Source organism: Rhea pennata, chromosome 2 (assembly GCF_028389875.1).
Source record: "Rhea pennata isolate bPtePen1 chromosome 2, bPtePen1.pri, whole genome shotgun sequence".
NCBI lineage: Eukaryota > Metazoa > Chordata > Aves > Rheiformes > Rheidae > Rhea > Rhea pennata.
Window position 1 is genome coordinate 118119322 of NC_084664.1, and position 576716 is coordinate 118696037.

At 35.5% G+C, this 576716-nt stretch overlaps 1 protein-coding gene across 1 annotated transcript; it reads right to left on the reverse strand.

The window, feature by feature from the left end:
• Nucleotides 1-13077: 13077 nt before the first annotated feature.
• RALYL (RALY RNA binding protein like) lies at nt 13078-381361 on the reverse strand. Its single transcript, XM_062568158.1, has 9 exons — nt 381293-381361; nt 204179-204457; nt 81166-81241; nt 64878-64910; nt 47007-47054; nt 44505-44668; nt 34543-34656; nt 29425-29603; nt 13078-13163 (listed from the first exon to the last, which is right to left on the reverse strand). Exons 2-9 carry the CDS (start codon nt 204432-204434, stop codon nt 13146-13148), a joined length of 888 nt encoding a protein of 295 aa, XP_062424142.1. The 5' UTR covers nt 204435-204457; nt 381293-381361; the 3' UTR covers nt 13078-13145.
• Nucleotides 381362-576716: the final 195355 nt, after the last annotated feature.

Consider the following 576716-nt stretch of genomic DNA (forward strand, 5'->3'; position numbering starts at 1 on the left):
CCTTGTGTTGCAGGAATTATTAGGAGGAATTCTGTATTCTGGGTTATGCTGATGACTAGGTTATCGTAATGCCTGCTTTTGGCCTTGAAAGATACGAAACTATAAAACAATTCTGTTGCTAAAAATAAAATAATTTCATTAAGACTCTAGGCCTCGACCTGTTTGGCATATTTCAAGCCCCCTGTGATTTGGAATTTGTTATTTATTAATATATATGTAGCGATGGCTAAAATACAAGAACAAATATACAAAAATCAATAGGTCTGCAAATTTTATATTTGTTTTATATTTATTTGAATCAAAAATATCTATAAAGAGCATGACAGTAATGATATTTTTTCCAAAAGGTAATATGCTACAATATCATGATCCTTGCTCAATTATAATGATTCATAGTAACTAAATTCAATTCTTTTCTATTACAAATGTTAGCTTTAATTTTTTCAGCACTATTGGAAAAGAAGCCTCTCTGGAATACATTCATAAATATTATACTCTCGTGTATTTGCTGTTGAATACCTTTGTGGCTTTCTAAAATTTCATCGCCTTGTTATGGAAACCACTAAAATTTGGTTATCATTGCTGAAGGAAGTATAAACCATCACCTTAGCTTGGAAAGATTAAATAATTTTTGTTTTGTACACTATTGTGCTCCAAAATGTTGTTAACAGCTTGTAACTTAAAATCACTCATAATGGGACAATTTGCAAGAAGATGAGATATAATTTATTATTTTATCTGCATTACTGCATTGATTACTCACAGCAGTTAAAATTTATACCTAGCATGACATGAAATGTTTAGTTTCAAATCTTTCCAAAAAGAAATAGAAAGATACAATCTATTGCAATACCAAAGAGACTTCCAATCTATAGCGATTTTTTTCCAGGCCTAAATCCTCTCTGGTTCTCTGGCGTACTTGCCATTGCCAACAGACAGGGCATGCAAGCAAGCTACATTACTTTTCTATGCCCTAGATTCCATGTATATAACCAAGAAAGAATTCGGTCTTCTTTCTTTGTGACTGCTTGAAACCTGCAGACGAAAAGCAATATATAAAAGCATTTTTAAAGAGGAGTTTTGGGGTTCTGCAAGACCTTTTGTCCTGCAAACTCAGTCTGTTGCAACCTCACTGAAAACAATGATGGCTCTCTCTCCTCAGAGCTTGCCCTGGGCAGTGGACATGGAAAGGAATTTGCTCCACCACCAGGTCTTTGGGTTGTGTGGAAGCACAGGAAGCACACACACGTGTGCTTCCTTGCACTCTTTATTCCTAGGAGGAGAACTCTTTGCAGTATTTCTCTTCTCTGAAAAGGACTGTAATTTAATAGAAGAAATAAACCACACATGCAATGGGGATGAAGATGATGAGAAAAAAGCCTGAGCTTTTCCCCTACACAAAGACACCTTTGAAAAGTGCTATGTGAGGAAGCTGCTGGAAATCTAATATCTGCTTAGCCGCTTTGTACCTTACACAGCCACTGGATTTGCTGTCTTCGTAACTCTGCACATATATTTTTCACAGAGTTTCTCTTGTCCTTAAAGTCTCCATCTGATAGAGCAATCACCAATGCCATTTCTCTACATGGCTGCCCACCTGCAATTCCACGGACAGTGGTTTTCACCATTTTTCTTATTGCTAGTATTGATTGTCTGCTGCTATGATGTTATACTGTGACACATCTTGGATCCTCTGAAAACAACCTGAAACAGATTGTTCAGAGTGAGCCACATTTAAACTGGTAGCACTCCTGGATTATTGTTTTGCCACCTTGTCGGTCTACCAGAAAAAGCACTCAATGTACAGTTCGCTTACAAATGAGCCTCACATAAATGGAGAAGTATCCAAATCTCAAAGATCCCTCATCCTTGAAATCATCACGGTTAATTTTATAGAGTTTGCTGTCAAAAACCACTTTTGTATTCCTCAGAAATAACATAATACACTTGCTCTCTGAAGCCTGCTCCTTTAAATAACAGTGCTCAATGAATAGATTTGTAATTCAGCGTGACATACACTAATACACTAATTGCAAATAATGCAATAAGTTGGCATAAGCACAGTATATCTCAGGATAGATACTTCAGTAATAAAATAATGACAAATGTCACTGAAAGTTGTCCTCTATAGAACTAAGGAAAGAAATGTCTGGACATATATTTTTCTGGCATGTAATACTCCTCTACTGAGGAGAATACTGATGGAGGACAGAATGTAAAACACAATTTATTATATCTGCTGTGAAAAAAAAAAAAACCCTCCAAATTCAGTACTTCAGGCACCGATTTGTATATTTTATGCTCACTGATTTGTGCAGCGATTGCATAAATCAGAATTTTGACTGACTAGAAATATGGATTATGGGCATAGATTCATCTCTGATAAGAATGTTGCTTAACCAATCTGATAGCCTTTCATGATGGAATGACTGGCTGGGTAGGTGAGGGAAGAGCAGTGGGCGTTGTGTATCTTGACTTCAGCAAGGCTTTTGACACTGCCTCCCATAACATCCTCCTAGAGAAGCTCAGGAAGTGTGGGTTAGATGAATGGACAGTGAGGTGGATTGAGAACTGGCTGAAAGGCAGAGCTAGAAGGTCATCACTGCTGGTGTGGAGTCTAGTTCGAGTCCTGTGGCTAGTGGTGTCCCCCGGGGCTCAGTACTGGGTTCCATCCTGTTCAACTTCTTCATCAATGACCTGGATGAGGGGACAGAGTGCCTCCTCAGCAAGTTTGCTGATGATACCAAGCTGCGAGGAGTGGCTGACACACCTGAGAGTTGTGCTGCCCTTCAGAGAGACCTGGACAGGCTGGAGAGCTGGGCAGAGAGGAACCTCCTGAGGTTCAACAAGGGCAAGTGCAGGGCCCTGCACCTGAGGAGGAATAACCCTAGGCACCAGTACAGACTGGGGGCTGACCTTGTAGAGAGCAGCTCTGAAGAGAAGGACCTGAGAGTGCTGGTGGATGACAAATTGACCATGAGCCAGCAATGTGCCCTTGTGGCCAAGAAGGCCAATGGTCTCCTGGGGTGCATTGGGAAGAGTGTTGCCAGCAGGTTGAGGGAGGTGATCCTGCCCCTCTACTCAGCCCTGGGGAGGCCTCATCTCGAGTACTGTGTCCAGTTCTGGGCTCCCCAGGACAAGAGAGACATGGAGCTACTGGAGAGAGTCCAGCATAGGGCTATGAAGATGATCAGAGGGCTGGAGCACCTGCCCTATGAGGAACGTCTGCGAGAGCTGGGCCTCTTCAGCCTGAGGAAGAATTCTTCATTTATAAAAATTCTTATAAATGTGTACAAGTACCTGAAGGGAGGTTGTCAAGGGGACGAGGACAAACTCTTTTCAGTTGTCTCATGTGACAGGACAAGAGGCAAAGGGCAGAAATTAAAGCACAGGAAGATCCACCTGACTGTGAGGGGGAATTTCTTCCCTGTGAGAGTGACAGAGCACTGGACCAGGTTGTCCAGAGAGGTTGTGGAGTCTCCTTCTCTGGAGATCTTCAAGGCCCGCCTGGATGCAGCCCTGTCTAACATGCTCTAGGTGACTCTGCTTGAGCAGGGAGTTTGGACTAGATGATCTCCAGAGGTCTCTTCCAACCTTACTGATTCTATGATTCTATGATTTTGATTTGCTGTTTCTAATAGCAGGGTTGTTGTAGACAAAATGGTCAAAACATATAATCTTGATCTAAAGATATATGGGGAAAAAAAATAGACAGCTTTGTATGCATGAAAGCTTTCCAGTTTTTATCAGTTCTACTTGCCTAAAAAGGTACCACTTTTTTCTAGTAACCTTAAGTTCCTTATTTATGTTTATGAATTAAAATTTCTCTTTGCAAATACTTAAATGCTGTATTTGTTAAAAGTCTACTTTTTGAGAATTTTTTCCAGTTTAACATAATAAAGTGAAAGGAAGATGAAATTAAAGAGAAAGATAAAATTAGGAAAATATGCTTAAAATTTCAAGAATATTTGAAAATAAATGTTTGTGGTCTTCCTCAACTGGTCAAAGATATGAACATTACTTACCTTGCATAGGAATTAATCAAATAACTAAAACTCAAATATCTTTTTACTTTAACAGATATCTGTTGCATGTTGTGCATCTGTTCTCTATTAATAATTTCAACATTAAAAACTAGCATAACCTCTAAAAACATTTATAGAGGTAGGAAAGCTAATGCAGAACAAAGTGTCCAATTGCCTCCGGCAAACAATATTCCATCTGATGGAAGTGGTTGGAACACAAGCTAATGGCTAGATCATTTTTTTTTTCTGATAGCAGTATCTATGGTAGCTGCCATATTTTTGAGATTTACATATTCCTTTCTCCTCACTGGATTACTATATGTTTTCTTGGATGATGGCATTTAGGTTGAGTGAGAAATGTAGGTACCTCACCTACAATTTCCCCATCAATAGAATCATAGATTTACTGTTAATGTAACCACCTATACTAACAAATCTTTCTTAAATCCCTACCCCACCCTATGGGTTAGACATCAAGGCCAAAATTCAAAACAATGGATTCATTACTATTTAGCATGCTTTTCCTGATGATCTGAGTGGGTGACTTTGCTGAGATCTTACTAAGGGTTTACTTTCAGTGAGGATAAAAACCTGAAGCTATCCAGACAAGAAACAAGATTACTGTCTCAAAGTAAAGAATTTATGAGAGGAGTACATTTTATTCAACAGTTTGCTTTAGAGTAGTCCTGTAGGACTTGGAAGCGAAGAGACAGGATTCCACTACCTATAAACTCCCCCCATTTCTGCAGTAATTTTGCATTATTTTAATTGTGATTTCCCGAAGCTTCAACACTCAAATATATTTTCCCTTTGTCCCTAATGATAATGAGTGAGACTCAGAATGGATCTTGATATGTGTAAATCAAAAATACTATGATATAATCCTGACTGTAATTTGTAACTGTAATTGTACACAATTATCTTAAGGAAGCGTGTCAAGAAGGGAGGGTCAGACTCTTTTTAGTGGTGCCCAGTAACAGGACAAGAGGCAATGGGCACAAACTGAAACACAGGAAGGCCACTGAATATAAGGAAAAACTTCTTCACTGTGAGAGTGATAGAGCACTGGACCAGGTTGCCCAGAGAGGTTGTGGAGTCTCCTCCGGAGATCTTCAAAGCCGCCTGGATGCAGCCCTGTCTAACATGCTCTAGGTGACCCTACTTGAGCCAGGGGATTTGACTAGATGATCTCCAGAGGTCTCTTCCAACCTCAACTGTTGGGGCCCTGTGTCTGGGCCTTGGCTATCTTGCAGGATTATAAAGAGCTGAAGTAAGCAACAAACTGCTCAAAGAAGGAATTCTTTTGAAGACAAAAGGCTAAAGAAAAGATAAGCAGGCACCTGTATTCACTGACAGGATATGCATCCAGAAAAGGAGTCAACCCAGCCGATAAGCAGATGCCTGTAAATCACTGACAGGATATGCAGCAGATAAGCAGATGCCTGTAATCACTCTCAGAATGTGCACCCAGAAGGGGAGTCAACACAACAGCCAATTAGAAACTGAATAGATGCGCTTGGACAATATTAGACAACCAATAGAAATGCTTTGCGAGACGCGTTGATACATGAGCTTGTTAGAAAAGATATATAAATTAGGTAGGCGAAGGAATAAAGTTGGATTGAACTTGCATCACATTGATGTGTGTGTTCCTTCCCGTGCTTGCCAAGAATGGGCTGCGGCATCTGGTGACCCCGACGTGATCCTCAGAGACCAACTGGGGTAGTAGTGGAGCCGTAAGCGGGCAAGGATCCTGCATAGCCAGCGACCGTAGCTGGGCGCCCGAAGAAAGGCGGATTGTGGCCACGACTGACCGGTGAGTCAGGGAAGCAGGATGGGATTCGCTGCATCAGCGATAGAACAAGCAGTAATAGAGAGCCTGTTGAAGTTGGCTCAGAAAACGGACACACAGATAACGAAATCAGATTTAACTGATTTGTTACTGTGGTGCCGAAGAAAGGGGCTTATAGCAGAAGCCCTGCAAGTATACAAGCTGGAAGTATGGGAACGAGTCGGAAAGGAACTGTGGGAGAGCGTGCAAGTGGGATCTAAGGAGGCACGGTCGTTAGCAAAGATTTACCGACCGGTCCGACTGATGCTGGAACAGTTGCACGGAGAAGCGGCTGTTGCTGCTGCCATTCGCAGCGCCGTACAAAGTACTGACGAGGAGCAGGAGGGCTCGGGAGACTCAGAATGGACGGCTGTGAGTGGCTCGGGACCTCGGTATGAGAGGGCGCCTGACAATTATAACCTCAAGTGTCCCCTGCATGCCTGTCCTGTTTCCGTAGCCGAGAAGGAGGCTTGGGGGGGAGTAGACGATGATTTACCACCCTGGGAAGGGGAGGACCGTCCCGTGTGTACCGCTCCCCCGGCGAACATGGACATTGATCCAGTAAAGGTCCCGCTGCCGGACGATGAGCCAGCGGACCAAGAGCAGCTGAGAGAGATTTGTCAAGAGCTCCGCGGCCAAGCCGACAAGATGACTGCCTTGTTGGATCAGATGAAACACCTCGATCAGGGATCGGGACGAAGGGACATAAAGGCAGCATATAAGGCTGCCCATAACTCAATTGTAGAAGGGGTTGAGAACATTGAGAGACAGATCGACAAATTTGAGTCGGGTTTGGCGGTCGGTTGTGGGGCGGGTCGCAGGACAAAAGGGATAAATCCGGACAGGGTGTTGTCATGGTTGCAATCGGTGGTGCATGGCAAGGAGAGGGAACTGTTCGGCTCTGTGGGGAAGGAAGGCAAAGATGAGGCAGTGCCGCCTCATGACTTGAATTTTAACCCTGTTACGCGTTACAAGGGCCTTATAGAGAATGCTAAGTTGGAGGGAGAGTTTCTGTTCACTCCTACGCCATGCCAGTCTTATAAAGAGTGGACGGACCAACATGGGAACCAATAGATAAATAACAATAATAATAATAATAATAATTATATATAAAAATATATTTATAATTATAATATTATAATTGTGATTATAAATATATTTATAATTTATAATAATAATATATAAATAAATATAAAAATAAATAAAAGGGATAGAGGAAAAGATGGCCGGCACTGCGGCTTATCGGTACCAAGAAAATTTGCCAGAGATAGAACTACGTGGATACCAGCCAAGTGGGTGCGGCCGTGGCTGACAAAGGAGAAAGCCGAAACAACAAATGCATTACAGGGTGCTGAAGCAAACCCAGAAGTGTTGCCTAAAGAAACATGAAGGCACAGTGGGTTTGGTGGTTGGGATTAACTGGCGTGATTCATGTGTGGTCATTAACAAATATTAATAAGAGAGAAAACATATGGGTAACCGTAGCTAATACAACAGGTCAGAAATCATTTTGCTTGAGCCTGCAGAGACCAGGAGATCCATTTCGAACTTGTTTAGTGGGAGTGCCAGTGTGGCAACCGGAGGAATTTCAAGGATTTATTGGAAATGTAACATGTCTAAACTTTACTACGGTCAACCAGACGCTGAAAACTCCGGGTTTGACTGATGCACAAAGAGATGGTGGGTGGCAGTGTGAGATTATAAAAAACTAAACTACACATTGCGGTCACCCCCAGAAGAATTAGATTTATTAGGATGCGTAAATGCCACAAATGGCACAAGAAACGGAGGATGGGTGCAATTTGAGCCCCTAAGTACAGAGCTTGACATGCCCAGTAAAACATGGGCGTCTGTCGAGTCAGGATTGAAAACAGACAAAGTAATGGGACAAACATACTCCAAATGCAATCTAACTGATAAGCCAGCGCGGCGATTGCCGCCTGGAATCTTTTTGATCTGTGGAGATAGGGCATGGAACGGAGTACCAGCAGGACCGAAAGGGGGACCATGCTATTTGGGGAAACTAACATTATTTCACCCAAATGTGTCAACAGTGATACAGTGGGCAGATAGTCAAAGGAGCCGTCAGAAGAAAAGAGAATTGCATCAATTAGACTGTAGCGAAGTGGGAGACCCAAAATTTTGGAGTAACCTGAGAACTCTTTTAATGAGCATGGTTTTTCCCGGGGCTACAGCAGCGCGTGCAATGACAACGTTGAAGCAGTTAGCTTGTTGGACAAAAAATGAACTTAACATGACTTCCGACATTCTAGATCAATTATCTCAAGACGTAGCCAGCGTAAATCATGCAGTATTGCAAAATAGAGCAGCTATAGATTTTTTATTATTAGCGCATGGGCATGGGTGTGAGGAGTTTGAGGGAATGTGTTGTATGAATTTGTCTGATCATTCGGAATCTATCCATAAGAGAATAAAGGACCTAAAAGATGGGATGAGTAAACTGAAGGAGTAGTCGGGGCTTGGAAAGTTGGTTAAAATCGCTAGGTTTAAGCTCTTGGTTTGCTTCTCTCGTTCATCAATTTATGCTTATGGGATTGATTGTTCTGATGTTACTTGTATGTCTACCTTGTATATTGCAATGTCTGCAGCAGTCCATGCAGAGGATAGCTGACTCTGTTTTTGAAAAAAGAGGGGGAGGTGTTGGGGCCCTGTGTCTGGGCCTTGGCTATCTTGCAGGATTATAAAGAGCTGAAGTAAGCAACAAACTGCTCAAAGAAGGAATTCTTTTGAAGACAAAAGGCTAAAGAAAAGATAAGCAGGCACCTGTATTCACTGACAGGATATGCATCCAGAAAAGGAGTCAACCCAGCCGATAAGCAGATGCCTGTAAATCACTGACAGGATATGCAGCAGATAAGCAGATGCCTGTAATCACTCTCAGAATGTGCACCCAGAAGGGGAGTCAACACAACAGCCAATTAGAAACTGAATAGATGCGCTTGGACAATATTAGACAACCAATAGAAATGCTTTGCGAGACGCGTTGATACATGAGCTTGTTAGAAAAGATATATAAATTAGGTAGGCGAAGGAATAAAGTTGGATTGAACTTGCATCACATTGATGTGTGTGTTCCTTCCCGTGCTTGCCAAGAATGGGCTGCGGCACTCAACCATTCTGTAATTCTGTGTAATTTAATTTTGTAAATTATTTTCTGTACATTGTTATTAATCATACAAAGAGTTTAAGTACTTTACTGTTCCAAAATATTAATAATCTAGCCTTCCTTTGACCATAAAGTGGTAGATTGTTTGGCTTATTATCCAGCTATCATTGTGGTTATTCTTGGCTGACTGATGCCTTAATTTCAGTAAGGGTAGCCCTCATGTCCAGTGTGGACTTGAACAGAGAATAGAGAATAGAGAGTTCAGTTGATTTCTTGATGATGTTTATCGCAAGATCTTGACAGACAAGTTGTATGTATATATATATATGTGTGCATCTATGCATGCATGCATGTATGTATGTATATAAAAACCTCTAGAATGCTTGATCTTCTCAGTCTGATATATTCTTTATAATTTAAATTTACTAGACCGTCGTACATACTTTTGAACATGGAAACTAGAAACTTTTGTGAGCTGAAGTTATCAGATTCCCTTCTCTACTAAAAGTGAATTCAAAGTGATTTTAATGGGCTACTATTTAATCTGTGGGAGTGTTCTTTATGCATTAGAAAATGAGCCTGTACTCAACATAATGAGATGCTTGAAAATTTAATGAAAATAGTGGGAAATCTGGCATAGCTGTAACAATATGGAATATGCACTAAAATATTGAAAATTACATACAATATATAAATTACATATATTTCATAATCTAACTTTCCAACAATTTTGTATAATAGTACGTACTACTTTAATAACATCATATAAAACCTAGATACAGCCAAGCTTTATACTGCTTTCCAAGAGTGGGTCTGTTTTTGGTAACTCATATCTGTTTCTGCTTGTTCTGCTTGGAATGTCTGTGAAGTACAGCAATATTTCAGAACCTTAAATTATATTTTCCCTTGAGAAAAATATATTTTCATGAAGGTTTCTTAGAGTCACATTTTAGCGGAAGAAATTACAAAACGGAATTAGTGCATAAATCAGAGAAAATATTTATTTACAGACATGTAAAAATTATGTTACAGCATTTTAAAGAAAATTGCCATGAATCATAAATCTGGTCTACATGGGCAAACTTTGAATGTTTTAATTCTTACTTTCAGTACTACCTATTAAAAATATGACTGCTTACAAGATTGTAGCTATCTACATAGTTTAAGTACAATGATTTATCAGAACTAAAAATGGATCTACACAGAAAACTAACCAAACCAGAAATAATATGTAATACAAGAGTTTACAAAAGTAAAAATATTTTTTCTTGATCCAAAGTGTAAAGCTTTTTTAGCAAATGTTTTTCATTCATGCAGCTGCACAGGCTTTGAATAAGTATCTGAAACACAGAGCATGTAGGTCTGTGTGGAAAATGAACTACTGGTTTAATTCAGGACTGTATATAGAGGATTTTGTAGGACTGTTGACAAGCCAGATTAATTGACAAGATCCTTTATATTTCCTATTCTTCAGTACAATAAAGAATGAGCAAATTTAAAACAAACTACCAAAACTCATGTCAAATAAGTAAATGTGGTGATGACAGACAACACTAAGCATACTGCATACATGAAAAGCAGAGAAATTTTAAGCTCTGCTGAAGCTACCAGTATTCTCTTTAGGTGAGTCAAAAACATGCCATTAAGAAACCTTGCTAGTAATAGACTGGAGGACACAAGTTTGTGGCTTACAAATGAATAGTACCTAATGATATCATCACAGAGGTCTTTTTGCATTCAAAATGTTTTCAGGACTTAAACTGTGGTGTGAAAGAGCCTTGACATCCAGACTGTGAAATCGTTTCTCTGAATGTATAATCTAAGCATAATGACAGAAAAGAATTTGTAAAAATCAAATGCAATGCATTTCTGGGGTTAGTAGCTCATTTGGAACAGAGGTGGGAAAGAGGTAATTCACTTAGCTGTTTTTTATATGTAATTTATTAACACCAATATGAGAACTGACTATTAGATAAAAAGATCTGTATCTTTTAACACATCCAACAGTTATGTAATTTAAATATTTACTAAGACAAAATGCCAATGACTTGCTAAGATTTGGACTTCCTTTTTTTTTTTTTTTTTAACTATTAGCCAAAAATGAGAGAACCCAGAATGACAGCTCTTTTTGCATTTTTGCAGGTAAAAATGCTAATAATCTAATGGATAGAAAGTGGAGAAATATTTCACCAAAACCATTTTAAGTCTCAATATTATCAGGAAAAAAAAAAAAAGAAAAAAAGAAAATTTCATTTTAAAATACCCAGGTATTAGTCAGAGGCAAACTAGCACTTTAAGCTGACTTAATATTTCACTTATTCAGTAGTAATGCATCTTTCTTGCACTTTTCTGGAACTGTCACCTTAGGCAGATTCTGAAGGTACAATTGTTTATGCTCAGACATAACTACTTATAAGGAACTCCCTTCCTTAATTAAATAGCTAGGTAATACTCGATTCTCAGGTTAACTCTCAGGTAGCTCCACAGATTGTAGACAAGTTATAAGAATATAAGATACACAAACATAACTGAGTGTGCTATGTTGCATAATCTTATAATGAAGTAAATTCTCATGCATTAATAGATAATTAAATTCAAATTTATGATTTTCTTCCTAGACATTCAAAGAGTACCACTCCTTTTGGATGATGATCCCCATACTGGAAACCTGGCTGGAGTCCTGGAGCTCCCTCCTTGTCATACCATCATTATTTTATGGTGAACTCAGCATCTCACAAACATATGTTTTTTACAGAAATTAAAAGTTTGTTCTACTGAGGAGACTCACTGATGACTTAATTTTTTATTTTGCTTTCAACACACAGAGAATAATTGAAAGGAAAAGACAAAGGTTCATCTTTGTGGAGTTGGATGAAATACCAGATACCACAGGACATGGATGTCAACTGTGTTAAGCTCCATTTGACTGAGTAAGGTACTTCTTAAATTAATATCTCTATCTTTTGGAAAGCTGTTCTTTTATGCATTCTTTTTCTCTGCAACCACTTTAAAGGTATGTCTCCCTATATAGGAGTACATCTCGTATAAGGATGTAAATATCTCTTCCTTGTTTCACATCATCTATACATCTATATGTAGGTCTAGCTTCAGAATGATGAACAAGTTCATGCTTTCATTAGAGAGGAAAACCTTGTAGCCATGTCATGTATGTTTTGATACATTTCATATTTGAGTAAAACAAGAGAAATAATGCGTCCATTCCATTTGAAAGGAAATATGATTTATTATGAAATTCTGTACCAAGATTCCCCCTACATCATCTGCAATAATTAATTATTCCATCTTCAAGCTGTTAGGAGTGTTTTAGGGGTTCAGGAGTGGAAAGACTCTATTGCCAGAAAATAAAACACAAAGTTATCAGTAAGCTAACTCAAGCTCTCAGGTATTGGCAGTCTGTAAGTCATTTACCTGTCTGGATGGGAGACTAACTGTTGTGTAAGCTTTCCATAGAGTAACAACAAACTGTCCTGAGAGACTAGTAGGTACACCTATAAGAACTGTACTGGTGTTCTGAAGAAAGGGTTTTGCAGGGGCATCCAAATTATAGTTTATCCAGAACTGCTCTCATATTTTGATAATTTTACTTTTTAGAAGCTATTCCTGTTAGTAAATATAATTATTTCAACTAAGGAATAAAATAAGTAAAATAATGGAAAATACCATACAATGTATTTAACTGTGACATTGATCATATCAATGATCTTGTTTGAATTAAGCTGTAAACAAAGAAGTGCAATATCAGCTGACTTTAAATATGGTAAAACATGCTAATCATAAAAATAGCTTTTACAAATATACATTTGTATACAGTGTTTCCCACACTTGTTAAATATGTCCTTCATATTATTATGATACATACATTGGCCTTTAAGACATCAAAATTAAAAAAATAATACGAATAATTAGCCAGAGAAAAACACATTTACAATCTAAACCATAAAAATCTGACAATTGTACAGCTTAGAACATATAAGAAATGGAAATTCTAATATTTGAACAACAACGTCCATTTTAATAAGTACACTGAGTTTTCATACAAATTGAATCAAAGGTGTTGCTAGCCATAAGAAATCGCAGTTCACAATTTTGTGTGGGGAAGTTTCTCTTCTCAGCCTTCAGGGGGTTCACACATGACATCTCATCACTTGATCTGTAGAAACTGAGAAATGAAATACTCAATTTAGTGTGAAGGCACAGAATTTCTTCCAGCAGAACCTCAAAAGAAAGTCAAGACAACAGGGGAAAAGAGGGAAGAGGACTATGACTGGACTTTTTCACTAATCAATCAGATCTCAATATCTGATTTTGACACTAAATATTTGCAAGCTAAAAGGAAAGTCAACCAGCAGTGGATAACCAGGACTGTCTTGAAGGCCTACATTAAACTGCATTGCCCAAAATTAACCATGATGAACCAAGTGGGGAGAGCGGTCAAGGCTGAAGTATACTTCTCCTCAATAATGCTAAGCTAACAACTGCTGAATACTTTATATTTTAACAGTAGAAAGTAGAAGAACACATCTTAGCTCCTTCTCAATGAAATGCTTTATTTACATAATAGCATTCAACCCCAATAAACAGCATGTAGAATCGTTTTTTTTTGTTTTTTTTGTTTTTTTTTTTTTTGCTCCCATTAGACTATTTATATACCTTATTCTGCACCATTTACATTGACTGTGCTTTCAGCAATGCTATTGTTACTGGCCTGATGGATAACTTCCCTTTTAATGTTGCCTATTTTGTTATTGTTGTTGTTCACATGCTCTAGGCTTTAATTGCCATATTCTTTGATTTCTGTTGTTTTACCAGCCACATTCTGAAACAGTAAAAATTTAGTGTCACCAAGACTTTTGAGGGTCATTCTTCCAGCAGAGGCTTGAGGCAGATGGCATCTAAAAATCTCAGTATCTTAGTGTGAGACCCATTAACACTATCATCTTCAACTAGTCATTCGGTGATGCCACGGGGGAGAACGAGAGACCTATCAGCTTCACCTACCAGCAGAAAAACTGACAACACTTTCCTGATCATATCTGTTTGGAGAACTGACAGTAGAAAATGTTAACAGAAATAGGCAGTTCTTTTTTTTTCTTAAATGAAAATTTCAATCTAAGTTTGCTTTTGATAGAAAAGAATATTTCAATCAATTTCTACTTCTCTTTTTTGGTTCTGCCATTTTCTGTAGCTGAAACTAAAAACAGCTGAGAAAAAGTGCATTTTTGGTCAAAACCTGAAAAATTTTCAGATGTTTCTTTCAGCCAATTTTCCTCCTCCATCAGTGAGTTTTAAGCCTGCTTTTTTTCTTGTCTGGAAAAAGGAAAAGCTTTTGGTTAAATTTTCCGTGTATTGAAAACCTACTTTACCACTGAAGAAGGTTTCAGTGGAAACATCAGAGTGCATGCAGGACTGACCTCCTGTCCCTTGAAGCAGACAATATCTCTTCATGGAGCCATCAGATTTCTCTCTTTTTGCAAAGGGAACAGAGATTTCTGGGCTTTATCCTTCACAAGTAATCAGGAATAGGGAAGAAAAGCTTACATGAGAGGTCTCAGAACTTTCTTCTTTCAGTTAAAATGTGATAAAACTATTATTCTTTACTTGCAAGGAGAAAACGTCTTCATGTCTCTTACTTTTTAGCTCCTATCCCTGGGTAGACTTAACTACGTGGGAAAGTTTTTTAATCCTCCCCTAAGTCTAAGAGAGTTAATGGTTGTTAAGTAGCTATTCATCTTATAATAATAATAATAATAATAATAATAATAATAATAATAATAATAATAAAAATAGAGAGAGACCATGGTTCCACTGTACATCCTATTAGCTCTAGGGAGAGTTCTTCTTTTCTAGCCTTTCTTCACCTGTGCTTTGCTGTTCTGTTATGTTATTACAAAAAGCAATAATTATCCAGGAAAGAAGAGAGACTGATTTTCAAGCTATTTATTGAAGCTTTTTCCTTGACACAAACCTTTCAGGCACTTACATGTCACCTGTACTAACAAGCTTCATTAGGTTACTATTATGAAGCATTATTGCTAACCATCTGGTTCCAAATCATGAATGCTGTTTTGCTGTCATTCAGAAATGATGATAAAATTTACTGATCAAAACTAGCCAAACATTTTGTGTTCAATACATAAGTTTGTTATTTACTTCTTAAGGCTGAGAAGAAAGCTTAAAATCTAAAGCAGTTCAAGCTTCTGTTTTCCATAGAATGCTTTCATTGATGTAGTTCTAACAGAAAATCACTTTAAAAGCATTATTTGAACATAATACATTTTAAGAATCAAATAGCCTAACTGAACATACAGCTTTGACAGCTGCACACAATATCAAAGAAACAGTATATACTGTCCTAATTGCCATCATAATCTCTGAAAAACCTGGAGATAAGTTATGGAATATTTATTGGCTCATTTTCCACCTGAAAATATTTCTGCTCTTTTTTTCCTACATAACTGGCTTTTTGAGCATGAGCTATGGGAAGCACTCTTCTTAGGCATAATTCTGTATTTCAGTCTTCTAGAAATGCTATTGCTACTGTTATTACAATTTCAGTGTGATCCTTCTAGCATTACCAGACTCAAACTATACTAGATTCAATTAATTTTAACTTTATACTGTTACAATGTGTATAACTTTTGAAAGCCAACATTAAATATTAAACACCGAACTAAGTGAAAGTGCTGCTGTATTTAATGGACTTCAAAATATAATTGCTAAAATGATGGAGTAAAACAGATAAAATTCAGTAAAAAATTAGAGTTTTTCCTCTTGTCTTTTAGAGGTTTAGTGGTTTTACCACTTAGCTTATCTCAAAGCCTAGATAATTCCAGTCCCTAAAGCAGCAGATCTTTAAGAATCCCCTTCAGAATGGGGACATTTCTGTGGGAAAGTCTTACTGTTGGATTATCTGCCAGGTGACTATGCTGTCTAAGCTCTTTACTTCATTGGCATCCAGTGAAATATAAATAGTTCGCACCATTTTATTTCTTCTAAAGGTCTTTTACAAGAAGGCAAGCTTGATACACGGTAACGATTCTAAGGCATCCTTTTTAAAGACTACATTGGCAATTTCCTTGCCCCACTACCTTACAAAACATAGCTGGAAGGTGTAACACTGACCAGTGTTTCTGTGGCAGAGAGAGGATCTCTGTGTGCATTCAGATGCCCTATTTTTCTGTAGGAGGCTTGAGTTTTGATCTCTGCTAACGAGATCCAGAGAGAACTCACCTTTTTCCCTGCTCTGGTTTATTTGTTGTTCCTTACAGTTCTAAAAGAGGGTAAGCAATTGAGATATGCTCCTTCCTCTCTATAAATCCCTGTAGTTTCCTTCTGATATGGTTTATGGGAAGTGTTTTGCATTTCTTTCCATGATTATCTTCCAGACCTAGATGTATATGGTCTTGATAGGGAGTATTAAGAATGCACCATGACTAAATAACACAAAAGATGCGCACAATTAACATCTTCCTTGTAGTTAAGAAATCATTATTAGCATTAAGAAAACATTTAGAGAAATGTCCCACAGAATACAGATGTTACAGAATTTATTGTATTGTTTACTCCATAACAATTAAATGTAGTAAGAGCACTCAACAAGTATATGCAAGATGTTAATGTGACAAAATACATCTGGTTTAAGCAACCAATTCCCTTCAACAGTTTTTATGACAACATTCATCTTAGAAATTCCTGTAATTTGCATTTAAAACAGTAGATGGACAGATAACTATGCACATATCACAGGAACCCGAAACCCAAAGCCTAAAATATCCTTCATCTTGCCCTCCTGCCTCTTTTTCCTTGCCAGGACCCATTCTCTGCATCGGACTTATGGGTTTAACAGCTGTAAGGGGGGCACACCCAACTAATTCTGACCATTGCTTGGTGTCAGGTAAGATTGTACTTCTGCCTCTGCTGTCCTCCTGGTGGTGGGGTGGGGGAATCACTCAATGACTGGCACCTTTCCAAGCTGCTGCTAGTAGCTGGCTAGGCTTCGTCTGTGGTTCACATGACTCCCATACACAGCATTCTGCAAAAACTCTGGAAGTTCCATTAAAATGCAGCTGCTACCTACCCTGTCCTTTCACTCATGACACTAGTCTTAATATTCGTACTGGCCCAGACTGTAATCATAGTGCAATTGCTTTGGTTGCATCTCATGCTTATTCCTATATTGTCATCTGCACAACTGAGACTACTTATTCCAGGTACACAGGAGCCATTATTACTTTCTCTAGGATGACATAGGCTGTTTCATCTCTAATAAATTTTATTGATTATGAAATATACAATCTGGACTGCTACAGAGGTGGAAATCTGAGTCTACTTACAGAGCATGTATATATATATATATATACATATATATATATAAAATCCAAATGTTACTGATCCAGATATTGATCTTGCTTTGCAATCTTAAAATCAGAAAAATCAGGATGCATTACACAAAGTGCAAATTGCCATTTTGTTTATTTGCTGGGTCTAGCTCAGGCTGTGATCAGCCAGGTCACATAGACTGTAAGGAAGAGTAATTTATGTTTCTATTATATCATGCATGCATGTGCTTCTTTACGCCTTTATTTATCATTCACTGTCATGAATGGAAATCCACAGAAAAAAAAAAATTGTACAGTAGTAGCAGAGTTTATCAGAGGGGCTTGAATCTGTATTAGCCATTGAATGGACTGCACAACTATGTTCATTAGAAATACACCTTGCACTTTGTCCCTTGGTTTAGAACACACAACCTCAAATTAAGTAAAAGAGTTATACATGTGATTTAGTGGAATGTCTCTGGATGAGCTCTAAATGCTCAGTTCTGTAGAGGTTAGTGAGGAAACATGAATGTGAATTACAGGTTTGGTACTGTCATTTGTAACAGTATGTAGAACATGACAGAAAATTATGGCACTAAAGCAAAACTTTTTAAAATGAGCTAGTGACAGCATATAATGAATAAGAAGAATTATACAGTTTGATAAATATTAATAAAGAATAATTAAGGAAAACACCTGCATCTTCTTTAAAATTTCCCTCAAATGATGAAACCTAATCATTATTTTTTATACTCTGTCAATCATACATTAATTGCTGAAAATACTACAGAATCCTTTTTTCTGCTCAGTGAATAGTTTAATTGCTTAATGTACTATTCTAAGTACATGTGAGAGTGGCTGGTTAACTCATCAATGAAAACAAACTTCTATATGGTTTATTGAAATGATTTGTTTTACTTGCTTATCCTGTAAAAGTCAGCAGAAGAAAATGAGATAGGACTGTCATATAGCCACTCTTTCCCCCTAGACCCACATATCTTTACTTTTTCAGAGTTCTGAGCAGGTAGCTTTGTGATGAATAATGTTGGGTGTGGTGGTGGAGATGGGACCTAATATTTCGAACCAGTGAGGATATACTGCCACTGAGATGATGGTTGGTGTAAGGCAGACTGAAAGGACTTTGGAAGTTGAGCCACCATGGTCATTTGGAGGCTCCACTGACGGTCACTGTGATAGCAGCAAGGAAGAAAGAGAGAAGTAAATCTCTCCTTTGCCCACCTCATCCTACTCTGTGGGTTTGCATCCTGTTTAACTGCTTTTTGCAGCAGTTTTTCACTGCCTAGTCACTTCTAGCTGTAAGAGAAGACACAGGGACTAGCAGCATAGTTTCTGGAATATAGAGGAAGTCATAGGCTCTGAGGACTGGATTCACACCTCTTCTCTTTGAGGCTGCAGCTGTGCCATCCTGTGTGTGTCATTCCAGCACTCAGCCTTTCAGCATCTCCTGGCCATTTCAGGCTGCTGGCCTGGAGCTGAGCCCAGCTGGGCCATACCATCCTGTAGTCCCTGTGCACACTTGTCCAGGCATTGTGTTCCCATTGCTGCTGGCCAGCAGGTATTTTTGCCCTGAGCAGGAGTAATGGCAGTAGTCAGGGGATATAAGGACGATTAGTTTGGAAGCCCTAGATTGCCTGTACTGCAGTGGAGAGGTGACATTGGGGGGATCTGCAGGAGGAAGATTGGAACTTTCTGCAGAACATGGCTGGTAGGCTGAGGGGTCTCTAAGTAAGGCTAATGAGAAGGTGATACCTCTGCCATGTTCCCACCCACCATCATTCCTTTTTATGTTCTCTTTTTTAACGGAATGATATGAAACTGGGCAAGGTAGGTAGCGAATTTGGTTAGCTTATTTATTAGCCTGCTTCAGGAGATCTCCTTGCTACTGTCTCACACACACACATAGTCTGATGAATTTCTTGATCTAGACCTTCACTTAGAAATACTATAATCAGCCTCTCTCTCTCAAAAAAAAAAAAAAAAAAAAAATCTACCTTTTCCAAGGTCAATTTCAGTCCTTCATTTTACCAATAGGAACACCATGAAGGCCAAAGCAAATTCAGTGAGGACTCACTCATGCCATGCACAGAATACCCTCAGCTCCTTCCACTGTGCCATGAGAGCAGTTCAATATCTTCTTGAGATCCAGTGCCAAATATAGTAAAGGGGAGAATGTCCCATGTTCCTTTAACCTTGAGCATGAGTGGATTTTCATCGCAAATTCCAGGTATATGACTCACTGAAGACTGCTAGGTCTTTCTGCTTCTTGAGATGCATCCTGTTCTATACAGTGCAAGACTAATTGTGTTCTAACAGAATCTGTTGTAAGAATGAGCCTTGATCACCCTGAATGCTATAAATAAAATGGTTTTAGGCTGCAGAGTTCAGTCAAGAAGTTATAGAATAGAACTCTATAGATTTCAACTCTGTGCCATGTAAGCAGAGATTCTCCAGTGTGAAGTAGTGATCCAGTTAGCGTTAATGTTGAAGACAATAGTTCCAGTCCTACCAACGTCCAGGGTGCAGGCTTGAACACACAGTTTAATATATAAAAGAACTACTAAAACTTGTACCCTAAGGATAAGGAACACTTTTAAAATACTTTTTAAAAAGTATATTTTTAAAGTATATGAATATAGAAGCTTATGAAATGGAAGGACTAGGAGGACTATCTTAAACTAGTTACATAGAAAGTATTTGCTAAACTTTCCCAGTATTGCCGAACTAGAGTTTAGATAGGTATATAAGAAAAAACGCTTCCATGCAGGAACAAGAAATTGTACTTAATGATGGCACTGAGACTGAGAATGTTTTATCTAATCATCAGGAGAGTTTTCAGTTACTTGGAGGCAGAATTTTACTCAACACGGAGACCAGGTGGAGAGAGGTAAAAGGCAAATTAAGAGAGAAAGAAGGGGAAGGAGAACTTACTAGAGGAAGTAATTGGAAGTATTTAGCATGAGATGACAGAGATACCAGGAGAGCTCAGAGAAGTTGGAAAGAGGAGAGGAATGAGACTTAACAGTGATACATAGCAGATACTTAACAGGTCGCAATGGTGTGATTCATTAAGACAATCAGTTAAAACATAAAGGGTGGAGAGTCATTGTGCATTACTCATTAGACCTTCAAAGAGCTTGATTTGGGAACGTGATCCAGAAGTCAAGGGAAGTAAGAGCACCACATATGGAAATGAGAATAAAAGATGGGCATATTTTAAACAGCTTTTCTTAGGTATTTTCCTGACTAATTTAAATGCAAAGTACTTAGTAATGCATATCATTTTTGTCTTAAAAAATTTCAGAAAGCTTCATGACTAAAAATTACAAAGCAAAATGGTGGACTTAAGGTTACATTATGGTATGCAAATCATGACTCTTATTTCTTCTCTGCTATTAGATTGACCCTCAGAATTTAGGTTTTCGATTCTCTGTTTATTGAGTTTGGAATAAAACTTGAAAAACACTACAAGAATATATTGTACTGTTTAGTAATCTATAGTGACAACAATTTTGAAACTTCAAATACACGTATCAACAAAATAGACTGGCTAAGATGGCATTTGATTAACTTCTAAATCTTCATTTTGGCAGACTGAGCTTGTTTTATTCCTCACTGATTGCTTTTTTATTTAAATGGCAATTACAGTTCTATCACCTTCTAAATAGCTTCCCTTTTCTGAGGTACATAAATGCCTGTATGCTGATAAATTCAATCTGCCTTTCATGTTTTGGTTTTAATCATGCAGAAAATCTTCTTAGTAACACATTTATATTTTCTCAAAAAAAACTAAGACCTTCTGGAATAACTGGGTCACTAACTGCAGGGGCTCTTCAATTTGTATTGAAAAAATAAAAACAGACTTAAAATTATTGTCTCTTTTATATGGAAAAATAACAACCTTTTGGCTTTTCTGTATTTACCCCTGTTTACTCGCATGAAGACTCACTTTGGCTTACAGACGACAGAAAAATGTTTCCTCTGGGGGGTTTTTCATTCAGAGTTCTTGAGGCGCAAGCATACTGATAACGCCTGTGAAATGAGTGTTTTCTAGGGGAACTAAAGCTATTTATTTTCAAAGACTGACACATCAGGAAAAATGTGTGATGCATGGCAATTGCTCAATTTCAGTTAAATCTAAGAATTTGAGGATTAAGCTGATTGATAGGCTCCAAGTCACAGCCAAATACAGACCAGATGGCTAGCCTGAGTCTTTGTGGAGAATTTCAGTATCCCAGTGAGCACACAGGGAACACCAGTGTCCCTTATCCATTCTCTCACCACCCTCCCACTGTACCTTACACTGCTTCTTTGGGATCACCACTAGGTTACTGTTATTATACCTATTCCCCAGCTCTACACAGAACTGGGGAAAGTCGGTCATGAACAATTAATGAGCTAAAAACAACTCAACACCTTTCAAAAGTGATCCAAAGCCTATTGGAAACAACCAAAATACAGTGAGATGAAGCAAAAGCAATTCCACTAAAATCAGTGAAAATTATATTGGTAGAAAAACAGGTTGACAAATGAAATCAGTCTGCGTATTTAAAGCATTGGGTTTCTTAGGTTATATCTGATGTTCCTTTAACAGTCACACACTGCAGATGGAAGCTTGAAATCTTTTTTTATAGATTATCACCAACAGCCCCTCAAACAGATATGCATTTGATTCTCATAGATAAATGTTTGACTGGGCTGTACTTAGAATTTGATTTTACTCTCATTAATTTTAAGCTAGTAATATCTCTGGAGCTAGTTCTGATTTACTCGGATAGAATAAATGTTAATTAGGTCAGTAGTATTGAATACTAAAGTCAATTAAGTTATATCAGAGAGGAATTCAGGTCATTTAGGGAAGTATTGTGTTTATGTGTCTGATAATTTTTTCTTGAACCGACAGTATTATTTATCCCTGAACCAATTCACAGTTTGAAAAAAAGAGAGTAGAGGCACATCAGCTGTTTATGACAATTTGAAAATGAACTATTAAAATTAAATATTTTGATGTCTCAGAAATATTGAGCACCATGAATAGCTTATTCTTACCTAAAAGCTTATAATAAGTATATAGCCCCGTCTAAAAAACCTACCAACTCAAACCAAAATTAGCAAAAAAATGAATAATGAATACTAAATAATGATAAATTTACTGATGGTGGACTAATGAACAGCAGAAAAAAACTCCTAAAATACAGAAAACAAGCTACCCTGTCAAAGAAACAGTCTATGGGAAAGCAGTGCATAAACTTGGCACAAACCGCTTAGACAATTTTGAAAAAGCATTAAAACATATTGAACAGTGCAGAAGTAATCAGAAATTCTAATCTCACACACTGTGAGAGTGCTCAGTCAAGTGCTCAATACTGACAGGACATTTGCTAATGAACAGTAGTGAGGAATAGCCTTATGCAGTGTTGAGCTTTAGCCAGCCCTTCAGTCTACCTAGGATAGTGTAAATACCAGAATTTCGTGTTTCTCAGGCAATAAAACAAACAAAAATAATCTTTATACCTCTTTATTCTCTCAGAATTGATGCATCCCATTTAATCTGCCCAAAATGAGTGATTATTCTGTCTTCAGTAGGATTGACAGGCTGCAGCAGCAGCAAAAGACATGCAACATTTCCTGCTCTTGCTGTGCATGCCTGGCCATTCCACCGACAGTGGCTGTCAGGGTTTATTAATAATAGCCCTTCTGAGCCTGAAGGGCCTGTCCAGAATTACCTTACATAGAGATCTCAAAAAGAGAGGACATGCTAATAATTCATAATAGAAATTTTAAGTAGTTAAATAATGACTGAAAATTCAGATGGGACAAAACTGATGGGCAGGGTTCAGTGAAAAAAGTAAAATTTCTCCTCTTCATTTAAGGCTATATTTAATGTTTCCTCAACAGGGGAAAGTAAAAGTTACAATTTTATTGACTGGAAAGCATTTAAGTTTTACATTTTAGCCATATCTTTGGGGAATGCTCCTTTTCCATCTTACAGCTGTGGTGCCAAAGACAGACGCTGGTCTGACCTCAGGAGGAGGAGATGTGTCTACATGCAGACATGAGACACTGGGCCGTGTTGCCTGCTGTGCTGCATCAGTGCCAAGGCTGGGTGTAAGGCCTCCCCCTTTCTGACTCCCTGTCCTTTTCTTTAAATCTGAGATAAACGGGGAAAACTACATTGCTTTCAAGCTCTTTTGCATCAATGCCAGAAGATTCTAAAGCCTGTAAATTATATATTTTTTAAATTATACATACTATTTTAAAAGATTTGTGCTCTGAGTTTTTTTTTTTTTTTCAAATGGGCACTAAATAATATAGAGCAGGTTCAGAGGATGGATGCGAAAGATGAGGAGATTATTTTGTAATGAAATTTAATTCATTGTAAATGAATTTTACAAATATGCACAAAATGCATGATAATAGCGCCGAAATTCTCTGTAAATTCCCATGTGATATGTATAGGATATGATGTAATAATTTTAAAAAAAATCTTAAATAGTCGGTCAAGAGTAAGCTAGCTAAAACCCTGAACACCACTTAGAAAGTCTTCCTCTAAGTAACTGACTGCCAGAAAAATGGGGGAAAAAAAAGTGGTAGCAAGGCCTTTCCAATGACTCATTCATACAACAGTGTGTGAACAGCAAACAAGCCTGCTGTGATATTGTATATATTAAATATAACAAAAGGGCACGTCAGGGAGTTTCTTACAATTTTTGATTTCATGACATGCTTTTATTACTTTCTGCATTTTTTCCGTCACGAGTTATTAGATTTACTGCTGCTTTGGAAGGTACAACACATTAGTATTTGTCGAGTATGCTGCCCCTAATGACTTTCTTAGCTTGCTCAAGTACAAACATCTTGCACTGATATTTATCAAGTGAACACAATCTTTTACCTATTCATCTGTCTTAGGAATGAAGAGCTTCATGTTTCCCCAATACTGAAAGCAAAATTTTAGTGAAGTCCAAAATGCTAAGATTAATGTTAAGAAAACTAAATTTTGAGAGATATTAAAAATATTTAAAGTAGTCTAAATAAGATCTTTGGTACAACTTTGCTTCAGCCATTATCATTAATTAGAATTTTGTCTGCTTTTTTTCTAAATAGTGCTCTATATAACTCAATATACTGCATATTGTCAGAGTAGCTATTGATCTTTTCTGTTTGCTTCATTAGACTAATTCCATTTGCTAATTGAAGAGTCACTCTGACCTGCCCTGATGCTATTGTCAGGATAAAATTGTATCTTAAAGGGCAATGAAAAATCTAATTTGATTACAACAATACATTAGGTACTATTAATCTTATCAAATAATCATATCTTTGATCATGTTTCACTTTTTGAGATACGTAACATGAAGCCTAAACTATGTGAAGTTCCTTAGATAAATTTTTATTCCTTTTCATTAGATCTTACTCTTCAAGCTGCTGAATATTTACACAGTTGGATTCTCATGTAAAATAATGAAAGTAAAGAAAGATTCACTGTTTTACAGAGCTTTGCTACTAAATTACATTAATTATCTGTTAACTAGTTGTAAGAGAGGAAGATGTTTTTGATGAGCTTTAGCCACAATACTGGCTGGTTCCATTGATTTAAATGGATTTTGCATCAATTCCCTTAAGAAATATAGCTATTATTATATAAGAATGCTTTTATTTTTGCATAATGACACTCAGTGCAGCAAGAGGATTATCTTGAGTTTTGTATGTGTCAGGTAATGGTATTTATGTTTGAAACATAATTCTCTATCAGTAGAAAAAAATCAGATAGATAGACTGAATACATGCAATGCAGAGGGCTATTTGGGAAAAACAAGGACAGAAATAAGGACAGGAATAAGAAATGAAATATCTTTGAGAGACAAATGTTACTGAATATACTTAATAGAAAGAGAGTTATCACTGATGTTCAAATAACTGCAGTTAATCTACATTGTGACCAGAACTGGGCCTTGCACAGTCTCTGTACTCTTTGTTTCTGATACAGTTTAACAAAAATACCTCTCAAGACATCTCATTAAAGGTAACTCATTACTGTGGAACTCCTGTCTAATGCTAGAGTGGCTTCATTATTTTTAGTGTAGCCACACTAGCATAAAATCACAGTACTGCATTTTTGAATATATCCTTCAACTTCCAGTCAAGCACTAACCAGAGTCCAATCTGAATTACTACATCATAAATCTATTGAATCTGAAATCAGTGGAATCACATGAGTCTATCCAAAATTACTGTTTGCTCTGTTGAATGCTTAACTACTGAACCACCACTGTGTTATTATTATTATAGTTATTTATTATGAAAGGCTGACATTTGACAGAAACTATTCTTCTCAGGCAATGTAATATAGATATGAGTGTTTATGTATAATTCACTCTAATTAATTAGTTTGTAGGTATTAAGAATTAGCAGAAAGTGATTTTTTCCCCAAATCTACAATACTTCAGGTTTTCAGCTAATTAATTGGGTGACACTTTTGTTATTTACAAAGAGATTGTGATGATAAGTTACAGTTCATTTTTTGAGTCAGTACTTCCTCAATAATTGATTAGTACTATTTGAAACAAGTTCAGAGAAATTGAATCACAGAGGAATCACAGAATTAGTAAGGTTGGAAGGGACAACGGGAGATCATCTAGTCCAACCTCCTAAAGATTTCTTGGGGCTGGTTCCACTGGGGCTCGAACCCCAAACCTTCAGCATGTAAAGCACATCTGATAACCACTACATTATCCCTCTACCCAATGAAATACTATGGGCCTGTGTTTAGTAGTGCAGTCAATAAATCAACAGAGAACTACTGTGTAAAATAATTCAGAAAAAAGCCCATGTGCTCTCAGCTGCTCCACATACTGCTACTGGGGGCTGACCTTCTGGAGAGCAGCTCTGCAGAGAAGGGCCTGGGAGTGCTGGTGGATGACAAGTTGACCATGAGCCAGCAATGTGCCCTTGTGGCCAAGAAGGCCAATGGTCTCCTGGGGTGCATTGGGAAGAGTGTTGCCAGCAGGTGGAGGGAGGTGATCCTGCCCCTCTACTCAGCCCTGGAGAGGCCTCATCTCGAGTACTGTGTGCAGTTCTGGGCTCCCCAGTACAAGAGAGACATGGAGCTCCTGGAGAGTGTCCAGCAGAGGGCTATGAAGATGATCAGAGGTCTGGAGCACCTGCCCTATGAGGAATGGCTGCGAGAGCTGGGCCTCTTCAGCCTGGGGAAGAGAAGACTGAGGGGGGATCTTATCAATGTGTACAAGTACCTGAAGGGAGGGTGTCAAGGGGACGGGGACAAACTCTTTTCAGTTGTCCCGTGTGACAGGACAAGAGGCAATGGGCAGAAATTGAAGCACAGGAAGTTCCGCCTGAACATGAGGGGGAATTTCTTCCCTGTGAGAGTGACAGAGCACTGGACCAGGTTGCCCAGAGAGGTTGTGGAGTCTCCTTCTCTGGAGATCTTCAAGGCCTGCCTGGATGCAACCCTGTCTAACATGCTCTAGGTGACCCTGCTGAGCAGGGAGGTTGGACTCAACGATCTCCAGAGGTCCCTTCCAACCTTACTGATTCTGTAATTCTATGTTAGGTGAAGTAAGAAGAAGGAGCTTGTTCTAGATGAACTGAAGCCAGGCCAGTCCTCAGATATCAAAATGTGTGTTAGAGCATGCTGCAAGTGTCTTTGCAGCTTTCCACTATTCAACCACAGGAATAAGAGGAAGGTATTAGTTTGCCTTCCCATTCTTTACAATTTAAAGCCATGCTAGGCACCTGAAAACTGTTTGAGGTGACTGATGATTTGTGTTCTGTTCTGCAACTGAGGTAGATTTAGTCAAAATGAAGATCTTTTTGTGACAGGAGCTTGTCAGGACCAGACTAGAAGCTGTGTGGAGTTTCTTTCTTCTCAGTACTGCTGAGGCCCAGCTTAGATTAAAAGCAGTAATAATATATGTTTTCAGAATAGGAAGGAACAGAAGGATTTTTAATTCACTGCAATGAGTAATTGTTTAGTGCGGAGAGAGGAGAGAAAGTCTGACTCCAGTGAAGGTCTGGATAACCAAGTAGTGGATCTTTTACGTAAAAGGAGTGAGGGAAATGAACTTTTTCATTGGACCACGAGCTTTTCATCTGCTCCAGTTAGCCCTCATATGCACTTAAGTGACATGAATCAGAGCAAGCCCAAGAGCTACATCCCAAGTTAGTGATTATTTTATAAATACGGCTACAATGCACTACTGCAGCCCATTGTATAATATACTATAAAAAGTATACTACAGTCTTTTCAGTTAGCAAGTTGAAGTCAACTGTTTGAATCTGTCAGTCTCTCCTTGCATCCTTGCATATCTCTTCATATCTGGATCATATATCTGAAATCATAATTTAGAAAATTCTTCAATATGTCAATGCAACAAATGTTTTGGGGAACTGTTTTCTTAAAAAGATCCTCAAGTTGGAGCATCTCCAGCACAGGAGATATTTATTAAAACATACTGTAGACAAAGAACTGATAGGAGAGAAACTTCCTCAAGGGATAACATCTGATGATTGCAGCAGATACTTCAAATGCAGCATGTCCTGAACTAGAGTTCTGATGGGCAATCAGATTATTATGGCATAACAAATTTTCACACTTCAGCTATGCTTCTTTCTTTTTAGAAGCTTTCCCACATAGGCCTTTGCTAGATGAAAAACTTCCACATCATGATTTGTTATATAGAAGCTTCATTATATAGATATCTGCTAAATATTTTATACTTGCAGGGTGAAACAACAGCACTGAACAATCACAGACTAATTTACTTTATGCTAACATCCCAAAATACTTGTCTGTAGTATTGAGTCTGACACACAACTAGTGTAAAAGCCACCAGTCTTGCTAAAAAATGATCGCCTGTATTGCTAATATCACTTCAAGTGATCAGGTACTTGTCATGGCGGGATATTGCATTTACAACTATTTCTTCATTATAATATTTCAACCTCCTGCAAATTCAGAATTAACTGCAGAAAGAGGTCCCTAATGCCTGTACAGGAAAACCTGTTCCTTTGAGAGAAAGTGGAAGTGCCACTGGCTCTGTTAGAAATTATGAGTGGATAGAGCTTGTACTAGCTTCCCCTGAGCATAATGCCTGTTCCACGCTTAGAAATTCAAGAAGACTCCCTGGTGGCTACAGAAATACAAAAACTCAAATTAGCAGTGGTTTTAATTATGTTTGTAGTAAGCAGTTCAAAACACTAGTTGTTTACAACAACCACTATTCCAGGATTTCTGTTGGTTCAGCTGTGTCCATCACTGGCTGGCTCTTGTTGGTATTACAAAATGATTTTTGTAGTAGAGATATGACTAAATGTATGTTAAAAAGCAAGCAGGGACAGTGACATTGAATAGTAGAAGTGATTTATATTCAAAGCAGACAAATATGAACATCAGGAAGAGAGAGAGGTAAAGAAAGGGAAATATTATGGAATCATTGTGGTGTCTAAAGCAATGTGAATGATCCATAATAAATAAGGAAAAGAAATAAATCTGACTTCAGAATTATTTTTAATATTTATCCAGAATAACTTGGAAGTGTACCAATATGATGGACATTTTGTAAAAGGTGCAAGCTCAAGCTGAAAACCCCTCGGCTACACATTTCTTAGGGCAAATTCCTTCTTCTGTCAAAAATACACATAGCTGCCAGTGCAGACTGCAGAAGAAACATATGCAAGAAAAGGACCTGGAATTACTGAGGACTGCTTGGTTAACAATTATTTTTTTTTTTTTTTTTTGCTCTGGTTAAAAAAAAAATCACCATGCTTTCCTTTCTAATCTACATTATTAAATGTTAAACAAGAAATGTAGAAAAAAAAATCATTTCCTTTCCTAAATCATCAAGCACTGAAAATTGTCTTTTTCTTGTTTATACTCAAAGAGCCATTTTCTTTACTCTTTGCAGCCTTAATAGTACCACAGTGTATGAAGAATGCAGGACTTACTACTAATTACAGAACATCAAAGTGCTACTGTTAGTTTCTTTTGTTAACCCAGATTCTCAGTTCTCTGTGGTTACTTGTATCAACTGTATAGACAGACATGGCATGGTTATTCCTTACCAGCTCATTGCTGCCATCCTCATCAAAATCCTCCTCTATCCCATCAGTCATCTCTTCTCCATCCCCATCTGCATCTGGCCCTCCTTCAATTGGCTCTTCTGTAGAGTTATCTGCATTCTCTGATATGCATTCCTCTTGAATCAAATCAGCATTATCTTCCATTTGTTTCTTTTGAGCTTCTGTAAGGAAAACATACTCTATAGAGATTCAGTAACCTTCCCTATTAGTGGCAAAGAACAGTGCTCTGAGGAAGAAACCTAAGCTTCCCATCTCCAGATGAAGTAGGTTTATGAAAATTAGTGTATTAATATCTGTCAGGCAAATATGATCAAAATCATTGATTTAAATAACTAATGCATAAATCAACCCTAGTACTAACATGCTCATCCTTCCCATGTAGTGGATGAAAACTTGCTTTACCAGAGGATCTTGCATTTTGATTCTCTGGACTTTGATTTGCTGTGAGAATCCAATTTGCATAATCACCATATATTTATTTATCAACAACCAATAAGCAGTATGTAAATCTCTACACTCTGAGAAGTAGATGACTGTTAATTGCCAATAAGGGAACAAGGATTTGCATAAATTTGCTGTGACTATCTCTCAACAACCATACAATCAACAAATCCTTCTAGTCAACTGACCATTTTTTATAGACTAAAGTAACAGTGTTCTCCTAACTTGTATAATGTATTGAGCTAACTGGAGAATAGACCCTCTCATTACTCAAATACAGGGTTCTCTATAATTTCTACTAAGCAGGGAAAAGAAAGACAATTTCCATTTCCTTGGAGACCCATAGGATCTGTTCTACTTGGCTTACCCCAGATGGCTGCACTGCTGTGATTATGTATTACAAGACTCCTGCATATCTTGAGGAGTTTCATCCAGCAAGCTGAAATCCAGAGGAGGATTGAGAGAGGAATGACAGAGACAGACTGGCTGGGAGAATGGTTGGAGGGATCAGAATCTTTTTCCTATGCACATAAGGAGTTTAGATGGAAACACTTATTTACTCAGAATGACTATGGGCCAGAGAATTATTTGTATGTAGCTGGAATATCCGTTTCTTTTTTCTTTCTTTCTTTTTCTTTTTTTTTTCTTTTCTTTTTTTTTTTAATCTGGAATACCCATTAATGATCAGATCTACATAACAAAAACATTTCTTTCTTTATTAGATTGACTGTTGTGTAACACTACTTAATGCATCACCTATCTTGTTGAACAGTCAATGAATCTGCAAATAGCCTGTGAAGCTGTAAATTTTTCAGCTCTGTGAATGTATTTTTATTACTTTAAATTATTACCTTCCGCATCTAATATTAAAATCTTCTCACACTTTTCTATATTACAGTCTTAAGCCGACATTTTTTTTCTTCTACTTGCACATATTTATTTTGCAAAATGCTTTCATCTCCTCAGTCTTTGTTAGTCTCTAATCCCTTATTTTAAAATTCATTTACTGAAGATACAGAATAATGAGGCTTTCCTCTCCCCCCCCCCCCCTTTTTTTCCAGGAGAGATTCTTGTACTTAAAGCTTAAAAAAGTTATCTTAGACAACTGCTTGTGGTGGTGCATATTAGTGTAAGATTCAGCCCATGGAACATCAACATCTCTTGATAACATGTTATATACAATAGCATGCTAGTTTTAATGAGGACATTGACACCAGCTTTTTTACGTGTAGACACCTTGGGCTGGAATTACCAATATTGTCCTTTGGTGCATAATCAGTTACTATCATCATGTAACTTGGCTAACTATATAAGGCAATGACTCAACAGTCAGCTACGTTTACTACATCCTGCCCCACTATTTTCTGCCTTAAGCCACTTCTGAGATTAGCTGTAACAACTGAATCAACTTTGGTCAAGGCTTTCAAAAAAAAAAGGTCCCTGGAATTATGGATTTAATACATTTTAATGGGAATTTTTTTGGAACACAGCCACTAAGAAATCAGGCCATTGGTTTAATTATCCACACAGGAATGTAAACTGGGGTCTTTAGTAAAGTCTAAAATACCAGCTAAGCATCTAGTTCTTTTGAGCTCTTCTGAGAAGCTAAACTTCAGATCCTCTCTTGAAGCACCCACTTATAAAGCACCCACTTATCTTCATCTCTGATATTACAAGGAGAGTATTCTTCTATAGCAATCACATCACATCAGAACAACATCTTGTTCCTGGCTTTCTGATTTTTACAAACAGCAGAGCTATTCCTACTGATTTTATATGTACAGGAAATCATTCTACTAAGCCTCAATAGCTATTTGCTAATCCAAGTAAATTCTGCTATCCAAAAGCTTGCAACTACTTATTAAAAACTGATTTTTCAGATACCTCCCAAATCTATTGACTGCAGCACTCTATCCTAAAACTGTAACCTACATTATATAGGTTTTCCTGTTTAAAAAATTAGCAGAGAAATTTTCTAATCTTTCTCAACATAAAGTGTGAAATTATCAATCTTTTACTTTTAAGTTCTCTTATCTATATTCATACAGTAGTAGAAATAAACTGAGATTGATAAGCATAAAAGAAAGAGTATCAGCCAGTACTGTAAAAAGATTTTCATCCAGCTGTAGAAAAGTAATTGAAGCATGCACTTAGCTTGTCTAGCTTTTTTGTTTAACCTGTCACATTCCTCTAGCTATCAAACTTTTAAGATTAATAATTAAATATCCTTCTCAAGAACAATGCAAGATTAAAAAAAAAAAAAAAGGAGTACAAGATAGTGGTTTCATTTTTGTATATTTTTCTTAGGTAGACAAAGATCCTCTCTCTGATCCCAGTCTTAGTGAGACCATACCTTTTGGCAGAGGGAAGTGAGAAATAATATTTCCAAACTATAGAGAAGGAATAAAATCATGTTACATCTGATGCTGTAAATTAAATAACTTATCTACTGATGTAGCTTTATTTTATACAAAGTGTTTAGCTGAGGAAATAATCTTCTGTGGACTCATCACCCAGGCTGCTTAGCCCTCTTCGTCAATGTAGGGGTCTCAAATGGGGATCCAGATTTACTGACACTTCTGAGGTATTTTTTTCTCCTCACACCTCTCAGTGAGAAGAAAGGAAAATCAGGGACAGGTTTTGCAAATGATGTTTTCAAGCATCAACAGTTTGAAACTGATTTTTAATCTCCAGAGAAACTGTTCATTGCTCATCTTCAAAAGATATAACAGTATGATTTAATACAAATCAGCATTTTCCTCTTTGAGATGATTTTTATTTAGATATATGAGTTCAATAGAGTCCTTTAGTGAGTGCAAATTGGATAGCAAAGTACAACGACATACAGGTTGTTTTGCATAGCAATAGATTTTTCTTAAAAACTTGCTGAAGTAGATTGTGCCATCTCACAGCATTTCAGTGCCCAAGTGACTTAATGGAGTACCTTACAATTACATCATCATTGGTTATGCCAGCTTTTATCTAACTTGCAAAAAGTACAAAATAGAATATAATGAATACATATTGTGTGCAGTTCTTCTTAAAGAGACAATCAAACTCAGAAATAAAGATTTACCACAGACTTGGAAAAAGCACTCAAATTATTTTATAAGGTAAACTGGGGAACTATAACAGCTAAGGAATTGGACCTTGGCTGTTGACTTAGAAAATGATTGTAAATAAATGGTAGAATCTTTTAAAAACCTACTTTGACATTTTGTTTGTTATTTTATTAAAGATAAAATATTTTTCTGGAATGTTACAGCCTGTAAGTGTTTCAGTACTGCTGATTTCTCAATTCCAGTAGGAAATTTCTGGATTCAGAGAGATATCCCAACGACAGATCAGCAAACAGGCAGGCATCTGGGAACAGGAAACAGCGAGATTCAAATATCTATTTAAATATCTATTTTGCCTGTGTCAGGTCATGAAACTGCTAATTCTCATCGATGTTTTAGATAGTCTTGATGGAGCTCTCTTAATTTGTGCTGTTGGGGCTTCTTGGCTTTCTGAAACTGAGTGTAGTTAGGGAAGGGTCTGAGCGCCCAGACACCTGGGCTGCTGCAGACTAAGTCAGGGTCTCTTTTTCACACATTTCACACAAAAAAATTTGAAAGATTCATAAGGAAAGAGGAGATGGGAAGGGAATATTGAGAGTTTTTGTGAAATAGGACTTCTGTTTCCCAGCTGGATGTTGTCAGAAATGTTTCTCTAATACAAAGCTCCTGTACAGAGACGTACCTGTACAGAGAGACTTACAAGGAAGCATCCAAGGAGATACTATAGACTGCAGGAAGAACTAAAATAGTTTCCCATGTATATCAAGATGAAAATATGACCTTGTAACTCCATTATAACTGTTCAGCATGGCTTTAAAATGCTGCCAGGTGAGATCATTCATTTGCTAAAATGATGACCCTAATTATATAAATAAAGATCTTAATAATATTACAAAACAGTATTGGGTTTTGTCATTTCTAAAACATTTCAAGCTAGAGAAAAGCTAAGCTAGAGCAAGGCTTGTTTCACACAGGTGCCAAACTTCACAAGTAGCTTAGGTTGGAAGAGATCTCTGGAGGGCTGTCTAAATTCAAAGCTCTATTCAAAGCAGAGCCAACCTCAAAGCTCAGTCAGAGTCCCAAGGGCCTCGTTCAGCCAGGGTCTGAACATCTCCAAGGACTGAGCTGCTACAGACTCTCTGGACAACTTGCTACAGTACTTAACCTCCTCATGGTGAATTTTTTTCCCTTATATCCGATTGGAATTTCCCTTGCTGACACTAGTGACTATTGTATCCTGCCCGGATAATACAAACCATCTAATAATTTTAATATAGATAGTACAAATGCTCCCGCAATCAACAACCTCCAACTTAATTATTTCAAATGTCTTGTTTCCAGAATGTCTAGGGGAAAATTGTTCTTTTTTTCTACTGAACCAACTATAGAAAACAACTCTTTTTATGATGTTGTTGCATCTTCTAAAAAATATTATTTATTTCATCCTGATAGTTCTACCTAAGAGATAATTTACCTTGTTTCTGGGCCCACATTACACACCAAATATTCTGGAAGGCTTCTTTTCTCTCTCTGATATGTCTGCTTGACTGATAAACATACTCTAGTTTAATTAATGTGACTACAAATCATTTTTACCTACCTGCCTCAGCTTTTTGCTGTTTTTCAATCTTTTCCAGTCTCCCTAGCAAGGAGTCAATTTTTGTTTTGATTTGGGTTAATTCCTTCTTGATTGTTTGCAATTCATCTGACTTCACTGTGGAAAGAGAATAAAGACACAAAAAATGAAATAAATTATATTTGTACCTCTTCATGAATCAGCAGAATACGTTTTTTTCTCATTTCCTGTGTACTATTCAAAGTCTACTTCTTTATTTCTCTCTATTTTTACAGAAACAATTTTTAAAACCAACTCTGTTAGTTACAAATATTGAAACCTAGAAAATCATAGAGTACTAAGCCCTAGTGACAGGGATTTACATGAGGGGTATTACACTGTAATAGGCATTTTAGGCAAACATATAAAGGGAAATGTTAGCAAATCCAAGTATCTTTTAGTGACAAATAGCCTATAGTGAAAGAATGACTCCAGTATGATAGACAGTTCACTGTTTTGTAATGCTGTTTTTCTGGACTATTTTTTTTTAATAATAACAACAATTATAAAAAGATCTCTCACAATAGCAGTGGTGTTTTTCAACAATAGAGAATGGTAACATAAATGCTAGAGCAGCCAGGAAAGTAATGTTATTTTCCAGTCAACAACTTCATTGAAATATAAAGTGTTAAAAATTATTACTTCAAAGTTTTCAATTCTAGGTAACTACTTGTACTTTTTCCAGCTGTAGAGAATATATGAGAATATTTCTTTTCATGAGCACATCCAGGGATGGAGCTAGCTCCAGTAAATTAAGACCAATAAATTAAGAAGATAATAAAAGTTTGTTACAGTGGATTACTCTTCATTCGTGTTTGCTGTTATGTATGCTACAGCATATTTGCTATGTTTGCTACTCTTCATTTACATTTCCCATTGCATTCCCATATGGGACTGGAGGAAGTGCTTACATAAAGGAAGACCTAACTGCTTTGTAGGTATTTTGGCCTCAGAAGAAAGAACACTGTAGCACTCATGAATGAGTTTGATGTAATGGCATTCTCAGGACAATTTTTGAGGCTCAGAAGATAGTCCAAGTATATCCACTTGTTCTGTCTATGATAGGATATCATGTTGTACAGGCCAAGAGGAGAAAATAGGAACCCTGTGCTACCTTGGGAGAATAAATCCATTATAAAGGTCAATAGCATATGACCTTCTTATTGTAAGGAGAAATGTACCTTCACCTTAACTTATGAGGCACTGGTAATAGAAGAGAACAGAGAAGTAGTCCTCTTCCCTCCTTACCTTTGTTGAAGAAGGCTGTGCATTGCCTTTGGAGGTGCATATCTGGAGTGATGGGAGGGAGGGCCATAGGTAGGACTGAGAAAGGGGAGGCTCTGCTTTGGAGAAGGACACTTTCCTTTCTGTACAAAGGGTCTCCTGGCTGTATCTTGTCTTAACAATCTCATTGACTGACTCTTAGGCATGTATCTCATTATGGCATCTCATAGCTATTTTTCACCGGACAGTTAAAATCTAATGATGAAGTGTACAGGCAAGCCACCACCTGGTTCAATAGTGATGAGTGTGTGTTTGCTTCTAAACCTTAGTGCAAGCTTAGAGCACATTCACTGTGGTTGAAATTGATGTTCTTTATCTCACAGTTTGGGTCAGGTACATTGTAGTTATAACAACTTGGCTAAGGGGGGCTGTTACACTTTTCATGAAATTGCACATCTCACATCATCATTGGCTGAAACCTCTGATCTCATACGAAATGAACAGTAGGCTTTATGCAGCTGTGGTGAAAAGTGACCTTTGTTCTATGCTCTCATACTGTATAGAATTATTCAGTATATTTATAGACTAAGGTCTTAAAACATTCTCAGAGAAATAACGGGTCACCGTCCAATCCTCCAGATCTATAATGAAATGTTAAGATTCTGACAACTGTATATTTAGAAGGTCACTGCTTCCCTGGGGTCTGTGATTGGTCCATGCTGGAATACAGAAGCAGCACAAATTCCAAGGTGAAATAGTGTGAATCTGTCCAATGGGGGATGCTGAGTGTCTGTAGCAGCCCACTACAAAGTAAGATGGCAACATATCTCATATAGCCAAGCTGCTGTATTAGAGGTGCTCGCTTGACTGGCTTGCCGGGATCAAAAGATCAAAACTCAGAAGGGACACCACAAGGACCTAATGATATTTGTTCTCATTTTAAAAAAAACAAAGGAGAATACATATGTACTTCTCAGTTTGGCAAGGAAACAGGCATGTACATAGGGCTGCTGTTCAACTGAGGCCAAAGCTTCTGCTTTATAGGGCCTTTCCTGTACTGCTCCACTGAGAAATTGATTTGAGAAGAAGACTAAGGAGAAGACAGATGCAATGGTGTGGCTTCAACAGCAAACCAAGATTTTATAAACTACTAAGATCCTGTACTGTTCCCCGTATTTCATGCAAGAGTCTCCTGTGACAAGATTATTTGTTAAAACATTGGTCAATGAAGCTACAACTTAACATTAAATAGGAGATTCCAACACACCGTCTATCACATCAATTTTATACTAGAAAGGACTGAAAGAAAAAAGGAGAAAGATTTTCAAAAAGTCTGCACAAGTTCCAAATTTCCACTCCAGTTTCAAACTTATGATGGTATAATTATCTGGGCTACTTATCCTCCTAATCTGCAAGGCATCGTATATATCTTCAAGATCAGTGTTATCAGAGAAATTTCATTCTTGGTTACCTTTTATTTCCATGGTAGGCGGAGGCTACTAAAGAAAAATTGATGTAGAACTACAGCAACAGAGAACTTCAAGAACCTTAGGGATAATACAGACAAAAATGTGAAGAATGTAAATACTGTACTTCATACTCATGTTGAAGTTGTGCTACAAACATGTCCTTCTTTGAGTGTGTAAATTCTCCATTAAAAATTCAATGATTTTTAAAAAGAAATATAGCACTTTATAAATTTGAGACTATAGCTTCGTATATTTAAAATATTTGTTCAGCTGATTTTAATAACAAAATAGGAAAATAAAGTATCTTTCTGTTTTTTCTTTTAGCAGAAAGGCTATCAGATGACAGAAATGTATGCAGTGAAAGAGAGAAATTACCAAAGGAATTCCTGAAGGAGTGGCACCAGAATTGTTAAATATCTTCAACAATATTCATGCTGAAAATAAATATGATGAAATTTGCTGATGATATAGAAAAATTGCAAGGTGTCATCTCTCTAGAATTGAATTGTAATGATAGTAGAAGCCTGGTGACTTTAAAGATTTCTACAGTAGTAACAAGATGAAATTAATTCAGTTGTTGATTGACTAATAACAGAACTCCTACTCCTACTCTCTGAACATAGAACCTCATGAAAAGGAAAGTGAAAGAAAGAATTACCTTTGGGAGTACTTTTAATCTCAGGTTGACCTATGGCCTATCACTGTAATGCATCCAAAAAAAAGAAAATGCAGTGCTAGGATGTATCAAATGCTATGCTTCTAAAGATGAAGAAGTATTAATGTCATTGTACAAACATCTGGTGAGAGCTCAACTAGAATAACATATACAGTTTGAACCATTGAATTCTAGTGAGAAGTTGGAGGGAAGGATCACAAGATGACCAGAAGAACATAAAGCCTGAAACACAGAAGACTTTTGCTTGTTTGACCTAGAGAGAAGGGGCTAGAAGAAAAATAAAATTTTAAGCTAAAATAATGTTGTTCACGTAGATATGCACAAATTAGAAATAAATTTAAGAAGAAGAAACAGAAATAGAAAAATACAAAACCTAACGAGTTTAAGATAGAGTTTATTCTGTTTATGAAAAGGATGAGATTTATAAAAAGGATGAGATGATATGGCTACTTGCAATAGCATAAAGTACATTCAGTGACCCTTCAAAGCTCTTTGCTGTGAGTCTAAATGCATTCAAGAATGCAGCTCTCATGTAAGCATCTAAGGAGACAAGCTGCACCAGGAACAAGCTCAAAACAAGAGATTTAAAATTATTGTCAATTATATTTATAGAAATGGAAGTACTTTTGTTGAATTACGGTAATATTTGGGATTTTTTTGCCATAACTACAAATTGCAACCCACAAAGCATGAATCAGATGTCTTTGAAAAGAAATGTCATCTATTTTTACCTAAATACTTCCAGTTCAATATGAAATATTTTATCACATTATATTGCTTTAGATTTCACTGTGAAATGAGTTCACTGATGAACCTAAGATGAATTCATTTAAAGGCGTATTTCTGTATGTTTTTTAATCTCTTAAATATCTTTTCCCTGTCCATACACACAAGGGATAAAAAATATAATAATAATATTTTTCTCCTGCTTACAGCAGTAAAAAAGAAATAGCATACTCCAAGAGCTTCAGTTTCTATTTTGTTAGAAAAAAAGTGATTTTTTTCCAGTGCTAAATGGCAATCTGCAGCTGCTGCTTCATACCACTAGCATGGAAAACTGCCATGTGTAGTTTCCCTACCAATATATTGAATTTTATTTTATTTTTTCTATTTAGAGTTAAAAAATAAGAAAAAGAATTTAGTCAACTGATCTTAGAACAATTATAGGTTCAGAAAATAAAACAAATCCTCCTGGTTTGTTTTTGTTTTAAAAGCAAACTTAGAGCACATATTACCATTTTTTGGTAGAACAAAAATTTACTGCAGTGGAAGACAGACATTATTTCTGCAGATGTAATCATCAGTGAACTAGTTATTATATTTTGGTATTATATTTTTATAACTTCTTTGCTGTATGCCACAACAAGCTTCTTTGTTTGGATTGCTATTTTTCAGAAAAAAATTCCTCTAATTCAGATCCCTAATAATTTCACAGATGAGTCCTCTGTGTTCTGATCTTTACTTGTTGGGTTGGGTTCATTTTCTGGGTCCAGTCTGATTGTGAACAATCATGAGAATAGTTATGCCTAAGAGATTTCTACTTAAGTCTGAGAAATATATTAGGGTGTATGATCTCATGAGAGTTTTGTCATTTGGGGATAAAATCTTTCAAGCATAGGCAATACCATTTTGACATAATTAACTCTGAACTTGAGATTAAGCTGGTAAATAGCCTTGAATTTCATTAACACCAAAATAGCTTCCTTCCCACAAACTATGTTTCTCATTATTGAAGAGAGCCTTTATTTAACTATCAATAAATTGCAATTCTAATCAACAGTGCATTAGTTCAAGAGGTTCAAATTAGCAATGTAAAGTAGAGGGTCAACAAAATATTAAACTACTTAATCCCACAAATCAATATAACAAACTTTCCAAATAAAACAGCAAAAGAGGCAACAGAACACACATTCTGTTTTCCAGCTTGCAGACCCTAAGGGAATGGCTTGCTTATTTTTCTGATAAACGTCTTACAATAAGCTGATTACATTTCTGTTCAAGTCAACAAAATCATGTTTCTACCTTTATGATGAGCTGGTTGGATTTGACAAAAAGCGAAATAATTCTATGGGGAAATCAAGCATAAAAGTGTGTATGCAGTGTGCTGACTCCTCTTAAAGAAAAGAATCGATCAATTTATTTTCAGGTGTGCTGCATGCAAAAAAAATATTTTTTGAAATGTATTCCTGTCTGATAAATGGTCTCTGCAGCTGTTTTCCAAATGCCATTCTAAAGAACTGAGGGTGTAAGCCCAACAGGGATCAAAAATGAGGGCATGTTTTTTAGTGATGCAACTTGCAACCCTCTCTTCTGCATTAAGAGCTGAATCAAAAAAAATATTCTTGCCACCTGGAGACTGGCATTTGTAGAATTCACATGACACCCGAATACACAAGCATTGCCTGTTGAAAAATACTTAGACCAAGCCTTAACATTGTGTATTAGGATCGCTCATAATTGCTCTTCTATTACAAAATTTGGATGTTCTTCAACATTTCCATATTATTTAGACAGTGAGGTTGGAGATCTCACAACATGTGGCTATGGATCCACATACTTGGACTAGTTTTGAAGTCTGTAATCTTCACTATGCTCTACTTAATTCTTGACATGGTACTAAAAAAAAAATTTCTGAAATGAAGAACGTGTAATAAAGCAACAGCGGTGTGGAGTCCAGTTGGAGGCCTGTGGCGTCCCCCAGGGCTCAGTACTGGGTCCCATCCTGTTCAACTTCTTCATCAATGACCTGGATGAGGGGACAGAGTTCATCTTCAGCAAGTTTGCTGATGATACCAAGCTGTGAGGAGTGGCTGACACACCTGAGAGTTGTGCTGCCCTTCAGAGAGACCTGGACAGGCTGGAGAGCTGGGCAGAAAGGAAATTCACGAGGTTCAACAAGGGCAAGTGCAGGGCCCTGCACCTGAGGAGGAATAACCCTAGGCACCAGTACAGACTGGGGGCTGACCTTGTAGAGAGCAGCTCTGAAGAGAAGGACCTGAGAGTGCTGGTGGATGACAAATTGACCATGAGCCAGCAATGTGCCCTTCTGGCCAAGAAGGCCAATTGTCTCCTGGGGTGCATTGGGAAGAGTGTTGCCAGCAGGTTGAGGGAGGTGATCCTGCCCCTCTACTCAGCCCTGGAGAGGCCTCATCTCGAGTACTGTGTGCAGTTCTGGGCTCCCCAGTCCAAGAGAGACATGGAGCTACTGGAGAGAGTCCAGCGTAGGGCTACGAGGATAATCAGAGGTCTGGAGTACCTGCCCTATGAGGAATGGCTGCGAGAGCTGGGCCTCTTCAGCCTGGGGAAGAGAAGACAGGGGGGATCTTATCAATGTGAATAAGTATCTGAAGGGAGGGTGTCAAGGGGACAGGGACAAACTCTTTATATTTGCCCCATGTGACAGGAGAAGAGGCAATGGGCAGAAACTGAAGAACAGGAAGTTCCGCCTGACCATGAGGGGAAATTTCTTCACTGTGAGAGTGATGGAGCACTGGACCAGGTTGCCCAGAGAGGTTGTGGAGTCTCCTTCTCTGGAGATCTTCAAGGCCCGCCTGGACACAACCCTGTCTAACATGCTCTAGGTGACCCTGCTGAGCAGGGAGGTTGGACTCAACGATCTCCAGAGGTCCCTTCCAACCTTACTGATTCTATGGTTCTATGAAATGTGGTGACTATTCTGAGAAGCAGATATCTGTATGTTCCATTCTTTACAATGAAATACAGATTTCTCTGTGAGGGAGTTCCTTGACATTTATGCTAAATTCCTCTATTCTCTCTAGTTCTAACTTATGCTGGACAAGAAATATATAAAAAAATAAAACTCATCTAAAATATTTTATCTTCTCAAGGGAAAGTGAATCTAAAAAGTGAAGACTTCTTAGACCAGCTTTTAGGTGAGGTAGTAAATTGAATGCAACTATACTACTAACTTCTCTTATGGATAAAACAACAGTAAAGGATGAACTAGAGGAGATCTACTGAAAAAGTCTACAACCATAGACTGACTGACTGACTTACATACTAAAGCTTAGATTCACTATGGGAGAAGCCAAAGACTCAGGGAATGGAAAAGATTATCAATTTACATTCTAAATCTATTAAAACTGAGTTCTGAGTCATATGCTTTCTTTTGAATCAATAAGAAGAATCTTAATTCATTATGTAAAGTATTGAGAGAAGTAAATGTGTGGCTAGGGACAAGAGGATTTGTTCAAGATATGTGTGAAAATGATGTAGACACATACTTACACTCTGGAGAGCAAAAGAGATGATAGTACTCCCAGATATGCATTTATGTGTGTCAGATCCTTAATATGACACCTAAATTTCTATGATTTTTATGATTTCTATGATTTTTCTTATGTCCTAGGTATCAAAGTTCCCATGCTTGTTAAGAGTGATCAAGCCAATTCATTCACTGGAGCCTCAAATCACACTGGGTGTGGTTTGGCTGTCCAGTCAACAGATGCCTCCTTCAGCATCAGCTGAATCATCATCTAGACTCCAATGACTAAGTTGGCTAGATCTCCATCGGCTAACAGGCGTTTAGGCACATAGTGCACATACAGCCACCAAAACATCATCTCAAAGTTGACACTTTTGTTAAGTAGTTCTGATGGCAACCTAACAAGTTCATCTAAAGATGGCAAACTTCAGAATTCACCCACTAGATCTTTGCAAGAAGAAAGGGCTTTTGCTAATGGTATTAGTTTAAGGTTGAGAATAAGTTTTATTTAGCCTTTCCTTCAATAAATTAAACACAGTGAACCTATACCAAGCCTCACTTTAAGGCAGAAGTTGTCAACCTGTAACTCGAACTAGATGCAACTTTCAAGCCTAAGGAAAACAATACTACAGCAGGAATCTCTACTATTTGCCTGCACCTGCTTGTGCAGCATGGAAAAGCTATGTTGGCCAAAATTCATACATATGGTTATAAATGAAAGTGAGATAACAGTAAGATGGCACCATTAGCTACATCAGGTTATAGCATCATGACCAGTCCAGCCATACCCAATATATCAGTGAAAGAAAAAGGAACTCATGCTACCCATCCAAGAAATAGTTCTAGATCCTCCTTTCCCATTGACTCTATAAGATATGTTATGTTATTCATGTCAGTCTTGGCCACAGGAAAATTTGTGGTAAGGTTTGAAGGTCATGGAATTTGAATCAGATCTGACAGAAGATCCAGTGCTTTATCCATTGTCCTGAGGCTTTCCTCTGAAATCTCTTCAGCTTGTCTTAACATCCTTCATGCTTCGTGGACAGCAGAACTGGACATAGCTTTCCAGAAGCAAGGTCACATACAGAGGAAACAATTTTCCTTCAAGATATACTTAGTTTAATATCCATAAATTCTACACATTATTGTGCTATGTTATGAGTTAATGTTCAAATAGCTTGCCAGTCAGAATCCCAGGCCCTTTAATAGTGATTATTTCCCAGAACATCATACTTTCCAAGGAATCACCTGAATTCTTTATTCCTTGAAGTACAATGTTATCTTTTGCACTGTTTATCATACTTCATTTTTTCTGTCACATATATTTATTACAAGTTTTCTTTGGCCTTGGCCTTAGATACCATCACTGAATAAATACATATGGATCCTAGTGGACTTACTAGAGGTTCATCTTTGTTAGATGCTAGTGTATGAGATTTAGATAGCATATTCAAGGAGAGTATAAAATTATGACATTTTAGCCCCTTTTCCAGTTCGGTGTATTGTTGGTGGATTTGCTTGTTACACGCCCTGTGCATAAGAGAGCAAGGTGCTTTGCTGAGTAATCTGGTACTGCAAGTGTCTTTTTGCAGCCCCTTCATTTTCTCTGATATTTGATCCCTACTTGATCTTTCTCTTCCTCTTCGAGAGATGCTGCCAATGACGGTATCACTCTACATAAAAGGTAGGGGAAGACATACGGGTGCTGAAAGATGCATGGGGAGGAAAACGAAGTACCTGGGAGAGCTGTGGAGTGAGGAGCTTGGTGAACATGGTAAAGGGAATACCCTGTTGCTCATCAGCTATTCTAAGGCCAATTTACTAAAGGCTGAATAATCCCTAAGTCTCTGGTCCTGTTTTACATTCCTTTTAGCACATGTAAGAGCAGTTTGGCTCTTTCCATCTTCAAATGATTCACCAGCAAAAAAAACCCACACAGTTCTCCCCTCATCCCCCAACTGGGAAAAAATAACCAACCAACCAAAGAGACAAACAAACTTACACAGGAGTGAAAACAATCCTCAAGTTTCCTCTGAGATCAATATCTCTCAGCTTTGCTGTAGTCAGATAACTTGCATCAATTTATCAACATCCATTTGCAAGACCTCATTGTGTATAAGCAGTCAGAATGCTAGAGAGTTTAAAAAGGCTTCTTATAAGGCCAAGGAATGGATCTGTAGCTCAAATATTGTTGAATGCATGGCCTTTAAAAGTTACATCAAGATGCTCTTTGACTTGCAGCAAAAGTGTGGCATCTTTTGTAACCAACAGAGCTATAATTTAGACTACTTGCTTTTTGAAGAAGTTACCAGGATCACTATTTCAATAAAACCCAACGATATGAGCAACTCACATTTGGATCCTGAGGAAGAAGCTCCACTTGATGTGGATCGTGATGCTCCTTTCATGGAAAATACTCCTTTGCCTCTGCGAGTTGTTGTCACAGCTACACGAGGACGCTTGAGTGGTATCACTGCACGGGGTGGAGGGGGGACACGGCCATGGTAGTCAAACAACCTAGAAAAAGTGAAGTCAGATGGACTCCATAACATTTTCTATGATTTCATGTCATGGAAACCCTGTCAACTAAATGACTGTGTTTTCTTTGAGAAAACGACTCTTTGAAACTATAATCACTTTATAACACAGACCAATTAGATTTCAAGGACCCGTGCACATTAAGTGCCATATTCAGATTTTGTTCACAACCCAGATCAGATTTTGTGCAGTTTAAATGAGAGATGCTCTATGGGACTCTGTTATTTGTGGCATGGAAAATCCATAACCTGTTTTCCACAGATACACATCAGTTTGTTGCACACAAGTAACAGCAATACATTTTGTGGTGGTAACATTTCAGCTCTTTTATTACATATATGGCTTAGATTCTAGTTTTCTGTCTCCTATCCATGCAGATAGAAAAATAAATGAACTTTTCTGAAGCTAATCATCACCATAAAGAAATATCTTGCAGTTTGTAACACAGCAAAAAATTCTTTCTATTGTGGGAGCTATGTCTTTCAGAGTCCACAGAAAAGGGGTCCCATCATATACTCTCTTTGTTGGGGGGTGAATTGGTCTAGAATCACTAAAATCCTCAAGTAAGATTAATAAAAATAAATTGTTAGTCTTGTTCAAACAAAATACATTATAGTAATTATATATTCAAAGAATTAGCACTGCAATCAATGGAAGATAATCTATAAACTAAATGAACAGGATAGACTGGGAGAACAAAGTTCAATAAATGAACATTTCCATTTTTGAGACTAAAGTTGAAGGACAAACAATGTTATCACGAAACATTCTTGAATTTCTTTCAAAAGATACTTGCAACTAGCAATTATGTAAATTTATAACTGCATGTTTAATTTTCAGACAGTTCTGACTACTGTCCCCCAGCTGGGAGGACAGATACATATTTGAAAACAGTAAACAGCATAGTGCCTAACAGCATACTGAGCAGAAAGCAGAATGAAACTTAAGTCTTGTAGCCCATTTTCTGGCAAGTAAGCACCTAGTGCTTAAATTCCAAGAACCTTACAGTTGACTGTACCAAGTTGTCTGTACCATAATTCTACAGACAACTTAACGTTAACTGCCTAATTTTTTTCCTGTCATAGCTGTTTGCAGCATATGTCACAGTGATCCTATGGTTCCAGTTGAAGTTGAAATTTATGGCCTTGAATATTCTACATAAATAAGTGAATTCCAGCCATTATCAGCATAATTAAGCAATGGTATATGAAGATTAATGAAAAAAGAAATGTTTTAGTGTTCATCTTCATACATAACGTTTAATTATGCTTATGATGGCTGTCACTCATACTCACATATTTATTTCACAGCATTAACCATTACTGCCACCCTTTTCTGATCTCAATACTGCTTTAGTTCAGATGAGATAAATGTATTCTCCCTGATTAATTCAGGGAAGATTGGAAAAATAATGACTATTAGGGAAAAAAAAAAAAAAAACAACTCCCTCCTCCCCCCAACTTCTGAGATTATAAAGTTTTGGATAAGATGTATCTAATTCAGAAATTCAAAGAGTCATGAATCCATGTCTGCATTTCTATTTCCTAAAAGCATGTTGATTATACATTCATGTAGATAAAAAAAATCTCAGATTAAAAGAGGTTGGTATGCCATGTTCCCCTCTTGTCTGCTAAACCAGGCTACTATAATGCAGAGATACAACACTGCAGGGACATGAGCTGGTTATCCATGGCTATCCATGTTAACCCTGTGTTACAGTGATTCTGCTATATCTGCATGAATACCATTAAATTCTCACCATGCTGAGCTAGGCTGTGTGTACCTACTCAAGGCGTAAGTTTCCCACTGCTCAGGTATTCACATTGCATTCCCTACCATACGCTTGTTTTTCAGCTTGTGATCTGACTTACCTCAAGAGCCTTCTAGACTCCTAAGCATTTTTGGAAAATGCTTGAAATATCAAAATTTCAGGAGACATTCCACATCTTTTCATACATGTGGATGAAAAGACATAGACAGGACTGTCATTTGAAGAATTTTACAGCTGCTGTAAGTTTCAGTCAAAGTACGCCTAGCAGAAATACTGGGCAATTAAAATATCATTTAATTTTTCAGCACAGAAAAAGCCCCAAAACTCACAGAGAAGGTTAATAGCAAAAAAACTGCTTAATGAGCAGACATTGGATGGTGGTAATCTTGTCTGTGATCTGTTCAAATAGTCTTCTGATACACAATAAAAATAATGAAATCAATAATATGGGAAATCAGAACATACCTATCTAACCAAACAATGTGTTATCATTATAAACAAAGAGTAGAAATGATATAGTTTGTATAAAAATATAACCACACATACCGATTGTAGAAATCATCCCTGTAGTAATCATAGTCGAAGACATAACCACTATGGAAAAATACAGAAAAAGAAAAATGAACTGCCTTAATTATAGATTCCTGAATACATTTTTTGGTAATGTTGGTTTATTCTCACATTCCAAGGCATTTTTCAAACCCTTTCCACTCCCTCTCCTCAAATATATATTGTATGCATATATACATATATACATTTTATAGTTTGTCCATGCCATTGCCTGCTATCATTTTGTAGTATATTTGGAAAAGTGAAGTCTGGGGCAATTAAAATAATGAAAACTGTTGATAGCGCATATAGAAGGCAATCTGGAGGACTTAAACATACATAAAAAGAAAGGGAAAAATGTTAAGAAAATGCACAATGCAGGCAATAATGTTACAGAAATTCTTCAATGCCTTTCACCTCAGGTTCAGAGGGGAGTACACATGTCAATCTGAGAAAAAAAGACAGACCATCAAGGGAAACAAATATAGGTAGGAAATAGCAAATGTCCAGAGGAAAATTACTATTTTTGAATTGTTGATAGCAAAGTCGATCCTTCATCGCCCTTAGGTTTGCATCCTAATAGCCATTTTCTACCTTTATGATGAAGAAACAGTGATGAAATCTATCTCACTCTTCCTCCCAAAACAGAACCCAAGAGCTTATAAACGGTCTGTACTGAAAAGTCACTAGGGATTTACACTCTGCCTGATGTGTGGGAGTAGGGACACAAACTTAAGTTTTTCAAATGCTAAAGAGAGACAATCATGAATAGAAAGGGATGAGAGACATGAAGAAATCACTAAAAGAAAGAGAAGATTTAAATAAGAAAGCAAAAAGGCAGAAAAGGAGATTTAGAAAGGACGAAGCACAGAAGAAAACATTCACAGAAAATGAGAAAATGAAGACAGGTGAATGACAGTAGCTGCATCTAAAAATGAAGATTCTGTAGAGAGAATGGACTTCTGGATAATTTCTGTTCCTGAATATTGCAAAACATCCTCTTTATTTTTTTAGTACACTTTTTGTAGTAATTCTGAACTGTTCATTTCATTCAACTGAATATTTGTAGGAATTCTGAACTGACTTTTTTGGGTTTTGTTTTTCTCATCTCAAAAGACTCACTAGATGAGAAAGAGAGCACGCTGACTGCATTCTAGCTGGTAAATTGTTTGAGAAGGAAGAGCTCTATATGGATTTTATATGAAGTATTAATTAAATAAAATAGCCCTTGGGGACTAGAACCAGCAGAAGATAAGCTCAATGTGGGGGATGGAAGAAAAATGATGTTAAATATTTAATTAATATTAATATTTAGACCTTGAACAGCGATCATATTTCTGTATTTCATCTTAACTCAACTGTAAAGAAAGTTAAACTATGCAACATCTCTTATTTTGTCTTTAACTCCACAGACAGTCTACATGGAATTAAGAGGTAGCAAAGCTATGATTTTATTTGCAACTATTCGCAGTTTGCTAATGGTTTTACTTAGCTGCATGATTAATAGCTTCAATAATCATGTATTTAATATTCAATTTGTGTTTTCAAGTAGAACACTGACAACTTGAAGAGAAAAAATTGAATTTAAAAGGCCTGTCACATGAAAACTTTCACCTGGATTGATATTAATTTAATTTGCATAAAGACCAGATAAATTCAATTTTTCAATGTTGGTGACCATGAACCTGATGAAGAACAATTCACTTTGCACCAAACAGCAGAAAGCTGAAGGCAACTGTACTTTTCTGGGGCACTCACCTCTGGCCTATGGGAGGCGATAAGTGACTTTCACTGGGTGTGAGAGAGACTGATTTTTTTATATAAAAAATTTCATGACAGAGAAAGCTATCTCTGAGAATGGTGACAGTGAAGAGGTACAGGAAGGTAGGAGTGGTTGAAAAAGGCTCAAAAGGTAACTTGAGTGAGGATGGAGAAGAGGCTTGGGGTATCCGGCTGAGGTTTGGAGGGGCAGAGGTTAGTGGATATTTTGGGTAGGGAGAGTGAAGTGATTTCTTGTGTAGCAACTGGTTGTTTCTTTCCTTCTCTGTTGTGTTTCTCCTCTGTTGATGTATCGGTGAGGAGAGGCTGTCCCACAGAATTCCTTATGTAAAATATTTTTAAACTGTTGAAAAATATCTTAACATTTTTTTAGATTATACTTCTGTTTTGAAAGAAGCAGTTTTGCACATCAGTCAGCTCCTAAGAATTTTATTCTTTTGCTCTGTTCTCTATTCAAATAACTTCTGCCGTGAAACTGAACTCAATTCTTTACATTCTTTCAGCTTTACAAATTACATCATTCTCTGTGGTCTAAATGCTTATCAGTGGAACCAGAGCTGAAAAAAGTAGAAGTACATTATGAAGTCTGATCTGCTATGCCTGATATAGCAATATAATTTATGAATTCATGTAAGTTTTTATAGGTTGCCTATATTACTCTTCAAAAACATTTCATTGTTTCAGAAACAACTGATATTGGCCTTGTTCATTATGATTGCCCAGAAAATGTTGGATACCAATATTCATCATACCATAAAAACTTTCAAAGGCTTCCAGAAAGACAGAGGAGAGGCATTGCCCTTCTGCCTTTAATCTTCACCCTGGGAAACCCCATCAGTTGTCATGTAGTGTTTTTACAATTGCGGTCTGCTAAATGGCTCTGTTGTAGATGCTGCCTCTTTAAAGTTACAGTGCTTTGCTTTTTTGCATAGCACAAACAGCCATCTATTGCAACTGAAATAAGAGGCAACGGCAGGTATTTTGAATTTTGTATGACAGTCAGTCTCTAATACAGACATATCCCCAGCTTTATGTAAAGGAGACATGTAAAGGAGAGTAGGTTTAAAATTTTGGGAAATTTTAAGGTGGATCCATGATCCAAGTCTCTCCTTCTCTGAAATTCTACGTGCAGCTGTGGTAGTATAGGCAGCACAGTGGTAGAGTGCAATAACTCCTGCCTTACTGGCTACATTAAACATCCTTAACAGTGACTGCAGCCCTTGAGGGCAAGACATTCTGTGAGACCCTGAGAGGTCTGTAGTACTATAAGTTTAGTTCCTAGTCCTCTTGGCTGTGAAGCAGTTGTCCTGAATGTGTAGTGTAGAGGGCGTAAATCAGTGATGATGAGAAGAACCCCAAACTGATAAACCAGAAGAAAAAAATGCTTTGCTTTCTTTTAAATCAATCTCACTTATTGTTTGTTTGTTTGTTTTTGAAGTTGAATGGTAATTTTTCAGTGCTTGGTAGTGATATATTAATGACATTACACTGTGAAAGCAACCAGTATAGCTCTCCACTTACAACCATAATTGTTCATACCTGTGAATGCCAAGGGTCAGATACAAGCTTTAGTCGGTGCTGTGGTGTAAACCACGAAGCAGAAATTTATTGCAGATAATCCTTGGCACTGAAATCAAGGTGACTGAGGGGCTCTTAACTCCTTGAGTGTTATTCCTTATCAACTCACCAACCTGTGTTAGGAAGGCTGCAGTAAAGGACTTGTATGGTGTAAAATAACAAATACTGAGCAAGTTGGAAGCAGAAAAAGGTTTAAATGAGCCTATGAACTGGTAGAGTCAGCAGTTTCATGATGGCATTGTAAACAGACAGATTACTTACAAACATATGCCATCTCTGCAGTATGAACAGCAGAACTGTGCACATGATGCTGCTATTGAAATGGAAGACAGTAAAAGACACTGTGATACTCACATGGAGACAAAGCAAAACTCCAGTAAAAGATGTTTCTGCTAAGCACAAGTCATGGTTCCTTATTCTGACCAACACTATCTTGTATTAATTGGAGAAAGGTAATGCCCCTTTTTAGCTTCACTTCACTTAACACTAAGCCTATTTTAAATTCTTTATGCCTGAAGAATAAAGGAATCCTCAAGGGCCAGTTTTTTAGAGCTGTAATTCTATACCTATTCAACTTTCATTTGTGTTTCAGCAGCTATATGTGTCAGGCAAATGCAATTATACCTCTGCATCTTTGAAATAAACTTTTATTATGTCCTTATTTATCTGATGACATTGTATATTGAAAATACATCACTACTGCATAGACTTTCTTGTGTTGTGTTTTATACCACAGAAGATTTTTATAAATTATTGTTCATATTCTGTTTTCATTTACTTTGGTCTAAATAGCAGTTAATATAACTGACTTCAGTAGAGTTAATCTGAATTTTGAATAGTTCATGAAGAGTAGAGCAGAGTTTGATTTCTTGTTTTCAGAATGGAGAGAATTTCAGTCTTGCATGTGATTCCCCTTGACTATCATCTTTTTCTTTCCTTTCAGTAGGTATTCATCTGCAGAAATTTATTTGTAAATCATAAATGTTGACAAATCAGGCATAATGTATCTTAAATCAATTGACAGCACTATCATCATTTATACTGTCAATTGTGTCTCTGTTGTCAGGCCTGGATAAAAATATGAAAAACAAAAGTAATATTTCTTCAATCAAACTCTTTTTAGAAGGCACATATCAACATAATGGTTCAAACTAGTAATCCAGTCTCTTGCAAAAATCATTTCTCTTGTCATGTAAAGACAGTGCTAGAAATTGTTCCTGTTGAGTGCAAAAGCAAATCAGCCTGAATTGAAGTGGTATTAAAAAAAAGGGGGGGGGGGGGCAGGAGGGAAAGAAAAGTGGGGATGACTAGATGATTTAGGGAATAAGCAATGTAAGGTGGAAATTTTGTCTGATAGAAAATCAATCAGATGGCTATGAATTTCACAAACTATTAAAAAAGGTGGTGATTTCAGACTATTTTTCAGTGGAAGGCTACCTATATTCCCCAAAGACACCAATTAGATCGGTGCTAATTAACATATTAATTGATAATCTCACTGCAAGTCTGCAAGACTAAAGGAATATGTGGACTGAATACCACCTTTATGTTAGAGCTGATCCTGTTTTAGTTAAGGCTGAGGATGCTGATGGAAGTGGAAAGACGCTTCTGTTTTGTAGTTCAGGCTGTATATTCTGCAAAGAGAACAGTCTCCAGAGCCTACTTTTTGCTGATATGCTTACTGTCAGTGATTCCTTCAGCTAATATATTCCTGGAAGTTTACAGAAAGAAAGAAAGAAAAAAAGAAAAAGAAAAAGCAAGGAGGATTCCAACCTTACCGATTCTATGATTCTATGAAAAGCAATTATAGAAAAAATATAGAAAAAAAGCACAGAAAGAAATGCAATAAAAGGAGACTGTGTAAAAACTGACATGTGGCAAATCTAATCCAAAAGAGGTATGCATTGTTCATGTAAGGCATATATACATTTAACAACTTGTCCGACATAAGTACTCTATATGTCTCCATATTCTATAGTATGCTGTTTTGTTCCACTTTCAGATATATCTTTCCTTTACCCTCTTGCTCTCTTCTCAAAACTGTTTTCCTAATGAAATGTATTTTTGGGGACACTGAATGTACTGAATGTACTTGCCAATGTGAATTTGGGGCAAAACTTGGGCAAATGTTCAAAGCTGAATATACACAGGTGGGCAGGAAAGTCATTAGACACTTCCCTGTAGAGAGTTAGGCGAAGTTTGTAAAGCACAGGATAGCAAAAACATTGAGTTTAATATTCAGACCTGGAGAATTAGCTGGCCTGAGAGCTATTTTTGGCAGCCAAACGGGCACAAGTAATGCAGGGAGTTCCAAGTAAAATTCATCCCAAACAATTTTCTATACAGCGTAAGTGCTAGGTATTAGTACCTCAAATCAGAAATACTTACCGTGGTGGTAGGCACAGTGCACCCTTTGCACTGATGGCCTGATGCTTTTTAGAAATAAAATACTGCATTTTAGCTTTCTGCTTCAAGAAACCTAAATAAATCTACATAATGTCTCCCTGTCCTTTCTTCTCCTGCTGTTAAACTATGTTTCTGTCCTCTAATATAAAATCCAGTTTCCCATGGTGTCGGGGCCTTGGCTATCTTGCAGGACTATGAAGAGCTGAAGTAAGCAACAAGCCATTCAAAGGTCACCAAGGAGGAATTCCTCGAGGGCAAGAGGATTAAGAAGATAAGGTAAGCAGAAGCCTGAGATCACTCACAGGACTGTGCATCCAGAAAGGGAGTCAACACAGCAGCCAATTAGAAACTGAGCAGATGCGTGTGGACAATGCTAGACAACCCACAGAAATGCTTTGCAAGGTGCGTGGATGCATGAGCTTGCTGGAAAAGATATATAAGCTAGATAGACAAAGGAATAAAGTTGGATTGAACTTGCATCACATTGATGTGTGTGTTCCTTCCCGTCTTGCCAATAACGGGCTACGGCAGCATGCGAACACATTACACTTAGGTGATGAAAAAGCTTTCCAGTGTCAAGTGGCCAAACTGTTTCCCAAGGTGTCCTTTAATTGTATAGAGTGATGGGAAATTCTTGATGTCCATATATATTTTTCCTTAGTATGAGAGTAATGAGTCCTTCTTTCTTAAAAATGTGTTTTAAATTCAGTGTATTCAAGGCACTACTGTCAAATCATACACAAGTGATTGATTATCCAATTTTTGGCAATATTGTACACATTGCAGAAGTGTGGTTTAACTTGGTTTGACAAGTACAGAAGAGCGTCATTGACAGGTGTAGGAATAAGTGATGGGTTTAGACTTTGAAATGTTTCTACAGCTTTTCACTGAACAGCAGATTGATAAATTAAAAATGCAGTGGTAGCACTGGAGTTGAAAAACTAATCACTTAAGACTACAAAAACAGATCTCTGAAAACTTTATGTACTCTCCATAGAAGCAGTCTTAGAAGCTTGAATGGCAGAAGAACACCCTTCACAAAAGATTAATTCATTACAATGCGACAATGTTAGAGTTCAGGTAGAGAAAAAAGTGTATGTTAAGAGCATAATACTACTGTTTATATATAAGAAATCTCATTTGATGGCCATAATGTTAGAATTTAGTGTGTTTTTTTTTCTTGCTCGATGACAATATTTATGCTTTTTAGTCTTATCAATCCTGGCAAAAATTATTCCATGTGTACAAAAATGCAGTATTAATACATTCAGCCTCTCATCTGGAAAGATATTCTTTACTCTTAATTAAGAGATACAGTGATTCTTATGATTCTTAGGCAGTGAACAGTATATCCATCTTTTCTCTTCTGCATATATTAATTTCATCGCATTTCAGATATTAAGAAGATGAGAGCACAAAACAGGGCTCAGGCAGCTCTCTGCTTCCATTGCTGCCATTTTTCTGCAGCGTGTACCCCTATATCATGTGGTCACAGCCCCTGAGCAGAGTAGTTTTCTCCTGACAGATTAGAGCTGTGCTTGCCCCAGTATGCACCATTGCTGCTAAATGTTTATAGAAAGTTTCATTTCGAATGTTTTATCACTCTGGGTAATGCACGTTAGAAGCTAACAATACAGACACATCACAGGTAAATTTGTTTTTCTGTAGTCTACTGAATTAAGCTACCATAACAATTTACTCCTCGGAATTGCTTCCAGCATCTCTTCCAGAAACATAAGACTGTGAAGAATTAAAATCACTGAAGTCTTTCTCCGTCTCTCTCTCCTTCCCCCTTTATGTGCTTTCTGAGCTTCCTTCTCCCCTCCTCCCCCAATTTTTGCCTTCTCTCAGCAAAACCACATTACCGTTACGCACCCTTATAGGACTTGCATGACTGGGATATTATTTTTCTATGAATGCTCTACACAGCAAGACAGTTTTATAGTCTATAAAATACCAGCCAGAACCTGAAATACACCTAATGACTGATGCCTAAACAAGGTTTGGTCAAAGCCAAATGGTATTTGAGTCCAGATTTAAAGTGTAATAGCAATTAATGTGTGTGTGAGTGTGTGCGTGTGTGTGCGCGCGTGCACGTGCATAAAAAGGATTAATTTTGCAAGGAAACAAAGCCTTATTCAATACCTCTCAGGTACCTCGGTCTCTACTAAAGACATGTGCACACTAGGACATAATGCTGCACTACATCTAAGCTGCGCTAACAGCCTCCAGTTTTGCTTCACTAATTTCACTGTAACGGAAGATGTAGCTCTCATTTCTATCCCATACCCTCCTGCACTGCAGAGAAAGAAAGATGGATCCACAGGATGAACTAGATTATTTGAGAAATGTTTCACTTTTCCTCCTTTGTGTATTGATTGTGATTTCTGTGGAGGTGTTCGCTATTTTCAGGTATTTGAGAAACAGTTCACAGAAAAAGTGCAGTCTCAAAGTTAGTAATTTTTCATTTTGACTATTTGATGTTCACAGTACGCCTGAAAACCTGCCTGTATTTTCTGTAGCTTGATTTAGATTGCAAGGGAGAAAATAAGGTCACGCTTAGTAGGTACTTTGGGGCAAATATTTGATTTTGCTAAAGTTCCTAATATGTTAAGACTTGTAAGTACCTTCTGATAATTATCTGACCAGTTATGAACAACGTTTGACACGAGGAGCTACAGGATGATGGCTGATTGAGCCTCCCGTTGTCTCCTTGGACAGTAAGGGCTGCAGGATCCAATTGTCAGACAGTTCAGAAAGGTTATTTTTATAGAAAGAATTAGAGGCAATGGAAAAGAGAGAAAAGAAGAAAGAAAAATCTGGTAACTCTGGATTTATTAGAAATGGATGCATACTGTTAAAATTAAGTGAATACTTTAACTTTAGTTACAGAGTCACTGCCATGGCAATATAAACTAGCAGTTGCTGGTCATGCATGACAGTTCCACTTTGATTTGTCCTCCTGCACATTTCAGGCACATTCTCAGAATTTTAATTCTATTCTAATATGTGTTTGAGAAAAAAATGCCTCCTTTTTATTGAATAAAGATGATCCTTACCTGAATCTAGAACAGAAGCTGAAGACTTTACCAAAAAATTTCTAGTGCTTTATTCCTCTTAGCACAGTAGTGGCAATAAAGAGTGTGACCTGAATTCTTATTTATGTTTTGTATACATTAACAGCAAAATTATTATAATCTGTTACACCTGTGTGTAAACCCTGATGCCAATATGTATGACAGATGCTACCAAAGGTATAATTTGGCCTGCAGAAAATATTCAAAGAATCTAGGCTAACCATGAAAAGATTTCCCCAAACTAAATGGATAAATTCAGATTGCTTGGAATTTCATCTCATAATTTTAACTAAGAAACAACAACAGCAACAAACAAGCAAACAAACAAACACAAATCAAAACAAAAAAAAATCAAATCTAGACACTCAAAATTGACAGTATTTTTCTACTGCTTGGGAAGTCTCTGGTCTCTGGTCTGAACTTGACCCTAAATACCATAAACCCTAAGCCCTTCTTCTTGTCAAATTGTCAAATAAAGACATACTAATGTAGTTGTGAAGTGAGCTGTAAATGAGGTCTAGCCTCCCTGGTCTCAGCTTCAACTCTCAGAATAAGCTAAATTCATAGAAATCAAACTACAAAATGATCTTACTGATCATCTGAAATCTTACCCAGTATAAAGGTTTATTCTGATTTTGTTTTATTTCTAATGAGGGGTATACTACAGTATGCTAACGTACAGCTGGACAATGCAGTAAGGCAAGATGTGAGTTATTGTTCCTTACTATCATACACAAGGGCCATTGACAGAACAACACTAAAGATATAATGGCTGCTAGCCTGAAGCTTAATACCTTAAAAAAAATAAAATACAAAAAAAAAAAAAAAAAAAAAAAAAAAAAAATACAAAAGGGCTCCCCAACTCACTCCGAGTCAGTATCATGACTTACCAACAATACTGTGGATTTCACAAGAGATGGGCCCATGTATTGGAGTAACTGGCTAAAAGTACCATTGCATTCTGCCACATGTCTATGCTAACATGACTTCTCTACTATATCCAGTGTGAGATGGGGTCAGCCACCGTTTTGTCTATCTGAGTCTTGAAACTCCCACGGATGGAGATCCTGCAGCCTCTCTGGTGAACATACTGCATTTGCTCCAGCTCTAAGGATGCAACTACTTGTGGGACACAGCAGTTTAATCGAGGTTATAAATATAACCTTGGGTATAACCAAGGTTATAAATATAATAAAGGTTAAAAATAGTACAGAATCAAAAAACAAACAAGCAAACAAACAAAAACCTCACCCCTCTCACAAACACTATGCACAGTAATAACTCCCATCTTTACATGTTACAGAAAGTCATACTTTCCCCCTCAACAGAACACTTAGTACAGGGAAGAGAAGGGACAGTCCATTTTTTAACTCAGAAGCAGTACTAACATACTGCATTGAGAACACACGGAAAGCCAGGAAAAAAACAGGCCTTTTTTTTTTTTTTTTTTTTTTTTATGTTTCATAATTTTAAATTGTAAAGAAAAAAAAATTTAATCCTCTAGGTAATAGTATCTGCTTTCTTCTGCCTCCCTCATTCTCTTCCTCCTTACTTATCCTAGACAATTGGTCTGTATTTTCAGTACTGTTTTAGATGTTGTTCTTTGATGTGTTACCTTTGCTTTAAAAAAAACCCAATGAGATAAGAAGAGGAAAAAAGCTAAATCAATATCTGTGGCAGTGCTCTTGATGGAGCTGCTTAAGAGAAGGTTTCAGTCACCTAGCCATTTCAGAAAGCCAATGTATATAGAGGCTAATTTGGAGCAATAAGCTTTGAAGCAAGGCCTCTTGCTGACTGCTGTGTGATTATGGCTGGTTAACCTCTTAAGAAGTACATCTCTTTTTCAAGGAACTGCAGAAGGATATGAAGCTGACTTCCAGTTAAAAGCTAACATAGGAATACTGCTTGTCTTTCTATGGTTTGGCTTTCTAACATTTCTCTTTGTTCTCCCATCTTTCTCCTCTGGCACAACTCTAAATATCTAAATATTAGGTGGATGGACAAATCTCAGATTCCACTTGTTATTGAAAAACATTAAGCTGATTTCAAATGTGGAATCATAGGGAACAGCATCAGATCCTCTCTGAACATTTCTACAAGACCTAACATACTGAGGATTTAATATTAGGTGAAGTCTCAAATGTTATTATCATGCAAAAGTAATAAGAGCAACATACGTAGGAGAGCAACAGTCAAGTAGAGGTTAAGGGGTTTTAATATATATAATAATGTATATAATATATTTAATATATATATAATGTTTGTAAATTTTAAATTAGCCCTAAAATATATAGCTTCAAAATATAAACTTCAAAATTATTATACTTTTCAATATATTCATCAAAGGGAAATCTGTTGGATTAAAATTTCTTCCTAATGATCTAGAAACCTATGAAAATAGAGTCTTATAATAGCCATATTAAGCATGAAAAATAGTCTCTGTGATTCCCAGAGGTGTTCTTGTGCATAGGGAACTAGAGCTTGTTTATGAGATTCCTTCATGTACCTGTTGGCTTGCCAGAGTAAGCAAGTTATTCATCATCGCTGCAGCCCACAGAGATTGCTGAGAGCTAAATGCTATGTCCACTTCTCTATGTCCAATGAAAGTATGCATTGAGCTAACCTAGACCTCTGCAAACATTAGTTTCTCTAACTACTGATTCAAACAGTTTCTACTGTTTCAGTCAAAAGTTAGTGACATCACAGTATATTCAGCAAATATTGTCCATCCATTTTCCATTATAAGAAAATATCTCTCTGATTTTTCACATAGTCCTTTTCCTCAGACTTTCCTTCCAGTTGTTTTGATCCTGTATACCTGCTCATTTCCTTCCATTTTTTCCCTCTAGAATGCTTTATCCCCCTGTCTTTTCCTTCCAAACGCATTAGTTTTTCCCCACTAGAGAGCATCCTGCCTTGTATGTAGGTGAGACCACAGATATACTATATTGAGGAATCTTTTCACCTTAACTTAGAACATGAACAACCTGTGTAGGTGTCTCCAGAATGAAATGAGAGAATCATATTGGATGATGTAAGTAATAGAGAGTAAATAAAATAGAAAGACAAATATAATAACTAGGAGAGAAAAAAGAGATCTCATACTCTGTTGCCTTTCTAAATTATGAAGCACATTTTTTCTAATGTTATTAAGATCAGAGAGAGGAAGAAGGATTTTTCAAGGTGCATATTTATTGAGCTTGTTGATAATAAAAGTTAATGGAATTAGGAAAAAAAATGTTTTTTTACCAAATGCATTAGTCTAACTTTTATATAATGTACATTTTTTTTGTGTATATAGAAGTAGAAACGGCGCAGAATGAAAAAGATCACAGAAAGAAAATAATCATAAAATAATTACTTGGATTTCAGATGAGTAGAAAAACATATATAATCTATGTTCTTTAAACAATGACAAATGAGACAGAAACACCAGAAGATGCAGCAAGTACAAGTGGATCAGCACCATTATTACTGTGGGTTGGTAATTTCTTCAGAGAGATCTGTAAGCAAGAATCTTTTTATAAATTTGTAAAAGAGTGATGTCCATCTGCTATTTCAGAATCTTAAAATAATTGAAAACAGACAATCATAGAAAAGGTTAATCCTTCTGAGTTTTGGTAAGTTGTTGAAAGAGATGTGTAACACTGCTTGAAATTAAACTGTACAGATTCTCAGCCTCTTCTACACAAAGATCCCTAGCTTTTTGTATTGGTTATACTCCCATAAATCCTGCCTTTCTGGGAACTACTCCTGCTTGTGACCTCCAGGCTAATCCACATGCATAATTCAATGGTTGGCTTTTTTTGGAGGGTATTTCACGCAAATATAGAACTGCTGCTTCTTATCTAAGCCACAGACTCAGAGTGTTTGTAAGCATAAGAAATTACTGCCTCTCTGTAAACAGCAAGTTTCAATAATTTTCAAGGGTTCATTTCTCCCATGTTTCTCACATAAACACAGGTCCTGAATTCCTGGCCCACACATGAACAAGAATTACGAAATTATGTTCAGGATTAGCAGTTTTATTCATTTTATATAGATATTGAGATACTTCTGGTTTCTCATCTTTTCTTGATATTTTTCACTATGCTCAAGAAAAATCATTTTCATAGTTATCTCTTTCCAGAAGTTGGATGAAAATAGTAGGAATAGTGTCTGCCCCTTTCCACTGGTGGTTTTTGATTCTACCTGATAATCAGGGGCAAAACTTTGTAGTATCTGCTCTACAAAAATGACACTTGGTTACATTCTTGGTTAGAGCATGGTGCTATTAATGGTAAGGTCGCGGGTTCGATCCCCATCTGGGCCACTCGCTTGAGGCTTGGACTAGATGATCTCCAGAGGTCCCTTCCAACCTTACCAATTCTATGATTCTATGATTCTGCTTTGTGCATTATAACCTCATATCTGTTATTAAACAAAATAAAAAGAAAAAAGAAAAAGGAAGAAATGTGGATGATGATTTCAGTTAGAGATCTCCCCCAAAAAATCTACCAGAGAAAAAAAATAAGAGGTATTACTTTTTATTTTTGGGAGGTACTTCATAAAGCTAATCCTCCCCAAATTCCTTAACTGTTCTAAAAGTACCAGATTTAGGCTGTGCTATTAAAAACAATGGCTTTTCAGTACTGCTTATGATTACATGCTTTCCAGAAACAGGACCCTGGTGAGGAAGGGATAGTTCATTCAGATCTTTAGTCTCATTACTGAGAATGTCAAAAATGCAGCAATGATTGACAATTTTATTTGTCCCTCTCTTCTTTTCATCAGATAGACAACTGTTCATCATGTAATAAATGCAAACAATTCATTAATTCACATATAACTCTCTCTAGGCCTTCTACTTAAATTTATGGTGTTTACAGCAAACAACCAATCTTGAAAAAAAGAAGAAAAGGAGCGGAAAAGTCAGCAGTAAAATTCAGCTGGCAGTAGATGAATCTAAGTTCTTACTAGCTGGAAAAAAAAATCAGCTCTTACTCTCTCTTGTCTCCTCTGAATCCCGCTATATAAGACATCTTATTAAATAACACACACATTTTTCAATGTCCAAAGAAATTATCAGTGATCGTGATGGAATCCCTACCACTAATATTTTAGGATAAAGACTGGATGTTATTCTAAAAGGTGCAGTTAAATACAAGCAAGAATTAATGCAAAGGATTCCTACTGTGTGAAAAGGCTACAAAATCAGTATGGTCCCTCCTGACCATGTAACGCTATTCTAAATCTTATAGGATATTGCAATAGCTGTGTCTTATGAAATGAGTTTTGAATATTATGGCTCAGACTCACAATCCATTACCAATTTGCATGCCGTGTTACTTAGAATTTACCAAGTGCTAAACTTACGCATACAGATAGTTACCATGAATCGGTTGCCATGAAATAGCTTGATCAATGGCAAGTAACTAAATTATCAACCTAACCTTTTAGAAAGAATGGTAACTGTTTGGTTGAGGAGATAAGTGTTGACTCTTATCATTACTATAAAAACAAACCCCCAGATATGAAAAGCAAATGTGTATCATTAAAAGTTGTGTATATTTTGAATGTTTTTTCTCTCTTTTGTGTATCATATATACTTTGTCATAAAGTAGGATGAACTTATATGAGTTGGCTCTTGTGTTGGCCTTTTTGCACTATACATTTTTTTCTACCTCTTGACCTGCCTGGTCTGAATGCTCTAAAGACTTCTACATGCACTTGATCTGATGCCTTATGAGTAGTCTTTACTTTGGTGGAACCAGTTGTTAAAATTAAACACACATTTGTAAATGTGTGAATTTGTGTATAGATCACAGCTGTAGTCTCTGATGGTAAATTCTTCTAGGCATGGATTGTTCTAGTTTATTTTTTCATTCTAACACTATATTAGCACCAGAGGAAGGAATCCTCCCCAAAACCTTCACTTTGTTGCTCTTTAAGACTGAATCGGGTCACAAAACCTCAGAAGTGTGGAAATAAGACATGAGGGGAGATGTATCCTGCATTCCATAACCTTCAGCACTCTTAGGAACTATGAAAGCATTTCCTAAGGATTTTATTTCCATCTCTGAAAGACAAAGGAAGAAAATATATGCTTCAAATTCAAATTTATATTCTAGACCAAAACTGTAACATTGAATTCAGATACTTTTTTTATATGAACAAATCACATAATGTGTATACTTTAGCTCCTAATTGCTGCTATTAGAGACTTGCATTAAAGAAGTGCCAGTGATTTCAGCACTAGGTTATCCCCCTGTCTTACACAGGGAGGGAAGGTGCCTGGATTTGACTTCCTCGTAATGCACTTTGCACTAGAATGGAGGATAAAGGGATAAAGGCAACAGTTTCACCAAGGGAGAACAGGGGCCCCTCTCTCTGCGTATTTGGAAGAGAAGCCACAACAGCAAGAGGTGGGATCTGCTTGTCTCTGTAGCTGCCATTTCCTGAGAGGAGAGAGATGTTGCACTGGTTTGGGAGCCAGATTTAATCTGCGGGAGCTAGCTATCTGGCAGCTGCAGCAGCCGGTGCCGGCACACGCAGGCAGAGCACAAGAACAGTGCTGCGATCTCGAGCTCTTGGGCTGCCGCGCTTCACTTTCTCTCCCCCTACCAAAAGAATTAACGAGGGAAAAGTGCTGAGCAGTTGTTCACTTAGGCACAGGAAAAAAAAAAAAGTGTAATTAGACTCCTGAGGCAGTAAAATGAAAACATGGAAACAAATCTCTCTTGTAGAAGGGAGATAAATGAAAGGCTGGTTTGCAGAACCATCTGTGGGCAACCAAAAGTGATTTAGATCAGTGTTTTGGCTGGTGCTGACTGCAAGAGGCATTAAGGACACCCATACTTTCAAGTAGTTATGATTGCAGCTGTCAGTCCGAGTTAAAACCTTAGATAAAGGTTTCAGCCTGAGTGCTCATCCTCTGAACAAATGAACCCCAAATTAACAGGCGACTAGGAGGACCGTGTGTCTGCCTCAGCACCACGAAGGTAGGTGTTTGCTTTGGCCACTCCTCGCCGCACAGCGTTCTGGCCTTGGTCAGAGGCCACCTCCTCTGGGGTGAGGAAAATGGAGCAGTAAAAGGCAAGAGTAGCGCAGGGGCAGGGACTGACTTGCACATTTTCAAGCACAATTTTTATGAGTTTGTAAAAAACGCTTTGAGTACATTCAAGACAAACTTCTGCGAGGCTTTGCACGGAGGTTGAGTCTCTTCACTCCAATTAGAGTTCCTGAGAGGAATCCAGTTTAGCAAAACGTCACACACAACTACTATGTGGCAGTAATGTGAATTTACTCAAAGGTCATCCCTCAGCTCTTATGGAGGAAAAAAAAAAAAAAAAAAAAAACAAGTCAACTCAAATACAGCCACTTCTTTCTCAGTACTCAAAATCAACTGTTGAAAAATTGTTAGCAAGATTCTTAAAATCATGACATGAACTACAGACACGGGATTTGTTATTTTGTAGTAGTTACTACTACTATAATTGCTACAGCTAACACCACCATTTTCATTTTATTTGTTTTTCTGGATTTTTTTTATTTTTTTTAATTATTTTATTATTTTCAAGCTTGTTTCTCAGCCACAATGGCTTGAAGCTTTTCTTTACTTAATCTTAAAGCTGAAATTTTCAGGTAATCACCTCATTACAAGAACTGAGGCCTCAAAACAAAAAATAAACAAAAAAACAAACAAAAAAAATAACAACAAAACCCCCTAAATAGTACAAGTTCCAAATTGGAATAACAAGAGATAACGAGATATATAGCTGATGTGATGAATTTGGACATTTCATAGCATGCAAAATGTGCATGCAAACCAAGAGGGCCATCCTCTCCTCTTGTCAAATTAGACCACAATTTCACTTATTTTTTCAATGATTTTAAGCTGCTAAAAAGTAGAAATGGCAATTAATTCAAAATATGCTCAAACAAATCAAAGTTACTTTATACTATAAAAATGAGGACTCAGTCCTGCTTATGCTGATTTATAGAGTTTCTCTGTTCATAACAGATACACTTCCTTTTTTTGCTATTTTTAATATGCACTTTAGAACCTGAAGTAGTTTTTAGATTTGACATTAATTCTGCAGCTTAATTCTGCAGCTACTGATAATTATGTGGTAGAATTAACCCTTAATGGATCGCTTTGTTTTGGGAACTTTTGCCTGCCATTTTTATTCTTAGCTGTACAAAACATATGGTACTGTGAACAATAAAAATGAGAATGAAGAGAAGTAAAGAATATACATTTCTGAAAAAAATGAACTGTGAGTGAAGAAGGAAGGATACAATGGGTTAGGACGGTTTTAAAGAAAGAAGCTGAAGGCCAAATAGTTTATGAAAAGTGAACTTCAGACTCAGAAGTAAGACACAAATACATACCTTTCATATATAGAATGGACTACCTTTTACCAAGAAATTTTATTTTTCCAGAATATATCCGATTTAAAAATAGCATTTTGGAAAAGATATATTAATCATTTGCATGTATAGAACACATAACTAAGTTGCTATGAGACTATGAAGTCAGGAGATTTATTTAATACGTAAATCAGTATAAACATGATCTATAATTAGGCTAATGCCTATTTCAATTTTATGAATCTAATGGTTTTCTGTTATTCAAATATAATTGAAAATTTTATTTTAAAAATATATTATCAATCTTTTCTCATTGACGTGGGCAACCAGCATAGACATTATTTGGAACGGTTTCTGACTGAAAGAACAGTGAAACAAAATAACATGACAGCTGCTTAGCAAAATGCAACATTTAACTAGTACATTTTTTCAATACAAATTTTAGTTAGTCAATAGAGGTAAAACATGCCTTTTGATATTTCTGCAGAAGGGAGATACTCATGCAGACTTTATCAATTGATATCTACTTTCTAGAAGCTTAGGTATAGTAAATAACTATAATGCAACAGGATGTAGATGCAGTAAATAACCATAGCACTGAAACAGGATATTTATGTCAGCATAATCCCACGATTATATTATATGATCATTGAAATATATAAAGATGCTTACTTACCCAACGGACAAGAAAGGTTCTTTTGATTCAAGTCTGTCAAGTAAAAAATATAAGTTTTAAAAAATACATTTGATATATATATGTAGTATTTCAGAACATTTATATGATGAATTTAAAACAGTCACTCTCAACATCCAATTTATTTGGTGAACAACATACAATTTGACAACAGCAGGAGGCTATAAAGGGCCTGATCCATTATGCTAGTAGTTTAACTAGAAAAAAACCCATTTCCCTGTCTTTGCCTTTGGGACAAAATAGTTTTCAAAGCAGCACACATAAAGTCTTAAAATTTCATAAACTCAGCTGACTTGTGTAGATATTTACATGGAAAGGCTAAAGTAAACAAGTAATACTGTGTCCCTTTTTTGCATTTTTCAAGTAAATTCAATTATTTTCAGTTCTTGACAACTCTGATTCAAGAAGATACTGCCTCTTCTTTTTTTTTTTTCTTTTTTTTAATATTAAACATAAAATTATGTACAGGTTTAAGTATTTTGCTGAACTAAGGGCCTCCACATGAATTCTGTTTGCTTTCCAATATCCCCTGCTTTTGTGACACGATCAGTGCTTCATTCCGGGAATTGCTGACAGATATGCCACAATCAGCATTGCACTGGAGGCTGAACGCTGCTAGACAGACCCAGAACCATTCCTACTTCTTCAATCAGTTATTAAAAGCGCCTCTCTCAAACTCCTTGTTCTTGCTTCTGTCTTTGTGAGGAGCTGCACCACCTCCACACCAGCACGAGATTCTCCTACAATGAGTTTCCACCCAGCCAGAACTGATCTAAAAGTCCTTGTCTACGTTCTTGTGCAGTGTTTCTGCTCCAGTACCTAGAACTGGCTAGCCTTAATTTTGGAGTACTTACTGGCTGCAATGAGTTTACTGACATTTGCTATTTGTTAGGACTATTAGCATGTGAGTTTAAGGTCTTTTATAAAAATATTAAAAGAAAATTTCCCACTAAATTATTTTGAGGTGCTATCTGACATAAACATGAGGCAAAAGTTCTGTATTATGCTAAACTTCCCTGGGAGTCCTGTGTTATGAAGAAAATGAACAGGTAGCCTTTAAGTGTTTCCAAGAGTATTTCTAAGAAAAGTGAAATATATCATTTCTGGAACGGAACATTTCAACTGTGATGACACTTTCCATTCCAAACCAATTCAATTGCAAAATTAACTACTCTGAAGCAGAATATAAAACTTTATTTAAAGTAATTGCTTTTTTTTTAACCACCCTTTTCTGCACATCTTCCTTTGTAGAAAAGCAAACAAGTACATTTGCATTTATTATTGAAATGTTTTTCCAAAAAAAGAAAAGAAAATAGAATATGTTATGTGTTTATCATCATCTATCCAGAAGAGTATTTCCAAAAATGAATTTGTCACTGTGCTTTTGAAACAATGCTATGATTTTGTCTTTAATAATGCATGTCAGCTTTTTGCAAGGCATTTGCTTCTGAAGAAGATGTTTTCCAAAATTACTAGTGGAAATAATTTAGGAATATATCTTCATGTACAGTGCTAGCTTCCAATGCACTTTAAACCTAGATTCCTGGGGTTAGATCTTCAGCAGAGGTGAGGGCTCCCTACATAAGGCTTGAGGAAAGGCTAAAATACATCCACAAAATATTGACTTTTCTGTTGTCTTTCTGGATACATCTGGCTTTTCCACTTCTTCCCGAGACTATGATCCACGCAGAAGCAAAAGGGTAGGAAAGGGAGCCACTAATGCATTTGTATGCTGATACGTACTGTGTTCATGGAAAAGCAGTATAAGCCTGAAGTTGTGCTGTCCATACACTTGAGGGAAACACTCCTTTTCCTCCTGTGGATAGCACTGTTAGGAAAACATCTGACTGATTTTTGCAGTTTTACTCTAGGTATGAAGAAAAATTCGTCTAATTTTTTTATTTGTTTTATCTGCTTAACGAAATGAATCAGACTTGGGAAGTACCTTGGCTTTTGTGTGAGAAATTAATTAAAAGCCACATGAGCAAAATCTGTAAGCCTTGGCACATATTCCCATACAGAACACAACAATTTTGTAGTGAAGAAAGACTTGTAATGTCACTGTTATCATGGAGGATATTATGGTGGATTTTATTGCAAATTAAAAGCATGTGGTATAATGCCCTGTAGACAAAATACTGCAATTAAAAATCTATTTGAAATCCATTCTCGAGATGGAATTCAATTTGATTTAAATAGTATTGCCCTAAATTTGACCCCTCTCCAGTATATTTGACTAAATGGTTTTAGATAATTTGTTGCATTGCTTCAAATTAATTCAAGTGTTCCTCATAGTAAAGAAATATAATTATCTGTTGACCTTTTATTTAAATTGGTAATTGAGTATATGGTAAATTAATATAAAGGTTTGAAGACTGCAACACTACGTAAAATAACATACTACATCATCTTTACTGGTGACATGTATCAATATATATTATAGATTTTTTTTACCTTTTTTTCTAGCTGATAGTACACCAGAGTTCTGAAGAAGTCTTATGTAATAAAATACACCTCAAAAAAAAAAGTAATCCTAATAGACTGTGAGAGAACTGTTGTCATATACTTCCAGGAGAAAAATTAAAACACAAATGTTCTTTCTTGCAAAAATGTATTGAGCATGCAAGAAATATTAGACTGGGTAGTAAACAAAGGTAGTCATGTCTTATTATATAGGAACGGTAATGAACCTTGAGTGATCAGGATTCATTTTTTTTTCCTGAAATGATTTTCCCTTCAGAAAATTCATTTGTCAGAATGTGAATATATTAATTTAATAAGGATAGGCTAATCCATAGCTTTACTGGAGTTCATATTTTATGTGATTCTGAGCTAAGACTTTCTGAAAGGTCTGAATTTCTTACCTATATATAATGGGTAAATTTTTATAGGAGGAAAAAGACTTTTTACACTGTGTCAACAATTCAGTAAAAATCAATTGCTACAAACCAAATAGGCATAGGAATGAATTTATACCAATTAGCTGCTAGTACTTTTACACTCTATTTTTGGAATAAAAATACTAGGAATTTCCCATTTACCCTTACCTTACCTTTTTACCCTTTGCAACCTGCCCTGATCACAGCAAGATGTTTTACAAGATCTGCTTAATGTAATTGTGCATTTCATGATTTTTTCTTCTACTAAGTTTTCTCATTTTAATGCCAATAAACTAAATCTCATCTTTGACATGGAGTGAACGTGTAGTTGGACAAATATTTCAAAGTTTGTAGGAAAACATGGAAAGAAATATGAGTAGAACTAAGGGTATGTGGTTTCCTATATGCCTTATAAACAAATCATTTTAGGACTAGGAAGATCGCAAAGTAGATTCCATTTTCCTTGCATAATTCTCCTATTAAGGTTATAGGAAAGAATGCTTTTTTTATATCTCAGGCCTGACTCAAGCTATATAAAATAATATCATTTCTTATTAAAGAATCCTTGCTTCTCTGTCCCAAAATCTATTTACAGGAAAAATAGATAACATTACCAACAATATCAGTGCTGTACACAAGAAAATGGGATTTTAGCCAAGCATTTTCTAAGGTATCTTATTCTGAATCAATATATTCTTCCTGGTGATGATCTTATATTTTCATCTCTAAGGATTATGTTAACAAAATATATAGAACTGTTTGTGATCTTATTCTGACTTTTCGGCGCAATAAAATTGTCTATCCTGAATCAAGGAATGCAATGGTCAAGAGCCAAGTATTTTTAGAAGAGTCACTAGTGATTTGGGGTTACATTCTTGAAATCAGGTTTTCTAGGAAGGATAACCTGAGTGTACTGCTGATTTCAGACTTTATCTTGTTTGACTGTAAACACAAAGAATAACAATTCCGGTTCTTGAGGAGATTAGAAAAGTAATACTTCTAATACTTGAATCCAGAGGATTCAAATTTTTTATTCTAGCAGTGTAAGTCAGCCCAGCTAAAAGGCTTTTTTTACTTCAGTCACTGGATGGATTGGTTGTATAACATTGATGTATATTTTTTATGATTGATGTAGTTGACTTATTTACTTGTGAAGCATGCTCTGCACTGTACAGCTTTGAGAGCTAAAGATTTAGCAAAAATATGTGAAGTCAAAGAAGATTCAGATTTACAGTTCTCCCTGTTTGCTCATCAATTCATTTTTAAAATGATAACCAAGGACAAGATACTGCTCAAAGGACCTTTCAAAAGAAACTCTGAGGTGGTGTGCCATTCATAGTGATCAGCTGGGGTTGCATTTTTCTCTGCGTTTTAACTTCCTGGTTTGCCCAGCAGTCTGTAGTAATAAGAAAACATCTTCTTTCAGAATGTTATAAGCAGTATTGCTCACATTTTATCCTCTAATTCCTCTATTTTTTCTAAAGCATACTCATTACAGCTTTGGGGAACTCTCAATATTTGTAAGCAGTTCAATCAGGCCTAATCAAAATGTATCTTAATTTACAGAAGAAATATTATTTTATGTTACTTCCACAATCTGTGGACTCTTTAGACATCATTGTTGATGCACCTTAGTTCTTTTCTTTCTTTTTTCTTTCTTTCTTTTCTTTTTTTTCTCTCTCTTTCTCTCTCTTTCTTTTTCCTTCGTTCTTTCTTTCCTTCTTTCTTTCTTTCTTTTTCAAAGCAGTATATAACATTTATAATTCCTGATGTTATTTATGGTTTCTATTACTTAAAGCTATTATAGGCCAAGATAATTTTTAGGACATAAGGAACAGTTGCTGGATAGAATTAGGGAAGAAACATGTTCCTTCTCCTGAAACCTCCATAAAGAGCATTATAAATTTTGACAAGTTTTATTAAGGAGCATTGTCATGTTATGCAATAAATAGTGTTAGACCAGCTATATAGAAGATCTGATCTGTCAACAGTGCTTCAGAATAAGATGATGTGGAGAAACGATTTACAGCTCTAGTCAGCTTTTATCGGTGTTTTTAAAAAAATAATAAATTCTACTTTCAGTTGTGGTTTACATTGGAAGTAATGGCACTAATTTGAAAGACAACTTGAACTGTATTGTTTTCATCATTATTGTATAATGTCAGATACAGTACTAACATGAAAGTGTAAGAGCAACTTGGAAATTTCCTTTCCACAGAGCTAAATACTTCCACTACATATTAAAAGATAAAAAAGCTAATGCAAAATAAAATAAATCCACTATTTCCTTCAAATCATGAAAGGAAATCAAAGTACTGTAACCTAAAAATGTTATTTCTCAGTGCAGTCTGCCTTTCTCAGAAGTGAATTTTGAATATAACTTTAGGATTAATAAATTTATAGGAACATAGATTACTAATGTGAAAGAACTCAACTAATGTGGATTGTCAAAAACAAAACATGTCAAAACAACCTTATTCCCTCCTTTGACAGTATAATTGAATTAGGAGGTAACAGTACACCCCCAAAATAGATATGACTTAGCTTGATTTTTAAGGCTTTTGATATTGTTTTGATATGACAGACTTGCATACAAACTGGTAAAATACAATCTTATCACCTTAAGGTGAAAAGGTATACAGTAAATCAAAAATACTAAACATCCCCATGCATAAAGAAACATGCCAAATGGGAAAATGCCAAATGCCTCATATTAAGTAGGAACATTCAGCACTATGTTGTGTCCAGTTTTGGTTTATATTATTATTAATGAGTTGAGCAACAACATGGAGATCTTGCTTCTAAAATTTACATATGATAAAAAGGTGGAAGACATTTCAAGCAGCCTAGAGAACAGAGTTAGAATTTGAAAACTGTTTGATAATGTAGAGAAGTAGAGAAATGGTCTGAACTCAGTGTGATGAATTAAAAAAAAAAAAAAAGAAGAAGAAAAAAAAAAGTCCAAGGAGGGTTTGGGAACTAGAACTGCAAGTATACATACATATAATGCAGATTAACTGGCTAGGTGTTACAAAAGAGTTTGAGGAGAGCAAAAACTAAGTAAAATAATACTGTTCCAAAAGAAGAAAAATTGTTTGGGACATCCTAAAACATCTTTTTCTCCTCAGACCTGATGAATCCCTCAGTTTGCTGCACTGTGCCAGCTTTGGGCACAGCATTTTATAATAGGATGTGAGCAAATGGAGAAAAATCAAAAGAAGAGTAATAAAGATCAAAGAAGGAGTTAGAAAACATAGTGTTTGAGCAATAGTTTGATAAACAAAGTTTATGTAGTCTAGAAAAAAAAAGTTAAATGTTGTTAAAAAAAAAAAAAGACAAAATGATCAGCTGTTTCTCCTGTTCACTTCAGAAAGGGAAAGAAGGAATGGGGTAGTATGCACTGAAAAGATCCGCCTTCTACTACTACCCCCTCCCCCAAGAAAAAGAATAAAGAAAAGAAAAGAAAAGAAAAGAAAAGAAGAGAAGAGAAGAGAAGAGAAGAGAAGAGAAGAGAAGAGAAGAGAAAAGGAAAAAAACCACACATTTATCTAGCTTAAAAGGTAATAAGGAACTCTAAAACAATGATCTGTCATGTCAAGCAGAGCTTATTAGGTCCTCTAAGGACTCTCCATGAAACAAGGAACTCCTAACTTGAAAATATTAGCTGGAGTTGGTGCCATGATTTAGCTCCTCTATGCTCCATGAGAAGAAGTTTGAAAGTCTGCATTTATAGACCTTAGTGGACAAAAGCCTGCCTTCAACAGCTTGCTGGAGCTACAGAATATGAAAGTCTCAGACAAACAATAGACAAGACAGTGGGAACCAAGTGCAAATGATACTAGACTAAATCAGCATGCCACTATGCTTCTGATGCTTTGATCTTCCCCAGAGAATTATTTTTTGCTAGGTAATCTTTAGCTGGTTGCATCTAATTCCCTTTCTGAAAGATGTCTCCAACATAGACTCTAATGACTGCCTGCAAAGCAAGTCCTAAGTCACACAGATGCTTTTCAATATCTGTTCTAGGGATATTTCAGATTAGGTTCTGTTTCAGCCTATTTTAGCTACTAATTTGTCCCGATGTCTTGAGGCATAGCAATTACACGAGGAACATAAGTTGATGTTGTTACACGGTCAATTGAATAAGTATTCCAACACATCATGTAGTCTGACTGATAAAAATAGCAGTTTTTCTACTCTCTTCTGATTCCTGATGAAGTTAGTTGTTTAACAGTAGGAATAACTTGGCTCATTTCTTGAAGGATGCATGAGTTTTTCTGTAGTTCCATGGGGAAAAAAGGAAAAAAAATACACTTTGTGCAACATATCTGTAGGGATGAGGATCTTATGCAACATAATTTTTGGTAGTACACAAAACAGAAGTTATGGTTGCTTCCCCAAAAGAGAGCATGGCCAGAGCATCCTCAGCCTTCAGAATATGTGGTCTTATCAGAAGGTTCAGTTCTCACGCTAATATGCTGCCTTTACCTATTTCAGAGTTTTGAAGAAAAAGGAATGGAATATTTTGCTGAGCATACACATCACTTGATTTTTAAGCACCTTATATGTCTAGACGGTGAAAAGGGTTATGCAAAAATGTCAGTAATTTATTTTCAAAAATACTGCAAAATTTATTGGCTATTTATGTAGTACATTTTATTTAGCCAGTTTTTCTTAGCTCCTAGGCCCATGGTAGGACAGCACCAGGGCACTCCACAGGACAAAATATTTTTAGGGGACATTTAACACAGGATACAGCCTCCAGTACATCATGCCAAACTGCCTGACCTACCACACTGGTAACCATGCACTGAAAACTGGTTGCAACATAATTGACATTTTCAAAGTCTACCCCAGACAAGGAAAGTTTTATCCTTTTTATTTTTTTGTCACATTTTTCAAAGTGTGTTTGTGACGGATATACAAACCATACAACCAAATTTAGCTAGTTTCCTACCAAAACCTTAAATCTAGTTATATAATTTGTAAACTTCAAATTATTAGCACAAATAGGGTCAGGGGCTCAAATACCTCTTAGGATTTAATTCTATATGAATTAATAGCATAGATAATCTCTATTTATCAGTTAGGAGGGTGTGACTGAAAAATCTGTCCAATATTATCTCTAAAAATTGACAATTGTAAAACAGAAAAAAGTAGCTTTCAATTTGGAAGGAAATGCTTTAAAGAACCTGCCTCTTCCCTAGGCTAATTTTCTCAATAGTAAGCTAATATGAAACATGTCAACATATGTAAGAATTGGTTTTGATAAAGCAGTAAAAATGGACTTTGTCACTTTGGATACAGAATGGGCATTTGTTAAAAAAAATAGGATGGGAAAAAATGGATTACTTTGGGGGGTGAGTGGGAGAGAGAGGAATGCATGAATCCAATGTCATCTGACCCTTGTCTGTTCAGAATCAGAATAGGACTATTTCAGTCTGTATATTCTAGTCTAAAAATGTCTAGACTGAGTTCATCAGGGCAGGCTGAACAAAACAATGTTGACTAATTGAATGCACACAATCAATACTACTTTACTACATGGCTATTTGTAGTCAAAAAAACAGACGGAGGTTAATGCAGACATTGCCATTGAGGGTCTTTGGGTTAGAGGTTTAGTCTCCTTTTCCCTCAATGACACTGCTAACACTTAAAAATAGATGGTAGAAGCGTAGTGCTCTGAAATGCATGATTCTTGTTTAGCATGCTGTCTCCTGGCATAATCTCATTCTTGGAAGACTGAAAAATGTAACATATATTTTGATGCCAGTAACTATTTAACACTTTTCAGTTTTTACAACCTGAAATAAATTCACATACCTTTGGGAATATATTTCTCATTGTTCAGTTAAAAAAAAGAAAAAGAAAAAAAGAAAAAAAGAAAAGCAGTGCATAGCCAAAACTCTTAGGAAGACCAGTAACAGAGTAAAAAGACACATAATTTGTAATACAGTCCTTAAAAAAACAGTTTACATTTGACATTGTGTATCAGCTGCTGTGTCTAGATTTCAGTTCTGGCAGGCTGGGTAACATTATTTTGAACAGGATATGCCAAGACTAGCAACATTCATGAAGAACTAAACTTGTAGGATAACTGTTATTAATGCTTAACCAAATATTAATATTTTATTATTATCCCTCTGCACTACACACAGCACAGCATTCTATGCTATTGGAAATATTATTCAACAGTCCTTTTTCTCTTAAACTAAATATACTTTAAAAGACTTTTTCCTATATTATGCATAGGATTTCAAAATACATTACAAGTTGCAGCCCCTCATTTATCCAATCTTCCTTATTTATCACCTCATCCAACCTCATATTTCTATTGCAGTTTTAAGTCACTGAAACTGTGCTCTTGCAGCTGCCAGCCTGAATTGCAGCCTTCCATACAATTAGAGGTGTTACATTATGTGAGAACCAATGTCTAATTACGAGCTCCTAAAGTGGTTCTCTGTAACACAGCTTTCTCCTGCACCAATTACTACTGCACTGATTACAGGCTTACTAAATCTCTTAAAATGAGGAAACCTGCTGGTTGTTCTCCATGCTAGCACAGGCCCTTCACTTTCCAGTGTCATGAACCCTATGACCTTACTTTTAAGACTTCTGTCATGTCACTAAGACAGTTACTGAATACAAGTGGTAGCAAAACCAAACATTATTTCTACGATGTCTGCCTCACTAAAATCTGCATGTGGAAAAGTAATAAAGGGGTCTGCTTCAGGTTTTTCTGTATATATTGTATGTATTTTCTCTTTTCAAGCTAACAGAAGTGCAGCTGATAATCTACAGAATGCATTGTCTTTCTGCTAGAATCCAGTGTATCCAAATTCTGATTATTTCTAAAATTAAGTGTAAGAACCTAGGAAATAATAAAGAGCGGAAATCTTACATATAGTAAGGTGGTAGGAATTGAGCTCAGCCTGCCTACCTTGAAACAGAATGGATGACTAAAGGCACTGTTTCTTTTTGCTTGCAGGCAAAAGTGCTCTATATCTTTTAAGAATTTACTCTTATTATTAGCCAAAGTTTTTTTCATTTTTATTAGCAGCACAAATCCATGGAAAAGAAAGGAGCCATATTAATTTCAATGCAATCAAAAGGCTATGAATATTTTTTTCTATTTCACTTAGATAAAAACAGTGACAAAAAAAGAAAAAAAATGAGATAGAGTTTCACAGTTGGTTATCTTAGCTACAGTATACTGCTTCAGGTTTTATAGGAGATGAGAAAAAAAAAAGTAAGAAGATTAAAGACCAGGGAAAAAAAGCAATAATAAGAAAGCAGGCTATATTCTTTTCTAAACTGGTTAATCTTTGAGCATGAGTGTGATTACGGTGTTCCAGCTTTTGCGGAAGAAAACAACACAAGGTATGTGATGCCATATATCATCTTCTGCCAGAGGAAAAGTACTGAGCTAGGAAAGGGAACAGACCCCCTCTGCAGATACAGGAAGCTTGGTGTCGTTGGCTTCCTTTAAAGAAAAAGAAAAAGAAAGAAAAAAAAAAACTGAGAAAAGACTGTGGAAATCTAAAGAATAACTTGTGGGTAGATGGGAAGAAGGGAAAAAAAAACTACTCATAAAATCTGTGAAGAACCATACAAATGGATCTAAATCGAGATTATAATTTAAAATCTCTAGTGAAGGCAAGTATGAGTAAATATGAGAAAAATATAAGATTTAAAATATACAGCAAGCTGAGAAGTCAAATCCACCCTAGCCACATAAGATAGCTTCTAAAGGGGATTTTTTTAAACAATGTTGTTAAAGACTTTCTCCTTCACTGTAAATAGTAAAGGGGAAGAATAGGAGGGAGTGTGGAGGGGGAGGGAAAGAAAGTCTTGTCCTAGATGTTATTACAGTGACTGCATAGAGATTAGACATAGTATGACTGGATAAACAAATCAAGACAAGTGTATTTAACATATTTTGATCTTGATCTGCAATTTGTCTTCAGAAGTGAAGGTTTTCCTAGGTGTGACTAAGGAGCCACCTCATCCGCTTATTAAAACCACCTGGTGCTGTATGTTTGTGCATCTCATAAAAGGGCAGCTGTGGCCTGGGCTGGTTTACTCAACCCTTCTGAGCATCTAGATTTGTTCTTTAATTCTTTAAAAATCTCTGGGACCAAATAGGGTGCAGGTGCACCAACATCTCTCAGAAACAATGCAAAGGGAAACATTCTGTCAGTAGAGAACTCGTCTCTTAATTTTTATGAATTAATTAGTTATTTGACATAGGGATTTTTCCTTTAAAGAGAGAAAGCAAACAAAAATTCAGCCCAGAATGAATCATTGGAACCAAAGAACTGCTGACAGGCGTAACAAAGTACACCTAGTTCTTTGCTAGAGCTTTGTATTTGTATCTTTTAATGCTTTTAATATTGAGAATGCTACTTAATTTCTTGACACAAGCAATATTCCTACTAAATTCAACTGAGATTTTCAAACTGAATTATTATTTTATAGTGCAATAGTGAGAGCTTTAAAGATGATCACTAAGAATATTAAGATATGAATGTAAATTATTTTCTACCAGATTTAAAGTTATCTCTACTTAAAATGCCTTGCAATGTTTTATGGACACTAGATATTTTGTCAGGAGAAGAGTTGTAGAGCAACAATCATTTTAGTTTCATTCTGTGGTACTATAATAAAATAGTCCATTTCATGAAGAAATGGAATCAAAGACATCAGGAGGATATTTTCCTGTAAAAAAAAAAGGAAGAACTGTGGTTCAAATGAAATATCATATTATGTAAACTGTGCGTAATATAATTATCAAAATTTCAGTGCATTGAAGAAAAAGAGTAAGTGGCTTAATCTTATTTTTAATGCAAATTTAAGTATCAGAAAATAATTGATTAGGTTTATGTTATGTTGGCTTGACTGTGTCCCTAGGCTATTGTATGCTACAAGGAAAAGAAACGCAAAAATGCATTAATCAAAAATATGGAATAGAGAAGAAAATTACTGGAAATTTAAAATGATATTCAATCAAGAAAGACCCCTGTACCTGCGGTTACTTTCGTTACACACCATTATACTATTAATATACCGCCAATGAAGTAGGAATTCCTACAGCAGGAATTATGCAAAATGTTTCAGTTTTCAACTAGAATGCAAATGCCCGTTTGGCACAGAATTTGTTGAATATGTACACTTTCAAATAAGAGGAATGATTTCAAGAATCCTCCTACCCTGGAGGTAGCGATCACCTTGCCCATCACAGTGCTTTTCACACTTTTTCTTGAAATTAATAAGAACATCCAATAGTTCTCAGAGCAACAACTGAAAATAACAGATAGCTCTGATGGCTGAAGGGAAAACCAGACCAAACCAAGATATATAAAAGATATCTTAAAATAAATCTGAGAAGCAAAATGTAAATAATGAAAGACTGTAAGAAATTCTTTAAGCCTTAGCTATAATACAAAGCTGCAAAACCGAAGGAAACATGAGATATGTAACATAATCTGTTCAACTTTGTGGTGGAGATTATCAAAGCAAAATGTATGGAGGAAACTAATAAAGGGTATTTTTTTTTGAAGAAAAATAAAACTTTAATATAAGACATAACCATATCCAGAAAATGGAAGAGCATCTCTTTCCAGTATATACAAGAATTTTGAATAAAATAACTTTCTTCAGAGGCAATAAGACTTATGAAATTGTAAAGGAAAGGCTGTTTAATATAGTTAATTAGTAGCAGCAGTAGATCAAGCATCCTAAATAAACATTTCAATTACCCAGAGAAGTTGCTGGGAATGGGAAATGACTGTGGAATCCAATACCACTCAGAGCACTGAGCCATGAGCTTGCAACTTTAAAGAGTAACTTGGAAAGAATTTATCCTCAAAAGAAAATTTTGTCAAGACTACTATGCGCTATAAGCAGGCAGTGCTACAAGAACCAAACCAGGACTGGGTAGAGATCAGGCTGGCTGAGGCTACAACGCAGTTCTCAGAGATGATTTCACTCAGTATTTTCTGGTCCTGTTAATCCATCCGCTAAATGCATCTTGCTGCTCGCCTCGCTCCAGACGAGCCTCATTCTTGATGCACCACAGGCTAGCAGGCTTCACACTCAGCCAGCACTGGGAATACTAGGAAGAGTATAACTTGAACATAGGTGACTCCTCACTGGCCTTCAAGATGTGGTAATTTACCAAAGTTGGTTTTGCTTATTGTAGCACTTTGAGGAAAATAACCCATGTAGGGAGGGAGGAACAAATAATTAAAAATGATTTTTTATTTATTCTCAGCTAAATCTGTCTTTGAAATGTTTGTAAATGAAGGTTGCCCAGAGAGGTTGTGGAGTCTCCTTCTCTGGAGATCTTCAAGGCCCTCCTGGATGCAACCCTGTCTAGCATGCTCTAGTGACCCTGCTGAGCAGGGAGTTTGGACTAGATGATCTCCAGAGGTCCCTTCCAATCTTACTGATTCTATGATTCTAACTACAATATTAAGTGTGTAGAACAAGAGGAGTCAATAGATTTATCTACAGTGATGAGTGATTTAGTCTCCTAGTTTATTTCCAAATCCTCGTCCCCTGTTTACCTACGTTATATAAATATTATTTCACTCCTGGGGGTCTACTTTGGGTAAATCCATTTTTCTCAGAAGACTTGGGTGTGGTTCTTGGCTCCCAAGCCTCTCTCAATAGGCAGTATTGATAACACTGGAATTGGCTCTTTGTGCTCTACATGGTTTCCAGCAGGTCCCAGCTCTCCTGTCACTTACTGAAGCCCAAAAGTCATTTTCATGGCACTAAAAATCCCACGATTTTGGCAGCCCCTAACGCAGTCCTTACATTACTTCTAGAGAGGCAGAGTACTTTGAACTAGTTTGAACTCTCAAACTCTTCTTGATAGATAAAACCATGTGCTCAGAACCTGCAGCCCTGTGCAGCACTCCCATTTGCTGACCTCAAAACGATTCTTAAATATCTGTCTTAAATACTCTTAAATATCCTAAAATATTCTGTAAAAGCCTTAACAAAAGAAGACTAACACACACCAGTTGTTCTTCTTAATGCTATTTTTACACAGTCACTATTTTATCAACCAGTTGGATGCCTATCTTTAACAGTTTCTTCTGGCTATATTTCCTGAGCTTGCTTATGAAAACTTCAGTGTCAAAGTTTGTTAAAATGATAGCATATCACACCTAGTATTTCCTTTTTATCCTCTAAGCTGGCTATCTTGTCAGAGAAGGAAATTGTATTGGTTCAACATCATTTGTTCCTGGTCATTCTATGACGGATTTTTTTACCCACTTATTATACTCTAGGTGTAAATTGATTGTTTAATAATTTATTCAAGGGTTTTTCTGTGAGTCAAAGCTAGGATGACTTGATAATCTCATTGTTCTTCTTCTCAAAAACATATATGATGTCTGCCCATATGCACTGCTTTTCTACCTTATGTGACCTCCGTTAGTTTTTGAAGACAATGACTAATAGTCCATACACTATTCAGCCAGTTCATTAAATGCTCTAGGGTGAATATCATCACACCATTTCCATTGAATTCGATTCTTTAAGTATTGATTTGTCCATACCCTCTGGTTAAAATTAATTTTCTTAAATATCTAATCACAATTAACATCTTTTACTAAAGCAAATTAGCCTTATTGCATCATCTACTATTTCTTCTCCTTTTCTGATAAGTAATAGCATAATAAAAAAAACAGGAAAATACCCTAAAGATCTACTTAAAGAATCTCTCTTTTTATTTTTTGTTATTTTTTGTTCTGTTTTTGTACTGGTTATATAACTTAGGCTTTTTGATATCCTGATAGATGACTCTTCTGTTCACTTTAGTCAGGTGTTTTTTGTTTCCACATTTTGTACAGTTCCATTTCACTTTTCAGATTGTTGAAAAACACCTGATGCGGTCATATTATTCCCTTATTCTACTCCTTCCATCTCAGAAGAGTTTTGCTTTACATTATGTATCACAGATGCAAGTCTTTTTTATTCCTAAAATTTCTTCCCCAAAGATCCTACTTACTAGTCCTCTGCGCTCATTGAAGTCTATCCTTTCTGAAATCCATTATCCTTTTCCTATTGTTCTTAGTCCTTCCTTTTCTACAGTATTTTGTGGTAACAAAAATTTTAAGAACTATGCTTCTCTTAATCAGGATTAATTCTAAAGTAACCACTTTTCTCCTAACTTTCTCCATATTCTGAAATTCTGAAAATGTTCTCAACCTGCACTTTATGAGCCATCTGTCTCCTGACATATTATGCAAGCAGACACTAGGTAGTGAAAGTTTTCGATTAGCATTAGACGAAGGCTTTTGTTAGTTGCTCAAAAAAAGCCTCTCATGATCTTCTAGGGCAATTGTCTGTACTGAGTCTGAAACTTAGATATAGTCTGAAACTAAGATATTGTTGTCTTTAAACTCCACTCAAGAGCGATTCAAGTCTCATCTCTTTCTTGAAAGTAGAACAAGCATGTATGAGCCAAAAACCACAGAATACCTTCAGAAATCTTTTGAAATTCTGACTAAGCTCATGGCTTCCAGTAACATCTATAGAGTTTAAAAGCTTGCGGTTGTGACTAATGACAAAATAGAGGGTCTCTGTTCTGAAAATAATAGTCCTATCACTTAAATATATAAGAACTATATGCTAACATCTATCATTACTAATATATAGCACCCAGGCTCCAATCTAAGATACCCCTGAGTGTCTCATTCTGAGATGTCACCCTTGAATTTTCACATATAAATCCTTTCTTGGTAATAATTATTAAGTTATTAAAAAAAGAAGGAAAAAAGAAAAAGGAAAGAAGAGATCATATCTTCTCCTTGTCCCCCTCCTCCACCTTGATAGAATTTAGTGTAAGAGATACCAAAAACTTAACATTGTCAGAAGGGAATAAAAATTATATCTGAGGTAAACTAGAAACTTTTGACTTTGAAAATTGAAGTAGCTATTCATATATTTAGGAAAATTTTGGGGCATAGGAGGTAACAGAGGCCTCTGCTCAGTTCTGTTCAGTTTCTGAGTGGGGACTAGAAGTAAATTCTTAAATTTTACCAAAATTCTCTGGTGACAACATGCAATGCTCAAAGGAGAAATTTATGGAGATGCTCAGGCTGATGCAGTGAACTATCACGTGGCCCAGCTCAGCATTGAGTCCAAGATAAATTGGGCTCTGATGCTTTCAGACCAGATCTAGCTTAAAGAGGTCCAGCTTAAGTGTTTCTGATTTCACTGCTGTGCTCTTTCTCAGAGGCAGTCTATCCATATTTAAACCTCAGTAGAAATCATTATCTACATTTGTAGATATATTTGAACACAAATATTTCAGGCTAACATAATTGTCCTAATAAAAACTGAGTTGTTATAAATCAAGATGAATTCCCATTTACCTGTAAAGTGCTGACAGTGGTCTTTTGTTGCCAGGTTTTGGTCTATATGGTTTTGGTTCTCCTGCCATGTTGATATCTGAAAGCAAGCAATTGATATCCATAAAAAAAAGGTCTGTTAAATTAGAGTGAGCTTGCAAAAATAGCTTCAAGAGACAGAAAATTAGTAGCAGACAGTGAAAATCAACAGTATATGCAAAGACTTGATCCAGTTTTTACCACTATTAAATTGATACAATAAAAATTTCCTAAAAATTCTTCCTTACAGTGCCTGAGGACTGTAGGAAAGATGACAGTTGTTGATAACGTACAGAAATGACTTTTATTTTTAATTGTATTTCTACTCATGAAGCTGCAGCTAGTGTATTTCTATTACAGAAAGAGACTTGAACTGCAATTTAGATATCTAGACAAGTTATGATCTCAAGTCAAATACAGCAGTGGAAGAATATAATGGTTCAAAAGAGTTTCTTTAAATCTAGAGAAATGCACACCAGTTCTTCAACTGCAACTATCACCATCTTCTCAGAAAGAAAGTTTTAAAAGGGGGAAAAGAAAAAGAAAAAGAAAAAGAAAAAGAAAAAAGAGTATCTATTACCTACTTCCAATACAAGCTGTTTTTTGGTTCTGATTATACAGAAATACACTGTCTTTAAAATTTTTATGGGACAACAGAAAATCTGCTCTTACACATACTTTATCTTAGATAAATACTCATAATTCTCAAGAACACCAGAAACCTTGTGCATACTTTTTTTTTTAAATTCATTTGTAACTTCTCTGTGTATTTATCCTTGAAATATAATAATATGCAAAGCTTATATAGACATTATCCATGCTGGATCTCCAATTCTTTTGTCCTTTTGAATCATACTCAAGGACATTCCAGCAAATATTTCTCTATTCATTTTGAGTGTTAGTGATAGTCACCAATGAAGAAAGATACACAGGCACTCTGTGGAGAATATCTTGCCTGAGATTAGGAAGCTGTCTCTACAAACACAGTCCTATATTAAAAAATTGTTTGCATTTTTTCAAAAAAAAGGATGTTGTAAAGTCAACACTATAAGAAATTATGCTGATGAGAGAATTGAGGAATTTTTAATCAGGAAACAAATTTCATGACACTTGAGTGATGCTGCTTGAGTGATGCTGAGTGAAAGCTGTCTTTGCTTTCACTAATATATAAAAGTGTAAAGTTCAACAAAATCAGCAGAGTTATTTCAGTGTAAAATACTGTGACAGAACAACAGATCCCATTTGCTATCAAATCACTTAGAGATCAAGCCTTTCCAAAGAACCATATAGTCTTGGTAAAACCTATATTTAACCTGAAATAGAGTGTAATGGAAGAAAAGGTGAGGTAGAGTCTGTGCAGAATAAGGAAGCAAGGTCCAGTGCAGGGATGCCAAAGGCCCAGATATTTTTCTTTGAACTATTCTTGACATCAAAAGCTGCAGTAAAAACCTGATATTATTGACTAGATAAATTTATTTTGCACAATGCCCCAAAATTCTATCTGATTTTTCTAATAACGAGAGACATTAAAATCTTCCTCAGATTTTCTAACAGAAAAATATCTTTTTCCATTGGAAATTCCATGTTTCAAATATTTTAAATTATTTTAAACATGTCTTCAGTATAAATTTGATATTTTGAATTGAAACAACATTTAGTTAAAATGATAACATGCCTCATAAATTAAAGGTTTTTGATTACAACTGTATCCCATAGAATATATTTTATCGATACTTTTTTTTCCATAAAAGTATTTGGAATTAAATCTGATTTTAGTCATTCTGTTATAATGTATTACTTTTAGAATTGTATTATAATTTACAAATTATAATTGTATTACTTTTAAATCATAGTTTCCCATAAAATATTATTATTTCTTATTTTACTGCATCTCTGAGTTTGGATGAATATTGGAGACAGTTTTCATTCTCCTTTGAAATGCTTTCCTGCCCTTAATTTTAAACAAGTGCTTCATTAAATATATACTAATCTTCCTGTTTCATGGCTGTTAAAAATTTATATATGATTCGCTTATTTAAAAGAATATAAATCCTACTAATGCTGACCCAACAAACTAAGAATCAAGCATTTGCTGAAAGTCATTGAGGAATACCTGTGCTTCAATCCCGTTGGCTGCTGGAAATAACAGAATTGGAATAAAAATTTTATCCTGTGACCTTTTCAATAATTAGACCTTTCCACAATATTTTAATATGTCAGCTTTAAGGTCATTGACTGTATTGACTTTCACCATTTGCTATTAAAACTAGGTTAGATTTTAGGAAAAAAAATGTGGAATTTATAATCTGTTCTTGGGAAATACCTGAGGCCGTGGGATTCATCTTCACATATTTCTCATATCTATCATCTGTTTCTTTTTCAGAGTTTCAACCCAGATCACGATTCTTAGGCATATGAGCATTAAAGGACTTACAAACCTTTTTCAAATTCTTGGGGGAGAGATCAAGGCTATTTTGATATTATTCTTCTATTCTATCTTGATATTTATTCTTGTAGACCTACTTTTGCAGGTCTACAATACCTATTTTTACAAAGATGATCAGTATGGAAAACTATGGGCCATTTTTTTACGTGTTCATTTTATTTTAATCAAATACTATTAGAAAAGTAATGCTGTAAGAAAACACAGCTGTAAAGTTGTTCTGAACCAGTTAAGATTCCCTCAGACTTAAATACATCTCTAAAGGTAGGAGCAGGAAACACTAAACTATATTGCACAGACAGTAATAGCTAGAATTTCTTTTTAACATGGGAAATATTTCATAGCAAAGCCATGCACATGGGGCTTTTCTGTTAATATAAAACTGATTGAAGAGCTTTACTGTTCCCTAAGCACCTTGTACTAAGTTAAGAACGTAAGAATGAAATGGTTTGAAAAGTTAGAACAGATTTTCACCCCATTATTTTTCAGCACTATCTACTCCAACTTCAATTTTCTAAGATTAGAAGTGAACTTGTCAGCATTTCACAGAATAGATTATTTCCAGCCCAACTGGAAATCTTGTGAGATAACTTGTTCTCTTGCTTCATCCATCATTAGTTTCACAGCAGACATTTACATTTAGTAGGTCATAAACTACGTGTCAGATAAATTTGTTGGCTGCAGCATGGAAATTTACCTGCACTAATGATTCTACTCTGAGCAATACAGAGAAGTATCACTCCTTATGGTGTAAAATTAGCTACTGCACTTACACATGAATATGAACTAGACAACTTGACAAAGCACAGAGAGATTCATGTTGCCTCTATGTGGGAACGGAGCAGCACTGGGACTCACATTATTTTATCTGATCAAATACTATAAATGTTCACTTAGAGTTCAACATTAAGATAAATTCAACACTGAAATTTCAAATATTAAGATATCACTATGAATATAAAACTAATTGGACAAACAACAGTACATCGTAACACAGCAGTCTGCTCTCTGTGTGATTTCAGAATCAAAATAGATTACTTCTTGCATTAAAAGCAAAGCACCTTCAGTACTATCTCTTCATGTTAATACAGAAAGTGTGGTTAAGATATGAGAACTAGATTTCATTCAAGTGTCATCAACACAATATATGTAATTTTAAATATAGTGTTTTTATTTCTAATTATACCAAAAAATTCCTCACAATTGGAAAAAAACTTTGATTTTTTAAAAGAAAAAAATGATTATGCAAACCATTTAGAGAGAATACAGATTATATTCAGTGACTAAATAAATTGGTCTGAAAGAGAAACTCAAAACAGCATTATCTACATCTCTCCTATCAGTCTTCTCCCCCTCTCCCCCCATCCTCTAGGAAGTATATTAATTAGAAGGAAGACTCAGTGCATGAACTTCTTGTTTTTAGAGAGGCTGTATCAGCCAGCCTTGAGGCTTTGCTTATAGGTTTGCTGCTTAAGCAATCTGAGAATCCAGGCCTGTATGCAGCTGTACAGTTGCCTTTAAATAACCTTTGCCAATGTTAACAATGATACCTGAGGAGTGCTGACTGCACACATTAGAGCTATTTAAGCACTTCTCAGTATATCTGTCCTTCAGACACCTTAAAAATTTTTATTGGGAGGAAAAAAAAAACCCTAAAACCAATCAACTCTTTTGGTTCACAACAAAACAAATGCTATAAATTAAAAGCTTTGACAGTCACTAGATCAATCTGTGAATACGGGGACTACTAGGCTTTCTGCCGCGAATCCTGGCCCCAGGTCCCAAGCTACATCTATGCTATAAAATTAGACAGTGCCACTCCCAAGCACAAAAATTCAATTGTCTATTGTATTAAATTGTTAGAATAATTCCTAGTATGGCTTTTAGTCTCAGCTAACAAGTACTTTCCCATGCAATTTCTAGATGTAGGCAGAGAATTGGCCTGGGCTAGGGATTGTTGCTAATTGGCACTGTAGATGTGGCCACTCTGCTTTAAATGAAAGAGAACAGTCCCAAGTACCTTTAATTAACTGTTACGGTCGCGACCTTTGAGTGCTGGCTCCCAGTCAAAAAAAACTAGAAACAAAGACATAAAAAACCTCTAAGGTACTCTGTAGCTCAAGAGGTGATCCTCTCCTCAACAGCTAATCTAAGAAAGGTTTCTTCAGCTGCTCATTCACCCTTTCTTGTGAATGGTTGAAGAAACTGAGACTTTCCTGGAAAACACTTCATTTTCTTGACTTCACATTTTAGATGAAAGAGAGTTTCATTGTACATGTCCAGACCAACTCTGCTTTACACTAATTTTTAATAAAAGTGTGAGAAGCCACAATTGCATAAACCCCCTGAAATGTGTCAAAGTGGTAACTAAAATTTAATTTTTATGGGAAGTATTCACAAAATGAATGTACAATCCAATTCATATTCAGATCAATGTGGATATAGGAAAAAAATACTGCATTTTCTTCTTCTTCACATGACCCAAAATATGTGGGACAGAAGAGAAGGATCAAGAGAATTTAGAATGTAAATTCTAGTCATGCTATATAGAGAATAAGTGAACACTAGCAAAATTAAAGCTGATTTATCTTTCTTTTATACTCTTCCCTTCACCAGTCCTATTAATCTCTTCTATACTGCATAAAAAAGGAATTTTAATGAAGTCATATGACATTTTTTACATCATAGGTTTCCTCTTTCTTCATATATTTCATCAGTTGTTCGTCATCCCCTCTTCCCCATGACTAGCACTTAAATGTGAAGAAAGCAGAGAAGAAAGTGCAGTTCTCAATTCTGTTTGATTCTATGCCAAAATTGTGCAGCAATAAAGAAGCAACTTCTCAGAAAATTGAACACAAAGTCAAATTAACTTTCATGGCTAGTAAAAGATTAAATGAAGGTCTGGGTCACACATCATCCTTTTCTATAATAGTATTAATTTACTTGTGGGGCTCTCAGCTGCATTTGTATTTTCTCTTAACACTGAAGTAATTGGAAGCCTTTTTTTGCACAAAGATGACAGCTATTGTTAATGCTTCATACAGAAGGAGCCACTTGTTGAATAGTATATGAAATTGCTTTGTTCGACCATCTCTTCTTTCATTACATACTGCTACAATGAAGTGAGGCTATAGGATTAAGTAAGCTATCATTCTTAACAGCATTCAGTGACAAAAGTGTCAGGCATTGTCTGAAAGTCTCTTCCTGTTTCTCAAAGAGCTGTGTTGGTGTGCATGCTGGCTACAGCTAAAAAGGGAAATCCTGACCCTGGCATACACCCCTCATAGGTAGTTCTTGCGTGAGAACAGCTCTTTCAGGGTACTGCAGAGAAAACTCTTTCCCTTAGCTGCAGAACGAATGTAGACATGCTTTACGGCTGACATGGAGCATTTATCTTCCTTGACTTTTGTCTGACTGCTGTAATTCTTTGCAATTCCCCGTCATCTCTGCAACATCACAGTCACTGGAAAGACCTTCCTTGCCTTGTTGGATATGCAACCAGCTGCAGTCCACAGCATGCAGACGGAAAGGTGCTCCTCCTCTCTGGTGAAGGGGAGAAGGCTAATTCTGTGGCCTCTTGAAGAGGATGGACTTTGCTGAGATTGCAGAATTATGGACAAGGACTCTCAAACTGCTTGTCTCCCAGTGCTTTTCCTATATATATCAAGTCCTGTGATAGGGCATGAGGCACACTGAAGGGAAGGCTGGAATGCCAAGCTGTAGGGGAAGGGACACTACAGAGAATAGGACATGCCTTGATAAAGTGGTACTTTTGGAAATTTATCCTTTGGGAATTCATTCCTTTGGGAATGACACCCAATTGATGGCAATCCCTCCCTCCTCCTCTTCCCTTCCCTCCTCCTCCGTAGCACCTACCTTGTGGTTCCTCTAGTGGAAGATCTGCACTGGTGTTGTGCAGTTGCAAAAGATTTGGATTTAGCTGACGGGGCACAGTCAGTTGTCTGCAAACCAACTGTAAGAGCTGCAGGAGTTTGGATGTTAACTTTGGAAACCCATCTTGAAGGGTGTTTTAGCCCTTTTGGAAACACAGTAGTGTCAACCATGAAACTGACTGTCATACCGGCACTTAGCCTCACCAGATACAGACTATAGAAGCAGGAGAGTGTAATTTTCTTCCTATAAGAAGATCCTTCACCTCTAAACAAGATAACAAAAGCTCTACTGCCCAAAGATTTCTACCTACCATTAACTTTTTAAACTCATAGACCGGCTACTTCTGTATGTGTGGAAGATTAATATTGCCATAAGGATATAGGAAAGCAATAGAAAATTACATCAGGAACTTTCTGTTATCTTCAGGAAAACAAGACAACTGTTTTAATATAAGTTTAGCCATCCTCCCCCACCACCCCAAAAAAAAAAAAAAAAAATGTAAGTGATGACTTTCATATGATCCTAACGCTGATCTCACTGTAACTTCACATTGCTCCCAGTAATGAAAAAAACAGAATTGGTCCCTGAGGTAGTTTTTTTCAGACAGTGAGGTGTGCAAGGAGCGTCTTCTTTCTTTACCTTCTCTTGATCACAATAAAGATGCTGTTTACAGAAAGAAAATAGAACACCTGTCTTCTTTCAGATCAAGCATAGTCATTACAGGGCAGCAGCCAACAAACTCAGTGCTGCTTTTCTTTGGTAACCAAAGACAGTTATTACCATGAGACTCAGACAAAGCTTAATGTTGACTAGATGTCTGAGTTTCTCAGCATTGCAATTAGCCTCAAGCAGTGACTTTTAAAAGTATGGTGGGGATACAGTATGAAACTCCCTCATTCTAACTCGTTCACTTTTCAACATAATTTATTCTAGGCAACATGCTCTGAACTTTAGTCATTTTTTTCTTCTTCCTTAAAAAATATGTAGAGATTTCCTTTTTCTAGTAGTGGGATACTTGATTTCTCTTCCCCACAATCCTTCAGTCTACTAAAGTTAGCTTCACACTCCAAGCACTAGCTTTTCATGACTGTTGAAATCTGTAGAGAATAGAAGAGTTCAATGTTGTTGTTGCCCCAGTTTGTTTGTCTTTCTCAGTGTTCTTTGTTCAGATGATTGACTTCATTAATGCAAATATGAACAAAAAATATTTTCCCAGGATATATTTTGCCAAAAATTATCAACATTATTTTTTCTACATTTGTGAACAATATTCTTGGATAGTCTAACAAAATTTGTTTACATTTCCAGTATAGTTCCGCTCAATTTTCAAGCGCAAACTTTTCCTAAGTTTTCTGGAAGGTGCAAATGGAAAATTTTCTGCAAAGCTGCTTTCCTCTCTTTCAAAATAATCACTTCTGGGCATTGCAGCAGCACTAGAGGCCTACCTTGGTTTTAGGAAGAATGTGCACAGCTCTGCGCCAGCTGCTGGACAGCTGCATGGGCCTCACTGTGGTACCTCCATCTCCCTGGGGCACACGGCAAAGGGTCCGCAGGAGCCTGGACTCCTCATGCTGCACTGGTTCCTTAGCCACATGTGGGGTGTCATAGCTGTAGAGGAGTGAGTTTGCTGGTGACATAGTTGTGTTATCTTTCTACATGTTATAAGCGAGGAGGACAAAGCCTGTCTTCTTGACAGGTAGGCTGGCCCTTTTGTCTCTACAGCAGGGGTTTGTTGATGCAGCTGTAGTCATTAAGGCGAAGATGCATTTTTCACTCTCCAAACTACATTGTCAAAAGCTTCAAGGGCAAGTCTGACATTGAGAATATTCCCACATGCTAGAGGCTTTCATCTAGGCTAACTATGAATCGGAGAGGAATTACTTTGTGGATTGCACAGAGTTCTGAAAAATGAAGTCTGCAGCTCACAGGAATCAGGGAAGAGCTAGGAATGGGCCTTTCTGTTCCTAGGTGCAATCCTACCAATTTCCACTACTGTTCCTCCCAGAAATATGTCTGATTTTATTCTCATTCATTTTCCTGAAATCCTTCCTCTGTATTTTGCCATCCTTCTCTTCATAGTGATCTAAACATTCATCATGGTCCTGCTTCACTTTAACAGAACCCCTCCTCTGCAACAAATAAAGCGGTCAAGCTGTGAGGATTTTCAACTACTTTCAGCACTTTAATTCTCCTTTCTGTATACTCTATTTTTGCCCATAATCTTCATATAGTATGCTTATCTAGATTAGAGGCTCTATAGAAAAGAGCTTTTCAAGCTCCAAATATACTTTAGAAAATACATGCTTTAGGTGACCCTGCTTGAGCAGGGAGTTTGGACTAGATGATCTTCAGATCATCTTCAACCTCAGTCATTCTGTGATTCTGTGCGATTGTATTGACTTTTACGATCTAATAATATTTGCCAAGCATTTCCTCTCAGACACAGTAACTTTTTTCAGTACAAACTATGTGGAAATTTATATCTCAAATATCACATACTAGGATTCTAACAAGTTTTTTCTTTGTAACATGACCATTGCAAAAGATGTTATAGACTGTCACAGAATTAGCTCATTTTTTTAAGGTAATAATTAAATATTTCCTCTTTTCTAACACTATCACCATATTAGTATTATAAAGCAGTATTAGTATTATATAGCAGTATTATAAAGGAAAATGCCTTTTGACACTCACTAACCTAAAATCTATGATTTTTTTTTAACAATTCAAAGTTGAATAAAACGACAGCAGAGGAGGAAATAATTCCATCGAAATTTGACACAAGGAGAGAACATTATCATGTTTGGAAACAAATTATTTCTGTATAAGTAACATTTAGGTTCCAGCCATATACTAATTCTCTGTGCTTGCCAATACATGCAAATGTCCGATGGATTCAATTTATATTGACAGCTAAACTACAGAAGCATAGTAGCTTATTGCTAAAGCAGGACATAGCATAACTGGAAATACAGACAAGCTTCAAAATGAACAATGTTTCATTTAAGTTTCTTTGGTATTTCTACAAACAAAAAATATAAAAATAGCTGATAGAGGAAATGCAATATCTTGTTAGACTGATGGTTCATCTATTCTAGTTTCTGTCTTCAGCTGCCCCATATGCTTCTGAAAGAGATGTAAGAACTTCAAGCTAGTTAAATGTAAGATTATTTTCTCTCTATTCTCTTATCAACTCAATATGATTCTCTTCCAAAAATGGATTTCTCTTCCTAATTCAAGATTAGCTTAAGCTCTAATACATGAGGGTTTTTTTATCTTTCTTCCTATACTGATTTTGCTAGTACTGGAAATCACACTACAATTCTGAATAGCCTTGCTAGCTACATAAATGTACATTCATTCTATTATTATTACTAATATATCATATTGGTATTTTTTGAACAAAAATTGTGTTTTTCAATAAGAGAAAAGCCCTATGTTGACCTCACAATCCCAGCTCCCTCCATCCCCTAAACCCCCTTTTCAGCCACTGTTCTTCTTACCTATCAGTAACAACCAAAATCATGGGAATGACAGTAGAGATCCTTTCTTGAAACATAAAACATCATTCCTCTCACAGTAATTTATTTGACTTTTGCTGTTTAGTTCTGTAGATTTAGATCTGGTCTTGCATGAAGATATACTTTATTTCCTGCTGTAAAAGTTCTCTGGTGCATAGTTTAGGCTGTATTTCATATTAATGATATTAACATATGTACACTTTGAATCACTAAAAAAGTTGTTATAGGTTACTAAAAAACATTTAAGAAATAAAGTACTTATTTTGAAACTCATTTAAATCTAGTTTGAATATCAAAAGTATTACAAAAAAAGACCACATAAAACATTTTCCAATTTAATCAAAAAGAAAGAAAGAAATTACCCTGTATATTAATACTCAGTGCTAGTATAGCTCTCAAACTGCTCATTCACTAAGCTCCTATACTGACTGGATCTACATTCTTCTACACTTCCCAGTAGCATTCTCTGTTGTCTTTAGCTTTGTAAAAGAGATAATTGATCTCTATTATCTGCGAAGAAATGTCATTTTGGCCAGGTATTGCAGGAAACAAGAGCTCGTGCACTCTTACTTAATCCTTTTCTCCAGAAATATGTGGGCATATAAGATTTGTCAGTCTATTTCTTCAGAATATGTATCAATTTTGAGCAAACCACACATATGTGTAAAGCAAATGTTTGTGAAAAGGCTTTAGAAACTAATCTCCTTCAATTAACATAGGACCTACATAGAGCTAGACAAAAGAATAAACAACCATAGACCATTCTCTGCCTTGAAAGTTTTAGGGGGTTATATCAGATTCCTGTAAGAGGTCCAGAATCCTTATCTTTGCACAGCATCTCTGGAAGTCGTAATGTTTCCTGTGTAGCTTGCTCATGAAGTAAAAACAGATCTCCTCTTAGATTAAAATATACAGCCAGGTTGCTAACCTCTGCCTCATGCTTCTGTGTTTTCCTTCTACATTCTATATATTCATTTATGCATACTTGTGAATGATCATTTTCACAATATAAACATGTATTTTTGACTGGCATAAATTTTGTTAGGTTCTGTAATTCATCTTTGTCATAGATTTTCTGTAAACAGAAAATTGCAAGGAAACACTGAATTCATGAACCTGGAGTGAATGCTGAAGTGTTGCTGAAGTGGATGTTGGAGTCAATAGCTCTCATATAGCAAACAAAACAAAAGTCTCAGAAGTTTTCTATCTGAAATTGTTATCTATCATTACTGTTGAAAGGAAGACCAGTGGCATTAGACCTATCTGAAACCTCAGTACCTTCAGCTTTTAGAGCAATTAGATTTTTTTTTTCGCTTTTCCACATTGCAATGAGAAATTCCACTGGCTGATCAAACAAAGTAGTTCCCTAAGCTCACTAGGAAACATTAATCTTTTGGACATACTGCATAAACCACTAATCTTGTGCCTGTCATTTAAAATGAGGAAGTGAGAACAAGGGAAAGATATGGGCAGACTTTTTAAAGCCTTAGGGTTACTTTAATTCTTTTTAGTCTAAATGAAGATCTCTAAAGTTTGCATTGCAACAACGGTAGAAGACCAAATAAAAGTGCTGAGCTGAGTAAGCCTTCTGAATAAAAATGAATGTGACTTGATATAATATTGCTTTGGCGCACTGTCTCATAACCTTTCACTTCCTAATGTTCAGATCCTTATCAGACACTGCTGTTAACATCATGACATATTTTAAGCTCAGAAGCATGGCCACAGATACAGTAACTAAATACTAAAATACTTATGCTGTCCTGGCATTCACAGTAATGATATGCATTGGCCTGACTCCCAGGAACTAACTGTGAGCACCTGCACTCTGTAGTGATCTTAACATTACTATCTTTTCCCTTAATACTCAACACTGCCTATCAATCTTAGTATTTATAATTCTCTATTTAAAAATATTTGTACCTATTTGTACCTATTTCCTTAATAATTCGGTCCAAATAGGAAAAAAAAAAAAGAAAAGGAAAAGAAAAAAAGAAATGGAAAATTAATGTTCATTTCATAAAGGAGACAACTTTGGGTGAGATTTTGCTAGCTTTCAGTGTTAGTGCAAGCTTCAGATCACAGTTCAATCATCTGTATTGCTTAACAATATTCTTGAACCTAAATACGAACACAGGAGACTAAAAGGTAAGAACAGTATGGCCTTTTGCTCATTCAGCACTTCATGGATGCTGTTAACCTACATTGCCTTATTTTAGGAAAAAGGAAAAAAAAAGCATATATAATGAAAGTGTTCCAAAAGAGAAAATAGGAAGTTCCAGCTGGTTCTGTAATGTTAATGTATCTATGATGGAGGGGGGATGTGTTATATAGAGAACGGTGTGTTCGAGCGCATGAGACTGTTGTTTTTATTGTCCTTTCAGTATCCCACACAGGACCACGTTGCCATCTTAGCTGTAACTGCTCCTTATCCCCAGCTTGGTTTCCTTTTGTGCAGTAATCCACAAAGAAATGAAAATAACACTGTGAAATAATAAACTGTAGTAAATGTGTTCCTCTCTCCATTTGATTCTATTCACTGGATACTGAGTTAATATATTATCACAGTGGCTCCAGGATCAAAAATGGCAATTAACCCCTCTTTGTGTACACATTGTTTCCTCTACTGTATGTTGCTCCCTGGAAGCCTTTGTTTCACTGTTTAAAGAGTTTCAAAGCCTGAGATTAATAATATAAAGAAATCATGAACTACACGATGGAAATCCTCTCTCAATTTCAACTACTAGAAGTGGTTGCCTGCCAAGATCAAGCATCAGAAACACAGTGCTCACTTCAAGATATTACCAAGTTCTGAAGTGGGAGGAATGAGTCACTGCCTGGAGTAGCTTCATGCTTTGTATTGGTGCAGTTATTCATTTAGGTTCGCCTGGAAATTGGGTATGCCCTAACTGTCGTTCTATCTCTAGCAAGTAACCATCTTGGTTTTACTTACATTCAAATTAGTTTAATTCTTGACACCTCTACAAATGAAAATCTAATGCACTTGTGGGATCACTGTTCCCCAAGTGCTGCTCAGCTATTGAAAAATTATATATTCCTCTCTTCAAGGTGTCTACGATAAACATACCCACAAATTATTGCACAGCAGAATTAGTCTGGCTGCACGTGCTGCTTGTACTCTCAAAATTACAGCTCGTGTTTTCTTTCTTTAATAGTTGTTACAGTTTTCAACAGGCCAATAATACAGCTGAGTATAAGGAATCATCCCCAAAAGAGAACAAAATCCACTTGCAAATACCAGCGATTCCCTTCGGGTTCAGTAGGTTCTTCAGGATACACTCCCCTGGTGCTGATGAGGTTTGTTGCAACGGATGATGCGCCGCACGTTTTTTTCTGCTGGCCAGCAAGGAGCAAGGGGCAAGCCCTGCAGGGATTGCTGCCCTTACTGGCGCAGGCTTCGGCTGACAGAGAGAGGGGCAGCCTGTCGTATAGCAGACCGGGAACAGGAGGACATGTAAATTAAGACTGGCCCATTAAATACTCCATTCAGGTTTCATCACGTTCACAAGCAGGATACGTCCTGCTTTACTTTTGCCTCTCCCTCTGGCTGCTTCATAGGCAGCTCACATACAAGTCTGCGGGCTGCCCGTGAAAAGTTTTCCGGCATGTGTGACAGCATATTACAGCAGTGTGGATGCAGAAATTATCTAGCGTGGTACAGACATCCTCTAGGACTCTAAGGACAAAACTGAGGTCTTGATTTTCACAGTGGAGCACGACTGAGTTTTCTGGTGCATGCAAGTAATTTTGCATTTGCAAATACCTGAACATATTTTTCATGTATTATCAACAGAACCAACTGTGGGAGTATTTGCATATGCAAAACCTCCCTCATACAGACAGCCAAGTTTCAAGTTTTTCTGGTCTAAGGAAGGTTCTAATTATCTAATCTCTAGCTGAATACAATCTTTTTTAATTCTTTTTAAGTTGAGACCAAAAAAAAGTGATCAGCATACAAAAAATAAAAAGCAATTGAAAGTTACCATACTAAAATAATTTTTCTATGTCATCTGTTTGCAAATCATTCTTATTAACACATAGTAAGAGGAAATTTGGAAACTGAAATTAAAGAGCTAAAAAAAATACTTGAACATCCCAAGTTTTAAAATGTTTAAATTTAAATTTAAATTTAAATATATTTATTATACAAATATATATTAGATATTAGTATCTTAAACCTAAGATTTATATTTAGTAACATTTTGTAGTTCTGCAGATTGTAGTTTATGCAGAATAGTACAAGTGCTAAGGGCAAAAGGAAGATTTCAGAGATCTTCCAGATTAGTCTTTTCTCATACCAGATTTACTAAAAACTAAATGTGAGCGTGCCTTTTGATATAGGATGATATCTGGAAAGACTTGAATCTCAGGTTTTTTGCTCATGTATTCACTTCTGTTGTTCTGTCATGGCATGCCAGCAGCAAAAAGGATCTAGCTAAAAATCAAATACTCACTTTGGTGATATGTCCAAGAAAATGTTCCTTGGCACCTCATTTTTAAGTTTAATCTAAGTTAAATATACAATATATTTTTATAGAAAGCAATAAAAGCTTTAATTCTGCTTTTTATAGGGTATATTAAGTTCACTGATAAATAATTTCAACAACTATCATTTTATTCAGCAATATGAACTGTACAGGAAACTTGCAAAGTTAAAGCTGCTAATGGAACCAGAAAAGAGGAAGATGTAGCACTGTCAACCATTGGGTAACACAACCAAAAGCTGGATTTTGGAAAGAATTCTTCTACTCATTAATCTAAGTATCATCAATTTATATGACAGTATTAAACCTTTACACTGCCCCTTCTTATATTCCCCCCCAGAACCACCTATGTTTTGAGACAAGCTCAGCTTTTATTTGCTTTCAAAATTTATTTTTCTCCCCTTTTTTGTTTAACAAACACACTTGCAGAAGTCAGCATCCCTCACATCCTTTGCTTCCCAAGAACTTGACTTGCTGTAAGCTAATCACTTCTGAAAATTTGGTCTTTTCTGATAAATAGGTATATAAAAGCTGAGCTCTGGTAACAAGCCATTCCATAGTGTGAACACACTCGACAGTGTAGCCTGTGAACAGCTGTATCCAAGGCAATCATAAGCAAGGTTGTATCGGGCCACGAGCTTTCACATTTGTTATTCCACATCAAAATAAACAATTCACCAGCAGCAAATACAGTGGAGATCCAGCAAGCAGAGGTTTAAGTGACTCCATCTTTCATAGTCCACTGTGAATGTCCATCTTGGAGCACAAACATTTTAGCCACGGGGACTTGAGGCAGCTCAGTCGAGGAGCTGCCATCGTTCATCCTGACCTCACGTGATGCCCTAGCGCCTGCTGTGCCCAGTGTTACCATGCCATGTCACAGCAGGAGATAGCTCATCCAGAAAAACAGGAACGTCTGATACAGGTTTCTCCAGTGCTAACTGAAATATTGGCTTGATATGGTTATGGCATGAAATATTAGCATGATATAGCTCTGTAGTAAAAATATGTTTCTCATAGATCAACAACAGCAGCAGCTTCCTTTTACAGAAATTGCCATACCTGAGTTACAATGGAAAATCAAGACATGAAATTGTAAGCTGTTTCAACTAAAAATAACATCAGATTTCTCTCTCTATAACCAGGCTGTAACTCTGCCAACACTAAAAATAATTTTTGGTGAAGCCCCAATGGCTTCACCCGCTGAGAAACCTAAAGTTTATTTTTCAAAGTATATTTATCTGTTAATTACTTATTACTTCCAAAAGAACTGCCCTCTCCCCCTCTCCCTTCACTTTCTCCTTTGAAGCTCCCTGAAATTGGAAAATGATAGGCAATAATTTGATTATTACAAATGAAATTGATTACTATGCCCATTACTTTCTGTTAGTGTAGACACGGTCCACATAGATCTGTGAAAAATTCAAGGTGGCTCTTGTTCCAGGGATATGTCTACAGTGAGCATCACGCAGCTCGTAGGTAGTTCAGACCCAGCTCTGGTGGAGAGCAAGGGAGGGTGAGGCTGGCAGCTGAAGCCTGGCTATCTGAGCCCAGTTTCCAGTCCGTTTGTACTGGGAGTGAGAAGAATGCCTGTGGAGCATCCGACAGTTTCACATTCATTTTTCTTCAGCTCCTGGGATATATACACCAAGTGACATGTGGCCTTTATTCATTCGGCCATGGCCAGCTGCTTGACTAGGTTAATATATTTTGTGCTTTTTCAATTTAGATTCTCCCACAGCAAAGAAAATGTAACCAAAATCCAGATTTCTTTCTTTCAGTTCTAACTCCACTGATAGGAAATAGATTATTGCTTTTACTTGCTTTACTTTTCATTTATTATTGAACCAATAATGGATTTCAGAAAAAAGTAAAATTTGTAAACAGTCTGGGAGCAAAATGGCAACTTAGATTAGGAGTTTAATGAATAACAATGAGTAGTCTATCTTTCTATGCAGGTTCTTTGAATTTTTCATGTAGATATCATTTCTTGAAACAGCATTTTATGTTTTGTGACATTTTAACTAGAACTCAAAGTAAGACCTTCATTATCTTTCTTCAGGGAAGTTGCTGAAGAAAAACTCATGAAAGTGAAGTCTTCAGTTAAATGCTGGTCTTTACGTGTACATCAAGACTAACATATGACATGTATGAGCCTATCTACCATTTGAAAACACAGCAGAAACACTATTATAGGAAGACCCTGTGAACACTATTATAAGAAGACCTTGTGAACGGGAAATTAAAAAGGAAAAGAAATACAGTTAAATAAGTTCTCTGAACAGATGTACCAAATTTAACCAATTAGGGACCTGATTTATTCTCTCACTTACTCTTTCCCTTCTAATCATGAACAGCTTGCTGCTGACAGAAATTACTTTTACCATTTTAACAGCAAGAGTCTCTAAATTCCATCCTGTACATATTTTTTACTTTACCTATAAAATTAATTAGTAGATAAATTCTGAAATAACATTTCATACGTATGGGAGTATGGAGAAAAAAAAAAACATATTGTGGAAGCAATATGCAACACTTGTATCCTGCACTGAGCAGAAGATATCTACCATTACCTTATAATAAGATCCATGAAAGGTTAGGACAGTCCTGTCACAGTTCTCTTTTTGTTCCAACTGATACGTACTACTGATAACATATTTTTTTTCACGGTTGCAATTACATTACAGAAACCTGTATTACATCTAAGAAAGCGCAGTACTATCTAAGGTTGAAGAGGAAGGTGCACTTTGCAAGAGGAAAAAAAAAAAAAAAAAAAAAAACTCCTTTTCATAGCTGGATATACTATATGATCAAAGTAACACATTAGCCTTTGCTCACAGATATTTGCTAATCTTCCACAACCCACCTATAGCTTTAAATGATGCTAGCTATTGTAATAAGCAAATATGTATAGCTATTTCTCTCATAACAGACTGGGGAGATGCTTGCCCGACAAGTATTGAAAAACATTCCAGGATGCCTGAGTACCAGCCCTAGAAATAGAGGTATTTACCGAAAGAGAAAATAAGCACTGTTTTTTCCTGAAAATATGCCCGAAACCTTCACCTGTAGGAATAGCGTCTGTGGAGTACTGAGTCACCCAGTGCTCAGAAGCAATCTGCACACTGTATCTACGAGAACGGATGATCCCTTGAGCCTGCAATGATGCAGAGACTTGTCTTGAGCTGCGATGGACTTTATGTTACTCATGTCATGGACCAAAACTGACAAGAGTGACAGGGGAAAAGTACTGCTTTCTAGGGCACCTTGTGAAATTAACTGCTGTTTAGATCCTACTGCATTCTGCATTTGTATTATTTAACTGACAATCTTTTAGTTCGTACACTACTTACACAGTAAGTTTAATAAAGCAATGACAATGGATTGCTGCACTATTTAATACAAAATCTGGTGAAGAGATTACCTTTGTAAACTGCTATTTTCTTCAGAGTCTCTCAAACGGTATAATTCCTTTTTGGGTCTCTCTACCCTGAGATAAATTGTCTCCACCTTCTTTGAGCCTCTTCAGTCATTACCACATATGTCCAGCAACTCTGAGGGTCTGTCAGAATCACAGCTTACTCCTTGTTTCTGCCTCCCATTCATAAAAAGAAATCAGGTTTCACTTCAGCTTCTGTTCGTTGAACTATATTGCTGGATCTGCCTAGACTGTAAAATGTGAACGATTTTATGCAATTTATCACTTAGCAACCTCATAAGGATCTTCTCAGTATTGTCTCCTGTCTCTCCCAGTGGAGATGATATCAGATCAGTATAGACACTAACACGGCATCCCATCCTGTTTACAGGAAACCTTTATGTGATACAATAGCCAATCAATTAGCTGAGGAATCTAGTTTGGCATCACCTTTACAGTGGTAATTCTGTGTAAAGCCACCACTGAATAGTCCACAAGTTGGTCAAATATAGGGACTATAAATGATCAATACAACTTCTTGCTATGATAAGGGATATTTCATACACTCCCTCACTTGCCCACGCTCCCTCAAAATCCCCAACAACATAAATACTAAAAGCACGTGTTATTTTAATTTGTAAACAAGTGATTTTAGCATGGATTTTACAGCTCTGAGCTTAGTGGACAATCATTAATAAACAATACATTTGATCACCATCACCTTTTTTCTAAATGTCACCTTTTCACACTTAGGCACTGTGCTCAATCCTGCCAGTCTCACCTGCATCACATTTAGACTGAGCATTATACATAATCCTCCTGACTGCAGAGATACCACTTGTGCTATGACTTAGCCCATTTGAAATCTGTTCTCCTTTTAATAGACTGTAAGATAAAACCATGGACACCACAAAACAAATATGTTCTATGTTGTCGTAAGAGAGAGGTCAAAAATCTAGATATTGGCCTGTAACCTTCTGGTAGTAATGTATAATTTCCTACTCTAATCTTGAACATAGTGCTACTGAAGTTACTAAGATTTCAATACAGTTGCATAAATACATTAAATAATTGCATATTTTACTTTTTATATAACAATTATAATGTATTTAAGATCTGTACAAATGTATTCTTATCTAGACTCAGTTTGTATTAATTTGTTTTCTTAATTTTACTGGAAAAATCTTTACATGTTAATTAATTATCTCATATCTTGTGGCTGCTCTTATGAATGTTACCCTAAGCATGAATGTGGCAGATTTTTATCCATTTCTATGATTCATATTCAATATAAAGAAAATTAAAGTTAAGATGATGTAAGTAAATCATGTCTGTTATCTCTCCAAAATAAGTTTATCTGAGTGAACACTTATTTACAACTGTCAACAATAACACTACTACTAATGCAAGAAAATTTGGAGAAGATAAATGGTCTAACTATTTTTGCAGAAAATGATTATTTTTAAAAGTTATAGTTGTATCTACAAGTACGACTAAAGAATCAAAAATAGGATATTTTGAACAGAGCAGTTCCTGGAGGAAGTTTTCTGCAGTCATACCGACCTGACTTAATTAGTCTTCAGAGGGATATTTAATGAAAAAGATGACTTAAATGAGTCATTTAATGAAAGAAAGATCTTACATGGAAAATAGAGAGTACCAAGCACTCAGGCTACCTTGGATCAGATGGAACAACATTAGAAAGTTGATATGATTTTGAAGTTTATGTCTCATAAGATGATAATTCTTTTGTATGTTTAATACAAAACGTTTCTGAGTGAGACAAAGATATGAAGGAGAGCAGCAGAGTTGAACTGTCAAAATTCTCCCCATTAAGGCTTTTACTAATGAATTCTCTTCTGTTATATTCATTGTTTGCACGCTCAAGACCTTCCCATTAGCAGGAACACTTAGTGACAGAGTATTAGGTTTAAAGAACCAAAACTGTCATTTTTTGCTGTAGATGTAAAATACGAAATAGGTAGGCACACAGGTTAATCCAAAACTAATTATAATGGTAGAAGAAATGGTACCATAGACAAAACTTAACCTCTTAACTATTGTATTACTCCAAGCTCTTGCTGTTGCTACTACTAATTGGGTTTGGTTGGTTTACAAAAGGCAAATAATGAAGGAAATACAATATGAATAATATAAGCTTAAATTTTCCTTATATATTAAAAAAAATCACTTAGAGTATTACTACTTCAGTAGTTTTCTTCAGTACCAGCATTTGCAAAGATGAATGTCACAAAAGCAAACATCTATATTTTTATGGAGTGGGAGAGAGCTTTCTCCAACACAGGTTTAAAACAAGAAAAAAAAAAACTAAAAAAGATAGTGAGAATTCATTTACTAAATCATGATTCTGAGAAAAAGCTAAAAACAAATAACTAGATGAATATTGGCTGGGAGAAACTTGAAACCACGTGAAAATATTCTATTGATAGATTTTTCTCTCAGGAAAGCCTAATTTTGCAATTCAATGTAACTGAAGAGGCAAATAATTTGCTATACCATCAATTTATCCTGCTAACGTAAATAACCTGAAGGAACTCACATCACAGTTAATTGCTTAGTCAAAAACAGTTATCTTTGATTTCAAATTTCTAATGTGGTAATTAATGAAAAATATTGTACTTCTTTCTCTCAACAGAAGTTGGTATACTAAAGGACATTTGTTTTATGATCACAGAAATAGCTGCTGTATGGTACAGACAGGAAAAGATTTCATCTAGCATCCCGGTTTTGCATTGTATGATTGATGTAATGGCTGTGTTATTTCTAAATAATTTAATTCTCTGCTAGTAGAATTAACCAAGCTAGAAGGAGCTAAAGAGACCATCAACATAACATTGCCTAAAACAGACCTCAAAGGAAAATGAAGGATGTGCGGGGTACTGAGAAGTGACTGTCAACTCCTAATTGTGAACTGGTAACAGAAATTACCCTTCTGCCAGCTTATTTATTATGTGACAGATATACTGTGGTTTGTAGGTGTTCTCTGTTTCAAGACTCTTCTCATCCTTTCCTTTCCTTTCCTCCTTCATATCTCACTCAGTACTTACCCAATGGTGTTATGAGTTTCTCAAGAGTATCAGATTACAGAATCACTGAGTAGCTGGGTTTGGGAGGCACGTCTGGAGATCATCTGGTCCAACCCCTTTACTCGAATAGGGTCACCTAAAGCAGGTTGCCCAGGGCTGTCCCCTGTTGGATTTTGAACATCTCCAAGGATGGAGACTCATCATAGCAAAGAAGGGCTTTTCTTATAGTCTTCAAGGACAGATGTATGGCAAATTCCTTGTCTCAGATGAAGGACACTCTGTCTCTGATAAAATTACACCTGACCTAGAGCACCTATCTTCAAACATTGGTAATATGCTTTATTCTTGAAATGGAGTCAATCTTATTCCAGCAAAGGATTCCCCATGGAAACCTTCAAAGTTTCCTAGAAAACTTTTGGTTCTCAGAACTTTTACATTTGAATTCCATACATGGAGTGTGTTTTTCAGGGAGATTATATATGCATTTCTACTTAGATGTTTGACAGAAAATTTATCTTATACACTGAGTGTGTTTATGATAGGTGACTATGTTTAAATGGGAAAAATTGTGTAACCTTGGAAGCACATAGTCCATGACAAACACCTTACACATGGCTTTTGATGATAAATACTGCCAGCACATGTCTTCTACAAAGGGAATATCTTCTTAAATCCTAGCTAGCAATCAGCTTAGTTCTGATATAGAGGGATTAATATATTCACTGCACCAGGCAGTGCAAACAGAAATAGTACAAATAGGATAGTAAATCAGCCATTAAACATGAATGTTTATGTATATTTTATAGTTCAATTCATGTTGAAATATAAATAATTAGAAGAATATTACTGATGTTATTTTTCATTACACACAATTATGACCATTGCTTTAAAAATCATATATAATTTGTTTTGAACTGTTTCCAAATCCATACAAAATTTTAAAGTATGGAAAATTTTTTTTTTCTTTTTTTAAGCTATCCCCAGCAATTTTGCTCAAATTTCAATTGTTTTTTGTGTCCTAGGTGTTCATTTGTTATCAGTCTGGTGCTAACCAGTTCAATGCTAAGCACTGCATACAGATTTCAGAGAACTTTCCCAATTAGCTGCAGCAATTTCATACTTTACATTTTTAAGAGTTTAAGGTTACCTACATCTGTTTTTTTACAAAAAGGGAAGGATCAAATTGTGCTTATGTGGGTTGTGGTTATGTGCATTTCCTTTCTGGCTAATGCTGATGGGCTTAACAGGAGAGCTGCAGTGACGCTCATTATCAGCTTCACATGTATCTAGGACCTGACAGTTCTATGACCTGTCACAGAGACTTGTAGTTGTAAATCCAGGGAGCTCACAGTTATATTTCAGTGATAAATTTAGTGGGCATACTTATCAGTATTGTGGTAAGCACCAAAATTACATTTCTTCAAGGAGTTCAAAATTAAAATTGTTGAAGAAATATTTCTTCTGTGCATGAGCAGAAGTAATATCTGGTAAAGGCTACATGCATTCAGTTTTGATTAAAACATGCATCAAGCTAATTACTCTTTCACTTAGACACATCAATGTCCTTGTTTAATACTCTCTACTTTCCTAACTAGACTGAGTAGATTCAATGATGAAAATAATTAGCTTTGTGACAAATCAAATTTTACAGCTGTGGAAATGAAACAGGTGTGACCTGCATGCCTTCTTGTATGGTCTTTTTTTCATGAGACTGCAGTCTCATGTTTTATTTAAAGACCTTGGCAGTAGTTATACATCACAAGATAAGGCTACAAATTGTATGTCAAGAGGAAAAAGAAAAAAGAAAAAAGAAAAAAGAAAAAAAACAAAGCTTGTTAGGTACTACACCTGAACAATATCAGTGCATTGATAACGAAAGAAAGGTTAAGAAGGACTAATTCATGTGTAGTGATGAAATTAGGAAGCATTAATTAGACTTACAATTTTAAAGACTGTGTATCTGCCTAACACACCATAAAATTAAGAGTATGATAAATAGCAGGATGATTGCACATCAAGAAAAACTGATGAAGTTATGCTCCATAATTAATGAATCCCTTCAGAATGCAACTTTCTTAGGCCATAGATATATATATCACCTGAATTACTGAAGTAGCTTTGATATAGTTCCACTGGGGAAATTAATTAAAATTATGGAAAGACATATAGGAGCTATAACTATTTTTAATATTACTAGTTTCAGTGTAACCTGCTGAGTTTCCAGCTGCTTGAATTGTATTTCAGAGAGAAGATCCCTGGTCCTGGTAGGCAAAGCTACAGAGCCAACGAGAAACATAGTAGAAGTAATACAGATTTATAACCTTTCATTAGGTCAGCTTGTACTGTTAGAAGTTTTGTGAACTTTTTTTCTATGCTAGAGAGAGAGAGTAAAAAAAAACTCAATAAACAGAATTTAAACAAGGGAGAAAGAATTACTGCAAAATCCATTCAGTGAGGACATTTATCCAGCTGCAAGCATGTGATTTCCTTGCAAGGCAAAATTAGGGCTACTATGTTTCCTCTTTCCAAAGCTGGATTCAATCCTCTTTTTACAAAGTCAAGAAGAGATTTGATTGTTACTTCTCCAATTGAAAGCTACTGGCCACAAGACAATAATGTTTTCAATATGGAACAACCAATGTGAGCTTCATATGCTCTCCTCCCTGTCATTTTCTCTTTTTTACCTATACCTGACATACTTATTGAAAGACACAGAGCAAGAAATGTAAATCAGTGCATAAAGATCAAATAGAAATTATGCAGAGTAGTTTTGAAGAAATAAGTGACAAAGAAATGTTATGTGAAAATACTATAAATAGAAGCATGTTGTTACTAAGAGAGTAAAATAAAAGCACACTTGAGGTATGTGGCCTATATCTTATACAGAGTTACAGAAAAGTTCTGAATGTTGCAATTCAAGAGATATAACACAAGATTTCCTTTGTCTTTGAAGCTTATTTTTAATTAGCTTGCTCTATTATTACCTTTGATAATTAAGAGTTCCGACTCAAATATAGGGATTGTAGCCTGGCACAACATTCTGTTTATACAGCCTATAGCTCTGCATTTGACTACAGATCATTTTAATGACTTATATTATTCTTACTTGTGTTACTTTTAACCAGTTAATAAACATAGCACATAAATTTCTCTAATATATATAACTTTCACTTATCATTGGACAAATCCTTCAATATATCACACCAACAACACCATGACAACATTAAATTGAGGGAAAGGTCAGTACCGTCATTTGAATCCATTAGAAAAACACTAAATAATCTTTTTAAAAATCTTCATCATGATACAATGACAATAAATCTTTTGAACTTTAATACAGCCATGAACCCTGTCACAAACACTTTTCGTCTCATCTTATGTTTTCTAGACCTCAGAGTACTACATTTGTGCACATTGTCACATGAAGTGTTAAATTACTTTAATGTCCTAATGTTTCTGAATAATTGATGTTTAGAAAATTTATAATATACCAGTGAGTAGTGTGACTATATTCAGATGGGTTATATCTTCCCTTAAAAAAATCTCCTATAACAAGAATTATAAATTGGCTGCATAATTTTCATTTTCTTGAAGCATAGCCAAATATGTGGTTAGAAAAAAAAATCCTTTACTAAATGTGTTTTAAACTGATTTGGCTGTTGGCTGTTCAATATAGAGAGAATTAAAACACATACACCCCCCACTCCCCACATTTCTGCTGTTTTTCAATGCCCTTCTGATAAAAAAGACATAAAAAACTGTCTTGCCAGTTGTGTTTGTGTGTGTGTGGGGGGGGTGCATATTTATTTATTTATTTTCTTCAGATGAATGAAGAAAGATGAAATTGGAGGACAGATTTTCAAAGAAGTAGACAATGCCTCAAAACAACTGATGCTTCTTAAAAAGAGTCATTACCTCATATAATCCATTCTTAAGGGCCAGACTATATAACTTCCTAAGAAGGACTGCCTAAGCTATAACATTTTTTAATATACTGTTAATTCATTAATTCTTTTCTATAATGAAATAAGTTCTCTGCCAAACACTTAAATCCAGCTCTGCTTCTGCTGCTGTCCATGAGAAAAACGTGGCATCTAAAATAAAGGATCCGGGTGTGCTTCTGAGCGCGCATTTGTAGGTGTCTTCCTGACGATAGTCCACCTCTGTGCTGGGAAGAAACTCAGCTCATTTCTGCCTGTAGCTAGACTGCTTTTCGTGGGGGAAACTTGAGCATGGGACTTGGATGGGACCCATTACAAGGTTCCACCTAACCTAGATTCTGGGCAGAAATAACATCAGTAGTCAGTTTAAATATCAGCTTTGTGTCCTGCATGTATTTATATCTACATCTAAGAATAAAAATAAAGTGGAAAGTGTTTACATGCAAGATGCTGCAAGGTAGATGCTGGCCTTTTCTGAAAGTCACATGTAGGAAACCTGGACTATCTAGAGGGGGCCAAAATATTATTTGATTTTGCATCTACAATAACATCAGAGAGACTGTTTACTTGCGAGGTAGACCAACATTTTTTTTTTTTAAGCCACAGGTAGGAAATATAGATCTCCTGCAGGTCTAAAATATTTTTTTTGCTGGTGCAACATTCAGGTCTCTAAAAACTTTAAAATGTTGATAATTAATGACTGTGTGCTAACTTGCAGGTAATGATGACAGCTGTTTATTTCAACTCTACATTTTTATGGCACTTTCAGTGGAGACATCAATCAAATGACTGAAGAAACTAAATTAATGGGCAATGACTTGTAAGACATTCCCTTCAAGTCAGAGTTGAATCCTGAAGAAAGTGCTCCTGGGGTATGTTACATGGCTGCTTTCTGTAGACGGTGTGTAGGATAACATTGTCCCTCTTTCCTTAACAATAAATCTTGTTTCAACACTTTTTCAGTCAATGTAAATTTTGCTACTGATTTTAGTATTCCATGACCAAAAAATCTTAGAATCACATAAAAGTAATCAATAACACACCTAGAGAAGATGTTCAAAGGCACAAAATGCTGTTAAAATCCTGGTTTCTAGAACTGAATTTCATCAGACTTTATGTGACAAATTGTCATTGGTTATTTTTCCCTTCTGCTCCCTGATCTATATACTAAATTTCACAGACAGCAATGGCTAGTGTGTATTACTTACATGTAACTTAACTATACACAGAATATCACATTATTTTTAGCTGCATTATGCAAGTTAGAAATATGTTATAACGGGAAACGAAATATATCAGGCAGTTCCCTTTCCCTTTAAATTCTCAGCATAAAGCACTTGTTCATCGTACTTTTGGTTATAAATTCCTGGCAGGAAGAACATTACATAACGGAAATGTAGACTTCTGCAAAAACTGTAAGCCTTCTTGTCATCTCAGTTATATTTACACTCTTCCTTTTTCCAGGTAGCTGCACTTCTGTTTTTCTATACCTACAACTTTTGAAAAACAAACGTTTTGTAGACTGCTAAAATGCTTCAAGCTGCCTATATGAGCTACCATGACAAGTAAACAGTAGCTGGCCATAGCGTAAAATGTAGATAATTCTTTAACAGATCTTTTTTGCTTGAATATGTAGGGCACATTCTGTACAAGTAGGTTTCAGATTCAAAAGTTAACATGTTCTCTAATGTTAGTAACAGAATGTTTACTAAATAAATATTTTGAAAACTAAATTCTGCTAGACATTCTGAGATAGAAGTAATAATGTGCATAGGTATTCAGGTGAAGTTAAGAGAAAGGTAAATACTCATGCAAGTTTATTTTGATGAGGAAGAAGAAAGAAATTAAATTTCATGTTGGCTACATAAATAATTATAACATGGAGGTTAATATAGCATAGGCAGGTCCACCAGACAGAGTTTGGATTTCATGAGATTTTCTCCTTCTTCATTCTTTAAAGAGACCTTGATCTTTTCTGATCTGATCTATATTCTGATATGAATCCCACTTATTATAAGAAGTGAATGCAAAATAAATAGTATTTGCTCTCAAGATCTCACTAGCATTGTTATCATAAAATTAATTTGGAAAAAAATAATTTTCAATTAATCATTGAAGGGACTATTCTCACAGGAGATACATTATTAAAAATATTTATTAATAGTCATACCTCTGTAGACTGGAAATAATTTATTATCAGGACATTTTTGGTCAAATGTAAGCTAAATGTGTGCGAATGGCAGGAAAATATTTTGTTTTTTTGGTCAGAAATCGAAAAGAGCCAAAGTAGGTTCATTTTGAACGAATGTATTTACAATAGTTTGTCTGGGACAATCAAGATTTACTAAAGCTTCATATGAAATATCCGTAACATATACAATGGTTTGTGCAAGAACACTCAGAAAGTTTTTTATGCTAAATTTTATCCAAAATTACAAATCACTGCATCTGCATGATTACTTTCAAACTGTTACAGAAGGAATTGGTACCTATATGCTCTTCACTCACTGGTCATCCATCTAATCACTAAAGAATCACTGAAAGAAAAGTTTTCTTTCTCATCTTCATCAGCTGTACAAAAGCTGTAATACGGTATGTGGGATACATCACAAATTATTTATGCAGCAAAATATACATTGCTGGGGGCTTTGATACTGCACAAGGTTATTCCTAGAAAGCTGCCAGAAAGTAGTAACATGCATGTAGGGACAACGGCAAAAAACTTGAGAGAGATTTCCTGTTATCATGAGAGGAATTTGTAGACAAACATACCTTAATACCTGAAATGTATTTTAGTTTTAGGGTACATCATAATAAGGGAAAATACCATAATAAGTTTAGATTCATATTGGCAATAGGTGTGAGTTCATCTTTAAAATAAATTCTTGATCAAAAATGGAGGATACAAAATGGCATCCAATGGAAATGCCAATGTGTAATTACTATATCAAAAACACAGTCTTAATATATGTTTCTGCCTCTTAAGGCAGTGATCACATCTTACAAACAGCTAGTACTTATTTTATTTGGTTTTTAGTTCAGCAACTAAAGTTGCTGTAGAAGGCAAGTAGAAGGGCTTCCTCCACCTCCCCACTGCTCTCTCCCTGAAAGTACTTTTTTTTTTAATTAATAGTTTGGAAGTTTTTAAAACTTATTCCTCTATAACAAAATATAACACATAAAATGTAAAAAAAAAAAAAAAAAAAAAAAAAAAAAAAGCCACTTCCCGAATAATAAACAAGAATGCCAAGTGCTGAGACACTGCAGCAGTAGGTTTCAGTTTTGCCCATGATATCTATTTTCCTGCATTAAAAATAAAGCAAAAATAAAGTGTTGCAAATAGCTATGCAAAATCTTCCGTGAGTCCTAAGGAAATAATACCTAAACACAAGCTAGAAGGTCATACCTACATCCAGCTTTAAGACACAACTGGAGGCGAACCAAAGTCAGCAATGCAATTGCCTTTGGAGACTATTAATAAGACAGATACTAGCAATTTGGAGAACAATAGGTGTTCTATTTAAAGAATTACAGTCAAATGTTTTTTCTAAAGCAATTTCTAACTCACCAGGGTCAAAAGAAGTCTTATAATACACTATACATTCATAAAGTGTTCTTTGCAGTAAGCAGCCCTAGGCACATTTTGTTTGTTTTCTTCTCAAATAACTCCTCACAAAATAAGGAATAGTTTGGAAAGATCACTTCAGGCTTCTACAAGGGGCAACCAGAAAGAGATATTTCCTCAGTTTTAAACAGGGCAGAAAATTCTATAACCATAAGCGAAAACCTAAGCTAACATCACAGTCTATTCTTCAGAATGTTTAAAACATTAATAACTGAAAAACAAAAGAAATGAGGTGGAACAGGGGAAAACAAGACCAATTTAAGACCAAAATATGTATGCTCTTCCAGAAAATATGACGTTGAAAGCAATATAGGTAGGATATGGAATTAAAATATGTATAATGTCCACATAGTAGTGCCAATTAAAGGTCTCCAAGGTCTCACTCTCTAACTCACTGCCCCTTCTGGGCACTGTGGGGAGGGAAGAGGGAAAATTTCCAGGGTAAAATCCAGAAAACATTTAGAAAAATTTCTGGATTTTGTCCTTGAAGAATCTCAAAGAATTACACTTCACAATCAGTTTTAATCACAATCTGTTTAATAGTTTATCAGATTTTGTAATATAATTTGAGAAATTTGAAAGATACTTTTAAATTCTTTCTGCATCTTTTCTTATGAATGTGTTAATATGCACATAATAGTCATGATCTTATTGCTAGAGGTATAGCATCGAAGCGTTTACTAGATATTCTCTGGATTTTTCTTCTGTATGTTTAATTTTGTAAGAAAAGAAAAAAAAACTTAGTGATGTATTGAGAAAAGTTTGCACATATCAGAAAGATTAGATTTCAATCTATCAATACTTCTGAGTACATAAAGGGGTAGAGTTACAATTAAGGACTTCATGGGAGGTAGGGATGGAGGGGTTCTTTTCTGGTCTATTCCTACAGAGAAAGTCCATGAAAGAGAACAGAAAAAAATGGCTGAGCTATTGGGGGGGGGGGGGAAGAGACAAAAAAAAGTATGAAAATTGAGTAGAAATTGATTTTGCTTAAAGAGAACAGTTTATTTATGATCCTAACCCCCTGAAGGATACTTTCTCTCTCTCTCTCTCTCTCTCTCTCTCTCTCTCTCTCTCTCTCTCTCTCTCTCTCTCCCCCTCCCCTCTCTCTCTCTCTGTTTTTGGAGTATATAGGTACTGTTATAGGAGGAAATTGAGATTTTAATAGAAGTTTACTAGTCATGTAGAGCTAAGTGGGGAAGTCTGGACTCTCTTTGAAGTTTTCATAATTTTAAACTTTTATGGCTATAACACAGAAACTCTGTTTGCTTTATTCATTAACAATAACTTGCTAAGTACCATAAATGCTTTTAGTAATTATGATTAATTGCACTCAAAAAATGTACATTTTTACTTAGCCTACATTCTTCTAACTTAAGGTTCTAGCCGCTAAACTTTGGTTTGCTCACCCTACATAGATCACTTTAGACTGTGATTAGCTTGAATCTGCTATTTTTCCTTCTAACAAGTTTTACTTTCTCAAGCCACCAGTTTTTCCCATCTCAGATCGTTACTAGAGTGCTTCAGTCCCAGAACTTATGAGTTTTGTTTCCTGGCAGGAGAATAACCAGCACACAGAGTTTGGTTCCAGTATTGAAAAATTATACTCCTGATGAACACTGTAACATTTTCTCCCAGCCTGAGCAGAGCTAACTGGAACTGTATGTGTGTGTGCAAAGCAGTACTACATTTGTATTTCTGATATCTTCTTAGTTTTCACTGACCTTTTATATATAAACTGTCAATAGTGCAGTACATTCCTTTGCTAATTCCTCTAATGCTCTTCAAATCACATAATCCAAAATACATGATTTGCATATGTTCATATTTTATAATGATTCCTTTTTATGCTCCTTAAGAATAGCTGATATATTTTTATGAGATCTTCCTAGCTTTCCACTTATTAATTTTGCTGAGACTTCGTTATTGTCTACTATTCTACTGATATACTTATGCAACGTAAATGAACCCCTCCCTACATTAATTCCATAACCTTTTCATGAAGCCAAAGTTACTCTTTTTTCTTTTTTTCCCTGCCCTAGATTTCTCTTCTAGAAAACTGAAATGACTTGTTGGATTTCTTTGCCACATTCTCCACTTGCATTTCAGGTGAGCCGTCTGACTTTTGCTTTCAAACTCTTTTTTTCTTTTTTTTTTTTTTTTTTAAAGTCACTTCTGTATCTATACTGGCACTGTTTATTTGTTGCTCTCTCATTTCAAGAGTGATTGCAAATTCTTGATTCCACAAGCTTTTCTCCTCACTTGTAATATTTCCTCCATAGGAACAAAGGTTTTATTTTTCTTCAGCAGAGATCCCAAAGAGCAGTAGGGAGCATCACATGAGTATGGCATGTTCAGCTTGGTCAGACTACTAATCTCTCAAAAGATGCTTTTTGAAACAATTATCTTTTAATATTTTTGTGTTACTTTTAGTCCGGAAGCCAAAAAACAATATCTCATTTAGAAGTAGTTTCTAATATAAGAACAACAATAAAAGTTATTTTGCAGTGAAGGAAGTAGTAGTGAAGCAGAAGTTTCAGTAATTCTTATCTACGATATTAGTTAAAATTCTGTGTGTGCAGTTTACCACATTTTGTGTATTCTGAAAGTCTGTTCAAGAATACAGATGTTTCCACAATATATATATATTTTTTTTGTTAGAGTAACCTGTGATCTTTTCTGTCTCAGTGTAAGCAGCCTATTGATGTAAACCAGTTTTGCAATCAATCTGTATTTCACTGACACACATGCAGTATCTACCAGTATATCTTAATTTCACCTCACAGATGGAGTGGGAGGCTTGCAGACATAATACCAATTAAAAGTTTACTTTTTTTTTTTACTTGAAATTTTTTTTGTCATTACACTTGCTGTTTTTAGATTTTGTTCATGGGCACCTGAACACAACACCTGAAAAAGTTTCAAAGAAAAAATAAGTATTAATTTACCTTGCATGCTTCACCGAGGGACATACATATGTTTCAAGTTTACTATTAGTGACATTGGGAAATGAATAACTTCAAACAAACCAGCCTTCTCAGATCACACTGAGTTCCTTTCAGAGCTATGAGAAGAGAACTTCTCTTTCTGAAGCTCCTGAGTTGTTGAGGAACAACCATATTTCTTTGTATAAAAAGGTTATCCATGTGATGTGAATATTGAATGGTATTTGTACTCCTTCAGGTCAGTAGTATCTTTTTGCTTACCCTTAGTACTGATACACTTAATGGCACTTAACGTTAGTTCCTCAACAGATATGCTGCAATAGGAGTATCCTGGGGCCACATTCTAGGATGGCTTTACATGAAGAAAGCTGTCTCTGTGTCATGTTAAAGAGATAATCCCTTGTTGTTTGAGTCTCTAATGTTTTACAGAATGAGGCAGTTTTCTTATATGTATCTGGGTCAGTAACTACACTTGTTTTCCTCAGCGAGTGTTGGCTTTCCAGTCACTTTAACTCCTAACTTGCTCTGTATTAAGATTGCTATTTTCTGTGAGCAGCACTGACTGAGCACTGGGGGCTTCTTATTGCCCGGAGAGGCAAAAAGAAGATGGAAGCAATCAGAGGCTGATCAAACTGTCATATAACAAAACTCAACAGATGCCAGTTCTATTTTTAAGGTTTAAAGTGATTATTCTATTTGTAAGGGGACAAAGATGAAAACAACAAATCCATGATGAAAAAGATGACAAGAAGGAACTTATTAATAAAATAAAATATAGCAGACACTGCAATAGGTCAAAGAATGTTGATAGGATAAAATGTTCCTTCAGATTGCAATTTCACATAGTTTGTCATCAGATGTTATTCTTTCTCCACAAGACAAGAAAACTTGAAAATAGAAAACAAAATACACAGCAAAATACTGGAGAACACACCTCTAAATACTGCCCTCGCTTTAGGCAAAAGTAGTAGGACCTTCTGTGACTGTCATATGCATTCTACACTGCAGTAGCTACCTGCACAACTTACAAAAAGTCTGTGTGTGTTGGGGGGGGGGGGTAGACTTTAATTTTACAGTCATTTAATACTTTAGTAGATTCATATGCTACATTATACATCACATGTAGGGAAGCTTAGGACTGGACAAATAAAATTGAAGACTGAGGGTAAAGAACTGTAATCCATGTGTCAGTTAGATGTAAAAGTGTGATATGTCTGCTGTAAAAATAAGTATGACTCCTTCTCTCTCCTTATTCTCTTCCAAAAATGTTTAAATAGTCATCTGCTAAAATCTATAGAGTCATATGCTGTTTTTTCAGAGAAGCTGAATCCTCATAAGATCTAGATGATACTTTTTTAAAAAATACTGTTGCAATGACTGTTCCAGCTAAGAAAGTTGTAATATCCAATGGAAACAGGTATTTTCCATGGATCTTGTAGCCAATCCATGGCAAAAGTTTTTAAAGTATCTGGTACACAATTTCCAGGTCTTTTGATGTTGACAGAGTTCTTCATACTGTTATGAAAGAGTTTGGGATTGGTGTCTTGGAGTTAATCCCTTGGGAAAGGACAGAATATCTAGCTGTATTTAAGAACTGATTTTATCAATGGCTTCTAATACTCAACAGTAACTACTTTTTGCCTCAGCTGCCACAGTAGCGTGACTGGCACGAATGACATGTGTAAAAGGTCCCAGAAACGCTGAGAAGTGAAGATGAAGAAAAGAAAAGAGAAGGCATATTTTTCCTCCTCATTTTTCCATCTATGCCTGAACTTTCCAAATCCCAGTTCAGCTGCGTAGCAGAGAAGTCCCACACTAACCTCTCCACTCCAAGCATTACTCTACCATGTCCTCCTGGGTGCTGATGTACACTATCCACACATCACAGCTACCCTCCATGACAGCCATTATTTTCTCTGTAATCTTGTTTTCTTTTGAGTGAAATTTATTATGTTAAGCCTTATTGAGGGCAAGATGTTATGCTAGCCATAAACAAATAAATACTAATGTTAATTTCTTAAAGTTTGTGTATAGAGAAAGTCCATTTTTTCCTAGAATTATTACCTGCAACCGTAGCAGCAAGCTATGATTAACAGTGTAGTCTACAAGAAAAATCTCAGTCAAAAATGCTACCTTCTTCAAGAGTGGAGATTTGGAGACATTAGCATCTCTAAAGCATGCTTCTGACTGTCACAGTGCAATTTCCAGAGCAACAGAATCTTTGTGGAAAAATCCCGCATGTGCGCAACAATGTCCAGGAAGCTTTATACTGACCATCCTCCTCAACAGCTGGAGCCCTAAAGCAGGTCAGTCTAAGATTTAAAATCTCTTATTTCAGAAAGGCTGTACCAGACATGTTTATCAATGTTTCAGTTTTTATATCACATTATTTGTTACAATGGATTCCTCTGACCAGTACACTCAATCGCTAGGTCTGTGAAATTAAATGATAATCTAGTTTATCATTATTTTGTAACATTCTGTGATAATGATATAGCATGCTGCTAATCTGGATATTCATACGCATGTCATAGAGACTGTGTGTGTGTGTGTGAGTACATACACATGCCCATATAGAAATGGTATTACTACTTAATAATTCTTGCTCATTGATCCAAAAGCATCACACTGTGATATTTATTTCTAATTCTCATTAGTTACAACCATATATGGAATAAATGAAATACATGAATGATTCCTCTACTTTCAGTAAATATCTTCATTCTATTGTGCTAAATCTTAGACATTTATTCATATGGTAAGTATTGCATGGTTTTAGAAAGGAACAGTGAAATTCAGAACTAAAATAAAATAATTTTCAACAGGATAACAGTTATACATTAAAAACTTTGATAAAATGATTTCAGCAACAAATATTATCCTAATTCTTAATATGAGTGCCACTACAGCTAGAGTTAGAATCAAAGGCTGCAGTGCAAGCAAAGCATTAAGATTGGTTTTGAACTCAGAAGTGTTATGTACTGAGCTGCAGCTGAGACAATACACAGGGAACTTTTAGCTAATTCATAGAAACACAAGTGAGTAGACTCAACTTTTACATCTTCTCTATCACTACTTATGTATCTGAGACAGAAAATGCAAATAGTTATTACTTATATTTTATGTTAGAAAAACATCAACATCCTTTTTTTTTTCTCTCTCTTTCCTTCTCTGCTCCACTGTGCTTTCAAATAATTTGAAATACAAAGTGGCTTTACATCCTTCTTTATATGTTAAAGAAAAAAAAGTTGGGAAAGCACTGTTTATAATACTATTCAGCATTTACCATGTTCAGAAGCAGAAATTTAACAAATAACTAAAGGCACACAGCTCAGTTTTGTTTTATGCCAGATGTTGAAGCATTTTATTGAGAGATAGAAAGGAGATAAAAAATGTTTTCCCTACATCTAATGGAGAATATATACTGAATATCTTTCATTATTTTTAAGTGCTACGAAAAATGACTTCAAGATTAACACACAACATATGTTAAATGTAATAGGCAGAAAATGCAGTAGTTGTCTACTGTTCAGCACAGCTGCTACCATTATGCCTTGTATTTCAGAATAACAGTTGCTTAGATGAAATATATCCCTCAAACATCTTTTGAGTGGTATGAATAGAAGAAAAATGAAAATTCACCAAATTGTTTTATTTTTCTGCTAAGACTTTGCACTTGCTAATTAACTAAGAGGTATTAATGAGGTATTCATGTATACAGTATAGGTATTTAATTTAATTGAGACTAATCTAATGAGATGGTCTATTTATTAGAGTTCTCAGAAAGAGACATTTGTTTAAACAAAATCATTGCAAGAGTCACCATCATAATTACACACTTGATTATAATTATGCTTCATTCTTATTTTTATTTCTCTTGGTAAATCACAGATTTTCCTTGAGGTGGTGGGGGTAGAGGAGAAAGGAGAAGAAGGTTCATTCACTTCATAAAAGTATTCTTACAGGCATCTTGTGAAAAATTTTTCATGAATGACTATAACCCTATGACAAATAAAAACTTAATGACTCAAATACTCAGTCACAAATTTCACTATTGTACATTATAACCAGACTTGAATATGACAGAATGCAAGAACGCAGCTGGCTATAGGAAGACCTCCCTGTTTAGGTAATAGCTGTGATTGATAGTAATTCGAATGTTAAAGTGAACTGGATTAGTTACAATCTGCCTGCATATAAAAAATTTCTCTCACTGTGGCTACAAAAACAAAATTCATGATTATTATTTTTACTTGAATGTGAAACAGATTGATTTTGGTTGCAGAGGTTTTAGCAGAGATGTGTCCTGAAAACTTTCTACGTGCAGCACATCCAGTTGTTTTATGAGAGAAAGACTGAAGGAGACCTGTACAGGTTAAGTCCCAAGGACCAGAAAGTGAGGGCAGTAATAAACCATATCAGCCCTTTAAACTCTGACCCGTAGCAGTGCTCCTGTCCAAATAAGGTCCATATTTATCATCTTTTGAACTGATATTCCTTCTCCTCCTGCTGTCTCCCCCATTAAAGCACACAGTCCCTACAGGGCAGTTTTCTTTATGGAATATCTTTTTCCCCCCATCTCAAACACGGTCTCCATTTACAACTTGGCCTCTTGCTAGATTTCCTTACAGTAACACAGACTCCATGACCTGACCCAGGGCACTTCATTTTCACTTGGCTCCATCATCACCCTTCCGTAATGTCCTGGAGGAGACAATACTGTTACTGAAATTCCCACAACCGATGCCACAGAGACTTAAAAGTCAAACAAGTGCCTGACTGGAAAGTCAGGCATTTTACAAGCCAGTGAGTATTCGGTGATGGAGTGTCTCTTAAATACACAACAGACACACGCAGCCTACTCTTCCCCACCTCCTCCCCCTTCTCTCTAATTTCTATTTGTGTGGTTTAAGCAAAACTAATTCATTCTTTGGAAAGTTGTGGTCAAGGAAAATAACTGCCATTAAAGTTGTGGTACCACTGGCTCCCCAGAGAGAGCCACACTAAGTCTGCCAAGTGAAAGCGTGTCAGCACTATCAGGGGAAAGGATATAACTAGCCAGTCATTAAGCCCTGAATAAAGGATGTTGATCTGAACTAAACTTATATTTGATCTCTATTTCTTTTTTTTTTTTTTTTTTTGATTTTATAAAGCAATCACTTACTGAGGGTTTCCATAGTAACAAGCGAGCTAATTTTTCATTTTAAAGCTCTTTCATGCACTTAATGTACAAATACAGTGGAATAATTGGGATGGAATACTACTTCTGCTGTTCTGGTGTTATTTAACCAGTGCAGGGTAACATAAAACATGGTTCTGAATGAAACAGGAGATTTATTTTCCCTCCTCTATGAGAACATTAAAAAAAAAAGTTTATGATTTACTTACATCTTTGGTTTCTGCGTTTGCTCTTGTACATAGTCATTCTGAAGAAATTCCACTTTCTAAGAAGCAATTGCCTTGAACACAGAGACAAAAGAGATGAGCTCAGGCTTCTGCTTTGCAGTGAGACAGTTGCTCACTGACAGAAGGTAACCAACAATCTCTCAGAGAAAGGCAGGGTAATACCATTCTCCTAAAATCCAGGGGAGATGCTACTGGCTCTAACTATTTTCTCCTTTAGAAAGCTCAGAGACCAAATGTATTTATTTTTATATTTTTCCCAATGTATTTGATACCAGCTAATAAAATCCCCAGAGCATAAAGAATCATAGAATCAGGCAGAGTAGGTTAATGTACTATTTCCTAGTCTGACATCCAGATTTCTCAAAAAGCCCTGATAAAACCAAAATTGCATCAATTGCTTCATGAACAGATGAAAACTAACTTCTAATTAAGAGGTTCTTAGAATTATGTATATGAGGAAATTAAAAATATTGTGGACTAAATCTTCAAGCAAAATTACTGTGCAACAACAAAAAAAATCAACATATGTTGATCAATGTAATCTTGACTGCCAGCTTGAGGCTCATAGGTTTTTCAGGAAATAATATAGAAATATGAACTTTTCTTCATGCCTATGTTGGCTTCTGAACTACTTTCAAGGATTTTTATTTGTTAGTTATTTAACTTATTTAAGCAACAATTTATGTTTGCTCATTTTTATTACTACTTCATTACCTGCTAATCTGTTGAATCACAAGGTCATGGGAAAAAAAAGCAGTAGCATTACATGATCTTTTACATATCTATATGTCACCATTTCAGAGAATTCAGATATTTTCCTAAAGGGAATGGGGAAAGTAAGAGAAAAGCGTTTCCAAAGATAGTAAGGGTAAGCAGCATCTAAAACCCATTGAACTACAGTTATTTTCTTCACAAGTTAAAAGAAATGTCTCATTTGACTCCACACTGTAAAAGCCTACTTGCTTCCTATTTTTTACTTCTCACATTTTTGTTTATAGTGCCAGTATATCCATTTTTAGTTTTATGCAGTATCATTTATTTTTCCCTTTCAGTTGCCCAGTATTTCACGTAGGATCACATTGACACATATCTAGCTACTAAAGTGAAATCTTTACTTTATATTGGCTCTATTCATCTACTTCTTTCCCCTCTGTCAAAACCTGACCACATATCTTTTCATTTGCTTTGGATTTATATGAGCATAGCTGAGGGTAAAACGTAGCCTAAAGAAAGAGAAAGCACTGGACAAATTTTGTAGCTGTATTTAGTACCTTTCGACTACAATCATCTGAAAATATCACAACTGAAATGACACTATCTCTATTGGGGAGGTCACCAGAAAGGTGGGAAATTGCAAAGTACAGTAAGGGGAAGGAAAAGAAATTGGCTAAATCATTACCAAATATAACAGCAGATAAAATATCTGTACAGAATAAAAAATACCACATGACATATACTCAAATAGCAACAAGTAATATTTTTTCCATGGACATGAATATTTCTGCAGTGATTTATATGCACTGGGGATAATTCCCAGTTTACCTGTTTCATTTTTTTCCTCTGAGTTAAATTCTATCTGAATCAGTTTTATGATCTGACTCAGGCCACAGCAAAATAGAACAAGCACAGGCAGGCAGCATGTTATTGTAACAATATCATCTGATGATCTTCAGATTTGCTGCTTTATGTAGCCATCTTTACTGCCTTTTCTTGCTCTTTTTCTGTTTTTATCTGAAGGATTTCATTCGTATTATTCAGTTCAAATTTTCTTTCTTTCATTATTGTAGTAAGATACTCTCATCTTTTTTCTCAGGCCCCATTAGAATTTAACTGTAAGATTCATTCCTATTACTTACTGTTAATGGTTAATTTGACATTAATTTTTATTAAGAGTTTAACCTAAACACTTATTATTAGCTCTCCATATTATATTATACGTAACATAGGCAAGAATGTATATGGTTTTCCAGTGCCCTTCTGTGCATTATTCTATTGCAAGTATGTATTTTTATGCAAATATCTTGTTAATAGTATAACATAAAAATATAAATTGAATGGAAATTTGGGGGAATAAGAATTAATTTATTTTAAATTAACGATCTCTGAATAGATAGTCTGCATTTTTGTTTTTTTACAATTACAACTGACTACTTCAATACAGTTAAATGAATTTGCTAAAAATAATGTAAATATACTGTGTTTAGTGAATCATTCTAGGTCTGGTGATTAAATGTGCCTGACTGTTACCTGAATGTGCTAGCCAGCTTTGCGTGGGCATAGCAGCCCCCTATTTCTCTATGTTATTATTCTTTGATGGAAAAGTTTAAAATTCGTGCTCGTGCTATTACAGCTATAAAAAAATGTCATAATCTTGTATATGGCTGATTAAATGTAGTAATCTTGGTGACTTGCAAAGAAATGAATGAAATCGCTCAATAACAAAAATTACCTGATCTGCCAATAATACTTTTTAAAATGGTGTTTAAATTAAATAAGTAAAATTTGCTTTACCAAGAAATGCCATGTAGCTATTAAGTCATGTTTATGATAACATATTATTTTTATAATGTTATCAGGACAAAGCTTAAAACATCAGTCAAATCACAGTCCTGATTCACACAGTTACAATAGTTAACTAGCAGTTGCAAACAAGAGAAAGGATCTATATATGTATTTCACATACTTACAGCTAAAAATAAAGATTAAGGAGCTTCAGCAATGTGGTTCAAGAGGCAACACAGCTGGTTTGCATTCCAGAAGCAGTTCATGAGTGGGGAAAAATGAACACTGATGAGAGTGCCACAGCAGAAAACCTTGATTAACGTCACCTTTACATAAAAGGGCTCTATCCAGCTGCCTAAACATTGACATCCAGAACTACTTTGATGCCATAGGGCATCTGAGACTCCCACATGGTGGTGGGAAATATTACATCGGACCTATGGGAGACCTAAAGTCTTCTGGAGTGCTCAGCTGAAGCCAAAGGCACCTTAAACGGCTTAAATGGACATATTTTTAGGCAATTGAACCAAGCTCAAAACAGCTTAGAGCTTATATTCTGGTCTTAACGAATAGTCAATACTTTGTGTGTGTTTTTTAATTATTATTATTTTTTTTATACTTAGGAACATTGTTTCAAAGTGGTCCCAGCCTAAACTGTCAAGCACAAGAGGATTCATCTCTATGGAGGAGAAACAGTACAGAGACCCACTGAAATCCCCACTGAGAGAGAGAGGAAGGAATCTTGCCTGCCAAATCCTCTTTGCAGACCTGTGACTGCAGGAACAACTATAAGAAAAGAGCAAAGAATAAAATATATGCCTTAGAACTTTGAAATATTCCCAAAGAGGTCTCTATTCACTAGCGTACAACCCACTGCTGATGCCATCTAAAGGCTCCATTGGTTACAGAAAGAAAAGTAATATAGCATAATACATTAAAATCAGTTATACTTCATTTTCCTAAAGCCAAAAAGGCTATTTTAAGAGTCATCTTTTACTTCCGCTAGTTCTTATTCTCTCCAAGTGTTCATATCCAAAACAATATGCACTCAAGTATTCATTAAAAACTGTATTCAATTTGTTACATTCTCAGCATCCTCATCATCTACTAATTTAGAAAAGACATCAGAAAAAATGAATTTTTGCTGGAACTGTTTGATTTTTATAAAACAATTTGTCTGTTGCTTCCCTTTATTATCTTTCACATTTCTGCTGACCTGTTTTACATTGCTTCAGGACTATCAGACAGTAATGACACTTCACCAGAAAAGATTGTTTTCCAGACAGCAAGAGAATGCCCCAAGGTACTGGCCCTATATTTACCATAGGCAATTCTCTCTTTTTCAAGGAAGGTTTTTCATTAGAATACCATTTATCTCATTGTTGCTTTAGCACTTATCTTTAATCTTTAAGGAATTCACTATCAAGTCTCCTTCACTAAACTGAGCTCTTTTTATCTGATGTCAACATTACCATTTACAATATGTTCACACAGATATGAAAAAAATTCTGTCTCTTCATCCCCAGGCACGAGCTCCTACTGGCTCTTCCACCCCTTGCTCTGTTCACAATATGTTCCAATTGCTCCAAGACCAGCAGGGAGAAAAATCAGCACTCTTCTTTCCATCAAACCCTTATTCATTGCTAAGGTGCAATTAATTGTGTGCATTCAGTGAAGAAGGAACAGGGGGAAAAAAAGCAGAATGTGACTTCCACATTAAGATCTAAATGCAACAGACTGAAATAAGATTGTTCCAGGAATTTTGTTTTTGGGTTTCTTAACCTCTGACTCCTTAACTGCACCCAAGGTAGTTTTCACAAGTACAGACTATGGCATTCACAACCCTGAATATTCCAATATAATTAGCAAGGTGCATAGGATCATAAGGCTAAACTAAAAATCAAATGATTTATATTAAAAATGCATTTATGACATTTTCTGTGTCTAAACATTTTCAAAAAATTGCAGTAATGTTTCCTACAAATGTAAGGTTAGAACTGACATCTAAATGTTTGAAAGTGAAATCTCTGTGTAATAATAAAGATAAGAATTTTAAAGAATCATAGAAGATTTTAAAAAAAGTAGAGATACTTCATAACAGTCTGTAGAGATGTAAAAAGCTGATAAAAAAAAAGGAGTAATAAACCACTTTTCTTTCTTCTGAGGATAGAACAAGCATAGTTATAAACTTCAGCAATGGAAATCTAAATTAATGTTTGGAAAATAACTTTGTTATTGGTAAGGGCAGTTATACTGTCTAAGAACCAGTAACAGGTTAGAAGTTTCTGAGGAGCCTGCGTAGGGGCTGCCTAAATGACATCTTATAGCTTTTTCCAGCCTTAGCTGTGGTCCTATATCTCCAGATCTTTCAATCTTCATATTGACCATCACTAGTCAAGATTCAGTCTACATTAGTCTTTCGGCATACCTGATACTAATGGAGCACTTCGGTCAGGGAAAAGACTAGTGCAACACAGACAGAATTTATGCTAATCAATTTTAAGCACCTAATGGTTCCACCTACTTTTAGGGAACCCAAGAAGATCATCCACTGCTATTGAAACTGGAGGGCCTTCTCCAGCTGGGAATAAAATTACCTGTGGTTGACCTCTGCTCGGAATCACTTGCTTCACTGATTAAAGATTGAGAACCTAGATGAATTGGTCAGCTAAATCAGGCACCTAAACATACACAACATTAATACCCTGCAGAGTTTTAGATTTACACTATGTCCTCAAATACGTTTGGGTAACATCCACAGAATTCAGAGCAGCTTCAATATATGGATACTCTGGGAGCCAGAGCTTTTGAGTTTGCAAGTTAGAGTGATGGTTTTACACACACAAAAAAGCAGCTCTACTTCCTTCTCTCCAGTTCCAGAGATTGACAGGGGCTCTAGAGAGGTTTGATACCTTCTGAACTTTAACTCCCTCCTCATTATTCAGACTGTCCTATATAATCATTGAGTGAAACTTGGCCAGTTCTACTCTGTTCCCAGTCCCAAAAAACAATTAATACAGTTATGAATACTTGGTAACTCTTCCTTTTTCTAAGGAAGTGCTGTACACAGTAAGTACTGGTCCCTCCAGAATGGCAGCAATAAGATAAAGCTTTCTATTCCTAAGCCTGAGGAACATTTAGTTATTATTTTAATCTAAACATAACAAGCATTTCCTCTCCAAAGTATCTTAAAAGAACAGTCAAACTTCAGACACTTACAGGTAGATAATTTATGTAATAGAATCTGCAGTGGAAAAACACATCTTCCTTTCTGCTTTGGCAGGTGGGAAAACTGTAAGTCCATCTCAGAAGAATGCCATTGTGACTCCCTTCATTTGCTTTTGACACACCATAAGATCCAAGTTTGTTCTTTATCATTTCAGGTCATTTTCTTCTCTAATCCTCCTCAATTCTTGACAAATTGTTTTTGGCTGATTTTCTTTTGGTTTTTGAACAATTTTTGTTTGCTTTTGTTTGGTTTTTAGTCTTGGCATCTTTCTCATTTGTAATTTGTAATTTGATTTTAGTCAAGTTTTATCTAACTTTGCCAGGTTTTCTTTTATTTTGCCACACAGTCTGGTTGATAGTTTGGCTGACTTTTCCTTTCATCATCTTTTGTTTTATGTTGATGAGGTTGTCACCATCTGGCAACAAAACCTCTTAGTTACTTTCATTCTTTTTCTAAAAAAAGAATTGTAAAATTCTTTTACAAGAGAATTGAGACAATCTGAAGGAATGGTTTGCTTTAAAATTCTCAGCTTATGGAATTAAAACATACCACCTTCCATTAAAACAGATGATAGAATGTTTGTATCCCAAATAGTTCTCTAAATTTAAACCAAGATTCCATTCAAGAACTTTGTTTTTTTCAGAATTTACGTTAATATAAATCAGGCAATGTAAATGACATATAAAGATGTAGTCTATATTATTCTGATTATTAAAGTACTTCTTAATAATTTTATTTTTGAGCTGTTACCAGAAAAGTTTCCCTATATTTGATCTTACAGTAAGATTTTCAATGATGAGTTTTGGATATCATGCTAAAATTACAGGTTGCAAATTTTCCTAAATATAGCAAAAAAAAAAAAAAAAAGTATATTTAATATAAAATTGTAGAACAATGACTATCAGTTTTACAATAGAAATATAGCATTTTTTTCTATTTGCAGTTGGCAAATTTTTAATCCTAATATAAATCTGGCAGAAAGTCATTAAGTAATATAAAAGATTTTCTTTGCTTTTTATTGTTAAATCTAGAATAAGATACGATGCCCTCAGTAGGCACCAGATTCCATAGTCTCTGAGCTGGTAGATCCTCCAGGATATTGGTAGGTAGGTAAAAGGGTAGACAAGTGCCAGATGCAGAGCAAAAGCAGGTCTGTTGAATTAATAAAATATTTCGCTTTTAATAGACTAGTAAGTGGTCAGTGGTGGATTTAATCAAAATGTTCATACATATTATTGTTTCTAGAAAAAACAAGCGCTGAATATTGTGAGTCCTCATGAGAGATTTAAGATAGTTTTTTATATTAATCTATCTAATCTATAATGCTTAAGTAGCAAAATGAAGGAAAAATGCCAATTCAGTATACAAAGTTGTGTTTTAAATGTGAATTACACCCACTGTGTCATACTCTGCAAACAGATGATATCCAACTCAGTTTGATTAGTGTGACAGGCAATTCAATGCCATCCTTTTTTTCCTTTGCACATCACTTTTACTAATCACACTAATGAGGTACTTCAGCATGTGATATTTAATGTTACAAACTTTCAGAACAGAATCTATTTTTGTATAACCCCAAAACAATGCAAAAGTACATCTCAAATTCATATATCTGGATTCTGCTTAAGGGTTCAGAAATCTTTGAATGCCCAATCATCAAACAGGTTTTTCAGACATAGTCATTTGAAGAAACCATTTATGATCATCGTTATTGCAGAGTGAGAATGGTAACTATGCACATGAGATCCTCTTTTAAAACTTTTACATGCTTATTTAAACTACCTTAACGCACTTAAATTTTGCTGCAGAAAGAAACATGTTTTCAGATTTTAGTTCCTCACTCCAATGTACATTGTCTCTCACTTTCTGTTCAAGACAGAACAAGGAGAGCTTGACAGAATATCTCTTGTGAACAAATTAGGCTCTTAAAATGTCAATTTAAGGCTCACAGCAGTATAAACTGATGATATTTTCTGATTCAGCCCATGAACAGCTGCTGCTCCAACATTTCATTTCAGACTAATGCTTTTATAAAAGCAGTCAAGAGAAACCTGAAAAGGTTCCACTTTCTTTTCTCATTACATGGGATCTTTCTTTTTTCACTGTGCAGGATTCAAGAGTATTTTAGTCCTGATCAGTCAGTGTAATGACTGGCCTGCGATGGAGAATAAGGCCTTTAACAGAGATGAAATGTAGAAGAAGGAAAAGAAGACTGAGTTCTGGAGTGATGGGAAAAAGCTGCTTTATGCCAGCTCACCACAAGACCACACCAAAGCAAGGGCAGAGAAGGACTACCTGAATATGTATCCTGAGGCACACACAGAGAAATGGCCTTTGCATTACAGGGACCTACTCACTCCGTGCAGAATGTCAGTGTGGCTCCAGCTTCACAGCTGCTCGTCCTTTCTCCTTCCTGCAGGGCTGCGGCATGGGTGTGCATGCACACGCGTGGTGGCAGAGGGAAGGAAGGTGCTAACAAGACGTTCTTAAATTACAAGTTACTGATGCCTCTGATTTAATGTCTTTATTAGACTGGTAGACAGGTGGAAGGAAGCACCTTTTCTCTAAACAAGGCCGCATGTCTATGGCAGGATCACATACATTTTGTCTCACAGCTGATTTCATAGATCCAATTTTAGAATATGGCAGTTATGTAGCAGCTTCTCCAAACATTGCAGCTGAATCAAAGACAATTTGAGTTAGTGCTATCCTATATAGCCTATATAGAGCATTTTCTCTATGATTATAGCAACTCAGTAAATTTGTTTTTGTTTTAAGCTAAAATAGGTTTTTAATCGAGAATAAACACACTAATATTCATCAAAACACCGTAAAAAAAGAAAAAATATTTTTTAGCCAGAAAGGTTTAAATATGTTGTTTACACATTTAACAAAAGCATAACAAACTTGTCAAATATATTTAGAATTTAAAAATTCTTACTAATAGTTAAAAAATAACATTCTAAGGAAAGACAAAAATCATTATTAGTAATAAAGAATCACTTCCCATCAGAATTCCCCTTTCATGGTAAGCTACTTCTAAATAAAACATTTTCTGCTTAGGGATGTTCTAAAAAAAGTCTTTTCAAAGCAAATACAAATACCCCAAAAGCTAGAAAGCTAGAACATCCAAAGCCTTTTTTTTTTTTTTTTTTTTTTTTTCAAAAAATCTGTCCCCAGATCATTTCCACTTTTAAAAATTTCTGTTCTTGGTCAAAGGCTCAGTTAGACTGGACAAGGCATAATACAATTTAGATTTACAGATGAGAAAAATCTTCTCAAAATGACACTGTAGCAAAATGACAGATGTAAGTAATTTATAAAGATAGTATTACTACTCATCATGTATCTCTAGACTAAAATCCCAGCTCATGTCTTCTAATATAAAAGGTGTAGAAAATTATTTTGAAACTGATATTCGTATGTCATAGTATAACTAATATTCAACTAAACACAGATCTTTCCTCCCTGTCTTTAGTGAAGAAGTAAGATAGCTGCAGAAGCTTGCACATTATTGGTCATATGTATTAACTTCATTGACTTTTAAAAGATAAAGGATAAAGTACAAGCTTTTCCAAAAAGGGGGTCTTCCCTCCTTCAAAGCAATGACTTACTAAAAAGACAGTTATAATCAGAACACATGCAAACAAGAGCATTTGCTCTGAAGTTTGACAGGAAAATCAAACTTAGTGAAATGCTAATTAAAATCAGACAAAACCTTAATTTGCAAATCCTTTACACTTAGAAAAATATTATAGGTGGTCCACATTTCAGACAAAGTCATAATCTCTCATTAAAGGCACCTAAACCTTACTGATTGGAACTGTATTCCATGCTAGTCTGGATTTTGTTTATTTTTTTTTGCAAAATTAAAACTTTGACCATGCTGTTTTACTATCTTACAAATGCAGAATCTGGGCTATTCCACTCACAAAAAGAGGGGAAGAATGCTGAACATTACTCATTCTACTATTCATTCCATGGAGATATAGTACTTACAACCCTCATATTTAAGAAAATGTAGTTTGGAGAATCAAGGTCCTGCTGAACTATTGAATTCTACAAAAAATGAGCATGAACAGATTCTATTTTGCTTTTCTGATGGGCACTGAACTTAGTCTCTCACCATTCTTGGAGGTTTTATACTTTCACTGTGATTTTAAAGTGTAATCTGATATTCAAAAAATCTAAAATACATACCATAAAAATATTATTGACATTATCAGTGACTTCCAGTAAGTGAAAAATAAATTCATGTGAAAATTTGAGCTAGAGTTTACTGATTTGAAAATTTTGTAGAAAACAGTGCACTTTCACCAAGCAGTATTGCGGACCAGGAAAACAGAATACCCTGAAAAATTTGTTGCATGTTTTTAGTCAATACTCTGCAACTGTATATTTTGAATAGCAGTCAAAAATCTATAAATGGCAGACATTAACATAAGCCTGTCAAGTGGATGTTTGAAATTTAGATAAAGTTTCTTACAGTCACAGCACTCTCTGCAGAACAGAGTCACAAAGTTCTACAAGCAGCAGAATATACAACGACCATTTTTGAAGAGGTCAGCATTTTTACAGAGACCTGGCACAGGTCCACTTGAGCGGCCCTCATTCAGATGAAGAAATGCTGATAAAATTGCCTTCTAAGTGTTCATAGAAAATTACTTCTTGTAATATTATTAACTTTAACATATTAACATTAACATTCATAACAAACAAATAACCTTTAAAAACACCTGACTTCTGGAGAAGGGGAAATAAGATTTGGTTTCTTTTACACTATCATATAGAAAATATATAGTGAGGCTAAAGAATGTAGTATTTTTTTATTAGTGATGTGTTTAAGATTAAGAAAATGATCAGCTGTTGTAAATTAGAGGTAAATTGTCTGCCTTAGTTGCTGCATCCATGCATGACTGAACTCCATGAGGTGAGATGTTCTACTTTATGCAGTATAAATTTGAGAAAATCATTAAAATTATTTTAATTTAAACTAGCTAAACATTTGGCACACAATTCTTAATTTTCCACTTTAGTGAACTTAATAGCCTAATGTCTCAAATAGATGAGTAAGTTCGATCTATAAATGGTACCTCTGGCTAACCATATGACTAATGATGCCATTTCACTGCCCAATCTTTTCTCTTTTGGTAAAAGTATCTTTCTAGAATTAGTCTTGGAATATTCAATAGAGTCATTATTTCAAAGGATAACTAAGCTAGAATATACTAGTTTGCAACTCTTCAAAAAAGTAGGTGCCAAATATTTAACAAGTAAAGCTTTTAGGAGTTTCCTTAGTAATTGCTTCTACAAAATGATATACCGTTAAATCACTGTCAAGGATCTATCCTGAGATAATGGTAAATATGAACCATAAAATGTTAAGTAAAATAAAATGTTCCAAAGGAAAGTAGAATTAAATTGTTATAATGACAAATTCATCTTTTAATCTTCTTTTGATAATGCAAGCATATTTTCTTGTTTTGCAAAGTTATAGATCATAAAAAAAAGATTTCTTTAGGATTTTAGAAGAAATGACAGCTATTGAAATGTTAACATCACAGCCTGTTATGCAATGAGATTGCTCCATTCCATCTAAACAAAAATGCCATTGCATTTTAATGTCTAACCTCACTAAAAGCCTCAGCAGCATTTCATTATAATCCAATTTAAAAACATAGCAATTTAAAACAAATATATGAATAGGCCTACAAAGGCACCATTAAAATTAAAAAACCTGAACAAGTGTAATTATTCTATCTCTGTCTGTAATTGTATAAATAATATAAAGAAATGAATACTTTACTAATTAAGAATTCTCTTCATTTTTGTATGCAATGTTACTTATATCAGAGTTATTTATATCAGGACTAGATACTATACAACAAATAAAATACACTTCTTAAAAGCTCCAAACCCTCTTCCAAACTTTATTTTACATGCCAGTCTAGCCTAATTTGTAATACACTGGAACACACAGGGAGTGTGTATAACCTATGCTAAATTCAGACCATCCTCTTACTAGAACAGAGGTGGAATAGGACCACTTAATCTTTTATCTTAAAGTGATCAACACAGCTGAATGGGCATACTAATTTATTCAGATGGATGCAACATTCAAAAAGAGATTCACAATTCATGTGATAAATGGGAACGTATTTGAAGTGGAGATATGAATTGCAAATTTGAGATTTTTGAACAGCCAAGTCCAAGATAAGAATATATTTTTTTTCTCAAATTCTTCATATTGGCAGGTTGCAGATCATTATAGCGACTTTTCAGGCCTCTATAATACCTATCAAAGGTATTCATGCGTTCCTATCTAGGTTAAAAGTTAATTGTTCTGTATTGTGTCTCAAAATTTGGAACAGGAGGCATTTACAGTCTGATCATACTAATAAAGTCCTAAAGCAAATCATATGGCAGAAAAGAAAGTAAGGTTGAAAGGGTATTTACCCTCAAGGCATATGAAGTTAACAGTGGATAATTTATTTGTTCGGATTCAGGATGATTTTTTGTTACTGTTTTTTATGCTGTGGAACTTGGCCTCTTAGGCAAAACCATCTCAATATTTCCAGCACTGACTGCTCTGTAGCATATTGTTTTTTCATTATATTTGGCTTCCTATTCATAGAGATGATTCATTGTGTTCATTCTTTTGCAGGATGGGACTGTTCTTCAGCACTAGCACCCAACGAATTTCTCAATCCTTTATAGCAAGCTGTCATTGCTATTTGTTACACTAATTTGCAAGAATGGGTGAGATAGATGGGATCATTTGTAGACACTACATGAGCTTAATTAATTCTCAGTTTTAACATCAAGCTGTCATTCGTATTTGTGCACATTCTTACAACAATTAGATTTCATTTATTTGCTATATCAATTTCAAAATTCACTCATTTTTTATGTATTTCTGTTATTGAGAGAAAATTTGATGTGAAATCTTTTTTGTAAATTTTCCACATTAAATTCTGATTTCCTAGCTTTAAGGACTTGTCTGGCAGCTGCATAATCACCAACAAACTTAGTTTTTATTTGCCTTTTTATTTAACTAATCTTTTGCAAAGCTATTGCTTTTTTTATGTGTGTATCATGTTTTGATCAGTTACTATAAGAAAATACTAGCCTTTATCTTTCATTTACTCATATTCTGTTATTGCTTCCTAGATGTGTTTTGCTCCTTTCTTGTCTTACCAAGAATTTTAACTGGGAATTTTTTTTTTGTACTAAATATGGAAAACTTGAATATCTTATTACATTTTATGAGAATCATATGTGCCTCTCTTAATTTTCAAGAGTCCACTATAAAGTAGAACAAATGCATCATAATTTTGCCCTAAGCTGGGAAATACACATGGAATGAGGTTTACACTTGTATATTAAATGTCTATAAAAAATTACTTGAGACATACTTGAGAACATACTTGAGAAAAATCAACTTAACATTAATCTCAGATATGTTAAAACTTAAGAATGAGACCTTATGGAAAATCAGAAAAAATAAAAATATATGAGTGTGAGAGGGAACCATTTATTATGACAAACCACAGAGAAAACAAGAAAATCCAAATTGGCTTTGAGCTGGTTAGGGTATTTCCCCAAATATAATCTCTAAACCTCTCCTTCTGACATTTGTGTGACAAGGCTTGGCTAAATAATATTAGTCAGCCTTGGCAGCCATATTTCCTCCTCCTCAATCCTCCCAATCAAACACTTTTTTTTTAAGTAGGAATTCTCTTTATTTCCCAATCAGTAGACTCTGATAGATCAAAATATCAAAAAACAAAAAGTTTACTTTTACAATCTGCCTAAATTTCACTTAGGGACAAGAGATCATGAAATTGCATTGTGAAAATGAAAAAGCAAGTGACAGGACAGATCTAGCATCACAGAAGTTTATAATATAAGCTAGAAAGAGTGACCTTCAGCTACCACACTTTGCACAAAGAAGAAACTAAAAAAATTATTTCTTTGAACTTAGTCTCCAGACTGTTTCTCTAAGGGAAACTTCAGTCACACAGCTATGTCTCCAGTGCCACCTACTGACAGTTGGGCTTCATTTGCAACTCCTGAAATAAAAAAGAGTTCCTTCAGAAGAAAGTTCTTCTGAGCTTTGTTCCTGTGGCAGTCTATGTAATCAGAAACTTCTTGCTAAACCCATAACTGTGATTAATGCCACTTGCTTTTTGAGGTTTTATGTTGCTCTTGGTGGGCATGTGATCCTTCTCAGTGAAACTGCTTATTTGTATTGCCTTCATATATTAAAAAATGGCATGCTTATACAATGCTGATTTTTTTCAATGCATTCATATGAAAAAAAACAGTTGCCATGTGAAAATCTTGAAGTTATGTTATAATGTAGACATTTTATTTATTGTAGAAAAAAATGTATATATTATGTATAGCAGCCAGAAGTGAACTCAATATGACCAAGTTGCTAAAGTTCTAATGAATATGTCAACTCTATGGCTTGTTTGCTTTCTCCAGCCTGCTATTTTTTAAGTTGAGGTGCTTAAACCCTTTAACTAAAGGAACATCTTGGCTTTAATTACATTACATTTGAAGAAGTCTATCATTCTAGGTGGCAGTAAATACTCTCAAGTAAGTGTCAGGGGGAGAAATTCAGGGGATCTATTCGGGGATCTATTGGGTCAAAGCCAATTTGGATTTTCTTCGTGATATTCACCTGAGATGTACTGTGTTTATTCCCATCATTTTAGGTGACAGTTCAAAGTGAGAATGCACAAGAGACCAACAATACCTTTTCCTGCACAGAAAAACTCGAGGAGACATATGGGAAGAACAGGCACATACAGTTGTTGCCTGACAAGCACAAGGGCAAAATAGAAGAGCCTTTTTTTTTTTTTTTTTTTTTTTAATACTTCAAACTATAATTCTAGATCTCTGATGTAGCTCATCAGATTTTTTGAAGATATCCAGCAGGGATAATTTCTATACAATCATAGCATTTCAGAGGATCCCTAGGGAACATGGAATCCCAGGGGATCTTCTCTTTTTCCCATCTCATACTGACTACGGGCAAAATTTCTATTACTAATATTTATTGCATATGTCCTTCTAGAGCTCTTGGTTGAAATAAGAATTCTGTTGATTTAGAAACAGTAAAATGTAAAGACAAATTAATGATCATAACATTGTGGAATTTAAGACAACTATAAGCACTGTAATAGGAATGGAACATACCGAGCTTTACCTAGATTTACAGTTTTCCTGAGAACTCAGTATGGTGTATGCAGCAAATAAATTAATTTTGATGATAATGGTAATGTCATATGATAATCTTGTGATGAACAATTATATTAGTATCAAGCTCTCTCTACTTGAGGGACAAAAAGCTTTTGGCAAGTTTTACGAGTACAATATTCTTGTGGTTGTACATGGATTGGACTTTCCCTTAATGAAGGTAATTGAGAGACTCATCACTAATGGTGTAGTTATAGTTTGAATTGAAAACAAGCATTTCCACAGAGAGCCTTGAGAGAGACAGAAATATAACAACTGCACTGATAAATACACTTTCCTGAAATGGAAGATAGTGTCCATCATGAAACAAAAGGGAAAAGGCAAAGACAATTGATGAGTACTGCAGGCCTTTTAAAGCATAGTGCCATTACAAAACAAAATCCTTGCTGCCTTTAAAAGCAGTTCTGCATGTCAACCTCTGTAAGATATATTCTTGATCTCCACAGTAACCTGGTTATGAGCAAGAAACAGCCAATAGATATAGAATCACAGAATCACAGAATGAGTAAGGTTGGAAGGGACCTCTGGAGATCATCTAGTCCAACCTCCCTGCTCAGCAGGGTCACCTAGTATATCCTTTCAGTGGAGTATTCCAAGCATTTTGGCAAGAGGAATTATGGCAGAATGGGGAAATTTCAGAAAGCATTTGTAAAGTGAAGTAATGGGAAGAGAGATACTGATACAGAAGTAATCTCTTAAAGGATTCAGAAAAACAGATTCATCTGAGATGATTTGAGATTCCAACTTCAAAACATTTATGTTTCTCTGTCCCCCAGTGTCACATTTTGGATGATGTCACTATACATTTTAATAGAAACTGGATATGAATGATTGAAATCAGAGCCTTCTAGTTTGAACTCAGTCAGTCTTCTCAGTAGCAGTGGAATGCAGACATCAGCCTAACCCGTCCTGGGGACCTCTAAAAAACCCCACACGTTGTCATCACTTCAGGCAAGTAACTTAAATTTTGCAGAGAAAGAAGAAAACTACTCACACTATGGAAAACTACCCACATTTTTTTTCTAAAAGAATAATCATTTCCCAAAATGATTAAGTGGAACACTATTCACAAAATTCAGGAGAATGGTTAGCACTCAATTGATGTAATTTCCTTCATGCTCATCCATTTCTGACTGGTGGCTGCAATGAACAGAACCCTGTTATCTTACAGTATTTATAAATCCATCCAATTCATAAGTAATAATTGATTTTGTTATCTGTACTGTCACAGAGAACACACATATTTTGACTGCAGAGCCTTAATGACAAGGAAACACCTTCTAATGAAGTGAGCACGGGGACAAGCTAAGATTGTGTCCCTAAGCATATGCAATACTACCAGAAGTGGCAAGATAACACAACTCTATGAAGATTTAAAGCCTAGACTTGGACTTCAGATATCTAAATTAATTTTATATGATAATTTTTGGATTAAATCTGAAAAGGTAAGTTGTCCCAAGAGTCTCAGTCTCATTTTTAAAAACACTTTTGATTCTCAAGACTCTTAAAATTATCTATGTCTTTGGTATGGAGTAGGGTTGAAATACAGCCTTATCAACCTGGTCCCCTGCCAATGTGTGCCTCCTGCTGAGCATCATAGCTTGCTAGCACTGAGAAGCAGTGCCCAGAGAGCACAACTAAGCTCCACAACAGTGTCTCTCTGCAGTGCTTCACATACACTTACGGATGGTACAGGTTAGGTCAGCACTACACTCGATACTGCAAGCCTCTCCAGAGTGAAGATAAAAACAGATGAGACAAACAGTTAATTTGGCTTGCAGCAAGCCTGATTCCATAGTCATACACGAAAGGGAAGTTATGGGGTTATGTCCCCTGAAACCTGCAGTACTGACTAGATACAAAACACTGAATTAGGTGAAGTGCTCTATGACTTCTTTGCCTCACGTCTTTACTGGCAAGGCTTGCTCTTAGTCCTTCCAGGTTTGTATGCCTACTGGCTGCACCTGAGGAAGAGAGGCGTTATTCAGAGAAGGACTGAGCAAGGCACCACTTAAAACCGATGTATTACTTACCTTGACTTAGCAAGATTTTCAATATGATTTCCCATAGAATCATTTTAGCCAAATTGGGAAGGAATGGACTGTATGGTAGGTGGGTAAAAAAACTGGATGGATTGCTAAGTTCAAAGTGTAATGAGGAATGATTTTGAAGTCTAATAAGCTATCATTTACAAATGGTATTCTTCAAGCATTGATGCTGGGGTCAATACAGTTTTGCATCTTTATCAGGAGCCGGGACAACAATATACTCTTTACAAGTTTGCAGTATACACCCTACACAAGTTCACAAATGACACCAAATTATGAAAGGATGACACTGAGAAGGACCTCGATAGGTAGGAAGAGTGGCTTGACAGAAACTACATGAAGTTCAAAGAAAATAAATATATCTTCCATTAGGATGGAATGGAATAACCCCTGCAACAGAACAGGCTGGAGATTGACTGGCAAGGGAGCAGCTTTGCAGAAAAGTATCCATGATAAGTTCCATATGAGCAGAGCACTCTTAAACAACGATGGTTAACCACATCCTGGATTGCATTAGAAAAAATTATGGCCAGCAGGTCGAGGGAAGTGATTATTCCCTTCTCTTGCACTACTTATCTGAATATCATGTCCAGTTTGGGGCTCCCTAGAACAAGAAGAATATTAATAAACTGGAGACACTCCAGTTGAGGTCTACTAAGAGGAAACTGAAGTACATGGCATTTGAGGAGCAGCTGAGGGAATTGGGGTTTTTCAGCTTGGAAAAGTGAAGGTTTACAGAGACCAAATTACTCTATTCAGCGACAAAGATGTTATAGGAGAAGAGCCATATTTTCTTCAGAGGAGCACAGGGAAAAGGACAAGAAGCAACAGTAACAAGCTAAATCAAGGGAAGTGCTGACTGGATATAAGAAAAAAAAAAAAAAAAAGAATGGCTAAGTACTCTGTTTGCCTAGAGAGGCTGTGGAATCTTTGGTGGTGTTAAAAACCTAACAAGGCTCTCATCTGACTCTGAAATTCAACCTTCTTTAAGCAGGAGGTTTGACTGGAGGTTTTGCTTCCAAGATCCCTTTCAGCATCATTTTTTTCTGTGACTTAATGATATTTCCCAGCTATCTTTAAAACGTTCTTAAAGAAATTTTCTAAAAGGCAACTGAGACTCTTCTCAGTACCTCCTACTACCTCTCACCTGTGAGGCACATCACCTAGTAGAAAACAGTAGCTACACCAGAGCTTATACAAGGATTATATAAGGATTTCAAATCCAGATGTGCACAGTACAGTGCATTAAGTTAAGTGAGCTCCAAGTGTGCGACAAGGACTGCCTCAACTGGCAGGGAGAGTCCATGTGTTGTGTGATAAAGGTGGAGGATTTTGATAGCAAAATGGATTTTCTCAGAGAGGAAGTCATATTCTCATATAAGTGCCAGAACTGTTATTTTGTGTCAGAGAAATAGTGTTTTCTGTTTCTTGACGCTAGGACTATGGCATCTCACTGAAACACTCTGATCAATCTGTTGTTTTGTGCAAGATGTGGGAACCGGTTAGGAAATGCAACACTAAATATAACAGAAATCCAGTGTTATCAGGAAATAATGGACTAGGCTTTCCAAAGGGTAACAGCGTAATCCTCCTCCTATGTGAAGAAATCCAAATGCCTTGTTTTTAACTTGAAATACAGGTCATGTTCCTTACCTCTTTCAATGCCTCTGAGAGAACAAATGTAACACAGAGAGTTGACTAGAGTAGAGACCCTGGAAGGAGGAAGATCCTATTCCTCTCGGGGAAAGAGACTTTCTATGTAGTGACTGGCAGGTCAAGTGACTGGCAAGTTATCAGAACCCAACCCAGCTTCCTTCCTTCCTCAGCAAAAGCCAGAAGGCCTACAAATTTGGAAAAAAAAAAAAAAAAGAAAAAAAGAAAAAAAAGAAAACAAACAAAAAAACCAGCAGCAACAAAAAAGGGCATCTCAAAGGATCTCCGATGTAAGAAAATGTTAGAAATTCCACTTTTAATGTAAGTAACTTGGGCCTTGAGAAAAAGACTCATTTATGCTCAGAAGAAAGTGAGCAAAAATTAAAATTGGATCCCTTAAGTTTCAATTCAGAATAGCTTTGAATGCTTCAGAGTATTCAACTTGCAGGAAGCAAAGATTGCAGCAAATAGCACACACACACGGAATGTGTGTGCCTTATTGTAAATGGGACTAGATTTCTGAAAAAAAAATAATTTAATGGCTCACTTGAATTTAAGAAGTCATCACCTTATACGAAAAAGCACCATGCAGAACTAGACAGAAAATAAGGGAAAATTAAGAGATTTGCAGAATAATCATAGTAGACTAAAATAATAACTCATATGGGTAAGAATTCTCCCTCAAAGATACAGGTTTACTAGCAATAAGCAAACATAGTGTCAAATAAGAAGCCTAAATGAACAGAACAGTTTTATGTACTAAGCTCCAGGTGCATAACCTGCTGAAAGAAGTGTCAGTTTTTGTATGATCTTCAATTCAATGAGTTTTGGATTAAGCTATTTGTCTGTGATTTCAAGCTAAATCTCAGATGATAGCTTGTTTGCTGAAGGATTTCTTTTAATTATAAAGGAATCAGCAAATTTATTTTAATAAAATTGAGAGGCGTAGATATTCTTTAATTCTTCTGAAGTTCTACAGGAAATGCATCTGAATGCTTTACATTTTGAAAACATTGGCTGTAAATGCTGATTTGTAGCAGAAAACTTTCTAGTTCACATTAGCCATACAGTGCAATAGGATTGAGAAACAACAGATGCCTCATACATGCTTCTACAGCTGTGCAGGAAAAAGAAAAGAGAATTATTTCCCTCCTACTAGTGTTTTTATCATTCTCATTTTTACATTTTTATTGTGCTCGTATCTCCTCACAGGCTTTGTAGTTCAGTACCTGAGATTTTTAGATTAATGTTCATCCTGCATAATAGTAATGAGAATTGGGTTAGGCAGTTAAAGGGGGTAGAGGGGCTTCTGCTTCTGGCTAAATGTGGTATGTGAGATCAGTAAACGTCTATATTAACACAACGTTTGGAGCATGTAGTGGCAGGTGTAGAACGGAAGCAATGAAGAGGAAAGCAGCGAACAGTCTGACATCTAGTGGCAGCAGAACCGCCTGGCTGTAGGTTTGATTTGTGAATAGGCTTTGGGTTAGTAAACGATATTTTGTAAATAAAAGTATATATGGACAGATCTGATTTTTTAACCAGATATGCTGAAAAGGAGTAGAGGGGAATGTTAGGGAGACATTTATTTGAATCAGCTGCCAAGTGGAGTCTTAATAAGGTATAACAATTCTCTTTGAAAAGGAAACTACACAAAAATAAAGACTGTTTTTCAGAAGAAAGAATTTCAGTATACCTTTGCATGGATATGGATAATTTGAAAAAGAAAATAAGTAATCAATGGGCAATGTAGACATCATATGAGAGAATAAATTTGAAAAGTGAAGAATAAAAACTGAATGAAGTGAAAAGAAGAAAAAAGTCCCCATAACTGCACAGTATCAAAAGAGATAATAATGCTATAATGAGAGCTACCTACAAAGAATTTAAAAAGCTGAGTCAGTTCCTAGTCAAATACAAAAACTTGTCATGCAAGAATACATTTTCTAAATGATCAAACTGTTTGTCAGTGGTCTCACCACAAAATGAACTTCAAAATTCTGATTTTTCTTTATAAACAAGAACATGCCTGAAGGTGATGTATTTGAATATAAAATAAAAATAGATATGTAATATGGAAAACAGGCTTTATAAAAATCTTTACATTTTAAGCTGAAAATAGAAATCTGATTTTTTTTGCAAAATCTGAGAGCAGTAAAGACTTATCCCTTTTCTTATCAGTTTTGCAATCAATGGATAATTATTGTTATGCATATCAAAAGAATATAGATTGCTGAAATGCAATATACGTTGATGACCCTTATATACATGAAGCTCCAAAGCATCTGCTATTATTGGCTCAGCATTTCTAACAATTGATTGAATTTACATGAATGTTTAGCATCTGTTAAGAAAAATAAAAATATACTATTTTTCTGTGACATTCACAAGTTCTAGTAAAATAAATGTCACTCCTAATACATTGAACAAGAAAACTAGGAGGTAATGTCTTTCTTCACTCAGTTACAAGACTGTGAATCCACATATAATATGAGGAATTATATTCATTATCTGTATTTCCTCCTTTGATTCTATTTCCACATTGTTGCATCCCTTCCCTGCTCTTTTCCTAAAAGAGGCTTCTCTTCATAGTAGTATGAAGAAACCTTGCCATCTCGTGGCCATCAACAGTAGATGTTATACTACCAAACAGAAACACTATTAAACAGCCTTCAAATGCTATAGCAGTCACTATGTGGGGAGCTCTAACTTTATCAGATTTCATATATACATACATGCATACATACATATATATATATATAGTATGAAAAATTAAATCTATTAAACATCATTCTTTTTCAGAATAAAGAAAATGTCATACCGAAAAATTACCAGTGGATGTTAAGAAGGATAGAAAAGGCTCAGAGCAAGAAACAGTGAAACAGAGCAGTCTGTAAAATTTTTTTTGGATTCAGCTGACAGTCTGTGCTAATTTCTGGAGACATGGTGGAGGTGGAGGCTTACCTTTGGAAAACAGCTTCAATTCATTAAACTGTTCTATTCTGGTATTTATTAATGGAAATATCCTGACAGGTGGAAAATAAAAGAGTTTATTGGTGGGATAGGCTTTCAGGATTATTACACATACATAAGCAAACTGTCACCAAAATTTTAGACTCAAGGTAAGCTAAGAAAAACTCATTAAGACTGCTAAAGATCAGCAAAATAGCTGTTTTCCATACTGCCTGTGACCCCAAACACTTGAAATGTTTGAGACTTATAATTCTCACAGTGTCAAGTGAGAAAAATGGAGCAGATTTTGCTTACAGTTGCTTCTCCCAAGAATGCAGAACAGCTGCCATACCCACCTAGCTGCCTGAAAGGAGACTCCCTAAAGAGAGAAAACGGCCAACAGTAACATACAGTTGACTGAACAGCTTCTCTGCGACTTTTTCACTTGACATCGTGAACAGACGAATAGGATATTTCTATCCTCTGTTGATTCCACAGTCAAATTGATTTCTCAAATATATACAGAAGTTCAGGCTCATTCTCCACTGGACCTCTCATTTGCATAGTACAGGAGATGCAAATTCAGAGTAATTTAGCATATAGAAAGACCTGACTGAATGGTGCAATGTGAAGGATTTTTTTTGTTTGTTTTATTTTTTCCCTTTGAAGAAGTTCAGTATTTCTCTACTATTATGCTCTTGCCAGTTTTTCCCCTCAAGCCCTGTAATAAATTCAGTGTTTGTTGAACACTATCCCATTCAATTAACTTAATTGTTCTATTTAGGAAGATAAATTGTCCAAATAAACCATTATGTTCTTTTCATGTACTTCTAATTAGAAGTTCTTATCTAAGACCCCAAAGTATAAATGCTTACTGGTGTTGATTATGTCTTTGAGAATTTCTGGATGCTGAAAACCCCTTAAAATGCATTCATAGTGCTATAATAGTGCTATGAAAGAAAACAACTTAGGAGTTTTTTTACCAAAAAAAAAAAAAAAAGACATGGAATAGCCCATGTCTACACTAAACCCCTACTTATTCTGCAAAACAAGGCTGTATCCAGACTACCTGTCAGAAAGGCCCTTGGCTCAAGCTAACTTCCAAGGCATTCCTTGGCATTGACAAGGAGGTAACAGCTGTCTCAGGCCCAAACCATCTCAGGGACCATTTTAATACTTGGTAGTGCAGATGATCAAGGTTCAGAGCCTGGGAATATTCCCTGCTTCACTTTCATAGCTACTAAGTGTAGTCAAGAAGTCTAACCCCTGCATTTGGGACAATAGCGGAAGAAAATTGTTATAGAAGACGTTGGTTCTAGATTCTGAAGATAAGCAGCGACTTATGAATGATTTGGTTGTTCATTAAAAAAGGAAAAAAAAAACAAAGAAAGAAAAAGGGGGAAAGGAAAAAAAAGGGAGGGGGCATTATATCCATTAACTTTAATGAACTAAAAGAAGTGTTCAGCAATGTTACCTGGCTCAACAAATTCATTTTGCATCTTAACTTCTGGTTCCCCCTCAAAGAAGAGAAAAAACATTGAGATAATTCTACAGAAAGATGGTATGGCTCAGAGGTAACATTTTTTCATTTCCATTAGAGTGCTAGAAAGGCTTTATTTTCTCTAATTAGTATGTCTATTATAGCACTACAGCTAGATTAGACCATGGAGGCCTGCAGATGGCACACTGCATCTGAACTCTACTCAGATAAGAGAAGAATGGGAAACTTTATATTTGCTAATGATAGAGAACTTCTGCATTGTATACAAAAGAAAGGGTACATTATGAGTAAAATGCTCAAATCCTTCTCAATGAAAACTAAATGTATTGAATCCTACTTGGAGGCAACAGTAAGTAAGTCAAAAGATTTATATCTAGGGAGTTTTCAATGATTCATGAAATTTCTATTAAGAAATTAAGGAGGTACTCTAAGAACACTGTTGAAATTGAAGTAGAGTCATTGCATTTGCAATCAAAGGCAAAAATCACTACAACAAACAAATTACATGTAAGGAATGTGGGTTATCTTTCAATTATGGATTTAATTTAATTTCTACCTAGCAATCAGCTTCTTTGCATGAATAAGAATTAGGTGATCTGAACTTAGGTAGTAATACCTGATCCTCAAAACCTGTTCCAGCTGAGACATATTCAGCTAATGACATATCTGAAGAATTCATCAGAAAGTTGTAAAGTAAAAGCTGCAGATACCAACAGCTGTATGTAGCAATATAAACAGAAATATATATGGTTATGATTCATTTTTAACTACCCTGGTTGCACATAAAATACAGCACACATAGAAGAGACAGTGAACCACCAACAAGGTCCCTGTGGTGAATTCATAATGAAGATAGTTTGGCTGCAAACTTAACTTCATCAGGAGAAGTACTGAACAAAAAGGAAGCAGATTTCACAGAACCACCAGGCCTCGTGCGCGGAGCAGAGGGTATCGATCAGTGTACGGCTCTGGGATGATGTGAACTCTCCTTCTTCTACCTTATTTCATTGGAATACCAGGGACTACAGAGACCATCACTCACATACTGGATTTAGATTTATCTTATTCCTAGAGGATAGCTCCACGCCTGGTATTTAGTTGTGGAAACTCATAGTAGTCAATGTCAATGCTAAGGATCCAAAATCTTGGTTAGAGGCATAAATTGCAACATCTTAACTATAGGCAAGCACAATCCTACCTGATACCTCAGATTTGCATCTGAAAAAAAGTTCATAGGGCAGAAATGACTCCTGATGCATTCCAACAAGTTTGCTGATTTGGATCATTAGGATCATCATGGAATTATGAATCAGCCATGGAGCTTGCATAGACCAAAGTTAGAATATAGATTCCTAGCCTACCTTGAAGGTGCCTTTGGATTACATACCTATAAAGAATTACTCTTGTCAAGAATTTCTGTAAACCTCTCTATTTCCTCTGATCTCAATAGATTTCAACTAAGCATTCTATTCAAAGATAAAACTAGTACATTCTCAATGAGACCAGTACATTCCAACCCTACCAAATATCCATTTTTGAGTCAATCTGAATGCTTACCATTTCATAAATCTTGTGTGTAATTGTTACAAAGCGTCAATGAATTCTGGTTAGCTTTGTAGTTATGTGTGCTTTACTCAATAAAAGGTCAAAAAGCTATGCTACCAGATGAATAACTTACAGTTTTTCAATCAAAAGCATTACGTCTGACTTCCAGGCTAGGATAATTTTTTTCTGCTGCCAAGAGAGAAAGTCTCCAGAAAGAACTACATTTTATGAAAGCCTATGAAAGTTTTCATAAGCGCTATGTGGAACACTTGCTGCAGCATGGGGAATATAAAAGCTGAATTCAAATTATATAGAAATTTCTATACATCTTGATTACAACTAAACATATCTAGCAAGTTTCATTATCATTTTTAATCTACTATTTTGTAGAAGACTAGTGAAACCTTAAAAAGCCTTTGTAGTCCATTATCTTAGAGCAGCACATGAAATTTGATCAAAATGCAATTAATAATGGCTAGTTTTCATTAAGCCTGCACATATTCTTGTTATAAAGCAAAAATATAATGCAAGTAAAATATTTGATCACTGAGAAAGAAGTCAATTAGGTAATATGTAGTGAATCAACCTAAACTATAGTTTCCAACCTGAACCTCCTGAGTCAAGGAGTTACATACAGAACTATCCATTCCTCATTCACTTGTTTCTTCATAGGCCTCATAACTATTTTACTTTTGCGCATGTATACGCACCCTTCAGAAGTCTTATGAATTTAGAACTCCAAAATGCTCTCTAAGGCCCTTGCTGCAATGCTGCAAGATGCATGTCCTGCATAGCAATTATTATTTTTCTACTGCAGTTCCCAAAGATAGAACAAGCATACACAGCTGAAAATTTTGATCTGTGGCTGGCGTGAGAGTATAACTGGGTGACTGGAAGAGATTTAGCTGTAGGACAGTCAAGAAATATCCCTGTTGAAATGCTTCTGACACCTTCATCCTTCCACCTCTACTTGTCCTCCGTAAGCCAATAGTTCTGCCTCAAAAAAGGTTACCAAGTAACCAAGAAAAAAAGTTATCAGAAAGACTTCAGTTCTAAGGTAATGACGAATTAAACAGTTTCCTCTCAGAGTTTACAACAGCTGAATGATGACTCTAAGGTGCTTCCCACTGAAATTCTTCTTTGCTTTCCTCTCCTTCTGATAGAGGTAGAACTTCAGAAGAAAGGGAAAGGTCTATTTTTTTTAAGTGTTATCTTTTAATGTTTTGACAGATGAGTGAAGGGGTTACGTGTTGGTAGACAATTTCAAAATTATAAATTCTGCTGAGTTGATGGAAATTAAATCATTTGTTCTTATTTATAGCAAATATCCTATATATATTTTACAGTATAAAAGAATCTAAGAGAAGAATGCAAAGAAACGTTTAGTATAAATATTGGCTGTCACTGTGCCTCAGTAAATGTGTCACACCTGAAGTGATAGAGGAAAGGATCAGAAGGAAAGAGCGTTGTCAATATTTCATAAAAAGACTCTGATTGGGGGGAAAAAAGTTTATTCTCCCAGCTTTGCAAGTATCACAATTAGGACTTCATATATGCTGTGACTGTGGAGTTTGCTACTGAATTCACCCTGTGATAGAAAAGTGCTCTGGAATGCTTTATTTTAAAAAGGAAGTTGTCTAGTGCATTTAACTGCAAAGGGATAAATTATGATACTCAGCTGACTTTCCACAGAGCTTGGAACAATGGCTCTGATAGGGGCTAATTGCCTTGATAACTACTCTCAGAGCTGTGCAAGTTAATTATTCTCCAACACAAGAAAAATACTGCCAAACATTTGTTTCTCTGCTCTGCCTCAAACTGTCATTTCCTAGATCCCCTTTTCCACCAACAGTACTACTTTAATTGTATTTCCTCTTGTATTTTTCAAAATTAAAAAAAAAAAAAAAAAAAAAAAAAAAAAAAAAAAGAGGGTGAAAAATAAGAGCAAGGATAGATATCTGTTTTGTAAGTAGATCATAAATAGAACCAGAATTTCAGATCTGGCTGCTACACAGCTCAGGGAATAGAAGGGCTGCCAGAATGGAGCTGTCTGAGACGCTGAGCCAGTGAAGATCAACAAAAACTTTCTGCTTACAGCTCATATATAAAATAATGAAAGGATGGTTCTCTATATGAAGTAAAACAGTCTGGCCTGTAATTGTATAACTGCACTGATGCTTTAAAGTTATACAGAAAATTATTGACATTTGAAATTCCATTTGAAAAGCAAGCTCAAATGACCTTTGCTTGGGTGTTATACTGGAGTGCTGTCATGGGACATCTCAGTTCTTCAATATATCTGAAAAAAGACAACTCATTGGGATAATCAGATAAAAAAAAATAGGAGCTACTTTTAACCAACTTTTAAAAATCACAGCCTATTTTAAAAGACATAGCTCACAGAGGTGGTGGGGTACATGCATTTCGCCTTGAAACACAAATGTAAATATAACATAAACAGCCTTAATTATTGCAGAAGAGACAATGTCCCTGGTGAAACCTGAACTCATTCTTTCTCTGACAGCTTCAAAAGAAGGAATCCTGTTGGCAGACTGTCCCAGTCTTGTTTGATTTGGTGTCTCTTGAAAGAAGAAAACACATTTTGGAATTCTCTCAGCTGAGGAGAGAACTGACCCCAGATATCCCAGGCTCTGGGAAGTTTCTAATTTCTTCAGCCATTTTTTCAAAGAAAACATAAGATGCTTGCTTGTACCCAGAGTCATGCTGCAATCTAGAAAGCTGCTGCAGCATCTGAATCCTAGTCTTAGAGTAGCACCTAAAACAGAAATTAGGATCCTCCCTCCAGTGTCTTCTGTAGGTTAGCCTTGATACTCCCCATTCAGCTATTGGTGTTCTGCAACTCCCTTTCCAGCAAACCAGGTTATCCCCACTGTAAAGGGATCTACCTTGGGAATTTTGACACCTTAAATTCAATTTTCAAATCTCACTTCCAAGAATATTCGTGACAGTGGATCCTCCACAGATTGCTTTAAAGAGCTGGTCCTTCTTAACTAAGGAGGAGGTTCTAAATTTCTCAAGATAAGGCAATATATGAGAAAATGTAATTCAGAGCTATATCGCATGGTGGCAGCAATGGATTTTTCAAAGCCTGGTCCTCAGTGGTCTCTATCCAGCATATTTACTGATCATCTTGTGTTTTCTTTTGAAGTACCACATATGATTAAGAGTAAACACTGCATTGCATTTTGTTCAGCAAGAGGAAAAATAGCAAGTACATGGCTTATCAGTTGTTTCTGGTAAACTTGTTGAAATTGGATGTAACCCCCACAGCACAGTCAAAATAAAACAGGATAAAAATCCAAATGAGGAAATGAAAGCAAACAAAACACACAAGTAAATAAAAGAAGGGTGAAATAAATCTGCAATCCCTCTCTGACAGTGAGAATTTCCTTGAATAGCTTTACTCAGGGATTATGTATGTAAGCAATATTTTATAAATGGAAAATGTGACTCCCCATAGAAAAGAATCATCTTTAATACAAGATATCCATCAGACAAGTGCAGTAAGATGTCACAGAGCTCATTGTTAGATGCAGCTGAGACTGGATTCCCTTTCAACTGTCTAAACCTAGCAAATGCACCAGGATAACACATCCTGGGTATACTGGCTGATTGTTGCATTTGAAATGATGCTTTAGCAGTATAGGAGTTGCTATGTTAAAGCAAAAATAAATAAATAAAATAATAAAACCCTTTAAGATTGACTGACATAGTAAGTATTATTGATTATTATAATTAACATTTCTATTTTTATTATTGACATGATTATCACTGACAAGATAAGTAGTTTTCTTTCATTTTTCTTTCAGTGCACTTACTTGGTCTCAATTGCAAGCAGAGAATCAAACCTGAATCTAGAACTTGGAGGGCATAGAGATTTTCATTATTTGTAGATGTGATTTCATAATCTAAGATATTGAAGATAATGGCCCTATTTAATACTATTGGTCTGCATTATGCTCCAGCTCCATTAGAATAACTATGGACAAACAACTAACAGCAGGCTGAGATATTACTTAGAAGAGACTAGAAAAATGGATATGGGGAAAAAAGGAAAAATAAAAGTATCATCAAAGTACAATAGAAAAATAATAAAGAAAAAAATAGGAAAAATAGAACTGAAAGATGTTAACCAGTGTGAAAATTGAATACAGTTCATGTGCTTCAATAACTTGCACCAAAGTTGCTAGTTTCGAGCATTGCTTTCCAATTACTATCCAGATCACTGACTTCCCATTAGCTGTGTTTAACTGAATCTCTACTGGGGTAAGAACAAAATCTAGCTTTAAACTTCAGGAAAAAAAAATTATTAAAGCTCTTATTCTGCAAACTGAGACTGGATGATTGAGACCGGGTGAGAGAGAGATCTTGATCGAGCAGTTGTGTTTGTTCTTCCCTGATTATACAGCCTGTGTTCAGGTACTGAGCAAAACTCCACTCTCAGCTGTCACCAGAGGGTCAAAAGATGCTTTTACCTCTATAGGCTGTACTCATTGGATTCAGTAGGAGTTGCTTGCACCCCACTGTATGCTAATTTTCTTCCCAAACACATACACCGCTTTCTAACTGCTTTTCATTGCTTTATTTTATGGCTTCACCAACACTCTTTATACACCCTCTTGATGAGAGATATACAATGTTGTCTCATTTCCAAGATCACCAGGGTCTCCTGTTCTCCTCTAATTCTACCAGTGCTCCTGCTAAAAGCACCATCTGCCTCACTTTCTTTTTCTTGTTTCATGCCTAGGGCTATGCATATTTCTGCTGCTCCACTTCTTCCATTATATTGTCCCTATTTCCTCCCTCACACCAAGCTCTCAGTGTATGGTAAGATTTTAGAGCATTCCTGCAATTCCTACACTTTTTTGAGGGGTGGAAAAAGCATCATTTAAGATGTTAACACAGTCAGCTGTATTGAGAGGAGCTCTACTGTCAGCATGGAGATGAAGGAAAAAAGTTAATTATCTTTATCTTGAGCATGCAAAATTGCCATCAATTGATTCCTTGATCTATAGGCAATGACACAGAAACAGCTAACTGCAGTAGTTACTGGCTCTGATAAGCCAATTCAAAGAAAAAAAAAAGTGATTTCTTGTGGTCTTCCCTTCTGAATTTTAGATTTTTATCCACATCAGCAAGGTTGCTATTGCCTGCTTGCTGTTGCCCACTTGTTGCTCAGGTGACTCCTGTGCACTTACAGGTGGTCAGGCAAGATGTACAAGTATTTATATACAACATCCAAACACAGAGAGACATGCAAGCTCTCAGGAGTTCACTTTGACTGGCTAGTGATACAACTGTGCTATGTGTGCAAGTCTCCTAGAGGTGTTCACATAGATTACATTTAACTGCATAGAGCCAAACATTATCTCTCAGCAGTCCTTGAGTGATCAGCTTGCTACTGCCAACCTGCAGTCCCCTTCTCCAAGAAAGGTGCTACCCCAAGCTCTGATTCAGGCTTTGTATCTTCTATGAGGTCTAAGTCTTCTTCTTCCCTTTCTTCTTCTTTTCTTTTTTTCCTTTAAGCTAGTACAGCTTTAATCACATCTCCATGATGACTTCAAATAACTATTATGTTGAGAGAAGACATCCTTTCCCCATCTCTAGTTCCCATCTGCATTTACTCACCAGTAGTAAGTTTAAAACCATAGAAAAGAAACACAACAATCTTTCTTTCATTATTAGCACAATATTTGAAATATTTGAAAATACTCTCTTTTTCCTACACATTTACCACAAACCTTAGCAAAACTAAGAATCTTCCCAAAGAATAACATTGCTACATATTCAATGGAATTTTACCTGAAACAACTCAGAAAAGAATCAAAGTGTTTCAGATAGCTACAGTTAAAACACTTTAGATATCCTGGAGAAACAACAGAACACAGCCACAATTAATTCCAAATGATGTAATTTTTATGGTTCAAAAAATGTCACATTTGGGGATCTCTGAAGTCTGCCACATAGGTGATGCAGTGTGACCCAGTATTATAGCAGCTATTTTACGTAACACAAGGGAATAATAAAAAAAATGCTTAAAATCTAATAGATACTAAAAGTAGAACTTAGCTAGAGTCTTTAAATTAGGCCATACGGCTTTAGAAATAATTAGGTTAAGTAGTGTCATAAACCACGACACAAAACATACAAGTCTGCATGCCACTAAGAATTATCAACAGAAATTGGCAAAGATTTGCAAAGTAATAATTAAATTCCAATCTGAGAATGACCTGAAAGACATTAAACTCTTTATAGCAACAGACACTGCTGAAAACCTTTGCAGGCAGTGACTCATAGAGATGAAAAAGCTGCAAGAATCTAGGATGATTTCAAACTGCATTCAATAGAAGACAAAGTAAGAAAGGAAGAGAAAAGCTTCCTTTTTTTTCTTTTTGAAAGCTGCTATGATCCCAACAAATGAGCCTTTTTTTTCTGAGTGTTGAATGTTCTATTTTTCTCAAACTTATCATCACTGCTGAGTCATTATAAGAATGGAAAATGTTTTCTACACAAGCAAAGACTTATTTGCTGTGGCCAAAGATAGACCATTCAGTGGTGTCACATAATTAAGAGTTTTTTATTTTTAAAGGAAATCTTTGATCTTGCCTATAAAAGAAGCTGAGTCTGCAATAGGATTGTGACAAATTTTCCACAGGTACTATGAGAAATATATGTATAGTTCTGAAGTATTACAGACCAAATCTTGTGCATTTCAAGGTCATATGTTCTGAATGAGACTTTTCTATTGTCTTTGACATAATGTAAATAAGATGAGGGAACTCTAACTGCCTCATCTCTGTGATAAACTTTTATAAAATATGTAATAAAATATATAGCAGGAATATTAAAAGTTTCATCTTATAGATAAGGTGTGATGAAAGGCCATTCCTTCCTCCAACAGTGCTCTAAAAAAAAGATATTGATCTTTATCTGGTTTGTACAGGAACAAGTAGGGTGTAGAATAAATAAGAATTTTTGTTGGAATAAGTACCTATTGTTATTCCAAATTAAGTATCAAAGGGTGGATTTAGATCTGTGTGTCTCATTGATATTAATTGTGGGCAAACTTAGAAATTTCCCAGCACAGGATGCTAGAAATCCCATTCCAGTGCACTTAACTTTATGTGGTACAGGAATTTTAGGTGCTCAGGTAGGCACTAGAGTCCTCATAGGAGTCAGACTGCTGAAATATAGGTACTACAAACCTTCCTCGTTGCACTTGCTCTCTCCATGAATCTGCCCTTCTGTTATCTATGCCCAATTCATCCATTTTTTGAAAGTGGCAGCACTCCCTTGCTTCCTCAAATGAGAAATTTAATACACTAAAGACTGCAGAATATTTGAATGCCAGAGAAATGGATGGTCATGGAAGTACTTTGAATAGAAAGAAAGAAAAGGCAGTGAAAAAAAAAAAAAACAAATCCCGAAGAAAACAGTATTCAGAATATAATCTGCTCCCATGGAGAACAACGTACTTGTTTTAGTAGGACTCCTAGAAAAATAGAAAAGACAACTATATCGGATGAATTCACACTTAAACACACTAAAATAGTATTATCAGTCATCTCAGCCAATTGATCTGCAGATTTCTAACATCATCATATCAGTATGCAAGTAAGTGCCAAATTTCAATGTTTGTTTCCTTTCAGACAGAACTTAAACATATTCCCAAGGAAAAGTTTCTTCTCCTCAAAGTTCAGAGGAACTATGATAGGGCTATGACATTAGAAATATCTGTCTTTTCTATAGAAATTCTCATGATACTTTACATTGATAGAAAATTATGAAATATTACATTTGGAATTCAGGAATTTTATTATATGATAGAATTGCACATTAGCTACCTGTGATCTTTCCCATCCTACACTTAATTTCTCCCAATAAATTTATTGTAGTACTACCAAAACATGATTTTGATAAGAAATTTTGGCTCATTTCTTATAAATATTTGAACCTGCAGTTGTAGGAACACAAAGCAGCATGCAAGACCTTTTACCTAGCAGCTATAAAGGTGTTCTCAGATCAGTAAAGTGGGGAAAAAGAATCTCTTTGGAAAAACAATTGCAAAAGTTAAGCAAAATAGATTATGATGAGGGAAGATGGCTGGTTAAATGGTAGCCTAATGTGTTGACTCTTCTAAAGGAGTCTACTGTTTCTCCAGTTCTGTCCGTGCGCCCCATGAAGCTGCTTCAGAAACACTTAACAGAACTCCTGCTGAGCTGTTGTGGCTTTGAAATGCCCTAAATGCAAAAGCTGTCTTTATGAGTCACAATAAAACCCTTCATAAGCAAGGAGGTCAGACTGAGACAACATAGCAAAGGGTTTCATCAGACCGAGCTGAAATACGTTATTGCACATTTAACAGTCTATGTTTTATTTCTGCCCTTCTGCTTTAGGTTAAGTGTAATCGCTTCTCTAATAAAGTCGGTAAAGGTCATCTCAGAGCTATCATCCTTGTGGAAAAAGAGTACGAGCAGTGACAATGTATCTGAGCTTGCTAAATCTAAGGTACCACCATTGTGCTCCTGGTGAATCCAACTATGTTTCGGCCTACCCAACATTTTAGAAGTAATCTCAAGTACTAATCCTTAGGCTGGAAATGGGTGCAGACCCTTGAAACTGATTTTCCCGTGACTGTGGTATTTGTCATTACTAAACTCATCTTTTACATATCATTCCATGCAGCTGCTTGATTTACATTTGATAGCATAAAGGAAGCTCTGTGACAATTATAACTTAAGGATATTATTGGAAAAGACCGACTCTTTTAAGGAGCTGGTACTTTCTCTTGTAAATTACCCATATGGGAGCACATTGATCATATGGGAATTACATGATGTGTAAGTTCTAGACAATAATAAATTCTCAGAATTGATAAACCTATTTAAAGATATTTCTAACTACATTCAATATTAATCCTTTAAATTTTGTGTATGAAATCAAAACTTTTGAGCACGTTTGTACATGTTATTCCTTTGTAAAATTCAATGGTTTGATATCCACTAGAAGAGCATCCATTTTTGGGACTTGACTTTAAGAAAATGACCAGGAAAAACATGGAAATGATAATAAGTTTTAGAATGATGTATTGAGAAATACAGAAAGATCTAGTTTAGAAAACGGGAGAACTGGAAGGGGACATAAGAGACTGCAAATATTAAAAATGAAAAAAGATCAATTATTATTCATGTCTACACAGAATCTAAAAAGAAATAATCAGTTTAATATGCATAAGTAGGTTTTTATATTATGTATTCAAGTGTGATCATTGTTAAATACATTTCCTAGGGAGATTATGGAATTCCTGTTACTAGAAGTTCAAAGTGTGAACCAGACAACTACTAAGGATGAAACAGAAGCATTTGATTCAGACTCAGAGTAAGCAAATGGTCCTCCTTCCAGGCCTAAATTTTTAACTGTAGTAGTCCATTTAAACTGGGACATATCTCTTTCATCCCCTGCAGTCTGGGATTCACTCTTGGGACTTACAGATCTGTAACGCATTACAGCTCTGGACTGCTTCAGCTATTTTCTTGGGAGAGGAACAATCATCTTCAGGAGTTAATAGAAAAAAGGGAGGGTCCACGGCCTGTCTCCAACCCATCAGTTTCCTGCCTGCCGGAGAAACTGGACAGACATCTTTGTAAAGGAAGGCACCACATAGGAAGAAGTTATTAGAGAACACATGGCTTCTGAACCAGTATACTCCTGCGATATTTGCATAATGCTTATCATTAAATGATACACAGGTTTCAAAGAAGATACTAGACCTGTTCTGACAGCCAATCCTCCTCTCCCTCACACCCCAAAGGTTCAATTTTTAAGCAATGTGATATAGACTGAGTAGAAGCCCTGAGGGAGATTGTCAAAACAGACTCTTCCTTCTGGAGACATGGGAAAGACTTTTCACATTCAAGATATTGAATTGTTTGGAACCAGAACAGCTGAAAGATTGCATATAATATCAACATAGAGATTTGGAGTTTTAGATCCTTTTGTTTCTTGGACACGGTGAAACGTGAGACAGAGGTGTCTCGAAGATCATTCTTTGGCCATGGAAAAACTTCCACTAGAACTCAGGATAATCAGAAATTTCATAGCTTCTGGTCCAAGTGCAAGAAGAATGCCTTTGATTTTATTTTCAGTAATATCAAGGTATAGATGTATGTTTATATAAAAATTACAAGCTCTCAAAGCACAATATACTGTTTGCACTTTCAATTTTCCTTCAGGAAGATGAAAAGAGAAAGAGGGGACCCCATGAAACAGACATTAGCCACAATAGTTACTGCAATACTGGAAGGTGCTTAAATGGTAGAGTGATGTGCTATTAGCACAATGTAGGTGCTAACATAAAATTGAATTGTTCACACTGAGCCCCAGCTTCGAAGTGGCATGTACTGATCACTTAACTGTTATAGATTTCAGCTGGAATTATTGGACTAACCATATATGAGAAAAAGCTTACTTTCTGAAGCAGGAGAGCAGAGATTAAAAGAAGATCTTCATTTTGAAAGAAATTTCCTTTTCTGCTAAGAACTACAACCTCATAAACAAATCAGTAAGAAAATAATGACTCCCATGATACATTGAAATCTAAAATAATTTAAGGAAAAATAATAGTAAAAGACCACACAATCTGTTTCATATACTAGTTAACACAACCTCATCATCAAGATGTTATTGCCTTGAGCACAAAAGACTGCCTTTGCCTGTTTTTCACCTTGAAAGTAAATATAATCGTGTTGTTATTCTTGAATCATTCAACTCATTGTGGAGCTGGAAGTGAACATTAATTCTATTATTTTATTCTTCACAAACATTTCTCTTTTCCTTGAAACTATTAAGAGCTTTTCAAACACAAGGAGACTGATAAAATTGTCACCATCTTTCCCACTGCTCTCCTCTATGTTAACATGCAGGAACCAGATATCAGAAGACTACTGCGCAGTCTTCCAGCTCCAACTGTCCTCTATTTATAAACACTCAGGCCAACAAAAGAGTGTGCATGTAAGGTCACTTTCTGAACAAGTATGTTTCATCCTATTTGAAAGGCTAGTTTTAATGATTTATTTCTAACTGAACAAAATATATTGTTTACATTCTATAGATTGGATCTGTACTGAGTCTGGAAACACTTACATAAAAGTGTTAGAGGATCAACTAATAAAGCCAGAAGGCTAATTCTTTAGAGTGACCTGGAAGCTCTGTTGGTGTCACATTCTCCTGATTAAAATGGTATCTGTGACAGGCCTGCAGATGGGTGGTTTTAGGCACTGTGTTTTTATTATCTTCACTTTCAAACCCTACTCCAATTTGGAGATTGATTTCTACTGCTAATGTGCACAGCCACACTATAAACAGACATAAAAAATAGATCATGAAAGCAATAAGTAATCTGGTATTAAACAAATATTACAGTTCTGAAAAGTCAAGCTTTCATATATAGATTAAGTTTAATACAAAGCTACAGCAGTTTGGCTATGGTATGGTTAAAACTATGCACAAATGAATATGCATGATATGTAAGCCTATGTTTATTAAGCACATAGTACAATATTACATAATGCATGTGTTTTGGATAACCTTCGATACAGAGGCATAGTGAAGGTAATGTAATTACAGATTTAAACACTACATCGTAAAACATGAACACAAGAAAGGCCAATTAAGGTTACACATTTTTTCTTAATGACAGTGCCGGCAACTTTAAGTATTCATTACACTGTAATATTACATTGTTATATCTGGGCTCTTTGTTGTTCTCTAAAGAAGAAAACAGTTTTTGACTTTATAAACAACAGTTGTTAGCCAGCCATGCTCAAACAGCTGAAATCAAATAGTTCTCTTTTTTGTTTGTTTAACGAAACTGCCTTTGAAAGCTGCTGACCAATCCAGGTGAGACTTTCAACATTATAGATTTAAAAAACATGCACATGCTATGTGAGCAGTATTAAAAAGTTATTCTTGAGTGAAAAGGCTTCAGACCTTATTCTAAGCTTCCATCTCTTATAACTATTATAAGAACTATTATAACTGTCCAGATTTGTTGTCATTTGCAGATTCACGTTTCACGACCAGAAGCAATTCGGTATATGCTAGAAGGTGTCTGACACATGAAAGGATTTAGTCTCATGCTGTGCTGGGGACAGATTTAATTGCTTTTGTAAACTAATCAAACTCTCTTTTAAAAACTTATTGGGTAAGTATTGAAAATAGAAGATCAGTGAAACTGATGACTGATTGTAAAAACACAAGACAAGTCCTGGACAAAGGAACCTCAATACTGGAGCTTCTGTTTGACCCTAGGGTAATAGATGCACAAAATAACTTCCTTCAGTATCAACTTAACATTGGTTACTTCTTTATTTTTATTTCATTTTCTCTTTTTCATCATTGCTATTTCTGCTGTTGTTGGATTTTTTTTCCACACTTTTCTTTTGTCACAGAGGACAAGCCACATAGGAAATCCTGTGCTGACCCCCTGCAAGCAAAAAACTGCTTTAAGGCTGGGTCAGATTTACTTCTTTTTCTTTGCAAATAGGATACATTATTATACCCCTGGCTTCCCCACTAGGCTTAAATCAACCAAAAAAAGTTTTCCTTTTTTAAGCATGAAGAGCATTAGTACAAAATAATTTCCTAGTAGTAGGGAGTCATGTGACTTTTCTGTGATCTCTTACTTAATCAGTAGGATTCATCAAAGACAGAAATTTGGTTCTGTAATGAAAAAAAGCAAATGGATATCGTTTTTCTATCTTATAGGATGCTCATCTCCCCTTCTTCATCTCTGTATAAATATTCATATCAGACAACATATGCTATTTTGAAATAAACATTACTGTAGCTATTCAGTATAATCTACTATATTTTTATATAATAATGTAACACTTGAACAATAATCACATTCTTTAATGAAGACGATGAACCACAGAGACATCTAATGTGTAACATATAAAACCATATTTGGGAACATAAAATCAATATCTCTACACATACTCTGGACTAAATGTTGCTGAGCTTTGCATTTGAAAAAAAAATACTGCAACATCTTATATTTTGGAAGTAACACATCAACAAGGCATTAGTATACTATTGAATATTTTGCAGCTGCAATATTACAACCAAAGAGACAAGAAATAACTCAGAAAGACACATAGCTGAATAAGGATATCTCTATCAGTGAACATTTAGTGAAGTGTGGATCTAGTTCTCCTATGCCTAATATACATAGTTTTTGAAGAAGTTGTAACAGTGGCGACAAAAACTAGGAGATATTCAAATTTTATTTATTGATCATATACTATATATCTTTAAAAACATGCATACATGGACAAATAGTTAAAATAAAGTGCATTTCCTCAAAACATAAAGATAAATCTCTGGTCAGAGGTAGTACTGTTCATATAATAGCTGCTTATTTGATATGAATATATGTATCTAATTTCCCCTTTACTGAAAAGTTTTTCTTCATTGTGGGCAAAGGTCTAAAATATCAGAAGACTTGAAACCATATTGAAAGAGTGAGGAGTTGGGGGTGAGAGGAGACAAAGGACAAGGATAAGATGCTGTTAAGATATTGCATAATAGATGTTAAGAAAATTCTGAGAGACTGTGATCAACAGACAGGTCCCCAGCTGAAAATGCAAGTATTTTAGGCTCACCAGGTTCTCAAGAACCTGGATTATATTTGGTCCATACATCTTGGTCCAGATGCCTAGGCCCAGGTACTCACTCACCTGCATTTTTATTCCAGATCAGGGTGGGATAAAGGAATATACTTTAACCTTTATACTTTAGTCCTTTTTCTCTGGAAAAAGGGGATAATTTTTGAAAGGAAAAAAATCCTGGAATCTAATCCCTATGGTTTGTCCTGAAGATATTGTGATAGGATGAAAATTACAGGTAACCTGAGTACTTCAGTGAGCATCTATTATTCAATGAGCACTTATGCAACATAAGCTGTCTAGCTTGTTGTCTATAACTAGAAGCACTGTGGTAAAGGCATCCTTCTGGAGCGTGACCCTTTGCCCAACCAAAACAGTGCTGTGACTGTCGCTCAGAAAACCTTATTGCTCGTCCACCTCAGGACGCAAGTGAGGCATCCCCAACCTCAGACCCAACGTGCACCGATACACTCAGTGCGTGATACAGCAGCACCTTCTGGTCCCAAGAGAAACGGGTCAGTGCTGGGGTGCACCTGAATTTTCATGACAGGACACGCCAAAGGGCTACGGGCTGATCACCACCAGCACTTGCCCCAGCGAACAGTCTTTCTGGTGGCTGCCTTCCTCCTTCTGTCCTTCCCCTTCTCCCAAACTCGCTTCTGTCCTGCTTGAAACTGTCTTCTCTCTCACTCATCTTACCTTTCCTATGGAAGAAATCATTCATCAATCCCACTGAGCATTTTCCTTTAAAGATTGGATAATTCATCAAATACCCGACCATCACTGTTTCAAAACTGGACTCACTTCCTGGACATGAATTGTTCTATTTATATCTGATTGTTCCAGATATTTCACATTTAAAACATCCCAGTCAGAAATGCTCTTCAGCACAAAGCTCACTGGCAACAATGAATAAAAGATCATTGCCACAGTATTACTTCCTAATTACAACAAACAAGAGCTTCAGAAATTTTCCTTTCTAACAGCTTCCTAGAACCTAAAAATTTGTTTGTATTTACAAAATTGAACTTACAGAACTGCATTTATTTGCATAAGAAACACACACTGTGGTCTGTTCTCTACTATTTAAGCCTCTTACATGGAGAGAAAACTTTTCTAATAGCTAATGTATTATGGCTTTATATTATTAAGATTGATTATTTACTTTTTTATAAGTTACTGAATTTAGTATAGTATTAAAGACATTCAGGTATGATATAAAGTCACAAACTACATCTGGAAAAAATCTGTATATTTTATGAAGTACCCTTTTTTGATTTTTTTTTCTTTCCTTAATGCTCACTCACACTGCTGGATAGTATGCTCACACACTGTTACTCTGCCTTCACATCAGCGTTACTCTGACTGTTTTCACACAAGTCTCCCTAGCCATTGCATTAGATTTTTGTTCTCTTACATGGCGCTGTGGAGTCTTATCCTTGAAATGGGTTTTATACATAATCATTGAGAAATTTCTAACAATAGTAATAATCTGTTATAACTACTAACATATGAAATAGTTTATATTTTATAATATTTTTACTAACATATAAAAATAGCACACTTTCTCATGTGGCAAGTAAGCATGATGGTGTATAATTAACTAGAAAGCAGTTTTAGATAGTTAACAAAATATCTATGTATGTAGCTTCTACCTTTCTATTTTTAACTTTTTTTCTGTTTTTTTTTCCCCTGCCATTTTATGAAGAATAAAAAATAAATGTTCTGTCCTGGGTAATTTAGAGAAATTCACATAAGCTGATTCTAATTTATTAGAATTAGAATTTTTAACCCTTTTCTGCTTTTCTAGTGCAATTTTATTAAGAACAAAAAAGTAATGACCTGATCTTTTCCCAAAGTCATCAGTGTAGAAAGGCGTGTGTACTACAGAAAAGTAGACGTTTCAAAACTGCACAGAAATGTATATTATTAAAAATATACAAAAAATATAGTTTTTGGAGCCAAAGCTTTTATGCTGCATGCCCTCTTTATTTCTCCATGTGACTAGATTCTCTCATTAGAATGAAAACCATTTATCATTCTCAATGTGCAGATAATATGATGATTGATGGCTTTGCAACCAGCTGTATAATATGCAAATATATGAGTTTTTAAATATTTTTAGGACACACAGCATGCATCCATGGTTGTTTTAATCTCTTTAACATTCACATTATATGTGTACCATGTAACATTATCACAGTAGGGCCACTGGACCCTCTTCTCATCAAAATGGACATGATTTAAATAGCAATCTAGGATACAGCTTTTTTTTTTTTTCTGTTGCCATTTTCATAAGTACACTTGAGTAGCAGTTCTATAAACACAATTATTTTGTCTCTAACACAGACATAAAACATCATCTTTTCTATGGGTATGTTCATTAAAATGTTCCATGTTATTAAACCATACATATTTATATTTATTCAACATCAGAAAAATCCTCCTACCAGCTAGGAGAGAAGTTGTCACTTCATTTTTACAGTTGATTTCTATTACCTATAGCAAACAGATGAACAGGTGCAAGGGCTGAATGGAGCCGGCCAGTGAAGACTGTGGTTTCTGCAAGTCAGCCATGGTTATTGCCCCAAGGAAGGGATATAGATAACTCATGCTTAATTAGGAAGAAAGGAGGACAGACACCCATGCTTAAAAAACTCAGTGATTTTCAAAAGGATCAGGGACCAGGTGAGAAAGCAAGAATGCAGAAAAGCTGGAAAACTACCTGTCATATTTGTCACATCTTTGAGATCTAAAAGAGAAATCCAGAGAAAAACGATCTAGTGATAAAGAAGTGGCCCAGTAGAGCTAAAAATGTAGCATAGCCTGCTAGATCTTGAGATCTGGGGAAAAAAAGCCAAAGATATTCATGTCCTGGTCTCCTTCCATTTTATCTGGCATTACATGTTCAAGACTTTTTAAGAACAAAATTAAAAAATGGCAAAATAGCACTATAGACTAGAAATAAACATGGCTGATAATGAATAACTCCCACTTCCCTCTTATTTATTTATTTATTTATTTAACTCAAGCTTGGCAGCACCTGATCAGCAAAAGCAAAGTGATTTCCTTTAGCTGTTATAACAAGACTTCTACAGATTGGTTTTACTGAAGTTTACTGAACACTTGCCTCAAGCCCTTCAGTATTCTTTATGTATTTTTAAGTTTTTTAAAAAATCTCCTTTCTCTTAGAATTCTTCATGTCTTCTAGATTTTTGGTGGAGAGGGAATGATTACAAGACAGTAAATGTTGCTGCTTACAGAGCTGGACATTTTGCCATTGACTAATACTTCTCTGTGATGTTTTCTAGTGCGCCCCTTTCTCGCCAGCTGTGCCACCGATACAGGCTAGCAGTTACAAGGAGCAGGTGAGGTGGGGGTATCCCATGTAACAGAAAGCTCTCAGTGGCATCTACCCCACCTGCAGCAAGATCTACTTGAAATGATATTTTGACACAAATATATCCTCAAATGAATGTGTTGCACAAGAACACATTCAAATTCTTTCAACTCAATATTAACATTACTTTCAAAGCTTTCAGTTTTGAGCTCAAAAATATCTCCCTCACATCTTCTGTTACTCCTGTCAGAAAAGACATTTTAGAGGCAGGAAAATAGTATGCTGAAGATTGTGCTTGTCCCTCCAGGAGGTGACTTAACTCCTGATTTGTCCAGCAGCAGTTCAGCTACACTAAACCAGACTTTGAAAAGTTATTGCCCAGAATCCTCCAGACAGGATGTGGCTGGAGTGTTGTCTTACAAGAAGATGAGATGGCTTTTGAGATGGTAGGGAGATGGCTTTTACCAGAGGACTGGCTGAAGTGGCTCTTGTCACTTCTGGGCACAGAGAAGTTAGTAAATGAGCTTGCATAATAGAAATCTAGCTTTGACATCAAAGGACTGCTTACTGACCCTGAATACTTTTGTCAAAAGATTGTGGTGGATGGTTAGCATGTCTATAGAATACAAGCCTTGTATCTTGTGTACCTACCCGGACCTGTGACTTCAGTCTCTTACCCCAAAGTCTAGATCTCTTCTTACCTCTCACCAATAGCTTCTTGAGCTACTACTTTATGGAGAAGATGAAAAAAGTGAAGAGGCAAGAAAGCAAGAATGTGAGAATCTACTACTTTCATATTTTTCCAGATAAAATGACCATATAGCATTACAATGACATCCTACAGCTACCAAAATTTTCCTGTCCTTTTTCTACAATTACTGTGGCTTGATTTAGTCCTTCTCCACTAGTTTTGTGTTAACTTGAATGAGATTGTGAATGTACCATCCAAAAGATGTCATAGCAGAATTCCTTCATTCCTGGAATCAAGGGTTAATAAATGCAATACCTATATAGTAACTCAGCAAGGTCTCCCTAAAGATGATACACTGAAACAACATTGATGAGACATTATTCTGCTAAGCAGACTGACTTATTAGAAAATAACAAACAAATGACCATTTTCTCTGTTCCTCAGTACAGAACATACATGCAGCCTCTGCCATAAAGTACAATACACTCTAAGGCAAAGCATTATACAGAAACTTCTTTCTTTATAGAGGCATCACTGACAATTAGGTTGAATTCAGGATTTTGTTTTTTTAAGCAAAGCTATTTTACCATTTCATAATATAAAACCACAAAGAATAGATCGATATAGCATTTACTCCTATTATATCAGCTTTCTGCTCACAGGACAGACACAGGGTAGGGAGTCCCTTCTGCAAAAGAATATGCTCATCATAAATATTTCTAAAATGCTGTTTCCCTAGAGCATAATTTCTGGAATACAGAGTATTAACTGGCATATCTTCTTTAATTGCCAGCTATAAACACATAAAAAATAGTTATAACAAGGCTCACAGCACAAGGCAAGATACAGAATACTGATGTGAGAAGAAACTCTGCAGAATGCCACAAGAAAAGTGCAGAGTCATGAGGACAATGAGAAAAGCTTGGACTCCAAACACACAGCCCTGCCCCTCGGACATAACTGGTTTCTCAGATCACTGTGCACAGAAGACACCAGAGAAGTGTCCAGGTACGGAAAGGTGGAAGAGGGAGTTAATTCTGTCTACAAGACTATTCAGAGGACAACAGAAATTCATGTTCTGCAATTGCTATAACCCATTTGGAAGTCCTACCAAGACTTAGCAAGTTTTACCAGGACTTAAAAAATCTCTCAGATGGAACATGGCAAAAATTATTTGTTATTAATGTTGGAGACAAAAAAAAAAAAAAAAAAAAAAAAAAAAAAAATCCAAAGCCAATGTCCAATGTCTTAAAATATTATTCATTGATAAAAGTCTATGTTCAATTTATCTTCTTTAAAACCTAAATTAAATATATCATTACTTAATGATATATTAACAGTATACTTATAATACTATAGTCATCTGAAGCCTGCTAAAAGATCTGAATTTCAGATAAAGATGAGTTAATTAAAATTAAAAGTATCTTCTAATCTGATCAAATTAAAAAGAGAAGGTAAAATATGCAGAAAATTGAGTAAAAACAAATTTTCATAAAGTTCTTTTCAGTCTACGAACATCGGTTCACTAAACTGAAAAATATTTTGATACAAAGGCTCAAACAAAAACATTTTCCGTCTCAGTATGACAGAAGAGTGCTAGTTGACCCTGGGGAAATGACAATTACAATACATACATTTCACCTTTGGCCAGGGTTTGAGACCCTATACACAGAGTCCTATACACACTGTCAACTTTTAGCTGAGATTATATTCTAAATGCTAACATTGTTGTAATGTATGTAACAGTTCAATTTGTTCCAGAGTTTTGTGATTTAATATCTACTAACACAAGTTTTTTTTTTTCTTACTTGAGTCTCAGAGTGCCTCATTTGATAATGTAGCATTATCTCTAATAAGAGATGTTAATGATTGTTGCACTTTCTTAAATATTGCCATTATCGTCTCAAAAAATGCATTTTTTTTTAAATAAGTGTAATGTAGAGTCCTGGGATTTCCTTAATTTTTCCATCAGTTTATGATGCAAAATACTGTATGCTAAAAGGAATTTGGGACAGATTCAGAAATATACTTAAATTTAAGATCTTCATTTAAAATAAATTAAGATATACAATGTTTTGTTTAATTTTTAAGTAGCTCCTCCCTTTTCTTTCCTTCCCCAAAGCAGATAAATTCTCTTTCAGCAAGAATATACAACATGTAGACTAGAAACAACTTTAATAAACCTATTCCACATAGTGTTATCTGAAGCTCACTAAGCATCCAGTTAGAAATCTAACTTCTTTTTGAAAAATAGATACTTCTCTGTTGGATCTGACTCTTTATATACATATGTTGTATTAGGGACAATATGAAAATTGTCATGCAAGGAGATTAATGCTTGGATTAGGCTACCTCTAATGTAACAATTTAGAGACAAGCCTATAATTCAGACTATTTCTATCTTTAGTTAGATGCAGCGATGATTAGTAGTTAGCTTAATTATAAACCTTCACTTTCACTATATAAAATACAGCTCCATGGGAGTTTAAAGAGCTTTAGTTAATCCACTACAAGATAATGAAAGGTCTAAAAGTAAAGTTAAATTTCTCAAAATCACATTTGAAATTAATTACAAACAAGCTTATTAAAAGGTAAACTTGTATATTCTCAGAAAATTCATTTTTAATTCCAACTATAAACATTAAATTTGGGGGAAAATGATATCCAGTTAATCCTTTGCTCTTGTCTAAAAGTTCAGGAGGGAGCTAAGTAGTTGGGTAGAGTATTTTTATTCTTCATCCAGAAACCACACTACAAATTTGAAATTCTGCTAAGACTTATTTCTCTTCAGGGTGTGTCTTTTCTTAGTTTTTTAGGATTATATCATCTTTTCAAGGTTAGATATAACCAATCCTTCTCCTAGTTAAAGTCCTTGAATTTCACGGGATTATTAAAATGAGTAAAGGTTATTCATCTAAGGATCAAATCTGTAAATGATTAATCATAAATATGTGAATTTCTTTTTATAATTTTGACTTATGTTGATGCTTAATATGCACAGTCAGCTTAAAAAATAGCTCCATATATTATATAAAGATCTTTAAAAATAATACTAAAGCAGTAGCTATAGCAGTGTGGATAAAAATTAAAACCTGACCATAAAATAAGGATGAAAGGGTATTTGAGTCCTGATTTTCAGAGCTGATGACATTGATACTGGCACTTATGCTTACAGCCTCTGAGAACCAGTTCACTAATTTATATTACAACCATGAAACATCCCTAAACATTAAATTCTTTTCAAATGTTTATACATACTTGTTATGTCAAAATACATATGTCTGTGCACATATAGCACTTAGACAAAGTCTTTGCATTGTTTTGTCTTTCTATTAAAAGGAAGAGGAAAATAGGTTACCATTCAAAGGTTGATCATGACAATTAAAAATCTCTGTGTTGTTGTTATAGTATTCCCAATGATAAGGCGAAATTTGCCAGAGACTCCCCACACTCTCTCCCCATCTCAGATACACTGCCAAGAAGCATGAAAGCAGGAGGCTCCTCCCATGGCAAGCTCTTAGGTAGTTACAGTTCAGTGATAAGCTTTTTTTAAAGTGTGTGCTCTTTACTGAAAAGCAATGCATCTGTTGCGCAGATATTCCCTCCTTTTCCCTAATACTATCCTGTACTAAGGAAAGATAATGACTGTAACAGAATAGTCTTTATTTTGTTTAATATTACTTTCATTTTAGACTGAGGATATTATTACAGCACTGATCACCTGCTTCTTATACGTTTATTTCTTAACTGTAGACATCCTCATGAAACTAAAAGCAACCTTTGCCCCAATGGAAAAGAATCAGAAGTCCTGAAAGTTGTTAATTTTATTTGCTTTAGAGATTATTTCAAAAGAGAAAATTTCCTTTATCTTTAAAAGAATATTTTCCTTTCTCCTAATCAAAAAGCTCTTTTTTTTTAATTATTACTCTTCACAGTTATATAGAATCATAAACTAATCTATGTTAGAAGGAACCTCTTGAGGTCATACAGTCCTATCCCCAACTCAAAGAGAGACCAACTAATTTAGGTTGCTCAGGGCCTTTTCCTATCAACTTTTTAATATTTCCAAAGGTGGAGATTTTATAACTCTCTGGGGAACCTGTTCCAGGGTCCAGTGGTCACTTTCTTGGTGATTTTTATTTTTGCACATTTAGTTGCAATATCTGATGTTGCTGCTTGTGTCTATTTTCTCTCCTTCGTGTGTACCTCTGAGAATACTCTAGTCTTCTCCATAACCTCCCATAAGCTGTTTGATTAAGTTGTCCTCAGAGCCCTCTCTTCTTAAGGCTGAGCAAACCTAGCTTTCTCTGTCTGTGCTTATATACTATGTCCTCCAGCCCCCTACATTTCTTGGTTGTACCCCACTGGACTTGCTGTCATACATCAATACTTTTCTTCTACCAGGGAGCCACAAACTGGACACTGTACTCTAGATGCCATCTCTTAAATGTCAAATGGAAGGAAAAATCACCTCCTTCAACCTGTTTAGGACACTTTTTCTAATGCAGCACTGTATGCCAGTATGCCACTGCCTTTCTTTGTCTTGAGGACACACTGCTGCCTCACGTTCAACTCGCTCACAAGGATCCCCAGGGCTTTTCTCAGGAGCCTTCTAGCCATTTGGCTCTGGCCTGTACTGTTGCATGGGGTTATTGAATTTCATGAAGTTCTTGTCAGCCAATTTCTCCATGCAGTCCAAATGCCTCTGAACAGCAACCCTGCCCTCTAAGGTATCAGCCACCCCAAACCACCAGCGTGATGTCAACTGCAAGCTTGCTAAGATTGCTCTCCGACTCATCATTCTGATCAAAAATGAAAATATTAACACTATTTAGCACTGAAATATACCAGTAGTAACCTAGCATCCATTAACGTTTGTGCCACTGTTCGCAACCCTTTGAGCACGGCCGTTCAGGCAATTTTCCACCCCTTACTGTTCACTTATCCAGCTCAGATCTCAGCAGTTTGGATATATTATAATACAGGAGGCTGTGCTGAGAGACTTGTGAATGTATATCACAGCCCCTGTGCTTTTTCTTACATTACTATTCTCAAATGTGCCCCTTTAATCCATTTTTCTCTTAATATTAAAATTCTGTTGAAATCACCCAACCTCAGTTTAGGAAAGGCTTCAGAAACTTCGGTAGGAAAAGAACCAATTGTATAAGTCCTATTCTGGAACAACACGAAAAGTTCTTATGCTTGAATTAAAATTCAGTAATGCTAATAAAAGCAGTTAATTTAAAGGCTGGTTTTAATAGCTATACCGATTAAAGCTGATGTAAAAGTTTTAAAATAACCATTTGTAGCACTCCTGCTGTACTGCTTTCTACTACTCATCACTCCTTTGTCATTCTGCATTCTAGACTTCACTTCATCTGCCAGTCTTTTGCAGAACTGCCACAAAAGTCCGACCTTTAGCTTTTTCTGCTTAGCTTTTGTCAGTGAAGCCCGTTCCCTGTCTGAACTTCCTGAATGTACTTTGCAAATAGTTGGATAATGTCAGGCAGACTGCGGTTGTGAGATTGACTGTTTCTTTCCCTCCAGGAAACACGCAATTGTGCCAAGTGTAACTGTTTGCCTACTTGTCTTACAGCCCATCTATCACTTGCTTAGTACGGGGTGACCTGAAAACTGTCAGATAATGGCTGAACCGGGGCATTTGTATCACCTCTGGGAGAACACCTGTCAGCTGTTACGTACAGCCCAAAGTTCAGTAAGCCAGATGACAAGTGAGGCAATAGAATCAGGAGAAGAAAACTAGTTTGCAGCTGTCAGAAAGCAGGTTGGCCAGGAATCATTGCTATCTCTGCCAGTCAGTGTCTCAATAGGCAGTTGTTTAGTGTTCGGTCTGTTCAGACGCATCTTTCTGATAGAGTGGGATATGTTCTCTAAGTAGTGTGACTTCAGTCACATTTTTGCTGTTGTACTGTCATTTGTAGATCTGTTTCCAAGAATGGATGGCAGAGAAATGAGAAAGCATTACTGGGTAGTTTGGAAATACTAATGAGCAGATGGATATTTTACTGTCTGCATTGCAGAGTACTCTATCTTCTTTAGAAAAGCAAAGAGAAAATTCTTTAAGCTAGAGTGGAAGACAGTAATTATAGTAAATAGGAATAATAAATGCTATATATTCAGAGAATTCAGAAAATCAGAATATTGCTTTATTGGGAAAAAAATAGAATTTTAACAATGCATTTAAAATATTCTTTTTTGCATTAGAAAGATAAGCATAAATCAACAATGTAGAACTGATATGCAGAAGTTCTGGAAAAATTTTGTTCCGGAATTAAACTTTGCACAGTGTTCTGCCTCTGCAGAAGATTTTTTACAAGAGAAAGTTATTTTCTGTCATTGGTAATTTATGAAGACCACTTACTGAGGAATAAAATCTTTTCATTAAAGTATTTTCTGTCTGAGATTGGCAACACATTTAGCCATGGAACAAACAAAATGATGGTCCTCACAACTATGGTTCAACATTTGATAAAGACATACAAAAAGTAATTGAGCGAGAACCTCTTTCCCAGAACCATCCTACTGGTAAGAAGCAGTGAGGATTATAAGCATGACTTAAGACATCAATATCAAGTTGATAAAACTACAGCCACAATCTGGAGTACAACACTTAGCCAGATGCTGAAGAAGTATGGATAATGGCAGTTTAAAATGGGTTGCTAATAAGCTGAGTGTGGGCTTTTCTGATAAACGTGCTATTAGGATGCAGTAAGCTTACAGCAGGTAAGCTTTTTTTTTTTTGGACTTAACTGTGAAGGTAATGGGAGTGCTTTTTACAGAGTCAGTACAAGATGCTGCTTAGAGTGCTTCAGACAACATCTTCTTACCTCTTCTCTATCTTATCCCCCTTCAGAAAAGGACTTAAGGTGACCAAACACGAAGCTGAAAAAGAAATTCTACATTTGTTTCTACTGTAAATTTTAGATCTTCTTATCTTGCTAACTTCAGTCTCTTGAAATCACAGCACAGTGTTTCTATCTGCAGCTATATTTAACACAATAATAATGTTTTAAAGTAAATTCCCTGACTGTCCCCACTTACTATATACTGGCTCAGTTGTCATATTAGTTTTAGTTCACGCTAACCAGATCACTTCTGGAGGAAGCTAATTGGAAGCTCAACTCCAAGTGCACACCAGATGCTCTCCAGTACCTTATGAGGACAAAGGCTGAACTAAAGAGAAGTACTTTTGACAGCCATTTTGAAGCTGTCAATGCCAAACTAAATCTTGACCTTAGTAAATCCCCAAACCACATAAGAGAAAAATGTAGGGGCTTTAGTGCCAACTGCTTTGATGACTGATTAATTTCTTTTGTGCCAAATTACTTCCTAACATAGACAGAACTTCACTATATATCAAAACACAAAAACTCCTTTTTTTGAGGTTTTTTAAGTTTGGAATCAGAGGTAAGTGACAGTAGGGTAGAGAATGCTTTGGAAAAACCTTCTGAAATTTGGGAAAACTTCTTCTTCTTGCCTACCAAAACAAGACTTTTCTACAGATGTCATCACTAAAATGATGGGGACTAGCATTTCCTTAAATATTAAATTTAAGATTTAAAAACACAAAGGTTTCAGTAATTGGCACTTTGAACACACATTCGTAGGCCATGTAGTTACTCATCTCTATGAGCAACTTTCCGTGCATGGTTTTGATTTGTTTTGATGCTTACACAGCAGCAATATACACAAAACAGCTTACTTCACCAGGTAAAAAGATGTCTAAGGTTATTTTGGGCTGAGTAGCTTCCTACATCTGCAGGGAGGGAGCTTATGAAAACTGAGTATGTGATTAAATTCTTACTAGATTTCTTTAAAGCATTAGAATACAAAAAGTTTACTTACCTTTAAATAAGAAAAATGCTTTGAATTTTGTTGTCCATACACATGGACAACATGGTTTGTATAATATCACACTCTAGAAGAGTTTTGGTTGTGGTATGTACCCCTCCAATACACTCCAAAAGCATTTTGTAACTGAGTGAATAAAACTCCATTCCTTGACCCTCAGTTCCTAGTAAGACTCTGTTTCAGGGAGTAACATAGGAGAGCAGACTGTAAATCATACCTTTATTGACAGAACAGGAAAAACAAAGGTACTCTTTCTGCATATTCCCTATTTCAGGATGATTTGTTATAAAAATTTAAGCTTGAGGTATTGAATTTGCAAGACCTCAGTCTGTCAGGTTTGCTCTGTCTGTACTTATCTTGACCTACCTGCAACTTTGTTTTTATTTGATCCAGCTGTGACGCCCATCTCCTTCTGGCCAGGTGGCCATGACTAATTTGTTTTACTTTTGCTTCTTTTTGTATGGTAGGACAAGTTTTATACTGTTAGGGTGTACAGTAAGAAGTAGTTACTTTGTGTAAAATGAGATACCTAAGACTCTAACACAATAATATAGCATAGATAAATACAAACCGGATGTGGTAACAGATGCCTTCTGGTAACAGTGATGACACAGGATGTGGCACAGAGGAGTACAGGTATGGGATGATAGGAGAGGGGCACAAGCTTGGCACTGGAGACCCCATGATCTCCGTGGGAGACCCACAAACAATTCATCAGGAGTCAGTTAAATAAATATCAACTTGGAGCCAAAAAAGTCCAGTTTTAGGGGAAACAAAGAGAACAAAAAAAATAATAACTAACAAACACAAATAACACCATATATATTAAATTTGGAGGTAATGTGGTGCTGCAGATCAATGAAGAAAGAGTAAATGCATAAAAATATGTTAGTAAACATGTAAACACGACCTTCAGTGAGTCTTGAAGTCAGGAAACAAACATCAACATCACATTTCTTCTGGCAAAGGATTGCTGATGATGGAAACTTACTGTAAACCCCATCATATCTGCCTGATTGAAGTTGTCAACCTTAGGACCCAGAGGAGCAGTGCAAACATGAGTATAATACCAGAAAAAAAGGATAGGAACTAGGAAGGGTGCATATGAGTTTAACAATTTTAACTGTTTTATTGATGCTTTCTGTAGAGCATTCATTTCATTACTTATTTCCTTTTCCCACAACAATTAAATTTGGACTAACAGCAATTCTTTGATTAGACTATTGATATTTCAGTTACACTAAGAATAAATTCTTGGCTTCACAAACAAGGAATTTTTTTTGCACATTACCAAGATTTTGAGTAACATTTGCATTGTGGGGACTCTAAGTGTCTCTAGGTAAAAGGCTCTTTAGTTAAATAAGATTGACTTTCCAACTGTGGGAGAGGAAGAGAAGGAGATCTAAAGAATTAGGCTGTTAGTCTGAAGATGGCCAAGGCACAAAACAACTCCCACATTCAAAGTTGCAGCGTTAGCTAGATATCAGATGTAGGGCTCCTCATGAGCTGGTAACTTTGTCCTCAAGGACTCCTAGGAAAGGAATCACTATTGCCTGCTATTGTTATCAAGAGATGGGAGAATTACACACTGGAAGGAGGCTGCAGTCTATAGTGCCTTACTTGGAGAAATATAGCGGTGTTTTGGGAGTTCACTTCAAGTCCCAACAACCATTATTCGTCTTGGTGGTGGTGCTTGGGTTACCTGACATAAGCAGCACAAAGTGAACGAGAAATATGAGAGAAGAGCATATTGCATCCTTTTGGCTGGAGAAAAACTGCTACTTTCCTGTCTGTGAAGTCAAATGAAATAAGGTATTATCATAGGTTATACGAGATGAAGCATAGGTCTGGGATTGGAGACTCCACAGCTGTAAACAACTCACTAGTACCAGAAATGTAGCTCTGGAACTGGACAAATCTAGTTTTAGGGGTAAGAAAGAGAATAAAAATTTAAATCTGAGATAGATCAGATTCTATCTCATAGATAGAACTTCCAAGCAGAAATCTTTGAAATTGCTTCCTGCTTGGAGAATCCTTGGACAAGTCAATTTACTTCCTAATATTACACAGAAATAGCACTTCGGACTATGCACTCTCATCAGCCAAAGTTAAAAAAAAAAAAAAAAAAAAAAAAGCAAGACAACAAGACTCCTTCCGTCCCTGATGGGAATATACCTATATGAGAGAAACCTAAAGGCTACTCATGACTTTAAATTTAGTATGCTTAGCTGGAATGCTATAGGAAACTTGTTTACCCCACAAAAACAATAAATGATATGTTGAAAACAAACCAGAAAACTTCAACTCAGATAACCTATTCTCAGTTATAAAAAGGGGGGGGGGGGGAAAGGAAAAAGAAAAACAGTCCTACAGAGTCATCTTTTTTTATACCATTTTTAATTTGTAGTAACAGGAGAAAAATATGAATATCTTTCCAATGGAAACCACTTCGGCTGAAGAGACTATAAATATGCCTACCCTACACCTTAAATATATTTATGGACAATCACAGAAAGGAGAGAAAACTCTCAAAGTGTTGCTATCTGTGGACTCCATTCTACATTATGCTTATTTTAATTGTTTTGCCTTTAAAATGTACTAAATAAATTTGCCTTGCACAATGCTGTGTAAGAAAATAACTACAAGAAACTACTGGCATATAAGAAAAGCCAGCTGGAAAGGACTGCAGAAATCCACATTATAGAGCAAAGTTTCAAACCTCTGTTCCCTTGACAACTCTGACATTTTCTTTGGGGAGCAATGCAACAGTGCTATTAGAAGCTGCTGAACAACCTTGAAGCTGGAAGCACTTGAAGACACCCTTGTATTTTCTTTTCCTTCATCTATCAAATAATTCGGTGTATTTTTCTCTGGCTGAAACCAAGTCAGCATATTTCAGGCTGCAGAACTCACTTTCACCTTCCCTCAAACATAAACCTACACTGGCCTGTCACAAATTTCCCTATCAGTCCCTGAGACTGATTAATGAGAAGGAGCAGATGTCCAAGGCTGCAGTTATCATGGCAGGTTGTTCTCTCTGTTATTTACCTGCTTGACAAGAGCGACCTGTCCCTGTGCTGCAGAGTCCAGCAGTAGAAACAAGCACCCATTATTGACCAAGTTGTCCACCCACATCTGCATGTTGAAAGTGCATATCCACTGCTGCAGCTGCAGATGAGGTAACCAATTATAGACCAGAGCTAGTATCTGAAGCCGCACAGAAAAAATGCCATCATGATAAAGGGCGAAGGGTTCCAATAATCTCATGAAAAGAAATTCAGGTTATCCTTTCTCTTTAGAAATACAATATATCTTGTACAGATAGGTGTATGTGTTTCAATCCAAGATGTACTTGTACTTGTACTTAGTTTCCACAGACCTTTAAATATTCCAAAACTGAAAATATATTGCAAATTACTGATGATTGATGAAACTTGTCAGTAAAATCAGAAACTGGCAGCCTTTAACAGATTAAGGTGAAGAAACCAGCAAGAGGAAACAATATAGTCAGATGATCAACTTGCAATGGCAAGTATCAGTTTTTGCCCTTTGCTTTTCTAGCTGCTCAGGGTCAACACAGCTCAGGAGATATTAAAGAAGACTAAGAAGACTAACTCTAGTTATCACAATTCCTTTTGTTGAACAATATCTGGAAAATATTTTTATTTAACAATAAAAAAAAAATAGAGGATTTGTTTTTCAAGATTTTTTAAAATTAAGTAAATAAGACCAGCAACTACTGCTAGTATAAAAACAACTGATCCAAGTAATTGCTATATTCAAATGAAATAACCACTACTGAATAATTTTTTATTTCATACAAATATGTTTTCAAGTGAATGTATTTTTTAGATCTTCTTTAGAGGATTTGTTAGTTGCATAACCTCAGAGAGAGTGTATCTTCAGAGCTGAAGGTTCAAGGACTGGACAATTTTCTCTCTGCCTCATTTGGAGCAATTAAGGGTCAAAACTTAACAGCATACTCTTTGATCTAGCAGATCAGAGATCTGAACAAGGACTTTCCAGTTCATAGACTTTCTTTGCCAAGCAAAAGTATAGTATTAAAACCTGGCCTCAGAACTGTAATTATTCCCTGGTGAATTCTAGTATTTCTAGCTCATTTTAAGGCCATTGTAGGTAATGCATATACCTAGACTTTGAAATACATATTTAGTATATATACATATACATACATATACATACATATTTTTATTACTAAATGCAGGTATTTAAAATGATATTTTCAAATAGATTTAAGTATCTATTAAATAGATTTAAGAATTACCTGAGTAATCTGCTATGAGTTATATGCACAGGACTGGTAAGGAGGGAATCTGTATGATGGATATTGTATGATCACTCTTGGACTCAGACTGGGTATGTCTGGTTGAACTCATAAACAAGCTCCTAGGGTAACGATCCATTCTTCCGATTACAACAGCATAACCAGTGAGCTTTTTGCAGTTAGAATCCATTTGTGAAAAAAAAGTTGGAGAACATACAATCTGCTTCTAAATGGCAAGGACAGACCTTGAGGAAGCTGGAGAGGTTAAGGAGCATCATTAACAAAATAACTCCACTTTCCTATTATGGAGAATATTGATTGACTGGCAGGCTAAAGGAAAACAGCTTCATAAATTAAAAGCAGATTGACCATCATTTTCAAATCAGAGTTTTACAAAGCTCTTGGCTGGCCAAAGGAAGCAGAAGTCTATCTCACCACACATTGTCTGACCATAAACTCACAGGATATTGCTTTAGTACATGTTAGTTTCTTGAAAATTCATGAAGTAGAGGCTGAGTTACTGAGATCAGTACCTAGCACTGCATCCCAGGGGTGAATACTGTGTCCAATACTTTTCAATTTATTCATCAGTGACTTGAACAATGGGACAGAATGCACCTCAGCAAGTTTGATGATTCAAAACCTGGAGCAGTTGGCTGATACATCAGGTGGTTGTGCTGCTGTTCAGAGGGACATTGACAAGATGGAGAGATGGGCAGAGGGTAACCTTATTAAGTTCAGCAGAGAGAAGTGCAGAGACCTACAGGGAAGAATAAGCTCACGCACCAGTACAGGCTAGGGGATGATCTGTTAGAAAGTAGCTCTGCAAAGATAGACCTGAGTGTTAACCATGACCCAGTAATGTCCCCTTGTGGCCAAGAAGGCCAAGGGTATCCTGGGATGCATTAGAAAGAGCATTGCCAGCAGGTCAAGGGAGGTCTTCTTCCCCCTCTAGCACATGTGTAGCACTAGCGAGGCTACACATGGTGATCTTTGTCCTGCACTGGGCTCCCCAGTACAAGAAAGACATGACACTACTGGAAAGAGTCCAGCAAACAGGTACTAGGATGATTAAGGGACTGGAGCATCTCTCCTGTGAGGAAAGGCTGAGAGAGCTGGGACTTTTTAGACTGGAGAAGAGAAGACTGAGGGGAGATTTTATCAATGTATGTAAATATCTGAAGGAAGGTTATAAGAGGATGAGGCTGGACTGCCCAGAGACAGGACAAGAGGTAACAGGCACAAACTGAAACACAGGAAGTTCCACATGAACATGAGGAAAAATTTCTTTACTGTGCAGGTGACTGGAACCGGAAGAGATTGGCCAGAGAGGTTGTGAAGTCTTTATCCCTGGAGATTTTTCAAAGGTTATCTAGACTCTGTCCCAGGCAACGTGCTCTAGGTGACTCTATTGAGCAGAGGAGTTAGACTAGATGGTCTCCAGAGGTCCCTTCTAACTTCACTATTCTGTGGTGCTGTGATTTTTAACCAATAACTGGCTTTTCTTTACATTCTAGAGACTTTACAGACAGAGAATGGAAGCCATGTTCTAGGCAGATGATCATGCAACAGGAAAGTAATGCAGACTTTAATCAACTCTCACTGATAAAACGTGATTATATGAAGAAAAAGAAACTATTCAGTCCAGAAAGAAAATGTAAGGAAAGGATGATAACAGGCTTCAAATACCAGAAGACTGTTGCAGAGAAAAGAAGTAATCTGTTGTCTATGTCCACGGTGGACAGGAAAATAAGTTAAGAGTTCAAACTATAGGCAAGAAGACTCAGAGGAGTCATTAGAAATAGTTTTTTAATAGTAATCACAACTAAACACTGCAATAGTTCATCTGTGAAGGTTTTGAAATCCTTTTCCTGCTCATTCTTAACTTTCTCAAATCATTAAAGGACTTTAATCAGGTTGAAATGACCTAAAATAGCTCCAAGAGTGACCTAATCATATATTATTATTGTCTTAGGAAAATGTAGTCTTGTCTTAGGACAGAAGGGGTAACCTGCTAAGCTCTTGAGATGCCTTCCCACCTTATGATAGACCTAGGTTCATAAACACTGATTTTTCAGATCCTCTTTTTTACTAGTAACTATTTACACAATCCAGTGGTGAAGATGTGTCCTGTAATGTGGCTTAAGAAGCAGTCTAACTTTAGAAATTACATCTAAAAACACACGAATTAAATTAGTTTCTTAAACTTTTGACCGCTACAGGTGAATTTTACATTACAGAAAATATAGTTCTAAATGTATGAATCCTTCTCAAAGTTATCTTTCTTTCCTATATTAGAATAGATATTTACAAAATTTATCTGACTCTCCCCATTATCTGACCTTCCCCAGCCCCTCTAAGAAAAAAAAAAAAATAAAAAGAATAAATGAAACTCCCAAGATTCAGCAAAAGCACCATGCTTGAAACTTCAGTGGTCCTAAAATTTATTTAGTTGGCTCATAAAAGACTCTCCGTTTTCAATCGGATCCTTTAGTTACTCCACTGAAATAAGAAGCAAGAGTTTTTACACACCTCAACCTCTATCAATTACTGCCATTATTAAAGGAAAAAGAGAAGTTTAAAAGGAAAGAAGATCGTCCTCAACTGCCTTTTCTAGTCAATGTGATCAATACAATTTAGTTTGAATTTATTGTGCAGCAGAGAAAATTTGACTGCCATGGATCAGTAGCCAAGGAAGTTAATTGGTAAACTGTGCTCCCTAAACCCATGCCCATCCTCGCTACTGCATACTCTGAGTATGGTAACTCCATTCTTGGATCTGACACAGTTTAAATAGGGGAAGTATGACCATTTGTTTAGGAGTTCAAATTCTAACCTCCTTCAAAGCAGAGCCAGTGGTTCATGAAAAGTCCTTACCACAGAAAATGTTAATTTGCTTATTTCTTTTCTTCCAATTAGGAAATGCAAAATCGTGTTTCACCCTAATTCTTATTTTAATACATTTACAAAGGAGTTTTAGTTCTGAGGAGCTGGTTTTGGGACAAAGACTTACCTCTGTTTGCTAACTGTTTCACTGTTGGCAGAAAATATATGACATGCCAACTTGTGCAGAAGCTCATGTTTTCTGGTGAAAAATGCTTCACAGTACTGAATCTTTTATTCATTGGATTTTATAAGTTCGAATCAGAAAGTGTCTTCTGCTGGGCTGGGAATAACTTTCTCTGTTACTTCACAGTGCTAAGACTATGCATACACTATTATGCAGATGCAGAGCATCGTTACACGATCTTTGAGAGAAGACTTTGTGACTTTAGAGTCAGGAAGACTTGCCTGGCCATCTCAGCAGGAGTGAGAAGAGCTGAGCAGCATGGCCTCCTCCTGTCAGAAGAAGAAAGTGCTCATCCATCTCTAATGTAACAATAGCATGCAGGTAAAATATTTAATCCAATAGTTCAGCAGGACACCTCTGATACATGTTGCTGATGAGGCCTAAAAGCAGTAACTGACTTTCTAAAATGACCTTTCTCTACAAATTGATTTGCTGCTCATTTGGCCAGACATCTAATAACTAATTCATTTGGTTTTCAGTCACTTGTTAATGAGCCTACTCTCCTTTAGAAGTTTCAGTGTAATTCAAAATTAGTTAGTAGGCATAACAGCACTACCTTATTTTGGAAATGTTTTAAAGTAAGCGCCCAGTTATTATTAATTAATTGAACCACAGGAAGTTCTGCCTGACTGTGAAGGGGAATTTCTTCACTGTGAGAGTGACAGAGCACTGGACCGGATTGCCTAGAGAGGTTGTGGAGTCTCCTTCTCTGGAGATGTTCAAGGCCCACCTGGATGCAACCCTGTCTAACATGCTGTAGGTGACTCTGCTTGAGCAGGGAGGTTGGACTAGATGATCCCCAGAGGTCCCTTCCAACCTTACTGATTCTACAATTCTATGAATTCATGTGATTTTCACTGTAACATTAATCACGATAAATTAATTCACTTTACAGTTATGTGTGATGCATAATTTAATTTACAAGAATTGCTCAGTTTTTTTGCAATTAAAATATCATGATCTTAAAATGCTACCTAGTACCTAATTTCTATTTTTTGGGAACTTTATTACATTTTTTGCATAAATATAAGGAGATAAGCAAAATTCTCCATTAAAAATGCCATGTAAGCAGAAATTCTTCTGCTAGAGAATGCTAATCAAGTTACAAGAGAAGCTATTAGGGAAATAGGCTCTCAAAGCTAACCTGATAGCAAAAAAATAGTATAAAAACTCTTGAGGAAACTATTCTGCTGCTAATGCCCATCAAATGCACCATTAGTATATGCTTTCCAGCATACAGCTCTCTAGCTCTGGGATGCAGGAAAAAGGGTGGAACAATACAATTAAAGATGTAGCAAAATATTTATTGCAAAATATTTCAGTTATGATGAAGTTAAATATGGAGCTTTTTATTAGCCTCAGGAGCTACTGAGGTCCTGTCTCTACTCATTTTTTCAGCTTAACATTTCTTATTCATGAAAATAATGACTAAACCCACCTAAAACATGATGTAAACATATATTCTATATATTACTAGGATCTGGCCAGGATATTTTTCTTATTTACACCTATAAATTTACATTGTATCATAAATTTTCTACATACCTAACTTCCCAACAGACAAGAAATAAAGATTTCAATATATTATGGAAGTAATATACAAATATATAGACAGTACACATACTAATACTTACGCATTTTATCTCTGTAATTTGGTTGTTGTCATAGTTAGATATGACAGATCCTTCAAGAACACAGAACTGTAGCATGAGAAGAAGGAATATTAGCAAAATAAATTTTAAAACACAGCTCTATCATGAGGAAAAAATATATTCTTTATAAGTGATGTCAGACCCTCCCTCTGTATCTAGCAACACAGAAAACACAGGAAGTAACTTATTCACTAATGAAAGGAGTAAGAGACTAGTATGAGACATCCAGCAAGACCTGCATTGCTTAATCACCATTAGTATATAATAATAAATGATGCTTTGTCAGGACTATTAATTGGTGCAAAAACAAGCACTTACAGGTCTCAATATCTGCCTTCAAATCAGTCTGGAGACATGATAACCTCAAGCATATAGATGCTATCTTTAATACCAAATCCTTCACCAGGTTCTACTAAACTCAAAAGAAAAACCACTGACTGAAGTCTCTTCCTTCCCATACGAGTTAAAAACAACCCTCATTTAAACTCGTTTCTCTCTCAAAAATAATGGATAAGAGGTAGAATATAGACCTGAAGATACACAAAGAGGATTCAATAGGTCATTTGTATCGGAGGAAGTTTCTATAGTTCACCAGTCAGTTTCTTCCCCTTAAATTTTCTGAATGCAGCCTATCTTACCCAGTATTCAGCAAATAACAATAAAACAACCTGGGGGTATCGCAAACAAAGCATAACATCCAGCAGCTAGGAACTGACGCTGCAAAACTCAGTTCTAAAATATACATTTTATGTGTAGAAAATAAGCAAGAATTTGTTGTTTAAATGGCTAATTATCTAATATCAAGTTTCGGGGGGTGTTTTTTTAAATTAAGGTGGATTCTTGTTACAAAAGATGTGCTCTGTGGCTGGTTACAGCTGTCAGATTTATAGCAGGAATTACTTCTGGAAAGTCTTATAATCTACGCTATTTAGAGATCAGCCTAAATTAACATAGCAAACCCTTCATGCCCTGAGTTTGTTCTAATTTTCTGCTTGTAGAAAAACTCAAACCCCTCTAGGAAATTAATGCCATTGGCATAGATTTAGCAACTGTTTCATCATTTATATGGGAAATAATAATAAAAGGCAAAATTCTAAATGAATTAAGAACCCCCCAACCGCTGAGTATCTTACTATACAGATGCCATCTGAAAATCAATCAACTGAACAACAATGAACAAGTATTTTTGCATCTACAATTACTCATAAAACATGACAGAATATGATTTTCATGAAGCTGAGAAAGTAATTAAATAATTTAGCCAAAGAGTTCAATCTCTTTCTGCTTACAGAATGTCCATAGAAATTATGATTTCATGATATCCACTAATGAGTTATTAAAATGTGACTGCATAGAATTCATTCATAAACATTTACAATTCAAACTAATGCTGCTTAACGTTAACCCTTTATATGACTGATGAATTGCAGCTGTCGGAAACATAAATCACGCGCTTCATGTGATCCAGAATGAGATTCGTGTACCACTAAAATTTCACTTAAACACCAGCTTGACACTTTAAGTCTGCTTTTGGAAAAAAAAATAAAAATATTGGACAGCAGCACTGTCACTGAAGTCAAAGGCAAGTCTCCCATTGCCAGCAAATGGCTTAAGATAAAGCAATCATGAACTAGACGCGTATCGACCGGAAAGCAGCACCGGTGCTTCCTGACTCTTAGGGCTGTATTGGCTAGCCACAAGGTTACCTTCCCTCACTCACATGTTTCACTACTTTGCTATAAATCTGAAGTATAGGAACAGCTGGTTGCAATATTTCAGCTTAGTATTTGGGAGAATGCACCACTCTCAGTGCCCATTCAACTCTATCAGTGACCTGTAATCCCTTCCACCAACCCTCTCAGAGGCATGCATGCCTCATTTTTATTTTAACTGTGTTAATTTTAGCTATATTCAAAAATTCAAAACACGTCAGATCTTTTCTGTTCCTGATTCCCTATCCCTTCAAGATGCTGACAGATTTATTGCAAGGAATAGAAATTCAAAACATTAAACTATTTTAATGGTCCTAAATTAAAATGCTGAACTGGAGTAATAAATAATAAACTCCTAATAGACTATCTTAATAATAAAAGATTTTGCAGCTCATCTTAATCTCTTGGTAGAAAAGATAATCAAGTAATTCTGTTCTCTACTTTTCTGTCATAGTTGAGCTTTTGTTTTTTTCTTGCTGTTGACTGAGAAACAACACATCATTTTATTTCAATGTCGTGGAAAATGTTTGCATTGCAAAATCCATAATGGAAATCAGACATTTTCTCTGAAGAAAAACAGCCTTGTAATTAGGACATGCGCTTGAAAATTGAGAGAGCCAGATTCAGGTCTGTTTTGTATCAGCCTGATCGGGGACTTCAATCCAGGTCAGTGCCTTAAATAGCAGACACTGTTGCTCTGCAGCGTGACTCTCTCTTTCTTCACAAAAATGGGTGTCTCTCTTATTTTAGGAGGAATAGAGAGGAGGTAGATACTCTATCTAGATCCAGGATGACCTTTATGTGGAAGTTTTCACTGCAACTGCTTCACTTCTGCAGAAAAGCCTCAGCTTTAATGATTCAGTGTTTTATACACACACACACACACACACACACACACACACACACACACACACACAAATTGGAAAAAAATGAAAAAAAAAGAAAGAAAAGCATTTCTAACAGTAACTTCTGCTCTTAGAAGAAGCTTCCTACAGGATATTCTGGGTCAAGGATTCTGTAGAAGAATAACCTACAAAAATTATGTGATCTTAAGTCACAGATTTTTGTTTAAAGTACACTGAGTCCATGCACATTACCTTCTTGTAAAAATGTGGTTCTTATACAGTTAAAAATCACATATGTGTAGACAAATTAAGACTTTTGTTCCTTATTCTGTAAATCAGTGTTTTAAAATGTAGATTAAAAAGAAACTGGCAAACACAATTTTACCTGCAAATTTCTCCCCTTTTTACCCCCAAAACGTGCATATAAGTCATCTACTAAAATATTTGGAAATTTCGCAATCAACTGCTGTAGTAAAAGTAGCCTGTAAGTAGTTTGATTGGCAACCTTTTTTCCTGCTTCCCAGGAAATAGCTCTTTGGCACCCTTTAAATATGAGCCCTGCAGAGTCATAGCTTTTAGTACAGAAGAAATATGCTGAGCAGTAGTCAATTTTCAGACTAAATGAGATATAAAGGTCATGAAGACTGAAAAAGTGTAAAGCTACTTTTATCTAAATAAAGATCTGAATCAAGTAAAGTCAAATGGCACAGCCTGGTGGTACAGGTGCATTAAGATATTCCACCTGGGACTTTGGCAAATATTCATTCTAACTCTTATGGATAGCCTAATTACTCTTATTTTCCCTTAATCACACACACACACAAAAAAAATCTCTTGACAGTTACATCTCTCTATTTAAGTGTGATTGCATCCTGAAAGCTTACCTCAGCCCAGTGGTGGCGTCATTTGGTACATCACACGTTCAGCACACACTGGGTTATTCACAGCAACTGAGTTCCTGGCTCCACATATTGTGCAGCGAAATGTAAGGGAGAGCATGGTGTGTGGCCACCCTTAATGCTTTCTTAAGGAACCAAGCTGTATAACTACTTCAAAACAGAAAAGCTACACAGACTTGCATAAGGAATTATGGTTGCTGTATGATTTAAAACACTTAGTTTTTCATTTGCAAGGTAAAGTGAAGAAATGCCTGAAAGTGTTTGCCTTAATCAGGTTTATACTTGAACTCTCTGAAATCAAATGAGGCTTTTCTATGAACTTGGACTTCTTAATGCTAAAACATATCCACAGATATTGTAAACATTTAAAGGAAGTTTAGTCCTCATGCAAATGAGTCCTATGATTCACAGATGCCTTTACAAAATCTTTGTAAAGTAAGCTCATGTAATAAAATGTAGAAAATGAACATTAGTAATCACCAGCTCTAGCTACACTTGAAAAGAGAAAGGTAATTATCTAGGACAAGTAGCAGATTTTGTGTTTTTCTAGTGGAAATCATTTAGCAGGCAAATGGTGCAAACTCCCTTGCTTTGACTCCAGTACTTAGCATTTCAAATAAGAACTTAAGTCGTATTAACTTTGATAGAAACTTTTAGCTATTTTTAGTCAGAAAAAAATGCCAGAATATTCAGAATATCCAGGAAATATATTTCATTTTCTACACTATTTGCCACTGTTAAAATACCAGCCAAAATTTCATTACCTATTTAAATTAAGAATTTCAAGATATTAGAAAAATCAGTCCTCAACCTGCCCAATACATGGTTCAGGAAGAAAGAGCTTTGCTATCTGGTAACAGTGCAATAAATTCTATTCACTGTTTCTGAAATAGATCTCTCACATTAAGAAGTAGAAATCTCTTTATTTTTATAGTAACATAAACATAATTGTAATTCAAATAATGAATATCAACCACAAATCAGAATTACAGCACCTGATTCAAAAGTAAAAGGAATTTCAAATACATCTAAAATAATTTTTATTTTGTTAGGCTGGCTTAAGAATAAAAAATTCAAAGCATGATGTAGAATATTTGCTGTCATAAGCAGTTACAATAAAGAAAAATTTATCAAATCTATCTGACCCAATGCTCATTAAATGGGAAAACCTACCAGCACATTCAAGTTATATGAGATCAGGATTTATATTCTGTCAAAAATATACAAGTGTACACTTGCATAAGTATCATACTTACTCCTAAAATAAAGCATATGTAATGAGTCTGACATGTCTGGGATGTACCAGCCCAACTTTATTTGTGTTTCACTGAAGCTTTTGCAATAGAACCCAAATGATTTAGCACTTTTCCGTGTGGGAATAACATCAATCCTGGATGTATGCATAAATCTGAAAGTTTCTAGATTTGCTGGACTTTGCGCACACATAATGTCAAATTTTGCTTTGATGCTGTCCAAGCAATACTTTGAACTCTATGCAGATAGAGAAACTAATGAAAAAGCAATATTAAACAGGGCAAGCTCCACTGGCATTATCTGAATCAGATTAAACAAGTGGTATCATAAGAATACATCAGAATAAAATATGAGAAGATTAGGGTGCGTTCCCTGGACGTGATGGTAGCTGTTCATCTGGATGTGATAGTAGCATACTGTGCAGATCAAGTTCAATATCCCAGGTATACAGCGTTGCCTTACCTTTATTTATTCATCATTTTTGTTTAATGACATCACTTAATATTGTTCAATCTTTCTTTCTTCTATAGAGATACTCTGTCAAAGATGAGATGTATACATTCTGCTTTGGTAAGCAATTACCGCCATGCAGATCTCCTCTCCAAGTAGATTCCTCAGCTGAGGAAACATCCATCTCCCGAACATATTCATGTCTCTTGTACCAGTCATGCCATTGCTTCAGCAAACTCTGTTTTTTTACAGGAGGACACAGTTACATACAAAAAGAAGATTCTGGGAATAAATACAGCCCTGATGAGGATGCATGCTTCTTCCTTGGTGAGGAGCACACAAGGCTAACAGAGTCCTGCTGTGATGTGCTCTACATGGACTCCGCAGTGAAGCTGCCCTACTGTGCTCTGAACAAGTTGGAACACTTATTTTAGCACGGTGATTTCGTTTGTAGGTGCAGCGTGTAATCACACCTGCAGGTCGTGAAGGTGTGCATCACTGTAGACAAGTTTAAATCTAATGCGACAAGTTAAAGCATCCTTCCAAGCATAGTGGGAAATAAGTGCTTTTTGGATCTCTGCCTATTTCAGTGTCCAAAAGCAACAGCAGCTCTTCAGGAGCAGAAGTTCAGTAAAATAACAAGACTGCAGACTGTCTATATCATCTAAGGGTGGATATGTTCAGTGGAGAATGAAATCTCAAGGTTATGAATTTTTAAAGTCTTTCATCTTGCCTACATCAACTTTCTCTTCACTTTTAAAAAAGTTAGTCTTCAGTCATTTAGTGATCTTTCCTAAGACCCTGAACTGAGGAGAAAGACAATTTAATGCAATTTAAGAGTGTAGTAGCAGTAGACATTAGCCACATATTGTTGGTAATACACTCCCACAACCTCCTTTCAGCAACCTCACTGAATTTTAAAGGAGTAGGGAAGGCAAGTAGTTCCAGATCTGAAACCAAAGCATTTTTGATAGACAGTCATTATGTTTTGATACAATAGGAAGTATTTGAAGAGGTCTTAGCAATATGTGAATCTTTAACATCTCTCCGAGAGATAAGTATTCCTAATTTTAAAGGATTAAGTGTTGTCTATCAGTGTTCAGGGTTCTCTCTGTTGTCTTGCATCTCCAAATTGCCTGGGACTCATCAAGAAAGGATAGATAACACTAATAAGGTGCAGTTAGTGCCTGCCAGCTGTTCAATTACCTGTTCTAAAACACACCATTTCCAAATTATTTTCCCCTTATTTTCATCATTTGCTATTTTATCCCCTTAATTCAGGTCTCCCTTGTTTTCAGCAATATTTTCTAGTTCCCTTTGCAATCACCTACCAATATCTCATATCCCTGTTTCCTTAAGGAGAGGTTTGCTTTTCCCCACTTCCCACTTCAGAAAACAGCCAAGATATATGATCCTGGTGTTTTTGCCACTGATATCTCAACTATATTTGCATCTCTGGTGCCTCAGGCTCCCAATTTCCCCACTTTCCCTTTGCTCCACTTTTTTTCCCAGCACAGCTCCCCTCCCTCCCCAGCCCACACATACATCCTCCCATTAGCCCTCCAACCACACACCTTTTGCCTCTTGCTCATCTCCCAGACCATCTTAGGCTCTCTTTCCTTCTCTTGCTTTCCTCTTCCTCAAGAAACCATCACAGCGGGGAAAGGAAGGACCGATTTCCAAGCACAATCTGCCTCCAACTCTGACTGGCCTTGTCCCTTGTTTCCTTGAAAGCCATGTGTTCTTCACAGTGAAAAGCACTATCCTCACAGCAGCCTCTACATTCAGCAAAGTTTTTTATTTTTTATTTTTTTTTTATTTTTTTTATTTTTTTATTGGTGAGGAAGAAGGAAGGGAAATGCCAGAAGGCACATACTGAACAGACTAGATTTTAGATGTTGCCCATAGAGAAAGAAGCACTCTATAGAAAAAACCTACACTTAAGTGAAAGATGTTTCCTGAAGGTGATTTTAGGGAAAAGAAGAGAATACCTTATATTGTTGAGGCTTAAGGATAGCTTTAGCTTATTTTTGCTTCTTAATATAGAAGGACCATCATCAATATTGAAGCAGATCACAAGACACAGAAAAGGGGAAATGGATTCTTGCAACAGATCCTAATGAATGCTATCTCATAGCAAAAGCACAAAACAGGACTACATGAATTAGATAAAAAATATTATTTTTACCTTAAAATAAAAATAATGCAATCACTTTCTGAGAAAGGTAGTGCCTTTGCAAACTCAATTACAGAGCTGAGCAATGTTAACAGAGTGAATAATGTTAACAGAGCTGAATATCTGGTTATTCATACATTTTAGATGTCTATTTTCATGACATTGTATAAAGAAGAGAGATTAAGAAGAGACAGAGTCTGCTGAGGCAGAATATTCTCTTTTTTTCCTTCCATGTCCCCTGAATTGTCTTGCCTATAGTTTTTAATATGTATTTTTACTACTTTTTAAATACAATTCTTTCTGTCATCTGCCTGACTATGCAAGTCACAGCCAAACACTGCCTCGTTCCTGCTGTGCTGCATCAGTACCCATGGAAGAAATATGCCTTTCTCAGTGACTGATAGAGGAATGCTTTGAAGGTGCTGATTCAGCCCTAGGGGCACAAAGACAACATAACAGTGATAGGTAGCAGTTAATAAAAAACTTGACTAAGCTGCTTTTTTAAAGTCTGAGTTTATAGTCACAAGAGAACCTTTGACAGATCTACCGTTTTTCTGTAAGAGCAAACACAAATGAATACAAATATTCAAAATTTAAAGGGTATTATAAAGTAAATGAAAGGAAAAATTAGGTATAGAACGGTTACAAAACTTAAAATCCATAACTACTTTATGACAAGCACATTTTAAACTCAATAAACAGAACAGAGGAATGATGTACTGTACATGTAAAGGAACATAGGAATGCCATGTGAGTAACGGATGCCATACAGATGGATTTAAAGTTGTTCTAGAAGCTAAGTAAAAAGAAAGGACAAAAGAAATGAGTTAAATATTTCAGTCAGGTCAGCCTGCTGCTCCTTGGTGTTTTGACCTTACAGAGCCAAGGAGTGCATTAGGAAAGAGTCATAGTTTCAGCTCCTTCTGTCTCCTTTCCTGCAATTATGAGCCTGACCTTTGTACTGACAGTACAGGAAAACGGAAAATCTTTGGAAAAACTCACCTTTCCTGCAAGCCTCGTTGACTAAGAAGCTGAAATTTGTAATCTAGCCAGATAATTGTCTGATGAACATCAGACATCAACTTTTTTCCCCCCAATTGCATAAAAGGGTATAGATTCACTTAAACTGAAACAAACAAAACAAACCCTCCACCTATCCCACTTTTCTTAAACAAGGCAACTCAACATGAAGCAGTCAGGAATAACTCATTCAGTCTTTTTGCCCCCCACCTTTGCTTATATTTTGCTTGTTTTGTGTGTCCTACCCACCCTTCCTACCCCACCTTGTTCCCCCACAGTTGCATTCCCTGTGCTTAAGGAGGTGCCACTGAGCCGCAAACAGTGTCTGGATGGTGGTTTGAATGGTCCAGGTCATTTGAGGCTGACTGAAGTTCTTGCTCTCACGTGTGCCTGCAAACGGACCTGTCTTTTCCAGGGAAGGACAAGGCACAGCTCTTTTCAAATTTAAAAAGCAAGATCCTCCCACCTTTTTTGAATATGAAGTCAATGGACCTACTTTCAAATATCTTCATTACTCATCACGGTCAGAGCTAAAACTTTTGAACTAAATGTTCTGGGAACATGAGCAAGATAACACCAAAAAACAACCAATGCCTGTCAACACTAGAAACCGAGGGTATGCAAACATTCCTATTAAGTTCACAAAAAGAGATGTGAGAAGAGGGACGACAACAAAAAGAGTTATACCACTTTTCTTCCAGAATTCCAATAGACAGCAATTTGGCTACTAAGGTTTTACCCTTTCTGTCAAGCAACTTCAGGCCTCAAAGGGAGAACAGCAAGGAAGAGCAAGGAGCTCCTAGAGCTGTCTGCTGGCCAGCAAAATCACAGAAAGGTCTCTACAGCTGTGAGAGAAGCACAGGGCTTACTGTCAGCCAGATGTGGGGCTGGAATGATGGATATGGGGATGGGAAACACATAATTAATTGATGCTGGTATACTAAGAATGCATAATAAATTGAAGTAGGTCTGGAGGGACACAGATTAATTAATTGGGGCACAGGGAGAAACTGGTGCTCTTGCTACCATTGGGCAATATTTTATGCAAATATGTGTAATGTTATGCAAATTAAAAATCCACTGGGGTTTTTGTGCCATAAGATGTTGGCAGAGATGTGCTTGCATTGTAAAACAAATTCCCTTTGCAGTTACAGCCTGAGTAGAATTGGATGAAGAAGGGAAAAATATATATATTTTCAAGTATTATATTGTTTGCAAAATTCCATATTAAAAATACTTCTTAACCTACATCCATACAGAAGCATATCATTTTCCAAATATGCTTTTACAAATGTACAGCACACTAAACAACTAATTGAAAAAATACAGTAATGAAACATTTCAAATTATTCAATGACTGCTGTGTGACTGAGCCCTCATCCTGCAATATCTGCTGCTTGGGAAGAGAAATTACAGGATGCCCATGTGGGGAACAGCATTTCAATATAATGTGAGAGGAACATAATTGCTGCACTCTGATGTAAGAGAAAGAGAAAGAATCCTGCTGCAGCTACTAAAATAAGGATCTGAAATATGAGAGTAGTAAAATCCTAATCTTTTCTGACCTGATGTCAGCCCAGACACACAACAAAGAACCATCAGGGATTAATCATTTGAAGAAGGAATTCAAGAAGAACTATCGTATTCTCTGCTAAATTTTATAAGATTTCTCTAAAGAGAAAACATTCAGGGATGCAGTGAATGCGAGATCATTTTCTGATGTACTGTGGTAATTTAAAGTAGAACATAGATACAGAAGAAGAATGAGACCACTAATGGAAGTTTCAATAAGCAGTAATCCTAGTAAGAACAAGGCACTTTCTCCTGACAAATACAGCTGTAGCTCTTCGCACTGAGGTTAATTTCATCCTAAAAAAAAAAAAAAAAAAAAAAACACTTAAAGCATTAAGATGGTATTAAGCTAATGGCATTATTATGTTGTCTTTTTTTTCTGTTCTAAGAACAAATAATTTTATGGTGAAAATGATCAGAATGTTGGAAGTAAATGTATTTCTGCCTGTCTGGAATAAAATAAATAGGTTGCAATAAAATAGAAGTTATGAGCTTGATGGAGGAATGCTTTGCCTCTGTAGTGCAGGAAGCTAAAACAAGACTTATCTAATTCACAAATTTTTCTCTTTTTTTTTTTTTTTTTACAGTTTCTTACCAATCCTCTTAATATCTACACAAACATAAATCAGAATTGGAAATAAATAGAAAAATATTGGTCTTCTGTGGTGTAGAAAGCTTAATGTTCTAAATCCCATCCATTTCTTCATTTATTTCATTGTAAATGACATCAGAAAAAGCCATGTATTTCTGTTGGCTAAATTAAGCCAAGCTTGTAGTTGGGTGAATATTGTTAATATAATTTTCAAAGCTGCTGACACAAGAAGACTGTGTAATATGTATAGATTTGTTATTAACATTAGGCATAAATCACTAGAGGCCTTAATAGAATTAATTTTATTATTATTATTATTATTTCCCTTGATGTACTATTTTTGCACAAAGAGATTGTAGAACCTCTGTCTTTGGGGGTCTAGTCCAGAGCAATCTGTCCTGACTGTGTCTGCCCTTCTTTGAGAAGCAGGTTAGCTTAGGTCTTTCTCAACCTCAATTATTCTATAATTCCATACATTACTGCTATAGCATTTTAGTAAAAAAAAAAAAAAAAAGCAAATTGTATTTAATGAAAAGGAAAGTGTCCTGTAGCTTCATTAATATATAATACTGTGTTTTGTATCATGTTAATTTTGTAATCTTTTTGTGAAAAGAAATTAAACACTTTTCATAAAACTGGAACTTATTTTATTGCTTATGTATTTTAATGTACCAAAGTTAGCCAAAGAATAATCTCACTCTTTTCAAATACAAGTCTGGAGTAAGTCTCCATGTAACAATTTACCTGGCAGTTTTTCAGGCATCACTAAATTATCTACAGAGAGAAGGGACTTGAAAAAACTAATGCAGAATCAAAAATATCTCTTTGACTGGAATATAAAATGGCCAGAAATAAAAGCATATATAGTACTCATCAGCTTCCGTGAAACTATTAAGAGATTAATATTATTCAACTACTCAGTCTCCGTATAGACCTCAGCCCATGTTAAGTTCTCCAACTCAGGTATAGATTATCTGCTTGTAGACGTCTCAAGTGAGATGCCCTAAAATTACACTCGGACCTGGTAAATTCAGATTACATCGCTGTACACTGCTATTATGACTGCAATTTAAACCTGGTTATTCCAGTAATACTGGACTATTCCCTCATATTCCAGATTGCATTTACTCTTCCAGATTGCTTGTGTGACCCATTAATAGTGATCCTAAAAAACTTGGACATATCAGAAGAACACATTGTTAGCATCTGGTCAAGTGTGCATAACAGATGACAGAACTTTTTAAATTAATTCTAGTCTGAATTAGAACATATCCTTTATACCATCTAATGCTTATTTTAAAAAATTTGACGGCAACTTTTAGTAAACTGTTGCTAGTGCCCCTCAATGTTAAAGTTATGCTCTATTTTGAGGTATACATTTTCTCACTTCAACTTCCAGCCTCCAGTTTTCGTTACACCTTTTTTTCCCATGCTGAAGAGCTCATTATCAAAGCAATAGATGTTATGCTTACACAGCAGTTACACTTTTACTCGAGATTTTGCTATTTATTACCTATTTTAATATCAATGTCCTGTTTCATTCATTATTCATGAGCTCCAGCATCTTTGCACCACCTACAGAATTTATCAGTAATTTCTATTCTCTTCCACATTTTAAGAAAAAATGACTAAAAATATGATTCTATCATGAACTGCTCATCTTCCCACAGGAGTGATATTCATTGTTGAGGTTAGTTATAGAGGGTTATTTATAAATTTGTAGGCACTTATTAAGATTTTGCAAGAATCTAGTATTGTGGTTTATCTGCTGTGTAAGTGATATTGATCCTGAATGTTTAAGTTCACTGAGTTCCAATTAATTACATGCTGTTAATAAATCTATAAACCAGCTGAATCGTAATTTGGTTTAAACTATTTATACTAAGAAATTTTCCTCTGTGACACTTCTAACCTTTCTAGAGTTCTACTCTATTTCAAAACTTATTGAAGATAATTCTCCACACATTAGCAGCTGAGAAACTTCCTATTAATATTTTAGACATTTCTAGAAGAAAATTAATTTGACCCCATGATTTAAGGATGATTTATTTTAAACCTATGTAATGAGTTCTGGAATGGAAACTGTGTTGTCATTCTTTTCTGGTCTGAATGTATCTAGTAATTTCTAAACACAGGAAAAAAAAAGGAAAAACAAACAAATAAAACATTTCAGATACAGTTATTTAAAATCAAACAGAAATTTCTCACTAGTAAGAAATTGATATCATTCTGCAAATCTCTTTATCCTTTATATTTTAATTACTTATAAATCTAATGCAATTTAATATTTTTCTTCATTTTTCAATTGTTTAAATTACTTGCAGCCTTCTCAAATTGTAAGGTTTTCTTGGTGTGTTTTTAAGCAGAGTCACTTACTTTTATGATTATTTTCCTTTCAGTAACAATTAAATATTTTATTAATTCCTGATCATATTCTCCCTTTTCTCTTTCTCCAAACTGAACTGGTTTATAATTACTTTCAAGTTTTCTAATATTGGCCTTTATGAGCAGTAGATATAGCAAATATGACCAGCTTGTGATTGTCTGTACCTATGCAACCATTGCATTTTTGTTCTGTAATTGTTTCTTTTCTGCCTATCAATAGTGATTTTTCCTGCAACAGGTTCTGGGATTAAGATATTGCCTTTTTTAATAGATAGAAATTTGGCTAGAGTTCAAATGAAGCACAAGAAGGACTATGAAGTATGTTGCCTACCTTTTTATGCTGATTTGTTACTGTTCCCTCTTCCCCATAACTTTACCTATTTATTAAAAAATAAGTTGAATCTCTGGACTTTTGAAACACACTAAGACATTCTCCTCTCGCCAAAACATTAAGTGTACAATGGTATGCAGTCTGAAGGAAGCTACAGGGAGGTGAATGTATCGGGATCTAAATGCCATACTATGGAATTTACTGTAATTATTATTTTTTCCCCTGCTACTCTCATTTTGGTTACATTAGGATGAGTGCCAAATAATCATCAGTAAGCACTTTTTATATCTTTGTATTTCGGGAAATGCTGACTCTATGAAAGGTTAGGTGACTAGCTTTTACTTCTGCAGGCATAAAGAAATCAGATGCCAAAATGAGTATAATATATGGTAGTCATCATTTCATTTTCTCTGGGATTTTCACTGTTTCAGCTCATGAATTTTATATCATCTTATAAATTCTAAGAACAATTTGACATTTTCTGCTAGTATCACACAGTCAGAGATTTTCAGTGAATACTAATGAACTTTTACTGGAATAAATATGTTGTATACAGCAGTGATGCAGCTCCCTGTTCAAGTATTTCACTACAGATATACTGGATGCCATCAAAATTTACAATAGATGGCTTGGAGTACTATCAGTAATTTTATATAGCCATTAAAAAAGTGATGACACTCCCTATGAATTAAATCCCTGGACTGTCCTATCACAGAATTTGTGGCGAATATGGATCTGGAGAATACTTAACCCTTGTGACAGCTAATGTTGCTGCCTTGTTCCCAAAACTCTGAGCAAATTTTATCTGCACTTATGACTCCAGACTAGGCCCAGAACTCATCTCTCTTTTCTGTACTCCTTGCAATGCAATTTCTTCTTCCAATATAATTTCAGAGAGAAAAGATGAGAAGTTAAATAAATTATGCTGTTTCCCATTTCTGCGCTCTGCACTGTTCTAATTAAATGAATATGAATCACAGCAGGATGATCTCTTCATTTTTGGGCTTTTGACAAAACATTCCAATCCAGAAACTTATGTGCTTTAGTCTACTACTCATACGGTCCCCCCAAAATTAAATGATTCAAGTCTTAACTTTTATAGAATGATAGCACCTATATCACTATTACTACAAGAAGATTGAATTTAATGCCTTTTGCCATGTTTTAAGTAATCAGCTTGTGTTAGTAAGGGATTGCAAATCCTTCTTCTGTTTCTCTGCCGAAAGTGCCTTGGGGACCTGGACTAGAGCTGCTCTACAAACATGCCATACCTAGAATGACCAGGCGGTTCCTACCTTCTGCCCTTAGCGGGGTGCTGCTCCCTGAGCAGGGATTGAAAGAGCCAAAACTCACGACAAAAGCTGGACAGAACAGCTCTGAGGAAGAACTGGGACAGTGAAGAAACAAGAGCTGCCGATTAAACAGATTAATAAGATAAGAAAAGGGAAAAGTAGCTTTTCTGGGTAAAGTGAATGAAAAATGGAAGTGAAGGAGATGTATTGAAAGGGTCAAAAACATCTTGGACAGAAAAACGTGTATGAGGATGGTAAAAGTGATGATATCAGTGTAAGAAACAGTGAAGGTATTCTTAAAAAGTATGGTGATTTAGTGAAAATGAAGGGTGGCAGGAGGAAAGACAAGAGGAAAAAAGAGAAAAAGTGATATAATGGGAATACCCTCTACAGAAATTGTCTCTATTAATGTATTTTTTACTGTTGGTAGAAAAAGGTAGTAGGATTTCATGGTAGAAGTAGTATTTATACAACCCCTATATTCTCCTATATACCTGTGTACATAGGGGTATATAGGTATGTAGTTATATGGGTATACTACTCCTATATATAGGTATAGTATATACAGGTAAGGTATTATTATCCATTATGGAACTGTCAATATGTTCCTTACAGAATTTCTTGTGCTGTTTGTAAGCAACTATAGAAATAATATCTTTGTTTTAGCACATATTTTTATGCACAAGGACTTTACCTTGGATCTATATAGTTTTAAAATTCCAGCAGATCAGATTGAAATTGCTACTTTATCTTACATAACACAAAAGAAAATGAAAAAACAACATAGCTCCTCCCCTAAAAAATTTCCCTCAATTATTTCAATTATTTACTTTAAGCAGCTCATTTTTCCTACCTTGCATTAAATTTAAATTCATGAAAACAAAATGTAAGAGCAGGAAACAAATAAAGCAGCAGTAAGTACCAATTAACAGAAAATAAAGACCTATAAAGTCAGGCTGTAAAAATTCATGACTGCCTTTCCAGCTGCTGCAATGCTGGTATAAATGTTAATTTTATTTTGTTGTAATTTGATTGTTCGTATTTATCTTTCCTTTAATACATTTGACCAAAACCTGGCCAAGAAACAAATAAACCCTCAAAAAGCAAAAAAAAAAAAAAAAAAAAAAAAAAAAAAAAAAAAAAAAAAAAACACACACAACAGTAGCTACCCCCAACAGCTAGTCTTTCTTGCACAAAAGCTACTATTTCCATAAATCCAGTTCTTGTGCTCTTTTCAAAATATTATTAGAATCTGATTGTAACTGATTTCAGAATGGCTTAAGTTTCAGCTCAATTCACCTTGGGGAATTCATACATAGTGCCTTGAAATGTAAAGGTTGAGGTATAGCGTTATTATACAAATATTTCAGATATGAACACCACATTCATTTACACAGTTAAGGCTTTGTCAATACATTTTTTCAATAACCATATTCAGAATACTTGCCACTTAAATTTTAAAGAAACTAAATCCAATTATTTATAATTTAAAATATCCAAACTGATCTGAAATAACTTGACATACTCCATAACTTCAGTAATCTGCCTAAGACAAACTCCTAGATCTTGTTTTATTTATACAAAGAAATAAACTGAAGTTGTTTGTTGAGTTTCATTGTTCTAAATCAAGACAGAACCTAGTTCTTCAAAAATTTGGCAATTGGAACCTAGGTGAAGGTAAAATAAATTAAAATAAAGAAAATCACAAATGCTAATTTTTAATTCTTTTCTTAATGGAGCTGCGTGGGAGCAGAATATTCAGTCTTGCCAGCAGGTAAACTAGGGAACGAAATGAAACAGCTATCTGTCATTAAATAATCATGTAGCAACACAGTATATAAAAGATGACATTTATAGAATGGCCCAGAACAGAAATCAAGGCAAAATTAAGCACTTGATACTTCAGGGTTTTGTGCTGAGAGGACACATTCTCTAATACTAAGTAGCAAACAGAACATTGACTACTTGTAAGAGGGTCAAACAGAACTGGAGTTCTGTGATTCAGAAGGTCTCTTTCAATTTTATGCCCTATATTCAAAAACAGTTTCTTACAGATTCATATGCATATTTAGGCATACAGAGATTCCACTGCACTTTTCTTTCAATCTTCTCAATCATAAGATATATTTTCTGTCAATTACTACCAAATCCTGACTGGCATTTGCGGCCAACAGCACTAGATGATTACTCGCTTTGCGTCTTGACATCATTCCTCGGGAGCCTAATTCTTTCTCTACAAGGTTTCGTTTCTATCTCCACACTTCCTCAGCATATTTATGGCATTACAAAGCATGCAGTCCTGCCTGTAGCAGGATTTGGAAACATATACAGAACTAACTACTGAGAATCATACAAAACTATCTACTGAAGTAATTTTAAATATCTCCTTACAATTAAAGATGCTGAATCATCACATATTATATCATCCTGAAACTGCTTCAAATTTTGACAAGCAAGGAGACATTTAGTGTCTTCTTATAACTTGTTTGGTTCAAACTTGTTATTTCTGGTCTGATTCTGGATTTCTTATGTGGAAAACTAAACACAAAATGATGCCTAAGTGACTATAGCTTTCATGAATTAAGGAGTGACCCTGAGTTCAGAAAATGTAAGCTGGTAGTAGAATTAGAAAACATTATGCATCTCCTGAATTGGAAGACCTGAAAATTACCCTCACACTTCAAACTCATTAAGTTTTGCTACTCTCTCTTTCATATTTGTATGAGGCATCAAGAGCTGACTGAAAGAAAACACAAGAGTCTTAAAATTCTCCATTTAATGGCGAGCAGTAGGAGAGGTGGCACAGATGTCTACAGTACATTACCACAGCAGTCATTTGGAAATATTCTAATTTGAATGAGATTTTAACAATGCTTATGAACTACTGTGATTATAACAGAAGTGTTTGGATAACATCGAATCAAGGAACACTCACACTGGGGAGAAGAATAGATAAACAAGTAAAACTTAGAGTTTAAAAAAAAAAAGTCTGAAAAGACTGGGTTGTTCATCCGGAAAAAAAAAATGTAGCTTAAGTGTCTGAACAGAGCAGCTCACATTCCCCCAGAAGAGTGTTGTCCTTCTTTTTGTATAATGAAAGATATGTCTGTGCTGTGCAGTAAAGCGGTGCATAAAGATAGCTAATTTTACTGTGACCAAGCTTATTAAGGAATATGAAGCAGGCTGATTTCATTGGAAGCTGAGAGACAAGGCTTAACTAGCTCCAGTGAGGAACAGTTGTAAAAGCAGTTGTTCTTCTTTCAGGAACAAGCTAGCATATGTTTTCAGCTTTAAGCTATCTGGCTGTTATCATTTGCTGGAAGATCATTAAAGGCTCATTATACACGTAAACTTATGTCAAATTATAAATTCAAGGCTGGGTTTGAACATAAGCAGTGTCTTTTTATAGATGCATTATCATTTTGTATGTAATACAGGGTATTCTGTAAGATATAGAGGTGCTTCATAGAACTTGAAATAGACCTGAAAATATCAAGCATTATACTCAAAATTAAACTAATTGTTTTCAATTAGTCTTCTGAAAATGACTAGTCTTTAACAAAAAAAAGAAAAAAAAAGGGGGGGGGGAGTCTGATTTGGCTCTGAGGAATTTTCAAGGGACTCAGGTTAGTTACTTAAATGGTTGTAATGATCAATGAACAGTATACAGTTCTGTTTCATTAAAATACTCAAGAAATAATTTTTACTCAAAATTTTGTTGGCCTATGGCAGAGATCCCTAACACTAAAATTTCTTTCAGAAGAGGGAGTAGTAGTATAGAATTAAGCATTTCATTTGTCAAACTCACATTTTTTTCCTGTGAATTTCGTCTAGTCTCTATGAACTGCTGAAAATAAGCACATAATTGGTTTATTTATAAGGTGCTAATAATTAACTTTTTCCTTCATCCACATGATCTACAGAATTTTGCTGAAGAAGTTGTCTGTTCCTGAAAGAATTGTAATATTAACTGCCAACCTTAATGAGAAACAAAGAGAATCCTCCTGCGCAGTATTTGCCTTAGGTGTGTGATGAAAGTAAGTTTAAGATATGGAAGACATCAAATCTGAGAGAGTTATTATGCATTCAGAAGCATTTCTTGTCTCATCTTAGCTAAAGAAAAAAAAAATCAGCATTTTAACTGACCGTGTTGAATGTTTGTTTGAATGGAAATTCATCACACTGAAGAGTCATTTCCATGAACTGAGGCCAAAACAAAGGTCTACAAACAAGTGAAACATTTAGCCCACTACACCTATATTCTGGTAGGAAGAATATTTGTTCTATCTTCTCCTCCAAATAGCTGAGTGATGCCTTGCGAGGGAAAACTATTTCATGGGTCTGTTAACAGTCATAGTCCAAAAGACAAATAGCAGGGTTAGAATTTGCCTGGATTCCACAATACACTAAAATAGCATTACTCCATCCTGTCACACATTCAGTGCTGAACAGCTGGTAAAAAAAAAAAAAAGAAAAAAAAAAAAAAGAGAGAGAGAGAGCGAGAGAGAGAGGCTTTCAATTGCAGATTAGAAAGATAAATATTGACAAGTCAGATTTATCAGATTTAGTCAAGAAAGTCCCGTACACACTTGAGCATCTACAAGTTTCTCCATGTGCCTCCTGGAATAAGGTCAGCAAGTGAAATGGTTTAAAACAATGAAATCTGTGTAGATATGGCAGGCACCCATATAGTACCAGTTGACACAATAATAGCAACACTAACTCAGGCAGTACATGATCAGATATGGAAGGTAGTACTGTCAGATGCTCAAGTAGAAAATATCAACCTTAATCCAGATAAGACTCTGTTCGAAGTAAAAGAAGCCAAATACATGGAAGCTAGTCTTATCAAAATGAATCAAGCTAGATTAAGCAAAGACATGAATCTGTGGACAACATAAGACCTCTTCTGACAACAAAAACAAAAATTGCAAAGATTTCTAGGGATATTTTTACCTTTTACACAGTATATCCCCTCTTGAGACACTGAGATAAATGTTACGAGACAATCCATCAGGATAGCGGGTTTAGTATTTCATGATATTAAGATAGCTCAGAATGAAACATTATACAAATTTTAATTATCCTAGTAGTCATTGTTCAAAGTACATTTAAGAAATGCTTAAGGATTTTGTTTGCTACAAAGCAAAAAAAAAAATAAAATTTACAACTTCTCATAGAATTGTAATAGAAGCAAAACAGAGTTATGTTCAAATCAAGTAGGAACTAATAGATATTTGACTTGCTAAAAACAAACAAGCAAAAAAAAAAAAACTCATCAAGATATTTAAGAAGTGAAAGCTGAAGTACTGGAAACTTTAAGGTAACGTTATCTAAAGATTTTGGAAGAGCATCCATAAAGTTACTATGGATATATCAGATAGACCTATGAAAATGTAAATATTTGTTGCAGGCACTTTTGAGGGATTTAAAGTATAGCAAGTTACAAAACCCAACGATGGTATGACTAATGAAATAACCTTTCATGAAGATGAGACATATACATGTGTACATATAGACATGTCAAGCAGCAGAGAAGGACACAGGACATATCCCATAACAACTCCTTCTCCATGATTTTGAGAACAAGGAACCAACGCAGAAGACTAAGTGAATCCTAATGTGCATCCATATTCAGTCTTGAAAGAAAGATTTTCCTTACAAGAACATTATCTGATGAGAGTTAATCAGATCATTATTCTTGGCAGGAAAGTAAGGATGGAGGAAATGCATTTACACAACTTGACACTGGACTTTTCAGAGCACAAAACCTTGTGCCAGGCACAACTTTGTATATACAAATTCAGCAACAAATGAAGGATTTCACAGGAATGAGCCTAAGCAATAAAAAAGAAAGTTTTAAGTTCTCTTGATAGCTGCAGATGTTTTCTTAAGGTGTATTTGGTACTTTTCTGAGTACGCAGAAGTTTTAGGTCTGTGATAAAGTCATACCTAATTTGGAATTTGAGTTTTCATAAAGTGTTGGAGTGATCATGTCCCTCTGAGAGAGAAATAGGATGTTTTGTAAGCTATTGGGAACAAAACTTACTCATTCTATGTAATGAGTCATTCCAGTAAAATATGGATTTTTATTACAAGACGAAACATTCAGTTTCCTATTCTAGAAGAGACAGGCATAGATTGCACAATGTAGCCCAGCCCTGAACAGCTGTTAGAGTGATGGTTGCTAGAAAGGACCCTTCCCTCCTTGTATGAATTGCTTTATGTGCATGGATAGTACCTGAAAAAGTTCACATCAGAGTTACTGGAGGAGAGAAGAAAAATATTAATGAAAAGCAAAATAAGACCATGAAACAGCAACCAGGGTGAACCATCTTTCATTTTTGTTTCAAGTACCTAAGAAAAGACTGCTGGGTTACACCACTGTTTATGGTAGTGGCTACAACACTTTGCTGATGCAGCAATAAAAGAAAGGTATAAAGTATTAACAAAAAAACAAAATGTGCAATGAGAATAGACATGTGGAACACATCTATTATCAGAAAATTCCCATGAGCAATGGTAGTAGTTGTATCCAAGATCTCCCACAGTCAGAGCTCTCACTAATGTCAGCTGCTACACAGGTTTCACCAGGGCCATAATGAATGGGTAGGCATTAAAAATTTGGAGAGCTCTGTAACTAAGCAGTAGATTATCTAATTTTTATTCAGAAGATCTGCAGTGTTCTGCACATGTCTGATGCCTGAGTAGCAAGGATATTATCTCAGATGTGGTTTAGTGGGAAATATTTTAACAAAGAAAACACAGAGAAAGTTTGATAGCCTTGGTTTCACTCCAGGTTCCTGACACATAGAACTTCTTATAGACGTGACTGTTTATACAAAATTTGCTTTTCTGTTTGTTTTCTTGCTTGTTTGTTTTATTTACTTATTTGGTAGAAGATCCACTTGACATTTATTTTTTTTCATTATAATTATATTTGGTCAACAGAACAAACATTATATCAAATAAGCTTTCTCTCAAACAGGTGCTAGTGTATGTAGCTTTTCTACAGTAGAAATTGATCTTGATTCAAGAAGTATTCAGAAAAGTAGTTATATGATCTATGATATCTCATAGGTTGCATAGGTTTGTGTATTCAATTTAATAACTTCTACTGGCTCAGGTCCTTGCTTCTTTGAATATCTTTTTGTGCTTAAACTCACACAACAGTAATAATTCTTTATACAGCATTTCACATCTGTATGCATTTTTGTTTACTTAAACACCACTCAGAAAAAAGTGATTATACCAGAAGAATATAATATTCTTTGAGGTACAACCTTTAAGTTTTGAAAACCATAAAATATATAGTCATCAAGACTTATCAAGACTTAAATACATTACTGTCTAAAGCTCATTTGCATAGATAATCATATGCCAGTTTTAGAGTTAAAATTCTCTGATTATTTACCCATAGTCTAATGCTGATTTGTAAAAAACATTAGAATCTGCATCTGAAAAGGGTATTAGGCACCAAAGAATTTTGCATGATCAGGTATTTAACTTTATGATTCATTAACAAGAACATGCAGTATCAAATCTCTTTAACATATGAGGCTTGAAATGTAATTGGAACATAAAATTAATTATTTTATGTATAGAATACTTAATATTTTAATACTTAATATGTCTTAATATTATTAATATTTTAAAATACAGACTGAAATACTAAACTATTCCCAATTTTTCATTTTATAGGTGCAATTTTCAGGTTTTCTCTAAGATGGTCTATTTCATGGACTACGACGTTTTGACCCACAATAATATCCAAATCTTCAGAGACTTGTAAAGGAGAAACTTCCAGTTCCTCATACTCTATATGCTTTAAAACAAGACAGCATTGCTTTCCTGCATCCTCTGCTGGTACATCCTAATATTATGGAAGCCTGTGCTAGATGGATAAGAGTAACAGGATTGTTTCCATATGTCATGAGTGTAGGTCATATAAACAAATGTCTTATAGGATTGTTGTACTTGCATGTTACTAATTGAAGGTTGATGGTAAAGTTAAAATTGAACAACCACTAATTCAGATTTGAATTTTCTTTCTTAGTGTACTATTTTATTTTTCACTACAAAAATCTGTCATTTTTCAAATCAAATTGCATTTTTCATAGATAAGCTTGCAAAAGCAACAGATGTATAAAAGGCATTAAAATATAAAATACAGAAGTTTTGTCTTGAGCAGAGTCAAGGGAAACAAAAGGAAAAACAGCCCTATTGTCACATCAATTCAATTTACAACAAAGGCATATGTTGAATCTCTCTAAAAGTTCTCTTTATTACCTGCTCTTCTCCTTGGATGTTTTCTACTGGGTAGTCATCATTTAGAAAGCCCCTGCAGGGCTTTCTTGCTTCTCAAAAGGGTGTGCAATAGAGTATGTCACCCAAAATAATTATCTGTAACCATCATCTTACCTTAGGCTGTATGTCAGTATGCACTCACTTGGTACTGAGAGACTGTATCTAATTTAGACCCGAAGGCAGACATACGTTAATAATACTTACACCAACAAAACAGGATTGGAGCTGCAGTGGAACTAATTTATAGTTAGAAAGGGCATCAACTGAAGAAGTACACTGTCTTTCATACTCTAGTACTGTAAGCTCCATGGTGACTTAAAAAAAAAAAATAAAATAACAGAAACCAAAAATTCTAGTCACGTGGCACTTGACTTGTTTTCTTATGGTAAGGTGCTCTTATATTTCCCTTGTGCAAATCAAACATACATTCTGAGGTTAAAGGAACTATGCTATATAAAATTGTGTGTAAAAGAGAAAAAAAATAGGTCATATAAAGGTATAAGGCTATGAAGTATAAAGTGAACAAACTAAAGGAACACTGTGATATATAGGTGGCTATGATAGCTATACCGGCATTTTAGGTGAATGCTACTTCCCAAATGCATCATGTAAATAGGAATATATAATATGAAGATATGGAACATTAAAGGCCTTCCACATGGTATTTGGCTTTACAGAATTCATATGCATAAGGATATTTTCTACAATTAACTAGTTTTTCTGCAACCCTTGTGAAGGACTGCAAGGACAGGAAAAAACATCCAGGGAAAACCTATGATCTTCATCACATACCAAAAACTTTCATCTTAGTACTGTATGCTCCTCTTGCTTTGGAGCAAGCAGATCTCTAGTTCTCCTCTCATAAAGAGATGAAATCCCTTTCAATAGAGTTTATGGGAAAGATACAATATTTCCTCAGTATAATTCCAACTCACGTTGTGGGTATGTTCCCACAACTGGGAACACAATTTGCAGTTTTATCCTATACAAACACTTTCTTGATTCTAGCTTGAAATGCTTCACAAACTAATCATGGTGAAACAAACTCCTATGCCCAGTGACTCTGACTTTTCCCTCCTCTGGTGTTTGCCAGAAAAACCTGCTATTCCCTTGAATATATAATATCACTTCAAGAAACTGTACTGAACTTCATGATGTTACCAATGAACCATAGTTTTCTGTATTCCTTCAAGGTCTCTCCTCCAAAACTAGAGTATGTTGCACTCTATTGAATGGAAAACTTGGAAAGAAAAACTAGCACATGAAAATCACTTCCCTGAAGTTACAATGTTCACAGCACAGCTGGCTGCCCTTAGACATCACTGGCCACAAAACATCTCATTAGGAGCTTAAGACAGGAGATCAACAGTCATATCACAATGTGGGTACAAGACAACTGCCAAAACTGAGTAAGCTACCAATGCTTTAGATTCGTAAGGAATTTGTGAAACAAAATATCTTGTTAGGGACTGGTGAATCTTAACACTTTGGGACCTCATCTCAGAAGAAACATTTAGACAGTGCCGTAACACATACCATTAATCCAACTTCATAGCCTACAGTTGGATGAGTATTGCAGCAGCGTCTTCATTGCACTGTGTAATTCCATATATAACTCTAGGAATTTAAAGATTCCATTTTTAATTTCAATTGAATATATACAAACAATTTCTGACTAATATTGCTTAAGCTGCTGTAAATTACATTATCATTTCATATAGCAGGATTCCGTAGAAGACAGGAGCTAAGATAAATGGTCAATATGCCAGAAACATAGAAAACTAGTGTAGATTAATAATGTAGTCTAAATTTTTTCTTCTTTTCTGAGGTAGAGAGTACTGGAGTTTATAGTAGTATCATTCATATGCTTTGGGATAATCTTTTTCAAATATCTTTTTGTTCAAACAGCTTTCTACCACTGACTACTATCCAGTGCTAATTACATTATAGATACACTCTAAATTCATGTAGAGGAAAATTCAGCTGTGTTAATCAGGTGCTACTCTTGTATATGTCAAAGTTCTTCTTGTCCCCTTTCCATACTTCGACTGTTGATGTAAAATTATGCGCTCTGTTTATTTCAGAATGCAAGACTCCCAGATTCAAGAGCTAAGGTTTTTTTCATCTGTGAATTATCAAGTAGTTTCACAGTAATGTGTCTACCTGTTACTTTGTTCCCTTCGAATACATAATTTGTACATAAGTTATTCTTCTGGGTCATAACATCCAGCAAATTCTGCAAATTGTCTTCTATTTTCTGGCCGTATACAGAGTTATTCTCCACCACCACTCTTCATTCATTTCCTCATTATTCGGAGACAACTGATAATGTCTATTGCTAACAAAAATAATTCTTAGAAACAATTTGTCTAATGAGAAGTATCACTCCTACAAAACATTTTAATATGTCAAACAATGCTAATGACAGTAGTATTTCATATAGAGGAAGAATAAAGAAGGTTTTGAATACCTAAAGAAAATTTTATCTTGCATATTTCTTTATATTCTTTGATATATCAGATGTTGTTGCATATGCTAAAACATGACATGGCAGAATGGTCAAAGTATTTTAACATAATACAACTGATCTCTAATTCTAAATAAAATTCCTATTATTAAAAGATCTGAATAATTCAAGTAATTATTGACCCCTTAGTGATTTTACACTAAATTTACCTATCTTTTAACTATTAGACTGAGTAGAGCAAGGACATATCCTTGTACAGTGTACTTGATATATTATACATGCCACAAGAAACCTCCCCCCTCTGCCCCCAAAAAAGCATCAGTAGTTATAGTAATAAAAAAAAATATCGCCTCAGGAAAGTATAGTTTAAAAAAATCTGGTCAGACCAGTGTGCAAGGAGATGTAAGTAATGCACTGATGGCATTACATGGCCTATTGCTCAGAGACCGCAGCTCCAGGAAACATATTCTAATAATGCCATCACACAGACTGACTTTGGTGCCTTGCTTGTATTACTTGAGTTCTTTTATTTCATTCATATATAAAACTATATAAATGCATATATTCCCTTCATTCATATATAAAAATATATAAATAATCTGCTGTATAATGCAATGAGATTCTTTAATCTGTTTTTCTTTTGAACTCAAAGTGCATGGGTTATAAAACTTAAAGTTACTGCTGAACGACTGTGACAAAACAACAACGAATCTGACACAAATATCTCAGTTTCTACAAATATTCAGAAAACAGATTTCCACAGCCTGAGAAGCTGAAAGTGAATAAGCCATGTCCATTCTTCACAATTTGTTACAGCCAAAGCGCCAGCTACACATTACTTTTTCCTGACATAGCCATTACACACATGTGTTTGGGATTGAGCAATATAGCTCCGAAGGTCTAGCGAAAGATGTCTAGATCCTATCAAACATCGCTTTGCACTGTCCATCATTATTATGGATATGTCATAGATGAGGTAAAACTGTACTCCAGATGATTTTATCATTAGCATCATCCGTATCTAAAAACAAATATCTTTGAGAGGTAACAATTCCAGTAAAAATGTATCAAATCTCACCGCAAGAATTCATTGCAAACTATTGGCAAACAAAAAGCCACATTTTTGTTGAGAGTTCAGAAGAACAGTTTCTACTAAATTATATATGAATAACTTCAACATAAGCTTTTTGTAATAAACTTCTCTAAATAAGTAACAGCATTACTGCTTGATTTGGTGGAGTTTCAAGGAACAAAGCTTATTCTTTTGCTTCTATCTAAAATCTGACACATCACCAGGCTAGATATTATTTTAACATCATTAAATGTAAGAAAACCACATCTATGAGATTAGCCTCATTATATTTACTAACTAGAGCCTAAGAGAAAATACTTATATTTTCCTCATATGAGCAATTACATTCACTGCAATAGAAATACATAAGGAAGTATAAGAAGTCAGAAGTAATGTGTTTAATAAAAGCATTTTACAGCAGTAGGTATTTTGTAATATCTAGGTAACATCTAAAGTGCTGAAAATTCCATCAGAATACACAAAGCAATGCTAAAACAAACTTACTAGTCCCAAGATACTAGCAACAGACGATAGTTTAAATAGAAAATAAAGAGAAGGCAATAATGGAATGAACAAGCACTTACCTAGGGGCTGCCCTGCAATGATCCTGGCATTCTCGCCCGCCACTGCAGCTCTCGCGTGTCTCTCACTCATGTACTGTACGAATGCATAGCCTTTGTGCACGGAGCAGCCAACTATTTTCCCGTACTTTGCAAAGATCGCCTCTATGTCGCCTTTTTTGACAATGGCTGTGTTCAGATTGCCAATGAAGACTCTGGAGTTGATGGACTTGGGATCGTTCTTATTGGTGACATTGCTGGTCTGTGTTTTGCCGGTCATGGTTGGGTCACTTGGCTTTAACCCTTAAATAAAGAATAAAGAGAATTATATTTCACAGCGTACAGTTACTCATGGTTTTGGATGACTTTTCTCCAGCAATAAATCACTTTTTACTTTTTCTCTTAGGTTGAATATAGGCTCATCAGAATTATATTATATAAAGATGATTATCAATAAAATCAAGTTAGCACATTTTAAAATACTGTAAATACATCAATTTAACATTTCTAATTTTTATAGATATAAAATATTCAATACAGCTCTTAATACAATGCTCTGATAGCAGAGCATATGTCGATTTGTGATTAGATATTCAGTGTTGATGTTTCAAGTACCAGGACACCTAGAGGCTGCAGAACAAAAGAATGAACCATCACTTTATGTCGAAGAAATGAACATTCAAGGCCATGCAGAGAACAAACTCTAACAATGAAAGACATCTCTGCCTTTGTTTGGTTAGTGTCAGCAAGAGCACATTTCTCACCAGTTAAATATCATTGACCATTGTGAGGAGTGCAGCGCAGGTAACATACTATTCTTTACTACAATCAATATGTTTCTATCAGAACAATTTTCTCTATTAAATCAGCGCAGAAAAGAGAAAAGACAGGGAAGCACAATTGACTTACTCTCCTAAAATTATATAAAAAAAAATGAAAACAAACTTTCCTAATGGTGTGAACACAGATCTGCTTACTGCTTTCATTTTTCCCCCAAACAGATCACTTCCTGCCATATCTCAGTTTGAAATATACACATTATCCTTGGGAAAAATTTACAAAGAAAAAAAAAAAAAATACGCCCCCCCCATCCAACCCTGAAGATTGTTTCTTCCATTTACATCAATTTATTTGATGCAGGTGAAATGACCAGCCATTATTCCAGCTGGCTGCGGGTTTTCTTTAGCTTTAGACAACATATATGTCAAAAATATGTATACATTTTAACAGTGAAAACTGATTTTATAAGTAGAAGATCATTTAAGCAACAGTCAGAAAGATACAAAGCCATGTCTTATGACAAAGATTTATGTTACTATTCTTTAATCTACTCATACTTTTGATCAGTTCATAGTAACAACTCAGATAAGAAGGAAATCCAGTTAAATACTGCTCACAGTTAAAGCTCAGTTCATTTCTCAAGATGAAAAGGAATAGTGACCTCTATTCTGGACTCCTAAAACTTGACATTAACTAGCAGAAGTTTAATAATTTAAATCAATATCTACCAAACATTAAATTAGATTGAAGAAAAAAGAAACAATTGTTATTGAATTCTGCAAATTTCCTAGTAAGCAAAATGTTCACAATTGATGAATTATTACCATAACTAGCAGTACCTTAACTATCTCAATCCAAAATAATCCAAATACCACTGATAAGGTAAGAACATCTCAGGTAGAAATGTGGACAGTCCTCCAGAGTCTTAACAAATGGTCTGTTTTATTAAAAGCACAAGTGCAGTGGAGGCTATCAGTCAAATAGCTCTCATGTACTTAATGGCTTAATGTAACAGCTTACTTTCTATTAAAACAATTAGAGAAAATACTGTAGGACAAAAGTATGTTTTTCTTGTGACTTTATCTATTTTAAAATATGTTCTGAATACACAAGGTACCGAGCACAAATTTCATCATTCAAAGCCAGGAAAAATGCCTTGGCCAAAAGCTACTAAGCTTTCTCAACAAATGTAATACTGTATATTTCTGTATTGTCGGCATAAACTAGACTGCTACTTTTAACTGAGTACTAGCAAATTTAGACCCATCTTAAATATACTCACATTTATAGAGTAATCAGAGTGGCCATAGCATAGACATCTTTGTCTAGAGAGCCCTGATGACCAAAAGTGAAGAGCTAACATGGGACAGAGGCTGGATATAAGGTAAAACAGACAGCAGCCAAGTAGGTCATGTCTGATCCTCTTGGTGCTATCAAAATGAACACAAATGCAGTGCACAAATACCACTTCTGTTGGGAAGATTTGGTGTAGATAATAGTGTATTCACCTTTGTGAAGAACCAGCAAAAAAGCTGTATCTATCCATATGTAACGTACATCTTAACTGAAAGTCTTAGCATCTTCTGAGTGATTAATTAGCAGCTTATCTGAACTGATTTTACTAAGTGCACAGAGGCAGTTACTCACAAGTCTGACAAGTAAGACTGCTGGTTCTGAAAGCAATAGTTTTGGCTTGTAAACCAGTTTCTTCTACTAGACTGCTGTACGACTCTCAGTAAGTCACTTCAAAGTTGCATATTTTGGACAAGAGCTGCCTTTCAATGTATTTTAATATAGTTCCTAAGATAGTGATGTTGTGATCTCAGATGGGCCTTTCAGGTCAGCTGCCACACTATCATAAAAATGGCAGGCAATCTTCCACCAGATAAGACTTGCATGAAAATTAGAGACAAAAAAAAGAAGTTTTAATTATTACCATCATAACTGTTTTTAAAATAGCACAGTATTACACTCTATTGTTCAGTCATTTAACATGGGACTTAATGAACTATTCCCTTTTTACTTCATAAAAATCCTCATCTTCTTACTTTTACCCCAGTTTTGCTCTGCATTAGTTTAAATAAAGTTTGAATAGGATATCAAATGTTTCTCTCTCTTTGCAATGCAAATTTGCAATATTTTTGTGACACAAAGAGAAGCATTTGTCTGGTGGGTTGTCTCATATTCAAATGTGCGTTCAGGAAAACACACTGTGGAAATTCAAAGGATGAGAATAATATTAAAATTCAAATAACTGAGATTTGATTGCTTCGTTATTCTGTGTATGATATTATTGTGACTATTTCATAAAATAAAAGACATACAAGATCTCCATTACAATGAGAAAGAACTTAACAGTAAGTTTTGCACTCTACTAAAAATATATATCTGTGAGTACTGAATTTACACCCATCATTTCTGTGCTATCATTAAAATCATTTGAAAATCAGTAAAAACATTTGAAGCCATACAACTACAGAAATAAATTAAACCATGAGAGAAATATATGTGAAATTATCTCATCTCCTTGAAGCCTTTAATCGATATCTTCTTGAATTCCAGCTGCACTGACCCTCTGTGATAATAAATACACTTGATATGCCAAACATACCTATTAAGGAACTTTTACAAGGAGTATTTAACTGTCAGTGTACTTCATTACATTACATTGAAGCTGGCTTAGTTATTTCAATCTGGAACCAACTAGTGTAAGTCTTGGTATATTTGAACATAAAAGCTACAAACTAGACCATTTCTGTTACTGTCTAGCTGTCTAGTTCCAAGAGTAAATTTTGCAAACCTGTTCTATACAGTTAAATTTCTGCTACATTAGATAGGAATGTAAATAACTAAAAATGAGATTCATATTACCCAGCACATGCATGGGAAAAGTCTAAACCAATCCATCAGGAATGCTGAAGAGGAAGGCAGATTTTATACCCTGGCTCTCCACACGGTCCCTGTGCATTCCTACCAAGTTCAGTGAAGCACCACCAGTACTGCTGTGTGGCTGTGAAACTCAAACTTCAGTACAGAAGATGAATATTAGAACCCACATTTCCCATTTCATAGGGGCTGCTTCTTCTGTGGGTACTGCTGGTTACCTTCAGACCAGTACTCTTACAGTTGTTCTAAATCCCAGTGCCGGGAAGAAAATGGAACCCAAAGCAAAGGGAAAATGAACAAGTTGTTCAGGTATTTCTCTGGGGAAGGGAGAGAGACTAGGTGATCTTACTGGTCCTCTGCTCCCAATAGTGTTAATGTCTTTTGCCAACGGCGCTTCATGGCAAAATGCTGCATTTAGATCAATCCACAAAAGTGTTTGTGGATTTTTTGGATATATGAACACTCAAGGACCTAGGTTATTAGCTGAGATTTCAAGAGTAATTTAGTTCAGCATCTTCCTAGTCATATGACTTTTGTTCATCTTAAAGGGTTGATTAGCTCAACTGGTAGATTTTTGCTAGATATTGAATGTAAAGAATTATTTGCCCTTCTTTGAATTTACCTTTCTCCCTGAAGTTATTATTATGCATTTTCTGATGCTAACTGGATCAATGGTATCAAAACATAACAATCTTGATAAAATTAAAAACTCAATCAAACTTCATTAAAGAACAGCAGAAAACATTTACATTGAAAGCTTTGATTTTTTTTTCAAAAATAATACATATTACTTTGTTTTACTATTTAAAAGTTTGTCTTCAATAAGTTTAGTAATACTCTCAGCAGCTTCACATAAAAATGTGCTTTTATCTTGGAGCTATTTTATTTCCTTTGTATGCAAAAAATTTTCTTCTTTTAAGCAAACAGAAAAAGTCTAAATATTATTCATAGTGAATAATAGGAAGACTCTGTGGAGTAAGATTTTTAAAATTAAATTCCCAACACAGTTTTGGTGTCAAATTGAACAAATGCATTTTGCCAAATATCACACTTCTTGCTGTCTGTCCTTAGACAGACAAAATCCAGCATTAGTACATCTACTTAATATCTGATCCAAAATATACGTGATTCTGCTGGGCAGCTCCAAACAAATCTCAGTCCTTCTATCGTCCATCCTCAGTTAATATCTGCACATCTTGTAAATATCAAGATTCAAACTTTGCTTTAACAGTTAAGCTTTTAGATTAAAAATCAACAAATATTAAAACATTTATCAAGAAAAAAGTTTAAAGCCATGTGTGCTCTCCTTTTAAATGACTTTTTTAGCAACAGTGACAACATTAATACTTTCACAGTGTAGCAAAGTTAAGACATTTAAACGTTGAAAGTGTCCTTCTCAGGTTGACTGGGTGACTCTGGCTGTCTAACAGTACAGATTTATCTTGCCTGGGTAACAATATTTTATGGAGAAAATTCAATATTCATGTTAATTCATTTAATAATCAGTCATTAAAAATTGTTTTATCTCAGCTAAAATCAGTTCTCAATAAACCCATATAAAATTTTATATACCCGTTGAAAGTAAAAATATTAGACATACTGAGGGAAGGGAAGGAGAGAAGAAAGAACAGAGAGCAATCAGATTAGAAAGTCTTGAAAATCCTTTCTTCTTTGTATTTTAAATTCATTTTTAATGAATAACTATATCTAGGTCACACAAACAGGGAAAAAAGTTATTCACAAAATGGTTAGTTTAATCCATATCAAAATATTCTGGGCTTTTCCAATTCTCCTTAAAGTCAAAGAACAAATGACTGTCCCTCTTCTCCCCCTCACTCTACAAGATATCCTGTCTTTTCTAATTGAAAGTTTTCCTTTCAATTATTTTTAAGAAGGAGCTGACACATCATGTCTGCAACATGGTCAATGCTCCCTTCAAGCTGACATTTCTGGAGCTATATAAACTACAAAATACATCAATTCTTGCTCTGCCACATCTTGTAGAAAATGAAGGACTAAAAAAGAAAATGGTATAGCATATTGCACATCATCTCCTGTTGTCATTCTTCTCAAAGAGACAAATACTTTCTCTTCAAGGAAGATGAAGAAAAAATATCTTTTTTAAAAAAAAAATATAATAGCTATGCATTAACTATAGCATACAGAAGAAATATCATCAGATATCTTTGGAAAAACATTATTTTAGATTAGCTGTTTAAATATTTTAAAGTGGTGGAACACGTGTGCATTGCCTCAGGGACAGTACCACCTCCACAGAGAGAGGAACAGGAATGTCTGAGGTCCACACAGGTGAACAGAAGTTACTGGTTCATATTTTCCCTGAACCACCTCATGGCAGGGTCACCCTCTCCAGCCTAAATGAGCAGGGAAAAAAAAATGGAACACACCTGCAGAGAGTTACCGCAATTTTTCCTCACTTTCACAAGCTCTTTGTTCTCAGAATACAGAAAATAATCCTACATAATCATGCCCAGAACTGTATTTCCTTAATATGTATATTTTTGACCAGCACTTTGACCAAACACATATTGTACCCTTTCTACCATTACTTTAACCCTTGTTAAATACAAGCCTTTCTTTCTTTACTAGTCTGGAAAAATCAAACCATAATCCAACTCGTTAGGGTAGAGGAAGAATTATGATAGCACATACCAGTATCCCTCCATAAATAAAACAATACAGCAAATTCAGAAGCAAAATATTAAAGCAAAGTCAAAAACATTGTACATTTAATTACAACTGTAAATAAAGAGAAGTTTGGAATGTGATAAAAAATGGTACATTATCTAACTGCCTACCTAATCTCCCGAGAGATATGCATTTCCAGCGAATATCTGAACACTCTGGAAATTGAAGTCACTATGAAAATTCCAGAATTGAGCCTTCAGTAACGTATTAACAGATAATACCCATCTTTTAAAATGTCTCCAAGAGTGAAAGTACACTTGGCATATTGAGAAAGTACATTTGGGATATTTTCACTCTAATGCAATGCATTCAAATAAGGGTTAATCTTGATGTTTCTTTAACATGACATGGTTGCGATCTATGCCTTGGATATGTCTTTCCAGTAAAATAATAATGAGAACATTTTGTCTTGGGATTCACTGCTGGTGTATATTGTCAGTTATGCTCTTGGAGATAGAACTGAGAAGGCTTTTTTTTTCTTTTTAAAAATAAAATACCAAACAAAAGTTGGTGACTTTTCCCTTCACTTCCAGTATTTTGACCTAATCTATTTGTAGCCAGCTATCCCATCTCATCCAAGTCATCATTTATCATTTATACAGCAAGCTATTTTAATCTTCTCTCATCAGTCATTCCTGCTGGATTCTTAATCATTTTTAATGTGTTTCTGACTTTCTCCAATTTCTGTGGCCTAAAATCTCATTCCAACCTTCAGTTGTGGGTACAGTGGCAGTAAAAGGTACAGGTACTATCTTTTTCTTCACTTGGTGACTTAGTGATTATACGAATTGCTTACGAAGATCTTTAGCTGTTTTTGCTGTCATATGACATTTCAAGCTAATCTTGTGTTCGCTAGTATTTCTTGGTCTCATTTGGTAGCATTGCTTTCTGTGTGTTTCTGCTTTCTCTTCAGCTTCACATCACAATGAGGATTAAATGAGCCTTGGTAAGTAAGCAGTCTCCTATTATTATTTTTATATTTCTAACTTTCCTAATACACTTCACCAGTTTTCTGTGCTCTCAGGGGTGTTTGCAATCTCAAAGTAAAATATTTGTTCCGAAAATTTAATCAGTGACATGTTTAACACTTTAGAATGTAAAGCTAATATGTAAAATTAGACCTAATAAAGCTACTTATCGTATGGTTAGATGCCTCCCCTACAGTGAAACTCTCATTCCAGAGCTTCTCTGTTATATGCTAACCTGGTTTTCAGCACACATGACATTAGACATAGCTAGGTCAATATAAATTATTTTTTCAAGTAATGTTTTCTGATACATCTCCTCAAATTCTTAATGCAAGAAGATTCTTTCTGCGAAGATGTCTTGTGTTTATAAAGTAATATCCAATTTTTATTGCTTATGAAATGATTATGAGCAGCTTAAAGATGACCTATTTAGGCCAATTTTATCCCCTTAAAGCCTCAGAAAAAAACTTTCAGCAATGTTATTTGGACAAGAATTTCTTCCCTTATGTTTTCTCTATTATTTTACAAGAGTTTGAAATTGAATTTGAGGAATGTCATGGTCCAGGCTGCTGAACAGCAAACAAGAAGCTAAGAGCTTCCAAACTGTAATCCTAACTGTGGTACATACTTGATAAGAGGCCTTATGCAAGTCACTTAATATCTCTACCTCATCCTCTTTCTTCAGAAACTGGTAATAATATTGACGATATTCCAGCTCAGTGGGTTGTTGCATGAATGAAATGAAAGCTTGCAAAACACTACAGAAATGCTATAGTACTAGAAAGTTTAATAGAAAATATATAGCTAAGACTTTGTTTTGAGGATTAGTGTCTTTGCAAAAATTTTATTCAGATATTAGTTGACCAAAATCATTATTTGATCTTTCATAATGGAGATATATTTACTTAAGGGAAGAAAACCTTGTTGAAATGATGTGGTAAATCACTGATGATTTTGTTGTATTCATCCCATTCTTTTACCCCATTTATTCAGTCTACCTAGATTTTCGTATGAGTTTTGTATGAATGTAAGCTTCAAATCACAAACATATCTACAAGCCATATGCGGTAGAGTACTACATGATTGCAGAGCTTTAGTTTGACTCCTTAATCCTATGTAGTATACCTTGAGTTAGTGATCCAAAGTAATGGGCTGTTATGCACTACATAACACCAGAATGCTTTTCAGAATGTCACCTAGAAAATTTAATCTTTTCACACACTAAATCTCATGTGTATATATCAAAGCTTAAGATTAAACGTGCTCAAGAACCAAGAGATTCCCTCATTACAGAGGATGTGCAACAAGACATCTGAAATATGTCTTGGACATATTTCCTTAAATATTTCCGTGGGCAGCTGAGACCTTACAGTATGTTGGGTCCACAGTTTGGCAGTGAAATTTCCTGCATGTGATCATAAAAGTTTCCATCATCTATATATGCAATATATAGACATCTGGTGATGAAAAAATTACAGAAAATTTGAATAAGAATCTAATGACACAGTTAGAAAAGGCTTATGGTTAAAGTCAGACTCAGATCTGGATCTGACTTCAGCTCCTTTTTTCACCACAATCACACAGTTGTGGGCAATCAGGCAACCTTATAAACTAGATCCAGAGAGTCTCTTGGCATCTACCATTTTGTATAAGCGCAAATCCAAAGCCTATGTATGTGTGGACCTCTTGTTTCACTGGCGTTTCCTCCTGAAGGCATCTGAAGTACAGTTGCACTTCAGTTTCTGATATTAAAGCCTACAAGTATTTTAACATTCTACAGAAGTCCTTTTAAATCTTGTTGAGACTGAGAGGAGTGGCTACGTATCACACTTTTAAGCCTACCCAATTCATATATTAGGTGTTCGCTGACCTGTCTTGCCTGAACGGTGAGATCATGTAAGCAGTTTTCATCTATTATGCCTATTAAGAACACAAATCTCAGTTGTGGTGAGAGCCACAATGGCCTTCATCAGTGTTTAAAATGATAATCTGATGTTTAGGACATTCTCTGGGACTCTGGGACAATGGAAAATTTCATTAATTTCTCTGCTCTTTAGAGAGAGAAATATTCTCTATATTATATAGAGAATATTTATATTCTCTATATCTGGAGAACATATCTTGGTCTCTTAGTATTTATTGTAACATAGATACTTGAGGGTCTTCTCTATCACCCTATGCCCCAACTGAAGATGACCAATTTTATACAAATAAAGAAATTACCTCAACCTCCTTTGTTTGGGAAAGCAAAGATAAAGGATAAATTATTTTATTTAATGCTTTTTTAGCTAATTAGTTAAGTCAATGAAATAACAGCTTGACAAATATACTCTGCTAAAGACATAATATGATCATTAATAAGTGTAATATGATCATTAATAACTTATTAATAAAGAATTTTTTGATGTAACTCATAAAAAATTGTTGTCAGTGTATCTTTCACAGTATGGTGCTATTTGAGCAAATGATGATTTTTCAGTAAAACTGCTAATAATTTCATATCAGTATGTAACTCAGCCTGTGGGATCCAAATCTAGGTACATCTGAATATTTAATAACTTAGTGCTGAATGCATATTCCTGCTCTTGGTTAACCCTTTGCAAACAGACACCTCACAAAAACTCAATTTATATTCAGATAAAAGTCCAGAGCATCAAGATAAGAAGACTATGGATAATCATTCTCTTTTCTTATACTGGTTTCTTAAATCAAACCTGTCATATTTTCATCACCTCATACTCCTAAATCTCATATTCTCTGCTTCAACTCATCCCCTTTTTTTTCTAAATCCATTCATATCATTTCTTAATGAAGTCCACTTTTGTTTCTTCCCTTCAGTTGAGCCTTTTTCCTAAAGATTTTCTTCATCTTCAACCTTAAAACAGTGGCACTGGTATGAAATTTGTCACAGTACTTTTGTTTTCTCCTCCTATAGGCAGAAGTGTCTGGTTCATTTATTCAAATAAGCAGCTTTTTTGCTGACTATCACTCTATATTGTACTGATGACCGTGTGGTCTGGTAAGCATTGAGACCAGTAACACCTTAAGCGAACATAATCTATCATTCTCTCAGAACCTGGCACTACTTCTGTTTTGAGTGAAAGTGCGGGACTTCCAAGGTCGGTGGCAAGAAAGCATGATTTTAACAGCATGGAAATTTTGCCCCTTTAGGGTTTTAAAATGAACAGCTCTAGATCTTTAAGCAGCATAGAGGTCTTTAAGCTGAGAAAAGAGTGGTTCTAGTAGTACTGAGCTTGTGAATAAACTTGTGGCAGGACCAAAAAAAAAAAAAAAAAAAAGAAAAGAAAAGAAAGAAGAAAGCATTTCCACTGAATTTTTGAAATGCAAAGTGGATTATGATTTATTTTGAAGGAAAAAAATATATAAATATGAAAGGAATTATTTCAAGAAACACTAGTAGAAAATAAACCATTAAATCCAGAATATTTTATACAAATATACCTCATATTATTCTCCTATACCACAGGAGGTTGCAAATCTGAATGTAAAGAAAGTTCCCTATGAGTTTTATATGTAAATAATTTATTATATTGATTACAATCTCCTACATTGTAGAGAAGAGCTGTAAAGTATCTAATAAAAATGCAGTAAAGACTGGTTAGATCAAACAATTTGTAGTGAATAATTTATCCCACAGATTTTCTAGCCTATAAACATTTTTCTATAACTCTTACTGTCATAATATCTAAACTCTAATGTAAAAGATGAGCTTATTATAAGTATTCATGGTTAACGTAACTCTACTATAAGCCCCAGTGAAACTTTTATTGACTTAATTGGAGCAAAAAAGGTATAAATTGAAGGTTTTGATGTTGCTTTTATTTTATCCCTCTCCTAATTTTTCAGTAGTGAGTATGAACAGATGCATTTCAAGTTTTGCTATTTTAAATCTGGCAATGAGTAAGAATTTTTCTTCTTTTTGTAAATATGAATAAATTGCAAACAGGTCCTTGAAAGCATTTAATTTTTAATACTATTTTTTCTAAAGGTTCTTTAATGAACCTAGTTTATCTAGATTCTACTCAGTCGAGTATGCTGAATATTATGATTTACTTCCAATTGAGCTTTAGTGTGTTTCTTCCATGAAGTGTGCTCAGGAAACTCAAATAGCTTTTCAAAAACGTTCATACCAGTGAAAGTTGGCTACCTAGAACTGAAACACAAAGAAGACCATAGAAGCAAGCAAGGCTAATCCTTTATAATAATGTAGGAAATCTATGGAAGAAAGTTGTTTGTGTTATTTCATTTGGGTTAAGTGATCAGCTTTGGCAGCTCGAATTGATTATTTTCATTCCATATCATCTTATCATCTCAATTAATTACAACACATGTGATGCTTTATGCGCTCAACTTCATCTTGTCAACAAATATTAATTATTTGACAAAGCTAATTATTTGAAGACTGAAACATACTCAGCAGGGATTGACACTGATCTTTTAACATGCAAGTCTCTGTTCCCCAAACACACTACATGCAACATACAGTCTTTGATCTGAATTAGCTTATTTATTTTCCTAATGTGATTATAGATTCTTATATTGCCCTTGAAAAAAATATATTAAAGAGCATTTTATTCCTTTTAGAAACTATCTACTTGCTTTATTGCCAGTATAACACCAAATCGTACATATGTCATCTGTATATTTGGTGATAACTCTCATATAAGGAAAGAACTGGTTGTCAATTCTTGCATAAATTACATCAATTGCTTTGAAGAACAATACCACTGGAATTGCTTTAAATTCTAAGACTAAATTGTAGCGGAGTAACATCACTGTCGTCATCACTAAGTGATATCACCTAAAATAACCTTTTATTATTTTTATCCATCCTCGCAATGCAGGAAGAGCATCTAAATATTTTCCCTAAAACTGATTACATGCTGACTATAGATGTTCTTGAAAGTTATTCAACTCTTGATTATTGGGAAATTTACCAGATGCTATGAAGTAAAAAATAAAACAGAACGCAGATCAATAGCTACAACTCATAGTTTTAAGAGAAATTGAAAAGCACTCACTTATGTAAATTAAATATTTTAAGCTATCAAGCCTTCAGTTTATGTAAGAGTTTATTTCTAAAATTATCTGCAAATTTACAGCAAAATATTTACTGATTTAATGCTTTTTGCTGTTCTACTTTTATATTCTGTTTTCATTGCAGAGGGAGCTAGGACCCTTAGAAGAAATAGTGTTAAAGAAACTGGCTAGCAGTCTCTCTTCTCTTTTATGTGATATTCACCTCTATTTTTAGTATTTAAGTAAATGAAAGATAAGTGGTATCAGCTTCCACAAAAGCAAAAGTGGCTTCACAACAAAAATTCTGATTGGTATTTTTGGGGAAAAACCTAGATAAAATTTCACTTTACTAGTATTTCTCAAGAGTGATTTCCTCAGATGTTTCTAATAGATTTTATAGAACTATTTCTTCTTCTGTCTGTAAATTCTTCTAAAGGATATAATAAAAATAAGTGTAAAGAAACACATTTAAGAAAATAGAAAATTGCAGCCATTGTTCTGTATTTTTTTATATATATAGGTAATCTAAAAATAACAACTTACTATTTTATGCATTTGCCCTTCTTCTGAATATTTGGAAAATGCTTTGAATAAGCCATACAATTTGAAATACTGAAGTTCTTTTAAAAATTGAGCTCTTTACTACCTTTCTGAGAAGAATTGGGAGTTCTGTATGTATACACACTTTCAGAGCAGCACTAAACTACCTAGTTCTGCACTAATTCTTGCTTTCCTTGCTTCTTTCTATTTGGCTGCAGTAGTATACCAGAGAACTGCGAAAAGCCTGGACTACCAACATAGCATAGACTCTAGGATCTAAGGAGAGTAAAAATGTCCAACAGCATCAAAAAGCATGTTCTCCTTCTGTTTGTTACTACTTGACCTCAGATGGGTAACTTATATAGACTGCTTGACATGAGTGTGAAGGGATACATTAAAATCTACATGGAAATATGAGTAATATAGGCAGTTTGTTTACAATAGCTAAAACAGAGATTTGAAATAACCTTGTCCAGAATAACAATTATTTTTCAATGTAGAAACATTTAAAAGCATTTCTGCACAATTCAGTCTCAGGCTACCAAGACGATTCCTCAAAGAAGGTTCTTAGAAAAATAGGACAATGGCTAAGATACGTAATGTAACATTGTCAGTTTGGCATATAGTGGTTGTAAAAAATTATTTCCCAATCCAGATCTTAACTCGGAAAGAGACAAAAGTACAAAAACTCCAGCCAAATCCTGTTCTTTATAGAAGCCAGAACTTGACAGATCTCCTCAAATAGGGAAAACATTGTCTTCTGGTTCTCCATAAGAGTAGTCCGCTAAATTATACTTTTATTTTACGTGCCACACAAAATAGCTCTAAAAATAAAATGCCCTGAACCTCCAATAATTAGATTTATTCCCTGGCCATCATAATTCTGTGAAAATGTACCACATCTCCTCACTCTGGTTTCTCTATTGCTGTAACTAACTTCTCCCATCTAAACAAATATGGACTGAAAACTGGAGATAAATGCTTTCAGAACAATTGAAACCGACGGTGTCTTTAGCTTTGTCGCCTTGGTTTAGAAAGGAGGAGGGTTTGAAGTATTCAGAAACAATTCATATTCTAATCTCTTTGACTTGAAATCCTGAAATATTGGAGGATTTGAAAGACGAATGTATAATAGTTTCTAATCAGAAATTACTGTTAGTAACAACAATGGTATTTTGGCAAATGAAGCCCTTCTTCATATCCTAAAGATTTCACACAGAGCAATTAATTTCCACATGCCTTTTCTCTAGAAGGTTTTATTTTAAGGAAATATGGTAGGAATAAAAGATGAAAATAGAAATTAAAAACAAAGGAACAATCTCTGATAATTTATAAGTCATGATTGTTAAAACTCAGGTTGAGAATGTAAAGGATGAAGGTTTAATTACCTTTCCTATCGTAAATATATATACAGAAGTTACTGCTTTCATTTCATCTATTTTTTTCTTTTTTTTCAGTTTTACTTCTGCAAAGTTAAGGAAAAAATAGATTGAGATTAATAAGATTCTCATTTCAAAATCTGTTTTCAAACAAGTTTCCATGAATATTGCAAATTCATAAAGTGAAGTTGACATCCTAAAGCATCCTATCATGATGTAGATCTAATACATATAAACAAACATGTATATTTTTTCCCCAGAAAATTCAGAAGAATTATTTAGAAATGAATTAATAATATTCCAACTCACTGCAGCCAGTGGAAGGCATGCTGCTTTTTTGGCTAAAAGAATTTTAATATACCGAAAAGGAAAATCAGTCTTTAATTCTGAAGGAGTTATAGAGTGTAACTATATATTTTCTATAGCAAACTGCAGTGTAACACAAAGTCAAATAGGTGTTTAAGTTCTGGTATATTACAAACCATAAACTTAACCTGAAATGAGAATCTGCACATATAAGCACACCAGCCATCATGAGCAAAACACAGCTCTGTAGTTATTAAAACAGTCTAGACAGACTATAAAAAGAAGGAATACGATTAAAACAAATGAGATATTCTTATTCCATTTGTATTTGAGAGGAGCTGAATGAATCTGCCAAGATTTTGTAACTCACAGGACTGATAATACTACTCAGAAGAAAATTGTGGACATATTGTCTGTTTTTATAGGTGTCAGTCTCTCAGCCAAAGGACTTTCCTCAGCTCTCTTGATGCATCAGGTTAATGCATCTAACAGCATATATAATGCAAAATTGAAGTTATTATGAAGAATTCAGACTCCTTTTAACCAAAGTTTATGAAACATTTTACAGAATTCAAAGAGATTGTTTTTAAAGCATATTTTTATTGTAAACATTGGGTTATAGTATTATATTGTTTCCCTTTAGTCCTGGATTTCCATATAAGACAAAAAATAACACAGATATTATTCAGACAGATTGTGTATTCATTCTATTTGTTTTAGTGATTTAATCTGATTTTATGAAAAAATATTGTACATCTACTACTGACACTTTAACTTTTTGACCTATAGTTAAGGTGATTTATTGAATAGTTTTTACATATTTAAAAACAAGCCTAACATTCATAAAAATCTGTTCCCTCTATCTTATTTTCACAGCTTTCACCTTCATCTGACATTTTATTACACACAGAACCAAGAAATAGGACCACACATTCTCGTAACTTACTGTAATCCAACTCCTGCTCCCTAAAAAGAGCATATTCCTACAGCACTTATCGGAACCCCTATCTGAACAACTGCCTACCTACCCTCTCATAAAGTTCCTGAGACATCTTTACTGTCTTTTTCCCTTTTCATACTACAAATTCACCAAATCTTTATAACTAGGGTAAATTAACAGAAAAATGCTACTGAGAACCTAAAAAGATTAGCATTCTCTCAGACAACTGAAATGTAAGGATTATAAAACAACTACCAGGAATTTGTTTAATGATCCTCTAAAATCAAATATACATCCTCATTCTCCCTCTCTAAATATAGTTTATGTAGTCAAATATATACACCCTAAAGAGTTTACTATACAAATGTTGAAGAAATGCATTACAAACTTTCCTTCCAACTATTAAGATCCAAAGAACTTTAAATATCAATATAACTTTCAAATTGAGGAACATTTTTAATTAGTCTAGAATTACAGAATCAGCTAAATGATGTAAAGGGTACTAATGGACATCTGTTCATATCAGAATCAGGAAAGGGCTATGTAAAGACTAGATTTTTCAATTTGCTAATCAAAGTGAAAAACAGAAATGTTTCAGGTCAAATTAAAACAAACCAAAAAATGCCATCTCAAGCTAAAGTAAAAGACTGGAGGAAATATGCTGTCTTAGGTAAAAGCTAGAAGACAAAACAAAGCAAGAAGTAAGACATTGTAAAACAAAATCAGTTTCAGGGAAAATTCAAATCTATTTTAGGAAGTGTCCAGATAAAACACTTTGATTTTTATTTTCTCTCCATTTTTCATGCCGGAATAATTTGATAAATTTGGCGTAATGGTAAGTGAAGCTGTCTGAAAATTTAAGAGTTACGTTACCTCACAAACGTCAATCAATTTGTTTTCACAGCATCTCCCTCTGGGCAGGAGCTTCTCTATTCCTACATCACAGTGAAGTAGCAAACTAATGACATTTTAAATGATTTTCTCAAAATAACTCTATGGAAGTATGAACTCAATCTTAAGTCCTTGCTCAACACTTATACATAAGTGCATTTGAAATAAAGCCAGAGTTGTTAAAATAAAGACTTAAAGGAGAACGGAGAACACTATAATGGCATTATTTCATAACATCTTTTTGCCATACATCCCTGTTGTGCTTCAGTTTAGGTTAATAATCCTCTCTCTGGGTTAAGAACTCACTTTCTGCTTATTATATTTTAATATATGGTATAAGGTAGCTAAAACTGTCACCAAGACCTTTTATTATTCTTTTCCAAAGAGCAAGAATGCATACAGTACTGGTGCAATTTTAAACGGATGCACACAGAATCAGCCACACTTGGATCAACCTTTTTCCATTCCAGCCTTGTCTCTTCTTCATGGTTCAACAAAAATATAATTTACAGACATGTCAGCTCAGTCTTCCCCCATTTACGCAGTTTACAGTTGCACAGTATCTACTGCTGGTATTTTCAAAGACTGAAAATAAACTTCAACACTGCAGGCACCATATCAATAAGCTTATATATGGCTGATTGTGAAAAGCCATTAGAAAGTCTGAGTCTACGTGGCAGTAATTTCTGACTGAAATAGTGCAATGAATTGTACCTACTGATTTTTTTTTTCATTTTTTTTATTTGTTCTTTTTTCCCTCCTTTTAATAACACTCAATACAGTAATCAACCTCCTTCTCTCCCATCACAATCCTTCATGACAGACCTGTGGGGAAAAACCAAAAGGTAGAAAATATCTCCACACTGCTTTCCCACTTTAATTGTCCCATCTCTTCCAAGTTCCAAGTGAATCATTTTTCTGTCAATATTTCTGCTAATGTTTTCAGAGGATGTTTGTGAGTGTATCAGGCTGATATCGACAAAAACGCCATGTAGGGGAAACAAGATGGAGCAAATGGTGAAAATGAGTCCAACGGAGTGTGTACCTAGAGCAGGAAAGGAATCACCCACGCAATTGCCCTGGTGGGTCTCAGCACAGGCCTTTGGTGCTGTCACTTTTGTTCCTCTTGCCTGCACAGGCAGAGAGGAGCCGAGCAGGGGCAGGAGCAGGAGCAGGAGCAGGAGCAGGAGCAGGAGCAGGAGCTCTTCACAACCCTGAGAGCTGCAGCCCTGGGCACCAACAACGAAACACGTTGCCCTTTTAGATCATCATGTGGCTTTCAGTTTATATCCAAAGCTCCTATATATTTCCATGAGGGTTCAGGATGCTGCCTGGTGATCTTAAAAGAATTAAGCATGGAGAAACATAATAATATTTGATATAAATATTTGGTTTCACAAGACTTCTCTAGAAGGGAATAAAGATCCAACTTTTTGATCTTTCATTCTTACTTTCTGCCTTCCCCCCCATACTTTTAACAGACTTAAAAGTTTCTTTCTCTAATTTTCCTTTAAAACCTCTGTTCTCTCATTGGAAACATGCAGAATCTCTTTAAATAAAGATGTTTTCCTCTTCAGTTGACTGCCATTCTGGGACCGAATGAAATGAGGTAGTAAAGAAGAAAGGGAATTTGCTGCAGCCCAGCAACTCTTCCTTGCTAAATAGCAGAAAAATGTCATATATTAGACTACGAAAGCAACCTTAGTCTCCGTAGACCTAATCAGAAACTTCCCCAGTTGCCATTTTGTAATGTCACCGGCAAAAGCTCTGGACTTCAAACAAGCAGCTGCAAAAACACGATATACTGAATTCAAGCTTTGAAACACTAGGGGTCTAACTTTGAAAGGAAAAAGAACGCTTAATGCATGAAGTATCAGAATGGTTAAAAAGCACAGTGGAAAAACAAGTTGAATTCGGAAAAAAACATTTATAGATAGAGTAATTTTTCTCTTTAGAGTGTGAAGGCATGAACTACTTCTTGCAACAAGGTTCTTAGGTCTTCTCTCTCTGCCCAAGAAAAAGTTGTTTTAATAAATAACTTCACTTCTTTCAGTCTCCTGTGAGAAATATCACCCATTCATAAACATTCATTATGCACAAACGAAAACTTAACTTAGAAGAACATTAAAGATATAGGCTAAAGTATTGCAATTTTAGAAAATGCCAGAAATAATTAAGAAATATTAATTATTTTAAGATAATTACAATAATTATGGTGAAGTTAACTAGTCAGAAAATGTATTTTAATGAGACAAATAATATAATCTCTTATGTGGTCTAAAGGCCTCTGTTTTACTCACATGAAGTGCATTGAATGAGTTTTTAGAAAGGTGAATCAGGTTATATAATAAAAAACTGTTTCATTTATGATACTTTTCTCCTTTGCTGGAATCTATAGCATAAATAAGAGGCTGCAGTGACAGAGTGGATGATCCTGGTAAAAGCAATGCAATCCAGAAAAATCCAATTCTTCCCCCTCTTCCTGTCCCTTTGTGATGTCAAATGGAGTATTTAAACCAAATTTCTCTTGGTGCACAACCTCCAGTTCTCTGCTCCTTATTTCATATATGCTAAAGCTTAGGCATCAACATCTAATTTGCTGGTGTTCTGATGGGCTTTTGTGCCCAGCAGTTTTCCTACTTTTTTCCAGGTAAAATGCATCGGCCTAGAGGTCCTTCTTTTTAAACATGCTTTTGAACATACAGCTACTGTTAAGTGTCTTGAAGAATCTAGTCCTAATTGCCTCAAATTTTGACTCAAGATCAGTTGATGCTTCTGGTCTCTAGTGTTCCTGCATCTCCATTTCTCTAGGAAAATAAAATAATGTCTTCCCTCAGCATGAGAGCATGAAAACACATCTGTAGTGAACTCAGCTAACTATATATAACAAATACAGTGGCCAGTGCCATAGGAGAGCTTGTGAAGAAACAAATAATTCTATATGCAAAACTTCCTTTGAATATAAAAGAGCCACTTTTTGAATAAATTAGAAAACAAACTATTGACTTCTGATCACTAACTAACTGTGTCCTGGGCACTGAATGAAGCAGTGAAGTAGTGTGGAAAAAGACAGTATGGAATAATTTAATCAAAAGTCTGCTTGATGACATATAGTCCAAAGTAGGGCAAATTAGAATTGAAACAGTACACAGAAAAAGCCATCTTTTACCAACTTCTGAGTCTGACTTTGCATCCTTGCCAGGAAAAAATAACAAACAAACAAACAATTTTTTAGTAATGAAATACCAACAAAACAAAACAACTTCACTCTTACCCTCTCTCCCAAAAGAATAAGTATCATCACACCATATGAATTCTCAACAAGAATAAATCCATCACATAAGCCATGAATATTTTGTGATGTGGTGCTCTCCTCTTGCAGGTCTCTGAAGACCTGCCATACAATTATTTCAAGTAATAACACCGATACTAATTGTTTACAAAGTAGAATAAGACCTCTGAGCTTCCTGCCTGGAAGCTGCAAAGACATAGTATAAATCATGATTTACTCTAGATATTTTCTGTAGTTGCATATTATTTGTAGACACAAACATTCTTTGAAACATTTCTTAAGACTGAAATTAGCCAGTGTTTCTTAAAAAGTGCTCACATTTAGACCTCTGTCTCAATACCACTGTCTCTGGTATCCTCTGGAGTCAAAGCATATTTTACAAAGACAGAACCTGACAAATATTTACTCTAACACCACCTCTACAAGAAGCATCTGTATTTCTGAAATCCAGTGAAACATTTTTCATTTATATTAATGGTTTAGGATGGAAATGTTTTTTTGACAGGATTTGAAAGGTATGACAACTGCAAGACTCCAAGTTTTTTGAGCTGCTCCCTTAAAGGAAATGATTAAAATATGAAAGCATCTTTATATCTTTTATAATCCTTTGTATACATCTCTTTGAGATTAAAATTTTAAAGTCTGCAATTTAAAGTTTTTTTTTTTGTTTTGTTTTGTTTTTTTACATAATATAGAGGAATGGGAACTTAGATTAAAAGAAAAAAGAAGAGCCAAAAGAAAAATTAAACCTTCTCCCAAGATTCTCACATAACCATAGCATACTGCAAGATTAGGGGCAAAGATAAAACAAGGCTTTTCAAAGATATCAAGGAACTCATGATAATATTGTACATCTCAACAGTAGAAGCCAAGCATTGAAGGGTCCACAGTAATTAAATTTTCCAGCACATGGCAATTAAATCTTATACATGCTGATGAGGGTCAAAATAAGTCTTGTTAGTTGGAAAAAGCTACCTAATAGACTTTGACTTTTCTCTGGTAAGTAAATAAAGGCTAAGTAAATTTAATATTCATGATAGATGTCAAATGGACAATCTTCAAACTTCATTATACTTCTACAGAGGAGCAAAGAGTTGAACTGCAGGAAGTTGAAGATGTGGGAAATCAAGTTACATAGTAAAAGAATTATCTTTAACCTTCACTTATCCACCTATATATTCCTGAGACTTCAAAAGCTCAGCCTTCTCACTCTGTCCATATACCTATCTCTCCTGTGACAAATTGCATTGTTCCCCAAAGAAATAAAGCCAAACTGTTATTAACATATACTGGAAATTTGACCTGTACTTTGGCAAACACTGTCTCTGAATTTATGCCACTGGAAAGTGAGGCTCACTTGGAAGGATAATCCTAAAATATTGTGTATCTGAGCATTTAGGGGAAAAGGATGTGTTCATGAAGATACAAGAAAATTTTTTGCCATAGAAGTAGATATTTACAAATATCTGTGTGACATTTCTTTGCATAGATCCTAAAGCCCTATTGCTCATCCTAGGTAACAGTAACACCTCTCCCCCTGTCTCAGTCTCAAGTTAACTGTCTCAAATGCAAATTGTAGGCACTAAACTCTATCTAACATAACAAGGGATAATAATAATTTATATAGGTTGTTACTAAATCCAACACATCCATACATGAATTTAGCTTTTCTATAAGAACTAAGAGTTCAGTTCTATCACCTTCAGTAAAGCAAAATTAAATATTACTGCACAAATAATCCTGATTATTTTGACAGGAACACTGAATATGGCACATTGCTTAGACTGGGTATGAACTAAAGAATCTGCTCAAATTACTTAAGTCTAAAAATCAGAACTGAGTAGTGGAGGATTGAAAAAAATCAAGGAATATTTCCTTTAGTTAAAACGTACAAGATTCTAAGGCACCATGTAGAGATATAGTAACAGAAAGCGTATAACAGCCACAACATAACAACATTCTAGGACTTCATGAAATTTACAAAAATCAAAGTTGTTCTTTCATATAGGTGAACTAACATTATTTTGTTTTTTTTTTCTAAATTGGATGAAGAACAATTATGTTTTTTATGATCACTATTCAACAAAAGAACTTCATAAATACATGTATGAATGCGTACTCATCTAAGAATCTCTGCTGGATGTGTACAGCACCCTTCCTAAAAATTGCTCGGGGGGCTAGCTGGAACAAAACGCAACATAATGTAACTACAGAGACCAATTCAAAAAGCAAATAGTGAGTTACAAACCTCAAACTTCAAGTAGTAGAGAGAAGACTTACATAGTATTTCACAAACACTACTACAATAACATATTTACAATAAGTAATTTGGAAGCTTTATATCATTTGTGAGCACAGAGATCACAGCAAAGTGCAAAACAATCCTCTTGTCCTTGATAACTTCTAATGATAAAGGTAGAGAAGAAACCATTATATTTATTCTACTGAAGTCTTTTAACTACTAGTATGGGATCTACACATATTAAAACAACAGCTTCAAATCCAAAGCAAAGATATTCTTTATAACAAATAGAATTCCTAGTCAGGACATCTAGCTTAAGCATGGATCTGAAAAGAATGCGTAATTTGTTGGTAATTCTGTTCTGCTCTACTTTTCTTAGAAGGCTGCTTCTGGCAGGCACCTTCTCTTGCTTAATTTTAAACATTCATTTAAATCATGTTAAATCATAATTTTATGATTAAATGATAACTATTCTTCATAACAATGCTAATTATTCTGGATAATGTATTTTAACATATTTTATCACATAAGCAGCTCCAGTCCTTGGTTATCGGCACACATAAAGGTTAGGGAAATATAAATCACTTAATCCCATATATGAAAGAGAAACCAGAGTCTCCGAGTAGAACAAAGACTGACTTGTTTTAGATATATCCAGCTGCAAATACATGAAACTTGTTTATATACTAAAAATAAAAGGAAAAAAAAATCTCAGAGATCTGACTAGTTACTGGATTAACATCTTTTAATCTTCAAAACACCACATAACGTCAGTTAAATTGTTGTTGAATTATGTCTTAAAGGCAAATAGAATAAGAATGTATATTTTCAGAGGCAACTTATGAATTATGATCTACCACATTTGAAGATATTCTGGCATCATAGAGCAAGGCATTTCTGTCTCCATGTTTATCACTGAGCACATGGTGCACTTTTTCCATTGGTCTTTTTCAAAAGCATGACTGCAAGCAGGTTGGTACAGCTGTGCAGAATAAAAAACAGGAAATATGGTATAGCCTATATAACTGACTTACACTTGCTTTCTTCCTGGCCACATTTTTAATAGTCAACGTAGAAGATATTATTTCAGTTATTAGATTTATTCTGTCAATCACAACATACTTCTCATGCCTAATAAAAAATCTTAGTCAACCCAAAAGTTGTCTTTCAGTTCCATTTTTACTGTCCAAAGAAGCTGACTTCATATTCATAACTTCATTCCCAGAAAAACCTACCCACTCTTCTTTATTGCTCTGTAAATCATCATTTTTTTGTTATTAGAATATTTTAATATATTTTCTGTTTTAGAAATAATTTCCAATAAGCCAAGGAATATTCCTAATGATAGATCTACTCACACAACTTCTTACACTACTATCCAATCTATTTTTCAGACATCATCTTAAAATGCAAATGTCCTCGAAAAATCAGCATCCAAGAAACTTGCACTCCTTCCAAAACTGTAATACAAGAGTGTATTCCAAAAATATACATGTAATCAGTTTTAAAACTCTAACACTTTCTCTAACACCACACAGTTTATCTCTCTCTATGCTTCAGTAATCCTAGATTTGTGCGCAATCAAACCAAGGAGCCTGTGGGTCATGGCTACAGGCACTCCTCTCACCAAAAGCTATTTCTACCTTCTAATTATGCCATCATTAGAATATAACCAGTAGTATGTCTTCCGGAGGGGTAACCGTTCATTAATACAGACAGATAAGACTGTGGTCCATTGAAAGTAATGAAGTGGAAATATCTATATTAGTTCTAAAGCCCTTGAGACCATGCCCGCAATATCCTCTGCAGTCACACAAAGCACTGTCAGGCACCTTGTATCATAACTGTGTAAGTGAAACTATTATCCACACAGTTTGTGACTTTAGATTTTTCTAGGTTGGAAGGAAAGTTTCAGTATCTAATCTGCTGTCTTTAAACTGCTTACCCTCTATCTCTCCTAACAGACCTTCTTTCAAACATGAACATTTCTTGCTTGATATTTAGATTTGATTCAGAATTAAAAAAAGAACACCAAGCGGAAAAATGATCAGAATTCAAATTCATAAAAGGTTGTTATAAAAGAAAGGAATAACATATTCTCCATGCTCCTGATGGAAAGAATGAGTAATGCTAAGTTAAATTACAGCAAAGAAAAGAAATAAAAATATTAGCAAAAAGTGTGTAGTAAAGATAATGAAGTGTATGATAAACCACCTGACTGTACTCTCTGGGAGGCTGTAGAATCTCCACCACCTGAGGGCTTTAAGGTTACACATATATCAGTATTGTTCTTGACAAATGTATTTTACCCATGTTTCAAAGCAGAGGAACAGATTAGATGGTGTCAAAATCCCTTTCAGATCTATTTTCTATACCCGGGTGGTTATTTGCTCTGTTCTGGCAAGAACTCCACTCAAGTTCAGCACCTCAAAGCGCTAATTGCTGTACAAGTGCTATTTTAAGAGACAGACCTTCCTCAGAGAATTTATGATCTCATTTCCAATAAGACACAAGGAGAGGTTATTACAGTTGAAGGAATGGCGAGCAACACAACAGAAACAGGACAATAGTTTTACAGTTCAACATACAATTTACACTTTCAATGATGTAAAAGCTAGGAGTGATTTTTGAAAAAAGTTTCAGGAAATAGGCATGGACCCTGCCAATCACATATCTCTTACTGATAGGTTAGTCTTGCAAAATCCATGTGAGTAGTGCCTAATCTGACAAACAATCCTGCTAACTTGAGGAGGACCATGGAATGTGAGAAAGGAATAATTTTCTTTTAGTATCTACTGTAATATTACGACAGGCAAAAATGTGTCTTCTCTCTCTTCCCACACATCTGCATCTTACATAACTAGCAAGTCTCTCCAACCTCCTTATGCAAACCCTGAGGGCATCTCAGAACAAGAACTTAATTTTAATGCCCTGAATTGCTCTCTGGAGGGGACTCTCTCTCTCCCCATAGAGGAATCAGGGAAACTGAATAGATAAATCAAGAGATTGACAATGAGTTCTTCAATATTTGTAAAAGTTCCTTTTCAAGAAGGTTGTTCTTTCCAAGGCTGTAATTGATTTAACACATATTAACTGTGGGTTTTGTTAAAAGCATACATATATTTTAGTTAGTAAAAGTCTATTTCTTTGAAAATTCTACTGCAGAGTTCTGTTCCGTTACCTAAAGCTTGTCACTGTGGCTCACTCTATTCACACGGGAAGAATTCTCCAGCGGTTTCTGTATGAAAAAGAATCAGATTCTGGAGAGTTTGTCCAAAATGCTTAGACCATCTAGACATCCACATTAAAATATGTAATTTGGGAATTGTTTACCTACTTCCAATAGTTTTTGATTTTGGGGGGATAAAGTTAAAGCTAATAATTTTACCTAGTAAGAATTGCTTAAAAAAAAAAAATACATTCAAACCAAAACTAAAAAGAGTCTTTATATATGTTTATAGAAAGATAACGTTTTTCAACAATTGCTATGAACAACCTTTTCCTCCTTCAGTAGTTTCGCTCTCTTGACTGTAAAGATACAGGTACTGTTAGTATTCTTCTCTCAGCTGATCTAGTCTTTCCTACTAAAATTCTCTTTGGTTAATAATACATTTCACTGTCAAATCACTGTTTTCCAATTCTTTTACTCATCTTTGTGGTTAAACTAGTAGAATCAACAATAATCCAATTAACCAGGAAGCAAATAAAGCAATCCTTTATGTTGCTAAAGACACTCAAAATAAAATTTCTCTGTGATGTAACCTGCAGTATCAGAAGCTTTAATTGACCAAAATAGGTTAGCCACCCGCAATGACAGTAACAAGAATTTCTTGTGACAAGATTCCTATATCCTGTAATAAGTCTTTGCATACATTATTTTTTCTTCCTATAAAAAGCCCACAAACTTTCCTGAAAAAAGGACCGGCTTGCGTAATATGCATACTTCAGTTGCTTGATCAGCGTAATAAATGCCAGAGAAGATAAACAAGTACTCCTTGCAAATGAAGCACCGCATGCAAATTTAATTTTTATTGGAATGGCACTTGGTGACCTATTCTGGAACCTTAAATTGATGAGATTTTCTAACCAGGCATGGTATCTAATATTCAGTTAATGAACATCAAAAAAAAAAGCATGATTTTTATTTAAAAAATACATACATAAGAAACCTCATTAAAAACTTGGGATGGAGAATATCACATTGAAAATGCTTGAATAGACAGAGATTATTACAAAGCACAGAGAAGCAACATTCATGAATAAATCAGAAGGTATTAAGATTAAACAAACATGTAAAGTTCGAAAATTAAAGGAAATCAATTAACGAAAGCAACAAATTAATTCAATTTTCATTTGAGCACTTGACATTAAACTTGCTGCTGTACAAATAAACTCAATTTCAAGGTGTTTGACTGCAGAAATTCGTATTGCTAGAAGGTCAGAATTTGTCTCAAACTTTAATTCTCTGATTACTAACATTGGATATGCCATAATTTTGTCCTGAGTGGTAGGAAGATGCTGAGTTGAAATCATTGCAATCAAATCATCCCTCATCTCAGATCAGGGAAAACAAGATGAACACTGAGAGTGACAGAGAAGAAACATGCCTACTGCAAGTGGAAAAGCAACAATGTGTAACATAGAATAAATTCTTTTCAGACTAATATGCGGGTACTATACTTTATTTGAAATGAATGTAGGCGTACTTTAGACACTCAGTGTTATCAGAAGTAGTGTGAAATCATATTGGCTCTTGGAAACAGAAAGACTGGTTATGTGCCATTGTATCCAGACAAAAGTCCCTGAACCAAATATATGGATGTAATGTGGACTACATCAGTAAGGCATCTGTTCCAACTTTTTAATCTATCCCATTGCTACTGAAGAGTCATGTGGTATTTGCTTCTCAGTAAATGTGATTTTTCACTGTACAGGCAGCCCTCCAGAATAATAAGAGGACAATAAGTCTATAAAGAAGAGAACAAGAAGAGAATTAGAAAGAAGAGAGTAAGAATCTATATAGAAAACCTGAATACCTGTACAATCACAGAATAAGAAAGTATTTCTTTCAGTACCTACAAAATACACTGTGGGCAAGTCACATTTTTCCAAAACTTAGAGATGAAGAATGAGCAAAAGATGACCTTACCAACATTGGTATCCAAGTTTGAAGTCTATGCAAAGGAATAACTTACCTGAGTCTTTGTAAAATGCTTTCATTAAATTTTAGTAAAGAATTTTGTTTCATTGAGAAATGAATGGCATTTTGGAGAAGGGCTAGTAAGAAGGCAGAATGACTGCAGTAGAAATCCAATTTACCTTAGGCATCAGTATATTTTGTATTATACAAACAATTTCTCTGATTTGTAAGTGACAAAGGAGCTAACCATATATTCCCATAATTTTTTCCCATTCTTGTAGCACAGATGCTGCCTACCAGGAAATGTGGCTGGCCAACAACAAAAAGATATGGTAGGTCTCCATAGACCCAGACAAAGAAGGATGATATTTTGGACATAGGAAGAAAGAACTGCTACATTAGGTAGGCAAATTCCCACATCATCTAGTCGTATCATCTAGTGATGATAGGGCATGTTTCCCCTCCCAAGACAACTCATTCACAGTACTCATACACAGGCAGTGCTAAAAGCTTATGGCGACAAGCTATCCAGATAAAAACCTTGTTTCATTTAGCGCTTCAGTCCATCTGGTAGGTAATATTTAGGACTTCAGGAAAGGTTTCCCAATTCAGAAGTCATGCAATCAGCAGCTACATTATCATGAGTTAGACTGTTCAATTTGAGCACAGAATCAGCCCTTAATTATATATACATATAGGATAGGATAGGGTAGGTAGGGTAGGGTAGGGTAGGAAAGGAAAGGAAAGGAAAAGAAAGGGAAAGGAAAGGGAAACAGTTTGTGGAGAAGTATAAGACAGATAGGCTGACTAAAACCTGGCAGCCTAGTCTATGAAAAAAATATCCAAAACACCTGTTTAGATCATGAGCTTAAATAAATTAAAAAACAGCTTACAGTCCCTTTGGTCCCTTTGGAAGTCTGAGATTCCAAATATTTTCATTTGTTTTGAATCAGTATGAAATTAGAGCCTTTCAAGCTGTTTGCTAATTTTTACCCCACTAGAACAAGAAAAATAAGGTAAAAACAGAGAAACTGCATCAGTCCCAAGGGACTACAACTAATTAAACTGGTCAGTTAAGATCCCAGTTCAAACCTCTTCTCTGCCCTCTCAAACACTTCAAGACATTCTAGGGAAGGATGCACTAAGGATGCAAGTAATAAGAGGAAATTGAATATGGGCAGAGACTAATATGTCCCTTATGAAACTATGTCTCAAAAAGAATATATTCATCAGGCTTTTTTTCCCTGAAATTCTGAGTTCATATTTCATAAACCGTAGACATGAATAAGCTAGGAAGAAAAGCCTTATTCATACCAGAAACAAAGCTTCCCTTGGTATGACCTTATAGAAGGCCAAATCTGCACATAGGAGTGTCCCTACCATGCTGCATTGCCCCGTGCAGACCAGTTCATTCACACACTGGGAGGTGTATGGCGGGAACACTCACGTACTCTCAAATCTGCTGTAGTCAGGAAAGGTCATGTGCAGACAGTCCCAGTTAAATATTAAACTCTTCCTTTGAGAACTGTTTTTTTTTTTTTTTTTTTTTTCTGTTCCCTAGCATTTATCGAGAATATTAGATTTTTTAAAAAGGCAAGTCTGTTTCTGAAAGCAGCTTCTGAATAAGGTATTTTTACCAGTGGGGAAGCTTTCGAAAGGAGACAGAGCAACAGACACTGAGTTCGTACCTCAGCAAGAATTTTAGCCTCTATTCTGTCTTTTACTCACACTACTATATCCTGGCCTTCCAGTGAGCCTTCTTCTCTTTTTTTGCATTTAGCTATTTTAAAATTTTGCAAAGTATATGTTTTTGAATAAATACATGATTTCATAAAGTGAATTGGCATACTGTATCATACATATCCCTGCTTAGGGGCTTGACACTGATGCTATGATTTGTTTTATTATTAGATATACAGTATCTGATTTTTATTTAGGTAATACATTAAAAAAAATCCATCTACTTATTTATTTTATAGCACTCTGAAAGTCATCAGACCTTAGCACTCACACAGGTTCTATACAGCTAGCAAATATGTGATTTTTTCAAATTCCCATTACCGATTAAGCTTGCAAAGGCTTTCTAAAGTACACATTTCTCAATGCTTTCTCAATGCACATATTTTAACATACTTTTTAATCAAGAAAACTTCCTGAGTATATTGGGTTTTCTTTCATAAACTCTGTTTTTATAGGGTTGAATTCTTCATTTTTAGCAGAAAAAAAACATGCATTTTTATTTGCATGAACTGCTACAGCTGTACAATATTCATGTGTTTATTCTAAGTGTCTGAGAGGGTATCAGACCCAGCAGATACTGTTCAGTGTTACAGAAGAGAAGCAGTATATGGAATATATGAACAATGTCTGAGTTGGGTAGCTTGAAATGATAACATGCCATCTGTGTTTTAGTGAGGGTTAGCTACTGCTTAAACGATTGTGATTAACAACCAGAGCTTTATACACTAACAAGCCAAGTTTGATTGTAATTCTTCGGAGTGTAATCATCACTCTACCCTGCAATTATACACAGTGTGTGTTGAATTACAAGCAAGGAAAAAGAACTTTCAGACTTGGAAAAGTAGGTTATTGAACACAAGCCAAAGGTGAGACGATTGGTGAGAACTGTGATTCATTGTAGCATTGCTGATATACTATAAAAAGATCAAAGAAAATGATAATTTGAAGAATCACCAGGAAAAAAAAGGAGGAACATGCTCCAAGAACATAACTTACATGAAGTAGGCACAAGTAGACTCTAATTTCAGGAAAACAAAAAACATTTATTTTACAAAAAAAGTGAACTATAGACTATTTTTGATTTTACATCCTTTCCCTTGTTTCTACTGCTGACAGGTGTTGCGTGACTATTTTCACCTGTACCCACTTTCAAAATATGTTCATTCACTTTCAACTTAATCTAAAGCTGCAATAAGCAAGATTTGAAAACTATATAAAATTCTACCTAATACTTTTAATTTAGGTTAATCCTCTTGTTGAAATTGACACTGGAAAAGAAGAATAAATACTAATGTCCAAAAGCAAGTTTTCCAGAAGCAAATTAGCTCTACTTATAATGAAAACATTAGAAGTTTTTTTTCAAAGTGTGAGACAGCAAAAAGATTTATATAAATACTGTAAATCAACACACTTAGTTCACCTGTCTCAATATTTAGCAAACAGACCTGTATCTCAGAATTATTAATAACAAGTATTCCTTTGAGAGAAGCAAACTACAACTGAGGTCACATCACAAACTAGAAACCATACGTGTAACACTTAGTGGTGACATGAAATCACAAAAAGCTAGTAAAATATGTTTATCAGTTTCCATCTAAGCTTTCAAAGCAAACAGTGGCATCCCTCTCATATTTGAAGGATTCAGGGGAAAAAGGGAATATTTTGTCTAGCAGAGCAAAATTGTTCCTTCCGAGGTCTAAGTTTCTTCTCACAGTAGGACCTTTACTTTGGGGGAGTCTCTCTTCCTTCTTACAATTCCTCTTTCAGCCCTTCCCCATTCTCTCTCTTGTGCTAAATCTCTTTTTTTCCCTAATCTTCTCATTCAGCAAGACCCAGATCAAGGCATCATTGAATTTTAGTGCCTTCAGGACAGACCATGTCTGTCCTGCACTGAGAAAGAGAAGATAAAAGATATAACAAGGGAGAAAATTATGGTGCGAGACATGGAGTTGGATTTGTTACACCCACCACTAGTAGAGCAGGTGGGATAGGGAGACATCTCCCTACCCTTTTCTCACCAGATTTGCAACCTTCTCTGCTTTTCCTGCTTCCACGAGAGAAACAACAGGCTGGTTTTGTAGAGCTCTTGTACATACAAAAACAGGCCGTGCAGCAATAAACAGTTTGCTACATTTTGCATACTGCTGCTTTAAGCAGTTTCCAGCTCCACACAGCCCTGGAGCATACCCTGCCTCCTCTCCTTCCAGCGACACCAGGCTTCCTTCCCTCTCTGTAGCTATTTCACATTCATGTTTTGATGTGCTCTCCTACCCTGCGCTCCTACTGCCTGCTTGCTTCATGTCAAATGGGAGGGCTAAAGAAGTAGTCATTTATAGGCCACATCTGCTTTCTAGTCCCCTTCTCCAGCAACATAAGCAGCTTTTGCCTAGGTCCCTAATCATCCATAATCTTCTCCTTCCTGCCTGATTAGCTTCTATTCCTGCCAATTTGATGCTTTTCTTGAACACCCACTCCATCATTCTCTGCTTCTCTAACAGCCTGTAGAGAAAGAAATACTTTCCCTTTTCTTTTCCCCCCCTTTTTTTCCTTTAATCTCTCTTGCTGGCTCAACACCTTCCCTGTTCATAATCCCCACCAAAGGATCTGCCTTATTATTTAGAATATATTAACTCTGGGAAGTGAATCATATCTCTGAACATTGGTTTTTTTTTTTTTTTTTTGTTTGTTTTGTTTTTTTTTTTCTTTTTTTGAGTTTCCAAAATATCAACCCTAGAACAGTAGTTTCAATAGTTTACAAAAATGTATCAGGAGGAAGAACATTCTACAGTCATCTGAAATGAGTACCATCCTAACTTGGAATAACTACCAATCCAATTCTAATGACACTTATCTTCAGTGACAAGACAGTTAGCAACTTATATCTCAGCTGGAACAGTCAAGATCAAGAGATATAACCTTATATAAGGTTCAAATGAAATAATCTGGAACCACCATTACACGGTTTGCACTGAATATTTCGAAAAATAACAAGCAAGAATACAACAACAACAAAACTCCAAAATAAGATTCTAGTTTGTTGTTGCCAGTCAGCTCCAATACATTTTTGGAATCCAGTTAAACCTCTATGAAATGTCACAGTACAAGCATGGCAGGAAACCAAGGAGTTTGACTATTGGTCCAAAAACAGGCCTGAATGCTCAATTTTTGATGACTGCTTTCTCTAGTCATGTTCTTATTTATGGGATTGTCACAGCAGCTCTGATTGCCAACCAGGGCCCTGGCTCCCATCAAGCTTTGCACAGACGGGAGAAGAATTAGCACAAGCACCTCATGAGACATTGCTGGGTGCCCCATTTAGCCCTGTTAGTCTAGCTTCTGTCAGACTACCATTATCCTTATTGCTAGACTAGATATAAAAAATATCATCCAAAGCAGACACATGTTAGTTAATAGATCAAAAAGTGACTGAAGGAAAATCAAAAATAATCCAAGATCACTCAGATTTTCCTTGAAGACAGACAAACTTAGAAGGAAAATGTCTTTCTTTGAGTGTAAGAATAATGGAGGAACAAGTTGGGTAAACAAGAAAGCTGACAGTTTAGTTACTTGAATTGCTATGTGGAATCACTGAAAAGCTGCAAAGAAGTAAGAACCATACAGATGTGGCTGAGAAAGAACAGTATACTACCTAGTAGGAAAAAAAAGAAACTAGATTTTGTTTTCAGGTTGGCGTGTTTTAAATGGAAGTTTACATTTCAATGAATCTCTAACCCTGTAAGTCAGAAGTATATATATATCTGTATATATATATGTGTGTATATACGCATATATATATACACATATAAGCGAACACTATCAAATAGTAAATTAGTAAATTAAAAAAGGAGCTTACAATGTTAAACTTTATTACCCAAAGTATTTCTTCAATTCTGAGAAAGTCCAAAGTGTTTTTGCTTTACTTTCCAATTAATTGTGTCCAAAAAATATAAACATGACTAGTTCTGCCTGAAATTCCACATTAAAATAAGACAAAAGTGCAGAAATAGCTTTATAACTTAAAAATCTGTTGTAGGGAGAGCTGATATAAGTGAATACCTCTCAAAAAACAGGCTATAATTCTACTAAAAAGATTATCAATTAACTTTATTTTTCTGTGTATCTATTTTTATACAATGTTGGCCTTAAGACCAACAGTTAAATTCCAGAATGGCTTGTTTTAGTTCTCATCAGAAAACAATCCGTCTTTACAGGCTTGGAAAGTGGCAGTTAATATCCAGTAATCAACGTCCAAAGTATAGCCTTGCTATGAATAACACTGTTCCTTCCTTGTTCAGATTTGTTTATATCAATATTTCTAAATAAATACAAATAACTGCCTTTTTCTAATGGGAAAATAGTCTTTATATCTTTGCTTTTGGAATTTGTTTGCAAAAATTAAATTCTACCCTTTTGCAAGCTTCTGAAATAAAAAATGCTCAAGATTAAATGCAGCAGCAAAGTTACGTCTTCTTGCAGACAGACAATCAGCAAGCAAATGAGTTTTGCATGTAAATTTTGAATGAGGCAGCAGAGCTCTCTCATATTTGGAATCTCTGTGTCTCCTTGCAATGCAATTCCATTTTCTTTTTAATGTGTGAGTGAAAGAATAAAGCACGAAAAAACTTTCCTGAGGAGAGTTTCCTCAGGAAACTTTCCACTATTCTCCTCTACAGTGCTAATTGGAAACTAATGGAAAGAGGTAGCCACTCCAACCCATTGCCTGAAGGCTACTGAGAGATATTATCATTTAAAATTCAATCACAGTCTCAGTATAGTCCCCATTCCTATATCAGAACCTTATGCCAGTGAATATGGGACAACACAAACTGAATATCTATCAGATAAGATTAAAAACAAACAAAAAAAATAACACAATTAGTAGACATTTTCAGCAATCACATTAATTTGCTGACGCTTAGGTAGGCAGCCTCTATCAACAAATAGTCTTGTAACATATTTCAGTATGGAAACACACTGGACTTGGAGGCTGCAACAGAAAAGGCCCAGTATTGCTTAGCTTGGCAAAGTGTAATATTCTTGGTTGAGGTGTATCAAAGGGTATCTATAATTCAGCAGGTTGGTCTTTTCTGTCTCGATTAGCAAACCACAGTTTTAGGAGAGAATTGTATATTGAATGAAATACACATATTTAACTGATACCACTCTGAGCCATTAAATCCCCCTGAAATGACAAAATGGATACTGCAATTATTGCACATAGAGAAATTTCAAACTGGCTGGTACAGACCTCAGCTTCCTAGAATCACCACAATTACAATTATAGCCATTGGTACAATTAAGGTGAACATCCAGGGTGCTGGATCACATTGTGGTCAGACATATCCATAGCACGTGTTATGAAAAAGGCACCCATTCCCATGACAGGGGGGCTACACATCACAGCAGCTGGGAGCACACCGCTGTGGTGGCTTCAGAGAGCAAGAACTTGGAATTTAGCATAAACACCCCAGCTTTCATTCAGCTTTGCTCAGGCTGACTGGCATCCTTTCTGCAAACTAGGTGATCTTTAATGTCTGTTAATGTCCAAACTTCCTTTGCACTAATGTTGACTTAAAGAAGGTTTGACATTAAGTGAAATAAGTGATGACTTTACTGCCCTTTTTCTTTCTGTGGTTTTACACAGCCTGCTTTTTGTCAGCTCTCTCTTTTTGCTCCTTTACATGATGCACACTAAAAGGGAACAAGTAGTTTTAACTCCCGAAATCAAATGTCAGATCAAAACACGCTTCCAGCCAAATTCAATCTGTCATAATTCTTAGTAATTTAAAATAATTCTAGTTTAGGTAAATTTAAAACCATTTTTTGTTTTTTTATATATATTTTTAAAGGTGTGTTTTTAACAAAATGTCACTGCACAGTAGTTTCTCTCTCTCTCTCTCTCTCACACACACACACACACACAAATATTACCAGCTATAAACTGTGAGCAATAAAGATGTAATAAAGATAAATGTAGATTCTCTTTCTACTGCACCTTTCATTTTTCCAAAAGGCTGGTCTGCTGACAGACTGACTTACTAAGAGATTTTATTTAAAATCATAAATAACTTGTATTCACTGATCTAAATTAAATGAATATTGTAGAGATAGTGCTACAAGTAAAAATATAATGAAGAATAATGCAAGTCGAACAAAAGTAGGTTTGAAATATTCATCATATGAAGGAATTACCATTCCATTTTACATTCTTAGCATAACTGACATCGAAAACCAAATGCCCTTAAGAGCTGTGCTTAGAAAATCAAATCTTTGAATCAATATTAAAACCGACTCTGTTATCACTCAGAGGCTACATGATATGCAGAAGGTTCCGGATGTAACAGCAGCATAATTAATTTCACCTGTTTCCTTTTATTGCCATTCTACATTACTCTGAGACACAAACTCAACCCAGTGTGCATGATTTCCAGGAAGAAGGGCTGAGACAATATAAAAGCTGGAGGGCTCCATTACTTGCAGGTGACTGCAAACATTCCTGGGAGCCCTTGGTCTTTGAAGCCTTCCCTGCCATTAGGCTCCTTCTCACTATTTTCAGCATATTATGGAACAACAGTATGGCAAAAAATCTTCTGAGATCACAAAGCGATCATTTCTGCTGAACAAAGTGGGAAATATTTATTAATTCAGCTGTGAAGAGATTTAAGTAGGGTGTCTTATACAGACCTCGGAGGCTGAAGAGTCCCTGTTCTGAGGGATTAAATAGAACATGCTGCCATTCTCTTACACCTACTTTTTATCTTTATTTCTGACCTGATTCCTCCTTCAAGCCCTGATCCTACAGCATATTGGTTGTCCTTACTCCCTGATTAGCTGCTGGATTGAGAGGAGCTAAATGCACTGAGCAGGCCACAAAAGCAGCTCTGATCCTGCCACTGCATGCTGGTGGGCAATCACAGCAGCAAAGGGAAGAACACAAAGCTGAAAGCAATAATCCTGTTAAAGCTTTCTCCTCAGGGCTTGTTTATTATCCACAAAACAACAGCCAGTCAACTGCAAAACACATGGCAATGATCCCCAGAGGCCTCTCAGCCTCAGTCAGCTAGGATGGAGGGTCACATTTTTTCCTCTGATCACGTTTTGTTTTTATCCTCTTCCTTCAGCAGCCACATGACAAGCTGGGACAGTTTAACACCTTACTGGCTACGTTTACCTTTTACAACAAAGTCTGCATCTAAACATAACTGCAGGAAATTGAAATTCAGTGCATTTGCTGGCTTTGAAAAGATTTTTTCATTGCTAATGTTCATGGCAAACATTTTCATGGATATAAAATTAAGGTTTTTGTTCCCACAGTTAAAAGACAACAGAATAGCAATAGAAAGTTTTTCCCCAAGACAGTAGCTGAAAACATATTCAATCTAGGTATCTGGCACACTAGCTGACTTAGTAGTCATACTTTACACAAACCTTTCTAACTTTTATCTAAGGGGGTCACAGCCAAAAAAAAACAATATGGAAATTCAGCACATGCTTTTCAGAAGCACCAGAGGGAATCTATTATTATACAACCTCCTGATATAAACATAGGAAAAGAAAAAATAACAGAATTTTGAAGTGTGCCTCTATTGCGTTACTTCTTTTTTCTTGTTTGCATTATTTGTTAGATGCACTCTCCAAGTCCACTCTTTTTGGATGTGGTCCAGTGCCACATGATGCTGAAAACAGGATTGCAAAGGATGCATGCTTGAATTTGAATACCAAACTGCAGTAGAAAAATCCTGTCCCACATTCTAAAAAGGCTCCCCCCTTGGCTTGAAAGGCTACGTTTGTGTTATTCCGAGAACATGTTCTCAGAAAGCTTTCTTCTGTCGACCACAGAATAACATTAGCAGCCAAGTTACAAAACAAACAGTTATTCCTTTCTGTTGCAGAACTCCTGCTGCAGTAGCCTGTCAGAAAGCCCTGGGAAATAGCACACAGTAAAGAGTGCACTTAATCTAAATGAAGAGATAAGTCTTAGTTTCTACACCATCATAGTCATGATCCAAAGTTCATTCAAAACTGGCACCAGCAGGCAAGCCCATGTTCAGAGATGTATGTGAGGCAAGTATAAGGGAGTATAGACATGGGAAATGATGCATCCAAATTACAACTGAGCCTCAAAGGCAGCAAACCAAATCATAACTTGTGGGCCAAAGAAACAACTTACAGATTCATACCGAATTCTTGGTTCCATACAAGTACAGACAAATCAAAGTGATTTGTCCAGTCTAATATAACTATTACAGTTTATTCCTCCCAATAGTTTCTCATAGAACTCCTCACAGAATCAATGTTGATATGCAAAAAATTAGCCCATTCTCCAGTGCTTCTCCCTTCCTATGTGTTGTTATAGTAAGTTACCAGCCCCTAAACTGCTTTATAGCATAAAGTGGACACCACTGGGGTTTATGAAGTTCACTTTTGGAGCATGTTCAGAACTGCCAGAGCCTACGTACTTAACTGGTTCACCTATACATCCAGTGCAGTGGCACACAAATTGGCTGGAAGACCATTAGACCCAATAATCATGTAGCAGGATTAACACAGACTAGCAGTCTGTGCTCAGTCTAGAGCAAAACTATGCTTTTAATCATAATTAAGTTAAAGCACTTTGGAAGACAGGCTTAATTAATCACTAAGTCACATAGCCATGTTTCCAGTGGAGGTGTAGAGGTATGAATTCAAGAGTCATTGCAATGACTATTCTTTCAAATGTGAGATGTCAAGAATATTATCTTTTGGGTGAGAGAGACCAGCAAACAAGAGACTTCCTTATGATAGTTTAAAAAGTTTATGTGCTTCTCTTTGGTAGAACAAAATATATCTATTATATATTTGCAAGAATTAATCGATAGCATTTTTGACTATGGTTCAGGAGTATGAAAATAGCTTTAAAAGTTTCAACATTTTACTACTTTGGGTTTACTGAGCAACTAGATTAGTTTATTTTAATGGCTATTCTAAATTTCGTTGCCTGCCAATGGTTCTTCTTCTTCTAAGGTGCTACTACCGACATTAGGAATTGTGGGAAGGGTCATGCATATACTGTCTGTAAAGCTGCTTCTGCCCACAGCATCCTCAGGATGCAATATTGGTTCTAGCTGATAGTCCAGCTCTTTGTCTTTTTCTTTCTGCTGTCTCTAGAAGAAAATCTGCAATGGATTTATTGTTGCAACAAGCTGTTTGGGAGCTTTTTTCTAGCAATGTGGCACCAACAAGGGAAAATCTGATTGGATTATTTGAGTATATGGTTATTTTTCTATAATATTTATGCTAGCAGCTAATTCAGCTGACAAAAGGAGCAGACAACTGGCTTGTGATAAACATGAAAGTAGAAATCTTTGCCAGGTAGAAAGACCTTAACTGTCACTCCAAAGTTGGAAAGGTCAAGATGATGAAGAGATAGCCTGCTTTTCAGGGATCAGTCTCTTTTTTGATGTAACTGATAGACGAGTCACTACATTCAACCTGTAGGGAACCATTTATTAAATGGTTCAGAGAATATGTATTTCAGAAGTAAGACTGCTGGCTATAAATGGCATGGTTTCATTCTGTAATAAACAAGAGCTGGATGCTCACAGAAATAATGCTGTCAGTGTTGCCCTTTAGAACATTGATCCACCACTGGTAAACATCAGGGAAGAGACAGAACAGCTCACTGCAAGTACAAGCCACAGACGTTGTGTTATTGAATTGCAGCAAAAACAAAATAATACAAATAAAGCAAGCTTGATAAACTCATAATGCCAAATATTTTTCACTGTAATACAGTACCTGCAAACAATCTGCACTGCTGCCCATAAGGAAAAACTCATTTTGATAATCTAAATATTTGCCCGCTAGTCCCAACTGATTTGTCAGTAACAGTGTTAATGTGCTAGGAATGCTAATGCAATGATTTCGAAAGCACTTTTATTCTTTCTTTGATATTCCAAGCATCACAGTTGCTGTCCCTGAACAAGAAAATCACATAATTACTTCTGCAAAGAGGCTTGTCATAATCCAATGTTTAGTACAGACCTCTTCTTTCTTCCGAAAGTGAACTGTGAAATGCTAAACTCAATAGGAAACAGCCAACAAATGCACACATTTTTCAATAAAAATGGTCTTGTGCTGACAAAATCATAGCCTGCTAATGCACCTCTTAGACTGATAAATGTGAATGTGAAAACTGAACAATGCAACTTTCCTATCAAGCTTTTCATTTACATAGGTTACTTCAAAGTCTCCATTCAAATTATTTGGTCTCTTATATGAAATCACCAAACATGAACCACTCCATTCCTCAGCATCAATTTCTACTTGTTTCATTTCTTTCTCCTTTCAGACTCCCCCAAAGCACTGAACCTGACAAGACCTAAATGTGATACAGCAAGTGAGCTTTCCATTATATAGTAAAGATGAGAAAGATTCACACAACAGCTGAAAACAAGGCAATAAAAGAGAGCTTGAAATGAGATAGAATTATTTTGTTTATCACTACAATTTTTGCTCGTGATCCACTGGTTAGTAGTAAGAAAAACCAAGACACGGAGTAACATACTTTATGTGAAACATAGGCTATGGTAAAGCAGGGGTGAGAAGCTAAATTACTGAAGAGTAATGTTTTCCCATTCCCCTTTGCTTTTTCCTTTTTTGAACTATATGTAGCTCTGGCATTTCTATTGACCCCATTCAATCAGAAAGAGCTAGGGAGTAAAGTGAAGGCTTAAAAGGAGCAATATAAGTATCCTAACACAACAATGAAAGCCCTGTGTGCACAAAAATGAAGAATGCACAGACAAATCCCATAGGGGCCATGTTTTTGACAGCTTTGCCTTATGCTTGAAGAATTGCTGATTACAGCTGTAGTAAAATTACAGATTGCCAAGGTTTGCCCTCTAGCCCTGAAGGTGAGAGGCACAGTATAGCTCCCATTCACATGGCTAAACTCTTTGCATCTCTCACCTTCCCAGGACAGGGCGACCATGTTCAAACTATCCCTGGCTTGTGCTACTTCCCAGACTGCACCACGATAAAGGATGCTAGCTGGCACGTGCCACAGCATGGCAGAGAATATGTCAGTTATGCTAGTAACTAAGCAGCCTGGGTTGATTTGCGTCTGTGCTTGAGACTGTGCCATGCCCCTGCTATAGCTCCCTGATATAGATGTGGGCACTGTGGGAATAACACTCAAAAATAAGTACTTGATTTGAAAAGTAGGACTGTGCAAGTCAAGCTCCTTTCCCCTCTGTCTTCTCTAGCACTGTAAGAGACCTTTAGCATGGCAGTCTTGCTAGGAGAATAAGGATATCCCCTTTCCAAATTGCCTCTGAAGGCTAATCCACATTGCGTTGAGTAGAAAGACGTTCTTCAAAGGAAGAGAACTCATCCTGAAATCCATCTCCAAAGGACAATGAAATGCTACTGAAAAATAACAGCACTGGGGACAAGGAAGAGCTTTGCAAGTTCCCTTGAGACTGGGAGAAGTATATAAATTGTTGTGCCCTTTGAAAAGAGAGGAGATGCATCCTTCAGATGCCATCCTTCATTTCTCTATATTCCCATTGCTTAGCTAACATGAAGATTAATAGCAAACTTGCTCGGTTTAATTTGGTTCTCTTGGTAGAGAAAGAAAAATGGTTGTTTGGAAAAAAGAGAGATGCAGGAAGAAGAAGAGTAGCAAGAGCTGTCTGCTGAAATCAAGCAGCAGCAGTTTAATTAGAACTATGGTTAGATGGCAATGGGAGACAGAGCAACAGTAACCAAAGTGGTTGCCTCAGCCACACAAAGCATCATACAATTTTGATCAGACTTCTCTGCTTCTTTGGCTGTCTCTTTGCTCCATTTGCAGCTGCCTCCCTTTTACTCTCTGTACCTTGTTACTGCACCTCCTTTGCTGCAGCCGTGTTACACCCGAGTGGACAAGTCATACAGCTTCCCCACGACTCAGCTGCTGCCCCTTCTATGCTTGCAGACAACTTCTGTGCTCATCTAGTCTGTTTAAATTGTAGGTGCCTTGGGTAAACTGCCTTTTACTTTCTGAACTATGCCACACATGACAGCCTCATTTTAGCTAGTCCCTAGGTACTACCAGAGCACATCTCTCTGAAAAAAAAGAGTGAAAAATGCATAGAAATGCTTTTAGTTAAAAATAAATAAGTAAATAAAGTATCAGACTACATTTTGGCCATATCAGAGACTTTACTGCAGTTTTTGAAATCTCAGCAAAATAAGAATACAGAAAATAAAGGGCAGTGTGAATTAAACACAAATAGGTCTGTTTATAAGAAGGGAAGAAATACAGTAACACTAATCACATACAAAATCTAATAATGACAAAAGAAAAGTATTTCAGCTAAACTAGTAAAGTAATATTGAGGTTTAAAGCATTTTAAAAATAATTAAAATATGACCTTGATCCTCACTGATACTCAGATACTCATCCTCCATTGGTGGTCCCAATTACCATGCTACAGCTTTATTGGAAAAGCAACACAGCTTTCAAATTACCAAACATACATCTCTGAATACCTTTTAAAATTAGCTTCCATGCTTGAGTGAACTAAGAAGTAGTTGACTTTATTAGAAATATAAAGCTATTCCTGAAAAGTGCTGAACCTTTTAAATCCCTCTAACCAATACACCACAAGCAGCACTCTAAATGCCACTGATTACAGTCTGTACATTCCTTATACAGGAGAAATAGCAATCCTTGGAAGCAAAATAATTGGAGAATGCAGAAATATTTATGCAGTTACATAAACAATGCAAAACAAAAATTTACTGTATCCCAAGGGCCTAATTCTGGCAACAATCGTAGACAAGAGGAGCTTTATTCTAGTCTGAGCAGAGGTAATGAATAACTTTACTCCAGCAAATATTCCTGTGCAAGTGTTTCCAGGATCAGTTCCCAAAACTATAAAGAAAACATGTTGAGAGCACAGGTAAAGGTGTTTTCTACATTTATACAGTTTACATTTGAATAAAATTACATAAAATACAAAGTTTAATATTAAAGCTGTTCTAGGAAATTGAAAGAATTGCCTTTTTTCCCTCCATCTGCTATCAAAAAGGCAATTTAAAATTGAATAAAAAGGGAGAGCTTATCTGAACTGTAGGTGTTGTGAAAACTATGCAGTGAAAATTAAAATACTAGTTTGTGCTGCAGCCATAAATTACTAAACTAATTATCTAGTAGCAGGCATAACTGAATCATTCAAAGGGGTAATTAGCAATCAGACATAATGAGTACTGCTACTATTTCTTGTCATACTGTATTTAGCTTCTGTGCAGCCTAGAGGAACTGAATTATTTCCTACCCTTCTCAGAGGGCATTACTGCTATATTGAGTGCATCAGCCCATATTATTACTCCCAGTAGTTTAATTCCTCACCGGACTGCACACTTCTGATTTGTCCTGTCAAAGTTTTGCCAGATCTCCTGGGTCCTTTTAAGCAGATAGCATCTTCACAGTCTCCTCCTTGGCCTTAGCGTAAATGTAAACTGCAACATAATCAAATTATGCGGTTCTTTTATTATTTTTATTGCATTCCTGTCCATGAACATATGCTGCATTTAACAGACAGTTCCAGTTTTTTATATCACTTAGCTATTATGCAAACTATGAAGTGGAGGATCTCCCTAAGACTCTATATTCAGAGACTATAGTGAGGAGTTGGGCATTTAATGCTGAATTTTCAATTAGAAAAGTGAAAAAAATAAGCATGCTGTTGATCAAAAGCAATTTGGATCCCGTGTTATTTTTTTCTGGAGATTTTGATACCCTCATTTCTCAATAAAGGAGAAAAAACAATTATATGTTGCCCATATTTGGAAAAAAGTAGCTCCCAGACTTTAGATTTCTCATTTAATACATTATGTTTTGTGTCTTTGTTTTAACATTTATTTTTAGTCAGTCTCTAATTGATTGTCATACACATCAAATTACTGACGACTTCTCATTTTTCCTCAAAAGTTTGTACACACACATACTCATAAAAATATGTTCAGTAGAACATCTTTTTTATGAAAGAAAGATTCTACCAATATCTCTGCACTTTTGTAACACAGTTCAAGGACCAGCTAGTATTTTGCTTCAGCATAGAAGCTGATCTCTTGTGAAAAGTGGTGGAAGCAGGACTCTGTAGTGAAGGAAGAAGTATAACTGTCTAATATGAAAGCCCTAAAGTTTATTAAATGTTAGTTAATATTAATTAATTATTAATTAAGAGTCAACATTCAAATTCTCTTTAAACAATCACTCCTTCAAGAAAAATTTTCCACTGTCCTCAAACCAACTGTAAAGCACTTTTGATGTTTATCAGCTCTCTATGGAGTGGCAAGTCCTTACTTCTAGAGATTTGGGGTAAAACCAAGTTATGGAGGTGCAGCAGGGCTTTGCAATGTGTTGACAAATAAAGCAGCAATACAGAAATGGTTGTAACTATTTTCAGGAAAGTATTTCCCCACTAAGGATAGCATAACTTAAAGCAGATGAGCGTGGTCAAGATGCACAAGTAGTCCCTCCTCCATGCCTGACCTTTTTCTGCAGAAATTTGCAGTGATCATATCATTTGCTGAAGGGCTGGAAAGAAAGGCTTACTGACCATCCTGTCTGTGGAGCACAGGCTCTTCAGAGCATCATTTGCTTGCTTACTTTTGTGCTTTTACAGAGGCCAGGGTTTGGCACATGTAGGTTTGGCCCACATTCCCCAAGACAGATTAACGTTATTTAGAGCCAAATTAGCATTCGTGGCTGAACACTGACTGCAACATCAGGGCTGTTCCATTCAAAAACCAGAATAGGGTTTTTATTAGTTGTCTCAATATTCAGTTAGATTTACTTGTCAGCAATAGTCCCCCTCTGAATATACTGTTAAAAAGTCTGCTTGAGCCAGATATAACTCTATTTTTCCACTAGTTTCCAGAAACTGTTACTTTTATTTGAAAGAATGTCCCTCAAAATCTGGATGTGCATATTTGATATGGTAGACTGCAAAGAGTTCATTGTATTTTCTTTTTTGCCCCAGTCCTTTCACAGATACACCGAGTCTTTTGAAGTTTTGACATAGTACCTTCTTGTACTGTAAATATCAGTTTCGTGACTTTGAAGCATACATTTAGGCATAGGGATTGTACTGGCCTTTACATTTTGATAGTATATTAATATATAGTGGCTCCAGTCCTGAGTCTAAGTAGGTTAATACAGAGTTCAAAATAAGCTTGGTTAAACTTTATGAATCAAACACAGTACATTTCAGAAAGGATATAATTTTCATTAGGTTCTTATTAATTACAGAAAGATGCAACTTTGAATGTTCATTACTTTTTCCATCTTAAATCAAAACATAATATGATTTTTTAGCAGATTACTGAAATCCTTCTTCAGTTTATTATTTGTGGCCTCTTGCTAAGTTTAGCACTGCCTAACTACTGTATAACTTCAGTTTAGAATAATTATGATTTCCCCATTGCCATACATTTCTCCAGGAACCTTTAGGACCTCACATACATATTTTTGCTTATTGAATTACCTAAGCATCCAAATTTTGCTCTGTGTAAAAAAGAACATTAAGAAGGTAGAATTAGTATATGATTAGATTAGGACAGATATCTAGAAACAAGTTTCAGATTATCTGTGTTGACTACATTAGAAATAACCATTGTGTTATTAGCATTAAATATTTGCAGATAATCCTCAAAATAAATTTATGATTATGTATCAATTCTCCTCACTGGGCAATTTGCTGAATTTGTGGAGCTGTAAAAGTCAAGCCTTTGTTCTCACAGTAGTTTCATCCTTATGTAATCCTTCCAAGGAATGACTTATAGCATTCTTCTTTGATGTCAAGTAGTCACTACGAAAGCTCATATTCTTTCAAGAAATATGAAGCTCCATGTTTTCTTTTTCCTTCATCACTTCACTTTATCTTGCCTTCTCTTTTTGTTATCAAAAAAAGAATTAGGGCATTTTGATTCAAAATGCACATCACACAGATGGGGTTAAAGCTATTCCACTTTGATCTCCCAAAAAGCTCTCAGACTTCTGGATCAAAGAATTCCTTCCCAGGATCTGAGTCCTGTAGCCACTGGCTGTTTCACTGAAACCGGTGAGAACAGGACCACTCCCATGAGCACGTTCTGCAAGGCTGGTCTTGAACAAGTGGAGGTAGAATGCTGACATCCACTAACTGCAATCAGATTTTCCTTTCTTGGCAGTTAATGCTTCCTCATTATCAGCACTCACATATCTCTGGCAACTGATCTATCCCTGCTATCTAAAGTCTACATGTTTTCACATTCTATCAATGTAAAGCTTTAATCATTTTGTCTCTTCATTTATTCTGTATAATTTCTCTTAAAATTCTTTCCTTCTCTAGTGATAGTAGATTTCATACCTCATAGCTATGTCATAAATTTCTAAAGAGTAGATATGTTTCCTCACTAAGATATATTTATTTTGAAAAGTCACTCTTGATTGCGCTAAGACTCACAAGAAATGATGTCCTGCTCTTTAAATTTAGACAAATATCATCCAGAAAGAGAGGACAAAAAGACATTATATGCCTATATATTTATGAAAATGTATATACACACAGAATGAATTAAGGGTGCTTTTATGTTTCAACCATCTTAACAGAAGCTTGAACACAAATATTCTAGAGTATTAAAAAGTATGAGCTGCAGTTCTGGTTCCCATCCTGTGATTTCAGTACAACTTTGTAAGGCTTGACCTATGACTCCGCATAATTTCTGTCTTCTGTGAAAAATACACTCTCTTAATTGCTCTGTTTCTTATGGCCTCTATTAATCCTGGAAAGCATCAGATTACTATGGTTTATTGTACCCTAGATGCATCTTTGCACAAAGCAACCAGAGAGGATGTAAATGTAAGTAAATATTTCTTCTTAAATATTGCTCCTAAGTGTAGATTTCATTTTATACATCGTTATTTAAAGTAAAGCCATAACCTTTCTTCAAATATCAAATTGAACTTTGAGATTCATTAAGTCTGAATAAGATGCGTGTTTCCTTCTTTCCATTTCTGCACACTGCCAGCAGTTGTGAGTTCTAACCTGATGCAGAATTGTGCTAAATTTCATGTCAAAATTGTAGGTTCTCTTGTCTGTGTCCTTATACCATCACAGCTACAAGAAAATATCACTGTGATAAAACCAGCTGTCTTTGATCCCAGAGTTATTATTTAATCAAGCTCTAAAGGTTATTTCAATCAATCACCATGCAGATCTTTTGTAACCATTTTTCTCATCTCTTTCCACACATTTCATCATTTTTGCATACACATGTAACACTTGGGTAACAAGGTACTAGGCCTTTCAACCTCAACTGTTGTTTGTATTAAGTAAATAAAACTTGCAGTTGAAGCAAACTTGGAATTGTAGTTCACATTAAGTGTAGTTTCTGCTGATCTTGCTTTGAGGAAAGCAAGATAAAACAAAACAAACAAACGAAAGGCACGTGGAAGTCTTTTTAGAACGGGTTGCTCTGCCTGGCAATGTTTATTGGGAGCAGAAAAGGAAAGAGAAGAAAACCATGTTCTAGCCTCCAGAGTGGTAGAAATGTATTAGAGATAAAGCCATGAGTTATCCTGTATTCACGGAGCCTTATATAGTCACAAATGGATCATATACTGTTACAAAGAGATCATATATTGTAACAAAGATAAGGAAAATATGTTCTTATGTGAATAGAGTACAAGTAAAAAGACCATGAATTTGCTTTCTGAGGTTAAAATAATTTTCAAAGACTTATTTTAGTTTCATGATAGATTTTAAGAAACTTGTTTTAAGATTCCCAAAGTTTCTGTGGAAATCTCTTCTAAGCATCATCTTGTTTCACTCTTTGCCTAAAACTGGTACACGTCAAATCTAGTTTATCTCCCAGCAAAACAAAACAATGGAACAAATACTTTTAGAAACACAGTTCTAAATAGTAGCTGTATTTTCACAATGCTCTCAGGGACTAAACTTAGTTACACAAGCAAAATTGAAAGCAGAATTCCTCCCAGGTTTTAAATATGCAGTTTCAATGACAAACACTTAAGGCAAAAGTTATGTCCTTAGATACACTTCAGCAGCTGGAATCTGGTACATGTTTTGAAGACAGAATTTGCCCCTGAGAAGTAAAATGAGGGATATTCTTATAACCTTCAAGGGGGATCAAACAAATATGATGCCAAAGGGGCAGAATACCAAAGCTGACAGAGCTGCAGCTACATCTAGTATATTTGAATCCGGCATTTTAAAGAAAAAATAAGATTATTTATAATGCAAAGCTTTTCTCCAATTTTCTGAATAAATTGGCTAAATTTGCATACCTGTCTCGGGTATAAATAGCACTTATTTTTACCATTCTGTGCTTCCGTATTTTTTTGAGTCAGCAAAGGCAGAAGAGATTATGAATGAAGTTTCCAACTAGGAAGTAATGTTAGCTTTAGAACATATAGCTATTCATCGCTCTTCATGCTATGCTTATTTTATAAAACTATATTTTATTCCTGAATAATTTCAGGAGCCTACTGTAAATAAGAGGTCTAGAAATTACTACCATGCCACTAAGCTTTCAGATTCTCAGCATCAAAATACAATATTTTTTATGCTAACACCCTGAAATTTCTAATTTTACATTTTTTAAGCCTTCAAGCATTGTGAGTATGCCCCTTTGCAGGCTAATGTTAAAATCTGATTAGATTAAAATATATTTCATTTAGAAATAAAGTTCAAACATATTCCATAGAAAACCTTGCTTCATTTGAATTCAAGTGCTGCTTGAACAAAATACACTAACTTATCTTCTCTTTATGCTTCAACTTACAGAAAACAACAGGAAAGTGGGCATAAAGACTTCACATTATCGTTTTATGATAGACATTGCATTTGCTTTAGAACACATCTAAGCCCAACTCTGAACTCTGTTATGGTTATTATTTCAAACAATGACAATAGCCTTGTTTGAAAGATTAAGAGCTACTTTCTCAAATTCAACATTTGAATTTACATTCATTTGGTTGAACAACTATCCTTCAACAGTGTTAATGCATAATTTTTTAGTGAAAATATCAGAGAAGTAGGCACTTCTCAGGCACTGCAGAAGTGTTCAGATTACTATTTTGAAATATTTCATTTCAGCATGGCTTTCAACTTTGAAATATTTCAAATAAAATACTAATTTTTTTTTTTTTGTACATCTGCTCCATTTAAAAATGGACAACCACAAGGTAAAATAGATGCAGATACTTTGATGTCAAGGCAATAGTCTGATTTCACAGTATTATAAGCAAAATTGTGTGGTGCAACATAGACATAAGTAACATTTTAAAGTATATTCTGTAAGAGAGAAGAATGAGTTTCAGTTAAATTCTCAATTATTGAATAAAGATAAGTAGATAAAACAGCACACATATTTAAAGGAAGAAATATTTTAAGTTAGTTTTCCCAATATATGAAGTTTTCACTTAAGAATAGTACTAGAGCTATCAATTTCCTCATGCCAGAGAATTTTGGTAAAGCCTTATTTCACAGGAATATGAAACTAATGTTAGAATGATGATTAGACAGCTTTGAGCTACTGTTATGCTCCTAATGAATAATGTTTATTAGTTAATAGCTCAGCATATTGCTGTAGCTACGTCTTTCAGTGATCACCTACCTCTGTGGGATCTGCGGCTTCCCTGACTAGGTTTATCACAGGTTTATCAGAACTTTGCAACACCAGCATTACCACTGAGCAGCTTCTTCTCATATCTCTTCTCTCTTTATATATCAGTAGTATTTCAGAGGGTATCAGAGCTTGCACGAACAAATTATCTTGGAGAAGCCAGTTCAGCATAAATCAAGGAAGCAGTGTCCAGCAGCAAAAGGCTTGCTGGCAGAGATAGCGGTCTCATATCTAGTATAACGTGTCTAACATAGGCAAACATCATGTTATCTGCAGACAAGTTTTGTAATTGTAATTGGCACCTGCAGCACTGACTGCAAAAAAAAAAAAAAAAAAAAAAAAAAAAAAAAAAGGAAAAGAAAGAACAATCCAAGTATTTTCTTAGCTTCAAATATTATATATTATATATATATTCAAATTATATATTTATTAATTAAGATTATAAGATTATCCTAAAAACATCAGAAAGCTACTGTCTTTGAAAGATTCATTGCAAGTTCATTTCTGGTAAAAGAAGAATGTTCAGATATATTTTTCACAGGAAAAAGAAAAGTTTGTATACAATTTGACCTACTAGAACTTCTGAAAATCATAGATTTTCTACTTCTCATTTACCATAATCCCAGAGAATCTAGTCTCCAGTGGTACTTTGACAGCCATAACAATAGAACTTACAGTATATTTAAAAATGAGTAGTTAAACAGTTGCTGTTATTAGAATTTGAGTTTAATTTTGCCTAATGCTAAAGTGTCAGATTCAATGAGTTAAAAAAGATGATGTAGTACACAGCCCGGATATTGAAATTTTCCTCCCTTCATGAGTCAACAGTTTTCTTGAACCAAAATCTTACTGAAAAATCTTACAATTTATGTTTTTATTTTAATTTTAGAATTTTCCCTTTGTTGTGTGAAAACCAACTTCAGTTATTAAAATGGGATTTCTGGGACTCATGGCTGAAAAAAGATATTTCCAAATTGAAATTTCTCAGAACATAGCAGTTAAGTTTCACAATTTGAGAATAGCTATTATTTTGAGTGTTCAAGATAGGCAAAACTACAGTTTTATCTTACACTAATTCACTGTTCTAGTCCCGTATTAAGCACAGCATGATGGTATTGAATATTTAACTTGCAAGATTTATTTTATTTTATTTATGTAAAATTTTATTATGCAATACTTAGCTTGCACTCTTATTACTATTTCAAGCTACTGAGAGGGTTTATCTATTACTTTGATGAGGAAAAACCCACCAGTTCATAGTTCTGATGCATTTAAGTTACCTCTAGGCTTTCATCTATCCATACCCTAGAGGAATGGTAGCGGATGCTACACAGAGAACATCAGCATTCTGAAGGCCAAGGAGTAGCATGTAGCTTAATAAAAAGTATATCTATAATTTCAAGCATTGTACAAGGTAATTAGAAATTTGTTTAGTTAAGAAACACCATAAACCAACTATAAAAAATAGTTTCAAAGGTATTGTTGTGAAGAACACTCTCTTATTTACATTCAATTTACTGATTAGTGAGAGAAACACAATAGGTAAAAGGTTGGGTTTTTTTCTTTTCTTTTTTCTTTTTTTTCAGCCATGCAATAGAAGAAAATTTAGGCCAATATCACAGAACAGCAGCTAATGCCAGCTTAGAATTAAGCATATTTACAAAGAGGTAATCTTCAACTCATGTATTGTGGTATCACGGAAGGCAGAGCTCAAAGGCACATGTGGATTTCTGCACTCAGGATATGTAAAATAATTTACGAAATTATTGAGCAAAATGTCCTTCATTTAACTACAGAATCCTAAAGGAATTGAGGAATAAGTTTAACAGGATAAGGTTTAAGTCTGTTTTGTTTTGTTTGCTTGTTTTGACTGTTGCTTACATAATGAACCTTACTTCCAGGGTGCTCCAAAAGCTGAAATAGATGCAATCTTTCAGAAATAATTCAGTGGTTTAAATTTAATCATTAAAGACAGAAATAGACTGAGAACATAACAAGTAGTTTATTTCATTATTTCATCTAATTCTTTTTTGTTCCCTTTTATATGAAGACAGTTTCCCCCTCAGCAGAAATAAGAGATCCTCAGAACGGTACAAATTAACAGTCTTCCAATCCCTGTACATGGACACATTGATTTACATAGCTAAGGAACAATTTAGGGTGTACTAACTCTTTAGTAAACATTGCAACAACCTGTTTTATTACTGCTCTTCTACTATCAGTAAGACTGTGGTGTAACTACTCCTGATACTTAGTATTAACTAGTCACATAAGCCAGAGCTGTATCTATGAAGGCTGCAAAGCAGTCTTTACATACATTACAATTTCTATAGAACTGATGTCAACTATACAACTAGATGTTAGTTCGTAGGTAGGCTGACCCTCCTTTTCCTCCTCTTCTCAACCCCATAAAACATATGCCTCTATTTGATATTAAACATACAACATCGTAGTAATGTTTGTTATTCAATTACGTTAAAAACTTTGCCTCATTATATAGATGGACTCATTTTTTAAAAAAAGAATTGATTAAGTAGGTATTACAATATTAGGAATACAGCAGTGCTGCTCAGTGGAGGCCAAACACAACTCTGATTCAGTTCCAGGGCTAGAGCAGCCCACAGTCTCTTCCAGAGCTAAGATAGGGACAACAGTGATCTTCATTTTCCTATAAGTATTTGATCAGTTTAAATATACATAGCAAATTAATGCACAAAAGTAGCATGGCTGTAGGAGGAACCAGCTGATTTTGGAATTCTAGTGAGGATTCACAGAGCAATACTTTGGCATTATGCCCCAAATCTGTATACTGAAGAAATAAAAGTTATGGTCTGAAAGCTTTGTTCCCTTGAGATAAACACAAAGATCTCAGATGAAATGGAAATGAATATTTAAGACAGAAGTAATCACTGAAATTATAACAGCCGAAACTAATTACTAGAAATTTTTGCAATGGATTGTGGCAGAGTTGGAACCCACTACAGAAGCATTATTAAAAACAATATTAATAATCTAGGTAATATTTTCCAGGACATAATTTTAGAACTTTGAGTCTGATTCTATCTCATTTACGCTTTACATTAGAATTGAGGCTATATAACCTATAAAAGTTTACATAGAGAGTAGGATCCACAGAAGTTTAAAGAATTTTGTAAACATAGAATAGCCCAAATAAGTGTGTGTGCTGTCTTTAAACCATGGTTTGAAAAGGATTTCTGAACCTAGGCAGAAGCATATAGTTTGAAAAGAACTTATGAAATCGAGCATTTATAGACTACTAAACTTTAGTAGTCTCTTATAATACTTTGATAAAGTTATTGTTTATTTCTAAAACATCACTTCCATATGAAAAACACTGCCTAGAAGTTATAGATGCAGTTATTCTTTTAAGTACGTCCTTCACCGGTTCTATATTCCTCCATGCCAGTAAGTACTATTGGTAAGTCTGAGAAGCTGTAGCAGCAGTATTAGCATTCCTACCATACTTTAGGTATTCCAGGATTGATCAAGATAATATATTTCCTTATGAACCAGCTGGAAATGTAAAATGAACATACAACACAGTGAATCTAAACTCAGTTCTGAGTGAGCCCTTTATAATCATTGCTTCACTTGTTTTGACTTTTCACACATCTCATCCCTCAAGAGTCACTGGGCTGCATGCCCAGATTTTGATCACCTGTTCACAAAAGCATAGAACATCTTAAAAGAAGTATTTATCAGGTCATGATGCAGCTAGACTTATTTTGTCCTCATTTGCCAACACCGAGCAGATACAATAAATGTTTGTGTTGAACACAGCTAACTCTAGCAAAATATTCAGGAAATTTCCATGCAGAAAGCACTATTTAATTCTTTATATTCTTTTAATCTAAGTGTCTAGAACATTCTCTCTTGCAAAGAATATAATTAATTATTATAATTGTGTGTTCTAGGAAAAAAAAATGCATTGGCAATTTTCACAGTTGAATCTTCATGAAAAACTTGTTAGCATCTAGGTTATCAGCACCTAAGCACATGGGAGGGAGGGCAGTTGAAGCCTACAGATTTACATACATGCAAGCATTCACAGAATATTAAAATATGAATCATATATGCCAAGAGTTTACACAACAGATGTTCATAGTTTAGAGAGCTGACTGTTTCCATGACCTATGAGGAATGCTGCTACTTAATATATTCCATCTCATTGCAAAGGAAAGGAAATGACAGATTCTGAAAAGCCAACTAAATATGAGAGTTCTACTCAAAACACAGTAAATGCATGTTAAGGTATAATTCTATTCTTTTTTTACAGCATCGTAGTTTTTATAAAGTCTGCCAATAAGCTAGTTCAGCTTCCTAAGGAAGTTAAGAATGTTCTAACTCCTGTTATATTTGAGATATGAATATGTGAGCCAGTTGTGTTTTTCATTATATTAAACCTCACAAGCTGACCCAATTAAAAAAAAAAAAAAAGTAATTTTTCACTGACTTATACAAGTGACTCTAAAATACTTCACTACAGTTGAAGCACGGCTGACCTTCAGACCACCTCTCCAAATGCTAAACTTAGCCACCACACCGTTCATAATTTCAGCAGATGGTTATAGGTTTAATATGCACATGTGAACTTTATAAAGTCTGTTCTCATCTTCAGAGAGGAGACAGGGAGATGTGTCAAGGTCATTGAAGCCTTCTTTTTGCTCTCTAACTTGACAGGGGGGAAAAGCAGGGAGGAAGGGAAAAATAAATAGAAAGTACTTGACATAGTAGTTCAGTCTTCCTGTTGTAGAGTCCATGCCAGTAACAAATGAAAATTCAGACATTCTTTGCTGGTTCCAATCCTTTATTTTATTTTATTTTTAAAGGCTACTCTGTCTTCCCCTCTATGATAACTAGTTTCTTAACTTAACCATAAAAACTTAATAATTGATAGTGATAGCTGCAGATAATCGCCACCAATAACTCTCCCCGCTTCTTCTACTCAGGAAACAGTTCCTTTGATTTAGCATATGTAATACATTGCATGTCAGATTCAAGTTGTTGAAGAGAATCCCTCAAGAAGTTTTTATTTCTCACTTTACCCTTAAGAGGATTTCTTCTAAATGTATATTTTTATTGTTTCATTTGTACATTAACTTTCCCAGTTCATGAAGATGTTAGAATATGAATCTGTGAATATATTAATGAATACAAATCATTCCTTACACCAGATAATGAGCATTTTAGTGACTGCTACAATATGCCTCATCATTATAACAAATGATTAAATACCCACTTACTGTCAGTGTTAACATTTCTTGCTTTTCTTCTCCATTTCAGAGCTATGCTAAGAAAAGTCTACCCTACGCTTGCTACCCAACAGCAAATTTAGGAAACCAAAAAACAAGTTTAAAGCAGGTGATTTTCTCAAATATCCTTTCAGCAGAAGTGTAAATGAAGACTGATACAGTTGAGATGTGCAATGGTATAGACAGCAGAAACAGATTCATAGAGAGAGGATTGGCCATGCTGATTATATCAATGGTATATGAAGCGTGGTTATCATCTTTTCAACATTGGCTAATATTAGCTGCTTCCAGGCAAGTTTTGAACTGCTGTATCAGACAGTTTTACAGAAATGCACTTATTAGATAAGTGTATTCCTAATCCTCCAAAGTCACCAAGTGCCTGGAAGCATAACAGCTGATATTTCTTTCAGTTTTTTAATCCAATTTAGTATAGCTGAAATCAGCTTAAGGAATGAGTTAATAGAAAACAGCAGAATAATTATCTTAGTTTTCAGCATAAGCATTCTGTTAAAATAGTAACTAAGAAGATAAAAGAAATGGGAAAAAGCTCAGAGTACACAAAAACAGATGTGATGACAAGGAAAGCATAGTGCATCAGCAGCAAAGTGTGTTTGAAATCTTAAGATGACACCACGCAGGAACACCCAAACTCCTGTCTCACTGAAAAAAATTGTAGGTCAAAAACATTGCACGTAGCTTAATACAAACCTGTCTAAAAGTTTGAAACTGAAGAATAATTTTAAATCTCTTCAGGTAAGGGAAAAATAAAGGCACATACATTGATACTTATAGGTGGGAAGTGGGGGGGGGGGAGGCGAGAGGAAGAAATAGGAAGGCTTTGGAAATAAGAACAGAACAGACTTACTGTTTACCTTTTATTTAGCTATCATCTACAAGTCTCCCTTGTAATTCAACCATTAGTGATGAGACAAGTTAACACAAGCTGCTCCAAAAATAAAATCTTCAAGTGCTGATGCAACAGCTAGCATCATGAAAATAAGAACTGGCATGATGACAGAAGAGAGAAAGCAAAAGCACCCACAGCCCCAAGGAAATACACAATGTGGCTATTTCTTTTGTTCCTCTGACTGGTGGCCACATAAAGGTGATGGAGAAATAGCATTTTCTCCTCTACACTCCAAGCAGCAGTTACCTTACCATAAAATAAACCCATATTCATCAGCATAATATTTACTATCTTGGACCTAAAGTACTGCAAAACTTTTTACACAGGATTGTGCTTGGGACTGGGACACCTGAAGCCATTACTCAAGCTTTTTTCCTTGCCTAAACGTTAAACTGTGCAGAAAAAGCACTTAGCTCTCACTGCCTTGTGGAGACTGCACATAAGGACCTTGATAGACCATTAGATGTAAGGTTTCTTGAAATACTATTGCCCCCTCAAGTCTGACCCTCTTCTAGACTTTACATAAGCTGATAACACTTTTCCCCAGCTCCTCCAGAAAATGTTTCTTAGTATTTCTTAGGCTGCTGCATAGGCCTAAGATGACAGGTGCTAGGGAAGTAGGCAGCTATTCATATTGGACTTGACTCTCATCTAATCTTGAAAGGAATGGAAGTTTATTCCAAAGGTTTTTCATACTTCTAGCAACCTGTCAAAAATTAGAATGACTTTAAGCCATCACGCCTTTTAAATTAACTGAGCCGTTGATCCTAAGCCAAATCGAAGGGTTTATGGAATACTATTTTGATTATTTACTTTGCTAATAATGAAAACAGTTCTTCATTATTCTTGTTCCAATTTCTTGCATCAGCCATTTCAATAAAGGGCTTTTTAAAACAGCTCAAATTAATGGAAAAAATGTTATTTATTTTAATACAGAAACATCTGTGCCAGGCTAAACAGCTTCCTGAAAGTTTGATACAAGCCAAGCAATAAGACATTAAACTTGGCAGATTCTCTCCCCCCAGGGATGCATGAAAGAACTTGGTGGTAGCTATTAACTCACAAGCCTGAATTCCAGGTAAACAGACCTCCTAATAGCAGAGCTTTTATCACCTCAGTGACATTACTATTTGACACATGTTGTCTGACAACAACGTTGCCTGCAACCAGTTACAGGAGAGAATGAAGGGAAGGGTAGGGGGGAAAGTTGTGTTGACTGGATGATAAATTTGGGATTGGGTGAATACACATTCTAGAAGATAAATCACTCACAAGAAAGTGAGGGAAGAGTTAGACTCATGGGCACATTAGAGAACTGAGTTGAATTACAGTGAAAAAAAAAAACACGTGCATTTTGTTTTATTTGATCAATGTATTCTTTTGCCAGCTCTGAGTATGGAAGACTTTTGTTTATTTGTTTTTGTGTCAAATAAAACACAAACACGCTTTCTTGAAGTGAACTCTAAATACAGACTTCCTACAAAATTAGAGTTCTAGCAGTGGCTGTGTGTGATCAACATACACCTATAAGGGGGAAAATGTTCATTAACATGGAAAGAGAGGACATGAATTGACTGTGCCAAGAAATAGCAACAGTGCGGCTTTGCAGTGTTCAACATATTTTAAATCAGAACTGCCACAGCAAAACCAGCTCCAGCTATGCATTTGAGAATTCCCCATCCTTTGTGAAAGTCCTCATACTCATGGGACTGTATAGAAATAAAAATCCAGAAGCTAATCCAACAGCAGCAAAAAAGGCATACTGCATTGCCTGCTTGTACAGAACCAGAATGTGCAAGAATGTGCAAAAACATATGAGAAAGGGTGGAACTACTGCAGCTCCTGCTTCCCTGAGCTTGTGCTGGGGGATAAGCATCCGTTGCATCATCTCACTTGAACCCAAAGGATGAGAAAGCCCTTGGCACCATTTCTTAGCCTAATCAAAGAAGCTTAAAAGACCCAAACACTCAGGACCTGGGTACCATAACTTGATAAGTGTCTAGGTGAGAACTGTTCATCCTGGCATCACGTGCTTGAGTATTTATAACAGAGCTATATCATAAGAAAGATGAGATTTCTCTGCAGTGCTATCACGAATTCAATGATATTTTTCAGCATCCTCATAGTTCCAACCCATTTAGATAGTTCATTTTTCATGAAGTCTAGCAACTTAGCACTTCAACAGGCCATAAAATATCTTTATGAAGTTTGGCAACAATGTTATGCACAAACTGAAAGCCTGAGAGTTGCATTTTGTCAGATTCAGTGATGTGGCAGATTCATGAATAGAAGGGGAAAAGACAGCTGCTGGCTTCCTCTTCATATAGTATTTTTTTTAATAAATAACATAAAAGCTTGTGCATAAATACTGCTAAATAGCCACTTACACTATTGTGTATGTATATCGGTCCATACTTATAGATATGAAAAAAGCCATTAAACTGTTATACTGTAATGCATCCTTTATCTTCTTGTTCCTTTTTTTGTCAGTGACCTAAGGAGAGAATTTAAGCAGCATATACCCTTGTGAAACCTCAGGTTGCACTAAAGTAGACTTAGTGTATTACACTGTCATCTTTAAAGCCTTTAAATAAGCATTCTTGTGATATAATTTATCATGGGAGATAGGATAAACATTAAACACCTGCAAAAAGTAAACTAATCTCAAGGACACTAGTTCTTGTCTTACTTATATACTGCAGAGTCCTAATAAAATTTCCATATTGATCTGAACTATTTGCTTACCTATTCTAGTGTCCAGTAGACAACTAATAGTACATTTTTGAAACATCTATATCCCCAAATATATAATATCTTGAATCTAGAATGCTATTTGATAATGTTTTGTGAAAGCAAAATCAGTTTAAAAGAAATTATGTTAATATTAAATTTAAATTATGAATTTAATTTTCTACTCATTTTTTAATGGAATGCCCCATTATTAAATAGTGAAAAAGCATGTGTTTCTTCCCTGAGTTTTCCTTCTCCCTTCACTTCTTCTGTGAAGTGACAAAAGCTTCAAAGCATAACAACATTTTTCCCCTCTCTTCTTTCCTTAGGTTAATTGAAAATTTTCCTCTATTAAATAACATGACTTCATCACAATTTAAGTGACTCTCTTCAGTTCCTCCACCTGTCTCAGGAATGGTCTTCTCTTATGATTGTTTCAGTAACCTCTATGCTAATTGTAAATTATTAGTCAAAAATGAGATTTTTCTGAGAACTCTTTTTCTAAATCCCTTGACTTTTCTGCTTAATACAATTGATCCACCAAATATACCAAGCTTATCTGGGATAAATAAAATGATGATAAAAAATTAAGAGTTGTTTTTGATATTAATTTATCACTTTCTGCTCTAGAGCTCACTAATCCTAGAAACAAGAAATAAAAGCAAATGCCTAAGGCCTTAGCTACACTCTCTCTAAGGAAATTAAGTTGTTTGTTAATACCATTTCATTAAATTGCTTTCTTCTTACTCTGTACTGCATAGGAAGGCTGAGATCAATCATATTTATTTGCATTCCTAGAATTTGATTAATATATACGACTTCCCAACTAAAAAAAAAGGGGGGGGGGGGAATTTTTAGAATCAGGCTTTCATTCTTCCATACTTTGTTTTGAGAGCAGTAGAACTGAAAGCACAAAGTATCTGGGATATATAGTTTATTCCTAATTCTGGCATCCAGACATTGGACAGAAAGTATGCAGGAAAAATCTATGCCAAAAGAATATCCGCTCTCTTGTCTTGAGAAAAATCAGACATCTGATTAGCCTTTTTATTTTATTTTATTTCTCTGCGTCAGAAGAATTAGACCCTCAAAGAAGAGTTGGACCAAACACTCCTATTGCAGCAAGTTTTGCTTGATTGTGAAGATATGTATTTTAGCTTAATGAACGCGATAATGTTTTTTAAATCAAAAGTATCAAAATATCTGAAAATTAATTCTTACTTGGGATGAGACAATTGATTTTTCTAATGTTGTATGAATAATCTGGTTTTTTTTGTTTTTTTTTTTTCCCGTTAAGGGTCTGTGACAACACACAAATTTCCCTTTAAACTATAGTTTTACACCTTCACTTAATACAAGTTACTTTTTTTTTTTTTTTTTTTTTTTTTTGAGAATTGCCCATAGGCTACTAGCAAAGAGGTTGCTGGCTTCTATTAGTAATTGTAGCTTTTCACTAGCTTGGGGTGTCAGCCACAATTGCAATAGAAACTTTAGTGGGTTTGTCTAGTTTAGTAGACCCTAAAGGTTTCCACATTATTTTCTCTCATTAGGAAACATGAATTTAGTGAGGTCAGGTCAAAGACCTAAGTGAGATCAGTAAGATTTTGTTCTTATCTTTCATGGAAGAGCCGGGGATTTTTAAAACCTGTTTTAAACTTAAAAAGAGAGAAAATGCGTGGATATGTCACATACTTTCTCTCACACACAGTGTATGTGCTCATTTGTTTTCCGCTCGGTACTACCTTCTCGCGTGACAGCTTGTCTTGCGGCTGTTCCCACAACGGCGCAGGATGCCAACCTGCCGGAGAGACGGAGCTCAGCACCTCGCTCACGCCTGCTGCCAGCAGCCGCGGAAAAGCCAAGGGCTGCGCTTAGCAGCGGGGGTCCTGGAAGGAACGACACTTTTAGAGAGGAACGCGGAGCAAAATGCTTCGATTTTTCCTCTGCAAATGTTTGTCTCACGTGAAGTAGAATTTCCAACACGGAAGGAAAACTTGTTTTTTCATGAGCAGGAACTTTCACTGTTACTGAAATTAATCATATATGAAGCAACTGGACAGTTAAGCTTTTATCCTTTAGATAATTACAGTTAAAGAATTATCCATCAAGACCAGTGGTACGTGAATGTTTACACTTACGTTGGAAATCAATGAAATGTTAAATAAAACTCCACACTGGTTTCCTTTTCCACTCATTTTTTAATTGATACTATTCGGCCTGCAATTTTGTGCGAAGAAAAGGAGTAAAAATGCAGTAGCAAGCATAAATATGTAGAATTCCTTTCTTAACACATTTAGAAAGTGAATTCCTAAACCAAATATCCACCAGTTCCTATAAGTTTGAGGAAAGAAATGTTTGTGTTAACTCCACTGTAAATTGTGACACATGCAAGACACTAATCAGGAAACAAGCAGCATTGCAGTATTAGCTGCTAATTCATCAGCCTGCATGGATGGACCTGCTTTCTCAAAACACTAGTTTAAAATTATCATTACTGGCTTAACATTATGTTATACTTTTAAGAGTATACTTTGAGAATTGTTTACAAAGATATGCGCTGTTTATGTTTCTTGCTGGAGGTAATCATTCATATAACAGACCCATACTGTGACATTTGTGCTGTTGACATCCAAAAATATGTGTAAGCAATTATTTGTTGCCTTTGGCATATTAAAAGCTCATTCTACCTGAAAATCTGCAACTAATAGCTATGTAACTAAGTTCTGTTTTTCTAATGGTTATGTGCTCAGTTTATGGCTTGAATTCCATGGCAGGAAAGCCTGGGAGGTAGTCCTCCAAAACAACAGGCACAGTTAAAAAAAAAAAAAAAAAAAAAAAAACACAGTTGAATAGTTAGTGTCATTAAGTGGAAATATTTGGTCCAAATATGCATGTACAAATCAAAGTGATATTTTGTTTTCATCTATCCTATATGGTCAAATCATGCTGAATTTAAGGAGTTGCACTTTTATGTCTCACCCTTGATCAATTACTTCAGAACCAAGCTATAGACAGATATTGCATAGGTTTTCCTAGAACAACTCAAAATCCAGCTATTATAAAAAACATCTATTATTTCACGTGCATTTGCTCATTTTCTCAGGCCATGCCATTTAGAAACTACATGCCAAGTTTCTCTGATTAGCCTAAGCTGACTTACGCTATGACAATGATGAGCAGTTGGCTTCATGTGCAGAGAAGCTTGTTTCTGGAAGCCATATCACAGCACAGAAAAAGTTTGTTTGTGCAGAACCGTGAAGGTCTGTTTCTGTATAAGACAGACCCTGTTACACAAATCTGGTATGATCTTACCAAGAAACACTTGTTCTACTCCAAAAACATGTCCATATGTCAAGAGTATTGCACTGTAGTTGCAGTAATAAAGTTGAATGCTTTGTTACAAACAGAGCAACTGCAATTTCCGAATCAGAGAACTCAAAAATCACGAAGCCTTCCCAGATAGTGGGATAGGTGGCTCCCACATAGCATACATAGGTTTATACAGACACACCTCAGTCCGTCTGAGCTTTATCCAGTTGTTACAGAAGCACAGAAAGAGGCTGATAGAGCCAGAAAAGCCTCAGGTACCTATACTGGTATTCACAGATAATTCTTTTATCTCCAAAAACAATTGAATGAGTTATTTTCAGATCTTCAACTGTTAGTAATATCTAGGATCATTTAAGTCCAAAATTGACAGTCAATACAAATACTGAATAGTGCTGTTTCCAATATTTGTCCCATACAAAAAGTAGTATGAGTGGAGAAAAAATGGTTAAAAAAAAAAAAAAAGAAAAGAAAAGGGTAGATTGTATGTAGATTTTTTTTTCTTTTTAGATGAAGAAAGTCTGCAATGAAATTTTAAACTGGTAGCTGAAGAATTGAAAAAGTCAAAGAAAGGTAGGAACATTGAACAGAGAGGCCTATAATCAATGCTGAAAGTCTGAGAACATCACTGTGCAAGGCAGAGGACTTTTCATTTTTTTAAAAAAAATTCATTTTGATGGTTTAATGTCATCTAATGTAAAGTGAGAACTAGATATAGGTAGTTTTTAAGACAAGGAGGAAAACTATATGATATTGGAAGAGGTAACTTATAGATACAAGATCTTGGACTGCAAGTTCATTAGATTTCGAAGTGGTAGAGTCAGCCAGGATCAATACTGGAGTGGAAGACCAACATGTAAAATGGCATGGATACTTCAGAAGCACAGGGTTTCAACAGCAAATTCAGAGACTCCAGGCAACAAATTCTAACCAGCATAAATTGGTACATTCAGTAACTTCAAACAACTAATCTCTTCTAGTCCCCTTCCATAAGTGATGGTATCACCTCCTTCCATTCCAAAGGGTGTTAGCATCAATAGCTCTTTTTAAAGAATCTGAGAAGATATGTCATACTCAGCCCTCAAGGAGTAACAGATTTAAGGTCTGATACCTTAAGAGGATTGTTGAGAAATGAGTATTATTCATATGAGAATGTGTTGGCTCCTAGTAGAAGTAACTTGTAAACTTTCCCAAGATTTTTTATTAAAATATCTTGTTATAAAATAAATAATCTTGGAGTAAAAATCATAGCTTGGACAATTTGTTAAGACTTGAGATCAGATTGTATTTTTCAGAAATTTGAACTTTCTTATGGATTCCAAATAACTAAGAAGTCCTTATGGACAAAAGATACACTTTTTTCCAAGAGAATTTGGCATATAAATACATAACAACAAAGGTAACATACAAGATAAGTGCAAGAAGCAGTATTAATAAAGAACTTTTAACCTTAAACAGCTTGTCTTGCAACAGTTAAAATTATGTGACTAACCTAACTGACACCAGGCAGACCTGTGTACCTCACTATGAATATGTGTATAGACTATATTTTATATAGAAAAAAAAATTAAGAAACAAGTTTGCACACATTTGAAAGATTTAATATCTTTAATGAGGTACAAAGGTATCTTACCTTGGGTACTGCAGTTTCCATCCCCATCAAAACTTTGTAAATCCCACTAAATTTTGCTCTGCAGAAAAATAGAGTAGCTACTACTTTAAAAGGACCTAACAACTTTCTCCCATCTCTAGAAATCTGTTGTGATATGCAAACCTTACGACATGCAACAAGTTTCATATTTGAGCTCCTATACATTTCTGAGCAGTAGCCCTAAGAAGGGATTTCACTGGCTATAACTAGGCTTGCAAGTGACAGCACAAGCTATCTCAGTAAGTGACACACAGGAGAAAGCTAAAAGGTATTGATCATTTTTCATGTTCTTCTGCACAGAGCACTTAAATATTCGTATGCAGTTAGTTTTAGTTTGATAATGAATAACGTACACTACTCCTTTTGGTATGATATTGATATATTAAATTTCTATTGCATTATACAGGTTTGCATACATACACTTACTATAAAATTTTCTGTTGATATCTCTGCCAGCTGAAAAGCAAAACTGCCACTGCCTTGGACATAATTCATTAATTTCATTGTTCTGCTAAACAACTACAAGGAAGTAAATCAGATGTTTTGAGGTGACAGAGCAATGACTGTTAACACGATGCTGTAGTTTCTTATGAACAATATGATATAGTGTAATCCAAAAAGACAGAAAGTAAATGATAAAAAACCCAATTACTGGCTGATAAAAATATGTAAATACTCTCTTCATACTGACAGTCCATAAAACTGCCTTACAGCTAACGAGAAGATGAAGCTTAGGTCTCAGACATTTGATATATGGCAAAGTTTCTTAAATTCTTCTGATCTGAATCCTGTAATGATTCCCCCAAGGTTGTAGGCTTTACACCTGACAGATCATTGTTTTATAGTTTAATACATTTTCTTCTAGCAAAGCAGTGTATAAACAAGTGCTTTAGTAATTAAACAAATGTTGCAGGAGCATGTAATGCTACCTATACCTCATTTCTTTGAGCTTTGTTATCTATATAATAGACTTAATTGCTCCCACAGTGAAGGACAGCATGGACTTTTGTCAGCCCTATGTAAAGAAGCTTTCTACTTTTTGTGACCAGCATGAAAACCAAACAATTCTGCATGGACCTCCAGAGACTGCCACCCCTGCTCCATCCCCCCGAAAGGGCAGGGTAAGCAAGGGGGACACATCCACCCAGTCGCGATAGACAGAGGGGATAAATGAGTATGTAAAAGGCATCCTCTAAGTAACATCTATATGTTTGGAGTAAATTTGTTGGACTATATTGAGAAGCCTCCTTTTACTCACGTAGACATTTTTCCTTTCTTCTGTGAAACCGGAAATCAGCTACAATCAGGAATAACTCCTAAAGGGTATATATAGACAAGGAATGTACAATCACTTGCATGACTGGGATCCTGAATAAATCAAAATTTTGTGAGCAAAAGGTTTACTGATTTTAGCAGCTTGGCTAGATAACTCAGACTACTATATGAGCTGTTTCCTGCAACAGTAGCAAGGGATGTCATTAGTACAGAGCTCCTTCCAGATCTGTTTCTAACCTGACACAAACTGAGTAGGAAGTGATTTTTAGTAATAACCTAGCTGAGAAAAGATTTAAAATAAAAAAAGCAGTGGAGAGAATAGTTGGTAAGAAAAGGGTTGGATGCTTCTCTGTGGTCAACAACATTGGACAATAGGGACCTCACATAAGCTATATGGAGATTCCAGAGGAATTTCATCAAGTTATCAGAGAAAATGAAGAGTATGTTAGCAAGGAGGGTAGCTCCCATTACTTGGATAGAAATTGGATGAACATGTTCTATTGTTCCAGTGCAGAAAGCTAACACTATTGCATGGGATATGAGGTTCTTTTTAACTATATACTTTGAAAAAATTAGAAAAATAACATTTAAACTCTGTTACAACATATAGAAGTTATTAGATTTAAATGTTTCAGTAACACAAGATTAGAAGGCATTTATAAATAAGTTGAGTGTCTAAATAAACAAAGAATAATCTTAAAATTCAACAGTGGATACCATTAATGTGAATAGGCAGTCATCAAGGCATCTATCTTTAGCATAGGTTTACATTAGCTGATACAAAGCAGGCAGTATAAATCACCAGTACATTCTTCTGTTACAGTGCAAAAACAGCAACTGCTTACATAATGGCTGCCTCCTTTCTTGCCATGCTCTAAGAAATATGATAGCACCTATATTTGGCTTCTGAGAAAGTACACATAGAAACTACCAATAACTTAAAAAAAAAAAAAAAAAAAGAAAAGAAAGAAAGAAAGAAAAAGAAAAGAAAAGAAAAGAAAAGAAAGAAAAGAAAAAGATTTTTTAGGTTTTCCTCCCATTACTCCATTATTCTTGTGAGGAATAGAAAAAGATTATTTCGCAACATCAAATTGACAGCAAAACAGTAGCCACAGGTCCCTACTCAAATAGAATCTAGACTGAATATCTGAAAAATATTAAAAGCGTACAAATACTCACAGACACTTCAGCGAGGAGGGAAAGGGGACAGCCTGTTACCTAATTTGACCTATGCATCAATAAAAATTAAAAGGGAAATAACTAAGCTGAGGTTTTCTGTCCTAAGCCTTCTATGGTCAACACAACTAAGCCCACTGACTCAAATGAGTCCAAAGCAGAGTCTGGCCAGAATGTCTCAGTTGTGTATGTGAAACATAAAACATTCTTTCATTATACCAATGAACTTTTATTACTAGGAAAAAAAAATCAGTTCAGTTGCAAAAGGCATTTAGCATATCAACAAAATAAATTTTTGTTCAGTCTTTTAAGTTTACCAAAGAAAGGACAGTCAACTTGTTTCTTTCTAGCAAATGAAAAGCCACTACACTTTTGTAGCAGTTTCAAGGGCAAACTGCTGTAAAAAGATTTTAAACAAAAACTCTCTGAAATCTCCCTTTCTATTGTTAAGATGGGCTAATCTAATTTAAGAAGTATGAGCTCAAATAGTAATATTCTTGTGGGCTACATGATGTTAAGCTCTCCAAATGTAGTGTTGTAGCAAGTCTTTCAGTACCTTCTCTATGCCTAAATAGTTAATTCTAAACATCGTTTTGTGGCAGCAAAATGAGAATTTTTGGTCACCATTCCCAGTAACAATGACTATCAGTCTATAATAAAAAGTGAGCTTCTCTTTTCATTTCTGGCAGTTTAGGAGTTGAAGGAAGGAGAGAAAAGGAGTAGAGACAAGATTTGGAGACCTCTTTATTAGCATCACTCTGCCTGCCATGCATTGGAAAGAAGGGTCGCTCTACTTTGAGAACTGCAGAGAACCAGCCTAGGCACACACAAGCTCTTTTCTGAAGCACTACTCATCATGGTTTGACTCTATAACATGTAATGAAATGTGGTCCAGAGATGCCCAGCTAGCAATGATCAGATTGGGTAGAGTCCCTGTGAAGCAGTCTCCTTTCATGCTGTGATACTGACTCGGACCCGGAACAGAACGACAGCAATAAGGCTGTCCACAAGCAAAATGACTCTTCCTAACAATCGAAATTATCAGCAGAACTTATGCATTGCATTACACTGAGCAGAAAATACTGCTTAACCAGTAAGGTCTATCAGCTCACTTTGCTCAGCCCTGCACTCCGCTGCTGGAAGTTAACTTTCTAACATTTCTCATTGGCTTTAATTAAGCTTCCATGTATTAAACATTAACTCTCAGTATAAAGCTACTACAACAGTAGCTAACACAATACACAGAACAAAACTGCAATACACCAAACAAAAATGATCAGTTAGGATGACTTTGTATATAACATAGACAACTGTCTGTATTGCGTTCAGCTTCTACGTTTACCTAAAAGATGGAAAAAACTTGAATGATTAGAGGTACCTTGTCATTTGTAAGAATTTGCTTTCAACCTGACAAAGGTTTCTGAAGTGGCATAGTTATGGTCTATAAAGCCTATCACACAGAAGAGTTCTATTTGAAACTAGAATAGTGGATTCTTCTTCTTCTTTTTTTTTTTTCCTTTTTTTTTTTTTTTTATGTCCAAGAGAAACAGCTATGAAAATCATGAGTAGAAGGCAGACTCCCAGCTGAACACTTGAAAAACCTTTAATCGATGACAGTTAAAGGATGTGGAAAAATCTCCATTGTTAGATGTATTGTTTCCTGTAAAGTAATCTAGGATACCTTTTAATGAAGGCTTATTCAGCTGGATAGAGGGATTACTGAAGAAGAAATTCTATGATCTGTTATAAAGGAGCATTCTAGAGAAACTAACAGTCCCTCTGACACTGAAGTCGCTGAATTTTTGAAGAAATCTTAAAACATGAAAGAGGAACATGCTCATCTTTTCCTGCAATGTTGTCCTAGCCATGAAATCCACATAATTTTTCTGCACCAGGAGCAGTGTTTATAACCCTCAGCGGAGGAGGTAATACTGGTAACAAGAACTGAATGCACTGCATGGGATGAGATATGGCTGAAGAGACAAAACAGGCTGACAAAGGGGAGTCAAAAGGAAAAATAGGATTTGATGAGGCTGACATGGCACAGGGGAAACTTAAACAACCAGAGAACCCAGTGAACCAAATAAAGTTAGTGTCACTCGATTAGTCTAGGTACTCAGTTCTGGGCATACAAAAGAGCATGTGGGGGACCTAAAAGCTGAAATGAAAATGATGGGGAATAGGAAGGAACATTTTTATGAATTGAATATTTTGCTTAAGTAGAATCACATGCAGGGAAAAAAAAAATCTACTGTTATGCAGACTCACATGTGACCCACAATACAGATGATCAAGTTTCTGACTCTGGACAGTCAGTAGTTATCCTGTAAAACAGAAAGATCCAGTATCACTTGAGTGTTTCTCAAAAGAGCTAGTCAGCGCATAGATAGGGATTTGAATAATTTACGATGGACTGTCATTAATCCTACCACTCCAAGACCTTAAAGTGCAGATTAACGAGAAGTCGTAAAGCTTCAGTGTGGCATTGCTAGCACAAGCAATCACTCTGCAGCTGAACTATTACATTTCCTCACTGAGGAGTGAACACTTCAGTGAAAACAACAACTTTAAGTGCCTGTATATGAAAAGAAGCATTTTAGTAACAGAGATAGCGAGTTAACATTTGGCTACCATCATTTAGATTGATTATGCCTGGAACGTTTATGTTCCACTGTATGAAAGCTAAGATGTAGCATTAAAAAAAAAAAAAAAACAACAACAAAAAAAAAAACATTACTGTTCTCAAGGGTTTCCTCCCCTTCCAGGGGTTTGCATTTCCATTCCATGGGATAAAGAACACAAAATGTAACCTATGTTGCTCTAAAATGAGTAGTAAAACCATGATCTAAGTTAGTCTAGAAATGGCCATCAGTGATCTTACTACCCCCAGCTACTCTGCCTCCATCCAAGATAATTGGCCTAGCAGAGAATTCCTAACATCATTGCAACAGTGTGGGCTTTAGTACATAATAACAATAATAATAATAATAATTTGTACTAATATACTCAGTCAAACGGGGGTTACTGTCAGTTCACGGGGAGTAGCTGGCTGCTTACTAACACTGATTCCATCACTGTATATTTGCAATTTAAATCATGCAGACAGTTCATGCAGTGTGTGCTGCCTGGCAAGAAAATAAGTGGTTTCAATGGATTTCATTAATGTTAACAACTCTCGACCCATAAAAACACAAGTTCAGCTGACTGCACAATTGTAGTGTCTAAATGAAGTCTATATAATACTATATACAGGAGCATGCAATAAATAAAATGCTTTGTGATAGCTAAAGCATTTAGTCAGCCAGCAAATCTTACTTTCTGTTCTGACATTCTACGGTATACACATTTGCTGCATAGACTCTTTATATGTGGGCTAGCTGCCCAAATTTTAGAAAGGAATCAACATTTGAAAGAGTTTGCTTTGCTGTACTGAATATTGGCTCCTGCACCACAGACTAATGGTAAAAACAGCCACATGGAAATTACTGCCCTTCCATTTCAACTTTGCCCAGGAAGTAACACTAAGGATGATACTACATTAAACTAGGCAAAGGAGACAAAGCACAGACAGCATCCTTTGGTACAACAGCCTGACAATGCTGGTCTGCCCAGGCTGCAAATAGGAAAAGCCAGTTTTACTCTTTACACAAGGAGAATTAATTTAATTAATTGTGGTGAAACTGTGTATTTTATAGATTAAGGAAGCTAAAGCTCATGTCAGCTATATCGCCACAACTTTGAAGCAAAACATTAGGAATTGTATTTGGTGAGATATATAAAATTCTAGAAAATAATTATGATTAATAGTATGATGACAGGGTTAAATAAAAAGGAAATTTTAAGGCTTGTAAGCCCAAAAAATATTCTGTTAACTCAGAAGTGGATTAGAGTGTTCAAAGTGCTTCAGGGCTTGACACCATGTAAAGGCTGATTTATACTCCAGGCATTATAATGCCTACCTACTTCAGAATGACAAATAGCGCTGTGCTGAGATCTCAATGGCAGCCCCAGAGCACTAACAGCAAATGTCTTCCATCTTAATAGCTGAGCCTCTGCGATTCTGTTCGCTTAAAATTCTGAACGTTTAACACTTCTTGTTGCATCTAAATCCAGATACAAAAACCTTCAAATCAAACTATTTACCTCAAGTGAAATCTACCCTGAATAATTCATAAGCAACAAAGAAGCTGGAAGTGAAAGAGCTGAAGAGTGCTTTAATGAAGTCTACAGCTCCAAATATAATGGTATAAAAGCTATTATGGATCTTTTCTAACCTTATAAGAAAGAGTATCAGTCTCCATAACAATGAAAGATCCCAATGAACAGGAAAAGAAACACAGTTCAGGTGTCTTGTTGTCAGTGACTGATGCTACTAGCAGAATCTCAGATTACTGCAGAGAATGGGGTGCTATTTGAAGCAATACCTGATGAAGGATCTGGAGTGTTCAAATTGATTCTTATTCTTCCTACCTTTGTGAAGCAGCATTGATCCTTAAAATAGCTATAGCAAGCTGCAATTCAATTAGAATAATGTATGAAAGTCAAGGAAACACACAGAAATCCAGACTAGTGTTATGATGGCACTTACCTAACAAGGCTACTTCTGCTCTCAAAGGCCCTGCAAAATCAGTTGTTCTATATCAGAGCCAGAAATTTCACTGTAGAAATTGAGGTTTTGTATTTTCCTCCTTCAGCAAATACTATAGACACCACCAAAATGCTTAGCTGATTTTCCTGGGTATCAGTGAAGAGACAGCACCATTAAATAGCATCTGTCTTTTAAGTAAGATGCTGAGTTATTCTAGATTTAGTTAGCTTGAACAATTTACAAAAAAAAAAAAAAAAAAAATCTGAAGAGAGAAGAGAGGTTTAGGATTACAAATGGATACAGCAGTAGCACTAATTTTGGAAACTTAAGGAAACTGATGTCTTAAATTTCCTTTTCATTGCTGATAAACAATATCAGTTTACTCAATCTTCTGTGTTGATGATTAACAGTATCAGTCCATGGGCAATCTGATCAGTCACTTTAGGCCAATCAGATAAAGTCATTCAAATTTCTTCATGTAGGACTACATACATGTGATTATCTTAGACAATTCTCAATGTGGGGAGGAAAAACAAATCCTTCCTAAATTGGACTATTTTTTACATTTTTAACTCAATAGTAAAAAGCATAAATCTTTTTTTTTTTTTTTTTTTTTTTTTTTTTTTTCCCCAGAATAACATTTTTGTAGTAAAAGCCTCTAACAAACAGGTATTCTCCTCCATAGCAATATTGGAGCCATAGGCCTATACCTATACTATTACAAATGAAATTGTTCAATGGTTATGCTGAAATTTGAAATTCAGGCACATACAGAAGTCTTACAGTGCTTTACTCTGGAGAAAGAGGACTGCTTTTTGGATAAGGCCTCTCAAGCTTGGGATATCTAAGCTCAATTGAGATATCTAAACCCAATTTCCAGCTCAAAAATTTTCGTAAGACAAGTCACTTAATTTCTTCAGGTCTTGTTTTCCTACTCTAATTAATTTAGAGTAATTCCTACTCTAAATTTGTATTTCGCAAGATATTGAAAGGGTAAAGACACTTATTAGATACTTTACTGCCATAAGAACCATACAGATGCCCAAAGATAACTAAAGTAATAATCAAATAGAGACTATCAAACCACTCCTCTAGTGATTTTTTTTCAAAGGTAGTACTGACATCAGAAGCTTCTGTAGTAAATAACACTGTCTAGAAATAAGCATTTTAAATATAGCTGTAGATACAGAATTAAAAATTGTGTGGTGGTGACAACTCACCTCCTTTGTAAATTCTGAAATCAAACACTGAAATGTATTTCAAGATTGGGCTAGCTTACGTTATTATAAATTACATCTTCTGTCCATGTTAAATGACTGAGCTACACTAGAAATAATTTTGGCTCATTTCAGTCAAGCCATCAACATATCAAGGAACATAGTTCTCTAATAGCCTATGCAATAGGTACAAAATCCACATCCTGCCCCCAAGAAAAACTGTATTACATACATTTCACACAGGTAGCATAAATACTCATTGCCCTTTTCTGAGCACCCAGCATATCAACTTGGAGTCAGTGTGAATGAACTAAGGGTCTAGCCTTACCGCCTTTATACCCCATGTTTATGCAAACTGATTCCCTAACCGCTATCGTGCACACACACACACACACACACAGACACACACACGCACAGACACTTCTACAATTGCAGCCATGCTTCAAGCACACTACAGAAGGCTTCTGTGGAGCTTCAAGGGAATGTATGATGAACAGGCTGGAAGGACAGCACTCATTTTATGCCAGCTTTCACTAGCACAAGCTATTTTAATGGCCAGAAACATAAAGAAAGCATGCTAGAAATCATTTTCCAGATTTAATAAAAGAAAATAAACAGCAACACCTGAAAGAATTAGACAACCAAGTAAAATTACCTCAGAAACAAAGACCACTTTCAAGCAGATAACAGTATAATCTATTTACGAAAGCACTTCAGCAGAAAGCACTTTTTCCTTCTGAAGCATTCCTCCCTCCCCCACCAGCCAGTAACTCATGTGCCAAATCCCCTTAGGGTGGAAATGTATCTGTACATGTAGGTGAGTAAATCAAGCCAAGAGATATTAATTTATTTGTTCTGATTTCCTGAAAATCTGAGATTTTTTTTTTTTTTTTTTTTTTTAAGAGGGTCAGATCAAGAGATTTGGAGTTCACAAGTCTGCTGTTATAAAACAACTTCTAATAGAAGCAATGACATTCTACCTCAGAGAGGTGGAATTCTACTACAGAGAACATGAACAAAGGTTCAACATTGCTTCAGAAGTCTGGAAAAAGAAAATGTAAAATGTCACTAACTTTTACTTCTAGGCTTTTTCAAAAAACTAACTTCAGCTTATGCACGTGATGCACAGTGAAATGCTTTACTTAACATTACAGTCACTGCACATTGCAAGGTTTAGAAGATTTAGGCCAGTAAATATGTAGGAATGCTTTGTCTCAGCAGTTCCAGATGATTCATTTATCTTTCCAACACTGTGTATTAGTATCTAGGATTTGCTAGGATCCCATTGATTTTGAGATGCATTAAAGTGAATTGGTAATCCTTCTAATATAAATCTGCATGTTGATTTTACCTACCTACATTTTAATATTCACCAAAGACCGAAATAAATTATGCATGACTCATACAATAACTTAAATTCAGTATTATTGAAAATTTGAGCTCACAAATGTTGCCAATTCAACCCGTTTCAGGGTTATCAGTCTTATTAATGCATTTTCTCTGTTCATCTGTGTGTATAGGGTTTTGCAAATTGAAAACTCTTTTGATATGATAAGTTGTAAAATAGAAGGCTCTTATAATCACAGAAACAATGCTTACTGAAGATGCATCTGAACATCACTAACGTCTTATGTTTACTTAATGTGTCTACTATAACAATTTTATAACTAATTTGGTAGGGAAAAATTAGATCATTGTTACTTTATTACTGATTATCGTTACTTTATCACTATTACGTGATACTTACGTGATACTATTATAAACTAGAATCTAACCTCACAAGAAAAATTAAAAAAATAAAGAGCTCAATAATAAAGGCTTCAATTTAATGGATCTTACTGCTTAGTTATATTTTGGAACAGAATGCCAAAAAGCACATTTGTTTGTCTGTCCAATGACAATAACCTTTAAAGAGTCCCCCCAAAACACACTCCGTAATGATTTTTTTCCCCTCCTTTTAAGTTTAAAGTATACCCTGATTCCTTAGAGGGTGTTCCTTGGTCTTTCAGAATCTGTTCAAACCACTATAGTGATATGAGAATTTAAAAGAAGGTTCTTAGATAGTGATCCAAATCCATTGATTTTTAGAGACCTTGGGATTTTCAAAGGCTAGATTTTCACACAGTATCCATCAGTTTTGGAGAAACTGGAGTTTAATGGGAAGCAGAGAAGGAGTTAGAATGACAGCCTGGAGAGATCAAATATACAAAGCTACCTGTGTGCTTTACAAGTTTTGACACAAAATGTTGCTTCCCAAGTAAAATATTTTTCTCAACTAAAATATTATAGCAACAACATTAGAATTAGGCTTGTGTGAAGGAAACTTACTTAGCCATTCCTACTTCTGTCATCTTGTGCCTTCTGTAATATGCAGATGACTAGAGTGAGAGAGCTTTTGTAAATCAAAAAGAATTTAATAAACTCACCATCCACAGCATATGACTTTCTGCACATTTCTCATTCTTTCCTGTCAAAAAGAGTTTCTCAGACCCTTCCTTACACTACAACGATCCTTAGTACAACTACTGTTAGGTGTAACACAGGAAATACAACAAATATAATTTGAACCAGTAGCTAAAAGACTGAGTTAGCAGATGGCACATGGAACTGCCAGTACAGTCAATTTAATTATAAACAATCTCTAAGTAGGGTTTAAAATCTATAACAAGAACTGCTCTCTTTACCCTAAATATGTATAGCATAAATGAAAATTGGAAGCTGAAGATAATAATTTTCTTTACTTTCACTATCTTCTACAAAATCTATGTATTTTGTAAGGCTAAATCTATGCATGCCAAACAGCTTCAAAATTTTATTTCCACATACACACATGTGCGTGCACGTGCGCACACACACACACACACACACACACACATGCAGTCTTTGAACTGCAGGCTGTTTGCAGAGCATTTTCTTCCAGTGTAGATTTTGCCACAGTTTTCCCCTTTTTGGCTGCAAACATCAGGACAAACAGTGACAGAATAAAGCACAAGGGAGAGAGACTAGCATGGAGAATTCTACAGCGTGGTGAAAACATCACAGCCAGAAAGGCTCAAAGCATTAGAATAAAAACTTCTCTTGCATTTGTGGATTGCTAAGCAAAAGAAAGTGATAAGCTGCAAGCTTTCTTACAGTTCTTTGTTGTACAAACCATAAGATATATCCATATCAAAACCACAGGATACTGACCTGATTCCTTTCTGGTCACACAGCCCCCAGATGCTTCTCAGCCATTTTATTCAGGTTGAACGTTCCAAAAAGATTGTGTCTGCTATCTTACGTATCATCTTAACGCAAAAAAACCTCAAAAGCTATTTTCATGGCCTAAATGCTTCTAACTTGGTGGTATCCAACTAGAGTTACTTTAACAGAGAAAAAAAATCTTGAAAGAGTTGCTCTCTTGAAGGAGAGTCTTTAGAAAGTGGAGGTGACTTTAATAACAGCAGAAGTTCCTGGGGAATTTTATTTTCTTCCATTAGGTAACGTCTTTATTGTTAGCTGAACAGACCAACATTACATGTTGGATAATAAATGATACCCTTAGAAAATCAAGAAGGTATATTCCAGCTGACAAAAATAGATATCTATGGATAAGTGAATATACGTGGTTCATACAGTACTAACATTATTTTTTTGCCATCAGAATCAAATAACATATAAATTGTAACCAACAAGGAATCTGATATCTAAACAGAGTACTGGAATACAATTAGCAAACATAAATGGAATATGAACAGACTGTCAGTGATATTGATACCTGGCTTTTGTTATAGATCATAAAGTTTAGATAGAATTGACCTTGGGTGTATATCAAAGTACTAACCAGAAGTAGGCAGATGATGAACACACCATAACCTACTACACTTGAGTTAAAAAAAATACCTTTCTCTTAAAAACTAAATATTAGTCAAATCCTGAAACTAATTTTATTAATACAAAAAAAAAAAAAAAATCCACCTAATGGAAATTGCATCTGCACAAGGTTTTCATGATATAGTTTTATTCTATATATATATATATATATATATATATATAAAAAAAATATAAATATGTATGTATGTGTGTGTGTGTGTGTATGTGTGTATATATATATATATATATATATATATGTATATGTATGAAGATAAAGCATCTTGGTAAAGCAAAATTAGGGTCTTTTCCTTTATGGTCTGACAATACTGAAAAACATTAAGATAAACAGTCTTGCCATATCAATTTCATGTGCTGAAATTATTGCTGTTCTTTAATTTTTGAGAAAGGGATATATTCAATTTTTTGTCCTTCCAAATAGTATCTGGAAAAACCTACAAAATCATATTTGTTTCAAGTGACTCAAGGGCCTTCAAAATGTTTTGTTATTTTAGTTTTCTTATCTTTTTGTTCTGAACATGCACAGTGAATAGGTTACTATTTATTCTATGGAAGCTTTAAAAAAAATTCTATGCATATGAAATTCTTTACTAAACATTATAATTCTGCTACTTTTATTCAAGATATTTCCGATTCAAAACAAATAACTTAGCTCCGAATGAATTTAAGTGTAGCATATGCTTTACTATACAAAGTGAAATCTTAGGCTAGCATCTCTTTCACATTTTGTCAATATCTAATCTCTATCATTAATCTCAATTTTCTCTCCAGAATGTGCACCACAGCAAAAGATTTTAACAAAAGAAAAGGAAATCTGATAACTCATACTTATCAAAAGTGAAATGCCTGGTCCATTTCTGAGACACGTAAAATTGTTGTTCTTGCCCACATTCAGTGGTACATTCAGCAACAGGTTGAGTCTGTATGCACTTGGTATAATAATTTGTTACTCAAATGTTCTGAAAAGATGAGACAATTTTCTTAGAATGACTCTGATTCAGCAGTAGAATGATGCATGTTAATATTCATCAAGAACATAGCTAGTTGGACTTAATTAAAAATATATTAAATTAAACTCAGATTTAAATCTTTTAAAACAGATTTTACAATGTTGACGAAACTGTATAGTATTAAAGAAATCTTTCTAAATTCCACCTAAAATGCTAACAAGTATTAGTTACACAGAGGAAAGGAAGAGGGGAGAATACACACACACACACACACTTATATATATATATATATATAAATATATATATTAAGAGTCACTGAAACATTGGAAATGTCAAAGCAGCATACTGTATACACAGCTGAACCACTGATATAGAATCTCGGACAGTGTTCCAGGAAAACAATGTCTTCCAAAGGGATTTAAGCATTGGCCCTCACCTCTGATCTGATTGTATTACTTCATATCTATCACTTTTTACATTCCCAGCAGAGTAAGCGATGATATTCTAAATCTGAAAAAAATATATTGTGGCACATGAAAGCTTCAGTTTACACGCTTCTAGTTTCAGTTTAGCAAGTATGTGATGAAAGAATAGCTTCTCCAGGTGAAAATATTTATTCAAAGTACAACACTCATGATCTCTGATCACTTGCAAGCAGTAATACAGAGTTCCAGGGCTGTATTCTGTTATAGGAGATTTAAAGGATATAGCGAAAAAAAAAACTTATAGTCTTAAATCTTAAGACAATAACAAATTAAAAGTGGATTATTTAAAACAAGGTTTATTACATGCTGCTTTAAATTAATACTTAATTCTAGGAATTTATAAATATATACTTTGTAAAGTATAGTTCAGAAAACAGTGATGAATGTGGATGAAAAGTATTAATTCTTGTACACAAAAATCCTGGGTCCCACTTTTAGAGTTGGCCAAATACAAAGCAAATGAAAAACAGAAGGCTGCTACACTCTTGTTTTCCTACCACAGCTGTAGTGCAATTCTGTGCCTGAGCTTACAGATCCACAGCACTGCTTGAGAACTGCCTTTTACATCTCCCCAAGACTGCCTTGGCCTTAAGCAGCAAGTTTACAACACAGTCAATAAGTATTCTGCCATAATAAGTAAATGGCACTGCCACTGCACTGAGGGCACTACAGAGGGTGCTATTCCAGAAACAGTAAGCTCTTTTGAGTGCTCATATCAGTATTTAAATACATAAATAAAAGGGAAAAAAAAATCCATCCTCAAGTGACTGTTCCTATCAAAAAACTTTGTGCATTATTATGGGCATTTTCCTTTATCCTCTCTCACAGATCTAATAGAAACAGAACCTTCTTATTCACACTTGTGCTGAAAGTGTTAAGGATACCATCATCTCACATTTCTGAACTGTTGACCCACATCAAGGCTTTTTAAAAATGCAGTAAAAAGATTAAATCTTTGTTATAATTAAGATTTTTGAATCAGCAATGATCAGGCCTTTGCAAAAGACTAACTGTCCATTAAGAATAAGTTTTAGGAGCAAATTTACTGCACCGACAAACTTCAAAATAAACAGTTTTTGCTACCCTGTCTAGTTACAAGCAAAAACAAAGATATTCTTGGAGAAGGGGACAGGAAAGAGGGGGAGGTGAGGGGGAACATATCTCTAAAAAATAAAGATGTATTTTCCCCATGTTTTTAGAGATATATGCGTGTAAATTTTACCAGTGAAAATTGATTTGCCATTTTTTCCCAACTAATCCTGTTAGCAATCATTGTATTACATTTAATTGTCCCTAATCATGTTTTCCCCAAGGTATTCTAAAAAAAAGCACAGTTACAGTAGCTGCTGTGGCCCCAAAGCCTTGAACTTTGGCAGTTTCTATGAAATAGGGGTAGTCTGTTTAGAGTATAAAAGATGATGATTCAAGGAGGTAGATACTCCTTGCCAGACACAGTATCTTCCTTTGGGTTAACAGTAAGCAGCATTATGGAATCTGGATCTTTTTTGCTACATATCCAGTCAGTCTGTATTTGGGCATACAGACATATCACCCTGTCTTTTTGATGTGGAACCTGCAATAAGCAGGGAGGAAAGGAGAGAGAACCCTTCCTCCCCCCCATTAGTTGCTGATTTTATTCTGATCTCATTGGGAGGAAAAAACCTTACTGGAAGTAAGGAAGTGCATGAGCTTGTAACATTCCCTCCTTGACTCTGTGACTTCAGACCAAGTCTATGCACACTTGAATCTTCCAACACTGATGCACATTCCTCTAATTAGGATCACTGGCAAAGCTCTTACACTTGAAAGGAAAATTGATATTTTCATCAAATGGATGTAATACTTGTAGATCTGAATGCTAGTGCATCAAGTCTTTTTTACTACACTTTTGATCTACGTTCTTTGCTTAAAAACATTATTTTAGAATCAAGTTCAGCTTTTAAATCTTTAATGGCTTGAAGAAAAGAATTGTAAGTTATTATCACATTGCTACTCTGATTTTTAAGTACAGTTTTGAGGACTTTCTTAAGCATTAAGTGTTTACAGAAGTAAGACCATATGATGAAGGGTTTCCTTCCCCACCTTCTCTTCTTCCATGATTACTGAATTGCCTTCCTACTTACACTCCTGTGGAGTTCCAAATCAATACATTGCAGGATTATCTTATACAAAAGTAGCTGGTACAGTTGAAATCATCCATGTGGGCCAGAAGCCCTGGAACTTATTCTTTTGGGAACACCAATGCTAAGAAGTCTCATATTCACAAGTCCAAAGCATACAATAAAATGATACTAATTTTTGATAGAGCTGCTTGATTGTCTGTTACTATCATCCATATAAATGTCTCTTCATGCAGCAAAAGCTCAACAAAATTCTTAAACTGTTTATAACAGTCAAGCAGCATCACAGATCATAATCAAACTTTGACAAAAGCAGGAGGAGTGTGAAGAGTTAAAAGTATTCATGAAGACGACAAGCATCTAAATAATGGTTGTTGGATGAGGACCTTAAAATCAAGTGCTTTTTATGAGTTTGCTTGTTAGGAAAAATGGAAAAATCTCAGTAATAATTTAAATATCTGATGTTTGAATTTTATAATAAGTAGTAATGGAACATTTCTGGAAGTTATTTAACTAACAAGAAATAAAAAGAAAATTTTACAGACTATTTGACTTCAAATAAGAATGGGTCCTTTCCCTGAAGGTTATGCATAACTAACTACTCTTCTCAAGACAAAATTTGTTATTGCTTTGGTTTACTTTCAAGAAACAAAAGCTAAAAACCTTGCTGATAGTTTCCCATTTCCATCTTTATCTGTTTCCAGTTTCCCAAAATCCAATTTGAAATCATTACATAATAACAGATAATAGCTGGAGATATTAGTGTTATTTCTAGACACTAGACAGAAACAAAGTTTAGGTGGAATATTATTTGCAGATTATTTATATACTTGTCAGAGAAAAATGCTTAATTAAAAGAAAGGGAGAGATTAAGTAGTAAAATAGATGTTGAAGTGTACTATTATGAACTGTGGAAGTTATGTTTACTAATTAAACTGCAGAGAGGATGAGCTGACATGTGTAAGTAAGTATTCCCAACATGATAGTGAACTACAGGCTAAGCACCAAGTTCTGTCATCCCTCGAAAAAAATCACTTCCCGATTATACTTGCACTGAGGGTTTAGGTAAGAACTGAGGGACTGGGAAACAGGGATATATCCTGTTTCCTCTTCCTGTAAGAAGAGTTTTTTTTTTTTTTGTTTTGTTTTGGTTTTTTTGTTTTTTTTAATGAGAAATCACTAGACCTGCTCTGATTCTGCCCATTTTGCCATCTCAATGACATTGCTCTTTTAGGGTTGTAAGTTTATTGAGTTATGAATTTGCTTCAACTCTAACAATAATTCCTGTATTACATTTGCTCCTGGAAAATATTTCTGCCCATAGTTGGAGATATTTAGCTCTCTCTTATCTGTGCCCTAGTATTCTAGCTGACACATTACTTTTCCCTGCAAGCCCTGCAGCTGACAAGATAAACATCAACATCTTCCCCCAAAAATACAGAAAGTGGCATTCAAAACCTGTTTTAATTCAAATAGCTTGAAGTTTTGAAGTATCAATTGAAGTTACTTGTCTGGCTACATAACAGTAATGATAGTACCAAGGTCAGATTAAGACAAATACCCAAATCCTTACTTCATTGTTTTTATTCTCCCTGGCAAAATGTATGATTTAATCAGAAAAAATTTCTTGATGCACATCAGTCAGAAATTAGTATTGCAAGAACTCAAGTATAGTTTAAGAGACTTACCTACTATAATCTCTAATGATACTACCACCATATGTCACAAGCTACTAATTAGTAATAACATCAATATCAGTTACATTTAAGACTTCAGAATTAACTGATGATCTTAAAATAGATTCCTCTCATAATTCATTCTGAGAATAAGTGTTACATACCAAATTTATTTAACACTTCAGTTGTCTAGATATTTTATAATCCTTCCACAGAATAATTTATCTATTGTCTTGCTAGCTCTTATTTGAAGCAGTGCTTAATTGCAACTTTTTTCCATCCTAATAGAGATAGTCATAAGTGTCACAGTCTAGCAAAACTACTCTCAGGATGACAGGTATTCTTATCCTCCACATACGAGGTCAGAAATATTCAATTATACTTGAATACTGACTTTTTTAAGGCAGATTTAATTACACATAGATAATAATTTACCTTCTCCTGAAAAAAAATCAAAACTATTTGTCTACAAAACATGAAATCATTTTTGTGCTATACACCTAAAGATTCTATAAAAACAAGTGGGCTGATATTAGGTTAAATGATTCAGAAGGTCAAACATATTTTTTAATACATTTAATATCTTTTTCCTAGATCATCAGTAAAATAAATATTTCATAATCAATATATCCAAAATGTGTTGAAAAAAATATAATTCAACTAAATCCACAGAAAGCTTTGAACCTAGCCTTCCTAAACTGAAATTCTCTAAGCAGTAGACTTTTTGATATCTGTGATTGAGGCGATCCTTAAGCCACATAGCTTACAGGAATCTGCTTCAAACAGAACCCAAGTTCTTCAGTCGTGTAATAAATGCTAAGCGCTCCTAAGCATTAATAAATATACCCAAATACTTAACTTCTAGGAATACACAGGATAACTTTGTAGCCTGAAAGCACTGAACAATAAACATGACTGAGGTAAAGGTCTGCAAAACATGCCTAATTGTGCCCAGAGCACGGCCAAAACATGTTACCCGGCACAATAGGTACTAAAGCATCGTTCTCGTTCTACTACCTGGTCTTTGTAGCATCTATTTATTGCTTCATTTTCAGTTGTGCACAGTTTTTTTAAAAAATATCAACAACTAGGTTATGTGAAAGTGTTGTTGATTTTATGGATTATCTTTCCCTGTTTACTGAGATATTACTTCTGGGCACCAACCCATGGAACTTTTTCCTTGCAATCTTTAGTCAATATTGGCAGCTTGCATTTGAAAACTTTAGATTTCTATTTGATCTGTATCAGAACTGTTTTTTTAATTTTATTTTATTTTTTACTTCGTGTGCCTCTATTTTATCTAATTTATCAGAAATTCAGTGGCAGTTCAGTGCTTTATATATATATTCATATATATATATATATATATATATACACACCCTTCTGTTTTCTCTACCAATGATTAACTTCAAATAATCACTTAAATTTAGAATGAGAAAAAGAGTTACCTATAGAAGCACAAAGCACACTACTAGCCCCCTCCTATGGAGGGGAAGTCTTCCGCACACTTTTAGGAGCGATACCTGACAAAGAGCATATGCTCCAGAGGGCCAGTGCTCCTAGGCTAGAGCTGCAGCACATTCCTGAAAGAGGTTAAGTTTAGCCATGTTAAGCTTGTATCCTAGGTAGCTCATCTGAAGTTATTTCCATTCTCTTGCCATTCCCCCACAGCTACAGCGACAGGCATGTGAGTATATCCAAAGCATGCAAGGAGAGAGCACAGATGGGTACAGACAGGCGAGCACATGGAAACTGCAAGACCATATTGGCAGGAGTCATAACACATCACCAGGCTAACTATCCACAAGATCCCTGAAGACATCAGTGCAAAAGAGAGTTAAGGAAGGATTTGAAGGGGATAAGGAAGAAGTCCAACAGGCATTTACAAAATTTCTTCTCAAGCATGAGGGATAGCACAAGAAAAAAAGCAGGGTTTGTCTAAACACATACTGTGAAGTAGGGAAGACACTAACATCAGGAGCCAGCTACAAGTAGGAGTGAGGCATTTGGTGTTCGGTAGGAAATAAGCAGGGAGGAGCAACATTGTGAAAGTCCTTAAAAGCTAAAACAGCTTAACATCTGATGCAGCAAAGGGAGAGCGATATTAACAGAAGGGCTGTCTCTCAGAGCGGTGTTTGCAGCAGCAATCGGTGTGCATATGAACACAGTAGCAAAGGGCGGGTAAGACAGCAAAACAGAAAGAATCTTTTTCTATGTTAGAAATAATTTCCAAAAATTGCATTTATCATAAAATAGAAACATTGCAATAAGGCAAAACAGAGTTGCCTAATAGGAAAACTATTTGACAGAATCTGGCCAGTTCACCCTTCGCTGCATAATACCATCATTAATTCTAGCAATACTACCAGCGGAGCAGGCTGAAATTGTCATTTCCAACAGCAAAAAAAATATTTTGGAAGACAGTCAAATCTATGATGGATGTAGGCAGGCACAAATCCATCTGAATCAGTGGTGCAGCACCCGCTTCTGTCAGCTGCAATAGCCTCCCTTGACATTTCATGAAGTTTATGACAAACAAATTACAATAAGTAGAGAAAGCAAAACTTGTTAGGTACCACATAGATAAACACAGAACAAGGGTTACTTATCTAAACATGCATTCTTCAACCCATGTAACCATCATCATATAAGACCTCATAATGAAAAAGCTATACTTAGAATACATGCTTAAAGTAGAAGTTTGAGAAAGTTAAGATAGATAATTCCTTTCTAAACAACTGATTATTTCATTCTACATTTAAAGTGCCACTTATAACTTTTTAACACTCAAAGGATTTCTAATTAGACACTTGCAATTCAGATTCTTGCAAAAAAGTTTAGAATGGTCTCTCAAGGATTTTTAAGTGATAATTGTATAGCTTTTAAAAATACATTTGCCCTCTTTGAAATCTAAAATAGTTTTATTAAATTTTTTTTCAACCGACCATAAATAACATGTTTTTTATTTCATTTACATATTAAGAAGGGATAAGAACAGTGTGTTCATTGCATAGAAAACACTATAAAATACAGAGAAGCCAATCTTTTCTGGACATCTTTTGGGAAGCCTTCTCCATTGTTGTTACAATCTAATAACAAAACAAAAACCAATCAAACCACATCACCCACTACATGGATGTTCCTAGCTTAGGTGGGGTATGAGATGGTTTCTACTCCCTTCCTTGACCAAAGAAAGGGAGCTACAGAGCTCTTTAGAAAAAAAAAGGAAACAAATTGCTATCTATAAAGAGTAGCAGGGTTTCCTTTGTAAAATCAAAGGGACCCTGTCTAATGTTAATATTATTCCCATCACTATCCTGACATATTCCCATCACTATTCCAACATATTGACATTAAAAACATTGACAAAAATGTATTGTAGTATTTTTGGTTTCACAACAAACCATTTTCAACGAGGAAGCCAACAAGATAAAACTTTGCCCATAATGCTAACATACCACTCAATGCTTTCAGGCAAAGGAATAATCATAAACTGGCATTTTATAGTGTAGTAGGTTAACAATCTAAGTCATTAGATATTTTTTTCTTTAAGAATAGCCTCGGATTAAGTTAAGATTGCTGAATAGCACAGATAGACACAGAGCACCCAATTTCAATTCCAAATGCCAGTTTAGATTACAAGAAATTAGGCTAAGTGTGCTCAGTGCATAGTAAGGTTTCATTCAGCTCAAAAGCTCAACTCTTGCTATGAATTTTTTTTATGGTGTATAAATTGGAATGTACTTCTCTGAAAAATAATATTAGTTAAATTTAGTGACAAAGGCAAGGACAAAGAAAGCTCATGACTTACAGTTAAGTCTATTATTTAAATGCACCCTATTATCGTATCCAATTTTGAGGATTTAATGACCGTCATAGAATCACAGAATCAGTAAGGTTGGAAGGGACCTCTGGAGATCATCTAGTCCAACCTCTCTGCTCAGCAGGGTCACCTAGAGCATGTTAGACAGGCTTGCATCCAGGTGGGCCTTGAAGATCTCCAGAGAAGGAGACTCCACAACCTCTCTGGGCAACCTGGTCCAGTGCTCTGTCACTCTCACAGGGAAGAAATTCCTCCTCACGGTCAGGCGGAACTTCCTGTGCTTCAATTTCTGCCCATTGCCTCTTGTCCTGTCACACGGGACAACTGAAAAGAGTTTGTCCCCATCCCCTTGACACCCTCCCTTCAGGTACTTATACACATTGATAAGATCTCCCCTCAGTCTTCTCTTCCCCAGGCTGAAGAGGCCCAGCCCTTGCAGAGGTTCCTCAGAGGGCAGATGCTCCAGCCCTCTGAGCATCTTCGTAGCCCTACGCTGGACTCTCTCCAGTAGCTCTATGTCTCTCTTGTACTGGGGAGCCCAGAACTGCACACAGGACTTGATATGAGGCCTCCCCAGGGCTGAGGAGAGGGCCAGCATCACCTCCCTCGACCTGATGGCAACACTTCTTAATGCACCCCAGGAGACCATTGGTTTTCTTGGCCACAAGGGCACATTGCTGGCTCATGGTCAACTTGTCATCCACCAGCACTCCCAGGTCCTTCTCTTCAGAGCTGCTTTCCAGAAGGTCAGCCCCCAGCTTGTACTGGTGCCTAGGGTTATTTGTCTCTAGGTGCAGGACCCTGCACTTGCCCTTGTTGATCCTCAGAATGTTCCTCTCTGCCCAGCTCTCCAGCCTGTTCAGGTCTCTCTGAATGGCAGCACAACTCTCAGGTGTGTCAGCCACTCCTCCCAGCTTGGTATCATCAGCAAACTTGCTGAGGAGGCACTCTGTCCCCTCATCCAGGTCATTGATGAAGAAGTTAAACAGGATGGGACCCAGTACTGAGCTCTGGGGGATGCCACTAGTCACAGGCCTCCAACTGGACTCCATGCCACTGATGATGACCCTCTGAGCTCTGCCTTTCAGCCAGTTCTCAAGCCATGTCACTGTTCACTCCTCTAACTCACACTTCCTGAGCTTCTCTAGGAGGATGTTATGGGAGGCAGTGTCAAAAGCCTTGGTGAAGTCAAGGTACACAACATCCACTGCTCTCCCCTCATCTACCCAGCTAGTCATGGCATCACAGAAGGCTATCAGATTGGTTAAGCAGGATTTCCCCTTGGTGAATGCATGCTGGCTACTCCTGATCACCTTCTTATCTTCCATATGTCTGGAGATGACACCAAGAATGAGCTGTTCCATTAACTTTCCAGGGATGGAGGTTAGGTTGACTAGCCTGTAATTTCTTAAGTCCTTTTTGCTGTTTTTGAAGACTGGAGTGACACTGCCTTTATTCTGGTCCTCAGGCACCTCTCCAGTTCTCCAGGACCTTTCAAAGATGATGGAGAGCGGCCTGGCAACAACATCCGCCAGCTCCTACAGTATTTGTGGGTGCATCCCATCTGGGCCAATGGATTTGTGGATGTCTAGCACACCCAGAAGGTCTCTAATCCTATCCTCCTCAACCAAAGGAAAGTCTTCTCTTCTCTGGACATTCTCCCTCATGTCCAGGTTACAGGATTCATGAGGGCTGCCCTTAGCAGTGAAGACTGAAGCAAAGAAGGCATTCAGTAATTCTGCCTTTTCTGTATCGCTTGTCACCAGGGTCCTCCCCCCGTTCAGTAGTGGGCCCACATTTTTCCTAGTCCTCCTCTTGCTGCTGATGTATTTGAAGAAGCCCTTCCTGTTGTCCTTAACATCCCTTGCCAGACTCAATTCCAACTGGGCCTTAGCCTTCCCTGCCACATCTCTACATACTCTGACTGCATTCCTATAGTTCTCCCAAGTAGCCTGTCCCCACAGTCTGTGTACTTTCTTCTTGTGTCTGAATTTGGCCAGGAGCTCCTTGCTCACCCATGCAGGTCTCCTGCCCCTTTTGCTGCACTTCTTACTCATAGGGATGCACCGCTCTTGAGCTTGGAGGAAGTGATGTTTGAATATTAGCCAGCTCTCCTGGACCCCCCTGCCTTCTAGGGCCTTAACCCATAGGATTTTCCAATTAGGTCTCTGAAGAGCCCCAAGTCCTCTCTCCTGAAGTCCAGGGTTGCAGTCCTGTTTGTTGCCTTACTTCTTCCCTGCAGGATCCTGAACTCCACCATCTCATGGTCACTGCAGCCAAGGCTGCCCCCAACCTTCACATCTCTAACCAGTCCCTCTCTGTTGGTAAGGACAAGGTCCGTCAAGACACCCTTCCTCCCAGGCTTCTCCACCACTTGTGACAAGTAGTTATCATCACTGCATTGCAGGAGCCTCCTGGACTGTTTGTGCCTTGCTGTGTAGTCCTTCCAGCAGGTGTCAGGGTGGTTGAAGTCCCCCATGAGAATCAGGGCCTGTGATCGTGAGGCTACCTCCAGCTGTCTATAAGATCTCATCAACTTTCTCTTCCTGATCGGGTGGCCTGTAGTAGACACCCACTCCCACAATTCCCCTGATCTATCAAATCAGGTAATTAGGCAGAATTCTGAAGCAAGTAGAAATACCACTACAATTACAAGTAAAAAAAATGCTGCAGTTTGAGACCAACAAAAAAGAGAATACCTGGGCAGGGACAACTACATTTAGAATTTATACTATAGTATAATTTATATATTTATGCATGTCTTTCCAGAAGTCAGGTAACACTTAATTTGTCCAATAGAGAGTTTACAAGGATGCAAGACTGATAAGTAGATTTTTACATTTATACAGGAGACACTTGCAACAAAGTGACACTAAATTATTGAAACCTCTAACCATTGTTTTTGGTTGCTTAACAGAATTCAAGAACCTCTTGTCTGCTGTTTATCATGAGTAAAAATTTTCATGTAGAGGAAACTCTGAAGAAAGTTAGTTGACTAAAGGTACTGTTGTGAAAACATCTAGTAATAAAACACCATATTACCTTTTAAAATGCACATAAAATTGTGTTGTGGAGCAGTGCCCTGGAACATCCATTTTGCAAAGCAGTATCAGAATTGAGTAAATACCACAAATACACATTACCCACCGTACCTTAAATCTGTCTCTTGGTGGATACAGGGCACCCTAACTTTTAATCACCCTCCAAAAAACAGGAGTCCCAAGGATCAATTTGAATGAATGTAGCAGGTACTCAATCATGCTGTCCTGTCACATAATGCGTGCATTGAAATGGATCCCTGCAAACAAACAAACCTGTCTATTACCATATCCAGCTTTGTTTCCACATAATTTTATTTTTCAACACTCCCCAGGCAATCGCCCCTCAACTAAATAAGATAAAGGTAACTCTAGCCTCTGAAGCCCTAGTAGATATCTAGGAGTTTTGCTCTTCCAAGAAGAAATATAAATAAGGCACCTCAGCACTGCGGTGCCTCCAAACTCCAGTCTCCCTTGCAGTGCACCAAGGACTCTGTGGAAATGAAATAAGAGACAGGTGCAGCTAAGGATCAGAGCTGTGCCAGCATCCCATTATTTCTTTGTAGAAGAGATCACATGAAAGCCTTAGAAGATATTCTCCCTCTGCTTATTCAACCACTTGGTGCTCTCAGAAGAGCAGGATTTTGCTATGGTGGAGCACTTCAATCCTGTCAGCTTCACATAATATCCTCCAGGTGATAGCTGTTACATCAAATACTCCTCTACTGTTTTCTTGGGAACAACAGCATAAACTTTACCTACTGTCAACAGCTGCCACATTGTAAAGAGCCCTTTAGCTGTGGTTCAGAGGGCAGCTTAGCAAGCTGTTACACTCTGGACCCCCAGTCACTATCAGATTTTTACTCAGTCAAGACATACTTCCTCAGTAATATAAAATACTCAGAATAATTATTTAGAGCTCCCCATTGTTCAGTGACAATTTTCTAAACAGGAAAAATTGTCCTTAAACTAAGCAATGCTAATCCATGGTAATTATTTTACAGAAGTAAGCATATCAGAAAAGTCTCTAAAGTCCATTTTAGAGCACAAGTCAGGCATGAGACATCATTAGAAACACAGTTAAAAGAAAACACATTCATTGAATACATAGGGCTAGATGATTAGGCGTGATGAAAGTGCTTTGTGCTTTAAGGGCAATCAAATCTACATATAAAGGTCTGTTACCATGTCAGAGTAGTGCCTTTCCTCCTTGCCCTACTTCTCTTCCAAAATCAGCTCCAGCTGTTCCTCTCGAGGGGCAAATAGGGAATCCTACAGTTGCTTGTATAACTCAGAGGTGCTGTCTCCAGCGTGAAAACCAGAAATCTTCCTCTAGCTGAAAGGACCTTCACTGCCATACGACCAGTTCTATGGCATCTGGGCACTGCAGCTGATCTGTTCATGCATGTGGGTGTAGTACAGGAACAGATTTACTGCATATTAGTCGCGCATCATGCAGCACATTTCTTAATAGAGGTAAAAGTAGTTCATGGCAGGAAGCAAGTTATTTTATCCCAGGAGCTTCTCAGATTCAGGCAAAAGGCCTGAGTTTAGGTTAGTAAACTAAGAGCTAGGCACATCTTTCCTCTCATTCCTAACTCTGCAAGAGTCTGTTAGTTCTCACCTGATAACATTAGAGAATGTGTCCCTACATTATAGCAGAGAAAGCTCTGAGATATGCCAATAAGAAGCTGCAGTGGCCACCAGTCTGGATTATTCAGCCTACCAGTTTCTGCCAAAGACCCTCAGGAAATAGGACCACCAAAAAGGGAAGAATTATCCTAAATATACATAGGTATCTACAGACCTGTAGAAACTGCATGTTAAGCATTCTGAATAAAGTTAGCAAGATTTTTATCTTGCTGTCGATATTACTGTATGCAGTTGTCATTATTTTCAGTTGGAGGCACCTGAAGGTAATGACAACTGCATACAGTAATATGGATACTATCTACCTCAAAATTATATCACACAATATAGCATGACACAATGACCTCAAAGCTATTGATCAAGCTACCTCTGGAACTGGGAATGGTGTTCCTGTATCACCTTCATATTTTCCCAAGGCAATAGAAAGTATACACATACATGGAATAACATGTTTAAATAGCACATTGCAGTGTTGGCAGGAGAGAGAAATTCTTCAGAGATAGCTTTAGTATCACTAACAGAATACCTTAAAACATCACTCTTCAGTATAAGTATGCCTTTAATTTCCCTAGAAATTTTAAGGGAAAATAAGCCCAGTAATTTAAAAAGGAGTTAAGCAGCTTAGAGTTTGACAGATAAAGGCCAATCGTACTGTGATTGATTCCACAGTGCATTAGAAAACTAAATAATACAATAGAGAACAAAGGAAAACAGAGTAATAGATTCCAATACATAGACTTGTAATTCAGATTTTATAATAAGAAATTCCATACCTAATAACGCCTCTTCATTGACAGGAGTATATTGTATGTCACTATAGCTATTCAGCAAGCACAGATTAATTTAAAATGCTTACAAATACTTCATTGTTCTAAATCAAGCATTTATTAGAGAAATAAAAATTCCTGCTAGTTCAAAATCTAAAGGTCATGCCAACTATAAAGTCTAATAAAAAATTTCCAGATGGTAGCAGCCAATTTTCAATAAGATTTAATTTGGTTAATTGACTGTCTTATTTACTAATTTATAGGAGTATGAAGTTCATTTAAATTAACCTCAATTGTTGCCATGATTCAAGCAAGGTTAAACAACCTGAGATTTAAAAAAAAAAGGGGGGGGGGGAAGAAAAGAAACAGAAGAGATGTGTGTGGGAGGGGATGAAGAGGATCTCTTCTTATTTGACATGCTAACACAATCATTGAGGCTTCAGATAGAGACTTTCATCTTTATTCAGATCAAGAAAAAACAAGAAATTCTGACTAATTTAGCATAGGGACTTTCCAAGCATAGAACATTATTGCTACAATTCCATTATTCATTAAAAAAAAAATCAAAATGAATCAGAGAAAAAAAAAGTCAGCCAACTAATATCAGTAAGAGACTAACCTTAATTTATAGATCTTTTACAGGGAAAAAAAAGGCTTTCTAGTGGACACAATCCACAGCACTTAGACTCTAGCATTGATTCCATACACCCTGCATTTGCAAAAGGCTTATCTACAATATCAGCTCCTTATCTCTAAAAAGCTAACTTCTCTACCACTTCCCACAAGTATAAAATAACCCTCTTCAACATAAGACTCAGCGACAAATATCTATGTTTTAAAAGAAGGCACTAATAGCTTGCATTGTGCTTATGCACTCAGCAAGTCCTTATTACTTATCAGAGTCATCTGAGACAGGATCAGGTCATTTGTGTAAGCCTGAATGAGCTTAGTTAGAAAGCAGAGTTTGCACTGGAGAAATAAGTTAGTCCTTGAAAGTATATAAAACTTCTGGTTTTCTGCAGTCTGTTTGGATTGTAGCTTTTGTCTGAAAGCTAAAACTTTCTTCTGAGGAAGAATTTGAAAAGACCATATATAGTGAGGTGCCTTTTCTTCCTTGCTTGGAAAAGCAGGGGAGCAGTAGCCCACAAATCCTGCGGAGACCTGATCTGATGTGTATTGGCTGCTATGTCCTAGGCATCTCTGTCACTCTCAGGTCACTTCTAAATGGAGGTGTAGATCAAAGTTAGGAGAAGTGTGGGAGAGAAGTGGCTACATTGTTCTCTAAAGTGCACAAACCTAGTGAAATGTTTACTTCTGTGCTCAAAGCATGTTGATCAGTGTTCAGTGACCATAAACTTGCTTGTAAGGTATTTAAATTTGGAGGAAGGGGGTAGTAGTGTATATTATTATTATTATTATTATTTGGTTTTGCTACTGGATGTTAAGGTTCTTTTCTCTGCCATTTCCAATCGTTCAGTGAAAGGAGAGGGGAGATTTACAACCAAGAAGTTTAGGTTTTTTTTTTGTTTTTTTTTTTTTTTTTTTTTGGACTGAAACCTAAGGTGTATGAAATGAATGAAGGATCTGAAGCTTGAAGAAGAAAAAAATATATGAACTGCAAAACTCTTCCTTAAAGGTCTGACAATGCTGCCTCTCAGGAATATCTATGTTGTGAAAGACGAAGTTCTCCCATTTACCACAAAAAACCTTATTCATAATAGGGAAAGGTAAAAACAAAATCTCTAATACACCTGTAGATGGTAGAACTAGCTTTCTATTTAATGGGTCTTGATATATCTCCACATTAGGGAACTCTTTCAGGAGGAATGTTTTTGTGAAATGTTGGCAAGAAACACTTGCGCAACAATGAAAACGCACTGCAAGATGACTTCCCAGAAGGTCAAGCATTGATATGACCACACTCGGCTCGACAGATTTCTTCTAATTTTTTCCTGACATCTATCACAGTTTCCATCCTTAAAGGGAAATCTTAACGAAAAATCAAATCTCGTGAACATGTATAAAAAGTAGGCTTTGCATTGACCATTTGCAATTTTGCATTGATTGTAAGAGAGGCTGTGTTTGCATTAGCATATCAACTATAAACTCGGAGCGCTATAAGTGCAGGTCTGATGTTACTGCTAAGTAGCACAATCGTACCTGACACTGCAAACTAACCTGACACTTGTGAGCAGCAAGGAAGTGGCTGGGTTTTTGAATATCCTTCACATTCATTCCTTGATAAGATTTGTAAATGTAGATATGTTTTCAGAATGTAACAGCTTTCTCATCCTATGCAATAATTAGAAAGCCTTACATAAGGGCCCAAGCTAAAATAGCTCACTTAGAATCATTTCTAACAGGCAAGTAACAAAGCAATTATGTGCACAGAATTTGGCAGACTATTTTTCCTACAACTCTTCAATACAGCTTTCTTATTTTCAATTAATGTTCAATTAGTGAAAAATAAGAAATTCCAAAATACCATTCAGGGAAAGGTCATTGAAGTGTGCTATTTCCTAAAAAACAAGTGGCTACTGCCAAAGGATACTACTACTCAGGCTTCCTGGCTGGGGCAAGCAGTCCCTATCTTTTGAGTGAGGATTGATGGCACAGCTAAAGCAACAAGTAAATATATTAAGAAAAAGTAATACTTTTAGAGTAAATGTCATCTAGCACTGCCCGCGAACAAATTTGCGACCATCTGTCGTATACAACCTGTGTGCTTCAGCTGCGCTCAGAGCACATTAGTGTTCCTTGGGGTGTCACTGGGAGCTTTCTCACTCGGAAAATGTTGGACATGGAATTGGTTTGGTGGTATATCAAACTAATTCAGAAGGTAACTACCTTTATATGATTAATTTCAAAAGAATTTCTGGCTTGGAGACGATAGAAAAGTGAGTTAGCCTTCCAAAAGACTGCTTTTTGTATGCACAGGTAGTTTCAGTCAGGCTCTGATTTCAGCCTGTGCAGAGCTGTACTCTCAGCTCTGTGAAGAGATGGCAGTGAATTTTTTGTTTGTTTGTTTTGGTTTGCTTGCTTGCTTGTTTGTTTTTCACGTCCATTACAGTCAATAGCAGGAGAATAGCAGAAGCTATTGCAAGAGGCTATGCTCTGGAGCTTCGTGAAGAAGAGAATCTCTTGATTGAACTGCAACCGGGAAAGCTGTACACTGAAATGAATGTACTAGTTCAACAGCTAAACTATCTGAAATGATCTGAAATATGTATTTCCAGGCAAAGTGATGCGGGCTAAGAAGTGCTTTTTAAGGGTTTTCCCTCAATTTCATTCTACTAGATACTCATCAACTACCTTTTAAACTTTTAGGTTGGAAATTTCCCTCTTGTCTTGAACTATCTGTCTGAATAAATGTTAGATTGCACTATTTCAACTATCTCATTTCCTTGAATCACAGAGGTAATTTGCTTGCTGAAATGTATAAGCTAAGATTTTTAAAGTAAGTTGAGACTGGAAAATAGGGTGACTCCAGTTCTGAATAATTGACTAGAAAAATCTTAAAAGGGAAAGAGATATGTTCAGTGATTTTTTAAAAATATTAGGAGACTTTTAATGTATCCAGTTGGACTCCCTGAAAAGAGACATCCAGAATAGTTTTATCAATTCTCTGCTACATTTTCTTAACTATTTCTGGTTTTGATAAGTTTCAAGGTCTTTGTATTCTTAATCTTTTTCTTTTTTCTATTGTTTTCAGTAGTAGTGTTTCCCATTTATTCTTGTCTCCCTCTACCTCTGTCAGCCATCTTATTTTTACAGTTTAGATCTGCATGAGCTATAATTGTTTTATTGCTTAAATTTTTACTATTTAATATTGAAATGTATATACACTAAAATGGAAACAGTGCCAAACATGTAGCCAGATCTCTGGCAGCCTTAATGTAAATCATTCAAAGTCTTCTGGTGTTATTAATGGAAATTTCTCTCTCATCTCATTTACTTTTCATCTTTTCACTTTCCATGCCTATTTGCCCTATGGTCAACTTCTTCTTTAGCTCTTTTTTTTTTTCTTTTTTCTTTTTTTTAGATCCTAACTCACATCTCCCCTGTCCTCTTCAGCTGCTAAATTTTTCCATATACTCTTTCTTCTGTGCAGTCATAATACTTCCCTTTTCTTCTTAACAAAGAAACAGAAGTCTATGTTCTTCTAAAGTCTCCATGAATTCTTTTCTGCTTATCTTCTCTACCTCTTTTCCTAGACTCTTTCACATTTTATCAGTGGAAAACAAGACACAAAATCTTCATAGGCACCATCTCCTGTCTAAAACAGTTTCTTGATAATAATGATCCCATGTATTGTTTTCAGCAGTCATTCTCTCACTCTCACTTTTTTTTTTTTTTTTTTTTTAACAGTGGTGAACAATACACTTGCATGAGGGTGTCCTACAGAAGAGTACCTAAAGGTTAATTCTTTGTCTATAGTCTTTCTATGCTTCTGCTGAAGTCAACACAAAATTCCAGCTTTATCTGTGCCATAAATTTACCCCCTGAGACATGACTTCACTTAAGGGAAATCTCTTTTTGGTTCTTTAGCTCTAATTTTAACTTTAGCTAAATGAGACCATCCTCATGACAGTAAAATACATAGAAAAATCTGTTAAAAAAGTATAGTGAACCCCATACCTCAATTCATCATCGTACATCTGATCAAGCTCAACCCCAGGAAATGCTTTATATTACATGTGTCAATCAAAATCGTGGGTTTTGTTTGTTTGTTTGTTTTTAATTGCAATTAAATCTATCACAAATATATTTTATATCTTAATTCATCCTCCTCATTCACATTTGTACTATAGAAGTTTGGCATTATCTTGGCATTAAAATTTTCCCTCATACCTGTAGAATGGGTTTTACAATTTTCATTACAACCCCAACTGCATTAGGAATTTATCTGCACATGAAAAAATAGTAATTCAATGTCTATTTTTGGCATACTATCTTTTATTTGGAATTCAGTGCCATCAATCCTAACTACCTATTATGTTTTGTTATCATTGTCCTAGCCCCATATATTCATCTGACTCATCAAGACACAGCTTCAGGTGAAATAATCTTGTATGTCACTTTACTGTTCTGTGAAGTTTACTCTGAGAATAATTGGGAGGTGTAAAAGATGGCAGTAAGCAGAATATGATTAAAATGCAGTTAGTATGTTAAGACTGCTACAGTAAAGAAAATAAGTGGAAAAAGAAAAGAGAAGAAAAGGAGAGAGTATGAAGAGAGCCAGAGCATTACCTGCATTATAATTCTTGACTCCACCAAGCAAACTAAATAAGAATGGAATCCTGTTTTTTAAGTCTTTGAGCAGGGAAAGTAGCACTGTTAAAAATACTCTGTGTAGTTTCTGTGTCTGAAGAATCCTTTTCTAACCCCTAGCTATGCCTGTCAGAAATCAGCTCTCTGGTTAGCAGTGCTGTACGAACGGTAGTCCATCTGGTTGGAAGCCCTGAGGAGGATCTGCATTTCTGCAGTTAAACAAGCGGGATTGCAGTCAAGTTAATGGACTCTGGCAAAATGACGTAGTGAACTTTCATTTTAAATAATTAGCTATGACATAAAAACATGGAAAGTAGAACACAGAGAGAAAAAAAATGACGGAGTTTAAATTCTCTTTGAGGACACCCATTTCAAGCAGTAAGTAAACTGACATTAAATTAGAATACAGGGAAAACTACTACCATGATATTTAAGAGAGTACATCTGTGATATGACAATTCAACCATAAAAAAGTAACCCAAATACCAGTACCTGGTTGGTTCTGACTAAAACCCTTCTGGAAGATAAATGTTGCCATATTTAGATTCCTATTTCTTTTTTTCTTTTTTTCTGTTCCCATTATCACAATATTTGATCTTTTCTTAAAGGCTGCACCACAAAGATCTGCAAATTACTGAAATAGTTTCCTTTCACTTTGAATAGATTATGTATCTAGAGTTTATGATTACAGTTTGTGGTTTATCTGTAAGCAAAGTATATACTACAAACTTATGTCAAAAGACAAATCAAAACATTAAATATTTATCCACTTTAATTTTTTTATGACTTTGAAGGCTTGATTTGTGATTTTATTTTCAAAAACACAGGTTTATAAAATTGATTATAAATGAGGCACTGGTGCAGCAGTCTTAGAATTCATTAAAACATGTATTTCATCTTTCAGTCTGCAACCTACATGTCCTCCACCTGCCAAGGTCCTTGAAGTCAATGTTCAGAAATAGAATAATTATTGCTTCTACTTATTTAGCTCCAATCATTTCACAAGCAGAATCAAATATTTATGCTCCTTAACCTTTGTTAAAATAGAGCTATTGATACAGTAATTAAAATTGTATTTGCAATTTGTACTCTCTTCTATGCTTACAGTAGAAATCAGTGGAATGTTTATAGATTTACCTTTCATTAAAAAAAAAAAAAAAAACAAACACAAAACATCAAAAAAAAAAAAAAAAAAAAAAAAGATTCTTGGTTTGATGATCCTAGGTTTATACCTGAAGAGGTGTTAGACTTGGACAATAATTACTTGCCCTCATCAACTCCTGTAAAAATTCTCTAAAATTTGTTTCAGTATGTGGATTTAAGTCAGATCTTCATGGGGTGGAACTGTGCCCATTAATCAGAATACGCTTTAAAATGCGTTAAGCCTTTAGATGATGTCTCTGTTTCTTACAAGGTGGTTCTCAATCCCATGAAGGGAATGCAGTATTGTGGTACCATGGAACATGCACAGAAGGTGTGAAGATGAGGAAAGGTGTCCAGAGTTTTTCCTCATCCTTGACACTTTTGTAAAGATATACAGGATGGAGCAAAATTTCATCTAAAATAAACTGACACCATGTGCTAATATAGTTAGAGAGAAGTTGGTTTTAAAAAATTTAGTCTGAGAGTATGTGTTGGAAGGTACCAATATTTCAGAGTAGTCCACAAGTACAAAACATGTGTTTTGCATTTATTGCCACTAGCTCCTAAATCAGCATGAAATATTGAGAATTTACATTCACCTACCTAGCATATGCTTGTAATTTCATCCATAGAAATAGTTTCTACTATAGAACTACACTACTTTCAACATTGTAGAGCAATAATAGTACCTTAATTTTTCAATTCTGTCCCATAACTCTTTGGGGGTCCAACCATTATTCCTGTGTATCATCTTGGAGATTGTTATCATCACATTATGCTAATTAAGGTCATTGCCTGAAAAAACATGAAAGACCTTCCTAGTCCCATTATCCTTTGTAGGATTATACTGATTATAAATAAATAAAGAAAGAAAGAAAGAAATAAAGAAAGGTATGGCTGAGAAAGTATTCTTTAATAAAGAGTCTCATAAAGAGATTTTTTGGGGTCAGCATCAGATGTATTTGTTTTTAAAGGTTACTGAGAAAGAAAGAAAGAAAAGAAAGAGAAAGAAAGAAGAGAAAAGAGAAGAGATAAGATGAGACGAGCCTGAAGAATGACAGGACTGTATTTGCTGATGTGCAATATTAAACAATGAAATTTAGAAGGTGCAGTTGGAATGACTATACCAAGAATTTTTATCTGCCAATAGTGTAAGTGCATCGATACCAAGCATATTTTATTTTTCCATATTCTGTAACACATGATTTCCTTTCTACTGTGCAAATACCCTTATAATGAAGAACATTAAAACAGAAGGGATTTTCTGGATGATAAAATGCTCAACTGTCACCAGCAGACAGTCTCTTTCATAATGTGATCAGGCTCCCCATACCTCTTCCGAGGAAGTCATTCTAAGCCTGACTCTTATAACTATTCAGGGAAACTTCTCCCAGTTGTCTTTGGATTTAATTGATTTCTATAATTACCAACACTTGTGTTTAGTTAGCATATTCACTGATCTTTTATCTTTCTGCTGTATAAACAGATAATAGAGTAGGATTTTATTTAGATATACTTGAGTCCCTGAGACAGTTTTTCTATGTACTTGCTCTGTTTTGAATGTTTATACCTCAAACCTGGATATCTATAATCATGAAATGATTCCATGACAGTATGGCATTAGCAGCTCCATTCCACACTGGAAGTATTTTCCTAATTTCTGTTAACTTAAAGTTTTACTATTTCATAAATAGATGTTTATAGTAAAATTGGTTGCTTCTAGAGCAGACTCTAGGTCATGCTGTCCTCAGGATGGCCACATTTGGACAAATAAGGAGGCAGAAAATGGTAGAGGTCATCTTATGACCAAAGAAATCGAGTGGCTCACAGAGTGTCCTTGATATGTAATCAACTAATGCACATAGATCATGTAAAACAGATGGAGAACCAATGTATAGACAAAATATTTGGGCTTTCCACTCTTGATTTCCATCACATTTCTTTTACTCCAGTGTTCAAAGACATCTAGTGAATATCCAGTTTTTACTGTATGTCTGATCTCCTGCATTTTCATAGTTACCCCCAACTTTTGATACCGGCTGATGAACCCCTTTAACCAAGATTCCTTTTCATTTATAATTCTCCTCATAATAAGTAATAAAAAGTAACCAATAATTTGCTATATAACATTGCATGAAGTCAGAGTGATGAGAAATACAGTAATTAATTTGTCTAGAAAACTGAAGTTAAATCTTCAAAGTGCCTTCAATACATTCCATTGGAATTTGATACCATAGAGTCTCAAACCTGGCAGTTGGTTAGCAATGTTCTAGTGTCATCATCAGCTGACATGCAATACTCCTAAATTTATTTGGTAGAATGTGAATACCTGCATATTAATATGCTTTTACATTTGGAAGTCGGGAGCACAGCCTTGTCTCAAAGTTTTACCATTGCAATCCCCGCTGGCAATGTTCATAAATCAAATTTATAAATACCCAGTCTTTTCAGCCATTTTTTTCTTTTTCAATCTTCTAGACTGTTTTGCGGGTTTACAAAAAGAAACAGAAAGACAAAGTCTTAGGACCTGATATGGGTAGGCCTTGGGAAGATTAAGTTTGCGTGATTATGTGTGTGTATGCAACCATGGCTCACATTTTAAAAACAAAGCAAAATAACCCCACACCCCACCCAAAAAAACCTATCAGCTACAATACTGAGACATAAGAGATCACCCACATCCACTGACCCTATTCAGATTCGCTCAAAATCATATATGTCTATGGTTGAGACAGTTGTGGATAGCTTTATGATCTTCTCTCTAGACACAAGTATGAACAACTGCAGTTTCCATATATTCCTTTCACAGTACATAGAAGGAAGATCAAACTCCCTAATCCTCCTGTGTGTGTGAATAACATTAATCATTCGAATAATCACTCTTATTTCTCTGCAAAACTTCTCATGAACCAAAAGATACTTGTATGCATGTATCGTCAGGGCTCCCCCCCCCCCCCCAGTAATAGCAATACAGACTCAATAAAATAAATATAGTGGCAACAAATTTCACAGATGAAGAAATCTTAGCATTCAGTAAAAGTGAAGGTGCCAAGTTCTTGAATAGCTTCTAGGTCTATTTTATTACATTTTATTTAATGTAATCTTTAAAATTGTATTCTTTTGAACATATTTTGTATTTATTTTTATATCTATATTATGCATACTTTTTCTGTTTGTTCTATTCTTCATACCCTCGTGCTTGTTTGTACAGTTTCTCATTACATGACCAAACCAGGCCATTAATAAGTATGGAAAATAAGGTTTTTTTCATATGTTCACAGGTAAATGCATCCATTATCCACCCTTCTGAGAAATGTATCATGTGCTCATCAAAGAAAAAACAAAACTAAACTAAGAACTGTCAATTTGATGAAGTACAACTCACATCTCATTAGTGTTGAGCACAGAAGCAATATTCTACATCAAAAATGACTACTAAAATATTCACAATTACCAGCTGTTCAGAATCCATTTTATATAGATAAAAAACAAGTCAAATTTAATTTATCAGATGTTTTCTACTGTCATACTTCTTTTTCATTCAATGTACTGAAAAGGTATAAAAAACTTCAGTCTTTTTCTGGACAGGTATCATATAGGAAAAAGAATAACAAAAATGTGTTATTTATTCAGACATAATAACTATCTAGATGTATAAAATTCAAAAAGTTTCTTCACCGTAAAAGCTATCTATCTATTTTATCTTCAAATGCATATCTTTTATGGAAGAAGGAGGGTCAAAGTTTTGTTAGTTAGCACACTTCGTTCATTTTGGTTACTACTACCATAGGCCAAAAAAAATGGGATGAAGCTGGATATGGCTTATTTAGATCTTCAGTGTTGTAGAAGAAGAGAAGATAGTTCCTCAGTCTTGAATGGATGATAGAGAAAGAGAGACCCTGAAGCACTTTGAACAGAAGGACTAATTGGAAAATAAAAGTGTATTCAATATATGGGTGAGGAGTGGCCACGCAGCAAGACAGCTGTGGAGTGTGAGCAATCGTTTTCAGCCCTTTTCTATCTGCAGCTCCCTAAAATTTGATCAGGAAAATGGGGAAAGAGGACTCTTAGAACAAATGTTAGTCTAACCACAAGAGGCATACTTGCCTTAGTTGTATTTCGAAGACCTCCAGGGGTCTGGAAATGGCTCATATCCACAAATTAAGATGCATACCAGGACCCAAGCTGCAGAAGACAGCAACAAAGGCAGCCAGACATGAGCTTAGACAGGGCCATTACACTGATATTCTGATGAGGTAAAGGAAAGTGATTACTCCCCTCTCCTTCATGCTTACGAAGAAACATCTGGAGTACTCTGTCAAATTTTGGGCTCCCCAATACAAACTGGACAGCAAACTGGAATGAGTCTAGTGGAGAGCCACCAGGATGGTTATAGGAGCCATATTAGAAGAGGCTGAGGGAGTTGGATTTTTTCAGCCTGGAGAAGTCTATGATCTATGGCTCTGGAGCAACCCATCTGAAACGGCTGCCACGGGTCCTGAGAATTACTGCAGCTATTCACTGAAACACACCACCGCAATGTTATAGATGAGAAATGTGGCAATGTTACTAAGTCCCCAAAGGGTAAGGTAAACACATTTTATTTTGGAAATGTCTACTTCGATCTTTTTGAAGTAACCTGCTTTAGAAATTAAAATTTATGAGAAACTTTTTTAAAAATTGGGACAGTTCATTTGAACTGAAACTGTTCTTTTTTAAAAAAAAAAAAAAAAAAAAAGAACAATCTAAATCATAGCCTCATTTTAAACCAGTTCACATGAAAGGTCTTTATTTATTTTGCCCTATCTGAAAAATGGAAAAAATCCTCTTTCCTCAGACTTCAGAAAAACCTGCTGCCAAGAAACTACAAGGTTGTTAACATATCTCCCTTATTTGTCAGTATCCTGAGCTATCATTTAACAAAACTATTTTCTGATCCTTTTCCATCAGCACATTTTTGTTCTAGATACAGAACACATGAGAGTACACAAGAGGGCAAACAGCTACCTTTCATGAGTGCTCAGTAGAGATATTTAGTTTTTGTAGGTTTCCAAGAGAGAAAAAAAAAAAAAAAAAAAAAGAAGAAGAAGAAGAAGAAGAAGAAGAAGAAGAAGAAGAAGAAGAAGAAGAAGAAGTAGAGAGGATCCTCTAGCTATTTTCAACATGGCCATTTTTGCTACTGAGCCCTAGCAAAAAGGCTGTAGCTTTGCTTTCATGGAGCAAAAAATGAATAAATGGGAACAACGATAATATTATTTTAAATAAGTTCTGGTGAGATCTGGGAATTCATTCCATTGTCTACTTTCTTTCTTCCCTTTTTTTTTCCTTCCTTTTTTCTTTCTTTTTTTTTTAATGAAATGAAGACTATAGCAGCTCTTGCAAATATCATCTCAGTAAGCCTCAGATTGAGGCAAGCTAATTTGAGAGAGATCTACTTGAAATTAATAATAATGAAATGGCTTCTTTCTAAAATGTCTCCACTTGGCTACAAACTAGGTTTCAAATGCTTACTCATTTTTTTTATTTATTCTAGCTCTGACTCAAGTGTAGGATTAGTGGCACATCCACAAATATCCCGAGGATATGATCTGTGGCTTCAAACCCACAAACTGTGGTCCTGTACAGGACCCCCAAACTGCAGTACTGTATTTCACCATGAACATCTTTATATTTTTTAGCCAGAGACAATATTGTTAAAATATGTCTCTACAGCTTCAAAACTGACTTAATCCCTCTTTTTTTTTCTGATTACCATTATTATTTATCAATTTATCAATTATTTATCAATTTATTTATTAGTATCAATATCCTTGTAACATGAATAAAATTTTTTGACCTAGGAAGACTACAAGTTAAATTGTAAAGCTAGTTGAATTATTCATCACAAAAAATTAGCTAACAATGCTCCCAATAAATGCCAATAAAGCATTACAAAAACACGGCCAACATCTGTGTATGTTGGTTGGTCTTAGTAAGTATTCAATAAATAATGTGAAAATTTTCAGTTTATGAGGTTTTTAGATGCTCTTCAATTCAGCTTTTTGTTAGTCATTATTTGTGTTGTGTGATTGATCTCCTTAAGCACATAGCACCTTATTTTTGCCTTCATTCGATGATTAAAACTTTATAAAAAAGGAAAATGATAAATGATAAGTAATGAACAATAGATAGCAAATACATTTGTTCCCTCTAGTGCATGTGTTCGCATGAACATTTGGTTATTGATTAAAATAGCCCTTCCCAAAAAAGACATGCGAGGCAAGTCACATTCATATCAATACTCGTGAATACTGAATAGACGGGGGGGGATATTGAATCAGCTGGTATTTTCCCAATTTTAAAATAAGCTTGCAAACATTATGTTAGTATTATACCGCATATATACCTAAATGACAAAAGCTTTGAAGTTGTTTTCCCTTTATCTTAAATCTATATGTAACATCATTACCTTAGGCACTATTTTGTTCTTGTAACAAGTCTTACTTGGGCATGGTTTACCTTGAGTAAATAAAGAAACTATTAAAACTCCTTTCTGCATTCCTAATAATGGCACTTATTGTCTCTTATGTATTTTCCCTAAAGAAATTGAAGAAAATCTTGCATTTACTGGAAATATTGTGATTTATTTCCTAACTCTGATGAAATCTTTATCTGTTTATTAGTCCCTTGATCAACAAATATGTTTAACTTTCAGGGCAGATGTCATTCATAGTCATATTAAGTCCTGGTTGCTTATTTATCTAGATGGGATCTGAGCACCATGTATGCTCTTTTAGCAGCTTGGATTTTCTTCTCTGCGTGGCATCTGGGTTTTCTTCCTCTGAAAGCCAAGGATGAGGAGAGAAGATGAGCATCTTCATGCCTTCCTGACATAAAGTTAATACACGTATATGTCCAACTCCTTAAACACAGCCGTGAGCAATAGACCCCCAATACACAATAACCTCTGTATGTTACAGCCATTACCAATATCATCTCATGGATAAGTGCACCTATGATATCAAAGAATGAAGATATATGGAAAAAATGTCCACAGTCTTAAAATTCGCCTATTTTGGACATAAAGTTAGCAGCTTCAGATCTCAACATATGCCTTTCTCTTTTTTCCTTTTTCTCCACAGGCTCCTACCTTTAGCTGCTCTGCGTCCCACTTGAGTTAGATAATCTCAGATAGTTCCAGGTAGTTCCAGAATCCTGAAGCAGAGAGATGACATCCCTGAGCTCCCAATGCCAAGGAGATGACTGTGGTGGATCTCTTGCACTGTAGGAACTAGAGGCTTTTTTTTTTTTTTTTTTTTTTTTGTGGAAGGCACAGTCTGTGTAAAATTTGGCAGATTTACTATCTGGATATTTCCCATATGGAAGCTGCTCTGGCTTTTAATTCCTCAGTACTAACTACAGGCTGAAATATGTTATTCTAGAAAAAAGTGTTGTTAATATTCAAGATGCCTGTCCTGAATATTTTTCTTCTATCTAATCTGATGATGATGTCAAATGTTCTTAACAACCCCCAAATCTTGAATTCTGTTTAAGGTTAATATACAAAATGCATTAAAGTTCCACCATATGCTCTCTATATATTTTAAAATCTTCTAGGAAAAAAAAAAAAAATCTTCCAGAAAAAGATATCAGGGTCTCCATACAAGAAAATCACACTATTCAGTTTACATTAGTCTTTATAAAATGAAAATAAGCAAGTAAAACTAAGCTTCAAGAAAATTCCTGGGTAATAAAGATGCTTACTAAATATTTTATAAAAGTTGTTACTGTCTAGACAGAAATTTGATATAAGTGATGCATACTAGTAGCCACAAATAATCAATATAACAATTTTGGCATGGAAGCATAAAGTTGGCTGCAACAAAATCAATAATAGCATGAATCATCATGTCCTAGTATTCTAATTATGCTTCTAGTTCTAACCATTAGCATCTGAATAAAATATAAGTTAAGAATATATCCTCTACAACTGTCATTAGCAGTTAAGTGCCAGCAACTAATTATCAACCTTTTCTAAAAGTGCTAGATGTTTTATTAATATACTGCATCAGTGGTTGATATGAGTAGATAAAAAGTAATTCTTTAAGAATCCCCTCATAAGTTTAAATCTGATAAGGTCTTAATAATGAGATTTTATATATTTATACCCTTTAAGCAGAAATTCATTATCCATATAAGTTATCTATTTTTAGCTTAATCAATATTCTCTTCTTCTATGCTTTGTCAGTTTGAGACATTTCAATTTAAATTATGAGAAGTTGTTCAAACAGCCTTTTGCAGCTGCCCCAAGTGCACCACTAGTAGGGAGGAGACAGACATAGAAAAAAAAGTAATTTATATTCCTCTATACATAGTTAATATTTCAATAAAACAGTCTAGAGGGGGGAAAAAAGTGTCTGGAAGCTCTTGATAATAAAAAATAAAACCTGTATCTGTGAAGTATAATATATTCACTAAGATGCTGAAAGTGACATCTAAGAATCTATGGTTGAAAAGAGAATTTTCCCTTTGGTCATTCACGGAGTTTTAGACTAAATTCAGTGTATGTAAGAAAAAATATTTGACGCATACTCATATTCATATACATTTTAAAGAGTCATTGCTTTGTTAGAAGATTATAGCTTTGGTTCAAGAAAGCTCTGTTAGTCTGAAGCAAGGTTTCTCTTGAAGATTTTTTTTAACTGAAAAATAACAATTATATGTTTTCTTCCATTTCAAGGACAATATTTTAAGTATTTAACTACTGATGCTCAGTATTTCAGAGATGCAGCATGTGGTGCAAGTGGCTGAGCTGAATAAGAATAGAAGATCAGTTCTAGAGAGCTAGAGCGATGCTGAAATATTTGGGGAACAATAGGTAAGCAGCAATGCAGCAGAAATGATCCAAGAGTTAGAGTAGCCCACAAACTGCATATTGGTTGGCACTGTGATATTGTTTCAAGAGAAATCAATGCCCTTCTGACAGGTTTTAAGGGTACTGCTTTATGAAGGACACAGAAGAGCAAGATGCACAATGAGAAACAAATGGAAGAGACTTGAGAGATCAGCACTAACCAGAGGTGTGAAAAATTACCCAAATTTTATAAAACATAACTGATTAAGAAACACTGAAAAAAACTGATAATGTCTACTCTAAAGGAGATGTGATGACATGAAAACGTCCTTCCAGCATATAAAAGTTTATTATAACAGCAGTGATTAATTCTCCTTCATGCCCCCTAGGCACAGCAAAGAAAATGTTTAATTTGCAGTGGTATAAGATGTTAAGAAAAGTTTTTTACCTATAAAAATAATGAAGCACTATACCAAAATATTTGGAGAGGTTGTTGTGGATGATTAAGGCACACTTATTTGATTTCAGAAGTAAAGAAAATGAAAATATGAAGGACCTAAACAATAAGTCATGCCAAATTTGTGATTCATGGTGCACTTGTAAAACCTGAAAAATACACAGGACTTACAACTAAACTGAATACTGAGGTTATATATATGTCATGAAATGCATGAGCAATAAAGTTAGTACTGGAAATTTTTATCTAAATTATTGGAAACTAGGTAATCTGGCAAAAAGTATTAGGATTATTTTTAACAAAGTCACACTACTGATTCTCTACCTTCTCTCTCTCTCTCCATCCCTCCCCCCACCACCACCTTCTCTCTATATATATTTTCTAACATATTGGAGGGAAATAAATATGTATAAATGCTATATTTTGTTTTCCAAAACAAAAAAAAATGCTTAATTTGCTATGAAAAAAAATCTCAAATCCCAAATCATTTAGGTAGTGTGATAAACACAAACACAAAAAAATTATAATGGACAATACAATTTATTTATTTATCTAAGAAGCCTCCAACAAATTCATAAAGCTCTTGACGTAAATAAAATCATAATACTATGAAGACATTATCTTTCAAGTACATATTTACTAAGAGCAACCTTTTTCCATACCTGCAATTATCTTACTCTAAACTGACTGTTGTTGACATATGTAATTAATGCTTACAAAGGACAAACCAGGAATTAAGGCAGGCAGCAATTATTTGAAGTGTAATGTCTGCCAAACTAATGTTACTGTAATGAATGTTCATTGTGTATTAAAACTGCATGACAACTACAAGAAGAGCTCTTGAAATACTAGTTCAGAGAAAAAAAAAAAGATTATTCATTTCAATTAAAAATCAACCAGAAGAGATTGATTCTATAAGTTAATTTTTAGTTCTTATCTAGGGATTAGTTAGACCACATATATCTAAATGTCTCTTGCCAACAGGCTTTTCTCTATTTATTTACCTTGTGCAGCACTAGAACATGGTCTATACCTGCTAAAGTTAATGGAAGACTTGAATGGAAGGATTTTACTGAGCTGAATTTAGACTTATGCTTCTGGTAGTCTCCTGCTGATTGTATAGAAAATGATGATATATTTAATTATATGATTTTTTGCTTGGTTTGGTACATAACCTGACTTTTATTACCAACGCTTTTCTATTGTCTGGGATTCTGAGAAGCTCAAAGAAGATGTTTTAAAAAGAGAAATAAATATTTAGCACCTCACTCATGCCTCTCCTTTTCTGTGCTTGAAAATAATAATTCACAAAAAAAAGCCAAAGTACAGGGATTTTTCTTTAAAATTATAGAACTAAAATACAATCACCAGAAAAAGATTGAAACCACTAAATAGTGTATCTCCTTTAAGCTGAAGTAGAAGAAAAAGAAAGTTAATTGTATTGCACTAATGATATATATACTTTGACCAAAAACAATAAAAGCATTTATCAAAATCAAATCTACTTCATGTGTCATTGAAATCATTGTCCTGTAGTTTGAATTTCTCACTGTAAAACAGCAAGCATCTGTAGTTTGGCTTTGACAGAACTGCTAGTTAAGTGGCTTTGCTTAAGACCTGAAACACAGACTAACTGTTCTTTCTCTTACTATCAGCCACGTACAAGCCTTTGAACAGACAAAAGACATGTAGATCAAGATTGACCCCTGCACTGGAAAGCTGGAATAATCTGAAGCATGTGTCATAAAATAAAATGCAAAAACTTTCCCTAACAGTGTCTCACTCAATCTACCTCCTTCTTGCACCATTATACCTGGCTTTTCCTGGACCAGACTCGATGGGCACAGCATGATCACCTTTGGTCCAGCAGTACTTCCTTCCTCCCACTCAGAACAGCCAAGAACAGAAGCAGTTGTGAGTCCCTTCATGGGGGAACTACATATGGCTCTAAATTTCAAATACCCTATGAAAAGCAAGGCACTTACTGCCGCAGAAGATTGCAGATCCTTCTTCCTATCCCATAGGAATTCATTTCCAAAATACAGGACCACTAAGATAGTATAGTTTAATTCACTGTAAGATGTAGATTTTATTTGCAATATAACCTAATTAAGTAAATCTAATTATAATCTAATTAACCAAAATCTTGCCAGATCTAAATACAGTCATGGTTTCGCACAGACATTTTAGCAAATACTTCAGAGACTTCATAGTGGTGTATATGTCAAATATCCATTAAAACATGTCATCATTTTCCAACTTGTTTGAACCTGATATGGTTTAATTAAAATCCTCTCAGATATTTGCTACAAATTAGCTCTATATGAAAAGTAGCATGTGCTATTAGCCACCTCTCCTTCTGCCCATGTGCCCAGGGGTTTCATTAAGGGTGAGGTGAAGACACCCACACCTTCCCTGAGCTACATTGTGGGTGAACATGTGCTCAGCCCCATTTCCTGCTGCCCTGGTTTGCTGGACTTCCTGGATAGACCTTGGACCTGCACTGTAGGTACTGTGTCTCTAGCTGTGTCCTGCTGTTCCTGATGGGACTCCCTGGATGGACCCTGGGTCTGGCTTATTACATCACCTGGTCTGGAACTGCTGGTGGACCTTGTCCCTCTCATCACCTTGCCCTCATGTGAAGCTGTGTGGTGGTCAGGGAGAGCATTGCCTGCTTCTGTCGCACTCACCCTCAGCTCTTGGATCATACTGCCTCAGGGACCAGCACTACTGTTGCTTCTGCCTGGCGTAGATGTGCACAAGGGTGCTTTATGAAACTGCAAACCTCAATTTAAGGTTGTTTGCCACCACCTTGAACTCATTTACATCAATGATGTTTCAACACAAATATTGCTGTGGATCTTGGTCGTTTCTAAGGCCCGGAAAGACGTGTGGTTTCACAAGCAAGCAAGCTTCCAGATGTGACTAGGCTGCAAATAACATGAAATAGCTGCTACGTGTTCATCGTGATTCAGAACTCTCAAGCAACCACTTGTTGAATTTTCTCAGAAGCTAGAAGCTTCACAGCTCACAGCTGCTTTATCCTATCATGGAATTAGGGTTGTTCAGGACACACTAAAATGATAGAGTGGAAGGGGAATATATTTGAAAGGGAATATGAATGGAAGAATTCCCTTGAAAGGAGTCTGGAGAATTATTTGGAGCATGCTGGGTGCTTGTTTCCATAACCAGACACTAAAAATGGAAAATTCATTTGGAATGTTAATTTATATATATTCACATTATATATAAGTGATATTGTCAAGAAGTTTGGATGGTAGTTGGACTCCGTGGAATCCACAGAGGAATTCAAAAGAATTCAAATATTAGTTATGCATTCAGTACAATTCATAGAAATATAGTTTTCTGACAAGTAAAAAGGATCGAATGCTTGAATTAACTTAGTGTGTTTATAGTTCTGAGTTTCATTATCAGTGTTGAAACTTATAGCCACTTAATATAGGATGGACTTGGCAAATGATTGTCTATAAGTGAAAATTAAGAGTATAGTACCCAGCAGAAATATTTCTGTTAGCTATGTTGCGAAACTAAACCTCTCCAAATGGCTCCAACTGGAAATATTAATTATATCCATCTCTCATATTCACACTGCTCTTTCTTCACCATTTAAAACTGTGGTAGCTGGTTATATAACACTTATCTGATAGAATATCTTTGATGCAATTGCAAATTCCATGCTGTTTCCTCTTAATAGGCCTTAGAAGCATCTCCACAGGTATTCAGCAGAGTTTCCTCAGCATAATGGAGGACAGGATTTCAACAGCCAAAAATCAGTTTCTCTCTAGAGCATCATATTTGGTTCAGCTCAGTGCATGATAACTGGGCCAAAGTTAATGCTGTTTAAGCAGCATTAACTAACTGTTGTGGAGTCCCCTGAACAGCAGCTGCTGAACAGCCCCGAAGTTGGGCTGGAACAGCCTCAGGACCTCACGAACATAAAGTGCTGCTTTTACTTTCCTGGAATTTGTTGCTGAGCAGATTAGAGAAGAGATGATATTTACTTTTATACTTTAGTGTTCTTCTCGTACTTGATAAGCAAAGGATGAAATTACATTAAATATACATTATTAAGAGATATTTGACTATGTGAGCAGGTTGTTAATTTTCTTCTTCGGATACCACAGGTTATTTCATTACTGAAAATTAACCAATTATATTCATGATTCTCAAAATATTTCTGTTTTATTCAAAATATAGTAAGCTGGAAAGTTTAATAATTTAATGGAATGCAGTTTTGAAAATAAGCACTTTCAGATAAATCCACTGTGGTAACTAAAAGGAGAAATTTCTCTATAAAGTCTCTATGTTTTCCATGAGATTTCTTTCTTAAGCAGGCACATGTAACTGTGATGTGTGCACATATGAATACACACACACATATAAATATATATATATATGTGTGCATGTTTGTAGCTTCCTAAAAATCCCATTGATCAAAGAACATAAGTTGAATACTTAAAACTCAGTAGTTTAAGGAGTTATAATGGTATTATTTGGTTGTTTAAGCATAGCTTTAAGAACTTTGCTTGATCAGATTTAAAAAAAAAAAAATCCTTTAAATGGTTTATTTTTTACCTTAAATAAAAGATAGCATGTGTTTCCAGATGCTGTGGAGTTAATAGTAAATATCATACTGAGGAAAGCTATTCCCCAGTAAATGCACTGTTACAACTAAAACCAGACATACGTGAATTCACTTTTACAGAGTTATCCATGCATGCATCTACTGCCATGAACAGTCAAATTAGGGATAGATTTGAAGTTAAAGTATGCAACACTGAAAGATTTTTGAAAAGCATCGGCTCTTAGGATTGGTAAGCAACTAATTCTGAAATTTCCAAGGATTCTGAGTATCATCTTTTAAATGATCTTGGCAAATGGAAGGAGGCAATGTCACCTGTTACTCTCTGTGCCATTGGAGATTTTAGGAACTGCTTATTCTTGGCTCTTCCTACTATTTTCTGAAGCATCCATGTTACTCTTGGAGCTGAATACTTACTGAGTGGCACTAGGGAGAGAATTTTTAGAATTTTATTTGCTTCCAAAATGTCTACCCTCTTTCTAGGAATGTAGATGTTTTTAAGGTTGCATAAAAGTTTGCTCATCAGTCTGTGATGGTTTGAGGTTGATGATAACTAAATGCTGGAGCTTTATTAAATAAACCATTTGCTTGTCCATTTTAAGGTGGTGTTTTCAAAGAGCTTTAATGAAGCTAATAGATTTAATAAGACATTTCTTCAGATAACATTGAGCATCTTAGAGTAGCACTTTGACAATGCCCTATTTTTTTACCTCTTCAGAACATTGCCTAGTGTGTGATCTGCATTGCATCAAGAAATGTAGAGAGAGTTATTTTTGAAAATGAATAGATTGGCTAGGTGCATTTCTAGAAAATAGCTATTGAGCCATAGCAATAATACAATGAACATCCACATTCCAGTTGTTATTTTGAATATGGCTAAGCTCCTCATGTCTCTAGTTTGTTTTATTAAGCTTGGTGCTGACTACATGCAGACATTAAATTCTTCTTTGGATCCAATGGCTTCTGGAGTGTCTAAAATATAATCACTTACTGTGTAAAAGACTCTTCATGCTGACAGTAAATGATGATTTGAATGCACTGTTTATTGAGGAGAAAAAGTGACTACCGCAAGTCATTTTTAGTGCTTAGATATGCAGTTAGGGTTTGCAGGGGGATTATAATGATACCGTACTGACTGTTCTATAATACATCCCCAAACTACTGCATGATCTAGATGTGAAAGTTACACCAATAATGTGGAGTAAATCTGCAGTTTTCCAATTTGATGAACCTATTATTAGTCAGTCTTTAGTTTCTAAAGTTTTTCTTTATGTACCACTAGTCTGTAAAACCACCATGTTTCTGGTATTCTCTTCAATCCACTGATATAATTTTTTAGTAGATTACTGTCCACTTTTGAAAAATCAACACATCTTAGGTTTCTTTTACACTTAACTTTTAACTCAGTTTCTTCAAAGATCTAATTTTAAGATGTTCTTTCTTCAGGTCTACAATCATCATAATAATTCTTTTGATATAAAAATGAAATATCTGCAAACAGTGTAATGAAAATGTTTCCTAAGGTTTGTTTTGCTCCAAGTCGCAAGTTCAGTTATGTCTATTTGAATGAGATAAAGTAATAAACAGTTATAGAATTATAATATCTGTCCACATAAAAGTAGGAATAGATGAGGAAATAAAACTGACAGAGGTATTCACTGCAAGTACTTTGACTTCACTTCTGTTACAGTGGACAAATGAAAATGGCCAAGCATTTTTATTCTAAAAACTGTTAGATTTAGTCTAACATATCAGTTTCAAATAATGACGTAACCCTAGGTTTTCAAAAAATTTGCAAACTATTCAGATGCAGCCGTTACCCATATTGAATGAGTCCTTTAATATGAATACTTAGCAAAATGCATAATTTTTATCATGGAAACAGCAGTTCGGAATGGAATTTGAGTCATTAGTGGTACCAATAGCAGAAACACTTCTGATATAAGTAGAATTCAAGGCCACAAATGATTGCTACCCAGCTTTACAAAATTTCAAAATCATGAACTGTTTCGATCCTTATCTTATTACTGATTTCCAGATTTTAGGAAAAATACTGGTGAACGATAAGTAGCATATAGATCTTCTTCCAATCACTATGTTCAGGAATGTTTTCTTCTCATGTATTATTGAAATGATGATTGACATAGCAATTGATATTTTGGTAGTAACGCACTATTACTAAATAATGCATAGATAAAGTATTTGCTGACCTTGCATATGCATAGCATTAAAACAAAATGACATGTTCATTTATCCATGTAAGCTAATAATAGGCCAATATATTTGTTGAGAATAGGAAAAATACATAGATTTTTTGACAACAGTTATGTTGTTCCTTATTCAAAGTTTCACCTGCAACAAATCATTTTTAATAAAGAATTTTGGGGAAAAAAAATAGCTCCTTTTCCTCTCCATTGAATTTTATTAAGTCAGCCTCTTGGTTCAATGTCCTTTGAGTTTAAATGTGAGATTGCTTTCTAGAAGTTTCTTCACATCTCTGGTGCCTGCAGATACAGTGAGAGCCTTGAACACCATTGTTCTGGTCTTGTATTAAACAGTTGTGGGTAGCACAGCAGAGTAATTTCTCAAATAATAGAGACGTACTTTTGAGTACGGTACTGTTCAGCCTATACGAGGAAGGGGCTAGAAAAAGTTCATTAAATGTCTTCCCTATGCTGACCTGAAAAATGTGAGTGCTTTCTTGATCATCTTTCAAAAATTATTTGTAACAAGTATGCTGAACAACTGGTAAAACTTTCAGAGGTCACTATAAAGTACATATTCTTTGAGCTCACTTACGCAGTAATAGATATTCTATCCTATCAACATGTAATAAATACTTTGTTAAAACCTGAGAAAAAAATGTTTTTCTCAATGTGTCTATGGTTTGTTTCTATTATGTGAACAAAATTAGAAAAAAGCTTTTGTTTTTTAAAGGCATGTGAAAGGCATAAATACATAGTACAAAATAATGAATGAGGAATACCTGCTTCTAGTTCTATGCTTACATAGCCAAATTATTCTTATATGTGGTATTATTATGATAGAACTATGTGTTTTTTTCATGTCAGATACTTCTTTTGTAAAAAGTACTAATTCAGTAAACTCTAATAATGTGAATTTGTGTCAGGTTTGCTCAATTATTGATTAAGGAAAACAGCACCTCAGAAAATCAAAATATGTTATATCAAAATTTTCAACCAAAACATTTGTATTTTTTTCATTTTGAAATTATTTTTCTTTTCAAATTTTCCCGTAATTTTATTCAAGATAAAACACTCAGTAGCAATTTAAAATGACCAAATTCAAACAAAGCATTTTGCTTTTGTCAAAATAAAACATTGCTTTGGCTTAAACTCAGTTTGAAACTTTCTGAGATGGTATCGTTCTTCACATCCCATTATCCACCCAGCTTTACTAGTGCTACGTAACGTTCCCAGCTAAGAATGTTGACATTTATTCAATTTTATTTCTATGACAGAGAAGTTCCCAGACTTTGTCACTGTGAGCAAATCCTTTTCATCCTGACTAGTAGAAGTTACATTTAGTCAACAACAACAATAATGTATAAAAGGGAGAAAAGAAGCTCCTTTTTGCATGGTTCTCTGGAAAACCTTCTTTCCAGTTACTTCACAGAGCATCAGTCAGAATAGCAATTTCCCCCAAGTTCATTTTACTGCATAGACAGTATTGCTTCATCTGCATTGCACTCCACACCATGATTCAAACAAGTTCAGTACGTTGGGGTTAATTTATTTGTTCAAATCACACAGCTGCTCCAACATTTTGTGCTCAGAGTAAGACATGGAAAGAGATGCTTAAACACTTGCATCTGTCCCTGATTAGCTATCTTGGAAACTAATTAAGCAATCAATAAACAGAACAAGTACAAGTCAATGGCCTCTCTGATAAGCGAGAATAGTCTTAAACCTAAAGCAACACAGTTGTCAGCAATTACAAGGAAAGCTATACCATCTCTTAAGGTTCATTAAGATACACTTGTACAGCTATTAAATGTCCATCTACTAATAGTTTTTGTACAATACATAAGGCAGGGCTTTTTGTCTTTCATTTTATTTGGGCATAGAGTAAGTTGCATTTAGTCAAAAATTTCGTATGTACTTGTACGCTATTTGTATATGAATGATAAACAAAAATCTTGTTTTAAGTGTAATTTAACACTTTCATTAAACTTATGTCACAAGGTCTTAGAGTATTCATTTGCTTGGTAATTATATATTTAACATGCTGCTACAGAAATATTATTACTCTTTCTATTGAACAAATTATTTGCTGTAACATGAAACATGATTTGACTGATTTCTATCTTTGAAGAAGTCCTAAAACATTTATTTGATGATAGGATTTTAAATTATTTGTTTATCTGAAAACACGTATGGTTGTTACATTATTTTATATTGAGTAAACCTGCAGAATTTAGCATGGCACTTAATCTTATCAAGGATGTTATATGTAATTAAAATTCAAAACAAGGAGAAAAATAATCCTGTCTTAATTGGATCCTTATTACTAAAATAATGATAATGATCTCACTATACTTTGCCATTCATTCTGAGGGATCCCATACTGCTTGACAAACCATTGAAGCTACTGCCTCTTAAATTCTGAGGCACTATTACATTATAATTTGCACTCATACAATATTTTTTTTTATTGATGTTCCCCTTCTAACTTGCAATAGTTTAGATTTTGGAATTAGGTTTAGGTTAGGAATTATTGACTTTAAAACAGGAGTTGAGGATGTCTTAATCACTTGTCTTTGCAACTGAGATATTTGTTGAAAGGTTCAATATTATTCTAATTTGCTCCAACTTCAGGTTGGCAGAGTCTCATATAAGTAGAGCTTTTAAAATTCTCATTTTTTTAATAAATAAAAAATTCAGTTTGTATATCTGCAACTCAAAGTTTATGGGGCTTTGCAGGTGCCTAAAACTGCAAGTACTCAAGTGTGTGGAGGAAACACATCATGTCTATGTGTTTTAAAGTTCGTCATAGCTTACAGGAACAGTTTATTGAGACAAAGGTGTCATTAATATGAGACACACAGCATTGCACTTTCCTGAATTATTACCATCTAAAATTGTGATCTGAATGTTATATATAATATTATTTTGTGGTTTATATAGAAGTTAAATTGATATCTCAGTGATTGAAAAGGGACATGTCTTTAACAGAGTTAATAAATGCATCAGTCTCAATTCAGCAAGGTAGATAAGCATGTGATGGATTTACCACTATGCTCCAAGTTAGCTACATGTCTAATATCTAGGACGGCACGTAAAAAACAAGACTTACTCTTTGAAATATGAGAGGCAATTGTCAGTAGGCAGAATGTAATTTTCCACGTTGGAATTTGGCCAGCACAGTGGGTGCTCTACAGTACTGCTCTTCCAAAAAGTATCTTCTGCTCTTTAATGACTACAAGCATTCAGAAGGTTGGTTTTACATCTCATCTGAAATCTGGCAGCAAGCTCATGTGAGCTCTCATCCAAAACGCTACACTTTGCAGAAAGTTTCAAATGACCCAAATGCCCTTGCAAGGAATCATTTTTAAACACAAAAATACATAGAAAAGAATTTTAAAAAAAGATGTCATATTGCCAGATCTTCAGCCTTGAAAACAATATTTTTGCTAAGATAATGTCATGAGTGAATTTCTGTCACTTATGTACAACTAAGATAATTAAAAAAGTTGTTCCTCCTCTTATTGATAAGGCACGTATCTAAGCTCATTGTCAAGGCATAGTAAAAAGTAACATTTTTATTTCAGTATTTGATTTCATCACACTAGCTATAAGTGGCCTACACATGTTAATATTGCTGACCGAGTAGTGATTTATAATAAGACTTTTGTTTATATTTCACATTGCTTTTTATTTTCAGAGATTTATTCTGATGATATATAAACATTCATCACATTTTTCTTTAAAAAAGTACAAAGATCCAAGACAAAAATCTTGAAAGGCGACAATTGTTAGATCTCAAATTTTCCACTCCTCTTTCCTGTGTGTGTTTATCTCTTTCTTACCCTAATCTCTTCTATTTCCCAATTTTCTTCTTACTTTTCTCATTCAGTCCTGCTCCTTCCTTCCTGCATCTCTGATCCAGTCTTTCTTTCTTTCCCTAGTTCACCTACTTTCTATGACCTATTAAAGTTGGTCAGCAACAATTACTGGGAACTTTTGCAATCCAAAAAGCAAATGAAGTAGTAAAAATCAATAATATTAATTCTACAGCATATAATGCTTAATTAGAATAGACTACTGAGTTTTTTAAGACCTATTATTTACAAACCTTTCGGTTCCTTTTCCGGGTTAGTTGTAAAGGTGGCCCGTCCACCTGAGTCAAATCCGGTGAAGCGTCATTTGGTGACGAGAGCAGCATCTGCGCTCGGATGGAGTTTGGAACCGGGGCGTGGTGCAGCCGATGGTATTTGGGCTGCCCGATCTTAAGCCCCACAGACGTGCCTCATCCCAACAGGGTCCCTCCTGTAATCCCAATTAGGCCCTCCCTTTACTGCCGAGGATCAACCGATTCTGCGGCAGGGCAGAGGCAACTACGAGTCGCCACCATCACAAACCTGGGACGGCTGTGCACTCGGTTCCCCCAGTAGGGGTATCCGGCGGGACCACGGGCAGGTGGCACAGCCGATTCAAGCCCAGTTAGTAACTAAGAGAGTCATGGTTACCTTAGCTGTTTGTACAGCACCTGAAAACTTGCTGAACACCATGCCCTTTTTCTTCACATAATTGCAAAGTGGAAGTAGCGCGCTGATGTGAATGGAATAGCACTGGTGTAGAACCTGGAATGTAATGTGAATTTTCAGTAAAGTTTACAAATGCCAATGACACTCACGTGAGCAGTTAAATTGCTTAATCATAGCTGCTTGTATTTGTGAAGGTGCTCATCTAAGTAAACGTTTGCAAGATCTGAATTTAATACATGGCATGTCAACAAAGACTGAAAAAATGGAAGGAGGCAGCATAAAGTAAGCAAATTACTAAAAAAATCTACTACAAAAAAAATGACTGAATTAACATCTGTTCCTAGGTATTAAACTGATACTTTGGCTTTTAACATATAAAAACATATACTTTTATGTACTTTAAAAATAAAAGTTTATCCCCCTAAACTCTCCTGAATTTTCTCATCTTCATCAAATTGCTTTTCTATATGGCCTTAATACTAGAATTGTTAATTATTAACTTGGCAATTAATTGTGAAGAGGCTACTTGAAACAAGTCTTTCAACATCAGCGTGATAACATCTAATGTTTAGGCACCTGACCCCAGAATCCTATAGCCCTTAATCTATAGCCCTAAAATAGGCACCATATCTACAATAATAAAATGGGTAGGACCAGGACACAGGCTCAAACACTGTTCCACAGTTGCCTGTACTGTTTAATTTTTAAGCACACTCCCTAGCATGGTTTTAGCTTGCACCAACTCACACTTTCCCAACACTGCCAAGCATGATTTGGGAACTAAAGCAAGGAATCATTTGCAAAAAGCAGTGTGGGCAAGACCTGTTTCTGATGAAAGTTTAGCCCTATATATGCAAAGCATCCTGTAGCATGTGTCACATACATCAGGCCAGAGGGAGGGTTTTTTTTGACTTTTTGTGGGTTTTTAGTACTAACAAACCCTCAGGTTATGACAAAGCGCATAGACAGATCCACAGTAGCCAGCTTGCAGAGCACTGGGATGTTTAAGTTAGCGAACAGGATAAGATGTACAGAGAAACCCTTTCATTCTAAACAAATGAAAACGTAAAATATTATTAACTATTAATGGCCTTGAACTGCTTTCAGGGCTGTAACTCTGTTTCTGTTACAAAACTACTGACTCTTTTCCTCTAGAAAACACCTAAGAACATAATGGGATTGAACTTGCTGCCATATTCTAGCATGGAAAAGACCAGGATTGCATTTGATTCTCAGCCAGAGATTTCAATTTTTATTTCTCTTTGGAATCATCTACAGGTCATTCCAGAAATAAAAAGGTGCTAGGAGCTTCCTTCCTATTGATTCATTTTGTAAGCCATAATTAAAGATTCCTTGTGCTAGGGAGGAGCAATAAGAGAGGATAACTACAGTATGCTAGTTAGGACTTTTACCTTGAGAGGAAAAAACAACGGTTGTAGGTTCTAAGTCAAATCCACAAAGTCCTGCTTCACAAGGTCCCTAGAGCAAGGATGAAATTTCAAGTTTTCTTCATTTGTGAGTGCCATAGCTACTGGGCTAGCTTGTCACAATAACAAGATAAGAAATTCCTCCAACATTTGGGGGTCTGTTTCTTTTCCTATAAGCCCATTTATATCAGGCATATTCACCATACAGTCACTTATTAGTTTTAATTAATTTCAGCAATAAGGGCCTATGACACTATTAACTGACCATTACAAGTCATCCATAGCTCATTATCAGTGATTAATCACCTGCTATCTTATAATTAATGTTTATTAGAGGAACAGTAGTTTAATAGCTGTTCCATATTTTCAGTGCTAGTCAAGAAAGCTTAAAAAAAAACACTTAATAGTGGGCTCTCAAAATTTTCAAGTGGTATTTTTCGAAATAGGCCTTTGAGTGTTAGGAAATAAAATGTCATTGAGAAGTCAATTTACTATATATATATATATATATATATATATATATGTATATGTATACACGTGTGTGTGTATATATATATATATATAAATAAAAGGGAATAATGCTAAATACTTATTCCCCTGTAATCATCATCATTGAAGTCTTGAAAGACTATATTTTCCTCTGTGGAAATATTTAAATTTACAGGTATTTGAATCTGGCCCTGTCAGTATCAGCTTACCATATTTGGCTAATAGACCAGTGATTATCTTTCAATATTATGTATTCTCTTTTATCAAATATCTAGCGAAGAAAACATTTTGATATCAATAATCTCAATTTTGTTATTAAAATTTGAAAGATCTTTCATTTTTGTTTTTTGCCGTGTTTACTTAGAACAATTTAGCTATTCTTTTTTTTATTTTTTTCTCAAATATAAGAGAATATTTTCCATGCAAATTTATGCCTTTGATTGTGACATAAATGAAAGAATGATATAACTGAAAGAATGATATGATATGATGTAGTGGAATTAAATATCAGTCCACAGCTTTTATTTACAGAAGGAATTGTTCAGGTATAAACTAAAACTATTATTGGAGAGGTCAGGGGATTTCATAAGTATTCATTTTAAAAATCAGCAATTTTCCAATGCTGACAGGAACCTTGTTAGATAAAAAGTGCCATGATAAGTAAAGTGATCTCATCTGCTGAGATGAAGTCTCCATCTGCTGTCTTGAATCCATGGGATTTGAGAAATCAGTATGCTACCACTATGATAGCAGATGTTTTACTTTGAAGGACTTCTGAACACACTGAAGCAGTATTGTATCACCAGCTTGCAATATATTGTGAAAATAATCCGTGTTTTGATACTAAAAGGAATGCAAATAAGAAAATTCATCTCCAGCTACCATACTCTTCTCCCTAATTCCTTCTAAACCCTTATAAAAACATACGAGTAAGTATCCCAACTGATATATACTTTCCAATTGGCTTTGTCATCAGTGGGTGACTTTACCACCTACCTGTTCCCATATCTAGATGAAAATGTCTGAACCCCTGCTTACTGAGAGCACACCCAGTTTCTTGCTGGTCTTTCTACAGTAAGTGCCAGCTCTAGTATTTTGAAGTACTTAGGATTTGTTTGTTTATTTGTTTGGGTTTGGGGGATTTTTTGTTGTTGTTGTTTTTCTTTTCCCTCTTACACCTTCTGAAGAGCTGCTCCAGAAGCTCACTGCTTTAAAGAGCCAAAACCTAATTTCATATTAAAAATTATTATTCATTATTTTAGATGCATTTATTTTGCTGCCTGCACTACATTCTAGTTTAGATTTTGTTTTGTATTCTTTTCTTTTCTTTTCCTAGTGTTTACCTGGCCTGTTCTAGGTATACATAGGAATCCTATCTTTTCTTAGCCTTCAATTTATCAGGCTAAATGAAACAATTCCTTTCACACACATCAGATATCATAGAGTCTGTCTCCCCAATCATCAATTTTGCAGCCCTTGTCTGCACTTATTCCAGTTTGAAATCACATTTCCTAAGTAGAGGTATTGTATTTCAGATAAGACCTTGTCTGTCCTGGATCAGGACATATAAATACATCCCTTCCTCTTGAAAACATCCCTGATATATTTTATTACATGTTTGTCTTCCTCAAGGCTCCAAAACTTTTGCTCCTGATGTTATTTCTGAGATGACCCTGAGGTCCATCTTCTTCTCAGTGATTTACTATGGATAAGCTCCTAATTTACATTTAGAGGTTTCATTAAGTATCACCACAAAACAAGGTCTTGCCTTGTTTTGCTGGTACACTTCAGCTCATTTCTATTATTCCAGTCTTGCTGTTATCCATTTCCTTTGAGTTAAAACGATCATGCTACACTATTAGTAGTTTCTTTCAAGACTCGGTTCAAGAGTTGTGGATTAGAACAGTAAACAAAATCGATTCTGCAAAACTTGTTGTGAGCCACTCAATAGCACAGTGGTTTCTTTTCCAACACTATCTTTTTATCTCATGTTATCCTGTTAATTTTATCTCAGAATTCCTAGTCCTCTTCTACTCACTATATATATAAATGTATACTTATATATACATTTGTGATACTGGAAACTTTGAGTAAGCAACTTTAAGCAAGCACCTAAATCCCCTAATACAAAATTAATTTAATACAGTAGCAATATGCACCTACTGAAAGGAATTTTCTCATTTGGAGTCAAGCCGAAATATCTAGGTGATAATGAGAGACTTTCCATTGTTTCAGCAATTTTTGGAGAAATCTGTGGGGATCTGTGTTGCAGACTCTTCTAACCATCACACGTCAGCACTCCTAGCCATCAAATATACATTAAACTGCAGTTTCCTCTAATGGCTTTATGCAGATATGAGCTTTTTCAAGTAAGAGCACATATTAAGAGAACTCATTTATTTTGAAAAAGGGAGGGCTGTTTTGGAAATGAAGACACTGGACTCCAGTTCTTAACAACTATTCTGAAGATGTTGATCAATAATTAGACAGCAGATAATAATTTTAACACATTTACAATGTAAATAGTAATAATACCATTTTGCACAACCCAAAATAGCCTTTTTTTCTTATATATGTAGAAAAAAACTGTAGACATTTATAGGTCTTATTAACTAGTTTTGAAAGCAAGAATGAAATTCCATTGTGTTTATAAAGCTCTGATATCACTGCTCTTCTACTGTAAATATAGAAGGTCCTAGCCTAATATGATGAAGAAAGTAATCTGAGATTTGTGACTTCTGCTAACCGATATGTACACAATGAACTACTTGGAAGAATGCCTGTAACATGGTCTGCGAGTCAAATTGGTGACATTGCCTAATGCAGTGATATACAACTAATAACCAAAAGCCTTCACATTAGTGTGAACGTATGATCGTCTCTATAAAACTGGTTAAGATGTTTACCTCTGGTTACCACTTTTAAAATCTACCTTCCCTAATGTGGGGTGATCTGCACAGTCTGTGGAGTTTTCTAAGTCAGAGGAGGAACTTTAGGTAGCATGGCACAAGGGCATGGGTCCGGGGCTGCTACAAAATACAACTGTTGTCCTCCACAGAACGGATGCTCTCTGCACCCCACGCGGCAGACAAAGCTAAAAAGAAAAGGGAAAAAAGTCACTCAGCTTTAAGTTACTTTTTGTTCTTCACTCCTTGTTTTCTCTTTACTTGCACAGAAAATGGTGAGTTAAAACCAGAAACTTTTAAAGACTTTATCTAAATGTCTTCAGATGGGAGAAAGGTTAGGAAATATCTGAGATTTTTAAGTTTTACCCACTAACTTTTTGCTTTGAAGCAAACCCAAGGAAAGCTGAGAAATATCAGATAATTGCTGTCTTTACTGAAGGCTGTTTTTGCTATGAAATGCTACATATTGTTCTCCTTCTTCATTAACTCTTACATCCTCTATGAGAAGATTTAATAATAGAAGTACTGTAATAATAGAACTGTAAACTTATACGAGGCTATAAACATACAAATAAGGCTGCATTGCATAGTTTTGCCTGTGATATTTATGGCATTTGAATTTCATTTATCTTTTTAAATAAAGGAGAATTGTTAGTCCCAGTAGAAAGGAGATTCTGCTTAATCTTGAGAATAAAGGGTGGTATGGGGTTAATAAAGCAGACACTCTTACTTAGGAGCTAATTCTACCAGACTTAAAGACATTTTGACTCCAGTAATGAGTCCCAGCCAATAGGAGCAATACTCTGTGCAGGCACACAACCAGAAAGCTTAGGAAAAAAGTCTCCCCTCACTCACTCACTCAAAAAAAAAAAAAAAAAAAAAAAAAAAAAAAAAAAAAAGTTTAAGTGTATCTATCCACACATTTTTCTGGAGCAAGTGAAGTATGGTATTATAACCTCTAAAACTATAACAGGGAGGATTAAGGACATAATACACTTACTGTATAAAAGATTTTTGATATTTAATAATGGGGAGGAGAGAACAATACGATGGTAGAAACAGTATAATAACAAGGAAAAACCTTTATAGAGTACTTTAGCTGCTTATAGTGCTCTGTTATTACTAATCAGGTCATCATTGCAATAGGTTTAGGAGGGGATAAATAAAGATCACTCTCCTCATTGTAAAAATAGGGAAACTGAGGAACAGAAATGATATCTGGTTTCTATAGACATGGGTCGGTAGCATAGTTAGAAGTGATTTTCCAGCTACATATCACTTGAAGAAGCGCCTTAAAATTTTCCCTACTAATTATTGTGACTTCTGCAACAGTTAGTAAGTTAACGTATTTTTCCTTGCTAGCCTACTAAAAGTAATGGCAAGGTAAGGAACACAATTAACTGTCTTGCCTGTTTCTGTGCTTGCTGTGGGCCAGTGAGAAGTTCATGCCATGTTGCTTGCAATGGGCACAGTGCTGTTATTGTCCCAAGGAGATTTTAGGGGTAATAATGTCAGAGTTGACTAACATTTATCTTTGGGACTTCTCTTGCTCCACACTTTTCTAATGCACCTTGGCATGTTCTTTTAGTCTATTCATCATTTCAAGGTGATATTCTGATTCAAAATCATTTTTATTTCATGACAGAAATACAAACACCCAGTGCTTAAAATAACCGTGTAGACCATGGGGTAAAATATTACTCTCTGTATTTGTAGAATAAAACTCTTATTTCAGCTTATTTTGGGAATGAAACTTTCAAATGTAGTGCAAAAAATGGCCAGGAAAAAAAAAATCTTTTGTTTGTTCAAAAAGGCAAATTTTGTTTATCCATGTAATTATATTCTGGATGGAGTCTGTTGTGTTAAATAAAAGGACTACAATTAAAATTATACCCTCCTCATTAATCTTTGTATCATTTTATTATTTATTAAAAATGTAAAAGCACTAATGAACTTCAAGTTACCTTCTCAGTTTGAAGTGGGCTGAATATGCAGTCTAGTATAAGTTCACATATTTCCCACAGCTGAAAAACCACATTTATGTAAATACATTTTCATCCTCATCATGTGCCTACCAGTATATCAACCCAATTTTCTATTTTTATTATTATTATTTTTTTACATAAAGGAAAAGCTCTAGAGTAGACTAGAAAAACTCTAAACTGTCACACATTAAGTATAAGTCTTTTTTCCTCCACATAAATCGTTCTATTTTTATAAGTTTTTGAAGATTTCTTATTTGGAAATCTGCAGCTTAAAAAAATCTAAGTATGCTTTTATGCAGGAGCTAGAGACATCAATAGACACTGTAATGTTTTGAAATGAAAGGTTACTACATAAATCTACAAGCAGTGGTGTCACTGTCCTAGTCAGAGAAGTTCCCTAAAAGTGACAGCCAAACTTTTTTATAAATATATTTCTGGAGATTTCGCTCTCTTTATGTTATTAAACATTTAACTTTTTAAATTATATGTTTTTAAATTCTTTACTGTGTGTGGTTAAGAGTAAAGAAAGGGAAAAAATGGGATAGATAATTAATGATAGCAATAAAAATGGCCAGTTATTCAATAAGAAAAGCTATTCCAAATCAAAAGACTAATCAGAATGAATTATCAGGAGGAAAACCCTTATCATTTTTACAGCAGTATCAAGAGGCATGATAATACTCAAAGTAAAAGCAGATATATAACAGCTGCTCGTACTGCTACATCCACACACAAAACTCTCTCTTTCTTTCAATTGTCATGTTACCCTGTAAATTTATGATCTGAATTATGACATGTTTACAAGCAAGATGAGACAATGCAGCTGCTATATATTGCAAAACTAAATGCCAATATCTCATACTGGCCCTAATTCTTATGTGTTAATAAAAGGGTCTTTTGAAAATTAATAACTGGATATAGAAATGGTCCTTCAGAATGGTAACAGTAAAAGAGAATCTGTAAAAGAGATTGCCCAGGCTTGTATGTCATACTCTTGAGATCCACCTTCTTGTACCTTAATAAATCTACCACAGGATGTATGTGTAAGTCCTGTACAAGCCTGAAGCCATATTACTTCAGATTCACTGGGCCTGCACAATATGAGAAAGGGAAATTATTATTAAAGATAAGGCTAACTAGCAATGACTCAGGCAGCAGAGCAAGGAGGCTCTGCTGCTGGAAATGTTGCCTTTTGGGTGTGATTTTGAGGTGTCTGCCAGACCAGGTGGAAACAAGAAGAGTCCGGACCACTTTTGCCACTTTGTCACTTTGAATGTCCACTGTAGTTTCAATGGATTGTGACATTTGGTTCTAGTTCTCTAGCACTAAAGGAAAAAGAGAAAGAGGATGAGGTAGTGAGAGAAAGCATCCCGGAACAGCCACTGTCTTACTCTCTGGGAGAAACCCAGATGCAGGAGTTTTCACTTCTACTTTCCAATGCAGGCACAAACATACCTTTTGCTTTGCAATGTCCAAGACTACTACACCCTCGGCCCTATGACAGAGGTCATTCCCTCTCCTTCATATCCAGTGAATATTAGAGTACTTTTATGAAGTATAACAGCTTCCAAAAAGGAGGGGGAAGTGTGTATCCACAGCAAAGACATTTTACTGGTACAGCCAAAGTTATGTTATGCTGGTAAATTGTTCTTAGTGACTGCATTTTGTACCATTTGTTCTTTGCCTTTTTTAAAATCAGTGTAAAAGTTGTTAGCATAATTTAAATACTCTGTTGTTGTTGTTGTTGTTTCATAGGTATATTCATGCCAGATTATGGTTTATCCTCCATTCTGACTATAGTAGAATTCAGGAGTATAGATGAGACTTAAGAAAGAATCAGAATCGTTTACTCTATAACTTGAGGGTTAAGGCACTGGTTTGCAGCATGAGATGCCTGAAACCTCAAACAGCTGTGCCTGTTTGCAAGATATATGGAATATAAAATGAGATTCTGAATCCAGAAGCTCAGAAGTATTCACATAATTCTTCCATGTTATATGTGAGTGCTCCAACCAGTTGGCTTCATGGAGTCTTTTATCGTGCATTTCCCAAACCCAGAAATTTCCTGGGGTAATTTATTTGCCAGCATCATTACCTTCTCCCCACATTTTTCACTTGCAACAAACTGTTGGGAAAATGGATCATGAAGTCACATATCGCCTTGATTAAATTGATGGATATATCTTTTTAAATATGGAGATATGCTTATTCAGAAGTATATTTAGTCCTTTTTTTCTGAATCATTACAATTTAATATTCTAATATAAACAATATTTATGGTCATCTTCATAGCATGTAGGGTAGAATTCAGCTCACAAATTAAGACGCTTTCATTAGGTGCCTATGTGTAGGTGCCTGTATACATACTAGCTAAGTTCCCATTATACTCAGTGGAGATCTAGTTAAAGCAGTGGATGGAGCTTGGAGATATATTCAGATCATCTTAGAAATTGCTAGAAATGACTATGTCTCCGTTAGCTATAATGGTGACTGAGACAAGCAGTTTTCATGCAGACACCTAGCGAAGATTTCAGTTGCTTAAACATAGATAGTCAGTGAGACAATCCTGGATTCCTGCTCTTGTTCCAAAAAGCAGCACCCTCATAGCTCCTATATTTGCTAATAGCTATATGCCGTAGATTATCTCAGATGTCTCAAGATGCCTATGTTCAGGCAAGTAAATTTGATTCCTACATGCAGACATCTTGACTTTGGTATTTTAATCTTCAAGGTGAAATTCATCTTTAGTTCAACTAAATTTCTATTCTTTCATTCAGTGTACACAGTTTTCCTGCAGACTTTCTTTCCTGAAAGATTTCCCTCCTTTATATGGTGGTGAAGTGCTGAAGGCTAGCATAAGACACATGAGATATATAGTTGCTACCAGCTTCCTAAAATAAACCTGTGGTGAGATATGGTCCTTGTTCTCATGGGAATGTCCTTTAAAAAATATATATATATGTGGGTTATGCCCGTGAATATATTGCATGTGGTAGATTGTCTCAGTCTTTTGTGTTTAATTCTAGAGAAGAAAAATGGATCAAAATTGAGAAAGGAGCCTGAGCCATCCCTTTGTGAGACTGTAGCATCGAACCTCCCCCATCAAAAAGCTTTGTGTTTTCATCTGTTATGCCATTAAATCCTGTATGGCTAAGATTACTTTAAAATAATTATGACTCTAAAAATACATAATGAAAAAAACACAGTCCATAATTACAATAGGTTTTGCCTATTACTTTGCTTTGAAAGCCTTTTGCTTTCAAAATTAAAACTTAATAACTGAATCTGAAGAAAAATTACTATCACTGGTACTTACCTTTCAAAAAATTAATCAAGTTCCAAAACCACATACACTTACACACAAATCTTTTAACTTCAGAGGAAGTTATGTCACAATTTAAAACCCTGAGGAATCAACTGTAAAATCAAAACAGACCATCTGTTCTGGGTATTGCTCAGTATTGTTACACAGTACACGGTCATGTAATAGGGGCCAGTGTTATAACCCACTGTTGTCTAAATGTTCTGGCTCTGTTTCCCCCTGTTTGGTACCAAAGTCACACTGCTTAGAGAGTACTCACTCAGGCACACAACCAAAGTCCATCTGAATAATATACATTTCCAGGGTCCCTGCCCTTGCCAGCTTTCTCTAGCAGCATACACCCCAACCAGAATTAACAATAATCTTCTTAAAATGCTGATACATCTGCTAATATGGGCACAGACTTACTTGGGGACAGAAGGAGATCTTATAACCTCTTCCATCCTGGAATAAATTTGTTTTCTGCTTGTTGTAAGTCCTCTGAATCATTTGACATAAGCTCATGATAAGTGCGACCCACCGGAGACTACATCTAGTCACTTAATACACACACATTAAGTAGTGGGGAAAAAAAGTATGCTTACTTATAAGAAAGTGTTTCAAATTTGATAATTTTTCGGTATGAAAGGTTGCATTTAGGGTAATTTTAAAGTGTTTTTATTAATTTTATATGACTTTTTGTTTGCTTGTTTTCCTAGACATCAGTATGACTTGTTATAGGTTGGGTATTTCATAGGAGGGTTTGGTTCATCATCTGCTGTCATTTCTGTGAAACCTCTAACATCTATTTCAACCGCTTATAGTAAGGTAAGGATACCTATATATATGAAATTCTCATTGGATGTGCGCTATACTTCAAAAGTCCATTTATAGGGTAGCAAAGTCAGAAATTAGAGTCTTTACTGATCCCTAAGTATCTCTTAAGGGTTTCTTTCCTAATCTGAGCAGTTCATTTATTCTATTCATTTTTATTTTTAAATAGGTAGCTGTTTTACAAAATACCAAGGTCAGTATTACAATAACAATGAGTTTTACTGCTTGTAATGTCATTTATTTCCTCTTGTACTGCAGAGAATATGACATTACACACCAAAAAATAATTTTAATTCAAACAGACATTTTCTGCTTTACTGCTTGACTTTCTGTGAATAAGTAACCTTTCACATTGTGAAAAATTTTGTGGCAAATTATCTCGCTAAATAAGGTTTTATATAAGCTACTTGTCATGCTTTAAAAGAGAAAGTGAATGAGAGAGAGAGATTGCAACCTGCCTTGTAAAGTTTTATCAATAAGGGAGGAAAAAGTCACATATTTGTTATTGAAAGTTCATTATCACTGGTGTACTACCAGTGGTGAATGTTTAAATATTAAAGTCTAGAGATTGTATTTCTATTAATTTATGACATTGTTGAATCTCTTTTTAAGTATGAATCTTGCCTTCTGTATCTGGAACTTATTAACATATTGCCTGAAAGATCAGCATACTCCCCCCCCCCTTTTTGCATATTCAAAGTAATATCTGCAGGGTTGAGTTCCATGTGCTTAGGTAAATAGCACATTGCAGCACACATGCTTTCATGTCAAAGAGGCATACCAGCCCAACTTCTAATTAACTTGTTGAACGTTACCACAAGACTGACATAAGAAGTTTAGCATGATTAAAAAAAAGAAAAAAATAGACTTTCACAATTCAGAATGAAGCTGAACCACTAGCTATCGTATGTTTCAAAAGAAATTTTCCTTATATGTAGACTGGTGCTTCAAAGTTTCTTGACCCTCACATCAGCAAGACTTGAAAAACTTCAATAAAATATTAAAAAGCATCAATAAGGATGTATAGTCTGATTGAAGTTATTCAGGCATGTAAAGATGAAGTCAGATACATCATAGCACATAAGAATCAACTGACATGGATCAAACACAGTGGAAATTAGAAATGGAACATAACTGAATTTTTTGAGCATTTCACCGTCTGTTTTGCTCTAAGTACCCACAGAAACCAAGTCGTTGAACATTTTCAACCTAAATAGTATGTGAAAGAGGAACTGGCAGCCAGATCCAGAAGAGGGTTCGCACTGGGAATGTAACAGAATACAAGTATTTACATTTAAAGCTGTTATCAGACTCTGATTGCTGCTTCTCAAATAGAGAAAAACACCCATAACTAGGTCTATTTTCAACATCAAAACCGCCATAAATGCCTGCCGCTCTAACATACACCTTGTCTCTACAGCCTGGAAGCGCATTTCACCTTGATCACAGTTTGGAAGAAGGAGAAATGAAATAAGAAGTAACAACACTATTAATAACATGGGCCTAGTAATAATATCAATTATTATGCCTCTGTACAGATAGCTAGTACCCTCAGACAAGATGCAGACAGAAGGAATTCGTGGCTAATATCAGTTCAATATCTTATATCAAATGTCACGGAATAAAATGCATGACCTGCTCCAAGCTGCAATTCCTAAATTTGAAGAGTGCCTCTCTGCCTTTCTGAATTAGCTGCTGGAGAAGACGAGCTTCTCCCTTTGCAGCCGCACCAGGAGGGTGCTTGCCAGAGCAGAGAGCGGCTCTCCAGGCTGGTTTTCATGGGCTCATCTCAAAAGCAGCTGGCCAGGAGGAGCAGCGAGAGCTGCAGCTCGCCACCACTAATGGCCCATGGCCGGTCGGGGAAAGGGGCCACGCTGCTCTTCCCTGCCTCCTGGGCTGTATCCATCCCTCCTGCCAGACACAGTGTGGAGACCATTCAGTACATTACATTTTTGTGCAATGGATCTATCCTCCATCGCTTAGTCCATGTCTGAAAGGTGATTCACCTGCCTTGCAGCAGGTTCACCCAGTTCATGTTTGACGCACCCTTAGGGAGAGAGCAAATATTGACCACCAGGACCCATCTCACGCTTTTTCTCTTCCTTTTACTACTGTGTCATTTCTTCCAAAAATAAGTCAGATCTTACCGATAACAATATCCTATATCTTATGCTCAGTCCCTTAACAGACCACTTCAGGAAGAGGTGGCAGTAGGGCCTGGAGGCTGAGAAAGCAGAACTATAAACAACCGGTAATAAAAAGTGACACGCGGCTGCTGGTAATAAAATATAAGAACAGCACTCTAAGTGTCCTAAACCTTAAAAAGTTCTTTCAGATATTATTCCTTTTACACTTTATGGTTTCAATTAAATGGCAAGGAATTTATTTCAAGAAAAGATTTTTTTTTTTTCCTGCAGAATGCGTTTCAATTTCTGGGAAATCTCAAATAGCTTCAAGTTGTGAATTCCTAATAAGCAATTACAACATTTTTCAATTGTTAGCCTAAAAGGGAACTCAGTTTATTTTGGTTGTTGGGGTATGTTGTGATGCAGGGTATAAAAACTATAAAAGGAGAGGTCCACATTTACTATGGCTCTGAATTTTAATAAAATCTTTTCAAGTAACTGTATTTATTATCATGCTAGCTGTTTCCCCTTCTGTCTCCTAGCCTAGACACCAGATCTGAACTATTAAATAAATCAGACTACTGGAATACTAGATTTATGCTACATTAAGCCAAAAATGTTAATTGCTCACCAAAGTATTCTATAAATTATATGAAATTCTTTAATCAGATTTCCTGTAACTTTAACAGGCTACTTTATTCTCATCACAAGAGCATACCAGAGAGAGAGAAAGAGAGAAAAAGAGTCACAAAACAGAAGTGACTTTTATTGTTGTTTTTATCGGGCTATAAAAATTATAATATTACTTCCCTATTAATATACTAGGCAGTAAACAGCTTCCACAAATGTTCTCAGAGCAAGGTTTTATACAACAGCCATTACCACTGAAATGTAGAAGAATATAAATTATCATGTAATTATATATCAGATTGGTATTATAAAAGAAAGAATTTTCACAGGTAAAACTTACCAGAGAGATCTATAATATATAATAACTTCAGTAGAATAAATATAGTTTTCCTCTTAAATAATGGTTTGATCGTCCCTATGGAAAGCTACAATAAGTAATATAAAAGTATAATATATGTGTACAGTGTTTTTTATCTTTCATTCCTAATGATCATGAAATGGAAATGTCTAAAATGACAGTCATAAAAATTTTTCTAGATGGTATTCTAATTATTAAAATTAATAGACAGTATCACTATCTTTTTTACTTAATGCAACGTATATTGGGAGATTGTGTTATTTGTACATAATTCTAGTACTCTTCTGTTTTAATAATAAATCTAGAGAAAAAACGCAGTTGTGCCGTGCTGATGAGGATAAATTTGTCTTTTTTCACATGCTACCGGTATTATATTGGGTCCGTGTAATTTTTAGGCTGAATTATGTACATTTTGGGTATTAAAGTTTCACTCACATGCTAATGTTTAAAAACGTTATTAGATTGCTCTAATAGAAAATTAAGTTCCACATTAATAGTTCCACAGATCGCTGAAATTTTGTGTTCAAAGATCAGTATGTGAAGACAGTTTTCTTTGTTGGAGAATGAAAATATTTTTGGAGGACTGGGAATCTAATTTCTTGTTGATTCTATTAATTCAAAGCTCTATAAATATTTTAGGAGAAGTTTACATAGTTCACAGTTACCATAACTCCATATTAAAATCACAGGAACTATTTGTTATCTTCCACTTTATCTTTGCTTATTTTAATTCTTCATTATATAGCTTTACACTATTGTTAATTTTATTCTGTTGATGCCAATTATCTTCATTATCACATTGTGTTTAAGTTATTTCATCATGGATCATCACTACTTCTCTGAAAATTATCAATAAACAAATATTACTTAATAGCTGACTATCCATATTTTTCAAATAATGATGTAAAAATAGTGAAGTTGTATTGCTTAACTGCATTAGTTTTTCTGCATAAAAATAATAATTAGAGTGTTTGGTACACATTAAGTAGATTAAAGAAGTCAGTTTGATAGTATTCAACCATTGCTAATCAGTCTGTGCTATTAATTAAAACTTAATGATCTGAATCTTTCTCTTATTGACAAAATGTGTTTTATAATTACATAGGAATTTAAAGTACACGGTTAAAGTAATGCAAAAGGAGCAAAATTCAACATAGTCTGCTTACTTACACAATTAAATAGTATTTAATAACTCAACTTATCTTCTTAATGGATCATAAAATAAGTAAGTCTTCCATTTGTTTCCTATGTATTGATCACATTATATACTTTTGTCAACAAATCCACTACAAATATTCTCATCAGCTTTAGTCTATACCTCATAAATCCTACGGAAAGTATTTTGTAAGTCATGACACAAATAGCCAGCAGATCAAAAATTTCAAATTAATTAGCTTTCTAATCTAGCATATTAAGTCTTGCAGTTCTACTTTTAATGTACAATAGAGTAATTCTTTTACATATTAATCATATTGTTTCTACTGCTACTGAGAAACAGGGGTTACTGTCCTTGAAAACAGCTGTTTGCCACTGCTTAACAAATAGCATAAGTTTAAGCCATGATTTTGTTTCAGTTCTATGTTAAATTTGAAGACTGAGACAAACTTATTTTCCATGGGATCCTATAGTTTCACTCGGGAAACACACTCGGGGCCTGTCCGTATGATGAGTGGGTGAATAAACTGAGGAGGAACTCAGGGTTCCTGCGTATAACCTTCAAAATATCTTTGATTCCTTTGATTCAGCAGCTCCGTCCTTGGAGGCTTCCCAGTTCTGCCCAGCTGCGGCCCGCAGCAGCCCAATCTGAGCTCCGCGATGGGACCGGGAGGTCAGGCGAAGCCGTTCCTGGAGCTCCTCTGCCCTCGCTGCGCGCACGCGCCGCGTTCGCCTGCTGCAGCAGCCTGCTGCTCCCGCGCGCGCTTCGCCGCCTTCGGTCACGCTGGCAGAAAAATGGGTTTCGCTCACCTAATTTGCATTGACCTCTCTGGGTACCAAAATACCTTTGAAAGAGTCTTCCTTATGGAGAGCATGTTTTCAAAATAAGTAGGTTCCAGCCTTCATTTATCTATCGCAAAAAAAAAAAAAAAAAAAAAATCCCCTTTTTTCTCCTTGTCCTTTTTTTCCCCCTCCTTTTTCCCTTCAACTTCAAATGAACTAGTCCAAATGAAAAACATTATCATACCTCATTTGTTAGATAAATCCAAGTCAAAGTAATGAATAGAAAGCTTCATTACATAATTGAAAAACATAATAGTTACACTTTAAAAATGTGAATTTTCATTTTACCATTGTAATGCATGACAATATAGATAATGAATGCTCCCACTTTATTCTAGTCCTAGTGGTATATGTAACTAAATTAGTAGGACCAGGCTGTTATTTAAATAAAAAAAATTAAGTAAATAAAATGTACTATTTAATCCTAAGTATAACTATCAAGATCTTTCTTTTTTCAAACTAATTAATTTAAACCAAACAAACTAATTTAAGCATAGATATATACACATATGATGTTAATTAAAAATCAAAAAGACAAAACAATCACCTTTTAAAACCCTGGATTCAAGTGAAGTGATTTATTCTACTTAGGATGAACTTCTTGAGTCACTTTTACAAGACTATCAACACTACTGAAATAAGTGCTGCTTAACAGTTTGCAAAGACTCCAGCGTTTTCTAGCCACAGTTTCCAGTTGCAATCTAGGTGTTAACTCTTGGCCTACTGTAACTCTTGCCGGAGTTTCAACTGGATATGGTTTCTTCCAGTACAGGCTTTTTCTTCAGAGTTAACTCAAGAGTTAATTCAAAAATTTTCCTTTTTTTTTTTTTTTTTTTTTTTTTTTGGTCTTACTATTGCAGATTTAGCTGCACCTCAATGGCTGATCAAATGATTCTTGCCTGTTGTGCGCAGCATGTGAAATATTTCTTGGAAAAGTAACACAGCAATAGCAATATGAAGTACTATTTTAGGGCAAGAATCCTGTCGATAATCCTACCCTTGAGGGAAAAATGGCTGATAGAGCTAGGCAATTTAAGCTGGCTCTTGACTTATTCCCTCACCTTTTACTCTATCTTCTAGGTCTACAAACAGCAGACTAATAGATGAATCCAAACCATCAGATAGTTTGATAACATAGGCATAAAATCCAATGAGATCACATATAATTCCTCAGTTCGAAGAGAAGACATAAAATCAATAATATTTCAAAGAGGTCTAGAAAATGAGAACCTGAATTTACAAATTTATACATGAGAAACAAATTTTCCTAGGAAAAGAAAAAGAACTAGGAATATCTAGAACAACAATGAAACCAGATAACGTGACCAGACACAGTTGCAAAGATTAACTTTTCTTTGCAGCCAAAAAAAAAAAAAAAGATTGTAAAAAGTGTTACGAATTATTTTTGGTCACATTATCATTACCTATTCAAAAAACTTCATTATATAAGTATTTAAATTTATGATGTCTTCTTAGTATTTATTAACTGGCTTTCTAGGAAATAATGAATTTAAACCTTGCTTCAACAATCCACTTTTACAAGATACTTAAGCTGCTATTCATCTAGAGTCAAATAAGTATTGGTGTTTGATGCTAGTAAAATACATAGGATGTTATACTTTTTCAATAGGAAAAACAGGAAATATTCAATAAGTAAAATATTATTAATATCCTGTGTAACCAAACATCTTTACTAAATATAGACAAATAACAAATGAAAAATAAAGCCATTGCAGACCCTAAATCGTTTTATTCTTAGTATTAGATTTTTCGCTGACATTTAAGTAGAAGGCATTCCCTCAAGACATGCAATAATGCAAAATTATCTGCATGACAGCTCCATATTATATCTGGAAAAGTTTTAACCATATATTGTCTTTGAGATACTTCTAAGTAGTCTCTTGTTGAACAGTTAAATATAAAATTAAGAACGCTTTCCATTATATAATCCTGTCAATCATATGTAGCCTTGAAAAGATAGCTTTTTATTATAGCTTACAAAAATATTTATCCTAAATTTCAAGCTCTTCCTTAAAAGACATAATAAATCTGAATATGAAGGGATCCTGGGACATTCTTAGTACTTCAAGAGCATCAAACATTTCTAAGGTATTAAATCAATGTAAAGAATCAATGTGTTCCGATATTACATGTTAAGGCATCATTGCAGAACTGAAGCTGAGACTTATGCTTATGTTGTAGGAATTTGAATAGAATTATGCTTTATAATTAATTAACTGGAAGGCCTATGATGCATGGATCGTAAATCTGCAAGTAATAATTTTCCAAAGTTTTTTTTTGAATTGAGTCAGAAATGAAAATTGAACATAATATCCAGATGACCCATATTTCCCTGAACCACAATGGAGTTACTCTCTTTCTTTGTCATGTCAGTTCATTTAACTATTTTAATGACGCAGTTAATTTTCTTGAACATGAACATAATTGAGACAATCTAATCTGAACCACATCGGACAGACATCTGAAACCACTCCTGTAGGAGGAGCTGCAGCCTGCTCTAGGACAGACTGAAGGTTTTCCTGGGGTCTTTCTAAAAAGTGTTCAGAATTTATTAAATTTTTTTTTAATTAAAAGTGCAGGTTGATGACAGGGAGCTCAAAATTAAAAAAAAAAATCTAGGTATAACATTCAGCTTTGCAATGCTAATTTTCTCCGAGAAGCTCAAAGAAAGCACTTGCCATTGACTGTCATGATCTACTAGTTGTAGAAGGTGGGTTCCAAACATCTTTCACTATCTTTTCAAGATTTTTTGTTATTTTTATCCCAAGCATTTAATTGACTTTGACTGCTTATGAAAATCTCATTGAGAGAAATCTCTGCTAGAGAAATTTCAAGCAGCTCTGACATTTCCCAGTAAATTCTATAGTTCAGACATGATATGAAATTTTGCATTAATGTTAGCAACATATGATGTCAAAGCTCATGGTAAACAATAATTAAAAATATTCAAGTGGTACTAAGATGGACAGCATGCACTGAATTTTCAGTTGTCTGTGTGGTTTTTAGGACACCATAAGGGAAGGCAGATGGGACAATGGAGACGCATATCTGAGACCTCTGAAGAGGTCTGAATAATTTGAAGTTATAACTATGATTATAACACAAGATGTGGAGCCCTTTTGTAGACTCTTTAAACTGAGGCCATGCAACAGGTAAAAATTAATCTTGGAACGTTCAATATCATTCATTCTCGATACACAATATCAAGTTCTGCTCAATATTCAAGAAAGGTGGAAAAGTTCAGAGATGCAAAGTTCAGCCTATTACAGGAAGCCCAGTAGGAATTCAGAAAATTTGCCTTGGATATAAAGCACTGAATTTCTGAATGGTTAGGTATGAATATTTCTCATACCATCATAAGGAATATATTTCTACAAAAGGAAGTTTGCTTCCTATAGTTATCAGTTTAAGACTGTACAGATTGCAGGAGTTGGAGCAGAATTCAATAAGTTTCTAAGTCAGATATGTCCTGTTCCATAAAACTAATGTATTTTTTAATGTCAGGGTTAGAAATAATTCTTCATTGACACTCACTTTACTGTATTTTAACCAATTAATCAATAAAATATTACTAAAATGTATTGTCCCAATCTTAAGCAGAAATGTCAACTATAGAAAATAAAAAAGTATTGAGATTTATTTCCAAAATGATGTGACTTAAGGACAAAAACACTTATCTTTTTATGATTATCCTACGAGTTTTATTCTCTCTAAACTACTCTGCCAGTGGCTATATATCATTTTGAAGAATTCAGTGCATAAAAAATCATGTTTCTTCCTGGCTTGCTAAAATGGGTATTTCATTCACTCTCAGCTCTACCCTACAAGAAAGGACCATATATTATTGCCTTGACTGTTTTCTCCTTCTTTCCTACCTAACTCCCAGAACCTCTGCAAAGTTAATGGTGACTTCCAAGAAACATAAAACTCTCTCTCTATGCAGTAAGTTTTGTATTATTTTAAAATAAATATTTAGGAAACTTAGAGACAGAGTATACCTTTATGACCAACTCTAGCTAAACATTTAGAAAATCCCCCTCTAGCAAATTTTTATTAGAACTACAAACATATCTCTTGAATATTTACTTCAAAACGATCAGCTATCACTCAAAATAATTTTTGTATTTTATATACAGTTCTTACTAATTGGATATAAATTATTGGATATAAATCATCTAATTACTACAAGAAATGGAGTTTCAAGAAATATAAATGTTCAAATATTGAAAAATAATTGTTAGCTAATTGTCCTTCTCTTTCCTCCTGATTATTCCTGTCCATTTCCCATCTCCATCTTTCTCCCCTCCTCTCTGATGCAATGCAAGTTTTCCTCTTAGCCATCGTTAGATGACAGAAAATTACTTTTCATTTTCAGTTTTGTCACTTCTGTATCACTTTTGAAAGTCACTCTTCCCTCCTCATCAGCCTTGCACATTCTTGATCTAGCATTTTATTAAATAGACTTCACTTCAGCAAAGCAGATTTTCCCTTTCTCTTGCTTTATTTCAAATTGTTTCTCTGTTGCATGCATGAAAAATATGACTATTAAGGCTCATTAGCAGGTTTTAAGGTCAGGGACCTGTGGACTCTTTCAGTATAAATACCAGTTAGATTAATCATGTCCATTAAAAATCCTGGGCTAAGTTTCAAGGGTTTTCCCAGTCTTGCCCCTTCAGGGTTGTGTCTCGTTCCAACATTATTGCTTGTCTTTCTGATTGGTCAAATTAAATTAAATTAATTCAGATGCTTAGGGGCCTTCTGTATTTGTGCAATCATATCGTGAATTTTTTTGTCTCATAGAGAAATGGAACTGTCTTACTGATCCACGGGCGCAAGAGAAACTCAAAAGCAGCTGTTGTTTGGAGAACAACTACAGATTTAACTGTGAAGAGAGCTGCAGGTTTAATTTTGAGCTGAGACAAAATCTAGTTCTTGACCTTTGTGATCAGCACTAAGGGGGAAAGGACTCCTCAGTTTTGACATCGCAGGAAAACTCACTGTTGCTGATGAGCCCCCAGATGACTCAAATCAAAGTCCACGAGTATAAGCACTGGTGGATTTTTCTGGAGCTGTCAGGAACTCAGTCTGCCATGTGCTCCACCTTGGTGCAGTGCTTATGCAATACAATTTTAACTGCTTTTTCTGTTGGTATCTTCTGTAACTTACTCATTGCAATAACACAGATACTTGAGGATCAAGAAATCAGCAAAGGTCTTCATAAATTTATAGTCTTGATGAGCCATTTAAGAGTTCTATAACTATTCTGTCTCTTCCTAGGTATTTCTGCAAGAATTCCATACTCTTAATCTTTTCATCCTATAGATGTCACATTATAATTTTACTGAAACAGCAAAAGCAGGTGAATTAAATGTTGCCACAAAAAGAACTTGGAAATTACTAATGTTTTAAAATTCTGGTCTTTCATAAAAAAGATAAAAGAACTCAGTTACTAAAGTGATAAAGAGGAATTGGTTCTGATCTGGCTCTGATTTGAAAGTATTTAATATTTAATATGACCATGTTATTTCAGTACAGGAGGCAAAGATAGCCTAGCCAGAAGTATATTAGATTTATATATATTTTCCCTTCATCTAAGTTTAACTCGCTATTCTTGTATGCTTTTACCGTCACAGCCACAACAATTCTACTATTTAAGTTATTCAAAATGTTATGTAACTATGAATGAATAAAACCATCATTTTGTTAATGTTCATGTCTATAATACGCATGCTGATTTTGCTAAAAATGATGATTTGTCTGATTTTTGGCAAGGACAACGATTTCTAAGGTGGGTTGTGTGCTAGGATAGTGGTTTTAACCATTGTAAAGTGAACAGCTTTCAATCAAATACCTCCTGCTTCTGGGAACAGGTAGCACCACAATACAAGCTAAGCCATGTTGGTTTAAGTTATTGAGAAAATAAATTGTTTGCAGTTTCAGCTATCTTCGCCACCAAAGTCTAGTGGAACACTCAGTCAGATATTGCAGTTCATGAGAGCTCCTGTCTTCTAGAAAAATAGGCATGGGACTGTTTCAGCTAGCAGCACTCTAACAGGCAAAATCTCTGTAGAGCCTCTACAAAGATTTTCTATGTGGAAACACAGCTTTCTGAGGAAACAATGCTGGAACTGTCATGTACCTCGGCACTTTTCAGTCTATAGTTCTTCATCCTGCTCTTAACAGTAGATAAAAAGCAAAACTCTCACCAAATTGGTGACTTGGCTCTGTAATGACATAGTGGTCAAAAAAAGCTTCTAGAACAGAGTTCAAAATGAACATTAATGTTTTTTTTTTCCAGAACTTTTGTAGTTTTAATATCTTTAATTAAGTCAGTGAAATACTCATATTTTGTAGTGTTGTAGTTAGATAACATACAGTTATATATGTTGTATTTAGATGACATGCAGTTACATACAATTCTTCTTTACTAGAATGTCCTTGCAATATCTTAGTCATATAGTAAAAAAGAAACAGCATCACTTATTACTAAATTTACCTGCTCCTGCCTCACAAAGTGAAGTAATATTAAAGAAAAAAAAACTCCTGTGGCAGAAAACAAGTCATAATGCTATACTTGGTCAATGACATTTATCAAAACTCATTAAGCAATGAGGTAGGCATATAATTGTGTTTTCATCCACATATATTAGAGAAATGAACAATCAAAAATCTAGCTGTGAAAACTCCATTACTAAAACCAGTTTGAAGACATTAATACTCCACCGGCAAATGGACATACAGTTCCAGTTCTGAAGAAGGATATGACATGGAGTTTTGCCTCATAAAGATCCAGATGTGAATGGAGATGTAGTACAGAAAGAAAGCATTGAGTGAAAGATGGCATAAAAGAATATACATGCCTGTGGTGATAATCAAGGTTGCCTGAGTGACCTTAATTCAGGTATTTCATAATTTCTGAGTTCTTCAGTTGCAACCTTAATGTCTCTTTAACATAAATCAGAAGCAGTAAAATAGTAAGATTTTACAAAAAAAACCCCACAAAAACAAACAAAAAACCTGTATAATCCTGCTGAAACAAATGGGTCCTTTTGGATTCCCCTTACTGATTAGCAAGGATAGCCACACTGAAGTTTCAGCTACCTTTTTCCAGCTAATTGAACCAGTGATGAAACTGGTAATGAGTTTCATCTTCACTGTTAGCTTCCAGGGAGGATTTAAGGAATGCAGGTATAGATTTTACAGCTATTTCCTCAGTAAAGGAAAACTGACAGTTATGAATGGTGAAATTAATTTCTAAACAATAATTATCTTCAAAAAAATATATCCTGGTCATTTCAAACACCTCTACACAAATTTCCCTCTCAATCTTTCCCTTATTCTAGCCTCCTGTTTAGTTTCTTTTTTCCCTAGCTCCAGAACTCCCGTTTCTTCAGCTGGCTCCTGTCTGCATCACTTTCAGCTCCTATACTACTTCCAGGTTTGTATCCAACTGAAGTTCACATTCTTCTCTTCAGTGTAATTTCTACTTTTCTCCTAAATTTCTTAAATCATCTAAGAATGTTCATTTTGACTCTATCTAAATTCTTCTTTTTAACACCCTTTTTATCACACTCCTCCTTGCTCCCTATCTGCCCTCAAATCTGAATTCTTTTTCTCTCTCACCATTTCCTTTCTTTCCTCCTCATTTCGTTTGTGGCAGAAGGAGGTGATGCTGAAGAGAGAGGTTTTGTATTCTTCAGTTTTGTTGCTCAGCTCCGCAGGGTCCCCAGATCCAGTGTAAAGGAAAAACGTTACCAAGGCCCAGACTGAAAGCCACTCAGTTAATATATGAGGATTGTGCATGTATGGCTAATTTTTGCATGATCTTTGATGGAATAATTCATTTTCAGCATAGAGAGGATCTCTGGCAAACATTGCTTTCAAAATATTATTCAGTGCAAACACATTTTCTTTAGAGGTTTATAAATTAGGACCTCCAAGGTCAAATTTCCATAGGGACAGCAATAGGCATACTCTTGAATCAAGGAAGCTCTCAAGCCAGACTTCATATTCTATTTCCCAAATGCCACCAGATTAAAGCTTTCCAGTAAAATGCTTATGAAAATATTTAACTTTTAACTAGTCAATGCTGTTTTCCCTAACCTCTTCTTGAAAAATGACTTATTTTGATCAAAACTTTAACAAAATATTTGAGGGTTATGTTCAGCATTGAAAATTAGAGTAAAAAAAACTTTTAATCTGGCAAACCTATAGGCAACTGAAAACAGAGGCTTATGATTGAAAACCTCTGGCAGCCTTACTTACTGGCATTAGAACTCTGCCGCCTATTATAACATGCTGTTTATTTAACAGTTTCTGTTAAATTAAATTACTTATCTTTAATCATGGCAGATATATTTATATCTATTTTAAATAGCCCTCCAAATGTTTCTTTTAATTCTTGCACATAAATTCTAGTGTAATGAGGTAATGCTGCTGCATTTTCATGAGTATAATAAACTTCTTACAGTCTGGCCCATGTTGAACGCACCAAGGAAGAGAAAAGAAAGGAAGAATTGGTGGAAAAAGTTACATTTATCTTAGCATTAAGCATTAAGATAGTTAAGATTACATTAAAAAAAAAATAATTTCAAATAGAGTGTGTCTGGCCCCTCCACTGGCTCCATAGACTATTAGTGAATCACAGAAATGCAGTGTGAAGGAAGACTAGAAGTAAAAAGGTTAATTATATAATATTGCAATAAACTTCCCAGCACTTGTAGTTTTCTATTAGGTGCATAGCATGGCACTGCATAAAAGGCTCTTTTTTTCCTTAACTGTCTTAGCAACATTGTTTATGTGAATCTGAATTTACATTGCTCATGTGAATCCAGTCTTGCAGGCTGAATCCCACTGACAAGTCCAATACATTCATTGTATCATTTCTTTCTTCCTGAGTGATACATCCATTATTTTCCTTACTCCTACCCATTAAGAAGACCACTGCAAGCCTTACCCAAAACTACATTGATCTCTTGCTTGCATCTGCAGCCATCCGCAGTGTGCTCTTGGGCCATGAATAGCTGTAGCCCAGCACTGGCTGCTAGTCCTAAATGAAACACAATATCTACCTCTGTCTCTAGCCGTGGGTTTTGCTTCCCGTTCCAGGATCAATTACAGCGTTTAATTGTAATTCTGTATATAAGCCAGTGAAGAGACGCTGCTCTAGGAGGTATAATCATGTCTGCTTCGTCATGGTCCTTTCATCACATCCTTGACTTTCATAAACTCTAAACCACTGCACTGTAGGAAAGCCTAAATTTATTTGAGGTTTAAAAAGACCTCTCCTTGAGCTTCTCAGGAAGGTCCACAGCAGAGAACCTGCATCTAGATAGGGCTATTAGAGGTAATATATCTGATATATTAGAGAAAAAAAATCTTTAAAGTATATCACAAAGAATAAAATTATCCTCCATTTTTTAAAGTAAAACATTACCAGAAAAATTATACCATCTTACTGGAGTCTTTTTATGTTTATTTTAAATCTTTCTTGCAATTATTCTGCTTGATACTTTCTTTGCTTATAAGTGAATTAAAAAAAAAAATCCAGCCTTTTCTTTTTCAAAGTAATTATTTATCATGTTAAAGATTGTAATGAATATAGATCTCAGCTGATAACGAATATAGCAGTACTACTGCAAGCTTTCTATCAAGCATACCTAACATCAGCAATTATTTCTAGTGATGAGCTAATTCAGTGATGCTGAGGTGCTATTTTCTTGTATTTTATCCCCATCCTATTCCTGTATTGTTCCAAAAGCAGTTCCCTGCCAAAGACATTAAGCTAATTAAAATAATACAGCCGTGTTTAGCTGAAACAAAGACTGTATTGAAAATTCTCAAGAGCAAAGGCAAATGAGCTCAGTTACAGGCATTCTGCCTTACCTACAATTTTCCTTCTGCATAGTATCTCTTAGTTCACTGAAGCCAGTGATTTACAGTGTATTTCCCCATCTCTACCCACATTGCCAAATACAGTCTTCTTATTAACAATTTGGAATTTTTCTACCACATTTGTCAAATAAGTTGAAAGAGGAAAAAGAAGATATTTCCTCATAATGAAAACTAAACTAAATTCCATTAGATATCACCAGTTTCTTGGTTAAAATCAAACATCCCTTAACTGAAATCTTAATAACTGAAACCTATATAAATTGCAAGCACTATCAGACAGTAAATGTTATGTATCCAAACCACAAGAACAGGTAACATAATTTACATTAAATGATAGCTCTTCTGGAATACTCAATCAAAGGCCAAGAGATGAGCAGACATTAGGCAAAAGCTACCCTACAGGCACTATCTCCCAGCGAGGAGACAGGTTGAGGGAAGCCTGTAACCAATGTACTTTTTGTAGACAAATTCGATACTTCAGTAGTTTTCATGCATGACAGGGTTACTCTCTTAAGTGATAGACTAATTAAAAACCCTCAGAGAAAAATAAAACCCTGGTGTGCTTGTTACCAAAATTAATTTTAAAGCAAAATTTCCTGGTTGAAGAAAACTAAACAAAGATCAGTTCAAATGCACACACTTCTTTCAGAAAGATGGCTTGAGACCTTGAACAATTCTCATTTTTGTAAATTAGCTTCATAAATGACAACAGAATATCTAAATTAGCCAAAGATGCAACCCAATCTAGAGAAATGAGACTTACAAAAAAAAAAGCAAATATATAAACAAAAAAGAAATAAATTCCTTTCCATTTTTTTGCACATCTTTTTTTCACAATACACACAAAGATATCCTTGAAATGGTTTAGAAACATGTAAATATCATAATCCACAAGATATGTCATTGTGCTGCTTTAGTAATAGACTGAAAATACCCATTTTAATGGACAAGTTTTAGGCTTTTAAACTTAACTGAAAAGTCAGTGAGGCAAAATCTTTGAAAATAATAATCTCAGCTAAAGTTCTTCTTATTATGTGAAGTCTGTGACCTTATTAGGTAGCAAGAGCAAATGCTCAGCGAGCATGAATGTACTTTAATATCAAAGCATCTATGAAAGCTGATAACCACACTATAGGAACAAAGTATGGCAAGTAAATTGGGCTATACAGATATTGACATACATATTGACTGAGGACAGGATTATTGTTTTCTGAAGAAAATCTAGGGAAGGATACCGCTGAACCCAAAACAAAGATGATATACTAAATGTTAAAAGAAAAAAAAATACATTTATTTTTATAGGAAGAGGGGAAGATAAGACAAAACGTATATAAGAATTAATCATTATTGATAGTTATCGTTTATATCACTCAGGAGTTGTACTTGCAGACCTGCTATGCTAAATTTTATACACTACATTTTCCCTATTCCTGAGTATAGTAGAGTTGCCAGGCCCTTCTTTTGATTCATCTTGTTAAAGAGTAGGAGTGGTGGGAGGAGTGATGGCATAATCTGGTAGCATTTAATTAGCTTTCCAAGTCCTAGATAACTCCTGAACTGTGGTCTCAAGAGTACCTGAGAATTCATTGAATTTATCTGGTCTATACGAAAGACTAGTGAGTGATTGGTGACGTGCTTGGCTTTCTAATATTGTGCAAATAGCACCCCGAGATCATTGAGCTCTGAGGACGGCACAGGGGATCCTTTAGAGAACTAGGAGTGACTTTGTAGGCTTTAGGTTTCCAAATCATTAATAATCTTAATGATGGTCTTGGGACCAGCAAGGACACTGTAGAATTAGCCTTACACTGTCTAGCTCATTCTGCAATGAGAGTGTTGGCAAGTTTTCCTTTAGCACACCAGCTGAAAAAGTTGATGCTTAAACTTCCTTAGGGACTTCCACTTGATGAGCTGGCATGACCATTTTTTTTTCTTTTCTTTCTGTATTGCCTTGTTAAAACATGGAAGAAAAACACATGGCAAGACAACATAATCCATCACTGTTACGTTAGGTCTTTGACATACAAATTGTTACAGGTTGGGCTTATTAACTCCACACAAGCGGATTTAGAGGGTTTTTTTCTACAGAAGCAGACATAGAATCTAGACAAAAAAATCCACCAGAACTTTGCCATGACTGAGAAGGAGAGGACTAGTATTTGGTTAATAAAGTCAGCTTCCAAGAAAGTTATGGATTTGGATTTTTTTCTCTGATACCAATTAGAAAGCTGCTTTCTAATTGGGCTAAACTTGTCCTTCCATAGAAGAGCAACAAATTAAAGCAAATTACTCCATAGTACCCCTCCTAAAATGTCAAAATTAGTCAAGTATAATCATTATTTAGATCACACAGGCTTCCTACATCTGCTTTTATCATAGACTAATTCAGAATTAGTCACATAAAGTATCATCTATGAAGAAATAAAGATAAATGGTGTAGTTCACAAAACAGAACAATATCACTCTATCAGAAACTTACATTTTGCAGAGCTCCAGGTCTTTATTCAGCTTAGATTTCTTTCTATCTGAGAAAGATTAAGCCCCTAGAGAGCTCCTGGATCTGCTGTTTGTAGGCAGAAATTTTCTTCTATTTTATCTTAGAGTGTGTGATAGTCAGCAGAAATCATTTTCAGAAATCCCTAGAACAGTCTAGTTTTTTTCAGATATTCTCATTGTCTCTAAATCTTGTTTCATTTTGCATGTGGAGTCTTTTAAATTCCAAGGAAGATTAAGTATGGATGGGAGCGGGGGGGGGGATGCTTTTCTTTTCTTATTTTCCTATTTAGGACAGATTTTCTGCTTGTATATATCAACCTATTTCCACTGACTTCAACAGAACCCTGATTAAATTACCCTTTTTGAAAAGATACACCTTTGTGAAAAAACAGAATATTCTGTAGCTAGTTCTATTCTCTATTGAAGCAAGATGCTGCGATTTATTTTTTTATTGTCCAATTTGTCCGTATTGCTACAACACCTTGCTTTCCAAATATCTGTTGTCCATCATGATCTCATATCCCTTGATGCAGAGGAATTTAATGTATGATGCAGAAATAGTGTGTGATAAAATGCTTCAAAATCCCCAAGCACAATTGTTTTTTCAGTTGTCTCATCAGCATGCAGTTTCCGCTAAAGCTGGGCAGTGTAGCAGGGGAGTCATTAGGAGACATTAGGGGAGGTCTCATTAGTCCCCATTTCCTCATTAGTCCCCAGATGCAATGCTGGCAATCAGTCCCACCTACAACAATGTTGTACTCGTGCCTTCCTTATGGTTCTCCTGTCAGGCTTAATTAATCAGCCCTTTTATTGATTGCAAGCTCTTAGACCAGAAAAACTGCAGTGAATTTCTCTCTCTCCCTGGATGGTGTCTTTTATCGCTTGGTCCAATACAGGGCATGTTCCCACTGTGTTATTCAGGTGCGATATTCTGTGTGTTAAGCAGCACTGTTCTGCTTCCAGGCTTCTCTCCCATCCCCAGCTTTTGACTGTAAGGCTGTACTTGCCCTAGTCAGAAAAAGAGCTGCATCCTGTATCATAAACTGCTAAGCTGGACATAGTAACTCCCTTGATATCAAAACTAATCACTTACTGCCTTCTGAAGAAAAGAAACACCTTACAGGAAGACTCTTCTTAACCCTGATTCAAGGCTAAAATTAAAAAGTAGTTTTTGAATATTTTCCACAAGCATAGAGTTCAAGTCATAACTCTGATAATGCTAAAACAAATCTTGATTTTCAGTTTTGATAGCTTTTCAGTTCTATAGCTACTCCGCAGTATAGTCTTTTAGAGTGAATTTTTCTTTTTTAGAGGAAGAACAAAATTAAAAAAGATGAATGATTTACCACCCTGGATATCTGTTGCCTGTGCTGCAAGATGGATTTACTTGCTCTTGGATTCTTAAGGGGTAATGCTTGCCCAGTCTGACTGGACGAGGAAGATAGATAGAAGGTAAGGTGAAAATAGTGACAGGATATTTGAAGGAATTCATAAAGAATCATGATACACATACTAGTCTTGTAGTAACCACCAAGTATTAACACTTTTGTGACATTTCTGTGTCACAAATTATCAGCCAAACTGAAGCTTCTGAAAGTCCCAAAATATGGAGCTGCTGATCAACCTCAACTCTGATCGCTGAGCTGTGTGCCGCCTCTGCACCGATAGCACATTTATCCTCACTTCTCTCACTCTGAAATGGATAAAGGCTGCCCATTCCAGAAACGCCCACTTGGGGGTGAAGGCTCTAACAAGCAGGTACCCCAACTCCATATCCCTTATTTTTAGGGTTTCTGCTTTTATAAACTTTAAATTCAGAAAGGTACAGCACAATATAATTGCTTTCAATGCAGTGACACAAATACAGAATTCCCCTTCACAGAGTAAATGGGATTATGTTAGATTAATTGTTCGGGTCACTCAATCCTGATTCCTAATGCTGTTGTCATTCAGATGTAGAAAGAACAAGAAAGGCAGAGAGCCACACAGCCAAAACGTAACCTGCACCCTGTCACCACTACATATAATAAGCCTACCTAAAAAAAAAGACATTTCTAGTTATGATAGTTTGTTCCCGAATAGACCTCAAAAATATTTTTCTGTTCATTTTAAACTACTTAATTAAAACTTAGTGTGTATTGAAGCGTTAATGTATGGTACTATTCATGGCTTAAATCCTATTTTAAAATAATTTTAGTTAAAAAAAATGAAATAGATCATTATTGATGCACAGGGATTTGCCCATAAAAAAGATTTTTTTTTTTTTCATTTGGTCAGTCACTCAATATTATAACATATGCAGGATAACAAGCTGCTAAAGAGGCAATTATGGATAAATACATGAACCTCTAAGGCATCAATTTTTATTTTTAAAAGAATATTGCACAAATATACAAAATTCTACATACAAAAATAAGAATGTTGAAGCAAACACTAAAACATTTTTATTAGTTAGAATCCAAAAGTTTCAGGTCACTAAAATATAAATATACAGTATAACTAAACTGCCATATCGCTTGATTAAATTAACACAGAATTAAATACAATGAACAGAACCAACATCTATAAAATGGATGTATCATTTCTCCTCCTGAATAATATCCTATGATCTGATTTTGCTTCTCATCCAATCATCAGATGAATTAATATTATTAGACCATGTAGATGGCAAATTATATATATATATATATATATATACACACATACATATACATATATGTGTATATATATGGTATTATAATATCATAGCTATTGTCAGTCATGAATATAATCTTGCAACACTTCTGATCTTTTCCCTATATCAGCACTAGAGGATCAATCCAAATTTAATGAAAGTTGAATTTTCCAGCAGCTCCAGTGTTTTTTAGTTCAATGTATTACTACCTTCTGTTAACTGAAGAAATTTAAGCAATATCTGAGCCAAAAAAGGACAATTATTGTGACTAATAGGAAAGCAGAAATGATCAAAATATGATGATAAATTTGATGCTTAGAAAATTATTTTCAATTTCTAAAGCAGTTATTTTTTTATAAAGTATATTGTAGAATCTTGCTTTTTTGCATAAATTGGAAGATACAAGAAGAAACAGTGAAATGCTGAAAATCAAAGAAACAATAAAAACAACAAACAAAAAGACCTATTTTTAAACACACCATTTACAGAGTGTATCTTGTTTATTAAGAAATGGAGATTGTCATTTTTTCTGCACGTGCAAACAAGACATAAAGGGTACACTTCCAGTGTACACACTAGTTTCTTGAGCAAATTATGCAGCTGCAAGTGAAAGGAGTGGAAGCTACTCCCAGGAATAAACAACCACACGCTCTGTATCTCCTGCTAAGTGAACACGTTTAGTCTTGGTGGCAACTACAGCCCTGGAAATGCAGCAGCAGTTGCAGAACAGTGCTGAGAGGCAGCTCTTGCTAGGTGGATTCCACTTAAACTGGACATCCTGGTAACAGCTTGTCCCTGCTCTTAGCTAGTTACATAGCACATCCCTTTCCAGGGCTGCTTTCACTAAAAACACAATTTTGCTACCACTGTTGAAAGCTCCTTACAACATCACTGACATAACAGAGTTGGTAATATTCTGCTTTTACCCTGACTTTGTTCTGCACTAGCATATGTTTTACATCATATTGGGTTTTCCATAAACTTCTAGCTGAAAGTGAGTAATTCCCATTACTAAACATTACAAACGCTCAAAGTAGTGCATCCAGTAATACTCTAGCAGACACAGAGCTTGGTTTCTGCGCTAGCAAAACTTGGATCAATACACTGGACCAAATACATATAGACACATATAAATATATATATAAATACACACACACACGCACACACACGCACACACACACACAGAAAATTTTTTGGAATCATCCCTCAAATTTCTAATTAGCCATAGAAAAGTCTACTTATCAAGATAAAAAATCAACACTTCTGATCTGCAAAGTCAAAAAAAAAGTTGTAATTAATAGAGAAAACTTTATTTTTACTATTTTAAGCTCTCCATTCCTTTGCTGAGATCAATGAAGCATTAGAATTTATATCAAATCTGCAAAGAGGCTTTGCAATATCTGACAATGCTCAGGGGTTTAATAAAGCTATTTAGGCAGATTGTCTTGAGGATTCTACTTAATTAATTAACTTAATTAATAATGCTATATGCAGACTTTTAGGCAGAACATGCATTCTGTTTAATTTCTTAGCACATATAATGTAGTTTATCTGTAAGAAATCCTACTGAAAGTAATATTCAGAAAAAGAATACTGCTGGTAACTCCTTATTTTGCCAATGTGAACCGCTCTAGAATTACTAAAGTCAGCCTAGGTTCTGTCTTTAGCCTGCCTGAGTATAGAAGAAATATTTTACTTCTATATTTCTTTCTTCAGCTTTCATTAGAAATTAGCAGAACTGGAGTTTTAATGCTTTAGACATTAAAGAAAGTAAATTTGTCCATGTTACTGGTAGACTCAAGCTTGTTCTGCTTACATCCGCACTTTTCATACACAAATCAGTTTTGAACCAGGCCATAATTGTTGTGCTCTCCAACATAACACCTAAGTTCAGGATACAGTTACGCTGGACAAAATATCTTAGTTAACATATTTTTAACATAGTAGGTTGTCTGGTACATAAGAGGTGTCTGTGCCAAGCACTTTTGGCTTCCAGGATTTGAAATATTTTGGAAGTACTTTAAGAAGTACCTGACGTTCTCCCTCAAACACTCATAAAACAGAAGGGTCAGTGTGAATAAATGTATATTATTATAACTCATTAGGTTACAACAGTACAAATGATGAATTAGAAAGAAAGATCTCAAAGAAAGGCGTAAAGATCAATGATCTAGTTTGTACATATCTAGAACTAAGGTGCTACTTCATAATTTTAAGACATTTACCGATATAGGAGATGAGAACACATTATCGTTTTTTTTCTAATGAGTTCTAAAATATCATTAAAAAATAGAATAAAAGAAAATATAAAAATACCTAAACAGAATACATATTTTTTTTAAAAAAAATACTGTATCTGGAAGATACATACAAATATTCATATATATTCACCTATATATATATATATATATATATATATATATATATATCTTTTTGTTACACAGGATTTCCAGCACTATTACTTGCATTTTAATATAAATGTTATAATAAATTGAATTATATTTCCCCTACAAGATTAATTTATGAAACCATATTGTGGTTGATGGTGGCAGCTGAACCCTTCAATGAAATTAATTAAAGGATAATCTCTGTTGCTTTGTAGCATACAAACCAATAAATGGCTGCTGAGATTAATAGCTTAAGCAAAGCTAAAGTGTTTAAGGAATTTCAAACCCCATTTATTACACACACCCTAGAAAGCAAGCAAGCTTAAAGTTATACAGCAAACTGGAATATCAGGAAAAAAACAAGTAAACAAAAAGGAAAACATAACTTCCTTCCCTTGTGAATATTTGAAAGTGATGCTTCTTTCTTTTTGACGATTCTGTGGTATGCATATGTATTTGGCTAGAATGAAAAAGGAACAGGATGAAGCTAAAAATGTGTGCTGTCTCTTTTGACCGTGTGTCTAAAACAATGAGTGCCTAGGGAAAATACTTAAAAAGAATATTAGAAGAACAATATATTATCACTGAAAACATGAACCACTTTTAAGGAGAAATTATTTATGAAAATTCAAGTTTTGAGATTCAAGTCAGCATTTCCCAAACATAATGTGCTGAATGGTAAGACTGAGAAGACATTTGGAGAATGCTTTCTTTACAGCAGCTAGTGTGGGATCCTTTAGGAGAAACTGGCTCTGCATCCTCACTGAATCTCTTCAGCTGGTCAAAGTGAATTTCTGTGATATTTAGGCCATCTTGTAGTCCTTCTAGGAGCAACAGGGACACAGGGGTTTACTAGAGTAGACAGGATGCCTGCTACGAAAGTGTGTCTAAGTGAAAATTTTTCAATGCCATTTTCAAAGGAGTCATATAACCTTTTCTTGGCATCAACCAACTTGTTCTGTTTTATATGATGTGAGTGAAGACTGTTTTAAATATTAAATAGTAATATTTTGTCTCATTCCCTTTATATCAAACATTCTCCTAAGTTTTGATTTCTTATTAATATGGGTAAGTCTAATAAGCACTTCCTACAAGCATTCTTCAAAAAAATCTACTTTTCATCAAAAAAACCCAAATCCTTGTCAAATTCTACAACTTCCATTTAAAAGCAAGATTCATTTTATGTTTCTTGCTATACAATGTTAATGAAGTTTAAAGTTAATGAGGGACAGAGTGTGGCTTAAATTTGCCTTACCAGTTGTGTGTCTTTAAAGTTGATAATGGCTCAGCTTTCCGAATAAAATCTATTAGTTGTCCTCTGAAGACTAAGACCTGTTTCAGGATAACAAATGTATTTAACAGAAAAGAGGGAAAAAAAGTGAAGTCTATGCATCACTGCCTGGTCTGCTAGCATCTGTTCTGGTTTCATGTCTGCCTGTGAAACCTGCCTCAGGAGTTCCTCTCTCTCTCAATCCTTCTTCAAGAATGAAAGAGAAAGAAAAAGAAATCTCACAGGGTGCCGTGACCACTTTATCATTCCTTTTGAGCTTAATCTTTTGTAGAGCAATAAGAAACACTAGGTCTGCTATGGAATAAGAAGACTGTTAGGTCCAAGGATACATTTTAATTTATGCAAACTACTAATGAACCAAGAGATCATTCATTGTGTTCTCCTGAATACTGCGTTCTCAGTATTAAATTCAGGAGCAAATATACTTCAGGTTCTTTCCCTTTCTCCCTTAATTACATATGTGGAATTTTACTGCATTACTGTAGACTACTCCTAGATCTTCAGTAGGAATGCACCAAATGAAAAGCATCAAACTGTTCAAAATTTAACAAAAATCATAGAATGGTAAGGTTGGAAGGGACCTCTGGAGGTCATCTAGTCCAACCCTCAGCATAGCCCATACAGGGACTGAACCCACAACCTTGGCATTAGCAGCACCGTGTTCTAACTAGCTGAGCTAAATTCACCTCCCAATGTTCAGGGTTTAGTGATTTCCTTGTTATCTAGGTCCTAAAGTAATCTGAATTATGAAAAACTAACAAACAAACAAACAAAATCTATTTTTTTAATAAATCTCATTTCTCTCTTCCATTTTTGGAAAAAAAAAAGTTTTATTTAAAAGAATGTAATTTTCCCTGAAGTCAAATTTTAGAAATCCTATCCTAAAGTAAATATGCTAAAATACAATAATCTGAATTTGGAGGACTGAGTTCTTCTGACTACTCACACTTCTGGTGATGTGCTAAGGAATTTCCCTCTCTTTCAGAAGATTTGAAATCTTTTTCTCTACGTTACTCGAATGAGGTTTTCCTCCTTTGAAGGTGATATTCAGTCCTTAATTCTCGCATAAATATCAACATAGACACTGACCAATGTGCAACTGACACTGGTCTGAATTTCGTCTCCAGTGATAACACTACTTTGTAAAGCATTTTTAGATAGCTGAGCTAAAGTATATCTGGTATTATATAGTACTATATTTCTGCTGTAAATGACACATACAATATTTGGTATCCTCCATATTTAATCATAATTATTTGAATCCAAACTCTAGGAATTTCCTACCACTGATATAAACACTACTTCTGTTTGACTGGAAGATTATTCATCCCTGACACAAGTATTGCCCTGTATCCTTTTATAAACACGCACTTATAATGTAAGGTTAGTATGTGACAGAGCACAGCTGCTAAGTTTTCTACTCATTATGTGAATATAATATTGCAGCATTAGTTAGTTTAGTTGTAGCATTGCTTTTTGTAATCCCCATTGCCCAACTGCTTGTTGTGTGCTATTTGAATCAGACAAGATTCATTCTGGTTTTGGAATTTGTTGGAAAAGAATCTTTATCTAAACTTATCTGAAATTCAAACTTGAAAAAGACTCTGAAGAGCTGTGAAACATGATTGCTAAGAAAAACTATATACAAAGACAGAGACCTGAATAGTTAAGAATAAAACTTGATGAACCAGCTGCCTATAGGCCCTTTCCAGTTCAAATTAACCCTTCTTCTTCTTCTGAGTACAGCAGACAAATGGCCATGTAAACATATGGCTCAGGGCTAACTTACTCGAAGCAAGATAGTGAGAAGGGAAAAATAAATCTCATCTGCAGGGGGAACGTGTGGGATGGGTCAGAAGGCAGGAGCCAGAGCCGCTTTCCTCCCTCAGTTCCTCTCCTCTGGACCAGTGAATTACAGAGGTGCAGGACCTGCCTTCTCCCTGCCTGCAGCTGAAAGCAGAGACAGACTTCTTTGCATTCACATGTTGCTAAACACACAGCCTCCACTGGTTTATGCACATTTGTATACTCCAAATCAAAATCGCAGAGCTCATTCTGGAAATGGTGATGTAGCATCTTCTCTTTCTTAACTTTTTGGGCTTATATCTTCTTTCTGACCTATTACTCTTCTGCTTCTCAGATAGATTTATAGTTTGGCACCTATGTCACATATTTCTGTGTATTGCCTTTAGAAAATAAGACTGTTGGTTCCACCTTTGAGCACTGAACTGGTATCAGGTGAATCCCAAATGCTATAACAATTTTCTACTGTTACCTTTTACCAAAAAGCACCATTCCTAGGAGACTAAGACAGTTTCTCAATAGAGCTTCAAAAGTACTGTTCATTAAATCAGACAATAATTTTTAAAAGTAGGGAATTTTTTTAAAAAAAGTATTTGTCTGCATTATTTATGTTTAGTGCTCTCTTTTCATAATAGTTACATAAATATGTAGGGCAAATTTCTTGATTCTGATAAACATTGCAAATCCCTGTAGCTCCAGATGCTTATATTCCATGTAGAATTCCCTTTAGTGGTGAATAAGAAAATAATAAAAAATGGTTACATATTTACAGGACCTTTCATCCAAGAGTCTCCAAGGGGTTGTAGAGATATGTTCACAGTAACATTTCATCTTAGAGCTAAGGAAATCAAAGGCTAGAAAGATTAAAGCCCAAACCTTTAAAGATGCCTTTGGAATTAATTGGAGCCTTGAAAACCTTTCAGCAACTGCATCTAAGTGGCTTGTCCAAGGATGCACCCTGTGAGCAACTGGAAAATAAAATATAGGTGTCATGAATTTCTTTTTCATTATTTTAAGGCCACAAAAGAGGAATTACATTTATAGAACAACTATACCTAAAGAATCTCATACAATTCATAGAAGAGAGATTTCCCTATCAAATTAAGCCCCATGACACTCATATATTACTCCAAGTATGTTTGTTGCTGACAATCAATGCATGTACATATATCTAAACAGAGGTGCAATGTACAGTCTTGTCATGTATCACATCTGGAGAGCCTCTAAACCTGCAGGAATCAGCATCATAGGTCATATGTGTGTGCATGTGTGCGTGTGTGTACATGCATGCAGTCCCAGAGGGCTATTTGCATGGTGGAAGAGAGTCTGGTTATGACAGTTTTCACCATTTGAGCTTAGAAGACTAGCCAGTGGAAAATCTAGCCAGTGGAAAATTAGTTTGTTCCCTCAAAAGGGAATCAGACCCCAAAGGACTTTTCTGAAGTTCAATGACGGAAATAATCCCTCAAGAGACCTACATCCAGAATCAGTTTTCAGTTGATGAGATGCTTCATTTATGCTCTATGCAGGCACCCAATCATTTTATTAAAATGGAGGGGAGGAGAAATCAGTACCCAGGTTGGTGTCATCATACTTTCTTTTCAGAATTTTACGTATAGTTTGATAACTGCTATAATTCATAATTTGATGGCATAATTTCTGTCCATAATCTGAACTAAAGATATGATCTTGCTTCAGTTGAAGCTGCCATTGACTCTGATGGTACATGATTAGACTTCAAAGATATTTATATATTCTATTTAACATTCTGGTATTAAAAAGTTCTGCTACTCAAGTCGAAAGCTTACAAGCTGAATTAAATGTATATTCAGAATCTGTAGCATCTATGTAATCTTTGTAAATTATATTGTAAATATTTTGGATATATATTCAACATATGTTACTATACAGAATTTTACCCTATAGAGTTAAAATAAATAGTTTTTATTTTAATTATCTTCATCTGTTTTCAGGATTTTTTTTTTTTCAGAAATGGTAAACATTTCTTTGCATGAGACTTTAAAGAAAATATTGACCTAAAACAACAAAGCATGCTTTGAAAATTACAGGTATGAAGAAACTGGAATGAAAAAGAATCTTGGGTGATATTATTCACATGGAAACACTAAATGAATCATAGTTTTTGAAAGAGGAAGAACCCTAGAGTAGGTGAGATTTGCATACTAATTAGAGACAAAGTTTATTCAGGTTCACAAGCCAATCTATCTTCAGTCACAAAATAGCATCTGTTTAAAAGATTCTAGCTTGAGTGCTAGAATTACAAAAGCTAAAATATTTTTCTGCTTCCACTGTATATTATTGATTTTGAGGCTTACAATACAGGAAGTATTATTTTTTCATGTTTAAGCTAACTCCTGTTTAGAAGCGTTTTTTATTGAAAACACAATTTCACTATTCTTAGTTATATCAAAGAAAAAAAAAAGAAAAAAATGGAGGTGTGCCTACGGAGTATGATTAGCAAAATAGTTAAAATCAGATTGGAGGTAGTATGAAATAAAGACTATCCAAAACATGTAAGCACAAAAATACACAGGACTCAAAGGGATCTGATAGCTGAAAAAATGTTAATAAGTGACCCTCACTTATAATTTAACATTTCTATTACCCCAACTCTCAAGGCTATCCAGCTTTTTCTATATGATATCCCTGCCCTTCTGCATATTATTGATTCCTTCCTATCTATCTGACATAAGCAAATTTCATCAGCACACTCCCAATATTTGCCAATATCATTAGTGAAATTATTATACAAAAATCATCTCAAGATCATTTCCTGAGAAGCTCCAATTGCAAATTCCCTACAGTACAATATATCCCAATTTAATACTGTTGTCATCTGCTCATTTGCAAATTCTTTATCCTCTTTATGACTCTTACTAAGCCTCATGTGTTCCTTTCTAATTATTTCCAATGCAACATTGTATTCAATGTGTATATTACCTTCCATATGAATTTAATATTTAAAAATGTTCATTAATTTGTGTATCTGCATCTTTGGATATCTAACTTGATTTGATTGCAATGGAAATATTTAGATGAAAATATGGTACTAAATGTTTGAAAGCGAATATTTTAAAAAATGAGGTACTATTTTGTGAACTCAGTTAAAACTGGTGCTCAGTCTCATAAAAAGGAAATTATGTCAGAAAATTCAAAAGAATTAAATTAATAAGCCAAGATATCCATCAATTTAATTAATCATTTACTTCATATTAAGATAAATTATGATATACAGGAATGTTCTACCATTACCATAGACTTCCTTCCAAGACCACAGTTTTGTCACATCCTAAAATATTTTGGCAATTCTTTCTAAGTCAGAAAATACTTATACTCAGAAAATAATTTGCCATCAGTCACAAACATATATACCAGCTCTACCTGTAATAATTGCTTGATCAGTTCTCAGTGCATTTTTTTTATGCCCTGGGCATAAAAAAAAATGATGCCTAGGGCTATCCTCTGTTCCTAGATGAGTCTTCTGATTCTACCTGGAATTTATTTCCAGATGACATTTGAAGGGTATGAGCTTCATCGACAATTTCCAGCTGCTCATTCTTTTGCACCCAGCCATAGTAGATACGGCCTCTCATCCACTAGTGAGCAGGAAAAGAATATCCTTTTGTCTCTATAACAGCTGAGATTATAGCTGAGCTACTGCAATCTCATATGCTGTGAAAGTAGTTGTTGCTTTTACTAGACATATACTCTGAACCAGAAAAATAATAGTAATAACAGGTTCAGTGATTCTATTCAGTCACCTAACTTGCCTTCATACAGCTGGCTCTACGGCCAGAAAGTCCACTGCACAATCTGCCCTGCAGTCTTGAAGAACAGTTTCATTAAATATAGGTTATTTCATTCTTCAGTCAAATCTCTATTTAAAGTTAAAGGAGTTTTGCTTGAGTAAGACTTGAGAGTCAAGTCCTCCTCACCTACTGAAATGTAAGGGTATATTGCTGCACCAGGTTTTAAAAGACCATGAGAAGAGTGCTATGCTTCAGAAAATACAGATCTGAGCAATATGGTATATCTTTTTAGAGCATTAAGCAGAATGATGGTAAGCTCAATACAATGTGAAAAATCTTCCCTCCCTATGATGCCGCATGTTTTGAACAGCTATAGCAATTCATCTTGAGAGAGGATGCCATTCCCAAAACTTCTGCTTGCAGGACTCTTCTGCAAATCTTCTTTACTTTGGTTTTGCGTAAGTAAAAAGAATTTGGACAATGAATCTGTTGGTACGTAGATTGATCCCAGTATAAGATTGGTTAGAAGACAAGCAGTTTCAGGCAAGAAGATCACTGCAATCCAGCCTAGACAAAACCATGGGCTCAGAGATGTTAATGGAAACTCAACTGTTACTTTGGAATGAGGATTTCACTCTCTTTCTCTCTCTCTCTCTTTCTCTCTCTCTCTAATATTTGTCTCTATAAGACTTAGTTTACAACCGTAAATAAACGTTTACCTATATTTGACAGACAGACTTCAGAGAGCTGCAGTCACTTTGCACGGTAGTAACAGCAGAAAGCAGGCCACAGGACTTTATTGCCATGCAGAGAGATCCAGCAGGGATGCCGAGCTGGTGGAGTGGGTCCCACCCTATTTCCTCTTCCTTGCAACTAGTGCAGAGAAGGGCCAGGGGAAATAGGGCAGGACTCAGCCTTTCCAGCAGGCTCCCAATGTGCTGACAACTCTGTGGCTATTACCAGCAAAAATAAATTTTGTGAAACCATCAAACACACAGAACAAGTTTAAGGGTATGTGTCCTTTTACTATTCATGATGTATATATTCTTTATTTTTTCATAACACTGCAATGGTGTTGAAAGTTATAGCTATCTGCATTAAATACTGCCATGATCACTGAACTTCAGGACAGTAGGGTTTCAGTTACTTTAATCATAAACTATTTTTTTCATGTTGATAAATGTTCATCTTCTTGATGAGCATTACCATTTGATAAAATTTAATTAATTCTGTCTTAGTTTTCTGAGTGTAATATTTGTTAGTATTGTCATTGTTACAAAGGGAAACAGTTAACAGTGCTAAAATTCTGTATTCCCAATCTTTTAAAAATAATGTAATTCTAAAAGCACAGAGGAGTAAAATTAACAAAATACAAAATAAGTAAATACATAACAGATTTTAAAATACACATGACAATATTATATTGTTGAATTTTAACTGAGGCTGTCTATAATTTTTCACAAACACGAAGATCTGCTCTATTATTCACTACTTCAATTTAATTATAGAATCGTAAGAAAGTGAATTAGGAGAGAAATCAAAAAGTTACCTAGTCCATGCCCTGACATATGATGTCTGATTCGGGAATTAGGCTCAATATATAAACAATCAGCTTAGCAAACTAAGAAAAGGATTCAGACAGACATAATATTCCTTATATTACTACCATGAATTTCTCTGAAGAGTCACCTTATATTTTAAGTATAGGAAACCATGTTAATTACTTGTGTTCAAACAGCAGCTGATGATGATTCATAACACTCATATAAACATATGTTCCATAAATTACCTTGCTTTACCTTTTTCACCCAATATTAAAACCTACTGTATGACCTAATTAACTTATTCGGTATAATAATAGGTGTCCATATTAAATATCTGTTATAGTAATTTATACTAAACAAAGTGTCGCAGATAGAAAGCAAATTAAAGAAAGGGTTAAATATTAACCAAGTAAGGGAGTATTACAATTCAAGAGATAACAATAGCCAAGTTACTTACCTTAGGATGGGATGTTCTTCTAGAAAGGAAAAAAAGATATACAAGATGCAATCTGCACTTTTTTACTAGGAAAATTTGCTATTAGGTTTAATGGACATTTTTCGTGAGGACCGAGCTGATTGATATTAAATGAAAGGAATTACCTAGATGAAATATTAAATAAAGAACTTCAAATGTATGATGTTCAAATGAGAGAGTTCGCAATAATATTAACATGACCATTTTTATAACGTAAAATATTTTAATTTCCACTTGAAAGTTATTTCCTTTTTTATTTTTTATAGATAATTAGCACTGTCAGCTGCAGGTAAAGTCAATAGTAACTGACTCCTTAACATTTTCAAAGCTCTGACTCTTTGTGTAAGCAGAAAATTTACTCTGAGTAATTCCATGCCCAGCATCAGAATCTTTAGCATTTTCACCATGTAATAATCCCACTAAGACTACAGCAACAGTGTGCATGAATAAGCACAAGACACAGTGAATAAAGCCTAAGAAATGATTCCTAAATAGTTTCCATATTTATTAGCAACATTTCAATAGCAGAGGGTTGTAGTGATGTCTAATAGTAGTTCTATAATTTCCTGTGATATACTTATACATATGTAGAATATGATACCAAGCGGCTTATTCTAAATTATTAATGCTGAACAGTGTATATCGAATCAACATAGAAAGTATATTTCTGAAAGAGTTTACTTGCTGTTCTTTGTTTTCACATAGTCTCTAATTCACAAAGGGTAACCTAATTACTCATGCAAATTGGTAGTTGTAATCAGTGCTGTAAATGTAGAAATTAATTTTATATATCACACAAGATGAAATGTGGAAACTCAGTCCTGAGCCCATAAATATCAATTGTAATTTTGTCCAGTGCCAGACACAACTACATATTCTATGTATGTAATGAATTTCCCATGCAAATAATCCACGTCTGTTATTGTGGAAAATGTAATGAAGTTCAGTACTAATAAATAAATACATTAAAAAATACAATTACATTAAATTTAATTTCTACAATGGGCCAGATCTAGCACAAGAGTAAATCAATAGATCTCTATGGAAGCTAAACCACTTCTGACAATTTGCTCAGGATCTAGCCCTCTATGTCTCACTAAAATAATTTTTTTAAATGATTAAGTAAAGTACTGCACATATAAGTCATTGATTTTTATCATTGATTTTGTGCTGGCATTTGAGCCAACCCTTAAAAAGCTTGAGCGCTTTATGTATTTACAGCTGTCTGTTGGCAAGGGATAATTCATTCACTCCAAATGAAACATGCTTCTGAAGCTTTTAAGAACAGAATTCGGGAAGCCTAGATTTGCAAACACCTTCTTTGAATAAAAAGTTAGAAAATGTACTTTTAAATCACTGAAACAAAAGCAGAACTGTGTTTCCTGATTTTTTTAGCTTGTCTCACAAATAAGACAGATAAAGATTATATTCTCCTCCCAAAAGTGCTTTCTATAGGCAGAGAGAAAGATCAGTGATGAGTCATCAGCTGATAAAGAGGTATTTCCAGTGACAAAACGAAGCGTTTAGTAGTTTAGGTTAAATATGTATGTAGGAACATTTTGCTTGCATATCTCTCTAGTTTTCCTAATCAGACAAATCCATCAGTCACAGAGCAGCCTTTCTTTTTTGGCTAATCAGAGCCAATTTCAAGCCCAGGACCAGCACAAAAGGACTCCACCTTTGATTCCTTCCAAAGCCTCTCTCTTAAGAGTGTTCCACTGCAATACAACAATAACTCGTTGGCATTATTTTTTAAAGCTATTACCTGTGTGTAAGAGAATATCACTATCACAGAGAATATCGCCTGCTTATTTAAACTAAGCAGATCCCCCAAGTCTCAGCTGGTTAACGTGCTATTCCAGGAAAAACAAGTTTAAAAAAATACATTTTTTCCCCTCTCTTTCAGAACACCTCCCCTGACCCAAAAGCAGAGAACACTACTAGCATGAGTGCTTTGTCAAAATGAAGAAAAGAACAAGTAGTAAAGGGGGTTATCCCTCACCCTTCAGCCATATATATTTTCTTTTCCTGCTGCTTTCAGTGACCTTCAGCTGAGCACGACATCCAGAACAGATTTCAGGTTTATTGGTCTTAGTGGCTACCTTTTCAGTATATTTATATAAATTTGCGACAGAGATTGAAACACAACTGCTAAAATATTTCCTTTTAATTCTCATAGAATGACAGATAATTCAATATATGAATCATGGTCTTAGCTATTTAGTTCATACTAGTTTTGATGAGGAGGACTTTTATTCCCATTTCAGTGATGAAAAAAAAAAAATGAGGCAGAGGATGGACAGTTCAAAAACATGAAAAAGACCAGGACAGTCAAAAGATGTAGCCTGAGCTGCAAATCTAGTTCTGACCACAGTGAAAACTAATGACATTAGGAAATAGGCGTAGGGTTTGCTTTCAAGTTTCATATTGATTGCAATCTCCAGCAAGCCAGCATTAAAAAGCACTTTAAAGAAAATTTCACAAATAAAGCCCCAAAAAACAAATCTCTGGCAGATGTCTCTTTTTCTGTGAATCAGTTAAGCAATAATCAATGGTATCCCATATGACAAGGACCTTTTTTGGGCTGCACATTACACAGAAAATTAAGAGAACCGCAGAAAGAGTTTATACTGCATTTCTGTGACCCATAGGTTTTATTAACCTCATGCTTACGTTATTATTCAGCAGCCTGTTTATTCTCTGAACAAACAACAATATTTGGCACACTATTTATTTTTGAATCAAGGCAAAGGCCCCGACTCTATCGCAGTTTTAGTAGGTTGATATCACAATCTTTGAAATGTCCGGGGAAGACTGACTCCAGCCACATTCTGCCAACAACCAAGCCTGTTCCTAACCCAGGAGGGAGGTCAGGAAAAGCTGCCCTTGGAGACGTTTAGGGATCCAGCCAGCACAGGAGAATTAACGGCAAGTATAGCCTGTTACCCCTGCCGCATGGTACATGCCAGGAGCCTGAAAAAATTACGGCCAGGCTCTCCCATACGCTGGCAAGTCCTGCCGAAACGTCCCTTTGGGAGCCGTTCCAGCCTGCCACGTGCTAAAGGAGCTGCAGATCTGAGAAACTGCAGGGGTGCGAAGGAGGCCCCCAGGTACTTCTCCTTCCACCCTCCAAACTCTTGGGTCGCTCATTTGGTTTCTTCAGGCCCCAGTAAGGTGGGCTAACAGAGCTGAATAATACTTGATGTGAAAATGTTTTGGCATTAAATTTTCCCGCTTGCAGGTTCACAAAGGTTCTGAAAAGTACCTTCCTTCCTAAAATTTCACAAATTTTGTTCATCACTTAATTGTTTTCAAGGATGTCGCTACATTTTCTCAAATATCCATATTTATCAATTTTGAAAGAGTTGACAGCAACGAGGTATTTCCTAATAAAGTGTTTGAGTCCGTCTTAATAGTTTCTTGCTGCACAGTTCCTGTTTTATAATTATGATTTAATTATGACACTTTACATGAACAAGAAGCTCCGTGGTTCAAACTGTTCAAACTAATCTGAATAATGAGGAAAAAAAAGGCTCAAATAACCTAAGTGATATACCCACACTGCAAGATCAATAACAAAACTCAGTTTTACCAACTCTCTCATCTTATATTTCATCCACAAGATGACAGCTGAGCCTTGGATTCCATGAATATATTTTCAATTTTTATCCCTTGTTTATATCCACTCTCCTTCTGGCCTCCTTTCATCCTATCTATTGTAAAGCAGACTTTCAGAGAGACTAAGCAAAGTAGCCTATATTAACTATGGCTCATTACACATACCAATGGAAAAAAAGAAATATTGATTCTAAAACACAGACGAGAACAAAAATGCTACAATACCACTGGAATAAATTCTGATCTTATAATAACTTTTTCAACTTAGAAATATTTTTATGTTTATCAAAAGGGAAGGAGTCCAAGTACTCAAAGATATGTACCCTGTGGTTAAAACTGCATCCTATACTGCATGATCCTTCTTTACTCCTTCTTAGCCATACTGGCTTCAAAGTTTACTTCCCAAACCAAACTGAAATTCCTGATGCAAAGTAGAACAATCAGAAAAAAATGATCTTTTGGTAGCTGAATAACTATCTGACAACTGTATCTTCTGAAACCTTCTATTATTTACCCTTGTCAAAATTTAATGTAATAACACACTCAATTCTATCTCAACAATTAATCTAAAAATTGTATTATCAAATGATAGCATTTATAGAGCACCATTTATTTAAAGACTGCAGCTGGCCTAATTAGATGCCAACATTTCTAAGATCTGTTAAAACATTCCTTGTCAATGCAGTTCTTGCTAAGTAGGGCATACCTTAGTCTGTGTAAAATTTATGATTGATTACAATCAATATCCTAGTCAAGCCTTAAGATAGATTTTTATGCAGTGGCATGTAACATAAAATGGATAAAAAAATATGCAAGTTTGTGCTCACCACCCTCAATCAGAAAGAACTGACTTTCTAACTATTCTCTTGCTATGAACAATACATTCTCCTAAAATCCTCTCAAAATGCAAAAGAGAGGCTCTAGAGTTAATGACTTTCATTTAAAATGGTGGTTTCTGAGCTTATGGTTTCTGTGTTCAGGTTTCATGCGTATCACATTCTTTTCCCCCTACCCATCACAAACAGCACACACATGCATGACCTGAACATTAGAAAGCTCCGTTAGTCATTCTGTTGTAACATTAAAATGATCTTCCCATTATAGAACTAATCAGCCTCCTTTCCAAAACTTCTCACTATAAGAAACCAAACCATTAAATTTTCTATGAACTAGTTATGAGCACAGAACCAAGTACTGTCAATTCTTATAGCTTCAATTAATTTAATGGAGACATCCCACCAATTTATACCAGCTAGGAATATGGGTCACCATATTTAAAAATGTCTACAACATTTTATTAACAAAAATTTACCCTAACTCCAAAAGCAATTTTGTTAGCCTTCCTGCCTTATATAGTTGCTTATGGGAATTGTTTTTGTTTGTTTTTGCAGCATTACTGAAAATACTTCACAGATATCTTAGTAGCTCTATAGAAGAACACATGCGATTGACAGAAGGAGGCTCAGTCCAAATGAAATTTAACCTCAAAAGTTGAAAATATTCTAGACAGAAATTTTAATAATGACAGAGTCTTTAACATGCAAAAGACCTGAGGCACAGCATTGTAGCACTGACTTTGAGGGACCTATCTAATACTACACTAAAATCCACAACTTTGAGTTGAGTGCATAGATTTCCCATTCAGTGGTTCGTATTGTTTTACGTGAAATTGTCATCAGTGCATTATATATTATATGTTCTACAGAATAGGGACAGTAATACAGATCTCCTCCCCAAAACTGCCGTCATAACCACTACATTAAAAAAGCCATCCTTGTGTTTCCTCTCTCATTTTCTAGCCCAATTTATCTTAATACTGACATGGAAAATTAAGCAGCCACCCCCCTGCCAGGATGCCACCTTCGACACCAGAGCCTAGCGGTCTGAGCACCCTCGGGGGACCAAGGTGCCAGACTGTAGATCACCCTGTGTAACGTACAGAGCATACATAACATATTAGATGTCCTTATAAAACAGTTTATTCCAGAGTCTCAGACAGTATTGCAAGCTACTTAAGTCTGACCTTAGTAATTGAATGAGAATCTGACACAGAAAACATCAATACTGATTTACAAGAAGTCACCCATTACCTTATTCGGTACCAAAGCAATCTTCAAAATAGTATTACAAAATGTAGTATTATTGAAAGGAATTTCCCCAAGACATAAAAATACTTCATGACTATTGGGAAGTTTTTTTTGTTTGTTTGTTTTTGTTTTTGTTTTTTTTTTTTTTTTTTTTTTTTTTTTTTTTTTTTTTTTTGTCTACAAGATATCTATATTAATCCTGGACAAATCAGTGAGTTGTAGGATTTAAGCATATTTAATTTCATGACCATGTGGCACACAAACCTAAAATAGAAAACCTCAAAAGACCTGCAAGAGGGGCCTCACTCTTATGCATGTTTGGAAGTTATCAAGAGAAAACCAAGGTGAATTCCTGCACAGTCAAGGGTAACCCTAACCAAAGCTAAAAGCTTCGCTCCCCACACAGAGCTTACAGACTTTGGATCAGTTAGCTGGAGAGTCAGTATCTAAATGGATGTGTATCTTTAAGCCTGGTTATTAGGCTATGCAATACCTCTCTCTGAGTTCATATCTCACAGCGACAAAGGCAGGTACCTTAACTGTTAAATATAAATAACGCACTCAAAGAATCAGATGAACTAACTCTTTCTTTCCATTTTGCCTCTGCAAATAACAATCTCCCTTTTTAATGACTCGGTTACGATCTTATACATGGTGGTGGTGGAAAAAATGAATTGACTGCTGCAAACCAACAAAAGTTTACATGTTATGTTTATATCATATAAGGTATCCTATACCTTATAGGAAGGTCATATGAACATCTGCAGCAGTTTCTTTTAGATTCTCTTCAATTGATGGGAGGAAACTACTCATTTATAAATCAAGCTCATTTATAAATCAAAATTAGTTGCATGTCGTTTTAAAATTTTGCCTATCTGTAGAATTTTGCTGAAGATTCCACTGTGATAATTTCACTATTTGTTAACTTGACTTTGATGTCTGTTTCTGCTCTATCTGCTTTGAAATATACTGTTACTATTCTATTAATAAAGACCCACTTTTTTCTTTTTCTTTTTTTTTTAGGAGGGTTGAGATGTGTTAAAAGGTGTTCAGAAAGATAGTAATATATAAAAAAAAAAAAAAAAAGAACGCCAAGTGAAAGACTGTCTGGGGACTAATGAAAAGGATACAATGACAATGCTTATGAATACTTACAATGATACTATATCACAAGTATAATAGAGGGATTATATATAAAATACATAGCATGAGATAAAATACTTAAACATAAGAAATAGTATTTTTAAATGAAGAAAGGTATTTTCACTCATTATATTTTCGATATATTGTTGGTGAGAGCTTCTGATTGTATGAGTTCACAGAGGAAAAGCATACAAATACTTTAGATAATTTCACATTAAAAGGAATTTAAATAATTACACTGCATATTATTTTGATAAAATGAATTATTTTGAATACATGTTCTACTGCAGAATCCTAAGCACTTATAGCAGGTTGCAAGCGCATGTAAATCTTGTGTTTTAAGGTTGGAGCTCACCTTCTGTTTTTCCAGTAAGCTAACCTTGTTTCATGGCTGAGTTCCTATCCACTGTGCCAATGCAAATCAATAATAATTTTCTTATGTTATCATTACTTAAATGTAAGCATACTGGAAAGCTTAAAGGCTTTAAAATTCTCAGATAAAATTTGATTAATACACTAAGTCTTTAAAGAAATTTCACTGTTCTAAGTGCAGATCATTATCAATGTCTCAACTATTGGATGTTCAACAGTAAACAGTTACTCTGTATTATGGATTATAGTAATGATGGAATGTTTTACATTGTAAAGGACTAAAATAAAGATTAGCTGTACTTTGAGCACTGATGCCATAGGCAGATGCATGGTGGAAGCTGAAGCTACAAACATCACAAGACTTTCTTCCAAATTTTCTGCTGGGTTATAGATATGACTGAACCTGATTGATCTGCTAAAGCACACTTCTTTAAAATGCTACAGTTTTACATTATCATACAATGATGTAAAGAGCAAATTGTTGCATAATATATCTTTATTTACTGGAATGTATAATCTAGATATATACAATACATAACAGTGTTTTCTACTGGTTTCTTTTTATGACTGTTTAGGATATAAAATTTATTTCAGCCTTTGGACCTGATCATTCTGCTCTGGACCTGTTCCACCAGCATCTGCAAGGTTAGATGTCATCATCTTTCTTCACTCAACAGTCATATTTATTATAATTTAAAATAATGAACTAGGAATTCTTAATATTTGCTATTTAAGGGATTAAGTCCACAAATTTGCTACTGGACACTGTTCTTGTATTGGCTCAGTGGTCCCTTTGATCTTTTTTTATTAGGCAAATTGGTAGAAGGGAGCTATAAGACGAATTTAAGCTCTACGCATAGGAAATACCTTCTTAGAAAGACCAGTTTCTGGATCTACCCATTCTATTAACACTCCTAAATCAACTTTGTCAGGTAGAAGGGATTTCTGGCAGGGATAGCAGTGAGGAGGCAAGAACGTGTGAGGAACGTAAAGAGGTCTGCCAAAGAGTTCTTTTAAAGCAGGCACATCTCCATCTTCACAATGGCTAACCAGGTACCTTCCAGCTGGGGAAAAGGGCCGGGTTCTGACCGCAAGCAAAGTGCTGGACCAGCACAGAGGAGCAGTGTCACTTTCTCATTTGTTTGTCAGTCTCACTGCAGGAGCAAAAGCAAGCTTGTATTTTTTACTCTAGTGGGATTACGTTATCCTATAAAGCTGAATAAGACACTGCAAATTCCAAACTAATTAAAAAATATGAATAGCTCACACTTTATACTCCTACTAAGATGATAAGGAGTAAGAACAGTCATTGCAAGTAAAGCTTTGAAAGAAGGGGAGGTAAAAAAATAAGTAAATAAAGGCCAATATAAAGCCTGTTTTCAGACTTAAATGAACAAAACAGAACCACAGTCACCTACATACCAATTTGGAGGGCTCAACTTAACTATAAAAGTTTTTCTTTGTCACTCATAATGGATTCATATTTCACTTTCATATTTAAAGATATAACTAGGAGGGGAAAAAAATATATATATATATATGTTGCAGGAACCGATTGCATGAATAGTGCCATGTCAAAATTGGTCAGAATGGGGTTCTGTTTTGTTATTTGACAGGTTTTTCTTGTTCTCTTTATTTTTTTAATTAAAAATGCAAATGAAGAGTGAAATATTTGTAGCTAAAGGGCTAACGAAAGCTAAGGTGGTGGAGAGGATGAGGGCTCTGAGCCAGAACGAAAGGTCAGGAGGAATGGAGGCTGCAAATAATATGTTGTTTAGAGCTTTAACTGAAGCACTGTTGATTTGTTTCCTCTATTTCAATTGCTGCCCTCCTCCTTCTCTTTTTACTCCTCTCCCCTCTTCCATCCCTCCCCTATTGCTTCCTTTTCTTTCATCCTTCTGAGCTGTGCCGATGGACAGGGGAGAGGTCCAGAGCATGCAGGAAAGTCCAGGAAGTCTGAAATAAAAATTATTACAAAAAAAAAATAAAAATAAAAAGGATCCAGAAATTCAGATGAATAATCTCAACATTTTCAATTATATTTTCTCTGTCTGTGGCTGAAGATCAGTGTGACATGAGTCTCTATTGCAAAGCTGATTCTAAGTTAAGAATTCTGAAGGTGAAAAGTAGCTGGTCTTCCTCTGATTATGATATTTACATCATTCATTAATGTTTGTGATCAAGCATCAAGAATTTCTGAACCCATTTTAAAATTCCTGAAATGAAACGACATAATATTGAATGTTAACTTGGGCATCTAATTACCAAAAAAAAAAAAAAAAAAAAAAAAAAAAAATCCTGATGTACCCTATATACTGAAACTGAACCATAATTATTTTCCTTATAATATCCCTTTTCATAAGCACGTCCATGAACAGGAATTTACATTCAGGGTCCCTGGGCTACCTTGAGCAGTTGGCAGAATGAGACCAGTGACATTAAACAGCAGAATTTGGTTATTCTTATTCTAGGACTGTTAGAGAAATTCAGTTGTATTCTACTGTGTTCTGAAAAACTATGGTTATGAGACATTTATATTCCTATGACTAGCACTCTGTTCCTAACTACAATCCAAGATGCATGAGTAATCTATAAAGGAAAACACTATTGTGTAAAAATAAATTAAAAAAAAAAAAAAAAAAAAAAAGAAGAAGAAGAGGTGAAAATTTTATAAAGTCAGCTAAGGATTTTATCCTTGTTTTAGGTGAACCATGCTCAGACAATGAATTTTTGAGGGACTGTACAAAAACTTAAGACAGAAGTATGAAGGCCAAGTGGTGGTGAAGGGTATAACATAGCAGAGTTGGTGTAGCTAACAGTCTATAGTCCCCAGAGCATACTACTGCACTTTTTGGAATGGTTACTTCAAAGTTTTACACTGAGAGCTACAACTTCTTAATTCCTCTCCTCAAATCTGACAAGTCTGCAAGATTTCTGAATCAGTACAAACCCTTGTAATGTGGCTATTAGAGCTCACGGCTGTACACTACTTTCCCATTGTAGTAACATGGTGCTGTTTGGACAATTAACTCTTACTACTCTGAGTTTTGTGCTTATTCATACTATATTAAACAATTCATTTTTAATTTGGACTCATATTTTATTCAGACTTACACTGTGCTGTCACAGTTGAACAGGCACGACCTACTCATGCTGCTTAAAAACATTTGCCTAGACTCTCAGACAATGCCATTTTGAGGAACAAGATAAATCCTAACATATAAACGTATATATATAGTATGTCCATATATTTTAGAACCTATTCAAAATCTTACAGAAAGCCTGAACACATATTCAGGAAAATAGCAGAATTTACAATATGCAGCAAAAGGAGGTGCTACCATAATTTACTAGGTAGTGGCATAAATAGACCAGTGTTCTTGCATCCTGCTAACTTCAAAGTTCTGGGTCCTGATCTAAATCAAGTCATTGAAACAGTCTTTAGCTATCTATTGTCTAAGAGCTGATTTATATGACTCTTAATACTAAATCTTATATAATCCTAAACCTCTTTAGAAAATTAACCAATATGAGCAAGTGAAAAATAAAATCCATCTGGATATTCAAAAAAACCAGGTTTTACTGGAATCTTTTTTACAGTATGCATGTAATGAAGATATTAATGCTATTCCACTAATATTCAAATAATTAACCTATGCTGTATGGATCACCCCAGTTCATGACATAATATTTTTGCTTTTTTATGTTTTAAGAGCATTTTTCAAGAGCCATCTGGAACTTTCAGACGAAGGCCTTCTGCTGTTTGTTGATCTACTGATGATGTTTTAACACTGTGATTATGTACCTGTACATGCAAAGCGTAAAGGATTCCATTGCCATCTACATAACCATTATATTTTCAAACATTTTCTAAGGTCTTTGAAAGGAGGTCCATGATCATACCCAATAGATGAAGTCCTGCAATTTAAGGGTAAAACTGTGAGTAGAACTTATTGAAGAATCAAGCTACACTAGGATGAGGTTATAAACAATCTGAAAAATGGCTGAAGCTGTAGAGAAAAGATATGAAATCTTGACCCCACAAAAATCTACAGGAATTTTGTTAGAGCCTATAACTGGTTCAAATTGTTTAAAAAGACATTTGTATTTCTATAAAAAAAACTACAGAAGTTAAAAATAAATTCAACTAAAAACTTAAAGCAGTGACAATTTTAATGGCCGGGAGGGGAGGGGGAAGTTTCAGCCAAATATTTCATTAAGAAAATTCTTTCAGCAGAAAATAAATAAATAAATAGATAGAAGGATGGAAATTCATATCCTCTAACTTTTTCCATCACAATATTAGGCATCTAGTTTAATTTTCTCTTCTAGGCTCTCTCTTTCATCAACGGAGAGATGCATTTTAGGAAGGCTGTTCATCTATCTATACATGCCTCTCTTGGGATGAAATCCATAATTCTCTGCAGGTGTCTATATATCTCCATTGACTACAAAGCCTTGAGCAACCATGTTAGACTTCAGTGACTAACTTTCAGATGGCTAAAATGATGACTAGCTTTGCTCAGAAACCTATTTTTTAAACAGTAAGGCTAAGTAAGATGAATCTAGCCTTCTCTGTGAATCACTTTATCAAACATATACAGAAAAAAATGTTTTTATAGGAATATTTTGACCAATATATCACTAATTTTAACAGGACTAGGGTTTAATTCAAAACCTTTTAGTTTATACATCACTCACCACAGCAGGACACATTCAATTGCACGATAACACAGTATACTTCTCTTGTAAGATAATACATAGTAAAAGTAACAGCACTATTCTGATGAATTATCCTCCTAAAGCAAAAGTGACATAACATCAAAATTTAAATCTAGTTTCTGTTTTCATTATGCATAATATATATTAATTGTCTGTGACTCACACGTGCACAACTACAAAATACTAATTTCTTTAGAGGCAAGCCCTTGTCCTATTTACAGAATTCTCATTTAATTGTAAGCATTATATGTAAGAAGAAAACAAAATTACATCCTTTTTCTGCAATTTTAAAAATGTTGATGTGAATTTATCTAGTGCAGAGAAAATTTGCAAACTGACCTACTTGGTAGCACCTTAAGTGTTGGGTTTTATCCTACAAAATCATTGTAAATATCAGATGAGAAATGGGATCATAAAACTGACATTTTTAGCACTTAGAATACAATACAATGAAGCCTTTTTGTAGGTACCGAAAATAGTGGGAAGTTTAGATTTAATTATTGCTATACACTAACCATATAATATTTCACAATTGCTAGATGACAGTGAACATACATCATTTTTTGATGTTACATTACTTGTATTTTAAAATTTATTGAAAGATCTTTCAGTAAAATACTGTAATTAGGCATAACTTCCTCCTTTTCTGTTATAAAAAGGAACTCTATATTACTGATCAAGCTTAGAAGCATGATGCTGCAACTACTACATACACAAGGCTTCACTGTGAAACCTGTGAGTTACTCTAACTCCCTCTACAAATAACAGGAGCTGTTAGCAATCAGAAATTCTTGAGAGCAGGCCCTGTATGCAAAGATGCACAAAACTATCTTTGTTACATTCATATGTTTTATTTTTCCATTTAATTCATTCCTATTGTTATATCAAAGAAGATGCCTGTGATAGATATTACATTTTAGGGTATTTGAGCATAAAAGGCCACCATACCATAACTAAGTAGTACTGTTTAAACAGAAGGACAAGCGTGATCAGAATTCAATGGTATGTGTAAAAACAGCTCTTTGAATCTAAAACTGTAAGTTAACTCTAACTCAGGCTAAAGGTACCACATGCAAGGTATAAAGATGCAATGTGTATATCTTCCAAATCCTAAAATGACCACTATTTAACAAGTCGTGTCTTATTTGACATAGATGCTGTTAAACTTCTACATAGAAATCCTAGCAAAAATGGAGACACACTTTTGTAGAAAATATTGTCAATATGTTTGCGCCGCTCTTTCCTTCAGACCAAATTTAGCTTTGCTTCAGTCATGCAAAGAATCCCATTAATATATTATTTGGGCCAATCAGCCCCTTTTTGTTGGCCCCTATGTTGACCCCTAACACAGACCAAGTATCCAACTATGGAGGAAGATCTTGATAAAAACAAACCACATGACTGAGCAGGCCAAAAACAACATTTCTATGGTATGGGGCACATGCAGAAGCCTGGCACCTGGCTTTTAAGTCATTTAATAATTTCTAAGTTCTGATTGGATCCTTTACAATTTCTTGACCTTTAGTTAATAATAATGTCCTGGAGCGCTTTTAATAACCTATGCTGAAGCAGCTGTGACCAGTTCTCTCAGAGGACCTCAGCACTGCCCACTCAAGAGCACTTGCCACACAAAACTCCAGCTGTTTGCAGAACTTCTCATGGTTAGTAATTCAGAGACTACACGTCAGTTCAGGCATTAACAACCAAAACCAAGCGAACTCCACCTGGGAATGGTTACTTATGTAAATCATGTTTAACCAGAGCTTTGTTAAAAAAAGAAAAAAAAGAAAAAAAAAGAAGAAAAGAAAGAAAAAAAAAGCCCGGGAATTGCCATTTATGCGCCACCATGCTCATAGTTCTTATCTGTCATCATTCATTCTTATATCCACCTCTGCTTCTTCAAACCTCTCACAGGCAAAATTACCAGCCAAGTCAGAGTAGAAATTATTATGCGTACTACAGTAACCATGAAAGAACTACATCAAAGCAAAAATCTCTGTTTATGAAATTGAAATGCGACAGTAGAATGATTTTGTGTGATCCTGAGATCATTGAAGGCCAAGATATTATACATTTGGAAAACAGAGGAGTGTTGAGGAGGAACTTTAACTCAGCTTTTTTCACATGGCAGTAGATAATATTGATGTGTGCAAATTTACTTTATAATCAACAAAAATGTTGATTAACTAAGCACTGAGGGATACCTGATTAATGTAAGTTTTTTGCTAATTCTCTCTCCTACTAAAATGTCTGTAAAATAACATCTATCTTTCATTCTATCTTTCATTCTATTTATCTCAGAATATCATCACAATAAAACAAGTTAATTGTATTCATCCTGAGCAACTTGAGTTATACTTAATAATTTGCAGGTTTATTTGACTATTTATTTAACTTGTTGGGAGATGATTCATTGAAACAGAAAAATCACACTTCATTGTGTAAAGTTTCCCAGAAAACAGATCCCAAACCATAACCTAAGTGCTTCTGAAAGATTAAGTATACTGCAGAGATTAGAGTGTCATTTTGAAATAAGAAAGAGTAAAGATGAGAGGGGAAAAAAGATACAAATTATTCTAAAGTGTGTATATCTGAAACAATAATCTTCAACTCATTTTACTCTTGGAATTGTTCAAAGATTATAAAATAATATTAGTACCTTAGCAAAAGTAAAGCCATTATATTGTAATGTTTATACCATTTACAAACAGCATTTAGTTTTCTTCTGCCTGTTAGTATCTGTGCTTCAGGAAGCTACAAACAAGTTTAAAATCTACATATCTGGATGACTACGCTGACAGCGCCACAGATTACATAACTTTTCGTCAGGAAATAATCATCTTTAGTCTTCTGCTCAGAAATTCTGTAAGTACTTAAAACATAGAGGATTCAGCTCCAGATTCTGCCAGAGCATTGCATCATCTAGGAAGACGAAGGAAGTTAAAAACATTCACGTGAGGGCAGATCTATCAGTCTTTACAATCCTGCAGTTTAAACAGTATTAAGGTCTTTATTGCTTGAAACTTACAATGCAAGGCATGAATAAACTAGGAAAAAAATATGCTGTAAAACAGAAATAAGCTTTTTTTAAGAATAATGCTTTAGTAGACTAGGAAGCTAAAAAATAAGCAGCCTGGGAAGAGACTGTAATTAGGAAAAGATATTTTAAAAAGCATTGTGACAACCTTTCACATTTGTACCTGATAGTAGACAGTCCTTGTTTACATGCACTGATACAATGTTGACTCAAGCCCATTCAGGTGCCCCTGACAGGCAGGAATGAAAAATACTAAAACAGTAAGAAGATTCCTGGAGTCTAAAAATTAGAGTGTTGCAGGAGAAATTCCTAACAGTCCTTTGCTGTTTCATTCCAGACAGAGAATTTCAAACTGGTTAGCCAGAGAGAGGGATTGCTCAGCACAAGGGAAAGCCTGTTTTACCAGGAGAAGGCATGTCCACAGTGCGATTCCAGGTAGAAATATCTGGGCTAATTTGAGGACTAAGAAGAGCAGAGCCAAACTTGCAGCTGAGAAGCCGATCAGATCAGCCTGGGCAGCACACGATGCGACTGCAGCTATTCTCTTTCTGCTATAACACTGCCTTGTTTAGAGCAAGCCCCAAAAGCTCTGCGCGGCACTGCATCATACCATGTTGGTCACCTCTGAATGAGAACCTTTCTTCCAGCTAGTCTAGCAAACAAAAGTTAAAAGGGGATGTGATTGCTCTCTGAAAATACACTGTGAAGAAGAACAGGAGAAAGCAGAGAGGTTAACAGTGAACCTTTCTGTTTAAGCACAGCAATGACACAAAACAAAGGCGTATAAATTTGGTACAGGAACAAGGTTTCCGACTATCTGGAGAGTGAGGCTCGGCATAACTTTTGACAAAGTGCAGTGGCACTGGCGCCCAAGTCAATTTTAAACTAGAACTTGTTGAACCCGAAGAAAAGTAGAAGATCTTTTCTGTATCACAGTGGAACGGAGCTGATGGCTCCAAAGGCCCATTAGTCCCATCTCCTATGTAGAAAAAAGAGAGATTTCCTTCCATTGTCCATTCAGTCCCCTAAAGTGGCTAAAAGCATGCATTTCTGAATTAGTGTGCTCAGCACCCTACAGTTAGTAACTTTTGCTCACTGTCACATTTTTATTTGCAAGGAAATACTACTAACAATAGGTAGGGGGGGAAAAAGGAGGACTACTTTCCAAAGCTTTCAGTTTACAAATCTTTATGAAGGTAACTTACATCCATTAACTCTCCTGAAAATCAAAACAGATGTATAAAATCTAAAAGACGTCATCTAAGTCTGGACACTCATCACATTCAGAAGCTATAGCAGTACAATCAATTACTTCTCACACAAATATAAGAAATGAAGTTATAAAATTGCAGAAGAAAAAAAAAAGCAGGGCAATACAATAGATAAATATTATATTCTTCCTTGCTTATTATTCAAACTGAAAGTCACAGAAAGGATAATTGTCTTTTACACTATCTATGGCTTTCCAAACATGCTTTCAAAGCATTAGTCATAGCATAACTATGGAAACACTAAGCTGAAACTGATACACCAACCCAAATCCCACTGTGCCCACATACTGCAGGAGGTAGAGGCACTCTATTACAAAATTAGCACCTCTCTCCCTAATTTAAAGTCTCTAGGCTGTCTGATATATACAAAATCATACAACCTCAAATTTCTGCATATGAAATTAAAATATACGTATTAGATTACTGTGTGCTACTCACACAACAGGTGCTTGGTAGATGAAATCTGTATACTGAAAACAATGCATTTGTAAAACTTTATAACTCAGATTTCAGGGCAAGATTAAGTGAGCAGAATTAGATCTTCAGTCAGCAACTATTGGTAAAAATTACTCATAGAATACATCTGCAATATTAAAAATATATATATTCTGGAAACTCATGGCCTAGCTATCTTATTTCAGTGTTTCAACTATATCAGAAATGTTTTGCTTACTGACAGTTCTCTACAATTAAAATAAATAAATAAATAAATAAAAATGAGGAGGGAGAGAAGTGAAAAGAGAGGAGGAGGATAAAGTTCCAACCTCTGTTGTATTTTAATGGCTTACTTTCAAATTCAATCATGAAAAAATAATCAGGCTGAATATTCTTAAAATGCAGATTACTGACCCAACAGATTGTAACTACTTCAAAGAAGTCATCATAATATATCACGCAAATATCTAGACAGGGTTTTTAGACACATGGATTATTGACCCCGATACACTGTCAAAAGTATTCTATCATGTCAGAGCAGAAGCCATGCATGAAAGCAAGATGCATGTGCTAAATATTTTTATTACATTTTTTCTGGAAAAAGTCACTGTAAATACATCACATCTATATTCCTACACAGTCAAACGAATGAATTTATTTTTCATTGCAAATTGCATGAGAGAATGCAGAAGACTTCTTAAACATACTTTCTACATTAAAGGAGGCTGTTAAGTTACAAGATTGTAAAGTGTTAGAAGCCTCAAACTTCCAAATGTATTTGAGTTCTGTGAATTAGAAATTGGCCACATATTTTTGCTTATATCACAGTAAGCAAGGAAAATTATTCCCTGGAATATATTTTATTCTTCACATATGAATACACAGCATATCTTTACGATCAGTTATAAATCCCTGAAGTCTGTTTATACAAAATGCATTAAGCAATCCCATCACAATAAAGTAAACTGTAGAGAACACTGCAGATCCAAACATTCAGTACATCAACTTTAGCATAATGTTGCACCATATCTCCTTCCCGGAAAACAAACAAACCTGTCGTCTGGAAAAATCCTTCCAATTCATGTTTTAGAGGACCAATATCCTGTCTCTACATCAGGGACAGCCTCTGTTAAGCATTTAAGTGCTATCAATGAAAAGTAACATTTTCTCCTCCAATCCTGAACTCTCCGTGACCGTCACGGAAAGTAACAGTTTCCCATTCCCTGTCAGGCAGTAGCATTAATAATCATCAAAACAAAATGAAACACCTTCAAGCAAATATCTGCCTCTGATTAATCTCCATCCCAATGAATTAAATCCATAAGAGGGAACCTGCTGCCTTGTTTACGCCTTTTTAATACGAGAGGCAGAAGTTGGATATAAGGGTTTTGCTACCCTTAAGGCTACGAATATGTCTCACGTGGCAACGAGCCAGCTATCCGAGGGAGCCTCCTTTGCTGCTTCTCTCACAGCTATTTTCTAATGGATAATTTTTAAACAGACATACACAGACACACAAGTCACCACAATACAGTTTCTGGTTTTGTCTAAAGTCCTGTAAGTGTTTCTACTCATAAGAGGGATCTCAGGGTTTCACCCAGTTTCAGTCCGGGGTGTGGGGTTATATTTTTATATGCGAAGTCAGGAAAAGGGGGGCTGTCTGGATTTCCCCCTGCACACACACACACACACACATGCTGCTTTCCCTTCCATCCAGCACAGCACATAAAACACCTCTCTTCAGCTTAACCGACCAAGGCTCAATTAGTGTAATATTTTGCACACATCTAAGCAATCAAGAGGCAGGGGTATTTAGTTCAGTCCTCATGCGTATTGCAGAGAATCCTTTAGCTACATGTGGAAAAAGATTTCTTTACACGCCCCCCCCCCAAAAAAAAAAAAAAAAAAAAAAGGAGGAAATTTCACAATGTAATCTACACAGCGTGGAAACGCCTACAAGGAGATGAAGTACCTGCACTGGGGAGATGTTCAGTTGTTCACTTCATCTTCCGTTGACAAGGAAACCAAACCGCACTTCATTCTCCAGGAAAACCTTCCACTGCCATCATTTGAAAATGTATTTATTTGTATATATGCATATCTATCATCATCATCATCATGATAATAATAACCATCATAAAATTATGCTGGCAAAAGAATAAAAAGTCAAGGTGCAAAATGTGCAAAAGTATGGTCATTGCTTCGGCTTTCTGTTTTGTTTTGTTATCTTTAAGGAGGAAAAAGTATTTAAAAATAGTAACTGTAACACGCTGCAAGAAAAGTTTCACATTATAAACAGGCATCAAAAACTGAAAAAAGAAGAAAAAAAACCTGCTAATTGCACTGAGTGTCAAAAAAAAGAAACAATAACAAAAATAATAAAATTAACATCTTGCTCTGTGGCTTGCATCAGTATTGCAAGATTACAAACTCTTTGTAAACACTGCTGTAAAATGCATTTGTAATTCCCATCTCTATATGAAAAAAAGCCCAAAAAACACCCAAAAATAAAAATAAAACACCACCAGAGAAAATCCTCTGTAAAAAGAGTTAGAAACATGCCTTTTCTCTTATCTTTAAAAAATAAGCATCATATTTCACACTGCTTTTCTGTGCCACAACAAAACCAGTTGCATATATAAATATATAGCTACTAAATGTATATCAGTTGTTGCTGGACTGGCAAGTCTTTATTATTAATATTATCATTTTTCATTCCCAATGACTCCCGGCCCCAGCAGCATCTTTTGCACACAGTTTAGTAACCATCGCATGCTAAGAAAAAAAAAAAGGGAAAAAAAAGAAAAAAAAACTTGTCATCAGCAAAAGATCAAATCCATTTAAACAATAAGCAAGGAGGAAGAAAAAAAAAGAAGAAGAAGAAGCAAAAAAACAAAAAAAATAAAAAAGAAGAAAAAAAACAGGACAAAAAGAAGGAGGACAAGAATGTCAGCGGAAAGGTACTCACCGAGCGGGAGTAAAAGGGAGGAATAAAAATGAGAGTTACTATAAAATACAGTATGGCGGTGGAAGAAGGAATGAGGCGCTTTTTTTTTTTTTTTTTTTTCTTTTTCTTTTTTTTTTTTTTTTTTTTTTTCCTCCCTCTCCTCTCTAGTCTCTGCCTCCGGCAACCGCCACGTGATCCGCAGCCGGGCGGACTCGCAGGCCGGGCGGGCGCAGGCGGAGACGGGGACGGGCGCGGGGACCGGCCGAGCCCGCCCTCGCCGCCCGGCTCCCGCGGCGGCGGCGGCCCTGCGCGCCCCGCGCCGCCGCCCGGCCTCGGCAGGTGCCGCTCGCACACGCACACACGCGCGCACACACACACACACACACACGCTCACGCGTGCGCGCGCGCGCATACACACACGCACACGCAGCCCGTAGCGTGGCGGGCGCGGGCAGCGCGACTTGCTCGCCGGCGCACGGCGAAGTTGCCGCCCGCCTGTTGCCCCGCGGCCGCGGCGCTGCCGCCGCCCCTCGCCCGCCCCCCGGCGCTCGCCCCGCGGGCTCTCGGCGGGTGCAGGGGCGGTCCCGCCGCCGCCGCCGGGTCTGCGCGGGGAAGGAGGCGCCGCGCCTCGGCCGCTGCCGGCGGAGGGGCTCCGCTCTCCGTCTGTGAGCGTGAGTGTGTGAGTGCGGGGGTGTGAGTGTGCGCGCGGGGGCACCCCTCCCGCCGCTGCGGCCGCGGGGGGGGGGGGGGGGTGCGCGGTGCTGCCGCGCGTGTGCGTGTCCGCACGGGGTAGCGCTCCCGCCCGCTCCCGTGTGGGTGCAGGGGGGAGCCCCGGCCGCCCGCGTGAGCGCTGCGTGTGTGCGTGCGCGCCGGGGCACCCTCCTGCCGCGGCACCTGGGTGCGGGGGTGCTCCTCCGGCTGCCCAGCCGCATGGGTGCGCGGGGGCTAGCCCTGCTGCGGCGGCGGGTCGGGCTGTGCGTGCGCGGGGTGCCCTCCTGCTGCTCCGGCTGCGGGGGCGGGGGTGCGCGGGGTGCCCTTCCTGCCGCTGCAGCGCGGGGGGTGTGCGTGGCTCGGAGCGTTTCCCTGCTTCGCGCCGGGGCTGCAGTTACTGTGCCACAACAGTCATGTCAGAGCAGCGCTCCGCCGTCTCCTGCCAGAGAGCGTTTCACGTGTGCGGCTGCGAGAGGTGCCTGCGGCCCCCTCTCCCACTCGCTTTTGTTTCTCGGCCTCTGCCCTGCTTCCTGCCCTCTGCCTCCTCCCCTTCCTTGGCAGCGGTAGGGCTGTTACTTCTCATAACAAAGTTACTGGTCGAGGTGGGAAGGAAACCAGAGGGCTGCTCGCTGGTGGCTGCGCTCCCGAGGGCTCCCGCAGCAGCAGCAAGCGGCAGGGTACTGGGCGGCTGCTCCCGCGGGGTGAGCCCGGTGGGTACCTCCTGCTGCGGCACCCTGGGCAGCTGCTCACAGCCTCCACTCTTTGCAGTGTAAGGCGTTGGGATTGGGGCCCCAAAACACACGAGAGCGATGCCGTTGCGGCTGTGTTCATTGGCCAGATAGCAGCTCTGTCCCCTTTTCACTCTACCAGATGAGAAATATTCTAGAACAGGCTGTATGCCACTGTTGCTGAGAAAGAGTTTCCTCAAGACGCTCGCTTTTTCCCTTTTTAGCTCTGCTTGCTTGTCTTATTAACAAACACAGCAGTGGCAGAGAGCAGGCAGCTGGGGCTGAGGGCAGCCCTGCTCCGGCTCCAGATAGAAACCAGACCTGCGCGCAGCGCCGCCAGGCCCCAGCCGCGCTGCCTCGTCTCAAATGGCAAAGGTTACGTCTTCAGTTCGCCGGCCCCAAAAGGTTTACAGCCAAGAATCTCACCAAAAAGTTACTTAATTATCGCTTCAGCAGCAAGAGGAAGAGAAGTGAGAGGCATCTGTATGAAATAAATTAATTGAGTAAAAGTAGGGCTTCCGTAAACCAGGCACTTTGATGGAGGCAGCTATCTAGGCAACGCTTCCTCGCACCCTCCTCCCCCACGTTCTCCCTCATTCACATTTTGTTTAGAGCCTCTCTTTTCATCCCAATCGGGAGGCAGGAGACACAGTCAGGTTATAATGCTATATAAATTGCTCTGGCCAGTAAAAGGATGCTCTGATATATAAAAGACTGGTGAGGGCACCAGTCTGACTTCCTCACCCAGGGCATTATCCCTTCCCTGCAAATATTCTTTCTTTCCTGTCCAGTATCTCTTTATCACTATTTCTGAAGAATGAAAAGAAATGCTCCTTTTCTTATCTGCTCCCAACTTCTTTTAGAAAGTAGAAAAAGCTCAGTGGCCAAAGTTTAAAAATACAAAGTATATGAACAGTTATGTTTGCTTTCTTGCTTTTTATTTTGGCATTGTTTTAGCATTTCATACCATCCCTAGTTGCTATCTCTATGCTAACTTTGGCTCTTAGATGTAGGGCTGTAAAAACAGAAAAAAAATATATATGTATTAGGAAGTCCTTAAAGATACAGAAATGTCCTCAAACAAAGGTGTTTGACATGATAACTGGCAAACTTAATTATACAATGATTTATATACATATGATAATAAACTCAATCCTGTTGCCAGGCACATAGTACAAACTCACATGTCTGGACACTGCAGAGGTGGGAGGTATATTTCCTTGGTCTGTACAGTCTGTTCTACCACATGGAAAAGTTTAAAGGCTAAGGTTTTATTTAGTACTGTTTAACTTCAAAACATGTTTGCAGAATTGAGCTGTTAATTACAGTCCCATTTTCTTGTGACTTTTTGATTTCCACTACTATTCATTCATTGTAAGCAATTTTGAGAACATATGTCTTCCTGAAATAACCCCTCTCTCAAAAAAAAAAAAAAAAAAAAAAAAAAAAAAAAACACAAAAAGCACTAAAATACATAAAATACCTAAGTTAAAGATGGATTTTTAGTAATCCAAGGTTGTGAAATAGTTCTGACTTGTAATTTAGGATCACATTGACACATATATAGAAAACTATATACATATATTTTGAATAATGTATCTTGTGTATTATTTGCACCATATTCCTCTTGCTTTACAAAGTCTTTCTCCAGGAATGAGGAATAAGGTAAATATACAAATACATGTTTTTATTTTTGAATGTGTGTATTTATTTTGTATACATAACTGAGTCAAAAGTTGTTATGATACACTGGATAAATCTGGATGTAAGCACTTGTTAGAGGTGCAATGTTTGGGGGTGGCTTGAAGTCTCAAGGATGGTGCAATGAGCTGTTCTAGAAGAAGAGATTTAGAGACTGGGCTGTGGGAGATCCAGGCACAAAAACTGTAACAAGATCACTTATTGCTATAGTTAACATTGTAAAAATTGTCAAAATTAACTGTTTTCTAAGGATGTGATCCTCAGATCTACTTAAGGATTCACCAAAGAATGCTTATGTGGTTTTTCTGTTCATAAATCATCAAGGCGAAGTAAGCTTTATGGAGAAAGTACTACAAGAAGTTTGGCAAGAGTATGTATTTGTAATAGGTTTTGAGTAAGCAAGTCTGGGAGGACACGGTTTTCACAGAATCACAGGAAGCCTGTATTTGTCAGTGTCTGTAATTTCTGGCACCTTCTGTTAGAAGTTTCCTCCAAGATAGCTTGTACACTTGATGCTGGACCAAAATGTGGGAAAGTTTAGCACATAACACACTATATACATGTATGTACTTAGGTTATGCACAGTACTCAACAAAATATATCAACCTACTCCTGCAGAAAAAGAAGGCAGACGATAAGGAAGGAAAAGGAACATCACTTAGGTCATTGCCAGGGCATAGGTGCTCAGGTGCAATCCAGTGCGTGCGAAGAACGTATCTGCTGGGCATTTGGGGAATTTCAACTATGCCTTCTGCAAGTCAGCGAGTGAGTTCTGCTGCAGTGTGATTAAAAGTTGCACTTTAAAGTAACCAAGAATGCTGGATCGAGATGTATGACCAAGCACATATGTGCTGCCTTGACTACCAGCACAGAACTGCTTCCAAAAGATCCCCCTCCAATAATGTTTCATAATCAGTGCTCTCTGGCTTATGCTGGATTCACCATTCTTGTTAGCCATGCTGTGCAGTCCCAATCTTTCACATCCCTTTCCTGCACTTCTGCAGGATTGAAATCCCCTGTAGGAACAGAAATAAGTGCATGTTCAGATTGCTTCTAATCTATTTTACTTGACTTCATTTAAACATCTATGCTCTCACCATGGGTTTGCTAATTTATATACACCTTACTTGAGCAATTTCCCATTCTACTGAAGCCAGTATAGGAGTGATGCACTTTTTTTTTTCTTTATCATTTTCACTATACTTAGTCTTTCTTAATGTGAAGAATATGGTCTTTTCAGGTAGTAAGCAATTAGTTGGAGCCCAGCATTTTATTGGCTTTCCACATTATCAGTCGCCAAGTTCATCAGCTTGCCAACCTGAGCTCTAGCTGGAAACAAGGTTGCTAGTACCTCCTCCTACTTCATTGTCAGAGGTCAGCAAAACCTTACCTGATGCAATACTAGTAGTAGTAGTAGTAATTTATTAATAATAATAGTAATGTGGTCTTTTTCCAGATTAAACTATCTGTTTTAATTTGTATATGCAATGCCTTCAAAACCATTCAGCGTAACTATAGGGTCGTAAGGTAAGCCGATGTTTTGTTTGTAGCTACCATAAGCGTAAGAAAGAGAGAACTAGCCGACTGGCAATAAATGCTGAATAAAAGGATTGTGTGAAAGTCTTGGTCAAGATGTTACACCTGTGGGACAATGTTAAAGAAAGAGAAAACTTTGGGTGTCTCAAGCCACCAGCTATCTTAGTATCTTAGATAGCTATCTTAGCCATCTTATCATTTAAATTCATTTATGTCTTGGTTTTGTCATGATTAAATTCCTATACCTTACAAAATGCCAGACTGGTTTATTTCTTGTTAAATCCACTCTGTGTTGATAAATATGAGAAATTATTTTAGACTAAAATATATAAGCCTTCATCTATTTTCCTATACATTTCATCATTGCTGTTCTTCCTTTTCATACAAAATCATTAATTTTCACAAAATTCTGCACTTTTCTTACTGTGCTTTTAAGGCACTGTATTTATCTATATAGTGAAGCTAACTCACTTCTTTTATTGCCACCTTTTCAGCTAAAACTCCTAAGTGGCAGAGCACAATGCAAGTAAATATACATATATATATATCTCCAGTAATAAATGACAGAAATAAAAGTGAGGCAACACTGCTTAAAGGAGGGCAAATAAAGTACCTGAATGTTACACCCACTCAGTAGGGAAATGGAACAAAAAATAGTTAGAAAATCTTCAGCACTTCTGTGTCACCCTTTTAACTCCTATTGTTAGGTTAGAGGGGTTTTGAGAGGGAGGAGTTCTAAACTATTGAATTCTTTGTATTCTTCAAAGTTTGCTCTTTTTACCCTTTGAGTGCTATGCTCTTTGAAACAACCAGGATCAAAGCACACAACATACAACAGGCTTTTATGTCCTCAAAATGACGTTTTTTTTCACATACACTTTTATATAAATAAACCAAAAGCGACATCTCTATTAAAACCGATGAGAATTTTGTGTGGTCAAAACATCCTCCTTGTTTCAAAATCGTTGCCTTTTTGCTCTTTTCTTGGAAGGGTTAATTAACGAGTACAACCTATAATAAGCATGTCTTGGTTTGTGAGTTTTGCAATAAATAAGTCTAAGAACAGTGTGAGATAAGGCAGCTTATGATCAAATTCACTGGTCTGCACCATCTGTTTTTGTGCATTAATTTTCTATATAACAACTTCTTCATAGAAAAAGAATTCAAAATAAACTTTCAGATTTATTAATTGTGGTTCATCAGACAGACTCGTATGATGGCTGATGACCGACAATTTAAGAACATGAGGGCATTGAGGGCATAGCAGAGCATTTTTAAGGTTATTTGGACATAGCATCTAAAAGAGTGCCAAGGACAAGAAGTAACTTTAGAAGCAGTAAATCTGAGGTGCTGAACATTAGAAAGAAATAGGGAAAAAAAATCTCACAATTGAGAAATGGAGTTGGATAGATTTTTTTTTTTAATGTCATCTAAACTGAGACCTGACTTTGGTGGAAATAATAGAAATAAACGGCTTACTCTTCTGTGAAGAAGATCCCAGGTGCTCAGATTGGACACCCAGAAAATAAACAAACAAATTAATATTCATCTCTTCTAATTCGAGTTTAAATGATTCACCAACCATAACATGAATCTAAGTCAAAACAGAATCTAGTTTACCAGCCAAGCACACATCTCCCTAACCTTAAAATTATCTTTTTTTTCTTGCTTTCATCTGCCTCAGTCTTTAGAGATACAAATGAGATGCAAGATACACAGCATTGTTTTGCATCCTGAGTATTCTCTTTCCTAAGTATTTAATGAGACAAAGATGTATGAAAAAATGAATATATGGTTATATAGTTATACTTTATCATAATACTTCTGCACTGTGAGGTGTAATAAGATTGCACAGGTAATCCTAATCCAGACATTTCCTTAAAAAAAAAAAAAAAAGAAAAAGAAAGAAAAAGAAAAAAAAATAATTTGTTATTACTATATCACTCTTTCTAAACATCTTCTTTGCACATAAGATATACATATATCTATACATATATACAGTAACATCACCTAAGCACCATTCTTTTTTTTTTTTTCTTTTTCCTTTTGACCCCCCTGTTCTAGTTACTAACAAGCACTAATATTGGTTAAGTAATGAGATCTGACATGATCACAGTCTATAGCAGGTTGGCTGAAGGCTAGAGGATTTTTGTGTATGCTGTTTTATTCATATGTTGCCCTGGAGCGAACTGAAAACATCACGTAAGAATGCTAAGCACTAAGTGTAAGACACTGGGCAAAACACAGGTAAAGACACGCCTTCAAAATAAAATTTGAATACATAAAACAACATAATTTTGATTTTTTTCTTATGGAAAAGACAATTCACAATAGGTAGATGTCTAAGGACTAGCTTTGACCTTATCTGTCCTTGCATAAATACAGGGAACTTCCCTGCACAGGAGAAAACTTACTCTGTATTTACAAAAGACTTACACTGTAATTAGCTGAGATCATTAATTTTGAAAACATATATTGACATGCAGAGCAGCATTTTTTAATGTATTTTTTCTATCTCTAACTTTCATCTTGACTATCACAGTCTCTTTTTCACAATCACAGTAGATTTCCTCCATCTCTCAAATGTCAAGACCTCTAGAGTACCATGTTCTAGAAGTAGGGAATACGCCGTCATTCCTCTGAGGTCAATCATTAGCCTGTGACAACACCTAGCAAATCAGTAGGAGTCAGATTTCCCTTCTTGCCCCTCTCTCAGTGCAGCTGCACAAAGATTCTCTAGATTTCGTGTTTGAGTCTCACACAGCAAAATCTCTGCACTGCTGCAGCTCTTGAGCGTCTTGCAGCTTGCAAATGACTCATGCAGCACACTCCCTTCCCTCTAGCCAACAGAAAGAAAACCTAGAAAAGCTGTATTTGGGAATGATCCTCCTTCTGGTTTACATCACAAATTATTTCTATTACAGGATATTGCCCAAAGCCACGATCCAAATTAAATACATAGTCATCATGAAACATAAAAATACAATTTCACTTAACAGAAGTTAAATTCCTAGAATATATACAGTTCTAAGCTCCTCTTCCAAGTCTACCTTCAAGAATTTTTTTTTGGTAGATACCAATAAATGATAGTCATTGTGCTTGATGGGAATGGACTTCTACGTTATAAGTAAACAGAAGGGAGACATGAAAAATCTTCAAAACAAATCCCATTATTACCTATGAGATTAAAGCAACAGTTTCAGCACAAATGAATGTTGGTTCTTCAAATATGCAAGTCTCTTTGGAGAGGTAACTACTGCAAAGACTACCAACGCTCAATTCAGTCTATCTTAGCTACAGTCTCCTAAACACCATCTCCTCCCCTGCAAATAAAGAATAAATCTGTAAATTTTCAATGCGTATTACAGTTTAAAAAATATCTCAAACTACCCACAAAATGCTGCAGTGACGATGAGAAGCTGAGAGGGGATCTTATCAATGTGTATAAATATCTGAATGGAGAGTATACAGTGGATGGGGCCAGACCCTTTTCAGTGGTGCCCAGCGACAGGATAAGAGGCAAAGGTCACAAACTGAAACATAGGAAGTTCCATCCGAATATGAGGAAGATTTTTTTTTCCTGTGAGGGTGACAGAGCACTGGAACAGGTTGTCCAGAGAGGTTGTGGAGTCTCTGTCCTTGGAGATATTCAAAAGCTGCCTGGGCCAAGTCCTGGGCAAAGTGCTCTAGGTAACCTATTTGAGCAGGAAGGGTTGGACTAGATGATCTCTAAAGGTCCCTTCTAACCTCAACCGTTCTGTAATTCTGTGAAATTGCCATTTGGGTAAGAATCTAGTGTAATCTGATCTTTAAAAATTCCAAGTGACTGTGAAACTGTAATTTCAGGTACCTAGCACTTCTAACAGCCTCACGAAGCCCAGGAGAATTACTTGTTTAGATATTAACAAAACTTTTTCTTATTTGTTAAAATACACTTACTCTACAAGCATAGGCTTATTTTCACTCTGTGAGAGGTAGAGCTACAATGGCAACCAAAGAAAACACATACTTGGTGATCTAATTGTGTTTGAGTATGGTTACTTTGACATGTATCATACAGAGAACACAAGTCACCTCAGAAGATGTATCTTACCTGTTATAAAATGGATTGGAATAACTGACACCCTTCATTTTACTACACCAGCTGAAAAGGTTTAGCATGTTATGTCTTTATTTATTTTTATTTATTTTTCCACATACCAAACCATTTCCACAGTTTAACACTCTGAAAGAGAACATTTTGTATTGAATGAGCTTAAAGCAGACCTAGAAAATTTGTTAAATACGTTTTGTTGTAGCATCTTATTTAGCTGGAATTCTTTGAATAAAATATAATATAAAATATACACCAAGTCAATAAATACTGCATTTCAGTGCCTATGTTCTTAGAATACTCAAGCTGTCCTTGTAATTGCTATTAACGGCATAGTATTCATTGAGTGTAAATTATCTGAGACCGCATCTTCCTAATAAAAGTGGGAAATATCTGAAAATGTTAAAAGAAAGCCTTAGCTAATTTTAAATTCTATTAGAATACAATACACATAGTGAGTACAAAAGGTAAAAAGGATAGAACATCACAGGTTATTTCTAGAGAAGGTGTTATTTTTCCCTAGAATTTCATTTAAAGGAAAGTCCTTCCTCTAGTGATTTAGAAATTCTAAACTTGTAATATTTTCCCAATAACAGACCTACTCAGGTAAAAAGGAGTGTCTATCAGAAAACTCTGGAAGATATAAGTAGACCTTTTTCTTCCTTTCTTAAGATGTACAGAGGAAATAGACCTAAAATCATAAAGAGGACTTTGGCGAAAACAAATATTGACAGCCCTGGTTACAGAAGTTTATAATAGGAATAATTATAGATTTCAGAAGATAGAATTATAGATTTTCACAAGAATGTTAGCTCTTAGCTAATATATACCACATCAAGAGAATCCCTTGCAGTGCAATTGGCAATACTAACAGCATATCAATCCCGCATTGCAGCATTAAATCAGTATCAAGAAAATGGTAATTAGATGAAATTAGCTATACTAGAGGAATGTAGAAGCAAGAAACTTAGTAATATTAAGAGCAATATTCAGGTTAACAATAGTATTTACAAGACATTATGCAAATTTTGTGTTTTGTTTTTTTTTTCTCATATTTTTCTAATATTTTTCCCTCTATATTCCACAACATGACAGCAAGTTGAAACAAAATGCTTTTCTATTCATACATCTCTCTCTCTTCTACAGCATCTCTACTTCAAATAAGAAGAAATTTTTTTGCTTTATAATGATAAAAATAATGATTTACATTGCAATCCAGAAGGAATAATATAAAAGTAGCAGAAATCAGTGGGTTCCAGTGACTGTTTTTCTGAATGAGAATGAAAAAAATGGAGGATAAAAGGAGGAAGTCAGGAAAAAAAATCAAATCAGTGTGAGGATTGCTAAATGTAATGTTGTTGATAATACAAAGATTTTGCTATAATACTGATCTATTAATAACTTTTAGAATTGTAAGTAGAATGTAAGCATTCACTTAATTAGTAGGAACAAATAAATCTGTGAACTGTACATATGATGTTCTTCTGTTACAGCAAAATAATATTTCCACTCCCTATCAGCATACTGTAATTGTCTGCATCTAAGAAGCATATTCTGTGATACCTAATGTTTAAATCTTCCAATTATTAAAAAACAGTATTTTTTTACAATATTAATATAAGAAAGGAATTTACTTTTGAATATAAGCAGCATATGCCTTTTTGCATGTCCATTTTCTTTTTATAATTTAAAATAATATTCATAATATACACACAAAGCACAACATATCATTTAAATAATTTAAAATTCAAGGTTCTTAAAATAACTGGAATCTCAGTCTTGCAAGCATACTTTTAAGTGCTCTTCATACTACTAGCAGTACTGATTCACAGTAAATGCTAGTCAAATTATTAAAAATTTTTAGTAAAGTTTTCCAACTCAGGAGAAATCCCTTTTGGCCCCGCTGCCGCTTCAAGCTCTGGGAGGAATTTTTACAGCATGGATTATTGTTAGCTTTCTAAAGCTAAAAATAATCTTGCAGCTTCATCAATATGTAAGATAAGTTCCTTGCCTTGAAAAGAGCTTACAGTTTCAGGAGGAAATAATGACGAAGGAGAGGGATAAGCAAGTGAACAAAGGCTTTATTATGGGTACGTGTTGTTTATCCCTCATTTTTTTACTGAGTTCTGTTTATTCGAGGGCAAGAACTTAAAGAATTAAGCTGCCGATATCCTTACCATTCTGACTTGAGTTTAGACAGGGTAACCAGTCTACTCTCACGGCTATTCATCCTCGCTTCCCGCACCTCTCCCCTGCTTGAGGTCTCTCAGCTACAGTGACATAACTGCATATATAGTTGATCTGTTTTTGCCTAAATGTTTTTTTTTTTTTTTTTTTTACTACCATTAAAATATTTAATTGAACAAGGATCGTTAAAGGCTAGCTATACATGCTGTTATTCTGGAAAGTTTGAAGGACTGGGTAGAGGTGGTGACAAGAAGTGGATGGAAAAAAATACTGTAGATGGTAACCTTTCCACTTTGTTTGGATATATCTGGATCAATTTTTAACTCCATATTGTTCTCTAAAAAGTGGTCAAAAATAGAATAGAAGATGTGGGCTAAAGAAGCCTAGAAAAAAAGTAAAGAAGATTGAGGACTAGAGAGAGAAGTTTGAATCCGACATGACAAGCCAGGAGAAAACAAGCAAAATGGGTTAGAAGACAAGTAAGGTGTATTTTTTCAACCACACTTTGAACATTTTTGCTGTGAGAATGAGAGAAAAGAAACCCAGTAACAGAGATTAGGGAGAGGCTGCAGGAGTTATAGATGAAAGGCCAAGAGGAATTGTCATGGATGCAAACATGGAAGAAACACTTTAGCAAATAAGGAGAGTAAATAAATTAGACATGGCTCTTGAGTAAATTGTATGAAATAGGAAGAAGTGAAAGATTTTAGGTAAGGCCATAAGCAGTTCTAGTAAAGTGAATATGTAAAGGAATTTTTGAATTCTAAGCTGCAGTAACATAAGAAAAGTTGGTAATCATAGAAACTATGAGAAAGTTTTATGAAGATAAGCATTGCTTTAGAGGATGTTGACTTGACAATAAAAACAGAGTGTGTCTCACAGCTGTAATATTTTTCTTTCTTATATTTCCCAGAGATTGTCTCTTGAGATTTTTGGAGAGGTATTCATCTGTGTCTGTTAAGATCATATATACTTCTCAGAACACGTATGGCACTTACTAGATTTGATCAGGAGAGAGGACAGTGGTAAACATGACAAGAGTCAGGAATACAAGTTACCTCAATAGTTTCTGTTTAGTGTAGCAGTATATCACTGAATTTGCAAATGAAAGAGTAAAAGAAATTTCATTTCATTTCATTTGTGAATCCGTAACTTAGCACAGCCTCCTTACCTTGGCAGTTGAACCCCTTAAAATATTTAGGTTTTCTTTTGTAATCTATTTGAAGACTAAAGTTCCATATTGTCCCTCCATCTCCAAAGACAAGAAACTATCATAAAACATATCTCTAGAGCATCTATAACTCCAGAGTTTGTGCCTGCATAAATGAGAGTAAAAAGCTTTCTTCAGTGTGACAGAATCCCTTCTGAATCCATTGGCTGAATGCAAAGTTAGCATTCCTGGAAAAAGGACCATTCTTTAACTGCCTTTTCTGTGAGGACGAGGTTCTGGCTCACACAGCTGTTGGTCTTACAAGTAATTTTAGCTATTTATGCACCGATGAATACATCTTTACAGAGAAAGAGAAATTTACAGTGTATGTCTTCACAGTGCATCTCCTATAAGTGTGAATAAATTCAGCATATGCCTACTTTATTTTGTAATTCTTTAAAAATCTGTTTATTGTACTGTTTTGTGCAGGTCTTTATTACACAGAAAACTGTGCAATACATTTCTATAACCTGCCAATGTATTATTGCAAATGTTAGAGGGCCTGGCCAATGCCCCTCTTAAGTCCTTAGAACAGGATGAAGAACACAGTATGAAGTTCAGGTACTTCTCTCTGTCTCATCATATCAGTCTTCCTTACTCAGATGAGTCGTAACCTCTCCTATGAGAGAGAAGAAGATATATATAAATGTATATATGTAACTGTATGCACTAGTTAAAATAAATGTGATCAAGTGAAATGGCATCTTTAGCATTTTGTCCTTTGACTAGCATACATTCATGACACCAGAAACTCATTCCTGTTCAGCCTTTGCCCAATAAGTGGACTTGAATCACATGCAATGCAGAAGTAACATGCACTAACAGAAAGCGGTGAATATACAGCCCAAGAGATGTTTACTTCTTCAAGGATAAGCATCACATCGTGAGACTGATAGCATTAATGTTTGTAAATAAGACTCATTCCTTCAAATTCACACACAAGAGCTATAGATAGTATCCTAATTCTTCTCACGGACAGGATCAATGATGTTTTTTAAACTTAAAATATTCAATGTACTGCTGCCATTCTCTATTTTTACAGATCATCTAAAATAGGCAATGCTATACTGTTCTTTGTTTTGTAAAGGAATATGGGCTAGAAAAGTTATGGAACTGTCAAAGACTGTAAGAACTATAACCAGTTAATATTGTACATAGATAAATGTAATTTGCACAGAACTCACTGAAAACATCAAATACATATGTAGGTTACCATAATTATATGGAAAGCTCTTTTTGTACGGGCGTACACTACCTTCCCTTTATGAGAAATTCTTTTGGAATAAGCTGAAAGCAAAGGGGGTTTGATAGAAACCAGGGCAAAACCCATGTCTTCCCTCCACGAAGGGAATGTAACATACAATACTCTGCTATGTATTTCCCTTCCTTGAAGAACAAAGGAATTAAAATACTACGAAATCTTAGCTGCCTGGGAAACACCATCTCGATAGTGGGAGCGAATAAACGTGACCTTGCATGAGGTATAGTCAATGGCTTTGAACACAGGTGACTTTACCGTTCTAGTCTTATGAGGGGCAGGATAAATCCTGCTAAATAACGTACTTCTGCAAAGGTGTGTAAGCAGAACGGACTTTTCAGCTAGACCCTCTCTTCTTGCTGGAGTCTCCCTAGGTTTTTCTGTAGGATTGCATAGTTAAGTCATCAATTGTGTATAGCATTACAACAGTGTTTTTCTTTGCTTTTGATGAGTGGCAGGGATGCCGTCTATCTTTAGCAGCCCTCCCTGTATGTGTTAATGTTACAACTCTTCCTTGCGTGAACACTTTCATCTGAGCTAACGTAATGACAATTTCTACAGAAGAGCAGAGAGGGAGGTGTCACATCTGACTCCTCGCTAGTCCAAAAGTGCTGTCAAAACTTGGGATTTTATCTCTGAGATTAGTACTTAAAAACTCAGAGCTCTAGAGTCAGTATTTAGGATTAGTAAAAAGCAAACTATATACTTATTTGGAAGTATAGTTGCCAAAATAAAAGAGCTCAGACTTCAGCTCAGTCCAGCTTTTGATAACGCTGGTTTATCATTTCTATAATAACAACACATATTTTTTAAACTTAATGGCTGATTTAGTATGTTTTCTTAATGATAAGATCTGATAAATCAGTTAAATATATTAGCATGGTATTTAAAACTTTTTAAAGATGTCATTCATGAGCTAACTGCATAGCGTCTGTGTGTACTGTCTGCTTGTGATAAAAAGAATGATAAAAGATAACTCTGATATATACAGATCAATACTTGAAACTGCAAACTATAGTGAACGGTCTCTCTGAAGCATACAATGCAGGATAATAAGTGAGTTCAGGGTCATTAATAGGATTTTTTTTGAAAGTTTTAATGAATAGGCTTTTATTTTTATTCCATTCTTAATTAAAATTTATCAGGAGTTTTAATAAGTGCACATCTGTTTTGCTTTTCAGAGAAGAAGCCGCAGTTTGTGTTTCTGGATTGGCATATTTTTTTAAGATGTGATGTCAAAACTAGATAGAAATTTCCTTAAATACACTTATTGAGTTTTTGCCCCCCCTTTTTTTTTCTTTTGACAGTTTCTAGTGGGGAAATAAAGGTGGATGTCTGAAAGAATCAGTAAACCTCTGCTTCTTTTGGTATGGTTACAGATTGCTGGAATTTTGTTGGCTGAATTTTGTTACGATGTTCTGAATCATTGATGATTGACATATGCACTTAAATAGCTGAAATATAATGTTTTCAAAAGTATTTTTTCATAACGCTAGACTACATGAGTAAATACTTTCAAATATTTTTCAGTGCATTTACTTTGGCAAAACTTTACAACAATTGAAAATCCTTTAAACCTAAGGAAAAAAAAGATTTCTCCTGTTTTATACAGTCATTTTCTTGCTTATACCCACTTCTTTAGTCACTTTGCTTTGACCCGCTCATGAGGTAGCTGCTGATTCATAAAATGCCATGTGTGTAAAATTTGTCTTTTTTTTTAATTACTGTTTCTACAAAATGTGAAATTGAATATTTGGCTATACTGCAGTATGATAAATGGTATAGAATAAGCTTTGCATCATAATTGAAAACAACATTATTTTGTATTTAATCTGGAGTAAATCTAGGTAGAATTTGAGTTGTTTCATTCAAGCAAATGTCTTCTTTTCTGGTAAGATGCATAATCTATTAAATCTACATAAAATATTTACTGTCTTCTATGCAGACTTTACTTTTATAGACTATTAGTTCTTAACATACCACTAATTCTTAGATCTTGGCATTCACAGTGACATTATTGGACTCAAAGGGAGAAAACATTAAGACAGAAGGAATTGAACCATGAGATTTCTATTGTGTGAGACATTATTTTTTTGGGGGGAAAGGGGATGATGTTTCTTATTATAGCTAAATCAAGGCCTTTTTAAAATGTTGATTTAAGTGCACATTTAAATACTTAATTGGATAATTATTGCTGACTACCTACAAGTTTATTAATTTTACCTCTTTTTGGTGGATGTGGGCTTGAATAAATACCTGAACCAGAGTTCCACTTTTTTTCCATATGAAGAGTTGCAACTGTGCAAATATCATCTTGAAACTACATGTTCTTTTGTTCTTGTTCTTCTTCTTTTTTTTTTTTTTTTTTTTTTTTTGGTAGAGAAAAATATGATTTTCATTATAGCTCTTCTCTCTCCTTTATTCAAGGATTGAACCATGATAAAGTAAATCTAACTTTGCATGAGCAAGAGTCATTTGATCATTATGCATTATTTTCTTTTGTAGTACTTCTTGTTTATAAAGTTAAGTTAGTGTCTGTGAAATCATACAGATAATGCTCAAGAACAATTAAGATTTTGAATCTAAAATGTTGGAGGTTGATTTAAGTTCTTTGTACCACTTACTTTAATGCATTGTCTATCGATACACAAACAGCAGGAAGTGAAAGAGAATAAGATAAAAAATGGACAAGGACAAGTGGCTGGAAATTAAAGAATGAAGAGTTGGAGAGAAGTCTTTAGAAGTATGATTTTTTTTTCAGTGGGGAGTAAAAACACAAGTACTTGCATTGCTGAAGGCAAGATAGGATTTAATATGGTTCTCTTATGAAGTATTTTCCTAGAACAAAGGGTCCTTGAGTAGCTGAGATTAAAAATCATTGTTTATTTTATTTAGCTTCTGAGTAGAACTTTTCTTAATATCAAGTGATTTAGAAAAGGAATACTTTTTACATACAATGACTTCAAAGAGATTGAGGATTGTAAAGAATATATTTGAGATAAATGATGGGGTTTTAATTTTTAAAATAAATCTATAGATAAGGTAGATGGACACTTATTGACAAAAGTTTCCTTGTAGAAGAGAACCAAAGTAACACAGTACTGTTAGCATTTTATGAATTTAATATTTTTTTCCATAAAGTCAAAGATACATCCATAAGGGAAGAGCCTATCAGAAAAAAAGACTGATGTTACCATGGAAATCCTTTGCATAAGAAAAAACGACAGAATAGTATTTGAACATTTTTTTTTCCTCTTTTATACTTTGAATTCTATTGGGAAAAAATCCATATCCCTCCCCCGCTTTTTTTTTCAACTGGTCAGTAGATCTCTGTTGCAGAGGAACAATCGTATGCAGTCCCTAATAATAAAGAAATTTGAATTCCTGATTCTTGATAGACCTTCACATTTTGCCCCTCTGCCTATAAAGTTTCCAAGAGTGCAGGACAATAAAATAAAATAAAATAAAACTAAGAAAGCTATATGTTAAGCATACACTAGAAATCTAGTTTCCTTATCATTCCATGATGGATATTACATAATGATTCAACTCTTCCGTTTTATTTATTTATTTATTTAATGCTGTACAGGATCATGACAGAGCACACGGCAGTAATGCAATGAACAAGATGGTCTGTGATGTACATACATTTTGAAAGGAGAAAGTGAACGTCTTCTAAATTATTGAGAAGGGTACAATGATCAAAAATGTTTTTCCTAAGGATCTCCTATCGCTTCTGTTCTGCTTTTAGTGTCACATTTTATTTTATCATTAATACTTTGCATTTCTAAAGTGCCTAACACTGAAGCCATGAATGTAGCAATTGGATTAAAACTGTGAAAGGCCCAGGCAAATCCAAGAGTTTAAGTAACATGATTCATACACATAGACTCAAGAGACGACCTCTCAATGAATAACATTATTTTAACACTGAATTGTTTATGTCTTCTCTCTTTATTTCTGAATTTTACCTGTGTGGCCCAAGATGTTTGAAGTGGTAGAGCATTAGATGCAGACATCACAGAACCACAGAATCACAGAAGGACTTGGGTTAGAAGGGGCCTCTGGAGATCATCCAGATAGTTCAACCCCCAGCTCAAGCAGGGACACCTAGAGCACATTGCACAGGATCACTTACAAGTGGATTTTGAATATCTCCAGAGAAGACTCCACAACCTCTCCGGACAACCTGTTCCAGGGCTCTATGACCCTCAAAGTAAAAACCACCACATCAGGTGGTTTTAGTCTCACTGTAAATATTATCTTGGTCTGCTAGGTCATATGAGCCTCCTGCACCTTTTGCTTCCTCAAATTCTGTTTTCTTCAGTTCTGTGGCACGTGTCCTCTCCGACAACAATTCGTTATTCCATCCCTCTAATCAACATAATTTCACCAGCTTCTCTCTATGATGAGATATAGTAAAAACACCGATGATCTAATTCCCCTACACAAGATGAGAGGAAGACGCAGAGGAGATACTGGGAAGATGGGATATTTGCACCTCAAAGTGGGAGGTGGCAAGGGATAGAAGAGGAATATGCTCAGCTGTTCATATGCTGCAATTTTCACCAGGGAATGAAAGTCTTACAGACTCAGTGCCTATCATTGCAGACAGAGAAAATAATCTACATACTTATTCACAGCTTCCAGAGCTTCACTGAACCCTCATACTTCAGAGAAATACTGATACAATCAATATCACATTTGATAATGTTGCACGTTTGGATATCAGCATCATGAACGATTCAAATGGTGACATCCAGAATGCTTTACAGTAAAAATGCTTATGAATTCCTTTAGCACTTTATTTAGGACTATGTGGCCTTGAAAACCGTATGTGAACATTTTTGGCACTGCTTCACAAAAAGAAAAGGCATCTCAGCTGTTGGCTATAATTTTTCAACTTACTCGTTGTGAAACTGGGTACTGAACAATACCCAAAGAGCAACAATTCAAACAGCTACAAGTCAGCATAATACTGTTTTTTGTTATTCAGACCTCATATAAAATAGATAGTGTAGGAAAGGAGGATAAAACTGCGAGTTTAAATGATACTAATAAACATAACTTATCTCAAACTCTATTACATTTTTGTTTTTCAGAAACTTGACCCATAGCTGATATCTTCATTTGATAAAAAAAATTTCAATGTGACCAATTGCACAAAATAGGAAAGCAGAATTCAGACTTTGAACACAAGAATGATTTTTAACAAATGGTGATTATAAATGCAAAATAAATATTGAAGCTAATTTGACATAAAAAATCCATATTAAACAGATGTTGTTATAAAGTAAGGAAATGCAAGAGGGAAAAAAGCTGAAAATTAATTCAAATATGCCTAATGAATCAAAGAAGCTTAGAAAAAATCCCCCCAACTCATTCACAAGAACAAAGAAAACAGTAGCTTTTCTCAGGTATGGCAGCTGTGTTTTGTACATTTAATAACTTTCTTGTTTTACAAATGCAAAGATTAACAATAGTATTTTTCAGAAGTTCTGCGGGGTTTCATTATATTTGGTAAAATTTTCCTCTTTGTGTGAAGCCAGAATAATCTTTTTACACATATTCCTTTCTCATTTTCTTTATGTATTTTTTATTCTTATTATTAATTTCTAATTTCAATTCTGGGAAAAGAATTAAGGCCCTGGACACATGGTTGGCAAAGCATCCTTCTGCACTGCAGTATGCCACAGTTAGTCTTTGTGAGCTAAAGCAAGACTGTGCGGGGACAATTCTGAGGTCTGACAGAGAACTCCTATTTTGCAAAACACCCTTGGAGTATGATTAAGTTAAAAATTATCAGTTTGGGGAAAGTGAGAAATTTGTTCCCAGAAGCTTTTGCCTAAAATCAGTAGGAATCCAATGACAAAATTCTCTTCTTATATAATACATTTCATTTTGCTGAATATCCTGTGACAGACATATACAAGCTTCTCCAGTGGAAACATATTTCCTCATATACAGAGAACATTTCTTAACAAATAAAAAAGGAGAAAATTCTCACATCAGTGCTTCTAGACACTTCAGTGTACTTGCTCAGTGTCTGTTGAAGACAGCAGGAATAAACATCACTATGTTATAAATTCCTCTCTGAAGCAATGGACAGCAGGAAGTTTCAGTTCAGTTATATCGTCTGCAAATAGACCTGGAAAATGCAGATCTGTTCTTAAATTAGATTTCTGCTAGAAGCCTAAAGTACAGTGCAAGTGCATTGCAGCTGAAATCTGAACACTTAGGAGTTATCAACTATGTAAATGAACATTTTTATTTCTTCAAGCCTTAGGAAATGAATTACTAGTTTCATTACTATTGTAAAACACTTGAGACAAAACATAGGCCAAAATCAATTTCCTTCTGTGATTTTCCATCAGAACCTTTGGTACTTTTTGAAAATTTAGTACTTTTTTGAAATGGTGAAAATAAATTCCCCTAACCACAACTTTTATACATTAATCCATATCAGTTAAGAAGAAAATAACAAATGGAGTACATAATTCTGAATTAACTTTGAGTAAAGTAAACTTAAAACATCATAGCGTTAAATATATATTCCAATATTTTCAGATGGAGAACATAGTTTCACACAGATAAGCTTTTTCTTGTGATTATTTCACATTTCACTGATTTGACAGAAAACACTTTTTTCTTCTGTCCAGTTGTAGTTTGTTGTTTGCTTTACTGTCTCTACAAGACTTTAAGAATGAAAAAATTGAGAATGGCCATTCTACACCAGATCAAAGGCCCATCTAGCTTGGGCCTTGGGTATTATTTCTGAGCAAAGTGATCAAAAACAAGTATAAAGGGAAAAGTATGAGAACTGGACAAGAACACGTGATACTTTCTCCTATAGCATTCTTTCAGCCTCCAATCACTTTCATCTCAAGAACTTCCAGAGCTGAAGGTTTTATATCTTTTTAGTAGCCGTCAATAGATTTCAGCAAACTCATTCAGCTTCATTTTGAGATTACGTAGACTTTTAAAATACGCAACATCCTTTCACAAAATTTTCCATAGTTCAGCTATCAGTTACAGGAAGAACCACGTCTTGGTGTTTTGAATCACTTGGAATCCTGTGAGTGTCATCTGATGTCCCTTACAGTATACAGCCTTGGGGTGTCTGATTGTACCAGGGATTTTCAGCAAGAAATGACTTAAGAACTTACACTTTTGTCAAGGCTGGGGTGGGTAGGAGTGTCAGTAAGTACCATGAAAGTTTTCAGAGTACTTCAACCTGCATCTTACAAAACTACTGATGTGGAATAGTATGATTTTTTTTATGGGAACTATGTGATAACATTCCAAGAAATCCAATAGCATCTGCATTTATTTTGGAATTATTAACCCTAAACTTATTCTCTTACTTCCTCCTTCCGTCGTGGAAAGCTGGGTGTACACACTGCACTGTCTCACTGGTGATGTTCCTAGGTCTTTCATGATCTCCTTTTCCAGACTAGTGTCTGTCATTCTAACCTTCTGTTTACTTTTTCTATCCAACCATGATGTTATTGCTGAAAAATGCAAGTGAGAGCATAGTTCTTTTGTGTTATCCCCATTTCTTAATCTGCTTGTTTCTGGACCAGCTTAGCATCACTTTTCACATAGGTTCTGCTGTCTTTCAAAGTTGATGTGAACATAAGAAATCCTTTGTGCAGCTCTCTCTTACTTTAAAACAAAGTTTGGCAACCTCTGGGTAGTTCTCCGATCTGTCCAGAATGTACTCCATAACTCTATAAAAAAATCTTTTGGAATTTTAAGGCATTCAGCAAAAGCTTTTCCTTCTCTGGATCTTTGGAAAGGAGGAGAGAGAAGATTATTTTTGGATAGAATAGGAATATTTAGATTAATATTCTTATTTGATTGTCTTCTGTTGTGGAAGATAAAATTAAATTATTGGTTTTATAATTAATATATGATTTCATGTTAATTATATAGCCAGGATGTCTAGAGCTCAATATAATGTGCAAATCAAAAGAAAATAAGTTAATGAAATTAAACAAAAAAGTAAATAAGACACTTGCACAGGTTTGGAAGCAAAACAAGCTTTGTTTCTTTCAAGATTAACTTCTAAATAAAGCGGAAGTTAATTTTTCCTTCTTTTGTATATGAAATCTGAAGGTTACTAATATGCAAATCAAAAACCAAGAGCCAAAGCTAACCTCATATTTTAACTTGGGGATATTTTTAAGATTTGTGCCAGACACCACAAGAGGATTACCTCAGAATGTATGAATGGATTTAATTTATTTAGCTTAGTATTGGTAAGCCCTTTGCTCCAATCTGCAGCAGCAGCAAAGCAGCCTGCGAGTAGGGCACTGGTAGGTCTCTTAACTGAAGCCCAGGAGATTTTCCTCTGTTCCCAGGTTTGTATGCTAACCGATTCAGGGCAAGCTGCTTATCCGGGGATCTCAGGTGTCACTAGCTATAAGATAGAACTAATAATATTAGAAGTGGCAGAGATGTTTTAATAAATAGTAAATTCCCCAGAAATATATAGATTCAGAGGACTCAAACCACTCACAAACCTGTGTATAATTCAGCTAAGTCTCAGCCAAAAATGTGTGGAAAAATGCTTAACATTATAAAAAATAAAACAATATAATGCAGCAACTAATTACAGTTAAAAATAAAGGAGGAACAACATGTCTGAATTTACAATAACAGTATAAATTTCATTCTGACACAAAATTTAATTGGCCATGCTTTGTTGTTTTTTGTGGTCACTCACCTCCCCTTCATTTGATTTTTGGTTCAGCAACTAAACAAAAACTTCCATTATTCACTCAGTTCTAAATAAACTATTTTAGAAAGGAGATAAATAATGAGATTTGTGGATAATAATTGACATACAAAAGCAAGATATTGCTGTGATAGCATTTGACTGAACTGGAACTGAGAATAACAATGGCGTGTGGGAGATCTGGGAATATAATATCCTTGTCTTAGACTTCTTAATATCAGTGGGGTTTTTTATCTCCCTAGTAGATGACATTTCATGGTAGGACCCTCTCAAGGCTTAAACAGAGTTTTATATAAAATTTAGCAGAGGCTTAATCAAAGGAAGGTTGGTTTAGGAACCAGAAAGCAGGAAATTTAGGAATATTAAGTGCATTTTTGTGTGTGAATTTACCTTTCAGGCATAAAGAAGAGTTTCAGGCTTTGAAGATCCTCACTTATGAAGTAAGAGGTAAAATGGTAGCCCAAGTGAGAAATAAGAAGAGCTATTCACTGATTAATAACTTGCAATGTCTTGTTTTGTTTTTATTTTTAACTACTCATTTATCAGATCCAGACCAGTAGTGTTTGCAAAGATTAAAATGAGTTATTAAAGAAATAACATTGCGTGAGCCAAATCCTGAAAATTCTATTCAATTTTTACTCAACTTTATGCAGGCAGAACTCCTACTCTAGCATGTTTATACAGTATCTGTACTTTACCACAATAGATTTGCTCTGTCTGTTGAGAATATCTTTTAATAACTTTAGAGTTGTCATTATTCTAGACGTATGTATTACTCATTAAGAATATTTGAACTATTAAACTGCTTTTTATCTTGTAGCTTAATTTAAAAATTCTTAGAATATGTTCAGTTATTTACTTTTATCCAGTAAGGGAAGCATTTCACACACAAAGTAGGATGTTCTTATAAATATATATTAATTTCCTTGGAAAATCATGGCTGCTCACAGATTTCCATTCCTTTGATTTTCTCTTCTACTTTTTTTTTGCTTTCCTCCTTTTTTTTTTTTCTTTCTTTCCCCTTTTTCTCTTTTACAATCATTCCATTTGCACCAGCCACTCTAGACTCTTTCTATAACTACTGGAAATCTGGGTGGAGTCTTAGTGGAGTCTTAGTCACAATTCGTAATATTTTTAGGATGATCTTCAAAATAAATCAGTTTGTGCCCTGAAAATGCATTTTGACACTTTTTTGGGGGTGAGGGGTGGGGGGTAAAAAGGAGTTTAACATGTCTGCCTCTTAGGTTAGGTGAATCTGTCCACTTTATTGTCTGGGCTTTCCTCCAGACTCTACTAATTGTGTCTTACAGCATGATACTAAGCCATGCATATCAACAAAAGCACTTCCATTGACTTTTGGGACACGGTAAAATTACTACAGCTGCTCCTAATCTTAAACCAACCTTAAATCCAACAGTTAAATTGCCTATTCTTTTGTAGCACCCGTCCTAGGTTGAGTATTAACAACCGCCCTTGTGAAGGAAGCATTCAGTATTGCACCTGGGTAGGTGAGATCATGAGAATTTTGGTGCCTGAGAACTGTTAAGTACTTTTATGAAGGAAATTTTTGGAGAAACGTAGTAAAGTACATTTTTTAAAAAAAACTTTTTATTAAATATATTTGCCTTCTGTGAACAGTAATGATTTATTCTAAGAATTGGTTGATTAGTATCATTCTCAGACCTGTTCTAAGCATAAAATAAGTGCTCTTAATAAGTACAAATACCTCCATATTTTCTGAAATATGAATGGCCCTTGATACTATAAATATGCACCCTATGTCAACTTTGTCTATTTCAAAAAGGCTATGGAATCTATAGTTTACAGAGGTTTACAGAAACATGTCAATTTTTAATATAAATATTAAATTAAAATATTTAATTTAATATTAAATAGTATATATAATTGCCATTTAAATGAAAAGGGAAAATTTGAGATTTCTCCAGATATGAAGATGAAGATGAAACAAACTATGCAGAATTCAAGTTCAGATCTGTGTCTTTATTAAAACCAAAGAACTTCTGCTTTCAAGTATTTCTGTTTTAATGCTATGGCATTTATACGCATTGTCACTTATACTGCTGTCCAATCATTCATATTTAAAGGTACACTATCATGAAAATCTGCAGTTTCTCCTATGGCAGAACATGATGGATGTCTAATGTGCATTTCTTTAAAAAATATGCAAGCAAAAATGTTCACTGCTTTACTCAAAATGCTCTATAGGAGGGGAGAGAAGGTTATTTTATATGATTTTAGCAGTTCATTGCTGTCACATTCATTTCTATGATGCATTAAGCTGAATTTTGGCATAGTTTTCTTCACTTGATACCCCTGTATATCTAATTAATACCAAAAATACTTTTTAACTATACAAAATATGTTTCAAGAATGTAGAGGAAAATATGTGATTAATTTAGTCAGTAGTATACCTTCTGATTTGCAGAAAAGAGATGTTTTATGTAGCTAATTGTTGAGTGTTAAATTGAGAAGGTATTAAAATTCATATATTCTGCAAAAACTAGGAATGTGTATTCCATTTTGTCAAAAATATTGTGTTGATGTCAATAGAACATCCATTTTTTTTCTCTGAATCCCAAAAGGTTTGTTCAAATGCTCTATTTAAAGTTGTTGAATACTTGGAAGCTACATTAAATGCATTAATTTGTCACACACATTTTAAAAGAGCATTAGGAAAAATACCATATGAAAGAATGGAATATTTTGTAAAACTTAATACTAAGGTTTCAATGCTCCATAGGGAAAATGTTTCCCATTTTTGTTATAGACACTAGATTTCTCTCTTATTTTTATGAAGAGCATTTCTTATCATCTGTATTTGTCACTGTGTCTTTTATTTTGGATCTCATGTCCTGTCACTTTTGATTCTTTCTGGCATGAGACAGATGACAGTGAAGAAGCCTAAGATGTGCAAGTCTCTAGTTTCCTATTGATGATTAATGTCAGTTAGGTTCATTGGCCAATATCCACTGTTTAAGAATATCATATTATCTCTAAGTTTAACAACACAACCTTAAAGAAAAGCTTCCTTTCTTTGTTATTGGGAGGGGAAAAAAAGAACAATAAAGGTGAAAAAAAAATTGGAATGTATTTTTTCAGTCTTCAGAATTAAAACTAAATGCTTAAACCATATTTAAAGTCTTACATTTTTCACTATATGGAAGATTTTTCTTTTCTCTCTCTTTCCCTTTTGGATAGAGCACATCAGTTACTAAAGCTGAAACAACTTCTGGAAAGGTTAATCTTGGCAAATCATGAGATTCAATTCTTAAAAAAAATGAAACCAAAACTAAAAAGACCCCAAAAATGGCTTCCATAATTTTAAACTAGAAATTTAGTTTTATTGTTAATATGGAAAATTTGAAATAAAAAATATATATATGTTCTTAAAATGAGTTAAAAATAGACATATTGAAAAAAAATACCACCTTATCCATACTGAAAATGCTTCCTATTTTTTGTCCAATTTTCACTGAGACTTTGCATCTCATTGACAGTAGGAAAGACTTATTTTATTCTTGAAAGAATAAAGATTTGAAAATCTTGAAAAATCAAAAAGCAGCTCAGTAGTGCTTGTACAAGACTCTACTGAATGCAAGTGACGTATTTTCTAAAGGGAATGAAGTCCATAACTCCTACTGCCTAAAAGTTAGAAAGTTATTAAATTTGAATGTCAGTCAAGAGATATTTCTTAAAAACTGTAATTCTGGGGAACAATATTATCTGTTCATATTCTGAGAAATCACTCTGTCAAATGCTATAGGAGGAGATAAATAACTTTGCAGGAACAGGCTTCCTGAGCACACAAATGACTTGAGAACTTCTATATCATACTAAAGAAGTATGTGTTCAGCTTTCAGAAGAGAAGCATAAAAATTTCACGTTTATCTAATATCTCAAGAATCTTTAATGTTCTGGAACTTTTTTTTTCTTTCATATTATTATTTAAATAATATATTCTACACAACTGCTGCACAGTCAGAAGCAAATAAGAAAACAGAACAGATGAATATGAAGCCTTCTTTTTTTTGGTGTGTTCTTTGAATTTAAGATAAGAATGTATTGCATCTTTTTTTCATTGCATCTGTTGCATCTTTTACATTACTTTTAACTAGAAAAAGCCCTAAATAAGAATTCTGGACCTGATTTCCCACTGACTGTCAGAAGTTTGAACTAAGACTTGAACCTGATAACTGTCCTCAATTGCTAATATAGGTGTGTCTGGTTAGATTATTATTCGGCATCTACCACATGTGACACAGTCTTAAAATATTGCAGCATTTTATTCAAAATGCATATGCAAATCATTTTCCTTTTATGTTTTCCACTTCTACCCAAGTGGGACCAAACCTTTTTTGTCTTGTTGGTGCTATGCTGAGAGACCTATCTGAAATAATGTTTTGCTTATTGCTCTGTGAAGCTACTATCCACAATCATCGTGCTACAGCTATTCTTGAGACTGTTGTGTTTGTCTATGTTTTCTATGTTGTGTATTTATCAGTCTGTCCACACTAGCAAAGAAGCTACAGGATGCTGTAATGCACAAGAAAGGTCAGACCTTAAAATAATTTCAGTCTATCACACTGGGGTTTTTGAAAAGGAGTGAAATCTTGTAGCTAATTTTTTTTTTTTTTTTTTTTTTTCTTGAGGAGAAGAGACAGTGAGGACTGGTTATAATCTATTTTTTATTCTTATTGTTATTTTCTGATTGAGCTGTAGCATTCGCAGAGTGAGTCATTTTAGCCCTTGATTTTCCAACTATTATGTGCATGGATGTCACTGAAAATTCCTACAAGAGGAAAATATTTTCACAAATATAAACTATCAAATTGTATTTTAAAATTGTGATACTCTATAATTTAGCTAATACATTTTGTAATAACATCTGCAGTTATTTGAATGACCCCATTTACTTACCATTTATCCTATTCTAGAAAGCATTGTCCTTAACACTTTCAGAATGCACATTATTCTCTCTTCAGGATATATGTATATGTATTTCCTGATCACTCCACAGACTCAGATATCTTTTTATATATTTAAAATTTATTATCTTAATGAAGATATAGAAATATTACTGCCTGAAATATAAAACCAGTATTGCCTGTTCTTCTACCCAAAATTGTCTTGCGGTTAGCTTTTATTCTCTCTTCTGTCTGATGTCTTTTCGGAGTAAGTGCTGTTTTCTTTTATGTTTGTCTAATATTGTGTAAAGCCGCACTTTGGTCTCTGACTGGTGGTGGTAGCTGTTACAGCAGGAAACAACAACGAACTCTCAAAGTCTAATCTACCAGCTGGAGCTTATTATAGCACATCATTCTTCCCATAAGACCTCTACATAAATTTCTGAAGTTAAGAGAAAAAGCCTGGTTATGACAATCCAATGTGGCGTGAAAATGTCCGGTGAATCTTGAACAATTGGCTAAACCTGGCGCAAATTAGTTACTATGAGCATCAGATTCTGACTCATAAATCTTTCTCTTTCAAGTAAACAGGCCAAACCAGCAAATAAAATAAATATATTCTGAAGAACATATCAGTAAACACAAACGATCTAAATACATCTGGAAGAAGAACCCCAACTGCCTATGAGATTATGACATAAGATATTTTGCCTTTAATTTTCAATTCTTTTGTCACTAGTTTTTCAAAACATCATTTATGTATATTTTGGCTGCAATTACTGCTCACAGTTATCTCCATGTGTTCCTTCTTTAAGACCCATCTAGAGATATGGACAAACAAAAAATTATTTTAGCAAGTGAAACTAAATATATGAAAAAAAACAAAAACAAAAACATGCTGCTCCTACTTGCCTAAATAGAGAATGATGATACAAAAAGCTGTCTGTGTTCTCTGGAGTTTTATGTACTCTGTGAATCAGTTAATCATTTTTTGATTTTTCACTTTATTTTTTCATCTGTAGGAGTCTGTTTACCATGCTGTCCTCCGTTCAGTTCATTTGGGAATCTTAGTCATGTTTTCTTTCCTTATTTGTATAAGACTAAATGCTCTAAACTGTGATTTTAAATCTGACACTTAACTGATGCTGATACTGCATGAACTTTTCATAGTTATCCCACTCCATATTCAATCTTTTTTATTTCTTGTAAATAAAAGCTTACTGATACAAAAAAAAAAAAGTGAAGAAGAGTAACAACTAGTTATAACTATATTATATCTAAGTAACAACTTAGTAATAACTAAGTGGTATTAACTGTGAATCAGAAAACATAAAATTTATCCTATTATGCATTATATTTCATAGGAAAACATGAAACTTGTCTAAATATGTAATAACATTTCAGATATACCCAAATTCCATAAACTGTTTAACATATTTACAATGAAATTTCTACACATTAAACCTTGTATAGTGTAGCTTTGTCATTGCTAATTTTGATTTCTAATTTTATTCTGAAGGAAAGAGATGCACAATATTGGTAATCATGTGTATGTAATAATACTGGCTAGTGTTCAGCTCTTTTAGTTTTAGCTGTCTAAAAATCTAGTTTGAACTAGGCAGTTACTCTGGGAGGAGATGAGCTACTTCCTGAAAGTTTTCTACTCTCTACGTCAACTTGAGCCATAGCCAAAGTAGAGAATTTACCCTACGCACATAGCCTGTAGTTGGCCAATGTTAGGGAAGAAAAATCACAGCCATTATGAGACTATCTAGCCACAAAATTGCTGTACAATTGCACAACAACTAATTTTAAACAACAGCAACAAATTAAAAGATATAACTGTCTACAGATTGACTCTCTTTAAAATACTTCTACCATTTACCAGGACAACAATTCCATCTTCCATCTTTTGCAATTTCAAAACTTACTTTTGTTACGTACAGGCATGGTTTTTTTCATATGAGGAAAATATAAGTAAGCCGGATTTGTTAAAGAATTTGTATGATGGCTCAATTTGAGACAGATGGCTCAAATGCTAAGTATCTATTATCTCTTGAAACTCTCCTTGAATTTTCTTAAAAAATAAAACAATGAGGTTCTATTAACACCATCATAAACTATAGTAGATCTCATTCTAGCAAAGAATTAATTGCTGCACTAAAAAGATGGTTTCCTCAGATGTTAGTTAAGTGAAAAATGCAGCATAGTTTCAGCTTATAATAAATGTCTTGCTATTCTAAAAGGGCCACTTTCCTAAAGTTGAAACCCATCAGTTACAAAACTGAATGGGAAGACTCTTAAACAGAGAAAGTGAACATGTTTTATTAGGCGCCACCCATTCCTCATGAAACACACAACTCTGCATTACAGAAGACTACTTTTATTTAGTAAGCTATCTTCATTAAGAGAGAAAGTAGTCATTAAAAATCTAGCAAACATAACAAATGGGAAAATAGCTGGCAGTATAAATAAGTTAAAAGTATCCATGAAAGCCAGTCTATGATCATTAGCCCAAAGACCTATTAAGGGCATGGGTGTAGTAAAGATATTTGAAATTCTAACTTTTTTTTTCAAGATTAGCATAGATAAAGCCAATAATTCAGAAAAGTCTATTGCTAAATAGACTAAAAATGTATTATTAAATATTTGTAACATAAGTGTCATGGATTACTGAATACAAAGACAACTGAAAGAATTGTCTGATGAACACTCTAAAACCATGTACTATTATCATCAGGTAGCATATTAGTAAGCTTTCTAAGGACTGATGGAAAAATTGTAACACTATTTGGAAAAAAAATGCATGTTAGTGTCATGTAATTAACTTTAGGCTGAGTAGTAACAAGAAAAACATGCAAAAACTGAAACTGGATGCAATAAGTGCAGAATTAAAGGAACCTCACCAAATTAACTCCAAACAGTTTTATGGCCGATGGGTGTCTAACAAACTCAGTGCAATTTTTTAAATGAAATTATGGGTCTGATTGACAATTATACTGATGTAAGCGCATCTAATGGAAGCTGTATAATATTTTGCTTAAGATAAGACATTTATAAATGAAATGAAAGTTGAGTATATTGAACTGATCAAAAATTAAACACCACATAGTTGAAAAAATTAAATGGAAATGGGAAAATTATTACTCTTAAAGAGAAGTGGCATCATGTAAAGGCCTAGTATTGGCCTGGATTATTCTTAAAATTTATTGATTTGTGGAAAGATTAAAATTATTGTTTACAATATTTTCATGTAATATTTAAATGCAGAATTTGTGGATATACATAGTTTTGGGAACCTGTCATTTATTTATCATAGACTGCTTCCACCTCCATGCCAGTTCAGTTGTGACAGTCAGCAGCAGCCTATGGTGTGAGAATTATTCTCCACCTTGGCAGACCAGTATGGCAGGAGAGAAGAAGCAGTCGACTGGTATCAGTATTCAACACCTATGGAGGAGGCAGGCTGTGAATTACGATCTGGGCATCAGTAAATTGCCATCTGTCTGATATAGTGTGATTTTGGGGGAAGATAATACAACAAATTCTTCTAGAATGAAGAAAAGATAGTGTCTTTGCTACAGTGCAAGGATGTGTGGATTCAGAATGTGTAACCTGCTGTGCCTAAATCTCTTAGTTAAAAAACATACAAAAAAAATCATTTGTACAACACCTAGTATTGTTCCTATATTCAGTCTCTGTCTCTCTCTCTCATTGAATTTTTAAGTATTTAAGCTGCATAATTTTTAAGTATTGTAAGTCAGAATGTATTATATGTTATTCCTTCTTCTATAAGTCAGGAATTCAAGCTCTAAAACCTGTTTTTCATTCATACTCATTTTTGAATGTTTGAGAAGTCAATTCATTTGTCCCTGTCTGTCTTATTTGCTTATCACATCTAACTATCTTACTATAGTGCAAAATATACTTTTGCATGAAGTTATGAATAGGTTCCAGTTCTTCAAAAGCAGTGCACAGGCTACAATTTCAGAAGTTTTTAGGAGCTGAGATTTTATAATTTTATTTCATTTTAATTTGTTTCTATGAACCTGAGTAATGCTAGATTTATCTATCAGTTATTACTTATCAGCTTTCAGTTCCTTGAAAGGCTATAATGACACTAAAAAACAGTTCTTAATGTGTTTGTGTAGAATTGTCCCTAAATTTATGCCCTATAAACAGGCACAACCATTTCAGTTTAACAATTACTTTAATCAGTATTTCAGAATGACAACTTAGAATTATCCTATTAACTTTGTTATTGCAGCATTTATAGCCTTTGCAATAGATAGCTGTTTGGATACTATCACTGTATATCTTCATTTGAAGGAAAGTGTGAAAGGAGATAAATGCACAGCTTTAGTTCGTGGCACAAACACATCTTACATCTTACAAATGTCAATAATTTCAAGTCATTCCTTAGTAATGCTGCCGGCTGGAGAGTGCCGTATCATCTGCTTGTGTTCTTGAACATACTACTATACCATCATTAAGTATAAAATAATGATATTTTTTAATGTAACACAATTTTATTTTTCAATAAATAAAACTGTTCTATAAATTCAGAAGTAGAGCCAGCAAGATATTTTTCCATTACTTCTTCCTGACAGCCTTTATACAGCTATCTCTTCAGCTTCTCGTGGATATAAAAGCACAGTGTCAAAAGGAAACAAGAATACATTGGACTTGTGATACACCTTATCAAAATATGAGATAACAATGTAAAGAGATGACAACCTCCAGACAGATCCTTTAAGTAAATACATTTCAGTAGCATCTTTAAGTACTGTTATTTGGTGCCTTGTGCCTAAAAAAATGAATGGTACCACAGTTTAAGGATCTGTATGGCTACCCTTTGAAAATCCAGTCAACAGAGGAAATTCTCTTTCAGCCCAAGTGAGAGCTGGCTGAACTGCTGTAGACAGCATATTTTTAAGACTTCGATCCTTTCCCTCTGTTACCTTTCTCACTAATCATGCAATTTATTGAGCTATATTTAATAAACGTTTTAAAGGCATTTGGGATTCTGTAAAATTAAAATTTTAGCAAATAGAAATAATTAAAAAATTATTAACAAATCATAATAAAGAACTGGCAAAGTTAATGGAAACTAGGCTATCTCCAGAATAAAAACAAAAAAATGGATTTTTTGTTAATGGTCTATAGTCAGAGTGGTCTTAGAAAAGCTATTCTGTTTTCAAGACTGAGATACGTGGTTGGAATTTTTCTGCCTGAATATAAGGAAGAACTTATTTCCTGAAAGTGACAGTGCACTGGACCAGGTTGCCCAGAGAGGTTGTGGCGTCTCCTTCTCTGGAGATATTCAGAACCTGTCTGGATGCAACCCTGTCTAACGTGCTCTAGGTGACCCTGCTCGGTGGGGGGGTTGGACTCAATGATCTCCAGAGGCCGCTTCCAACCTCAGCCATTCTGTGATTCTGTGAATAATATGGTCTGATGGTAGCTTCAATGTGTTTCCATTCAATATCATCATGCATGTAGACATGACCATGGATAACTTGTTGTTTGGAACTTTGTTACCTAATCATCTCTACCTTGGTCCGTTTATAGAAGTTCACAGTGATTCTATGTAACCGTGTCATTGAACATTTCTTCATATTTTCCTGTTTCTGAGTTCCTTTTGCCAGGCAGTCACAAGTTTCCCATGTCTCAATCCCATTTTTTTCATTTAGATACTGTATTTCCCAGTTCTATTTACTTTCCTCTCCATTCTCATGCCTGTTTCACTTTTGTCTCCTAAGCTCTTTCTTGTCTCTGTCTTCTCCCAGATCTGTGAGCTGCTCTTTCAACATTCAAATAAAACATATTTCTCTTCTATCATACCTGAATACTGGTAAGTGAGGTCATAGGAAGGCTCTCATTTTTGGTGATTGGGCCAATATGAATTTTTGAAGAAAAAATAGGGAAAAATTCTTCCATACAATGAAATATCATTTCAATTCAGCAAGAATCTTCAAATTAGTTAGCTTAAGGATACTATGTAGTAAAAAAGATCTTTTTATCCCCTAAAAATAAAAGTGAATTGATCAAGTTAAGGTGTATTTTTTTTAGAAAAAGCAAAAGGAAAAATGTTGCGACAGGAATATCTCTGCACCAAATTTTAATAATTTTTTCACACGAACAGGATGCAATAGCCTGCTCTTCGAAGAAAAACATAGATTTAAAAATGTATATAAAAAGTAAGCACAGAAATATGTCTTTGGATAAACTACAGCTATTGATTCATGGAAGCTGACTTTATAATGATACTTTACAAACTATTCTTAGATAGATGTCCTGCATGAAAAATATAATTGAAATATTCAAATTATGGCAAAGCTAGAAGAAAGTAAAAGCAATGTTTTATCATGCAAAATATCAGGCAATTTTAATTATCAGCAGTGGTAGTATCTCTAAGACACAGTAAAAACATTTCCAATATAACGTTCTCTTTATTTCCACAAAATTGCCACACTTAGTGGGATAAAATGTCTGTGGAAAAACAAAAAGAAAGAATATAAACAAGATTAGATCAAAATATGATTACATTTTACTCACAAGGCATCAGGTATTGGCAAGACAATGAGATAAGTAGAATATTGCATCAGAATTAGCCAGTAAAATTCTGTCTCTTGAATCACCAAATGATGAAAATCTCACCAACAATATGCAAACATTTCTTTAACTTTAAATCTAAACAACCCAAAGAAAAAATAGCTTTTTAAACGTAACATGCTTAAATATTCCATTCTCAAGAATTAGTCACATAAAGCAAATTACCAGACTAGGACATTCTGTGGCTGAACAGTAAAGGCAAGAGAAGAATATCTATTGATGTGATAGAGTACATTTCCATATTTATCTAAAATATAAAAATTATCTAATATATCAAGATAAGAAAATATCTTGATGGACTCTTATCTCCTCCAATTCCCCCATTACGGAAGGTACTGCAAGAAAAACCAAACCAAAACAAAAACGAAAACAAAACCTTTAAAGAGGACTTTAATAAATAGCAAGCTCTAAGACTTCCAGTTAGGTTTATTTCTGCATCTTATTCTGACTCAAAGCTCAATTTTGGAATGAAAAGAGAATAATTCTTAATAAACTTATTATTTACCAAGATTTGTTGCCTATCCTGAAAATTATAAATATTTATAAATAAGATGAAGACTGAAACAATTAATGTGTCCCTAATTCTCGATTTTGTAAATTAATTAGGGTAGATCATCACACTGAAGAAGCTATGGTGATTCTAGTACCTAAACTATCATTTTCAGAAATAGCTTGGATTATCTCTGCTTGGCACTTCTTTTTTGTATTTAAAATAACACATTTCTCAGATCAACTGGACACTACATAAATGCAGCTTTTTCATCTCTCAGATTACAACATTATTACATTTCCTTTGAAGAATGGCTAAGCAGAAGATAAAATTCATTTTAAAATAATCATTAATAGTATATTTATTTGTGATTGCAATTGCTGAAACGTATGCTATTAGCATGATTTTCAGCAATTGAGCTGGTGTGAATTGTTAGTAAATCAGGCCTGTAATCTTCAAACATACTGCCTAGGCCTTGAATCTAAAACCATCTGGACAGTGTGACAGTATTCTATTTATTACATACAACTGCTTGGATACTGCCAATGCATAAACAGTAATTAAGCACACAAGCCAACCATGCATGCCAGATTTGCTAGAACTATCCTTTGAGTATCTTAGAGTTTCCATGCCAGTGAGCTTATTGAGGCATTGGCTAGTGATTAAACATTAATGATTTATGGTGCAAGCAGGGTTCATTTACTGCTTACTGAAATATGTTTGACAGCATCTTTGTTATTTCTTAAGAAATAATACTTTCAAAGACTTTTTTTGTCTCATTTTTTACACTGTTTTCACTAAAAATATGATGTAGTATTTCATTGCTTGTATGTGCAGTTTTCTTGGTATTGTACACTTTGCAGTAGGAAAATGCATTAAATGCAGCAGTAGTTTGGTAACTCTAAAGGAATGCTCCTTTTTTTCAGTTCAAGGAAGCATTCCAAAAATGTGTTTTGTAAGTTCAAAACCACAGATTAGTAATATTGGACTAAGGGTCAGGTGTTTTTTTTTTTCCACTGGGCTTCGTCTCATCCCTGTTCCAGGTGACCTTCCTAACATCTGTGTTTGAGGCCCGTCTTTGTCATAGGGACATACAAGAACTGTAAACATTTTTAGTTTGTACAGTGATCAGGATAAAAGCATGACATAAAACAGGGGCCAAATCTTAAAATGACCAAGATAAAACACCTTGGACCACAAAAGGGAGACAGCATATCACAATTAGAGCTCTATCCCTCATTACCTAATTACCTAAGATGCACTGTCTACATGTTTCATATTTATATATATATATTTATATATGTGGCAAATTTCATTGTAAAGACCTATGAAAGCACAAATATTTCGGTGATGAAAACCGTAAGTTTGGAACTGTGCTTGTGATGTTTGTCTGGAAATTATTTTGGACTAGAAACTTGTTATTGTACAGATTCATTACATACACCATACATGTGTGTTGACATCAGACATTCCCCTGCCCCCCCTTCACTACGCCAGTTCTCATTTACTAGTGTTTCAACTTCACTCTAGGAAGACAGGAAAACTAATTTATTATTTTCATGCCTGGTCATGGAAAGAGAGGTATTCACTGGGTTGACAACAAAATAGAAAGCAGATCAGTGTTTCCTGTTTTTTTCTTTATCCTAGGTCTGGCACCAAATACTTCTTGGATCTGAAATAAATCACAAACTTTCCAACTGAAGGAGTGTTGTGAGTGCAGAATGAATTAATGACTATTTAGGTAACTTCTGGGGTTGTCAGGAACAAGGTGCCAGGAACCTCCTGAATTCTTTGGATTTCTGATCACTGTTATGGAGCCTGTGTTATATGAACTATAATATATAGAGTTTTACCTTCCAGTAACACTCCATTTACTCTCTGAGTCTAGGTACAGAGGCTGACTTTCCATTTGAGTTACCTCCAAGTTTTATAATTCATGTAGAAAGATTACAAGAAAGTCTGAAATTGAAAAATAAGGTGGTATAACAGTTTTCTACAGTTGTGGATAGCCTAACAAAAGTTAGGAGACTAAGCTATATGTAGGACACAACCTGTCAAATAAACTGTATGCTGTTTTGGCTTTCTGAGACATAAGGTCCCAGATGCAAACAGTAGAAAGATTCCTGAAACAGCTCAGCAACATTCAGCTTAGAAATTGGAAGCAATATACCAACGTAAGTGTCATGCCCTGGATAATTATCTCTGCTGAGAGACAAGGGTAAATTAACTTGGAAACAGAATCAAATTAATGCAACTAATATCTCTTCTAGGATGCTAGCTTTCAATGCTACATTTTACCGCATGCATACACAGGCTCTTTCAGAACTGTCAAAAGTAAATTTTATGTGGGGCATCATTTCCCTTGTGTAAATGTTGTCAAAATCTGAGTTGCTGCTAACTATATAGGTCTTACCCACTGCCCCAAAGCAGGAGTCAAGAATGATCTTACAGCATTCTCAGTTATTCTGTCATTAATCATAGTTAACTTGTAAGATACCATATTGAAAACTTCTTCACTGCAAAAGCTAGAACCTGAAGGAATTGCTCTAGAGTTTGTCCCTGTAATTTGGTTGTTCAGCATAATTTGATTATTTCAATAATAAAAAAAAATGTCCATAAATACACAATATTAGAGTCCAGGAATACATAAATCTGGACTCCCCCATGGCTGGGACTGTGGAGAGACTGTCTGACAAGGTGGGACATAGACTCCTGGATATAATTATGAATTTCAAGCCTTGTACACTGACACTACATGAGAAGGTCATAACTGAAGAGTTAGTTCTGTGAAGCAAATATCTAACCACAAATGTATTGGATGGGAATTTCCAGCTTATCTCACCTTCAGGCTTCCGACTAGCCTCTAGCTAACTACCCATTTGCTGTTAGCTACAGGCTACAAACTTGGTTGACTGTCTGCCTGGGATTTCCTTTTCCCCCCGTTTTGAGTAATTTGAAACATACTCATACATTTGTGCTTTAGTTTTTTAAAGATACTTTTGAAACACTGTCAATTTTTCCTTTGGGTTTTCTGTAGTTATAGAAAAATAAAAAAGATCTGCATAAAGTAGAGAGGTGCAGGATCACTAAGCAAATGAAACTCAGTTATCCTGATCTCTGCTTAACATAGTTCTCTGCTTTCTGCCCACCACATCCTCTGCTAGCAGGCTGTTCAGTAACATTTCCTCTTCAGCTCCATGAGTCATCCTAGTAGTAAATCACAGCCAGAGACTTGGGGATAATTGTGAAGTGGGTCAGTGCACTAGTCTCTTCTTTCTGGAGATCAGTTCAAAACTTCACTCAGAGCACAGGAGACACAGATCTACTGATCTCATTCTGCTACCATGTGTTCACACGCCTGAGCTGCCACCACACTCGCAGACCTGACTGTCAGTGTTGTGCCTTCTGTAAGGAAAATCAATCTGTCAAAGCCATACTCAGAGTCCTGTGAGTGTCTGCCAACATAGTGCCTTCAGCTAGCTGGTGGATTCATAGAATTGAATTAATGAACATAAAGCTAAAATAATTTTTTACAAAAATTTTTGTTTTTCATTTTTAACATGGAAGCCTCGAGGTATTTATGTATAAAATGTCGTCTAGAAGTCAGCTGGTCCTTCCTCCTGCTCAAATCAGGGACAACTTAAAAGTTACCTTAGAGCGCCTGGGGCACATCCAGCTGAGTTCTCAATATCGCCAGGGATATCCATCCGCAGCCTCCCTGGGTAACCTCCCTGCATAATCTGTTCCAGTATTTGGCCATCCTCATCATGAAGAATGCTTTTTTTTCACCTAGTTGGAATATTCCTTGCTATTTTTTTTCCACTGCCTCTTGCCCTTTTACTGTGAGCATTAAAAAAAGGCCTTTTTTTTTCTATAATCATCCATTAGGTAGTTGAAGAAAGTAATTAGACCTTACTCCCTTTATCTTCTTCTCTTGATTCCGTTTTCCATTTTTGTTCCCTTCCAGCTCTGCTCTGTTAAATATGCTTTAATTTGCTGTTAATGAAGAAATATATCATTTGTTTAAAATAAAGCACTAGCTTTAGTGCTAGTTGCTAGCAGCAGCACTAGCTAGTTTTCCTGCTGCTTTCCTGCATGGTAGCTATCTATTCCCTCAAGGCTAAGGAGACATCATTGCTTTTTTTCAGGACAGAGTTGTATTAACATTACTGAGGTCTGGTAGGACTGCACAGTGCATCTGACTATTGTAACGTACTACTCTTGGTACCTCCTTCCCTCTAGTCTTTCTAATTTGTGGTCTCTTGAAGAGGCCCATATCAGGAGCTGCTGTCCCTAACCTCACTAGAGTATACTCTTTTTCCTCTTTAGTTTGATTACATCAGCTTCTTGTGTCTTATGCATCTCTTGGTGGCACAACCTTCACAGGATCTTTTATATGAAGGACTTTATCACATCTTTCTCTAGCAAAGTTGGCTCATCATTCTAACACAGACTGCTTTCTTTTGATTCAGTTTTGTTTGAGGCAAAATTTGTTTATTCTAGTTATTTTACTTCTTCCTTGATCTCATGGTCTGATCCCTCTACGTTATTTCTGTGTCATATCAGATTGTTAATTTTAAAAATCTGGGCCTTAGAGTAGTCTGTGTGTTCAACTGCATCAGCTCAGATATCTTCTTACCTGTGTGAACAAACACAGAAACAGTAACCTGCCCTATAACTAAAGTAACTCCTCTCTTCTTTCCCTCTAGAAGGGGCCACACTTTTATTTTCACTCTTTAGGTGATCAACTGTCTTGATTGATTTAAAGTTGAATCAATATAACTGCCCTTTCCAGACCAGTGTATGCAGTGTAATGGTTGATTAAACCTTGTTTTCAACATCAAATTCAGACTAAAGAAATCTAATCTTTTAGTAAACCTTACCAGAAAGTTAAAAAAAAAAAAAGAAAAGAAAAGAAAAAGAAAAAGAAAAGAAAGAAAAGAAAAAAGAAATCGAAAGGCTTTTCTTTTAGGTCATCCTACACCTGCAGTGAGTTGCACAGTTGAAATAAAATTAATGGATATGACTTTGTTTTTGGGACTGCCTATTAAAACACACTATTGCCACAGACCTTTAGCACTTTTAACTCAAATATAAAAATGATATGTAAGGAATAAAATTCTGGTGATATTTATGGAAATATAACTATGAAATATTTCTCCTGTATAGGAACTTATAGGAACTGTATGCTTTATTACAAAGTTTCATTGAATGCTGCGTGCATGGTGAGGGTTTGAAATGGCAGAATTAGAATGTCAGGCCACAGATTTTCAAGGTAGACCCTTCTTGAAATATTTATCCAAAATCAGTAGCCTGTAAGTCAAGAGAGACTCAAATCTCTTCAACATTTCCTTGCACAGTATCAGGAGGCTACAGAAGGAGGGATTCAGAGCCATGAGTACTTCAGACAAGTACTTGGTGAATGGTGCAGGACACAGGTAGAAAATTGCTTTAAAAGTCTGGGCTGCAGACATTATGAGATGTGGCTATTTGTAGACTGAAGAATCAGGCCAGAGTGAAGCAGGGAAAACACTGAGAAAGTCTGTGACTACTCACTCCCCAGCAAGAGATTAATAGGTGACTAAACCTATCTTTGCTGACAGCTGTTTCATGTCCCCCAAATATTTTGTTATTTGAAAACAAGGCTTGTATGTCTGATCTTAAATAACAACCTTTTGTGTATGGATAGTGCCTTTAAAACCAAAATATTTTTATTTTCCTTGAAGTAAATCTATTACTAATATAGAAAAGGATGAAATTGAAATGTATTTTCAGAATATACAGAGTACTCAAAAAACTGTAGTGTCATGCAGCACTCAAGCTTGTATTGTTTAAATAAGTCTTCAAAATGTATATTTCTTGTAAGCTATATACTGCTTGCATGTAATATAGGATCTGGAGCTTGTTCATTTGGAACATAATAGATCCAAAGCAGGCAGAATGTTATAAAGTTAATTTTGAATATTAATTCTGAATTTTTAGTTGTTTGAATATTTTTCCACAAATATTGTTCGTGTAAGCGTGATAGTAACAATCTAAAAAATTTCTTTCAGCAAAGAACTCTGAACCAGCAATGACCATGATCTTGAACCTGAAAATGCTAAGGCCCAGGAGGCATTTGAATGAAGAACGGAAGATCACATAGGAAAATAAAACAAGTGAAAGATAAATGTGAATAGATGCAGAATATGAATGATTATTTTAAGAGAGAGAGATTGTGAATGTCTGAAACTTTACTCTCTTGTTCCTTTTATTTAAGTTGTTTTTTTTTCGCCACTCCTTTCATTTTTAGGTTCTTCCATTTATTTCTGCTCATGTTTGTTTATTTGTCTCTTGCTCATTTTACTATTTGACAATATTTTCAAAGATTTTCTTCATAAAAGAAACATTAAATAGAAACCAAGATCCCCTCCATTTCCTGTAATATAATCTTCTAGCTAAGTGATAGTGTGATAGATTAGATTCTGGATGAGTTTACAGAAGCCATACTCAGTGAGGATCAGATTCTTCCATTTTCACTCAAGATTATTGTAATCTTTCTTCACATATAATTTCATTGATGTCATTGGAGATGTTAATGAAATTTTACTCTATTGCATAAGGGTAAAGAAGTATCTTTCTTGCTAATCCTATTTTAAAAACACTAAAAAAATCATTAGACCCAATATAAAAAGCAATATAAAGAAAAGTATACAAACACATACAAAGAAAAAAAAAATTAGAAATCACTATTAAAAAGACAGCTCCAAAATCTACAAATTCTCTAAGTAAAGATCATCAATTATCTTTACTTGGCAAATGAAAGGCAATAACAGTAAAATGCGTATCAGCACCAACTGTGATGTGAAATTTAAGGCTTTAAAACTTCATTAAAATCAGACTCATAATGATGTACCATATGTACTGGCCTGCATTTGCCTGAGGATCTCCAACCTGTGGCTCATTTCTTCTGTCACACCACCTTTTTATAAGAATGACTCAGAGTACTTTGTTGAAGTGCTTAGGAGCTGACAAGCAGGGTAGGTGTTTCAGAAATAATCATTTGCTTCATTATACTCTGGTGAATTATAGACTATTTCTGCTTATAGGACAAGCTTAGGCTTTCGTTTCTAAAGTTAACTGAAGACATGAAAAAAGGCTGTTAACAAGTATTTAGACAATTTATGCTTTCCGAATAGGCTGCTGATTTTCTTTGTAGTAGGTAAAGAGATTTTTTTTAACAATCTTTTACAGAAATAACCAATAATGAATTTGGATAATATGTTTCAGAGAGACTGCAGAAGTATATTAACCAGGTAAGATAGACAGGTAGACAGTATAGGTGAAAGGCTGCATATTTCATTAGCAGCTCTTGAGCCATTTAGTTCCCATGTGCTTGTTTTATTATTCTGGTACTTTAGTCAGTTATTTGTAGTTCACCTTTATAAAATATTCAGGGTCTGTTCCTTTTTCAGTATTTTCACATATAGCTCCCATTAATGCCCCAGCAAACTATGGCCATATGTGGAGAGTAAAGCAAGCACTTTCATATGAACCTTCAGCTTATTATGTTTAAAAATAAAGCCCATACTAAAGCAACATCAAAATAAATTCTTTATGAGCTAAAAAAGATAAAAAGCTAATGATACCTGAATGATATCAGTTAAGCTTAAATTTGATACCTTGTCATCCCCTGAACTTTAAAAGTTAAATATCCTAACGCATGTGGGAATGCCTCTAAACACTGATATAGAACTATTTAAGTTCTCACTTGGAAAGTCTGGTATGGAGGTTTTAGACTGTACCCAGCACCCACGGTAATCCCAGTCACTTCTGTTCAGAAAAGTGGACAAATGAAAGCAGAAAAGGTTTCTGTGGAGTCAGTTGGTTTGTTTGCTGTTAGGAATAAAGAAACATAAACAGCATAAGAACCCAACTGACTAGACTATTCACCCAGAAGAAGAAAACCTGGTTTAATTTTTTTTTTTTTTGAATAGGTATGTGCCTTAGAAACTTTTTTTAAAGGAAAGCCTGAGAAGGGTGCACTCTAGTTCTCTTGGCCTTGTGGAGTGGAAAGAAAAAAGACCATGCCTTCAATCTAACAATTAACACACTCACCTAGGGAATATAGAGCATTACTGAACATGAGACCATCCATAAGACCATTTTTATTTCATTTGCAATAAAAAATTAGTGAACACATAATTGTTGTGGTAGAAATATTTCCTGTATTTCAGAGTATTTTGAATATTAAAAAAAACTTTATAAAGATGTCTGTGATTATATTTCAGTAAATTATATCTTTTATAGAAAAAAATGAAATGAGGTTTTTGAAACTTTTGTGACCACCTGGTGCAAAAGTAACAGCACAGATTAATAATAATAACTTAAAGTGCAATATACTGTGAATGGTGTCTGAACTCATTCTCTGAACTGAACAGCGTTTGATAAAGCAAAATTTTTTACTATAGGATAAAGAATCATTGCAGACTTTAAATTGCTTCTTTCCTAGTTATAGTTTTTCAGCCTTCTAGAAAAATCTCTATCAAAAGGCCATTATTAAAAATTAATGACATACAGAAATATTTTAATTAAGCCTTTGGGTAGTTTTATACTTTGCTGTACATTTCTGCATCAGTTCATAGTGTAGAAAAAAACAATGAAAGAGCACATAACATTCATATTTTATTAAGAAGTATATGCAAGCAATTTTTTTTTTTTTTTTTTTGCATTTGACAGGATAGTTGAAAAGGTAACAAAGTAGTCAAAGAAAGAAGTGGAAATCAGTAATGAAATTTATATTTCAACTACATTTATAACACTTTTAAGGATCTTTGATTTGAAGCAAGTTATATCCATGAGAAACAAATTTTAACCATAGACCATATGTGCTTTGTGGTTGTTGCTGTGTCACACGGTGCTGCCCAGGAAGCTTTACACCAGGAGTCTTGATTATCAAAACATCCCCTCTTCTGAATACAACTAAATTAGATACTGCTAAACTAAATTCCTGTATTTGCTGTGTGAACACAGAACTACCCCAAATGGAATTCATTTAAGATAGAAAAAGAAGTAGTTGTTAAAAGTTGGAAGTAACACAGTGGAGGAAAAGACAAAACAGCATAAAATTCTTTGTAGTCTGTCACACATTGAAAAATGTAGAAGTGGGACTAACCACTCCAGCCTCGAATTTCTCAGGTCAGAATGTTTAAGACACTAGTTTGAATAGTCAATAAATCCATAACTATTGTAACCTGGCTTCAGATTCTTTGATTAAAATATTCTAAATATGATGAAAGTCTAGTTCCACTGCTACTTGCCAGCTGAAGTCTGGGTACAGTTAGAAGCCTTTGCAATTATCCATCTACTATAGATTAACATTTACATAGCCTAAGATGAAGTGTTCACATATTGACTTGGGAGAGACCACCATCCTCAGAGTTAACAGTCGAGCTCCCTGGATTAAGAACATGTAAATTGAAGGCTGGGTGCAATCACTTTTATAGGTTAGTTTTGCATCCTTTGGAATGCAGAGTTGGTGGCATCTCTCTCCCACTGTACTGCAGGCCAGAGGAGAGTCTATTGCAGCAGACATGAGAATAGCTAGATGCTCCATTTTTTTCCAATGTGCTTCCAATGTGTTTTATTAAGTTCATGCATTTTTTTGCATGCAATGTACAGAGTTTCATATTAAACGAATAGAAATCAAGAACAATTTTTTAGTCAACATGATTAAAAGAGAGACTGCAATTTCTCATTCCTCTTTTTTTTATATCTCCAATTTTTTTAAAAAAGATTGCCTATATTATTTTTCCTCAGTCCTTATAAGCATCTGGTACTGAGTTCTTTTGGAGACAATATGTCACAATAGCTGGACCTAGAGGCCAGTCCAGAGGTACAATCATTCTACTTCCAAGGCTCTATGACTATCAAAGTGAATTAACTCTGGTGAGAATTGTATAAAGCTACAGCTCTGCGGTGTAATAGTAAATATCTTGTACATCATATTGTTCCCAACAGGAAAAAAAATCATTTAAACAGTTAAAATGAAAATGAATATGCATTTTTTTTTACAGAAATACATTCCTTTATGTGGTCTTCTTTTTTTTTTCAAAGACTAATAGGATTGTTGAGTTATAAAGGAACATAATCCTTTTAAAAATGTTATTTTCTTAATGACTTAATAACATTGTTTAGTTGGTAATAAACAGCATCGTGACACTGCTTCTATATGTGTTAAAAGCCCTGATAATGTACATTCTTATTGTAAAAGTATAATGGCTTAAAGACCTGCATCTTAAATAGAAAATTACTAGAGGCAAATTTTAACAGCATCTAACGGGTTAGGGGTCTATCCTAGTGTACCCATCCTTAGCCAGCACATATAAAATATTTGTTAATTCTTCCATTAATTGATTGATTAACTTTCAAACATAGGATCCATTCTGACTGAGTGCAAGTTATAAAGGTATTAATCCCTTGGCTAAAACCATATTGTTTAAAACAAATAATCTTGAAATGCAACAGCTGTGTTTTCTTCTTTCTTGTTTTTCCTTCTGAAAATAATCTATGATTTCAGGAAAAAAATTGTTAACTCTTATGTCACTGTAACCAAATATTTTAATTCTTCTGATGCATTTCATCAGGAGTGTAATGAGTGAATAGATAATCAAAGAACATCACTTTGGCATTGTAAAACATTATATGAAGCATTCAATATTTTTAATACAAAAAAAGATAAATTAATGTTCTTGATGGATATATCCTTGAGTGACACCTTGGTTTAGCTCAGCTGATTAGAGCATGGTGCTGCTAATGCTAAGGTCATGGGTTCAATCCCCATATAGGCTATGCTGAGGGTTGGGCTAGATGGTCTTCAGAGGTCCTTTCCAACCTTACCATTCTATGATTCCCTCTATGATCCTGGTAGCATTTTAAATAGTACATTTTTCTTCCTTAAGAAGAAAGATGACTATCTGCTAAGCTTTCAATCTGTAGGTCCGTATATATTTGAGATTGGGAAGCTTACCCATCTGGGGTTGATATGCATTGATAATTTTCCTGGAAGAAGCCCTATCTTGCAAAGAATAGAGAGGTTTGTAACATATCTCGTAGATCATTTTGACAATAAACACTACTGGTTGTCTCAAGCAAAATTCTCTTCCAGATCTATACCTGCATCTCACTACAGCTTTGGAAAACTCTTATCTACATTGAATCATAGAATCAGGAAGGTTGGAAGGGACCTCTGGAGATCATCTAGTCCAACCCCCCTGCTCAAGTAGGGTCATCAAGAGCATGTTAGACAGGGTTGCATCCAGGTGGGCCTTGAAAATCTCCAGAGAAGGAGACTCCACAACCTCTCTGGGCAACCTGGTCCAGTGCTCTGTCACTCTCACAGTGAAGAAATTCCCCCTCGCGTTCAGGCGGAACTTCCTGTGCTTCAATTTCTACAGTTTCATTCTACCCTATTATAAAAGAACAAACTGTATATTAAAAATAGGTTATATTAAAATTTGACCAAAGTGTGGAGCTGTTTAGTTCCATCACTTTAGTTCATTCTCATCTCAAATGTAAAATCGTCAGCCACAATCTCTGTGAAGTCAGTTTGGAATGTAGCATAAATCACTAATGTTGATACATTATCTCTTGTAGCACATTTCTATGTCTTGGGGGCATCTTTTCTCTAGAACATTGAAAGGTAGACTTATGTTGTGTGTCACTAAACCAGAAAAAGGATGATTTGATGCGCTGAGGGAAAATATATTTCCCTTGTAAATATAATAAAATATACAAAATTTTTTAAAACTACACGTCTTTAATGCTATTTTCTTTAAAATAAAGTGCCAAAGAATATAAGTCCCCTAACAATCAGATGCCAAGAGTAACCAATAGATTTGATCTGACCTCTTGTAGATAACAAGCTACCCTGTTTCACCCTATTACATCTGCAGAAATTATAATAACATTTGTTGAATAAAAATTCCTTCCTCAGTTTTGTTTCCAGCAATGGAACACATTATGATAAAGAGGATTCTTTACTTTCCAGTGTTGTTTTTTCAAGCTTTAATTATTCTTAATATTAAAAAAACAAATAAGGTTATAAAATTATGCCTTAGTTCTAGTTTAAATTTCTTTCACTTTATCCCAGACACCGAGTTTTTTTTTTTTTTAATGTTTTTTCTTGCTAGACTGAAAAAGTGTTTTAAACCCAATGTTTTTCTTCCCCAGCTGTATTCATGCAGAATAATCAAGTCACATCTCATTCTTCTTGATAAACCAAGTTTTAAGCTGATTATCATAAGGCATTCTCTCCAGCCCTTGAAATGTTCTGTGTACTATTTTGCAGCTCCTGGGATTTCAAGATCTTTATTAAACTGTAATCCATCAAAACTGGATGCATATTCTCCTATTGACAATACCAATGGATGCATATTCTCCCATTAACAATATCAATGCCAAATATAAGTACAAAAATTCAGTTCCCTACTTCTATAACCCTATTATGCTTAGCATCATACTATCTTCCCTTGTTTGTTTACCCTATTGCTTGATTGCTTATTTGTTCTAACCTTCAAACAAAAAAGTCATGTAATGAAACCGTTCTCTTAGAACTACATCATCAGTTGGGAGAGATTTACAGCCTCTTCTCCAATAAGGCATAAAATAACTTTATATTTTGCTCTACTTAGTCTATAAGAGATTTCCCAGTATGGCATTTTTTTCAATCACCATGACATCTATTTGCAGTTCTATGTGTATCAAAGGTTGAATGAGTCATAGGCAGTTTTTGTGTAGTACAAACATGGCAAGAAATGTGACAGCTGTCCTCATTCTGGCAAAGATCAGCTTAGTCTTACTAGATTCTTGAATGATGACATCACCGTTCTAAGTTAAACAGAGGATAGCAAAAATTTATATTTTTCTTTTTTCCACCTTTTGCAATAGTTGTGATCAGTTCAACACAGTGGAATGAAGAGGCTTATATAAGTAATTTCTGAGGAAATCAATTAATATTATTCTTGGGGGGTACAAGACAAAAATACAAACGTTTATAACTGCCATGTGTCTGTACTTATGTTGGTATCAGTAAGGCACAAAATAGTCCATTATTTTTAACTGAGGGTAACTTTTCCTTCCTTTCCCAATACAATCTGACAGACATTTTTAATAATAATTTTAAAAATTTCTATTATTTGTTTGTGTCTAGGATGTCTCTAAATGAGATTGTAATGTATTTTATAATAATTGTACATTCGATTTGGCTTATCTATCTGGATGGATACTAGAGACAATATAGAGAATGAAAATAAAATGGAGAATAAAAGCTCTATGCTCACTTAGCATTAAAACATGAGTTTTATATACGATTCCACCTTTTGGATGAATTCACACATTGGCTTTCATTGTACAACATTATCTGAGTATTGCACAGTGAGCTAACTACACAGCCCACATAGACACCCACAAGTAAGAGTAATAATAACTCCTCTAACCTTCATATCTTCCCTTTTTGAGAGAATCTAAAAAAAAAAACTAATGATTCTTTACGATTACTTTGAGACCCTCACAAAAAGAATTAAATCTAAAAGAGAATAGTCATGCAGATAACAAAGCCTAATTTTATAGACTCTTAGTGCTCAAGGTTTTCTAAAGATCTTCATATTTTGCTGTGTACATAGATATCTTTCTGTCATGTTTATAGTTCCTCTTGCCAACTCTAATCCCCTGACTGCAATGCAGTCTTTACACTAAGGCTTCCATGGGACTAGAAAAGCCAGCTCAGGGAATTCCTGAATCTGAAAAGTTTTCCTAAAGAGGAGCTGGCACAGTTCTAGCCACAAGTAAGGGACCTAATGAATTCTCGATAACCAAACCTATGAGCTACATATTGTACCTGGAAAATTCATATAATTAGTCAAAAAAAAGTGGCATTTCTCAACAAACACTTATGGGTGTTCATGTGTGCTTTACTAGTATATCTTGATGAAAGGAGAAGCCAGACCTCTGGCTGATTAAAGAAATAACTGGAGAATTTACTTCAAGGCTAGAATCCAAACTAAAAGTTAGAAAATAATTTCTGTATGACTACTAGTTTCATTAGGGTTTGCTTCATTTTTATACAAATCTATGCAGTATACATCTTTTATACCGATCTGAGTAGTCATGATGTTTAGATTTTGATCTGATTTCTATGCATTCACCTCAAATGATTAAGTTCATAGTTTTTTCTAACCAAACTTTACAGGTATTGATGATGCCTTAGATTAAAATGTAGAGATTCTACTCCATCATATATCAGAAAACTTACTTAATTCTTCCTGTTAAGGGGGAGGTAACAGTTTGGGGAACTCTTAGATGTTGGAGTTACTATGTCACTAATCACTATGGTATGTCAGAGGCAAAAAAAGAGACATGTGAGGAAAACAGCAACAAATTAGAAATAAAAATGAGCCCAACTGCACTATACTAATGTCTTAGTTGGCAAAAATTAGTGCATCCTAAGCAGCAATAGCTCACACAGGTCCCAGTACCCATTATCTTCTCAGAAAGAAATGTGCTGTATAGAATTAATGGAAAGTTACACAACATCCACTGCTCTTCCCTCGTCTATCCTGCCAAATATCCCATCATAGCCTTCTATCAGGTTGCTTAAGCATGATGTGGTGAATTTACACTGACTACTGCTGATCACCTTCTTTTCCTCCAAATCCTTAGAGATGACATCCAGGATGAGCTTGTTTGGTCACTTTTCCGGTGATGGAGGTGAGGCTGACTTGCCTGTAGTTCCCTGGGTTCTTCTTCTCATCCTTTTTGAAGACTAGAGTGGCACTGGCTTTCTTTCAGTCCTCAAACACCTCACCTATTCTCCATGTCCTTTCAAAGATGATGGAGAACAACCTAGAAGTTCCTAGGGGGCTAGCAGTCCTTTCTCTTCTTTGTATTCCAAATTTACTCCTTTGCCTTACCATAGTAGCAGCAGTCAGACTGTTGAACCTTATCCAAGAGAAAGTAAAATTAGTCCATCTGGCTAAAAAGTGTTGAGCCAACTCTGATGAAACTTACATGTTCTGCTACAATTCAACATTAAAATATCATGTCTATTTTTTTCTTGTATGCTACAATTCTCATCTCATCTGAAGCTAAGGAAAGACTTTCTTGCAATTCTGTGAAAAATGAGCAAACAAAATTGGCAAAGAAACCGGTCATACTGTAAGTGGCCAAGACTAATTTGCTTTTATAACATTGTTTTATAATATAATTTTGTTTTATAACAAGTAATAGCTTTCTGTGTTTCACTGAAGTAAGTATTTAGATTAAAAGGTGGATAAAATAGCATCTATGACTATACTAGGCTGAATAAAATTTGAAGGTTATCAAACTCAGTTCTAGAGGATATACACTGATAATCAGTTTACATCAAACAGAGATAAAACATAGAACCTCACACTGTGATATTGGTAGTATTGTGCATCCATGGTAAAACAACATTGACATATGCATACTGTAGGCACATGACCTTGTACACAAATAAAAACATTTTAAGTTGAAGCATTTTGTCCAGACTTGTCTAAGGAAAAGAGAATGAGCTTATAAAGAGCACACTAATATATATTGTGCTCTCGTATTTCAGTAGTTAAGTTCCTGTTAGAATACAGTGATATCTCACTCTCCATTTTTATTTAGAAATGCTGGCTAAAAGTTGCTGCAGGCATGAGACTTAGCAAGCTGTTCATAATGACTGACATGTTCCAGCTGGGACACAGTAAAAGGTAACGAAGCACAAACATAATAAGCCTTAAGTAATGAAATAACTTCCTTTTATGAAGACTAGAGTGGGTGAGGTGGCTAGTGCTTTGAAAATGAAATAAGATAGTTACTGTAAATAGTGTCTTAATTTTTTTGTTGTTTGTAGAAAAGGCAATAAACATACCCATATGAATTTATCAGTTGGTCACTAGGCACAAAATGCAAACTTTGAACTTGGAGGGAAAGGAAATATATTTTTCTGCCAAGGGTAACATCCACTGAAATTAGTTCTTTCAGACATAAGTCTGAGACTCTTCCATAGTAAATGTAACTTCACCTTTATTTCAGAGCTTTTTCTTCATGAAACCCATTTCTTATATTTACAGTCCTGCGCAAATAAAAGAGCTCTCAGCTCTTATAAATCTGATGACTGCTTTTATCTTCTTTGTCCAGATTTTTCTAAAGGGAGTTAATAGAGGTCATCTAGACAAATGATTACTTTGCAGAATCGGAAGAGCTTTTGATCAGTAAATAAAGCTGTAGAGAGAGTTGTTATGGGGAATTCTAGATAGAATATGGAACTGTACCATCAGGACACAGCACCCTATGTGGTGTATACTCGAATCATAGTTTTACTACTAACTCCATATAAACCAGTGCATAGATGAACTTCTCCATGAACACATCATAGCATATAATAGCTGCACTATGGAAAAAATAATAGAACATATAATTTATTTGTAGTTATTTGATGTATTATTTATGGTAGTAATCAGAAACCAAACCTTGTTGTACAAGATCCTGTAAAAACAAAAAACAAGACTGATTTTTACCTTGAAGAGGTAACAAACCATTATTTATTTTTCTTAGGCTATGTTTAATTTTATTACAATAAACAAGAAGATCAGTTTAAATTAAGTAATGACTAAAGTTAAGAACTATTTGAATGATCCCAATTAATTTCAAAATAAATTATGGACATTAGTGGGAAACATTTTTAGAAAAGGATTTGGAAAAAAAGGTAGTTATATGTACTGTAAAGGTTACATCTTTTCTTCCACATAACTAACTCATTTCCAAACTTTTGTAATTTCGTATAAAACTTGTTGTTTTGTTGATTATCATACTTGTGCCACATAAAGAATTTTTCTAGGCATTTTGCTTCAAAGGAGCCTCTTTTCTTATGACACCTTACATAAGTTACTTATTTTTAAAGTGTATTCACTGACTACCTGATGTGTTTTAATCAATATCAAAAAGCTGTCACTTTGGTACAGCTGTTCCATGAAGACAGAAATTTTTATTTGCTGGTAAGGTTTCAAGGCTTCAGCCTTCATGTTTTCTCCACAAATATCTGAAAGATCATGTACTATGTCCTTTTCAGACCTTTTTTGGTGTAGCAAACAAACTAGTATCAGGTTCTGCTGTGCTGTAATGTCTATGTTTGACTTTGCATTTGAGTTCACTGTGGTTTGTTTTTCTAGTACCCCTACATCTGCAAATAACCAACCATCTTAGACTACCAGCTTTTTGAAGGAGGGATTCTCTCCATGCTAGCCTCTGTTAATACAGTGCTACATAATAAAACAGGAAAAAGGAAGCCAATGGACATGCCACAAATACACTCAAAATAGTATGTCAAGAAAATTGGGGATGCAGCAGCATTTTGGATAACATAAATGATGCAACGTGTAGTTTGTTAAGGCCAAAGAATGAAATGCAGCAATAATCAAGGTGCTCGACAATTTATCCCTCTTCATGATTCTTTGGTAAAGTAATGCTTATCTTTTAAAACTTTTATTGCTTCTACATGCCAGTACACACATACATGCACTCTATTTCATTTTATGTCTGTTCTTTCTGTGTATTTAGCCCTAGAAGAAATCTGGATGATTCTATCTGCAAAAGTCCCTTTGTGGTTTAGGTTTGAACCATAACTTTACTACAAGTTCCATACAAAAACAGTGCATAGATGAACTACTGGGGGAGTATTTAATAGCTTGAATTGAATCTACAAGAGCCATCTAATTCTTTTCAGCTAGAAAGAAATCTTCCAGCTGCATACTTATAATTGACTATGCCTTCAAAACATGAATGCAGATTACTCTTCCTTTGTTTGCCTGATTCTTACCAACTGACATTTCAGAAGCAAGACATAAGCATGCTGGTTGCAAGAAAGGAAAAGGAACAGGAAAAGGAACAGGAAAAGGCAAAGGAAAAGGAAAAAAGGAGAAGGAGAAGGGAAAGGGAAAAGAAAAGGGAAAGGGAAAGGAAATGGAAAATAGGAAAGGAAATGGAAAAAAGGAGAAGGAGAAGGGAAAGGCAAAAGCAAAGGGAAAGAAGGGAAAGGAAAGGAAAAGGGAAAGGAAATGGAAAAAAAGGAGAAGGAGAAGGAAAAGGAGAAGGAGAAGGAAAAGGAGAAGGAGAAGGAAAAAAAAAGAGAAGGAGAAGGAGAAAGAGAAGGGGAATCATAGAATCACAGAATCAGTAAGGTTGGAAGGGACTTCTGGAGATCATCTAGTCTAAGCTCCTTGATCAGCAGGGTCACCTACAGCATGTTGGACAGGGTTGCAGACAGGCGGGCCTTGAATGTCTCCAGAGAAGGAGACTCCACAACCTCTCTGGGCAACCTGGTCCAGTGCTCTGTCACTCTCACAGGGAAGAAATTCCCCCTCACGGTCAGGCGGAACTTCCTGTGCTTCAATTCCTGCCCATTGCCTCTTCTCCTGTCCCCTGGCACCACTGAAAAGAGTTTATCCCCATCTCCTTGACACCCTCCCTTCAGGTACTTATACACATTGATCAGATCCCCCCTCAGTCTTCTCTTCCCCAGGCTGAAGAGGCCCAGCTCTCACAGCCGTCCCTCACAGGGCAGATGCTCCAGCCCTCTGAGCATCTTTGTAGCCCTGTGCTGGACTCCCTTCAGTAGCTCCATGTCTCTCTTGTACTGGGGAGCCCAGGACTACACACAGTACTCGAGATGAGGCCTCACCAGGACTGAGTAGAGGGGCAGGATCACCTCCCTCGACCTGCTGGCAACAGTCTTCCTAATGCACCCCAGGAGACCATTGGCTTTCCTGGCCACAAGGGCACATTGCTGGCTCATGGTCAACCTGTCATCCACCAGCTCTCCCAGGTCGTTCTCTGCAGAGCTGGTCTCCAGAAGGTCAGCCCCCACCTTGTACTGGTGCCTAGGGTTATTTCTCCCCAGTGCAGGACTCTGCACTTGCCCTTGTTGAACCTCATGAGGTTCCTCTCCACCCAACTCTCCAGCCTGTCCAGGTCTCTCTGAATGGCAGCACAGCCCTCAGGTGTGTCAGCGACTCCTCGCAGCTTGGTATCATCAGCAAACTTGCAGAGGAGGCACTCTATCCACTGCTCTCCCCTCATCTACCCAGCCAGTCATTCCATCATAGAAGGCTGTCAGATTGGTTAAGCAGGAGAAGGGGAAAGGAAAAGGAAAGGGAAAGGGGAAGGGGAAGGGAAGGGGGAAAGGGGAAGGGGAAGGGGAAGGGGAAGGGGAAGGGGAAGGATAGAAAAAAGAAATGAAAGGAAAATAAAACAAAGCAGAGAAAAGAAAGGAGAGGAGGGAAGAGGAGAGGAGAGAGAAGGAGAGGAGAGAAGAAAATTCATCAAAGATCGTATTTTTATTGTAAAATATTTGAAGTAAATATTTTCAATAAGCTCTGAAACAAGCATTTATTTAACCTTATTCAAAGTCTGCATATGGACAGTGCAAGAAAAGCTCACATCATGTACATAGGACAGGAAAAGAGTAGAAAGAGGAGATAATAAAGTATTTGTTAGGTAAATAATACATTACTGGAGAATGCTCAGATACATTCATAAATAGTGTTGATAATGATGAACATTAAGGCTCCTCTTTTTACAAAGCTGAATCAAACATAATAATAGAGCAGCTTTCTGTGGGGAGGTAACACAGAGGACTAAGAACTTCCACCTTTTCTTGTGCATACAGTTGTTATTAAAATCACAATCAAGTGCTCAAAGTGTTTCAGACATGATAAAGAAATATTTTATAATAGCTCTGATATATATATATATGCACAACCCAATTCACTTTGAAGGTACAATCTGTTACAGCTATGTGCTATGTCCCAAATATATATCTTCTGAACACCAGATTTAGGACCATTTCCCTACCATTTTATAGAGAAGGATGGACATCTCCTGTTATGAACATGAGAAAGGCAGTTCCTTTATTTGGCTCAGAAAATGTTGCAGTCAATTATTGGAATTTCAACACAAGAAAGATGTGAACACAACAGTGCAATTTTAGAGAATAACAAATATGATCAAGGGGTTGAAGTGATTAAAAATGAGGAATTTCTAGAACTAAATATCTCTAACCTGGCCATATGATGATATAGTGGAAAAATTCTTAATTGTTTTTTTACGAGTTTGGGGAGATTCAGTCACCAATATGAAAGAAATATTGCAATATTATAGTGGAAATATGAAAATAATTTTCATCAATCAGAAAAATAATTTTCTGATAAAAGCTGCCAATAGAAAGTGTTTGAAATCCAGTGCATTCAAAGAACTGACTGTCAATAGCCCATAAGGATTATTAAACTACAAAATACCGCACTGGTGTTCAGTAGAACTTACCGCTTCTTTCGTGACTTATTAAATGGCATTTTGTCCCCCTGACGTGTTGATATTACATCAGAATAACTTCAGTTTACCCAAAGTTCTGTTACTGATATCCTAAAATACATCTGAAAATCTTCTGCTACTGAATTCTTGTTCTTTAGACAAATTTGCCACAGCACTGAAATAAACAGGACAAACTTTATTACATTTGCAGTTTGGTTTTTCATATGAATAGAAACCTGAGCAGCTTGGGGCTAGTCTGCATGGAGACGATATGAAACATTAATATGAAGCAGTGAAAGGCATGAAGTTACTGTCTGTAAGTTAGTTAGGTTAACTCTATTGCTGTCAACCATTTGAGCACTTTCATTTAGAAATAAAGTAATCTAAGACTGTTGTACTTTAATTCCTGTCCTCCATGGGGGGTTTACAGAAAAGTTTAACTCAATTTATTTCCAAGAACATCCTATTCCTCTTAATTTCTATGCACAGTCAAATCCTAAATTCCTTAAGAAAACCAAGGAAGTTTTATTTCTTCACGTTTTAAATTTTCCATTTGCAGAAGTAACTTCCACTGCCAAAGAATAGATAAAAATTCTATCCATCACAGCTGGTTTACATCTGGAATATAAATCTATTGCTTATGTGTGTTCCTTGCAGTCTTTTGAAGAATAAAGTAAAAACTGCTATCATGTTTGGCTTGTATTATACAGGCTCATTCATAAAATTATAGAGAAGACTGAGTCAGGATTATCTGTAAAATTATTTTTCCAAGAAATTTCCACTTACAAGTAAAGAAACAAAGTCATTATAAGTGGAGAATCATTGCAAAAATATTATTTTTTTTTCTCCGCAAGACGTTAATTTGTTTTCTATTTCATATATCTAATATGCAAAGAAGTTTGCTGGATTAAGACTATAGAATTTGGAAAACTGATGATGAACTCCCACCTTCTGATTTACAGAGAGCTGTCTGGTTGCTAATTACTATATATAGTATTATAAACTGTATATTTGTTTCTATAATAATTTGAAAATAAATATATAACAAAATTTTAGTAAATCTTTCTTTTAATGATTTTGTTAATTCTCATTTTTGTTTCAATCATTTCTAGCTTGCCCATTTTCATAGTTCTTTTAATTCGATATTTCCATCTGCCAAGTCAGAATCCTTGTGCTAATCACACAAGAAAGGGCTGCAGCTGACCTAAAGTAGTATGAATTTACTGAAAGCAGCACAGGTATGCTACTTTGCATCAATTACAGGTCAGATCTCACATTTCAAAGACAGTGAATATGCACTCATTCATGAAATTACCTTATGTATATTTACATAAATGCAAGTGACTGGGATGTAAGCAGCATTCTAAGTGCTCTGTGTAGCTGTCCCTATCCAGTGTGGCTCCCCTGGTCTGAACACTTCAGGTTACACATTGGTTTAAGATGAGGAAACTGTAGTAATACTGCACATTTCCTATGTAACCTGGGTGGTTTATTTGACTCGTTTGTGAATCAAGTAAATCCTCTAAACCAGGAGATAACTAATCTAGCAACAACAGAAATGGATGGCTTTTTGCCGGTTCAATGAGATGAGCTGACTTGTCTCAGGGTCAGAAGAAAGGAAGAAGTATTTTACAGAGATTTGGGAATGGACTATAGCAGAATCTATCTCAGCTTCTAAATCATGCATATATATATATATATTTATTTATTATACTATGCAAAAATTAGCTCATCATAGCTCTGATGACATTTATGCAAATACCTTTTACTTGATCATTCTGTGGAGAGAGAAATAGAGAGCAGCAGACTACCCGAACACACTTGTGCCATTCTCATTTATCTTACTCCCATTTTTCTGGTTTGTCTGTTTCCAAAATCCTTCCTTCTTCAAAAGTAAAGTATTTCTCCTGTGATCATGATAGAAACAGTCAAGACTGAGGATAAAGGTTGGGATAGATTTTATATTGTTCACTAAACAATACCAAATCTCAAGAAGTGGAGCATTTTGACCCACAATCATGCCCAAGGAAGTAGGGAAATCATCTTTTACGCAGTGTAACAGATAGGTAATATTAGAAATAAACGCAGAGCATGAGAAGAGACTGTCAAGGTCAGTCTCTGAGTGACCTATCTGCCATATATGAAATAGTCAAATCTTTTAAATTTAGAGAGTTCTTAACTCGCACCATTAAAACATTCCTTAGTGTGGGGAATGACTTATGTTTGGAAAATGTTGTTTTCGTGTAAATTTCCACAAAAGAGTTTCATGACATGATTTTCCTTTTCACTGTGGCCAACATCAAAATATGTCAAGATAGGATAATAACTGAAAACCTAAAAAAAAAGAAAAAAGTATTTCGACAGACTGAAATCAATGTTCTGTGAAATGTTTTACAGGTAGAGAAAATTAAGGTGCTTTGAGAATTTGAGCCTTTTCTTCTTTTTCTTTAATAAAGAGAAGTTATGGTAAGTTAGGTTTAATCTTTATGGTTGTTCTGCATTTCAGCAATTACAGAAACTTGTAATATCACAGAAAAATACAATGTACCGAACTTGTGATCTAACTGTGGCTTAAATGGAGGAGCTCTACTGCAGCCATACCATATGTAAACCAGCCACTGCTAAATCCATGCCTAAAACATAACACTTTTATCAGCTAAGATATATGGCTTTTGGTCACTTTTTTCTTGGCCAAGTATCTGAAATATCACTTAAAATAAAAATCTACTATAAATCCATCTTAATAAAATTAAAAAAAAAAAACTAATTTAATTCATGATTATAAGCAATGGAACTAGAAACAGAAAAATAATTGTCAATCAATTTCTTCATCATTTTTAAGATTTCTTTCAAGATTAAAATGGTAATTTTGACAAAAAAAAAAAAAAAAAAGAACAGAAGGAACAAAATTTTACTTTAAGAGAAAGAGCCACTACTGGCTTTAGGTTATGGACATTCAGGTTAAGTGTCTGCTATGGGCCAACATGACAAGAGGGCTAGAGCAAGATAGAATGCTTGTTTTTTTATTTTAGAAAATAAAGTTATTTCTGTTTTTTTCAGTAGACAGAAGCTGGAGTTCAAACAATTATCCTTACTAAAATTAGAGCTGAAAAAGATGCTCAGGTGAAGTTATAGCTGCCTATATGTTCTTAGTCATGAGTATAATTGAATGAGCAAGGAGCTGAAAAAGAGACGGTGTTCAAATCTGTTTTATTATCGAAAACAACTGTAATTCTACTGTTTATGCATTCTCATCACACAGGAAGGAATGACTAATATTTGTGAAGCTATGTAATACCCAGAGAGAGAAAACAGTGCAGCTAGCTCCTAAGACTGCATCTACAGCCCATAAAGTCTACAGGCTCGTTCTGGCATAGGCCATATGGCATCATTCTCAGCCTGTAAATAGCTGCTGTTTCTGAGCTCACAGGTGTTTTTTCTCATCTCTATCCCACAGGAGCACAATACTCGAAGTGTCTTGACTCACCCAGCATTTAAAGCAGCATGGCCAAGCAGTGTCTTATTCCAGAAGACTACCAAAAGTAAAACAATAGTAATAAGGCTGTAAACTCATCAATGTATTTGAGAGCTTTAACCCTACTATCTGCAAGAAAATAAAAATATTCGTTCAGAATCTGCCAGTCAGCCAACCAATATGTTCAGCAAATGGTCAGTATAAATTAAACTGAGAGAAACACAACAATAAACAGACACACTTTGTTACCAGTCCAATCACATTTCTGTGCCCTCCATTCTAACTAGCTAGGGGCACTTCAGCCTTAAATTAAATGAGACTGCTATGCAAAATGATTTAAGAGGAGCTGATGAAAACTAAATAGATATTAAAGAAGGCTGTCATAAAAGGATTAGTTTTATTTTCCAATCACAGAAAGAGAGCACTCCCTCCTCCCGCCCCAAACAAATAAAGTAGATTTCATTTTGAATTTAAAATGGGAGATTAGCACTGCAGGTAGAAGATTTTGCTGAAGAAGCCATTAGCTTCACACATTGGATTTAAATTGCCTAAGAGAGTGCAGTCAAAATGAGAAATACATATGGATAAACTGATGTTTTGATAGCTTTATGTTATACAGGAAACAGGTGGATAGAAGCATGCTAATTCAAGCACTTACAAGATTTAAATTCTCTCCTTTTTTTTCTTTTTTTTGTTTTTGTGGTTGCTGCCAATAGCCTACCTAAGGAATATGGATGATACAATCTGCCCTAAAAGTTTCTGACAATACATAAAAAAGATACAAAAGGTAAAAATCACCCTCATTTGAAAAGACACAATCAAGAATTCCTCATATATACAGCAAAAGAAGGACCCTATAACAGAAACAAAGAAATAGAGTTCAATTCTCCTAGTGCTAACCTTTCCTCATTTCCTTATGCAATTTAATTCATTATCTGTATCACCAGTCCCCAAAAAGCCAAACTTGAAGAATAAACCTGTTGATCATCTCAGTCAAGTAAAAGTGAAGATGATATCCCATGAGCAGAATTTATCATGTGCAGTATTGCACATACAGTAAAATAGAGAATGACATACTCTTCTTCCTTAACTCTCTCTGACTTGATATTTTTAAGAACTGTGAAGATCACAATAACAGAAAAGTAATTTATGATCTAAATCCAAGAGGTGCCTAAACTAACCTCTGCATTTGTAATGTTGCACCCTAATCCAGATGTGGGAGCATTTCCTAGCACCTATTTTATTTTTTTGCAGATGCAAATCAGCATATTTTCAATGGTAATATTTTGGTCTGAGCTCCAGTAAACAACATCTCTGTCACCATCTATTCATGGATGGTAGAAAAGCCAAAGATCAGATCCTCGTTATTTTCACAGCACCCATAATACTAACAGAGATTCTTTTTTCTTTTCTTTTCATTATAATTCCTCCAGTATTTAACTCTAATGATGAGATATTATCTTATTATATGACCCAGAAAAAAAGAAAAAGATTATACTGACTATATCCTAAACAATGAGACTGTTTTCACATAAACTCAGGGTCAACTCAAATTTTCACATGAAAGTGAGTGGCAGGAAAGGCAGAGGTAGATCTGGGAAAGAGCCCTTAGGAGCTAGGTCTGCTTTTCCAGCTGCTGCAACCAAAGCTGGAAGGTTGGATGATGAATGAAGGAGTTGAGAGTGGTTAATAACCAAACAGTATCTGAGCCCCTCTTTACCAGTAGTTCTCATGAATAAGTTTTCAAGGGCTCTTGATATAAGCAAAATCTGCAAGAAGGCCAGATTTGTTTTGTTTGCCTATTAGTCTGTTCTCCTAGGCAACTGAAGCACTGGCAATGTGTTTTATGACAGCTTAGAATGATCTAACTTTATATTCAATGCCCCTACCTTGCTCCCTTTGCCCTCAGCTTCCATCTCTATTACTGTGTGTTTCTGTCTTCTCCTGGATTGCTGGTAATACAAGTATGAAGTGAGCAGTTCAGGCAGCTGGTCTGAAAACTTGACCTAAAATCTCTGAGAGGCCACAAACTCATCCAGATATGATTTTCTGCCTGCACCAACAATTCAAAATGTGACATGTCTTGTTCAACTGTTTTTCTTTCATGCATCTGTTCTGCAAATAAAGTAGAAATTAGTAAAGGTAAACTACCTATAGCTGCAAATATAGCTGACTCAAATTGCTGTAAGATGCATGCTCAGCTTTCTCCTGAGCTGGTATAGTGTGCAGAAAAGGGGAATGGCTGATTCCTCAGGTAGGAAAAATCACAATAGTGTGCTTGATAAACAAGTTCACTTTAAATATCTACTTGTCCTTTTGGAGCATTCATGAATGCTGTTCCCTCGCTTGTATACTCTGTTGGAAAAATTTCATTTCTTTCTTCCCACTGAACAGAACTAGTCTTTCTGTAAGGGGGATGCTTCTACAATAAGCTGTGAATAAAGGATGAGTTGTTACAATCTGAAATTTATACAACCTGTGCTATTGTCTAGTATTTCTAACATCTTTTAACAGAACTGGCCTCTCTATTTGTCCTCTTTTCCTCATGGCAGTGTGACATTTCTGATTAGGAGTCTGGCTTCCAGCACGCTACTTTCTCTGACCTTTATGGGAGCCTTGGTAGAAAGAAAGACTTAGAGGCATAATCAACATACTTCACTCTTATGGTCTCAGATATATAACAAAACACTTTTATGAGTAACTTCAGTGTATTTGAAGCAATAAAACAAGTAGAATAATAAGTAATATTAAAGCTTATTTATGAGGGGAAAATATGAACAGGATAAAATAAAAAAAATCTTGAATAAAAATATATACAATGAAGCAGCAAAAGATATATCTAACCATTTGTTTTATCAATGCAGGGTTCAAGCATATTATTCTTTCCGTAGCTGGCACCAAGGCTATTTGAACTTTCCCCATGACTATTAATCATGCAATCTCTCATCTTCCTCACCTACTACAAAGATTTGACAAGGACTTCCTTTCACCTTGAAGCAAACTAGTGCAAATTCAATTTGAGTCTTTCTTTTCTAGTAGACTATACTGAGAACCACTAAAAATCTCTTTTCTTGTTCTCCACAGATAAATTGAACAAGAGAAAAGGATTTCTGCATTTCCCCCTATTACTATGAACACTATCCATTTCATTTATTTATGCCAGAAGTAAGCATTTACCTAAAAATAAAAGGACATAGGCTGTAGAACAATGTCAGTATTTTTTTTTTAATGTAAAATAACCCCCCAAAAAGCAAACAGGTAGAGAAAAGAGAACTTAGAGAAAATTATTTAGAGTACTTTGTTAATGTTAGACTTAGAAACCAAAGGAGAACTGAAAAGGATAGTGGAGAAAGTTAAGAAAATTCAGTGAAGACATTCACTCTTATTGTTGGTCATTGGGGTAAAACGGTAAACTCAAACACATAGGTAGCTCTTTGTTTAAACTAAAATTATGTCAGCAGCTCCTCAAAATTATAAAAACATAATAACTAGGGCTATTTTGTTTTCATTTCATTGCATTTTGCATAAACAAATTGTTCAGAACATTAGTAGTGCTGAAAATGGCAAATTCAACTTAAGTTTAAATGAAAGGAATAAGTGGATTGACTGAAGTGACTGAGTTGATTGAAGTGGAAAAACTCTTTAACCCAAAGTACAAGAAAATGCAAAAGGGTACTAGTGAATCAAAAAATAAGACGCTTATGAAACAAACAAAAACAAGAACAAATTTAAATAGTATTTGTTACTAGGTAGGATTTTCAAAAGCAGGCTGCATGCAGGTTTTATTATGCTTTCACTGAAGCCAATAAAAAGACTCCTACTAAATTAACAGCGAGGAGATCTGAGCCAGCATTGAGCACTTTCAAGATCCTGCCTCTAACCACTTGATATCACTAAACCATCAAACGGCCTAGAAAGCTTTCCTGCTCTTTCAGATAGCACTTAACTATCTTACTACATTATTCTCTGAGAATCCAGTAAGGGCGCAGATTGATTTAAGTATATTAATACATAAACTGTGTTCATAATGTTCAAGAGCAGGTTTGCTTTATATTGTTAAAAATAATGATACACAAGGTAATCGTGAGATCATATTTGAGACTGAATGAAGTCAAGCATTATGGCTAGAATGAACTACTATTTGTGGCGTAAGGTAGTAAAAATTTTGTCATGATTAGTAATGGCAGGATGCTGTGGTGATCATGGACTTCTTAAGAGTTGGATTCTAGCCTCTCTGTTAATTTATGACACTAGTTCACTATTAAGAATATAGATGTCTAGAACACAGTTCTATTTTACAGAGGCAATTTTAAGGTGTCGATGTCATTTCTAGAAAAGAAAAAGAAGTCCTGCATCCTGAAAACTGACAAGAAGATTATGTTGCTCATCAGGGTTTTAGGAAGCAAGAACTTGAACGTATTCCAAATACTTTAACAACATGAATGTAACTCTATCTCTCTCTCAAAATATCTCTTGGAGCTGTTCTGATTTGTATAAATCATGGATTATTAATGAAATAAGAAAGATTTTTGTTTTCTTTTCTTTTTTCTCTTTTCTTTCTTTTTCTTTCCTTTTTTTTTTTTTTTTTTTTTTTTTTTTTTTTTTTTTTTTGAAAATAACCAGGAGGCTGATTTGCTACCACAAAACACAGGCCAATTAGGATATGTAACAAGTAATGGGTAAAATATCAGAGATGATATTCTGTGTTAACTGGTTATTTTGGACAGATCTGTGAAATATTGGTTGATATGCATCAGCAGCTAAGAAAGAAAAACTTTATTAGAAGGATCTCAACAGGCTGGAGAAACGAGCTAACAGGAATCTCACAGAGTTCAGCAATGGAAAATGGAAAGTCCTGCACCTGAGGAGTAATGACTGCATGTACCACTACAGGCTGGAGGCAGACTAGTTGGAAAATAGCTTTGCAAGAAGGACCTAGGGTACCTGACAGGGAAGATGAACATAGGCCATCAGTGTTCCCTCATGGCAAAGGCAAATGGTGTCCAGGGCTGCTTTAGGAAAAACATTGCCACAGGTCAAGGCGGATGATCTTTCCCCTCTACTCACAACTGGTTAGATCACTTCTGAAGTGCTATGTTCTGCTCTGAGCTCCACAGTACAAAAGACATATGGAGCTACTGGAGTAAGTCTAGCTACTAAGATGATTAAGGGAGTGGAATGTCTTTCAAAGGAGGAAATGTTGAGAAAGCTGGGACTGTTTACCTAAGAGAAGTGTTAGCAGGGATCTTATCAGTGCGCATAAATATCTGATGGGAGGGTGTGAAGAAGACAAAGCAGAACTCTTCCCAGTGGTGCCCAGTGACAAGAGAAGACAAAATGGAGACAAATTCCCTCTAAACATAATAATACATTTCTTTGTTGTATCAGTGGTCAGACACTGAAACAGGTTGCCCAGAGAGGTTGTAGAGTCTCCATTCTCAGGGATATTCAAAACCCAACCAAAGGACACAGTCCTGAGAAACCTGCTCTAGGTGACTCTGCCTGAGTGGAGGGGTTGGACCAGATGATCTCCAGAGTGTCTTCTGACCTCTACCATTCTGTGGTTCTGTGGTATTAGAATACATATGGAAAAGAGATACAGTAGGAATGTGTTGAATATAAATATATATTCTGATCTTCTGGCCAGAGAGTATACCTGAAGTACATTATTATGTCTACTCTCCTGTTTAAAAGTAGTACAATATCAAACTTTCTGTGAGTATTACTTCCTATTGTAGGATTTGTATCAGGTTCCTGAAGGATTAGGCAAATAAGAGAGCTTCAGCACAGAGAGATATTGTAAATATTGGAACATTAAAAGATAAGATTAATAGCAAGTGCTAAAATATACATCAACAAGTAAGGAATACTTTATAGAAAATAAATTAAGAGTTAGAGTTATTCTTATAACAAAAAGTTAGGTCAATCAATTAATTATGAAGCATTTTTAAACCTGGAGAGCTAACTTACAGAATATGCAATTAACATATGTAGCTCATTGCTGTGAGATATTATCTTATCTAGAGATTAATAGGATTAATAAAAATGAAAAACATTAATATGCACAACTATAATAGGTAGGATAGAATTTAATGGTAATAAATGTCTCTTGTGTTAAGAGTAAAAATCATGAAAGAAAAAGACAAATTCCAGGAGAAAACATGCTGCAACTGGAGCCTATGCCCTGACTGTCAAATATTCATATTTTTCTTTTATGTTTTTGAAGCAACCGATACTGACCTTTTGTCATTTGCTTGGGATTTTTGACAAATAAAAAAATCATAATGGCTCAAAAAAGAGGTGTAGTCTGTCCTAAGGAAAGGAATTGTGTTGCTGTCATTGTAGACTAGATGATTTCAGTCCTCCTTGGATACTTTTCTGAAGTCACACACTAAAGACAAAAAGATCTGATCCTCTGATTTGGAAGGCTGACTATGGTTTCAAGACTCCTGAATACATTCTAATGTCATCACTGAAAGGTTAGTAAATGCAAATTACTCTAATATATCCAGTACGATATATTATATCATTTACAATTATATACCAGTCCACCACTATTGGGCAGCTTACTATTTAAAATAAAGATGTCATATTGTCCATTTCAGAAGCAGTGCCTTCATCTATAACTTCAGTTTAATACTATACCTAGGGTAATTTTTCATCCCAAATAGTCAATGCTCTGAAAATTGTAAAATAATAAATTCTGAAAAATTATCACTAATTTAATGGAACCACTATACCTTGATCGACAGAACTTGTGATATAGAAAAAAATCAAGATAAGAATTACATTTAAGAGGATAGAAAGTAGTAGACATAAATAATGATATTACTTGTTTCTTTAATGTGAAAGAGTTGAGTGTTTTTTAAAGAATAAATAACAGGTAGGAAGGGCAAATGTAAAAGTTAAAGAAGCAGAAAGATAATATTTGACAGGAAAAAAATCGTAGGATATTATATCAATGACCATACCTTTGCAATATCAAGCAGGGATGTAAATATGAGATTCAGAAGAACATTTTAAATACTAGATTTCATTCCTGGCTTTCCAGAACGATTTTTCCAATATAAAATATCAGTTTGAGAGTGTTGAGTGTAGAGAGCAAGATAATTATTCTGACTATACAGTTACTGAGTAAATTAAATTATGGAAGTTTCTCAAAATGAAGGTATTTAAACTATAAAATGTATTTTCAGCTAATAGAAACCTTTTAAAAGGAAATATCAAAACACTCACTTGGGGAATAGAAATCTTTTCTTACATCTCTTACAGAACTCACCAAACATCTTTGAATTCTGGCTTAGAATCACACCATAAATTATGATCATTGATCATGATTTGCCTCTGGCTAAAAGACTTGTCAAGTTAAGGTGTACCAGTTTTTGTAGACTTCAGCAGTCAATGAAGTGATTTAGCAATCCTATCCAGTTAATTCTCCAGTGTGATTCTCCAGTCAAGTGTGATTTACATGCCGGACTTTCAAGCCCAGGGTCTGTAATCAAATATGCTTAAAACAATGTCAAAGCCAATCATTGGTGTTTTTATTCGGCTATAGATTGCAAATTGAAAGGCAAAACAATTTTACTAGACAACTTATAGAAGACCATCTCTCTGCACCAAATACAAGTTATGACCTTTTCTTGTCACAAACAGCAAATCAATGGCAAAATAGAGGAGAGGAAGAGAGAGTGAGCTGGGAAATCTCTCCCAACATCCTTTCAGTGCCTGTCCTGTAAAAAAAAAAAAACAAAAAACAAAAAACAAAAAAAAAAACTCCGAAATCCGAGAGGAGTAAAAGTACAGTGAACTACAAAAAGATATCTTCCCTTCAAAACAAAACAAAAACAGCCTTTCCCCACAAAACAACCCTAAAACCCATCTTTTAACCCTCTATCCTGTCCTAAGGGATAGGGAAACTGAGAAGGGAAGCATTTCCTTCAAAATGCTTTTCACTTCACACAAGTGCGATTTCTGACCCAGTGCAAGCGCAGACTGCTCTAGTAGCTGCTGTAAGGAAAGTGATGGGTGCAGATAGACAAGCATTTGTGTTTCCAAAATGTTCAGTACAGCTTTGAGGTAGTTCATTAGTCAATCCAGCCCTTGTCACAGGGAAAACCTGCTCAGTTCATACAGACCTGGATTGAAAGGGTTTAGTGATTTATTAACAAGATGTAATTAACTGAGAATCAGCGATCTATACGTTCAGGATAAATATCAGCAAAACAACAGACAAATCACAACCCTAGACTCTCGCAGAAGGTTAGTAAACCACTATAAATTTCTAAAGGTCCTTCTATAGCTAATCCAAAAAAATTGCGATCTCTCCCTTCCCCCCCGACACCGCCCATGTTTTGTGCACCCTCACCTTCACAGGCTGCAGGGGTCAGGGGCACCCCTCGTCTGGGCAAGAGGGGACCCTCACCTCCCGGGGGGGGATGTGGGTGTCCTGCTTGCTGCCGCCCCATGCTGCCCCTGCTCCCTGACCCCCCAGTCATTGGCAAGAGGGTCCCTGGCTTATCAGTCTCCTGATAATTGTCTGGTATTCTTTAATCCAGCTGATGGTCACCTTCCTCTTTACCAGGATCAATTTTGAGTGTCCCACTTGCACACACTGCCACACACCCTGTTCTGTCTTGTCAGCTGCTCTCATCCCAGGCATTTTACCAAGGTTGAGCCCTGTGAGCACATCTACAGCTCTCCCTACAATGTAGGGAAATAATTTACAGGAGTTTTTTTTTTTTTTTTTTTTTTTTTTTTTTTCCTGTGTCCACTCCATACAGACATATATGTGATGGAGAATAAGACAAAAATAATATTAATAATAAATGAAATGTGTGTTAGGGCAGGGCGATTTGGCTGTCTCCTCCAAATTAGATTCAGATTTTAAACTTTTTTTTCCTGTCATTTTATAAATATTTTAATTGTTCTGAGGGAGAACTCAAATACCACTTTCTCAATAGAAAGGAATTTGACTACTCTACTTCAGAAAATATTACAGGCTGAAATCCTATAGCTAAAGAGAAGACTATATGATACATAAAACAATATAAAGTTGCAGAATTTTGAGCTTGCAGAAGAAATAGAATAGTTATGATGACACTACAGGGGAATGAAAAGTATAACAAGTTCAGTTATTATCAAAGAAAAATTTACAATTTCTTCCATTTGTACAAGCTCTAGTGGAGAATCAGAGAACGCATTACTGCTGTATGCTTTATTAGCAAACATATATATCTGCTATGTTTATGTAAAATCCTAAAATAACCTAAATTAAAGCCAGCTTGATGCCTTTGAGTACCTGCATAAAAAAGCCCATTAAAAACAAATAATTATTTTACCTGATAATTCGCTTTTAATGACAAAAAGGAATTTTTGCTTCACTAGTTAGAATGTCTAAGTTCTTGCCCTCCTAGCATGAAAACCATTGGACTCTGAAAGCAACAACGGAAGAATGTGACAACATAAAGCAAACCTAGTGACATTATTGATTCAGCTCTTGCTTGATAAACTGAGTAATCAAAATTACACATGAGCACAACAGAAGAATATACCTATACACTTTTGTATATGCATGGTTAAACAAAGTAGCCATATAAATTTAAACTGTAGTTGCATGTGCATGGTAAGTGAATAATCTAATAAATCTTACAATGCAAAGTGTCAGATGAATAAACAGTTGGTGCTGAACACCCACACCATTTCATGGCTTGGAACTTCATGCTAAATCCTCCTTCCCCTCCCCCCCACCCAAGTAATTTTTGACCTTGTAAATTCTCCCCAATTTCATTACATTTCACTATATTAATGATTATCCCACCAGAAAGAAAAAACTTATAATTGATGGGATATTAACCTTTAAAATATTAAAAGGATATTTGAATTTTTAATCAAGACCCCAGACTCTTGGCATCCAATTATATTTGCAATTGCATTTCCAGTACCCTTATCTCTGCCAGCCTTCCACCTGTAGCTGGAGTTCAGTCTAATTTTTTCCCTCACAAAACTTACAACTGTAGTGGTATATTTATCAATTTTAAACCTACTCAACCTACTCAAACCAATCCTATATACATTTAATACTCAAAATTTCTTTTTTGCATCTGGGAGGAGTCAGGGCAAATGGCAGGAAAGCTTCACACTCCCGTTCCATCTATTCTACTATTTCCAGTAGCAGAAAATTCATAATGGGTTAATGATAGCCAATTATCTATCACACATTTGTGCCAGCTTGTCACAGAAACAGAAAAAAGCATCCACAGTCCTGTTCTATTACATTTATCGGGAGATTGTAGCTGGTCTGGGCAAGTGTGAGGGGACTATCCTCGTTAGCTCGCTCATGAATTCAGCAGACATTATGGAAGGTTATGTCTTGTACCTTTCCTTTCTGTATTCACACAAAATTTACGGTCACTGTTATGATCTCTTGGGCTTGTTTCTAATTCACAACACCCCTTTCTGGTCACTGCAGCTCTGTAGCTCCAGAACTCCTCTGGAGGGAGACTAAAACCCTAGGACTCAGGGCAAACAAATGCTAAGGAAGTGTTTGAGTATGAACCATTCCTAGAAGACAATATGCTGCAGTACAACAGTTCCAGATTAATATTGTACTAGTACCGAACTGGTTAACAGACATACTGAGAGGGACATAAAGAAATTACAAAGTAGGCAGTTTAACCTCAACTCAGAGAGTTTTAAAAACTCTGAGATCAAAGTGAAAGAGATGCATGAGGAAAACGATTTGATTAAGGGTTGTCAAAATTGTTCAGGAAAGGATCAAGATCATGCCTGACTAGCTGGTTGAAATGCTTTGAAATGATTACCACCAAGGTAGACAAGGTGACACAGTGGGAGCTCTCACTCTTAGCTTTTCAATAAAAGCTCTGTAGCCACTTCAGTGGAATCCTATTAAACAATGTATTTATTTTAGAATTGAAGCCCAGACTTATAAACAAGCCCAGTAGAGAAACTGAACACCAGAAAAATATGCAAGAAACATTTGTGAGCATTGCACTAGTAGCTTACACTGTGTTTAATCCTGAGATTTGCCAGACAACTTTCATTGGCACTGGTCCATAGTTTGGAATCAACTATTCCCTGAAAAGGAAGATGAGCAGCCTTATATCACGTGTTGGATTATAGACTCAAAAAATGCCAGGGAATGCAGTATTTGTCACTTTTACCCTGCATAGGGTGACTTACTGCAGATTCACTGGTAGAAAATGACACTAAGATTTTAGAAAGAATAAGTCTCACAAAGCCTCACTTTATACACCTAGGCTACTTCTGTAAGAGTAGGCACCTGCAGAGAGAGCTTCCTCCCATTCAAGATCAAGATCATGAAATAACGGCATCTGCATTTTAAGCAGGTTCAAATTTAAAGCTCTTTCCTTCACAAGGCTGTGATCTAGCTATCTTGAGATAATGTTTTCTGGGAAAGCATAGGCTTCAAAATCTGCTGCCCAATAAGAACAATCTTCTGGTAGCAGGGAAACCAGTCCCTCAAAGCTTTGTATATTATAAATTTAATGAATCAAGCTTAGCCTTGAAACATGTCCAAGATTGTGGCAGTTTCAAGTATGGCAAGAAACAGACTTAGAAATGCATGGTAAAATTAAGTATATTGGTAAAATTTTGGCATGGATTTGTAGATCGTCTTCATTGGACGTGAATGCCATTTTAGATGTGTGCATATTTTTATACGTGTGGATCTAGAACTCTGGTTCACAGTCAGAGTGTGTGTCTTTGATTACAGAAATTAGGGGAGGAGGGTGGACTCAGCTTGTAAAAAAGATGTTTAATTCTGTCTTTACATGTTGGTATCTTCCTGAGAACTACGTTCCTAAGATCCCATTGTACTTGATATGGTTAACAGCTCTAGAGAGCTATTCAACTGAACAACAAATTTACTGTAGGGTGAAATGAATAGTTGTCTATACTCTTTTTACTATATTGATCAGATATGCATTGATTATGAGCTGAGATCACACACCAAAAACTTGATTTAGCTGCTCAAACATAGGCAGTACACGACATTTGAGTTACCCTGAGATATTCACTTCCTCATAGAGCTGATAGACATAATTTCTGTGAGACTTACCCCCATGCCCATGCTCTCTGGAAGTTGCCACTAGAAACCAGCAGCGAAAGTAGACTGTCCTACTCTTAAATAGCAGTAGATACCTGCTTCTGGACATCTTAACTGAGCTCTTGACTGACATGGAAATAAACAAAGGTATTTTATCTGCTGCTGCATCCTACATTACGTACCATAACCATAATCAAGAGCGAACATATATCTACAAATAGATGATGAGGAAAAAGTTGCATAACCATACAGCCAAACTGTATTGTAGAGGAACATGTGATGTACCGTCCATGTGATTCAGGTGGCAAATTTCCTGTAGTTTCTGTTCTGGTAAATATGTATCTGGTAATATTTATATACTCAGTGATATGGAGTCACTTTTTAAAATTTGGCCTAGATAGGTTTCAAATTAATTTCTTGATCTGTTATTTTTAATTTAACTGTTATTTTAGTTTTGAAAGTTTGCAATCAGAAGTGAGAAACCAATATATATGACATTAAGCAAAGGCTGAAAATGTTTATACTGCTTTTTGAGGAAGTGTTACAGAGGGACAACATAACGATGAATATTCCCTCAATGTATTAAAAGCTGTTGTACTGCACATATAGTTTCCATAATACCAATGATATAAATATACAAGAAAAGCTTTCTGTGCTTGTGGTATGATGCAGTGTTACTACAGATCCCAACCTGAGAGCATCTGAAAAGCAGGCCCAGGGGAGTGCTGCAGGCAGCCAGCTGATGCAAGAGTCAAAATTCAAGGACATTCAGGACATTTTCTTAAATAAAAAGTAGAGTGAAAATTGCAAATTTACTTCTTTGAAGCACTTCAGTTTCATCTGTGGTGATTACTAGGATGTTTTGCCTTGCCTAAAGTGTTCTCTGATCCTAAAATAACACAGACTAAATTCTATCCTGTTTAAACTTGAGGTACTTAGATATTCTTATAGTAATCATACAGTAGTTTGTGAGGATGTGTGAAAAATAATTTATGTTTTCATATTTTAGTTTTAAAGATTTTAATATTATTTAAAATAATGGCTACCTTTTCCAATGGTTATTTTTGAGCAGAGACTTATTGGAAAAAAAATATTATTATTGGAAGGTTTTCATCTGAGGGTTTTAACTCACTGTAAGTAGCTCTTTTAAAACAGCTTAGATTGCTCACTGTACATCAAGGAAAACAAAATTCAGAGCACAGAACAGTGTGAATCTGGGTCATGTTCAGCTATGCTTTCACATGTCTGAAGACAAAAGCCCACTTTCAGATGTTTATATATATATATATATATATATATTTATATATATTTATATATACACATACACACACAGTCAATTGTAACCTGGAGACTGTTCTTCATTTCTTAGTCATTAACCAAAACTATATGACCAGATTCATTCTCAGTAGTAAAATTTCATCACATCATTTACATTACCAGGCTCTCACTGTAAGCTTGTAGTAGGAGTTGAACAGGATGCAAAGGCAGGATAGCAGGGATTCAACGATGCAATTTGAGAAACACTGTGGAAGCCATCTTGGTAAAGGTTTTTATCACCATAGAATGGTAAGGTTGGAAGGGACCTCTGGAGATCATCTAGCCACAGGTCATCTTAGTAAATGTTCCTTCATTTGGAAATTTCTTTTACTTTAGTTCAGGGACTTTTTATTCACCTTTCACCTTTTTACTTTCATAAGGATTTCTGACTCTTTTCCTCATGTTGAAATTGGACTGACATTTTAAAGATGCTGTTTTTAAACACAGTAATTGGCATACACAAACAGAAGAATTCATCCTCTCTAATCACAAAGACCTTATTGTCTTTAAAATATCCAGATCCAAGTAAGGATTGTGTACTTGATCTTGTATGAGGAATCTCATATTAATCCATTTTTTTACCACTTCTAAGCATCTGCTTCTTCTTAGACATAAAATATTCAATATTCTGACAAGGCAGTACTTGTTGTATAAAATACAGTGAGTTTAACATCTTGTCCTAGATTTTAAGAAATGGTCTTTTTGTGTATTCAACTTTGCATATACAAATAATGGGCTTCAATTTCTGCATGTATAATTCATAACAGGTGCAAATATTCTTTGGGTGATTAGATAAATGCTAATATTTGTGCACACATTTACTTCAGGCACGAGAATTCAGGTCAGTGAGTTGTGAGCCTAAAATTGCCTAAAACTGTGAAAGCAGGCAGACACATGGAAATCAGGCCTCGATTTTGCTGACTGATAGAGGGTAGATTTGGTCCTGTAAGATGCTGAGAACTTTTGAGAAATATTGAGCATCTACAATTGTTCTTGCAATGGATAGGACTGTAGTGTGCTCAGTACCTTGCAGGATAGGAAACTAAGATGTCCCCAAAGCTATCTTTATGAACAAATTCACTTTCAGGCTGCAATTCAGAAAGCGTATGTTTAACTTAAAGGGCAAGAGAAGTGTCATTGGAATGAATTGACTCACTATGTGCTTTATATTAACCACATATTTAAATACCTGTAGGTATTGCTCTGTAGGAAAGAAGGAAGAAAGAGTCAAAAACCCTGTCTGAAGGCAGTGTTGTCAGAGTTTCATAAACCTTGCTACAGAACTAAGACTGGGCTGAACTCCAAGAGTCTTTATTTGGACAGTAACCAAAATTAAGCAAAATAAAAATGAAACACCTCTCCTTAACCTTTTCCATTCCCCACCTTTTCTTGCAGACTTATTTTAAGAGATTTTTCTGCAGACGAACTATTTGCTCAGAAAATCGGAAGCTAGACGCTTTATATATTATGAAGCTGGTAAAAGTAAGATATTCTTCAGTTTGTTTTTCCAGACTGAGTTCTAAATATCTCAGCTATATCTATAATAGTCTATTACATACAATTATATATATGCATAAACATATAATTGTCCAATACACATAAATATCAGTTATATCTATAATTAAAATGAAGAGTGCTAAAAGGACAGATAACATGGAAGCAATTTTAAGCGTGATCAGTATAAGATAAATTCCTTCAGTTACATATTCACCAATGCTCCACAGAAGATCAAAAGAAACTCTGCAATGAGTAATAAACTTTAATATACTCAACATACCATAAATGCAAATTGGGATAAAATATGTGGATCAGGAACTTAATTAAAAATGTTGTAGCTGATAATTGTGGAAGGCTGTTGAATTAGAAGAATGTCATAATGTCTCTCATACTAATGATCGGTTTTCACACGTGAACCCAGCATGCCTCATAGAGAATATAAATGAAGGTTCTACAAAGAGAGAGAGGACATCCAATTGTTCACCTGCAGAGGTGTCAGGGCACTTAATGTGTTGCTAGTAAGTAGAATGCTGACTTTGCTACCTCATAAGGTCTTAATTCTTGTTAACATGCCTAGTCAGAGATCTGTCCTGCTGTGCAGTATAATCAAGCTATATTCACTGTTATGCAAGATTCTCTCCCTTCTTCGTGCATAATTGACATAAAACAATTTTAATTTGTTACTGATGACTGTTACTGGTGATATTCTTAGACATGTTCATAAGTAAAGAAAGAAACAATTATAGATGTAACTAAAAATTCAGTCATTTCACTGGATTTCATATTACTCCATACCAAACTTCAGTACAGCATCACAGAATGGGTGGGGTTGGAAACACTTCTGGAGATCATCTGGTCCAACTTCCTTGCTCAAAGCAGGGTCAGCGAGAGATGGCTGCCCAGCACTGTTTTTAGTTGGATTTCAAATGTCTCTGAGAACGGAGACTCTACAGCCTCTCTGGGCAACTTCACCCTCACAGAGTTTTCTTAGGTTCAGATGGAGTTTCCTGTGTTTCAGTTTCTGCCTGCTACCTTTTCTCTTGTCACTGGGCACTATTGAGAAGAGTCTGGCTTTGTCTCCTTTCCATCTTTCCTTCAGATATTTATGTACATTGATAAGATTCCCCTTGAACCTTATCCAAGCTGAACAGTCCCAACTCTCTCAGCCTCTATTTGTATGAGTTACTCCAGTTCCTTAATCATCTCTACGGTGCTTCACTGGACTCACTCCAGTAAATCCATTTCTTTTGTGAACTGGGGAGGGTGGAATTGGACTCAGCACTCCAGATGCATCTCACCAAGGCTGAAGACAGGAAAAGGATCACCCCTCCTCTACTGCTGGTAATACTCATCTAATGCAGCCATGGATGCCATTGGCCTTCTTTGCTGTGAGGGCGCATTACTGGCTCAAATACTGATGTGCTCAGTAAGCAATATGAATGAAAATAGACAGACCTCCTAGAAGCCATAGAAAGAATTTTGTAGATCTGAGCCAAAGAGTCTACAGCTACTTTGGCACCTATCTCCCACTGATTAATCTTGGATAATCTGGGCTTCTGTCCAGAAAAAAAAGAACTAGGAAGTCTCTTTAAAAAACAATGGAGGAAGACTAAGCCCTTCATTATTAATAAAATTTAGCCAGAAAAAGTCTCAGAGTTGCAATACTGTGTTCAGTGTATTAAAATATTTATTTCTCTTAAATGAAGATCTGTGGAGATCCTTGATTCTTATGAATATCTTTATATATATAAAAATATATACATATATATATGTGTATCCTGAGCAGCTGCAAGGAACCCTTTTATAATACCACTGTTTGCTTCTCACAGCAGCCAATTGTGAAAGGGCTATTAGAGCTCTTTGGAAAATTTTTTGAGACTGGCCTGTCCCAGGAACACCCTGATTCTTATAAACCAAAGTCCCACTCTTGCCTCACCAAAACTTCTACTGTTTCATATACTTAATTCAATGAATGTTAACTTAGATTTGTCATTGTTGTACATATGTGCATGGATTTAGTTTATTTTCTCTTTCATACCTCTTCTGAATTTGCCTTACCACTGGAAATAAATTGGATTGCTTTAACAATTTTAAATTATGTTTTGTCTTTTATTCATTTATTGGATTTACATAAAGAGTCTTGGTGGTAAAAGTACATCAATCAGGAAAAAAAAAAGATGAGTGATTTCTGTAAAGCTTTATAATGCAGACAACACCAATGAGTCCTATATAAGTACATTAAGTTCATCAGTATGATTAAAACATAATTACCCTTTAAAAGATCCTTCTAAGGTTTTCCTGCACTGTTGGAGTTGGACAAAGCAGATTTAAATTATCCAGTTCAGCTGTTGAAGAGTTTACAGCAGCAGAAGAGCATTCTCAGTTCGTGCAGAGCTGGCATGACCTGCCACACACAAGTCGCAGCTGGTCTCTGTTGGTTAAAGGAAATTTCCAAGACAGCTGGAGGTCAAAGGGAATAAAAATGAAGTACAACATTGTGATAACCCTGGTCTTGGAAATATCTGTGGCTCAGAAATGTGAATTAGAGCAGTCTTAAATTTTTTAGGATGAATTCCTGGAAATGAAAGATTAGAGTATGTGGAACTGTGATGTAAACACATATCATCTCTTTGCCTGTGCAATTCAAATAAGTTTTAGACAGAGAGCTGATCTGGGAGGATAAGTACTTTTGTACTGGTACTATTCACTTCTAAAGCAGTATTTTTCATAACAGATAGTCTCAGAGGAATCTCGTTGTTCTAGCCTCTCACTAGCAAAATAAATAGAGTGTATTGAAGAGTAGAATTATTTCAGAATAACAACCCTTAAAATGAGCATTTTTATTTGTCGTGCACTGAAATTTTGCACTGTAGCTGGTGACTCAGGGTTAGAGCTAGCTGAGTTTAAGACACTGAACTTCCTGAGGAATGCAGTGGAGAGCACAGAGCTAGTACTTATTTGAAGGAGAAGAAAGGAAAAAATCTGTCAAATCACAAACCCATACAAAAATCACAGAATCACAGAATTCCTAAGGTTGGAATGGACCTCTGAAGATCTTTTAGCCCAATGCCCCTGCACAGCAGGGTCACCTAGAGCATGTTAGACAGGGTTGCAGCCAGGCGGGCCTTGAAGATCCCCAGAGAAGGAGACTCCACAACCTCTCTGGGCAACCTGGTCCAGTGCTCCATCACTCTCACAGGGAAGAAATTCCCCGTCATGGTCAGGCGGAACTTCCTGTGCTTGAGTTTCTGCCCATTGCCTCTTCTCCTGTCACACGGGACAATTGAATAGTGTTTGTCCCCATACCCTTGACACCCTCCCTTCAGATACTTAAGCATATGATTAATCATATGTACATCATATGATTAATCATATGTACATATGATTATATATGCTTTTACAAACATAAGTTTGATGGGCCTTCTGAAGAAATATCATAACTAGGAACTCACCATTAATTTTTTTTAAGTGTCTGTTGTCATTCTGATCTTTATAATAGTTTATCGTAGTCATTTTACATATTTATTGTCTATAACCAACCATAGCTGGGAAATGTAACATATTGATTTCCTCTTTGATACAGTAAAACAAACAAACAAACAAAAAACACTCCTACCAGACACTGGCAGATCGTATATACTACAGATGTAAAAATGTTCAGACCAAACCATGACTTTTAGAGAAAGTCATTATACTATGTAAATGTCACTATCTTACCTGTTATATTGCCTACTGTGGTCTTTATCTTCTATATTTTAAGCATCAGCTTTTCCAAGCTTGATGTATAAAAGCTTTTGAGATTGACTGTATTCTACAGTGAACCTTGTAAAGTTTTTGCCAGCTCATCTCTCAAACAGCTGTAATGCTGTTTAGGGCACTTATGTGAGAATTCTCATGCCATTGCCACACTGATGGAAAGCACTGAGATAAATTCATTGACTCTTGGGATATAAAACAGTTCTTTTTGTTTCTGAATATTTATTCACATGTAATTATATGTGAAAAGTAGCCTAATCTACACTAACTGTCTATCAGGCTCCACATCATGAATCGCGCAAAGTAGGACCTAGCGACTCGAGTTTCTTTTAGTCTTCTGCACAGGGAAATCTTTCTGAAAGAAAACTCAGTGAGATGAATATATATTCCCTTGAAAGTTTTACTTTTATTGTATCTGGAGTTTCTAATGGCAAAAAGGAATGACCAGTATCAAACTGTGAATTTCAACTGATCCTTAGCTTAATTTCTTGTGTGCCTTGGTTGCATCTGGAAGTCTTTATCTCCTATTTATGCGTTTAAAGTGAAGAAACTAGAGTTCAGATGCCTTGAAAAGAATATTTCCCAATATCTGTATGTAAATGTTGGAGCAACCACATGCCTTAAGTTCTCAAAAGGACAAGGGCTTGGCTTTTGAAGCTGCTGACCTGACACTTCAGGTATGAGTTCCCTTTCATGCTTTTTTTCCTGTGAGCTGCCTGGATGATTTTGAGCCAGTTACTTCATGTCTTTGTGTTGCAGTATCCCTACTTTTTGAACAGGATTGATATTGACCTTTGGTATGTGGTGCTATCTCATAGATAAGACTGATTTTTCTACTACATTCAGCATTCTGAGAGATGCAATGGTCCATTTTCCGAAAGCAGCAGAGAAAATTTGTGGAGGAAGAGAGACCATCCATTTTTCCTTACTTGAGTTGTCTCCTAGGGAAATTAGTGGTAAAATATCAACTGAGCCATAATTAAAGAAGGGTTTAGCCACCATGGAGTACTTCAGATGTGTTGAAATATGATACTACACGGAAAAATTTTCTCAGTAGACAATACTGTTAAGCAGCATAAACAGAAGCATGAACTGAAGGAAAGGGGACACAGAGAGCCTAAGCTAACAGGAGCAATACATTTAATGTCATACGGACAGCTCATAAACAAGACAGATATTTCTAACTGTGATAATTTCTGCTACCTTCTTTAAAGTAAATATTCCACTTTCATTTGTAGACTCTACTTTGATTCCATTGAAGACACTGGGAATTTTATCACAGAGTTAGCTGATCTTTAATCAGTTAATCTTAAAATCACTTATGTATTAGGAATTAAAGTGTCAATTCAACAGCTATTAATTCTATAACACATACTCATGAAAGTAAAGGTATTCAAGCCGGTGTGATTATTCCATAGGTAAGAGCAAGTCAAAAATTAATTCCACTATTTTCTGTCAAGGTTAGATACCTCAATAGAAGGTCCTATTAGAATTTCAACTGCTTATTCTCATGTTTAAATGCATTTGAAAACCTGGCTGTGCTTGCAGTGGTAAGACCTGTAGAAACACAATTTGGTACCAGAGTTAAGTCATTTATTTTCAGCTAGTCGTATTGATATGTGATTCTTTTTTGTTTTCATAGTATTTTCAGAAAGGAAGATGTTATTTTCATTATCTGTATGGATTAGCCTTAGAATTCAGTCTGATGACCCTCTGCAAAAGTCTTGAGGATGCCTCTACCTGCACTTTCTTCTCTAAGAATGTCAGAGTGTGAATTAAATGTCCTAATTTGTTTTAATAGCTGTAAAAGGCTGAATGGAAGTAGACTTTGTACTGTTTTTATGACTAATGTGGGAAACTAGCCAGAGAGAGTTGTGAAAGGTTAGAATGACTTTGATAGTTTTGGTGCCTAATCATGGCATAGAATATTAATGTGACAGACAGGTGCTTTATGAAGTCCACTTTTTCTTAAGCACGTAATGACTTACTAGAAGAAAAAGATATTTCAAAACATGAATAATTTCACTGCTTATAATTCCTTGCTATTGGTATCCAAAGGCTGTGATTACATATCATTATAATATTTTGCAAACAGTAGCTTTATAGACATTCTAAAATATATGTTAACTAGTGTGCAAAAACACTAAATTGTGATTGAACTAATTTTGATTTTGATTTAATTTGACATGTCAGGAGCCTTGTCTCAACATGTGTTATTGTGTAATCATTTAACTAGTGTCAGTAGAATCCAAAAACCAATTTTATACCTTCACTAAAACCTACATTGTGCAGGAGAACTTAGACACTGGTACAATTATTTCATTTTGGTTTTAGTGACAAATTAAAACTGACAAAGGAGAAAGAAAATTAACAAACTTTGAAACGGAAGCATGTACAGTGTAATGGATTAATCTCTAAATTCACCTGCCATCTTTCTATTTCTGTAATAACCCTGGGAGAAAAGAACTAATAAAATAACAAGAATTCAAAAGATTGCCACAGGAGTCAAACACTATGGCATATTTAAGGATATGCTTGCTCTCCCAGTGTTAGCTTATATGAAAGGTCTGCAGTTTGACCATGAGTATATACTTGAGCTACAATAGCCCACAAAGACTCATGGCAGCTGTAAGTTTGTAAAAGTTAATTATTTGAGAAATTATAGAACTTATCAAATAAAACAGCTGAGCTATATTATGAACTATTTGTTGCATGAACTAATATGAGAAAGAATCACTTGTTTTGATATCGTTGCTGCTGTTTTTACCTTTAGTAGATTTAAGAAATTATACATAGTATGAACAACTGACTTCATGATTAGCATAAACATCCTTATCAATAAAAGTGTGTGACACAGGATGTCACTTCAGATCTCTATTTTCTTGATGTTTCCAACTCCAGATTAAATTCTTACTTATTTCTGTAATCCCAAACACCTGTATCACTCTCATATATTTGTATTTATTGCTCTTTTAATTTAAGTAAACTGATTCATATGCTAGGAAAACACTTGAATTTTGCTAACTATTCATTTTGGTATTTTTCTTCTCCAGGTATTTTTCTCTCAGGCTTTCACTCTGAGTTGTTGTGGCTTTAGAGTCACTTACCTTTACTTTAGAATCTCTTACAGAAAAATTTATCTTTTTTTCTTCCTTGAGAAAATTAACAGAGGTGAATGCCAAGGTTTCCCATTTTCTAATTTCCTTCATGAAGTGAATTGTATCATTCCTACTTCCAGTTTTCTAGACTTAAAAGTAGCATCATGAGGTAGTGCTTGGATGTTCAGTGCTCAGACATTCAACCAAAGGGTTGTATTCCTGACACTCATATAACATCACTTTTTAAACATAGTTTAACTATCTTCTGGAAAAATAGCTGCTTCACTAGATACTCATGTAGATTAAAGTTGTATGATTACCTTTCTAGACAGGTTCAGGAAAAAAAGTACTGCATAAGCAATGAGGAAAAACAAAGAAGATAATTTCTAAAACAGAAAGCAAAAGATGGAGAGAAACAAAACTGTGCAGCTACCACTAATGAGCTCTCTTGGTTGCCTTTGATCAGAGACAGTTGGGTCCTTTGATCCAGGTGGCCCTTGATTAGGGTGCACCCTGTGAGTCAGTGCTAGGGAAGAGGTCTGTATAGGAGCTGAATCTAGAGCCCAACTAACAGACACAGTATTTTTCACAGCAGTTTGCTCAGCAAGGCACAAGAAGGCACCTTCATTTCCAATCCTAGTAGCATACACTTCCTCAAATATGGTCATGGCATGCTGCAGAGCACATTCCCAAGTAGCTGTTGGAGTCACTGCATCAGCGGTTTCAGGGGCTCTGACCCAGACAGACGCTCTGGCAGCACACACAGCTGTACAGGTCTCAGGCTGTAGGGAATGGTTGGCGCCTGTCTGTGAGGCCTGGGCTGACTATCAGCTCTCCTGCAAGAAGGTGTGCTGTAGTTGATGAGTTGTGTCATCAGGTAAAGAAGTTATGGGAGGAAGTCAGTAGGCTGCATAGCATCTGACAAGATGAGCAAGAGATAGACACGGTATCCTCAGAGACCATACGAGTTCAGGAGTCACACACAGTGGAGTTGCTGGAGGGCTCTGAGCCGTGTGAAACGGTACATCATAACACTATAGAAGAAGGCTAGAAACTGGACACTTCTCAGAGGAGGAGAAATGCTCTTACTCCTCCCAAAGATTTATGGTTGAAGAATAGCTTTAGTGCCCTCCAGGATGAGGAGGAGCTGGGTATGGCTTCAAGGGAAGCAACTGGGCCAACAGATCCTGTGCCTTGTGGGAACACCCAGCAGCCAGAAGTGATTGTTGTGGGCGACTGCCAGCTGCAAGGGACAGAGGCACCAATCTGCCAACCTGGCCTCTTGTCTAGAGAGGTTTGCTGCCTGCCAGGGGGTTGTATCAAGATATTGAAAGACTGCTAAAGCATGTCCATGCATCAGAACGTTACCCTCTGCTGCTCTTTCATGTGAGCACTAATGATACCAAGGACAAATTGGAAACCATCAAACAGAATTTCAGAGCTCTGGGGATGGGGAGGCCTGGGAGCCCAGGTCATTTTCTCGTCAGTTCTGTCAGTGAAGGAGAAGGATGGGAGGAGGAGTAAATGAATTTTCCAAGTTAACAACTGTCTGTGCCACTGGTGTTGTCAACAGGGTGTTGGTTTATAGAACTAGGTGATCCTGTTTGAAGCTTGACAGCAGATGAGGAGAAGTGAGATCCACCTCTCTAAGGTGGGCATGCATGTCTTTGCCAATAGATTGGGCAGCCTGGAAGGAGGGCTTTACTCTAGGAAAGATGGTGCTTGCACCCTTCTTGGGAAACCTGTGTGCTCGATTACCTCTCTGAAATGACTGTACACCAATGCGTGCAGCATGGGGAATAAACAGGAAGAATTAGAGATCTCTGTGCAGTCACAGGGCCATGAACTCATTGCGGTCACAGAGACATGGTGAGATAGCTTGCTTGGCTGGAATTCTGTCATGGATTATGTGCTTTTTAGGAATGACAAGCCAGAAAGAGGAGGTTGTGGACTTGCTTTTTGTTTGAGAGAGCAACTGGAATGTATCGAGCTCTGCCAGGTGAAGACTGAATTGTAAGCTTATGGATGAGAATTAAAGGGAGGCTAACAAAGCTGACACGGTTGTAGGTATGATCATGCCTGATCAGGAAGAGGAAGTCAGTGAGGCCTTCTACAGACAGCTGGAAGTAGCCTCATGATCACAGGCCCTGGGTCTCAGCGGGGACTTCAACCACCCTGATATCTGCTGGAAGGACAGCACAGCTAGACACAAACAGTCCAAGAGGTTCCTGCAGAGCATTAATGATAACTTTTTGACACAGGTAATGGAGAAGCCAGTGAGGAGAGGTGTGCTGCTGGACCTTGTACTAACTCATCAAGAAAGTGGTGGAGATGAGAAGGTTGCAGAAAGCCTTCGCTGCAGTGACCATGGTGGATTTCAGGATCCTGTGAAGAGGAAGCAGGACAACAAGTACGATAGCAACCCTGGATTTCAGGGAAGTAGACTACCCTCTTCAAGGACTTACTTGGAGGAATCCCATGGGTTAGGGCCATAAAAGGAAGGTGGGGGGGGGGGGGGTCCCAGAGAGTTGGTTGATATTCAAGGGTTACTTCCTCCAAGCTTCAGAGTGATGCTTCCCTGTAAGTCCAGCAAAGGGGACATGGTTGAGCAAGGAGCTCCTGGCAAAACTCAGGCAGAGGAAGGAGGTATAGATAGTGTGGAAGAGGGGACAGACCACTTGGGAAGAATATAGGAACATTGTCAGAGTATGCAGGGGTGTGATGAGGAAGACTAACAGCCATCTGGAACTGAATCTGGCAAAGGATGTCAAGAACAAGAAAAAGGGCTTCTTCAAATACATCGGTAGCAAAAGGAAGAGTAGGGAGAATGTGGGTCCATTGCTGAATGGAGTGGGTGCCCTTGTGACGAAGGATACAGAAAAGGCAGAGTTACTGAGTGTCTTCTTTGCTTCAGCCTTTACTCCTAAAACCAGCCCTCAAAAATTCCAGACCCTAGAGACCAGGAAGAAAGTCTGGAGAAAGGAGGACTTTGCCTTGGTCAAGGAGGCTTGAGTTAGAGATTATTTAGGCAAATCTGACACATACAAACCCAAGGACCCTGATAGTGTGCAACCACAAGTGCTGAGGGAGCTGGCAGACATTTTTGCCAGGCCACTCTCCATCATCTTTGAAAGGACATGGAGAACAGGAAAGGTGTCTGAGGATTGAAAGAAAGCCAATGCCACTTTAGTCTTCAAAAAGGATGAGAAGGAGAACCCAGGGAACTACAGGCCAGTCAGCCTCACCTCCATCACTGGAAAAGTGACCAAACAAGCTCATCCTGGATGTCATCTCTAAGGATTTGGAGGAAAAGAAGGTGATCAGCAGTAGTCAGTGTGAATTCATCAAGGGGAAATCATGCTTAAGCAACCTGATAGACTTCTCTGATGGAATATATAGATGGCTATGTAGATGAAGGGAGCGCCGTAGATGTTATATACCTCGTTATATACCAGCAAGGTCTTTGACATTGACTCCCATAATATTCTTCTAGGTAAGCTCAGGAAGTGTGGGCTAAGTGAATGGATTGTCAGGTGGATTGAGAACAGACTGAAAGGCAGAGTTCAAAGGGTTGTGCTCAGTGGTGCAGAGTCTAGATGGAGTCGTGTAGCTAGTGTTTCCCCCAGGGGTCAATACTGGGGTCAGTCTCATTCAGCTTATTAATCAGTGACACAGATGAAGGGACAGAGTGCCTCCTCTGCAAGTTTGCTGATGATACCAAGCTGGGAGGAGTGGTTGATACACCTGAGGGCTGTGCTGCCATTCAGAGAGACCTGGACAGGCTGGAGAGTTGGGCGGAGGGAAACCTCATGAGGTTCCAACAACGTGACAAGGGCAAGTGCAGGGCCCTGCACCTAGGGAGGAATAACCCTAGTCACCAGTACAAGCTGAGGGCTGACCTTCTGGAGAGCAGCTCTGCAGAGATATATACCTGGGAGTGCTGGTAGATATCAAGTCGAGCATGAGCCAGCAATGTGCCCTTGTGGCCAGGAAGGCAAACGATATCCTGGGGTGCATTAGGAAAAGTGTTGCCATCAGGTTGAGGGAGGTGATCCTGCTCCTCTACTCAGCCCTAGTTAGGCCTCATCTGGAGTACTGCATCAAGTTTTAGGCCTCTTAATGCAAGAGAGACATGGAGCTACTGGAGAGAGTCCAATGAAGGACTACTAAGGTGATTAAGAGGCTGGAGCATCTCTCTTATGAGGAAAGGCTGAGAGAGCTGGGTCAGTTTAGCCTGGAGAAGATTGGGGGACGGAATCTTATTATTGTCTGCAAATATCTTAAGGGAGGGTTTAGAGAGGTTGGGGCTGAACTCTTTTCAGTGGTGCCCAGTGACAGGACAAGAAGCAATGGGCACAAATTGAAACTCAAGAAGTTGCACTTAAATATGAGGAAGGACATATTTTCCTGTGAGAGTGGCAGAGCACTGGAACAGGTTGTCCAGAGAGGCTGTGGAGTCTCCTTCTCTGGAGATATTCAAAACCTGCCTGGACACAGTCCTGTGCAACATGCTTTAGGTGACTCTGCTAGAGCAAGGGGTTTGGATTAGATGATCTTCAGAGGTCCCTTCCAGCCTTAGCTATTCTGTGATTCTATGAAAACCCTAGGTGGAGGTCAGAAACTAAGTTGCCCAGCAAATTTCAGCAGATTGATACTGTTAAATTTACATATCACAAACAGCGAATATTTGCACATGGCTCATATTATAATTTTCTGTGTAGACACAGCTGTGTGCATCTGTGTGAAACTTTACAGTTACACCTTAATATCCCAGTATTACTGTGTGGTGGCATTGAGTAAGTTTATTTGCTTGCAATCAATGTATCATATTTTAAGTAATTTTGCTGGTATCCCTGAAGTAAGATGACTTGCATTTTTCCCCTGACTTCTGACTGGCTATTTTTTTTTTCCAGGCAGTAGATTGTTTGATTAAAAAAAGTCTGAGCAAACCTATGATATTTGATCATCATGAAGACAGTTACTTTTGTTTTTTTTTTTTTTTGTTTTGTTTTGTTTTGTTTTGCTTATTTTTTTTTCTTTATTAACATAATCATTTGATATAAAAGTCATTGTCTGGTAATGATAATATTGTATAGTTTTCCATCCAGAATGACAACACTCTGCCTCAGAGTAAGCTTCACATTTTAATTACATATCAATCTGGCAATTGGAGTCATGAACAACAAAAATATATCACACGTCTGCTTAGGCAAGACATTGTCATTTTCTTGTAAAAAATATACATATTTGTTCTCATGGCAATGGAAATGAAGAAAAAGTATCTATGTCAAGAGTAATAAGCAGTCAAGGTAACCTGCATTCATCAGAATGGGGACTGCATGTGTAGCTGGGTCAGAAAACCTACAAGCATAATCAAATCAAAGTTCTCACTTCTCTACACTGGCAATGGTCCTGTGAGAAGGGTTGAAGGTATCACAGATTTGATATATTCCTTGCTGGTCCAGGTGATACAGTAAGCATGCAAATACCCACTAACAGACCTAAGTTCCTTTCACAAAGCTGCTGCTGGAAGATAAAAAGTATTTGCCTATTAGAAGCATCACAGCAATTCTTTCGCCAGGAAGTAAGACTCCTACGCTCTACATGGCTTGAATATCTTAAAATCTCAGCAGAGTGTTTGATTAGGAGAGCAGCTCCACAGCTGAGAATCCTATAACACAGGAATTTTTAACATACAGAAATCTAAGTGCTTTACTGGACACACTGCATGTGTAATTCATCTGAATGTTCTTTGTGTGTAGACTTTTCCATCTGCCTCCTGAATGTGAATGTCTTTTTTTTTTTTTTTTTTTTTTTGAAAATATATACTTTATGAATAAAAGGTTATTCTTGGTAACACTTGTTCACAGTGAAACAAACAAAAAAAAATGAGATTTTTGTAAAGCCTTAATTATATCTTCTTTGACTCATTGTACCTAATGTTCTTTTCAGATCTGAAGGGTCTGGATGACTAAAACAGGCACTGGAGGCTATAAAAGTCACAAATTAGTTTATCTCAGTCAGGTTCATTTTATAAGAAAAATAAAACTAATTTCCTCCTGCCTTCTAATGGAATGTCTTCCTGGAGCAATACTAGTATTACCAATGACCTTTTTTTTTTTTTTTTTCCAATGTCTTCCTCAGATTTTAGAGGCAATTTTCTGGTGTATATTTTTCAAAGGAGCTGTGTCTCATTTAAAAATTTGTTGCATTAAATGTTTTATAATATTGCTTACATATTTTTATGGCCAGCATAACACAGCTTTTTCCTATTTATCTGGCATAACATCTCAATCATTTTATTCTGAAAACCAGACTGAAAGCCAACATACTGCATAATCCAAGCTGTTCAAAATCAAAATGTTTTTTTATCTCCTGGTCATTATTGTTCCCAGCACATAAACATAAATCCTACTCAGGGGTAATTTCCCAGCTTTCCTATTTGACTTTCCTTTGCTTTTTTTCTTGAAGAAGACATCATCCCTAAATGGTAGGCTTTTATAACTTTTAGCTTAATTTAAGAAAGGATTAGCTTTTCTTCTGTATGTTGCACGAAGGTCCACCCTTTCAAGTACTAAGAATCTTTAACTTTCATTAAAAAAAAAAAAAAAAAAAAGAAAAAAAAAGAAAAGATGATATCAGGCTTCTTAGCTCTTAGTGGTATAGTCTTAATAATTTGTAATTGCTAAATTGGAAGTTTACCTCTGCCCTATAGCATATCTCATTACTATCTGGTAAATTTAGATAAATATGTCTATTTTTGTCTCCATGTGTATAAATAATATGTGCTAATGATTATAGCCTTAGGCACACTACTTTGACTACATGAGTAGACCTGGTTGGGTACCCAAGAGAAATTTTGGGCTTCATAAGGTGAGACCGATGTTCTTTCCAATATTCCTGCTCTTCGTGGACACCTGCCTTTTTCTTTCTTTCTGTGACAGTTCTTGTTATGACTGTGATGATTATTCCATTCAGTGGGTAATAAATCACAGGAATGTGTGATGCTTTTAAAAGAAAACAGAATATCTGAAAAAAATGATAGTGAAGTGGGAAGACTTTAAGAACCTGTCACTATGTAAAAGTAAACTCTTTACTTGTACTATTTGTGACCACTCAGATGAGAGAAGGCAGGTGAGCCAAGTAACGGTGGACCCTCGAACTAGTCAATGCAGACTCATGCCGAACAACTTGTATGTTAATATTTGTAGCCTGGACTGATGTCAAACAAAAAAGGATGGAAAATAGCATATAAAAAATAAAAACAAGTCAAGAAGAAGATCTGCTCAGATTAGTACTTCAACAATTCCTTTATTCTTTATTTGAAGAGTTAGGGAAAATTATACAGAAACATCAACATTTCCTGATGCTCTCTACCAGCTTCCAAAATCAGATGTTTGAAAAACACATATCTGAATCCTTTGACCTAAAAAAGTAACAAAGAGGAAGAGGTGATTTACTGTTTTCTATTAGAAGAGAGCTAAATAGTATAATTTCAGGTCTTAAAACAAGAGGACATCATTATAACAATTTAATCTGACTTGCACAACATAGGTCATAAAATGTCAGCAAGTGATTCCTCTATCATGGTTCTGACTGAGTTACCTTTTAAAAGCTTTGATTTTGATCACTATTATAAAGGCAATACACATTCCATGACTCCTTGTGCATACATATATTAGTTCCTAATTATTTCTATATTAGAATTGTCCATTTTCATTTTATGTGCTTGACTAGGCAAGTTTGACACTTAAATTGACTCCTTATCTCTTTCTTCCCTCATAAGGTCCATGAGTCAATTCTAGTATCCATAATTGACTTTTGACTCAGTTTTCCCTATATTTCTTGCTCTTCATACCCCCACTCACAACTTTATTGTTTTAGCATCTTTGCCTTTATAGATTTTGTGCTCTGTCTCTTATCTCCTGATCTTTGTTCCCATTTCTTTTCCAAGTGGATATTCTTTTTCTTCTTATTGACTTAATAGAAACACAGTGAGCATAGCTTCCTGGGACAGGCACTAGATCTCAGTACCAGTTTCTAATAATGTAGCAGCTTGAAGCAGCCACTGAAAGGAAAAAATTGTTCAGCATTTGAAATGCTGAACTGAAAAAAAGCCCCAAATATTTGGAAACCCAGTGGCCAAAGTTATTCAGATTTCTGTTGAGCCTCTTCCAAGAACTAGTGTTTTAAATGGCTGAGTTTCCTTATTGCATCTAAAGTTTCTGAATAAGAATGTTTTAATGCAACTTCTTCAATAAAGTATTGTTTCAGCTTTTTTTTTTTCTAAAAAAAGAAAAGAAAAAGACAACATTTCACTTTAAAATCATTTAAAACAGATTTTACCAAAAGGTTCAATGGAAGACATAGACCTATCATGGAACCTTAGAAAAACATATAGCTTTATGAACAACTGAAGGTAGCAGGGGAACACATCCGCCTTTCTCAACAGTAGAGAGAGTAGAGAGGAGCTGGAGCCATACCCTTTAAGCTACCCCTTGCACAGACAGGACTATTTTGCAAGCAAATTCTCTGCCTACACAAAAGCTAGGGCAGCCTTGTCTGTGATTCAAAGGTTCAGGAGAAGGAAAAGTTAATCATAGGGAACAGTGAGCAAGATGCTAATAAAGGCTTTTCTTTTTTCTATGACTGCAGTAGAAATTAAATCAATGTCCATCTCTAATTTAATGAATATCAAATGCAATAATCTTTTCACTAAACTGATGTGTACATATGTTCCTAGCAGCTAAAAAAAAAAAAAAACCAGCAAAGGCTTATGGATGAGTCAGGCAGGGCAGATGAATGAGATTTTTTCTAAGCTAAAAAAAACTATCTGGAGTATTGCTGTAATGCAAAATGAAGGAATTGTTACTTTGTACCACACAATTTTATGTCGGAAATATCTGAGTTTTTTGTGAATGAGCTAATTTGTAGAAAAGTATTTCCAGTTAACAATACCAGGTACCTCCCTTTTCATCCACTACCTATTTTGAGCTTCCTTATGAGGCTGGTTTGTCTCACCCACCACTGCAGAAAGAATTTAGATGTTTAACACAGGCTTCTGAATTAATCAGGCCCCCAAAATTTAGGTATTATAGTACATAGCACTTCAATGTTTAAGTAGCTTTGTAATTTTTGCTGACAGTCTTTTTCTGTGAAGCTGTGAGAAAGTTAACCCCTTCTCCAGGAACAGGTATTCATTGTTCTGACCTCAGTTTTGAATCTATTTGATCGCAATAGTAGAATAGTTGGAATAGTAGAATTGGATTTTTAGCATTATGAATAGAAGTGGTAAATGAAAACGTGGCATGTATAATAAAAATTCAGAAAAGTTGAACAGACAAGTCTATGCTTTTCCAAAAGAAATTCTGACATTAACTTGCTAATTCAAATCCCCCTAAATTTTGTAGGGTGCATCTGCTCTGGGGCTATCTGAAGTGGCATGAGGTAGGAGAGTACTAGTCAACCAAACAAATCTAAGTAAACAAATACAAGAACTATTCACCTGAGGACATGTTATTCTCTGGATACAAGGCAATATTACCTTCTGGGGATGATGACTCCCAGCATAAGTTTTCAAAAAGTAAATCTAAATTTTCATATAAATATTTGAAAAGTCAGTTTCCTAAAATTACAGAATTCAATTGGAAAGTCTCTTGTGGGTGGATCAAACAGACCTGAGTAAGTTGTGATCAGCTGTATCTTTCTCATTTGTTGCTGATGTTTTTAAAGGTTCTTATGATGAAGATTCCCAGGAAATCCATTCAGTCTAATTTATCTTCACCATTAGAAAGTTTTATTTTGTAATCTGAATTTCAGATTTCAGATTTCGGATTTCACCACATCTAATCTGGTGTAGACCACAGCCATTACTTCTTATTCTATCTATTGTAGACATGGAAAATAAATTAAACTCTTCCTATCTGTTACATATTTGTAGAATGCAAGTCGTTTTCATCTTGTACTTCCAACTCTACCCTTATTTTTCTTGGCTAAATCTTTTTTTTTTTTTCCCTATAATCACAGGATCATGTTATCTAAACTTCAGATCTTTATCATTGCTTTTCCTAAGTTCTTTCTACATGGTACATGTTACCTGATAATTTTATAATTTGAGGATTATTTTTGCTTTAATAACATCTTTAGATCTTAGTATGACATTTGATAGGTGCATGCAGGAAGGAAATAATACAGAGCTTTTTGTGAGGTTTTGGGGGATCATGTTTGCTGAGAGACAGCCCTGGAAATCCTGCTCCATGTAACTGTTTCAGCAGTTATCTAGATATACTCTACTGTTCTTCTCATATTTAAAAGCTGGAAATCTGCACTAAGGACACACATAAACCAAGAACAGTGAAGCCTAGTGCCAGAATGCCATGTTGATAGATAGATATTGTTCTGATGAGACTGTGAAGGATCTTCATAGGCATGAGTCTCATGGCTGATATTCTGATAAAAAGAATGTGTTTTTCCAGACTAAAATCTCTGCTTCTCTCCTTTCTTTCTGCTGAACCACTGAATTCTGAGTCATCTTCTCCAATTACTATCTTTCTATGCTATAATCATCAATTCCATTTGCCAAATGCTAATTATGGCATTTCTATTTCCAAGATTTTTTGCTGTTTTACAGTCACATAATGTGCCTTAAAATACTATAGGTGAAATTGATCAGTAATTTTCCTTCTCTAAATTTTACTCTTGAGAATTTTTAATTCCACTGTAATGGGAACCAAATGAAAGAAAATAAGCTATGTTCATATAGGATCACTCTTCTTAAAGAAATTCTGAGAACTTACAGTGAGCAAAATACAATTAGATAAAAAAGCTGCATGTTGTATTAATACAGTGAAACATCCACAGTCAAAATGAAAGACACCGTCAGTCTGGCTGCCGAACATATCTAGTGTCTTAATATATGCCAGCATTTTCTCCCAGCACAAACTGTCTTAGACAGAAAACGCTGAATGCCCCAGTTGTTACCAATACAGCTATGTCAGAAAAATTCTTCAAAATAGTCGTGACATAGGGTAGCCAGGACTATGCTCTAATCCCAAAGTGGCAACAGCTACATATTGAGCTGTCTGTTTTCCAGCAACAGCCCTATTGGGTATCTTTTACTGCTACAGCTAATCTTCACAAAGCATATCTGACATCAGCTGCAATCTAATTTGAGGTCTTAAATAGTTCATAGGGATTGTTCTGGCCTGGTGAGTTGGAGTGAATTTCACCCCGTTCTGAGGAAGGAAGCATTAATCTTGTTAGTTACTTTTTTTTGTTGTTGTTGTTGTTTTGTTTTCCTGTCATGTACATGGAAGAAGAGAATTTGCTTCTTGTTGACTGAAAAATGAGGCAGAATTTCTCTTATTGCAAATCATATAAAATAAATTGTCCTCTCATGGGTGGGGATAATAAGACAAAGAATCAAGCAAACTGACTTAGATTCACATTTTCACTTTTTCTGTGTAAGACCGTTTCTCTTTGTGTGTAAGAAAAAGAACTAGAAAAGTGTGATCCTGATATCTACTCTGGTAATCTACTCTTAAAGACCTAAATCTTTAATGAAAAAGTAAGGAATTTTAGTCTTAGATTTCTAAGAATACTTAATGATTTTGTTTGTCAGACTTTGCAGAGGATGAACTACTTTCATTTTCAGAAAACATTAAAATTGCATCTCTTTTAATGTTACTAAAATTTACTGTCCAGTTTTTCTAGCATCTAATGAGAGTTTAGGGACAATATTTTCAAAAATGTTTAAGTTAATGAGGATTTTCACTGATTTTAAGCCTCCCAATCATCTGAATCTTTGAGTCAGAATTATAAAATTATTTGGTTATTTAGAGGTTGTTTAGAGAGTCAATTTTTTGTTTATTAACAATGTTTAGAGAGTACTTAGGAATAAATATAAAAAAATACATTAAGCATCTGGCACCTCCTTAGGCCCTTTTGAAGATTATCCTAGGAGCTAACATATCTTTAGATGATTGAATAGTGTTATAACTGGAGTCTAGGAATATCTTAAGAGGTTTAATATAATTTTAATATTATTCAAAATTTTACTCTATATCTTATGCTTTTAAGAAAACTAAATGAATTTTCAAGGGTGACGAGGTTTTTTTTTTTAGAAACTGTATATATAACTTTTTATTTTAGACATGTCTGATGGATTTATATGAAAAGATTTCTTGGGATAGATTTTACATCATTATCATGTTGGAAATTGTTTATTTTGAACCTTCTTTAGTTAATCAACTAGATAGTTTACTCAGTGGATTTGAAACAACATATGCTGCTGCCATTCAAAGTGGGCATCTACCAGACATTGCTATTTCTAAATGCAGGAAAAGGTATTTTCTAACAGAACGTGATAACCATTGACAAAAGCTGACTTTTAAAATTATAATCTTCTTTATAAACTCAAGTTCATCATGGAGAAGAATTCCATGGCATTAAGTGCTTTGTAATTTTTTTCCTTCCTTAACTCTGCTATTCTTACTTTTTCTAAATACAGGAATAAGCTTTAGTCACATCACTGAGCTGCCCTTGTCTCCTTTGACATACTTATCTTTTCCTGGCTAACTGTTTCAATTGTTTTATTACCTTTCTTAGCAATATCAGCGAGAAATGTGAGAACTGACAAGACACTCTTCTTTCTAGAACAGAGGGGTCATCAGAAGTCTAGATAGTGACTAACAATCACTCTGTCTCTGTCTGTGAACAGATAGGAAGGAAATGTTTGACACAGAGCTTCTGTCACTGATTGAGTTCATATATTTTCAGAGCAGAAGTCCTTAAATGAATAATGGACAATTTTAATGAGGTTAAGGGCCTCATCACTTTTAAAAGTGGTCTGCAGATTTCTGGACACCTTACTTCCATTTTTCATCTGAGATGCACTATATTCTCATAGTAAGATGGAAGTTAACACTAAGAACTTCAGAAAGATATTTAATTTTACTCTATGTCAAGATATTTCTGTCCTAAACATTCAATATTTTTTCTTTTCATTTTCAATATACATTTAGCACTTGTCAAAAGCATCACCTGCATGAGATAGCTTCTTTCTAAGAGTATATTCTGAGTAGTACTGGAAATAGTTCATTATCTATAACCTGCAAAAAATATTCTTCATAAATAATAAATAAATTCTTCATAATTCTTCCACAAGATTCTCATTATCTCTTGGTATCCCTAAGCGGTAGGCAGTTCTGATGAAGAGAAAGTGATAGTTTATCTAAATTTCTTATTTTTGATAGGTTTGAGTGCATGGAACATTAATTTTGAAGCTACTAGAGTTCTAAATGGGTAGCTTTGTTAGTCATGCTGTTTTCATGGAGTACCAAAACTTACAAGACTATTTAAGGACAAGCAAATAGTTTTGTACTTGTGTAGACAGACAGGTTTAATAAACTTCTAATAGAGAAACGAGTCATTGTCCTACATTTTTAACAAGTATACAAGATAACCAAAGATGTGCTGTTCTATTCATAAAGTAACAGACTATTTATACTAATAATGAAAAGTGCATTTCCCAGTTCAAAAGCTCTTAAGCTTTTTAATGAAAAAAAATGCATATATGTAGCTATCTCATCTACATTAATTCAGCCTAACTCTCTCTGGCTGGTAATTTGTATTTCTTTGCCATATGCGTTACAGTCCTGCAGGACATCAGGAGGACTGAGGGATCTCAAACCTATATCAGACACAAAATATGAAATACAAAGATTATACTGATAGAGACTTTTAAGGCTCCTTTAAGTTCTTTTTTACAACTAGTTGGTTTCCTTCAAGTAACATAAACAGGGTTTTGCTAAATCCTGAGGAGTATTCTTTTTAGCTATGAATTTCAGGATTTTCAAAAAAAGGAAAGAAATATCTATTAACAAATCCTACTGCTGAAATGTAGAAACACAGGTGTTGAATGAGGAACATCTGCTGGACCAGCTGTTGCCACCACTTTAGTGCGAGCAGGTGCCCAGGAGTATTTCCTCCTGCAGTTTTATTTGTTCATTGAGGAAAATGATAGGTGATTGACTGCCAAGCTGTGTTGCAATTATTATATTAAAGAGTGATTTGTTTGACCTCAGGTGAACCATCTTGTTAGTGACTCCCATGGTTGGACTGCTGCCAAGACATATTTACTGGGGAGTGGATGGATTTATTGAGTGGGACAAGATGGAAAATAATGGCTGTCTGTTATACTGGTTAATCTGTATGAGCTGTTAATCAAGTATTGTAACAGAGATGAAGAAATACAGATGACAGCCCAGATACAAGAGTCATGGCTTTGTGGTGTTGTTAATGCACTGAGTGGAAAAGGCACAAAGTAGTTGGGGTTGGTTTTGTTTTATTTTGCTTTGTTTTTTGTTTCTTTTAGCTGTGAAGGCTGAACTGAAGTGGAATCTGGTTTCTAAGAACCGCTTCGCATCTGGAGCTGCCTTTGAATGTGGTTAGATAGGTATATGGCTAATAGATCATAAAATGAAGCACTTGGTGTTGCTTCTATTCCTAGTAAGATTTGAGGGAAAGGCATGATAGAGAAACTCAGAATGCATGAAAGCTATTCAGTAGCATCATTTTTCTTATGAGCTAGAGCATAAAGCCTTACATGTTGCAACACTTGACATGACAGTATCTTTTTTTAATATACAAGCTTTTCTTTTCAATAAGCTTTTTTTTTTTTTTTTTTTTTTTTTTTTGCCTCATCCAGAAGAATTTGGAAAAATCTAGTTCTTCCAATATATTTAAGAATATATGCCTTAAAACAAAATATTTTCATTGTACAGTCTCAATCATTAAAAAAAGCTCTCGAACGGTATAGAATTTTGTACTCCAGATCATCTTGGTGGATTATCATACCATGGTAGACATGGGGTATAAAATGAGAACCTGGGATTCAATTTCATGTTTAAACTCCACTATCCATGCTTCACCTTTTTTCAGCATTGTTTTCTACTAATAAGTTTATTTTGCAGGTATGTTGACGAAACCCTCTTTGTAGGCTTATGTGTTATTTCTTACATTCTGGTGTCATCTAGTCTTGCATCACTTGTGCTGACATTTCCATCAATATCTACAATCTTATCTATAACATGAGGACTATGGATTGTGTTGCTGTGTAGATGTGTTTTGCAAGCAGCTAACCAGTGAGGTCATGACACTGAGGACAGTAACAGCCTATTCTTACTAGTGTTGGATATAAAGCTTTGCCTCCAACAATGAAAGAGAAATGGTTAATTTTAAAAAGGTACCCAATTTCTCTTATTTTTAATGGATTTCTAGTATATATTTGTAATATTCTGTTTATTGTTATATTATTTTTGCAAATGCACTCTGCACACTTAGCTGTTGGAAGTTTTAACATCATTATTCATCATTATTAAAATGCAAGTCTGAAAGCAAACTGCAGGGGAGGTGTTTATCTAGGTCATAATCTAAACAATTTATAATAGATGTAAATATTTAATATGAATGGGTGTGTGAAACCATGTCAAGGACTCTTCACAGTTTTGCTGCATTTTTTTCAGTAGAACTGTTTTCTTCAAAATTGTTAGGATCGTTTCTTCTGGGATGTGGTTCCCTTGGACTATACCCAGTACAGCATTGCTTACCTACACTTCTTGATTGTTTTGCACATGTTGTTTCATAGTGGCTCTTACATCAGATCTGTTAAATGCACATAGAAACTCCCCCCTCCCCCCCCCCCCCCCCCCCCCCGTTCTGCTAGTGGGCAAACTCAGCTTGCAGTCTGAAAGTCACTCTGCACTGTCTGTACTGTGACATTGCGAGCAAGAAGAACGCTGCAAGAACAGAAGCTACTTCTTGCTCCCTTGGCCATGCTATCCAGAATGGGAACAGGAGCTGGTACAGTATAGGCACCTATTTTGACAACAGTCAGGAAGATAGGACTCCAAAGAAATGCAGGAGATGAAATCTCAGCTTCTTGTAAGTTAGGAAGAATTTTGTTTTTAGCTTTGTTGGAGTTAAAATTTCAGCCAGGGAGTATATGTTTTGAGGTAAGTGGCATTGTTTTCATATTGTTACCAACTGTATACTGACAGTATTTCAAACATAGCTATTATATTACAGTAGTAATTATGGAACCAGAAAATATCCTTGTTTTGTTTTCTAGTTCCTCAAACATAATGACTAAAACATCTGCATTGATCTTTCAATCAAATATTGTTCATGCATGCATTACGCTTCCATTTATCACATCTCGTCCCCATTGCATGTTTGACTCTCAATGTAACAAATGGTATTTGATTATAATCCATTCACTGGTTATAATCCATTCACTGGACACTTCATGTTTACTGAAATCACCTTTGCACTCCTTTTTTTATTACTTATAAATTTTAGTTCTTTTTTTAAAGCATATTGCAATATTTAGACAAATAGTTATTGCTGAAATTTCCCTTAGCATTTTTATGTGTGACTATACATATTTTTGTTACTCTACGTGTTGAGTCTTCACACTTTTTTTTTACTTATAATTTGTACATTATTCTGCAGCAACGACTGCAATGAATACTTACCGTATTCAGAACATAAGCAACCTCCCCTACCCCTGCCACAAAAAGCCAGAAATGGATGTAAGGGCTTGATCCAATTTCTCCCTTGGAATCATTTCAGAAAAAAAAATCTTAATTTATTAGAAAATACCTCCAATCACAGAATCAAAGAATTTTGGTTGGAAGGGACTGCTGGAGGTCATCTAGTACTACCCACTGCTCAAAAGAGATCTAATTGAATTGCATTGTTCATCATGTGTCCAGACTAGTCTTGAACACCTCCAAGGAAGGAGGCTTCAAAACCTCTCTGGCCAAACTGTTCCAATATTTCACTTCACAGTAAAAAATGTTTTCCTTTTATACATAATTTTTCTATGTTACAACTTGTGTCTATTGTCACTCCTTCTGTCACCATGTACCTCCAAGAAGAACCTGACTTTGTGTTCTCTGTATCTTCCAATCAGATAATTATAGTGATGAAGGCTCTCCTGAGCCTTCTCTGCTTAAGGCTGAACAAACACCATTCCCTCATCCTCTCCTTCTGCTTCAGGCACTCCAGCCCCTAACCAGTTTGATGGCCCTCCATTTGACTCACTCCAAAATACCAAAATATTTGTTGAACAGGGCCTAAAACTAGACACAGTACTCCAGATGCAGTCTCACAGCTGTGAAATAGAGAGGAAGGATCATTTTCCTAGACCTGCTGGCTCCACTCTTACTAATGCATTGTAGGATATGGTTCTATGCTGCAAGGGCCGCAGAAACACGAGTCAGTTTACTGATGACTTGTGTTCAGCTTGTTGGCCACCACGGTACCCAAGTTCTCTGATGAGCTGCCTCACAGAAATTTGGGCCCTAGTCTGTTCTGGTTATGGTTCTGTTCTGGTGTTATACCAGCCCACATGCAAGATTTTGTATTTGCTTTTGTTCAGCTTCGTGAAATACTAGTTAGCCTATTTCTCCAACCTATTTAGGTCCCTCTGAATGGCAACCCTTCCCTCCAGCCTGTTGAACACTGCCTCCCAATCTGATGTCATCCAAACTTGCTGAGAGTGCTTGTCCATCCTATCGTCCATGTTTTTAATGAAGATATTAAGCAGTATTTGCACCAGTATTGATGGTGGTGCTATTAGTTACTGGCTGCCAAATGGACTTTGTATCACTGATCACAACACTTTGATCCCAGGAGTCAAGTTGTCTTTATTGTCCAGTTATTCAGCCCGTGTCTTACCAATCTGATGATAATGAGACTACAGAAAATTGTATCAAAGGCCTTGCTAACATTGACTGTCTTTCCCTTGTCCACAGTCATTTCATCACAGAAGACTATCAGGTTGGTTGAGCGTGATTTCCCCTTTGTAGATCCATTCTGAGTACTACTGATCACTTTCCTGTCTTTTACATGTCTAGAAATAGTTTCCAGGATTAATTGCTCCATTGCCTCCGAGGTGAAGCTGACCAGCATGTAGGTTCCAGGATCCTCCTTCTTGCCCTTCTTAAATGCAGGGGTGACATTTATTGTCTTCTATTCCTCAGGTAACTCTCCTGATCACCATGATCTTTCTGAGATAATCTAGAGTGGCTGCACAATGACATTGGCCATCCCTCAGCACTGGTTTCTCTGGTTTCAGGGACCTGGGCTTCCTGAAGGCTGGCCTTACAATGTAAGACCATAAAAGTCTGAGATGTAGAAGGCATTGAGTCCCTTTGCCTCTCTTGTGTCCTTTATCACCAGGGTCCCTGCCTCATTTAGCAGTAGGTCCACACTTTTCCTAGCCTTCCTTTTGCTGCTTATGTAATTGTGGAGGCCTTTCTTGTTGCTTTTCCTGTCCCTTGTTTGTTTCAAATCCTTATGGCCTTCAAGTTTCCTAACCCCCTCACTCCTTACTCGGACGATGTTCCTATATCAATCTTGTATCACTTGTACTTGCTTCCTCCTTTTGTATACTTCCTTTCCACATCTGAATTTTGTCAGAAGCTCCTTGTTCATCTATGAAGGCCTCCTACCCCCTTTTATTTGGTTTCTTGCTTGTTGGGATGGACCATTCTTGATCTTGGATGAGGCAAGCATTGAATATCAGCTATCCCTCTCTGCAGAGTTGTATCCCATGGGATTCTTGCAAGTAAGTCTCTCAATAGGTCAAATCCTTAAGTCCAGGATTGTGGTCCTACTTTTTACTCTGTTCATTCCTTACAGGATTCTGAACTCCACAGTCTCATGGTTGATGCAGCCAAGGCTACGGCTGACTATACCATCTCTGACCAGTTCTTCCTTGTTTGTAAGTACAAGATCCAGCAGAGCAGGTCTCCTTACCAGTTCCACAATCACCTGTATTAGGAAGTTGTCATCAATGCACTCCAGAAACATCCTGGGTGGCTTGTGTCCTGTTGTGTTGTTTCCGCAGCATATTCCAGGATGGTGATTCCTATAAAGACCAAGACCTGTGAACTTCTTTCAATTGTCTGAAGAAGACATCGTGTATTTCTTCCTGATCAGGTGTTCTCTAGCAGATAACCAATACAATGTCACCTATGTTGTTCTGTCCACTAATCTTGACCCATGAGCTCTCATCTGGCCCCTTACCATTCGCAGGCGGAGCTCCAGGTGTTCTGGTTGTTCTCTTACATGTGAAAAAGGAAATATACTTATGGAAATCTGATATATATTAACCTTATGCTTGGAGATTGCATGGGCAGTACTGTTTTAGGCAGACTTCCCTTCTTTTGAGAGCCTGCAATCTATTCTCTATATTTAGTTTTCTAATATTCATGATACATTGTTGCTTACTTTCTTACTGATTGTCTGTTCTGAAAAGCCAGGAAAAAAATGCTACTAGATATCAGCAGAATGATAATTTTCAGGAGTGAAAAGAGTTTTCTTGTTGGAATTCATTGATCAAAAGAATTGATCAAATGTAAAAAACTAATATTAGAAAAAACCTGATAAGCTAACAGATGATTTATGAGAAGAATCTTCCCATTTTCATTACTGTGTACTAACCTCAAAGTTTCTTATAACTTTGGGGTGTTAGATTAGGGTTAAAATATATATATATAAAGCGGTTTGTATGTATTGAAATCCGTAGGAATTCCATATGATTATTAATTCACTTTCTTTTTCTACATCTGTACATTGTATAATGTTGTACACTTATTTTGTAAGTTTAGATACATGAGTATGGAATGGAGTTGGGGATAATGTTACTTAAAATAAAATTTTCTTGACATGATGAGTGAAGTTTATCCCTGCGTCAATGATCTGCATTACATTTTTACAGCATATTGTCAGCATTTTTCTTCTTAATACAGAGGGGAATGTTATCCAGTACTAACAGAAATCATCATGATATTAAAGTAATTATAATAATTACTAAATAGCTTAATAATTGTCCATCTAAAATCAATTCACAGCGATTTATCTAGAATTTGCAAATTTTTATTCAGAGATGAAATATGACTATCTTTAAGCTACCGAGGAAAAAGAACCAACTTTGACCAGTTCTTCTATTTGCAAGAACTGAAAAAAATTACACAGAAGGTATAAATGGTGAAATACAAGTTCAATTAAGCTTAATAGGAATATTTTCTTTTCAATAACTGCAAGGAATAAATCATATCTATTGTGAAAACTCATGCCTTTCTTGAAGAATACCCTGAAAGAATCTACAAGGAATTTCCTGCAAACTCTGTCATCTCCAACTGCAAACATTCACAGCAGTCTCTGGCCATTCTCCTTTCTTGAGGTCACTTCCAAAGATGTTGGTATTCAAAAGTAGGAGTGGTGGTTTTGGTCTGTCTCTTATCTCTCTGGAATTCTCTCCAGATTCTAGATTTTTTTCTGAGAAACTTAATCAATAGAACTCAGTTTAAAAAATGTAGACATGTAAAAAAAAAAAAATTTAATAGCAATTTATCCTGGCTGTCTGTACTTCATAATAGATCTTCTTCCTTACACAGATTCATGAAAAAGATCAGATTGTATCGTTCTGGATTTGTTCCCTCCTAACTGTTCCTCACTTGTGAGCCTATGATCCACTGGAGAACTTTTTCTGATACTCAGAAATGGGATGGAGGAACAATATGCGGTTTCCCAAACAAAGGCATCCACTGCCATTTCAGATAACTTAATATAGCCAAGACTTTTTAATGGGTCTGGTAAATGTGACAGAAATTGAAGAGGAAATCTAAGCTATTCTATAGTGGCAATGTAAACCAGATTGGCTATCCTGGTAGGTTATTCTTGGATTACTGAAAAGGCACTAGAAGCTTATGCTTACCTAACTGTATCCAGCCTTTTTTTTTTTTTTTTTTTTTTTGTTCTTATGTTTTGTTTTTTTTTCTAGTTTTCCTGGAAATATTTTAGTTTATACTAGCTATTGTAGTCTGATTTTTTTTTGATATCTAGTAAATTAAATTGTACAGAAAGTAAAATTCTATTTTTACATAAGTACGTATAGCTTTGCCATGAAGGTTGAAGAATTATAGCTTGATACTTTATTGCTCATTATTGATCCTGTATGGAGAATTTACAGTACCGCATCATACAAATTATATGGAAATTGATTTGTTGTTGGCATGATTGCTTATTATATGGCAGGCTTAATTGGTTTTCTCCTGAATTAAAAGAGTGTGCACACAGACAAACATTCAGACAGACACACACACACACAACCCCGCATAAAGAACATCAAAATCCTTGACTTATTATTAATTATCTAGCTTTCATTTTAATATACATTGATAACAAAACTAATCTACCATAGAGTAATACTATGAGACTCAATTAATTAATGTTAATACAAAGGGTTGATTTGCATAGAAGAAATCTTCAAATACACCATATACATCTGGATTTCCTTTACAGTGAAGAAACCAGTGTACAAAGGGGAGTCCAAGCTTTAGATAAAACCCTTAATCTGGAGTCTGGAAATCTCTTAAATGATGCAAAGAGCTGAAGCTGTACATGAATTGCTTACCTTGGAGAATAAAAATTTAGCTTCTGACCAACTATGATGAGACAAGGCTGTAAAAAACTCAGTAATTGTAATCTTTCTCTGTCTTTGCAATGCTAACATTTTTATATTAATAAAAATCAGGTTCTGTAAAGTGTATGACATGTTAGTGTGCTGTAAGAACACTCAGAAATATATTTCTGAAGGTATTCTGGGACCCTTAAGGAATTTACTGTGATCATTTGGATATCAGAATTTGACAGTTTCAGGAAATATTGCCTTTGTTAAGTAGTTACGTGGGAGGGCAGTTTTTGCTTTAATATGATTGGCCTTAAGTTTGAAACAGCATAGTTAAAAAAAAGAAACTCCAGTGGAAAGACACTCTATTGTAGGCTGATTTCAGTGCTGCATAGATTTTATGAGCAGAATATACACTGTTAACATTTACCTATAGTATGACAAGAAAACAATGCCTTCACTTAAATAAATAAAGACAATCTGAGAGATCTTTGAATCCATACACATTTAAGATTTCCAGAAACCACAGTAAATATATCTTTCTGAAACCTTGTCCTATTCTGTTACAGCTCTTGAACTGTGAGCACCACTCTATTATGTGATTCTTTGAGCATCTTCTAGTAATGCTTTAGGCAGTGTGATCAGTAACTACAGTTTGATGCTTGTTCCTTATTCTCTCTGCAGAAGTAGTTAGTTATGCAGTAGATGATTGTTTTGTTACAGCTGCTTTTCCTTATGCCTAAAACGAATGTGGTTGTACATTTATTTTAAAGATGTCAAGGTTAAAAATAGAATTTTCCACTAACATACAAGGGGGTAAGGTTTGTGACTAAATCTAACTCTTGTGAAATTTCTTGTGAGAGTCTCAGGTCAGCCTTCAAAATACCTCTGATTCCTTGGAGAGCATGGAGCCATCATAGTAAAAGGACACTTGTACCTCTCTCTGAGCTTTCAAGAGGTGAATTGACAAGCTCCTAGGAAACCAGGGCAGAGAAGGAAAGACAGGTCTGACGTGCTCATAGCACTTGATACTGCTGAGATTTGCTGTGGCACTCTGTATTCACTCAAATTTTCCAAGGGCTGAGGAAGACTACTTGTACAACTAAATCAGATTACTGCAGTCCTCCTCAAAAATGTGGTCCAAATGGGAAGACTATTTGATAAAAGAACAAGTAACTGGTTAAAATATCATCCAAAAAGGAGATAATAAGTCTAAATTTTTGTGTCTTTGCACCTTGCGTAGTTGTATATCTGTATAAAATGGAAGGATGAAGAGAAAAATGGCTTTAAAACAATGTACAGCATTTCATGGGTCATCCGCATTGATTTTCCTATTTATAAATAATTATCCTTCATACAAGACAGTGAAACATCACAGTCATAAGACAAAAACCTGCGAGAAAAATAGTTGTTGTAGCAGAGAATTTAAAACTAACATTTGAAATTGTCTGTGCATGCTTCTTGCTTATAGAGGAATTCTGAGCATGTACTACCCTGCAGTTTCCTGAAGGCAAACATTAGCTTCATAGGTTCATGCATTGTGTTAGAAGGTCTAGAGAAAGCTACGATGGTTAAATTAAGAACTGAATTTTAGAAGTAATTTTTTATTCCCCCCTCTTTTTTATTTCTTTTCTCTTCCCCCCCCCCCCACAGCGACTTGGTAAGAACAGATGCCTTCAAACTTTAAGATTTCAAATATAGAACCAAAAGTCTGCAGAGTAGAATACAATTGTGAAGTGCAGACTGTGTCTTGTATGTTGTCCTTGCTTTTCTTAAGGGCAGTCTCATCTTCACGTCCAAGACCAGAGCCTTCTGAATGCACTTTCACACTGTGGTTGAAAGAATCAGATCCTGAAAATACTGAAAGTATGAAACCACAGCAGAAATTTCTCTCAGCAGAAACCTAAAATCTGTGAAATTAGGCTTTTATGGGAAAAATATGATAGACTTGGCAGTTTAGTGACCTTTGCTTTTCATTTTGTATTACCCAAAGAAGTAAACTTCTATGCCAAATTTATCAGCAGTTGTTGCACTGTGTTTTCTACAACTTGTATTTTCAAGCTGAAACATATTCTGAGACTTCTTTCTCTCCCTGGAGAAAATGTTCTGTTGATCAGAGTAATGGAACGGTGAACGAACTTTTCCCACACAGAACAAGCTGTGAAAGATTGTGTCCAAGGCAGAAAAAGCCAGGACCACTTCTTAAACTCTATTTTATTTGTCTTCCTTTAGGGCCAAGAATTGATGTTAGGCAAGTAAGACCACAAAAAAACAAACCAAACCAAAATAAAAAAAAGACCATCCCTCCAAAGTTCTAAGGAAAGAAATATTTTGGAAATGATCTAGTCCCATGAAGTGAGTTTTAAGGTCTGCTGTGAGCCATTTGACGTCATTGCTTGAAAAAAAATGAAACTCTGAAGTATGGCAGTCAACTCTTCCTGCCCAGCTGACCAGCTGACGATCTATGCCTTAAGGATGACATTGAATAACTCTTTATTGACATTAGGAACTTAGCTATCTGCAGCACAAGTAAACATCTAAATTTAGATGTTTAAATTTTGAGGACTGTTCTTCTGTTAGTGTTGTGCTTCCTGTAATGACTACCCGTTGGCTGTTCAGAGTGGCACAACTGGCCCAGGTGGTACAGAAGCATACTAATAGACCCATAGCTATAGGTTTCCTCCAGTCTGGGCATGGCTGCTGACATATTTGGAATGTGAAAGGGCAGAGACTGCTTAAAGATATCAAATGTCTTTGCAGTGAATTATATCTGCAGTACAGAAACCATGAGAGAAGCATATTCTGAAATGCATCAGTGCTAGACTTATCAAGAGTGCTAGAAAATAAGAAACAACAAACCGACATGGGCCTTTAAGGTAAAATGTAAACATAAAAGACATAGTAAACTCAGTAAAAGGAAGATGTGCTTCTTCATGAGCAATAAGTGTTCCATATCATTCAGTGCTAAGAATGACAGTTTTGAGAAATATTTTTTTCTTTCTCTATAATAGAATATAGGAGAGAAGAACCAAATTAGAGTTCATATGTAGAGAATATTCCAGAATCTGAAAAAGAGAGAAAAAAAAAAAAAAAAAAAAAACTATTAGTTTTAAACCTAAAGGGTGCAACAAATGTGAGTAAAACATGTCTCCCTCTCTTTATCTGTAGTGAGAATAAATAGTACATAATCTTTTGGATAGCAAGACTTGTCTGTCAAACTCATTGTAGTTTTTCTTCAGGAACAACACAGCAAAAATCATATCTGTTTTCTAATTTAACATCAAGCAAATATTAATATATAAAAGAATTTTAAATGTAAAGCTGATATTACCTAATTTCAATCTGAACTTGGAAATCCAGTGTTAATCCAGTGTTACACAATTTGTAATGAAAATTGCAATAAAGTAAAAAAAAAAAAGGGGGGGGGGTGATTTTTTTCCCTATGTATCTCTGGCTAATAGCCCCCAGAAGAAATAGTTTGTGCTTTGAGTGGAGCAAAATACAGACCAGCTTTCAATTAGCAGATCAGACTACATTAAGAGTAATAGATAGTTTTACAGTTTTAAATAGATGCTAAACGATAGAAGAAGAAATTGAGTCATTGTTAACTGTTGCTCAGAGTCTGTCAGAAGATTCCATTAAGCTGGAACTGAGAGAGCAGAGTGGCAATAGCAGCTTGCCTAAAGCCCTGATTCTGCAGTTTAATGGGGTCCATACGTGCACTGTTGAATGGCCATTGCTGTATGGTTTAAACAAACTTCTTACTAGATGTCTATATGAACACATTTAGCACAGATTGAGAGAGTATTTCTAAGTAGGGATTTCGACTATCAATTAGAAATGCATATTCAGGCACTTCAAAATTTCAGCAGCAGTTTTTCATCTTTTTTAAATCCTTCCTAATGCTTATAGAAAACTGAATGTGACATTGTATGTTGGAACTGCTAATGGAAAAGATTACCTGTGTGTTTAAATGTGCAGTAGTTTTATCCAGCTGTCCATTCTTATATATCCATATCCAATGATGAAATAGACAGTACATATGTATATACATATATATATGTATATACCTCCAACATTCTTCATTAACTTTTCCTTTTCATTCTTCATTTGATTTCTAGGTCTTTGAAAGAGGCACCTACACATTCTTGCTGAGTGACTTGACTGGCTGAGAATCCTAGTATTTCACAAGTTCTTTCAGGGCAATAGCATCAGCAATGGTAGATTGTCTACTCACACCTACGGAAAGTCTAGCATCTTTGGATTTGCCAGAGCTTTAGGCTCCTGCATGACTCAGATTATGCAATAAAGTTCAGCAAATAGGGACTCAGCTTTACTGGCTGCAGGGTTAAGCGAAGGATTAAAAATCCTAAGCATTCAAAAATGAGTAGAGCAGGTAGAAAAAAAAAATCAACCAGAGTCACTGAGCAGAAAAATACTGTTTTGATGTATGATTTTTACATTAACCGGTTGTTGAATAAAATATACAACTGTCTTGGGCATAAGAACTTGATAGTCTATGTCCAGTTGAGTCACAAGGCTTCAGTCATGCTTCATCAGCTTTTTTCTTCGCAGGAGCATAGCTTCGACAAAAGAAATAAAGGGGCAGACTGATCATCTCCCTCCTCCCCTGCTTTTAGTGAAACTAGTCAACAGACTATTTTACGGATCACCTGTGATAAGTGTGATTGGAAGGAGCTTGAAGTTTCCAATATACAAACAAAAACCTGTGTTTTCTTGTCTTGGCATGAGTGCTTTAATTACAACCCATGGCCTTTTGCCCTCTTCTAGCACTATTGAAAAGATAGAAAATGTAAAGACCTTTTGTGACCTCATTCGATTGGCATGAATTAGATGTGCCTGAAAACATATATCATATTGAGGTACTCAAACCAAACATTCTTGTCCCCAGGGATATTTAGACAAGATGGAGGTCCTTAGCAAAACTGGAAAACTTTTACCTGGTACTAAGATACCTCCACAGCTCTGTAGCAGCTGGGCTGGGATTTTCAACGTCTTTCATTTGAGTAGAAGCCCTTGAATTTTATTTAGATCCTTCAAAAGATATATAAGTTGTATTTTGGCATTTAATGCACTTTTTTTACATTGGGCAGATGAACTATTGCACATGAGACACTGACTTTGTCCTGTGTTTTTGGAAAATTTGGCACATAAACTGAAATTCAGGAGGGGGGGGGGGGAAAGATGAAGACCAAGTAGAGAATACAAGCAATAAAATGCAAAAATGCGAACAAAACAAAGATTTTTTTTCAGTCAGAATAGTAAAGAACATAATGAATGGTAAAATGGTAAAAAAATGTTATCATTAGAACCAATATTCTATCTGCTAAAGCGAATTTTTTATTGTCTCACTTCCAAGTTTCATATTTGAACTTATAGTTTTCCATTGTTTGCTTTTTGGCAGCTGTTAAAACTGTTTTCTAACAACAAGAAGGTAAAAAGCTTTCAGTCTGCAGGGGCTATCTTCAGTGTTACTGAAAAAATCAAGCTCTGAATCTCTTATGTAAACATTTAGACAAGCTTTTATGAAAGACCTTCATGCACAGTTAACATTATCAGATACTGAAGAGAGTTCAATTATACCATAAAATATAGCAAAATAAAGCCAAGAACATAGCAAAGCAAGGCCAAGATTTTGAAAGTTGGTTGTCATAGATGGACATTATTAATGTTCAAAAATGTACCTGCACATGTTTTGAACTCATCTAAGTAGTAATTATTCTTTAGTCCTTTACTTAGGAAGTAGTAATGGAGATTTTTGCTAAGTTTGACCAGTTACATGTACTGAGCATAAGAAGACCTATCTGTCTGAATATCTTTTAGGATCTTGGCTTCTTTGGTTTACAATTTAAATTGAATGCCAGCGAATGCATTCCTTGAATGAATTCTCTTGGGCATTTTTTGTGTCTGTGTCTGATGAATTATCCGGGCCTTTATGAAGACTTCATACTATTTCTCCACCCAAACAAGGTTCATCTTGTTTGATTGTGTAAAAAGAGAGGTCTAGATCTGAGGGACATGAAGAACAAAACCCAGAATAAGAACAGATAACAATTTTGTTGTGAAAAACTTTACAGAATCAAACTGAGCTATTGCTATACAACACTTTGAAGGGAGCATCACCTACCAGGTACAGTTTCTCCAATCAGCAGCTGGTTGTATACAACTTTCATATGAAAAAACATAGTTTATAGTCTTGCAAAATTTCCAAAGGATTTTACAAGAAGAAAGGAAAGGAAAGGAAAGGAAAGGAAAGGAAAGGAAAGGAAAGGAAAGGAAAGGAAAGGAAAGGAAAGGAAAGGAAAGGAAAGGAAAGGAAAGGAAAGGGAAAGGGAAAGGGAAAGGGAAAGGAAAGGAAAGGAAAGGAAAGGAAAGGAAAGGAAAGGAAAGGAAAGGAAAGGAAAGGAAAGGAAAGGAAAGGAAAGGAAAGGAAAGGAAAGGAAAGGAAAGGAAAGGAAAGGAAAGGAAAGCCTTGAAACTTTATTTTTCTGAAGGTCTGACTAAGGTTTACAAAACTTTCAATTGGCTGATGGTGACTCAAGACGTCTAGGGCTGATATTTGATTGTTGCTGTAAGCCAGGAAAGACTTAACAGTTCCGCTTCAGAGTCATTTTAATTTTTTAAAAAGTTTGCAAACACCCAATTCTTACAGAAAAAAACTCAGCACATGTAAACCCACATATTTGGCCTAAGAAAATCTATTTTTTTTTTAACAGAGGAAGAAAGCTATTAGTTTCTGCAGTGGTTTAGTTTTTAACATTGTGCCTTAGGAAGAAACAAGCTAACTATTGAAAAGCAATATTAACATTTCTGTAAACAGTAGGTTCTGAGATGATGGTACATGCCTAGAAAACAATATTTTATTTTACAGAGTAATGGTAAACAAGCAAATAGGTACTGAATATTATTTATAAATACTGAGATAAAAAGGAAAAAAACTTAGAAGAACTGTATCTCAACAGTCTTTTCAATAGATTTTTGCAAAACATTTATGTGAACTCTTTAAAATTAGTTAAAAGAGACAAGAAAGTTATGCATTGGTAACATATATTAGGTGGCTTAACTGGGGTTTATTTAAACTTACAATCTTTATAATGTAAAGCTTTTTATGTTCTGAACTTCTGGTTATACTTCTTTGATACCAGGGTTCTAACAACTCAAAACAAATATGCTTAGTTACATTCTGGTATATAACATAAGAAATATAAGTATTACCTATGTAGGTAGTACCTATAGGACACATATATATACATATATATATGTATATATATAGGTAATATATAGGACATGCTTCAGAAATATTTCTGGTTCTGCGTATTAGGGCATGTTACTGTACCATACTGTGCAACGTATCTGCTGCTCAAAGCTTTCTTCTGATTAGAGAAAAAGATGCGCTGTCTCATCCTAAAGAATAACATTTAATAAGCAGAATATATTAACCTGCAGGTAAATAACCGGGAGAAGAGGGGCTACACCACTGCTATCTTCCTCACTGTTTATCAGTGGTATGTTGTAGTCTCCCAAACAACTAAAAAAAATTTTCTAAGTTTCTATATTTCAGGTCTCTAAGCTTTAGCACTAAAAACATCCAAAGCATATCACTGGCAAAATTTCTTAATAAATTAATAAAATAGTCTCAAATTTTTCTGTAATCTGATGATTTCAAACAAAAGGCAGATTTACAAAAGAAGAAAACAGCCAAGTGTGTCAGTTTTCCTTCAGGCCTTTCTGAAATCTCTGTGATTTAGGAGGCTAAGGCAATTCTTTAAAAAAAAATGGTGTCTAAAAATCATATAACAATAATATTAAGGATCTAAACCATGGGAGTCAAGGAAACTTTGCTATAAAGTTATACATTTTTTGGGGGGGTAGTTAATACAATATGCTGCTTCAATATCTATTGAAGCAAAAAGTATATGTGCACTGAAAGCTCTGGAAACCTCAACTGCCTTGACTAACAAGTGATAAATGCCATTCAGGTATAAGGGCAATAGAACATCTTAGACTGAAAATGTAATGAGAAAAGTATCTATTTAGCTGTGAGGTGCTTCAGTATACTTACCAAGAAAGAGCTTAGGGAGTTATGATAAAAATAAATAAATAAATAAATAAATCTTTCAACCTAATATGTTGCTGCAATGAAGAAGGCAAACAGAATGCTAAGTAGTGTTTGAAGAAGAATACATTATAAATCAAGGAGGAGGATTGTATCCCAATACTTACATTTCATGTCAAATTTCATGTAAAATATAGCTCAAAGTGCTTCATGAAAGATAAAGAAAATGCAATGTACAACAGCTTAAGTGATATTGAGTTTCAAGAATGTAAGAAATGGAAAAGTGCTGGGAAATTTGGTGTTGGGAAGATCGAGTATTCAGAATAACAGGATAATGTAAATGTGTAAGTAAATCCAGAAGTCCTGACCATTCAAAGCTTTCCCTGAAAATAACGATACTTAAAAAAAGATTAAAGGAATAATAATCTAGCCCAATGATTCAATGTAAGTGATTCAGATAACTATCTTTGTTTCAGGATAAATGTTTAGTCTTGTTCTCGTGTCTGCATGAAGAATTTGTAAAAGTAAAAATTGTTGGAACACATGATTTGGGCACAAATGAATGGAAAAGAGGAAAAATATGTCCTTAGGCCACATTTCAATCAATCTGGGATGTCATTGCTGTAGAAAGATGACTGGATGTCTCATTAGTTTTTTTCATTTTTAAAATTTTTGTTTTCTTGGGTTTGTGATGATTGATTTTGGAAAAAATACATCTCTGTAATGTATTTAATGCAAAACCATGGATGCACGGTCTAAGTTATCTGTATTTAAAATAATTTTGTCTAGTAATAGTGAAAAGAAAGGATGGGATGAGCATAATTAAATGTGTACTATAAAACAGTGGATATAATATAACTTCCTTTTGATAATCTTTTGACACCATCTTTAACGAAATTCTCATTTGGAATCTGGGCAGGTTTGAACTAAATGAGCAGACTCTTGGAAATTGAGTAAGCTGAAAACTGACTGAATCATTCAGAGGTAGCAAGTTTGACATCCTGTTTGCAGTCAGTAACAAGTGCAGTACCCCAGGAGTCAGTACTAGGCCTGTATCGATTGGTATCTTCAACATCATGATGATAATACAACATGCACCTTCTGCAAGTTTTCAGATGACACTATCCTAGGCAAGTAACTGAGATAGTCAATGGTGGAGCCCTAGTCTGGAGAGTCCTTAATGAACTTGGAGGTTGATGCAGCAGAAATATTCTGAAGTTCAATAACTAAAAGTGTAAAGTTCTCCAGAGCTAATGTGGAATAATATCACAAATCAGCACGGGCAAGGAAGCACTGGCTAAATAAATAACGCTGCTAAAAAGGACCTAGACATTACAGTGGACACCAAGCTGAATATGAGCTAGCAGGGCACTTTTAATGCAAATAAACCATGTACTGTACAACTCTACAAGGACTATGGCTAGCAGGAAAATAATTATCTCCTGCTTGCTGCTGGTGAGGCTGTATCATCTGGAATATTGTGTCCTATTTTGTCCCCTCAGACAGATACGAAGGTACTGAGGAAGATCTAGTAAAAGGCTCCCAAAAAGGAATCAGAGACTAGAGTGTATACCCTATGAAAGAACATGAAAAAAGTGAGAAGGAAGCTTTCTTGACAGAAATTACTTTTAATTTATTATTTTTAAATTACAGTATGATATGCAGTACTCAGACATTCTGGATCTTCAAGATATATTCATAAAGAAGTGAGAAAGAAAAGAAAGGAGGTAGATAAAGTCCTAATCAAAGAAAATAAAGAAAGGCATGAGTAGAAGAAGGAACACAACAGAGAACGAAAAATGTGAACCTCAGGAGCGTATTTTGATTTTATTACTATGGCTATAACTTTTGACTTGTTTAGAATAACTATATTTTACTGGGATTCACATTGACTAATTGGTCTCCTGGCAATGAAGAAACTATGCCAAGGGATAGATAGATATATAGATGTAATTCAAAATATGAAAGAAATGGATACATTCTTAGAATTAGGAAAATCTCCTTCATTCCTTCTAGATCAGAAAATCAGTGTGATAGAAAATAATAGAAGTTAAGAATATCGCTTCTCAACTTCAAAGTTCAGTTATTTCAACTAACTTCAAGTTATTGGCAGTTACTAATTTACACAAGTAGAAATACGATAAATCTATCATCCATGTCAGGTCAAAAAATGTACACAAAGAAAACGAGATGGCATTCTGATTAGTTAAAATATCAGTTTTAACTCATATAAATTTTGGAGGCATGTTCTAATATTTGTTTAGCCACATTCACATAGTGCTTTAAATAAAAGCGTTTAGATTTTGTAGAACATGACTTTTCAGTCTGCTTAATGAGCTCTTAAACAAATAAGGAAAATATTGACTTTTTTCAAACCTCTAGCTGCTTAGTCTGTGACATGAGGAATATAGGACATTGTGGTGACTAATAGGTCTCTGTGCACTTCAAGTGTGCGGTAGTACAAAAGTTCATCTGCTTTCAATAATTCTATTTATCAACTTTTAATTAGATCCTTTGCAGCTACATGTCCTTTGATTTGTGCTAATTGATCATGCATTGTTTTTAATAGGTTTCATAATAATAGCATTTGGCACTAATATAGTACTTTACATGTTCAAAGTGTTATATAAACATTAACTAATTAACCCACAGAAAACCCCTTGGGAGGTAAAAGAAAGTAAGTAAATATTTTACTTACTTTATAAAAAGGGAATCTGAGAGAAGCAAAGTGATTTGCCCAAGATTCAGGAAAAGAAATGAGAGAAGGCTCCTCAAATAAAATGCAGGAGGAGCTGATATAATGGGTTGAAAGTTTGTATTCGTATTTTCCAGGAAATCTTGATAATTTTAAATACATTTTGTTTCCAGATTTTGAATAAAATCATGTTTTTGTTTCTGAAAGCAGAATCAAAGTATTATCAAAAATATACAGATGTGTTACATCTTATAAATGTTATTTTAATATAAAGATTTAAAAGAATTTTAAGGTGTATATTTTTAATATATATGTCCTCTTTATCCTATTATCATATTATTATTCATGATAATAATGTAGTTATAATGTAACTATAAAAGATCTTGTCAAGTTACATATGTCCTAGTAGTAAAAGTGTTAAATTATTTTGGGTTTTCTAAGAAGAAAAAGTTGGTGCAGTAGGTGATACTTTGTCTTCTGTACTCAGAGAGTTTTATTTATTCAGTCTGGTGAAAGATCTCTCCCTGTAGGGCTTTTAGTTGAACATATTATGATTTTAAAAAGTTATAGATAAACAAGATTTTTTTAATCAAAAAAACCCCATTAATAATAAGGTCCTTACTAGCTCCATTACAAGTAGACAATGTCTTGCTGTCAGTCATAAAAGGTAGAGTTTAATGAATTTTAGGAAAAGGAAAAGATATTATTTTTCTTATTAGGTTATTTTCCTTTTTTTCTTTAATGTATCTTTACCTGAGACAGTTCAGAGACTGTAGACATTTGAAAAATTGTGTCTTACATGAACCACTTAATTTAACAGACTGTTGTACCATTTATATCCTGAAAATTCTTTAACAACTACTGGACCAATGGACTGGTTTGTACCATTCATACCAATATACGTTTTTTACCTGATTGACAAGTTATTATTTTTTCATGAAAACTAATATCTTCTGTCATAGATCAATTGATTGTTGATCTGGAGTCAATTATTTATTGTATTCTAGTTTATGTGTAATATTCCAGAGCAAAGCGTCTATATGAAAATTCACTTAGATCTTTGTGATTTTGATGGCTGCTTATCAAAAACAAGAGATAAATGAAGTGACTCCTGGGGTGAAAAGGCTTTATATGTACAGAAACTTTGATCCCCCTTAGACTAGATAAAGACTAGATCTTACAGACCAATATAGCTAAATTTTCATTTCATAGAAGATCTATCTAGAATTTTATTGTTGTATTGCATGGTAAAGATTTTGTATGACTTTTTCTAGAAATAAATGATACATGATAAATGTGATATCTTTGTGCAAGTAGGACTGAACATATAACTAAAATTCAACATAAATTTTCTATTGAGAAGTAGTGGCTAAAATAAAGGTTGAATTTTGATTGTTTATGCTTAACCTTCATTATTCTTTTATTACAGCTTCTATCTCTTCCAGTCCTCCTGCCCCATTTTAGTTATTTCTGTCCATATGAATTTTGATGCTGAAAGTTTTCAGTTTATAACTAGAGTCTGTAACAAGAGTGGGAGAAAAGGGTGATAGCAGGGAAGGAGATTACTGAAGTGATAAGGTATTAAAACCTGGCAATCCAGGCTAAAGAGTCATTATGGAACATCCTGGGGATATCAGCAAGGCAAAAGAAATCAATGTTTATTGCTATTTAGCAATTAAAAACTTATCCTTTTATAGGTTATTAAAACAGATTGTATAGAACTAATAGCTATTGGGCCCCAATGAGTGTTGCACTCTACTTAAAGCAACAAAGATTTTGCTAGGAAACACTAAAGTCTGTACAAGGAGATATTGCTTTGTTCTGGCTCTTCTTGGTAAGAGACTTTGAACTCTGCCTTGATATGCCATTTCAGAACCGAATCCAAGCTGACTTTGAGGAGGAGGGTCTGATATCAGTAGAAGAGGCTAGTGTCTTATATAGGTGATTTTGTAAAATCACACTGACAATAAAAAGCCTGACAGAGGGATGATTTCTGTCACCCAGGAATAGCAGAGCTAATAAAAACGACTTTATGGAAATTGTGGCCACAACTGAGAATAGAAATAAGAAGAATCAGTTTTAGAATATATGGGTAAAAGTCTGGGATCCATTTTTAGTACTCTTTGACTGCATTCCTAGGGTAGTCTAAGTGGCATTTGTGAATAAATTCTAAACAAAGTAGTCAACTAAGACTCCAAGATTATTCACATTTCCCACACTAGGTTTTCCTATTTCAGTTTTTTATTGAAAACAATGTTCTTCCTATCAAAACTTTCATATTCCAAAGATGTAAGAGATTTTGAGGGGGAAAGAAACTATTATAGGAATGATGAAACTGCAGCTAAATTAAAAGTTACTAATGCCTGAGAACAGATGGCAAGAGTAAGCCAATCAATTTTTCAAATTTTTTGTTCTGAAACTAATTGACATGGTCTGATTCTGACAGTGGGAAGCACAGGTATCTCATATGAAAAGAGTAAAATTCATTGATGTCTTCAGAAAGCCAGTGTACAAGTTACATCTTCCAGTGAGTCTCTAACATTCTGCCCATAATTACAGAAAAGGAGAATACTGAATCACTTTCAAATATTGACATTTCTTTTGCTCATGATTTTGACAGAAGCCAAATTATTATTTTATTTGTATTTCATAACTATTTCTCCTTGTAGCCTCTATTATTGTAAAAGAAAAGAAAGCACAACCCTAGTAAAAATACAATCTATATTTCCTTTACGTAGTGGCCAATGTATGAATTCTGAGTATACATCATCTGTTGTATTTGTCCTTATACTTGACTGCAGGCATCCTCTAAGTAAAGGGAGAAAAATTAGTTGGCATTTTAGCCTGCAGCTTTGTGAAATACTGCAAGATGCATCAAAGACAAATCACCTTGAAGTGCAAGGATCAATTGATGGGAAGGAAATAGCTTATCTTCCACACTATCACAGACCCCCTCATTAGGCATGCTGTGAGAGTGCTGACAGGCTGTGATAGATCAGCAGGCTCACCAAGCTGCGCGGCAAATCCAGTCACCACAGCAGTTACTGTCCTAGAGCAAGGTGCTCTAGGAAATACAGCACAACCCTGTGTATGCTTTATGGACTACAACAACATCCCGCATTTAAATGTGGGGCTTACAACCATTTGCTAAAGTTGGCCAACACGGACAGAGAAAGGAAATGCTTACATGAGGTGACATACAGTGATGTACTCAGGAAATGAAGCCTTTCAGCTTCATTCATCGCTAGTAACAGAGCGGATCTAGAATTTGAATGGTGATGTCCATTTCTGAAGCTTTCTGCCACTTCACAGAGTCCATAGGGAAGCACTGGAAGATATTTTTTAGCCGGATCAGTGCTTGAATCTGGTTCATGGTATGACCATAGAAAAACATGACATAATTACTGTGCATACCAGAGTAAAAACAAAAAAATGGGAGGGATGGATCTTCTTTTACTGGTTTAAGCAGAATCACTACCAGATCTAAAGGTAGCAATGGTTTCCACTGCTGCAAAATTCAAAGGATTTGAACCGTCCAAGCTATCTACTGTGGTACAGAGCAGACATTACTACTATCTACTGTGCTCAGCAGGTGTGGAAAGAAGAAAGATTTTTAACTCTTGCAGCTGGTAGAACTTCAGCTGCTGTAGTAGAAGTCCCATGATAGATACAATCATGCCAATAAAGCCTTGAGTATTGAGTCTTCCTTTGCTCCATTATTAGTGACACTGGTAGTTTCATCCTAAAGGCACAGGGCATAGCTTGGGAAGTTAGTCACCAATGAGAGATAAACAGTTACTTGTTCATTGACAGCAACTCCTTCACAGTAATTCTTTTTCTGACAGTCTATAAAGGAAAGGCACAAGAATATCTTATTTAAAGTGGAAACTACCAAAGTGAGTTAGTAAAAATAAATGTGTGAGAATTTACCCAGTAAGTTCATTTTCTATTATTGAAAATATTGTATTGAAACATATATAGAAGTTATGTGCTTGATATAGAATTTTCTGGAGTGTCTTCTGTGGCCTATATTAGAAATCAAACTAAAAAAAAAAAAAAGTAAGTATCTCATTTTCCTTAAAAGTATCCTAATCTGCCTTGGATTCATTTGCAGAATCTGTTCAATTTTCTACTGGTGCAATCTCATGTTTATGTATGTAGGTATATACTGAGGAAAAGAGGGAGAGAAGATATATAAATAAATATATATATATATTCTGATGCATATCCTGTAATAGGATGTAGTGCTTGTCAAAGAAGATAGAAATTTTGCCTCACAAGAGTAAGAGACATTTTTGTTCAAACTGCAATATGAGAAGGTGTAAATGTTTCTGGATATTAATCTCATATCTTATCTTTTTTCATGAAGATTTAGTGAATGAATTTGTATCTATACAATAAAGAATAACATTTCCAAAGTTATTCACATCCAGAACAGCAGGAAATAAAATATGCATTTGTTTACAACAATTTGCATTCAAACAGAATGTTATAATGTTCTATCAAAGATAGAATATTTTGATTCAATAATAAGTTATGATTCACATCTAACAATAAATTAAATTTATTTAAAATAGTCATGCTCTTGTCTCATTCAGTTTGAGACAATGCAAAAAAACTCAAAGATGGCTGTAAATGTAATAATGTAATTTATCTGTGAAACCTCAGATATGCATGATTTCATTTATTAAAAAGAAAAACATATCATTAGAAATTGTTCTAGGGCTTGTATATACTTTTCTAATTTATCAGACTTTGAAATCAGACAATAGGTAAGCTATGAAAAGGAGATCCTAGAAGAATAGAACTAATTCTTTCCTGGACAAAATAGAATAAGTAAAGAAAATAAAATCCTATTGGTGTTTCTTCCAGAAGCTTAATAAAATGCCACAATTCACTTTGACGACAAATCACTTGCAAACATAAAGATCAGTTTAAACTAACTGAATGTCTTATATTTCATTTTATTACCGACTCCTTTATTAAACATGCTGTGAGAATGTGCCAGCTTGCAATACATTATCACATTAGATAACATAAAGCTACACATTAAATCAGATAGTTGCACAGAAAGATGACCACAAGCAGGACACATGCCATTTTCTAATCTGACCAAACAAAAATCCAGTCAGATAATCTCAATTTACATATATGTTCTCTCTATCTTCAGAATACATTTTCAGGACAATATGTTTCTACCAGTATTTTGCACTATATTACCTGGTCAGCTTCTGAGTCTCCACAGCCTAAATTTACTTCCATTAAACAAGTTTAAAGAAGCATATTTTTAAAAAAGTAAGCACTGGAATTCATACAGTTCTCATGTTTTCAGTCTCATAGAAAGTGATATAAAAAGGAAATACTATGTAATATTTCACTATTATCTTCTCCTTCCATACCTGCCATATTCAGAGTTCTGGTAATAGAAAATATTTGCACTTTGAAGAACATGTTCATTCAGGACAAATCAATCCCAAAATTCACTCATACACACAAATATGTATGTGTATGTATATGTATGTGTTATGGGGACCTTCAAGAAAGGACTGATATTTTAATTTCCAATTACTTTGATAATAGAATGACACACCCAAAAGTGTCCAGACCTTGCCTTCAAAGATTTACTGTGCTCTTGGATAATCACGTCATAGAGTTTTGTAGTAAATTCTTGTCTATCATCTTGAAAATCACAGATTTTTTTATTTTTTTAAATAAAACAATGTGTGACTCTCTCAGCACTTTGCATTGACATGACAGGACAAAGTAGCATAAACCCTGGGCAGGAGAAAGATTACTATGAAGCAGTGCAAAATTGATCAGCGGAGGTTCATTGTCCAAGATGGATGAAATTATAAAAGTGAATCAATAGTTTAAATAATGAAAAATAAATTATGTTTTTAAAGATCTTTGTTTTACTGATTTGCTGTGAGTAATACAAGTAAAGACTTGCTGAAATATACACCTCTGTCTTGATTATGGTCCTTTAAATTAACAGTATTGCAGTTGATGTCAAAAGGAAAAAGATAGTTGGACAGACTTTGCCAGAGATGAAGCAGAGCTCTAAATCCAAGACAAAATTAATAGTCCTCCAGTGAGAGTGTATTTTTTGTCAAAGTCAATTGTTTGAAATGTGATTCAAAATTCAATTGAAGAAAAGATACTTTCTTTCTGAAAAGGATAGATTTATATTTCTTAATTGAGAAAAAAAAATTCTATGTCCAGGGGAAAGAAAAGTATCAAATTTATTTAGTAAATAGGATCAGCAGCTGATAGCTTTCTAATCAATCAAAAGATTATAAGCTAAAACTTTCTTAATATCTGTTTCGATCTAATGCTTTCCTTCCCCACCTCCTTTCTATGTCACTCATCAGCTGGAAATTTAAGATGCTCTTATGGCTCAAGGTTTTATAACATGATGCTCCTGGAAAATATATTCTGCTACAGATTTTGGCAGAACAAGTGACAGGAATCTATTTAAAAGATGAATGTCCAACATCAGATGCAAAATTGTTGGGTTGCCCGTACAGCTGCAACTGTCCAGCAATGAGCACAGTAACTCAAATGATTTAATGAAAGAAGGGATGACTTTTAATAAAGAAAGTAGTCATCATCCATCATAAAATCTGCAAGCTAAGGTGGAACCCAAAACTTTCTGATTAACATCCAGTTAGACACTCTTTTCATTTCATAAATATATGGCTATGATTTTCAAAGGCTGCAGTACATAGCTTGTTTCCCAGAACTGGAGGGGTCTGAAGACAGTAAACAAGCTGTGTCATGTGCTAAAACTGTCCCCAAGCTCTGAAATGTCCAAGAGAGATTAACCAGCTATGACTGATGTCATGATTGTCCCCACCCAGCAGCCAAAACTCAGTGCATCATGTACTGGAACCAGCAGCCTTTTCTGTAGAGAGTGGAGATGGGAAATAAAACCTGGGGTTGCTATGGGTTATGGAGAGGGGTAGCTTGCCATAAAAATGCTCTTTTGACTGTTCCCAGAAGAGCACAGTGTCTTTTCCGATTAATTATCAGATAAAACAGAATTGCTAGTGTTCCTCTGCCTCGCCTGCTGTGTAATCCTACCATAATCCCAGTTTTTACCAGTGCCACACAGTTAATGCAAAAACCCTGCAGTCAGCTTTGCTTCTGAAGTACCTTCTTCCTTTTTAACTGCAGCTTACCTTTCTCAGCACTGTTTCTAGGGGTGTTCCTTGAGGTATTTATGCATACAATGTACCTGGTGAAATTTTTCACTTGCACTCTTGTGTCCATGACTATGCTTTTGTCTTAGGAAATTTTCTTATAGTTGTATCCTGTCTCTGTCAAACTCCTCTTTGCTTATTTCCCTTCTTGTCCCACTGCTACTAGGGAACAATACCAGCTTCCTTGAGTTGTCACTGCTTTGTCATAGTAGTAATTAGGACACTGGGAATGAATCGTCATGCATTCACATATGAATTACAGTAAATCAATCCACTCCCTTTAGCTTCTATCTCTTAAATGCTTACATATAAACCTGTTGGAACAAAAACATCTATCAAGGTTATAAGCAACAAATAATATGCCTTACTAAAAAGAGACATACCCTTACTCTGTCATCAATGTATCACACACCCATTGAAAACAATCATTGGAGAGATTTTGGTAGTAGTTTCCAGCCACTCGTAAAATTGAGGATCATTAGGAAAATTAGTTCCTGTCCTTTTGCTGTTGAGTATCCAGACTTTCCTCCTAGCAAAGTGACAGGTACGTATGTGCCCAGAGGAGCTAGTATCTCATCAGCAGATGAGTAGAGAGATGAGGAGCAGAATACACTCCTTCAGCCTCACATAGTAATCTACTTTCTCTTTTTTGCTTTCTTCATTGGTTCCAAGCAATTTAAAATTGATCCTTTTCTGGCTACAAATTACTGCCTGTCTTTGTGGGAAAGCTCGCAGGGTTTTATTGTTGCTGGTGGTGGTGGTAGTTTTGTTTTTTTTCTCTCTCTCTCTTCTCTTGATGATCTTTTCCCTCTTTAGTAACTCCTGACCTTTGGATTTCCCATCCTTCTCTATTGCAGGTCTGATGTTCAGATTTTGGGAAGTTTTGTTCTTTCCTTGTTCTATCTGAGTTAAAATCCCAAAGATTTATCTATGGTTTTACAATCTTTTTAGTGTCTTTATAAAACACCAGATCCCTTTCCTAATTCATCTCTTTCCAGATGACCCAAACAGATCTCAATTTTCTTATACTCTGATTTACTGTATAAATAAGTGGTTTTTTGCTGAGATCCTCTGGAAAAGGTTATGTTTGTATAAGCATTCCAACAAAGGATACGATCTATTTGATTCCTTCAGTATATCTAGATATCTTATGTCTGACTGCAATTCTTCAAATCATGTTTTAAAGAGGTCCTGTCAATAGTCCTCAAATTGTGCCAGTGGGATGTCCTGTCACTGCTCTATAGATATTCAGAAAATTTTTGGAACACAGTATTTCTCCCTGCAATCACCTCAGTGTTTACATCAGTTGAGAAATTTGATTTTATTCATTGGAGTAATGATCATTATCATGATCCATTGTGTGAATCTAATGATTATCTTCAAATTAAATAGATTTCACAGTGCTTTTTGTCTAATTTATTCAAGGAGAGTCATAAACACTATTATGTATGGCATCTCTCTGTTTGGTCCAGACTTTTCTGCTAGATTTAGACTAGTAATAGGGCTGGTCCTCTGGTCTCCCTGCCTATCTCCCTCATGTTAAAAAGTGAGGAAGATTGCTTTACCGATCAGTCTCTTTGGGCATTAGTTCTCATTGGTATCATGGCTGGTTGACCAAACATCATCAGCAACAGAAGCAGCAGTGATGGCTGACCTTCCACTGCTTGCTTAGTCATTCATATTTCATATCAGAAGATTTTGTCTTAAGAAATTCAAAGGGGAGTTCTGTTACCTCTGTCTCTACCCAGGCACAATTTTCTTATTACCTAACTGACCTGGTTTTCAGAGAGAGCAGGCTCTTGGGAAGCTGGTGTTACTTTGGTGCAGATGGGAAGTCAAGCACTCACAGTTTCTGTCAGGGGGACCTCTGATGCATAGTGTGTTGTTGCCTTAACTTTTAGATTAAGAGCTTCAAATAAATGTATATTTTTCAATTTCTCAGCTTTCTCCATGAGTCTAAGGCTCAGTAGTATTTTAGCAGAAATTTCTGCAGGAGTTTTGTATCATAAGAATCTTGTAGCCAAAGGAGAGGACTGTTGCACCTATAAAGTAGGATCATATAATATTTGCTTGCCTTGCACCTAGATTTTGTCTAACTTAAGTATCCAAGTAAAAGCAGTTTAAGGTATTCTACAATGTTGCAACACTACTAATACCATAATCAGCAACAAAAATTTTGTTACACAACTGAACATAAACATAATATAATATGTAACTGTAAAGGAGCAAATGGAGATCTGTGGTACAGTTGCACAAAGAAATGCAGTACAAGTGGTAAAAGGATATGCAAGATAAGAACAAAGAACACAGAACAGTCAGGGAAGACGTCCTGATAATGAACGAAGTAATCATGAGAAAAACAAGCAAGAAGGTTGACTTGCAAAATCAGAACAAGGTGTGATCCCTGAAATACAATGAACCATATCAGAAAAAAGATCAGCTCACCGGATCAGCTTTCCTTCAGCAAAGAGAGATGAAGGTACCACTGATGAAAGAGAAAGATCATAAAAAAGAAGATGCACACATTGATTCCAATTTCCCTTACAGAAGAGCTCTCAAATTCAACCACCTTGACTTTGGACTAAGAACATCAAGGACTGTAGCTGTCAACATTAACTCTGTGGCATCACCTCCATAATATTTTTATATATTGTAATATATTATTATCCTACACTCACAGATAATGTAGGATAAGATTGTTAAGAAATAATTGTGATTATATGGCAATAATGACTGATAATGAGTAAGAACTAGCCATTGTCAGTGTGCTGTTAATGAATGTCAATCTATAAAAGTATTGTTTCCAAGTTTGAAATTGGCCTAATTTATCAGCTTTTTAAACATCCCTCCCACAGTGATGTTTAGTTTCTTGTGTGACATATACCTATAATACATATATACGGTAGCAATAGCCTTTTCAATAATTTGAAATGTGTTCTTTTGTGTTAGACTTTAAGAGAACTATATTGTATTTAATCTTCCCAGGCCTAAATGATTATGTATCAGCTGAAATGTCAGCCAGCCGAAGTGTCTGGGAAATCTTTCAGAGCTGAAAGAACGTGTTGCTTTTTGTAGAGAGCTAGAACTTAATGATGAGCTCATAAGCTGTAGATCAGCCAAAGAAGGGGGCATAGTAGAGACAAGAGAGGTTTCAAACTATATTGTTCTTAACTCTGCTACTGATTAGCTGCATGGCCAGATTCAATTCATTTAGCATCCCAGACAGTTTTAAAATAGGTTTATTTCACGTGTGAACCAGGGTGTTGCTTATTCTGCCTTACAGACAGGAATTTCTTGTGAACATTCAAACAAATCAATTTTGATCTGAAATGTACCTCAGAAAAGCAACATCTGCATCTGAGCTTCTAAAAATTTCCTGAAGCCTTTTTCCGTCAAGTATTTACTGCTCACCAGTATCAGTTTCTGAAAGAATTCTCAAATGCTTCACGAAGAGTAAAAACTGATAACTCTATATTTATAACAACTGGTTAATCCAAAACCTGCCTAGTGAAACATGATGCTTACATAATGATGCTTAACATTGCTGCAGAGTAATTTAGGTTAAAAAAAAAGAGAGAAAAAGAGAGAGAGATAGACCGAATGACCGCATTTCCTTACCCATTACACAGAAATCATGAAATCTTACAGTTTAGCTGGATGAATCATCATGATATTGACAGCCTTTGCTTGAATTATCTGCACTGTGAACTTGCTGCATTTAATAAGACATTTTCCACTGATTTTGATGGAATCAAGATCTGATATAATTACAGACCAATAAGATTGGAGTCTGATTACTTCCTGTCTATGCATGGCTTTATGAAAACCTTTAAAAGTAATGTGAATAAAGATTTTCTGATTATAAAATTGACTTAAGATGAAGGGGTTTTGTTTGGTTTGGTTTTGTTTTTTCCCTCTTACAGTTCTCTCACATTATTTAAAGTTTATAATCACTTTCTAGAGATTTTGTTGGTGCTTGTGCAAGTATTACAGAACTGGATTTGGGAAGAGGTTAAAACTAGCGTCTTAGACCACCAGATCTGTGGATTTATTGTTCCTAAGTAACATTATAGATCTTTTTTTGAAAATAACTTATCTTCATAGTGACTATCAAAAATCTCGTTCCACAAATTCAGCAACTGAATCAGAAACACGACCTGGAAATGCCATCATAGCTAAGGAGCAAGGCACCATACAAGGTACACGGTACTCATTCCGAGCCCTAAAAGAAGAGGAAAAATTTTCTCAATTCTATATTAATGTTCCTAAGGTTGAAATAGTTCTGAAGGTGAAATAGCAAAGACAGAATTTCTATAGAAAATTTTATTTAGGATTGAACCTCTTAATTTTGTAAGTATGTGGTAGATAGGCTTTCACGAAGTAAAAGATTGGCTTTTATTAAGGTTGCTTACCAAATGGTAATCTGACTGACCATCTCCCCACATTGCTTGCAAAGATGATGCATAGAGATTTTTTCATAATTCTGATAATAAAGCTATGAAGGAAGGCAACAGGAAGATGATCTGAATGTTGCTGCACAGATAATAAGGAATTTAAGAGATTATATATCCCTTTGAAATAGAAGGGTTTTGATTGTCGTTATGTACCACCATTACATCACTGCATCTTTTTAAATCTTTTAGCCTTGTTTAGGATAATATATATATATATATATATATTATATATATATATATCATATTTTTAAGTGTGTGTGTGCATATAAAATATAACATTACATATATAATATGAGATATGAGATATAATACACTATATATAAAATATATATTTTTATATATACACTTATAGTATATGCTATATACCATGTAATAAATAACATATAACATTTTGCATAACATTGTATATATGTTATGATATAGGTTTATACATGCAAAATATATATTACGTATATTACATATTGTGTATTATATATTATATATTTCCAATTAATATTTTTATTATTTATGTAACTTTTATGTAAAAAAAGATATCTATTTCTTACTGAGTGATGCAAAATTTCAGGGGCCTGCAAGCATCAGGATGCTTTGCATTTCTCAAATATTGTAAACTTTATTGCAGCAGGGATTGCAGTTAGACTGTTTCCAATCAGTACCCGTATTAGACATCAAAACTGCTATAACATTTACAATCAAGATAGCTATCATGATTCTAATATCCAAGCCTCAGACTCTAGTTTGCCATATACAATAAGCAGAATCAGTATCTAAATTAAGCGTAATGTCTTTTGTGAGAGCATAATCAAAACATGATGATTGCTTCTCTCCTTTGTCAGTTTATGCTGTATGGCAGGTAGATATGTGTACGCAATATTCTAGATCACTTGTAACTCGAACTTGTATCCTGTAACTAATGACACTTTGCTGCTGGTGTATCTCAGAAACATTCACTAATTTCTACTCATATCACCACTGTGAAATAGAAAAGCATAATTTATTTTTTCCTTTCTTTTCTTTCTTTTCTTTCTTTTTAATAGACCGGCAACTGAAACACTGATGACTTGATCTGAATTATTTCAAGTCAAGGAATAGATCCAATTGACTTCTGTAGGCTTTTGATCATCCCCAGAGAGATTAAATAAATTATTCAGAATCCTACTGGTCTATATCAGACCTAGAAATGAAATCTAGGTACCTTTCTTCTCTAATACAACAGCTCCTAGGAGAACAAGTCTGTAAGTCTCATCCAAGTGAATCTTCTCATTTAAACCAACATGAAAAATTCCTTTGTACAATCTTATTTTTATGGATGTTTCAGGCTAGAATTATAAGTCTTTATTCTTATAATAGAATACATTTAGAATCCATGATACTCTGTGTCAGTGAAATTTAAAGCCTCTTTCATGAAAAAAAGTCTGTATGTACATCTGGTTTTTAAATAATCACACTGGTGCAGTACTTCCGGTAGGGTTTTTTTTGTTTGGTTAATTGGTTGGTTGGTTAGTTTTAATCATGACGTTTATATTACTTAAACGTACAAATGAAGCCCTATATCTTTGTCACTCTACCAGAAAACAAGTGAATATGTTGTGCATCTAGGCATTTACAATTGCAAAATATTCTTATGTGTGAAAATATGATAATAGCTAAGATTTTTTAGAACAGACCTGCGTCACTGGGTTACATCTAATAATGAGATGACCTCACCAATTCTGACGATTCTACGATAGCTAAAGTTTACATTTTGCAGATGTTTAATCAAAAACAATGAATAAAATGATCTTACATTTACTTTGAAAGTGGTCTATGAGACAAAGATAAGTTCCAAATAGTAAACAGTACCAGCATGTCAGGTAGCTATATGTGATATTTTTCATATGCATGAGCCTGTCAGTTTTGTGTAGAGACATATTCCTGTTGCTATTACCTACTCCTGTGGTTGCAAAATAATGACCTTGTAAGTACTAAAGATTGAAAGGATATTCTTCTTTTTCTATAGAATGAGTATTTTGTAAATTTTAAATTATCATTCAAGTGTTTTTTTTTTCTTTATGCTGGTATTATTCTTGGATTCCTATGCTGGTAGCAGCATGAATTGGAAAATACTAGCTGCCATTAACAGCCTGGCTGAGTACAAAATTGGACTTTGTTATAACAAAGTGTAATGTGAAATGCTGACCTATACCAAGGCTGAATTTAGCCTACTTTCTGTTACTGGAGCAGAGAGGGAGACAGAAGTCACTGTGTAACCTGAGCACATAGACTCCCCTAACAGTCAGTTCATTGTGATGACAGGTTTAATAGGCTTTTTTGGTAGGAATTGGAAATGCCTCCCCAGTAAGGATTCTAAGCAAAGGCAGGAATACTATTTACTCTCTTTTTCTAGCATATTCAGCAAGGCCTAAGTGCAGGCAGGTGTGCTTACCCAACCCATTTCTTGGTACTGAAGAGGGTACTAATTAATAGAACTTAGGTTTTATATTCCACATTTCATATTTTCTCCTTATTTTTTTCTATATTTTCTAATACTTACCTTGCAAACATATAGTTATTGAAGGATAAATATTTGAGTAGCAAAATTATAAGCTGGGCAACATATGATTTTTAGCAGAGTGATAGGTATGTATATCTTTATTTACCTACGTGAGCAATATAAGCTCTGTGATGAGGTCTACTGACAAATTATAAAAGATATGCAATGTAACACCTATTCAAACAAATTTTCAAAAGACAAAATCTTCATCTGACCCCATTCATTGCATGCACATGCATTATCCATTACACGCACAGTAAATTTCCTGCCTGAGCTTTGCCACTATATGAATATTAGGTATGTGTTACAGTAGCACTGAAAGGCTTATATGGAATTGCAACCCAACTTATTTCAAGTAAAATGAAAATATTCCTGTCTGTGAGACTAAAAACTCTCTTTTGAAAATATTTGATACACTAGCTCATATATGTTGCTCATGCATGTTGAGCATGCTAACGTGGTTGCCCTGCTGCCAGCATTCGTGCTGGCCTGGGTAACTCCACCTGGGGTAATACCACTGGGTGCGGGGCATCCTTGTCCCCTGTGGGAAGGGTATGTGGGTATGGAGTCCCCCTCACCAAGACGGGTGTCTAGCGGTGTGGTGTATCTGTTGTATTACCGACTTGATCCTGAATGTGTAGTTCACAGCTTGCCGGTTAATTACATGCTGATAACAAAATCAATAAACCACTTCAGTCCTTTGACCTGCATGAATTTGGCAGTTTTTCCCTGTGACAGTTTTCAAGCCAGCTGGTTTAGGACTAGCTTACATGAATCATACTAGTCTTGAAGGCATCACAGTATCTCCAAAATAGATATTTCTAGATGAAAGAACCGGAAATACAGTGCTATCAGAATTCAAACAAATATTTCCAATTTATCGGTAGATTAGTTCTTATATAAAATATCGCATATACAGAACAAAAGATGGTATTATGTATCACAGGGGCTATACTAATACTTATCTAAGATGATTTTTGTAATTCAGTTTGTTTCTTGAGACATAAGAACTACAGATATCTCACAGTTATGGTATACAGCCCTAAATATCACTTGAGAAGGTGCACTTCTGTTCAGTCAGGTTCATATTTCAACACCAGTTAGAGATGTCAGTGCAGAAGTTCATTTGCTTAACATAGTTGTGCAATAGTATCTCCTCATAAAGATTCAAATTAAAATTTATATATACCCTATCCTAAAGGATTGATTTTATGAAATCTTGCAATGCAAATTCAAATCAGATGGATAAATTTGCACATATTTCTTCTACAGTTCAGCTCTTGAAGTCTGCTGAAGATTCAGTCTAATGAAGACAGACAGTGTCACAGTGTCATGATGGTCTTCTCTACTGTCTTATCATTCTTGTCTGTAACGTTTTTATGACACATTAACACTTGTTCACTTGCCAGGATATTCTATCGAACTCTAACTTGAAATGACCCTGAGGCTGGTATCCTGAAGAATGCAGTTGCACTCCAGCCTGTGGATATTACTGAAGAGCAGATGATGTAACGGAAAGAGAGGAACAGAAGCAAAAACCATCCTGTTTTACTGCCTCCTTAGAAACACATTGCAGTATTTCCAACACTCTAATAGCATAATTTAGCTTGGAACATGTCCAAAATTAAACTGTATATTTTAAATAAAAACTTAGTAGTTTGTTGTATTAAGCTAAATTAGATTAGCAGAGTTCTTTAAATACTGCAATGTGTTTTAAAAGGGGTAGCTAAAATGTGATGGCTTTGGTTTCCGCTCCTCTCTGAGCTGTGCACCTCTCGTCTTCTATAATATCCTGGATTAAGATGGACTGGAGCAGCTCACTTTCACACTCCCAACCTCAAGGTCAGCTCCTGTTGCAGTCTGGAGGAGAACAATGAGATTTCAACAACAGTTAATAGGTGACTAAAATGTTGTTAAGAAGACCCCTAAGGAAATTAACAATGAAAAAGTTTTTTTTTTTTTTTTTTTTTTGTTGTTGTTTGAATTGTTGAATTTTCAAGGTGCAGTCAGTAATGGAATTGGTGAGGGAAGCATTAAAACTTTTGAAAAAAAAAAAAACAAAACTCATAAGTACAACAGTCATAGCACATAGGAGAGAAGGTAGGGATATTTTCTTCTCTAACTGCTTCCCCTTTGTTCATTCCAGTCTCTGCCGGCACAATAACTCAGTCCTCGGTATCTTTCCCTCACTTTGCATACAGAAAAGTCAAATCAAGCAGATAAAAATCAAGAAGTTGTCTACATTACAAAGTTTTTTTATAAACTTTTCTTTTTTTCTTTCTTTCTTTCTTTTTTTCCTTTTTTTCTTTTCTTTTTTTTTTTTTTTTTTTTTGCAGGCCCTTATCCTGATTTTCACTGGAATTACTTGGCATATTTTGGCAAATCGTTGTTTTTGAATGTGCCAATTTGTGAAATCAAAGCAAAAGAGCACAAAAAATCAAAACAGAGTGATATCAACCTGTGTAGGTATCTCCCAGAAAAACTTGTAGAATGATGGTCAGGCAACCACTTGGAATGGGGGAGAAGAGTGTAGTAGAGGATTTTCCCACCTTTTTATTCCTTTATCATCTCAAAATCTGGGATTAAGTCCTCAGAGTTTCATTTCCTTGGCTAGTTGCATTGAAAAAAATTTAAATACAAAATATTGAATATTGCACTTAAAAAAAAAGGTGTCCTTTTTGTGATTATTTTAGTAAATGTTATAATGGAAGTATTGTTGCTAACAGTTATTTATTGTGATTAAGAGTCATTATTATATTACTTGCCTAATGTGAATCTGAAACATTTCACACTACTGATGTATCTACTGCAATTTAGTGCTATTTCATAGACTAGAAAAAAATAAAAAGATATGCTGTAAAAATTGCTTAAGAAATATATTGATAGTTATTTTTTCTCATGATCTATGCATAATAATTTGAAATAATAGATTTAAGCTTTCTAAAGATTAGTAAAATTTAAATTATATTCAGAGTAAAGGCATTCCTGAGTTTGTTTATTTTCATATTGCAGTTATAGAATTTTTTTTTTTGCCTCACTTTGGTATGAAACTACTTGTACCTTTAAAAAATGACACTATACAACTATTGTGTGATATTTTTGAATTTAGTGAAATTATGCTTGTATTTATGGAAATTGTCAAGTCTAGACTAAAAATGTGAAAATATTCTAATATAAACTACCTAGACTATAGGAAATTATATCATAACATAAATTTAACAATTCTTTTATTAAATACTTCATACACAATAAACCCTCAGATCTAGATGGGCCTTAAAATGTATGAAGTATGATGTTATTTCACTTAACGCTTCACTTTTAGTAACACCAAAGTTACAGGAAAAAAGAAAAAAAAATCTCCATCTACTCATTAGTACTCCACAGTAGTAAAGCATAGGCTGCATTTACCAAGGTTGTTTCCTTTCCCTTCCCTTCTCCTCTCACATTCCTTAGTATCTGTGTAAGATATATTGGACTGGACGTAAGCCAATGAGCATTAACAAGTGATTTGCTTTAGCTCAGTTATCTCAAAACCCAACAAATACTGTCATTTTCTTGGTTTGAAGAGGTGTTCAGAGGTTTAAATAAATTTTAAGACTTGCTTTGGAAGGCTGGATAAAAACTGTTGTTAATGAAAGGTCACATTTCTTTTATAGGTGTTTAGTGATATTGTGATTTCCATAATTTAAAGACAGTTCTTAAAGCAATTGTTATGGTCAAAAGCAAATGGTATAGCAGAAGAAAAACAACAACAAAAACCCCTACGTTTCTTTATTGCACATACTCTGAGAGTCAGGCTTTTAACCTAGTATAAATGCAATATTTTAAATAACATTACAGACACTAATTTCATCTGATGTCCCGATCCAATTTATATTTGTGGAGTTTGTTTTTAGCACAGGGCAATAAACTATTTTGACTCAGCAGGCTACAGTTTCTTGACACACAACATTTCTAGCTACCTGTGACTCTAAATCACCTCAATTTACGCAAATATGTGGTATACTTATAAATAACCACAAAAAGTATCTTAGGTCATGTTGGACTCTTTTAGAAAATATCTCTGAAAGAAACTAATCAGAAATACAAAACATCAGCATGGATTATACTCTGTTTCCTGAAATTATCTCCTACACAAAAATTTATATATTTCAATGTAACATTGCATCTAGCTTTTTAGAATATGAGCTGCATATGACAAGTCTTCTATAGACTAACACTAAGAATAAAAATGATTTATGAAAAAAAAAAAAAAAAGTAGAATCCACACCTTTCTTCTCCCACTATAACTCACTTCAAGCAAAAACTGCAGTGGCTAGTAACTTGTCACAAGTAAATTTTTTCATCAGTAAGAACTGTTCTGTTTTGATTTATACGCTATATATGATAAATGTAAGGTAGTGACCAGAAAAAAGTGTATTATAAAGCCTACTAGTTTAGTACAGCTTTTACAAAGTAGTTCTTGAGTTTTTCTTCTTGCTATCTTTGTGTTAAAACTATAATCTTTATTTTCTCCAGTAAAAAATAAAAAAATAAAATAAAACTATATATTTTTTTACTCTCTGTGCATATTCTGTGGAGCACAGATTTCAGTTTGGTCATAAACGATGCAGCAAACCAGATTCTGAGCAGCTCCAGTGATTAAAAAGAATCCCTTTAAAAAAAGATTAATCATTTTGATTTTAAGAACTCTGTTGGAAGCTAAAACAATAGACTCTGTAACTCAGAAGAAAAGTAATTAAAATAACTGTCATTTACTTGGACCCTTTTTTTTTCAAAGACCACTGTCATTTCTCTTGCTCTTGGTTCCCTTCTGCCAGCGGAGAGGAGCGGCTGGCCGGGCGTCCCCGGAGTGTGCCGTGCCGTGCCGTGCCGTGCCGGGGAGCCCGCCGGCGCTGGCAGGAGGAACCAGCCACGGAGAAGCTCAGCGGCTGCTGCAGTGGTGCTGGCTGTTTGCAAAACTATCGTCCTGCGGAGCAGCTGGGTAAGCCCAGCCAGAACCAAGCCAAATACTAATATCTTGAAGAAATCTGTGTTCTAAAGTGTAGTCTCGTTTCCAAGAAAAACAACTGTCTTTATAGCGCTGTCCTGTCTGAATATAGCTGACTGTTCATGTTCAATGAGTGTTCAATTTGGACATCCTTTTGGAGTTTTTAATTTTGAAATAAATACATTTTCTTTGTGATTTCTATGTCTAGATTGCAATACATGTGTTGACAGAAATGCTTTTTTAATTTTTTTTTTTTTTACTTTGACTGTTTAGGACAAACTATTTCACTGTTAAATTTGGAGATTTCTAGAATTTTACCAGTCTCTGACTCTGGTCTGAAGGGAATAGTACTGTATCTGTTTATGCTATCAATTTGGCTGGGTATGATGAAGGTTTCTCTCTTATTCTCAATTTTATTTTTTTTTCCTTAAACAAATATATGTGCCTAATTGAAAGACTATGGTTACTCTCAAATAACTTTAGCTTTCTAAAAATTATTCAGACAGCCTAAATTGGTTTATTTTCCCCATTAAATCAATGTAGAGAACCCCCAGGCACTTCCAAAGGATGTATAAACTCTCTGTCCTAGGATGGAACAACTTATCTACTGGAATTGCCTATTTATCTTGTCTAGAAAGTGAGATGAAATTACTAGCTGGCTAATTTACATTAAGCCAATTTTTTAGGTAATCAGATGGTGAGTTGAATCCTATCATCTGAGAAGGAATATTAGCAGAGATGTATTGATATACTGTTAGCCAATCTAGCTTTATATTATTTGCTGTCAGGACTATTTTATACTTTCTTTGAATTAGTTTAAACTCTTCACTTCTAATAAAATGAATAATAAATGTAAATACAGCTACAAATACTTTTTCTCATATGTTAGCCCATATAACACCTTCAGCTTTGAATAAGGGTTACTACATATTATTTCTCTATTAGGTAAACTAGTTAACAATCATCTCTTGACTTTCTGACATAAAATTCTGACACCAGCAAGTTGAATGATATTAAACATATCATCACTGAAAAAGATATCAGGGTAACCAAAAGCTATTGACGTATACAAATACACTTGCTCCAAGTTATTCAATGCAACAAAGACAACCTACTCTGTAAGACAAACCTCAAGAACAAAGTTCTCTTGTTTATGCAATTAGAAATATGATTTTCCCCATAAGCTCAGAAAAAGCTTGGTGACAAGGGATTCACACTTGCTGACTTCTCTGAACATTTCTTTTAATTAAATTGGATAGTGAAAAAGTCTACTGTGATTAAAAGCTCAATTAAAAAATATATAAGTAAACATATAAAACATATGAACATAAATTTAGTACTAAAACTTGTGTGTTAAATAGAAGAGGGGTATGGAGTGATCTTAGCTCCAGATGAGATGGTATGGACTGGCTTATATACACACCAGTTACTTCTAGTTACCCATTTAATGGGCTGACTGCATACACATAACACAGAAATTGTTCTCTGCCACTCCCAGACATCATTTCAGGATTGTAGACACATTTTTCCTTGCTCAAATTATTATTAATAATGTAAACTCTGTGTTGCAGTTTTTATAGCATGAAATTATAGTGTCTGGAGCATGCTCTGAGGAGTAGTAGGAAAAGAAGGCAGAACATCTGAATGTGTAAAGTCTGCTGTGCGAAATGGAGGGAGCCAAACCCAGCTCAGCCTCATCCAATCTCTTGACGCTCTTTGGGAATGACCAATGCTGAGACTCTCCCAAGCAGTGCTCTATTTTCATCACAGAGCATACAAGCTGAAGTGATCCAACACAGAGCTGGACATCAATCTAACAGTTAAGCAGCAAGGGCAGTCAGAGGTCTGATGCTCATGTTCATTCATGTTTGAGTTCATGAATTTTCAGAGCTTGCTCCTATTTGATGTTGGGGCCTCATCATCAGAAGTAGAAAATGATACAGCTCTGAGCAGGTTCTTGGTGCCTCCTTTACGTACCTCCCGGCTCTGAAAGCTCCTAAACAATGACTACTCCAACTTTAAATATCTTTTTCTCTGCAGGCTAGGCAACAATCTCTGTAGAAGTAGATTTACTTTTCCGTTACCTTTGCACAACAAAATAACTCCTTTCCAAGATCTGAGACATTCTTATAAGCAAGCAGGACACTGTACCTGACAGAAGTGCGTATAAGTTTTGGGTGTGGTGAAGGACTGATCATATGTAATAAAAATTAAAAAAAAAAAAAAAAAGAAAAGGAAAGAAAAAAGAAAGCTAGACCTGTGTAGACATATACTGAAAAGAATACCGATATGTGCTACCTGTTGTATTGACATAAAGAGCAAATAGTTAACTGTTTGCTGAATCAGCTGCTTTTGCCCAGCTTAATGTGGAACGATTTTGTTCAAAATACAACACATAAGTTAAAGTATGTACATAGGTGTATACATGTACATATATGTGTACTAGGTGTTTAAGTTCCTACTCTAATCGCTGTTAAGGCAACCAAACTGAGACTCTAGGCAATACAGTCAATGGAGCCTAAGGACTCCTTTGGCCGACCAACCAGCTAAAGCACAATTCAGTTGCCTAAATATGTGCTTAGTACCAATAAATACCAATGAACATCCAACCATCTTCATGCAGCTAGCAGATATGACACAGATGAATGTTTGAATCTGTGTCTTTGTGTGGCTGCAGACCACATGGGACATGACCCAAGAACGTCTGACATGGTGTGAGATGCTTATGTTTAGGCATCAGGATCATGTTCTGTTGCCTGGACATTCCTACTCCTGAGTTTTCAGTCATGCTTTAGAGTGAGCTAAATCACTCCTCCACTGTCTATAGGCCCTGTACTTAGTGGGAATATTGAGTCTCAATATTGAGATATTGATCTCTATATACTGTAATGGGAGTTCAAATATGTAGTGTACAACCATGTTCAGCATGTACAGACATGTTAGCCAGACAACAAAATGTGTCTGTATGAGCATACAACTCATACAGGCTCATGAGACTTCAATCTCATGGAATTATATTTACCACTTTGGAATTACTAAGAAATACTAGCAGGACTGAAGATGCAGTTCTCATCAGGTCCTAATAAATAATAATCAGTAATACTGTTAGAAATAATATTAGTCCCTTGGACAAATACCCACAGCATGGATAAAGCTGGTTTCATATGACTATTTTGAGAAAACAAAGAAGATATTTGGGTTTGTTTGTTTATTATTTTTTTCTCCTTGCTCCAAATGTGTCGCCTTCTCTGCCAGGTGATTAAATAGTAATAAATGATTCTAAGTGCCACCATGACATTTCAAATACTGCATTCTAAAATGTCACATATACTTAAAGCTTTATATTCAGTCACTAGACAACTGGATATGTCTTTATCCAGCTAAATCTAATATCTATTTGCATTGGCATTAATGAACACTGCGGACAAGGGAAGAACCATAGGACAGAAATATTGCTATTCAGTAGTTGAAGAGTAGAGACTAAGACAGTCCGAAATCTCTAGTCAAAACATACTGCTTCAAAAAATGAAACTTTCTTCAGTACAGAACACAAGTTTTGAGAATACAAAGTTGAGAACAAGAATAAGTGGTACATTTGCAAAAGTAAATCATTTGGACTATCAGTGACAGGATTTATTTTACATAAATAACCATTACTTGAATTGCATATCACACCAAGACATTAAAATAATATGTAGCTATCAGATTTCATTAACTCCTGAAAGACTTTGGATTAGTATATCAGATTCCTAGGCATACATCCCAGACATAAACTAAAGAAATTGTATGAACACAGATTTTCCCTAAATTATTTCTCTGCTCTTTTATAATCTTGATTTGTTTGAGAACATCATGCTTCCCATTGCAAGTTACAGCTGCCTAGATGTCTAGTTCTAAGCCAAATCTCTTTCCCTTTGTCTTCCTCTTCTCTTTGTAAGAATATCTTTAATATTAGTTGAACAGAAAGGAAGAAGGATTATTTCAAATCCCTTCCTCTAGTGTCACAGAAGATTTTTACAATAGTGCTGCTGGCCAAGTGCTGCAGGAAGACATAGACTTTGATGAGTCATTGGAGCAGGCAGGATTCATAAGATGTTTCTCAAAAGTGGATCACCTGCAGACAGTGAATAATATATTGAGAAAGATGGCCAGGAATCATAAAAAAGCAGAAGAGGAAAATGAACAAGAGAAAAAAAAATCATGGTAAATTATCTTGAAGAATATGAAGTAGTATAAGTGTGAAGAACCTAATCACTTCCTAAAATGGAGTTTGATCTATATAGATACAGATATTTCACAGAAACAGGCCATAGTATCTGCTCAGTCTCTAATTTGCTTGCAGCACATGACAAAGCCATAACTGTGCTGGAGGATCTGATGTTTCTAATATCCCTGATTCTAAAGTGGTCCAAGAAGTAAGATCTCCCATTGACATTAGCATCTATCATAATACTGGAATATCATTCAGAATTGGGGAATCCACTAATAACGAAAAGAAACATTGGTTTTTTAGAAGTAAGCAACACTGTGTGGCACATAACTAGTTCCTGAAAGTTATTACTAGTACTACATCAAAATTATAAATAATAGTTATAGTGTTCAGCCCTTGATGTGTTAAAAATCAAGGGGACCGAGAGAAATATGATGGTCCTGATTTCTAAAGCAAAAGTCAATTCTATTATTGTAAATTCTTCTCTGCTTTTGGAAGAGGTGTAATAGTTGATAACAGCAACACTGGCATCAGTAGGGAATTTACCCAAGGATTTTGGAGTTCATCTCCTAGACCATATTTATTCGCTGCGGAGTTCAGTGACTAATACAGATTAAGGACCTTTCACTTCATATTTTTACACTTCAGAAAATCTGCTCCTATTTATTTTAAAGTCATAAAATGTTTTTGTATAGACATCACTGGAAAAACTCACAGAAATAAGGTCCTGAAAGTGATGGTGATTTAATTGGAAGTGACTTATCCTCAACAGAAAAGCAAGAACTACTCTTCTGCCTCTTGCTGTCTCTGCACATGAGGAGTTTCTGCACATCATCTGACACACTTTGGATCTCACTCAACTTTTCTCATATCTGTATATTTAACATTTTCCATCATGTAAGAATATCCCTATGCTGCAAAATTCAGTGTGGAACGGTATTTCTAAAGCATCCACTGTGGGTACCAGGGACTGTCTAATCATATTAGTCAAAATTTATAAGACTTTTTTTAAAGAATTCATAACGAGTGAATAAATACACTCTTTTATCATTTTGTGCATCATGTGATTAATTAGGTTTTATGAAGTCAATATTAATTAGTACACATTAAAGGTTCAAGCACTGCAAAAAAATATAAAAAAAGTTGAATATTTGGTTTGAAACCCAAAATGCACGAGATCTAAAACGTTAGTATTTTATTTTAGGTGACCAAAAAACAATTACTTAGGAAAAAAAAATCTGTCTTTTTTACTAGACTGTATGTGTAGATGAAAGATTTATGTGAGATAGACTATTTCTCTGAGATTTGAAAATCCAACTTTGCATAGCCAGCTGATTCAGATATGTGAGCTCAAATTTCAATAAACCTTGTATTTTGTGGGTGTTACCCATCACAAAACAGTCACATAAGCTTTTCTGAGGCCAAAGTATTACCACTTGTTTTAAAACTAACGTCATTAGGAGCACGTGCTGCAATCAGACATTTCCTGTTCGTGAAAACATATATAATTAAAGAGAGAAAAAAGATATCTGCCAGCTGCCAGATGTGTTATTTGCTTATACACTACATACTGCATACAGGGTGAGAGGAATGTGTTACTTTATCCTTTTATATACTTTAATTTTTAAGAATTTTGAAAGCAGTTGTCCTCATAATGATAATCATCTCAGGGCTGCAGGAGTACACAATCCTCTATCCTCTCATGGTTCACATCATTATACTTTAAGCATTATGCAAAATTGTCTTTGCTGTTATTTTGCAAAGTGGTTGCATAAGGGATTATATTTATGAAGGATTATGGATGGCAAAGTCCCTTAACAAGGAAGAACTGCATTTTACTGCAGACTGTACAGGCAGTCAGAAAAAGTAGTATGTGCAGCTGTATTAGATACAGAGCACTTGGTGATATTACCAGAAGCAAAATGGACTATTTACTATAAAAAAGGTCATACTACTAGATGTAACTAGGGAGATTTACAAATGTGGTCTGCCTGATCTGAAATGTAAAGTCTTTATGCCCTCCTGACTATTTTGTTTTGACAGTGAATGTATCTCTTGTAAGCTTTCAGTGGGGATCTCAGAAATCCAAGCTGCCGCATCCTGCTAAAACTCAAACCTTTTCCAAGTCTGGAGTTTTCACAGTCCATCGCTTGCCTTCCCTTCTCTGCATTCATAGATTTCATGTTCATGCTAGGCTTTAAATTCAGCACTTCTTAAAGGATACAGTTGTTACCTCTTACTATGTGGGGTTTTTGCGTCTTTGTTAAAGACTTTAGGGAGATAACATAAAAGACTAACTTCAATTATTAATTTGAAACTTGAAAGAACTTCAAATTGCCTTCCATCTCCCTGCAGTCATCTTTGATCATTGGGCTGAGTGCAGAAATATCACTATCAGCAGGTAACACACATACTGCTAGACTCACGTTCAGTCACATGTTATCATCTCCTCCCTAAATGGCAGCCCAAAGGTGAAATACACAGGGAAAAAAAAAAAAAAAAAAAAAAAAAAAAAAAAAAAAGAAAGAAAGAAAAAGAGAAAGAAAATGTTTCATAATATTCGGAGAAATAAATCCCTTTCAGAACTTCAAAAAATTCCCATAAAAAAGACATACAAAGTTTGAACAACCACCTAGACTGAAATACTTATTTAGTTATACCATGACAAAGAATAATTAGAAGTAGAGTTAAGGTTTGCGTCATAAAATAAGTGTTTCAATAAGGATCCAACACCTGAGAAGAACAGACAGATTTCAAGCTGTTATAGATCAAATATGACAAAATGGAATTTCATCATACTTCTATATAAAAGATAAAAGATATTTTATTTTTCTCTCTTGAAAAAAATTTCTCTGTAAAAATTTTCCTCTATAAATAATTTCTTTATAAAATTATTTCTTAATAAAATTATGTAATTCTCAAAATTTAGGCCTATCTACAGACTTTCACTTTCAGTTTAATTTCACTATTAGAATCCTGAAAGAGAAATCACAAGAAAGTATCACAGGATACTTAACTAGATAATATAAGTCCAACATTTTGGAGAGTCAATATTTGGGAAAAAAAAAAAAAAAAAAGAAAAAAAACAGACCAATGGAATTGCTTGATTACAAGAACTTGTTCAAGATGTTAAGTGTGGTCATGGGGAAATAACTTCATGATGGTCTACATTAACTTGAGAATGAAGCCTGAAAGCCATTAAAGCCATTTCAACTGCTAGAGAAACACTTTTTTTCCTTTTTTTCCAAAATCTTATTTTGACTAGAGTTACAGCTGCCTGGGAGAAAATCCAATACAGTAAGTGATTATGCAGTGTATAGTTTTGTTACCTGAAGTGTGTCTTCAATGCTCTAGTGGACAAATTTCATCATTCTCTAACCTAACTTTATTTTGCACACACTAAGTAAGTTATATTTGATAAATAAGTTTGTCTTTTGACTGAAGAAAAGTTAAAACACAGGTGGGATATCTAGAACCTGCTTCAGAGAACAGATCTGTGGTTGTGAAAGATTCTCAGAAATGAAGAGCCAAGTCACAGAAGCAACTAATTTAGTTAGGCAGGAGAACCAAAAGTATAAGGGCCTGGCTGACCTTTCTTTTGTCCTTAAAATGAAACTTCTTCTACCACTCCTCTCCTAAATATCGTTCTACCATTCCTCTCCTAAATATCCATCTCCTAAATATCCTCGAGCCAAACAAAACTTTTTGGTTGAGAATATACACAGACACACACACATGCGCGCGCGCACACACACACACGCTGACTGGTTTCCTTCCCTTTAACTGCCTGAGGCAACCTGAACCTTAGTCCTGAAATTTCCAAACTAACATTCCCATGTTCTTGCTTGTTTTCTAGCCACTTAGGTGCTAGCAAACAGTCACCGGTTGTGTTTACTTGTTTCCATTACTTTTTTATCTGCCACCGATTTTTCAGCCAAACTGATTTATTGACTCTAACAAGAATTCATGAAGATTTGACCGCCCTTCTTTCATGGAATCATTTATTATGGTTAAAAAACAAACAAATAAATACTGTCAAGTTTTATTTAGTCATCTAAATTTGTTTAGGTTTTTCTGGCAAAGACTTATGACATAATTTAAATATATGCTCCTCATTGTTAAGATCATAGAGTAGGTAGCTTTTACAGAAGTTAGACTTTGGGGGTTAATGAAAGTAAAATTATATTTTCCTTATTAATTCATATTATGGAATGAAAATATAAGTAGTCAAAGTAGTATCATACCAGTCCTATGCCTTCTCTTTAATGTGAACTCTATTTAATTAAGATACTGCCTGGTAAGCTTGTAGTGGAAAACTTTAGCTAGCAGTAAGCTAGTGATGGCATGCAAACAGTTTTAAGAAAAGATGAAAGATAGTATTTCATTCAGTGACATGACAAAAGTATAAAAATACAAATATTCAAATTTCATATAAGCAGGACTACAGGATCCTACAATAAAAGATTAATGCAAGGAAATATTTACATTTAGGACTCTAAATTAAACCAAATAAATCTTCACAGAATATGATAAAATAAACATATTCATCTCTATTCAAATAACAAGTGCAAATATTTCTATATATTTCATCTAGTCCCCTCCTGTGCTTAAATACATAAATTATTCATTATAATACAATAAATCTATAACTACATTTAACTATTTATTCCAGTTTGATGGTTACATATAGTTCCTTAACCTTAAAAATATAAATTAATCTTATACCAAAATTACAGAACCCTCTAATTGCATCTCCATCTAAGATGGAGATTCTTCCTAATGTCTTTATACTGGAAGAAAATTTCATAACAAATATGAAGGAGAGAAATGTTAGATATGTTATGCTGTGCATGTATGGCAAAGAACACATTTACCCTCCTAAAGTCTTACAGTTCTCATGCTTACCTTCATTTCTATAAGATTTCCTACAATTTCCAAGGAATTACCATAAAAATAAAAAGTTCAGAGCACACAAGATCAATACTCACTTGTTCATCAGATCTGGAACCAGAGGCTAGCATTTCAGATTTATTTTAAAGATGTATTTTGGACTGGGTCTGGAAATGTATTTTAAGTGATTTTTTAATCATGTAATATCATTTAATGTCTCTTTCAAATGTTAAACCAAAGAAGGAAAATTTCCTTTGAAATATGAACATTCATAAACCAATTCATGGATCAAAGGAAAGAAAGATAAAAGTTGAAACATTTTCTGATATTCACAGTTTTGCTGAATTCTCTTCTGGTTTTATCCATGTGTAGTGACTTGCATTTATTTCCAGGTACTACTGTTTGTACTTGACATTTGGAAAAATGTCACAAAGAACTATTTAATAGTGTACTATTCAATAAGAAGCTGTGATAACCATGGGTTTTAGGATCTACCAAAATGAATTGAGTAACACCTGCAAAAATTCTCTGGGGACAGCTACGTACTGGAGGTGAAAAGACATATGAATAAACAATTTATATATTTTTTTTTCTATTCTATGATATCCTGCATCATTTCCTGACTTTGTCTGATTAAAAAAAAAAAAAAAAAAAAGGACGAGGACAAGAGGATTGTGATAAGGCTACTGGATGAGCACTGTGCTGGGCAATCCAGTTGATTCACTGTTTTTCTCTCTTCTGTTGCAGCAAAAGGCATTGAATAATCTTGACTTCTGAGCTTAAATGGAAGAAAGACTTGCTCTCCATCACTGTTATTTTACTGAAACAACGTCCTTTTTCTGGTCTTTTCAGTTTTCACTTTGGGGTGCTTTTTAGCAGACAAAATATACTTAGAGAAATGCGGTAAGTTTACATGTCTACTTTAATTTTCTTTGAGTTTCTCTTGCTTCCAAAGTGATGTGTTACCTGGAAAACCCAGTTGTCACATACTCTGGTCCTCAGACTTTCACAATAGACACCTTTTTTTTTTCATAACACTTTCAGAACAGAGTTCAGGGATACCCTTCGCTCATTCTTACAAACGCCTGTTGAACATCTTTCTCCATTATGGTGGATACACCGTTCTCTCCTACAAGGTTAAACACTACAGTACAGCTAGCTTTAACATTATTTTATCATTCAGTTCAGGCAAACAGCTTTAAATATGTCAGTAGAGGTTTATAGATTAGATGATCCAAATGGAACTGAATTGATCTGGGAGCTGCTGGTAGTCTCAAAACATATAAAGTATACTTCTGTTATTAATAGTTACTCCAAAATGTTATGGTGTGGTCAAGAAATTTCTCATTTCTATATTGGCTTATTCATCTATAATGACAATATTAAACAAAAACTCCTGTGATATTATCAAATTAACTTTTGCTAATCCTACTTATAATAAGATTTACTGCACAAAGAAGAAACATAAAAAGGTTAATTTATTGGAGGAACACTCAGCAGCATTCAGTAAAATGTGCAAGTTGATTCACGGCATAAATCAGATTTCTACATAAAACAATGCATACAGGTATGCCAGTCTAGCTTCTCCTGATCACTGTTGTAACCATGATAATGTGCTTTGCCTCTCAGTATTTGTCTCTAACTATAATATGTTGCATGAGCATACAAGCATACTTTACTTTGGAAACTGGCTCTGTTTAGCCAACTCAGAAAGTTGGATCACTTTATATCTATCTCTGTAGACACACACACGCTGTCTCAGAGTAAAATGACTAAAATTTGATGCACTCACACATACAGATAAACTCACACATACAGATAAACTTTCACAGATTTTGACTTGAAATCATCTGAACAGCTTACCTGACAATACAGCCTTCAAAGATGAAGATTTCACAAATATCTTCACCTTTGACAGACATTCACCAATCCATGTCCAAATGTGAAAAAAGGATTGCAAAGACTCCAAAAAGCAAGCAGAGTTAAAGGGCAAATTTTTCCCTACACAGCTCTAAATAGTGCAAGAATAGGTGTCACAGCACATAAAATAAAAATAGAAAATAATTTCTAATTATTGTAGAAGATGATGTGGGCAGATATCTCCTACACTGCACATATCATCATCTTTCTATCAGAGAGTGACTGTCAGTGGAAAATAATCCCATACTTTTTTCTGCATTCTAGCAATCAGTAGTAAAATGAGCAGAACTGGACTGACATGCTGTAGACAAATAGGTCACTACAAATGTAATTTGCTGAAGTTATTTACGTGAGTAAAAAAATGAACATGTAAACATATAAACTTATATGAAACCTTTGACATGTATTTCGACAAACACCCAACTATTATGCTCAGAAAAGGAATTTTGCTGTTCAGTTTTTCCAAAATGACATCTACAAAAGAGTAAATAAATAAATAAATAAATCTCCACTCAAGCTCTGTCTAGTTATAAACAACAATGTAAGGGGAAAATAAAAGAAGTCCCAACAGAACAACAAGAAAATGAGAGTGAATGGCAATAAAGATTGGTTGAGGAGGGAAACTAATTGACAAAGAATAAGTCCAGAGCCCTCTGCGTGATAATATGCATAACACTGCAATGTATGAATGAGTCATTTTGTAAAAAAATAACTCAATATAAACATACAGAGGTATACTAATTCTTCAAAAAATGCAAACCCAAGAATTTGAATCATTCCAAGAACAACATTAATGATATCTGTTAAAAGAAACTGAATCTAGTGGACTCTGGGACCCTGGGGAAATATGAAGGTCCAGCTAGTAAAAAGACTGAGCGTGTTTTCCCAGCACACTCACACACAAGCACAGAAATGATAGACCACCGGCAGATCAAGACAGGTTGGAGAGCAATGCCTTTAGATGCAACACATACACACAGACCATATAAACCTGAACAATGCAAGTGGCCTGACCCTCTCCTGGCTGGCCTTATGGTCCCTTCATTATACAGATCCCAGACCTATGATCTTACTTGTCAGCTAGTCTGACCTGAAGCTGCCTAGCACCTCATACACACTCACATATAAAATAGGAGAACGCTCACACAGCATTCTCCAAGGAGAGAAATAATTAGGAATAGACTTTACTAGGAAGCTAGGGCAGATTGTGGTGATCCTGCACAGGACTCAGCCAGACAGGCCTTCTGACTGGCAGCTTCCTTACACGACTGCCCTCTTTTATTCCCCTCTCTCTCCATTTTCATTCTCCTTCTTATGCTTGGTCTTAAACGTCCTATATTAAGCTTTATACATTCCCACAATCTCTACAGACAACCCTCAATAATTTTTATCCACTCACACAGTCTGCCCTGAATGGCCCATAAGAAGTTTGCTCTTTCCTCTCTGAACTGTGACACTTCTATTTCCCCTCTTATCAGTTACATGGTTCTGGCTGATACTCTCCAAGGTCCTAGTTCCTTGCATAGTTCCTCTAATTAATCCATCAATCAGGGATCTGAGAGCTTGGGTCTTTGGTTTGTCTTTGGTATCTACTGTTCCTTTGGGCTTGTGTATCTCTCTGTTCAGTTTATCACTTTAGCTGTTTCTTGTCTTTATCTTTTAACAAGATGTTCTTCCAGAAACTTAGCCAATAACCAGGTGTTCTTACAAACCCTATGTCCTTACATTCCAGGTTTTCTTACATACTCAGTCTAATAATATTTCTTCTCCCCTCACTTTCTCTGTCAAATGATTTAAGCACTTGGGAAAACTTGGAAAGTGAGCAGAAGACAAAAAGGGGAGGGACATATTCTGCAACATGCATCTTGCTGCACGCCCACCTCTCTTTGCTATTCATCAAATTTATTTTTCAATTTTCTGGATCTTTCAAGAACAAGGACCATTTCAAAAAGATATATGACGGAGACACCAGCTGTCTGCTCCTTTTTAACAATAAACAACAATGCTGATAGTTTGCTGCTTGTGAGTCAGATAATGATTTGTGCATTGAATTCAGCTGCTTATCTTTTACAAAATTGCTATGAAGGTTCAAGGTTTACTTAAATTCCACAGAAAAGCTAGATTCTATTTCAGAGACCTGGTTTTGTATTAATGACCCTAATGTAATATGACCTTATCTGTGTCACCGCATCTCTTTACATTTTAATAAAAACATAATAATTTGTAAGGCAGGAATTTTTACAAGCCTTTTCCACAAACGTTAAAAATTGGGTAATTTACCAGCTTTTGCATCTCAGCCAAGGTATTATCTGCAAAACTCTTTATAGTCAAATAAAAAGGTTTCTAATCCTGAAAATATACTTATAAACAAACTACCTGCAAAAATTGCTGAAATATATCTATTTACATACTTAAAGGCAAAAAATCATTTAGATATTTGATCTTTTTTATTAAATGTTCAAAGACTTTGTTTTATATCAAGCATATACATCCATTTGCAAGACAGTCTAAAAATAGTAAAACTGTAAAGATCAGTAAGGCTTGCATGCCGTAGTGTGGTGTCTTTAATGGTTTTTAGATATTGGAATGGATTATATGGCTGACTGTAATTTTTCCTTAAGTAATTTATCTAAAAATATATAAATAGCCACAAAAAGATCCAGATCAGATATCTCTCAGAGTCATAGAATCACAGAATCATAGAATTGGTAAGGTTGGAAGGGACCTCTGGAGATCATCTAGTCCAAACTCCCTGCTCAAGCAGGGTCACCTACAGCATGTAAGACAGGGTTGCATCCAGGTGGGCCTTGAAGATCTCCAGAGAAGGAGACTCCACAACCTCTCTGGGCAACCTGGTCCAGTGCTACATCACTCTCACAGTAAAGAAATTCCCCCTCACATTCAGGCGAACTTCCTGTAGTTCAGTTTCTGCCCATTGCCTCTTGTCCTGTCACACTGCACAACTGAAAAGAGTTTATCTCCATCCTCTTGGCACCCTCCCTTCAGGTATTTGTAGACATTAATAATATCCCGGCCCCTCAGTCTTCTCTTGCCCAGGCTAAGCAGGCCCAGCTCTTGCAGCCGTTTCTCATAGGAGAGATGCTCCAGCCCGCTGATCATCTTCGTAGCCCTACGCTGGACTCTCTCCAGCAGCTCCGTGTCTCTCTTGTACTGGGCAGCCCAGAACTGCACACAGGACTCGAGATGAGGCCTCCCCAAGGCTGAGTAGAAGGGCAGGATCACCTCTCTTGACCTGCTGGCAACACTCTTGCAACTAATGCACCCCAGGAGACCATTGGCCTTCATGGCCAAAAACTTGCTCATGGTCAACTTGTCCACCAGCACTCCCAGGTCCTTCTCTGCAGAGCTGCTTTCCAGAAGGTCAGCCCCTAGACTGTACTTGTCTATGAGGTTATTCCTCCCTAGGTGCTGGACCTGCGCTTGCCCTTGTTGAACCTCATGAGGTTTTTCTCCGCCCAACTCTCCAGCCTGTCCAGGTCTCTCTGAATGGCAGCACAGCCCTCAGGTTGGTATCATCCCACTCCTCCCAGCTTGGTATCATCAGCAAACTTGCTGAGGAGGCACTCTGTCCCCTCATCCATGTCACCGATGAATAAATTGGACAAGACTGACCCAGTGCTGAGCTCTAGGGGACACCACTAGATACTGGCCTCCAAGTAGACTTTAATTCTCTGAGCTCTGCCTTCCAGCCAATTCTCAATCCACTTCACTGTCCACTCATTTAGCCCATGCTTCCTGAGCGTATCTAAGAGAATGAGTCTTTGACTTCAGGTATATTAACATGTACAAATTATTGTTAAAAACACCTGATCTTATATAGATTTATAATACAGGATACATACAAAATACAATGAAATGATGAAGATTGCCTTTACTTTCCTTCCAATTATTCCAAAAAGGATTTAGTGTTTTCTGACAAGTCCAAATGTTTTCTCAGACAAAAGAAGTAAGCAAAAACTTTATAGCTACTGCATAAACTTTTAAAGTACATTCAGTACAACAGTTTGTGTCACCAATTCTTTTATTTTCCTGGTGGATTCCTAATGTATGAAGCTTAATGCTTTTTTTCATTTTCTTACCTTGTACATTTTTGAAACATAATATGTAAAAAGTGTCAGATATGCTTTAGTTTCATCTCTCTGTTAATTATTGCTTCCATGTTCATTGTAATATTTATTTTATAAGTGACTGGTACAAAACTGCCACTAACTTGCACATGCTTTCGATCAAATCTTAAAATTCTAGCATGCTTATTTTCCCACATGTAAGAGAAATACACATTTATTTGCTTTTGAGTAAGAACACTGCAAAGTAAGAACACATTGTTGAATTCAAAACTAACAACTCCTTATAACCAGACTATTTATTATTCAGCTACTGTCATGACATTAACTATTTTTTAAGATAAGTTATTTCTTACTCTGTGCAATACTTTACAGAGTGTTATTAAGTATCCAGTACTGATATCTAAAACTGTCCCTTTCTCACTTAATAATACAATAATCAATAACCTGGGAGCAGAGAAGAATATTAACTAACTGCCCTTCTGAATACACACCCAGTGAATATTCAGTTATGGCACAAATATGTAACAGCTTCAGTGGAAAGCCACAAGCAAAGTCCACTTCAGCACCCCCAGAATATGCTAGTTAAATGATGTACCCTGCAAAGGAGGAAATGTAGTTTCACCTTCGGTAAGCAAACTGAATCCATATCTCTTCCACAATATTGCTATTTATTTGTGAGTTGGAGCTTTCTGGGAATGTCAATAGCCTTGAAAGTAAGAAGAGTGGAGAAGTGTACAAATGAAAATGCTAAGAAAGCTGAGGCAGTCTGATGGCCTAGCTCTCTCCAAACAGGCTACTACTTTTGTTTTTTAGCAGATTCACAGAACTTACTCTTGGTCTTTTCACTGTCCGGATATTCGTACCTCTGAATATCCTCATGTAGATATGTTTAAAGTGTCTCTTCCACCTGAGGTGCACTCATGAGCTCTTTGATGCATCTTGACCATTGAAACTGCACTGGAATAAAGATTTGGTGACCTAAACTTTGCGTACAGAGAGATATGGAAACATTTTATAGAGACTCAAAAGATCATGAGTTATTCCTTCTAGGCAGGTTCAATATAGAGCACACTGCAGGTTAATATAGAGCACAGATCAGCAAAAGGAAACATTTATTATATCCCCTATGTGTATTCTCTAGTATCCATTTTTCATAACTGTCATTCTATATTTCATAGCCATTCATTTTTTTGTTTCAGCAAGAGACTGTGTTTCCCATATGTACTGGAAACTCTTGATAATAACACAAGATGAATAAAGCCAATATATTAACACTAATAATGAAATACTTAAAAAATACTGTTCCAGATTCCACTTAACTTAAACTGCACATCCCTGTATTGCAACTCCAATCTAAGCTTCATGCTTCATCCATATTAAAACCTACCAATAAATTTGATGGCAAAGTTATGAAGTTATGACAAATGACATGGAAAAAAAACATATGAGAACATATAAGAAATCCATATTGTGGAAAGTAGTTATATGAGAGTTTATTATTATTACATTATTCAAATACACTTTTTATATCCTGCCATTTGAAACCTTTTTTTTCGCTCTGTTATGAACTAATTGTGTGTCTACATGCTTCAGGTAAGTTTTTCAAAACATGAACTATTCAATGGAGAATTCTCATGCACTTTAATAATCCTACAATAGGAATCAACAATAACTAAAAGTTATATTCATCTGGGACTACCCTGATGTATTTTTCTAAGTCTTAGTACCATCCGCTTCAATGAATGGCTTTCAGCTACTACTGCAGAACTATAAAAGAATACTCAAAGTTTTTTCTTCTAAAAATATTTTTGGATTTAGCAATAATCATTTAGGTTATGTATCTGTCTAGTTTTCATGCTTGAGCTGTCATTTAATGTTCTAAAAAACATGTCTATTAGGTACTCTCAGCTTTACATCAATCCAGGTTACAGATATTGCTTTTTTAAAAAAAACAGATGAAAATTAATGCTGGAGTGAAATAAAGTAGTGCTTTGATAGACTCTAAGAGATACTTTGCATGCATAAGGAAACAAAAAATATTGTATAAATATTCAATCTATGTATAATTATACTCAAATACTATTAAGTATTATTTTAATTAAGCTAGGACCAATTATTTTATGTCTCTGACAATGATTATTCTGGTAACTATCACTTTGTGCAGGCAGGTTGATGCTTTCTTGCTACAACTTTAGAGACTAACTAAGACTTGACATTCTCTTGGAAGGGTAGCTTCAAACCCAGGGAAATATTACTTCCAGTTTCACTGAAATAATGGAGAGTAAAATGCTTTTTTACATAAGTAAAAACATTATTTTCAGACTGAAGCAAACTGATCCTCTCTAAAGTATCATGTTCCCCTTTTCTCTACAAAATATGGCAGCAAGCTGATACTACATAGTATAAAGGTGATAGGATAATAAAGGATTAATAGCCATTCATTTTGGATGATGGTGAAGTTTTCGATAGTGGAGACAACACTGAATTAACTAAGTTATTCTAGGTAAAGGCAATAAATAGAGCTTTCCAGAGAATGGTGATTTTATTTCCTGACAACTGTCAAGTTCCAGATTTGTTTTTATTCTGATTTGGCATGAAAACAGAACCTTTTAAATGTTATTGTCAAATGGAAGTATGTCAAAATATCTGTTTCATGTTGAAAAGGTCAACTTTTTGATGTAACCTTCCCTTTCCTGAATTTTCATTTTCGACGGAAAAATTTCCACTTTTTTTTTTTCAGAATTAAATGCCTCTGGAATATTTTTGAAAAGTGTTTTGGCTTCAGCAAAACGTCTTTTTCAATCATGATTGTATCATAAGTAGTCAAAATAATGAACACTGGTGTCCTAAAGTTATGTAGTTCTTTTCTTTTAAACTCCCCTTAATTCACTCCACAATATTCAGTGAGACTCTCTAAAAAAGAGCAGAACATGTCATTAGCTCGTAATAATTTTCTGTCCTGCCTGGATCTGCCCAGGTGGATAACTGGAGGCTTCCAGAAGGAAAAGATAATCACAAAATTCTCATATTTTTTTTCCAAATAGAAAAAAAAAGTTTTTCTCTTCAACAACCCATTTAGTGAGTGGAGCTAGAAGTTATTATCATTTTTTTTTTTTGATTTTTTTCAGGGTTGGTTGAAACTGGTCAGAAGTTACTGTGGGTGACTGATAGACATATGGCCTAATCACACAAGTCTTTTTTTTTTCCCCCCTTAAGAAGGTAAAATATGGGTGAAAAAAAAAGATTTATGGAGAGTGTTCTTTTTTTCAGCCTTAATAAATCCATCATCACAACTTAGTATTGTTTTTTTTTGTTTGTTTATTTTTGCACATCTTCTAGACAAGTCACATATTTATTTTAATCTCATAAAAATACATCCATCCACATTAACCTTGATGTTAATTAAGAAAAAAAAATCACTTGATACATTATGGCATATATGTCTAGATATAAACGCATTTAAGTATTCAAGAATACATGACTCCTGCATTTTACTTAGCAGTGGGAGTAGGTAATAAACATCAGTCACAGTAGGGTTATGGAAAAAGTATTTTTCTGTCTTTTTGTACTGCTCAAATGGGACGATGTATTTTTGTGTTTTGAGGGCAAGAATAGACTTCCTACAGGAGGCAGCGAAGAGCCATAAGCACAGGCATCTCTGTACAGCTGTTTTTACCTGATGGGGACTTTCCTATCTGTGGCCGAACACCTCTTTAAACCAAGCACTAGATGGTACCAGAAGTATGGCTTAAAGCCTCTGTCAAATTATGCCACACTGGAGTGGCATATACTGCACATACACACTGCTTAGAGTATGCAAAAACACAGGAGAACCAGATGTTTTCTTGACTGTATTTGAATTATAACTGGTGCTAATCCACTTTCCTGGGTGCAGTTTTTGTTGCTGCATTCAGTAATAAAAGCTGCTCTTGCTATAAAATACCTTTTTTTGTTCAGAATTTTTCTTCACTCTTTAACAAACTTACTGACAAAACTGGAAGGAAGGATAAAAATTCCCCAAAAGTTCAACGGCTCATGATCAGAACAGCCACTGGCGGAAGGTCTGACTCACAGTGGGTATTTGAATCAGCATGTCTGGTATTTTAGTAAGCAGCCCAGAAGAATACTTTATTGACACTTATGCCGTCTGTTAAATACTCATCAGGCAAGGGAGAGAAGGAAGCTGTGTCATCCAGAAGTTAGAGTGAGATGTAAGATACTGAGGGAACCTAGGAGAAAAAGTTTGTATCCATGACTTAATAGATATTCCATGATTTTTGTGAAATAGAATAGCTCTAACTGATTTATTAAGGGAAATTTAATGGGAATGACTCTCTACTGCAGAAAAGCTGGTGGCCGGGGCATTCCAATGGCAGAGTGGCAAGTAAAAGGATTGAATACGCGTCTTCCACATCTCTCAATAATGCCCTACACAACATACTTTCAGCTGTCCTGAGAGAATTGTCTCTCCCTTTCCTCAGAAAGTAGTTTCAGGCTCACCCAGGGAATAATTTTGAAAGATTTTTTTTCCAACAGGGGGGAAAAAAAGAAAAGAAACATTTTCACCTAGTTCTATATATAGAGACAGTCATGTCACTGGTAACATCTGAAATAGCAGCCCATATGCTCTCTAACTAAACACAGACACCTCTCAAATGTAGCCCCTAACAACAAGGTGATCTTATTAAAACTGTCACATCTAGAGCTCTGTGTTTCAGCTATATTTAGCACAGCATCACTCTTGTAAGCTTTATATGTAAGAAAGATATTTGCTTTTCTGTTGCTTATTTTCAGCACTGCATGCAACACATCAGCAAACTGACACTTCATTTAGGCATTTTGTTTTATTGGGCCAGATGAAGAAACAGCAGCATTTAGTATAAATGGAGAAGAACTGTGCATAGCTTAAATGTGGCCCAGAAACAGGCAAATCAAGAGGGAGTGCTCCCTGAGCTCAGCTTCCTATGTGCTCATTTTTAGCAGGTCTGTGAGGCACTGCAAGCTGACAGGTAAAATCATTTGCCTCATAGATCATGAATGGAGCTACAGTAAGATAAATGGTATGCAAAAGAGCAGGCGCAAAATAAAAATCAACAATGCATGGTATACTGAAGTAATGAGGATTCTGCAGTAAATTAAGAAATTTATTGGAAATTAAAAAATAAGAATAAAAAATATGGCTTCTGCATTCAAGATATATAACAGAAGGCAATGTGATAAACTAGGTGTAGATGACAATTAAATACATTAAAACTATGATATATGAATAAGAGAGAATTTTAGTCATTGTTTACAAAAGGAATAAAGACATCTGCTAGTTCCAGAAGGTCAGTGGATCTGGAAGTATCCACTTTAAGGAACTGTCAGTCTAGTCTCTGTTACGTTAACATACATTCATAACCATTTTGTCAGCTGCAGGAAGCACAGTGAGGTAACTTTACCAGTTTACTACCATCTCCTGTACAGAAGTGGAAGAGATGGTGGAAGAATTGTTTGAATTTGAAACACTAACAGCACAGTTGAGACTAAAATCCTAGACCCTGATCCAGCAAACCATCCATATATTCTGTTTAGTCACTCACACAGAACATTTTCTGTAGGCTAGTGTGATTAGTTTTAACTACATTGAAAGACTATGTTGTAATAATTTTGGTCTGAATAAAGCATTCATTTTCCTAAGTGCAGTATAAATCTAGAAACAGGACAATCAAATTTAAGGGTAAATGCATTGGTTAAAAACATTTATTACACTTAAGCATTACAATGATTGCATTTTTTCCTGGAATGAGGTCTGGGACAATATTCTTGAGCTGGGCTCAAGATAGAAGAACAATTTATTGTTAGGGCCTTAATATAATTCTGCTCTAGAAGAGCCACATTTTTTTATCTGTTCGTTCTCCAAGAAAATGTGCTGCTACTGAGGCCCATGCTTGCAGGGGAATTACTGCAAGTGGATGGGCTACTCATGTTTGGTACATGCATATCAAGGGTAACATCATAGGCATGCCACTACAATTGTTTAAATTCTGTCTTCTGACTGAGGAAACTGAGATCTTGAGTCTCTGTAAAAATCTAAGACTATTTGTGTCCTTTTTCTATATGCATGAAATGTGATAGAGCAAGATCGCTAAGTTCCTGTTGAAGCTGGTGTAAACAGGAGTCCCTTGAACATCAGGAGAAATGTCACTCCTCTTTCTCCAGTCGTTTCTTGAACAGGGAATGGGGCAATAATTTGAATTGATGAAGCCTGATTGTGAATCTGAGCAGTGTGAGCAGAAATGTTGAATTCCTGAATGCTCTCACAGAGGCACTGACAACTGTTTGGTCATTGGAGGGGTTATATGATTAGAAACAGTGGCAGAAAAACCTGCAAGGTGCACAAAAAGAGCCAAAAGGGAGCTCCAGAGAAGCACTTTAAGTAAGGCTGAACTAGTGAGCTAAAAGGATGCTTTGAAAACTGAGCAATGAAACTCTGCTCTTGGCTTTCAGCTGTGTTCAGGGGAACAAATTGTGCCCAGTCTTCGTAAACAGTCAAGATTTCATCAGGAGTAAAGGAGTCCTCCTTCTGTTTTTTTTTCTTGCTGTTTTTTCAATAGATCCAGCCCATAAGATCTCAAATACTGTTTAAGTCAAGAAGTCAAAATGTTTAGCTATGTTCATATAACAGCAGTATTGAAGGAAGGAATTGCGGTATATGAAATACTAATGCCTTTTAGCATTAGTATTTCCAATACTACCCAGGTGTATACCCAGGATACATTTGAAAGGAAAATGGAAAAGGAGAGGCTCATTTCATCTCCTTCAGAGTTAGTTTCTTGTTGTCTTTGATTCTGGTAGGAGATATTTCTTACTCTGAACACATTTCCTTTCTCACTTCCACATCCATTAGTCTGGGATAATTTTATATTATAACAGAAATACTCCAAATTCTGAATTCAGAGATTTTTTCCCTTCATATTCTCAGCTCAAATTATGTTCACTATTAGCACTCCTGTTTGAGGCTCTAACAGTGAAAGACATTTAAACTTCAAAATTTTAGTAATAAACTTTGTGCTAGGAGCTTGGAAACCTATTTTCTAAAAAGGAATAGGTTAGGAAGAAACCCTTTAATCTGGAAAGTTTAAACACAGAGAAAAAGGGAGCAATGAACTGCAAGTGCTTTGCCTTGAAGGTTGTACAATACATCATTCAGGTTGCTGAAGAGGACGGTTGAGGTCATTATTTTCTGTCCAAAAGTCCTCAGGAAATCATTATTCTGTATTATATTTAAACTGGTTAAACACATTTCTAAAAGTGAAGTAATTCAGAGTGGCAGCTTCAGAGACTTAAAAATAATTCTTTGTCAGGGAGATTTTATGATTGAAATAGATCTGAGCTATACTTTTTACAGTATATTGATAAATTATTCTTATTAGAAGTTTCCTCTGGGAAATCACTTTAAGGATATGATATTTGGCCTCTTCACTGTCCAAGGACATGTAGAGCAATATATGACCTTTCATTAGTCCATGTAGTTCTCTTTTTGATTAACAAGATTCAAATCCTGGAAAAAGAGGTTCTATTTTTCCCTAAGAATACTTGCAAGCAAATATATCCTTAAGGCAAATAAATTTGTAACTAAAAATTGGAGAGATTTATATATATATAAGTTTTGTGTTACTTGTACAATATATGGCATCTTTGCTTCATTCAGTGTTCCATGACAAAATATCAGCCCATCCCATTTAAACTAACTGAAGTTTACAGGTCCTGTCTGCCATCAAATGTTGCTGACCTCACAAACTCTACCATTCATTTTGTTGTGCTATTTGCTAGCTACTTTGATGTTTATCTAGGACTGCACTTTTTTTTTCTTTAATGAAAAGCTTTTGGTTGAGCAAATCTTTCTCACAGAGGAAGAGAAATGTAGATCTGGACTATATGTGGATTTTTTTCATAATTGTTTTTATCTACTCTTATTATTATCTCTATTATAGTATAATATATACCTTGCCATACATTAGCATATTTACCATACATATATATATTTAAACACATGTATATGCCATTATAATACCTACTGTACAAATACACACACACACACACACACACACATATATATATGCACACATGCTTAAACAAGATAATGGATCAGTATGACTCACTGTTACAGAACAAATGACTGCCTATGCTATCTTTATAATTGATAATGCTTGATAATTTCATCTACCTCCACCTTGTCAAACCTTAGCTTTGCATCTAACAGAACTCTCTAAATCTTTCTGTGACTCCATAAGGAAGAAATTATGCCAATACAAGATTTTTTCAGTGCCCAAGAGCTGCATGGAATAGACAGCACATTACCATTTGGAATCAATAAGATATAGCTTATGGGAGTCTTAAGGTTCTGAATTTCTGCAGTCTTGATCTACGTGATCAAGTTAAAAGGAGAAACCTGTGGCTCTAGGGCAGGCTCTGTGCTAATCAGGATGCTCAGATGAGAGGGAATACTGCAGAGATATGGAAATCCATGGCTGTGCACAGCCATGTGAGGCTGTCATTATACGTGAGGAACTTTGCTTTGTAATCTACTCACATCTACTAATGTATTTTTTTCTGAAAAATATTCCTTTCTTGCATAATACTGACACTACTTCACTAGCCAAAACGAAAGAAACAGCACTAATGAGTACAGGCTGGCATTTTAACCACTCTTTCACATGCACCTCTTCCGAGTGAGAATAAAGAACTGCTCTTGGTAAAGAGCACAGACAACAAACAAATTCACTCTGCATTGCTACTACAGGAGGGATCGCATTACTAATGGTCACAAGATAGACTAGTAAAAAAAATGTGTATACATATATACATACATATACACACACAAATACATATGCATCGAAAAGTAATGAGCATGTTTGGGAAAGAGGAAGCTGAACAGATATAACATATTCAACTCTCCAAACTACCTGAGCTTTCTACATCTCCTTCTTTCACCCTACATTCCACCTTAATTATATACAGTATAACCTTGGTGGTATCAAGGATAAGCAGCCTATGTCAGTCTGTCATTAATCTCTACAAAAGCTCTGTAACTCAATAATTACTGAGCAGTTAATTACAACCCTCTACCTTTAAATAACAGTAATGTTGTGACACAAACCCATAAAAAACAGGAAATTACAAGCTGAGAGTGACAATAGGTCTTTGACTCACATTACTATGAAGAACCTACAATGACATGAATTAAAGAAGTAGCGACAACTTTAAAGCCATTTTCCTCCAGCCTAAGTGCTTATTTTTTCTCTATTATTGATTTCCTGAGATTTTTGCCAAATAAAATGTTCTTTGTTTTTAACGTATAAAGCATACATTGTTTGCTCACAAAAAGCAAACTTAGCCCTCTTGTAAATTTTACTTACTAATGGAAAAGGAAATGTTTTTATTGTAACTGTCCCCCCTATCTATTTTACCTGACACAGTGATTTCAAAATATAGAGGAAAGTGATACTGTAGATTTGTTCTTTCATAAGGGATGTTTCCCTCTAGTTTATGCATTTCTTTAACGGAGAATTGAGACTCTATAATAAGACAAAGGAAACTGAGAAATCAAGTCATGGTAAAATACGAAATTTCAATTAACTCGGTGAGCATGACATCAAGAATGAAGAGTTCTTTATACCGTGTGGTGAAATAATTTCTGTCTGCATTCTCTGACTATCTTTGAAATGATTTCAGATCTCAATGGAGGGGTGATACTTCTGCAATTTCCAGTGATTTAAGGGGGGTTAGATTAGGAGGTGAAGATTTTCATTTCTAAATAACTTTTAAGCATGCTACCCATTAATAGTAATTGAAATTATAGCCATCGACAAATTCTTTACATATATTATGGTAGGCTTAGACCCTTAAATTGGATATAGGATTCAGTTAGTGCTAGGCATTGTACAAACATGTAAGAGTCCCTTTTTCAGAAAGATTACAGTACAAGCAAATGAATCAAATAATAGATGTCAGAGGAAAGGGAAAATGAAATTATTCATTCTGGTACAGGATTATGGTTTCACTGATGTCACAAAATGTGAATGACCCCTTCCAAAGCATTGCTAAGACTCCAAATGAGAAATTATATTTGCATTTGTAAATTATACTTCAAGTGGACCAATTGAAAGAGTCAAGAGGAGAGGAGTGAAAAATAATCCTGGGAAAGCTTAAAAGAATTAGTCCTGTTTAGCCTGAGGAATGAGGGGAGGATAAAAGGATAACAGGACTCAAGTACTTGAAAGGCTTCTGCAAAAAAAAAAAAAATAATAATAATAATAAAAAGGAAGGAAACAATCTGTTTTCCATGATTACTTGAAGTTTTCTTCAGTCTTGTAGTTCTGTGGCCATGGAAAACTCAGCTATGGCACTCAGATCTTCTGAGTGTCAGCCCTGCTGAGTGCCAGTCTACTGGATCACATTACTTTTCTTTTAAAGGATTCTGTGAAATGAAAGGATAATTTCTATTCATCCCATAGTATATAAACAGTTCAAATTAGATTAATTGGGAATATAGGAGTAAGACCTCTGATGTCAAACTCTGTCTATCTCAAGCACTGTAACTTATCTTTTACCTAAAGGACATATTAAGGATTTCTCACCCTCATAATCTCCTTGTCATGGTACACTAAGATATTACTGCTAATAAAATCTGACAATAAGATAGTAATATGTATATTAGTACAACAAATCAAATCTTTCTTTTTTTTCTTTTTTCTTTTTTTAGTTTGATGTCTGAACTCATTCATTAAAAGTTTCACCCAATATTAGCCTTTAGTTTCAATAGCTCTTTCCTGTCTGTCATACCTGCCCAGTGCATTATGACAGTAATCATATCCATTCTGAACTTCTTTTATTTCCCTAGGCTGAGAAACGCAATCACTTTAATTTTCTCTTGAGTAACAAACTTTCTGTTCCGTCAGTCACCTTCTGCTCTTGTTCCATCTTTGTCATGAAATGATGCTGCACCTGAGGAAGTCAAGCACTGTGGCAAGGGCAAAGTTTGCTCACATACCTGGCCTGACATCACTGCTATTGCTGCTGCTTTACAAGGCCTTTAAGTTTGTGCAGGTGGTTAAATAAGAAAAAGTTATTGTGACAGTAACTACAAGAAGCTGAAAAGAAGTGAGGAATTGCTTTGGGTACTAAAATGCCTTGCTTCTGCCTTGGATAGGGAAACTCTATGGAATCTCAGCATTTCTGCACCACTGAAAACTCTTCTGGTTATCACTGGTGAACAAATGAAAGCTTTCCACCAGTTGTTTCTTTAACTACTAAAATTCGTAAATAGAATTATAAAAAAAGAAAAAAAAATCAAAAAAAACAGAAAAAGAAAAACCCTAATACACTCTCTACTGTCTGATATATTATTAGAAATTTATCTCCTTCATCTGTTCTTTTTCACATGAGAATCAGCTTAAGCTGACTTTTTGCTCTCCCACTATATTTTTTCTAGGACAAAATTTGCAGTTAATACATAATCACATTGTTTAATATGACTTATTTTTGACAATAAATCAATTTCGTATATTAATTGAGATATCATAGAAGATGCTTGAAATTTGTAATCCTCTCTGAGGCCTGAATAGAAAGCCTTTCCAATGAAAGATAAAAAAAATTGACAAATTATTTTTATCTATGTTGCCTGATAGCAAAATTAGAATAACATTGCAGATTATATTACTGTGACAGAATCTGCATGAGTTAAGCTTAATTGCACTTTAAAAGTTAAAATTTAGAAGAAAATTCAAATGAGATAAACCATATTGGGCATTGAAAAGGAATATATAGAAACAGAGGTATCTGACTATGATAACAGTTCTAAGAAACACTCTATTATAATTGGTATTACCATTAAAAAAGTAGTTTAGAATTTTAAATGAAATCAACTTGGAGAAGAACTATATGCCTCACATTTCAAAATCTTTAAAAATGATTTCCTTCTCCACTGGGAAATTGCTTAGAATGCTAAAAATAAATTCCCAGTTAAATAGATTTATTTCATCTTTGAGTAAATTCATAATTAAAATGTAAGGCAAGCTTCATAACTACTGTGAAAATTAATTTCTGTTTGTTATATTAGTGATATGCTCTTTGTTCAACTCTCTGTTTTTATTCTCACTTAGACAAAAATAAGTATCTATCTGAAGTATCTGAACACTTACTTAATTTTTTTCTCCAAAAATAGTACTAAGTAAGGGAGTAGGAATGTTGCTGTATCTCAGACAACATATGTGAATAACTGCGCAATAATTTAAGGAGAGAAAGAAAAGGTACTCCTAAATCCAAATGAAGAAAGCCTTAAAAAGGAAAATGTAGTGCTGATATTGAGCCTGAACAGTCCTTTGAAATACGACAATATTTGGATTGCAGTTACAGTGGTGTGAACACAGAAATACTGCTTAGAACAGAATATAGAATATGTTCTCTATTATATCATACCTCTATGCCAGATACTTTATAGAACCACTTTGTTACCAACACTGTTTTCTTCCAATTCAAATCAGCGGGTGGTCTAGGAGCTGACTGTTTATTGACCTGGCTGTATTGTGTATTCATCGGAGAGGCCTGACAGGACTGCATACAAGGTATCGCAGCTGTACAAGCTTTCAGACAATGAAATCTAAAATCTGTCCTTTTCCCTCTTAATTCACACATAAATTTGCTCTCCAGCATATGCCAACAGGGTCAGTTCTACAATATGCATTTGGTGCTGCGGTGAATTAATGTCCAAAAGAGGCAGTCGCAAAGATAAAACGGCAAGATCAGAACATTATTTCACAAAGCATATGTAAGATGCATTCCCATGGAATGCAGAGCCGGTATCCCTGCTGCAGTAAGTGCTAGTCCTTTCACAGTCAGACAATTATCTTTTTACTGAAAAAAAAAAAAAAAAAAGAAGTTATAGCATTAAAAGCAGACGGGTAAATCTTTGATTTTAGCCTGAAACCACTGAAAAAATATTTAACTAACACTGTAAGTTAGCTTTATACGAAATATATGAATATCGTTTAATGTTCTTGTGTTAACAGTTATCAGCTTATACAACTTAGATTTTATTATCATTCAGAACCAGATAAAATGGCAAAAATGTGTTTTTCTCATAATCATATTTAAAGTTCATACATAATTCAACACACATTTATACTCTGCTTAGTCAAGGGAACATTTCTTCTCAAACAGGACTTTGTTTATCTTGCATCATACATAGAATTCTAAGACCAGGTTATACATAAAAAGTCAGAGACTTAACAGAACTCAGCCATGTGAAGAATTTGTTTTCCCTCAACAGGGCCTTTAAAATCAGAGTTCACTGATTAATTTTCATGTTTCATGAATTATTCATAATTTAATCATTAACAACCGAATACAGACAATTCTGAATCTGGACCAATATTACAGAATCTGTTAAATAAGCCAGCAATGTAATAATGTAATACAAATTCAAAGCTCCAAGAAATAAAGTAACAGATATTGAAATTTCCTCATTTTATCTGTTTTTCTGATTCTTCTAGTGGGTTTGTATCATCAAAAAAATAAAAAGCTTGTTATATGTCTATGTTTTATTAAAATACATGTATCAATTTTTGAATGGCATATCACTGAGCTCCTGCAGACATATGTTGCCTGAACTTAAGCAATAGTATCTTCTATGTATTATTTTTACTTCTATTTTCACATATCTTTTACCATCTTTCTTTCCTTTGCACTGTGCCCTTCTTTTTGTTTTGTAGAGTAATTACTTAGATGGAAAGCACTGTCTGTGATAAAGATACACTTAATTCCAGTTTTACAAAAAATACCTAGTGCTCTAATGGCTTAATGGTTTAAAGACAGAGTAGACATCTTCCAACTAGCTTTAAATCACCTGGCTCTAGCAGCAGGGCATTATGGAGCTAATTTACCCTGCTCTTTGTCAGGTGTAGTGGTTCGCAGAGAGCTCTGTGCTGGTGCAGGAACTATGCTCCCCAGCACATGAGCCATCTGCTTCCTGAGGAATTTGCATCAATATAACTTGACTGCAAAGGTCAAGCTTTTTTTTTTTTTTTTTTTTTTTTTTTTTTTTTTTAAGGTTAAGTATGTGCATTTTGATTTAACTGGCCATATCAAAGGTTAAACTGGATATTAGGGGGAATTTAACCATCAGAGAGAACAAATTCTGAAGTAAGTTTTCATTAGCAGAGCAAGAAATCTACATAATTATAAAATTGACTTTAATGTATTTAGAAGCATGACCCTGCTATGGATGCCTAAGACAGAAAAAGCCTAAGCTTAATAGCCCAGTAAGCGGCATCTGTATTATGTTACTAATGACCTATTCAACCTCATAGGTTAGTAACAGATCATTAGACCAGCCAAGTCATTCTACCTAAACTGTAGCTTCAGCAAGGCTCATCTGCATTTCATGAAAAGCATGCACACATGCGCATGTATGTGTGTGTATAAATGCAAAAGATATTTATTTTCTGTACTTATTTAACTGAAAAGTGACTTTTAAAGGTAAGTTTTCTTGCTGCGTTACTTGGACTGCAAAGTATAGTTCACATATTTTGTTTAGAGTATAACTTTACCACAATTATTAATTGACATTATTTCCCTCATTTGAATCAACTGAGTAAGCAACTGGGTCCAGACAGGATGATACATTCTCATTTCCTAGGTCCATAACTTTTTCTCTATAAAATATTTAGAAATATTATCACACTTCCTTTCTGCAAATACATCATTTGTTATTGGGGCAAAATGGACAGTGGGGTATTAATATCTTCTTGTATAAAACGCAGTTATCGTCAAAGTATGACTTCAGGGTGCCATAGTCTATGAATTTGACTTCAAAGCATCAAAGTCTGAGTGCCTGAGCTGCATTACCTTCTGACAGTACAGTTTTTTTAAGAATTCAGATTTGAATCAGATAGACACTGTTCACTTTCCTCAAAATTCAGATCAGATTTTTAATGGAAATTCTCAGGAAGAATATTATCATCTGCTGAAAGACAGGTTTGCCCATGATGTTTTCTTGTTTACTTTCTGAAATTTCATAGCATAAAGGCTGACTGGAAATAGAACATTCATTTTGTAAAAATTATCAAAGTTTTGGAATTCAGTGTTAGTCTTTACTGGAATGCGAGACCTTTCAAAATAGCTAAAGAAGAAGCTGCATGCAATAGGTGAGAGTTCAATATTTTCAGATCCTCCTGGAATATAAGAGATTTAAGTTTAAGTTCATTCTCCATACCCTCCAGATCTAAAATTTGAATGTGGTCATATCATATCACAAAGTAGAGTTCTAATAAATTGACTTCTGACATTTTGGGGTCAGAATGCTCCCTTCTACTTCCCTTCTTCCCCCAATAGTGTTTGTACTTTTGTTTTTACATGTGCAAGACAGATTTTAGTCCTAATTAGCTAATAGTGTCTAGTGCTTTGAGAGTGAACAGGACTACTCTTCCTGAAAAATCTTACCAGAAGACTGATTCCTTTTCTTGAAAACTAGTTTTGTCCTTTTACTTTTTTCTCAATGGGAGAAAGAACAACTAATGTTTTGTCATAAAATTCCCTATTAGCTTTTAAATTCTACCTTAATATAGGACTAAAAGAGACGCACATTCAGTTAACAGTATTTCTCCACTTCAGCACCACAGAGGAAGATAATAGATGAACCAATAAAATACAATGTCCTTTTTTGTTAAAAAAAAAAAAAAAAAAAAAAGTGAATTACTTTTTCAAAGTTAAGATGATGAAAATGATTATAAAACAATAACAGAAAAGTATGATTAATATTTTATCTTCAAAAAGAGCTTAGAGAATATAACTGAAGACATAATTATTTGTTTCCTGTTCGAGGCAAGAGATTCCAGATGAATAAATCAAAAGCCTTTGGTCACCTGAGTTATGGAGTACTTTGGTAATCAGATAAATTGTTCCCTCTTCCTTCTTAGTATTCACTATTCACTCTTGATACCATCAACAATAAAAGTAGATGATGTGACTGGAGTTAACAATCATTAATGTACTCTTGTACAAAGGAACAACAGCTTTCTTGTGTCTGTCCTGACACCAAGGAATTTCACTGACCACTATCGGCTATTTTCTGCAACACTGCAGAATCAGTGAGCATTCTTTTCTGCTAAAATGTGTGTGAATTCTTTTCTGCTAAAATGAGACCATTTTTTCCTTTCTAATCTGTTTTTTTTTTTTTTTTTTTGAGTGTCCAGCAAGTGCTTTCTTCAAAACATGTGAATCTGAGACCCCATGCTCTCAGTCCCTTTCCACCAAGTGTAAGGATCTAACCTGTTAGTTTTTCACCAAAATCTCCAGCAAAAGCTTCCTAAAGTATTTAGTCTAGTCTCTGCCCAAGAGGACTGATTTCACAGACGGTAAAGTGGCCCCTATGTGGTCAGCCTGCCACTGCAGCAAGCACAAAGCAAGCTCCAACCTGGGCTCAGACTTTGGTCTTGCTACGCTTTCTGCTCCGAGACTAACCTCATTAATGTGAAAGAATTGTAATACTCTGTAATATTCTTTGTCCATTTTTTAATATTTTTTAATTTTTTTTTTTTTTTTTTTTTTTTCTTTTTGCCACTAGGTGAGAGATGCAAGAAAGATTGAAGGAGAAATGAAAAGGGAAGGTCTGAGAAAACATTTTGCATCCTGCAGGTTGCAGATCACTGCTGTTCAGCAGAAGTACCTGGGCCCCACATTGGTCTTATTAATATTTGTAAGTCTGACGGAGATCATCTGGCTGTTATTCACGTCAAGAATAAATTAGGAGTTCAAGGCATTATTAAGCTTTCTCTGAGATCTTATAAGGCATCCAGAACTGTGAAGACAGCAGCAGGTGGCTAATACTAAGTGCTGAAGCAATTAAGTTTTAGATTTGGTTAGGAGGCCTGAAATGAAAATTTTAGTGCTAGATTCTACAGAATCTTCAGGATCAGGGTAAGAGTCACAACACTCAAGACTAAATGGCTGACAGATAATACTGAGGTAGGCAGAGCTCACTGAGGAATTATTAAAGCTGGGATGACAGCTGGACTGGGGTTATAGTTAGGGACAGTAGAAGTAAAGCTTTGGTTTTAATTTGAAATATTGGAAAGTCTTCAGTGCTTCTTTGTGCAGCAGTAACTACGTACAGGCAGTTTTGAAGAAAGTGGGTGTCACTGAGCTGTAGCTAAGGTTGAAACTCACCATGGATGAGGAGGAGTTTCTCAATTGGGAGTTGAAAAAACAATGCTTTTGTAGCTAAAGTCATTTCTGAATCTTGTAAAACTGTAAGGTAAGAAAAGAGTTAATACATTAGCAATAAATTGAACAGTGGAGCCCATGAATTTTCAGCTCATAGCCCTAACCCAGATCATCCCTTTCTGCATGTAAAAGAGCAAATGTCCTATTATACCTTCATTTGAAGTAGAAGACTGTCATCCCTGCAAATACCAGTACTCGTTATGGCAATGCTCTTTTTTATCATCTGTCAGTTAAACAAGCAGTTAATATCTGTTTTTCTGAACCCTAAGTTTACTCTCCCAACATTTTGGTGCAGCTATGGTCTTCAATAAATGTAAGAGTTGGATTTACAGAAAGATTTAGAATAGCAAGGCTCTATGCATGCAGTATCATGCTGGCCTCCTTTGTTCCTTAGGGTAGAAAGAGAGCTTAATGCGTGGGGCTGAATGGCTTCTCTTCGGTGTTTCTACAGACCACCTTGGCTGAATCCTGATAAAGACTAGAGATAGGGTCTAATCTGATGATAGAGCTAACTTGATCTTAAACTTAGCTGCTGCTGAAATAGATTGTCATATGCCCATTTTTTCTAGCTGTGGAGCACCATCCATCTTCTGAGCCTAGGCAAGGAGCTAATTGCTTTTCTATAGTGTTATTTATACTCTAGGTTAACTCCTTGAACACACCTACATTACAGGATCTAAAGAGCACCAGTACTTAAAAGAAAGGAGCAGGAATGATCAGACAGAGGCAAAGGAGTAAGGTTTCCTCTTTCTATAGCAGCTATTTGATGAGTTTAGTTTTATTGTCAGACTGCACCCTCAGGGTTGGAGAAAGAGTGAGTCTTGGAGTATGTCATCTCTTCCTGCAGCCTATCCTGACTGTAATACCAGAGTAAGTGCTAGTATGAGTAGGGTGAATGACTCCTTCCTGGGTTGTTTAGCTAGAAGAGGCGGGGTGAAGACTAGTTACATATGGGATTAGAAATCAGGTTCACTGAGTGCTATGAACAATTTCTTATTATATCCTGCCATGTTCTGTAGAGTTTAGAAAAGTGTGGTATGTGCAGAGTTGAGTGATTTCATATCACGTATTTGAAAAAGAATCTATTTCTTAGTTACATTCAGGGTTAATGTTGGGATTACAGTTCTTTTACGTTTAAGACTTGAACTAGTTTTAGAGGTAACTTGGCCCCCATTCAACATTAAGATTGATATAATCCAAAAGTTAACTCCTCTCTCTCTCTTTTTTTTTTTTTTTTTTTTTTTTTTTTTTTGGTCATACCAGAACAATAGCTTTGGGAAAGCATAGTGGATCAAAATCATGAGGAGGGACAATATTCACACAGGAATCAACTGTGTCAGTCCCTCTCTTCACGAGCATAAATCCCTATTTTGCCCTTAGCATTAAACATCTCAGAAAAATGGAAATAATCAACTAATTTTCTTGATCTGATAGAATCTAACAGTAAAAGATTACTATATCTCCTGTTGTCTTAAATGTTATCCCTAACAAAACCATAATTATTACCCTAAACTCAGTAGAGATATCAAACATGCCTTAAAACTATGTCATTCACAGCTTCATATTTAAGAACATACACTGTATTGAGGAAGGAACAAGCTGGTGCTGTCTAACAATAAATAGTACATCATTATTTCTTTTCTTAATTCTGATCCCATTTCTCACCCTAGATTTAATCATAGCATAGACACACATATCTGCACAGAAGACTAACTACAAGCTATTCAACCTGAACATAATAACACTGGAGGTATAATGTAGACAAGCAAAGAATTGTTCACGTTAGTCCCTGCTACCTTGTCATATCGTAATTTCATGCTAGCTCTACAGAGCCCATGTCTACACAGTCGCAGTTCTTTAGCCTATCAAAATTGGATAGAAGCCTTTTTCTTGCACATAAAAGTCTAACTAACAGGAATTTGTGGAATCTGACATTTCATATCCTTATCCTAATATAACTACAGAAAATCATCTGGAGCTTCAGCTATAACCCTGACAAGGTTATAAAATCACTGATTCAGAATACCTCCAACATCTGTATAAACCCAAGGGGGCCTCAGAGGACATTCCCTACTGAAAACTAACTTTAATTTGTTAATTTTTGACAAGAATCTACATCTTAAGCTTCATATGACACTGCAATCTCTTCAGCATTTACAATGAGTCAATCACTCTTGTGCCCATCCTCTGTGAGTCCTTTGAAACCACATGAAAGGTTATTCTCATTGTGAAATAAAGAATCCCCATATTAAAAGGATATTATACTGGGAATTTCCCTTCTTCCATCTGCCAAAATATGCCTAGCAGTGATTGCTAGATATTCCCTAAGAAAACCAGGCAACACCTCAGTGTTTACTCATCTGAGATATAGAATAAAGTAGGACTTGAAGACTGTTTTACTTCATCTCCTGTAGTACCTTAATTGCTACACTAGCATTTCTGCAGATACTATTTTTCTATGATTTATTAAAGATTTTGATAACATTCCAAGATCAAAAAGGAAAACTCTTGAAACCTGTACAGGTGTTGTGGGACAATATATTAAAGATGTGTAAGTAAAATTTCAATAATAATATTGAATTTGCTATTCCTGAGACAGTAACTAAAATAGTTCTACTTTAAAACATGAAATAAAACTATTTCACCTGTGTGTATATACATATATATATATACACTTAAAAAAATTCTAGACAGTACAACAATAAGTGTCTTGCTAAAATAAAATTACAACTTATCATCACAGCCAACATTTTACCATTGATAATGCAAATTACTTAACTTTTATAACACAAAGGAAGTATGAAATGAGATTATAAATATGTTTATTTGTCAATTGTATGTTTGGGGAATTTGTATTTGAACATTTATAAATGTTGCATGCTGGACTTTTTTCTTAGATTTTTTGAATAAGTATGCTCAATTAAAATTTAGTGCCAAAATCTGCTGTGAAATTTTGTTCATAAATAAAGATATGAGAATGAAAATGTATATAAATCACTTCCACAAAGCAGATTCTGATGCTTGCACTGCAAAGTGTTACCAAGGGACACTACAAAAAATATTTTTTTTTAGTTCAGTTGCTTATTTCTGGTTATGTTACCTGTTTATATCTGATAAATTTATAAGCCTTCTCCTAACTATTTTTTTTCCTGGTTAAACAAAACATTCTTGCTTGTGACTATGTAGGATACACTCAAAAACAATTCTACTTAGGAGACTCCTTAACAAATATCATTTGCAGATTCTGGATACTGAATCATGGGTCTGCTACATTATTCTTATCTTCATAACATGGATCAAGGAGCATCTACCAATAAATTATTCATTTCAGTATTGTCTGCCCACTCATAACTCTACTCCTAACTATACTAATCATATCCCTTTCCTCAACTTATTCCATCCTTTCTAAAGATAAGTGGAGTATAATGGATTGCATCATTTTTTTGCTAGCAAATAAATAAATTGTCCTTTATCTTTTTAATATTTAGCTAGCTTTTCATAGAACATATCAGAATAACAATTACTGTCACTTTTAAGCAGCACCAAAGGAATACAGCTTCAAGTAGCACTAGCTATGAGACTTTGGAAAATAGGATAATTTATGCACCATGGTTTCTATGCTCTGTAGGATAGCTGTTTACCTCATTTTGTTTGCCCAGATATTAAATCAGTTTATATGACATTCTTTTGTCAGTGATACTTGGGTAGTATAGGTAATGGATGGTGCCACAAGCAATTTCTGAACTCTTTCATTCACTTGCTGAACATGCCTTGACAAAATGAGAATGAACTTGCTGAAACAGTATCTAAATACAATTTTTAAAAAATACATGGCTCAAACCACGTGATCTGTTACAGATGACATTAGTTTGGCGTGTACTCATGAGACACTGTTGCGTTCAGCTCAGAACCCTCTGACAGTTACCATGTCAGTAAGAAACATCATTGCATGTTTCTTTAAAAGAAATAAACTCATGTTTTTCTTCAAATACAAAGAACAATACAAAAGCTTTAATAAATAATTTCATGAAAAATTAGCTTTGTTTTTTCACATTATATGTAGGTGAATGTGTGTGTGAGTGTGCACACATGAATACTAAAGATGATAAAATTTCATCTGAATAGTTACTACGAATTAGATTTAATAATTCTGGTTTTGAACATTATTAATTAACAGAGTAGTCTTACTGATTCTTTATCTGATCCTCTCCTTAATATAGTTTAATTAAGTTAATTTACAACACAATGATATGGTTCTTCTAACTTAAGTGATATATAAAGCTATAATTAAACAAGCTGATAAACAGCAAGAAAGCCTATTCTGATGAAAAGAATAAAGGATTAAATTACAACTGTGTGGTAGCATAAGGTCCGTTTGAAGTACATTGCTCTTTCCAGCTCTTTGCGCTCTGTAGAGTTTCATACAGCAGTAACACTCTCCCACATGACAAAAGAGGGGCATATCTTACATGTATGCTGTATCAGCTGTGAAAAGAATAGGAAATACACAGAGAAGCAATATAAAGGTTGTGTCTTAGAAGCCTTTTCAGAAGCAGCAAGAATTGCTAAATTAGTAGGGATACAAGATCACTTTTGAAAAATGGTACCTCAGCTGCAGCTGTGTCCTTATTTACCTCAAGACTGTAAATGTGCAGACTCCTGGGACATGTTCTGTCAGCCTCTCTTCTAGTTTGTGAGAGCTTTTGCCACCATCAACTTTTGTCTACCTATTCTATCACTGTGAATGATACTCAAAGCTATTTTATATTTCAAGGTAGTCAGAATTATAAGGGGAAAGATCCACGGTCTGCTCTGCTCCCCCATATTGCTTTGATTCCACTTCCCATGTAAGAAAACATGAGCTATGCCCAGATGTGCTCCATGACTATAAAAAATAGTACAGAAAAGGTCTGCTGAATAACCAAGAAGGAAAGCTTCACCACAAAACGTAGCCATGTTGCAGTTTGTTTGTTTGTTTGTTTTCCATTACTAGGTGTAGATAATTGGATTTTTTTTGAGAATATCAATTCTTTATGATTTGTAGCATGTGACAGCTCTCTAATATTGTGCTATTGAGCTTGACTCCCAACCTTTCATCTCAATCTCTGACTTTTGTCATCCTATATCTACTGAACTTTATGAAGGGATAGTTTGTTTTGATGTTCACGTTGGAAGGCATTATTCACTCAATCAGTGTCTCTTTGAAAATCATGCTTGGCTGCAAACCTGATTTATGAGCGATGATGAAATAGTAGAGCTGCACAGGAATAGAGTTTAACACTCAGTAATACCAAATTAAAGCACAGTTATATTTCCTTTTCTTTTTTTTTTTTTTTTTCCTTTTTTTTTTTTTTTTTTTTTTTTTTTAACAGTACCCTCATGATATTGGCAAATAGTGCCTAAAGCGAGCTTCTGGAGCTGTTAGCTTTTCTTGAGGACAGTCGAGTTTAGATTACAGAATTGTTGTGAGCAAAGTTTACTCATATATACCAGGAAACTGCCTTGGTCCCTCTTTTTTTCTATTTCCAGTGCCAAAGTAATGTAGGCTATATTTATTACTCATTTCAGTATCACCAGTAGACACTCGAAATGGTCTTTTGTGACTGAAATTTCATTTTCCCCTGAAATTCAGATTTATTATACTTTGGAAAATAATGCTTTTGGTATTTACAGGTTATGGAAAACCTGTTGTGAAGAGTACACAAGCTCATCAATAGCTTTCAAGTGCATATTGTTTTCTACTTTCTTGAGTAAATGCTTTTTTGAAGGAATTGAGTACTATGTTTAAGTCCTATAGAAACCATCCTATTCGCTCTACATGGAGCCGCATAGAGCTCAATTAATTTAAAAAGTGACATGTAGATTGAAGCTAATTAGAATTTTGGGGAGCAAAAACACTTATCATATTAAAAATAAAATAAACAGTCCTATATGGCAAACTGTTTCTCAATTAACATAAAGTATTTAACAAATTATATAGCTGTAATATAGCTAATAGTAGTCATTTGAATATAGCATATTGTTTTTAATCTTAACAGTAATACCTCAGAAATTCAATTTTCACAGAGAACCAGAATATATTCTCTCTGAATTCTCTGATAATAAATTGTACAGTTGATCCAAAATCTCATAGCAATTATAAAAAAAAAAAAGAATTGATGTTCAAATGGTGAAATTTCCTCTCATTTGTAGCTAATCAACCTTGCCAGTTAGATTAAGGTCCTTAGGCCCAAATCCACCAAGGCATTCTCTATATATAGGAAAGATACTTTAAAAAACAAAACTAGTTCTACTGGATTTTAATTTAGATTTCTATTAAGATCACAGTTATATTTTCTTCCTTTCTGCTCATCTTCACTTGGACTCCAATGGATATCAGTCCTGCAACAGGTCAGTATGAAACAAAAGCCTAGAAGTAATGAGAAGTTTCTCCTGGGGAAACTGCCAGTAGCGATATAAACCTAAGACATCTTATCAGAAGTGTAAGCTAGTAAAAAAGAGTTTTGACACTTATATTAACAAAAGCAAAGGTCACTCAGTTCATTCATACTTTATATCTTCAAGAGAGCTGCCAGCTGTCAGCTTACAAAGACTATCCCAGACTTTGTGTGTGTGTGTGTGTGTGTGTGTGTGTGTGTGCGTGCGTGCGTGTGTGTGTCTGTGTACTTAAGATGTTATCATACATATTAATGTAAAGAGATGTTTTAACAAGCACTAAGGGTTTTTTTTTAAAAAAAAAGTGTAGAATGAACACAGAAGAAATTATGTTGCTCAGAATTACTTTTCCTTTTTACTCTTTGGATTTCTCTGACATGGTCTTTTTCTTCTTGTACAACTCATATTAATGAAATTTCTGAGAATTTTCTCAAAGTTTTTTGATCCCAGCCCAACAGCATATCGCTGAATTAGCTTGTAATAGCCATTGATATTTTGATACACCTATAGTCCTACAGTGTCTTCTGTTTAGAGATATAGTTTCAAGTATGAAGAATAATTTGCAGAGTATGCACTGGGCATTTCAATATAAAAAATTTTACAGACTTGATTCAACTCATATTAATGAAATTATGTGTCAAAAAATGAAATTTATTCATTGACTCTGAATAAATCATGGTAGGTCCCTTTATAAAAGGGGATATGTGACCTGCACTATGAGGCATGGAACTAGACTTGGCCAACAAAATATTGGTCATTCAGCTATAATAGTAAGAGCTAAGCTAGAGATTTCCATCATATAGTTTTGTGATATCTTAGCATAAAGTTATGTAGAGAGATAAAGGTTTGTCAGCAGATGCGTTCTACAAGCCGCTAGTTTGTAACTTGACTGGGAGCAAGGATTTAGAAATTTAACTTAGCTATCACAAAATCATTTATATAAATCATTTTTAATATTTTGTAAACCTCAAAATTGTTGTTTAATCAGGAAAAAATCACCACTTGATTGAAATAATAACACGACTATTGACTGATGATTTTGAAGACATACAGAAGATAAGAAAGAAGAACATTGTGTATTAATTTCTACAATTTCCCTTATGCTGGTATTTCTCATTTTAAATCTCCTAGGTTGTATAAAATTATATTCATTCAATTTTTCTTGATTCATTTCACATTGTTGCTAAAGGGGAGTCAAAACTCATTTGATCTAAAAGATATACGCAAATTTGAAATTGTCATACATTTGCAATTCAGCTTTATTTAGAAGTTTAGAATGAGCAGCACTAAGTAAGTATTTCTATTCAACCATGAAATTATAACACAAAGTAAATTCAGTTGTTATAAAAAGCAGTACAGAAGGGGGAAGTTTAAGGGGACTGTGATAAGAAATGTGGTGACACAGAGGTATTAATTATAAATGATGCTCTGTCAGTGCATTGGCAACACACTAAGGCAGAACTCCTACAGGTAAAGAATTAATTGTTAAACTATAATAGCTGTACTATGTGTTTTTTTTAATTACTCTCTTCTACATTTTCTCCTTCAATAGATTAAAAAAAAAAAAAAAAAAAAGTTGTCTACTATGTAGGGAAATCTTTGCATAATGGATTCTGGTGCACATAAACTATATGTATGCTTAGCTACTACAGCCAGCCGTATACCTGAGGGCTTTAGAATGTCAACAGTGGTCTGTTTTGGTCACTGGAAGGACTCTGATATCAACAAATCCAGCACTATCAGCCTTATGAAGTGTTGAGAAATCCTTTCCGAAATCAGTACTTTGTAACAGCAAACTTTATTCAACCCTCTCTCTTGAAAAAAATAATAAAGATAAAATAAAATAGAATAAAATAGAAATAGAAAGGAGAGTAAAATGGGCAGAATTAAAATAAAGTAAAAAAAAAAACCCCAATATTTCAGCTACTATAGTTTGTCAGTGTCATGTCATGATATTTCAGTAGTAACAGTGCTCACCGTCCATTAGTTTGAGCAAAAGGAGGGTGTCAACAAGAAACTCTTCTTCAGTAAGGGTAAATCTACTTTTATTTTTTGAAGGGCAGAGAGCTTAGTCTTACAATATTAGGCAATATTGCTTCCACTTAAAACTAAAGAATGAGTCATGGTGCAGTTACCAGTGTGAGTATATCTTTAAAGATCCTATCTATGGCGCAGATGATGTTGTAAGTTCTTGGACTTGAGGAAAGATAATCATATTCTAATTTTTTAACTAGCTATATTTCTAAGTACGTTTCATCTATTATGTCTAATGGGGCTTTTAGATCTAAAATAAAATTAGAAATCTTTAATATTTAACAGAAATTCTTATTTCTAATAATGCCAACAAGAAAATCAGCAGGAGTTATATTTATCATCTCATGTGTTCATCAGTTAGGAAAAAAAGAAGAAAACAAAAAACTAAAAAACCTTTCATTTAGATCAAACACTTTGATCAAAAACTTTGCTTTATTCTACCATGTTGATTCTTTTAAGAGGACTTCAAGTCGGAAGGAAAGACATTTTTTATAAAAATGTCTATTTATCTTTCATGAATCTGTTCAGTGTGGCAACAAAATGCACATGTATAACACATGCATTTTATTTATCACTTAGGCAATGTAATTTACTGTATATTTTGTTCCAAGTTATTTTTAAAGGTAAGGAAAACTGCTTAGAATCTGAGAGCAAAGCATCCCCTGTACTTTTGAACACAGATATGAATTAAGATCTCAGTCATGTTTTAACTGAAAAGACACATCTGGTGAGAAAAGGAGCCAAAAGTACCATCTGCCCCTCACAATGGTGACTCTCAATTTTTATTTGATAGACTTTGAACTAAACCCTAAAGGACTGTAGTTCTCATTTTCATTTATTCTATTTATGCTCATCTAGTTTACAATCACTCTTTCTTTACATATTCACTCACTTGAAGGTAATTCTTGCTTCCATATGCTTACTAACACAGATCTAATATTTTCAACTGTTAAGAGCAAAACATTTGATAGCCACTTGGAGTTATCGATTTGAAATAGTATTCACTGGATACTTTAGATGGAAGCTTCAAATGTTCATCTGAATCTCCTAGAGATTGCAGTTGTCAGGTCTTGAGTGGTCCAATTTACTTTGCTGAGTTAAAGCCAAGGTTGTCTTCTGACTATCTGATAGAAAACTAGATTTAATTCTTTTTCCTCCCACTGAGCTTTGCGATTACTACTGTAAAAGCAGCAGTAAGACCGTTGCCCTTAGGCACAGGTTCAGCATTGCTAACTGCCAAGGACATCCTTCAGTAAAATACATACATCACATTTAATTTACTCAGAAACTTGGCTTCTAATCAACACCTTTGCTGTACCTCTAAAAGGCTCAGGTCACATTGTTATTCCATCCATGCCTTTGTATGACTTGGGCCCAGGTACTATTATAAACTGGTTAATTTGCCAAAGCAAGGAGATAATAGGAAGTTGAGAAAGCAAACTGGTAGGTTTCCTTGACTAGCAGTGCTGCATAAATATCTGACTTTATGAAGAGCTCTCTGAATCCAGTCAAACCAGTTCAGTGGTTTTGTTCAGTCTTTCATTTTTTTGGATTCTTTGAATACTGATAGATTAAGCACAACAGACACAAGGACTTCCAAAATGTGTTCGTTTTAAGAGATGGTTAAACCTACTTCCTTTTTATTTGTTTTCCTTTTTTCTATCATCAACACAATCAGTTGATTGAAATGGAACTCTTTCATGGGACTTGTGATACACTTTTTCCAAACCTTGGACTGTTTTTGTTAGATTACAGACTGTTTCTTAATTTGCTGTACTGACAGCAACCTTGGAGCCCTGGAATTTGGGAGCTGGTACTCCCAAGGCTCTTAGCTCCTAGAATCCTTGGCTCAGGAGCTCTGGAAGGGACTGCAGGCTGAAAGTTACCCAATTTTCATCATCTTGCTTCTCCTTCATCACCAGTTACATGCCATGAAACATAAAATACTTGCTATTGGATAATATAAGTTTGATCAGCCTTTTTCCATATGAATTTTCCTAAAGCTTCAGAAATATTTCCCCACAGAAAAACAAGAGTTGATAATTACTTGTTTAAGCAGTATCCATTGGTTCATCTTTATTATTCTCTCCCTGTTTATTAGTAGTTATTAGTTGTATTAGCTGTATTACCTACTAACCTCATCCTACACAAAGCCTTTGCTAAGACATAGTAAGGAATCTGACAAAGTCAAAATAATTAGAATACAGGCAGTATACTCTCAAAATTCTGTACAGGAAATGGAGGAGCAGCAAAGTTAAATGTTTTACACTACAGGAAAATTTTATCTACAGAAAAATTCTAGTAGATCTTGGCATAGCTGGACCTAGATTCTGTGAATCTCACTGCCATAACCTGTAAACTCTCCTTCCACCTTTTTTCATGTTCTCTGTAGACTAACAAAGCCCAATCCACTCAAACTTTCTTGGAAAAGTATATCCAGTAGTCTATTTATTTTCATTCTTGTTCTAAATCCTCCCCATTTATTCTTTCTTTTGGAATTAATAACACACAACTGTTGCAACTGCAATTTCCTTCTATCTTTTGATTTACACAGTCTGATGACTTCCATGATTTTGAGTAGCCATGTTTCTATCAACCTTTCATTGATTTGGCAAGTCCAGCTTCATACATAAGCGTCAAACAATCCTACAGAATGGAGGTAGGGAAAAAACAGAACAAAACTTCTTATTCAATTACTGACATTGAATAAAACCCCCTTTTTTCCTAAATTTTAGATACATTTCACTAGCAACACGTGTTGATAATAAATAATACTAGTAATATTAGATTTGTCACTCAGAGAGGGTTATTTACTGAGTAGCTTAAAATTGACCAATTTGTATCAGGAGAACAATGTTGTGATTTCTGACATACAATTAGACATTTGATTACACTTATGGAGAGCTGATCAAAACTTGTGTTCTTTTTTATATATTCCTCTGTCTGGCAGTGATGACTCCCTATATCATCAATTTTATGTAGGTTATTTTTGTCTAAATCGGCTCTGATTTTTAGTGCTGCTCTCTATGCCTAATTAATGTGGGTACTACATAACTGAGAACATATTGGAATACTTTGAAAGAGCATTTAATAAGGGAGTCCAATACAAAAACCAAACATGTTTCATCAGGTGCTCACAGATTGCTGTTTTGGAATGGTCAGTGTAGAAAATTAATGGAAGGAAATACACATTCTACTAGATAACAAATTGCTGCCAGCAGCAACCTATAATATTAATAAAGCAACAATATATTTTACAAAAACATTGATTGGCCCACTGGGTAATGTCTGTTTTCTAAGTAATGTGTTCCTTCTGTCTAATCTCGCAGAGAAAGAAAAGAATCAATCTGTGAAACTTCAGCATTTTGACTCACAAATGGTCTTCCAAATCAATTCATACGGTGTTGAATGAATGAATTTTCTTTTCCGTCTGTAGATTTGTTTGAACACAAACTGATGTTCAAGCAAACCCAGAAAATTATGTGTTTGAAGTTTAAATAAAATAATTCTTTGAGGTTCACTTTAAACTGGCCCCAGAAGTGACAAAACATTCCAAATTTAATACCTTTGGTAATTCAGTGTGAGTCTAGATCTCAGTTAACTTTTGACAAGCTAGTGGCTTTTATCAAAAGAGATGAGTATATTTTGAATGCTTAAGTTTATTAAAATAAACATCTTGAAACACATAAAAGGGATATGATTTTTTGTAGTTCATCTTGATACAAAACCAATGCTATGAAATTAGATTGCAATTTTTGTCAGTCACATTAGAAGAAGAATCATGTTGAATGTGGAATTAGTTGGCATAGAGAAAACCAAGCTACCTAACACAAAGAGATAGTGAAAGAAATAGCTCTTTTTGTTAGCACTGTCTTAGGATTGATTTAGATGTGGCAGTGTAAATCTAATACAAATAGAAAGTACAGATCATAACTTGAAACTATTAATAATAAAATATATATATATATATTCTCACTTAGGAAAGTGAGAGATTTAGATAGAAATCATGGAGGAATGATATTAACTAGGTGGGACTCCTAGAAGGATCAGAAGAAAAAAAAAGGTGAAGAGTGTTTTCAACACCTATTGTCAGCTCCCTTTTAAGAGGAAATGAATGAAAATGCAATGAAAAAGCTCACCATATGGCACTTTCATGCCCATGACTTGGCAGGTTACCAAGGATCGATGCTGGACTTTAAACAAGGGAGAGAATGAGAGTGAAAGGAAATCATATTCTGGATGGCAAGTTGGAAACCAGAGAAGAAGGGGAAAAGAGGAGGGTGAAGAGATAGGGAAGGCAAAGGGAAAAGGTAAGAAAATGTGAAGGAGAAGAGAGAGACAAGACAGGGTAAAGCAAGGCAAGGAATTACATCTACATAATTTGAAGTCAGCTTTGAGATTTCCAGAGAGAAGGACCCAGATTTTTTTTTTTCCCTGAGTTATGGATTTTGGTTTCTCTATAGGATCTTGTTTCTTACTGAATTTTAAAACTTTCAACCAAAATAATATAAAAAAAAATCCCATATATTATTATCCTTAATATGTGAATTATACAGTGTGTATAGGCCCTGATAAGTGTACTTTATGTGTGTGAAGTGTAAACCTTTTGTTGATGTATGTTGGATCTCCGCTAGGGATTCTGTTAGCACAGCTTGAACAGCAGAGCTTCCTTAGTGCAGGCATGGCTTCAGCGAGATGGAAGTGGTGGGGGAGAAAAAAAAAGAAAAATAATATAAAAGAAAAAAATAATGTAAGAGATCTTATGCAATCTGGATGTCTAGGACATCAAGGGGTCATTCAAGCTGATATAGGAACCAGAAAGAAGGGGAGAATTCATTTTTTTCATGTATTCATGTTTTTGACCACTTTATATGTGAAGCAAATTATATATTAATTATATGAAGCAAAATTAAAACTGTTAGTCTTTGAATGAATTTATCTAGAATTTTAGTTTTTATTTTGTTTTGGTTTTTAGGTTTTTTTGATGGAATAGACAATATTGTGGGTGACAATACCAGTGAGAAAAAAGAGATAAAACTTCATTAATTGGCCTCAACAATTTCACTGAAAAATTCAATATAAACAGAAATGGCTATAGATGGACAAGTGGTCCTTCAAAAATATGGACTGAAAATCTATGAATAAGATCTAATATCTACATTGTATCAAAATCTTTTATTGACACTTCTGTAAAAAAATGAGATAGAATTCCTGACATTTCAAAGCAAATATGATTATATCTACCAATAATTTCATCTGCAGCTGAGATATTTATAATTAAGTAGTTAGCTTTAGTGTCTGAGCTCCAGTTTAGTATTTTTTTGTTTATTTTCCTTACAGCTGGATGACCTCCTGTAGATCTCAACAACTATCCAGTTCAGTAAATGATTTTAAATGTGTGTTGAGACATGCCTGAAATTTAAGTACTTTGTAGAATCAGGGCCTAAAGCTCACAAACAATTGTGACTGTTTTCATAATGAAATTGATATTAACTGAAACTTTTGTATTAATATGTAGGTCTGGTGGCCTTGCTCTATGATGTGAATTCTACTGTGCAATTCATTGACCAATGACACAAAATTTTAGCAACTTTCCTTTTCAAAAGTGGGTGATACAACTTCTGTTAATTGCAGAAATAACCTATATGTTAGTTGAAATGCTTCTCAATGCATGTGAAATATATCAGTTAATGTTGGTAAAGGTTCTTTAATCTTCTTTATATATGCAACACAAAACTGGACACATTTACATATGCTTATTGGTAATGTAGTCAAAAAAAATAGCCATGTAGATAAGCAACAACTTTCAGGATTAACATCAGATATTTAATAGGTAATATTGAAATGCAAGGAATAATTCAACTCTTTAATGTTGTAATATTTTCATAGTGTTTTCATGTTTTCATAGAAAAATGCTCAGTGATACAAAAATTAACTGTAAAAAACAAACTGCCACTAGTCATGACTTACTGATAAATTTCGAAGAGGGGCTCTGACTTCCAGTTTTTACATAGTGTAAGTTCCTAGAAAGAGGATCACTAATATAAACAATTTACTACTGTGGAGAACTAGACATACAGTTCTCATTTCAATACAATTTGTAGGACTACAATAAAACTTCAGTAAGATATTCAAAGGATGTTTCTTTCTTTTTTCTTTTTGGTAACCTCTGTGAAGGCTACCATCCCCAAACTGTCAAAATATAGTGGAAAGGTAATTAAATTAAATTAAATAAATAAAAAAAAAAAAGAAGAAGAAGAAGGAAAACCTCCAAATGCCAAAGTTGTCATCTGCACTATTAAAAATGTTATTTTTGGTCTCTATGAAAGAATGAGTGTGTGTTAATGTGTTGTTTGTATTCTCCACAGCATACTAATAAAACAAAAGTGAGACTGCTGCAACAGGCTTAAAAGCTATACCTTCTAAAATGTTTACAATGTAAATTTATCACTGCAGCTCAGTTGTCTTTCTTCTCAACTTGATGACCATTTGATTTACTCTGCCACTGCTCAACAATTGCTCTGATCACAAAATCATAGAATCAGTAAGGTTGGAAGGGACCTCTGGAGATCATCTAGTCCAACATCCCTGCTCAGCAGGGTCACCTAGAGCATATTAGACAGGGTTGCATCCAGGCGGGCCTTGAAGATTTCCAGAGAGGGAGACTCCACCACCTCTCTGGGCAACCTGGTCCAGTGCTCCGTCACTCTCACAGGGAAGAAATTCCCCCTCACAGTCAGGCGGAACTTCCTGTGCTTCAGTTTCTGCCCACTGCCTCTTCTCCTGTCACATGGGACAACTGAAAGGAGCTTTTCCCTGTCCCCTTGACACCCTCCGTTCAGGTACTTATCCACATTGATAAGATCCCCCCTCAGGCTTCTCTTCCCCAGGCTGAAGAGGCCCAGCTCTCGCAGCCGTTCCTCATAGGAGAGATACTCCAGCCCTCCGATCATCTTGGTAGCCCTGTGCTGGACTCTCTCCAGTAGCTCCATGTCTCTCTTGTACAGGGGAGCCCAGAACTGCACACAGGACTCAAGATGAGGCCTCTCCAGGGCTGAGGAGAGGGGCAGGATCACCTCCCTCGATCTGATGGCAACACTCTTCTTAATGCACCCCAGGAGACCATTGGCCTTCTTGGCCACAAGGGCACATTGTTGGTTCATGGTCAATTTGTCATCCACCAGCACTCCCAGGTCCTCCTCTGCAGAGCTGCTCTCCAAAAGGTCAGCCCCCACCTTGTACTGGTGTGTGGGGTTATTTTTCCCTAGGTGCAGGACTCTGCACTTGCCCTTGTTGAACCTCAGGAGGTTCCTCTCCGCCCAGCTCTCCAGCCTGTCCAGGTCTCTCTGAATGGTAGCACAGCCCTGAGGTGTGTCAGCCACTCCTCACAGCTTGGTATCATCAGTAAACTTGCAGAGGAGGTACTCTGTCCCCTCATCCAGGTCATTGGTGAAGAAGCTGAACAGGATGGGACCCAGTACCGAGCCCTGGGGGACGCCACCAGCCACAGGCCTCCAACTGGACTCCACGCCACTGATGACGACCCTCTGAGCTCTGCCTTTCAGCCAGTTCTCAATCCACTTCATTGTCCACTCATTTAACCCACACTTCCTGAGCTTATCTAGGAGGATGTTATGAGAGACAGTGTCAAAAGCCTTGCTGAAGTCAAGGTACACAACATCCACTGCTCTCCCTTCATCTACCCAGCAAGTCATGCCATCATAGAAAGCTATCAGATTGGTTAAACACTATTTCCCCTTGATGAATCCATGCTGGCTACTCCTGATCACTTTCTTTTCCTCCATATATCTGGATATGACATCCAGAATGACATCTGATTCAGGTCATGATCCCATAGTTTCTAGCAGAACATATCTAAGGTCAAAATGTAATCAGGAGTAGAATTAGCCACTGAGGTTTCCTTTTTCTACATCAGAGATATTCATACTCAGACAAGATAACATGCATGTATAAATGGCAGATAGCTAAAAGAAAGATAACAACAAATAAATCTCTTAAATTTATTGAAAGACCAGTCATTTGAAGTGTTTCTTCAATTGGTAGCAAACAGAGGAGCAAACAGAGCAAACACATCCACATACAACCAGGGAGAAAGAAATCTCTAATAGGGGTAGGATCCCAGGCTGCAAGAGAGTGTTATTATAGCCAGGGCTACACTTAACCACTCTGAACTCTGCTTTATAATCAAGTTCTTACAGTAGAGGACAAGGCCACACAAATAGTTTTGTGTCCAACGCCAATCATTTTACATGAACATTTGGAGATGCAGTTGCCTAAATACTTCTGTGCACATGTGTCTAGGCTATAGAGGTTTCATCCTGCCTGTTGGGAGAATAGCACTGCTAATTTGGGCCATGAAAATGCTGGTCATTTTTTTTTCTTCCTCAAGCTCCATTACACAAACCTCCCCTATGGTTAAATTTTTCATCCACAAGATTATTCACAAACAGAACCAATCTTGTTAATACATCTTTTATAGCCAGAGACTTGTTTTCTACTGTCCAAAATGTGGTTGATTATCAACAGATTCATGCCTGAATCTGTCTGATCTAAGATGTCTGGTCTAAGTAATAGAAAGCATCATTTGCCAGTTAGGAACATTCACACAGTGCTTCAGTAATGGATTTTGAGGGTAATTCTATCCCCTTTTCCTTTTTTTTTTTTTTTTTTTTTAAGTCACTTGTTTTTCTTTTCAGGTAAGGTTCTCTTCGGTTTTCTGAAAGTTATAAATATGAATTTAGATATTAATTAGATAGCTGCAATTAATTCTCTGATATAATGTCCCAATTTCAGTTGCAGCAGTACCTGTGTGATTTGGTTGAATACGTACCAGAAAAGTAGAGCAAGAAGCAAGAAGCCTGATCAAAATAAGTCAGAGAAGTATTATTATTCCAATTACAGTGATGTTAACACTTATAGTCAAAATGATACAATTATAGCTCATTCCCAGTAACAACATAGCTAAATGGATACATGTAGTCTTTCTATTATCTATCCTTTTCTCTGCTGTTATGCTCATCCTTTCAGGGTGCCAGAGGACCTCGAGATCAACAAGTGGGCCTTACCTGAGGAGAAAGTTGTCGGGGGGAGACCTCAATGTCCTGAGTTCTTCATGTGCAGTTTCTCTTTATAGCTCAACTTAACAGTTATTTTTATATGGTCTCAGTCTGATTACTCTCTTTTCTTGTTGACCCACTTTTTTTTTCTTTTTTTTTTCTTTTTTCTTTTTTTTTTTTTTTAAGCTGAAACAAGATAAAATAAACTTAGGAAAAGCTAAGACAAGTCTAGAAAAGGTCTGGCAAGCTCTGAAGCAACCTTGCATTTTTGAGTTAATAAAAAAACTACGCCCTGTGACTAGCAATGGCAATACCATACTTACTGGGCTAGAATACAATAATGTTGAATTCACATACAAATAGGAAAAATGAGGGTAGGATTAAAATATTTGGGAGTCTAGGTTCTTGCTGAGTTGTACATAACAGTGGAAATTAATCATTTTAATCAGATCTTCTGTTTATGAATGTTTTTCTCTCTGCTATGAAGACAACTAGACTTTGCATTCTTGTGCAATATAATAAATCATGTACAGTATTTTAAAGATGCAGTATTTTAATTTATTACAGTTTATATTGTGGATCAAGTAAGGCAAATGAAGTTTTTTGTATATAGCTTGCAACGCAAATTAGATCAAACATGAACCTTCGAACACAAAATGAATCAGACAAAATTCTGAAGTGCATCACTGCTGGGGTTTCGTAGTTTTTTCAATGGGTGTGATGGTCACTGTTCTTGAATGACTGTCTCCAAATCTAAGCAGTGAGATCTGATGACTGTGAGCATACCCAGGAAAAGCTCTCATTTCACTGCAAGGTAAGTGCAAAAAACAGGATTCCCCCCCCCCCCCTTCACCTACACTATTCAAAAAGATCATAACATTTATTTATTTTGTAAATGTCAGAGGAATACTGGTGCTTGGTTGGAAATTTTCATATCAATTTTCATCTCTGAGCAATTGTCTCTAGATGGCTTATGGAAGGCAGCTAGCTTGGCAAATAGAAAATAACATTGATCATTTTAAATTGTATTAGCATAAGCATTGTGCTAGGATAATAGATGTATCCTTTTTCCATTTCCTAAGGTAACAACTTAGGAAAACTTCTAGCTATTCCTTCACTTGCCAAAAGATTAGGGAAGACTTCATTAAGTGCTGGATTTCAGCTCCTCCAGGTATAGGAGGTGTCGTCAGCTCAGCAGTATTTGTGTTGATTCAGCTAAACAAGCACAGCTAAAAGCACTAATTTACTTTTAAAAGTGTGCTTGGAAGCAATTCTGTTTCAGAAACAGGAGCAAAGTCAGCTGAAAATTTGCAGTCAAATTCTGCTTTAAAAGAAATTAAAAAAAATCAATTTCTTGTAAATTCTTGTTATTTACAGAGGAAAATCTAACATTGTAATCATCTTATTTTTTCATGAAAAAAAATTACTATATTCCCTAAGATTAATTGCCTTTCACATTGAAGTATTTTAACAGTTAATTGTGTTTTTCAACTTAAATCCTTTAACTCAGTCCCCTGCTTCTGAGTGTGTGACTGATCTAATATATATATATTTGCATTTTCCAGGAGTTTTGTTTGTTTGTTTGTTTGTTTGTTTGTTTCCCCCCTAGAACAATTATCAGTGGTTTTATCCTGGGAAAAAAAAAAAAAAAAAAGAAAAAAAGAAAAAAGCTGGGAGATTGGAAAAATATTCATCACTGTAAGTCCCTTTCCTGCAGTCTTATCTAGTGAGAGCAATCACTAATTTATCTGCCAAGGAAATTTTTACCAAGCTAGAGTGCTTCTCTCGTACACCATATGCAGCATCAATGACTTTACTGTAAATCATTCCTTTGCCATCTTACTGAATCTCAGAGTTGCACGGCAAAATACTGTACATAGAGAATACTACTTAAGCAGCATTCAGCTGCACCTGGCTTGTTTCAGATCCTTTGGAAGTGAAGATAAGCAGAGACATGGCAAAGAAGCTCTCAAGAATGAAAAGGCCAGCACTGAAACATTTGTGAAACATCAACAAAAAGTAAATTTGCTATAGATGGATGTGTCCCATCAGTGAACCTTGAAACTGAAGTTGTGAAGAAGGGACTATTTATTGTGATTGCAGGTGAGAAAGCAGAATGTTTGAGCAAAGGTGAAGCAGGAATGTGATGGACAGTCTTTATTCATTTTGCCAGCCTATTAAAAAACCACCATTTCAGTAGATGAAGAAAGTAATGCTTTCACAACATTAAGCAAAAGAGAGCGTGAATGTTCTTGTTACTCAAGAACTTCATAGCTATAAATTAAGTATGATGAACACTTTACAATGATACTTTGGAAAGAGGGAACAGGAAATCTGTTTATTTCTAACTTACCGGATTTGCACAGTTCTGTCAAGAACGGCTCTTTCTAATCTATCTGTTAATTGAGGTTTTATTTTGTTTTGATTTGATTTGGTTTGTTTCCTCATCTTTTTGTAATTGCTAACAAAGTGTTTCGTGATACAAAGTTCTGATTCTTGTGTGGAGTGTTTAAGGCAGTATTACTTCACCTGTAGAAATGGAATTTATGGTATAGTAAAATACTGGTGTGTATTCTCTTTCCCTTTGACATAACGTTATTGCCAGGTTGATGATATTTTAGAGGGCACACAAGGTATGCTTTTCAGATATTCAAGTAATAGATGTGGTTAAAAAAATAGAGCAGAACATGAAATATCTATTATGCCTTAAGACTCTCAAGAACTCATTAGAAACAGAAAATGCTTTATGTATTTCCAGACCTGGTGCCCTCTCTGCATCTATCATCTGTATTTTGAAGCCATAGGAGAAAAGCACTGAAGAATGTCATGTCTATAATATATTTCATGGGGAATCAAGTCCTTCATTCTCTGGAAGTTTTTCTATTTTGAAATGAGTGGTACCTAAGGTCAGGTATACTGAAATCCACCATCATCTAGATCTCCACCTATACCATCATAGACAGAAAGTAGTCTGCTATTTTGCTGTACAATCTGTCCCTTGGAAACACAAAGAGATCTTCATAAAAGTAGCAATCTTCTAATGAGTGGATACTTGACCAGTCATTTCAGTTATCTGTCACAAAAGAATGATCAGCTTCCTTTCTTCAATACATAGGTTTTTCTATTCTAAAGGGAAAAGCTCCATTTATTTCAGCAGAAAAAACAGAGGCAATTGGTGTAATATGAAGTGACCTTCTGGATATTGTGGGTAGATACTGGTATCCTTGGAAGTCATAGAGTAGACCTACATGAGGGTAAAACTCTGCAGGAGAAGCTGGGTTCCATTATGTACAACTAATTGAAAACTTCTCGCTGGAAATTGGAAAAAGTTAAAGAGTTAATAAACTGCTACAGAATAGGTATAAAATTGTATTAAAAAAAAGAATAAATAAAGCATAGTAGGAATGTCTTCAAAATGCTTTGTATGCTTTAATGGATTTAATTACAACATACTGAACTTATCAATAAGAAATGCAAAACAGCCTCAGTTTTCAAATATAGAAATTATGTTATCAAGAGGTACTTGGAAATTCAGGCCTGGAGTCATGGTAAGAGCTTGAGAGTTAATAACCTTTCATTTTCTCTCAAACAAGTAACATAGATTCCCTTTGAACAGTGTCACATATCTTAAAGAACATGATGAATACAGAACATTTTTCATGTTGCACTTTGACATATATGCCGCCAAATTGACCTTCCTTAAACATCTATAGTTTGAGTTGCTTTTTTACAGTGGCAGCAGAGGCTAGATAGGCTTTAGCCATTCATGAAACTTTTCTTTACTTCAGCACTTCCTTTGCAAATCATTTTTTTTGGGGGGGTAGGGGGTCATTGTTTAATACTATTGCAGAAGAGCAAGTATTTAAAAGTTGATAGCAAATAGTCTATTGGTTGTTATTTTTGCCTCCTTTGTAAATGAGACCCTTCAAGAACCAATCTTAATTTCAGGGATATGAGAGAATTGGAAAATACTCTATGAAGAAAATACTCTATGCAAAGATTTCTGCATAGGTGGAAAAGTAGGAAGGAGGAGAACAACTGAAATTCCCTATTAAATTAAATTTTATTAAGAATTCTATCTATAAAAATATGAAGAAACATTTTGTCCCAAGGAAAAAAATCTGTTTTTTTTTTTTTTTAATCACAGCTTATGCATTTATTTTATTTAGAAATGCTGTATCTGTGGATATTGTTACAGACATTCATCTTTGACTATATACCACACTTTTTGCATTTCCCTTATGTGATACTAGATGAGGTGATAAGGAGGCCACATTCTACAGGGAGAAAAATGTATGGAGTTCTTACAGGAAGTTTATAAATCATATTTATCTTTCACTCCATTATTTGTTCAGTTTGGGATGGTGGGTCTCTAACTACCATTTTTATCTTGACTAAGTGCCTGCACAACTATTTCATAGAAAAATGATTCAGTTCTGTGATTGACAGGGGACAAATACATACAAATAGAACTTGACATACAAATAGATTTTATTAAAGGCTTAACTTGGCTTTTATTATTTAATACATAGGTTACTATATAGTTTTAATGCCTGGAAGTCACGTAATTTATGTATAGCTTTATATAGAACCTAATGATAACTGTCATGATAAATGCAGAATCAAGTTAAAGAACAAAACTTGATTTACTCTAAAGATCTCAGAATGTTATAAATTAAGCCTATTTGGGGCAGCATCAACTTGTTTATTTATTTGGGACCTGACACTACAAAAATATGTATGTGAACTTCTCTACAATAAATTCTGGAATATTATCTTGCTTTTGTCACTGTTATCATATGAATATTTTGATTTAATTTGATACAAGCCTGGAGGGAAAAGGAAGCAAGGAATTGATGATATCAACAGCACTCCATTAGAATGAAGCAATTCTTGATCTCTATAGATTCTGAAAACGGGAATCTTCAGATAGGAGGAAGTTGATAAACTATGTGGATACACTGCCTTACAGTGAATGAAGCAGCTAAACCTAACTTGTATCCTGTCTGACAGTATTAAGATTTAAATAGAGAGGTTTGCATAGGTTATTTATCATTTTATATTCTTCGTTTCCTCAATAAGATTAAATAATATTTTGGTTTAAAGAAAACTGCTTAATCATAATGCTTTCTGTTGTTCACAGCTTCCCAAAAGAAAGAATCATACATCCAAATCTCATCCAGACTTCCTGATTAAGCAGGGCTGGTACTTTCATTGCAATATCTCAGCATGAGATATGACTATTACATACACTAGAAAATCGCATTGCATGGAATAATGGAAAATTCCTATGGAGAAATTCCAAGTACTCAGAGTCCAGAAGGATATCAACTGGAAGCTGGGACAAGTGATCAGAGAGACACTGTCTGAACATGCAGAGACAGGATTAGGAAAGCCAAAGACCATCTGGAGTTGAATCTGGTGAGGGATATGAAGAACAACAGAAAAGGTTTCTACAGGTTTATGAGCAGCTAGAGAAAAAGTGGGATCTGGTTACAAAAGATATGGAGAAGGCAGAAGGATTCAATACTTTCTTCACCTCATTCTTTACTGACAAGTCTTCCTTTCAGCAATTCCAGGCCCTTGAGACCACTGGGAAATTCTGCAGCAAGGAAGACCAGTGGAGGAGTGTAAGGTTAGAAAATGTTTAAACAAACTGAACATACACAAGTCCGTGTGCCTTTATGGGATGCACCTACAAGTGCAAGGAAGTCATTGTGTGGCCACTCTCGATTATCTTTGAATGATCATTGTGATCAGCAGAGGTGCCTGAGGACTAGAAGAGAGCAAATGTCGTCCAGGATCTGGGAAAATGGAAGCTGGTCAGCCTCACCTCAATCCCCAAAGGTGATGGGAGCAAATAGTTCTAGAAACAATTTCCAAACATATTAAGGACAAGAAAGTAATTGTGAACAGTCAGCATGGATTTATGAAGGAGAAATCATGTCTGATCAACCTGACAGGCTCCTACAATGAAATGACTGGCTTGGTGGGTAAGAGGGAATAGCGGATGTTTATAACTTGTCTTTGCTAAGGCTCTTGACACAGTCTTCCATAACATCCTCATGAAGTATGAGCTAAATAAGTGAACAGCAAGCTAAACTGAAAACTGGCTGAACTACACAGATCAGAGGATTGTGCTCACTCAGTGACTGGAGATCAGTCTGATCTAACTCTTTTTCCTGAAATGGCCAACATATTCTTGAATATAAAGAACCTTTACACATAGTTTGCTGTTTCAGCCTCATTGAGATCACACTTCCATTGACTTCAGTAATGCCTAGATTGTATCGAAGGTCCTTAAAGCTCAATACATAATTTTATTCAGAATAACAAGACAAAAGTGTTCCAGATATCAAAGGATCAGTGTTTCCTCATTCCTCTCCAAAGTTCAGGGATTTATCAGCAAGGATTCTCACTGTGTATGTAGATGTTGTGCAGCACATATTACAAACACACAGCAAACAATCAAAATCATTTTTGAATCATTTGAACTCTATATGTTGGTTTAGACTTCACTATAGACAAGGTGAGGAATGTTTGTTTCCTTTGAAGTTCCTTTCATTCCCAAATAAAGGAACTCTACATGAGACTAGAAAGGCAGGCAAGACATACTATTCCTCTTTCAAATCAGCTTGAAGAAAAGGAACCTGGAACAGACTTTTATCTTCAGCTTTCCTTTTCCTCTTGTCCTTTCCATTTCCCTATTTCCTTGTCCCTATTCCTGACATAGCAAAGGACATAGCAGAGTCCCTACTGTAAGGGGACAGTGGGGAACTGCACATTTTCTATGTATAAGTAGAAATTTACTAATAGAGAAGCAGATGGATGGCAAATGAATGCAGTGCATATCCTAAGCCATTTCTTGTTTCTCTCTTACTCACCTCTGAGCCAAGGCAGCGGAGTGAGGTGAATTTCATATCACCTGATGGCAAACTGTAACAGCAAAACCCTGCCTCTTTGCACCCCCTCCTGGGAAAGGAGACCCCAGCAAGCTTTGGTATACTGGTCACTTTCGGTAAAATGTTCTTCCTGGTGACCGGGCGGCTTGACAGCACACATTGCTGCTTGACATCTGGGTTCTCAGCTGAATCAAACAGAGGAATGTATTTCTCAAAAGGTGCAGAAGTGCTGTGTAGCTGGTCCTACTTGTTCACCATGTAAAGGCAGTGTAAGGGAGAATGTCATCATTAAAACTAACCAAAGCACTAATTCAGTCAACTTTCTGGTTTTGTCCTAGTCATTAATAGAATACGGGCCAGAGTCTCAATTCATGTAAACTGACTTGACTTTGCTGACTTCAGTGAAACATCTGTTTATAGCTACTCAAATCTCATTCCTGGATGCACCAATGTTAGTTAAAATGATTTAAATTTGGATTAATTGTTTACTTACAGCCATGTGTATCAAATTAGAAGGAAACTGGGGAACAGACATTAATACAGACATAAATAAGGATAAAGCAAAAATGAAATAAGAGTTAAATGATTTCAAGATGAGCTGAAGTCAATATTTTTTTAAAAAGATTAAGTTATCTAGAGGTGAGTTATCTGCATATATTGTACAGAATCCTTGTACAAGCAAATCTTGAAGTGCTGAAACATCATTTATTAAATCAAAGATGATTGTTAAGTTAGTTTAGGAGAAGAAAATTTGTGATTAGTTCAAGACTAAAACTAAGAAAACAGAAGATCCCAGCTACTTCTCATGAATTGAAAAAAAATGAGCCTATTTTGTTACAGCTCATTCAGTTACCTCCACAGGTGTGTTTTCAACACATCAGAAAGGAAATGCACTTTTAGAAAATGAAATGCAGCTGGATTTTGTGCAAGCAGTCTTTTTAGGTATCGACAGAAAAGGAAAAAATGTTACGAAATAAGCTTATTATAGAGAGACATTCCCTCATAAATGTATCTTTGTCCTCACAAACTGTGAGGAGCAAAACAGCATGAATATTTTTTAAATTGACTAATTCTTACTTTGAAAATTCAGATTTTTGCTGCATCATTTATCAGCATCAGTAAACATGCTTAGGACTACTTGTTCTGCCTCTCTGAATTCTGGTTATTAGTGCCTATATTTCATTTCTGCTTTTGGAGAAAACTATCAACTTCATGTGTCCCAGGAACCGACTGCAATTATAGTATCATCAGCATGGTGCCCGAAGAAGGAACTGAAATTAGCCATTAGTATTATCTGTGTTCAGTTTACCTACAAACACTTCACTCTGGCCTGGAGTGAAGTTCCAAAACTTTGTTCATTCTGGTGAACAAAGCTCTAACATTCCCTGTGATCTCCATGCACTAGACCATACATACCAGGGAACCAGTGAACCACACTAACCAACCATAGTGTTAAAGAAAGAAAGAAAGCTGAAAGATATAGGGGTTAATCAGAAGTGCAAATACACATACAGGAAGTGTTAATGGATATGTATTGTCTACCCCTTCTCCATGGTTACAAAGAAAAAAGCTGGGTTTTTTTTCCTATCACTTTTCCTAATCCACAAGCAGCCTTATGAACAGCATGAAGAATCTCTGACAGCAAGACTGGTACTCGATGACAGATAGGTCAGAGTCTGAAACATTTTTTTTGAACTGTCTATGCAGGAATAGCTTGTCTGGAGAAAGTCAGACACTCAGTCCTTTCAGTCTCCACTGTTAGCTTTTCCCAGGGCAGTGGGCATGCCTGTCAAATCTCAGACACTGAGAGTCAGGCTCAGACAACCGTCTCACCCGCCGTTGCAGCTGGGCTCTGACTCAGGCATTTCGGCAGCGTGCTCTCAGTCTACCCTCTCTCACTATCACTCCATATGTCAGGCATGTCTGTGGTTGGCTTGGTTGTGTGAGCGACACAGGCTGGAAAAAACTAACTTGTGAGCTTCATACTCAGCTCCATCAACACAGCACATTCCTGAGCGTCAGCCTAACTTTCCATGTAATCTTCTCGCACTGTTCTTATATGACCTCTCATTCGACCAAAAGATCTTCATTTTTCACCACTAGAAGTGTAAAAATATCATATAGGAAAGGCAATGGACCGCACAGATCCTGTTGCCCAATTTTATGTTTTCTTTAACCAAGTAAGGATTTCTTTAAGGTATTTTATTTTAATTTTATATTAGCAGATAGGAAAATGATAGTTGAGTCTATAAACATAAAATTTGCCCAACACAAATGCCCTAGAACATTTGCTGAAAAGGAGTGGTTTGGAAAATTAACTATGGACCTGAGCCAGTTCTCACTCAAAATAGTGAAAAACATGTTTTCCTCTGGGAATTCGATATCAGAAATAATCTAATGTAGTTTATGCAACAAGAAAACTGTGCAAAATGTCAACTTCATCCTCTGATCAATGTTGGAAGACATTTGGCAATTCTGATACCCCGTGTTAATACAAGTTAATCATTAGAGAACAGGAAGACAGAGCATTGCATATGAAAATTATACGAAATATACCTTTTTGCAGAGTGGTTATTGCATCGGACTAAAAATTTTTTCTTTATAGTGACACTAGCTCTCTGAAAGATATGATCATTAGATAATAGCAAACAACATAACCAACTGACAGTCCTCAATAAATCTTTTATAGTCTTCTACAGTAAGCATTTCAGACAGACATCTTTCTAGTTGTCTAGCTGTCAATCTTGTCAATAGTGGCTATTTATAGAACTAAAGTACTGATATTTAAAAGTGGAAGGGCCTAAGACATTTTAAAAACATTTGAGGAACAAAAAAAGAAAAAAAAAAAGGAAAAAATAGGAAAGGAAAAATATATTTTTTTTAAAAAAATTCCTTTTAAAAAAAGGAAAAATATATTTTTCTGAGATTATCTTTTAAAATATTCTCGGCCTTTGTTACTTAAACTTTATTTTCAAACTGTGACCATACACACTGTCTGGCCTTTTGAGCTCTTTTCAGTAAGTTGTACACGTGTCACTGCTCTTTGAGTTAAATGCTTCTTTGAAGTGTTTAAATGCCTCGCTAGGCTTTGATACACTTTGTTTTGAATGAGTAGTGGAAGAAAAGTCTGGTATCTGCTCATCCCATTTGTGATGGCAAAAGAAGCTATCATTACTGTAGACAAAGCAGTTTCATGTGCCAGTTGTGCCTTCTATTTTCTTACTTGCTCTGATGAGAAATTGAGGTGTTAATGCGTTAATGCTAAGTGTTATCAGTGGGAATAAAAGAGCACACAGAGTTAAATGAAACATTTTTCCTGTACCATTATTATTGAATCTATTAATCTAAAAATGTAAGTCAATAGATCTGAGCAATATAATAACAAAAGATTTAGTTAAAAAAAAAAAAAGGCATTACAAAGAAATAGGAAACTGGCCAAAAAAGATGTAGTGGTGTGAATAAAACAGATAATTGATAAACTACATGGGATGACACATGAAGGTTGGTAAAGATTTTTAAGATCTTTATGATTTACTATGCCTCTTTGCCACTGCTGAATGATTTACTCCTCGTGAAGTCCAGCATGTAAGTTTTCTGTATCAGCACAGCCATCTATCTCATTTGATGAAAAAGGTTTATTGGAAACTTTAATATTAAGTCACTGAAAATATTGTGTTTATAACATATAAGTTCACAAGAACAATGACAGAATTGATGATTTTAATTTAAGAAATTCTGAATTTTGTATTTTGTTTTTTTTTTTTTTAATGGAGATCTAAGACAACGACAAAAGTATATCAGATCTGTGTATAAACAGAAGTGATCCTCAGAGTAGGTATGTGTTTACATCTGTACAAGCTGAGGAAAAAAAAGTCACATTTTTGGACAAGATGTGTTCAGCAAATGGTAAGGTAAATAGTGCTCACAATGTAATAACTGTTAATTGTAATTGCAGCAGTCATGTACCATTCAACTTTGAGCAGCAAATTATTGCAAGTGTATCTTCATCTGTGACATGAACAACAATTAACACAATAGTATCATTCAACAGATTGGCTTTAGTTTTTCATAGCTTCTTGGTGATAAAAGTGGGGAGAGATAGACTTGACATCCACTAAGTAAATGAAAAATTGGATGGCCTGCTGGATTCAATGGGTAGCGGTCAAAAATTCAAAGCCTAACTGGCAGTCAATTGACTATGTTTCTCAAGAATCAGTCTTGGAGCTGATGCTGTTTAAGGCCTTCCTCATCAGCTTGAAATAAGGGGCCAAAATGTACCCTCAGCAAGCTCACAGATGAGACAGGCTGGGGAGGGAGGGTTAATATGGCGGAGGGCATGGCTGTTATTCAGAAGGCTTTGACAAACTAGAGAGCTGGGGTAGCCAAAAGCACACAGTCTGACAACCACAAAAGCAATGCCATGTCCTTAGGACAAAACAATCCATCCATCAGTATTCTCTGACTAGGCAGTCATGGAGCTGGATGTCATGGGGACAAGAAGCTGGTATCACACCATTGCAGCTTGATTAGCAGAAGCACTTTTCCTGCATCACAACACTGGTCAATAGCATATATGTGCAGTTCCACCCTCATGCCCAAGGTCCAGGAGAAATTTTGAGAAACTTGAGAGAGTTTAGCAGAAGGCTACCAAAATGGTCAGGGGGCTGGAGATGTATGAGGAAAGGATGAGAATGTTCAGCTTGAAGAGCTGACTCAGAGGGGACGTATGTCCAGCCTTCCACCATCTAAATAGGCAGTTATAGAGAAAATAGAGCCACTTTTTCAGAGGTGGACAGCAAAAGGATAACAGGCAATGGTCATAAGTTGCAGCAGGGAAAATTTTATTTGTGTTTAAAGAAAAAAAAATCTGTATGAGAGTAAATAAAGGCTGGAACATGTCAGCCAGAAGGAATCTTCAAAATTCAACTGGAATTGGGTTATACTTGAGCAACTAGATCTAACTTTGATGTTAAGCTTGCTTGGAGAGAATCTGGACTACAGAATCTTTCACAGTTTCTTTCCAGTGTAAATTGTTGCACTATTCTAATGCAGTAATAAAATTGCTGAGGTTACCAGAAGTGGTTAACCAGGACAGTTGTTGCTGACAGGAGAAACAGCTGATGTAATAAGGAGTTCTTTGAAGCCACTTTATATACTTATATAGTAAGTAAATCATCTTCCTCTGGCTGTAGTGGGTTCACACACGAGGAAATGATTTCCTTACCACATTTCATACTTTTTTCCTAGACAAGATTCAACTTAAGATGCTTTCTCTCTTGGTTATTTTTCTTTGGGTTGCAATATCGGTGTTTCTATGACAATCTTTGACTTTCTGCTGCTTTTTTTTTTTACACCTTTATGTAATTCTTACCGCTCTTCTTTTCACCTACACATTTTACTGAACTATAGCCAGCCCCGATGTTACAGATCACCTCTCCTGAAACACTTTCACTGCCACAGTTAGACTGGTGTGTCCTCCATGCTTTTCCTAATGGATGTGGTTTCTTTTAATCTGTGAAGAAAACAATTTTTTTTTTTTTTGTAATAAATACAGAAAATCCTTCCATACACCATCTAAGAGTCCTGTGGTGCCAGACTGGAAAAATCAGACCTAGGAACAAGAAACTTAGGCAAAGACAGCAACTAAACCAGCAGCAGAAGACAAGGTTTATAGAAGTCACACGGTATTCACATTAACTGCCTGGTGTCAGAAATCATTTACATCATGGGAACTTCCCTTATCAAAGCCAAGTAATCTGGATCATTTAATTACAATCTCTAAATTTTCTACTGGCAATTTATACTGAATTATGTGGCAGTTGCAAGTACATTGTAAATCTGTTTCTGCAAGGATAGCTTGTCCTTTGGGTGGGCTTGCCAAAGGTTTCTCTAACAGGACAAAAGGAATCATAGTATAACATTTGTGTAACGAATACTCAAACACCATGTTGAAATTCCAGAACCATTTTTTTTCCCAGAAGAGCACAATGTGTAGAATACTATTAAAAAGTCGTGAGAATGCTCTAAAACATGCAAATGCATGTTTATGCAGAAAGAGTTCCATTCATTTATTTTAACAAAAGGAACATTAAGGGAATACTTGATAAGAGCCTGTACTGATACAGGAAACAGAAGCTTGATAACAGCAGATTTTTTCCTCTTTCACTTTGATGAAACCAAATAGATACAATTTGTTACTTTACAAATCTAGATTAGAATAAAAATATAGTACAACATATGTGTTTCTTGATCATGTCATGACTTACTAAGTTTGCATTGATCTCTTTAGCTATGACAATTTCTACAAATAATTGGTTTATTTTCCAGAAAATATGAGTGAAAGAGTAGTTCCAAGGAAAGCTGAATCAAGACAAATTTATATTGGTTGAAATATTATAATTAATGATAAACATTGATAAAGAACA

Excerpts from the sequence above, each read along its gene's own strand:
- RALYL (XM_062568158.1), bottom strand. The coding sequence starts at position 204,434 with ATGACCGGCAAAACACAGACCAGCAATGTCACCAATAAGAACGATCCC. Across the intron at positions 81,242-204,178 it reads CATTGCAGGGCAGCCCCTAG|ATATCAACATGGCAGGAGAA; the intron begins GTAAGTGCTTGT and ends GCTTGCTTTCAG. Across the intron at positions 47,055-64,877 it reads GAACCTTTCTTGTCCGTTGG|TGGTTATGTCTTCGACTATG; the intron begins GTAAGTAAGCAT and ends ATTTTTCCATAG.